At 43.4% G+C, this 576,716-nt stretch overlaps 3 protein-coding genes and 1 long non-coding RNA gene across 5 annotated transcripts; 2 read left to right on the top strand and 2 right to left on the bottom strand.

The window, feature by feature from the left end:
• Window positions 1-101,510: 101,510 nt before the first annotated feature.
• LOC308412042 (RNA binding protein fox-1 homolog 3-like) lies at window positions 101,511-427,741 on the top strand. 2 transcript variants are annotated; one of them, XM_080906116.1, is made up of 17 exons: window positions 101,511-101,648; window positions 102,227-102,318; window positions 170,668-170,730; window positions 230,438-230,498; window positions 233,977-234,070; window positions 301,071-301,180; window positions 387,118-387,360; window positions 398,310-398,453; window positions 404,585-404,638; window positions 408,613-408,705; window positions 409,412-409,472; window positions 409,552-409,605; window positions 414,434-414,566; window positions 415,721-415,760; window positions 418,033-418,091; window positions 421,414-421,492; window positions 423,625-427,741. In XM_080906116.1, the coding sequence occupies exons 4-17, from the start codon at window positions 230,496-230,498 to the stop codon at window positions 423,667-423,669; spliced, it is 1,212 nt and encodes a 403-aa protein (XP_080762242.1). In that variant the 5' UTR covers window positions 101,511-101,648; window positions 102,227-102,318; window positions 170,668-170,730; window positions 230,438-230,495; the 3' UTR covers window positions 423,670-427,741. The 2 variants fall into 2 exon arrangements, with proteins under 2 accessions (XP_080762242.1, XP_080762243.1); XM_080906117.1 differs by lacking the exons at window positions 101,511-101,648; window positions 102,227-102,318; window positions 170,668-170,730; ... (1 more) ...; window positions 233,977-234,070; window positions 301,071-301,180 and adding an exon at window positions 338,674-339,149 and having other exon boundaries at window positions 387,118-387,411.
• On the bottom strand, window positions 200,544-202,383 carry LOC308411330 (stromal cell-derived factor 2-like protein 1; the record flags this gene model as incomplete). Its single annotated transcript, XM_080905218.1, has 2 exons — window positions 200,544-201,282; window positions 202,257-202,383. 2 exons carry the CDS (start codon window positions 202,381-202,383, stop codon window positions 200,873-200,875), a joined length of 537 nt encoding a protein of 178 aa, XP_080761344.1. The 3' UTR covers window positions 200,544-200,872.
• Window positions 427,742-458,926: 31,185 nt separating the features above from the next.
• grin2ca (glutamate receptor, ionotropic, N-methyl D-aspartate 2Ca) lies at window positions 458,927-536,232 on the top strand. The gene is made up of 13 exons (XM_080905514.1): window positions 458,927-459,349; window positions 480,877-481,318; window positions 500,872-501,473; window positions 505,788-505,902; window positions 512,618-512,829; window positions 522,395-522,563; window positions 524,150-524,303; window positions 524,960-525,085; window positions 527,202-527,431; window positions 530,780-530,940; window positions 531,058-531,245; window positions 533,002-533,234; window positions 534,047-536,232. Exons 2-13 carry the CDS (start codon window positions 480,893-480,895, stop codon window positions 535,667-535,669), a joined length of 4,239 nt encoding a protein of 1,412 aa, XP_080761640.1. The 5' UTR covers window positions 458,927-459,349; window positions 480,877-480,892; the 3' UTR covers window positions 535,670-536,232.
• A 3,488-nt stretch (window positions 536,233-539,720) lies between these two features.
• Window positions 539,721-540,659, bottom strand: LOC308411985. Its single transcript, XR_013974510.1, has 2 exons — window positions 540,118-540,659; window positions 539,721-539,872 (listed from the first exon to the last, which is right to left on the bottom strand). It is a non-coding gene; the product is annotated as an uncharacterized lncRNA (long non-coding RNA).
• Window positions 540,660-576,716: the final 36,057 nt, after the last annotated feature.

The following is a 576,716-nucleotide window of genomic DNA, read 5'->3' as shown; positions in this document are numbered from 1 at the left end:
TCTTCCAGTACAATTCTTAGCATATTTTGGTTCCTGCAACTGGTCCGTCTGGTTATTGTCTCCCCAGAAACACTTCCCTTGTGCTTTTGGAAATCAGTTGTTTCCTATTTTCCTAGTTTTTCTTATTTCCGCTGTCTTTTGTGTGCTTTTTCAGTGTTTTTCTTATTGCTGGTGTTTTCTTAAGTTGCAAACCATTTGGCCTCTCAGGGCCACCGTACATTTACGCCCCTGAGCTGATAGAGGTTTTATCCCAGATGAAGTCATGTAGTTTCATTGTTCTGCCAATAGCGATATCTGTTGGCTGTTGCATGGAGCTCTCCTCGCTTCGCTTTTTATTTCGAAGCATGTGTGTGTTTTTTATCTCCATTGTCTCTGCAGAACAGAGACCATTTTCCAAGGTGTGATCAAACAGTTCCACAGCTCTGCCCATAACGTTTAAAATCATTGCTTGGTGTAAACCAAAAATCAACCTTTTCACTGTCGTGTACGCCGACACACGGTGCCACGAAGCCTCGGGATTTTACAGTAGATTCCACATGTCGACAGTGTGACCCTCGGGGACAAATTCACAGCATAAAAATCCTGTGAAAGATGAGAATGCTCCTGTTCACAACAGGTGCAAAAGGACACGATGTGTGGTCTTCAGGTGAAAGTGGTCAGCCCCTGTGGATCGTAACTGGACACTCGACTCTGTTCAGCACAGAAAGTGGTGTTCGCTCTCTGCTGAAGTTCGAGGTGCATGGGGAAAACACACGTGCGAGGAGTTGGAAGTGGGAGCGGTAATAACAGAGCGAACACCTATGGAGTTAAATATGACAAATATGCATATGTTGTTTTCTCTGCAAAGTTTGCACAGTCTAGCACAATCAATCTGGCACAAGTTTCCCTTTTTGGAAGTAACAGTCGGCCTGGTGTTGTGTAAACTAATTGATTCATTTGATTCCTTTGTTCAAGCACTCGTAATGACGGGAAATATTGAATGCTGCATTTAGATGCTCCCTTGCTGTGGTCATTTGCAGCTTTTTCTCAAGGTTAATTGTTTCGTGACAAGAGATTGTAAATGCATAATTTCAATTTTCTTTTACAAGGCAAAGGATCAGGGGTTTTTTTTTCTCCTCTAGTCCACACTGTCACGGGTCAGTGATTTTCTGTGGGGCTTTAGGCTTTGCAGTTAGCACCCTGTAGCCATTGAAAGATGAGCACAGTGCAGTGGGTGATCAGAAAGTCTGAAATTGGCCCAGAGAGAGCACTGCTGTCAGAAAAAGACCACAACACAGAAGAGAAAAAATGGAAAATGCCATCCCCTGCTGAGTGAATGAATACATGAGTTTCCCTGTGAACTTTTGGTCATACTGCACAGCACAGCAAAAAGCTCTCTTAACAGTCTACAGGTTTTCAAAGGGTATAATAAAGCAGAAAGGGTTATTTATTTCAAAATGCATGGGTTCGGGTAGGTAGGTGGTGTGTGTGTATGTGTGTATATACATGTATGTGTGTGTATATATGTGTATATATATATGTGTGTGTGTGTGTGTGTGTGTGTGTGTATATATGTATATATGTATATGTGTGTGTATATATGTATATGTGTATATATGTGTGTATATATGTATATGTGTATATATGTGTGTGTATATATGTGTATATATATATGTATGTGTGTGTGTGTGTGTGTGTGTGTGTGTATAAAGCATAAGGACCCAAAAGTTAACATTTTAACGCAGTCCATTGTTAAATTTGCCGCGCGGGGATATTTCTGTCACCCATTCTATGTTGATTTGAAAGGATGGGGCTGGTATCTCCCTCCTTGTCTTTAATCAACCCACAATGTAATCTTGCACCAGCTCTGGCCGAGCATTTGTTCCTGTTACTGCTTCACGACTGCTCTGCGGCTACTGAATGAAGCAATTTAAGACATGAAACAGCATTAGTGCAAATGCAGTAAAGGAGTAGAAAAGACGATGTAAAGTCAGAGAGAAGACAAAAGCAACAAAAAGGAGACTCTGACTCGAGATCTGAAGAAGAGCCATCAGTACGTGTGGGCCGTGTTAAATAATTTACTCCTCCCCGATCGGCCCTATTTAATTAGCCCTTGTTCTTCGGATTTAATCAGGCCCTCTTGGTTGGGGTGTTAGGCTACGAACTGTGAGGGGCAAAGAAGCATCATACGATCCCCTGCTGTGAGATCACAGCGGGGCCTCAGGTAGAGGACACAGGGACGCGTCCTACAGTTGATGCTAACAACACTAAGAGGGCACGGCAGCAGACCACGGTGACTCAGAGCGGGCTGCTGCGTGGCACTTCTTAAGCTTTAAATTACGTTTCCCTAAACATGCCGTACACTTATCTTTGCATGCAACTGTTAGACGTGTTTGTTGGTCAGAAAGTCGCAGAGTGTCGGACCCACAACCGCTCCTCCACCCCCTCTCTTAGGATTAACGCCTGCATCTTTAGAACTTGAATCTTTCTGGAAATGGGAGCAGAGAAGGGCTGCGTCTAAGTATTGTGTAGCCCAAGGCTAGTTCATAGGAGCTGCAAGCTGCTGGAGGATCCAATTTCAGGCCATTTCGCCTCCTAAAAAAATTGTCTGAAGTGGAAAATCACACCTGATGGCCCTCTAGCGTGGCTTTCAAGCCACTAGATGGTAGTATGGAAGTCTTTGTACAAATCAATTTTCTGAGGGGAAAAAAATGTTATGATTAAAAAAAAAGATTTGACAAAAGTTCAGATGGCCATCTGTGTCCTTTAGTAAAAGACCATGTTCTCTTTTTTTCCCACATAGTGGAGCAGTTTTTTCTCACACTGTAGGATAGGCATGAATCTGCCAGTGGAGGACATTGAATTCATTTTAAGCTGCACTCCCACAACGTGCAGCCAGAGCTGAGGTGCACACTTTGATTTGTGACATGCAGAGAAGGGGGGGAAAAGAGAGGACGATGAGGAAGAGGAAGAGGAAGCGAGGGGAACAGAAGCGCAGTGTCCCGCTGAGGTAATTTGCCTTGGGTCTTATAGAGCTTACTCGCACTGCTGGCAGAGTCATATGCAGACTGATACGGGGGGAAAAGAGAAGATGTGGGAACAGCATGAGAAGCCAGCAGAATCACAAGTGTTGTGGCTTTACCTTGTAGCTTCAGAGGAAATAAGAAAGAGCGAGACTGAGAGAAGGCTGGGAGTGGAGAAGGGTTTAACTAATACTCAAACAAAGGTAGCTGAGCGTGTGTGCACAGCCATATGCACACACACACACAGAGTCATCATCCAATGCATTGGGGGAAAGCTAAGGCCAATTTTCATGGGAGTGTAGCAGTTTTGAGCACACATAAGAGCCTGTGACACCCTTGGCGGTGCCAAGAGCCGACACATCAGCCAGCGTTGACAGCATGGCTGGCACATGCCTGAGGGGCTGGGAAACTTCCCTTCTATAATTGCATCCCATGTCAACCTGTGACATGTCAGGCTCAACCAGCAGGGAACTAACTAATCACCGGCCAGACCTCCATCTCGTATACCCTCTCATATCCCCGCTTTCACCCCGAACAACATAGTCCCACACCAGCTATCTGCTTCCCACTTCTGTTTTTGCACGTGTTAGGGAAGCACCCCTGAGCAGGCTATTACATCTTTATCTCAGCACCTGATGCCATCAGCATGACTCAACAGTGAAAGCAGCTCTGTCTCATTAGTCTTCTTCTTCTTAAAAAAAAAAAAAAGGTAGCAATTCCCATTTATTCCATCTGTTATTCTCACTGGCGCTCTGCAGCCAACACATTCCACTCATTCTGGGTAATGACATTAAATTTGTTAAAATTGGTGCTATGTTGAAAATGAGAATATCCTCTCTGCTCTCGCGGGGTGACTACCTGACGATTCTTAGGCTTCTTCCCACGTCCTGTGTGAAGTATGGCGACGCCGCGGCGGGTTACCACATGCATTTTAAGCGTGCAGCTTTGTGATTTAAGATGAGGAGAGGTTTTGTAGCGAGCTAACGTGTGTGATGGCAAGTCTGTTAAAGTCTGCAGATCGGGAAGTCCTCTTGATCTTTGATACGAGATATCTGTGTGGGTGCCTCTGTGACCACATCTTTGATCTTTGGTGTTTGTGTGTGTGTGTGTGTGTGTAAGTGAGAAAGGGAGCGACATGGTGCCAGAGCCTCCTGCCTCCTACAGATTGAGGTGAGAGCAGGCAGGTGGGGCTCTGTCGTGTCTGTGTGCCACAGTAACTGGATGTGATGGGTGGCCTCTGGGGATCTCTGCCTTAGAAGTGCTAAACGAGCGAAGCAGAGCAATCACACTGTTCCTGTGCGTGTTTGTGCGTCTGTGTGTGCGCGTTAGCGTGTGTGCCGCAAGCCCACACACTCCTATATATGATAGTCAGTTTGCTTTCCTGTTGCCACTGGCTCTGTGTCTGTGTAGGTGTGCGTGTCTGTCATAAAGGACACTGCATTTATCCTTAGACTAAATATAAGCGCCACGAGATGGATGATAGGATAAAACAGCCTGTAATGTGTTAAATGTTGCCAGGAAACAGGGCTTTTTAAATGACGACGACACAAACACGACTGCCCGGTTGGGTCAGAGGAGTGATGCTGAGGGCTCCAGACAGTCCACATGCGGTGGGGCTCCAGTAGCACGACTCCAGTTACAAAGGTGGCGACAAGACACTGGTTCCAGTCTACATGTTGTGACCCCACCCTGCTCCAGCCACATCCCCCCGTGTCTCAATGTGATTGTTAGCCTGAAGCATCCGAAAGGGCAAGCTACTCGCCTCCCCTTCATTAGCCAAATGGAATTGACTTAATTCAATTACGGCTCCTCCCGTGAGGAGCCCACGTTTGTGCACATTTCTGCCTTTTGCACATCAGCTGTAAATCTGTGCGAGTCCCCACGCATGTTTGCATACATTACACCTGCAACCTGCACGCCTACGAGAACAAAACAAACGAGCGCACGTCACAGGTCGTGTTCTTGCCGCGGGCAAGCTGAGGCCCCGGCGGTGGCACCGTCGAGGCCTTCGGTCCCACCGCTCCACCCGCGGCCTCGTGCGCCGCCCGAGCCGAGGTGAATGCCAAGGAGCCACTACATCAACCCAACCTCCCCCACCCCACCCCAGGGGAACACCAGCCAATGAATTACAGATTAGATCATTGTTACAGGATCATAACAGTGATCTAATTGCCAATTTCTCTTTTTAATTGAATTTGGTGGAGTGAAGAGGACGGAGATGGGATTCATGGGACTCTGTGTGGAGCCGATTGGAGTCGGTCTGCTGTTGACCGGGCACGACGGTTAATGAGGAGAAGAAAAAAAAAAATTCCGGCGCTTGACATTAAGCTGCAGAGCTGGGCGTCCACTGCAGAAACGTCAGGCTTAATATCCTTACCAGTGCCTCTTGTTCAGACAGAACAGCATTTTTGAAATCTTTCAGGGTGTTGGCTCGCTAAAATTACCCAAATTACATCGACAGCATCATGTGTCACAGTTAAATCACTGTAACTAGTTTGCAGCTTTTTTTGGAATTTTTTGTTTTCTGTTTTTCTGCATTTTTTTTCTGGACTTTAACAATGTTTTTTTCTTTTCATTTTCCAAGTTCGGCTCCCAGTACAAACGACTTCGGTCTGAACCTCACGGATGCAGCTCTCTGACCTAGGCTGAGCTAATTGCAGTTTGTCTGCGTCTGTCTCCATGCCACGAGCTTCCCACATCTACTGCTCCTTTCCCACCCCACCACCTCCAAAACAGTCGGACCATAAATGAGCTCCATAGTGCTGTCTGATTACAGCTTGGTTAAATTAGATGAGATAAGTTAGCCCACATCTCCTCCACAGCCATGCTTGAGAGCTGACAAGCCCAATACATCTGTCGCGGCTATGGTAATTGAGATGGGGAGGGAGGGTGACGGTGGTTGGATATGGAGGAGTGATTTGTGTGTGTACATGAATACGTGTGTGCGTGTGTAGAACTGCGTGAATGGGAGGGGGGAGCCTCCCTCTGTCTCTTGTTCCTCAGTACCTGTCATTGATGAGGAGCCAAGGAGAAGCTTCAGCTTGAAGCTGTCATCGGCCCTCTGAATTTGTCTGCCTCACTCTATCAACCCTCCCTCCTCCTTCCTCTCTCCCTCCCTCTCTCTGATGTGGATGCAGAGTGTGTGAGTCGTGAGCCAGCCAGCGAGCTTGTGTGTTGTGTGCCGCAGGAACCATACAACCGCCTCTCGAGGTGTTTAAATCGGAGACGTCGGCAGAGCGACTGGGGTGCAGGCAGCTCGCCGCCCTGACACCACTGAGACCCATGCACCCTCTCCCGGACTGACAGGCCAATCGCAAGCTGCCTCTCGCCCTCCCTTCATCCAAAGCGTTCTCTCTCTCTTTCTCTGACTCGCTCACTCGCACTCCCTCCTCCTCGTCTTCTTCCTCTCTCTCTCTCATTCCTCTGTGCTCAATCCGTGCATCCCCTCCTCCTCCTCCTCCACCACCACCACCTCACACCTTTTGGTCAGAAGAGGAAGAGGAAGCCCAGCCCAGGGAGAGATGCTGAAAGGATGAAACTCTGACACGCCGACAGACCACAGGGAAACAAGAGCACAACTGTGAGTACAGCAGTCCTTTCACTTCTCACTCAGGCTTAACGCTGTCACACACACTTTGTCTCTCACGCACAAATGCACACACACACACACGTGTTTGGCACATTTACTTCGTACCCACACTGAGACTTTACTCCACACACTGATCCAACAGCATACTCGCCATCCATGCACAGCTCAAGTGTCTTTGTCTTTTTCAGGCAGGCAGGCAGGCGAAAAAAGAAAAAAGTGCAGATTGTGTTTTCCTTTTTTTCCTTTCGTAAGGCATGCAGTGTGTTTCTTGATGTCGGCTGTTTAGATTAGGCTTTGTCCTGTCTTTGCACAGCTCAAACAAAAACAATCCAACAAAAGTGTCATTCATACTTTGAGATTTTGCATACTTTTCCCAAAAAGTCAACCCTGCATTTTTATGTCTTTTTGTTCAGCTCAGATGTGAGGGGGGGAAAAAAGCAAAACTAAAAGGACCCCAGTAATGAGCAAGGTCAGCTAAATCATGTTTCACACACACAGATTCTTTTGTCTGTGCACTTCTGCTGTTTTTATTGGCAATAAAAGCGTGCGGGATCGCCACATGAGGGAAGTATCCCTGTTCCCGTCTCCCATCTTAAATATATAAGCTGCTATAAGCCAATAGATGCCCGAGGGGTGAAAAAAGGGGCGTACTTTCTTCTCAGCGGCGTAAGAATCCCGAGCAGTCCCCGCTGCTCATTGTTTAGCGCTCAGCCAGGGGAGGTCTGCGTGCCGGGCTGATCTGCGCCGTTTGCGCCACACTATTTTTTGATTATGTTCCTGGTTCATCTCTGGCCGAGCCGATTTCCTATTTCCTTCTCCCATTTCGAGAGCGGGGAGTATAATATGATAGCAGCTCACATGTGGGGAAGTGCAGACAGTGGATCTGTACAGAGGACACAGATTGCATTTCCCCTGGAGAATGCTCTCGCTGTATTAAAGGCACTAGAGGGCTGCTCGGCACTTGTCATCAGCTTTGCTAGTAATGCCGGCGAGAGGAGAAAGTAGACGTGGTGTTTATAGCCACTCTCTCATTTAAAGAGCTCCCATTGGCCCTAATGCCACAGCTGCATCACACTGGCCCATTGCAATCCGGGTTATATTACATTTGTGAAGCCCAGGATATTGTGCGGTGCCTCGCTTGCTTCGAATGTGGGAAATGAAAAGATCTATATGTTAAACATCCCACAATATATTAGATTTGTTGCTGGACTGTAAACTCCTGGAGTGAGAATGAAAGCATTTGCATTTTTATGATGTGGTTTAACGTGGATCACATGCACCACAGCACCCATTTATGCTTAAAATTGAATTTATATTACCCCACGTTTTAGTTGTTTGGACTTCACTCTGCTGCTGTTTTATAATTCTCGGGCTTTTCTGGTTTAGCTGCTATAGGTGCTGTTTTTTCTGCATTTTCCAAGTCACTGAGTCTGAAGGTGGGATTGATTCCGATTGTTAGAAGCGTGCAGCGAGACATCGGCAGCTCTCGAGACCCGACGAGCCTCTGGTCGCTGATGTGTCAGCAAAAGTGAACGATCAGCCTGAGACTGACGTCCGCCTCCGTCTGGCCTTGGCGAATTTACTGAACCCGTGTGGCTTAACGCACAAAGACACACAAATCAAGATAAACAAGACAGGCCTCTCCTCCTCCGGTTTTGCCTCAGATTAATTCCTGATTTCATGGCCTAAAAATAAAACCGACAACCTATAACCATCATCAAAGCTATGACATTTGCAGCAAAGAAAGACTACAAAAGCTACATCACAAAAAAGTAATTTAAACTCTGTGAATTAATGGAACTTTCATTTTGGATTTGCCAGTGGCTTTCATAGGAAATTTATGCAATTTAAATGCAGAACGCCTGTCTGCTTCTGAGTTGGTCACTGACCAATTTAAATGTATCTTTTCCTATATTGTATGTTTCATTGTGGAGAAATATATCGAAGGGAAGTTAATAGCCTTTTATGCTAGGAAACATATTTAATTACATATATCTTTCACTGCTAAGAATTTACCCCAGAGGTTCTGTTAATGTAAGTCTGTGATCTCCGCAGTTAATAAACCGCTCGTGAAGGCGAGATAAATTGCCGTCAACCCATATTCATCACTATCTGCTTGTGTATCTGCACTTATTGATTTGATAGTTGGTAACCAGTCCTGATCATCCATACAGATCCGTACAAAGCGAGGGCCGATAGGGTTTCCACTCTCCCTGAAGGCTCAATTACACAGCACGCACGAGGAAATGTGGGGGGAAGGAGATCAGCTTCTGACAAGGTCAAATTATATATGTCAGCTTGAAATCATTTTGTGTAGGTGTTCAGCCATGTCTGAATGTATAAAGAAAGAGACATTTGGTAAGTCAATAAATGTCATATGCTGGAGCTCATTAAATATTTTAATCACACATTTTGCTGATTAAATTATATCGACTGAATCGAGGGTTTGAGCTCCTGTTATTTCATTTGTTTGCATGTTTGTGTGTTTTGGTTGTTTCAAATCTCTCCCAGACTTTGGGATGTTGGGAACTAGTGATTGCACGTCTTGAATAATGAGCAACAGAACGACTAATTTGCACACTTGTTACTATTTAAACAGTTCTGATTACAATTGCAAGCCCATCGTATGTTTTCCAGTCTCGACACGCATGCGGCGCTGCTCGTGAGAGTTGACGCTGTAATTGGTGCGTTGTGCGGCTGTTGGCTTTCGCTGGCATTCTTAGACAATGGAGTACAGTGCCTATTCAGAACCTCCTGAATACCACAATTCAGCGATGAAGGACATGTGTGGCAAATATTGAAGAGATTTTTTTTTTTTTGTATCTCTTCATGAAAAGCCAAAAAAGCAGAATTGATTTGAGGAGTGAGCCTGGCAAGGATAGCTTGGTTTTAAAAACCTTTGTGAGAAAGATTGTAATGGCAGGGCAAAGTGCCGCTGAAGTCACAAGGTTTTTAAAGAAACACGAGCATACGTGCAATAAAACGTTTAACAGTTTCTAAGCTATGAAAGTGGCTTGGGCATCAAAATGCATTTTCCAATCCTGTATACAGTTGTTTTATCTGGATTTTACAGTATCTGCCTCCAGCCGAGATCAATAAAGTCTGTTAAAGGAGGCATTACATTCTGGCTTTTCTTGACCTCAGTAAAGTGTTTAAACTTTGTTACACAATGGTGACAATATGGTGTTGGGCTGTAAATTCTTCCTGTTCAAATAGCCCAGAATAGCTATAAGGAATTAAAAATGCATCCCAAACAACAGCTCAGGTCTCAGGAGGTTAAAGCAAGCATATTGTGAATGCTACTCCAATAGAAACAATGAGCTTGGTATCACTGCTCTTGCTCCTGCAGCAAACCTTCCTGCTGTTGCTTGGTTGTGCTTACTGTAGGCAGTGAAGGAGCTGGTGATGACAGAGAAATGCTTGAGCCAGTCCTCACAGAAGTTCAGACCGAGGCAGCTAAACTGGCGGCATATTAGAAAACCTTATTTGTAAGGGGTTCTTGGCGACAGGAGGACCTCTGGAAATGGGTTTCAAACCTCTGGGAGTTAGTCACATTAATAAATAATAGAAAAAGCATGGAGTAACATCATTTCCTCTGGCCAATCGTGTTATTTATCCATCTAAATTGAGAGTTGCCCAGGTTTGGGGATATCCGGTTTTTATGTAATGACATATAAACCCTGCTTTCCGGTCCAAACTACTCTGTGTTTGAGGTTGTTGTGTTTTTAACATGTTTTGTATCTTGTTCTATTTAATCTGAACAAGCCCCCAAAATCAGTCAGTGATCACTGTCAGTCTCCCTCTGTTTTTATTACCACTGTTAATTTTAAAGCTCAGTTTTCAAAACCTTATGATGTAACTCCAGCCCATGCAACTATATATTAATGACTAACCTCATATTGTGGATGGATTATCTCCGTTGTTCTCCTGACTGAAGTTTGGTCCGTTTACAGCATCCTGCCATGTGATTGCATTTGTCCCTAACCATCAGGAACCCTCACGTTAACTTTTATCGAGTGGAAAAAAGTTAGCGTTCATCCTCCAGCTTCTCTGTGTTTATGTTATGCTAACATAGCTGTTAGCTAGCCACCACGTAGCACATCATTATATACCAGCTAGCCCAACTTCAGTAACCCTACAAACATCACTGCTGTTTAATTTCCTGTCTTCATTTATGTTGGAAGTGGTAGCAGAGCTGTACGTTTGAATTTTTCAGAAATCTCTCAGTCAGAACATGCTATATCATGTTTAGGTGGAAACTAGCGAGCTAACTCCCTGCTAACTTCAGACTCCGTTAAACTTCATAAATTCTGTTTTCGTGGATGCCTGGATGTTAAACTTCACTGTTACACCTGGTAGAGCAGAACGCTGATCATTTTATTACAGATGAAGGAATTTAGACAGTTTGTAACTCTCAGTGATGCCGCAGTGTTCGTTTGACTTTAGGACCTGAAGGAGACGGAGTTTGGACCTGGAAACGGCTAATGACGTCAGGCTTGCAGACTAGACTGGCTTCAAAGCTGTCCACAAATCCTGCTCTGGTAACTCAAGAAGAAAAAAAATGTTACCTTTCTGAGTTACTTGCATGAACTTATCACATCCTAGAGCAAGCGTGCCTCTAGCTGTAAGTCTTGCTCGTGACAGGATGCAAACATGAATGGCTCCCTCCTGAGCTCAGCTGTAACCTTAGCTAGCTGCTTTCAGCTGGCAGAAGTTCCTACATGAAACCATCCACAGAAAGGATTGAGTAACCAATTTTTTTTGAATAACCAGGTCATAATTTGTAGAAAGATTCATCATTGCTGATTATTTAAGTAGTTTTGGTCGTGTAGTTCGCTTTAGTTCTATTATATTTAAGATAAATGGACTATACTTTTATAGCACTTTCTTACAGTAAGCCTCATTCACCCAGTCACGCAACCCAATGATGTTTTGACATTCAGTCTAGGTAGAGCCAGGAACCATCAACCAATAAAACGGTTTGCGTGCATCACTAAACCTAACCCTGGTTCAGAGATAAAAAAAAATATGTAAATTTGTTTTAGGGGTGATTTTTTCTTTTTTAAAAGTCTTCTTTGACCTAGTAGAGGCTAGTAATTATGCCAAGTTTCAAAAAACATGTACATTTAAATACGAAACAGGTGGATGTTTGCCGCCTTACTTAGGTAAAAGAGATTCTAATTAATTTTCTGTGAATGCACAAATTAGTTGGTGAACCTAAAGACTATCAGAGGTCTCTTGATTATCCAAACTTGGTTCTTCCAGAGAGACTTATTGCTGTTGAGTTTTGGGTTTTTGTTAAATGTGATTTTTGAATGCTGCGAGCACAACACCTGAAATTCGATTCCCCTTCACCGTTTCTGGTTTGAGGCAGCAATTTCAAAGACGGATATCTCAAAACCCGAGCGAGTAAAACCAAAAGTATTTTTATGTGTAGATATCACTGGGGGCAAGAGAGGAAAAAAATGTGTTTTTGTAAATTACCTTATTAAAGTCCCGCAGCTAAATTGTGCTGCAAACAGTGTTTATTTAGTCCATTTCATTAGAAAGTTTATAGCAGCTCTGCATGGGCTTTTGCCATTCGGTCACCATTTAATCAGTCTGCACCCCCAGCATTAACCTTCAGTACCTCTCTCTGTCATTCTCTGCAGGGTCACGCAAAGTATCATCAAATATTTATGATATTAATAATTGCCTTTAGGAAGGGAAAAAGAACATAAATAAATCTGCTCTGCAAAGCATACAATTAAGAAGTCCATTCCATGTAATAAATGGGCGAAGGGGAGCTAAAAGGGCAAAAAAAGGGCGAGACGTTACAGAATCGTCGAAGACGGAGACGGCGTGAAACACGGGCGGCGAACGGCTCTGGCTGCGCAGTGGAAGGGGTTTTTCTTCTTCTGTAAATTCGTGCATTATCTGGTGTGCAATTGTTCTTCTGAGAGCTAATGCGAGCCTGAGAGAAATCGTTGTTGTGGATGGCTTGAGCATCCGCGGTCCCCGGGGGGCCTCCTACATCGACAGACTCCAAATAGACAAACATGCAGACACCCACACACATGCGCACACATATGTACACAGAGCTGCTTAGCGTGGAAGCCGATTGAGGCAGGGCCCAACATTAATTATCTGTTTTTCAGCCGAGGTCTGGTGACAGTGATTAGAGTGAGGGTTTTTTTGGAGAGCGGTGCACATGCAGTCTAATGAGTAAAACTGGCTTCTCTATAGAGCTCTCCAGGCACACTTGATCTGCACTGTGCTTCGGCGAGTGTATATGTGTGTGCGTGCATGTGTGGGTGTGACTGTTGCGCCTCCAGGCATGCTACTGGGAGAGAGACGCTCTGAATCTGAGGTTTAGACGCTGATGTAATAGTTGAGACACTCCCAAAGCAAAAAGGTCTTTTACATAATCGTTGTTTAATTGTGTCTTATTGTGACGATTAACGCTCGGTTTACTGGTCAAGGCCCTTTTGGCTTTGGTGCTCGCTAAAGCTGCTGCTGCTTGGAAATAATGCGATTCTGCGAGCAAACCACACGACAGCGTGGACCGGTCTGTATCCCATGGAGTGTGTTTGGAAAAAAGAAGCGAGCTGCTTGCCTTGTGAGAGAATTATAAATGGCTGTGTCCAAACTTTGGCAGCACTGAGCCAAAAATACTCACAGCACAGTAGTGTGGAACAGCAGTGAATCTCGTGTTGATCTCAAAAACAAAGGGCTGATTTTCAACAGGCTTGGCAAAGAAATGACTCGAATGAGGTTAGAGATTTAAAATTCGGTCTAATGCTCGCAAGGTTCAGGGTAGTTTGACCTAAATATGCTCCGATACGCTGCAGGGATTCATATGTAAAACATTGTTTTATCTGAACACGGCAGGGTTCAAACCGAATCAAACGCGCGGACATTTTCTGCAGCTCAAGCAGCCGATCCTTTCACCGAAAGCACTGGTCCAGCACATCAGCTCTACGGTATCGTCGACTAAATCACATTTGTGAAAATGCCAATGCCGGTGTGCACCTGAGTGATAGATTTCTGCCTGCATCGGCTTGCCTTTAGGCGAAAGCCTACACGTCATTTTCCACACCATTTTGTCCCAAAGTCGATTACTGTGCCTCTGCAGCTATGGCCGCCTCTGAATCGAACCACACATTTAGCTCGCTAGCTGCCAATAAAAGCCACAGAAGCCCGGCTTCCATCAGCGTAATGATATTTCAGCCTCAGTATTAGTTCAGCACTGTTCTCCACAGCAGTTTCTGCTCAATTAAAGATGGTCCATATTTAAATATGTAGAAAATCAGAACGCCGGGCTGGCCCGTGTGCATTCAGATATGCTGGCAAACGGTTAAATGATGAAGTTTGAAATGGACTTTTTAAGCAGCCAAACGGTCCACACCTTTTGAGTTTAAATAAGGGGAGCAGTTCATTTGTAGCTGTGAAATTTTCCTTTAACATTATTGATGTAGATTAACTTTTGAAAAGGTAAGTAAGTGAAATGTGAAATAATTCATCAAGAGGCAGCCATGTAAGAAATGTGATTTTTCCCCGGCAGAAAGACCTCGTAGACCATTACCCCAAACAGAGGAAGTAGATTAAGGGTGGGGCCCCCTCTCGCTCGCTCGCTCGCTCTCGCTCTGTCTGCGGGCCTAAAAGTATGAATAGCACATTTCCAACCAAACTGCCAGGCAGAGCGGAGGAAATAAATTTCAGCTAGTGTCAGCCCTGTGCACTCACGGTTTGGAACTTCCGTTGTCTTCCCTTCCCCGACCGCTTCAGTTTTATTTTGCGGGAGCTGTCATTTCCCATAAATCCCTAGGAGGAGGCGTCCGTCAGAGCTGCCAGCTCCCCTGTGTGGAGCACCTGTAACAGGGGAGCGAAGTGACAGTTGTGCTGGGACGGTCCCATCAAATGTGCACGCGCATGCACGCAGGACCGGCTGCTCCAAGACCTTTGTATGTTTATAAAGACGGCGGCGGCGGCGGCGGCGGCAGTGGCCGTATTAAAAGTTACTGTATCATGAATGAGCGAGCACATTTTGGGCTTATACCGTAATTCTAATTTTAATACCTCTGAGAGCTTCCACCTGCTTTCATAAAATATAAATGAGCCCCATTTAAATAACACCGTGCTGGTAAATAAACAGAATAGATACGGTTTCTCCCTTTGCTGCGTCAGTCTCCGTATTTCATATTTCCAACCGCGCCTGTCAGTCTGACACTTAAACAAATGGCCACATTGGAAAAAATTACAGCGCACACAAGTCCGCGGTATCTGTCAATTGTCATTTGCCCCAGACTAATTGTTATTATATTTATAAATGTGACATAGAAACGCTCGTGAGGTGGAAAAAGAGAAGTCTTTCTCCCCATTTTTTTTTTTTAATCTGATTCAGCTGTCAGCACACATGCTCCATCATCTGCGCTCCAGGAAATTAGAAAGGAGAAACGTTTGACAGCACAATTTCACAAAACACCGCCACGCCATCATTTCATTTTCTCCAAACCATTTTTTCATTTATTTATTTCATTATTGTCTTTTGAAAAACAAACAGAGCGATAACACTGGTTCCTTTGCAGGTAATTTATCCTTGTTGCTGTGTTACGCTTTACTTTTACCTTCCAAAGATTGAACCCCAGCTGATTTACTAGTGGGATTTCTCCAAATCAAAAGAGAAGGGGTCGTATTGTAGGGGTTGACTAGCATGGATTAAGTCTAGTTCGGTTTCACGGCTGATGGCTTGGGGCCATTTTGACGAACGGGAGCTCGATCTAGATGGCGGCCGGCCGCTCCGGGTCTGCCTTTGGCCTCCCGGCCTGAGCTGCTCCGGTGAGTGTTGACCAAGACGGCAAAAAGTCATCAGTTGCAGTTCAGCCACGGGAGTTATACATCACCAATGTCAGCGGCTAGCGGCTGCTTATCTCTCAGGTATCGATTGGAACCGGTGCTGCGGCCAATCAATGGGGGCATTTCATTCTCCTTGAACATTTACTTTTTGATGCTCGATACTGATTGGTCGGGCTCATTCCGGTACTGTGGGGCTTTATCTGCTCTGTGTTATGAAAAGGAGTGGGAAGAGAGTGATGAACACTTTGGTGTTGGCAGCCTGCTGAGCTTCTCACGGATGTGCGTGGCATATGTGCGAGAATCCTGTTGTGTTCCCCCTTCACTGCCAAGAACCCACAGATCTCGCTTAGAGATTTGATTCAAATTTGCACTCTAATTTTGGTACACATAATTCCATCACAGAGATACGAAGACCAAAAGGCTTTTCTACTCAAGAAGTTTCCCTGGATTACATCCAGCGTCCCAGCAGCTGAAGTACACGTGTAATCTGTGAGAAACCTGTAAGAGGTTGTTACTGAGAGAAGCTTTGCTTTGCACGGCTGACAGTTCCTGAAGCCAGTTTTGCACGTTATATTTTCGATATATTGACATTTTCACTTTCAAAGAAACTGGGCACAACGTGAGCTGTGTACAAACCTTTTTGTACCCGATGGTTGTTCGAGTGAAGGCATTGATCAGCCAAGATGAGCCACGATCCAACACAGTTGGGCACCACTAGTGTGCTAATCAGATTTAATAGACAGAACTTTTATTCCCTAACTGAAAATGCGCCTCTACCCTTAAGCCTCTTATGCTCACTTGAGGAAACAGCAGCCCGTAGGACAGAGAGGCAATAATGAAGCCACAGTTCCCGTAACTGAAAGGAAAACACGAGCCAGTCGGAGCTGGTGTCTGACCAAACATACACATGTACACTTAGGTCCATAATGTGCTGGACGATTTTGTCTCTGTCCGAAACCACGGTGGATTTTAAATCAGACAATCAAAGTGAAGACTTTCAGCTTTAATTCAGGACCTTTACAGAAATGTTGTGTCTGTTGTTTAGGAATTATTCTTGTGCACCGTCTCCAGGCTCAAAATTAACAGACTAACGTGATTTCAAATATATGGGTTGTTTTTAATACTTTGATGAAAGTCCTTCATAGTGTCTGACTGACCGATTGCAGTTTCCTTGCTTGAGTTGCTCTGACATCACCTTCGGTTGCTGCTTGTTTGTGGGTCTTTCTGCATTCATTTTTTTATTAATAACTGTAAAGCATGCTGTATTGGTTTGAAATCCAGTGACTGACTTGGTCATTGTAAAATATTCCATTTATTTGCTTTGAAACTCTTGATTTGCTTTTGCCTTTTGCAGGGCGAAAAACGTCCTGGCTGAAAGGGTTCTGCCCGCTGTCACATGATCAGTAAAAACTAGTGACCTGGTTCCACTGGCAGCCGTACATGTCCATACGTGTCCATGCCATAACACTACCTCCACCATGTTGGACAGATAATGTGGCATGCTTCAGATTGTGAGCCGTTTCCCTCCTCCGTGATTTTTACCTACCTTCATTATTCTGATTCAAGATCATCTTTATTTCATCTGTCAAATTTCTTTGCTATGATTGTGCGCTGTGACTCTTTTTGATGTTTCTGGTGTAAACAACAGCAGGGAGTTGTAAACCTCTGCATCTCCATTCATGAAGGCATCTCTTGATTGCAGATCTTTGCAATGATGATCTCCTTTTTCAAGGGTTGCTTGACAACATCTGTTGTGATTTTTTTTTTCCTCTTAACCGTGGAAATATTTACTGGGCAGCATGGTCACATGGTTGTTAGCATTCTTGCCGCACACCAAGAATGACTTGGGTTTGAATCGATCATTTGTCCTTTCTGTGTGTGTCCGGGTTCACTCCAGGTTTCACTCGTTCTGTGAAACAAGTGCAACACAAACCAGAAATCTTTTAACGTGAAAGTGCCTTAGTACTGAAACCAACATGTTTCAAAAGGAACAACTTTTACTTTACATTTACATCCACAGTTAATTAACCTATCATGCATGTCTGTTAGGCTTGTTAGGGAGGAAATGTACCTGGAGAGAACCCATGAAGGGTTCATACAGCCAGCCAGTGGATTCAACTCAACAACCTTCATGCTGACGGCTAACTCACAGTCGAATATCATTATTTGAGTACGTCTTTCTAGTCCAGAAGACATTTTGCAAGTTCAGCCTCAAACCTGCTTCAGTTCTTGTCTTATTCTCAGCATTGAAAGCAAAACGAGAGGTACTTGTACCATACACACAAACATTCAGGTGGTCCTCCTCTTGGGTCTGTGATCTGAGTTTTTCTTGTCCCAGTTTTTTCCAGATTAGAGATTAGATGAGTTGCATACAGCAGTATAAAGATGCAGTGGTTTAATAGAGGACCGTGGCTTTTTAGAATATATGAATTGTGTGCATATATAGAGAGAGCAGCTTATAACACAGACATTTGCCTTTTTTCTCTTTCCCACTTTCTGCCTGCTGCTGCTTTAAGTACCCCGCGGGAGTGGTTTCTATAGCAGACAAACTATTTATTGTTCCCATCTCCTCATCGTTCCCCATTATTGTGATTGCCATACATAAAACACTGCGAATTTAAGGTACGCTGCTACTGCTCTTCCACTCTTAGTAAATTAAAAATGAATCAGTGGGAGTTCTGAAGACAGAACTGTCTTCCTGTACCTGATAGAGTAACCAATAAAACTGGGGATGATGATAAGGGAAATTGTACAATCTGAAAAGAAATCTAGAGTTCCTCAAATGTGGATCTACAAATAAAAAATTGTTCTTGGAAGAAAAAGTGCCAGATGATGACCCATTTTTCAGGTTTTGTATTCATAAAGTGCTCTGTGTCAAAGTGTATAGATGGCTCATAGTGAATTCATCAAGCAATTGTACCAAAAAAAAAAAACGAAGCGCATTTCTTTGATTCACTTTCGGATGGAAAATGAACGAAGACAGTTATGCCACTCTATTTGTGCTTCTTCTGGATCCAGAGAGGTCACGGTTTGCCTGATATCTTTCTTATAGGTCTCCTTAACCTTTGCGGAAGTCTTATTGACTCTTACTAACCTTGCAGGGAACTGCTGGAGGACAGGAGATGATGAGCGTGCTCAGTATATGGAAAAAGGCCCATGTGGAGGTTTTTCCGCCCCCGCCCCGCCCTTGCCAAGCGACACCACTACCAACGCTTTGCATGACCTTTGCCTTCTGATTTCTGTTACCATGGTGAATCCTACATTGTTGTGAATTCAGCCACAGCGGACATATGTACAGTATGATACTCCAGCACACCAAGCTTTAATGCAATTCCATTAGTTACTGCATAGTTAGGAGGACCAGTTCTAATAGAGGTTAAAGGAGAAAGCGAGATCGTAAATGCAAACCGATCTCTGCAGTTGCCGACGTTTGTGCATTTCGTTTTCATTGCTCTGAATTTCCTGCGACATGCAATGCACATTCATCGGCTGTCGATGCAACTTTTCCAGCTGCCGGGGACGTGACTGCCCTGAAATGCAATTTACGAAACCACTCCTACTGGATTTCAGTAAATATGAAGTTGTCAGTGTCATTTGGAGTTTCTTATGGTTGTAAAGTCACGGTTAGCATGTTAGCATTAAAATGAAGAGGAAAAAACCTAGTGACTGCAACAAACAGCACGTGATTTTCAGATTAGGTGACGTTCACTTCTCTTAACCACCCGAGGTCTAAGTCAGCGGCCACCGGGCCACAGGTCCGTGAGTCGTTTGATGCCGGGCCGTGAGTTGAGGCTCGGGTGTGAAATTTATGGTTTTCAGGGTTTTTATCAGTTTTTAGCGTTATTTTTTTTAAATCGTTTTTATCATTTTTAACTCTGTTTCCTCGGGTCTTTTCCCGTGTGTCATGAATAAATCTTCTTTTTTTGGTCAGTCTGTGAAATATTGTTGGACAAACTGGTCGTGTCGCAAAAAAGGTCGGGGACCGCTGGTCTAAGTCATCGTCGGCGATGACCCCAGCTCTAATCTTAACCTTCATCCTATGTAATCAGAAGACTCGGCGTTCTGGAGACAAAGAAAATAATCAGTGTAAAGTTGAAACTTCCTACAGTTTGTGGTTAATAATTAATGGCTCTGTTATTTTCAGCCTTTTTTCTAAATAAACTTTTGTATGACATTTGTATTTTCAGCATTTTTTAGCAGTTCAGTTTAATTTTAACACAAAATGCCAAAAGGTACTCTGAATATTTTTTAATCACACACACACAAAAATATGTTTCACAACAGTAGCTGTGTTAAGGGTCATTTTCTGCCACAGTCCACTATGGCTGAAGCAGAATCAGGCTGCTACCAGGTAATGCTTCAAACAGAGCCTGTTGTATTACTGTTGCACAGTTATTTTCCTCCTTTTCAGTGCTGATTCCAGAGAATGGCTTCTTGCTATTGGAAGTGTTTGGGGGGAGGGAGGAGGCCGGGGAGGGGTCAAAACAAGACTGAGCTGTCGAAACACTGAGAGCCATCCTTCACGTCTGACTGTAGTGGTTAAAGGGCAGCCAGGCTCTAAAAGAAACCATTAGCATTTAGATTTGAGACTCTCCGTGCGCAGAGTAGCAGGGAGTGGCTGCGCTACACCTTAGACTTTTTATGCTTTGAGTGGGCCCAAGTGGCAGCTCCGGAGCCCTGATCAATCTCTCAATATGCCTAAATTGCTTTGGATGACCTCCTCGCGAAGGGACGGGATTGGCCATACTGATGCTTATCCAATCAATAGCAGATGCTATCATGGCTCATCAACAATGAAGTGTTTTTAATGGAGGTCAGGGCATGGAAGATCTAATTCATTTTAATTTGTAAATTGTGGCATGACAAAATTCTAATCAGGCCGCTTTGCTATCAGATATGCAGACTTCTGAGTGTCCCGCTCCGTCTCGCGCTCTCATTCCTTCTTCTCAGCCTCATTTGCATTCATGTCTGTCTGTTTGTGCCCACACAGGAGCGGAACGCATGAATGTATACATGACATATATTAAATATCAGTCAGCATTGAGTATCGCTCAGTTTCTAATGTTGAGCATTTCCCTTTTAAGGTGTCCGCATTTATCTGAGACAACTTTTTACTGAGGAACACTCTTGTGCGCGCGTTTTTCCTCATTAGGTGAAGATTGAAAAGATGACAAATATGACACGTGCAATTTATTATCTTAATTAATTCACTGTCTTCTGTCATAGACGGGCCAGCTCTGCCATCTAAAAGCCATTTTTCCGCGGTGTCGGTGGTGTTGTTGTAGGAAGCCCGCGCTGTGTCGTTTTCCCAGATTAGTGTAAGAGGTGAGCTTTTTCCATCTCCCTTTCCATTTCAGCTAAATTTGTCTCAGCCACAGTAATATGCACCACGGGATCTTTCCCCCGTGAGTGGAAATGCAATTGGAATGGGATGCGGCCGTCCGTTGTGATTGTGTGCAGATGAACCTGTCTGCCCTTGCGCCCGGTGCATGAGTGAGGCCATGCGATGCCCATTGCCTGCGTTGGCTTTCAGTGCAGAAGAGAAGAGGGCAGGTCCGGGGGGCACACTCTCCACACAAGGTAGCGCACTTGCTGAGCTGTGACAAATGCAATCAGTGCAGAAGATCGCCACGCTATTTCAAATGGATTAGGCTTCCTCTCAAGATAGATGGAGGAAAATTGGCGAAAACCTCCTGTCATTGTTGGCATAAACAAGAAATGGGTTGCTGTCATTACAGAAATATTCAAGTCAAGGATAGAGCTTGTAAAAAAAGAGGAAAAAATGTTTCGTGCACTATCAAATGGCCTTGACGAAGCCGAAATGTGGGGAATGCATTTAGGGAGGGATTGGGCTGAAAACGTTCTGTTCAAGGTCTGTTGCCTCCCCCCACCGCCGCGACCGTTGGTTGTAACACAGAAATCTATGAGGGAATTATGGAGAATAATCATTGATGAGAGCCAAGGGCATTATGCTGTACTGAAAAGAGAAGCTTCAGAAGTAAGCAGCACCAACCCCCCGTCCTCACTCTCGAGTGTCCCCATTGATTTATCAGGACTCTATTTTTAGTTGCACATGGAACAGTAATGGATTCATGGGAATTAACAATGATTCATGTGAAGCTAATATCAGAGATTTCAGAGGCTCGATTAATGCTGGAGGAATTCAGCCCGTCAACTCCCCAATTATTCATAATATTTCTCACACTGCATAAACACAGATGCTTCTACCTTATCAAAAAGGCTTGTTAAAAGGAGCTGGTGGTGTGTTGGCTTCCTTTCAAACTACACACTATAAGAACATCTAATGGGCTTCAATTATTAGCATCAATGTTTTTCCCTTCATGGTCCGGCTGAAAGTGGAATGCTGTTTTCGGATTGCTGTTACCAAAACATAAATTCCAACACCGAGCGTGTTTGTTACCCTTTTAATCCTGACGGTGTCTAGACATGCCGACTGCGGGGGGTTCCTACCCCATTAAAACGGATTTGGATATAATTTAGTTCAACAGTGAAGTGCAGTTTTTTGGTATCTTATGCAAAGAGGTTATTTACCAGTAATGTAACATGCATGCTCTGCACCTCTTTTGGTTCCAGCCCCTTAAGATGTATTTCTAATTTTTTCTCTTAGATATGGGGCCAAAGTGCAGGACTTTGACACTGGGAAATGGAATTAGGTTTAGGCAACAAAGCTATCTGTTTAAAGTAATTAAAAGACCGGGGTTTCATTTAATTAATTCGATGCTGCGTGGTGCTTAAATTTCTCCGTGAGCCGCAAGCGTTAGTTCATTAGAAGCGCAAAATCTGTCAAGAAAACAAGTTTAAATGTTTCAGTAGGCATTCTGTAACTTCATGGTGTCGTGTCTGGTGTAGCAGCTAAGCACTGAGACAACGAATGGTGCGTGAAGTCCACCGTACAAATGAAGCACTACGGGGGTGATTGTTTAGGCAACTAAACATACAGAAGTGTGCAACGGTTTTAGGCAGGTGAGAAAATGCTGTAAACAAAGAATGCTTTCAGAAATGGGAGTGTTCATCTTTTATTTTCATCAATCAACAAAATGCAGCGAATGAACAAAAGAGAAATGTTTGCTGTGACCACCCTTTGCCTTCTTCTAGGTACACTTGCACACAGTTTTTGAAGGAACTCGGCTGGTAGTTTGTTCCAGACATCTTGGAGAACTAACCACAGATCTTCTGTGGATGTCATGTAAACCTGACACACTCGATGATGTTGAGATCAGGGCTCTGTGGGGGCCGTACCATCACTTCCAGCACTTCTTATTCTTCTTTATGGTGCAGATAGTTCTTAATGACTTTGGCTGTACGGTCGGGGTCGTTGTCCTGCTGCAGAAAACATTTGGTGCCAATAAACAACCTTTTATATTTTTGAAAGCTTTCTTTGTTTACAGCATTTTTCCATACCTGCCTAAAACCTTTGCACAGTGCTGTATATAAACTGTATTTGAATGGATAATGAACAGATAATTTTAGGGATCTTGTCCGTTTCTGCTTGTAACATTAAATAAAAAAGTATTTTCTTCAAGAAACGGTACATCAGCGTAATCAAAGCGTCTGTTGTAGGTTTCGTCATTGTTTTTTATTTGTATTTCTTTCTAGAAATAAAATAATCCACACTTGACTATCGAGCATGTTTATGTGAAACTGTCTTGGATGCAATCAGTGGAAGAAGTCATTTCGGTGCCGTTACCCCAGTGAGTGCGTCAAGAGTCATCAGCAGACTTCAGATTGATATAAAGAGAGCAGGAGAGTGTTGATGCACCGTCTCGTTGGTTTGATAGTCTGTGTGTGTTCAGATGTGTAATGTAAAATTAGTTTGAATGTGTGTGTTCAGGCTTGGCTTGGCATTCTGCTTTGGGGTCGCTTGTAGCGTTTGCTCGGTGCAGCGGGCATGACCACAGCGACAATGGCGTTGACTTCTGCCTTTATTAAAACGGCACATGTGTCGTGTCACTCGTCCTCAGTCTTGTGCTTTATTCCACCTCGGCCGGTACCGTCCTCGTCGCAGAACATTAACCTTACCTCGGGACTCGGTATAGAATTTTGTTGTTGTTGACGGAACCAATGAAGCACAGAAAGCTGCATTAACTTAGTGCCGAGTTTATAAAAGGAATTACAAAAAGGGTTTTACGAGTTTAGCCCTCCAAGCAAGACTTTTTTCACCGACCACAGCATCTGGCAGGGAAGATTCCTGAGCAGCCAGTCAATGGAGATAAAGCTACAGTTGTTTCCTGTCACTAACATATGGACCTTACTGTTGTGTTACATACTCTTGCTTTTGTGTGAACATCACATTATATCACAGGAAACAGACGGCAGCTGAAATTAAGAATTTCAGTAAGATTGCCTCGGGCAGTTTGTACGTCTTCATTGTTTTTCTGTCTTCATATTGACTAAGTCCAAATATACCCCGAGGCTGAAAAGCAAAATAGCCCCGATTTTTAAGCCACATTAATTTTATTTTAACTTTAGAATTAGGTAAACTGCAACATTACTGTTCATATTGTATTTCCTATCTTGCTTCGTATCAAAACCACACTGATAACGCATGTCTTTAGAACTGAAAATAAAAGGGGAAAAAGTTTTACACAGCCTGTAGAAGTCAATGACAAAGCTTGTATGTACTGCATGAAAGCAGAAGGTGGGTAGAAGGAGAGACAGCGTACTAGATTCAGCTTCAAGGATGTGAGATGTTAGCGAGTTCGCGTCTAGGTCACGTAACATCTAACTACTTTGAGTATACCTCGAACTCAAAAGAGGTGCTTTCATCTGTTTCGGTGACTTTATCCGAACTTTTATGAGCACTAGAGCTGATTTATTTCTTCTGAGTTTATTTATGTAACCTGATGCGCACTGTTATCTACTGTTAGCAGAAAAAATAAAGTTTGTCAACCCTTTGGAATCACCGCGAGTAATCACTCACAGTGCAGCCTGAAAAAGCAGATCTCGTGAATTTAGCACAGAATTTTTACACATTTCATCTACACAGCTGTTATAGTTGATCTGTATTTTTTTTAGATGTCTTAAATGAATGAACAGCCCTCTGTAGGTCCTACCACAGGCTCTCAGTTGGGTTCAGATCAGGACTCTTGGCTCGACCACTACTGAACCAGAACTTTGTCTCTTATTCGTTTCCTTCTGTGTTTTGGATCATTGTCTTGCTAAATTCCCCAGCTCCTCCTATGCTTCAAGTCATGGATTACTGCGTGGCTTTCTTCATGCAGTTTTTAATTCATTGTTCTCTCAACGCATTTAATGCCTGAGACATCAAAGCAGCACGATGATGATCCCTCCAACCCACGTCTGGGAAGAGGTTTTAGTGTTGGTGTGCAGTGTCTTTTTTCCCCTTCCAAACAAGCCTGTGCATGTTTGTATCTGGTTGTTATGGAACAACTAGGTGGTCTTTTTGCAAACACGAGACTTGTGATGGTTTTCTTCATGATTTTCTTCCTTTAACTTCATTTTTATTGAGTCTTTGTCTCGTGGTGTAAACCTCACCATAGATTATTTTTCCCAGTTTTAGATTTCTGTAGGTGTGTTGTTATTACCCTTTCAGGACTGTATGTTGCAATCTTTGCAGAACACCCACTCCTAGGTAGAGTATCAACAGTTCTGAATTTTCCCTCTTTGTAGATAAAGCCAGGTCCTCCCACAGTCCAAAGACATGCACTTTTGGTCAACTGGTGATTTAAAAACTGGGTGTAGGTGTGAGTGATTGTGATTGTCTGTCTATCTGCGTTGGTCCTCTTTAAGACTGTGTATCCTGCCTATTAACCTACTGGAGCTGGGGTAGATTCTCGCACACATGTGACTCTGAGTAGATAGACGGATGTAGATAGTTTGTCTGATTGTGAGCTGATGGTCTTCAGAAAACTGTTGAAGCTTTTTTTTTTTTTTTTGTTGGAAAACCTTTCATGAGAAATCCACACTTTATCAGGAAGAGGATACTCTACAACCCAAAGCTGGAATCTCATGTCCTCAAGTGAAACAACTGACTCCAAGTAACTTTTTTCCAGCCTGCACTTGTTCAATAAATTCATGAACACAGTGCAAATGTTCATGTTTAATTGGTTTAGTCTGATTGTATTCATCTAAAATTTTGACTTTGGAAGCAATCAGTGTAAAAATAATAATAATAATAATAATAATAATCCTGGTAATTTCACAAACTATTTCTCATAGAGGATGACTGAGCTTTATTTTACCAGTTAACTGGAGATCTCCAAAAGCACATTATGTAATGCACTTGTCAAAATATAGCATTTTCACATTTCAGACCAGAAACACAGCCACTACTCCTTCAAACCTATTTTGTAAATTAAAAATGACTGCTTCGGGTACGCCCTGTTGAAGGCACGGAATTATAAAGGTAAGCCACTTCAAAATTAACCAGTGTGACACGGCCATGACTCGCTGTTTCGCATAGAGGAAAATATTGCTTTGAACAAAATATATATTTTAACTCGTCTAAAAATGAATGGGAAATATGAAAAAGCTGAGAAAATGTTTTCCTCGGCAATTGTCTGCATTAATTGAATGACAGTTTTATGATGAAGACTTTGTGTTCAAAAGTCTGAAGTTCCTCAGACTCGTTGTATGTGCAGCATATTTTCAAAGGATGAATAATATTTTTTAACTTTATCTAAAGCTCGCACTACTGTGCCTCTCAAATTATCTCCGAGCTGCCACTCTCTTCAAAGTAACTGACAAATACGTCACGCGAGCCTTTCATACCCCAAATGTTCTTTTTTTTTCTCCATTAATTCGAGATCTTTGCAATTGGACTCAAAGGCTGTCAGTGAACGAACCATGAACTGAACTTAAATATTTTAAAAGCTGAGTGTATGTCATACGATCCAATTTATTTGTATTCCTTTGATGTTACAATGTCATAAAAATGGGAATTTAGGTTAGAACGGTATTAGAGGAATCTTTACCAGGATGCAGAGGCTGGCATCACAGACTCGGGGCCTTCTCACCACGAGGCCACGCTTCCAACCATCCTGCGTTTAATCAAACTTGTTATGCAGCCTAAAACTTTATCCCCAGAGAAAATTTATGAGACAACGTAACAAACCAAGGCTGCTGTTGTTGCAGCCGTTTCTGTCTGTGAGTCTCTTTCTCATTGTGAGTGTCAGAGTTCATTTTTCACATGTTGTCAGCGAGGCAGCTATTTGCCACTTTCATTGTGCTCGATAAACAAGTACACAGGCATGTCAAAAAAGGATCAACAATGCCTCTCTCTCTCTCGGAATAAAAACGGGGGAACAGCGGGAGATCTGCAGTTATACACATTAATGCGAGTGGTTGTGGTTGCTTCACATATTTCAGCTGAGGACTAATCGATGAGAAGCATACACTGCCTTTTTCGTGTATTATTTTACAGCTGTGATGCACAAATATGCTTGTTTTGCACCCGAATATCTCATCTTACATTTTTTCAGGTATTTGGTATAGGGGGGATTCCTTTTCCTTTTCTTGTAGCGACGTATTGAATCCCCACAAAAAACACCGTGAGTATAAAAATGTGAAAATCAGCATGAAGTTCCACAAAATCTGTTGATATTCCTTTTGATGTTCTCGTTGTTGTATAGACAAGGATGACTCCACGCTGATGAAATAAGTTAAAAGCTATTGCCCCTGAAAGGATTTGGTAAGGTTTCTTTAATACTTTAACAGGGCAAATTGGACCAGATTAAAACACCTTTTCATGATTTTGTGCTGTCTGTCTTTCATGCTTTCATATATGCTGACAGCATTCTGCAGCTTTTCCTTGACGTTTTCATCTTTCTGCACACATTCCTGGTTGCAGAATGATAAAATATTATTACTTCTGTAGGTATCATCAAATGATTACTATTAACAGACAGTGATGAGTGCTGAGGGATTTTTATACAGACATTCCTGTGTTGAATGTAGCAATAACACACTATGAAAACACCTTACTGCACCTAGACTCTATTATTGTAACCACCACAATTAAAAATACAGAAAAGTGTTAGCCGTCTGATAAAATTGTGTTGTTGTATTGGGACTGTCCTGTTAAGACACTGACCCACACCTATGCAAGTATATTCAAATATAATAATAAAATAAAGCACATGGGAGATGGTAAACTTTCAATATCTACAAGTGAATTAAAAATATGAATGTACAAACCAGTCTATTAGCAAAACAGCTGGTTAACTTAATACATTCAGTCAATCAACTCTCAAAAAACGAATATCAGAGACATTAGTGTCTGATATTAATCTTTTAAACTTACGTTTTTTTATGGCCTGAGTTCCGCCCTCCTTCATCAAGGCTTTCCTTGCTAATGTGCTAAAGGAGTTATTAAAAAGTGCTCACACAAGCCTCTAACTCCTTGTTGGCCACCAGTAAGAGAAAACTGATAAGATGATAATTCGCACAGGGCTCGTTGCCTTATTAATGTCACTTCTGTTTCCTTGCAATGCACAGATCATAACTGATCTTATAGCAGTGAAAGCAGAGCCAGGGGCAGCTTGTGTAGCACATTAGTCTCCCATCAGTTTCTCATAAAAGACCAGAGATTTATACAAAACATGAATACACAGCGACCAACCTCTTAGCTTGACAACCTCCAGACCATAGACACCCGCATCAAAGTGGCAGCATACAGATCCTGATGGAATCGAACTCCAGCAGGGTCAAGCTTGTTTACAGAAATGAGTCTGGCCTCAAGGTGGCAGCAATTCAAAAGGTCGGTCAAACAGGCGATAATGACAGAGCAATGTGTGAGATGAAAGAAGATGGAGATCATTTTCACTTCTGCAGGTTTCAATTGACATCCATTTTTAGATTGAACTGGGCAAGCACTGCTTGCCTTGCTTACCCAAATGCATCAGCACTGGCTCTTAAGGCAGTTATTTTGAGTTGACAGTATGGCACCAAATAAATGCTAAATGACTGGGGTAAAATTGCTACAACTGCAGCTTTTATCAGCTCTACTTCTTGTTCTTTTTTAGTGTATTTGCCCTAAAATAAAGTTCTACTTTCCCCCTAATACTTTTACTAAACACGTGCGACACACGTGGCTTCATTGGCATCTCAATCCAATCAATTAGAAAGAAAAAGCCATCCTAATTCTGGGCATGAATTAAAAAACACAGCAAAAACATAATTTCCTCTATCTCTCCTGCAAAACACAGTAGCTATGTCTTCCAGCAAACAGCTGAAACTCTTGTGAGCCTCAGCGTGTTAAGGTTAAGGTCAGTTTGGTAATTTTTAAAAAATGAAGAAGTTTGGTGGGAGAGAAACAGCCTAACACAGAGTTAGTGAAACAAATGAAAAAAAGCCCTTCACATAACTTACAAGGATGTTGGTTTGCTGAATTTAAAGAATGGATTTTATTTGGCTTTGGCTTCTAAGGTTAGTGAATTATTTATGTGAAAAAACTGCAGAGACTAAAAAACTGGAAATAATTCTTTCACCTTGATATTTTCTTTTTGCAAATCCCCTAAAGTACAAAATGTGCCGGTAAAAGTCAAATCTGTTGATAGACAACATAAAATGTATGTAGCAATTTCACAGGCACACGTATAACTTTCATTACAGCAAACCAAAGCAATGGAAAAGTTTCAACACTTGAGAGAACATTGCAATTTTCTTCTGGCTATGCAGTGCAGTATTAAGAGAGGAATGGAGGCCACTCTCTCATCACCTGGTCACCCAGACCAGCAGACAGCATTGGCCGTCTGTCCACTCGTCTGATTTCCATCCCCTTGGCACACTGGGTAATAGAGATCAGTAATTGGGTGCTATAAATCCTGGCCGAGGACAAGGTGGGTCAGAACAGGCTGATTACTTAGGCATTACAGTCAATCTAAGCAAGTCCTTGAATTGAAAGATTTGGTGAGGTGGATTCTCATTATCGGGCTCGGTGCATGTATGCATTTGTGGGAAAGAGTAAGGGCCAAGGTCCCCTTCCCATCTGCTTTTGTGGGATGACATTATGCAATGCTCCAGTGCCCTCAACCGTGCAGACTCGTAAACATCACAACAAATTTATTTTCCTCATCCTCCACAGTTTTATAAGAATGTTTTCAGAATCATCAAAGAGTGGTCGCGGGGCCCGCCTGGAGTTTTAAGACCACTCTGAACGGCTCCTCGGTGCATTAAGGACCTCTGTCCTGGTGACGCATCTGCAGCAGGTTCAATGTTAAACGCTGGGGAGGTCTTCAGTTTCACTCTGCAACAAGCACACAAGCTGGACTTTGTCTCTCTCCATCAACCATCGTCAGGCCTCAGCTCGCGGTATTTATCTTTCAGCGTCGCCGGGAACAACAAGCTCTCGAGGTGATTAGCCCTGTCATTTAACATGAAGCAGATTGATGGCTATTTGGTGAAATGCACCTTTCTCTTATTTTTCATCTCAGAGCCTATGAGCTTAATCCATTTTAAGCTTCTCAGTATGAAAAAGAGTCTATGGAAGGTGAATTAGAGTGTAAAGCTGATAGTCTTTCTCAGCATTCTTTCCAGCTGAAGGTGTGACTTACTGGATTATGGGAACAGTAGTTTCTGCTCCAACCCCCTTAAGTTCTCTGATGCGGCTTTTATATTGCAGCCTATTTTGATACATTTATTTATTTTATTTTTTTGTATCGAGAGCGCATCGAGTCCTTCTGACTGTGAATTTCTTCATCATGAGTTTCCCTGCTCCTTTGTGCCATCAGTCCTTCCAAAAAGTCTTTGATTCACAGCCTTCAAAGTCATCTGTCTGGAAAAAAAAAAAAAAAAAAATGAAATCAGCAGCAGCCCAAAATGTAAAACCATGTCATGAATAGCAATGTGGTAGCGATCCAAAAATATGGACTAAATGAGCAAATGTGATAAATTATCTTCTCATACATTTAGAGGGGGGAAAAATAAGCTGGGAGAAAAAGATATATGACAAATTTATGCTGTAGCATCAGTGCAAACCCCTGCAGTGTGAAGTGTTCCCACTCAGAGAAACACTCGTGCTAGCATCATCCCTCGACTCCTATAACAGCATGCTACTTCACTTAGCAGCCTCCATTTGGGATGCAGCACAAACACTGTTTTAGCGCTTTTATCTTAATGCACTGCAACACTCTGCACCACTAAAGGCATGATTATTGTACAGAGAGAAGAGCGGCGTGCATTTAAGCAAGTCTTATTTAGACAGGAACTTAGAACCAACCTAACCACTCAAGGGCAGATGGCTTTACGATTCTCATTGCTCATTCAGTTCATTTAGTTAAATAGACTCTTTGCATATATTTTAAAATAACACTAATTCTTTGCATTGTTATCCCAGTTTAAACCATAATGTCCTACTGAGTGTGTTTACTGTTTTGGAGAGCAATTTATTAGCAAGATAGCAGACTGTTGTCACTTTAACCATCTGCTGGATGGTTTGGCTGTAAAACACTCCTCAAGGGGGAGAAAATCATTTGAGGCTTTATAAGGATCCCATTGAGGTTGGATTGCTTATTTCCATTTTTTTCCTGTTTGATGAGACCAGAGTGGCATATGGCTTCTGTCAGCATTGCTTTGAGGCCATGTGCAGAGGTGGGCTTCAGCAACACTAAGCTGCCACACCCAACGCCAAGGATAAAACGTCTGTCACCCTCCAGCCTGAGCACAGTCGGATCCAACGTGGCACTGAGGCTTGTTCTCACACTTTTAAGAGGCCACCGATTTAATAGAGGCACAGTGTCAGTGCTGACCTCATCCGCTGATGTCTTCACAGCTAATGCCCTAACATGTGACATTGACACTCTGCAAGACAAACAGTAAAGGAGGAAGATGGATCGGCGGAGAGACTCATACATCTCTCGCCGGATGGAGGAGGGTGATGGACAATAGATGGGGGAGAAGCGTTGTCAACGGGAAATGACAAAATCAGGCATGATGTACTTAATTTTGTGACGGGTCTTGCAGTCATATGATGTTACATCACATTATGTCATGTCACATGCTATCATGTCATGTTACATCATTTCACGGTGATCTGGGCAGGCGCCTTTTGTGTTGCAAGTATTTTAGGAGCTGATTATTGTAAATAAAACGGGGATCCACTAGACAAAAATGTACCTGACTTACAGGATAACTGAGCACGCTTTATAATCATATACTATCCTGGGTGTGTAGGCAAGGGCCAAAACTTTATGGCACAGGAAACTTTGTGGGTTTTGTAGTTTTTAAGAAGGGATATGTTAGATACAGACAGAAAAAGGAGGACTGCATTTGCCAAAATAAAGTCTCAAAATCATCAGCTATCATCACATATATTCTTTATTCACCTCTTTGTTTTTAAATCTTAACTGTATTATTTGTAAACACTCGCTTGGTGCAGGAACATTAGGCCTTGAAATGAATATCTCTCATCCGGTCTGAGGATATCTTGGCTATATGCTCCTAGAATGGGAATTGAGCAAGACCAATGTAGATAACACAGCAAGAGGGATCGATATCAAAGATATCTGAATTTTGACACCGATATCATTATAGTATGAAAGCTATCAGTTTTCATAGCAGCACTTAATTAGCAGTGCAGTCTTGCTTCTGTGAGTTTTTAAATATTGATGGAAAATTTCAATCATACAGTATACAACTTCTCTCTGTTGTTTCAACTAGATTTTAATTTATCTAAAATAAATTAGATAAAGCAAACTTAATATTTTCTCAATATACTGCACAACTAATTACCTAAGAAGAAGTGAGTACTAACTTTGAGTACAAGGATGTATAATTTAGTAGGGACATGTCCTTATTAAGCTAAATATACTGTGGCAACTGCATTGTCCCTGGCAATAATTTTGATAATACAATTAAAATACTGTGGTGACTCACTCCTAATAGAGATCAAAGAGACAGCTCCTTACTTTTTTATTATTTGGGCATTTTGCCTTTGTTAAACAGTGATAATTAAGAGAGACAGGAAATATGGGGAGCGAGGGCAAGCGAGCGACATGTAGCAAAGGTCCAGCTGCCTGAGAACTGAACCACAGACTGAGTGCTGGCGGTGTTTTTGCCCATGTGACATGCAGTCAAACCACACAGCTATCGTGTTATGCCTGTACAGCACATTACACAGAGGATCACAATGAACACATGTAACATGGATGATTATCAGCGGAGGCTTGTCTGCCCTAATGCGTCGTCCTCCTTGTTGTGTGTTTGCATTGAGACCAGTTGATAATCGGATTCTTTTTTTTTAAGGGGTACAGGTTTAAGGCACTTTGCTTTGGGTTCTCTTCTTGGACCAGGGAACTTTGTCTGTTACATTGAGTCTGTAATACATTTGTAAAAAGCCCAGCTGTCACTAGCAATCAGCAGCCAAAAGCCAAAATGTGAAAGATATTTCTTGATGGCTTTGCAGAAATATTGTTTGCTAGTGATGCCACAACAGATGATTTCACATGTATTTCCTAAAAAATAAAAAGTAAATAGAAACTAATGTCAAGTGTAGCTTTAATGTTTGAAACTTACCACAGTTAATCAAGGGGGGGGGGGGGGGGGGGGGGGGAACAGAGTTGCAACCAAAGAGAAAGAGAAAGGAGAGAATATTTTAATGCGAAAGTTTGCCCTTCAAAGAAAATCACCAGCTGCCCTTGAGACTGGCTGTGCAGCTCCTTTTGATTACTGTTTATTAGCAGCCTGTAATGCCAGCCAACTTCTGCTATGTTCTGTTTTTCTATGTGTAACAACTGCAGAATGGATATAAAAGACTGCTATAACCACCACAGCCTCACCTGGTAGTTTGTGGACTCGCATTCGGACACCTAGACTTTAATTTTGCGGTTTGGTCATATTTAGGGTGGAATAGTAGGTTGTGATTTGGATTTGGTTGTTTGCAAGCTACAACCTGGAAAAGGTATTTTAGAAATTATGATTAAAAATTATCCCATCAAAGGAGATCAAAAATAAGTTGATCCTCAGAGAACCGACAAAAAGCTGTTTTAATATTAAAATGTTTTTACTGTAAGTTTCTCTTTTATAACAAATGACTCGGAGGTAGATTTTTGTATAACTCAACAGTTTATTAAATATTATCGAGGCTTAAACTATCCGTGTGGCTGCAGGGACATACAAGTGGGTGCTAACTAGGGGTGCAACAATACTCGTATCGATATTGAACCGTTTGATACAGTGCTTTCGGTTCGGTACGCATATGTATCGAACAATACAAAATTTGTAATTTATTTTATCAACTTTCCTTCTGACGATGCTGTCTGTGTTGAGCGCTCAGTGAATCTGCGTTCGACTACTCCGCCTAGGCTGCACTGTCGAGCGCAGATCCACTGAGCGCTCAACACAGACAGCATAGTCAGGAGGAAGAGCGCAGGGCAAGCTAGCGAGACAGAAGTTAAGCTCTCCTTACAACATGGACCTCCCCCACCCTCATTCAGATCTGGCGTTTGGAATTATTTTGGTTTTCATGTGAAGGTAAGCGAGTCATGGACTAAAGTAAAACAGTATGTTGGATGTGCCACGCAATGCTCAATTACATGGGTGGGAACTAGTGTGTTAGCGCAGTTAGCTCGTTAACGTGTTGGCTGTCTAGCCCCACCCACGGGGCAATCAGGGGTAGCTGTTGAAGGAGATTTGCCGTGTTGCGGCGTTAACGTCATTTCAACGAGATTAACGCTGACAGCACTAGTGGGAACACAACGAATATGACTGCACATTTACGCCGACATCATCCTAGTGCAAAGACAAGTGGAAGCAGACAAAAACAACAAGCATCCATGCTACAAACTTTACCCGAGTCATTTAGACAGCCGTTAGCACAGGATTCTCCTTATGGGGACCTGATATGTTTAATATTGTGGCGAGCTCAGACAAGGAGGAGACGGAGGTATCGTTTGGTCTTGCTTCCCGTGAGCTAGCCAGGGAGCACAGCCGTTTATTGACATCTGCAGAAGAACACTGCCGCTAGCTAACTGCTCAGCGCAGCAACCGCACAGCAGCAACAACAACAACACCACACAGGGCGCCCTCTGACCCCGGAAGGACACACCGTCACCCGTCACTATGGCAACATAAACAAAGCATAACTGTACAAACAGAACCCCGAACAGCCCGGGCTACCAAAATCTATCTCTTCCCTGCCCGTCGGGCTATTGTAGGAAGGAAAAATATATGTCAATGCTTTTGCATTCTTTCAGAAATGTAGCTGGGTAATTATGTCATTGGCATCGGTGAGCCACTGTCAATATGTGACATATTGAAATCGCGTTTGAATTTGCGCTTGTTTTTTGCTTACACTTTGCAATCGCACGAACTGTGTAGAGAGCGACAGCACTGATTGGTGAGTGATGATAATTTGCGCACCAATTCCTCTGACATCGTCTTATTAATCGTTAGCTTACTATGCAAACATGACAAGTGAAATCTCCCGCAGCAAGCTTAAACATATGAGAGGTTGATCGCGCAGAGAATCGCTGAGCTTATGTGTGTGTGTGTGTGTGTGTGTGTGTGTGTGTGTGTGTGTGTGTGTGTGTGTGTGTGTGTGTGTGTGTGTAAAAGCAGCAGGATATATTTTAGTTCTGCTGAGACAAATAAGACAGGTCAGGGTGAAGAAGTGACAGCCAAAGAAAAGCTTACCACAAAACGGAAAAGTTATGACAAATCAGACTATAAGGCAAAAAGAAAGTGCAGCTTTATGGTTTCATGGACAAAATAATTTCTGTGGCTGCGATATGGCGAGCTAAATAACCAGGGCTGCACATAAGTGGTCCGCAGGTGCGCATTCGCTGTCAAAAAAAAAAAAAAAAAACGCGCACAAGATATGAAGTTGCAACGCGCGTTTGCGTACATAAGGTTTTCTGGAGGAGAACAGACATTTGTTTAAAACTCTTAAAGATGTCGAAGAAGCTCCTTTAAGCAATTACTGTGATGTTCCTCCACCTCCAAAGAAATGTCAGAAGGAGTCCGAACCACAAAAGAAGCACGTATTCTCGGAAAAGTGGTTGCAGGAGGTGAGCTGGCTTCAAACAAATGATGAACGCACAGAGATGTGGTGCGGAATGTGCCGTGAAAATCCCACTCTAGTGGACAAAAACAGTGCTTTTTATATGGACGCAAACGCGCGTTGCAACTTCTTATCTGGTGCGCGTCTTTTATTTTGACAGCGAATGCGCACATGCGGACCACTTATGTGCACCCGTGTAAACTTCCGGTGAGTGACACTGTAGAATTCTATATGTATTACTTGCACTAGTTATCAGGTATCTGTACAATACGAACACACAATCAGTTGATGCTGCTAGCTAGCCAAACTTGCTAGTGTTAGCGGCTAATTCAGTTCAATTCAACTTTATTTATATAGCACAATTACAATTTCAAGGCGCTTTATTGTCAGGTAAGACACTATAATGATACAGAGCAAACCCATTGTTGGTTTGCCATTGTTGGGGTGTATAAACACAAAGAGGTAAACCAGGTGAGTGAAGAAGCACTGCAGATGCACTGCAGCCATCAGTGATTACCATTCGGGTTTTAAATACCACAAGTAAGCCACAAACTAACTGTTCTACTGGGGTAATAGGATGTATTTAAGTTAAAATGGGGGCCTGACTGAATTTAACTGAATTAATAACTTGAATCAAAATCTCAACAGTCAACTTGTGGCTGATGCCCACTCCCCCTGGACTCCTCTTCCTGTTAGGAGGAGGTTGTTTTGTGCTCTTCCACATCACCAAGCGCTTGCTTATAGGGGGCTGACAGATTGATGGGTTTCTATTATAATATTGTGATGGCTCAGTGAATTGTTTTATATAAATAGAATTGAACTGAATTGTGACAGAACAGTATCACAGATTTTTCTCTCCCTCTTTTTTCTACATGCTCTGCTGTAAATACGAAGAAAAAAACCTCTCAAAACATATTTATAAATGAACACATTGAGCAGAAATGTGTTCAAATAGAGAGCAGCCCAGCACATAGAACACAATACCAGGCCTAGCAAAGGCACTTTGCTCGGTCTTGACTGTAATATCATGCTTCAGTAAAGCTGGTGAGGCCAGAGCGACTAGCAATGTAAAGAGGGGGGCATCTTTTTGAATCAGGGTGGCTTACAGTGAAATAAAGTGCCTTCAGAAAGGTGCTAGGGGATGAATTTCCCAGTCTGGTTTTTATTGCCATTTTCCCTTAAACTGAGATAAAACTTAAATTGGCAAATTAATTGAAGTGCGGGAAAGTGAACTGAAAGCAAAATCAAATTTCGAAGGAAAGTAGAACAGATTTGAAAATGTGGAACTAAAGTAACCTTGACACGTTCCTTCTCCTTGCTACGCTGCTCTGTGTTTTATTATGTTTGTGTTGTATTATACACTCTGTTCATACATAGCTGAACTCTGCTTAATGGACTAACCTGCCAAACTCACAGCAGCACAAACACAAAGGGACCTGCTGCTTTTAAAATGATTGAGCCTTGACTTGTCAGCGACAATCTACTTTCGCCCTTGAATGCTAATTAGGCGATGTTTATGCAAAGTCCCGTACGCGCTCCCAGATGATCTTCGGCTGGATTTCCAAACTCTTAAAACAAATCTTAACATGTTGTCAGCATAACAATGTCAATAAAATGACACTTCACTTGCTGTGTCAGTGAGGTATTTTTCATTCCCCCGACAGGAAAGGCTTCAATAAGATCCCCCTGCAGCATTCTACATTATCTAAATCTGTGACACAAATTCTACAATCAGTCTGACAGCTGCCCTAAAACAAATTAAAATGTATGAACTGAAAATGCAAATGCAATCCAACTCATTTCAAAAAGTTTTCTGTTGTTTAAATGTTTGCTGGAATTATTGTTCGTGCTGTGTAGGGCAAACCCAGAGGCATATTTTATTAATATTTAAAGCTCCTTTTTTATTGGCGACTTTTGGGCATAAAAGTTTCATAAAAGTTTGTGCCATAAAAAATGTCTTTATAGAGTTTGGGTGACTTACTTTTGTCGTTTCCCTGTTTTTGGGATCTGCTGATATTGGTAAAGGTGATTACGGACTAAAATGAAAGATTTAGTGTTCAGAGTGGTGCAAACGTATCCAGTTGGGACAATGTTGGGATCAATAAGATGCATTTCGCAGGCTGAATTTTTTCCCCCTGGGTCGGTCAATAAGTCACGATTTATAAAAACAGCAAGTCTTTTTTAATTGGTGGAAAAATCTTCACTGATGCAAATAGAGAAAAACTGACATACAGTGGAAGTAGACCTGAGTCATTCTGCTTGATTTTATTTTTAACCTACAACTAAAAAACATCTGAAATTGCATCTGTCCCTCACAATCAGATTGCGTGCAGATGTCGACACACCCAGACCGTCGTCTTTATAAAGGTGTTTAAAGCGCGCTGTCCAAATCTGAATATCCACTTGTCAGTGTCTAATCAGCCCAATTTGGAAATGGGATGGGGAGGAAGGGCCAAGAAGGAAAACCTAAGAAAATGAAGCATTTGGAGTGGGTGGGGGGCGGTGGGGTGGGAGTCACTGCCTCCCACCACTGCTTGGCCCTGACACCTTGTGAAGAGTGCTCATTCATCACGCGGCGCAGGGCTTGAGCCTCCGTAAATCACTGTGGATAAAGGACGCGCCATAAAGAATGGAATTGTGAAGGTAAGGGTTTTAAATCCCCCTAGATGATCCGAGATAAACACGGAGAGACTTTTGACAGTCCCTCGTTACCGCCACAAGCGAGAGGAGCTGTCACCGCTCCCTCTTTGCCTTTCATCTCTTGGTAACAGTCTGGCTGCTAATATCCTCAATTATCTCTGCAATATGTTGCTGGGAAAAAGGGAAAGTTCCGAGGAGGCATTCGCACAATTTAAAAGTTTTAATTTGACAGCTTGTGGTGTAATGATGAGTTGTGATGAGGGTAGAGGGGCTCTGCAGCCCACACTAAGTATGTGACAAGTGATCGGGCTGGACTGCGAATGGTTTGTGGATGTCGAGACTTTCTGCGTCGCATGTCAGGAAGCCAAATAGATGTTTCACAGGTTACTGTGTGGGGAAAAAAGCCCCCAAACTCCTCTTGTAAACAGCAGTGGCATTTCATCCAGTGGCTTATTTTTGGTGGCAAGGGAAGCATTTATCTGAAAAGAGAAAAAAAAATATTTACAGCAAGTCTAATCTAAATTTGTCATTCTCTGAGTGAGGCCTGTAGCGCTATCTCGTGTTAATATCTGTAACGCCTCCTTGACATTCTCCTTCTCTTGGACATAAATGCCAAAGTGTAGCGTGGCTTTGTGCCTGGCTTTCTTCTCTGAACCTACTACCACTCCTGAATCAATCATAGTGTGCAGAGACAGCACAGAAAGCATTTGCATAGGGGATCCGCCGAGTGTCTGATAAGGATGGCTAAGTCACAGTGCACGATGGAGACACAAAGGGCACGGGGCTGCTGCTTGAAGGTTGACACTCGGAAAATATCCTCTCTCCAAGGTACCCGGGCAGGTAATTGTCTTTTTTCCCCTTCTTTTTTTCCCTAACTGATATATACATAGCTTCAATTTAGAGGATAGACCAATCGATCATTCAGAGTGTCTCGAGTAATAAGTGAAAGTGATAAATCACGGCGTTACACTCAGGTTTATGAAATATTATCCATCCTGCAGGCGTGGACGCGTTATCTAGTCGTCAGAGTTCCTGGGCTGAGGTGCCGGTGTCAGAGCTCGGAGGCAGCGCCGCGCTGCAGCTAATAGGAAGATCCGCCTACGGTTGAAGTGCCCGATCCATCGAGGGCTTTGCACTGCAGTGCAATTAGTACACAAAATATTAACATAAGGATCAGGCGTGGCGATTCCACCAGGGCGCAACTTAAAAGTTCAAGGTAGTTCACGTCCGCGTGGTTCTGTCAATCTTCCTTCGCTGGAGTAATTGCCTCAGGTTTGCTCGGCTTGCATCGGTATAAGATGGAGTCAACAGCCTCTGTAGCATAATGACAGAGTACACACTTTCTTGCTCGCATTAACAGCTTTTTCTTGATAGATAAAAGTCCCAAATAATGCCTCCTGTGATGGAGTGAAACCAGGATAACAAATTGGCCCTTTGTGATAACAACCCCCCTGTGAGCTTCCTGGGCGTGAGAGATAGACAGACAGCTTTGAGGAGACTCGGGTCTGCAACAGCTCTGCGCCAGGGGAAAAGCTCCATGCCCTACAGAAGGATGGATAGTGTAGATTTGTAATGGTTCCCCTGTTTTTGACAAAGTAACCCAACCTGCAACCTTCATCCTCATTGGCTGAGCGAAAGGGCACCGGCAGAGAAGTCAGCCCGAGATAAGTAAAGTCTGTCGCTCTGGCTGGAACGTTATAAATCGCAGGTGCTTCAATCATGAGCGCGAGACAAGCGAGCTATCTCCCGTGACAACCTCCTTTTGACTCGACATGCAAAAAAACAAACTGATACAAGCCGGAGGAGGATGGGTTGGAAAGAACGAGGGCTGGGAGGTGACGTCTTCCTCCCCAACTTTTATTTAACGTTGCATGAAGCAAGATTTCATCTTAAATTAAAACCCAGAGCACACTTCCAAAAACGAAAAGAAATTCTAGGGCTGCAGGACAAAAGAGTTGGCAGCATCCATTAATTAAAACCCCATGGATTCTCCCTATTTGTTCAAATTTAGAATGAGGTGTAATTCTGCTCGTTGTGCACAAAGTGCATCATGATTTAAGACCTTACCCTCGAGTAGCAGTTTCTTAAAGTTGACTTTAAATAAGGTTCCACTCAAGTTTCAGATGAGAAACTGCAGCCATGTGAAGTTTAAAGATTTTGGACATAATACAATATTCATATGTTTATATTGGACATTTGACTGAATTCCACTTCTATCACAACCCCATGAAAGACTAAAACATCATTTCACCCAACTGACACAATTATGCTGTGCAGTGCAATACAATCCTATTCTATGATATGCAGATGCACGAATGTTTGGATCGGCTGTGCTTTCAGACATGAATCTGGTACTCCCGCTTCTAAACGACAAAGGCAAACAAAACTGAATCCTGCCACTTTTAATTTCAATGTTAGAACTCAACAGCAGCGTTAGGCTTGAAGAAGTCCTCTGATTATTCTGGGTGCTTTCCAGGTGTACAGACTTCTGGCATTTCTTGATTTAACAGTTTCTGTGGAAACTGCCAGTTCTCATTCCCGTGGCATCAAGCACCAGAACTTTTTTTTTAATGCGCAAGGTGTCCTTCGGCACTGGTGCTGAGGGTTTATAGCATAAGTAAGACGGGTCACGAAAAAGGTGACGTCTCGAGCACACCTGCTCTTCATCGCACCATCTGATGAAGAGCAGGTATGCTCGAGACATCGCCGTTTTCATGGTGCGATAAACGGGTAAAACTGGAGCGTGCAAGCTGTTGGTTACATTTGCAGTTTGCTTTTTTCTGCCCAGCACCTGCCTCCTTTTTGATGTGGATGTGCATGCTTCTTTTTTACATTTCTTTATGTATGATAGTTCTTTCACTCCTGACTTGTCACATGTAGACGTTAGCACTACATCTACCAACTCTTTGGTGTCTTCAGGTTGACAAAAGAGGTCTGCCATATAATGTTGCAATGGTCCGTATGTGTCACGGTTTGCGGGGCAAGCCGTGTGGAGTTGAAATAGGACCCAAAATGCGGCAGCTCTGGTGCAGATGAGTGTTTATTTGACAACCGAAAATACAAACAGCAACGGTGTGGGTACCATGAAACAGGAAAACCTAAACTGGGTAGAACTAATAACACAAACCAGAAACGAGGATGCAGGGAGGTCCGGGGAAATACATACGGGAAGACGCAGGGAGACCGAGGGGAAACAACACAGACGAACCAGCAACTACCATGACAGAAGACACAACTTAAATACACTCAGAGAACACAGGGAGATTACACACAGGTGGGGAACACAGGTGACACTGATAAACATAACGAGACAGGGCAGGAGTGAACACAACATGACGCATACTGACGAGAGACTGTCAAAGTAAAACAGGAAGTACACAGAGGTTCAGACAGGAGGAGAGAGAGCACGGGGAGAACACAGACATAACAGGCTGGGGGAAACATGGACTAAACACAAAGAGAGACGAGAGCTCATAAATACACAGAGGGGCACAAAGGGGGTAAGAGTCACAAAGGGAAAACACTTAGGGAACACCACAACAGGACACCTCAGAAAACATGGCCTAAATAAGGAGTGAAAATACAAGGAACCAAGAATACTGGGCCAACATGGCCCAGGACCATGACAGTATGTGCCTGTGCTAAAGGTACATGTTGGAAGAGGACAACTATAAAGTCTCTCATTTGTTGTTGGAACCAAATCCTCACTAATACGTTTTCGTTTGAAATCACATCTTTTTCTCTCCTCTTTGGCCTTCCGTCCACACTGAGATGGCGTTTTGAAAACGCTCTCCAAAGCGGATACATTTGAAAACGCAGTTTTCATGTCGCAGTGTGGCCAGCGAACCCGGAGCCTTTTCGAAAACGATGTTGTTTGCTCTCAGGTTTGACAGCCCTATTAAAGATTAATATCAGTCTGTACATGCTCCAGATAGCTTTTGTTCAAATTCTTTAACTCTCACTCGCCTTTGAAACTTTGTACTTTTGTGTTACTCGCAGCAACAACTCCACCTCATTGTTAGTCCATTTAAAAACCCGTTTCAAAGAGCCAGAAAGGAAATAAACGGCAGAAAGAAATGAGGCAGGTTGAATCGTCTTGCGTTTCACACATGCATAGTACTGGAACGTAAGCGTTTTCGGCTGTTTCAATGTGGATGCACAACTCTGTGAAAACGACTGAAAACGATAGTGTGGACGCGGAGCGTTTACAGACGTATACACCGTTATCATATTTATCCGGGCTAGTGTGGACGTAGCCTCAGTAGCAGATCTCCCAAAAACACCAGATTAGTTGGCTCGATGGTGACTGTTGGTTTAATCCTCTAACCCCCTTTACATAGCCACTCTCAGCCCTCACAGCCCTCACATTGAATCTTGTGTTTGCTTCTCGCTCCTCTCTCGGTACACGATTTGGCTTGCAGGGCCTCATTCAGCTGTTAAAAATATACAGTAGCGATGCATCTTACGGGTCAAGTTTTAGGCGTGTCATGCATTTCTGCAGATCTTATATGTAGTCTATAGTCAGTACCGCTAATGGACAAGTGCTAAAAATGGGAAAAGTCTTCTTCTGTTACATGTGATTACACAAAAGAGATTACACAACCTCGCCTGGTTTTCTTTTTCTTTTTCATGTGGGTGCTTCCATGGACAAGCACAGTACTTTGTTGATCAAAGTCACAGTGAAATAGCAGAGATATTTGACAGAGGAGTTGGGCTGAGGAGATAGATGCTTCCTTTTAACCCACACTCCTACCAAGTCTGTTCTCTCTCTGGAAAAGCCTTTGACTTTCTGTTCTTGTTTTGACCGCATACACAACACAAATCCCTCTCTAAACCTAAAGCAAGGCATTAGCTCTTTGGCAACGACTCAGAGAAGGGTATTAATCACATGACCACAGTTCAGTGAACTCTGCCTTGAAATATGAGACTCATTTCTCCTTTCTCCTGGATAATCAACTTAGAGGGGGGGGTTAAAAAAAATCTGATATTTCACCTTGAAATGCTTCATAAGTTGCTTGTGGGATTTTAAACTTGTCACGCTCATGCCTGATTATACCAGACCCAAAGAAAACAAATGAAATAAAAGCGGGGATTCTGCAGCACAGCTTCTCTTAACACATGCACGCCACGCATGCCAACAAGTAAATGAATAAATCTACATGAAAGCCCGTATTAATTAAAATGTAGTTTTCCTTCTTTTAGAGTTAACAGATGGGTAATTTTGGCTTAAACGCTGTATTCTGGCCAGTTTTGCCATTTTAAGAATCTTTTTTCAAGAATTTTAATCAATCAGCGCCCTCTGGGTTAATTTTATGGGATACATACGGACACAGTGATGTGTTCTTCTGTTTTTGTGTTTTTGGAGAGGCGGGGGGTGAGTGTAGTACATTATTTCTGCCCCAAAGACTTTAATGTGCTTTCCAACTGTAGTATTGGTATCTTACCCTGAATATTCATCAGGGCTTCAGTGTTTATTTCAGTGTTTCTATTTATTTGGTCTTACTTACTTATTACAAAAGGACGTCTTTGTTGCTAAGTGCATAAACACAGCTTCCCGTCCCTCTAAGTTCCTCTCAGTGTTCTTTCTACCTGTCACACCAGAGGAAATATTACTGACTTCTGTCGGAGAAGAATGTCCAGTAAACTCTGGCTGTAAGCACTGGTCCGCCTCCACCTCAAGTGGCCACGTTTGGGGTTTCAAAATTTGAACCACGAGTTCAGTAGCAAAAAAATAATTTTGTCATGGTCACTCTTGGCTTCAAAAAGAAATCTGCCCGGTCACCTGGTGAAATGTTCACCTAATTTCGCCCGTTGTGACAAATTCAGGCAATTCTTTACTAAAGCACCCGCTGAACCTGCATTGAGGTTATGCATCAACAGGGGTGCAGCTGTTTTGATCGACAGGGGGACTCGTCTATTAGCAATTTGGTGCATTTGAACTGAAGTTTGCGTGCTGGTGCTTTGTGAATAAGTAGTACACTTTTAAATAAAATGACTTGCTATGCAGTTCAGCGTGGCACCAAAGTGATCTTCTGTAATCAAAGGTGCACGTTGGAGAGTCATCTGCACAGGGCAGTGTTGTATCTTACATTGTTAAAGAATGCAAACTGCCAAAATGTAACTGGTTCTTCTTTTGGCCACTCTGCAAACATCCATGAAATTCAGAATAGTAGTTTTCTGTAATGTTGCAGAGTTGCACAGAGACCTCGCTCAGGAGGAGGCATATTGTAGGTGACTGTCCTGATTTGCACTCTGGTAATTTATTTATCAGAGTCAGTGCACCTTGGACCTAGCTCTATGTCAAGATATATTTAACTAAGTCTTATTTTTATTGTCAAAATAGAGTAATACTAATTCTGCATTTCTAGATAGTGTAGGCATGGTACACATTTATTTATCGGAGCCAAATCAAAGGGATGCTTCTTAAATGTCTGAGGTTACCACAGCCTGCAGCATCACATTTATTGCCAAATGACCAACATGGCCTCCGCTTTATTCAAAAGTTTGGGATACCCCAATCACTTGGAGGCACTTTGGGAGGAAAAAAATGACTATGCATGAAGGCAGTTAGATGTTAGAGGTCAAAGTGGTTCCCTGATGGTTCTGTGTCCTCGTGCTGAGCAAAGCCTGTCACCTCCACTGTTGTTCTCCCCTCAAACAACACTCTGCATTCAATCCTTTAAGGGGAAGCTGTGCCCTTCCTACCAACATGTTTAATTCATTCCCAGACACCCGGGGGACACTCGTAACAACAACAGAAAAAGACAAAAAGAGAGAGAGGGAGAGACAAGGAAGGGAAGGATGAGAAAAGAAATTAGAAGGAACGAAATGTTTGTTTTGTATCTGCTATTGGCAGATGTGTAATGAATGAACGAACGAATGGCCTAACAGAAGACCGAGGAGACTTGAGACATTTGAGAGAGAACATCAGTCACGGGAAGCTGTGAGGACAAATAAATCCTATTTTCTTGTGTTTTGATTGACTTCGGGAGCGAATGGGGGGCAGTGAAGATGCTGCTGGACACCTTGGCGTGCTCCCTCTTAATCAGAGGTTGATTAAGCGCACTTTCAGAGGCATGGATTAGAGGGCTCCCCTCGGACTCCGCTAAATTGGTCGGAAGGGAAGGAAGGCAGAGTGTTGAGCACTACAGAGGGAACTTTTGATGTGTCAGTCAGAGAGTCTGGCATGGTTTGCTTTTATTGACCTTCCCATCCTTGATTTGTGACAGATCCCCTGGTGCTGGGGTAGGTGGGGAAGGTTAGAGGAGATTCAGCTTTTGAAGAATTTCCAAATTCTGCTGATCCAGTAGAGCTGCCACAAGCTTCCCTGCAATTCATAACAATGAAGGGCATGATGCTGCGAGGCATTTGCAGCCTAGACGGTTTTTTTTTTTGAAGATTATATTTCAGTCATCTTTTGCTTTATTTGACAACAACAGGAGAAGACTTGTGGCAAGGGTCCTGGGGGAGATTCTGCACTTATGATGTTGCACCTATACAGTGTCTTTCAGACAAGTGATCTTCCAGGAGGTCCCGACCCAGTCACTCTGTATTATCTGCTACTTTCAATCTCCTGACTTTCATGTAAATCTAAACAAAGATTTTACTCATATCATCTTGTGTCCATCGGTGATGGGTTGGAAAAAGTATTTCAGTTACACAAATACGGTATTTTCATATCTTTGTGGGGACACGATGCTCTCCCTAGCTGCTTAAAAATAAATGCCTAACCATAACTTAATTGTAACCCTGACACTTAAACCACATTTTGAGTCTGAAAAATGCCTTCAAACTCGTGAGGACCGGGATTTTGTCCCCATAAGGGCCCCATTGGTCCACACAAGCACAGCAAACTTCCGATTTTTGGTCCCCACAAAGATACGTAAACAGTCACACGCACTCGTATGGCTAGTGTTTGTCATTTATGGATTTATGGTTAATAATAGTCGGATGCTTTTTCCGCTGTCAGACTGGTTTGTAACCCCTTCACAGAAGGAATGGCGCTGTTCGTGTTGCAGCGGTGGCACTGCTATTAATGTAATGAGTCAGGCTGTTAATGTGATCCAGCTTCAGACACAAAGGGGATCTCTCAACCTGAGCTCTTTCTGCAGACAGGAGACCTCTGCGCCCTACATAACAACGATGGGACATGTCATCGCTGATTTATTTTGCCCTTGAACCTCCTAGTGATAGGACCTTGTGGGATAGCCTTTAAAACAAGCGCTCAGAGTTGAAATGAATGCTCCGTTCCAAACTATTGAAAGACGTGCGCTACAGCCGAAGGCTTTTAGAGGGAGTGCTGTAATCTAAAATGTGCTATTTCTCACACATAGCGCAGCTCTGGGATGGGCTGATCAGATAGCCTGAGATGAATCTGACTTGACCTGTGAAGCAGCAGTCACTGGCTTCTGCATTGCCGGCCATGAGAGGAATTTGCAATGGATTCCAGAAAGATTGAAATCAATTCAAATTCAGCTGACGTACTGCGCCGCGATAAGGCATTGCTGCACCTACATGCAGACGCGCAAATTTCATAATGAATAGATAAGGATTAATGCAATTTCAAACTGTCACCTGCTGTCAGACGGGATGTCATGAATGGCTTATCATTGTGCCATGATTTTATTTACATCCAAGAACATAAACAGCCCGGTTTATTCATGTCCTATCTGTAACCATCCACGGAGGTGGATCCTCTGACGTGTTTTAAACAGCCCCATTATCTCAGTGCAATTTCTCATGTAATTAATGTCTGCTTACAATGCAGCTAATATCCACTATGTAACCTGTGGAGACACACAATAATTATGTGACCGTTTGAGTGACAGAGATCAGGAGAGCAAATAGAGGAGCCCCGTCTGCAGCCCCGTCAGGAGGGGCAGATTGTTGGCCCAGGTTAATAGGCATCCTCCAGGGAGGGATTTGCTGGAGTTAAAGAAAGTAAGGCAGGAGGCATTTGAATTCAGTATAATAATGTGAAATACTTTAAAAACCATCTTTTCTAATCTCATTGTCACGGGCCATTTACAAGTTCTTGGTCCAAGGCTTTATGAAGTTCCCTACGTAGGCATTAAAAACTCTGAGATCCTGTGAAAGAACATTTTATTTGAGCTGGATACTCTGTACTACCGTCCAGAATTAGCCTGCCATCTGTTTCCTGCTTTACCCACAGCCAAACACTGAGCTACAAAACTTTCTCAAACTAACTGATCGACGAACAAAGGAGAGGACAAAAGGACTCTAACTGAAGATATTGTTGGACCAAAGTCGAGCCAGGTGTCTGGATTCTGAAAGTCAGCGCGGGCAGAACAGTCTTAGTTTATAAGGGGAATGCCTCTCGTAGTGGAGTGGACCTGTGATCGATTGGGATGTGAAGTGGCTTAGCCGTACCTTGGTGTGTCAATAGCTTCACCCTCTCCCTCAACCTTGTGATAAAACAGAAGTTCGTGGCGCCCAATCTCGGTGTGTTTACACCTGTAAACCTGCCCGTGCGAACGTATTTTCTTCTTAACAACTTTACTTTGTTGGTTTGTCGTCAGTTCCTCCGAAGAATCAAAAATTTTCCTTTAAGAGCATCAAGCCAGGTCGCAGAGGCTGAAAAGAGACGCATTAGAATGCGTTCCACAGCTCCATAGATTGAGACGAGGATTTAATTGGCTTCATATCAGGGTTAGATAGCGCCGTGGTTGACATTTGATTAGAAAAAATAAAAGAACAAGGTGACTTGATATTGCGGCGATAAGCAAAAATCCCAACTCGATCACATCGATACTTTACTCGAGTGCATGTAGGTTGCTCACCTTGTAACCAATGACAGTGGTCGCAGTGGCTCGCCTGCAGATAGACATCAGAGGTTTGCTACCGAGCGTGCTTTGTCATACATTTATTGCTGTGTGTGCACTGTCTGTTTCCCCTCAACATAGTGTTGACTTAGAGGTCAAAGCCGCGCAAAGGCATAAATTTCTGGAGCTTTTATGCCGGCCAATTCGCAACATTGTTGCCCTTCGAAACAAAGGTCACGTCTAAGCAGCACTTTATGACTTTATATCTGTTTTACAGGCAAATTTATCACTGTGCGCTTTCAGAATCTGAATCGCCTTCGTACCTTTAATTATTAAGACTTTGTTTCGGTGGAAAGGAATCGGCCCAGGCAAATCAAACAGATTTTTTTGTGCACATCTACAGATTGTTTTCAGTTCTGCTGCTATTTTTAGATCTCTCCCTGGAAGTCCTGTTCTCCTTTTGCAATTTCACCACGGACCTCAAAGTTGAAGAAAACTTCCACTTCTGTGTAAAAGCGATTCGACCACCACTGATTGGAACTGGGTCTCCAGTTGCCAGCCAGCAGTTTTCATCAGGTTTAAGTCAAAGTGTCCAGAAAAGGTTATGCATCTGTCAGGGTAATGCTGTCAGTGTAGTGCTGCTACTGTAGCATCCAATAAGAGGTTTCTTTTATTATTTTTGTTTTTTCAAACCTGCCCATTTTGCCACACGTAAATTCTTGTGAATTCGTCCAATTCCCCCAAAGGAAACTCAAATAGAAGCAATGCTGTTCCAGCGAGAACAGGACTACAAATAGCAGCCATGTTTTGATCTGGACATGTGTGAGAAAAAGGCCTGGATAGGTAAATTGGATAAGTTTTGGTTATAGAGCTGGGCAACTTTAACCATCAAATCAACCGTGTTTTGCTTTATAATTCTGAAAAGAAGGTTAACTGAAGGTTTATAAGGTTTAAGCACCACAAATCAAATCCTATTTAGTTCTATTCATGGGAAGGCGAACGACTCACCGTAAAACAGCTGATTTGTTTTTGTGCTTTGTTTTTTCCGCTGGAAGCCAGAGGAGAAATATGTGATTTTAAATGAAGTTTTAAATGTTCCCCATGTTAAAACCAGTAGATGATTCATTCGGTATCATTGGCCCTTAACTCTGTAATAGCCTTCCAAATAAGATTATAAAATTTGACTCAGTCGATCTTTTTAGACTTTTAGCTTTTAAGGAGTTCATTCCTATCAAACCTATTTATTACTTTTAGTGGCTTTTCTGCTTTAGCATCGTGTGTTTTATCATAATTTTTCTGTTGCACTCGCGTCTGCGTTTCCTCATTTTTCCCCCAATATGAACTGTTATATACTTTTATTATTAAGTGTGCCTATGCGAAGGCACACTTATTACTATTGCTCGGATTTATTATTATTATTATTATTATTATTATTATTCTTTTTCCGCCTGAAATTTTGGACCTTAACTCGCCCCACAGTTTTGAGACAAGGTTCACATATGATATATCATTGTGTGCGGCTGGAGCTGGAATGAGTTGCTATGACTTTTGGTGTTTATTACTTCTATAGTTTTTTAAATATGAATATTTTAATGCAAGTTTTTTCCCATTGAAATGAATGGAGAACAAGAAAACTTCATTTGTGGTGTGCTGGCTCACTCTAGTGGTATGTCGGGAGTAATGCGAGGCGGCCGCTGTGTCCCTGTGGACGCTTTTATTTTGTATAACTACCGGAAGTAGTTCCTGTGTACTGACGCTAGCTGGGTAGCTAGCGCCGCGTCGCTTAAAAAGCAGCCGGGCTTGTCTTAAACTTAAGAGGCTGACACTCGCTAAACCACCCGATCGCTCGCCAAGCGACTGTTTCACACTGGACTTATTTTTCGTTTATATGGGCCGATGATGCTGGTCGATGAGGAAAAACTAACTGAGTTGTTTGGTGGTGGCTAACGCGGAGCTAGCTAGCCACCGGTATGTGTCTCTTTCCCCTCATATGTGGGGAAAGAAACATGTGAGGCGGCCGCCGATCGACCGGTTTTCAGGTGAGAATGTAGGTGTGTAAACGTCAAATATCTGCTCGTTTTGTCAAAACATCCCATATTAGCAACAGATTTCTCACGATGTTGCTGCTAGCCGGCTAGCTAGTTTGGCCGGCCGGCTAGCTAGCTCGGCTAGCTAGCGCCGCTTCGCTCAAAAGCACCCAGGCTTGGCTTTCAGTGAGGCGTCTCTAACTCCTTTCACCCCCGATCGCTCCGCAAACAGTCTTTGTCTTAGCTGGACTTATTTTTCGTTTATATGGGCCGATGATGCTGGTCGATGTGGAAAAAATAACTGAGTTGTTCATATACCGGTGGCTAGCTAGCTCCGCGTTAGCCACCGGTATATGTCTCTTCCCCTCGTATGCGGGAAAGAAACACCGATCGACCGGTGGTGGCTAACGCGGAGCTCAATCGTGGATAAGGGAAACCCAATGCAGGAGAAGCAGGCGGCTGGTGAACTGAATTTCAGGTAAGACGTTATTAACTGCACTCTATTTGGGTCAGATATAAACCGAGTTTAGGTGTAGTTTATTTTCGTTGTGCTGACAGTTACAATAACTGTACTGCGTGCTAGCTAGCACGACGGAGTTTCTATACAGCTGTGCGCGCTAAGTTACTGATTTTGAACTTTATGACAGCCTCCCCTATTTTCAGGCGAGAATGTAGGGGTGTAAACTTCAAATATCTGCTCGTTTTATCAAGAAGTCCCATATTTTATCAAGAAGTCCCATATCTCTCACGATGTTACTGCTAGCGCCGCATGGCAGCTAGCTGGCTAGGGCGGCTTGGCTGACACCTAGGCCGGGCTGACTGATACCCAGGCCGGCTCACGCTCTCGTTTCACCGCCGCATGGCGGCTAGCTGGCTAGGGCGGCTTGGCTGCCACCCAGGCTGGGCTGGCTGACACCCAGGCCCGCTCACGCTGTCGTGTCACCCCTAGTCTTTCGTGATGACTCTTGGTTGGCTGCTGGACTTATTTTTCATTTATATGGGCTGGTGATTCAGTATGAGTGTCCGGTGAACTGAATGTCAGGTAAGACGTTATGTATATGTAAGGTAGTGACTGGAATAAGTCACAAGGTGTCGCTGTTGAGCTGCATATATGTTGTAAATTTTAGCAATTTTGACCATTTGTCCTCTGCAGGACACCGTAGTTCAGTGTTTACTGTGATGTGCAAAGGTAAGCACTGTCAGTGGCGAACTGCATTGGTTTTGTTTAAAAATAAGTGTTCCACTGTGTAAAATAGCGGTTTGTCATTTAAGCTGAGCATATATTTTGTTTATTGAGAGGTTCATATATTGTCTGATGAGAGTATGAGACAAAGATATACTTTTCTTTCTTACTCTCATATAAAATATTTAGCTTTTATTAAATAGTTATCTGAATCTTACAACCAAAGTTTGTATAATAATACACAAGATTGGCTGTAGACCATTGTTAATCATTCAGAACACTCTGTAAAAATAACAAAAAACAAAGTGAATGAAAAGTGCATAAATATTTATTTTACGTGTTTGATGTGTGTGGCAGGGCGTGGTCTGCAGTGCCGCTGCAGGGGAGGTGGACCCACCTCAGCGGCATCTGCAATCACGCCTCTCAGGTGTAAAGTCTGTGCTCTCTCTGCTTTTTTTTTTTTTTTTTTTTGGTGTATGTGTCGGGCTATGAGATGAAAAGCTACAGCCGGCTGTGTAGGTACAGCAACTATGTGTGAAAAGTGGTCCATAACGTAATGCTTCAAAGTGTGTTCATGCAAACATTGTTGGGTCTGCTTATGAACCTCTGCGCACAGCGTCTACAAATTGGGGCTGTACGAAGTCACCTCATCTTTACACAAAACTGTAAGCTGTCATCTGTGAGGCGCAAGCGGTGTTTGGTTTTACCATAGTTCATGGTGGAGAATGGCTGCTCTGCTGAGTTTTGCTCTCTGTAGCTGTTTGAATGGCAAACTATACTGATTAGCGGCGGCATAGGCACACTTAAAATTTCTTCAGAAATTTTCGCTTTCTAGTTATTATTGCTATTAGATCAAATTGGGTAATATGCAACTGCCTGTTGTAATTTGGACCAGCAGATGACCACGCTTCTTACATTATCCAATTTAAAAATGAAAAAGCTTATTTCTGGGAAAACTGGTTTAAAAAAAAACGTGGCTTCCAAATCCAGCTTTGCATGTTTTGATTCACAGAACACTTAATTTATATTCCCCATTCAGCTGTTTATAATGGCGACCACCTTTTGCAGCTACTGTACGTGTTGTTGATTACAGGTTAAGCCCTTTGTGCGAGACCTCATTGACATTACGTCTCTTTGTCTGAGCTTGTTATCTTTGTGCCCCACAGTTTGCTTAGCTCATTCCAAAACGCCGCTGTATGTGTCTTTAGTTGCGAGCGTATTAGTCTCCATGGAAACTCATTTTCCCAATACTTCATTGGTGCCAAATGACCCTGTACTGTTACTTAGCTTCTTGCTGCTTTGTGTGGAAGTGTTTTCTTTTGGAGATTAAACGTTCGAAGGCAAATTGAGGTCCTGCTGGTTTTATCGCAGGGGTATTGAATAAGCATACGTGAAAAATACCAAAGCGCCGTACTGTACCACATCATTTGAAAACAGATTGATGTATTTCTCTGCTTCTGAAAGGGCAGAGGGATAACAACCTGTGTAACGGCCAGTCTTGGTCCTGCACGATTTTAGGCAGAAACAGGTTGGGGAAGTCTGACTGCTGTTTAATCCTATTTTCCAAAACGTTTGACAGAAATATATTTATATAAATTAGTAATAAAAGATGAAAAGACTTTTTCTTTACTTGGATATCCACATCGGGCTTCCTGTGCGAACAGTATTTGTTTCGGGATTCCCTCTTGAATATTTACACTCTTTCTCTTTGCAAAATGTCCTCAGATAATTGCTAGAAGGAAGCACCCAGGAAGGTCAGCCAAGAACCTCGCTGTAGGTGCCAAAGTGAAATCTACAGGACTACAATTACTTGGACAGACTGAGGCAGCAGAGCAAAGTGAATGACAGGTAGGAAATAATTCATACGAATCACCTGCTGTATTATGAATAACCACCTGCTGAGAGGACGTAGCACGGTCAGTTATCCTCAAAATTGGTTCTGAACAGCCCTTTTTGTCATTTGTTAGTAATTGCCTTATTCTCTTGATAATATAATGAAATTAACCTCCAAGAACATTCCCTCCTTATGGCATTTACGAGACAAGGTTGAAGTTGACATAGCAGCAGTCGCACAATTATATTTAGATTATTCAGCTGTTATTTGGCTTCGTCTTTTGATGTCGACACATTAGAGGAGCTCTTTTCACTGCCACTCATAGCTCGTAATCTTCACCAAAACATACAGTGTTGAATCCTGCACGAAGGGCATTCTTCAAGAAATTCAGGATCACTCACATCTCTCTTCTGTTTGGGGTACATCTGACCTTGTAGTGAATAGACATAAAAGGCTGTCAGTCAAACCGTCATGCCGTCTTTGTTTCCTTGTGTTTGTCATTCTCCAGAGGAGTCAAGCAGCTACTGACTAATCTAGTGATTCTGTGCTTCTGGCAAAATGCTTCTACGTCCTTCTCTCTGCCGAACTCGGCGACTGCCTTGGGGAAAGGTGGAAAGAAGGTGAAGGAAAAAAAAAAAGTTTGGGAACAGTGTTTGAATGGTTATAGAGTGTAATCAAGGCCAGCAGCTAGTTAATGTTCAGTTTTCTGAAGCACTTAACATTCTGACCTTAAAGAGACTTTGTCAAAGTTTAGGAACAAAGAATCTGTGCTGGTAAAGAAAAAAGGAATTTCAGCTATCACGCACTTCATTCTTCAAAGGGTAGAAAACCTGAGGACAAAAGCCTCGGGCCTCTGATTGGGCCCCACCACTGCTAACTGTTGAGATGAAACCAAGCGGGCTCCTGTGTGTTAGGCAACTGGAAAATATCACGCTGTACGTCCTACAAATGTTCTACAAAATATTTCACAGCATCTTTTGTTTTTTCTGTATTTCCCGCTAGCAGATATTTGAGCTGCATGCCAGTTTACAACTTTTAACATTTTTGAAGTCACATCGTGCCATCAAATGAATTTCAGTTAGGAACCAAAAGCATGTCAAGTCGCTCGCCGCGTTCTCTCCCACTGAGAAGCTTCGACACCAAAGTTCATTTTTACTAATCACGTGCACACATCAGCACAAAGATCAGGAATTCATTTTAACTTTAGCCTCATCCTGTGTTTGCAGTCTTAGCATCACTACACATGTGACATAGTACCACTTTAGTTATTCTAGATCTTTAAACGTTTTAAATAATGTGAGATTTAAATCTAAATGCAGCTGCCACCTCACCAAAAATATCCAAGGCAAGCCGACTGATTGAAGACATTCACGATGTTAAGTGAAGCGTAGTGTCGGTTAAGTCTAGAGAGCCCACGATCCCGGAGCACCAGCTGATCATAGTGTCGATATCATTAGTATCTGCCTTTAAAGCTGCTTCAGCTTTCCTGTTGTTTGTCACCTGCAAGCCACTTTGCAACCCGGCTCCTCTTGCATTATCACATGTGTTGACACTGATGAGCCAAACTGGCAAACAGGAATACCTGACTGAACTATATTTGCTGTGATTATAGGCAAAAGTATTGGTGCACCTGTAGGTTACACTTACAGGAGCTTCATTCTAAATCATAGGCATTCATATGGGGTTGGTTCGCTTTTTGCAGCTGTAGGATTTTGGAGCGCGCCCGTGGAAATCTTTGTTCATTCATCCAGATGAGCATTTGTAAGGTTAGACAAGGAGGCTTGGCTCGCAATCTCTGTTCTAGTTTATTTCAGTGGCGTTCGAGGTTGAGGTCAGTGCTCTCTTTGGACCAGTCAAGTTCCTCCATAACACACTTATAACCTAGCTTTAATGGACCTTGTTTTGCGCATTGGGGTGCATCATGCTGGAACTGAAAAGGGCCTTATGCAAACTGTTCCCGCACAGCTGGAAGCATAGTTGTCTAAAATGTCACGGTAAACTGAAGCATCAAGGTTTCCTTTCACTAGAATTAAAGGGTCCAGGTCAACCCTTGAAAAACAACCCAGTGGTCACCAAACGCGGATTAGAGAAAGATGATAGGGAAAGATGATTCCTCGCGCCACAGAACATGCCTCCTCTGCTCCACAGCCCACTGATGGCATGCTTTACACCACTCCATGTGATGTTTGGCATTGTGCTTAGCGATGCAAGGCTTGCATGTAACTGCTCACCCGTGGAAAGTCATACCACGAAGCTCCCGTGCTCCTAGTTTTTGTGCTGATGTTGATGCCAGAGGAGGTTTGGAGCTCTGAAGTTGTTCAATTAGCAGTTGGCAACCGTGTTATCTAACGTTTACATGGTCTACCGCTTCATTGCTGAGTTGCTGTGGTTCCTAAATGCTTTGCAGCAATTCCTCTTACAGCTGGTTGTGGAAAATCTAAGAGGGTAAAGATTTCACTAACTGACTAACTGGGATCCAAGTAAAGTGCCAAACTTGAACTCATTCTTTTAAAAATGTCCATAAAGGCAGGTGATGATTAAATATACCTGTGGCAATGGGAGTGGAAACACCTGGAATCAAAGATTAGGAGGTGTGGCCCAACGCTTACATTTATACTGTATCTATGTAATAAATAAAAGTGTCACTGTATTACTGTATGTTAACAGTTAAAACTTGCCGGTTTGTGTTTCAGTCCATTGACATCTCCTGTGTGTTGCTTCAGATGTGTCTGCATGCTGTTGACCACAGTGGTTAGGGGAATTTCAGACGTTTGTCCATCTAAACACCAGCTGGTCTGAGTTTGACTGACTCAGACCCTCAGCAGAACATCAAACATTGGAGTATCTCACTACTTGGCTCCGTTTCACATGAACAGATCAAGGCTACCACAATGTTTTCATTCCAGTGGAAATGTCACATCATTTCAAAGAGAACTTCTGTTTTATTTATAGCTATCACCCTTTTAGTTTTGACTGCCTAATATGGACCTGGAAAAGCTCTAACCAAGCTAGCAAAGAGCAAAAGGGCCTTGCCTGCAAGAGGTATAGCGCACGAGTAGTTGTTTTGCAGGAGAAAATGTGGAATTTTGACATGAAAATACGTATAAGTGTGAATACATGAGGCAATATTACATTTTTTTTCTGTATCTGGGCAATTTCTGTGCAAACCATTGTATTTGGAGCTGTGCTGAGAGCCGTATAAAGCACAAACCTGTGCACAGAAACCACTGCTTTGTGACAAATATTGTTGGTTTTTTGGTGCATTGATGGCTTGCAGATTGAAGTAATGATCAGGTGAGTGAGAAATTGGTCAGGATAAAGTTGTTCACTCCAAATTTGGAGATAAAAAAAAGATTTTATCTGCACTTCTTCTGTTGCAGAACAAATTTGATATCTTTTGCCCTTCCTCTCCTGTTGTGATAAGAGCTGTTCTCTACATTCATAATGGATTTGTTACTTTAGGAGATGTTATGAGGGCTCTTTAAAAAAAGAAACAAGGATATTTCACATCCCAGCAAAGCCTGGAAGCCTTAAGTAGATATCTGGATTGTATACTGTAATATTGCACGGCTCCCTGAAATTAGATTCTTGTTCAAATGAGGAGGATAATGTCATTAGGTTTTGTGCTTTACTAGCTAAGAAAAAGCTAAATAGTGTAGAGTGTAGGAATGAGCAAGGTCAGTTAGCAAAAGTTAAAAAAATGATCATTTCATCTGTTGAGTTCTCTCCAGGCATTCCAGCTTTCTCCTGCAGTCCAACGACATGCAGGCAGTTGAATTGGGTTAACTGGTGTTCCTAAATTGTCCAAAGGTGTGAATGTGAATGGTTGTCTGTGTCTCTGTGCTCGCCCTGCCACAGGCCGGCGATCTGTTTGGGGCGTCAGACGCCGCTCACCCTATAGTAGCCCTCCCGCAACCTTGAATTGGACGAGAATTGATTGATTATAGATTATAAAACTGATGTCCAATTCCTTCCCTGACTTTTCCACATTTATCTGAAATATTTTTAGCATGCTGTCCTGAGAATATTGTTGAAGGAAAGATAGTAACAGGAAGAAAATCTGGTGTTTATAACTTATGATTATTTAAACTGGAGAAATCAAGTGTTCTAGTGTCTCTGCTTTGCACTTGGACTGAGCGTAGACTACTGAAACAGAAGAGACTTTAGCTCCTTTTATGAAAGAAATCTTATATGGAAGCAAACTGCCTAATTGATGGCTACTATACTGGCATCTCATTTAACCATAATGCTATTCAAAAGGAAGCATCCATCTAGCCATGAGGAGCGCCTCTTGCTCATGACTCTGTGTCAGGAATATTGAAAATATTGATGGTGTCTGGGTCTGGGTGCAATTCCCCCCTCCAGGGGCAAGGGTACCTAGACCCGGTTTGTAGAGTACGCTTGGGGAGTGTGATCGTGTGTGCAGCGTCTCTTTATGTCTGTCTCCACGTTGGTTGAGTGTGGAGTGAGTGCATATGAGAGCATGAGGGTGGGAATGGATGTTTGTGTCTGTGTGTGCCTGTATGTCTGTGTCTATATGTCAGGTTGGGTATCAGACGCCACCTCTCTGGGGACACCTCAGGCCCTCCAAGGTTTGGAGGCCTATCTCCACCCACCACCACTTCCCCTGCCGGTGGCGGACTCCCTCAGGTGTCGGTGTGTTGGTGGTTCTTTGTGTCTGGGGGTGGGCGTCCGGGTACACACCGGCTCACTCCTTGGCGGCCGCTTGTCGGGGCCTGGGGCTCGCTCGGGCCCCTTTGGAGGTGGGGTGCCCCCGGCCTCTCGGCCTGGGGCTCGGTCACTCAGGCACAGCTGGGGGCCGGCGGAGCTCACGGGCGCGTCACTGCAACTCCCCCTGACTTCTGCTCCGCGGCTGCTGGGCGAGCCCTCATCTGGGACTCTCCTCAGCTCTTACTGGAACAGTGGCGCGGCTGCCCCTCTGTTGGTCTTCCATGGTCTCTTGTGTTCTGGGGGCCTCTGGATGTCTGGAGTTTTGATCTCCTCCATACCCGCTTCACACCCTGGAGGACGGGGCTGTGGCCCCCCCACACTCCCTAGCAGATCATTACATGGAGAAACCTTTGGAATGCAAGCATGCTGATCCACACAGGTATGCACACATGGGTATTCACAGACGCGGACTAAAGCTTTCTTGGCTGCTGCCTCAAAGCACACTGTGCGCTGTCTATCTTGCGTGCTGCACAATATCGTTTATTATTTAGTAAATATTGATATCTATGGCTAGCTAGTTTATTGTGATGGTGCTTTGTTTTCTCTATTATTATGTTGCTCTTTGTTGTTTGCTGTCTCCTGTTTGTTTTTTTTGTTTGTTTTTTTTTCTCCATACAGGTGACCCAGGAGTTCTTTTTTTTTTTCTCTCTCTCTCTTCCCCCCCCCTTCTCACCGTCTCTTCTCCCCTTTGGTTTTCTTTCTTTCTCTCCCCCTCTTTCTCTCATTCATTCCCCCTGTCCTATTTATTAAAAAAAAAAAAAAAAAAAAAAGACAAAGGATGAACTGAAGCTCTGCCATCACGTAATGTCGCATACTGCTGTTTCTGATGTCATTTAAAAAAAAAAAAAAAAAAAAAAGAAAATATTGATGGTGGCCCCCCCCTCGGCTGAGCTGTAAGTTGGCTGCATGCATCCTTCGGTTGCCAAGTGTAGTCTGGTTAAAACTAAAAGGTTCCTATGCGAAACACAGCACAACAACAAGGTTTGTGGATTTCATTTGAAGGATCTGATCACGATTTCTGGAAACAGATATCGTTGCTGAGTTTTTCAAATGGCACACAGCACGAGCCATTTCGCTGCTATAGATTGATGGAAAGGCAGACATCTCTCGAGCCAATATATCCAAAAGTAGAGATGCGAAAACAATCGAGATGACTAAATAGCATTACAGGCCGGAGGAGACAGTTTAGTTGTTGTAAGGGGGAGCGCTCCCTTATATGGGATGTCTAGGTTTGCCTTATTTAGCCAGCACAACTATTACTTGTGAATAGTTTCAGGTGTTTAAACTACCTCACACAAACTTGAAAATGGCATTGAAGAAAAAAAGAGTCATTTAAAAGGACTCTTTGATACCAAATAATACCCTCGCATTTTTACTCTGTGCACTCTGTAGAGCTGCGGTTTGAATTTTCTCTCAGTTGTGTTTAAGCTCCTTGCTTGCACGTTAACCTTTCCATTCATCTGAGCTAGCGTTGCTCACGCTGACACCCTTTTATGTTCGTCCAACAACTCTCTCATGATGGAGGAAATGACCTAGCGCTGTTCAAAACAGAAAAATTACTAGTTCATTAACTGTTTGGCAGCAGGAGCACTTTGTAAACTCGATAACGCTCTCAAAACTAGCAGCTGTGATACCTCGTCTAATTATGTTTGACCTCATCCGCTGTTATTCTCAGCCTATTACAGAACCGGGACTGGACTGCAGGAATGACTAGCACCTTCCTCCAGGGCTCTGCTTGTTGTTTGTAGTAGTATGGCTGGTGCCACACCCCATATATCTCTGTTCCTAATTACACATGGCTGGGATGAGAAATTAACATGGGGCACATCATAAAAAGATTAATAACAGAGCTAATACAATTACATTAGAGTGATTAAAAAAGGTTAAATATGTGATCTATTACATTGATCTTAAATACATTCAGACTTAATTTAATTTAACAGTTCTATAATGCTGTAGTTAAAATATGTCCTATTAGTGTTTGGAGCCTGCATGTGTAACGATTAATTACTGAATAATTGTTCCTACATTTCAACACTGGCGGGCTCTGAAGGGTGATTTATTTTCTTCAGTGGCTGTACAGAGATAGGGCTTAATTACAGTGGATAGCCTTATCTCCCCTCTCTAATCCGCTCTTTGGAGTCTCTCGCGTTCACGCCATCTAGTCGTCGATACCATCAGACTGTTGGCAGAGCCAGACAGAGAAAGTGATCCCCAATTTCTCTGTCACATTAAAGCTTATTCATGAAGTCTCCACTGTGAACCTTAAGAACTCCAAAGCGGGAGGAAAGAAGAGTCGCTGAGTACTGAAAACCTCACCCCCGGTCTGAGGTCATCACCAGCTGGCACATTACCCACTTGTGCTGTTTGTGTCAGCTGGATTGACTGAAAAATGTGTGGTCAAATCTGATCAGATAATGGGCTGAGTTTCATGCCAGGAGCAATTTGTTGCAGATATTCTTGCACTAATGCATCCAATTTGACTGTTTACCACCTCACTGTGAGCAGAAAACTGTGAGTCTGTGCTGTTTAGTGCGACGTCGACCAAGTGCAGGCAGATAAATGTCTGTTTTGAATTTTTGCTGATCGCTGGTTTCGCTTGATAATTCACAATTAACTGTATTAGATCTCTATTAGAGGGACTAGCTGTTTAATTATTGTAGCTTGATGGAAGATTTCCAGCACACTAATAGTTGCATATATTAAATTAACTTGGAATGAGTGGAAATTTGGCAGTTCAGGCAGACTGCGTTTCAAAATGCCAGAAAGTATTGCGATCAGCTGAGGTGTCTGAGCTGCAGTGATGTAAGACTCGTGATAGACCACTGCAATAAAACAAAAAAATAAAATTGGAGTCAGTGAAATTATATAAAGGGTATATCATTCCTATAAATCCTGCACTAGCACTGAGCAGTTATACGGGGCATAAATCACAGATGCTAAATTACCCGGTAGCATCGGGGATAGATGCAATCTCTCGCTCTCAACATGCTTTGTTTTGCTATCTGCATACATTTGAACATACATAATATATTTATGATCCTTGACTGCACAGTTATTTCTTTTAAGAAATATTAGATTATGTCATTATTATAGGGCTAAAGTTGACTATCGGTTAACTTTTTGATCTTTTTTCTTCAGTTTGTTTCCTGTTTTGTTCTTAAAATATAGAGAAAATGTGAAATCGGCCACACAGTTGAAGGGAGCGTCTTCAAAGTAGAGATCAGTTTTCACTGATGTTGCAATAGTTGTAGCTTTATCAGCTTCGGTATCTTGCTGGGAAACCTCGGGTCACACGCGTTACTTAGCCCTCGGTGATTGTATTCCTCCTCGCCCACCAGCACAAATGGCCAAACCAAACTCCAACGACTGTACAGGAATGATTTCAGGAATATGCGTTGAGTGTTGAGCCGGCATCTGAACTCAATCCCAGTCCCACAGAGCATCTGCAGAATGTGCCAGACTATCCATGTCATCCTGCAGATGCCAAGCTGATTTTCCTTCTTCTTTCTGTGGAAGTTCAGGAGAAGCTCTGTATGCTCATTTCTCATGAGGATGGCAGGAGAGGCTGGATGGTCGTCTTCGCCATCAGTGCTCGAGTGTGCTGATGTTTGTCAGAGTGGCAGATATCAGAGCTCATGGATAGTCTATCATCCCACTCTTCAGAGTCACCTCTGTATCCGTTGTTTCCACTGACCGCAGAGGAAAAATGTCAAACCGAATGCACCTCCGATTCCACCGTTCCAGGCACAGCGACAGCTCTACCTGAAACTGACACAACTTCCAGTGCAAATAGACAAGCGAGCTGACTAATTAGAGCAGAGATCCAACACAAATGTTTAATGAAGAGATAATATATTAACACACCAAATCCTGGAGTAATAGGACTACTTTGTCATTTATCTTTTTGTCTTGAAAATGAAACTTTTCCCCGTGCATGTTAAAAGTGTAGACTCACTAATGGGAGTTTTTAATGGAAGTTTTAATAAGTTAAGTTTTCTTTTTACTAGCTGCGGTGTGATTTTCACGCTTTCATGATAAGTACTCTTCCACTGGTTTTCATTTAGGCGTAAAAGATTAATCAATTTTAAGGCACATTAAGCTCATTTGCTGCTTTTTTTACATTCCATATATTTTCTAAAGATAATTCTGTCGTTAAGCCACCTAGATAACTTTGCTGTTTTTGATTTGATGGTTGTAGATTTGAAAGAAATCCCGTACTTCTGTCACACTCATTAATTCTTACCGCGCATATTTTGGAATAATATTTCCTGTGATAAATGAGGAAATTAAATTCTTATTTTTCTAATAATGGAATTTATAATAATGTCCATTAATGTGGGTCCAGCCGATCTTCTATGACTATGAGCAAACAGCGCAAGCATAATACTGTCAGAGAATGATGAATCCACATGAATTCATATTTCGATATTCCAGCCTAGTACGACTAAGTCTTTGTGGTAGCTCCAGGTTTCTCCTTCTGCTGGATTCTTATTCTTCTATCACGGAGAGATGTCCTGACATTTTTATTTTAGAATTTGCTGTAATAACTCAAAATTCATTGCTCCATCAGTGATTTCAAGGCATCCTGGCCCGCAAGCAGCAAAACTGGCCCAAACCACAATACTACCACCATCATGTTTCACAGATGGGATAAGCTTCTTATCCAGGAACGCAGCGCTTTCCTCTCCCCAAACATAATGCTTCTCTTATAAACCAAAAGTTTTATTTTGGTCTAATCCGTCCACAGAACAAACAGCCTTCAAGCAGCCTTCTGGTTTGTCCGCGTGATCTTCAGCAGACTGCAGATGAGCAGCAGCGCTCTTTTTTTAAGAGCAGCTGCTTTTCCCTCGCAGCCATTGTTATCCCGTTGCTCGGCGTTACCCTGATGGCGGACCCGCGAACATGAACAGCCAGTGTGAGAGAAGCGTTTAGCTGCTTAGGAGTTACCCCGGGTTCCTCTGTGACCTTGCAGACTATTACACACCTTGCTCTTGGGTTTATCTTTATTGGTAGACAACTGCTGGAAGAGCTAACGGCACTCCTGAATTTCTTTCATTTGTACACAGTCGGTCTGACTGTGGATTGATGGCATCCTAACGCTTCACAGATGGATTGATAACCTTTTCCTGCCTGATGAGCATCAACAACTCGTTTTCTGAATTCTTTAGAAAGTCCATTTGTTTATGCCATGATTCCACAAATGTGTGTTTTAAAGATAAGACTTCTTTTGAATAACATGAACACCTGCTTGTCATCCTAATTATTAAAAAAATACATTTATTTTTTTAAAGCATCTCACAGCTAATTGCTGCAGTAATGGTGTTGGTCATTAACTTTGATTCTAATCCTTTCCTCGTCTTATTGTAATTCTAGGCCTAATGTTTGATTAAATCTTACCAAACAGTAATGCGAACACCCTCGTTCCTAAAATGCAATCAGTATTCAAAGGAGGGAGCTGATTTGTGCTAACTGAATACTATATGTCAGCACCTGATGTTATGGTGATGGTAATAGCACTGTCAAGTTTGACAATGTGGATAAAGCAATACCGTCATTCCCCATATTCACTTTTGAAAATCTCATTTTGCTTTCATCTCTTCACTAACACAGAGCTGTCAACATATAATTCAATGAGTGTCACCACTGCGCTTGAACGTTTTCTTTATCTCTCTTGCCAAAGCTGCTCGTACCATCCGGCATGACTTTACTTTCTGTTGTGTTTAAAACGTGTTGTGGCCACTTTAGTTGTGATTGTAGTTAATTAGAATGTGATAGGCAATCTCATCTTTTGTAGAGCTTTTGTTAAAGGTCTCGGATTGTGGGGGACATTTGATCTGAATGTGGTGTTTTGATGTTTACAGCAATACCTCCCCGTAACGGCCGCCTTCATTCAAGCTTGTGGATGGAATGGGCTGTCAGAATAGAGGAAATTGAAACCAGTCGGTATCTTGGGCATTGTGAGAACACTGTTCAAAACACAAACACCACCTAAACCGTCCTTGAAAGGATGTATACCGCACCGCACATACCTAACACTGATTTGAACGCACCTGAAGAAGAAGCGGCCATTTAAAGGGTTTCAACCACAGTTGAGATGAGCTTGGCTCAAACTGATCCCAGCAGCAAACTGCCAACAAATCCCCCAAAAGGCCAAACCAGGCGATAAATTTAATCTTGTTGGCTAATAATTTCTCTGTTGTCTAATAAAGCCTACAGCACCACTGTAGTCCAAAATCTATTACTGTAAATCTTCTGGCTGCTGTATTTTCACAAAACATTCACTGTAGTTTGAATTGATTACTTTGAATGTACATATTTGCCATAATCCGTTGCTCCCAAGCAGTAACTTAGGTGGAAGAATAAAACCAACACATTACCTCACATGACCACTGAGTCAGTGCCCAAAGATTCCTCCCACAGTCCAAAGACAGTTAGTGGGGATAGGTTAATTGGAAAAATGCCCACGGAGTGAATGTGAGTGCGAATGGTTGTCTGTGTCAGCCCTACAACAGACTGGCAACTTGTCCAGGGTGTACACTGCCTCTCCTCAAGATTCAAAGCGTTATTGTCATGTGTGCAAAGAAAAAGCATTTCTCTGTACAATGAAATTCTTTCTCTGCTGTCCACACACAGATGCCGGTTAATATGTACACATAGCATTGATCAATAAGTGGAGACAAAAAATAATAAAATGAAGTGTTAAATAGGTTTATGTGCAAAAGAGCTACGAGCTTAATATGCTGGTTTAATATGTGAGATGACCTGATCTGCAAAAATTATTAACACTGTAAGACAGCTGGGATAGGCTCTAGCGCCCCCCACGACCCTGAAAAAGAATAAGCAGAAGCGGATGGATGCATGGATGGATGGATGCATGGATGGATGGATGGATGCATGGATGGACGCATGCATGCATGGATGTTTGGATGGATGGATGGATGGATGGATGCAGGATGGATGGATGCAGGATGGATGGATGGATGGATGGACGCATGGATGTTTGGATGGATGGATGCATGCATGGATGGATGGATGCAGGATGGATGGATGGATGGATGCTGGATGGATGGATGCATGCATGGATGGATGGATGTTTGGATGGATGGATGGATGCATGGATGCATGGATGGACGCATGCATGCATGGATGTTTGGATGGATGGATGCATGGATGGATGGATGGATGGATGGATGGATGCAGGATGGATGGATGGATGGATGCATGGATGGATGGATGGATGGATCCATGCATGGATGGATGGATGGATGTTTGGATGGACGCATGCATGCATGGATGTTTGGATGGATGGATGGATGGATGTTGGATGGATGGATGCAGGATGGATGGATGGATGGATGTTGGATGGATGGATGCAGGATGGATGGATGGATGGATGGATGCAGGATGGATGGATGCATGGATGGATGGATGGATGGATGGATGTTTGGATGGATGCATGCATGCATGGATGCATGCATGCATGGATGGATGGATCGACGGACAGCATCCGGGTACAAAGAAATCAGTTTTGGTCTTCATAGCTACGGTTGCACATGGGTCCACAGATCCACTCTGGTGTGTACACATGCAAAGTTTTACAAGATCAAATGTGTCATTGAACAAAGTTTTATGTTCCCAACTATTTTTTTTAACTACGTTAGCAATTGCATGCTATTAAAGCGAGAAGCGGAGGCGTCAAATGTGCTATATAGTCATATCAGAAAATCAGTTATGTCAGTAAAGAGCATTCATGAAGAAAAGGCGTCATTTTCTACTATTTATTCTTTCAGAGCTGGGATTTATTACACAACAGGAATGCAGACTTAATGGGCGACATGTGAGCGGCACAGATACTGCAAGCCTGGAGCCAACGCGGCCAGTGTGAACTTTGACCTGGGATTGTTTGTCACCTGCTGTTTTCAAAGTAGAGCGTTAGCTTTGAAACTATGGAGAGACGGACAAAGACTCTCTCGCCTTTTCATGGGATTTGCTGACTGCATAGAAACAGCACCAATCCGTCCAAAAGCAGACATCAGTTAATAAAATCCTTTTCCAGATAGGCATTTTTTAATCTTCAGACAGGATTTGAGTCATCTGTTTAATCTGTTTCTCTGTAAAATGCCAATTTTTTTGTCTTCTTCCCTTCTTTGCCAGAGATCTAAAGATTCTACCGGATCATTTACATACAAAAGGATGATCCCTCTTTCTCAGACCTACAAGTGATGGGAATTATCCGGTGTAGTGCTGCTTGTGTTGTTGACTTGTTTTACGATAAGACGTGTGAACAACACTTCAGTTGTTTCCAAGCAGGCCGACACCGCAGTCATTTTCATCAGCACTCTTGTTCAGGTAATGTTCCTTCAGGCTCGCTGATTTCAGGACTTATCTTGTTAAGAGCCCCCTGCTTCGCCACAGATCTGCTCGGCTGTCAGAGCCGGGGCCCACACATTTCGGGACTATTATTGGTGATTGTAGGATGACACTAATTAAAGTCATTGATGTTTAAAATCAAGCTCCGCACGTCTCGCTTGTTTTGTCACAAAAAGCTCCGATAGCTTCTCAACGTGGCCCCGTCATGTAAGCTATCATGCTATTTGTTTTCAAGCCATGTGGAGAAACTTGCACGTGTGTGTCACCTCGTTTAAAAAAAAGCACACACCTCAAGATGGGAGAGAGCTCTGCTTGAGGTGTTTACATTTCGTTTTTAGCACTGGGCTCAGGCTCACTGAGTCTAAATTTAATCTAATATTTATAATAATGGAGCAAAACCAAAAACTCAGACTATTTATACCGCGTCTTCCTTCTCCCCCAACTGACTCCAGTGACATAATTTGTGCTAGATTCATTATTTGAAATGCTAAGTGGTATACAAAGTCAGATTCCTAACAAATTCAGTCTGTGAAAACTGAGTTGAATGTGCAACTCTCTCAAGTGTTTATGGTAAATAATATTGGTGTTATAATACCTCATATTTTCCATCTCTTTGAATATCTGGCAAGAGGGCCTCTATAAAGTCTGTATAAGTCTATAAATAATGTTCACAGCATATGAATCCAGTAAGAGTGAATTAAGGCAGTTAAGTAAGGTTGTTTTCAAATGTTGCTTAATCCTTGGACGTTTCCAAACCCAAATATTTGCTGTATTTACTTTTTATTACAGTAAATCAGTGCTTTCTAAATGGTAATGCAGTACTTATATTAAGTACTTGTATTAATTAGTATTAATTACTCAGAGAAAGTGTGTGTTACACTACTCGCTACATTATATATTACACTATAAATGCACAGTTAACAATATAAATTTAGGCTACAATTTCATGCACCAACACAAACATGAAGAGGTAGAAATGGATGCTGGAAGCTTATCACTGGCTTTGTTAGCTGTTCAGTGTCTGGCTGCTGGGCTGAGGTCAGCATACAGTCAACACTAACATCCCTCTGGTTTCTTGGCTAGCTTAGTGTTAGCATGCTATCTGCGCAGGTGTTTGCAAAGTTGTGTTAGCAGTACAATGCATTTGTTTCTATCCTGGAGGCAGTTTGCACTTTTCCTTTGTCCTCTTGTCCTTGTTTAATAAAAATAAAAGTAGTGTCTGCATCTCTGCTGTGGACCGCTCCATCACGTTCCCTTTTCCAACACATGAACTGAAATCAGCTGATTGTAGCAGGGCGCCTGGACTCCACCCAGCGTCCAGACAACTTAGAACTTTGGTTCTGTAACAATAAATTGTTACATCGTTACATGACTTATGTGATGTTATTAGTAACATGTTATTGTAACAATATGCGCAGTTACATCTAGCACTGATTGTGTCAAAATTGCCAACCTTCTTTCTATCCACTGATTTAAATAGCTGGTAACTGGAGCTTTTTTTTTTCTTTTTCTGTTTTTGTGGTAACTTGAGCTCCCAGCGCTTCATCTTTACCATCAGTTTTAGTCTTGAAAATATCCACTGATGGACACTGGACAAACCAATAAAAAGGAGAAGGTGGTTGTCGGCTCCCTAACCTGTCAGCCTTGCAGATTTAATCAGCGACTTGTTTTTGAGAAATTTGACAGGTTTGCCAAAGTAGCTTCTGTGCTTTGTATTTTTGGTTTGGAAACCTGAAGCACACGGAGGACAGGCAGTGACTTGCCCTTACATCTAATCAAGTGCAGAAAGGTACATAATGGTCTTGCTGAAGGAGAGCGTGTCAATTATTCATCAGCTGGCTCTGGCCTGTGAATTTAATCTTTGTTTTACAGTATTTTCAGTTATTTCATGTGTTCTGTAAACTGTGCTGGCATTCAGGAAAAAGGTGCGGCTGCCTCTGCAGAAAATGAAAGTAATACATTTATTAAACAAAAGCTCAAATCAAATATCAAACATTGGCAGACTTTGAGAACCTCTTTTATTTGATAATGATCCAGTATCCAGTGCGGAGACAACAGCAGCTTTTTAAAAAAATGTATTTATTATATTTTCATACCCTTTAAAAAAAAATTCATATATGTTTGACATCTAGTTTTGGGTTACCCATGTAGATATAGCTTGGACATATACACCATTCAGTGACAATATTAAAACCACCTGTATAATATTAGGTAGATCTCCAAAACAGACTGTTGGATGTTGTACACAACATCTGGAGGTATCCTGGGGTGTCTGGCACCAGGACTGCAGATCCTCTGGGCCCTGAGGGTTTCTGTGAACCAGCTTTGTACTGGTGCATCCCACAAGCGTGCGGATTAGCAACTGGGGGTGTTTGGAGGCTACGTACACCTACTGGTTATGTTCCTCGAGCCATTATTGAGCTCTTGCGGTTTTGCTAGATTTGTCCCGCTGGGGGGGGGGGGGGCTGTTGCTGCGGACGAGCACTATTGCTATGGGTGGGGTATGAGGGATGTTCAAAGCAGCATCGGCATGAATACCAAGACCCGAGTTTTCCCACAAGAGTCTTACATTGTAATGATTAATGTTATTCACTTCCCTTGTCAGTGGTTTTAGAGTTGTGGCTGAAGGATGCATGTAGACTTGAAAACTCCCAGGGAACAGGGAAAAAGTGTGACACTGCAGTGGAAGGAGCGCTAGTAATCCAGCCTTATTTGTTTAAGTCTGACTGCCCTGATAGCGAATACATGCACACCCTCAAAGTGTAATGCATAAACATTTCACAGCAAAACAAATAAATTAAATCTGCTCAGAAGGAAAACATATGTGCTAACTACAGTCTCTGCTGAATTGTCTTTTTTGTGGCTTTTCAGTAACTAGGTCACTGCAGTGCATGTAAACTTGTCTGATTTCCAATGCAACCGGTTTTGTGAATGTAATTTGCTCGCTTCCTCGTGCAACCGCACAGGAGCAGCACAAGGCTGATAACTAGTAACCAACTAATTTATTCTGTTATTGGTAGAAATTAACACAAGATAAGACATTTTATTGAATACATTAATCAATACGATTTTCAATTAGCTCCTCAGAATCACTCAAATTACCTTGCTGAAATGACTTGAGGGTCCAATTCCACTCAAGGACCCTCATTTGAATAACCCTGCCTCGGGGTGTAATGAATTGACAGCCTTTTGATTTGAAACGTATGCTTCAGTAGCTGCGTATCAGCCCTCGCCTCCTTGTTGCTGAAATGGTTTTTACGGATGCTCCAAGCATGTTCCACCTTTATTCACGGCCATAGCATCTGGCTGCCAGCCACATCCAGCTGACCCACCCCCTGCTTAAGATGCACTGGAGCCTCTGTGGGTTAGGAGGGCCAGCTCTATCAATCTGCTCCCTTCCGGCCCCCACGTTCCCCAGTGTGGTTAATCACTGCCACTAATTAGCGCTAATTACTCATTGCTGCCCGGGAGAGCCCCCCTCGCTGGCTCACGCTGATCTGAAGGTCCTCCGTGGCACCCTGCTGCTTGCCATTCCTTGGGTACAGGACAAGGCGCAGGTACGTGGGAGGTGCTGAGGGGAAGGGGGAGGTTATTGAAAAGCTCATCTCCTCTAATTCAGCTTTTTTTTATTTTCGGGGAATCAAACACATCCCTGGGTTTTAGCCTTCAGCAGCTACAGGTAGAAGGGTACCTCCCTGTGGGCCTGCAGCTGAGCAGACTGGTTTGTGCTGGTCTGCTTTGGTCTGGCTGTTGGCCTTGTCTTCATGCACAGGGCTGGCCAGGCTTAATGAGCCAGCACCTTTTTGCTCCCACCGCCATTAATTGTCTGCGGCCATGGTTCTGCGGGCTACATTGTGTTTGGTTCTTTTCTCTCAGTAATTTTGCTTTAATAGATTCAATTTGCTTTCATTTGCTTTGTATTGATTTATTTGTCCAGCTTTGTCTTGTCAACCATAGAAACCTATAATTTCTCACAAAAGTTTGGGGCAAAAAGGCAGAGAAAAAAAGCTCATTTAATTTGCTAATATCGAGCGAATTATTTAAAAAAAGAGAAATGACAAATGATGTTGATATGGCGTGGACGTGAAGCGAGGCTTGACTAAGGCTGAACTCATTTCTCGGAGGCGAGAAAAGTGCATAAAAATATTGCAAATTCCAGACGTGGCACAAAGAGTGAAGCTTATTAACAGACCTGGAGGTTGTTAAGTCTGACAATCATGTAGCTAAATGGTATCATTGGATCTGTCAGCTTTTTAGCGGTCAAAAAAAAGAAAAGAAAAAACTCAGTAATGGCTGGTGATGAAAGGTGAGTGTGTCATGTCAGCCGTAAATAATTCTACAAAGACAGCTGATGGAAATGATTACATTGATATTTGGAAGGGCCTTTCAGACAAAGGGGTTGAGGATGTGTCCAAAATAGATTCCTTTAGCCTCTGCCAGAGTGCAGCACCGTGTGTCACCAGGAATCAGCGTGAGGCGAAAGGCTTTACCTCTTGCTGACCTTCAAATGTGAAGCAGCAGTAACTGTGACAGGTGAAACAGCTGCAGTCATAACACACAAACTGTTACACGAGTGAATGTGTGTACCCCTGAACATTTGGAAAGGATGCTTTTTAAAAAAAAAAACTTTATAAAGAAATACCTCATAGAATTAAAGCAACAGACAGACAAACTACTTTCTTAAATGGGCACTTAACACCAGAATCAGATTTACAGATGTTTGTCTTGTGGAGCTCTAAAGCCATCTAGAGTATTTTGGTGTCAGTCGCACAATTTCAGAGCAATCGGCTGTCAAGGTGTCTGCCTTGGAGATGTCTGCCCTCAGCTGATGTCATGAAACTAAATAGCACTTGCTAAAGGGACAAAGAACACATCTGAACCCTCAGCAGCAGCAGCATCCTTGTCCTGGGCGATCTCATGTAGGAACTATTTTCTACCAAACGTACTCCACCAACCAGCATTCTGCACAAGTGTATCCATCCACCAGTGATGACAGGCCCATCCATCCTAATTGCAAGATTTTGCTGTCATCCCTCTTTAGTTGAGCTGAGATGTTAGCTAGCTGCTAACTTCCTTTGGTTGCTAAATGTAAATCTGTAGATGTTAAAAAAAAAAACAGCTCCAAACATCATTCATGAACTTTTCTTTTCAGTCACTGGGTCACGATTCCTGGGAAGAGAAACTGCTGCCATTTTTGCCCTACAAGGCAAATATTAGTTTCAGTATCTCTAAGACAAGGCAGACATCTCGCTAATCTAAAATTAAAATAGTAGCTCCAAAAGTGGGCGAATCACATCACAAATATTTAAATGAATAAATGATACTACAGGCCAGAGTGGGAAAAAAAACTATCAATTTTTTTTAACTTTAAAATTAACAGAACTGAAATTATATCAGTATACGTAATTCCTTCAGTATCAGGTATGTATTTTTAATGGCTCAGTCACATTAGAGTAAAAACAGAATGTCAACCTCTTTAGGAAAAATCAGCTCTTGCCAGCGATTGCACAGAAGTTTTTGTAGCAGTTTGTGACAAACACTAATGATCAGTGTACAAAACCCTCAACCTGTGGATGTTTGTTGTAATTGCACAGGTTGGCTGATGGGAGGCAACCTGTCTCCAAACAACAACGGGCCAACTTGGTGTGTCTTCGTTCACTCTGAGCCGCTTTGAAGGTTTGCAAATAATTGTCATCTAATTTAGAAATGCAGACAGAACAAAGAGGATTGCAGTGTGAGCAAAGTGTCTCTTTGCAATTGCGTACTCGACTCAAATGGTTGCCAACTGGTTGCATTCAGGTCATATCCCTTATATAAAAACTTGTGCAGCCAGAACCTCACCAATCAGATCGATGAGGTTCAGTAGTTCATGTGAATTTGTTTTTAATGTGAAGCAACAGATGGCAACGGATTTTCCATTTTCGCTATTTTATTACCACAAATAGATTGCATGTAATTGCCAGTTGACCCCCTTCAATCACACACTGACAGCAGACTGACTCCATCTTATTGCCGTCTTGACGCACCTGGTCCCGTCTTTGAAGCAACGTTTTCCAAGGCAACAAATTCCGTCGCAATTGCAAGCGGTCGCAATAATTTTCGACTGCTTTCCCTAGTGTGACTTTAGCATAATGTCCCTGGAACATTTCACCGATTTGAATAAGCTTAATAAAAGTCACTTAAAGCATTGAGTCGGGTCAAAACACAAGGAGGGAAGGAGGAGATTGGCAGAAGCTGAAATCTTTTTCGCTCGTGTTCACTCAGCTGCTGAACTGAGCTGACCAGATTTCTCTTGTTGAAGCATTTCTTATCTTTGTGATGTTTGCCGCCAAGGCCAAATCAAAGCTATGCAGGAAGGTTAGACCATGAATAGAAAACACTGTTTATGTCTCCGTCATTACTTTCAGGTGAATAACAGTACTTTTGAAAGGAATCTCAGCCTCTCAAAGAAAAGTGTCAGTATCTGAAACTTCTTCAGGCAGGATTGTAAACTTCACGCTGTTGCACAGACTTTACACAAATGAAACGGTCACACTCTTTTCAAACGTCAATACCCAGATGGAGTTTTATTTTTCTGATGACAGAAATGTGAAATTAAACGATGGTTAATGGGTGTTTTTCAGACGATCTCCTTCAAGCATGTTAACAGCAAAATATGTCATAAAGATGTATATTTTTTATTAATAGGAACAGGATACATTTCAAGACAAAAATGATTTAAACTAACAGCCTGAGTCGTTCAGACATGTGTGATTTATATGTTAATGTTTTTATTGGTTTATTGTGACATGCCAACACAGCTGATGTTAACAGCAATGGTGGGCACAAGGTGGGTATTTACAACACAAGCTGAGACACTGCAGGTCGTTGCTTATGATCTATGACTATTACAGGTTTATTAAGGTGCCTGCTTATTTCTGCAAGGAGAAATCCACAGATGTAACAAGTTATATGCATTTTAAATCAAATCAGCCATGGAAAGGCTTCCTTAACTGTCGTGATTAGTAGGAATACCATCGAAGTGTCAATATTCAATCAAGTGATGCTAAAAAGTAACCAAATTGTTGCCAAAGTGTCATGTTTTTGTCATATCTTATAAGAAAAAGACATGAAATTTATATACAATACCTCTTAGTTTGTCTTCTGTCATTTAATTGTTTGTCTGTAACTTGATTAAACTGGTGCAGAATGAGTGGCTGTGTGGTCTTCATCAGAATTGAAGGTTATAAAACTTATGAAAATACATTTAAAAGTGCCAAATTTGTGTCCTCCATACATTCTGGAGGACAAAACTATCCCGTTGGCCAGATTAGTCTTTGCTGAATCTGGACCACGGGCTTTATGTTTGACACCCCTGAATTATATGATAATTGTTAAAATGAACACATATGCCCAGATGAGACTTAAAATCAGAACATCACCGTTACAGGGCAGTATTATACTCTTTCTTATGGTGAATCTTCTGGCAGAAAAAGAAGCCTTGACTGACCATATAAATGGGGAAAATGCATCAAATATACAGTTGTGTTATTAGATTACAATGCATTATTAAAGTGAACTTCTTGGACTCTACTAATGTAATTTAGCATCTTTCACAGTTCAGAATGGGCAATAATGCTGCATAATAGTGCTTTAGACCCCATTTCCTGAGCCCCCCCACCACTAAAGTCCCCTTTTTAATAATTAGCTGCTCATTTTTCGACTTTCACAAATTGAATCGGGTGCTTGTGTGCATCGCCTGCTGCCTAACAAACCTTAAGTCTGCAACAAATAATTTCTTATTCTTGATCAGGACTGACATCCTCTCCATCCACTAAGTGTTTGAACTCTAATTCAGTCTAATGTCTCATACAAGAGTGGACATCGCAAACATCCACAGTGACAAACAATACAGCCGGAAACTTTGGCCAACAGCCATTTGCTCTGATTATTAATGACACGGGACAATAATATTAGTGATGTAATAATTCTTGCAGCGTGCAGCTGTCACCCTCTTTCCTTTTTGGAACAGCTTTGTCTTTTAGCATTAGCCTAGCAGCCCAACGTCATGCAGGGCTCTAATAATGAAAGGGTCCTCTGCATATAACAAATTACAGGTTACACGTTATATATGACATGTTTCTGTCATAGATGCAGTTTACATGTATCACAGAACATGACAGTACAATGTAATTTCTGTATCTTTGTAACTATTTTTATTTTATTTTTTATGATCGTGTGTACGTTTTTTACAAATTACATGACGTAATCCAATTAAATAAAAGTGGCCTAATCACAATGGACAAACTACTGGGTCACCTGCAGGAGCTGCTTGACCGAAATCCACACCACGAGGCTCCCAGCACAGTTTTTGTGCTGATGTTAATGCCAGAGGAGTCTGCAGTTCTTGGTGGGGCGTTGGCAATTTTTACACACTATGTGCTTCAAAACTCAGCAACTTTGTGAAGTCAGACAATTCATGGCTGAGTGTCTATGATTCCTACATGCTTCCACTTTCCAATTCCACTTACAGCTGATTATGGAATTTCTACGAAGGATGAAATTTTAAAAGCTCATTTGTTTTGTGTATTTTTTCTTCCTTTATATTGTACTTTTTGTGTCATACTTTCCAATTTCCTTAAATAAAGAAGTTTAGTCTTTTCCACCCTTTGTGATTTGCTTGAGTTAAGTTATTGTTTAAATTAGCATAAATAGTGAGAAATTTCCCAGGAGGTGTGAAGTACCTACTTTGTAATGTATCTCTTCTTTTCTTGAGTATTTATTTTTCCGAAAACTTTTTACATTTACTCCTTACCTTTTAACAGAATTATCTATATTTTCTATTGCTTACATTTTCAAAGCAAGCTCGGTACTTCAGGTTTAGGACATTTGAGGGGAGTTATTTCAAACCGATTTGAGCCTAAACAGTAACACATGTAATGCACTTTCTATAGGTGTACCAATCACCAGGGGTCACTGGATAAAAAGAGATATAATACCATATCAGTGGTTAAAATGCGCCTTTTCTTTTGGTCAACGGTGGAACGAGTGCAGGTGTCCATACATCGTGATTCCGGTACTTCATCATTTAGCTCGTCCTACAGAAGAGCAGCGAGCATAAAGGGACGTTTTTTTAAGTGAAAGGTAATTTTGAATGCAACGTTTCTAACAGCTCAACAAACATCAACGCAGACTGTGTGTGTGCAGTTTGTCATAGACTGTGCCTGCTAGCTAAAGGTCCAGCAGTGCAAGCTAACTTCACTCAGAGACGAAGAAGAGAGGTTAAATTTAAAGGTAAAGACTGCCTTGTGGTGTTTTAAAGTAAAATTTTAAAGAACATGTGGGTTCCTCTTTGTGAAATCATATATTGGATCTGTATTTGTTGTCAAGTTGTGTATTTTCGTCATGTGAAATGTTCTGGAAAACAAGCTAAGTATGCTAACTTTGTTTTGCTTAAAGGTTGCATGACATTGCAGTTTAGTGCAGGATAAACAGGTTAGCTCTCCATACTCTGACGGATTTAAATTAAAATTAGAACCTTCATACCGTCCAGTATAAAGACAGTATAGCACAGTATGTTCTGCTTTTATAATAATTTCCTCTTCCGTAAACCTAAATACTAAAAACCTAAAATGTATAAATAATAGTCATTTGCATGCATTTAACATACATCGGTAATTAGCATTCCTGTAGGTTCTTCAGCTTTAAGAAATTATTTCTAATTATTTTAATTAGAAGAGAATCAGGCTCGTTTCACAAGCAGATTCCCTCCAAAATAAGGAACAAGTGGTTTCATGAATTTTATCAATGGGTTTCCTACAGAGATGATTTCCTTTGTTAGGAAATAAACATCAAGATTTTGGGCTAATGGGCTAATTAATCAAAGTTGTCATGGTTACAATCAAAACAAAAATTGTGGTTTTGAGTTTCAGGGAATGATCACTTTCACAGACAACAGAAAATCGTGTTGGAAACAGGACAGGAACATCTGTCTCCTGTGTTGAAATTCTGCATTTCGGTGACCCATCCATCCGTTTCTCTGCGGACCGGGTTTTGTCTTGTTTTTCTTTGGAGAACAGTCTCCTCGGAGCCTGTGCAAAGATGGAAAACAATGAACCATGTGAGCACGAGCAGCTGTGATTCAGTCGGCAGCAGAAAGAGATTACAACAATGTGTAGCGCTGCATTTTTGTTCAGGTCTGTGCAGTTTTCTCCACCGCGACGTAGTTCATCTGCGTTGTTTCCACGTGACGCTGCTGATAATCGTGCTACCTTCTATAAAATTGAATTTTTACTTTTTGATTACATATACTCCAATTTTAATTAACTATACTTTCAATGCACTGAGATTCAGATCCTCATCCTGCAAGAGGAGGGCAGCCTTTCCACAACGAGCTGTTACTCTGCAGCCGTGTTCACAACAGCACTTGTTCATGCAGAAGTTGTTGCTTTTTCTTCTTCATGAATTCCTTACGGTGGTTCTTCAAGCTGAGACAAAGCATTTTTTTTCCTTCTGAATGAATCTTGCTCAGCGGCAGATACGAAGCCTCTTTACAGTTTGAAAAGACATTTATTTCTTGTCAGTATGCCTCCCTTGGAAGTGAATTCATCTTTCCAATAAGATAAATCCCCTCTGCACAAACTTTGTTCATTAAACCTCTGAGATTCATTCAGGTTTATTTTTAGTGAGAGGCATTCATCGTTATAGCTGTGTTGATTTTCCACACAGTCTAGAGGGTTTATTCTGTTGCTGCTGGTGCACCAGTAATATGTTTCCTTGGAGCAAACACAAGTGAGATGAGGTTAGAGGTGATCTCCTCAATAGTGGCATTAAAAGAGCTTAAAATTCAGGGACAGGGACATGAATGTCATCGCTGCACACCTGGCATGCTTTTGTCAGTCACCTTTCAAAGGAATTTTTGGTATTCATTGATTCAGCTGTTCTCCTGGTCTGTGACAACATCAGGCCTGTTGAGGTCAAACATCTTATTTTTTAAAGTGCTTTCAAAAGACAAAAAAACCATTTTAAAATTGAATTTCATTAGTTTTGCAAAATTACAGCACAAATTGACAGTTTTACCAAAAAGAGTTAGGAGGAAAAAACAGAAAGCAGCAGACCGCCTGCGCCAACTTTTCAGCTGCAAAGGATCTTCTTTCCTCATTTGGAATAGCTATTGATAAACAAAAGCTCACCCTTATAAAACCTGCCAAATCTGCGCTTTGTTTAGGGAAGTCTTTGGGAGGATTTGTCTGTAGGATAGGCTAATTTGTTTGCTTTGTGTTACATGTCCTCTTCACTCTAAACCCAAAATACTTTCTCATAATTAAGAAACAGCAGGTGTCCAATTAAGATACTCTATTCGTAAATAATTTTTTGTCACTACACTGGTAAATTATCTGCATGCAAATGTGTGCAGATTAGAAAAAGCTACCCCATCCAAGAATTGGCTCAAAGGAGGAAAAAAGGACACAACCCTTCACGTTACACCTGCCTTTCCACTGTTTGCATTTGTAAATTGGAAATAATATTGCTGCATAAATGCCACAAATGTCACAGACACGGCACACTTCAAAGCGCAATCTGTTGCATTTCACCAACTCTTAATTGACCTTTTGTTCTCTGCCCCCTTTTTCGTCTCCCTCTTATTTCTCAATTCACAAGAAATAAAGCTATAATCCTGAGGCAAAAAGTCCTGTAAAGCCAAACCTAAAGGCCATTCTTATTCATTAGACAAGCTTGCAGTGTTGTTGGCTGTCACTGCCACCGAGGGGCTTGTCCATGGCCGCGGCCGACATCTGTTGGCATAATGTAGCGTCCAGGGCTCTGATAGGCAACGGGAGCTGATTTATAAGGTTCTCTGTTTAAGTGGGTGTCTTAAGGTAATTATAAACCGGTGGGGGGGTTGCTACTAATTGCACCTTCCCTGATCTGTAATGAAGGCCAACCAGCATGAATGAGTCCATCCTGTGCGACTCAGGCAGTGCAAGAGCGAGGGCAGCTGAGCTTGACCAGTTAGTGTTGGTTTAGCTCTGGGCTGGAGCTCCTCACCTGCTGTTATGCCTCGTCTTCAGCCAATTTCTCTTGAGTAATTAACTGTGATGCCACATATGGTGCAATGGTGGAAAATCTGATCGCTGGCGGATGCAGAGGAGTCGAAGAGAAAAACCCAATGCGAGGAACCCCGCGGTGACCAAAGCTCCAAACACTGAGTGTGAGCATAAATGGGACGACTGGAAAATTCTTTTGACATGCACAATTAAAAACAAATGTTGTTTCCACATGACATAAATGAGCGTAATTAATCACTCAACAAATGAATTATTAGGAAGATTAGAAAATTAGGTAGATTAAGTACACCAATGAGGCTTGAATTATTAACAGTATTTGTAACAGTTGATTAAGATATTGCATAGAAGGAGGACTTTGTGGGCAACGTATAACAAAGTAATTAGTTTGAGTTTAACATGTGCTATGTATATAAGGTCATATAGCCAACATGACATGAGGAAATCTTATATCATTACTTCTCACTTTAATAAACTTCCATAAACTCTACAAATAAGCATCATAACTTATAGCAGGTTCAAACTTGGTGCTTCCAGGCTATTAGTCCATCGCTCCCTGGAAGTGCTGACCGGTTTCACTTGTGCCTTCTCTGCAGGTGTTACCAAAAAAAAAAAAAAAGCTACCTATGTGCCAGCACACGGTAGTACAAAAACACACCTCAATTCACACTCCTCTCACCTCAAAACCTTCGGTGGAGCGGATCAAGGAATATGAGAAAAGCTGCCAGACATTCACCTGGGCTCCAAACTCCCCAGATCCCAATCTGACCAACAACAACAGGACATGCTCAACAAAACCAGTCGACAGAGGCCCAGCTTAGCAACTCACGGGACCTAAAGACTGTGCTGCCAAACACAAGAATTAAGTGTTTGTTTTAGGCTACTAAAACATTTGATTTTTTTACACAAAGCTTAGGTGAAGAACTTTTCCTTTTCGACCCTTTCATCAGTCACGGTGGCAAAATGTAGTTCTGGAGTGGTTGGAGACTGGGGCATGACCAAAAATATGTTCATGCAGTCTGTTTGTGAGAGTGCTTCCATTAATTGTGATAATTTGGTGAAAACAACAAATCTGTTGGTGTCTGCATGAATAGAAATTCTCGCAGTTATTTGCAAACCTTCGCCAGTCTGTCTGAGAGCAATTGCCATCAGTCCCAATCAGACGGTGATTATTTGGAGACAGGTTGCCTGACCTGTGCAATCGCTTTGACTAAAACTGGTTACGAATCCTGACTTTTTACAGATGTTTGTGCTCAAGTTTAGGTCTGTTTGTCTATACAGACTTTTTCTTAATGCAGTTGTCATGCAGAGTAAACTCTGAGATCAAAATGAGGACAGAGTTTGGTCTTATACCTCTCTTGTGTCTGGTGCTATTGGAAGATGGTCCATTAATGCATTAAAAAGCATGTTGACAGAAACTGTCACTAAGTTGTGCAATATGTAAATGTGATTACAATCTAGCCCTGATCTTAACCACAGCGTTTTAAACTGTGAAACCCGGAGACACGAGGTTTTAATTAAGAGTAAAAATCATGCTCTGGCTGTGATGAGCATGTGCTTCACTTAAAAATGTCCGTAGAGTCAAGTAAAATCATTCCAGACCATGTGCTTAAGTTTGGTTCATAAAAGATGCCAACTTCCTTATTTTTAAATCTCAAATAGACTTGAGCTGACAGCACCTGCCTCTGGAGTTCCATCGATATGTCGCCTGCACAAAATAGGGTTTAGTTAGGAACAGCCGTGGACCCTAAGAGAGCAGAACATCCATTATTCTTGGGTAAGTGACAACCTAATTATCAATGCTGCTTACAAAAAAAACATCATTTTATTGCACTGTTGGTGAATTTCTTATGAAAGTGGCCACAGTCTCTTTGAGAGGTGCCAGAAATTCTTTTATTCCAGGAAAATCTCCAACACTGATATAATAAATGGTAAATGGCCTGTATTTATATAGCGCTTTACTAGTCCCTAAGGACCCCAAAGCGCTTTACATATCCAGTCATCCACCCATTCACACACACATTCACACACTGGTGATGGCAAGCTACATTGTAGCCACAGCCACCCTGGGGCGCACTGACAGAGGCGAGGCTGCCGGACACTGGCGCCACCGGGCCCTCTGACCACCACCAGTAGGCAACGGGTGAAGTGTCTTGCCCAAGGACACAACGACCGAGACTGTCCAAGCCGGGGCTCGAACCAGTAACCTTCCGATTACAAGGCGACCTCCCAACTCTTGAGCCACGATCGCCCCCCTATATATTATCCATAATGAGTTAAATTAAATATATACGTGAATGCGAGAGAGCAATTATTTCTTTGAAGTTCCCTCAGATTGAATTACGGCCTGCATGGCTCTGAATACAAAATGACATTTTAAACACGAGGCAGCTACATTTTATATCCTGCAATGTAAAAAGGTTTCAAGCAAAAAAAAAGCAAAAAGAACTCCGATGCCTTTAATTAATTTTTTTCCAAAGAATATGTGACCTTGGAGAATTATTTTCGTAATAAACGGTTTGTCAAATTATCAAAGAAGCTTAATAGTTCGAGATCAGCGCTGTATGGAACAGTGAGTCATGATGGGGCGCTAAAGCAGGGAGGTGAGGCTGTGTTTAAGCACTGAGTTACAGAGGAAGAGTTTCCGTCAAGTGAGTGACACAAAAGCAAGATTAGGGGATCAAGTGCTGAAAGATGAGAGAGGAATTTAGTGGTATTGACAGCACATTCAAGGGTTTCTGAGAGGAAGAGAAGACAAGAGACAGGGCGATAATTTTAGAGATTTGAAGGGTCAAGATTAAGCTGCCTGATAATAAGCAGAGTGAAATGAACCAATTTTGAAAATATATGCTGATGTAGTGTCGACTGGTGACTGGGGAGTGGGGGGGTTGTCAGTGCTTCCACAAATGACTTGGTATCAGACAACAGGCTTTTGGAAATATTGGATTGTACAGTCAGACTGTTTCACCGCCTGCCACACTATATTAATGCACAGCTCATATTGGAGCCCGCATTAGGTCTCCCGCGCGCCGCTGTTTCTTCGCGGTAAACGTGAAGGGCCAATAAAGAATCGAGATTTCTCGTGGATGTAATTAGCCAATCGTTTCTAATAGTGTCCATAGCAATGCATTTTCATGGCCGTGTCATTTCAACCTGGCCAATATGCCTTGAAGTGTAATTTCTGCCTGAGCATTTAGACACAGAGCTATCGATTGCATTCGGCGAATGATCTGCTCAGAAACCCATCATCTACTTTAATAATGTCACTCAGCACCACATTCTCCCTGCTTGGTTTCCATTAATAGTCAGCCTACGTGACATTGTCAACATTCACTGCTCAAACAACGGGGTTTTTGAAGCATGGTCGGTTCACAATTGGGTCATTTAATCAATTTATACAATTGAACCTATTTAACATATTGATATGCAGTTACCCTGTAATGTGTGTGGCCTTTTATCCCCTCGAGTGAAACAAACTCCAAGGGAGCTGTTCAGATCTTCTGCCGTTATTTATCATGTGACATTTAGCTGGGCCCTGATGACGGCAGCTCTCCACTTTAATTAAAGGTTCAACCTCTTCACTGGATGACAAATTGACTGGTTTGTGCCTTGGAAAAGTGGAGGAACATGTCTAGTCCACCCTGCTCCTCGCTAACGGTGGGCTAACATCAGGGAGAGAGGTGGAGCTGGCATTTTAGTCGAGTCTTAACTGAGGCGAGGTCAGACAGCGAGCTGCATTATCTACCGCACAGCTCTCGGACTAAATGGAGAATAGACTTAGAGATTTATAAAAAAAAAACCCCTGAGACAAGTGGAGAAATTTGTTTTCTCCCTCTTTCTGTGTTTTTAAACTTCACATTATTTCCTCTTTTTGCTGTTCTTTCTTGTGACCTTCTGTTCGTGCAGATGCAAGATCTGCAACTCGGTCGGTAGCGGCAAATGGCTAATGGTCCATCCCCCGGTTATTTTACGGCAGGCTGGAGAATATGTCCACTTTGCATGGTTCCCTTCTTCCATTTTTCAAACTTCGCCTGAGTTGGGGGTGACACAGCTTGAAACAGGTTTCAGGAGAAGCAGCAACACAAATGGAAGAGCAGGCCCAGATGATACAATCACTTTGTTCAGCATGAACACTTCTGCAAACATGTTGTGTGTGGGGGGGAGTTGGGGGTTCTTCGGGGCAGGCGCCAAGGCTTCTGTGTAAGATGAGATGGTGTAAACAGGCAGATTGGCTCTCTTCTCCGCGTTAGCTCCTTGAGATTTCATGCTGGCTGGATTTATAGAGAATCACAGTGCATTGGAATGCGCCTTAGGCTCCACTGGGGCCAGTATCAGAGAGAGTGCAGAGCTGTGAACTTCAGATGATAAACTAAATATAAATCCATAAAAAATATATATATATATATATATATATATATATATATATATATATATATATATATATTTTACGATCTTAAAAATAGAGGCCCATCGTTTTGTTGTGCCTTTCAGATGGGAGTTAATGATACCCATTCTGCCTTCATCTTCATTGTATCTATTCTTTTACTACAATACCAATTTTATTAGTCTTTTAGCATTAACGTATGAAAGTCGTGTTTGATTGTTGTATAACACTTTATCTCATCTCTCCCTCTTTTTTCTTTTAACGCACTAGTTTTCTACTTAATTGTGAAACCACAATCCACCACCATCCACATGGCGGTTGCTGTAGGAATGAAATTAGTATTAATACTACAGGTCATGCGGATGCCCCAATTAACAAGAAACCAGTGGAACGGCATCACTTTTTCAGTTAAGTCTGCACACCAGCTAAAATATGCGAAAAACCTTTGAAACCTTGCATCTCAAAAGCGAGGAGAATGACTCATGTTCATTCCGGGCATTGCCACCCCATCTATATGTATTAAAAAAGAAACGCTGGGTAATGTAGAGGGTAGTAATGCATGAAGTCTCTGGTGGTGGACTTGTAATACGATAAGAAATAAGACACTAGTTGCACATGTAAGAAACACGAACCACTGAATCTGTTAAAAGTGCGACAGGTGACTGAAAAATGTGACTGATACAATGGTAATTATACATTTTCCAACACTGTAATTTTATGTGGTTCTGCATAGCTATAACCTGAAACATTAGCATATTTTCTCACAAGTCCTAATAGATAAAGGGAGCACAATTAAACAAATGACACATTTATCATGTCCTTTATTTATGGAAATGTGCCCACATGCAGAAGGGAGGAAAGTGAGCATCAGGTGTTCAGTCAGTGGAGTGAAAATCAAGTGTGGGTGGTCTGCTTTATTTAAGTTTAACAACACGTATCTGTCAGAATGTGATCTCCGTAGCCCTTGTTTGTGGAACTGTATCAAAGCATGAAATAATGAGACTTCTCATAAAGTCAGGAAAAGAGCTGTTGATGCTCGTAGGCTAACACTATTACAGAACTATGTTTAGCGTTTAGATTTCACCAATCCACAGTCGAACAGGTTTCATGCAAATAGACAACTAGTCATCCAAGAGCAGTTACAGGAACCTTTGTTAGTTATGTAATATTTATGAATGAATTTCGTTATTAATTAAGTGACCACGGTAACATCCGGTTGTTAAATGATGACATATGAACCCTTCTTCCCTTGCAGCCCAGCCCATGCAGCAGTATATTAATGACTAACCTCATATCCGGTTGTTAAGTGATGACGTGACGAATCCTACTTCTGTTTCCAAAACCCCGCAGTCAGGACATGCTATATTGTATTTAGATAGAAGCTAGCGAGCTAACTTCCTGCTAACTTCTAACTCCGTTAAATGTCATAAATTCCGTTTTCATGGATGCCTGGATGTTAAACTCAATTGTTACACCTGGTAGAGCAGAACGCTGATCATTTTATTAAAGATGAAAGACTTTAGACAGTTTTTCAACTCTCAGTAATGCCACAGTGATCGTTTGATATATGGACCTGCAGCGGAGTTTAGGCCCAGACACGGCTAGTGACGTCAGACTGAACAACCGGATTGTGGATGGATTATCTCAGTTGTTCTCCTGACTGAACTTTGGTCCGTTTACAGCATCCTGCCATGCGATTGGATTTGTCCCTAACCATCGGGAACCCTCACGTTAGCTTTTATCGACTGGAAAAATAGCATTCATCCTCCAGCTTCACTGTTTATGTTATGCTAACATAGCTGTTAGCTAGCCACCACGTAGCACATCATTATATACCAGCTAGTCCAACTTCAGTAACCCTGCAAACATCACTGCTGTTTAGTTTTCTGTCTTCATTTATGTTGGAAGTGATAACAGAGCTGTACGTTTTAATTTTTCAGAAATCTCTCAGTCAGAACATGCTATATCATGAAACTAGCGAGCTAACTTCCTGCTAACTTCAAACTCTGTTAAACTTCATAAACACTGTTTTCATGGATGCCTGGATGTTAAACTTAATCATTTTACCTGGTAGAGCAGCAATACTCATAATTTTATTAAAGATGAAAGAATTTAGACAGTTTGTAGCTCTCAGTAATGTCGCAGTGTTCGTTTGACTTTAGGACCTGAAGCCGAGTTTGAACCCGGAAACAATGACGTCATACTTAAAGACCAGATTTTGGTCTCATTTTTTTAAAAAGTGGGTTTACTTCCTCTACTTTTTAAGACTTTTGTTGTGAGTACACTGCTCTTTTAAAAAATTATAGTTGTTAAAAAGTTCTTTAATATTCTATATTTGGTATGTAAAGTTAAATAATTCAGGCCTTTATTGTTCTGTTGGTAATTATAGCTTATGGCTCATGACAATGAAGAATTCTCAAAAGCAGTGCAATCAGTCCTATTTTAAAATCTGCAACTTTACAGCAAAAATAATAGTCTTTACAGGTTCTACAGTCTTTTATTTTTATTTTGTAACTCACTTGTTTAAACTGTATAAAGGCATAAAGTTTTATTCGGGCAGTGTCTACTTCCAGGCAGCGATTGCTGGTACTTGTTTGCTAGGCCTCAGCTCTGTGGTTTCATGTCACTGAATTAGACCAGTCCAAGACGTTTGTGCTCCAGGTTTAGGAAGTGAACTTCTACTATTTTATTTCTCTATTACTTACCTTTTATTAGCACGTACCCTTATATTTGCTTTGCATTCAGTCTACAAGTTGCATCTTGCTAACAAAGTTTGCTAGTGTTAGCAAACCTTGAAATATGGTAATGGCTTGAGCAAAAAATAGAGACCATAAAAGCCTAGAGTCCCCTTCCAAAATTGGTGGCCACAAACCAAGAGGTGACATTACACTGGCTACAGTCTGAATTTCTATTCAGTTTATGCACTCATCTCCCCCAGAAACAAAGCATAAGTCCCAATAAAAAAATGAAACCCCAAACGATTCTTAACAGTAAAAGGGTAGCGGAGCACCCAGCTGGTTTCTGCAGTGTCACACATCTGTTTTTGCTAAATATTGCTTATTCACCAATATTTTTAAGGTGTTTTTTGCAGCAGTTTTGCGTAATAAGATGTGCATTCATAAACAAACACGTTTCAGACTCAAACTGGGTGTTGGCTTTCTCCTTAATGGTTGCTGAAGAAGAGTATTTGATCTCAGTGACAAACATCAGGGTAGAAGGCCATTAAATACACTGGAGAAGCAGGTTTTCCCTCAGCACAGCAGAGTGGACAAGGAATGATCGAGGGGCCGTGGCTCCCTAATGACGGTCCCCTGCAGAAGGGACAGTTGTCTCAGCTATAAGCCCTACTTCCTTGACAGCCCCTGGGATCCCTTTGTCCTGTTGTAAACTATACTGAAGGAAGGACATTTAATTGCCTGGCACACACTAATGAGTTTGCAAACTAATTAAAGGGGGTATATTACGCCCTGTGGAGGCCCACATCACTAAGAAAGCCAGGGACATCTTTAATGAGGAGCCTTGATAACCCTTCAAAGGAGGGATGTGTAGTGTCTGTAATGATGCCCAGGGTAAAGCCGACTTCAGCCAGGGAAAAGTGTGTGTGTGTGTGTGTGTGTGTGCGTCCCTCACCTCGGGTGTGTGGAGACTTGCAAGCAGATGCCAAGTGTTTTCAGTCCATCGCCCACAGCTACCTACCTACATGTCCTAATCAAAGAGTTTCACTCTCCTTCCAATAGGTTCAAAGAGACCAGCTCCACCTCTTCTCTCAGTGGGTGGTACACAGAAATTTCTAGGTTGTTTCATTTTCCTGTATTGTATTATTCACCTCGGCATAATCAGGTTTGTTAAGGAATCAGAAGAAGCATTTTAGGAGCATTTTTAAGCGATTTAAATGACCTATATACACAGGAGAATGCAAACGCGCGCGCTCGATGCATAGGCAAGATCTTGGCTCGGTAAGAAAGGCAGAGGCACGAGATGGACAGATGGACTGAATATGCCTTCAGAATCAATGACGGTCGTGATTAGTCCCCATTTTGGAATTCATTAAATTACCCAGGGCGCTTTATGTTTTCAAACAAATTAAGCTCTTTGACTGTTGCTGAGGTTGAGTCGTTGCTCTCCGTCATGTCTGCTCGAGCTCCTGCTGTGGCTCGATGCAGCTGGCAGCCCTTTTCACTGCAAAGTCAGTCCCCCCTCCAGTAAACAAGTGCATTTTTTGTGTGGTCACAATATTTTCCTCCCAGACAGTGACGGCTGTTATTTTGCCCGTGGCTCCTGTCAAAACTAACATGGCTTAATTGACTGCGAGCGAATGAGCTCCTGGATTGATCCTGTCAGGCTCCTCAGGAAGTGATGCTGCTCCATCTGTGAGGCGCAACTCCAGCGACAGCAGCAATCTGTTGCTTGGGAATGAGCCAAGGCTAAAAAAAAAAAGAAAAAGTCAAAATTACAGAAAGTACCTCAGGCGCTGTGTATATTCTGATCAGCTGTCAGTGATGACACACTCTGATGCACATGCACGCGGAAATAAGGCGGCAGAGAAGCTCGACAGAGAGACAGATATCCACATATACACAATGTAATTTTTGCATCATGGTTAGCAATGTCACATTCATGGGGGCCTGTGTCTCTCCCTGAAGGTATGGCACGAAATCAGAATGGTCTTGTCTGGCTTGTTAGACATTTGATGTCAGGCGAGGTTGTCCTCGGGGTATATCCAAAACGCGGGCTGTCATCTCTGCCTGCATCGCTGTCATTTGCCCTAAAATTGTGGCATATACTGTCATCTTGGGTTTTTACCTGTAACTCAACTCGGCTAGGCCCAGTCGCGACCCTGAAGCCTTTCACCTCTCCGTCCCTACCTTTCATCTGTCGCTTTTTCTCCTTTTGGTTGGAGATGCTGCATTTCCTCAGCTGAAGTGTGCAATGCAGCAGCTCCTTCTGGCTCGATTAAATATTTAGACGGCTGTCTATGTAGATGGCGGTTCGGAGACATGGAGGAATAATCTGGGAGACAGCTGCTATAGCACATCTGGGTGTCACTGATAGCAGAGGAAGGTGTGCGGCTGGTGTTGCTATGGAGGAGGTAGTCTTAAGAGACACACTTGTCAATCAGCTGGGCGGCACAGGCGCTGAGGCTTTGTAGCGTCCCTCTATGGTGGGCCAGCTCACACAGACTGACACCTGCCAGACTGAGACTGCCATTCATGTCTGAGCCGAATGTGCTTTTTGTTGAGGACAACCACACGATAATGCTGCCACCAGCCACACCGTATACTTTAATAATATATCTGCCTCCACTCTAATCAAGTTAACGTCGCGTTACGAGGACGAGTTCAAAATTAAAGCACCAACTTCTTCCCTTTCGGTGATGCTCCGACTACAGGTAGGAGACATTTTGGGTTTTTAAATAGCGCTGATCCTTGTTTAGGTTTGCTGCTAACAGGGGATAGCTGTAGGTGCAGTGTGTCAGAACATTTGAGGAAGATTGAGTGTGAAAATCCACCCACTCCTTTCCCTCCCCACCCCCCCCTGCACTCTTCATCCGCCAGCAGCCTCAAGTTGGAGGCTGCACAGCGGTGCTACGAGGCCGGCTGGCCTGAAAATCACTTTGTGTTCCTCTCCCAGGCACATGCGATATGGATGCGTCTCCGCTCGGCTCAGGCCCTCCCGACACAGTGATTAATGGAACAGGCTTCTCTCCCCATCTCATTCTGTTACTGTCAGAGTTAAGTGGGCCGAAGACAATAATAAACAGTCAGTCTTCTGTGAACCCCCTAACACGATCATTCCTCCCCTCCCGATTCCCCCTTTCCAATGAGGAAAAAGAGGAAGAGAGATGGAGTGAGAGATAGAGGAAGTGTGCGCTCGTGTGTGTGTGCTGCACAAGACAGACAAACGCAGAGTTAAAGACACACAAATAGAGTTCAGTAATGGAAGCGAAAGCCTATATGTCAGTGAATCAGATTGTTCCTCACAAGCAAGTGAAGTTTACAAACTGCTGCCGTCTGATTTCAACCGTAAAAGATAGCAACAGTACGGATGCAGAATTTAACTACAAATGATGTGGATGTAATGTGTACTTACTTTTTTTTAACACATGCATTGTAATTCCCTCTTATCCATCCACGTCATACGAAAATCGATTAGGAGAACCATACATCTCCAATGTAATTACATATAATTTAATTAGATGATAATGCTTTTTATATGCAGATTGATTTAAAGCATCTGCGCCGCCTTACCTCCATTACCTCACAACAGCAACGCCGTGACAGTGAATAAGGACTTGATCTTTGCTGTGATCGTTTAACAACTCAAGCAAGTGTCGTATAGATTTTAATATTGTATGGAATTAAGGTCAAGGTCAAGGTCAGATTTATTTATATAGCACATTTCCAACAGCCGATGCTGCACAAAGTGCTTAACAATAACAATAAAATTAAAAACTACAGTGTAATACAATAATAACAATAGAAACAATAAAATAGAAGAATTGAAACAATACTAACTAATTCAGATAAATCCAAAATGCTTGGGTCATAATGTGTTAAAAGCCAGAGCGTAAAAGTGTGTCTTTAGTAAAGATTTAAATTGCTCAAGAGTTTGAGCAGATCTAATATTAAAGGGGAGACTATTCCAAAGTCTGGGACCTGCCACAGAGAAGGTAAGGTAAGGTAAGGTAACTTTATTTATACCTAAAGGCAAGGTAAATTTGCTTTACAGAAGGATCTATCACCACGAGATTTGAGGTTAAATGAAAGCAAATGAGTCCCAGAGGAGAAAAACTCAGCAGGGTGATCCGCTCAGTATCAATACTGCTTTTCAGGGAGTCGAGGGAACTTGACTCAATGTGAGAAGCATCAGGGGCGGAGAAATCATGAAGAAAAAGGCAACTGAAACACAAGTATGGTTATTAAAAATCTAAAACTTATATTGAACAATTTGTTCATTTAATACTCAATGAACCAGTGTAATCTATATGCTGTATATGTCACTTAATTCAATTCAGGATGACCCTGGATTCCCAACCTGCAGGTCTGCACTCCATATATATTCTAAATTATTATTGAGGATAGGGTTACTTCATCCCGGCTCCTTCTTTTCATGCTTATCTGACTTAATTAATATTATGTACTTTGTAGGGTGACTCTGATTTTTGAATAGTAATTAAATTCTATATTAAAAAATAGCTTATGAGAACTTGTCTTGACAGATGGATTCTCCATTGCCTTTACTTGTGTATGGTCATATATAGGCACTTTAACCTCCATCACACCGTGGCAGGTAAATCATTAGAATCAGAATACTTTATTAGTCTAATTATGTGGTTAAGTTGCTCTAAGACGATAACAACAATGCGTTCTTCGAATGTTTTGTTTCAGTCTGTTGTCATTCTGTACGTTTGCTGCTTTTAAATATAATCATTTCACAGTTTTTCACCTACGTGGTCCTAATGGACTAAAGGATTATGACCTAATTTACAATTTAGCATAAAACTGTAAAGCAGTTAGCACATTTTTTTAATAACACAAGGTTATGTTCATTTATTCATGCATTCTTTAATATTCACTGCATAGTTTCATGTGTTTGTGCCTTTGTTGTCAGTGTAAACCATTGATTTACAGTATAGGAAGAAGCTGGTTAAGAAACACAGTGCTGTGAAACAGTGTTGGGCCCCTTTCTGATGTCCTATTGTTTTGCACATTTGTCACTCTTACATGTTTCAGATCATCAAACAAATTTTTAATATTAGACAAAGATAATCTGAGTAAACACAAAATACAGTTTTTAAATGACGACTTCTTTGATTAAGTGAGAAAAATTATCCAAACCTACCTGGTCCTGTGTGAAAAAGTAATTACCCCTCTTGTTAAATCATGAATTAACTGTGATTAACCACATTTTTTGCAAAGCTGTTCAGTTTCATTAAACACGCCCGTGTTTGATTACTGTCAGACCTGTTGAATCAAGAAATCACTTAAATAGAACCTGTGTGACAAAGTGAAGCAGGCTACAATTCTCAAAAAGCTACACGTCATGCCGCGATCTAAAGAAACACCTGAGAAATAAAGTCACCGACAGGTATCAGTCTGGAAAGGGTTACAAAGCCACTCCTAAGGCTGTGGGACTCAAATGAACCACACTGAGATACATCATACAAATGGAGAAAACTTGGAACAGTGGTGAACCTTCCCAGGTACCAAAATTACTACAAGAATTACTACAAGAAGAAAGAGACAGATCAAATATGGCATCCATTTGAGAGTTCAAGGAGAAAACCACTGATGACCAAAAAGAAAGCCTCGTCTCTTGTTTCCCAAAAAATCATCTTGATGCTCCCCAAGACTTCTGGGACTCTGCAGACCGAAGAGACAAAAGATGAAGGAGGTGTCCAAATTCATAGGCTGCATCCTCCTGAGGCCGCATTTGTAGGTCGGTCACGTCACAGCGATGCGACGAAGGCTGTCCAAATTCGTAGACTCCTCCAAATGCAGCCAAAAAATGCGTCCCCCTTTTTCCCCAGATTTGAAGGATGGGTCGGGTGTATCCTTCGTGGCCCACCATATCCCAGAATTCATAGCGCCAATTCCAGGAATTCCAAGCCAATTCTAGTTTCCAACAATGGCGGCAGCTACTTAGTTTTAATGTTACTCTTATTACTCTTTCTAGGTCATAAAAAGGCGAGAATGTAGCTGTGTAAACTTCAAATATCTGCTCGGTTTATCAAGACATCACATATTTGCAAAAGTGCGCCGACGTTTTCGGAGACGTCTGTTACCCACCAGCTCGATAGCTGACCGGGGCGAGAACAGTGAACTCCCGGCTCATCGATTTCAAACCCCCCTTGGTCTTTCGCTACTCAGGTTAAACATGATATATAAGTCAAGAATTAAGGCCAGTATCCTGCTATACTTTAGATAGCAAAGAGCAGACGGCTGAGTTTATTACACTCCACCGAGACAGCTGGTGACGCAAAACTGAAGGCTAGACCGTCCAATTTCACTTCTGCTCACTTATGGTCTACCCTACCCTTCGGAGGACCCGGCCCATGTAGACTGCGAAGGCCGGGTCCCCAGGAGGATGCAGCCTATGAATTTGGACACCTCGGAAGTTTTTGGAAGGTTTGTGTCCCGTTACATCAGGCGTAAAAAAGTACCACAGCATATCAGAAACTGAACATCATGCCAACAGTAAAATGTGTTGGTGGTCGTGTGATGGTTTGGGGCTATTTTGCTGCCTCAGGACCTGGAAGACTCGCTGTGGTCAATGGAACCATGAATTCTGCTGTCTACCAAAACATCCTGAAGGAGAATGTCCAGCCATCTGTTTGTGACCTCAAGCTGAAGCACACCTGGGTTCTGCACCAGGACAATAATCCAAAACACACCAGCGAGTCCACCTCTGAATGGCTTAAGAAAAACAAAATGAGGACTTTGGATCGGCCTAGGCTCCAAAGGCGATTGAAACGCTGTGACATGACCTTAAAAAAGCGGTGCACGCTTGAAAACTCCTCCAACTTGGCAGAATAACAGCAATCCTACAAAGATTAGTGGGCTAAAATTCCTCCACAGCACTGTGAAAGACTAGACTTGCTAGTTATCACAAATGATTGCAGTGTTGCTGCTAAGGTGGCCCAACCAGTTATTAGGTTTAGGGGGCAATCACTTTTTTCTTTTACTCCTGAATTTCAAACACCTTCATTTAGAAACTGCATTTTGTGTTGACTTGTATTATCTTTGTCTAATATTTAAATGTGCTTGATGGGAAAACACTTTTTCACACCACAGGATGTTCTCCTGGGCTTTCAGTATGAACTCTGGAATGATGACAGATTAGGAAGAATTGGAGTACATGAGCTGGCTCCAGCCAAAAGAGAGAGAGAGAGTGCAGGGACTGTGGATCTCAGACCTGCTGCTTTAGTCACTAGTGAGCTTGTCTTTTCCTGCAACTCCAGCCTCTTCCTCCATCCCCAGGCCTGTCACTTCACTCTGCCATGTCCTCTTCAGACGAGCACTCGCTCCTTCTTTCTCTGTCTCTGCAAGTCTCCACCTCACAAACAGCACAGGGCTCATCCAGCAGCAGCACCGCTCAGTCCTTCGAGAGTTTCCGTACACAAGTAGGAATAAAGGATTCGAGTCTGAGTTCCAGCCACTGACCTTGGTTTCAGGGCCTCAAAAGCCTCCGCTGAGGCTGTGAGACCCTTCACCACGACTGCCATCACATTTTTCCCCCCCCTCCTCTTCCTCTCCGTTTTCTTCCCTCTCTTATTACTGGGGATGACCTGCCTCACAGCCCTGCGCTCAGTGACCGAGAAATCCTGTGGCCCTCACCGTCCCCGTCCTCCTTGCTGCTGGTAGATTGTCTTTGTGTCTATCGGAGTGGCCTCGGAGAAATGAAGTGCCATGATCTCATCACGGCAAACCCATTGTTTTCACTCTCATGCACACTGTGTAATAGCCATGGAGATAAGGGGATGATTCAGACCTTTCACGGAAGGAAATGTGAAAAGCCTGCCTGTGAAAAAGTGAAATTACTGTTTTGATGGCTTTTGATGGCGGGGGGCATAATTGCTGGATGGAAGGAAGGATGGAGGGTGAAATACACATAGGAGATTAGTATTTCTAATACTGGAGACGATTGGTAGGAGGCCTGCAGAAGGTTATGCACGCAGTGGGTAGTTCTAATGAAGCTGCCATGTACGTGGAATAGCAGATTGACTAAAATAGCTCATTGTTCTTCTTTCCACAGCAACCTTTGCCCCTCTGGATTGAAACTACATTCTTGATGGCAGCACAGATTATGATATTGTTCGATGCTCATCGCCATAGTAACGGTGATTAATTTCACATTGTTTGCGCATAACATAGTTGCCTGTGCCTTCAGGAATGGGAAACGAGCTTAAGTATTTTTGGCAACTGGCATAAGGCTCATCAGCACATGCTCACAACGGGATTACAGCCTGTCGTAATGACAGGGGCAAAGCGTAAATAGTATAAATACTCCATGGGATTATAATTAGCCTTACTCTGCGTATTTAGACACACTCAAGTGGAACTAAAACCTTATTGACTTCTGGAGACAATTTCATATTAATTGGATGCCTCTTCTTCCTCACTGCCTACTTCTTTGTTTTTTTTCCCCCCAAGCTGCAGACAAACACCGTGCTGGTGTAGTGGATTAGCATCAACCGCAGCACCAACTCGAATGTAAGAAACACCACCTTCATTGCTGGCGTTGGGGCAGACAACGGTGGTGACAGCGGAGGAGGGGGATGAGAATCAAAGGGGAGTCTGAGCAGCTTTGAAGCAGTCTATGAGGAGCAACTCAAAAGGCGCAAAGGGGGAATCGATGTTGGAGCGATAAGATAAGGCACATGCTGATGGGGAAATATCCTCCGGGTTTAGGCACAGTAGCACAGAAGCAAGGCGGACAGGGTTTCCTGGTGACGCCGCAGCACGGGCACGATGGGAATTGATGTGAATCTCGTCGGACGCCGCCACCTTTCTCGAACGCACAGTCCATTTCATCTTCCAGCTCAGTATTCAGCATATGTCTTCCTCCCTCTTTGTCTCCCGCTCTCCCTCCCTCGTTTTATCTGCGCGCCGGCCACAAATTTATCCCTTATTTTCTATCCAGGAGTGGAGGGGAAAGTTGTAAAGCTAATTAAGGAGTGTGGATGCGGCAGCTCGACAGATGTGCATTGAGATGGGTGCTATTGAGTAGCGGGGATAATGGTGGGCAGCGGGGTTGTGTTGGAGGGAGCTCCTACCTGGGCGTGCATGTTAATCAGTGTGCCTGTCTGTTGAGAGCCGGGGAATTAAGGGGGAAGGGAAGCGTGTCGCCAGCCTCCAGTGAAGAGACAAGGCAGGCAAGCTGATTAAGAGCACAAATTTGCCAGTTTGGTCAGACAGGGAGATATGTGTACGGAGGAGGAAAAGGGCAAGAAAAGTGTGTATTGATTAACAGTGCCGGTGGTGGTGGAATTCAGGGGGAAAAAAAGTGGGAAGAAATCTACCTACCATTGTCAAACTAAATATTTCTCAACTCTTGAAGGCATCAAAAGACTTCAAAGGTGTAAAACATCACAAAATGACCACAGCATATATGCAGGGAGGCTGCGACGGTCGTTTGGAAATGTTAATAACTTCAAAATTTCTCCTCCCAGTGCTGAGATTTTTGCTTATGAAAACTCTTTGACAGCACTATGAACTAAAACAGGGACCCTGATGAATTACATGACATTCAGTCTCCTTCCCATCCACGTGCACTTTCAGCTGCTCAACGACAGAGGACAGAGCTCCAGCGTGAGAATGCAGGATTCCAGTCATGAAACGAGACACGACAAAGACTTTTTATTCTATTTTATTTTACATCAAAAGGCAGGAATTTCTTTCCCGTCTCTGACAGAAAACCACCGATATGTCATTCATATAAATCATTGCATATTTTTACACAAAAAAACGTCCTGCCTGGGATTTTAATTAGCCAGTGCCAATCATCATCTCGGTCTACCTTCTACTGCATCTGAGATCTCCTGCAGTATGTTGTGCAATCACGTCAAATATTCATAGGCAGGGTTCGTAATCGTGGTAATATATCTGGGTAAAGAAAAAGGGCACTGTTGCAGTCACAGTGATGCTGAGAGACATCAACATTTACATGCATATTTGATGTCAAAAAACAAGTAGTTCTGCATGTCATTTATGAAGCAACAACGGCAAACGCTCGCTGCTTTCAGCTACTTATCTTTTTCATGTTGTTCAGGTAAACCAGGACATTTTAAAGTTGGGTTAGAGAGAGAAAATTGAGAGCGAGTCCTCCACCGAGGCCAATCCAGTGCCCTATCTCACAGTTTTAGAGGGAAGTCACCCAGATCTCCACCAAATCTTAATGGCTTCTTCCCTTCCCCGCGCTCTAACGCTCCACCCGGTTTCAGCTTGGTAGATTTTGCTCACACAGAGGTGGACAGATAGCCAAACAAAGGCACTTGTCTCATGCAGTACCATCACCTTGGCAGGTAAATACAGAAGGAAATATTAGGTCAGGCCATAGCTTTAAAAACCTGTCACAGAGAATAACCGTACAGTTAGTTGATCACAAGTTAGCAGTGCTTTAAAGAAGTAGAATCCATTAATCCAGCCATAAATTTCCTTCCACCTATCCAGAGTCCCAGCTGTCATAGATTGAGGGGGTGGGGACACCCTGAACAGACCGTCAGTGGAGCACGGGCTAACGCACACACGTTCATGCTTACATTAAACCTACAGCCAATTTAGAGACACCTGTTAACCCCATGCATGTCTTCAGACACAGAGAGATGATGCAAACTGCAGTTGGAGCCCAGCACCTTCCTGCCGTGAGGAGATGGTGCTAACCACTGCACCAGTGTGCCACCTAACCCGCCCGCTTTTCAAAATCAAAGCGTGAGCAGTCCACCTTAACAATGTTTCACAGTTAAAGCTTCAGGGGGATAAACACATCATATAAAGGCTGCACAAGTTTGCAGTTGTTATTTAATTACTTTGCACATAAAGTCATTATTTTTATTAAGTATTGATGTTCTATCTGTGCCTTTTACTGTGATGGGAACACTGCACTTTCTGAATAAGTCTGAAGCAAAACTGAAGGCTGCTTGGGGGGGCGGGGGGAGAAAATGGTGTAATGATTTGGTTTAGTGACAGCTTGTGAACAGCTCAAAAGTTTTCCACACTTGAGCGAATAATAATTCACTCCTATAGATGGATTCAAAGCTTTATGCTTTCTTGCCCAGATATATGCACGTTTTTAATTAGAATTATCTCCCTTTTCACCAGCACAGCCTGATCTAATTTCTGCGTAATTGTTGTTATTTACACAGTAAAGCTTTACGGGTATTTATCGACATTTCCTTTCCCAGAGCTCAGTGCCTGCCGTTGATAATGAGTGGGGAAATTATTTTCAACACTCAGACATTATCTGTGTGTTCAAGTAGTCTTCCTTTTAATATGCTAATGCGGCTGATATAATCAGCTGGTAATTGTAAAACACTTCAAGTACAACACATTTTGTGGCACTCTCTCCTGAATGAAGAAATCACAGGCACAGTGAGCGGCGCAGAGCTGTGGTTGGATGTGCAGGGAGCACCCGCGATCCTACATGGCCCAAATCCAAATCACACAAATACTCCTATAGAAATGCGTAGGCCGGCATTAGCGCCGCGTCGCCGTGTTGGCGATACAATCGCCACCTCCGACTTTACTTTCTCATCTGGCTTTCTTTATTCTTAAAAATCCACCTTTGATTACCATTGATCCTCCCATAGAGCTGGCTCATACCTTCTATTTATGTCACAACATCTTAAATGAATCTTTTTTTTTATTGTGTCTTAACGGGAATGATGAAAGAAGTGTTCTCCCCATGTCCTCCGGGGATGTTAGTGCTTTTCTGCTGGAGAGGATGGGATCCTGACTTTGTTTTTCTCCTTCAGCTGTTATTTCCCTGAAGAGAAGAAGGGGAGCTATGAGTGATCGACTCTGCCTTTATTCTCCAAGTTTTCAGGGGATTTGAAGTTATTGAAAGTCTGGGGATGGGTGACAGCTCTGAGATGTCTGTGTGATGCCTATCAGGCATGCGCCGGCCACTCCGTGTGTTCGCCTGCACCCATGCGTCACCCAGCCTGTGAGGAAGAGGGCACGGGGTCCATGTTCTCCAATACATGGTATTCTTGTGGCCAATCATTTCTGCTCACACATGACATCTCTCCCAGATTGATTTCATTCAACTGTAGAGGGCGGCAAGATCAAACAAATGTTGTTTGAAATAGCAGCGACAGTGCCGTGAGGGGGGTGGGGTCAGAGGTGGGAGGGTGCTTGCTCGAAAGATGAAATGATGGATGGAAATGGAGAGAGAGGGAATCAGTCACCCAGTCAGCACCATGCCATGTGGTGATGTGGAGTAGCAGGAGAAGGTGCTACTCCATAAACCAACAATCCTTTCATAAACTGCTCCTTTTCACAGCGAGGTGGGTGGCGGGCGGGGCGGGAGGGACGGTCCTATTCCTTCACGATGCCTTTGAGTACCCATGCAAGGAATAATGGATGCGTAATATGGAACGACAGCTTGCAGAGTACTATCATTAATGTTGTAATTCACTTTTAGTGTTTCTACTATTGCGCTGCAACAGGAGGCACAGATGTCACCTGAATCTGCTCCTTCTAGCAGCCAGAGCGCGCCCGCTTTTCACCAGCTGTCTTGGAATGCACCCTGCCAGCCCCCCCCTGTGTGGCCAAATGTGTGCACGGGAGTGTGTGCTACGCGTGGCCCTCGCTTTGCCTTTTGAATACAAGTCAGGGTTTTTCTGCACAGACTTGTTTTTGTTACGTCGGTGCATTTAGCATTTTTGGTCCTGAAATCGTTATAAGAGTTTACAGTTTGAGTTTGAGGATAATTAATCATTTTTGTATGTTCTCTCGGGTATGGAGGGGTTTGCTCTTTTCTCATTTCTTTCTCTAATTGAGGTTATAAGATGCATGCAATGAGTTTTCACTGAACCAGAACGTTTCGCGATCCAGCCTGCTCTCGTTCCCAGGGTGTAAAATAGTGCTGTTTTGTCAAAGCCGCTGGCATCTCGCAGACAGGCACAAGGTGTCCTTTGGCGCCGGTGCCGTGACGCACCGGGTTTATGGCAATAGTTAGATGCTCCTCACTTCCCCTGTAAAGCGGCCCTTAGCTTCACATTTAAAGACACTATAAGCGTCATTTTTTTCAGCGTGCAGGATTAATATTGTGAACCAAAAAAAGTAGTTTTTAGCGCCTTAGCAGAGCCAAGCAGTGAATGAAGACGAGGGAAAAATGTGAATGACAAGGAGACTAATGACAGAGAGCTGCTAAACTGGACACAAGCTGTTATCACTTATTATTTAATTGCTCCCAGGATAACTCGTATCTCTGTGACAGAACGGAGGTATTTGATGGTGTCGGGATGCACAGTCCCACCAGTGAACTGTATTTCCTCAAGGTGGGCTGGGTCGTTTATAATATAAGCTACTGTCTTTGTGGTTTGTTTGTGCTTGTTTTTCCATCTTTGTGGTGATTTTGTTCATCTTAAATGACAGGAAATATTTTCACACAGCTCGAACAATATTAGGAGTGTACAACTATTAGTAATAAGAATAATATGGCAAGTTTATATGAATACCTTTGTATTTTTTTGTTTTGTGTTCAGGCCTTGATTATTGTGGATGTTTAATATGGGTGGGTGTCACGGTCCTGGGTCTGGTTTGATTATTTAATGTTCTGTCATTTAGTGGTTTCTCGTGGTTTAGTCTGTATTTTTAGCTCATGTAGTTATCCTTCGGTATTTTGGGTGATTTCTAGTCTTTGGGTGTTGTTAATATGCCTCCCCTGTGTGCTGCGTTACGTCTAGTCATCCTGGTTTCTACGTTCATGTGTTTCCTGTTTTATTTTGACAGTCCCGTGTTAGAGTGTTGTGTTTTGCTTCCTCCCTGTCTCATGCATCAGATTAGGTTCAGCTGTGTTTCCCTTTTGTTACGTTTTCCCTCATTACCCTCCGTTTTCATTGTGTGTGTTTTCCTTTGCTCCTCGTGGGGTTGTCTGCGTGTCCTCTGCCCCCACCACTCCACATGTTTCCAGGTTTCAGGTGATATGTAATGCTTAGTTTACCCGGGTTTAGGTTTTTGTTTCTCTCAGTCTAAATTTGCTTTTGTTTATAGCTTTGTGCAGGCTCACTTTTCGTCCTTCAGCTCACTCTGCCGCCGTCTTCTGACACTGTCTCCCTCAGCAGACGTGACAGTGGGCTTTTCAGTTTTTTTGGATGGCACTACAGCAGTGTTAGGATTTAGCTATCAATGCCATCGCCTCCAGCCCGGCTTCCTTTTCATCACGGTCATTAAACTGTTAAAAACTGCGTTCCTGCAAGCGTGCATTTCAAAAAGCTGATATTTAGTGGTGGGCGGATCAATCCAAATATCGATTGTATCGATACCAAGTCTGCATCGGTATCGGATCGATACTAGCCTGGAGAGATCGCTTCTTTACTTCAAGTGCCGCTCTTGTTTGCAATGCTGTGGTTTCGGTGACAACGAAACAGCCAGGGCGCCGGACTCGCCGCTCCTGTGTCGGCGCTCCTGTGTCGGCGCAGAGCAGGCACACTTTGCTCCCCCCTCCCCTTGTGTTTAGATGTTGCGCCGTCACATGACTCAGAGGCTTTGAAGGTTGTTAAGTTGTTTACATATTATTTATATTTTCACCAGTTGTTTTTGTTGTTGAGAATTTTAATTGTAATTTTTGTATTATAGTTTCTCAACAGTACTTGTTTGTTTTAATTTCTTTACTGGTTTGCGTGCACTTTTTATTTCAGATTTTTCTAATAAAAATTGATATCATTCATTTTCTATTTAATTATAAACTTTGTCCTAATTATGTCCTGGGTTTTAACTATTTAATAATAAAAAGGAAACATCACAAAAATCACTCAAGGTCATGAAAATTAATTGAGTTTTAGCAATTCAATGGCACATCCACCTTATTTATTGACGGGTATCGGTATCGGCATCGGTATCGGCGATATTGGCCCATATTTACTCGGATCGATACCAAAATATGCAGTATCGCACACCACTACTGATATTGTCTCATAATTCAGGATGGGCCACATGGACAGTCAACGTAAAGTTATATTTAGCAGTAATGAACTGCTTGTGGAGCACTATGAGCGCTAAAATAACAGAATCATTACAATGAAACGGCTGATTATTATGCATCGAGTTTATATTATACACAGCACAGTGCTGTTGTTGTAGCAGGACACAGTGTAAAGCTACAGTGAGAGCGGTGTCTTTGTGCAGAAGTCTGTCAATCTGCAAACTGTCTCGTTTATGCCTTTTTTCATGCACCTTCACTAATCTCTCTGTGTGCTTCTGTGCACTGGTGTTTTTCCCTTCCTAACCTACCTTACGTACTTCATAAGCACAGACATATATTTTTTTGTTGTTGTTGTCGTTTCAAAAATCCCATTTATTTATTTACAAAAGGCTAAATAAATAAGCAATAATATGGATTTCATAGATATCCAGGTTCTAATTGAAAAAGGTGTGATTAGCATATTGTTTGTGTCTCATGCTTTACAGCAGGCCTGTTTGTGTTGTACAGGGACCTTTATGGAAATGAGCTCTGTGGGGTTAAAAAAAACGGAAAGAAAAGAAATCAACAGAAATGTAACCTATTTCTTTAAAAGGGGCACAAATTTACTGTGAAGATCATCCTGGCAAAACCACAGAGGAAAATGTCAGGAAGGGAGAAAAAAAAAGGGTTGGAAGAGAAAATAGCTGACTGACTCTGTAAGTGAAGCTAAGCTCAAAATGAAAAATGTTCATTATATGCCCGTCAAGGTGAAAGGAAGCCATCTCCTCACCGCTGCAGTTAAAATGTCGACCTCTCCTTCCGCGAGGGCGAAAAGAGGAGAAATGTAAAAACTGCTGCTCTTTGTGCGATCGTGCGTGCGCGCGCACGCGTGTGAGTGACTGATCCGAGCTTAATTTCAGACAAGGGCAGCGATGTTAATGCCGCTGCTCAGTAAAATGACCCTTCCATCCATTTCTTCATACATTTTACAGCACTCAGTCGTCACATTTTCCCCTTGTCAGCAGTGTTTGTGTATCGTTGTTGTTTTGCGCGTGACCTCTGCGACTAGCGCAGCGCCCTCTCGGACCTCCGCTTGTCTCTCCGTATGTACCTGCTCATGTTAAGGCTGTTAAATTGCGCTCAGGATGCATTTTATTCAGCTGCGAGGCAGAACGTTATGGCCGACCTCTTCAGGTCACGGATGCCGTCCCCTGTGCCTCATTACTGACAATTTATATCATCTAACGTTCCTTAAAACGCTCGCCGTGTTGGCTTAGCGCTGCGGCCGTCACATGCTACAAATTCTGCAAAAACAGAGCGGCGAGTGGGAGCTGAGCAGCTGACCACGTTTTTGACAAACATTTCAGAAACAACCTCCGTGGCCTGACTACAAATGAGCCGAAGCCTCGCGGTTGTATTTGTTGGGTTGTGCTGCTCGAGCCAAGGCCCATTACAACCTTCCACCTCACTGTCTTATTTCCTGCAGCAGCGTTGGATCTTTTTAAGGATGCGAACAGCTGCATTAAAGTTCAGCCGGTCCGTGCAGATGCCGAGTGCAGATACTTTATCCCATCCTTAGCAACCTCTCGTTCTTCTTCTTTTTACAGCCGATCATTTGGTGAGGAAAGTTTGTGGGGAAATGTGGAAATATTCTGTTTCTCGAGTGTGTGTGCATCTGAATCCTCAGAGCTCAGAGAAATGTTGCAAAATTATCACGAGCACGCCTCGCTTTGTCATTCCCTCTTTTGTTTGTTGTCCGTGGGATAGAGGAAGGTAAACAACATATCAATCCCACATTATTTACCATTAATTTTCTAAATAAAAACCTGCGACTTTAAACAGTTCTAAGAGGAAAGAGTCAGCTACATGTTTCATATTTTCATGTTAAGTGGGTACATTGGTCTTGGGGCTGAGAGCCAAAGGCAGAATAGGAAAGCTGTGATGATTTATTTATTAATTTCTTTTAGTTTATTTATTCGAACTGGTAGCAAAGCAATTAACTCCACCCAGAGCAATTAAGCTTTTCTGACCTTTCTCTGGTTAGTTATGGGTCCATATAAAGTAAAAGGACAATAACTGAGCAGCATCTGCACACGCATTATTTCTACACAAGCTTCAGTTACATTTATGGGCTCAAATATAAAGGATGTTACCAATGATCACCAGATCTAACTGTGCCTGTTTATTTTGTTGCAGAAAGCGACTGGTATAACAAGTGGACTTCTGTTGTGCAACAACAAGTGATTTCTCCTCTTACCGACACCTCCGAGCTCCACCCTCTTTGACAGGTAGGATGATTTCTTGAACACAAATGCAACATTTTCACATGTGTAGCAAACAAAAGATGCAAAGCTATATTTAGGCATAAAATGGATTATATGCCGCTGTCATCATCTGGAAATTAATCAGAAAATATACAATAAAGGAAAAAGAATGAGCGTTTGTGCCTTAAAGTTACATTTGCTCATGGGGAACCAAATCTGGAAAGTAAAGGTCGTCATTTGTTAAAATTAATAAATCATAGAAATGTTCTTCGGAACGCCACCTTTATAATTTCTCATTACGTACCACATGTTTTCATTAAAAACACTCTCGCAGGTCTCCAAGTGCTATATTGACTTAAGTCACAAGCCAGTGGACAGCGAAGAACCATTTTTCTTCTTTTGCCATTTCGCGTAATGAGCCACCGTTTCCATGTTCTGTTAAAAAAACAAAACAACCTTTCTCTCGCCGGCTTGTGCAATACTCAGACGCTTAAAAGACATCCGAACAAACTCATTGGAATGATAATGTAGTTTGTGTCTGCACTTATGGTGAATATGTCGAAGCATGTCTGCGTTGCATCAAAGGCGTTGTCGTAATTTTCTTTTCAAGGGGAACTTGAAAGAGGAGTCGGGAAGAAAGTGGCGTCGGTTTCTTGTTTTCTCCTACAAGGCAGCTGGTTCAAAAGTAACCTCCTGCTTTCTGAGGGGAGAGTGGGATGATTCAGCAGGAACCCAACAGCCCATCTGACTGATTCACATTTAAACATAAACAGAAATATGGCTGCTCCAGGGAGCTCCGCAGAGGAATGGAAAGTAGCCCCAAATTTCACAGCGGCAAATCAAACGTCTTTTTATTTAACTCTTCCTTTCTGTTTTCCCTTCCTCTGCGGCTCCCCGTAGCATTGTGCACACATAACGGCACCTACTGATTGGACTTATTTGAAGCACGTACCTTGACAAAAAATGGAGAAGAGGAGATTTTCCCGTGTCACAAAGAGATTGAATGTGGTTCTCCAGAAGAGGAGGGCCTGAGAGGATTATATGGCTCAGTGGGCGCTGTATTGTGCGGGGAGTGGATACAGCAGGTACCCACCGAATCCCAGCCAAGAGACAGACACAGTGTTGCTAGGGATAATGTTGCCTCCCAGCAATTAAACTCTGGAGGTTTTGGAGTGGTTTAGGAGGAAGCTTGTTAAATTATCCCATCGCTTCTTTCCCCTCTCTCTCTCTCAGCCGCTCTGCCTCCCTGTTAAACACATTTCTTCCCCTTTTTGCTGTTTCGCTGGATGAAATCCTGAGAACTATAGGGGGAGTCATTTAGCCTTCAGTACTTTACGCTTAATTGAATTCGTTCCCTTTGGTTCTTTGTGTCTTTTTCAACCACAAATCGAACGCACGCAAATTTAGACTCAAAGTAAAAACGCGCACGCATCGTCACTCGGGGGTGGAGCATCTTTAAAAACGCTTTTGAACACGTTTGAGCCGCGTTTGATGCCTTTATGTTATTAATAGAGTCGGAGGAGGTTCGCGTTTTGACGTCGCGTTCTGTTTAACGGTTTTCTGTTTAATTGTTTCGTGTGACAGCACAGGAAAAAGTTTGAGAACAAAATGATTATGTTGGTTTCTCATTACTGCAGAATGCATGAGGTCATCAGTACAATATGCCTCCACTTTGCTTCATTAAACTGGTTCATTTAGCCTTTGGTTAAGTACATGTAAAACTTTGTGCTTGTTAGTCCACAGTATTATTTTTGTGTGTATACATCATTAGACGACAGCCTAAACTTTAAGCCCATAGCCGTGGTTTTAAATAACAATTTAACGCAGATACTGATGGTTTTATGTCTTTGACTGGACATCTGCGCATTTGTTGTACTTGAGTGCAGCTACATATGAAGGTATCTACACCTCAAAGGAAGCCATCTTTCTGCTAAAACGACTGTTTTAATACAGTTTCTTTTAAAAGAAAAATAACGTAACACCGCCATTCCTATCTCTATCTCTGCCACGCACACACCGCTCTTGTCACTTTTATTGTAAGCAAAGTTACACCGGTTCCCCGACATCATGCCGCACTCACTTTTTCTTTACTTTGCCTTTGAGTTCAACCTCCATAAAACTCCTGCCTTGGTTCTGGTTTTATGTGAAAGGCGGTGCTCACTAACTTTGACCACTGTCCCCGTCCTCGGGCAAACAAACAGCCCATTTCAAAGGTGAAAGTCCGTGGCGTTCTTCTTGAAAAAAACCCTTCTCTCATTTATTTCCAAATGTGACACTGTGCTTCCTAATACCCTTGGGACTTTTGTGTCCGTAGTTCCGGGTCGGTTCCCAACAGCACAGCAGTGCTGCGTTAACCTCTTTTCCATACCCCGACACACACACACACACACACACACACACACACACGCCGGCGTCAAAGTAACCGTGGGTAGTAGAGCCCCAAAGCTTCGTCGTCCAGGACAAATTGGTAGCAAGCGGCTCATTTACTCGGAGCCGTCATGAATGGACTGTGCCATGACTGTGTAAACAAGTGCAAAGACTCCCAAGGGCATTCCTGCATAAATAATGACTCCAAGAGATGTTTGCCATTTGTACCACTCACCGGTTGCAGACATGGGTCAGCTAGTCTCCTCTGCGGGGAGTCTTCAGTAAACAACAGCCGCTGTGTCCATTAACGACTGTGTGGAAAGTTTACCTGGTCATAGGTGCAAAGGCTGATCTCCCGGGTGGAAGGATGCGGGGAATGTGTTTGGCTTCTTCCTCTTTCGCTCTGGTAGCGTTTGGAGCCTCACAGGCTTCCTGCTTTGGTCTTTAGTATATGTTTACAAGTGTTCTTCGTTAATGTTAATATTTAGTTGGTTTGCAATCACATTGATTTCACAGAATAGGAAGAGACAAGTCTGTGGAACTAAAGTTTGACTCAAAAGTAGTTACGTTGTCCTGCGGGCATTTGAGGGCTTGTGTTTTGTCATTCTGCCGGAGTAGAGGTTTTGGTGGCAGGTGAGGAGTCACAACACCTCACATCTCCTGTCACTTTTACTGAGCGCTGGCTCGTCTACAGTCAAACAACACATGAAGCTGAGCACAAGCGCCATTTATGTTTTCAGTTTTGATCGTCTCTGAAAACTTGCTGAATTGTGGGAGCTTCGTGTTCATTTCCAACAAGTAGTTTTCAAGGTTTCTGGAAAGAGATTGAAAGAGCGTTTGGTACAATTGGTGCTCCTGATTTTCAGAAGTATTATCTTCAGGATCTAGACCGAAGGAGTCAACACTCTGAGTTTGATTAAACCGGTCGAAACATTGTCTGCGCACCTGAGGTTGACATTAGAGGACGAGGTATTGTGGCTGTTAGCAGTGCTTTCATTATCGTCTTATTTTTGATTAAGCCTTTCAGGTGCAGCCTTGGTGTGATTGTAAATTCCTGTTGCTATGACTAAACAGCTAAATGAACCAGTTCATATTCACTTTGGAGAAATTGGAAAAATTAGAGCAAAAGGCATTTCTTCCGTTTCCAAGGACGCTCTTTAATATGTAAGTCAAATATAATAAGTCAACAATAATAAGTGAAAAATGTAACAGTGTTCAGTTATTGTCCCCTGTTGCCGTACTGAGACTGCTCATTACTGTACACGTTATTAAACCAAATAATTAGAAGGATTAAAATGCTGTGATCCTTGTTTAGAGTAAGATAAGGAGGGAAGAACATGCTGTTACCCAAATCAAACCGGTTTATCCTCCACCTCTCGAATGCAGCTCGCCTGGGTTAGGTGTCAATTGCTGGAAGTACATCATGCTAAGCTCTACTCTGAAATGAATGCAGCAGTATTAGGTGACACCGTGCTGCCATTTAGAATGTCACATTTATAATTCTAACCTTTACACACATTAAGCATTTACCATTTGCTTGTAAAACATCTTATAAAGAACACTGGTCAATTTATTCCAGTCATTCCTCAACTACTGTTGTTGTAACTGAGAATCCCTCTTTCTCTCTCTCTCTCAATATATATGTATGTAGTATATACACAAAGCAAAAAACCGATGTTGCTGTTTATTAGGTGAATGATGTGCTGAATTTGCATTTTTAAAACCCAATTTTGAAGCTCTATACTTCTCTGAGACGTCAGAAATTAATCAAGCATAACATTCATCTACTTAAATTAAATTTTTCAGTGCAGGATGTAAGGAAATAACTGTAATTTTGCATCTTAATTAAAAAATATATATATATATGTTGTACTATGTTTTCTGCTTTTTTGTAATATTGTAAATTTGAAATGCATACTGGTGGATCAGCCATTATGGATATTAAAAAATGCTTTGGGTAATTACCAATATTGTTCATTTATTGCAGTTTTTGCATAAACGACATAAACAGCCTCTCTAACCTTGATGAATGCTTTACAGCCATTAATAACTGAATGTTTTTACATTTTCTCCCTGTTAATCCTGGCAAAGCTGAGGTTCCTGTGTTTGGTCTTGAGAGCATCAGTCATTACATCACCTCCCTCACCAACAGCAAGAACCTTATTTTTGTTATTTTTGACCAAAAATTAAGTTTTGCATCTGGCGTCTCAAAGTGCATTAAATCTTGTTTCCTGCAGCTAAGAAACATTTAAAAAAAAATCAGGTTTTTATTTTATACGGAACTCTTAGTACTTTAATTTTCTTCTGTCTCTTTTATTGTAGCTCTTTTTTCCCATTATTTTTCCCACTGTTTGCTAAACTACCTCATTTAGCAAACAATGTGAAATTATTGATCAGTTTAAATATTTAAGTAAACCAAGTTGTTGCTCAGATTATGAACAGCTCTGGATTTAATGTGTGCAAAGGTGTTTAAGTTGAAATTCTTAATTTTGAAGTATTGTGTGGTGCATTCAGTGACTGAATAACTGAGAATGTTTTCACCCCTCAGCCGTGTTGCTGCCGGGCAGGCGACATAGACACGTTTGACAAGTTTGTAAATGCAAGAACTCAAGAACGAAACAACTTAGGAGCTTGAAATTGATGCCACAGGTGTAGCTACTACTTGGATGAGTTGAAATCTCAGGGACCTTGACTTCAAGGTCAGAGGTCGCTGGTCAAGTTCGCTGAAAATCTTGTGAATGCTATGAGAACAATGCGACGATCTACTAGGAGGCTAAGTGGTACCACTGACTGCCACCAGTATTTTACATGTAGCTAACATAACAAAGGTCTACCCTGACTGAGACCACTGTAGCGTGGTCACATCCAGCCAGTGTTCACCTTCAGGGTGGCTGATAAAAATGCATTGTGCTGAATTTTTTTACCATGTGGTGCAAGAAGTAGTGACAAAATGAGACACAGAGGTGGTGACACACAGAGTGACTACAGTGCATTGCTATAATTTACAATGATAAAGTGTTTATGGGAATTACAACAGGAAGGCTGAAATAGCAGTTATACAGACAGCTGACAGTGTTACAGTAACTTCTAGATCATTTATCCACCCCTATACTTTGATATTTGTTACAGTATGAAACAATTGTTGTAGATTACAGGAAGTACACTTTAAAAAATGAAGGAATAAAAAATATCAAATCTAGCTGCCAACATCTTTGCTGTGGTTACACTTTCCAGTTATATGTCAAAACCTTTTTAATCATTTTATAGCATAATGTCAGCGTACTGTGGACAGGTAACTCACTTTTAAAGTTGCACACAATATTGTTTAACATGCATATTTTTAAACATCTTTATATCTGTAGGCGAGTAACAAGAGTTCTGTTTGCAGTCTGTTTTTAGTCCAAGTATTGTGGGGTTGGTTGCGTGCAGGTAGACAGATGTGAGGTCTTTTTCGGGATATTTGCTTTCTACACCGGAAGCCCCAAAATATTTGGCATCATTGCCAGAGGCTAAGCCAGCAGACAGTAGCCAATGGCTTGCTAGATCTTCTTGCGTTGTACTGAAGTGGAATATTTGTTCCGATAGTGGCACTGGATAAAAAGTGCAGGATACATACTTCTGAGCCACGTATCTGCTAATTGCTGACGTATCTGGCAGTGGACAGTGCTTGGTGTCCTTTAAACGCTGTTACTCACAGGATGTTAATGCAGCTGCAGAAACTCTGCAGTCTGCTGTGTTTTTAGTCAGCCACCCAGTCTGCAAGCAGCACTCCCAGTTGTGTTGCATAATTGTGTGGCATATAGGTTTCCGCTCCAAGCGTGGGTTTGACGGAGAATGGAAAGCAAGAGGATGTGTTGGTGGGAGAGAGGGGACGACATAAAGAGAAAGACAAAGCAACACCCACTCCTCATTAGCTTAAACATTGCGTGTGTCCGTTATCCTGTAAGATAACATTTGAAGAAGGAGGAAAAGAAAACGGAAGCCCACATCTACTGCGCAGCAACATGGGATAGAGATATAAAACAAATCTCCACACTTAGGCTCTGCCATCTGTTCATCTTGGAGAATACCATGCTTTGCAACACTTTTTTCTTCCTCCCGCCTTTGAGAAGCCATCAAGCTCTCTGAGAAAACAGCTTGACAAAGTGACATGCCTGCATGCCAGCCCTGTGGCTGCATGTTTTCTTTTTCCGCGCCTCCTTCAGACTTTTACTTTTTTCAGATAGTTTTCATATCTAAATCCAGGTTTTGATAGCATATGCAAAACACAATGTGACATAATACAATTTGAGCTCCATGTGAGAAATGGGATTATCTCGGTCATGATTGTCAGCTCTGTGTTACAGTAATCACTTTCTTCCAGGAGGAAAGACGTGACTCACTCACAACTTGACCTGCTGTCATTATCTATTCACTCTGACACTATTTATGCATTTGGCTCGATATTTTGTTTTCCTTCAGGTGAAGTAGAAATGAATTTGGAAATAAAATAAATAAATGGTGAAAAAAATGAGTAATCCCCCTGCAAATTGGAACAAGGAGTAAATCCCACCGGCAGTAAATCCTCCACTGTTTCTATCGCTCTAATTCTCTCTCAAAACGTTGTTTGGATGCTTCAGAGGAAGTGGTCGATCGTCACAGCGGAGGCATGTCACAGGCTTCTTCTCTGCACTCTCCACAGCGAGACTCCTCAAACGCCTCGGTGGTCTAATTGATACAGAATGTTTCCCAGGTCTCTAGAGGAAGGTCATATCATATAAGTGCAACACTGCAGAGACCCCTGCCATATAGCAAAGGCACAACGAGTGACATTATAGATCTTAAAGGGAATATATATCTATATCTATATATATATCTATATCTATATATATCAGAATCAGAATCAGAATACTTTATTGATCCCTGGGGGAAATTATTTTTTGTTACAGTGCTCCATTTTAAACCAACATTAAGACAAGACAGACAATACGCTAACTAAGAATAGTACAATATATACATATATATACATACATACATACATAAGTCACTTATAAATAAATATTTGGAAAAGAAACATGTGTAGTTGTAGCAGCAAACAGTGTGTTAAGTGGATGCGTTGTACAGGGAGATGGCCACAGGCAGGAATGATTTCCTGTGTCGTTCAGTGGTGCTTTTCGGTAATCTCAGTCTCTCACTGAACGAGCTCCTGTGACTGACCAACATGTCATGGAGTGGGTGGGAGGTGTTATCCAACATTGTCTTTATCTTGGACAGCATCCGCCTCTCCGACACCACCTTGAGGGAGTCCAGCTCCATCCCCACAACATTGCTGGCCTTACGGATTAGTTTATTAAGAGTGTTGGCATCTGCGACCCTCAGCCTGATATATATATATATATATATATATATATATATATATATATATATATATATAGATAGATATAGATATATATATATATATAGATAGATATAGATATATCTATATATATAGATAGATATAGATATATATATATATATAGATAGATATAGATATATCTATATATATAGATAGATATATATATATATATATATATATATATATATATATATATATATATATATATATATATATATATAGATATAGAGATAGATAGATAGATAAACTTGTTATGCTAGACTAGGTCTGACCAGACCAGAAATTAAGCCTGACCAGTTACATAACAAAATCAAAATATAAATTACACGTATATCTTATGGTTAAAAAAAAAATGTTAAGCACGTAATAGTTTCTTACTCATCTTAGACATGCTGCTATCAGATATATTGAAAATACTAGGCTATGAAAATCTGACACATGACCCTTATTTCATTTTACACAGCTGTCACGGTCATTTATTAGTCGCATTTTCAACAGCGCTGCAGCTTAAAAGGCTCCATCATCATGTATGATCCATGATGATCATTTTGGAGACATTAATGGTGTAAATAGTGATGATTGCAAATTGATAAACAGCTTGATAAATGGCTAGAGTCACACCAAGGACCATGTGCACTTGCAAAAGGTGATCTTGTTGTTTTGAAGAGTAGGTCTGTGACCACCCGCAGCATCTCTAAAAAGACTTTGCTGCATGAAGACGGCAATAAAACAACAATAAGCCAGAGACTTATTGAGTCAGTCTGCTGTCATTTTGCAGTTAGTGAGGTAATTAACTCTGATAAATCAGCAAAGTTCACAAAAATCTATTGCTGTCTGTTGCGAACGTGTTGCTGCCTACATGCACATAAATTCACATTAACTGCTTGCACTCAGTGTGCATTTAGAGTCTCAGATCTGAAACAGAAATCCCTCCACTAACAGTGTCAGAGCTCCTGCAAGGATGGAGATTCACATATGCACTCAGCAAGCTGGCTTTTATATAAGAATAGAACCAGAGTAGAGTCCCTATCGCGAAGAGACGAATCCAGACGAGTTGCGCTCAGCGGCAGCCTGATTCCGGCTGATTTTCACAATCTGTTTGCATTTAATTTAATTTGGATGACCAGTCTGTCTGAGAGCGACTGCAGTCAGTCCGAGTCGGACCGCAACTGTATGGCGAGACGTTGCCTCTCAACAGGTGCCCTGCGAAGTCGGTCTCCGACACCAAACTCTTTGTTTCCGAGTTGCGAGGAGGTCGCCTGCCTGCATTCACTCTAGTTTGAGTGAGCTGAGAGTAAATACTCATTAATTATTTACTTGTTTTGGTTCTCAGTGTTCGGGAGGATATGTAGACAAATGTGACAGAGCTTAGAACTCAACCTCAGGATGGCTGCTGTGTGGCCCAAACGTCTGAGGTGTAGAAAGGTGATTTAGCCAAGGTTCTGTGTCAGGAACAAATACAGGTATTGTTCTTGTAAGAGCTCGAAACCTTCATGCTGGGGAGACTCACCTGTGGATCCTGCTGCTAAAGGCGAGAGGCTGCATGTCATTAATAATCTCAGACAAAAGAAAACACAAACAACTAAAAGCAAAAACGTGCTGTTTGTCTAAACTGGGTTACATTGTTTTTGAGTCTAACCAACAACCTCCGTGTGTGTGTGTGTGTGTCATGATAACTGGCAGCAGGATAGGCATAAACCACAGGGAGATTGTTGGGGGGGGGCTATAATTTATTTCATTATTTCAATGAATTATGTATGTCTTGTTCTTGGTATAATGGTCTAATTGTGCCTATTGAAGTTGCGCTTCATCTTGAATTTAAATAATTCATCATTATGATTATTATGATTGATGATCATTAGCCTGTTTTGGTGCCCCCTTCGGCACTTGGTGAGCTGCAGTAGCACTGCTTTAGACTTTGACCTATAATTACTACCAAATTACACACTTTTTGTTTTTTTTTAGGAAACTTTTTTTTGTAAATTTAGGAAGAGAAAACTGAACTTGAGGGGTTAAAACGGTCTTGATGTATTCATTTCTGGAGTGGAAGAGGAATATTTGAATCACATTTCTTCCTGATTGCCATGGATTAAGTGGAGCAAGTGTCTCTCTGTGTTTTGGGCATTGGTATCTGGGCGAGATAGCCGAGCCTGTGCCAATAGGTGACACATGGCCGGCTATGCATCATTTTATGAGTGTTTGGCTAGAGCCTCATCCTCTCTCCACGGCCCCTCAGCCTGCTTCTACAACCCGTAAAGAGGACATCCATCAGGGCGATGTAATTTGCCATGCAGTCAAGCTTCTCTGCTAATACAATTTGTTAACCAGTTGTGGTGTGTGTGTGTGTATATGTGTGTGTGCGTGCAGTATATGAACTTTCTTCTTATTTTTATATCCTTTTTCACAAACACTGATTATCACAATTACCTTAATAGCTTTTTAGCTTTTTGTTTTATTAAAAAAAAAAAAGACTTTTAAAAAACTAGAATGACACTTTTGAACTCGTTGAACATGGTTTCGATGGAGGGAGCTCTGAGCACCAAACTCAGAGGCGTAGTGGTAATTTGGAGGCTTTACTGGTGTTCCTTGGCTGAGAGTGACATGGCAATCTGTGATGGCCGGCACTATGTACTTCACACTCCAAACTATTTGTTGCTCGGTGACATTGAGGTGACCCAGAAAATTCTATGTCATTAAATGCTTGGAGGAATTTTTTGCTGCTGACCACACTTTGTTACCAGCTCAACAACACGCTGCTTGTTTCTCTCTCTGGAGTGTTGAGTGTCATCTCGCCGCACGTCCCGCAGTAATGAAATTCTGCAATTACCGGGATCTCTAGGAATTGGAGAATTTCCTGTTCCTTTTGTTTTCTTCCCGCTTCCCCCAGTGTTGCATCACAGTCGCAGCTTTACACCGAATGCTACCAAATGGGTTTCCTAGATACCCTCGCACAATGCAGTTTAATTCTGGTTACACAACACTAGATGTCACTCCAATGTTCTGAGATTAGTTTGATGTGACTGCATTTGCCCACAACCTAGTTGGACATCCCTTTTCGCCTTTTAGTGCATTTCCACACATCAGCTCGCACGCTTTCATATCAAATTGTATCACATAGGCCTACAGTTAACCACGGATCAAAAGCTCGCGTCACCCGAGTCGAAGATGCCGTCTCAGATAAGCAGATTTAAAGTGTGTGTTGTTTTAGCAGAAAGCCGAAGAGGGGTTAGTGCTTCGGTGTGATCCTGGGTCTCAAGGGGAGGCTCCCGCTTGTCAGAATGTGCTGTTGCAGGATCTTCCTGATGAAGTCATTAAGAAGTCATTAAGAAACCATTAAGAATCATTAAGTCGGCGAGGTGGCACTCCAATGCGCACACAGCGAAGCGCCAGGCATCAGGAAAACTTGTTAATCACGCAGTTTATTTGTTTCCCCAGTGTGAGACTGTAAATACTATGACAGTGTGTTGAAGTGTGCATCCTAATGAAAGTCTGTATTAGCTCCTCTGCCAGTGTGCGAATGCCGTCTCCAGAGGGGCCACTCTCATCATCACACGATGGTTGCCTCCTTGCCAGCTAAGTCTCTAAAGCAATAAACAAGAGCACGCGTTTCTGATTCTGTTCACTCATTTTTCCCTTAATCGCCCAGGTGGCTGATTTATAAAATGGCAGCGATATCACGGTGTGCTCTGCGTTGTTTTTGTCCTTCCCGGTGCAGTCTAAAATGCGCGTGCGGCTCTGTTTGCTTCCGAGCGTCTGCACTCGCCATGCGTATAGGCATGCCCTCGGTGTTTTTCCAGCTGATTGTCTGTGACCAATAGAGCCTCGGCAGAGTGACAGGTCAGGAGGAGGAGGGTGCCGCTTGAATATGCACCCAAGTGCTCTTATCTTAATCATTGGGCCTGAGCGAGATGTTGCTTCCCCCCATAATTATCTTCATACAGTAAATCTCTCATTAGGAGGTCGTGCTAAGCCAAACCCTCAGAGACCCGAGGCTATCTCGAGGATGAGGAGAGGGAGATGACAGCTCAGGTGTCGCCTGATGTATATGAAAGAATTACTTTGTGGATTAAATTGCACATCCTCTCTTTTTGGAATTTTGGGCTTTATTTGTATTTATTTCATTAAAGCTGTAGGCGGAATGGGAAATAGCCCTACTTTGAAATTCTTATAAAGATAGATATGCATATATAGAAAAAAAGAGACCATATTTCCACACATTAAACTTTTATAATGTGGCGCACAATGGCTCCTTGCCCCTTTTCCCCCCATACTCAATCACCAAAAAGGGAGTGGCAATTACATATTTACGATCACCAAAACTATTGCTTGGATTGTTTTAGAGTTTCTTTCTCAGGGTCTAGTTAATAAAGTCAGATGCACACGCACACAAATGCTTTTTGGTTCTGCCTTCGGTGAAAGCAGCACAGCAAGGAGCTCTAATGCGATAAATATCAGTCATCCCTTCCGTGTTCCAGGGCTTCTGTCCAGCTCCGGGGCCCCTAAATCCTTAAACACCGCCCACCCTCTGTCTGCTGTAACCAAACAACCAAAGTAAACAACAAAAATGCAGGTGTGTTCAACAAAGCGTCTCATGTGATCACAGCCTCATAAATCCCCGCGTGAACTTTTACTGCTGTTCGAAGCCATCGGAGGATATTGACATAAATGCTCTCAACATAACAGAAAGGCTACACATGACAGATGGCTTTCTGCTGGAATAGAATTATCTTACGCACGTGCCTTTGTCCGCACATTTGGCGCCATACCTCTCCCCGCTGCTTTTCAACCCGAAACACCGCCCTCCCGCCGACCGCGTGACCTGGGTCAAGCAACTTCTCTCAGGGATTAATCCTCGTTGTGTGTAAACACATTAACTGGCAATTAATATGGAGATTCTGCTCCAGATGTGCCTGTAAAAGTGGAGTTTAGACTTGGCAAGCGGCTTTTCCGATCCATATGGGTTAGCTGCCGAAGCAATATTCCACCTGCTCCCGCCGCCATTATTTCTCACACAGGCAAACAAATGCCCCAAATGAGAGCGGCAGCATTTGGTTTAGCCGCGCTGACAGGGGAGGGGGAGAGCGGCTCGTTCTCGCGGCATTCATATACACCTGGTTAGTATGTGTTTAGACGCCACGGAGAATCTGTTTCTGCTCTTCCGTTATGTTAATTTCAATCCTCCCACACTCGGAACATGATGATGTGAGGGTTTCATCAACAGCTGCAACTGTCTGTTAAGTGATACAACATTCCTGCAGAATCAGTACTTTTCTGTCGACTAGTCAAAGTCGACAAACTTTCCGCCGTCGGATTGCACCGATAACGTGGAAGAAAAAATGATGTAAAAGGTGGAAACAGTCAAAGTCTGTAGTGATGGCTCAGTCCCGTCTGTGGCATTTCACCTCACCTGCTAACTCGGGCGCGCAGGATTCCTCAAACAAATTGAACCGAATTGTGCTAAATTACTTTTCTTATCGATCCAGCTTATTTTCGGGCCATGTAATTTAATCCCGCTATTACTAAGCCTATATATCATCTTTGTTTATAAAGAAAGGCCGATCAATAAAAAATAATACCGACTCTCTTTGAAAATGAATCGATGTGAAACACGACGCTGCAGTATTATCATTCAAAACCAGTGTGGCGACCCGATCTGCTTCAGATGTACTGTCACAGCTTCAGTGGCAAAGGTCTTATCTGACTGGCAGCATGGAGGCATTAAAATAAAACAAACAGCAGAAATAGCAGGTGAAACAGATCAAACTCGTGCTGCGTGTCAACCAGGAACTTAATTTTCAGCCCTCGCGCTGGATGACTGCCACATTCGCCTGTTGCTTTACAGTCCTCTGGTTTTGCCAGTCAGGTCACAGCTGAGATATCATGCAAGTCCTGCTGAGACGATCGGTCGCTTCAACCGGCTGCAGAAAGAGCGATTGCGTACAAGCTCTGTTAACTCCCGTTCTCGTCAGCATTTCCTCAGAAACGCACATTAATTCAGAATTCAGAGCAGCAGCAAAACAAGTGGCTAGTTTTCATGTGTCACACATCCTCATGTTTTTTTCCTCTGGCACAAAAGCTGCAGCACTCTCATCATCCACAAGATAGACTCCATGATAGAAATATAAATGTGTGCATATTTTAAAGGCATCCTCGGTAGACGGTGCACACCTTTAATGTATTTGTGTTGAACAATATCAGAATTTCTTAGGCTCGGTTGCATCAGCTCCTTTTCTCTCCACCTCCCAGTGTGATGAAAGAAAAAAACAGATGTACAACAAAACACTGAACGTCTCTTTGACTTGTTACCTGTTGTTCCCGGTTACTGTTATAAAACTCAGTAAAGGTCAGACAACCTTTAATACAAACTGCATGTTGGGTATTTTAGCAGTAGCCTGTAGTAAAAACTAGGGGTGAACTTTAGGGCCAATAACAGAGCCTATGTTCATAGAAATATCATCAGTAATTGATGCTAAAATATTTTTTAATCACTTCATGTTTGTTGTCTTTTTTTGACCTTTTAATACTAAAAACGAACCTTGAACATAAAAAAATATTTGTAAGGTTTGATAACAAAGCAAAAAAAAAATATTGGTCACTGATATACAAAGGCTGAATTTGCAAATATTGTTATCACGATTCTGCATTAAAGAATCAGTACAGAGATGTTCGGTAAAGTCTATAAAACATTTAAAATTGTTCAAACTTTAAACTTTTAGCTCTTTTCTTCCACCACTGTTGTGCACATTACAAAATGTGACTTTCTCCATTTTAAAAAGAGCCATTACAATTACTCATATTATCCAATAACCACACTGAGATTCCACAGATACCTCAGCGTCAAAGTGACAGAAAGATGTCATAAACAATGCATATCTTGATAGACAGGAGTGAGATTTGATGAAAAATGTGACCTTAGCTCTGAGAACACTGCCACCAGCGAGAAGAGTGATCAACTTTGGTGCATTATTTCACGTTTTGGCCTCAAATGCACTTTTACAGGCAATGGCGAAGCTTTGGCTTAAATTAGACATCATCAGGAAGAAACAGAAACAAGATAGCAGGCTGCTAGCTGTTTCTCGTGTAACAGCTCCAAACCTCCCACTCCCCGCCACATGGGGTCTGTCCTCCAGCTCTGCCCGGATGGACTAGCGGTCCCCTGATGGTCGCATCCTTTCTCCTGAGGTCTGCCGTGTGCTGACGGGTAAAGGGGAGAGATGCACTAGCAGACGCTGGCCACAGTTGCTCTGCCTGGCACGAGCGTCGTGTTGGCTCTGACCAGACCCGAGTCTTCCAAGAGCTCTGTCTTTTCCGGCCGGCCTGGGCGCCCGCATGGGGCCTGGCATGCTGAGCGTGAGCTTGGCATCCCGGACAAACAACAGGAGGTGGAGGCATCCTCGCTCTTTCTCTCTCCTGATGATCCGCTCCAAGGACGATTTCCCTTCTCCCGGAACTAGCTGCGGTTGTGCACAAAGCAGCAGCAGCATTTACAGACAATCAAAAGGAATAGAATAGAACAAAAAGCGACTGAGAGGATGGGTTTGATTTGATTGAATAGCATTGTAAAGAATCGCGTCCAGGCTATTTAAACTTTGTGCTTGGATTCATGCTGACACGAATGCGTAAATGCAGATATTGTGTGTCTGAACAGCGCTTGAAAGACAAAAAATATGACTTGGATTTTTCTCCACATGAGCTAATGACGGCTTATACACTGACGGGTTTGCTTCAGCAGTTCTAAGAAGGACTGTGCTTCACTCTATACCTGTGGTGACATCAGGCCTTAAATTTTTGTTTCTAGAAGTTGACTTTTGCCCCACACCCTCCCTTTTTTATGTGGCGACGATGACATCATTTCTCCTGTGCTTTGCAAAACTGGAAAAATAAGCATCAGTGATCCCAAAAGAATGTAACAAGAATGTAACAAAGAATGTAACAAAGTTACTGATTTATGGATTAATTAGAGCAGTGTTTACCAACCTTTTGAAGCCATGGTGCATATTCACATTAGAATAACATTATTATTATTATTATTATTATTATTATTATTATTATTAGAAAAATCAGACCACCAAACGAATCCCAGGCATAGCGGAATTGGATCGGTTTGTCCCCAGTATACCTTCTTTGCTTTCTTCTGACCACTACTCATGCTAGGGCCTTCATCTGGGTCAGAGTTTTCTCCAGGACCAGGTCAGACTGACTACTTTTTCTCTTCAAGTATTTATTTTTTGCTGTACGCGCTGCGTCGTCTCGCTTCCAGCATGACTATTATGTCATTTCTTCTTCGTCTTCTTCTATTTTAGTGGCAGTTGGCAATCCATTTAATTAGAGCTGGTAGTTGTACTGCCCTCTAGTGGAAGATAATGTAATTGTTCTGCCCGTTACTCACGCCGGTCGCTTAGATCAGCGGTCCCCAACCTTTTTTGCACCACGGACCAATATTTTCACGGCCTGGCCTTTAAGATGTTGCTGATAAATACAACAAAATAAAACCAGTACCGGTACCAAAAAAAAATAAGATTTATTCGTAACAGATGGGAAAAGACCCAGGGAAACTGAGTTAACGATAAAAACGATTAAAAAGATAAAAAAACAATAAAACCTCTGAAAACCATAAATTTCAGAGCCTCAACTCTTGCAGCCCGGAACCAAACGGCTCACGTACCGGTATCGGGCCGTGGCCCGGGGGTTGGGGACCGCTGACTAAGAGTGCTAATCAGGCGAAACCAGATAATCTTCCACGGCACACATGAGTTAGAGAGCTGAACTCTGGATGTCATTTTAAATCATTTTAAACTCTTGATTCCCTTTTCTTAACTGAGCACTTTCTGCCATATTTCAGGCCTGCTTCTACAACAAAATGACTGGGATTGCATCTGAAGTTAGTGTGGGTGGTTTCAGCTGTCTGTGCAGCTACCCTCGCAAAAACCAAAACTTTCTCTAATGGTCGTCAAACCACATCTTTATTGATGTTTACAGAGGTGTCAAAACTCATCATTCAAAGAGGAGGGGAGGTTGTCGAACGCCGTCTTTATGGGGGAAACAGTTACTTACCATATCTACTTTATACTCTCTCTCTCATTTAGCATTTCTTCCATTTGTTTTCCTCAAACACAGTTTAACAGTCATACACGTTTCAAACAGAACCCCTCACAATCCTTTCCATTGGAAAAATCTAACAAATGTTAGCAGGAGCAAAGCAAACATTGCTCCTAAAAAACTCAAAGTGCGGCAGCACGAGTACTTATGTCAGTGTAACTTGGTTTCATCCATATCCATTAAACTCACCAACGCTCCTGGGGGAATGTGTTCATTAAAACCCACTAAATACATGAATATTGAATGAACAACAACAAGAGATCATTTTTCAAACTGGAAATCCCACCTCACGGCTGTAGGTCTCTGCCAACCATTCAAGTTGCAGTTTGCATCCATCTTTCTATTTTGGCCGTTAATGGGAGCTGTTAGAGGATGTCGTTTGCTGTACACATTTCGAAGGCCTGTGAGGGAAACGTTTGATTTGTGACGAATGGGTTTATACATAAAATTGATTGGACTCGACTCAGTTAAGCTTTTCTTCTGTTGTTCTGCTTTATGTATTATTTAGCAGAGAAAATGACAAAAAGGATAAAATATGGTTTCACATTTAGGCACTAAAGCTGAGATTTATGCCAACTTTGGCTTTCAACACCATTTTTTTAAAGAAAATCGCCTTTCTCTACAACGTAATGTTCTCCAACTATAACGACAGCATGGTTAATATGTTATTGTAGTTTTTTTGGAAAGGTTAAGGCATGACTTCTTTCTAGCTTAGACAATATTTTGATTATTCATAGCCGATGCATAAAGTGCTAAATACCATATTCATTTAATGCTGTGTTAAAAACTAGAATCATTGACAGTGTTTGACACGCTAAAGACATCCACTAACCAAGCAACCAGACTAAAGATCTGCTTAACCAGTAATAGCCATGACAATAATAATAAAAACTGCATTGATAAGGCCATCAGAAAATGAGCCAATAATGCCAGAAGACTGACTGAACAGCCAGAAGTTTATTACAGAGTTCGGGGAAAATTTGAATAAAATTTCAATTAAAAAAGAGAAAACATTTTAACATAATCCCGCACTTCCCCCCATGTTTTAAACATTATCACAGTGCATATTCAATTTTGCGATTAGTAGTCCACCTTTCGAGTGTAAAGTGTTGTACAAATAGCAGGGGCAGACACTGAAGCATTAATTTTGTCCAATTTACATGCACTTTGTAATGTAGTACTTTAGCAGAATGTATTGGCATATGGGATAAATATAAATAAAACATGTTTTGACATTTATACATGAAAATGATTATTTAGCAGTTCCACAAGCGCGCTGGCTTTGCTCGCATCGCTCTGTATGTGTTTAGTTTCCTCTCTTGACTTTGTGAGTTCTACACAAAGCCGTCCAGAAACTTCCAGGTTCGCCGTCGTGCACCGTTCAGCAAACTTTCTACACAAAAGATACTAAATGCTCTCCGGACAAGCACAGAAATCGGTCTTCAGCTGTATAATTTCTTGCAGCCTGAAGGTATATAAGCTACCGACATCATTTCTAAACAGTTTCTACCGACTTTCTGAATGTGTTTTTTCTTCTGTGTTTCACAATGTGAAAGTTAGAAGATGTAAGAGGTCAAAAGGGTCCAGTGGTGTGAAAAGAAATCCTCCAGCGTCTTTTGTGTTATTCACAAAATATATTAAAAAATCATATTTTTTTCGATTTGAATTACCTCTCAATCACTCTTCTTCACATTACCATATTGATCTCTGGCTAATGAGCTGAAAACTACTTTCTTCACTTCTCGCACAACAGCTGACTGACCAACGGGAAATTTGAATCCTAACAATGTCCTTCAGGCGCCACGTGACCGGAGGCAGCATCTCATTTCCATACGGAGCTCTGCGGATGGCTACTTCCTGACCGCCACAGCGTGATGAAAATAAAGGAAACTGTATTTTAAAGCAGCGCCCTTCCCGCAACCCCCATAATTCATGCTGTTTATGATGTAAATATTTCAGGGAGGTGAGATGACCCCACAGCGTGGCAAAGGCCATTAATAATCATAAAAAATATGAACCGCCCTCTCCGTGATTAATTGCATGCGTTTTGCATAATGCTTTGTTTGCGGTGAGCTTTAAGCAATTTACTATCAGCCGACCAAACTGTCAAAGTAACCAAGGCTACTTCAAAGTGATTTTTGCCTGTGTATCACTGGATACTCTACAGTTATCGCCATAAAGAAGCAGGAAGTAAGTCTGCTAGAAAACCCAGCACAGTGATTGGGGACATAAGCCTTGCTGTAAATACTGGGCACGACGAGTAATAAATAAATAAATAAACTTTTAAGAATGATATGAATGCTTTACTGTAAATGTATAAGACTATACAAGACAACAAGTGTAGCACACAAAAGTAAAATTAGATTGAGCCAAAACACAAACACAAATATCCTGTCTCAGATTTCCGTGTTACACATTTTACTCCTCATTAGAAATATTCATAATGATCGACTTGAGTGATATTAGGCTAAATGTCGGCCAAGTAAACCTGGTGTCTTGGCAACTTCCGCACATCCTGCTGGCTCAGTTGAGAACAGTTTGTCAACTGGATCATACATATTAATTTTTGGGGAGCATTTGATTATGCAGAACAGGCTGATCACTTCATCCTCTGCTATACTGTAATTTTAACATAAAACTATGCTTTAGAACAGGGGTGGCCAACCCGCGGCTCTCGAGCCGCATGCGGCTCTTTGCCTGGTTTCATGCGGCTCTTACGTTCATATCAAAGTTTATGTTTGTGTTTTGATTTTTTTTATGTTGTTGTTTTAAAATGTGCGCGTTCGCTTCGCTTGAGTTCAATACGGTATTTTCATCAAATGCGCATGTGTGTGAGATGAAAATACCGCAAAGTTTCCCAGTAGGAGCAAGTTCGCCCTTAAAATGGCAGGAAAAAAATGCACAGCAAAAAGAAAATATGAAGATGAACACAGGACGTTTTTAACAGAGTGGGAGAGTTTATATTTTTTTGTTGAACGCAATGGTAAGCCATTCTGCCTTATATGTCAGACGTCATTAGCGCATTTCAAAGCTTCAAATCTTCAGCGCCACTTCAGCTCACTCCATGCTAACATCGACCAGGAATTTCCAAAAGGGACTGAACTTCGCAAGCACGAGTTGGCCACTTTGAAAAGTCAGGCAGAAAAGCAGATACAGTTTTTCCAAAAATTTACGAAGCGGTCAGACCATAACGCTCGCATCCTATCAGCTGGCTTGGAACATTGCACGGGCTAAAAAGCCATACAATGAAGGGGAGTTCGTTAAAAAATGCCTCAGTGAGTTGGAGATGATCGATCTTTGTGAAGAGGACCAATTGAAACCTGCTTTAAGGGAAGGGACCATTGAGTTCTGGAAAAGTGTGCCAATGGAAAAATACCCCAATGTCAAACGGGCTGCGCTTAAGATACTGTCAATGTTTGGGTCAACATACGTCTGCGAGTCTGTGTTTTCTACCCTAAAACATGTGAAATCAAAGCATCGATCTGTTCTGACTGACACACATGTGAAAGAATTGCTTCGAGTGACAACAACGGAATACAAGCCAGATTTAAAGAGGATTGTTCAAGGCAAGGAATGCCAGAAGTCCCACTAAACAACATGCATTATAAAAGTAAATGCTATTGTAGATTATTATATTTTTGTTTGTGGACTTGGTTGAACTGAGAGTTTGTGTGTGTGAGACAGTGCACACAATGTTCATTGTTGAAAATGACTGGCCTGTGGTTTTAGTACTGTAGGAGTCCATTTCTGTCATTATCATGTTGGTGTGTGACATTTACAATAAATCTGGCTGAGCAGAGGTGTGTGTGTGTGTGTGTGTGTGTGTGTGTGTGTGTGTGTGTGTGTGTGTGTGTGTGTGTGTGTGTGTGTGTGTGTGTGTGTGTGTGTGTGTGTGTGTGAGAGAGAGAGAGAGAGAGAGAGGGAGGAAAGGATGGGTGATGTTCATGTGTGCCCATGCGTATGATGTGGCTCTTTGCGGTAACACAGTAAAAAAAAAAGTGGCTCTTGGTCTCTGACTGGTTGGCCACCCCTGCTTTAGAAAGAGGATAATAAAACAAGTTTACTGATTTATGACTCAAAAGTTTGTTCAGTTTGTCAAACATCATTATTTTTTCAGTAAAAAAAGTCAATAACAACTCATGTTGTATTGACTGAACAAATGCATGTGTTGTTTCATCCCTGTTCCCCTGAAACTATAATTGTAAATTAAATTGGAAAAAAAACAACAACACTCCTGTATCCGGTTTTTAAATAATGACATATAAACCCTGCTTCTAGGTCCAAACTACTCTGTGTTTATTAAGGTTGTTGTGTTTTTAACATGTTTTGTATCTTGTTCTATTTAATCTGAACAAGCCCCTAAAAACAGTCAGTGATCACTGTCAGCCCCTCTCGGTTTTTATCACCACTGTTCATTTTATTTTATTTTATTTTATTTTATTTTTTTTATTTATTTATTTATTTATTTTTTTTTTTTTTGGCCTGTCCCGTTTGGCTCTTTTGCCATCAGAATTGTTGTCTAAAGGCAAAGAAAGATGCCCAACGGATTTACTTTACCAAACTGACCATCCCAGCCTTGCCGTAATGGTCCATTTGATTCACCTTTTATTGTTTATTTTATTTTCACTTACTGAATACGGGACAGACTTGACTGGGGGAAAGAAGGGGAGAAAGAAAGAGGGAAAGAGAAACAGCTGAGAAGAGGGACGGGGGAGAAGGGCAAAAGACAAAAACCAACAGAACGGGCAGAGAAAAAAAATGCATATATCGATCACCTGGATCACCTGCTGAGAAAGAAAAAAGAAAGCAAGCAGAAGAGAACAAGAGTAATAGAATAAACAACATCACAATGATATATGGGAATATGACAGTAAATACTAAATGTTAAACATTATTGTGCAGCACATAAGATCAACAGAACACAGTGTGCTTTGAGGTAGGAGCCAAAAAGGGTGTAGTTTGTGGGTGTGATCACCCGTGTGTACACCTGTGAGCATGGACGCGCTTGTTTTTTGTTTTTTTAAAAGGTTCCTTCATGTAATAATCTGCTAGAGGGTGTGGGGGGGCCACAGCCCCGTCCTCCAGGGCGTGAAGCAGGTGTGGAGGAGATCAAAACTCCAGACATCCAGAGGCCCCCAGAACACAAGAGACCAAGGAAGACCAACAGAGGGGCAGCTGCGCCACTGTCCCAGAAAGAGCTGAGGAGAGTCCCAGATGAGGGCTCACTCAGCAGCCGCGGAGCAGAAGCCAGGGGGAGTTGCAGTGACGCGCCCGTGAGCTCCGCCGGCAGCCAGCTGCGCCTGAGTGACCGAGCCCCAGGCCGAGAGGCCGGGGGCACCCCACCTCCGAAGTGGCCCGAGCGAGCCCCAGGCTCCAGGCCCCGATAAGCGGCCGCCAAGGAGTGAGCCGGTGTGTACCTGGACGCCCACCCCCAGACACAAAGAACCACCAACGCACCGATGTCTGAGGGGGTCCGCCACTGGCAGGGGAAGTGGTGGTAGGGGGAGATAGGCCTCCAAACCTTGGAGGGCCTGAGATGTCCCCAGAGAGGTGGCGCCTGACACCCAACCTGACATATAGACACAGACACACAGACACAAACATCCATTCCCACCCTCATGCTCTCATATGCACTTACTCCACACTCAACCAACGTGGAGACAGACATAAAGAGACGTTGTACACACGATCACACTCCCCAAGCGTACTCTACAAACCGGGTCTAGGTGCCCTCGCCCCTGGAGGGGGGAACTGCACCCAGACCCAGGTGGTGTTTCCCTTTTCCCTGCGGTGGGGGGAGGCAGACCGCCCCGACTCCGCAGCAGCAGGAAGGCTCCACACTCCAGACCGCAGTCGGACGGCCAACTCCTCCTCCTAGCCCCCCTGCTCCAGCAGGTCGCAGAGAACGGGGGTGAGAGAAGACTCCAAACCTCCCTCCACCCGCTCATTGTAGTGTTGATGCATGTGTGTTCTAAGGTGCATTTAAAACCCAGGAGGGCATGGAGCTACCTGCCAGAGAGCAGCAGGTAAGCGCATGGTCCCTCCTGCTAGCCCTCAATGTCTACGTGTATTTAAAATTGAGAGGTGGGCAACGATGCCAGGGGTGGGGTGTACACCCTGATGGTACTTTGGACTCCGTGTATCGTGCCCACCCCCAAGATCCTATATGTATGTGTAATGAGAGTGTGAGTAATGTGAATGTCTAAGTTGTGGGATAAAATTGAGGCAGAGGCAGCCAGAAGGGGACAGAGGGGGGGGTAGCCTCCTCTGCACCCTGGTGACATACCCCTACTCCAAGGCCCTGCATGTGTGGGTGGTTGTGGTGGAGCGGGAAGAGGGAGGCAGCTGGAGATGGGGAGGGAAGGAAGGGAGGGGCAAGTGACCCCTCCCTGGGGCCAGCTCCCCCGCTGACCCCAGTAGGCACCCCCATACTCCGCGACCCGCCAGGGAAAGGGGGCCCAGGCCCATCCAGACCGGGCCCAGTGCAGCAGCGCCGCCCGGCCCCACAGAGCCCGGGACAGTCCACCCAACCCCACCGCAGAGAAAACTGCACCCACCCCACCATCCACTCATCTTCCAGACTACATAAGACAATAAACACCCAGGCTGAGATCTTCCTCCACCTCTCCTGTATCTCCCCCTCCTGCAGAGAGAGCCCCTGAGGAGAGGAAAGCTCCTGCAAGATGTGACAATCTCCCCCACCAGTTGAAGAGCCCCCCAGGTGGCTCGACGCACCGGCGGCACCCTGCTCCAGGGCTGGGCCCCCATGCACCCACCCGCCCACAACCCCGGCAACACACCAACCAGGACCCAAGCCCCCGAGGCCCAGTCCGGGTCCCAGCCCAGAGACGGAGCGCCCCCAGAACCTCACGCCCATCCCGGACCCACCCAGGGCCAGCCAGGCTACCAGGTCAGTAACCCACGTCCGTCAGCACAGACCCTCCCCTAGCCCCGCTGCACGCAGCCGCGAGGAAACAGTCACCGGAGAGCCAACAGAGCCCCTAACCGGACATGACCGCTACCCCGGGTTGAGCCCCCCAAGGAAGATGCCTCCGGGGAACCCCCCGACGCCCTAAGCCTGTCCCTACCCCCACACCAATCACAACAGTGAAGGCGGGACCAAACTATGACCCCCCACCCCCACTAGGTGATGGAGCTGATCAAAGGAGCCCAGAGCAATTGATCTGATGTGGTGGCAGAGGCTGTATCAAGACTAATGTAATCTAATAGATAATTTCTATATTGGTTAGAATTAAGATTATTTTTATTTTTCCAGTTCATGAGGACAGTTTTCTTGGCTATGCATAGGGCAGTGAAAACCATATGGGCGATATTCTTTTCTGAAGTGACATTATCTAAGCTGCCCAACAAACACACTAAGGGGGAAGTTGGAATGTTACATTTCAGACACTTCGATAAGTCTTCACATATCTCGCGCCAAAACTTCTGAACTGGTGGACAGAACCAAAGAGCGTGGATATAATTGTCCGGTGAATTGGTTTGGCAGTGTGAGCAGTTGTTGGTAGACGTAAAGCCCATCTTGAACATCCGATGACCTGTATAGTGTACTCTATGTAATATTTTGTATTGAATTAATTGAAGACTGGGATTTCTAATTAGATGAAAGGTTTTTAAGCAAATCTGAGACCAGAAGTTTAGGTCTAAGTTAACTGATAAATCCGCTTCCCATTTTGCAATAGGAAGTGATATTGATTCATCTGTTTTAGAAAGCATTCTGTATATTTTGGATAGTAATTTGGGGGGTTTAAGAGTAAGAAATTGAACCACACTTGGTGGTGTTTGTAGTTCAACTTGACCCGGTTTAAATTTCTTTTTTACTATGGATTTAATTTGTTGATATTCTAAAAATCTTTTCTTGTTGATCCCATATTGTGTAACTAGTCCGTCAAATGAAATAAATTCTGTTCCTTCTAGTATATGTTCTAAATATTTGATTCCTTTATCACTCCAATCTGAAAAGTTTATCATATTATTGTTTTGTAATATGTCAGGGTTGTTCCAGATAGGTGTACGTTTGCATGGGATTAATGAAGACGCCGTCAATTTTAGAAACTCCCACCACTGTTCATTTTAAAGCTCAGTTTTTAAAACCTTACGATGTAACTACAGCCCATGCAGCAGTATATTAATGACTAACCTCGTATTGTGGATGGATTATCTCAGTTGTTCTCCTGACTATAGTTTGGTCTGTTTACAGCATCCTGCCATGTGACTGCCTCACGTTAACTTTTATCGAGTGGAAAAAAGTTAGCATTCATCCTCCAGCTTCTCTGTTTATGTTATGCTAACATAGCTGCTAGCTAGCCACCACGTAGCACATCATTATATACCAGCTAGTCCAACTTCAGTAACCCTACAAACGTCACTGCTGTTTAGTTTTCTGTCTTCATTTATGTTGGAAGTGATAGCAGAGCTGTACGTTTGAATTTTTCAGAAATCTCTGTCAGAACATGCTACATCCTGTTTAGGTGGAAACTAGCAAGCTAACTTCCTGCTAACTTCTAACTCTGTTAAACTTCATAAATTCTGTTTTCATGGATGCCTGAATGTGAAACTTAAGTGTTACACCTGGTAAAGCGGCAACGCTGATCATTTTAATAAAGAAAGAAAGGATTTTGGAGGGTTTGTAACTCTCAGTGATGCCGCAGCGATTGTTTGACATTGGGACCTGAAGCGGAGTTTGGACCCGGAAACGGCTAATGACGTCATACTTAAAGACCGGATTTGCTCTTCAAGGAACTTCTCTTTAGTGTAGTGTCCCAGCGCCCTGTGTGTGTGTGCATTTATGTTTAAATACAGTCTTGAAAGTAGAATTCAATCAACTGAAACATTTTCAAAAGTACAATGTGTGCTTGTAAGCCGATAATGTCTTTTAAAAATAAAGAAGCAGTTCAACATATTTCTTAAATTAAAGCCATAACGTTATGACTGCAAAGCGTAAAATAGCCTAAATATGTAAAATTACAGCAAACAATAAATGGCCACACACAACAAATGTTCAGATTACTACAGAAAACATAATTTAAAAAACAGCAGTAAAGCTAGAAAAGATCATTTATTTGCCGAACAACTAATTCACCTTCATCATAGCGATGTCTGAAGATGTTTGTGCTTCCTCTCAGTGTCATCAGTTTACCAGGCAGCCAGGAAGTCATGATAAATATATTAATCTAACATAAAGTGCCTCTTAATTAATGATTAACTACAATGTAAATGAAAAACGTCAATAGGAAACATTAATAGCATTTCATTAAAGAAATTCCATTCACTTGTTGCCTACGTTGCATTACAGTGCTCAGATACTCTCACCGGATTATGCTGTATTTTTATAGCAGCCACTGCAGCTGTAAAATCCAGGTCGGTGGCACGCAGTTACTTTTGGTGGTAAATCTGCTGGATTGTTTTATGGCACAAAGACAGATTACTTCCCAGCCCAAAGCAAGAACCAGGTATTGTTCTCTCAGTGTGCACAGAGGGTGAACATCGAGTACAGTCGCTGTTTGTTTTTGTCCTTGTGGCGAACAATCCTTCCAAGTTATCGTGGAGGAGACTGAACGGAGAGAAGCATTCTTCAGTTTTAGATGGGCTGCGTGCTTGATATAGCATGTGTGACCAATTAAAACACACAGCTGTTCCTTCTCCCATCTGTTTGAACAGCTCTGTATTATTGACTGTGTTTGGATGTGATGTGTCATTCTCACATTGAATTACCGGGCCTCTCGTTTGTTGTCATCAGCTGAGCTGCTGTCTGATTTATCCTCATCCGCTTCCCGTCCTCATGTTCTTTGTGCTTTGGAATTTTAACTCGGACGATCAGACAATAGAACGAGTCTTTAGAGAGACCGGTGTTAAAAGAAGAGGGTGAAAAGTAGTGAATAGCGTAGCCTTCTGCTAACAAAGCAGGCTCATTCAGTTTAATATTCTGAAGTGTTTGCTATGACCTGTAGCCTGTGCTGGCTAATGAACACTAATCTTAGAAAGACTAATTGGCGTTATTGTTCCTCACAAACACAGATCCACACAGACCACTCGAGCGTGCGGGCCAGAAAGAGAAACGCTGACAGACGCATGTTTTTTAAAAAGCCGCAGTAACCAAGGTGGTGATATTTGTGTCCCTTGATGTATGGACTGTCGCTCAGGTAAGGAAATACATTTTTAGACATGAAGAAAAAGAAGGAAGCAGATATTGAACAGTGCAAGGACTGTGTATATATTTCAGCCCTTTTTAATAACTGTGGCATGTCAAACATTTGTAGCTTTTTTCTTTCTTCTTTGGCTGTTTTGTCAGTTGAACCTGGTACTGAAGGCTGCCCGTTAGTGTTTTATGGAAAACAGAAGTTTTATTACGCTCAGGCTCAGCCTACACATTTTCAGTATTTTTGTCTTTATTTATTGTTATTTAAATTTTATTTTGTTATTTAATTTTTTTTTAAAAAAGATGATTTTTCAAAATCAAAAACAAACACATGCAGACATTTTACTGTGTTGTTGGAAAAAATCTGAAATTATGTGGAAAAAATCCCATTAATTTATTCAAATTATCTGTGCTGGCGCAGCCCGTAAATAAAACTGTTGTTTCTGTTGCGGCAGGTGTGTAAAATCAAGCACCTAAAGGTTCTGCCTTTACAAACATTTGTGAAAGAAGGGGTCGTTTTTAGAGCTCACTGAATTGGATGAATTTGATGCTGTAATTCAGTGTTCCCCAACCCCTGTGCCGCAGCACATAGGTGTGCCGCAGCACATAGGTGTGCCGTGAGAAATGATCAGGTGTGCCAAGGAAGATTATCTGGTTCCACCTGATTGGTACTCTTAAGCGACCGGCGTGAGTACAGTTACATTCTTTTCCACTAGAGGGCAGTACAACTACCAGCTCTAATTAAATGGGTTGCCAACTGCCACTAAAAAAGAAGACGACGAATAAGAAACAACATAATAGTCATTCTGCGAGTGAGACGACGCAGCGCATAATAACAATAGATAAATATTTGTAAAGAAAAAGTAGTCAGTCTGACCTGGTCCTGGAGAAAACTGATGAAGGCCCTAGAATGAGTAGTGGCCAGAAGAAAGCAACAAAAGGTATACTGGTGACAAACCAAGGCAATTCTGCTATACCTGGTGCGCAGGGAAACATGATCAATATGCTTTTTGTGATATTTTTGTTTGGTGGTGTGCCGTGTGATTTTTCTAATGTGAAACATGTGCCGTGGCTCCAAAAGGTTGGGAAACACTGCTGTAGTGGGACGTCACCAGTACAACAAGTAAGAAACTGAGCTACGACGTGACAGACCTCTTAAAGTTACTGAGCAGGATTGCTCTCGGTAACTGGCATTAACATCAGCACAGCAACTGTGCGCCAGGAGCTTTGTAGAATAAAAACCAAATCATTGTTTTTAAGCGTCTCCAGCACGGTGAGCTCATCCTTTCTGTTTTTTAATATTAGTATAAAATGTCTGTTTTTTCCACTTGAGCGGGAAGGGCTTCTTATTTGATTTAATGTTTTTAATTTATGGACTAAAACCTCATTTCAGCCATAATTGATGGCTGAATCAATAGAGTAGATAATCACTATTTGCAGCACTACCAATGAATCACATTTCCCAGCAATATATTGATGGGCTGAGCCTCAGGACGACTGAGTCACCAGCATCTTGGATTAGACGGAGACAGACAAAACTGGCCAAACAAAGGGGCTCCTCTAGTGGAACATTGCAAGCGCTGGAAGTCAATAGTTTTATTTGATGTAGATTCCTGAGAGGCTGAACTAACTCAAAGCCTCAGCGAAGGTTGGCTGCGGATATAAACCACTGCTCCCCACTCTCTTCGGGCAAAGACAATACATCTGGAAGCCGTGTGAATCAGGTGTTGGCAATTTAGATCCAAACAGCGAGACACCATGTTTGATTTGAGTGGATCTGGATCGGATTGCTCCCTTCCGATTGAGCCGCAACCAGCTGACATTTTGACAGTATTTAATAAAAGCCACACTTGATTAGTGAGGCCTTGCCGCAATCTTTTTATTTATTCTCAGCGGCAGAAAAGCATTAATTCACAGTAATTAATGAACAAGTGGTGGAGGGCCTGGGAACAGCTGCCTCCTCTGGGAGGCTGGAGGAAGGGACTCTTTCCTTTGCCCTGATTAGATGCACTCCATTTCCAAGCTCCCCACGACACTCACTGTCTAATGATAGCTGCTGCTGTTTGGTATACCTGGCTTTCATACCGGACAGACTCGGTGCTGTCATACTCACTAACTTAATACTTATTTTGTTTTGAATCTGCACACCTCAAAATTACTGGATAATCAAACAGGAAGTAGGACTACAGGGGTAAAAGTAAAACTTCCAGCAACTGCTTAACTTTAAAAATGAGATGAAAACCAATTTGCAAATGTTGTTTTTATGCGGCAGACACAGCAGACGCGTTACGAGTCCATTTGGAGTCGTTCAAGTTGCCATCCATCCTATAATGCGTCCATTTTGACTTTGAGGGTTTTTTCCTAGTTCAGAGTCATTTTGTTGTCTTCTAACCCTTCCCAGCTCATATCCTCTGTCTTTGGCTGTCACTCGATTTTAGTCAGAAGGATAAGCTGATCTCTTTTATCCACACTTGGTCTTTCTCTCTTTTATCACCGCGTTTTGATTTTTTTTTTCCCCTGACATCCTTCTTCCTTCCAGCTGGCTGGCCATAGAGCTATGCTGTATGAAAACTGTTTAGACTTGAAAGGCACGACCGAGGTGGTGGTGGTGATGGTGGGGGTGAAGCGGTTTTAGCAGCCCACAGGTCAGACTTCTTTTCTTATATTGTTTGTCACAGTGAAAGGCAGGAATAAGTACTTGGCATTCCATCAGCTGCTAATTGTCAGCTTCTGCTTCATATAGATAGCAGCTAAAGACCTGGACCTAAATTTAAACTTGCTTATGTGCCAAAAAGTAAGTTTTTCCTCCCACAAGGTGGCTCTGAGTGAACTAAGTGAAGAAAGAAGAAGTCATTATGCTTTCGGCTGCTTCCTGGCTGAGACAGGTGCTATTTCACAGCTGACATGGACCGGAGTTTGACTGTGCAGTGCTCCCCTCTAAAGCTTAATTCTCTCCACTTATCAGTTATTATCAGGCTTGATGTAATCAAATCAGTATGTTTGGTCTATGTTTGGTCTATAGGATATCGTGATTTGCATAACTGGACACAAAGATAACTTTATGTTTGATCCTCAAAAAAATAATTAAGCAAATTCCTGTTAGAATGGAAGTATGGCATGTTCACCTTTTACCTGAAATAATACGAGTTTGTATGAACATCACAGAGGTAGATGTGGAGTCTTGATTTGAGCTCAGCAGCTGTTATTAACATGTTACATTGTTTCCTTTTTCTTTTTGTCTCATCTAACTTGACACATTGTTTCAGTAAGGCACATCAATACACTGTATAGGTGCACAGGGCGTTGACACGCATAGCTGCTATTCAGGAATTGCCAGGAACAGCTCATCTCTAACTTGTAACTCTAAATAGATCAAAAAGTCATGCCCACACTGACACCAATGGCCAATTTGGACTCACCAGTTAATCTTTGCACGGTAAGGGACAGAGAAACCAGAGTGTACCAGAGGGGTTGCAAAGGAAGGGATCTCGCAGGACCCCAGAACCCTTTTCCAGTTCCCCACTATGGTGTCTGTGCAATTAAATTATATGACAGAGCTTTTATTAAAGATAAAACAGTATACTAATAAAGATTTGCCACAGGAGGATTCAGATGCCACTGATGTCAAGACATAAAAGGTCCCAATCATTGACCGGCACCTCGAGACTCTCTGTGCAGTAAAAGATTAGTAAGTGTCAGAGACACTGATGAAACAAGGAGCATCCATGAATACCTCACAAAGATGGTCCCCAGGAACAAGTGCCAAGGTTGATCGAGATTGAATTGAAGCAGTGCAAACGTTGAAAGACCAAGCCCCTCCATGGGATCTGTGATCCGCAGACAAAGGAAGTGTCTGAAACCCAACATGTGGATCAAATCGACTCCGTGGTGTCCTTTAGGCCAGCACAAAGGCTCAGATCACGGTAGCACATTAACAGGCTCTAATCACCAGATCCACAGAGGCGGAAGGATGAGATGCCCCCGAGATAGTCCTGAACATGCTAGCAAAGATGTAAGATGCAACTCGGGACCACAGTCACTGCGAGGCATAAACAAGTGTCTGGGATAATGTACAGGACATTTGTAGATTATGTGTGACACTTGCTTAATGGGTCACACTCCAACCATGAGACCAACCTGTTGAGCAGCTGCTGACCAACCAAGCAGACACAGTGGCTGTTGATAAGGATCAGAGCTGACATTTACAGAAGATAGAGAAGCTCCAGGGGCTGAAGGAAGATGAGGAGGGTCCAAAGCATTTCCTGCGGTAATGGGAACATTAGGACTGCAAGTGTGTGGAAGTCCCACTTGTGGGGGTTTCAGTAAAGCACTAAATGTGGATTCATTTGCTCCTGAAAAATGCTCCTAACAAATCTCCATTTTCTCCTGTTCTCAACCTTTGCTTAAGTCTCCTGCTAGAAAATTACCATGGTGTTTTGATAATGAGGCTGTATAATTGTGAGCGCGTTTTAATGGGAACCAATGGCCTCGGATATGAGGTAGAAAAGTCAGAAGTCTCTGAAGGACAAACTGACATGTTGATTTTTGGTATTTTTGTAGATTTTTTTTAAAATGGTAAAAACAGATTTCATTATTTAAATTACCTTCTGCAAGGAAGTTTATTTTCCCCAAACAGTTTCAATAGTTAAAAGGATTTAGTTTTATAATAAGATGTAAAAAAAGGAGACAAATTCTCAAAGTGGAGCCGAAATGTGCAGATGTTTTATTTTAATGTGAGTAATGACTAAAAACAATCGGTCAAAATTGTTTTCAGTTCTTTCAGATAGAAATGTATCGTGCGAAAAAGCACGATATAAAATAATTTACGAAAGCTTAGACTGACAACAGCGAGTTTATGCGTTGCAGCGGCAAAATCTGACCTAACTGGTGATTTAACAGTTGCATCATTAAAACACGCCTCATAATAAGAGTAATCGAGGAGCGGCTGGTCCTGTCTCCACCTGAGAAACACTCTCAACACTTTTTGGCTCACATTACACATGAGCCCACGTAGGAATGCTACGTGCAAGTTTTAGATATTGCATTTAATGATATACCGTGGATTAGATTGTATGCATGATCAAGTTCTGATGGTGTCATGCAGGAAACGGACAGCATATTTTATTCAACCTTCTGTTCTAATTTGTTCGAATGTATGAATAATGAGGAGTGCAGAGCGGCTGTCTATTGAACCTTGTATTTATGGGCCCAATGCATTAGAAAGTGCAATTCCTGAATGATAGAGAAACCCATTAAAGTAGTAATAAAATTGCAAATGTCTCCCTTCTCTGTTTTCCTGCCTTTCAATACAGGCAGCGGAAGACGTCTCTCACCGACTGTGTGCGAGCCTCTGAGGCGAACGCATACATAGCAATATGATACAGAACACATTTCCCAATCCAATTCCTACCTGCTGCGTTGGTGAAACACTTGGTGAGATCCATCTTTTTCGATTACGCCAAGAGAGGACTGGCATTCCTTTAAGCCTGAAGGGAGAGGGAGTTTTTAAGGACAGGTCTCATCTCCAGATCTCAAGCTGCATTAAAATGTATTGGCGCTATTGGATATTAAAGGAGAATCTGCCAGATTAATCGGCGAGAGGCTCACTGAGGAATTGCCGTTCAGAGACTTACTTACGGGAAAGACTGCTACGTATTTAAAAACATGAGCAACACAGCAAAGCGTGTTTAACCTGGAGCTTTAACTTGTAGGAGCATTATTTAAAATTCAGGTTGATTCGAATTTTGGTCTGATTCACCCTTTATCTATTGCTTATTGGCAGATAACTCCTTTTCGTTGCCTTTCAGTGTGAATGTGTCTGAATCGCGGTTAGAATTTGGCTACACTAATTAACCAGTTTAGTTAGCAGAGTAAAAGCGCCACACATGATTCGTCCATTTACAGGTTTTGTTGTTCCTCGTGCACATAACCTGTTGGTTGGAGCTTTTTGTCTGTTAATATGTAGCAAGTACGCTTCAAGAAATAACTTTAATGAGGACAACTTGATCAGGAAGTGGCCACGCTGCCAAAGACACATCAGCAGTCAGACCAAGCTTCCATCCAACCATGTGTTTTTCACCACTTTCCTCATTGTGCTGGTGCCAAGTTAGCAAAGCTAGACCAGACATCCTCTCCACCCGAGTTATCCAGGTCTTCTGGTGGGATTCTAATCCCTGTAGAGTTTAATGTCTTTGCCCTGGGGTGTCTTCTTAATTAAATGTGCTCAGAATGCCTCCGTGGGGAGATGTCCAGGAGACATTCTAATCAGATGCACAAGCCACCTCAATTTGCTCTCTTCAGTGCAAAGGATCATTTGTTCTGCTGAGCTCTTCCTGGAACTCTCAGCTCCCAACCCTGTCTAAGGTGGAGATGAACTTGTGCAGTTAAAATAAAAAGAAAACTTCTGCACAGACTGTAGGAAACGCCGCTCACCTTTGTACTGGAGGATTCCACTAGGGGGCACATTAGTGAACTGACATCTTAACTTCCAGACTTACTCGATGTAAACGATAAACACAGTCTTATTTTGATTAGGGCTGCCACAAACGATTATTTTGATAGTCAACTAGTCACCGATTATTTTTGCAATTAGTCGACAAATCAGATCATGCATCCATTGGACGTATTGCATCAGCATGGGTCTGCTTTTGTATAACAATCATTAGCTTGCAGTATGAAGTGTTTAAGGTCTGTGCTAACTAAAAATAAAGAGCAGATGATAGTTTATTAAATTTTAATGATATCTGCAGGTTGTTTCGGTGGAGTTTAATAAACTCCTTGCTATCTAAAATATAACAGACACTGGAGTAAATTCTACAGTCTCACACTTCTATTTAATCAGTTGCCTGCTTGACGTTTATTCAACTGTGTGAAAACTATAACTTTAATCTCAGCCAAACGGATTTACTCAGGAACAAATAAAACACTGAAAAAAGCCAAACAATAACATTATTAAGTTATCAAAGTGACTTAAATATCATGTTTAACCTGAGTAGCGAAAGACTGCGGGGGGTTTGAAAGCGATGTGCTGGGAGTTCGCTGTTCTCGCCGGCTCGAGTGAGCCTTGAACGGCTCGCTATCGAGCTGGTGGGTAACAGACGTCTCCGAAAACGTCGGAGCACTTTTACAAATATGCGGTGTCTTGATAAACCGAGCAGATATTTGAAGTTTACACAGCTACATGCTCGCCTGAGAATATCTTAAAAGTTTATTTTGTGACCCAGAAAGAGTAATAAGAGTAATATTAAAACGAAGTAGCTGCCTCCATTGTTGGAAACTGGAATTGGCTGGTGCGCGCTATGAATTCTGGGATATATTGGTCCACGAAGGATACACCCGACCCATCCTTCAAATCTGCCACAGTAGCGTATGCTGCTCGCTGTGCCTCCCATGGAGCAGATCGTGTTCATCATAAGTGATGTCTTTCAATGCAAGCGGATCAGGAAGATCCCTCATCCCTAAAAGATCCCATGGACTATAAGTGTCATCAGTTACTAATAAGAACTATAATTTCTCAGAAACATCTTTTTTCTGTAGACTTGTATGTAGATTCATTCATAAAGAGTCTAACTGACCAATCGGAGCACTTAGCACACACACACACTAATACTGCACCACTGTAGGTGCTGTGCAGCAGTTATTCTGTCACACACTCACACAGCGGTGCCTCGCCTGCAGCAGTGCTGTTGCTTTTAGGCAGTACTTGATTGATTTATTCATTTTGATATATTTTGTTGATCCTTTGTGAGATGTGCCTCTTTGCTGCTTTCGCTGACAGGTGAGCGCTTACGATTGGTCATGTGCTGCGAAACTGCCTCCTATTTAATGCAAACATACACATAGCTGGATTGGGAAACCCTGTGTTGACTTATCAAGTGTGACTGCTTAGTTGGAATGCTGATGTTGGGGCAAGCGAAGGCAGATAAGTGAACAATATCCTGGGTATGATAGGCCTGCTTCATGGGACAGGTCATGTTGTGGCATTTCTGTCACTGCTCAAGCGCCTTGTAAATTTGTGACATGCCTATATTGACCCTACACTGCCCCCCCCCCCCCCCTCCCCCTCCGTGCGTGTGCATCCTGTGGACACATTCGGAGGACGTGGACAGCGCTTCAAGCAGATGCAGGATCTGCAAGACAATCATTAGGGCCACACAAATGTCACAGTTATAAGCAAGTACTGTGGCATATCTCCAGCCTAGAATGAGCTCACCATCTGAAGCCACCCTGCAGAAGAATCTAATTTTCTCCCTCATGGGTCAGCAGTCTCATTTTGTTAGTCATTACCCAAAGCTCATGTTGTAGGTAAAAGGTGCTATGCACAATGCCATTATTAACGATAGGAATAATGGCTACAAGAGTAAAAGTTGTAATGATTTGTTCTCTTTTTTAGTAAGTTAGACGGAAACTGGAGACAAAGAGGAATGCTGAAAATGCCGACCGAGTCACCTGAAGCTGCGAGTCGCCCACTATCAGTAATGTCCACCTGCAGCTCCGAGGAAGCAGAGCTGTGCAGTTATAGGTTGTGGGAGAGCAGTGCGCCCCCAGCCAGGCCCTCCCTTGCAGCGCACTGTAATCAGTTCAGTCTGTGATCATGGTGTTTGGTGTGTGATCACTCAAAAGCCCTATTGTGAATGGGGATTGGAAACACCAGGACACTTATGACTAATGGACAGAGAGGGGTCCCTGTTCCCTAACCTGCCTTCTCCATCATACATAGTGACTGCCCTGCAGGCAAATGCAGGGGAGGGCGGGTGAGCTGCTCCAGCAGGGGGAAAGGTATGGTAGGGCTGCGAGCGTTTGATGCTCGCCCCACCTTACTAGTGATTCACAGCTGGTCATTTGTTTGCTTTATGTTGTGTGTTGTGAGCGCTGCAGCAGCCTTTTTGATCACCTCAAACATGCACACTGGTGTGTGAAACCACGCTGGCAAGAAGCCAGTCGCATCCTCGGTTCCTAATCAGGGGAGCCGAGCAGCATCCTTCCTCCTCTGAGTCCTTTCTCCCCTGACCGACCGGAGGAAGGGAATTACATTTCCCCTGGGTGGCCTAGCGCTGGGAAACAAGCCCCCACTGGCCTCGTGTTGGGGGGAAGATGAAGATAGCCTGTGGGGTAGATTGAAAAAGTGAGAAAATCTTCCCCAAATCAGAGAGGTGACCTAGCCCAGATTGTTTGGCAGATTAAAAGTCTGAGTTTGTGATACTTTTCATTTGTCAGACTATGGTGATTGATTTGTGCTCTAAAGCCTTTTTAAATGCAGTGGCATCACGGCAGTCACGAGGGACTGTTGTTTCTCCTCGTGACATTAAGAGCACTGAGGTGAATATACAGAGAGGCTCGTAGTTATTGCTACACACCGTTTTTCTTCATTGCATACTAACAAGCAATGATTAAATGATTAGTCAAGTAAGAGCTCTGACAGCCGCTCGCCCTCCATCAAGCAAAACGGCTAAACATCTATAGTTTCTGGTTTCTCAGATGTAATAATTTGCTGATTTTTGTCAATGCAGTTTAAGTAGATTTGCGATTTTAGACAAGAGAACAGACACAAAAATGGAGGCTTCACCATTCAGACGGCCAGATTTTACTTTTATGACATTTTATACCCAAAAAGCTGCTTGTGTGTTCCCTGAAGCTGGCAGCGTCCCTGCACTATTTCTCAAAAGGGAACAGTTGTTTTCATGTAAGACACACCAACACTCAGAAATATTACAAAGTACCTGATTTTAATGAAATCCCAGCATCGGAGGTCGATGTTCAGCGGCAGTCACACGTGCCGATTACCTTATGCAAATTTGAAAAATTAAAAATTCATATGAAAAGTCGAATCAGTCGCGTTGGCCGAGCTGGAAACGATGCGCTGGATAGCGAGCCGGTAAACTGGGAAGGTAAAAGTCTGGGTGAGTGACCTGCGTGGGTTTGAATAGTGTGTCAAAATCTTCTAAAGGAAAGAACTTTGTCTGAATATTTTTGTTTGTAGAATAGAGGGCTGTTCCATGTTTTCAGCGTGCTTTATTACTGCAAACCAGCTCAAACCTTCTCTCACGGGTGCAATTTAAGCTGCCAGTTGAGGAGCTGTGAGGCATCTAATGTACTTGACCTCTTGCTCACTTTTCTGGCTAGCACCCTTCTGTTATCGTCTGCGAGCGGAGCGGTGCACACTGTTGTATGAAATCTTTGTTTTGTTCATTTCCCACAATGATTGGCTTTTTGTTCATTGGGACAAGTTTCACATCAAAGTTCTTTGTTCAGCCGTTTTACATGTAGCCACAGACACTAAACTAGCCAAACGTGCTACGTCTTCAATCAGCAGAAGAATTTCAAGCGTGCTAACCTACCTGCAAAACATTTTTACTTATGACCAGAAAGGCTTTTAATGCGATGACTTTGAAATTAACCCTTTAAGCCCTACCATAGAACCAAGTCCGCCAGAGCTTATATTATGTTTTTACATGCTGTGGAGCCATTTTTGGGAGCATTTCAAGTTGATATACATCAATACAACCATTATAGCCCAAATTTTAATAATATGTCTGCATTAAGTGCATAGTAACTACATAAATTGCAAAAAAGTGCAATAAACTACAAAAAAATGTAAAATCGTTTTTGTTTTTTTAACATATATTTCTAGTTAGAGAAATTTAAGAGGCTTATCCCTCAAAACTGTAAATACAAAAAAGTTGCACAAAATAGTTTCCCACCACAGGAAATTTATTTTGAGTGTCTTCATAGTTTTATTTTTGAAATGCACCAATTTTTATATACTGCAGGAAAAACGAAAATAAATATTATACTGCAAATTTGCAAAAAAACAACAACATATGCATCAAAATAAACTATTTCCAACAGTGCAATATGAGTCCTAAGCATCCCAGAAACGACACAGGAAGTCTTAAAGTCAAAGATAACTTTTAAAAATACCAGTATAGGCTCATAAGGCCCTGATAGTAAAAAACTACATTTCCGCAAAATGACGTCACTTCCGGTTTCGGGCAGGACATGGCAGACATGTGATAGTTCACGCTGATGGTCGTAGGAAGTGTTACAAACAGCTGATCGGATCGGCAAAGCGTCTTTCTGGAATATTATGTTTTTGTTTTCTGCAAGCTTTGCAGTTTTTGCAAAGCTATATGTGGAAGGAAACTGTGACCTAGGACAAGCTGATGGCATCAGATGTAAGTACAATAAATCCAGTTTCATATGCAAAAAAAATTATTGCGCTAGCTTACATGGTTGCAGTGCTACCGGGATTTAAAAATAGTTACGCAAAACAGAGCGTGCCCGCTCTGACCGGCTTCATAATGAGTGATTCCATCTCCCGTTAGCACATTTCTAAATAACTTATTGTTATGTTACATTAGGATACATCGGAGTAATCCAAACTTATTGCACAGTAGAGTCCATGTAGGCACTGTGTAGGTACTGCACGATTAAATCACAGTATTTTTCCTGAGATTTCAAGTGCAGATTTGACCCGAAACCCTCTTTACTGCAAACGCAGTGCTGGGTCTCCATGTGTTATACGTCGCTGTATTAGAAAATGAGATAAAATATAAGAAACAGCAACTTTTCAAATGCCTGTATTATAAAGAAGTAGTTTTAAGCATCACCTTGTGTTTGGCAGGAACATTGACATGGCCTCTGAATGGTATTATCTACATCGTGTTATTCCACTAAATCCTTTGTGAAAGCTACATAAAGAATGTCTGTCTTTTAAATAGGCACTGGATGCCTGACTCTGTGACCTCGAGAAGGTCACTGTCAGTCTCAGTAGTAAAACTTTATGGGATGAAAGAATCCCCAACTGCGTGGAGACCTTGGTCTGTAATTGCTTGATACCCTTCTGCTTAATACGAGAGGAATAGAAAGACCGAGGCTCCGACAGTAAGAGTGTCTCATCTGCGATATTCAGCGATGAGATTGAGCGACATGGAGTTGAATGCTCCAGTCGGACGCGCCGATCGGACTCATCCGCCATTGTTTTTTCGGGTTTTTTGTATCACCGCAGAAGGGATGAGAGTACGAGCCGCTTTTGTTGTCTGTGCGCTCATCACTGGCCTGTTCTTTATGATCCCAGCGTCCCCCGTCTATTCTGCACAGACCCGGCGATTGTCTGCGGAAACAAAACCCCGCTCCCAAGCGATCACTTTCATTGAACCACGGACAGTGTATGAAAATATGTACTCCTGTGTTCAGGCACGGGAAAGGGCAGGCGTCAACAATACCTTTGCCTTTTTGAATTCGCAGCACACGTGAAAAGACGACGCGGCGGAAAAAATCCAGCTCAGTTGCCAAGGACTTCACAGCGATTTTTTAATTTTTTTTTTCTTTCTTTTATTGTTGCTTTTGTGTCCTCATCATAAAGAATAACAATGGCTTATTGTCTCTGCCTCGCAGGCAGGGACTATCAGAGGAAGAGTAATAGAACGTACAGGTTGGGGCATATGCTGGCGCCGACATGGCTCTAAACTTCCTCTCCATCATTCTCTCCATTTACCCACCGCTGAGGCACATCTGGGTCCAGGTGGCATCCGTACATGTTGTCAGCATGTTGTGGTAACTGCCTTAATGGCTTGAGTCATTCTAACTGACAAGATGGGAAAACAGACATGGCAGAGTTTCACTCAGCCTCTTTATCTTGTGTTTACCCACCACTGTTCCAGCGATAACAAAGAACCCCGTACCGCCACGGCCTGCGAAAGGCCCGACCACGTCAGCAAGCTCACGGTTTTCAAGGTCCCCGTAAAACATAGCGGAAAGAGCAGCTTTGTCCTTTGCAGGATTAAAAATACACGTGAGCGAGAAAGTTGAACTGGCAACAAAATATCTGAGAAAAACTCACTTTAAGAACTATTGCAGGTCAAAAATACAGCTGCCCTCGTCCACAAGTCGTGATTCTAGATAAGAAATTCAGTCTCTCCTACCAAAAACTCCAAGCATCACAGAGCAGTGAAGTAAGTACTTATAATAACCTTTGTGTCTTGTCCCTCAGTAGTTTACACTTGGAGTATTTCTGCTTGGATGTACATGGAACAGAGTAGCTTTATTCACCCATACAAACCTTGAACCACCATGTTCAAAGACTTCTTCATAACAGATAGAAATGAAAGGGTCAGATGGATCAATGCCGTGGCCGGCGCTGCAGTAAGAAATGGCCAATCATCAAGCTGTGTTTGCTTTGTTCCCGTTTCTAAAACAAACCAATCAGCAGGAAGTGACACGCCATTCAATCAGGATTAGTTGTGTTGACACAGAACCGGTGGCCGAGGCTCCCAAACTTTTTCTGGTGTTTTGTGTGTGCAGTAAACGTATAAACACACACAGTCGCAGTGTATGTACATCGCTGTACATCGTTAGTTATCCTTGAGGAACAGTATTTGTTGAGCACTGCGCTGACATTTAAACAAAAATGACAAGAAGACCGAACCAGCAACTCAAACGCCCAAAAGCTTCAGTCCGCATCTTTAACAGGGACATCTCCAGAAAAAGGCTTTGGCTGCATTTAAAATATTTTAAGCCCCTATTAATTATGGCTTTGACTTTGAGCAGTTTTATAATTACACAATCTGCTGGAGTTCCTTTAATGTTTCAGTAAATTAACCCTGTAAAGCCTGCAGTATGAAGCCATTATCACAAAATTCAAAAAATATTTTATAAATATGTTATTTATTCAACTTTATGACAAATAAAAAAAACTAAACAACAATTTAAAAATACTTTAAATTATTCTAATGCTCATAGTTTGTTTATATTTAATTAAATGTATCTTTATTTATCAAAAACATGTGAGAGAGGGGCTGTGGGGGGTTAGGGGTAAGAAAAATCACACTGATGAGGTCTTAAAAATGCATGTATCAAATATAATACACTGTTAATAAGTTCACATGCATTAGTCCTGTGAAGGGAAGGATCCTGTATATCGAGCGTGTTTTTATTACTTTTAAAAACACCGGCGTGTCAGCCACTGTGTTGGGTATTTAACTACTACAATAATTAAAATAATCTATTGATACACTAATAACTACATGACTTTTCTTCTCCCTTTGTTTGATGTTAAATTACTCAGATGATGATAAAGAATCGCAGCGTTGGACGTTGGCCCCACAGTGGATATCTTTTGGAAAATGTCGACCCGCCCCTCAAATAGAATTCCAAAGTATTGGAGAATTTTGTTGTCCCAAATCCCGAATCCTTTCCTTTCGCGCATCTTCGAACACGAAAAGATTAAAAAAGGATGAAATCTAATGAGCTGAACTCTCAAGACGAACCAAAGAATTTTTAATCGACATCACAGTGAGCTTGTTGTTTGCACAGGTACGTGCACGGGCTCGTGCACGTCGGATGCACTGACCCTTGCCGCCGTTGAGCTGTGAGTGTTGCATAACAGCTTTCACGTACACCCTTAAACCCGTTTATTTATTTATTTAACAATAAGAAGTTAGAGGTTAGTCCTTGTTTGTATGGCATGTGGATTCGTGATGACCCAGAGGGGCCGGGGATATTATCTGGATAGGGGAGGAACTGTGAACCTCCATAAGTCATAGCGAGACATGCACTTATGTTTAATTAACGCAGAGTTCAAGAACCGCTGGCTTCATCTGTTACCGAGACGGGCAGACGGAAGCTCCTTTAATTGGGGATGAGGGAAAAAAAAGGGAAAGAAAATACAATTGAGCTGAATAGATAGGTCATGTATTAAGGTCAACATTTTTCATAGAAACCTCCAATCCTCTCTCCCTTACAGCATGATTAACTTTGTCACAGCTTCATTTTCCATTTCTGCCCGATGAGATAATGAGTTTAGAGTTGAAGCATTAATTCATGTATTCTTAATTTCCACTCCGCACCAAAAACAAGCTATTTTCACAACTTGTTAATGCCAGAAATTACTCAGCGGACAATGATATGGACACCGATGTGACCGGAGGATGGATGAGGTGACTCAGGTAATCAAAGAGCTATTGTGAGTTTATTTGGTTTTCGCAGCGTATTTCTCATGTTATCACAGAGTGTGATCAACATAAATACAGATTAACTGTTTATTTGACCCCAGCAAATGCGTTTTCTCACCTAGACTGCTCTCACTAATCTATTATTGTTAATTTAATCAGTGGAAGCCATGACAAAAATATTCATTGATGCCTTTTTTTTCCCCACATGGGAAATTTGATGTTTGAAGACAGCTGTGTTCACCTTAATACCAGCCGGGCCTAGGGATAGGGTTAGGCCAGGGGTAGGCAACTCCAGCCCTCGAGTGCCGGTGTCCTGCAGGTTTTAGATGTGTCCTTGATCCAACACAGCCGACTCAAATTGCTAAATTACCTCCTCAACATGTCTTGAAGTTCTCCAGAGTAATGAACTCATCATTTGATTCAGGTGTGTTGACCCAGGGTGAGATCTAAAACCTGCAGGACAGCAGCCCTCAACGTCTGGAGTTGCCCACCCCTGGGTTAGGGCGTTCTTTGTTTTAGCCACATGCTAAATAAGGACGTTTTCCGAAACTAGAAGATAAATGATTTAATTAATAAAGCCTCACGTGTTTTGGCATTGCAGTTTTTCGTGTTTCAAGGTGGGTGTTTCAGACATGTTGACATGCTACAGAAAGGTTAACCAGAGCTAAACCCTAACCCTAGACCAGGGGTAGGCAACTCCAGGCCTCAAGGGCCGCTGTCCTGCAGGTTTTAGATCTCACCCTCGGTCAACACACCTGAATCAAATGATTAGTTCATCATCACGTTGAGGAGCTGGTTTAGCAATTTGAATCAGCTGTGTTGGATCAAGGACATGTATAAAAACTGCAGGACATCGGCCCTTGAGGCCTGGAGTTGCCTATCCCTGCCCTAGATGGGTCTCCACTGACCCGGGGAATTTTAAGAGGTTAAACTGTCCAATCTATTGTCGCAAACTGTAAAGCTATAACCATTTCAGTGGTCGGCTTGTGCAGACATATAAAATTAAAACCTCAAATGCAAAAGAGAGGCCGGCTCTCTTTGTAAAGAATTAGTAAAAGTAAAAAATAAAAATGGAAACCGAAGAATTGGAGATTAAGGAAAATTGCGAGTCTCCTGCATAGCCCTTGTTTTAACTTGTCATCTCTGATTTACTCTTGCAGATGGAATATTAAGTATGTTCCTTTAAACACAAGAGGGGGAAAAAAACAGTAGAGAAAGGGAATTAATCCGCTTGGCTTTATTTTGATAATGTTTTAGAGCTACGCCTGCCCAAATCCATCGGCAGAGCTGTTCTACTTTCTCTTCCACAGACGAGCCAATTCTTAATCCCAATTCATCTAATTGTACCTCAGAGTGCTAATAAATATTGTTATGAATTATTCAGGCTCTGAGTGGGCTGATGACACAGAAATGGGTGCAGTGAGCAGAATTCAAAGCACTTCAGATTGGAAATGGGAAAGTGCACTAAATTCTCTCCGAATTTGAATTAATGAAAGTTACATGGAAAATGAATAGTGTAGGGACCTTCTCCTCATGATTATTGTACTAATGGGTGTGTTAGTGCAACTGTCCAAGGCGAAATACTGCCACTTCAAAGAATGCAAGCTGATAAGGTTAGTGGCATTAAACCATCGCGTTGTCAGTGATGATAAACACCGCTGCATTAATACGCCTGTTACACATGAAAGTTTGTGCACTCGACAACTAACGATTATCGTCCGAACCCATCATTTCGCTTCTGCGCCTGTGCCACTGACAAACGGTTCAATAATGTGTTGGCGACGCACCTGGCGGTCCTCTTTATGTCGTTTAAGCGCTGCGTCTAATGCATTCATCTCTTAATTTGCCGCCCAGATACTGTATGTTTCCAAATGTCATCCGTGTTCTGCACAGCTGGAGGTTTTACAACTCGCTTCATGGCTGCGGGTCCACAGGGAGCAAGCGGGGATTAGGCTCTGTGGCAGCATTGCGCTGAGCCTGTCTCGTCGCGGTACTGTTCCACTACTGAGCTCCACTAATGGCCACGGCTCAGGCCGGGCCTCATTAAGGCAAACTGACACCAGGAAACGGGGGCTCGCGGTAGGCGTGATTAGATTAAAAGTTCAGACAAGCCTTTGGTCTGTGTAATTTGCGGGGCTATGGTGATACACAAACAAAATGCAAGAGCACTTTAGAAACAGCCCCCTTAATTAGCTCACCGAGACTTGGGTAAGCAATATCAACACCGTAGCCTTGGGCTGTGGAAGTAGCTGCTGCTGCTGGAATAACGGCGGCGCAGGAGTTTGGGTTGGGAGGCGGACTTAAGGGGAAATGAGGGACAGAAGAATTATTCACCATACAGCCGTGTTACTGTGTTATTTTTTCGGTAGCAGAAGCAGGCTGGAGGTCATCGGAAGCAGCAGCTCGGGTCCAAGTCGCTGATTTGAGGCTGGAATTAAAATGTTCCACAGCTGTTTGGCTGGTCTCTGTACCTTGACTAATGAGTTGTGGAACAGGCTCATATCTCGCCAGTCGGTGACATCCTCACTCCAGTCAACTGTTTCAAAGTATTTCTCTGACTAAAATACCACCTGCCCTACTCAGCTGTTGCTAGAAACAGCTGCCTTATCAACATGTGGACTGCAGCGCACCGTATGCAGGCTTAGCTTTTCATTAGACCGCCATCCGCAGTCGCGAGGCTTTTCGTACCTGACACGGCAGGCGCAAGGTCTTTGGTGTTTCCTTCTCACACGTCACGTTTTTGAAGCTAAAAGAAAAAGAGGACAATTTATTTGCAAAAAAATAATTTAGTCCAAAAGGGCCATGAAATGCCGCTGCACCTCCTGGAGCTGATATGCCTCTACATAAATTTTCAGGGACTTTGATAAGCTTAAATAACCTGAATTTGTTAATGATTCCAAAAGCACAACTTTTAATAAGTAGTGTTGCTGCCTTAAGTCATCCCTGCTTATGTGTTTGGAAAGGTGGAAAGGTTTAATTGATAAGTAGTGACAAAACAGTGCTATATTATATTTGAACTCTAACGAGGTTTGTTGAATTTTAATGCTTTGAATGTCATGCCCCCAACAAACGCAGGAAAAAACAGACACTCCAAGGTGAGCAGTTGTGAAACAAACTTGACAGATTTTTTTTTGCTGCCCGTTGGTGTAGATGCCTTAATGCTCCAGCTAGCAATATTGAGCACCGAGATATATTCCTGTGTTTAAGCAGTGCAAAGTCTGCATTGAGAGGTAGGAGGGGGATTGTGGAGTAAACGTCTTGATGCACGCTCAGTAGCCCAGGTAGGGAAATCCCAGAAGTTGATTCAGTTCATCTGGACACTAGAAACACTTCATCGCTCCTCCGAGTCTGAAGTCGGTAAATGGTAAATGGACCAGATCTTATATGGAGCTTTTGTACTTTACTTGAACACTCTGTGCACTCTTTACAACATGTTTATACAAAATGTCTCATTCACAAGCTTTTTTATACCTCCAAGTGTCAGGAGCGACTTGACGTTCAGCATTTCGCCTGAGCATCGGATCCAATTACCAACTTTCCAATTAGCAGATGACCCGCTCTCACTCCTCCTCATCTTTCTCGGGTCGTGGAGTAAATCAGCCACTTCATCATCCAGGAAGCTGTAGTTTGGGTCCTATACTGGAGGTTTTTTTGTTTTTCTCATGATCTGCTTGTTTGGCTTCATTGATCTCCTTGTCTAAGGAGCTTGGAAAGAAAAGCATCGGGACTTCTTTAAGTTTCCTTGAAGACGTTTCACCTCTCATGCGAGGAGTTTCTTCAGTTCTAAGAGCCCACTCAAGTCCTGGGCCATTTGACTTCAGTAAATCACATGATAGGATAGGGTGGGACTAGGCTTCACAGTGGGTTCACCCGAAACATCGGCTGATTGTGACCCAGACCCGTTTTCAGACCTTGGCTCATGTGATTAGGTAGAGGATCGATAGGGGTCCATGGCCCTATTGGCCTTAAATCTGGGACCCTTCACCAATTGCTCTTAGAACTGACGAAGCTTCTCGCGTGAAACATCTTCAAGGAAACTTAAAGAAGACTCTTTCCTGTCTCCTTAGACTCCGACGACCTAAATGACTGAGAACCTTCACAGACATTGATCTCTTTGCTTTTTTACTTTTTACTTGCTCGGGGTTTGAAACTACTGAGCAGCCGGAGCCATTCCATGTGGAGTTTCCATATTCTCTCTCTGGCTGTGTGGTTTCCTCCCACAGTCCAAAGACACACATGGGGTTAGGTTAACTGCTGATTTTAAACTGGCCGTAGGTGTGAATGTGAGCGTAAGTGGTCGTCTCGCTGTTTTAGCCCCGGCCTGTTCAGGGTGTATTTTACCTCTTGACCCATGACAACTGGGATAGGCTGCGGCGCCCCATGACCCTGAAGTGGATAAGTGAAAGAGAATGGGTGGGTGGTGCATGGTACTGAAAACAGATCCATGAAACCAGATGGGTATCTTCTAATTTTTCAGTTGTTGAAGGTGTAAAATATTTTATTATTAGAAAAGGCACCAAGGGTGGGGCCAAAGAAATTTCCTCTTTCGCTCAAGCGTTTTATAAACAAACACGCGTTTAACATAGATTTGGTTGCAAACTGATCATCTTTACTTAATTATTATGACCAATCACTAAGCATTTAAGGTGAGATGCCTTAAAAGATAAAAAATCAGATGACGTGACCTCACACAGACACAAAATGAACTCTGGAGTTTGTCAGTGACATGTTACGCCTGCAATCTGTGAACCGAAGCACAGGTTTTTAGTCTTTTAATCAAAAGGACTAAAAGGCAGCGATGGTGTGGATTTTGTCTGCTGAGGAAGAACTGAATAAAAATCAAAGCAAATGAAACAAACGGGGGGAAAAGACCCAACCTTGACTGTCAGTGGCAGACTGTCAAAGTCAAACGCCCATCCAATTAATTGTGTCTTGTGCCAGCACTGATAGGACTCCTGTCTGAGGGACCGAGGTGGTGCTGAGCATTTTCTGCTTCTAGATGTTTTGATGTCAGTTTGCTGGATCTGCAGCATCTGTACTTATTAAATGCTTTTGATAAAGTATAGTAATATGTTTCTTCTGTTGGGAGCACCATCAGTAAACATTATTATAGAAGGTGCATGATAACTAATCTGATTGATGGATTGTGCGTGAGTAATGCTGACATGCAAGTGATGGATAGTGTTAATATCATCTTTAGAAACATTTTTTTCCCGCTAAAATAGACAGCTACACTTATTTTCCGTCCACCAGTTAACTCCCATTTATCATCGCATTTGTCAAAATATGTGCCATAGATATATTTTTACCCCTTTCCTCACTCTCTTCGGTCGATAAAGTTTCCCGTGTGGTTATTTGCAGCCGATAGGTAATCAGATTAAAGTGACTTTCCAAACCTTTAATATTCAGGCTTTGAAATTGTCATTTCAGGCCAGCTGTCAGAGAGAGAGGGGAAGAGAAGGGAGGGGAGGTGGTTCAAGCAGATCTGCCAGGTTGTGTGTGTGTGTGTGTGTGTGTGTGTGTGTGTGTGTGTGTGTGTGTGTGTGTGTGTGTGTTGTCATGGCTGCACCTCTGCAATATGTCAGGAGATGGAGAAAGTTGGTGCATTCCTAATAGGGGACGTGCTGTGTCTGTGTTCTGCTTTCAGGGATCCTCACTTAGTTTTATAACCGATTATGATACATGATGTGGGAACTTTCTCATGGTAAATATCGGCCCAGTCTTTATGTTAAAAACAAAATATTTTCAAACTGTTTTTTAAAAAAAAAAATCTGGAATATGCTGATTTTACTTTTCCCTGTGCCTCAGCTATAACCTCACGGCACATCAGCTGTCCTCATCAACCATCAAAGGCAGGAAGCTCCCTTTTTTGGAATCAGTACATCATTTCTAAAGTCAGAAATCCCATCTGATCCCAAAAAATTCATAAACCAGGACTTTGCAGTGAAAGCTCTTGAAAAAAAGATTCCATAAAAAATTTAGTTGTTAGGGATAATAAGGTCCCATATTTTTTTTAACGAGTTTCAGCTCATTTTGCCGTGCAGAACGAGCCGTGACTGTCTTTTCCGTGCGGGCATCTCCCTGTTTTTAGTTCTCTGAGCAGTTTCTGTGGCTGTAACCTTAAATGCATCTGAGTCTGCTTCCCGTGCCCTTTCTGCACGAGTTCATACAGTGACAGAGCCTACTGGGCTGCTATGGTATGTGCTGCGCCGCACCATAGCAGCTTACCTCCACTAATAACATCTACACTGTATTGCTTTTCTTTTTTCTTCTTCTTCTATTTTTTGATCTGAACAACAACCTTAGTGGTAAAATCAGCATTTTAGTATATCTGAGTAGCATTTTAAAGAACAGTTATATTAAACAGGTCACTGTATAGTTCATGGGTCATCTTATAGTCACTCTTTTTCTGACAACCGAAATGCAAAAACATGAAAATTGCTTTATTGGGAATTTAGCTGTATTAAAATAAGCAATACATAACCAGAGGGAGCAGGAAAGTCTGAAAGGCTAACAGTAAGCTAGCTGAGTTTAGCTTGAACCGAAAGGTAACATCACTCGGTGTGAAACAAACACCTCTTGTTAATCTGTTATTGGGGTTATTATGCTAACTGACGTGTTACATTTTAAAGTGACAAAGTCAAATTTATTTATATATCACATTTAAAGCAACAACTGTTTTCCGTGGTGCTGTATATTTAAGATCATCAAAAGAGATACAAACATAGGAAGAAATGATCAAATTTAAGAAAAAGAAGCATAAAACGATTTGAGTAATAAGAAGACAAATAAAAGTGGTACAAACTCATTCTGATTTAAAAGCCAAGGAATAAAAGTGAGTAATCAGACGGGTTTTGAAAGTGTCTAATGTTGGGCAGGTCCTGATGTGAAGGGCCAGTTTGCTCCACAGTTTAGGAGCAGTCACACTCGCGTCCTGGAGTCAGTCCGGTCTGCTCTTCAACAGCTCGGATGTTTAGTAGTGATTGGGAGTCATAAACCAAAAGAGTAGAGACGTTTTTGATCAAAACAGATGTAGGGCTGGGCCATATCATACCGTTCACAGTAATACCGGTGTAATGTTGGGCAACGATAAGAAAATGAAATATCGCGATAGAATATGGGTAAAACGCGCAAAACGTGCCTTTGTTTTCATACGCAAATGGTGGAAAAAGCATGGCGACGGAGAATGAGCAGGGCAAAAGTGGATCGTTGAATGAAACGATGAACCACAACTGGTTTGTAAAAATGCTGCAACGTCAGTGGTGTGGAACTGGTTTAGCTTTCGTCCGTCAGATACACAACAAAGCACTATTTTTGGTAGTGCATGCTAGCGGGCCGTCGTTATTACCGTGTTGTTTGGAAAATACGGCGCACTTAAAATCAATCCTTTGATTTTTCTGAACATCGACAGAGCCCCTTATAATCCCGTGTGCCTTATGTATGAACTCTGGTTGTGTTTACTGACCTTGAAACGATTTTATGTACACGGCGCTCGAAAATCTGTCAAATGTTTCAGTACGACTTTGCTAAGCTACGAAGCCGCACCGCTTGATGGATTGTCGGAGCATTACGGCTATCGTAGGCGGAGCCTCGCGGAGTGATACTGTGCTTCAACATAATATTACCGTATTGTGTGTGTATAAGCTCTTTTTAAGTTTTGTGGATATTATACATGGTTATGCTGAGGATGTGTCGGCCAGTTTCCACTGGAAATGCCTTTTGGTTAAACTGCCAGCGAGGAATTTGCATTTGCACTGTTAATTTTTATATAATTTTAATGCACATAAAAAACAGCTGCTTGTTTAAGTGAAAATACATTGATGTGGGTTTTTTTTTTTGCACTAATAAAGTTGTGGAGTTGTAAAGTATTTTGTCTAGTGTCAATTATATTGTTATCGCAAATTTTCAAATGTATATCGTGATAAATATGTTTGGTCATATCGCCCTGCAGATGTAAACAAAGCTAAACAAAAACAGGTAACAGCTGACGGCATGCCGCACACACAGGCGCCATCTTGGATTCCTCTGGATTTCTCTTTATTCTGGAAAGTGAAACCAGTTTTCGTTCCTCAGTGGAAATGACGTCCTGATGGTATTAAAAGCGTGGCCGTAGCCATTTTTTTTCTTGTCTTTTTTTAAGATAGTAAAGCTGTCATGTCTCAGTGTTTGACACCCCAGATGGACTCTGATTGGGTTTAAGGTGTTAGGTTGATGCACCATAAATGGAAGGGTAACTGGTTGGTTCAGACACAAGGAGACCATTAGATTACTGAGTAAGTAACTTTTTCCACTGTGCTATATTAATTTTGAATGAAGGAATTCTGTATTTTGTTATTTTCTCAACACGGCTGAACTCAAGTAGTCTTAAGGAATAGTTTAGAAAAGAGGGAAAGTGCACAAAATAACCTTTTCAAAATTTCTGGTTTTGATTGAAACTTTAAATCTAGTCTCTACAGAGTCTCTTTTTATTGGTTGTTGGAGCACAAACCTTACACAGGTGCTTCTAAACTCTGGTTACAGCTGCGATTTGAAGCAGGAAAACGCCAGTCATGCAAGTCTGCTTCTTCAAACCAGGATTTGCGGTCCGCCATCATAGCATCGTGCAAAAAAATAGTTAGATCTTTTTATTTAGCAGCATGCTACACTCTCATTATTATACATATTTTTAGTTAGACTAAGAGAAAATATTGCTGGCTTGCAACGCTGGCAGGTCATAAAGTTGCGTGGCACTCTAGAGAAATGGAAGTAGCAAGTGACCTTTCCATCTACACTATAGGGGACCTTTAATGCAGCCAGGGATACTGGAGCTTGATGGATTTATTCCAACGTGCATTTTGTTTTTCTCCAGACTGCAAAATAAGAACATTCGGCCATAACCGATAATTACTAATGTCCAAAACAGCAATATTTAAAATGCTTCATCTTCACTATTATGTGCCAAGACTTCGTGACTCCTTACAATGACAATGATTTGGTTAATGTTAATCTATATAAAATATGTCAATAGCACAAATTATCCAAATAGCAGCTGAAGAATTTACTCATTCGGCAACTGCATTAGACTGTGATGTAAGTTCTTTCATTTTTACATAGAAAAATTAATTTCATGTACTATTAGTATTATTTTTTTGGTATCAAGTGTTGGTATTGCATTCATTTTAAAGTAGAGAGATGCTTTCACACTTGGTATAACTTGAGGGTTTGTGGGATTTCAAAAAACCCCAGTAAGGCAGAAAATGACAGACAAGTCAGGCCATTCTCTATTCCTTTTAGAGTCCCGTCTTCTGACTTGTGCCACCCACAGTGCTAAATCAAGGGGCCAAGTTGGGCTCGCTCTGCTCTGTGTGAGCATGTGCATGCGGTGGTGGGGGAAGCTGTGAAGCGCATCAGTCCCATGCCTGTCAACGGGCCTACACCGCAAGCCCGGTCCAAAGGCCGTGCCTGCCACGGGTGCCTCCACACTGTGCTGCTCCCAGATCATCCACGCTGCCCACCAAACAAAACCCAGAGAGCGAGCAAACAAATCTCAAAGTGATATTATACAACACATAAACAAAGTGTATTTGTACAGGGGCATTCTGTTTACAGTCGACGCATACTGTATATATATATATCCTAGAACGTGTGCGAGCACACACACCACCACCACACACTCGTCTCAGGAAGTACAGAGTAGGAGGACAGGCCCCCGGTATCTCATCTCTTTCCCTCTTCCTGTCACTGTGCGGTGGCGGGGTGGATTAAGGCCTTGTGTTTGGCACAAAGGCCTCCTACGTGCCCGGAGGCCGTCTCCTACAGGCCAGTTTTACCCAGCAGGTTCCCTCCCACCAGGATGTTAGTCTGACTCATTAACTCTTACTGAAGCTTCTCCACAGTGTAAATCGTTGACAGAGATAAACTCGGCTAACAGATGCCACCGAGGTCACCGTCACTTTTTTGTCAGAATTTTGCACGACTCCTGCTCTACTGTATGTCACTGAAATTGCACTTCCTGTGCTAGACAGTATCCTTCCTTTTACTCTGGTAAGCCCCATTTCTCATCTTCACTTCAGCAATCGAAAGGATTCCTCTTCACCCTGCAAAATGATTCACCCTGCTCGCTCAAACACCATCAGTACATGCCCAAATCCTCCACTTTTATTAAATGCATTTTACTACAGTGCTAAAGAAATAAAACAGCTTCATTATACAGTCTTCTCTTTTTCCACATTTGCATTCTAAGACTTGTTTTTTTAGTACTTGGGATTTTAGCTTCTGTCAGTTTTTCCATCTACTAATGGAATTATTTCTTAGCCAGCGTCTGACCTCTTCACTATCATCCACACCTCTGCTTTATTCCAGTAATAGAAATAGGTCTGGTTCCTCTCATAAGCCTTTATCAGTAAATACATTCTTTTCTGACTGGTGGAAAACACACTTTTGATATTTTTCTCACAATGTATGATCTTTAAAACCACTAAGACCTTTTCCATCAAATAACAGCCTGTTATTCAGATTGCTGCCCCTGTGACCACAACCCAGAAAAGAGCTTGAAGATGGAAGGATGAATAACAACCAGTGCCATACATCAAAAACCGAATGTGAACATGAAGGCAAAACAAAATGGCAATTATCGGGATGATTAATTCCAACTTCTACCTTCTTTTCACGTACGAGAAATGTTGTTGACGAGTCAAACTGCAGTCTGCTGTCTTACCCCAGGAGACATCAATTTCAGTGAGGTGACCTTCAAAGAAAAGCTGGTGACATGCCAGGTTTAGCATAGTTAGAGGACAGTGGGTGTCTGTGTGGGTGTCAGGGTCCAGCGTTGGTTCAAGGATAAGAAATGAGCATCAGTTAAAACTGTTGGTTATGAAAAATATGTTGTCTTAAGTGAAAATCTTTAGAGATGAGTCTGGCAGACGTGACGTGACCGGCCCACTGCGACTCTTTGACCGAAAACCTTCCTTGACACATGTAACCGAGCACGAAACATCTCCAGATTCCCAACTGCACCAGTGTTTGGACACGTGTTGGAGACGAGGCACCTCTTGGATGTCATAATGAGTCTGGACGGAATCAATAAACATCAGTGGCATGATTGATGACGACCCAGAGCTCTGTGCACTCTCAATTGTGATCCACTTATAGCGAGACGCACATTAGCATGTCTTCTTTAACGACGGAACAAAAACAAGGCACGGTACTCAGGGGAGTGTTGTCTAATTTTTTTTTTCCACTGCACGTGATCGAGCGCGGTGTCGTCCTAGTAGCCCATTCCAGTCACCATCAACTAACGGCTGTACTCTGGGGCCTCTAGGCCTGACTTAATCAGACCAGATATACATAAATAGCAGGTCAGCCATATGGTTTCACCGTGATGTTTTAAACAACAGCGTGTGACGTCTTCAGCCCTCCTGGAGGGGTTTGAAATAAGGGATCATACCTATAGGGACGCTCTGCTGTACGGCACGTCGATTCGTGCGGCACACGTGGTGCAACAGGCTCGGGCAATGCAGCACTCACCATATGCTCGGGCCTCTAGGTCAGTGCGGAGCTGAATTTGCAACATGTAATTTAGTAATACCAACACTGTGGTCGTCATGCAGGTTTGTGGGGGAGAGAAATAAATGTATTGGCGCAGAGTGCTGTGGAGTTGGAGGGAGGAAAATCTATAAATGTTTGCCCATATATTGTGTCAGAAGTATTGTAATTGTAGCCCATTAAATCAGCAGGGTGTACGATGGGCTAGCTTTGATGAAACGGCGCTCCGCTGCTGCCTTCACCATCCACAGCAGGGTCAGCAGGCTGGGGACCACCGAGATGATTTAAGGCTCGAGTCACTGGTTAATAGTTAATGAGAGTGAGTTGTTCAGAGACTCTGGATGGTTTCCAAGTTCCGGCCAGCTCAGGCACAGCAGCTTCATAGGCACTCAAGGCTGGAATTGAGAGGTAACGGAGAGGTCTAATCGTTTTGTTAAATAAGGGCTGCCGACTCTTTAACCTCAGCAGATACCTGTGCACACAGTAAGGCAGAAAATAAACACGGCGCGTACACCCGCTTGCTCCGGTGATTGCGTCCCCGCCTCATCTCCTGCCCTGTCCCGGAGCCAGATTTACAGCTGTTCCCGTCACCTCTGCAACTTGTTTTCCCTGAATTTTTTTGTCCCGTTGTTCATCATTTTTCCATTTTTCAGGCCCGCACGCATCGAGCCATATTTCAAGACACCTTGTCATTTAGCAGTTTCCCTGGGAAAAATAAAGAGGCTGTTTTTTAAGAAGGCGGCGGATAAAACCAGAGGCTTTTGCACACAGATGCTTAGGGTTCATCTGTCGTACCCCTCCATCCATAACTACAGCTGGGGGGAGGGATAAATCAGAAGAGAATCAAGGGCACATTAGTCTGCAGAGAGGAAAAAAACACATGCACCTACAGTAGGAAACCATTATTACCACAGGTGTTTTGTTAATGCATAAAGTGGCTATTATCTGAGCGTAGCTGCCACACTTCTCCCTTTGGTTCCCAGGTGTTTATTGGTTTATTAGGATCCATGCTGGCTTCACTGTACCAATTGAATGCAATGGAATTGAAATAGAGCAAGATATTAGTGTTGTCTGCAGTAGCAGAGAGAACTGTGTCACGTAGCCAGTTAATGTTGTTTCATTATGAGAGAGGATTTAAGCGACCGTGTGCCCTGCAGAGGCGACAGTGAATTATAACTGGACAAATTCCAGCTCACCAGTCAGGGGCGATCAGGAGCACGTTTGAGGCGGTGCCTTCCTTTCTTTACGTTCTTGTATGCACTTGTGCATACGGCATCATACGAGCAGCTTTGTGTGTCTGCACCTCGCTGGCTGTGAGAAAAGACAGAGATTGGACGAGAGCTGTAGAGAGACTCTCCAGGGTTTAGAGAGAATGCTCATTAAGGCCTCCTATAGCACAGTCAGCTCATTCCTCACAGTCCCAGCGGCCGGCTCTACTACGCTCTGCTTCCTCACCACATCCTCTCCCCTCTCTTTATCTGCTCTCCTCTATTTCTGTCTCCTTCTCTTACTGTCTTCTTCTCTTTCTGTCTCCTTCCCCATCTGCGTCTCGCTCGCTTCCTTTCGCTCAGTCCTCCACCTGCACTCGGGAAGCTCAAATAGCAGATGTTTAGGCTTTTCGTCGACAGTTTGCATAATTGTCGAGTTCTTCAGCAAATTAAAAATTTGCCAAATGCAATCTGAATCTAGACTTGAAACACAGACTGTTGTCTTTACCTGCTATTTGCATTGTTTTTCTTAATTAGGCTATAGATAGTATTTTGTGGCCAGTTCCAGGTGTTGACAACAAATAGCAGCTGGATGTAAAGATACTTTATTGGGGTTTTCTTTTTTCTCTACAAAACTTTATCAGTTTATGCACACATGTTGGTCTTGAGTGTCTTTTTGATTGGTGAAGGCGGAGGTGTTGAGCAGGTGTAGCTGTCGCTGGTGAACCCAGCTCGCTTCTCACAGGAACAAGTTTAAATTTATCTCGCCCGTTTTGAATCTTCACTCTTCAGCTAGTTGTGCAATTAGGGATAAAACGCTCTTCTTTGTTTCTGCCTCATTTCCTGGTTTGAAGTTAATGAGGTTACTGCATTATTGCAGAGATATCTCATGCAGCAGCTTTAAAGGACAACACTGGTTACTTTGTCTTTTTTTAGTTCATAAACAAATCCCCCGAAGACACCGAAACCAACAATTAGTTTGCTGTGCTATCTGATAAAAATTACATCTTCATGCAATGCAGAGCTTTTGTCCAAAAACACACAAAATGCCAAACTTTGCACTTTAGATCTACAGCATTGTGCAAAAGTCTTGAGTCACTCTTCTATGAGTTATGCTTTGCTTTGAAGATGGGAAATAGATGCAGCAGTTTATTGAAACCTTCAAACGTGCCTTTAAAATGCAGTAAACAAGAGAAATAAAGAGTTTACAAATTCTAAGAAGACTGAATGTCAATATTAGTTGAGGTCGCCTTTATTCTTAGGCAGCGTTATGGTGCATAGTCTGCAGGAATAGTTCTCCAGATATCTTAAAAGACATGCAAAGGCCTTCTTTGGTTGTTGGCTGTCTTGTGGATCCCCCACTGCTTCAATAACAATAAGATCTGGGCTCTGGGAGGCCAATCCTTGACTGACGGTGGTCATTGTGTGTTTTACAATCCAGGTATGTTTTTCCTGCATTTGCATTGTGTTTGGAATCATCGTCCCCAACGCATTGTCAAATAAATGTTATGGTGGATAGAAATCTGACTATGATTTTCTATGTTTAGTTTTAATGAGATCTCCAACATCACTGGTTGAAATGGACCTAAACCACGACAGAGCCTCCACCGTGTTTCACAGATGGCTGTAGACTCACTGTTGGACCTCTCTCGTGACCGCCTCTGTACAAACTGATGATAATTTGAACCAAAAATGTCAAACTTGGATTCATCAGACCTGTTTCCAGTTCCTGTTGCCTTTCCATCCAGTTCTTGTGTAATTTGGCAGACCTCAGCCTTTTCTCCCCGTTTCTCTTCCTTAACAATGGTTTCTTGACAGCCAACCCTCCACTGAGGCCATTTCTAATGAAGCTTTGGCGAACAGTAGATGGAACTGAAGGGTCAGATGCATTTCTCAGGTCCTGTGTCAGGTCTTTTCTGAATTTTTTTTTCTGTTTCTTGAGTATATGAGTTTTTTAAGCGTTACCACTTCTTCACTTGTCCAATTTCTTCAATTCTTATAAGGACACACTGCACACCAAGCCAAAATGTACCATGTTTTTGGCTAATAGTGCTTTGGGAATCACTTTGTTGGAGCAACAATATTATTTTATGCCTATAAAACTGTGTTGTCTTTGGTAATTTTCATAGTTTTAACCAAAGCAATGGAAACATTGTGTCTTCTTGCAAAGATACATTTTAAAATGTGATTTTTTTTTTCTGTGTTCACTCAACACTGGTTCATCCTTTGAGTTAGTTGTCTATTTAATGCTTAAATGATTCATTTGTTAGTGTTAAGTGGTTCAACAAACAAGCACACACACACAAAAAAATTTCTGCTAAAATGGTCAAGCGCACTGACTGTACTGAAAAAGTGAAGAATTAGCCAATGTCCATGGCAAAAACTTGGGAAAAACCTCCAGAAATCCTGGAGAATCTTTGCTCAAGACCACTTTAAAATATAATAAAATGAGGGGTGACTCAATACTTTGGCATAATATTGTATTACTCCATATTTTAGAAGCTACAGATCAAACGGTACCCCCAGATGCCCGCCTACATCAGTTGAAACTTTACCTGTGGTGCCTCTGCAAGCAGCTATGCAACCCACCGCAGACCCTGCTTTTCCTGCTGTTTGTTATTTAGTGAATAACACGTCTCTTGTCATCCATGCCTACTTTGTTAACTGCAGAGTTCTTTAATTTGGTGTTTAAGCTTCGGGCTTTTTACATGTTGCCTGGAAGGCCAGGGAGGTCCCAGAACAGACCAGTTTCACCAAAAACAAATGAAATCAGTTTGAAATCATTTCCTTTTGTGGACCTGAATTAAACACATTTTTGTTTTTGTTAAGAAAAAGTAGTGCAGGTTGTTCTCTAACCAATCTGTGACAGATGTTGTTGGTTAATGCTACCTCTCGCATTTTCTTCTTTTTACATCCCAAAAGCAACCCGGTAGATGGGCTGTGCGTAGGTGGGCCAGGTGTATTTGCGTGCTCAAGTCTACAGATGAGTGCCGGTGACATGATTTGTCATGCAGACAGCCAGCCCGCTGTCTGCTTGATTACCGCTGGCCAGCCAAACGCTTGACCCTCAAGCGATCGAGGCCCCGGCGGTGGCAGTGGTGGGAGCATTATCCACCTCCACCCCTGCCTGTGTATAATGGCCGCGTCGTGTGATCGATGGCCTGTGTACCTGTGGAGCCCGGCAGCTACAAAGCCAGACACACACACAGTGACGCACACAACTATACAACGAAAGGGCTTTTATGAAGGCCTGGGAACACACAGCGCTCCTCAGGAAACACCTTAGGTCACACCCTGACACACGAATCCATTATACAGGCTTGACGAGATGTATGGTGTATTGTCCAAATACACTGTAGTCACAGTGCTGAATTGCTTGAATGTTTGCCTGTGCAGGCATTCTTCCTCATTAAACACGACGTACAGATTACAGATGAGTATAAGATTCTCCGAGTCACTGCCTGGTGCACATTTCTTAGCTTATATATCGAGCTGCAAACACACAGTTACTCAAACACCTTGTTTAAACAATTTGTGCATTTTTTAAAATACTGAATTGTTTAAGCGAGACTTTCATGTAAAAGTTAAGTAACTTTTCTTATCAACAGAGGCTTTTATGTCAACGTTTTTTTCTGTCTCTATTGTACAAAAGCAGCAACAATGAATGAGTGAAAGCTAGTCAGGCAGGTTGACACATCTAAATACCTTTAGTTCAGCTCTGCACAACTTGCTTTTAACCAGACTATTATCTGTATTCGTATTCACATGAAAAGGATTTGAGTGATGTTGCTTTATCTTGGCCAGACATCCATGACGGGAGTCCTAGATCCGTATATCCAGTCGGTTGACAGATTACAGGAAAATCATTTACCGTATTTTTCGGACCATAAGGCGCATTAAGCAAAACAAAACAGTTAGATAAGTCAAACTTTACTCAACTCAATCTTCTTGCTTCCTCCACTTCTGTACCATTGATTCATTAATGCTGTATTCTATCACAGCTGCTCTATTCCCATGTTGTTGCAGTATATTAATAACTAGTATTGTGGATGCATTATCTCAGTTGTTCTCCTGACTGAAGTTTGGTCCGTTTACAGCATCCTGCCATGCGATTGCATTTGTCCCTAACCATCAGGAACCCTCACGTTAACTTTTATCGAGTGGAAGAAAGTTAGCGTTCATCCTGCAGCTTCACTGTTTATGTTATGCTAACATAGCTGTGTCGCTAGCAAACACGTAGCACATCGTTATATACCACCTAGTCCAACTTCAGTAACCCTACAAACGTCACTGCTGTTTATTTTTCTGTCTTCATTTATGCTGGAAGTGGTAGCAGAGCTGTACGTTTGAATGTTTCAGAAATCTCTCAGTCAGAACATGCTATATCCTGTTTAGGTGGAAGCTAGCGAGCTAACTTCCTGCTGACGTCTAACGTTAAATGTAATAAATTCTGTTTTCATGGATGCCTGGATGTTAGACTTAATTGTTACACCTGGTAAAGCAGCAACACTGATCATTTTATTACAGAATTCAGACAGTTTGTAACTCTCAGTGATGCTGCAGTGTTTGTTTTGGGACATGAAGAAGACGGAGTTTTGGACACAGATTACTCCGCGAGGCTCCAACAATCCATCGAGCGGTGCGGCTTCATAGCTTACCAAAGTCATACTAAAACAATTTTTTTAAAGATTTTTGAGCGTCGTGTACCACATAAAATCAGTTAGAGGTCAGTAAGCACAACCAGAAGTCATACATAAGGCGCACTGTCGATTTTTGAGAATATTTAAGGATTTTAAGTGAGCCTTAAAGTGTGGAAAATACAGTAGCATTTGTTCATAAAGTCTCTAGAAGTCTACTGAAGAGAAGGAATGCTATATATTTTCTTTTTTTGATATATACTGGCTGTGAACACTGTCAAACACATGGTTTAGTTGTTCAGTTAGTCAGAGATCAGTTGACTAAAAGGGAGCATAGCTAATTGTTTCCACTGTCAGTAGCCGTCCTGCTATATGGATGGCAGTACTGTTATCCTGCAAGTATCTGCTCCCACCCGGAAAGAAATATTTCATCACAGGATAAAGACGAATATTCCCGATCACTGTGATTGATTTGCAGTGACCTTTGCCAGCGAAATTCCCTCCACAGCATGATGGAGCCACAGTATGCCCTTTCTGTTAGGGTCAGGCGTTAAGGTTATTCCTTCGAGTCGCTCGTCTCCCCCTTGCTCGCTTGCTTTCCCCGTTCCGTTCTGCTCCCGTCCATCTCCTGCATAAACAAAATCCCTCCCGCTTGATCTTTTCAAAACTCTCAGTTTGTCCTTTGGAGAGCCAAGGTTACCGTGTCCATCGCTCCCTCCCGCTGCAGCAGAGATCTGTCAACAAACTTCTGAACACTTTCTCACTTGGAAAACTTAAAGAGGAGCGGGGCTGTCCCAGGAGGTAATCAAGCTCCTTCTCCTGCAACTGGTATCTTTAAACAGAATAGATAAAGGAGAAGCGGGTCATGCAGGAGAGCTCAGGTACTCTGCTGGAAAAGTTCAGTGTATTGATGTGCTGCAAAGGGCTAGTGCTTCACAGAGAGAGGAGCCCGTCAGACCGCAGGCTTGATACCTGCACCGCTAGCCCAAAGGGAGCTAGGTTAGTGCCCAGAGAAATTGACTTACTGAAAAAAGATTACTCCCTCTTTCTGTCGTTTTTTTCTATCCTTCTTACCCACACAAACCTTCTTTCACTCCTCTCAACTTTTGTGGAAAAGAAGAAAAAAAAACACTCGGATAAATTACTGTTCTTCACTGGAGACTAATGATCTACTGGTGTCTTTGCATCCTGGCCCTGAAAGTGGTGAAGAGCTTTGATGATGGAGGATTGCGGCTGACAGATAAAAGCTGGACCCCCTCCAAACCTCCTCCCCCCCCCCCCCCCCCCCCCCCCACCACCACTACCACCACCACCACCTCCTTCAGATGCTCCCCATCTCTCCCAGCTACTTAGTTATGAGCTCCAGCGTTATTTCTATAGTAACCCATTGTTATTTTATTTCATCTTTGCCCCGAAAGTTCAAGCTGGAGGCAGAGGAAGAAATCGTGGTTGCCTCTCGCTCTCTATCTCTGCCTTTGTCTCCATTCAGGTCTTTTTCTGTCTGGATGCATTCATCGTGTAAAGGAATTTGACGACGTGTCGGTCTCTTAATGCGTTTATAAAGGACAGGTTTCCTTTAGCTAGTCCTCCTTTTCAGGTAAATGGATAAACATTTGCATTTTTCTAACACGTTTCTTCTATCAAGTGACAGAATTACACAAAGAAAGGTCGCCGTTTTGAACATAACACACCTTTTAAATCTTCAAAGCTCACACTGATCTCTATAGTCTCTGCACTGCCTTCTTTACCTTCCTCTCCTCCTGACTTTGTCTTTAACGAAGCTGTTGCTGCTTTTAAGAAAACGAGCTTTGTGCAAATTCACCTGCATTATTTAGTAAATTTCAGCAGCGAGCCATTAAAAGGTTGAGAGAACTTGAACTCTGAGAAAACGTGACTGTTTTTGAGCCCTTTCCCTTTCCGTCCCCACTCCTCACTTTTTCACCCGAGCGCAATTTGATTGGACTTGATTTGATTTGAGCCCTGCCACTTTCAGTTTGAATAAGGTAACCAAGAGTTATTTGCTAGGAGAGACAAGGGCCTCACCGGATGGAAGGTTTGATGAGTTTTCACACTGCTTAAAAATTCCAGCTTTGCTTTATTCAAATGTAACACATGACTACAAAGACCCAGTGTTTGATGAGGTGTATGAGATGTAAATGTCGGATGGAGCCTCTCCACTTATCTGCCCCACCGAGGAAGGTGCCCAGCATCGTAATCATCTGATCTGAATGGATTCAAAGTGTGCTCCTTGATGTGAATGAGTGCTGCTCCATTGCTTTGACGGGGGGAGCGGTACAGTAACATCCCCTGGGGGCTCCGTGGATCAGATGGAGCAGGCTGGGAGATGTGTGCGGCAGCCTCTCAGGGATCTGTGAAGACTGCAGTTATTTTTCCAGGAATCCATTTTTGTTGGGGGAAAGCCGCTTTAAATCTCAGATTCCGCTACATTGGAGTTAAATTTGTATCTGACTATATCAGTGTCTCCTAAAAAATCCACTTCACTTCCTTTTCTGTTTTTTTTCCTCCGACCTGTGTTTGTCGTTCAGTCATTTGAAATTACTCCGCTCTTGTATGTATAGTCAGCCACGCTGGATGAGCTTGCAAGCATAAGATGGAAATGCATGCAAATTTTAGACCTCTTACTGCAGTGACCAAACCAGAGGCAATATTGGACGCCAAAATATGTCAGTCATAAAGGCGTAAACATTATGAGCTTGGAGGAGTTGCAATGCAGCAAGCATTTGATTGGTTTTCACTCATTCGCCTTTGTATTTTTTTAGTTTTTGTCAATGGTTAGCTGTAAACTAATTGTTTGGGTTAAGCCGGTGAAATCTGCATGAGTAGATTTTGTAATTTTTCATATTGCATGTTGCAATATGACACTTACCTAGTGTCCTTTATGATGAGCATCCATGTGTGATGAGTTGGGAGTCAGAGATGCTTCTCGCTGTTGCCATAAAGGATGCTCAAGGACACCTTGTGCATATACTTAAGACGTCAGCAGCTTAGAGAAAAATCGCCATTTTTGACATCCTAGTAGTGACGAGGGGCTGCCCGTAACCATCGCAGGTTCTGCGAGGAAACTGCATCGGCTCCTTTATTTCAGTACATATGAAATCACCCGCTGTCACTCTACAGTAGCAGGCGGGAACGATATCAGCAGGAATTTATGCAAATCTTGATTAGCTCAATGAAAAATGATAAAATATCAGAGATATGAACTATTAAACAGCAGATGTTTAACAACACAGCAGATGTTTTATATCACCAGCAGCGAGAGGATACATAGGCTTTTCACTGGTGCTGCCGCTGTAGCTAATAAGCGAGCTCGTGGATAAGTGCGTGTCTACCTCTGCGCGTGGCCAAGCCTCCGGATGGCCGTGCCTCTGTCTGGGGGCAAGCTAAGCTTAAACACTTTGTGCTTGTGCTGCTGAGAGTCTGTGTGTGCACAGGCCTGTATTTGTCACTGTGTATTTGCGTGTGAGCTCTAGACCAAGCTGCTCACAGCCTGCCTGTCTCTTGTCCCCCCCTAGAGGGTCATTCAGCCCCTCTCTCAGCCTCTAATCCCGTCTGTCCGGGGGAGATAGAGGGGAGCAGACGGCCACATCACACCCGGGGCGCCGCAAACACAATCACCAGCCTTTCACAGACACTTAACGGGGCTTTGCGCTTGTTCAACAAGGCAAAACGCGGCAGGAGGGATCAATTTAATACAAGGCCTGACTCAAATGGAAAGAGGGTAAATAAATAGGCAATGACAGCGAGGACTGTTGCACAATTTGTGTAGTGGCTTTCCACTTTCTCTCAGTCTCTCCTTTGTTGCTCTTCGCTGTAGCACCTATATGATTCCACTTCCTCCCTCTGTGACATATGGGGCTGAGCTGAGGAAGAGCAGCCCTGGTCCCTCTCTCATCAGGCTGTGTTATTTTAATAAATCACTTCTGCCATTGCTTGGTACATTAATTCCCCAGGCCCAGAGGGCTGTGTTACCACTAGCAGCGATCTGCATGAGGCGCTAAATGATGTGGGGGATCCCCCAGTGAGAGAACAGAGGCTCTCTGAATCTTCCCTCCATCTCAGCATTGTCGGTTTGGCTCTCACCCTGGGCTCGCCCAGTTCTCAGCACAAATCGTATTCAGAAAGGAAGCCGAGGCCTCATCGGGCACGCATAGCCGAGAGGGAAGTCACCTGACGCCTCAGACACTAGCCGTCGTGTAGCATTGTTGCGCTTCGTTACTTCAGGGCATTGCGGTGCGATGCGTCTGCGCTCGCATCCATGTAGCGCTCCTTTCCACAATGTCAGCTTCAGGCATTAGTAAAAGTTGCAAGGACAGTCCTCACAGCAGCATTCAGGTTTAACACGATTAAATGCGTGCCTTCATGTTAACAGAAAAGGCAAACCCAAGACTGCATAAGCTCACGTCTCTTTCCTGCGTCTCGAGTTGGTCAGTTCAGACATGGTTGCTGCTAACAAGATCATGAAGAGGCAAAGGCTGGTGTAAGACATCCAGTCTGAGAGTCTCACTCTGTCATGGGCGAAAGAATTAAAATTGTGTGCGTATGTATTAAACCAACGCTCTTTCTGCACACACGAAATTAGAACGGGGGTGCAGAGTTTTTCCTCAATAACATCTATTAGAAATGAATATTGCTCCAAGCAGCAATGAGCACACAGCAGTAACTTTATTATCCGTCTCAGGATCGGTCGGCGCGGTGCACGATCGAGAGGGCTTTGATCGAGTTCGGGTAGCACAGAACGCGAGTGCTACGGCTCATTCTGTCGGCGTCGGGCGTATGTCTGAATAGAGCCAGAAAAAAAAGCAATACCAAAGTGACCACGTCTGGAAAAATAGATTAAAAAATACAGATGAATCCAATGTTTTGTAGCCCATGTCAGAGAAATGCTCGAGTCTCACAGCAGTTTAATCTACACCTTCTCTTACAGTCCTCTTCAGTTTGCAGATACGCTCTCTTCAAATGAAATTCCATCACATTTTCTTGCAGCGAGATGATCATAGCTCTCAGAATGAGCCCCGTGTCTGCAGGTGGTGGCATACATAAACACTACGTAGACGTAGCTGTTTTACATGACTGCTTGATTGAATTCAGCACGGTGCGACTGTAGGCGCAGGTGGTACGAGTAGGAGACACCAAAGTGGTAACACTCGCACTGGTAGTGTTGGTGGGAGCGAATGTATTTCCCCACCGGGGGTACCAGACGCCGCCGTTTCCCTTCCAACACCTCAGCGCTCTGTTGGCCGGCTCTCCGCTTCTTTCTTTCTCTATACATTATAACTCCTTAGACAGAGGTGAGGTTGCTATTGGTATGCACAGACAACACCGGCAGATTCACCACCCAGAATACCACTGGGAGATTATACCCTTCCTGCTCCACGCAGCAGGGATTCGGCTACCGTAAATAGAGCGCTTGGGAGTGTGCTGTGTGCCCAGAATGACAGAGCACTGCAGTGGCTGAATACTCCAGCCAGACGGCGAGCACAAACTCAAGGACTGCCGCAAATACAGTAATCTCTCATGCTTTTGGTTGTGGTTTTTACCTTTTTCTACAGGGACTCAGAAATCGTCGCGCTGGAGATCCATCTGGCTGATTGTCAGCGTGCACTGGGCAGCCGTTGGGGCATGCAGGACACGAGCTACAGACAAAAGAAAGCAGGAGGCCAGAGTGGAAAAAAAATTAAAAAGCTGCTCACAGGAACCGTGCATCAGTCAAGACAAGAATTCGGGCCTACTTATAGTTTTCAAAGGAGAAAATTGGGCCATTTATTTGCTTTTTGCTCAAAGATTAAATGAGTTTATTAATAAATAATTCATTGTATGCTTGTATCAAATCTTCCGAGGCACGAGGCGTAAGTCGTAGCAGTGCGTTAGCATGCCGATCGTATCATGAATAAAAAGCAGGAGTTCGTCTAAAGGCTTATGCAGAATCAGAGACAAAACCTGAATGACAGTGAGAGAGGTAATTTGAACGAGTGTAATGACTTGCTGTTGCCATGGTGTGCAATGACACACAGTGGAAACACAGACGCAGCACAGTGAAATTCAAGAGGAGAAGCGCTTCGGCACGTTTTAGCAACAAGCTACCGATTACGTTACGAAGGGATAATTAACGCGAGCGTGCACCAAACTTTTTGTTTTTTAAGGAGACGTTAATACAAGTTTAATTAAAACATTTCATGGTCATTTTTTAGTTTTCATCGTCAAGTATTAGCAGCTTCTCTTTTTCTCCTCCACATCCCAATTTCCATTTGTCTTACGTTTGACCCATTAAAACTGCATCTGTGCATTTGACTTAATATGGGCACGGAGGGCTGTCTTAATTAATAAGCAGGCATCCACCAAACTAATCTGCCTGTGTTGTGAAGTCTGTCCTTTCCATTAAGTGGGACTCACATTATCTCCTAATCAAATTAGTCACTTAATTGTGGCCCTCCCTTGATGGATCCCATGAAAAAAGGAGTGCCGTGTTTGCTGCAGGGGGATGTGTGAAGATGGAACACGGCTGTTTCATTACGATATGAATTTTTTAATAACCAAAGCGTTCACTGTCATCTTCTTGCTTTGAACCTTGGCAAAGGGTGAAGTTGAATTTGACATTTTATCCACTCACACAGTTGAGTGTCTGGCTGCTTTGTTGGGGCTAAGTACCATAGCCCAGGGCCACTACCCAATTGCCCAACAGGGGATTGACCCCTGTCATCCACTGATCACTAGTCTGCTTTCTTAATCACTCCCCCGCATTGTCTACTGCAATACTTGATCTCAGTCGATGCATTAACTCCTTCATCCCTCTTAGAGCTGCTATTCCCCAAGTCGTGATTAAGGAGTGAAATCTGATGTTACCAAAGATTTCACTCCATCCGTCCATCCTTGGACAGATTGGCTCCTGAGGGGAGGGTCTCTAATTTTAAGGAGCCAAGTCCGCCCCCGCGGCGTTACAGCGCGGGCGCGGTGGCCGGGGGAAACCCCGGGTCCTGATGAATGGAGGTATGTGTGGTCGTTTGTCCCGCTGATTGAGTTTTATCCCCTGCCCTTTCACAGCAGCCAGACAATAAAGAGAGCCACATCCAAGCGTGACAGGTTAACCTAACAGTAATAGAATACTCTTAATAATCTAGCCTCAGCCAAAGTCCACGGCAGAGACGTCCAAATAGCCAAGCTTCCTTTGTGGCGGGAGTGGAGGTGTGAGGGGGGACCGGCTCTCACTGTTGTTGTGTGATGGAAGCAAGGACAAAGAGGGCAGCTTGATGGCTTAATGTGCGGTTTGATCGCTTCGTTGGGTGAAATTGAAGTTAGCGAGGGCGACCGAACACAAGGGAAGGGGTGTATTTTCAAAATGGAAATTAGTCGTATACGAGCGTGACATCGACGCGCTGTATCGCTTAAATATTTTATGGGAATCCTTGAGCCTTTGCATTGGTACAGATGCCGCGACACGGTGGTGGCGTCTGCACAGAAAAGCACAATCAAAGTGAGCAAACTGTCAAAGGAGATTTGGATGATGTTGTCATGACGTTGACATGAACGTGTCTGTTTTCTGGCAGATAATCTTCACAAAGAGAATCCTCCGGGCTACATGCATCCGCGCAGGCAGAGCCTCTGACTGTGTTTGTTTCTGTTGCACCTCCGCTCGCAGTTTGTCATGTCTGACTCGGGCTTTAATTAGGCCTGCGAATTGAAGCGGCGGCAGCAGCAGGGCTGGGAGCCCTCTGTCCACAGCTCAGCCGTCCTCCACGGTGTCTCCTTGGAGGACCTCTCTGCTCTGTGTGGTTAAGATAATAGAGGCTCGCTCGGAAGATGTTAATTGAGGGGAGATAAAGTGCAGTAGTGGCTGCGGGGATGCACGGAGCGGGGGTGGAGGGGAAGGAGGGAGAGCTACCTGATTAGAGGCTGAGGTGTTTGACTTACAGCTCTTCTTTTGATGATGATATATGTAGCACCAGATTTTTCAAGGAGAAAGACAGAAACGCACGAGGAGGAGCCTAAGAGATAGTTATTAAAGTTTTCCCTGGGGCGTTTCTGTTCTTCGCTGTGCCGTTACTAAGTTACGCTCTCGGGTTTGTGGAGTGAAGAGTCAGGTTTCGAGGAGCTTTTTGGGGGCTCAGAAGGATCTGGCAGCCGTGCAGACGGGCAGGGAGAGAGGCAACTCTACCTGGGCCTCGGAGGTTGAAGCAGAGATGGAGGTGATCTGACCGAAACAGCTGAAGTGACAGAAGCTACATTAATAGTGGCATATGTCTGGAGCAGAGAGAAACTAAAAGGGAGAGAAAACAGACTCTCCACCAGCCCGGGAGAGGATGAAGGGAACGAGAAAGAGGAGGGGAGGACGAAAAAAGCAGAAAACAGTGCCAGCAGCCTCTATAATTGCCTCAATGCCGCTGGGATTGCTTTCATTCAATTGAAGCATTCTCTTTCTCTGTACATTGGAGGTGGAGATGGAGGAGGAGATGGAGGGGAGGAGGGGTCGGGCCGGGTGGCGTGGGCGGGCGGGAGATCCGACGGTGCCCTCCCTCTTCCAGCAACATACAGTGATGAGGGCGATAGCTCCCCTGTAGCGGCCGAATCTCTGGCATCAGTGTGAGCAACAGAGAGAGCGAGCGAGCGAGTGAGATTTAGTGTTTGTGAGAGAGAGAGCAGAGTACTGTGGAAGAGTGAGGCAGCGATAAGGAGGTAGGTGGACCACAGATCAGACCTGTCAGATGTGATTGTGCGGCCAAGTGCAACCCCGCATGTGAGCGTGTGTGTGTTTTTATATTTCCCAAAGACAACCAGCTTCCCCGCCCCCTTTCATCACAACACACACAAACACAGCATCGCTGCCCAAACACACGCACATTGCTCGAGGAATCCTTTTATTTCTTTATTTGGGCTCCTGTTGGTGCGTGCCTTAGATGCTCAGCTCCCTCCTCCTCTCTCTTCTTCTCCTCCTCCTCCTTGTCCTGTTCTTCTCTCCTCCTCCTCCTCCTCCTCTCCCCTCTCGCTTTGCCGCTCTCTCACAGCCTCGGTTTTCTTTTTTTTTCTCCTCTTCAATCTTGTGCAGGTTGTATCTGACGGAGGGACCGGTGCCGCGCTCCCATCCCCGCGCTCCTTCAGCAACAACACTGTGAGTATTCTCATGCTAATTTGGCTTCTCCAGCCTCCCCAACATCGGTTTTGTCTATTTCGCTTTCTTTTTATTCTTTGCCTCTTTTATGTTTTCATCCGTCGCGCCAAACACAGCGGCGGCAGCAGCAGGAGAAGCAGCGCAGGAAGGGAGAGAAAGAGGAATGAGAGAGGACATGCACAGAAATACAGAGAGAGGAGAAGAGAGGGGAAGGCAGAGAGGGAGGGGGGGGGAAAGAGTCGAGGAGGGAAAGGGATTTCTGCCGCCGCCGCTGCGAGCAAGCCGCTCTGCTTTCGGAGGTGTTTCTCCTGGAGGATGGTGGAATTGCCGAAGGGATGTAGGGGGCGGGTCTTGGTTTTGTGAGTAGATAGTTGTGCGAGAATGATAGGGGATGTTGTTGACAAGCATAGAGTGGCTCATCAGACAGCCGGGCAGCTGGAACCAAGGTTTTCTCTGTTGACTAAACTTCTGATTCATCCGTCACTTTCCATATTTACACGCGCACACAGATAGATGCGCTTCTCTTTCTTCCTTCTTTTTTTTAACCGACGTTGCTCTTGTTGTGGAGCGAGGACTTTTACGCCGCCGTCATTTTTCTGGTGACGCCGTGCAGATGGGGGATGAATTGTAGATGGATGTTGCTCCTGGTCCAAGATGTGCTAAGCATATGTGTGTGCCATTCATAGCCTCAAAAGCACTTAGCGTAGTTTTAATGACTACAGTAGCAGATGCACGAGTAGGATTTTTTTTTTTTAATTCAGTGTTTGTGCCCACGTACCATTAGTTGTGACAGGGTTTTGGTTTTTTAAAGAGGAAAACGCGTTACTACAGAGCTGTGCATGCCTAGAGTGCAGTGATTGTGCCTACTGTACACAATAAAGGATAGTCAGTGTGTGTGTGGGTGCAGGGAGGGGGGGTCAGGAAGTCAGCGTCCATCCGTACATGCTGCTCTTTGATCAGAGGGCCACGTTTAGTCTGCCCACGACATGTGTCTGAGCCATATGAAGAGTGGGTGGGTGTGTGTGTGTGTGTGTGATGGAGCCAAGACGGGCCCTGTGCCCTCACTGCAACACCATAGCTAATGGGCACATGGGTCAGCAGGGTTGGACGCTCCTCTGCTTGTGCAGATATGTCACCAATACTAAAAAGTCTCCGAGGCCTTCACCGCAAGTCACGAAAACACCAATCTTTGCGAGGCAAAAAAAATGCCCATATTGGGCCAACAAAACGCTCACAACACACTTTGGCAGATTCATTTGGCAGAGTGAAAGGGATTGATCTGAGCGTGGCAATTAGGCAAATTTCAGAACTAAGCATCTGGCGAGGCGAGAACGCTTTGCCTGGCAGAGGATTACCATTTTAGTTCCATTTTCAGACAATGCAGCCCAGAATGTGTTATTTCACAGCACTCCAGCAGCACAGCGGCTCGGGCGAAACCCAGCGAGCACATGAAGGATCTCTGTGCAACATTTCTGCTGTGTATGTTGATTCCCACAACCTGCAAAGTCAAAGCGGCGCGCTGATTAATCGCGATTAGGTTTAATATGCGTGTTCGAAAGCGGTGGCGGCCCGGCCTCCCTTTCCTCTGCCTTTATGAAAATGAATCGTCGGAGTAAAATGCCTGAAATGATAGCAGCCTGCCGATGAGCTTGCTTTCTAAAGTAGGCTGATATAAATGAGAACCATTCCCCCAATTACGGAAGATTAGGTTACCCTCCACCAATCTGAATCCTTAAATCCCTTCTGTTTTTACAGCTCTGTCTGGCGAATGTAATTCAGCCTCGAGACCTGGGCAGAATAGCAATAAAAGAAGGTAGAAACTTTAGCAGTGAAACCCAGGCAGTAAAAATATCCATTGGGAGAGAGCTAAAGCACATGATAATTGACACTGCGCTGTGTTGCAGTTGGCTGTAATTAACTGTGTAACAGAGGTTGTCAGTCGGAAAGAGAGAAAGCCCCGACTATCTTAGTGCATTTAACACACTTGAAAGTGCAACGTTTATCGTGTCTTTCACCGAGGGTGCGTTTCAGGTTAGCGGGGGCCTCTCGCCTGTATTTATCCAGATCTTTTACTACAGGCCCAGTCAGACATTACGCGCCGCTTCCTTTATCCTTTGTTCGACAGTTTCAGTGCATGAAAAATCAAAAGGAGCCATTGTTTCTGGGGCGAGCGCAAAAAAGCTTATCATCTATTTTTAGTGCGCTTTTCCTCATTGTTGCCTGGGCCACGATTCGTGCTTACGTCTAGCAGGAGTGTGCCATAAACTATGTTGTGCTTCGCAGCCAGGCGCTGGCTGTGGTGACAACTCTCACCCACACGCTAGTGATCTATGAGCCATATAGCACCGACCCCCTGCCGCCTCGCCAGCCGCTTTCGAACGCGCGCGACCGCAGCAGTGTCGTTCTGCCTGTGTGATAGCACCCATATGCGCACAGAGCACCTGTATTAACGTAATGCGCTAAGCCTTTATTTCTCATCACTTATCACAAGCCGCTACACGCTGTACCGAAAAGGAGGGGAAAAAGCTCATAAAGATAAAAATCACATTTCACTAGAGGGTGCTTGTGTGACAGTGATATATGCTGTGAGCATCCTGCCACCTCATTGAGATGGGAGTGAGTTCTGGGTGGGTAAATCAATTTGTGCAAAGGCTGTTGGCGCTAGTATTGGTTTCGTGATATGATCTTTGTTGTCCATTTTTAGAGGTCAGCGAGAGCGCCACGACAAGGGCGAAAGAACCTGACCGCGTTCTCTTGTTTCTGGGCTGGTAAATGATCTACACCAAGAGGATTGTGGGTAATCAAAAAAGTATACACATGTTTTTCCAGGTTTAGGCGCTATGGATTCTCTATTAAGAATGCACGCTCATCCATTATCACGCGTGTCTTGATAGAGTATCCACAGCCAGAGGCGAGCTCTGTCTGCGCATTAATCGGCGTAATTACTCAGCGAGGGTGACGGCGATTATGGAGGTGCGTCTGAGTGCAGATACCAGTGGGAAACTGGGGAGGGGTGGACCTGGTGGTAGACCAGTCAATAGGTGAGCGCGACTCTCATCTCTGGGATCTCTGGTCAGGAAGAAACGACAGGAAGCCATTCCCTGGTGTCCGCCTCGTGGCGTATCACGTAGTGTGTTATACAGTAAAAGACTTTATCCTATACCGCCGAGAACTACTTTGAGCTTTCGCCGTCAGTTCAGAACATCCCTCGTTCTCCCTCTTGAAATCATTTTTAACTCTACTCCAAAGTCGAGTACCCAGCGGACCAAAACAAATCAAAATGCATGTTTGAAAAAGAAAAAAATAAGAGCCAGAAGTAAAAAAAAAATGCTAAAAACTATGATTCATACTGACTCAATCTAGTAATATCTAGAGTATGTGTGAGAGTAAAAAAAGCTCTTTGAGCTTTGGCTGGGAACAGCATTTCCACTTTAAGAGTTTTAATCCTTTTGTTAGTAAGATACTGATCTCGTGACTAAATGGAGAGCTCAGTTAATGCTTCAGTCACACGAGAGTAAAAATAGGACGGCAACCTTCTTGTGACCAGGGGAAAAAATGGTTGCACAATGATTGCACGTGATGGTTTAGCAACAGCCTCAACCTTGGCAACGGTTATTGATCGACTCCAAACAACTCGCAGCAGTCACTCTGATTGGTGAAGGTTTCCAAACCATTAGCATCTAATTTATAAATGCCGACAGACTGCCGACATGTTGCAGTCGATCTGCGACACGTGCAACAGGGGACTCGACTCAACTGGTTATGTTCCTATATGAAAGCATGCAGAAACTACCATTTGTCACAATTTGTGAAGGAAATCCGCTTTCCTATCTCTAAAATTACATGTGCAGATTTGCATTTTTCGCTAACTTATAATTTATTTGTCATATTATCATTGATTGCATGCAATTGCCAACTTGAGTCCGGCTTATTGATCTTTTATTGATTTCTTAATGAACCAAAGTCGCACTGAAAACATCGACCGACGAGTGCTCGCAGACCTGCTCGCAACTAGTTCAGTGGCAGTGAAATGTCTGGTTCATTGCCGTCACAGTACCTTTGGTCATCCTGCAGTCTGTTGTTTTCCTGGTGGGACTTTAGCATTTGGTGGGACGCTCGACAAAATTACAATCACAACGTTTCAATGTGCAGGACACAACCATGGGTTCCTGCACATCTTTAAAGAGAAATGCATGTCAATGATCACATTTAAGGTCATTAAATTTTTATTTTCACCCTTGAAGTCTTCTATTTTGAGATGATCACATTCTATATTTGCAGCTATCTTATATTGATGCCTTTTTTAAAATTATGTGCTCAAAAGCTTCATCTCACATTCACTGAAGGTATCACACAAACCATGAAAGGAAGAAAAATAAGCTTTCAAATACAAGTTTGGAGATATTTGGCTCCGAGATGAAAAATACCAAGAATATCCTGAAAGTCGAAGGAGCAATTTTGAGGCAAAAAAAAAAAAGTTTGAAACTTGGGACAATGAGTTCCTGAACAATCAAGTCCCGTATGAAACCAGAAGAGCACACTATGCTTGTATTAAAAAAAGATAAGGTGCCAATGGATTCTTTCATGCCTGCTGCTAGTACACCGTCATCTCCTGCTGGTACGCTGACTGGTAAAATTGGACGTATTGATGAGTTCTGTTAAACTGAATCTTTCAGTAATTCTTTTCAGCGACTGCTAAACTGCTCCGTGGGTTGTTGTTTTTTTTGTTTTTTTGCACACAATCTGTATTTTTAAGATGTTTTCTGACTCTGAACTTTTAGATACATTCAAAAAGATAAAGCATTTGTTGATTTGGTAATGTTGCTGTGTGGAAATGCTTTTCACTTCTCTTTGTTTAGGCTTTTAAAAGGTTTTAAATTTGACTTTAAAAAAGAAAGTGTGCGGCAATCTCATTCCACCAATAATACTGAAGCTTATTAGACCGTCTGTGGTTTGAATATTGAATTATAACTGAGCCTCAAGAGCAAGGATGTTACCACTTTGGTCACCAGCTGTCATATGATAGGGGGAAACCGAAGCAAGTGAGTGCATGGAGTGATATTATTCCCTGTTCAAGTGTACACAAGTAAGAAAAAATAGAATAACTAGGTGCGAAGGTTTCAAGTTACGTCATCTAATTCACCGTACACGGAAGACGTCACCGTACCGGCCGCACTCTTTGAGTGACTTGTGATCTCTGGGAACTGCAGTGCAAAATCACCACAGCAACTACTGCTTAGCAACAAAGATGTTGCCATCATAAAAAGACGGGGAAAAAAACAAAACAAAGAAAAACAACAACAACAAAAAAAGAGGAGCTCTTGGAGTTGTGACTTGATTTAGTGTGTTAGAATCTAATTCGTTTTATAGCACCGACCGGTGCGACGGTGGCCGTACAGATGTTCGGCACGAGAGATGCTCGTAAAGAAAAGGAGACGGCTGGTAAAATCAAAGCCGTCGAGTCAGGGAAATAAAAGCGGAGGAGGGGGAAGCGAACGCGCTCCAGCTCTGAGGGCTCTGTATTGTCTGTACAAGGGCAACACAGTTACTCTTTGCGGTACATTTCAGGAATGTCTTATAACATTGTCAGCGTGCCGGCTAATAGGAAAAGCATTGTTGGCCATAATAAGTGAATGAGTTTAATAGGTGAATGTCTTCCACTTCCCTTCTTATCTCGGTGACTTTCACTTTCTCGTACCGCCCGCAGCAAGTAATCATGGGAAATATATGACTCAGAGACGCCGTTTTTAATTAGGGACAGTTTTTAGCATTATGGAAAGAAAAAAGGCTTTTGACTTTTGGATGTCTTGAAAGAATTTTCCCGTGCGCGCACACACATGCATGTGGAGCCATTTTCTTTGAGTTTGGCTTTCTCATTAATCACAGCAGAACCATGGCTGATACTAGCATACGGGAGAGGGAACCAGGCTGGAACGACAGAGTCGAATATTTGAACATCTCAGTGCTGATGTGTGCAAAGCAGAGCGTGTGTCTGCAGGGGAGGCTTTGAAATTTCATCCACTCCATCCCTTTTAACTCGGCGGAGGGGATGTGTGTGTCTCGCTCCAGTTGGCCAATGGCACGTTAGGAAGCTCCTGAAAATCCCCGCCGCCCGCATCCCCCCCGTCCGCCAACCATTCACACACACACACACACATGCACACTCCTCTCTATCTCCCTCCCCTCCCCTCGCCTTCCACTCCACAGACCTGCACTGTGTCAGATAGTTTAATGTGAAATTGCTTTTCTTTCAAATTTCCCCCTGGAAACGCAGGTCGTCGCAAAATGTTACATCTCATAATGGTGTGTTATTGTTGTTCTTTCATACGAGTTCTTGGCTTCCGAGCGTAGGATTTTCAGCACGGAGCTGAGGTCACACTCGGCTATTTTTCCCTCTGCTTCTGTAGCCTCTCCTCTCCTTCCTCCCATCTCAGATTCTGCAGCGAACTCTTCCTCTGCTGCGCCCATGGTAACCCCGCTGAAAAATTTATCACCACCTCACTCTATGATTACGCTATGCATTAGCAGGGCTTAAATTTAATTTGTCGGCGGGCCCTCGCGGCAGTGCTACGGGCCTGGCCTATCAGAGACACTTTGTAAAGGGCCTGGAAGAGCCTCCCGGGGTGATCCTATCAGTCAGACACACTGTCAGCAGACACACTCAGTTAGTCAGCATTGAGTCAGAAATGTGGCCCAGCCAAGCCACACGCCACCGTTGGCTGCTCCGCTGGGCCGCTGCTGTGGGCATCAAGCTCCCCCGCCTGCCAATCAAAGCTCCAGCAAGGATGCTGACCTTTGTTCCCCTGCTCAAATGAATGCTCTTCAACAGGTGATCCGGCCGACTCCCTTGCCTCGGCGCGCTCAAGTTTAAATATAGCAGACTTTTCTTATGCGCCTTTCGCATTAGCCTGTTACAGGACCGCTGTGTGTTTGTGTCAGTAACCCTGTAGGATGGAGGCACATTGCTTCTATATTTTTAGACTTTATTCAGTACGTGTGTCAAACCTCCGACAATCGCCTCAATAATAATCACCTGTCCTAAAGTGGCTATTACTGTCTCCCACTCCTGTGATTTACATTAATACCTAGTGGTTAATGTCATGTTACTTTATTGGGAGTATGTGGAACATTAAATTCAAGGTGCTGCCTCTGCAGCTATACGCTGTGCGATTACGCTCCCTTATTTTTACTCTTACATTTTCATCCTCACAGATGACTATCAAAATAGCTTGATCTGAGGCCACCACAGACTGCTTTTATCGCCGCTCGCAGAACGAGAAGGTCAATTTTCAAGGCAGTTACTAAGAGAACCAAGAGGGCCTCGTTCTTCCCGCGGCTCTAATTGGGATCCATTTTCATTTTCATATGGTTTTAAATGTCAAGAACAGAGCACACGCAAAGTGTTTTGAAATTGCTCAGGAAGGCCTTGGTCCCTGGGTCACACAGGTTGAAAGCATATTGGTTTATTATGAAAAGAAGACGTGGTGTAAAAAGGCACTCTGCAGCTGAGTTTTACCACTGAAAAAGGAAAAAAAAAAAGATGATGTTCTGCTTCTGACCTCATCCTTGGTCTGCTGGGAACATAATGTCAAAAGTTGCCAGCCCCTTCTTCATTTGACAGAAACAAATCCTCTGAAAGGACTCCCCCTCCCAGCGTGGAGGCTGTACACTCTCTTCACGCCTGGGTTTCCTCTCACAGTCAGAGGATATACAAGGCAGGTTGACTGGAGACTCCTAGTTCCTGAATTTTATGAATGGAAATGTGCAATTTTCAATCTGTTTTCTACCTCTACTGCCACGAAGCGAGAATGCTAAAGATTCTTGATGTGACAACATATAAAAATAACTAAATTTGTTCTGTCTGATATCACTGGTGTTTCTCACTTTTGTGACACAGGCATTTAAAGAAAGCTCACGCTCATCTCTCTTAAATCCACCCCCTCCCCCAGAAAGTATTGTGGAGTGCATGCATTACATAAAGCCAAATACACTTTCATATCACCAGGAATTATACCATTAGCAACAGGGAACATTAATGGATGCTCTAGCACCATTTAGTCAGCATCCTGAAGACTAAGAATAGCTATCCTGTCACATGTAGGGTACCAGTTGAAGCTCGCATGGTGTCATTATGCTATAGTGAACTAAACTGTTGAGTTAACATTTACTTCATAAGATAAACCCCTGTGAAGTTCTTAATAATACCACCAGTTCTCTCGCTGTGTGCCTGAGATGACCACGTTACACTCTCAGTGATATCAGACGGAGCACGAGTAGAAAGCATGTTTGAAACAGAGGATTTAGAGCAGTAGAAGCCTTCGGCGCACAGGGACTACTTGCTAACATCCTGAACTCCTGTCTAAAATCTTGGTGATGGCTAACATTAGCATCCATTGTTACAGTGTGTGTATATATATATATATATATATATATATATATATATATATATACACACACACACACAAGTATAGCCGCCACGTGCTTGTATGCACGTCTGTCAGGGCGGGTGGTGTCCTGGGGGATCTCCTCCCAGATCTGGACCAGGGCATCGCTGAGCTCCTGGACAGGCTGAGGTGCAACCTGGTGGTATCGGATGAACTAAAACATCATGTCCCAGAGGGGCTCTGCTAGATTTAGGTCAGGAGAGCGTGAGGGCCAGCCAGCAGTATCAGTCCTAAAATAATGCAAGCATCCAAAATTAAACTAGGATGTTTGGAAATGACGTTTTCATAGGGGAGCTAATTATGTGTGTGTGTGTGTGTGTGTGTGTGTGTGTGTGTGTGTGTGTGTGTGTGTGTGTGTGTGTGTGTTTGAGACTCAAAGTGTGGTTTTAGTGACAGGGTTACACTTGGGTTGTGGTTAGGTTTAGGATGAGGGTTAGGCATTCGTTTTTGATGGTTAGGGTTAAGGGGCTAGAGAAAGCATTGTGTCAATTAGATGTCCCTTCAAGATATGAATACCCGACGTGTGTGTGTGTGTGTGTGTGTGTGTGTGTGTGTGTGTGTGTGTGTGTGTGTGTGTGTGTGTGTGTGTGTGTGTGTGTGTGCGCGCAACTTAAAAAACTAAAATAAGAAAAAGTAAAATATGTCCACTTAAATAAATGTGTGTATGTGTTGTAAAAATCAATCAAAGGAAATATGATCACTATAGCCAAGATCAAAAGAAGACAGAGAAACAAAGTATCAGTTGCACAATAAACACAAACTATGGAATCACTGTGTGAAAGCACAGGAGAAGCAAACCCACTGACTGTTGCATTTCCAGAGAAAATTATTTTAACGCAGTGCTAAATCTTACTTTTGTGCATTATACTCTGAAGGAGCCCTTAGCCTAGAAAACTGTTCTGCACCTGAAGCATGCAGGCTGCATGCGATCTTGAATTGCTGTTAGGTCAATAATTAAATTCCCCGGAGGCCTGATTTTGTATCTGGGGTTCAAATGCAATTTTTCTCCCCCTAACAGTGTATAATCCCTCGTCCGGGCAGGCCTGTATTTCTACCTTAAACATCCCTTTCATTCCTTCATTTAATAAATGACACCCAGAGGACGAAACGGGGACAAGTCCCCGCTGACACCTGTGAAATATAGACTGATAATGCTCCTGCCACTCGCTTAATGCCGCTCCCTTCCACCTCCTTTTGTCTGACAGGCCAGCCAGATGCATGTATCATAATGAGCGGATCTCGCCGCCGTCAATTAGGTGCATCTTAAGCATGTGACTGAAGAGATGAGGGATCTCTGCTGGCCTTTGGGAATGAGCGTCATTTCTCCTCCGAGCGCACGTAGCATCACAAGCAGAGCGTCTATTGCTTTGTCTTTTAGCGGCGCGGCGAATATGCGGTGATGGTCCCAGGGGCGGTGTGACGGAGAGGAGCGCGGTGTACCGGCGTCCGCGTGCAACCCCTCCCCCTCGTCCTTTTTTTTTTTTTTTTTTTTTTACAGAGAAAGAACTCACTCATTGTTTGATTTAATTACTTGCTTTAGACTTCAGCAATTATAGCTGAGCAGCACATATGTTAATTATATCTGACCTCACATTTTTGCTGCTCTGTTAATTGTTCGCTTAGATGACATTCTGAGATGACTGTCATTGCTGCTGCATATCGGGCAATTTAAAGGGAAAAAAGACCTTGGATGGCTTTGTGACAGATTTTGGTCAGTGGGAAAGTTTACACTGCAACACTCATTCCAAGTGGAGGTGGAGGGGGGCGTCATGACTTGTCTGTACATCCATCAAACAGAGATTACGTGCACCTCCTCCCTGTATCTACGAGCCTAAAGATGCCGGGCCAGCGATTTTTTTTTCCCCTTCCTTTTTTTAATGCAGAACTCACTTCCTGTTGTTTACGAGATGATGCATTTTGTTTTTCTCTTGCCATTATTACCCAGGAAACATCTAAACCCACTAATGTCCCAGTTCAGAGCTCATTTTGTCTCTTCTAATGCACATTCCCTTCCGGATGTCCTAGGCTGCAGAAATCCATTAAAAATAGCTCGCAAAGACAAACTGCAACCTGAACTAATACATCATGTTAAACGACACATGTACTGCAATTTTTGCGAGCACGGTTTTGCCACACGGCTTATTATCACATCTAATGAGGACGGTTTTCACTTTTGCCGTTGCTGCACGCTGTGGTTTAATTCCCCTGCCAGTGAGGAGGCAGAACAGAAGTTAAGGTAGCGTGGAAGGCAGATACACGTAGCCAGCTCTTCAGACTCATTTTGTCTGGCAATATCGCTGCGGCGGTGTGACCGCGGCCTTACGAAGCAGTGGCAGGAGAAATGAAAAATGCACGTGCTGTTCGCCATGATTGTATTTGTTAATGTAGCCGTATTGTCTCTGCAAGCCGTTTCTAATGGACTGTGCTTTTGTTTGTCACCTTAAGTGAGCGGCGATGCCTCTTGCTTCACTTCACCACACTGGAGTTGGTTTAGGGAAAACAGGTGTTTTATTTAGGGAGGAAATGACACGTTACACTTGCTGTATTTCAGTCACATCTAGTCCAAGGTAGGTTGGCGAATGATAGGTTTAAAAAAATGCACTTAAACTTGAATGTGGTGTTCACGCAGAGTCTGTCAAAACCTATCCAAAGCTTCCTGGCATTACACGTTGACTCTGGATGCTAAAGAAAATGTTATGAGAGACACAAATTATGATAGACAATTTTAAAGAAAACCTGCCATTTGTGTTTTCTCAATGCCTCCCCGCCATGAAACGCGCTCAAATTGCTTTACTTGCTTTAATATACAGCTACGATTTAACCGTGTGCTCGCCGAGCAGCTCTGCTACGCGGGAACGTCAGAACCGGCGGCCTGGCTCGTATAAAACGCACTAAGGCCGTGTAAATATTGTCGTATATTGTATATACTCCAGCAGGCTCATGTTATAATTATAATTGTCATTCCAATTCACGCGTTTGACAGTCAACTGATGCACGGTAAATAGCATCACGTGTTGGTGAGTTCCAGCGCGCGTCTGCTCGTCCTCTTTGTTGATTCTGTTTGCATTCGGCAGATGCTGTTTTCCTTTCCACACTCATATCTCCTGAGATATTAAATCATTTAGAGTTTTTCTTGACTGATGCACATGTAACGTGGGCACAGATGATTTGTCCTCTTTGTGTTGGAAAAGTCACACAAGTGCTGGTTTCCCAGCTTCTTTTATAGCTGACTTTCCTTTATAGCTCGCTCGCACTCAACCTAATATGACTCACCACTGCGAGCAGCGTTTGTAGTTTTGATTTACTCCAAAGACCTTTTTTTTTTTTCTAATAGATGGGTTTTTTAAAAAATTTCTTGCTAATGTCGTGTCGGTGTGTACGCAGGCTCGCCTGTTTTGGTCGAGATTCTGAGTTGATGGCAGCGCACATTCATTAAGCACAGTGGCTCAGGCTTCTTCCCACCAGGATTCACAGACAGCTGTCAGTTCAAGGAAGATCTCCTGCACTGATTGTGCATCAACATTCGCTCCGACTTCCCTCTCACAGCTCCTTACTTCAACATTTACATACCCATCAACTAGGTGACTGTCAGGGCACATTATGCATGTCTCAGAATATGCAGGTTAATGTGTTTATGCCATTATAGCTTATTAAAGCTTTGTTAAAGTATGATTTTTTTTAAAAATGGTACGCTTAATATTATATGAGAGTTTATGGTGGTAATGATAGAAACATTGCCCCTACATACATGCTGCAAACGCAGCACCTTCATCATCCCACTGGGGTCATTTCTGTGTCTATTGTTGTCTCTCGTTTTAGCGCCGGCTCTCTCTCTTAAGTTTCTCTGCTCTACAAACACCTGAAAGAAACACGAGGGCATTTAGTTTTCTTTTACCGGCTATAATTGCTTAGTTTGCCTGCTGTTTGGCGTTGGATAGGTGGTATGCGCTGGGTTTATCAGTTTGTTTGCTGAAAACAGTTGCCTGCTTCAGCATCCATAGCCGATGTTATCAGCCCATTGAATGGCTGTTATCGCTTGTTATCACTCCCATACATATCACCAATAGGCGCCCTTCTCTTCTTAGCAGCCGGCTCAGTAGACTGTTATCATCTATTGTGATCGGTGATAAACAGAGGAACCCAGATTAAGAGCAGAGGCATCTAGAGGTCATGTGAGGAAGTGCATGTAAAGTCTCTAGTGGGAAATATGGATATCAATCAGAACAGTGATCTTTTACTAACCCTAACCAAGTAGTATTGTATTAGTTGTGAGATAAATGCCTGTTTTAGAGCTGAGGATGAATGGCTCCAGGTCTCTGCAACATAATTAGCCCATGGTAATGGGTAAATATTCCTTTCAAAATAAGACACACAACTACAACACGGGAAAAGACCCAGGGAAACAAACCATAAATTTCACACCCGAGCCTCAACTCTCGCAGCCCGGTACTGGTCCATGGCCGGGGGGTTTGAGACCGCTGGTCTGGAGGAGGACTCATTGGAAGAGTCGTGAAGTTTATCACTGGAAACAACAGAACTTTGATTCATAAACAGTGTTAAGCAGATGTGGATAACACATTAAACATTGTCTTTTATTGGTTTTTCAGCGGTTTTACACTCAGATGTGACAGTAATTTGGTGCCTTTCTAGAATTCATGTAATGGTAAGCAAAAATGACTTTATGGATTTTGCTTGATTTATCAGAAATGGAAAGAATAATTTGTGACAGTAAGTCTTGCAGGCCTGTTTTTGCTTTCTGTGTGAGTGTCTGTAATATTGATTAGCAGATGTTTGGGGAAAAATAAGATACAAGAAATTTTAACCATATGTTCCTTTTATTGTGTTTATTATATTTTATCTTGCTCTTCCTGTTCACTGCCGCAGTAAGGAGTTGTTGTTTTTTTATTCATTGGTATTCAGACAGGCTGGCCCAGGGTGGCAATCTGTTAAAGAACGTGGAGGGGGGTGTCACCTCTCAGTTAAGGCAGCGCTGGCATCCTCGAGGCCTGGTGTGCTTGGACAGTCGGCCTCAGAGTTAGCAAGTGTGACTGTGGAGGAATGGATGCTAAATAACAGAGCCCGCAGCGCTGCCCTCCCGCCTGGCTGGCTAGCAGGCGTGACGCGACAGGGCTGAGGCCAGAGTCAGCTACAATCCATTACTTTTACCTGAGGAAGAGGAGAGGCAGAGCGAGAGCGAGAGAGATTGAGTTAAGGGCCGGAGCACCTTTCAGCACTCTCTTCTGCATGCTAATTCCACTAGCGCTTCAAAGGGGATCAAAATCTGCTGGCTGGGAAACGTGGCCTCTCAACTGACTAAAGGAAGGCGAAATCCCCTTTTCTGCTCGATGCCTCTCTAGCAGCCAGTTTGCACACATATGCATAATAACATACAGCTGCACGGTGGCTAAACGAAGTATTTTAAAGTACAAGCTTCGTATCCTTGAGCGTTACGTCAGCTGGCTCATAAATTTCAAAAGGTATTGAGCTTGCTTATATAACTATATACACCTCTATATGTCTCCTATGGTTGAAGGGCAGCTCTTTCACAGGCTGAAGGGCGTTTCTAACCAGCTGAAATTGACAGAAGTCAACATTTTAGTTTTAAATTAAAAATTCAGGTTTTTTTTCCCCCTTCCAAATTCATCACTCGCTCAGGGATGTCACACACATCCATCCCAACACAAATCACTGGCATCTCCTAAAATTTCCCATGCACACCGGTCGGTGAACGCGATGAGCATTTGTGCAAAGAGCGTGAAGCAGAGGGTGATTTTTTTTTTTTTTTGAGGCGCTGCTTAAAGCTATCACTATCGGAGTGGAAAGTACACATGACAACTGGTTTGCAGGTTCCAAATGAGAAACCACCACAAACAGCGTGGGTGTGGGCGGCAGGAGAGAGAGAGGAGAGGAGAGGGGAAGGCAGGGGAGGGGGTAAAAATGCAGCGTGGATTGGCACCCGGTGACAGTGATAAATTTCACCAATCGTCCAGTGTGAAGATCTGTCTAATCTTTGCGGTGGCTCACAGCGGGGTAGGACCCCATCACTCTCCCATTATTTGACAACAAAACATCCGCGGAGAGCGGCGAGCCAGGTTCAGTTAGCTACAATACACTCCCTGCATACACAAATCCCCGGCAATGGGGATTATAAAGTGGCTCTGTAGCCGGCCGTTAAAGGGGCAGGCCATTAAAATGCAGCCACAACCACCTATCCACGCTCTCACCGTGGAGTGGCTGAGAGAGAACAAAACAAAGCCGTCTGTCAATAGCCTTTAATTTTGAATAGAGAGCAAATAAAATTCAATGCCTATAATGGCCTTCATTTTCCTGCAGACTCTTGAAATTGATTCGATGGCTTAATTTGGCAGCGGCAGGTGGGATGCCATTGGCAAACGTATACGGCTGCATGCGGTTCACCCCAGATGACTCAATAAACAGCGTTTGCAGCAGTTTAGCAACAAAACATTTTTCCGAGGCCGTGCATCGCGGTCCATATGCATGTATCACAGCCATGTGGTGTTCTGTTGGCAGTTACAAGATCCGCGTTTACACCCAAAATGTTATTTTGATTTCACTGACACAGAGATAATGTTTCATAACACACAGTCAGTCACGAATTAGCCCATCTGTCTGTTTGAGCTTCCCGGTGCTGATGGAGTCTCTCTGTGTTTGTGTTTGTGCGTGTGTGTGTTTGACCACAGTGGCTCAGCCTTCTCCCCACCAGGATTCACTGACGGCTGTCAGCTCATTGAGTGACTCCTCCACAGATTGTATTTGAGCCAAAATCCTGATCCCTCGTCTCGCTGCTCCTCTCGTGCTTTGCTTTCTCACTCCTCCCCGGCTTGTCGACATGCATATGCTGACACACTCGCACGTGTATATACAAGCGCTCGCACACGCTCGGGATGATATGTTCTCTTACAGCTTGCGGTATCAACAGGAGATTCTGGCGACAGTGTGAAACTGAATCTGAAAGTGCGTCTCGTGTGTGCGTGTCACCCGAATGAAACAATATGGCCTCTAAATGTAATTTTAAGCCTTGCATCCACACAGGCGTGCGAGCTATATCGGGCCGTGGCTGGCGTAGCGCGCACGCAGACACGCCACCGTTGTTGCCAGTGCAATGCTAGTGTTACGGGGTGGTATCGGAGATTTTGTCACGCTGAACAGTAGTAGCATCCCTATTGTGGGAAAGTTCCCAACTTCTTTATTGCAATATGCTTGATATTTTGAGATATGCCGCCAGCATTTAAAATAGCTTCAAGGCTCTGGGACGGCAGGTTATTTGAAGAAACCTGGGGAGCACGCTGCAGTCCTTGTGTGGATTTAGACGGTCGCGGTTGCTTGCGTCTCTTCATGTAATCCCAGACGGACTCGCCGATGTTGAGATCAGGGCTCTGTGGGGGCCATACCATCTGTTGCAGGACTCTTTCTTCTTCTTGTGGCTGAAGATGGTTCCTTAACACTGGCTGTGTTTGTTGGCTCGTTGTCGTGCTGCGGGATGGATTTTGGAAGAGATTAGGCACCTCGGTGATGCTACCGTGTGATGATGATAAACCAAACATCTAAAGTGTGCCACACTGTGCCGTGCATCACAGTGCAATTAAATTTAGAAACTATTTCATGTCGATCACCTCTTTCTGACGTATATAAGCACACATTTTACTACTACGTTGCCTCAGTGGGGATCAGATCACTTAATACACCCATGATTTTACAGGTTGTCACAGCTGAAGCAAGTATGAAGCAGGATTTAGCACCAAAGCAAAAAGTTCAGTGAGGACCGACGTTTTTCTAGACAAGGCTGGATATTTCTGACCCTTCACGAAGGGAAGATGTGACAAAAGCTCTCCTGCGATCTGAAGGCTTGAGCTTGCATTGTGCGCTATATGCTCTCAAATGATATTTTCTTTAATAAAACGTTTCTAAAAGCAAGAGCAACAATTTAGCTTTAGCTTTGTGTCCTCCAGTTGTGTCAAAATAATGTCCTCTTCAGTGCTTTTCACCTTTACTCTGCAGCCCCGTAGCCGCAGTCTTGTGAACAAAGCTGCGCGTTCATCCCTCCGTCTCATCAGACTCCTTCTCTCCATCCTCTGCTTTCTCCTCATCAAAGAACAGGTGGAAAGCCTCTGCGCCCGAAGACTCGCATTGCTGAGCAATTTTGATCATGGCATAAATTTTAAATCTGAATCCAACAGGAAAAAACGAGTTCAGTTCTGAATAAAGAATCAAAGCGTTTTGGATGTTTTTCATAGCCTCCTCCTTGTCAAACACTTCTTTTATTGTCTTTTCTCGCACGTTCTCTCTCTCCCTCCTTCTACCTAAACCTCACCCGTCACCCCCACGCAGCGTTTCGTAAACAAGTACAATAAAACGACGCACCAGATTGAGAACGGCTATGATTTACATGTCTGATTACAGTGTAATTTCGCACTTATTTGCATGGGCCTTCTCAACGTCTTTGCCGAGCTGGATCGCTCTGCAGCCCGGGCCATTTAAATGAGAACGAGCAAGATGGAGTGAGAGAAGGGGGGAGGGCAGAAGAGAGACAGAGAGGCAGACAAAGTTCAAGTTAAAGTTCAAGGTCATTTATCTCCATGGCCGTTTATCACACGCGAGTCTCAAAGGACTTTAAAGAGACAGGAACAGAAAAAGAAAAGAGCCAGGAACAAAAGAAAAAAATCCAATTACATCCAACTAATCAGCAACCAGTCACAAAACAAAATGAAACAGTGTGTTGAAAGGACGTGGCTGTGTACCAAACCTTCTAATCAGCCCGAGAAAAAGACAGACCGGTGCTTTTTTTTCTTTTCTTTTTTTTAAAACTCAAAAAAGTGCTTCAATAAAAAAGCTTTGTGCTTCTCTTCAGGGGCAGTTTACTCCATTAATACACAGTAAATGATTCTTCGCCCACCTTCAGCTGTGAGTTTACACCTAGAGTCGTTGTTTACTAGGTGGAGATTTATGCTTTTCTATATTTAAACACTCGCATAAAAATAATCACTTATTACCTGAAGATTAGTTGTTGCTAAATATTAACACCCACTAACGACACAGAACATCCAGCTGAAGCAACATCTGCAACGGAGTCTCAGCGAAGTATGTAATATCTGCATCGATCCGCTGTGCAAATTAAGGTTAATTAAAACAGGAGCATTTTTTTATAGCTTTCATTTTTCTTTTTTGTTTGGAAATAACAAATAACAAGTTTGTTTCCAGCGTTACTACCTTATTATTATTCTTTCTTCCTCCAAACTGGATTTTTTTAAATAAACCAACAAACAATGTTTAATCACTGGGTGAGGTTACCAGAATAGTAACCTGAGCCTGGCAGTGTCAGCTGTGAACGTCACAATTTCAAAATCAGTGTTTTCTCCAAATCCAGGAACCTCTGTAATGGCCCTTTGTAGAGACTGTAAAGTGAGGGTGTGTGGGTCTGTCTGAGGATGGACTGGGAGTGCAGAACATCTTATTACGAACAGCTTTTTGTCTTAACTCAAGCAGGTCAAAACTTGGAGCTCAGCAGCAATCCTAGCAGATCAGTTTTAAACGGGTCTCACTCTCATACAACGTCTAATTGGCTAGTTCACGTAGGGCCGGCTGTTTAAGCCCCCTCACGGTTGTTGCTTAGCTGCAAGCCGCTTTGCAACCCCACCTACTCCTTGCATTACGGTTCTGACTTAATCAGTTTCACATGCGTTGTCACTGACGCCTGCTCTGCTCTGCACCGCTCTCTGTGTGCATACAGAGACTGCATTAGGCGAGGAGGTCCCTGAACAGAGCCTTGCTGCCAAATGCAAAATATTGCAGACAGAAATATCCTTTGACAGCAGTCGTTTTTATTCTAGTTTATTTCCAATCCCTCAAAATATGGTGGATTCAGCATCATGCTAATTAAACTATCATTTAGTAAGCATATATGAATGTATGCAAAATATTTCAAAGAACTAGCAAACAATGATAAATTAGCTGTACCCTGGATATGATAAACCACCACCTTTGAGACCTTTTATCTCCAGATGAAGATCCACTGTCTGTTAATAACTGATCTTTGGTACTGGAAGCTCTCTGGTTTCTAATTTTGGTGCATTTGTAGGAGCGTTTAGGCTTTGTGTGCAGGCTTTCATCATTTGCTTTATATTTCTTTTTCTGCTTTTAAAGTAGGACTGTAGAGAGTGACCAGCGTGGAGCAAGAAGAGTTGATCTGTTTATCAGCTAGTTAAATCAGCGGATGATGGTTAATGTGTTCCCAGATTGTGTAAACTGAAACTAGCTGGAGGTTAAAAAGATTTTGGGAAGGACCGGTCAGACAGTCTTCAAAAAGTAAGCAGAACAGTGCGTGTAACCTGCGATTATTAGGATGCACGTATGGACTGGGTTTTGTGTGCGCGGTTCTGATGTTCAAGGCTGGATTTGTGTTGCCGCCATTAACAGTTAAATGTGTGTCACAGGTTCCGACTGTAAAAATGCTCTAAAGCAGTCCAGCTCTGCTCTATAAAGTGCAGTATTTTATGTTTCTCTACAGATGCCATTTATAGTTTTGTCTGAGAATTTCATCAGTGCTTTTTATGAGAGGTTGGCTGTATTTGACACTGCTTTTATGAGGCCAGTTACGTTTTATGTGGAGCCTTCAGTGGAAATGTTGATGCGGTATGATTGCTGGATTATGAAGTTTATAGGGAACAGTGGATGTGTCCAAAACACACAGCTTCCGTTTAGCTAAAAGAGAATGAAGTTTTTCTGGGGTTGTAATTTAAGCTTTCTCTTTCATGCATATCTTATCTAATTGCATTAGGATTAAACTCCCAGTGTGCTGAATAGACGGATATGTTGGTTTTACTTGCATTATTGTGTGATTTTTAGGACTCTTGTATTGTTGGTCCTTTTCTGGGGGGTCTTCTGCAAAGTTTTTATTTCACCAATTACCCCTACTCTTTCATTTACTGCAATAAGCCATTAATTTCCACTTGTTGTCATTAGTTAAACCACTTAAAAAAAAGAATTATGGCAAATTCCATGCAAATAGTGATTAATTATAGCTGGATTTAGTCTATTTGTCCTCATGGAAGCCGTACAGGGCGGCTTGCTGGGTGATTCATTTCTCCAGGTCCCAGAGATGCGCAGCACCTCTGCCTTTTCATCACCCTGTTTAGTTCTCATTGTTTCCTTGACTTTCAGGCGTCGTGTTAATGCACACTGCGACCACTGCAGACTCTGGAATATATCATTGTCTGATTACGTTCTATAAATGGATATGTGGCTATTTGCCTAGAGGAAGTGTCACATTGGTATTATGTGTGAAAAGCTACGTTTTCAGTGCAGGTACAGCTGCAGCAGGTTGTCAGAATGTCCGTTTGCTCTGCAGCAGCTTTCTGTTCCGACGGGGAAAAACTGCTGAGGGAATTATTGGCCGTCAAGGGGAAGCTCTATTAGAATATCTGTGATGGATCCCAGAGCGAGAGTTGACGTTGAGTCATTTTTTTTAGGTACCTTATGCATAAGTACTGCAATTCAGACTACTACTTAAGCCCTTTGCAGAGGTGCTTAAGTCTTCTCTCACGCACAGCTTCCTCCCTGCTCGTTTCTGACATTGAACTGAAGTGCAAAGCACTGCTGCTCCCAGCAAGATGCTCAAAATGGTCATTTGCATTACGTAAAGGTTCCAGTGAAGTCCAATACAGTCGTCCTGACACCTTACCTCGAGGAGCTTTAGGTTATTCAGTTGGTTTTAGTTACATTTATTCAGTAAATCTCACGGACGTCTGTGAGGACAGAGTGCACCATGGCAATGACAACAATCTAATCATCTGACAAAACCGGGTATTTAAAATGCATAAAATCACAAATAATACAGAATCTAAAGACCGCAGACAGGCTATCTCTAACTTCAAGTTGTAGTATTGATATTTTTTATATAAATAAAATGATTAAAAATGATTTTATTTATATAGGCAACTTTTAAAACAAAGCTAAATTAAACCTTAATACAAAAAAATGGCAATTAAATATAAACTTCATGAAAACCCCTATTAATGTATATTTACATTTAAATGCAGAAAACGAGCACTCTCAGGAATAAATAAGTAAATGAGCATTTACAAATAGTGTGGCTTGGCTGATCTCCCCCAGCAAATTATTCATATTTATATCAAACAATATACATAGAAATAAAGCTTGCTCACTCCTGCTTTTCAGTGTAAATCTGGGAATTTTTATGAGGCTCATGTGGGAATAACACTGATTGATGTAGTCTGTGGCCAGAGTCCCAGAAATAGCCTTCTGTTTCTGTTTGTTGGGACTAACTGTGTTGGAAAATTTGGGCAGGTACCTTGATGCAGAAATAACCTTTTAGAAGTTGAATATTAATAATGATAAAATGTGCATAGATTTATTTTCCAGACAGCAACAAGCTTTCGACAAGGATATTTCTCTCTTTTTAATCTTCCTCCCCTGAGTTACCTTTTTGGCTTTTTGACATGCACACCGGGGGCAGGACAGTGATCAGCAGGAGGGTCCTGGGTTTGAATCTGGTGGTCAGCCTGGACCTTTCAGTGAGTTTGCATGTTTCCCTGCTCCTGCATGGGTTTTTCCCAGGTACTCCAGCTTCCTCCCATAATCCTAAAGCTTGCATTAGTGATTCTAAATTGTCTTTGTATGTGAATAGTTGTCTCTCTGAATAGAAATAGTGGTCCTGTGATTGACTTGCAGCCGGTCCAGAGCAAAGAAAAAGGATGCATGGATGAATATCTAAGTCATTATAAGATAGTGTGCCACAGTAATCGAATTACTTGTAATGTTACTTGTAAACGGTTGTGTGAAAGATAAAGTTTTCTCAGTCCTGTGAAAAACGAAGCAGACCATACGATTCAGTATCTTTTGGAATCAGCTTTAGTAGCAATAACTTGAAGTCATCATCTCATATTGATCTCTTGTTTTGCTGCTGTGCTCAGGATCAGGATCCTGTTGCATGACCCGGTTTGCACCAAGCTTCAGCTGCTGGACAGAAGCTCTTATTTGACTTTAGAATACTTTGGTATACAGACGAGTTCAGCCCGAATCATCAGCCCTCCACCACCGTGCAACGCAGTCGGCATGAGGTGTTGTTTTTGGTTTCATGTCCAAGCGTGGTGCTGCGCGTTGTGGACAAATGTCTCTGCTTCGCTCTCTTTTTTTGCTCTCTCTACAAAGGGCATTGTTCTAGAAGTCCTGCAGCTTGTTTGTATGTAACTTTGCAAGCTGTGCTGCCGTGTTATTTTTAGAGAGAAGAGGCTTTCTCCTGGCAAGCCGTACTTGTTCAGTCTTTTTCTAATCGTACTGAACTCCATGAACTTCAACGTTTAACATACTTAGTGAGGCCTGTAGAGTTGGAGAAGCAGCCTATGTTAACCATTACTTTAGGGTCAGTTTGCTGGGACGTCCACTCCTGAGAAGATTGAGGCATTTTGTTGACACATACCTGAATGCTCCAGAGCTGCTCACACTTGCTGACGATTAATCAATGAATCAAGTACTACTGTACTGACACTCTTGGCGTCTATGGAAGCAGTAATGGTGTTTTGCACAGGACTGCATAAAGAGTTGTCATAAGACTATAGATGCAGTCTAACTACTGTTCTAATAATTGTATGTGCAACTTGCACGCTTTAAAAAACTCCAGTTTTGAATCTGTGTGTAGAGAGTCACACATTGAAAAGTAGCAAATTGATTAGATTGATCAATAGCAAAGCTTAGGAGATAATTAAAGGATGGAGGACATGATATTAATAATATTGCATTTTCCACTCGATGAGAAATAAATAAATAAAAATAGCTAACTAATGAGCTGCCACATGCAGATGCACTGGTCTGTTTCATCAGGCCAACTGCTCAAACATTTTTTAATTGGGAAAAAAAATATTTGATATTAAAAGAAAGAACACTTTGCTGTGGTAACGTACCGTATCACAGAAAAGACTGAGGTATGCATTGCTGTGACGAACGATACCGAATACTCATTCAGTATTAATGGAGTGCATTTGAAATGCAGAAATGCAACAATGCATAACACAGACGCATTAAGAATAAATGCTGGATACACTCGTATAGTCGAAAAATGCGCTCTGATTTTAATCATTTCCTTTGGGCCCTCCGTAACGGACATCTTTGCCGTGCTCATCACTGTTTAGTGCTTGAGCGAGGCGCAGCATCAGAGTCCTGCACTCGATATGAAGATGGAGCGTTTTGTAATTTTAGTTATCAGTGACCAGAGGGAGTTGAACAAACCCCCTTCGACACTTTTAAAGATCTTGTTGTGCTTGCTGAATCACCAGCAGATCTAACCTGCTGTACTGCTGCTCCAACGCCTCTCCACCACTTACTGTACTGTACCTCGGTCCAGTCTGCACCTAAACCTCCACACTTCCACCCCCTCCTCGCTCTGTACTGTACTCTTCAGCGCTCGTTCTTTGTCTTCCTCTCTCCACGTGCCTTCCTCCCTCCTCCTCACCGCGGTGGGGCTCTGCCAGGGGCTTGTGATCGGATTTAGCGCCACGTTCTCACTCTGTCTCCTAGAGATGAGTGACAGATGGTGGCCATTAGTGTATATTCCATGCATCTGTTGCAAGGCGCTAATTTATCTCATTAGGAGAATGTGTGGAGAGGGAGGAGGAGTGTGTAGGAGCAGGATGGAGCATTTTATTATGAGTGTAAAACACAAGGAACCATGCACTGAGCTAGATTGTGCAGACAGAAGAAGGGGGCGGGGCATCAGAGGCACGAGGTGGTGATGCGGAGTCGTTTGTGCGTGTGTAGGTGTGAGTGTTTTTGTGCTTTTTATGGGTTAATCTGTGGGGCGAATCAGGCAAACATGCCCACATATGTGCACCGCACCTCTGCACACGTCTGCACAACAAGAAAGGCGCGAGGTTCATATGCTCGGGCCTAATTAATGCTCCTCGGTGCTAATATGCTCGTCGTCGGCCTCGGCGTGTGTTTGCTGGGGGATGGGTCGACACAGTCTTGGGTGCAGACGTTTAGTACGCTGACACATGCTGCTACTCTGCAGTGTGGCACAGGCTTTACTCCATTTTTTGGCCATTAATTCATACTAATAAATGCTAACCGACAGGAGCAGCTGTAATACTGACGCCACACCAGTTTAACCAAGAAAACACACTTTATCAACTGCAACTGGCTTTGCTGTGCATATGAGTTAATGTCGGATAACTCGGCCTGAAGATGAAGCACAGACTCATTTCAACAAACCATCATACCTGTTGTGTTACCTGCTGAATCTGAGGAAACACTTGGGCTGGATGCATATCACTGTCTTTGAAGTTTGCACGCTGCACGCTGCTTGCCCTGAAACCAAAAAGCGAGAGCTAAAAGATCCTAAAACGCTCCATAAAGTCCATGAGAAGTGCAGCGTCAGGTGATAAATTGCTGAGGATTCATCGCTAAAAGCAGCCCCTTAAATATTCTACACAGTCATTTGATTTATTTTTACTATACGAACATTGATTAGTGTATCTTTTTTTCCTTTTTAAAGTGTTCCCTAATGAGTTTCTTGCTAATGTTGATACATTTGTGATGCGCTTTTCCAGAGAAACCCTGCGAATTACTCACTGCAGTGCTGTGTCATATTTTCTCTCTAGATGTTTTTCTCGGCGTTGGTGGATACTCACCGACTATCAAGTCAAATGCAACATTTCCCGTTCATCACAGCGTGAGCTGCCTTAAAGCCTCCATCTGGTCATAGGTGTTTTTTCATTAGGAGTGTTATGGTTCGTTCGATTTAGGGAAGAGAAGAAAGCAAGCCCAGGCCAAAGTAGGTGTCAAAAAATAGTGATCTTTATTACACACTTTGCGCAGTCAGTGTGGGAAAGACAATTTGCAATACAATCCTTCGTCAACTGGACCATCCCGTCTCCTTATATTGCCATTATGACATCATAGTTGGATCTTTACTGGAAATGATCACAAATGATAACAATTCCCCGCCTATCAAAGAGTTTTCCCTTATATAGACATCAACTGCTACTCTTAAGAGAAAAACAAGTGTGTATTACATTGTGCATTTTGTGAAAGTGTATCTATCAGAGAAACTGTCCTCAGACGACCCTCCTATTATTACTAAGTGTGTAGGTGAACGTGCGTGTGTTACATAAGTGCGTGCATGTGGTTACAGGCCGGCGTACGTGCAGAACTAAACGCAGACGGGCCTGGGCCCAACAGGACTGGTGGGTCTGAACGGTGTGACTGCACTAAAGTGCAACAACTTAAGCAGATAACAAGAATGATACAGAACCTCAATAAACAGTCAGTGTGCATTAATATTTGCTCAGAGTAACACAGATGTAATTAAAAGATTATTCTGTCAACAGATTCAACAATGGTAAATGATTAATCAATGATAACTGATTATGAGAATACAAAATAAAATATCTCCTGATCACAGGAGGCAAACTGTTTACATACGATGTGATTGAACCGGAGCAGCTGCGTGTCATGGCAAAAGCGATCAGTCGTGCATTGGACTTCCTCGGTGGCTATTTTATCTCTGTGGCCCGTGTTTGATCAGCTGCCTGAAGACGGAAATCTATCATCTGTTCCCTGCAGTAGTTGCACGCCTGCTCATACTTGAAACAAAGGCGGGTAGTTGGAATAAGAATTTCCAGTCTTGCAAAGTGGATAAGCAACAGGAAAAAGAGAGCAGTCGTGGTTAACCGTCGCCCACGTCAGCCGAGAGTCCGCTTTAACCCGCTGAGCGGTCAGTAAATTCCAAAAATTCAAATCCCTGCGTGACTCCGACTTGAAATGAAAGAGATCACAGCTCGGAGATTCTTTTGAACTCCTGCATTAAAAATTAATACCATTCATTAAAGCTCAGAATAATTACATTGTTTTTTTTATTAGAGAAAGCTGAGGGGTTTGATAACAGTTGTGCTCTGAATTAAAGAAATAAAAGCACTAACAATACCACCAGTGTGATTTAGAGCCTTTCAGTCATTGTGCCCATGGTGTCATTTGTTTGCAGTAATTACACCTACAGTCGGTAGCCTAATTACTTCAACAATAACCCCCCGATAATTAGAAAAGTAAAAATATCCCCCGCCACAGCTGGACTAAGCAAAAGTGGCACATCATCCCTTCCTCTTGTTAACAAAAGTGCATTAGAGAGGCCTGTGCTCTGTTCACAAACTCCTCTAATGCCTCTGAAAGATTGTTTCAGCCCATATTCATGAATAAAGAGAGACTTTAAGGAGATTTGGCATCAGGGCTCTTATTGACCCGTCTTCTGTGTACGGTTTTGCAGGGCTATCTGGGAGCCCAGGGGAAGGATTTAGCCTGCCCAGGAAAAATCTAATATTTCGCCACATTAAAGTCAAATAAAAGCCACCTAGCAGCCCATGTGTGTATGTGGCGGTGAGATGATACAGTGGTGACCTACAGCCATTCACCGGAGCCCGAGTTAAACACTCTGGTTCGGCCTCCTGCTATCTGCTCCGGGTGCCACAAGAGGTGACGCATTCTCATAAGCAGGCAGGAGGCCGCAGTGGGTGTTGATATGCTGTCGATTTATGTGTGCGCGTGCGCGAGCTTCACAAATGCTGCTAAGCGTACTGCCTGCGTGGAGGTGAGGCTTGGCGAGCTGTTCCTGTAGTTACGTGTTATATTTAGTATACAGCCTCCGAGTGTGGGGCGAGAAGACGCCGTGGCATTTTCCTCACGTTGATTGTTTTCATGCACAGAGTAAAGACGGCGCTCGTCGTTCTATGTGTGTTTTTCTATTTTTCTAAATGGTTTGTGAGTCAGATTACATGCGTTTTGGTTTTTTTTTTTTAAGAAATTTTTTCCGTCTTTCTTGAAAGTCACATTTGTTGGATGTTTATTGAAAAATGGATGGAAGCTGAATTCAAATCCAAAACAAAGCCAGTTGTTGGTTTTAAGAGTAAAACTGAGCTTCTTTTCAACTTCTGTCCACTGAAGAGCGAGTCGACCTCTGCGTTCACTCCAAACTGTACAAAAAAGGCATTTTTTAAAATTTCATTTGCAAAATATTGCAGTTAAACCATCAAAGTGTGTTACATCAACTAATTAAACCTTGCAAATAAATTAAAGTCGGACAGAATATTTAAAGTTTTAAGTTAAATACACTTAATATTCATCACTGCTCGTCCCAGAATGTGGAATTTGAAACATCAGATGTATTTAAGGAATACTTTTTATTGGCTGTCCATGTCGTAGACGCTGCCCAGTGACAGAAACACGACCTTAATTAACATTTAACTGAACAGGAACATTTGCTGGAAGCCATTAATCTCTACAGCAGCGTGTGTGTGTGGGTAGCTAACTCTGAATACACACCACATCTCTCACATATCTATGACAATGAAATCCTAAATATACCTGAAATAATGACCAAAAACACTGCACGATGCTGGTAAACCAGATGAACCAGGAGTTATAAAGTACCGTAACCCTCCTGTTATGTTGCGGGTCAGATTGACCCAGAACAGAAGAGATGTCACATGTCATCTGCATCACTACAGAAAACGACAAAAAATCTAAATTATAAAAGAAAATTGTAAAACAATCAATGCCAGTGTTTCTGGAAACCAACCTAACAGGAGGGTTAAACCAACAATCTAAAGATTTGAACCCTTTACACCCATCGGAGCGCGCACGCTATGATTTGGGTAACTCTATTTAAATCCTGGTAGAATTGTAATCACATAAGATTGCACAATATATTTTTTTTGCATATGAAACCAGAAGAGTTGTACTTGCATAACATGCATTCAACTTGTGCCAGGTCGCAGTTTCCTTCCACGAAAAAATTATAATCCCGAAACACGCTTTGCCGACCTGATCAGCTGTTGAGAGCTGTTCCCTACAGGGCCTTTCAAAGGCTTACAGGTGTTTTTGCAAAGTCATGTTTGACTTTATGTCTGTGTCTGTATAGTTTTTGAGATGCTAAGAACTTAAATTGTACTGTTAGAAATAGTTCATTTAGGTGCACAGGTGTTTTTTTTGCAAATTGTGCACAATAATATTAAATGTTTCTGCAGTTTATAAATATTAATGTATCTCAAAAATGAAACCATGAAGACCTTCAAAATAAATGTCCTGTGTTTCAATTTTTAAGTTTAATGCACTTTTTTTTTGCAATTTCTGTAGTTACTATGGACTTAATGCATATTATTAAAATTTGGGATAACACAGTTGTATTTATGTATAGTAGTGGTAGAATAGTTATGTTATAACTATGTTGTTTATAGTTTATGTCTTGCATATTTCCACAACCATATCCATAATGACATACTGTGTATGCTACCGTTGTATATGGTGTATTATCTTACTTTTATTTGTATTTATTTGTATTTTCCTTCTGCTATCTGTACCTTAGCTGAGGTAACGCAAAAAGTTCCCCACCGTGGATCAATAAAGTCTTATCTTATCTTACCTTAGCAACTTGAAATGCTCCCAAAAATGCCACAACAGCAGGTAAAAATATAAAGTTAGCTCTGGCACACTTGGTTGGGCTTTAAAGGTTTTTTTTTTAAAAAGTTGAAAAGATGTGAAATGAAAAGATCAGAAGAAATTTACACAAATACAAGTGTAGAAAATAAATGTGATAAGAGCAGTACCAAATTAAACGACAAAAAAACCCACTCTGCCAACGTGTTACTCAGCTCCCCGAGTAAACAGATATATGTTTATGTCTCTGTGACATTTGGTTAAAACTTGGCTTTTATTCTGAAGCACACAATGACACATCTCTAAGCATGCTGTCTATGTAAACAACCCTTGCTTATGTAAAATTACAGGATGTATTTTACAGTAAAGTACTGCTCTTTCAGAATACAGTTACACTCAGTAGGGCACCAGTTTTTGTGTTTTAAATTTGGCTTTTTCGATGCGTTTCTGAATGTGCTTCAGTGTCTGAAAACACTTTTTAAGGTTTAGATCGTAATAGGCGGGCATGACTGCACTCCTGTTACGATAAATGCCATCCAGCCTGAATAGAGCAGCATTCCTGTAACCGTGCCGGTGTGAGGAATCGCTAAAAGCTGAGATCTCTTCCCTCTAGAGGTACAAGTAAATAAAGCCAGGGTGAAGGGGTAACAACATGCATGAAGTCCTGTGTTAAAAATGTACACACATCATTGGATCACACTGAAATGTTTGACTGACACCTGGAATACAATAAAAAAGTCGAACATTGTGTACATAATCTCAGCAGGAAACGTAACTTTGTGATTTAGCGCCGTCAGCCCCGAGTGCGTTGCTTCATTTCTCTTCTTGTTGCTTGGTCGTGCGTCATGACTGACACTGTCAAGAGATTTCATCATTTTTCCGTGTTTTAGTTCATTTGGGGAAATAGGTGAAAAGTTGCGACAAAGCAAAGGAAATAATGCAACACACGCCGGCTTCGTTAAATAAAACGTAACACCTTCCGGGATAAAGATGAACTGTAGATTTTGTTGCAGGTTTTGGGGAGATTTATTGCAGAATAGCAGGATCTTTATCTCAGCTTATGCCGCCGTGGCTGCGTTTTGTTCCTATCGCTGTGTACTTGTCTCTGTCTGCCATCACATGCCTCTGCGAAGCCGATGTATTGTATGTTCCCTGCTGCCTGCAGCCATGCCGGATGAAAGCGGCGTCGGTGGTGGATGAGACTCAGATGCAGGCAGCCCGCGGTGAATCTGTGAGCAGCGACTTGTCTTTATGGGGGCCAGGTCACCGGGAGGTCTCCTTTCATGAAGGTGACAGATGTACAGGAAGATGCAGTAGTGAATGAGTACTGTAGCGCGTGTGCGTGTGACGGTCTACTTTTTGGATTTTTTGCATTGATCAAATTAGACCTTCCCATAGATGAGAATGTTCATTTAAATGTCAACACTCATATTAGCGGGCCTGCTGTGAAATATGGGGGATTCGCTGGAATCATTTAGATGTCAGCCTTCGTTTCATATCTTCAGTTTGGTGACGAATGGCACCGGTTTGTGTCTGCAGCACAGATTTAAGGGGAAGGCCTCATCGTGTCAAGTCAATATTCAAATCAGGGAGATGCTGAAATTTTTTGGAGGAGATGAAGAGTTCTTCAGATGTGAGTGTGTGAGGACCTTTAAACTGAAATATTGAATATCGTTCTCTTTATTATTTCTCTGTTGTTCGTTATCTTTTTGCAGACGCTGACAGAATGACTAGTAGTTATCAGAGCAACCTTTGTGGCTGGCGTTGAAACGGCGAGAGACGTTTGTAAAGGCGTCTTTATTCAAATGAATGCAAAGCAGGCTGCTGCCCGACCCAGGATAACATTTTTACCCAGTTATTTCTGGCGTAAATGAAGAATTTGGATGAATATTCTTTTTTTTTTTTTTTTTTTGAAATAAAGAAAGGCTTTATTACATACAGTACATGTCATTATGTATTTCTGGACAAAATTAATCAAATGATAGTTTTCTTCAGGGCTATAGCCATCCTCATGCATCTCCCCTGGCTCAATGTTATCCCTCATCACATTCTCCAAGGAAGAAGCTGAAAGAACATATTGAGGCTACACTACGTACACACAAATAATGCCTGCCAACCCCCTTCATGTCACAAAACACCCCGAGTGCTTCACATAGAAAAGATTTCTCAGTCAAGTCATACATCAGGTCCAGGCAGAAGCATGTCCATGCTCATGTCTCCTAATGATGATGATGATGATGTCAGAGTTCATCGTGGCGCAGCGGTTCCTGGCTGGGCTGGATGAAGACACCCTCCATAGTACGCCACCAGTTGTGCTGATTGGGGGAGCTCATGCCGTGCACCTCCCGCTGTCCACGTATGGGGTGGCCATACTGTTCGCCCGTCACACTCAGGAAGACGTCTGTGCCCAAGTGTTTGAAGCGCACAGCCTCGTCGCGCTCCCAGTGAATGCCTTCACACTGAACCGTCCACACGTCCAGGTCGTCACCCTCGCCATTCTCTCCGAAAGCACTCACCTCCTGGTTATTAGACAGAGGAGAGCTGAAGTGGTGTGTGTGGAGGTTTCGTCCAGTCTTCATGTGTGTGATGCGAATGGCCTGGCCACATTTGATGGGAGCACCACGCAGACATGGATTGTTGGGTTTGGAATTTGGATGAATATTCAGTAATTAATGACAGGAACACGAGCGAGTAAAAAAAGCAGACGGATTTTTTTTACTACAAGTTTACAAATCGATCGTCGCACTTGTTTATCTTTTTTAAACCTGCTTACTTTTTGTCCAAACCACCAACTTTTACTGAGCCCTGAAGCAAATCCACAGCACATTATAGCTGCATCCCACCGAGAGTCAGACTAACACCCTGAATAATTCACTCAGCCCTATCAACCTGTTTGGGGGGAAAAAAACTGAAGGAAAAAATAAACCCTTCCTGCTTCTGTTCCTTTTCTTCTTCTTCTTCTTCTTCTTCTTTTTTGTTTCATTATAAATCACACCGCTTCTCCTTTCCCTCCCCTGTCCTGGGCTCTGGTTTGATGTGCACAGAGATGCTGTGTGAAGCTAACAAAGCTAAAGCAGCTAGGATATACCCCTCTGAGAGACAGCCAGCCAGACAGGCACCTGTGTGCTTGTCAGCCTCCCTTTGTGTCAGCCACCTAATTGGGAACAATTAGCCCAAAGGTTGTTTTACATGGCAGAACATGATAGACTTCAGTTAGTCCATTGTTCTTGTGTTGTGAATGGCACTATCTCAATGAAGCTCTGATTGGAATTGTTTTTCCCGACGAGGTGCAGCAGCGTGTCAGCCTGTCAAAAAGACACTTCCTGAAAGCTCCCAGAAAATAAGCACGCGAGTCGGGGAGGTCATTGTCATCAAACAAGCAGGCATGCAGTTTTACCGCATGTATCTGATGATCGGGCCGGGGTTGGGTACCGCGGGGGCGGCGGCAACAATAAGCCTCTCATTTCTATCAGCGTTTGTACCGAGAAAATAAGAGGCTGTCATCCAAGAACGCTACAACCGCGCGTGTGTACGATATGATCAGTTATGGCGATAATAAGTCATGATGGAGTCTCATAATGACTCCGCTGGCTTAGTTGCCACACGCGCACACATCATCATCACCTTTCTCTTCCATGCTCATTTGCGAGCACGCCGAGGCCAACTCGGCCCGCTGGTTGCCAAATGGAGCTAACCCGAAGCCAGCCAACGCTGAGTCTCCTGTCTCCCGCTGCTCTGGAGGGGAAGCCATCTTCCGAGGCCAAGGCTACGTCTCCTCGACAGATCCCGCTCCTCTGTCACTCTGCAGGCACAAGTGTGTTTGTGTCACAGTGTGTTTGTCTTGCTCTGTGTCTGCATTGGCTCGACTGGGCGGTTATTAAAAGTCTAAACCCGTAAGTGTGGTTCGTGCTTGATGTGATTTTTAAAAATGCATTTTTACCATACTGCGCACTGCTGCTCATTTAGACAGAGGAAGACAAAATATTTTGTGTGAAAGCACAAAAATATACATTTCTTGCAGGCTTGTTTGGATGCGATTCGTGCTCCAGCAGGTCGTAGTAAGCTTACGCTGAGATAAACTGATCTAAGAGAGTCTGAGGATGTGCTAAAGAAACTTTGTGTCTTAAAAAGTTTGCTGCCTTAAAGTGAGAAGAAGAACTCGAGGTACGGATACCGTTCGCTCTTTAAATTTGTTATGTGTTTGCGTGCTTTCACATCTACAGACACAACGCGTTCGTCTCTCCGGACCCCGGATGAACTTGCCGGTGTTTTCATTTTTCACATTCACTCGTCTTTTAGCTTTGTTTTGGTCTCTATTTTTTCTTGTTTGATTCTACTTTGGTCACCAGACACTAATGCTCGGTTTTGGTGCAGTTCAGGTAGTGAGGGTCGTGCAGGACTCGTGTAGAAGGGGTTAAAACGCTCAGCAGAGCTCCAGACTCGGTAATAATTCTCTGCGGGTTTGCCCTTGCTGGTACGCGCCAGCAGTTTTTTGATTCATTGTTCACATAAAATAATTGACCACCGGAGCTTAAGTATTAGTTCCATTATTACTGAGTAAGGATTTTTCACGTCCTGAGATGGTCCGGCTTCTTTTTGGGAATAAAATAAAAATCTGGAGGAAGTATCGAGCGCTGTTCTTTCTTAGACTTTTCTCTCGGCGTTACGGGCAGGCGTCGGTCGTCGATGTGCAGCTTTGCGCCTACGTCTTCTTGTTCTTTTTGGCTTTTGTTTGGCTCAGCAAAATATTTTGTCATGCGTGTGTCTCCACTCCGCTTTGGGACACCTGCCACAGTCTTCCCACATCCCTTTGTGCTCTGCTGCTGGAGAGCTGAGTGGGTTTATGTGAGGGGCAGTATGGTCCTGGAGGGTGGGGGGGTGGTGCTGGTGGTTTGTGTTGGCAGGCTTGCAGGCCTGATCCCTGGCTTCAGTCTTTCTTTAGAGCTGAGGCCTTGGCTGTCATCACCGGAAGTAGCAGCAGGAGGATAGTAATGTGCTGTAATACCCAACGGCGTGTTGGTGTTATAATTGTGATATAAATACACAAAATATATATGCGTGTACTTGCCAGACGAGCTCTTTATGCACTTTGTTTGTATCCTTCCAGCCTTGTTATGGATATGATTTGTGTTTGTACACTGTTGTGCATATGCATGCCTGTGCATGTTTTTCCTCTTTGTGTGTGTGTGTGTGCATGCCAGCAGGTGCAGCTTGCAGCACAGTGTGTTTATATATTCCTGCTCACAGTATGTGCCCGGCACTGCGGCACTGCGCCCAGCTTTACCTGAGGCCAAGGAATGTCCTCTCTTCCTCCTCCTCCTCCTCCCAGCACCCCTCACACTCCTCGCCCACGCCCTCAGCGGGGCAGCGGGCACCTCCGCACAGCCCAGGCCAAGCAGACCTGCTGGGCGTGTGGGTCGAATGAACCCATCTACACTCACCTGGACCGGGACAAGGTCAGGAAGTTGGGAAAGAATACATAATGGTAAAATGCGAGGAAGAGCAGAGGAGGAGCGGAGCCAGCGAGCCTTCACTTCCTTTTTTACAAAGATCTCTGAAGGAAGTCCAGCATACAGTTAAGCCATGCAGAGAAATATCTGCACTTTTCCAATAATTCAACGATTAAGAGGTTACGGTGAAAACAAAACGAAAGCAAAATATGTAACTCAGCCAAGGTCGGTAAAAGTAGACGAGCGTGTTCCGGTTCCTTCGCCCAAAAACACGGCGAGTCTTCTCTGCGCTTGGGCTGCTGTGGGAATGAGTGAACCAGGGGTTATTCTGGGGATTTTCATGCTGTGCTGCACACCAAATAGGCAGAACTGCAGTCAGTCAGAGCAGGCAGAGAAATTCAGAACTAACACCAGGATCACTCAGTGTCTATAGCAAAAAAGCCCAATCTCTCCTTCGCCGCCCTGTGTTCTCACACAGCAGACGCTGTAGCTTTGTCTCGTCGATCCCACACTCCCAGAATTCAAACTAATAGAAGCCCGGCCCACGAGCGTCTGACTCTGTCAGGATGCGCTACAAGAGATTTGCTTCACTTCAGCGCCTTTGAAGCAGGTTTTCCCTCATCGCCGTTGTCTGTTTGACTTTTAAAGACGACGCTCCCGAGGAAAACGGGCACGGCGCATTCCGGGCTTTACCGGCAGACAGAATTGAGGAGGATTGCAGGTAACGCGGTAGACACCTGGTCTCGACCGTTCGGCTAATGCTCGTCGAGTTTACATTTACAGCTGAAACGGGCTTGAACTACTTTCCGCGCTGCGTAATTCCCTGGATTTTTCCGAGGCCTCGATTCCTTTCACAAGCTCATTCTCTTACCGTCGCTGCTCCCCCTCCCCTGTCCCCTCTTCCTTACCCTCATTTTTATCACCGTCGTTAAACTGGACCTCCTCGCCCCCCGACAGCGGTTTTTATAGTCCTTGAAGTTATTAAACATGTATAATTACTTTTAGTCAGTTCTGCCGTGGGGAGATGAAGAGAGTGTGCAGAGGGAGAGGATGGAGATGGTGTGGGGGGGGCTAGTAGAGACAAATAGAGTTGGATTTTGTGTGCTCGTATATCCTCGTTCTCCATGGAGAGAGGAGAGGGAGCACTCTGTGGATGTGTGTGTTTGCCCTCCTGCTACATCCTACTCATATTTCTTTTATTGGCTGTGCGGCGTTGGTGTTGGAGGGCCCGGGGCAGCCACGGGGACAGCAGGTGTGGCCTCGGTGTGCTACTGTATTAGAGCGCATAAAGGCCGGGCTGCCCAGGAGTGAAGAGCACGCAGCGAGCCATCTGAACAGCTGCAGAACGGTCGCTGGGGCCTCCATTGTTTAGAGCACTGTTCATCTCCTTTTCATTATTCGCAGGCGGGCAGTGTTTGCGAGCAGTCTAATTTAATCTTTTCATTTTTGTGTGTGTTATCAAGCCCTTCGAGCAGGAGACAGGAGTGTTAAGGTCAAGCTCCAGTAGGGGGCACTCACCCGTCGTGTGGGCTGACAATTGATTTAGGTCATCCGGTGAAGGACGTACAGTAGGGAGCGGTGTGGGTTTGTGTGACATTTCGGACACGGCTTCTCACCGAGCCCACCTCCTCCGACTGCGTACGAGCTAAATATAAACCAGGGGACAGTTTTCTGCTGGGACTTAACTCCTTTTTAACCGGCTGAATCTGTCTCCTCGGCAGGGTTCACAGAGGTGACGTGACAGCTCTCATCCGCCGAGGATGTTGGGGCTGATGGGTAAAGGCGCGCGGAGAGCGGTTTGGATTTATTTGGGAGAAGGGGGTGCTTTATGCCGGCTGCAGCTTTGGTAAGGGGTCGGCTGAGGACAGAGGGGTTGCAGGGGTGGCATTCCTGTCTGCACAGGGACATCTGGTGGACGAAAGTGGGATTTCAGTGCAGTGTTGATACAAATGCATGAACAGAGCTGGATTTTGTTGTTGTTGCAGCTGCTGCTCTTTTACATGTTTGAAGAGATATTTAGAGTCTGAGCAGGAATGTTAAAGTCATTCAGGAAATTGTCTGCATTCCTCAGCGACGCAATGTTTTTAGATTACATAATCGAGAACCGTCCAACCTGACGTTTTAAAGCTTGCCTCCAGGATGATGTTCTGATTTGTTTTGATTCGATTCAGTTTTTCTCTTTGATCCTGTGCAGTTATTCATCACTGTGCTGCTCTGATTCACTGTCCTCCCCATCGCCGAGCTGCCCTGTTGTTAGCCTTGACCAGTAGATGGCAGCAGAACTCTGGCTTTGCTTTCTGGAAAACAACAAACCCCATGAACTCCTTTTGTGTGTGATGGAATGAAACATGCATTTATCAAACGCCTTCACGTCCATGCCTGATTTTTTTTTTCTTCTTCTTCTTTTCGTTAATTCAACATAATATAGACTTCGTGCGATTGCATACTGCAAAGGAAATATCGCTCCTTAATGAGATTGCCTCATATCCTCTTTTATTTATCTCCCATGCATATTAATGGGGAGCACAAACAGGAGATTTTCAGCAGGAAATTACTCACACAGTTAACCTACACAGATTTGTGTCATAATACAACTTTTTTTTAATAATAATCTGAATTATTCAATTATAGAGCTGCATTGATTATACACAAAAAATATGACTTCCATATTGGTGCAAACATGGATATTCTTTAAAGGATTTGCATTGAAGTATCAAGTGCATCAAGGCTCCAGTTAATTATTTTCACATCTGTAAATCTCCCAATTATCCATTTGTAGTGCCTGTCACAGTCTCAACTAGTTTGAAGTTTTATTTTTAGTCTTTAAAAAAAACGTGCAGTATTTTTACTTTCAAAAAAAAAAGACAAATCAATTATTAAAATTGGCACTAATTAATTGTTTACCATTTAACTTTGAGTGTTTCAGCTCTAAAATACATCATTAAAACATTAAGATTGTTTTTTTTGTTTTTGTTTTTTAACCCAGAATAACCGCCCGAGTTTGAAATGTGTTGCTTCGCTCTGAAAACAACACAGCGGGAGAAGAGGAGAAAATTCATTCATCTGTAATTATCAGTGGTGCTCTGATGTCAGGTACACAGCACACGCAGGCTGCCAGGCCTCCACCAGCAGCAGAGTGAGAATAAACTGGGAAAGCCTGCCTGCGAATGTATCAGCAGCTCTCTGCCAGCTGCCTGTCTGGAATAAACAAACACAGGCTTATTTGTTGCAGGCGGAAATAGGCAGAATCAAACTCTATGGCGCTTATTAAAAAGCTCTCCTAATCTTTTGCAGAGCACACATTGCTCTGAGATAAAGACCACCAAATTAATTACCGGTTAATTATCACTTCTCACACTGCTCGTTCCAAAGAGGACAATGGAGGGTTTTCTTTTTTCCACCCTCCCCCCCTTTTTTCCCCGGCCCGCTCCTCCCCCGTACATAGGTTTCCCTCTCTTCCGTGGCCTGATAAAGTGTTTATTTATTCCTACAGTATATTTGGCACAAGCAACCTTTTCCCAGCTACCTCTGGAGCATCTGTACTCGAGCATGCTGGGAGAGCAAGAGGAAATATGATTTGAATGCAAATCAGCGACGTAAACACAGACAAGCAGCAACATGTTGTGTTGATTATGGAATAATATTCAAATACAGAATATTCAAGAGGAAAAAAAACAACCTCAACAGGGGTGAAAAATCACTTCAGTGAAACTGTCAATGAGTAAAAAAGAGGAGGAACATTTACAGTAAATAGGAAAATGACTGCACTTATGTGTTTGTCCTTTCACAAGGCAGCCTGATTGAAGTGTAATGTTTGGATTATTGAAATGTTTGATCCCACTTCGTTTTTAGAAACGTCTGCTGTGAGTCTTCACGCTGGCAGCTTTTAGAAGCCGCGGCGCCACCTTTGACATGCCTTTAGGCTACGCACTTTACACTCGGAGGGTGACAGGATACTGTTTAGAGGATACGTCGGATAATAATCTGCATCTTCACTGTTGTTATTGTCAGAAAATCCAGTGGAGGAAATCCAAGCAAATTTAACCTACTGGGTTCTCTATGTGTTTATGATTTATAACATATGTTCTCCTGAACTGTGGAGCTCGGTTATGGTTCAAAAAACGCGAGCTGCACTGTTGCGCTGGGGGGGACGTTCCTTTTAGAGCACACACACACACATGTTTGGTGTTCATCTCTTATGGGGACATCTAATTGACACAATAACCATAACCCACTTGTAACCACATCTCAAAACAGCCTTCAAACCAGGATTTTGGTCCCCACAAACATATGAATACACACACTCACACGAACATAGTCTTTCTTTCAGAAGTACTCATTAGCAGCAAACGTGCAGATAAGAAATGCACCAGCTAGTAACAGTTGTTAAAAAAAACTTTGATGTCCAGCTGTTTAATGAGAATGTTTCTTTATTAAAGAAACTGTGTAACTATTAAACTATATATTATAAATCTTTCCTTTTGTGTGTGTATTTGTGGTACAGTGCTAGCATACGAGGAAGGAACAATCTAGCTGACAGGAGCGACACGTGGACAGGCTTACTGGGTTGAAAATCTATGTTTTATTTTACTATAATCTAATTTTATCACAAACACTCGTGAGCTTTGAGCAGCAGCCTTCAGTCCAGCTTTCTTCGGATGCTTGTTTTTAAGTTGACCCTCATCTGGAGTCACCTTGTGTTGAGGCGCCACATCTGCTTGTAAAAATCATAGTTGTGGATCCTTTTTGAGTTTCAATTACTGAAATACCGGCACGAAATATAGATATCATTAATAAAACATGCAGGCGGGTTTAACAGGTTTTCCTGGCACACTCAGCACTTATCGAATAATTGGGTATAAAATGAACAGAAGCTGCAGTAGAAGTGAAGAAACTCAGAGGGAATAGGCAGCATGGGAGCAAACAATACGGCATAGAGGTTATTAAAAAAATTAACTGATTGAATTATGATAATATACAAAACATAAGGCACTAAAAATAATCCTGCTTTTTGTCTTGTAATGTACAGTACTGCTGTATGGTAAGTAACTCCCACCCTGGAGTTAAAATACAAGTTTTTACCACGTTGAACAGTTAGAAGGCTCCCTTTTACAGGTTGCTATGGTGACGAGTTCTTCCCCCCCATCCAAAAGTGATGACACCAACACAAATTTTACATGCAGCTACTTGCACAACACCGAGAGCATTGCTTAATGTTGCTGCAGAAATAATAACGTTCGCTTCGAAGCGTGGACAAATGTCACCGAAACAAACCTCCGCAGCTTCGCGAGTTTATCCATTAAAGCCAAACTAAGATAATTGCATAAGTGATGCCAAGTCTCAGGGAGCAATGTACACATTTGATTTATAGATATTTAGCTGAGCTCCCACCCCCACCTCCCAAAAATTAGATAATGCATCATAAGAGGATTGTGCTTTGATTAAATTTTGAGTTTTAGAGGATTTTTGTTGTTCAGTGCTTTTCCTATCACTCCATTATTTAGAAGAACTCGCAGGATCTTTGGTGCAGAATGTTTCCAGTTGAATGGGAAGAAAGCAGCGGAACACATGCAGCCTTTAGATCAGATATAAGGAAGAAATTAACGTATCTTTGTTACTGCAAGCAGCCAAGGGGTCAGAAATCACAGCAAACGTGATTTTGTGTAAATGAGCTAATTGACTTAATCTCTGAGTTCTCCGAACGTTCAGCGGGAATCTGTTTCTCCTACAAGCACTACAACATTTTGTGTTTTAAACACAAAATGATGAGCCTTTAGTTTCAGGAGTAATCTCCATCTATACTTGCATAGCTGTAAACGGGTACCAGCTGCAGTATTTCGCATCTGTGAGGACAAAGCAGAGAGTTGGATGTTTTACAGGAAAAGCGGCATAAAGAAAAACACGATATTTCACTGCTTCGACTGACTTTAAGTCATGACAGCAGCTAAGCCATGAAAACATACAGCAACACATTAGAGGCCCAGCAGCAACGTTACAGATCTCCAGTAGAGGGCACGGCAATAGAAAAGGAGAACCCACACCAAAGGTATGTGAACCTGGCTGTAAGGCTTTTTCTGTTTTGTTTTTGGTGACTCAGTGGTAACCGTGCAGACTAGGTAAACCTTTGTTGTCTTTGTTTTAGTCGCGGTATAATGAACACACAGAAAAAGTGACGTGTCGTAAAATGAAGTCTTTTTAAATCCAGTAACACAGCTACAAACTGATGTAATCGTCCAATAGTTATTGTTGTTTGCATAGCTTAGACTTCCTATGAATTAAAGGTTTTATTTGTATCGTTCAGCTCAGCAATAAGAAGTGATAAAAGCCTTCTTCCCTTGATGATATTTAACTTGTCTTCATACCAGCCATCCGTTTTCCTCCACTTATTCAATTCAGGGTCGCGGTTGGGCCAGAGCCTATCACAGCTATCGCAGGGCAGACTTGTCTTCATACATTAGATCTATTATTCAAAGATCACAGTGGAATCTAAAGATCTTCTACTCCTGTTTCATGACCTAGATCTCATTGATAAGATAAAAGCTTATAAAAGCTGTTTAATATTTCCAGAAAAAAGAAAAAGAACTACAGCCTTAGCAGGTTTGCACTATAGTCGTGTAGCAAAGATCCCGGATGGAACAACAATAAGACGCTAACACATTACTGAGTGTGCACATGTTGGTTAAGTAAGCCCCCTTTGCGCGCTCGTGTACAATTTTTACCTGTTTTTCTTGTTTTTTTTCACCTCGTCATTAAAGACAAGCTGAAGCCAGCAGTCATATTTCTGCTACATCCGGCTGTGTGGTACTGTTTGTCCCACTGGAGGTTTCCACTGTCAAAGACCTGCCTTTGCTTCAAAAGGTGGTGGCGAGCACTAAAAGGAGCTTCTAAGTGTGCGTTTGCAGAGCCGTATGAATAAGAAGATGCTGCAAACCCGTTCAACAAACCTTTTCTTCAGAAGCTGTAAAAGGGTAAATGTCGCACCCAAAGCTTTAGTGCCGGCTGCCCTCCGTATAAAGAGTCGGTAAACAGAAGTAGCAGAGCGTTGTGGGGTTGCTCGGTGCAGAGCAGGTACATGGACACGATGATAAGGCCGGGGACGCAGGAGGAGACCCAGCACAAATGAAAGGCTAAGTAAGGCAGGCAGGCGATCTTGTCATCACATTAGCCCGGCCTCATTGTAATTGTGAGGCTGCTGCTGTCAGCCCCGGTGCAGCACAGAGCTCCGAGTCAGAGCTAGAGCCAGCACCCCGGATAAAGTGCTCCGCCGACTGGAGATAATTGAAAATCCAAAAAGACTCGGGCTAATTTGATTACACCAGGCAATCGCTGAATTGTTCCCATTATTAAAGGGATTTGATTATGACATGAAGTCAAGTAATTATTGGTGCCGAAACTGCAGGAGCTGTCCCTTCTGATGAGGGCCACTGCTAGAGGGAAACAATGGTCCCTGTGTGTGTGCGGGATTTGTGCCGAGCGTCAACATGAAGGTATTTTATGTTCAAAAGAAATGAAGAAAAGGAAAATCACCAAATGTCACTTGTAATAGAACTTTAATGTCCCCTCATTTTACCAAAGTGATGCTTGAAATTTGACAAGAAATGAGTCTGTTGATCCACTTATTGTTGGAATGATGTGAATTATTCACACTTTTGGCTTCAAAGGACCGTAGCAAAGAAACAATGAGGCTAGTATGAACTCCAGTGCTAAGACATCCCCTGATATCATGCCTTTAAACGATACTTTGTATGTTTACGCGTCAAATGAAGTCCTCCTTCGTGCCGGAACGCATCGTTTTGCGAAGCCGAGTGACTGACGCCAGCCACAGGAGTGAGAAGCGATGTAAAAACTGGAATAAAGTGCCAATTAGACCAATAATCGACTGCGAGATAAAAATGATGTTTGTTAAAAAACCAAAACTGCTGCACAGACAGATAAAACAATAAAGCTGCAGCCCAATGTATATTACATTTGTGGAGGCAGCAGTATGGCTCTGCAAGCTGTTTTTTAATGGATTTTTGAGAACAATGGGCACAGAAGCAAACCTGCAGTCGAACAGACTGTCGTGCAGTTTCTGAAATACATCGTCAGGTTTCGACTTTTCTCAGGTTTTAATGGCAGCGAGAGGAAAAAAAAAAATTCAAATTGCAGCAGTTTTTGCCTTTCACTTTTGATTCATCACTTCCTGAGGACGAAGCGGCCCTACCGACAGCAGAGTATAATTTGGGCAAATAGAGTGAAACTACATCATCTCACTTAGGGGACGAGGGGAAGCTCTTCTGTTTCTGCCCCCCTTAAGTGATTTAGGCTGATGGGGATGGGTGTGTTTGCGTGGCGTTTCTCTCTTTCCTTCTCAGCTCTGTGGCGACTCTTCCGCGTTCGCTTGTGGAAGACATTTCCACACGGGGACAGGTGAATAAGGGAAAGTTCAATAGTTCGACACGCTCATCATTCTCGCTGTCTTGTCGCCCCTTCCTGCCCGCTGATTTAAATATCAGCTGAATTCAGTGAACGCTCCCATTAAGGCCAGAGACAAGTCGTGTGTAATGTATGCCCCCTCATGCAGCTCCCTCATATTTGCCACACACACACACACGCCTCTTCTCTGCCTTTGGGCGCTATATTCATATGAGGGATTAAGAATCCTTTGTCACTGGACCCCATTGACATTTGAGTGAGCATTAGTGAAATTAAAACTGCATCTGGACAATATCCAGCCACGCTTTGGTCCCGATTGTGACGATTGGCCGGGGGAGGCGGTGTAGCCACGCGGCGCGACCAGAAGGGAGCAGTCTTGTGCCTGCTTGTGTGTGTATGTGTGTGCGTGTGTGTGTTTTCAGTGTTGCTGTACAGTACATACACTCATGCACACTGGGTATGCAGAGATGGGAGTGTGGAAGTGTGAAAGGGTGATTTTGTCCCTTTTGTATCTCTGCGAGCGGCGCCCTTAGTTCTGCATGGATGGAGGTATGAAGAGTCACAGTGGGAGAAAAAGGCACAGCTCTCTTTAAGGCAGGCTTTACCCACTCGAGTGTCCCCATTTGAGACACAGTGCCCAGCTTATACCCCCCAAAGCACCTTTGGCTAGGCCAGATTCTGTTCCTCCCCCCCCTTAGAAAAAAGTGCTCTCCTCACCCTGTCAGCCCCTGCATGAGGAGTGTGGGCAACCAGACTAGCAGAGATGACTCAGCCTCAGCCTCCCGTCCCACCCCCCCCACCTCCCTCTATCTCGCTCATTTAACCAAATTTAAAAGTGACTGCGTTTGTAATTCACCTCTGTGCATGAATAAAGCTGCGTTCTTATCCAAAATGAGCTTTATATACTGTAGATGTGTGATGGTTGTTTGTGCGCCCCCGTCCTTAGTGGCAGCAATAGAACGAGTGGTTTGAGGTTTATTTATTTATGCCTTTCAGGCTCTCTTTTCCTCTTCATTTTGGGGCTAAGAAATGGCAAGCAAGTGCCGCTGAGGCTGTAGAGATTAAGTTAGCATTGATTGCTTTATTGGTGTGGTTGGATTGTTTCGTATCTGGGAACATTTGATGTAAGCACAGACATTTGTCTTGTCTTGTGCTGTCTCTGTTTCGTCGAAAGATCATTCATTTCTCTCAGTGCGTGGGATTTATTGGTAATATAGAAATGGGGGGAGAAAATGCTTTTATGTTATGTATTCTGCATTTTTTATATGATGAATAAAGATATAGGTCCAGTCTTTGGCCCCTACTGTTATCACTCTCATTTGATCGCTTCTAAGTTATGTTCCAATTTTAATCAGCACCCTATTACATCCAATAATGCACATGTAGCTAATCGGCGATTGTAATTACTACGTAGTCCGGCCTGAGAACTATAGATCTGACTTGCTTATTTGGAGCTCTGCTGCCATGGACTTTAGGATGTACATTGGCATTGATCACAAAAGTCAATCACGAAGCACATTATAGTAACTCTTTTATGAGGGCTCTGCAAAGTTACGCAATCCCTCCTCCTCTGTTTGATGCCCGTTTCTTTATTTATCGTGCTGAGCTGGTGTTATCCCCTCTAGACTGCGTTGTGGATTTGTTTGAGTGCATCGGTACCACTCTCCGTTGGCACCAACCATCAATAGTCCACCCATTAAAATGTGGAATTGCTTAACGTAACACAGTAATATGCATTTCTCTGTATGGAGATGGGTATTTGCAAATAGACCTCAGATCAATGGTCTTTTACTGCCTTCTGAAACCATTGTCTGCAAAACAATTGGAAATCTTTGGGAGAGTACGGTGGGGGCAGCGTTAGAGGAGCTGGAAGAGACGAAGCATCCCAGCACAGCAGCGAATTAATTACCCTTGTGAAGAATGAAGGTCTGTGAGATTTGCTTTTTGGGCCATTATCAAGTGACACTGCGAACGATTGTTTGTCCCTCTCTGGGTAATGTAGCCCAAACAATGGCTGCCCTACGCCATCATATGGATCATTAGCAGCTCACTGCGGGACCCCATCCTATGAAGTTGCCCTTCCGGGGGGCTGAGTGTTTGCTGGGTGCTCTCCTTCCCTCTATCTACCAAGGGACAGACAGCTGACAGCCCACAGGAGAAGACGGTCACTGGCTGCTGCTCATTAGGAATGGATGCGCTCGAGCTGGTTCGTCAGAGCGAATCCCGACAGGCGAACGCGCCGTTATTACTGAAAGCGTTAGGCTGCCGAGGGACGCCAAAGCTCGTGGAGACGCTAGAGAGACGAGACGGTGCCCTTAAGTCCAAATAGTAAATGCCAACAGTGCGTTTCTGTGGATGGACTTTGCTGTTGGGTTTGTGCTCCGGACTCTAAAATAACGAATGGCCCATAACAAAAGAGTCTTTTCTCTTAAACAAATGCGATTAGAAACAATCAATCTGTGGCGTTTGCTCAATTTTTAACTCTTTGCTCCAACGCCAAGAGAGGCCCCAACGTACATCGTTCAAAAGCTGTCGAAATGTTCCGATGTTTGGTCATAGTCAACCGGCCCATCAGCCTAGAGCAAGGGTGTCCAACTCCAGGCCTCAAGGGCCGGTGTCCTGCAGGTTTTAGATCTCACCCTGGGTCAACACACCTGAATTAAATGATTAGTTCATTATCAGACCTCTGGAGAACCTCAGGACATGTTGAGGAAGGAATTTAGCCATTTAAATCAGCTGTGTTGGATCAAGGAAAGCTCTAAAACCTGCAGGACACCGGCCCTTGAGGCCTGGAGTTGGACACCCCGTGGTCTAGAGGCATGTTTAACCTAAAGAAAAGATAAGGCATCTCTGTAAGGTGTTGAGCCATGAGTTAGCTGACAAGGACGGCTTTACTAAACCTCAACATTTAAAATTTCCAAGGTCTTAGATAATAATAATAATAATAATAATAATGGATTGCATTTATATAGCGCTTTTCGAGACCCTCAAACCGCTTTACAATTCCACTATTCATTCACTCTCACATTCACTCACTGGTGGAGGCAGCTACAGTTGTAGCCACAGCTGCCCTGACTGACAGAAGCGAGGCTGCCATATCGCGCCATCGGCCCCTCTGGCCAACACCAGTAGGTGAAGTGTCTTGCCCAAGGACACAACGACCGAGACTGTCCAAGCCGGGGCTCGAACCAGCAACCTTCCGATTACAAGACGAACTGCCAACTCTTGATCCACGATCTCTGCCAGAGGAATCAAGCGCCATTCTTCTGAAAGATATTTTCGTATTTGGTGTTTGTATCTTGGTGACGGAGAGCACTGACCAACTAGACCAGAATTGCCTGTACTTGTTAAGTTAAATTCATGGGCTATCAAGGGTGGATAGTCATCCGGGAAAAGATCACGACCATCAGGATAGAAACATTTCATCTTCAGGATAAATATGACTCAAAAGGTCTTTAATTTGTTACCTTTTTATAGCTAACAAGGGCTAATCTTACGTTACATGAGAGTGGACACCGTTCTGTTTTTTGTTTTGTTTTTCTAACACCACTCAACCAGTTGAAGGAAGGTTTAACAACTGGATGTCTGGAGGTTATCTATTAAATATGGAAAAAAAGGACAAATTTAAATTAAATGACCTTTTACAGCACCTTGTTATAGAAGAAATAAAGGAATTAATGGCGTAAGTCGTGAATTCAAAAGGCCTAATGTAATCGCCGTCATCATAATGTGTAGTTAAAGTGAACAATATGTCAAAATAAATGATTGAACTTTGGGGCTTGTCTGACTTTTTAATCTTCTTAGTTTGTTGTTTGTAATAAAACTCTGTTTTAGCGTCGACCTTAAGACGAAATAGATCTGGACGTCGTGTTTTTACCTACGTTCTTGCGACAAACAAGCAAAGATAACGAATGTCACGTTTTAAGGCTTTTCGACCTACGAGCTTAAATCAGCACTAAAACAAACAAAGAAAATAAATAAATAAAAGAGTAAAACGCTTTACCTTGAACCCGTGGTCCAATTTGTTTGTCCAAACAGACATATAATTTAATTCCAGTTCATGTTTTGAATGTAGTGTGCATTGCAAGAGAAACACATTTCCCCAGCGAAATGGGAAAAGCACAAACAAAATTGGCAAGGTGCTGATGGATTTTATGTACAGAGGATGCATAATGCCCCGTGTCAAAAAAGCAAAGTGAAATTTCCTGTTAAATATGCAAAATCCCGGCTGTCTATTGAATGATAATGGCTCGGCACCTTGTCGCTGGGTTGCTGACTCCGTTGGCTGCGCTTCAAAGGCCTGTTGACTAACTTTGAAAAGACCTTGTGTTTCCTGACTCTGGGCTTTCTAAGATTGGACAAATGCAGCAGAAAGAGGGCTGTACGAGTGCCAGTCACGGCTTCCCCGAGACGCCCGAGGGATGTCAGCCTTTGAAGTGATAAAGACCCACTGTTTCTCAAGACAGCTGTCTCAATGTGGCCGAGCTCTGTGATGCGCTCATGTTTTTTAAAAATGACCATGTTGCTTTTGTGCACCATGCATTTCTTTGAGGGGCTGGTGGGATGGGGGGAAGGGGTCACATGCGGCACGAGTTAAACTCTTTACAATTTCTTTGAAGTCTGGGGTTCTAGCACACTTGTGATGTGCACTTTATGACCATAAGTATGTGGATCCACTGTAAGCAAAGGCTTTCCTCTGTTTGGACCAAAGGCTTGGGTTCCAGCGGGGGGACCTACTTGTGATGCAGTATAAAAATATTAGAAAATGTTGTGCTTTTAACTTTGGCATCAGTTAAAGGACAACCCTTTGCAGTAAACAAAGCCAGATTTAAAAAAGGTTTTCCATTCGCCAAAAGATGGACTGACCTCTTTGAAGGCCCCAAGGTGGAATTCTGCTTCCCGAGGCCCCCATAGGCCAATTTTCCAGCTTTGTCTAAACCTTAGCGCCTCTAAAATCTCCATCAGTCACACTTGAGTAAAAATAGGACCTCAGCCTTCTTGTGACTTGGAAAAATTAGATTGGATTGAATTTTTTTTGCTAGTCGCGATGACCAACTGGTTCCAAACAATCACGATCCCGCTCCGACGGACTCTCGGACACGCTGGAGAACGTTTGCAAATAATTGCTGTGTAACTTATAAATGCAGGCAGATTACCAACAGCCTGAGTCAGAGTGCAACTCATCTGACATTGCAATATGTGACTCTGCACAACTGGTGCAACTGTGAAGACAATATGAACTAAAACAGTAAAGTTTCCTCTATATGACATAAATGCAGACACTAACCTGGAGAATTAAGTTTGTACTATATTTAACAACAGCATCCTGCTCACAGGTGGCTGTTGGTGCACTGCAGCAGTCATGGCCTTTAAATGCTATATCCAAAATGGCTGCCCTACTGCTCTCAGTTGCTTGTTTTTGCCTGGGAAATCTTTGCAAATGTAATGAGAGCTGCAAATATCATCAATATATGATCATCTATTTAAAATATTAATTTAGATCCACTGTGCTTTGGTGCAAAAACACCACTTTTCTGCACAAACAAAAGTCTAAACTTTCTTTCTTTTTCATGTTTTAATCTAAAAAATATCCAGGAAGTGCTTCAATTCACATTTTTTGTGTTTTTCTTTAAGTATTAATCCAGGTTAAGTTACATTTATAGCAAATTAACAGCTCACATGCAGTGAATGTGATGCTTTTGGTGCCACTGGGATTTTGAGGCACACTTTGTTCTGTGACTAATCCAGCCTTGCACCCAAACACCTTCGGGGTGAACTGGATAGCCATCTGTGAGCCCGGCCTTATCAGTGTTAGACCTCGCTAATACTCTTTAGACTGAATGGGACAAAAATCCCCCCAGCCAGGTTCCAAAATCTGATGCAACGCCTGTCACAGGAAGAAGGAGGCTGCCGCGGCCATCTTCAGCGACACGCGATGTAATGTTTATGCGTCCTGACTCTACTGGTCATCTAGCTCGGCGTCATTCGTCATCCTCATCAACTGGCCTCACCACGGCATCCTGTTATCACCAAATCCAGTGTGCACAGTGCATTATGTGATTATGTGGCTACCGGTTGTTATGTCAGATGCGTAAAGGCTTAATAAATGTAGCGCAGAGCTCAACTTTGTGAAAAATGGGCCGCTCGCTGTAATCAATGCGGGAGCAACACGAATCCGACTGGCCATTATTTTGTCGGCCTAATCATTTGAAGAACCAGAGACAAACTACCACCTGTGGTCTGAGCATTGATCATGTGTAGGTATTTTATTAAATCTAATAATACACTTTCTTTTGGCTAAATCATCCTGCACATTTCAATACCAAATGACTTCTGTTCATTCTATTAAAGTGGAACTACTCTCAATTATGTTTCATACTCCTGTTGTCTGATCCTAATGAAGATGAAACACTTTCATTTTTCCAGTTAATTAGTTCATATTTAACAAAGGTGCTGTGCCATCAGACTCCAAGGAAGTGCTTTTTCTTTTTTTCTTCGCTCCCTCCGCCCTCTGTTTCTTCGTCGCCTCCTATGGCATTGAAAATAATCCCTTTGCTTTTATCCTTCTATAGAAATTGTGCCTGTGCGCTTTTCTCTTTTTTTTTAAATGTTGACACTGTTTTAATTGAATTCCTCAAAAGAATCCACCTGATCCTCGCTCTTTTTTTTTTTGAATGAGCTTATGCATTGTGAATGTACTTATTCTCCAGGTCCTGTTGGCAGGCAGTGCCAAGGACAGCTAATTGAAGGTGAATTGATAATGCCCCAGCTGTCTGTGTGTTGCAGCCTCATAGCCGGTCTGCTGTGCACGTCTTTGATAAGTAATTCATCTGTTTGGCCTGGCAGCACTGCCTTGTTGCTTTCATGTCACTCTCTCTGTATGTATGTGTGTGTGTGTGTGTGTGTGTGTGTGTGTGTGTGTGTGCACGCATGTGCATATGTGAAGCCTTGGATGCTCTCTCCTCGAGGCTATGTGTCTGTAGTCATGGTCAGCAGGGGGTGAAACCTCTGCTGTGTCTGCGCTAGCACTCCGGGTCTGGGTGGCATTACAGTACTCCATCTTTTTTCTCCCAAGCTTCCTTATAATTGGATCTACTCTCCCCCCCCAAAAAAAAATCGGTGCAAGTCAGCCGCCACCTTTCCTAACCTCCACAAAAACTTCATCTTCAGAAAACAATCCAGGAGTGATGACAGCTGATGTGACAGTGGAAGGTAAAGCTCACTAGGGTGCCACCTTCCTGCTCCCAAACCGCCTCCTGTTGCTTTAAAGATGACTTCTTTCCCCTCGTGCGACCCCCTCCCCCTTCCCTTTCCCTCCATGCCTTCCACACTTCACCTCGACCCACCCCACCTCTCCTTTTGCGGTGCGATTCATTAACATGTTGAGGTGGACATAGCGGGCCACGGAGCAGCAACTGAATCAATGCCCTTGTCTACCAATCTGCCCTTTATCATGTTAATATGATTTCCATTGATGGAACGCTTTTTCAAAATGGCATCCCTCTATGGTTTTACATATTGACTTTTTAATTCATGGCCCTCAGTGCTGCATCACTCTTGTTGTGCCGCTGCTGCAAGAATGCTCCAAGATCAGAGACGGATGTTGCTTGAGTGTGGAATTGACTTCAGGGCAGTGTTTTTTATTTTCTTTCACTTTTTTTTTTCCATCTTACTTCGTGCCTCCTCGCGTGCGTGTGTGCGTGCATGCTCGCGTGCATGCTTGTGCGTGCGTGTGTGTCTGCAGGTCCACTCCTTCCCTTCTTAACTGCTGTCTCCCTGTGGTGTGTGTATTCTCTTGTTAGGACCAAGAAGAAGAAGAAAATCCCGCTAGTTTCATGTCGCTGGGGCAATAAGTAAGATGCCTCTTTGCTAATGTTCTCACCAAAATACAATCTGGCCTCAATAGCAATAATGTTTACGGCTCCTCCCAATAGCCAGTGGAGAATCGCCTGAACCTGTAACATAGCTATAACAGGAAATGAGAATTTAATGCCCCGTAGAGCGACGTTGTAGAAGCAATATAACATATATATTCTGAAGGCTGAGTGATGTCTTTCTTATCGTAGCTCATGCTTTTCCATGTCTGTTTCTTTGGAGATGATTGTTATCATCGTTCTTATTATTATTTCCATGTTTAATTAAAAATTGATCCCAAAATTTTACTTTTCATTGCATTCAGCTTTTTTTCTGTAGTGCAGCATCTGTATACAAAATGTAAACAACACTTCAGTGCTTCCAACTGCATACTTCCTAATTTTGTTCTTTTTTTGCTTGTATTATTGACTCGGTATTTAACCGGTTCATCTGCAGGATTTCTGCCCGACTAATGCTTAACCTAAACCAGTTAGTGTGTCTCATGTATCCGAGGTCCAAAATGGTTTTCGTCCATGACAGTCGATCGTTTTACGCCGTATCGAATGTTTTACAAGAAAAACAACCGTACTGTAAATCAGGAGCTTCACAGTCTGCTCACAGAAAAGTGTTAGTGATGTTTTAATCTTCCATTAGGACAGTGCTTCTCAATTATTTCCTGCTACGCCCCCCTTAGGAAGAAGAAAACATTTGGCGCCCCCTCAAATAGCATCATTTGTCTATAAAATTGTTATTATAAGTACATCTCTGCATAACATTGTATCCTTATTAACATTAAAGAAAACAAAAAATGAAGAAAAAAGAAAGAGACGTAGATCAACTTCAAACAAAGAATAACTTTATTAATGTTGTTATTTTCGTCTGTAACAGAAAATATCTAAAGTGCATGTAGTAGTACTGCAACTCTCTAAACTACTACGACTACATTTAATAGAATAGAATAGAATAATCCTTTAATTGTAATAAACTATAAACATTTTCTTGACAGACTTGAACCATTCTGAAAAATAAAATTAAACAAAATCAGTAAATACATTTAAAATTTTCTTCATCTCCCACCATAGTCGCAGTGAAGCCAAGTGCTACACTTGGTCATATGTCCTCATCTTAGCTTTCAGGAGACGTTAGAGTTTCTCGTTATCTCCGTCTCTCTCTGACTTTCTTTTCATCAATGTTTGAGGGTCTTGAGGGTTCCTGTATCTCCTGCACTGTGCTGAGTGTGCGCGCACGCTCGGTGCAATAAACTCCGCCACCTGCTGTAGTGGATGTGCATTCACACTTTATTCTAGGACGGCAAAAAAAAGCACGTTCAAGCATGTTAGGATTAAGTTCAACTGTGAGCATTCACAGCCCAACTGTACGCTAAACATGTCCAAGCAAAGGAAGAACGATGCTGCTGGTGTGAACTGACGACCTGTCGTGAATGTAGCCCATCTCTTACTTTTTAACATGTGGATAAAATGAGGAGGTCAGTGGATGATGGAGCTACTGTAGTTGGAACGGTGAAACAAACTAACCGGCTTTGGCCGATAGTTAGCGCTTCCTTCCTGATGATGATCATTCAGGTATCAGTGGGTGATGTTTTACAGTTTTATTTAATCACCTAATCTGACACAGGGACCGTCGCAGCAGACAATGCTGTGCAACTCAGCTTTGAGTGGAATGATTCTGGAAAAAAGTAGTTTTACACTGACCGGTCAGATGCAGCTTGGCAGTATTACACATATGGAACAGATATATATCAATCTTATAAAGTTTGTATCAGTCTTGTGTGAAACTTGTATGAAAAGCATACAAGAGTGAAAACAGATAAAAGATCCTTTGAAAAATTATATAAATGAAACTTGTATGTTTTGGATACTTCCTATAACAATATATGAAAGTAATGAGAAAGTGGCCACTTTCATGAGTAAATCATATAAGCCTTCTATGATTCACTATGTGAAGTTGACCACATCTGATGCAAGTTTTTTAAGTTTTTTCTATTTCTTTTCCATATGGGTAGTTATGTAAGCAACAGCTCTTAAAAAATAGAGATATGAAACAAACAAATATAAGGTTTTGCTGTTTTCCACCTGCTCAAATGTGATGCAATCCTGAAAATAAAGCGACCGGTACAGAATAACAGGAGAATGAGATCACAACAAGACGTGATGTGCAATCTGGAAGAGAAAATCAGTCTGGAAGGTATGCACCTCCCACGGGACCTTCCCAGTGGGTAATTATCCCTCGATAGTCCCCAGAACTGTTTTGTCTCAAGAAGCTAATGATAAGGCAGGTGGCTGGATGTGTGGCTCCTGTACTCGACATGCAGAGTGAATGCATGAATATCCCGAACCTGCTTGTGTAAGGGGGGGGGAGGGAGCAGGGGCGTGTTAGTTCAGATAAATGTGTCAAGTGCCAGAGAAGGTAGAAAAAAATGCAACTGCGTTTTAATTGCACTGCAGTCAAACATTCGTCCAGTGCTTTTAAGAGAGAGATCCAATTCATCAGACGCGCAGCTACTGTGCGCCGCCACCAAATGTGAGCTACAGTTGTCTCTTAGCATATATGAACAATTAAATGAAAGTGAAATTACTGCCAATGCAGCAACATTTGATGCGCGGCGATTCGGCATCCAATCACACGCAGGCGTCGGCTCATAAAACGTTTCAATTACAGCTGCGGCAGAAAGCAGCCAATCGTGCCGCCTTTGCTTTGGCTGTTGACACTGAACTTCAGCCATGTACGTCTGGGGTTCCTCGGTGGAGAGCCTTGCAGATCTATGTTGAGCTCAGTGATTAAGCAATGGCTCTTCTCTCCATTTCAAACGACAAGCTGCCAGGGACTTTGGTTTTAAATTGTGCAATTAGTGATCTGGCATGCTTTGCTTGGCTTCAGTCAGACTCAAATCCCAGTCCAGGGCCTCACTGAAGCACAGTCGACAACACATACTCCAGGAGCATTTGTCAGACAAATTCATCTGAGCCTCCACTTCCACTTTGCTCTCCGAGCACACTAACCTCCCTCAAATGTCAGCCAGAGTATTTACCGTCTCGCTGTTGGGTAAACAATTGCGATCCAGGTTAGGTAGCACCAGATTTACAGTGATTCCTCTCAATCAGAGCAGATAATCATTCACTGTTTGTTAGGTTTTTTTTATACAGATGGAGCGAATTATGTTGAGTGTGCACAAGCCTCTGCCAAAACTCCAACTACTCGCTTTCACTATATTAAAAATGATCTGTTTCCCCGCAGTCATAAATTATAAATATATTTACATTTACAATATCCAGCTAGCTGCTATAATAAATCTACATAATCTCGTTGCAGCAAATATATAAATTAGAATGCTTATTTTAGGTTGCAAAACTACAAACAACCACCTCTCGATCGTTACGTTGGCTCAAAAACGAAAAGGGGCTTATATAACACAATGATTAGTGTGCTATATAAATAACCCAGGCTTGGATAATATTGAGAACAGCTTAGATAATAGCCTTAATATTTGATTTTCTCTTTGAAGTCGGGGCTGGGTGCATTAAAAGTTTAAGAAGAATATGGTAAAACTTGTCATCACCACCAAGATTCATTTGAGCATGTATTTTTAATAGACTCTTGTAGGAGGAATTTCCACAGCTCCGAGAACTGCTTTCATTTCGGCAGCAGTTTGTTTCATGTCTAAAGCCGAGCATCAGGAGTCTAGCATCTGACCAGCTGGGATTTAATGTGCCTTGCTGATAGATGAAAACTTGCAAAGTTGCAGAAAAAATATTCTGAATTACAAGTACCTTTCGCCCTCCCCCCCCCCCTTCGCTCACATCCAAAAGTACAGCTGGATGCTAAATATTTTTCTGCTCGGCGGAAACAACAGTCGTCTGCAGAAATGGCATCATGTGCCGTTTATCACTGCTATATTTGCTGTGGTAATTAACTTTTTAATGCTGGGAATTTTGATATCTATTACAAATTAGCGCTATTTTTTCTACTTCTCATCGGGGACACAACAAACATGAGATGTTCTGGGCGCATTAGAATGCAAATTTCCCTCTGCAGCTTTCGTTTTGTTTCTGTGACAACTGTTGGATCGCCGTGGCAAGAGGAGAACGCCAGAGAGTATGCTCTGCCATTCATCACCGACGATCCGAGCTCCAGCGGTGAAAAGAAATAAAACTGCAGAAATCGCGGCCTATAGTATATGTCCCCGTTTTTAGTTGAGGCTTTCAAATCTATGAGGGTGATTTCACTGATGATCACTTCTCTCCCTCAGGATGAGGAGCTGTAAATGTTAACAACACAGAGTTTTTAGATTCTGGCACAGGCTGAAATCCCATCTAACTGCCAATATGTGTTTCTGCGGTTTAATACGCTTTAACCCAGTCGCGTCTGGCTGTGACGGACATTTAGTGCATTTAGCACTAAAGTACTTTTTTGAGCTTCTTACTACCTTAAACTTCTGTTTAACTACATTTTAGAGGGAACGATTGTATATTTTACTACGCTACATCAATTTGAGAGAGCGATTGTTTCTTGTTATCTCAGAAAAAACAGAGATTATACAAAACATTTCACTTTAGGAAATGAAATTTGTTCTGGGTAAAACATACATTAATGCATCAGTGCTGCTGCACTGTTACATAGTGGGGGGCTGTTTTTTAAGCACTCAAATATATATAAATACAATCCATTTACCATATGGCAAATGCATTCCACAAATTGGATTGTTTTCTGGAGGTTTTTTTTGCATATAATTAGTACTTTCTCTCGCGATTATACTGCATTTTCAAATATATTGGCAAGTTGTTTTTTTCATGTGTGAATTTTGTCATTTTTGTTTTGCCAACTCGGGACTTTTCCATCTTAAAAATTCGACTTGTTAAATTATTAACCTATCAGTGCAATTGCTGAATAGTACAACAAGCCGGTGCCTCCTTCCCTCTTGTTGTGTTGACCTAGAGCGTAGAGTTGTACCCCGACGCTGACATTGATTCTCATAATGTATAAATAGTAAATGTAGCGCTGCGGACCGAAGTTTCAGAGTAAATAATCTATCCTGAACCAAATATTAGGTAAGCTAGCCGCATGCTGCAAGCTCTTCTCCAGGGGCATGTTTGGCCTCACAAAAGCACGTCTCATCTAATTGCCGTGTTTTGTTGGAGAATCCGTCTCAAATTAATACCGACTTGTTGAAGTTGAGATGTGTGAGCACCCTTTACGAGAGCTGACTTGGAGCAGGAGTTTGCTGGTCATGACAACAGGTCTGATTCCTGCCATAGTCACAGTGAGTAGTCAGCTGCTATCCAGAAGTGAAAATCTTGGTAATTTAGAAACGTCTGCATGCTTCTGCCATGCGGTCCCACCACGGTAGTTTGCCCATCTCCCTAAGCAAACACAGCAATTACAGGCGCTGTCAGTCACTGTCAGATGTGGCATCAGTGATCAATCCAGCTCATTGGGCTCAGGACATTAGACATGGATATACAGTACATGCAAGGGAGTTAAACCCTCCCCACAGCTCCCTGGCCTGCTGTTCATACATGCATCTGTTCACTAAAACTGACACTTTGCCTTTTTAACCGCTAACAAAACAGCATTGTCCCTGCGCTTTAGGCCATCCTCGTGCGGTGGTGGTTGTGGTGTGTTCCAATTCCAATTCCTTTAAATAATGATGGGATATCATCTGTTAAAAACACTGGAGTGAAACATCAGGTGTTGGCATCGCTGCTTCAGAATGAAACACTAAGGTTTATTTCCTACAATGGCCATATCACGGCCACACACACACACACACACACACACACACACACACACACACAGGCAACACAAAACAGGCAGAAATTGGGGCGGAAGAGGCAATGATACCATTTCCAGATGGTGAATTCAGTAGACCAGAATGCAATGAAGCAACAATACTTTTTTAACTATGTCCCATTTGTGACACGGTTGTCTTTCTTCACGTTTTAACTACGCTCACAGTGAGCACCCCAAATCTGCTTGAAGTAATGACTGAGGCATGTCGGCACATTACGCGCATGACTGGAAACTGGAGATAATGAAAACGGGAACTCCTGACACAAAATTCCCATTTTTTAATATTCAAAGGCAGTCGGTGCATATGATGCGCCAACCGTGTTCACCTCACAAAGGTCTAACTTTATTTAAATTCTGTTTGTATTTTCCTTCAGCTGCCACTCGCGCCCTGGGCGCACTAGACAAATCTATATATGGTGGGATCAGTGGGAAAACAATAACTGAAATAGCAGTGGAAGGGAGTAGTGGGTAGACCAGAGGCATAAATGACAAGACAAAAATAACTCCTGGAACACTGTGAGCCCCGCAGACAGATGGATATAGGAGTATCTGAAGCAGGAGTTTTTCCTGTAAGTGCACAGTTATCACAGTGTCAAACCACGGAGGAAAAGCGCTGTAATAGCCCCATTCTTAACTTTATTTCATTGTAGCTTCTGTGCATGCACATTATTCTCATCTGCCCCTGTCGCCCTCGCACAGTACAACAGATAGAGATCTATAAGTACGATTGCCAGTCTGGAGGGAACCAGAGGCGAAAGGGGCTTTGTTAGGCTAGCGGTCCCCGCCTGCACGGCTGCGCTCCTGCATGGGTAAAGAAACAGCTTTACACACTGACCTCAGAGCCGTTGTTTAATCACCAGGGCATTTTAATGGCTTGTCAGAGTAATGAAATATGGTTGGAGGCTACCTGGTGCAAACATTACGATAAATCCCTCTCACACAAGCCTATGCAGGGCTTAATGGTTATAAATCATCACTTTGGGGAGAGAAAAATGACAGCTATTAAAATAATGAATGGGATGATTAATTTTTCACATTAAAGATTAAAAGCTATGAGAGGTATCATCAGATATTTGAGCCGCTGTAAACGTTTGAAAGTGAGAGCTTATTTTCCGCACTTTATGAAGCCCTCCGTTTCTTCACTGTCATCCAAGTTTCTACCCCGTTTTTTAAAAATATATATTTATTTTTATTTTATTTTTTCTCTTTTCTCTGTTTGCTGGCTTGGTGCGCCGCCAGCGCCGGCATTCCTTACACCTAATTTGTGCTCTTGTAAAAGTGCTCTGAGGAAAAGCCTTGAAGAACACTTATTGCTTGAGGCAGTACAGGACCCTCTCAGCCTCTCTGCAGGGGCTCCTCGTGGCTCGCGCTGACATTATTTCATACCTCTAAAGCTGTCATACCTATAGCCTTTCACAAGAAGAATAAGAAGAGCTAGCCAAAAGTACTTTGCTTTGTTTTGTCATTTATTATTTATTTTTTTTGTGCATTCTTGTCTCTTTCCAAATGCACATCTGTTTTGTTGCTGGTGAGATTAGTCAACTTTCTGCTTTATGTTGAACAAAGGCTGGATGGAATCACACATGCTAGCTGAGCTGGAATAAATCCCCATGTATAAACAATCTAACACAAGCTGTCTCTATGTCTCCATCAGATCGCTCCCAGGAGAAGATTTGTTATTGGACATACACAGGAGTGACAAATTATAGGAAAAAACATGAACCATGACCCCGACAGTGCAGGGATCGGATGGCTCTGTTATTCTTTGTCGGGCATGTTGCTTTGGGTCTACTTCTCCCTCAGAAGGGTCACTTCAAGTCAATACAAAGTTGCTCTGAGTGATCTCCTTTTTAACCAGTGATGAAATGAATGGCCTCTTCAAGGATGACAATACTCCCATCCATAGGGCGCAAGAGGTCACTGAAGGGTTTGATGAGTGCGATAGATTTATGTGAATCGTTCCTTTTGGCTTTCATACTCGCCGAGTCCAACACAGTTGAATGGGTTACCAATCACAGATTGTGGACTGACATTTAAAGCTTAGTTTCAGTGCCAACCACGCTCAGCTTTATGAACTTTGGTGCAAAGTAAAATCATTACTGCTGGTGTGATGCGCTTTATTTATCAACGTGGTCGCAATGCAAAAAATGTAACATTTCCTCTTATGACTGTGGGACCTGCCCACAGCCTGTGGGGTTGAAAATAAAGCTAATGCGGAAACACTGAAAGCTGTAGTTCCTCAGGTGACCACTTGAGGCTGGTTCCAAAAGTTTTCAGTCTGGTAGAAGAATGGTTTCAGCCTTTGTAGATTATTTCATAGAGGTCAAGTGAAACTTCGAGTTTATTTGAGTTTGAAGTCGGGTCACTTTGATAGGTGCATAGCAACACAGGAGGCTGTAGCCACTAGCTTTACAGTCAGCCTCACCTCTGCTAGTCTGAGTCACCAAAGTGGATGCTGCTGGTTCCCTTCCGCAGCAATTATCTTACAAATGATGTGGCTGCCTTTTCAGTAATTGTACTAACAGCCTGTCTGTCTGGCAGAGCTACAATTAGCTGGTAACTGTCATCAAGGTATAGTTCATTCTAGTCAGTTTGACCAAATATCAACAGTCTGGCTTCGGTACTGAGGTTCTTTTATGCCATTATGTTTGTGTGGTGCACTTATCATACATACAGACTATACACCAGAGGTCTCCAACCTTTTTTGTGCCACGGACCGGTTTATGCCCGACAATATTTTCACGGACCGGCCTTTAAGGTGTCGCGGATAAATACGACAAAATAAAACTAGTACCGGTACCGAAAAAAAGAAAATTTATTCATAAAACATGTGAAAAGACCAAGGAAAACCGAGTAAACGATAAAAACGATAACAAAATAACGCTGAAAACCGATAAAAACCCTGAAAACTATACATTTCACACCTGAGCCTCAACTCTCGTGGCCCGGTACCAAACGACTCACGGACCGGTACCGGTCCGAGTCCCGGGGGTTGGGGACCGCTGATTTAGAAGAATACTCCATTAAGTCAAATTGTGGCATTTAGTTAGAACAAGCAAGGCAAGCAGTACTTGCCTAAAAATACACATTAAAATGTGTATTTTAGAAATAAAGCTATTTGTCTACTTCAAGCTCCTCGCCTGTCAGTTAATATGTAAATCCAGCTTTTACATTGCTGCCAGCCTGTGGCCGCAGTCGGATGTTGTTGCTGAAAGCTGTGCTTATTTCATTTTCATGAAAGCAGCTCTGTCAGGTTTGAGGGCGTGTCCGTGACTGAAGCTGAGTAAACTCGAGGCTAGTAGTTTTTTCCTTCAGTGGTTTTGGATAAACTTCTGACCTTTGAGACGAGACCAGAGTGTGAAGCAAGCTGCTGCTGGTCAGCTTTCACTGCTCTGAGATTAGCTATGATTTGTGCTTGGTATGCTAAGACATTAGCATTAGCCAATTAGCTAACGCTAGTTAGCATTTGTAAGTAAACAGGCTTCAGAGATTTAGCGTCGTAACCTTGGAGTTTCCCCTTGTTAACCGCTTTGGCTAACATGTATGATGTAGAGAAGATTGAGTTTGAGATTTTTTTTAATAACTCCGTTTATAAGGAAAGCTGTGACGATGATGGAGAGGCAGCAGCTCTGACCATGTCCGGGCTAATAAATCAGGCAAGTTAAGCAGGTGCAATCTCAGCAGCACTTTCAGATTAGCATCTACTAGGATACCTGAGTGTAATAGGTTTAACCAGCTGCTTTGCTAACACTCCACATTCATTTTTCATTTATATTTTGAATCCACTGTGGATATTAATAGTTAACCATGTCACACACTGATCCAGCCTTTTAATTTAGCTGATTTTTTAAAATTATTATTTTACTGTACTGTTTGAAGAGACCTGTGATTTGGAACAACTGTGTGTTTCCTAGATATGTGGCTCTCACAGGACAGCCACTACAAACACATGATTTATAGAATATGATGCTGGGCATTAAACAGACTATAAAGTATTTAAGATTAGCTCAATGTGCAGCAGTAATATTAATCAATTTAATACTGATGCGGAACATTTTCCTGAAGAACAATCATTTTTATTTTGATATTTTATGCACAGTTTCCCAATAATATTGTTTTATGAGTGGTGAGGTGTTTTCATGGTGTTTTATTGCTTCTTTTCCTGAAGAAATTGTTTAGAAATTTCTCCAGCACTTTACATTTTCAGCTTATACTTGGTAATATAGTAGATTTGACTTTATTTAACTATAATAGTAATAACATTTTACAATTCTTCAGCCAGGAAGGATTGCAGGAAGGTGAAGATGTCCATGTAGAGTGAAGACAGACAGCACAAATGGTATGTTTTAATCTCATCCACTTTATCTTGTTAAATAGGTAAATACTTTTTGTAAAAGGTTACGCCTCTGTACTGGCATGAGCAGTGCATTAAGCAATGATGAAGACGACACATCACATTTGAAAGAACGTGCTCGTCCCAGTAAAACACCTGAAACATGGGGAGTCGACGCAGAGGTGCACTGAAGCTGTTCGGGCAGCGAGTGGTGCCCCAGCACCTTAAAAGACACTGGATGTCGGCTTTCCCCTTTAATTTGTCACCATACATAGTCCTAATTCAGCATTCACTTCCAGGGGACTCGGTGCATTGTTCAAACATACATCACCCAAATTGCGAGGCAAAGATTAGAGGGGAAAAGCATAATTAGAACATTAATAACCATACATGTTGGGTAACATAAGTAATTGAGTTTTTATGATAAATAGGAACGTAAACAAAAGGCAGGAGAATGAGAGGTTCATTTAGATACTCCAAGCTGGGTCTCAGCAGAGACATGAATGCAGGCTTCTTCCACTGTTGCCCAATTATTTCTGTGTTTCCAGGCAATGATAGCATTGCTTGTCCATCTGCAGCCTTCAAAGGGATATTCAAATAGTCTCATTGAAGCAACGGCGCCATTTGTTGGCAGGGAATAAATTGTTGGCTGGAAATTTTTTCATCCTCCCGGAGCGAAACCAGGTATTTGTGCAGTTAAAGTTATTTACAAAGTGGTGCGAAATTTTAAACGACTCCCAGCGATTCCGCGCGTGCCTGTTTTTCCCCCTTTGATTCCTGCCATGTCAGTGTGTGTGTGTGTGTGTTTGTGTGTGTTTGTTTTTGGTTGCTTTTTCATATGCTGTCACCAGAGATGTGTGCGATGGCCACCCACACCTCCTTCATGTTCTTCCAGCTCTTTCTTACCGTCCGCTAATGATCCAGGGACACCGAGTAGGGCCGCTGAAACAAAATGGCCACCTTAGCTGCCCACTTATATCTCAACCCTCCCCTCTCGAATCAATTCTGACATTTCATTCTGCCCTTATAGAAGGTAATGGTGCATTCAGAGGTTGTTACCGATAATGTTGAAACGGTATTGCTTGGTTTCATTGGATAGATGTACTGTAACCTCTGCTGTGGGATGGCTCCAGCCTCTCTCCACCTTGTGTCTCGTCCCTTTTTTTGGGGGGTTGGGGGGTTTCTCCGAGACTGAGATGTTGGTATTTACCGGCTCAAATATCTCTTTTGGCACAAGTGGGAGCAGCGTTTTTCATTTTTTTCCTGTTAACAAATAACCAACCAGTGTTTGTATTTTCCTCCCACTCTTGTGTTCACACAACATGAAGTGAAAACACCCTTTTAAGTCAGCTAGTCAATATGCTGTTTCTAATATATTATTTACTGCCTATGGGCTGTATATCTGAATGCGCTAAACAACTGTTTCGGTTTTGCAGCCATAATCATGTAGAGAGAAATCACAGAGCCAGATGTCTGGCCCTCGTTTTACAGCGTTTATGTTTTCCTCCGAGTTTATGTAAAATTCATCCTTCCCTGTTTTATTTATTCCCCCGTTTTCACTGACTCAACAATTAGTCAATTCCCAATCAACAAGAGAAAAGAAATTGCTTTTAATTACTTTTGATAAATGACAAATTGTGTTGGCATGGCTCCCTGCAAATGCTTAATCAGGTGCTGGGCGGGGTAGGGAGGCGGGAACCAGGAGAAGGGATTTCTGCTGGGATGAAATCAATGCGGTTTCTCTGCGGTTCACCGGCTGGGCTTCTGGGCAACAGCCAACCAGAGGCCTGCGAAGATACACAAGTCAGCAGAAAAACCTCCTGCTGCATGAGAACAGTCACCCACTGAGGCACAAACATGCAGGAACATTCAGATATATATGCTTTGTGTATTGGCTCTGCATCTCACACACACGGGATGTAACGTCTGACAGCATCGAGCGCCGGTGATTAATACCAGCTCTGCAAACGATGCACCAAACGTACTCGGTGTAATTGCGACATTGTTTTTTTGATCGCTAAATTCAGAGTGCTACTTTCTGCCGTCATCACAACTTATTGCGTGTGACAGGAGACGTCTTTAGAAACCTCGACTTAAATGGATTTCACTATAACTACTTCCTGGTGAGCAACAGCTGGAAGTCTTGTTGTTGCAGTGAGGTTGTCAAGTTTGGTGCCACTGTACCTGTGAAGAGACTAAACAAAAACTTGCACTTCCTCACTGTATCTGGCACCTCATGCTAGCTGGAGATGCTACGCAGCAGGACGAAATGTCAAGAAACTGCTCCAGCGGCTCACGCCCCTACAACTACACATCATTGTCTTTACGTGGAAGTTGTGCGAACGTGTCAAACAAATAAAATGCTCCTTATTTATTAGTTATTTTAAGGTGTTACTAGGATTTGGTGCTTATTTAAGCCTTCACAGAGACAAACTAATCACTTCTCCTCATCTAACTAGACGTCCCTTTAACTATCCATTAAAGGGACAGTTCAGTTGCAGTAGCATATATGCGTCTAGCCTGTTTTGGAGACTGTAGAAAGGTTATAATAGAGCCTGATGGCACTGGCCTGATTTTGCACCAAAAACGAACATGAAACTGAGCTGCTTGGTAAAAATTCGTGAACCTTGTTTTGAGGCGTTTCATGCAGGAACTATTTACCGATTGCATTCAGCAACTAAATGAAGGCTTCAGCTAGTTTGCACTGCTGCTAAACCAAGGTGTGCACCATCTACATCCTGACATTCTGTTGGAAGTGCAAGCCTGGACTCAATGCTAAATGCACGCCCCCTTCTGCACAGTAATATGGCTGGGGGGTGTAGTTGGGTAGAAAGAAAATAGTTCCTGCGTGAAACTGCTCCCAACAGGGTTTGTAGATTTTGAAAAAAAGTAACGCTGCTGAGGTTTTCAAAGGATTTTTTTTTCTTTGAGCATCACACAGTGAGAACCATCCAGCTCTACAGGCCTGAAGAAAAAAAGTATTTCCCTGTGAATTTTTCCATTATGTTATCTAAAAAGGTGAAAGTCTCTAAATATTACCAGCCAAATGTCTTTGTGAAGTAAGTGTACACTGTACATCAGGTGTAGTCGACATATGGGTGAAGTTAATATCGCTGAGGTGTTTGTAGCACACTGACTGCGTTCACCTGTCTTCTTCCACATGTCATGTTAGGACTAACCTGAAACATGCCTTCATGTTTAGGATATATTTTTGGATTTTGGATGAAAATCTGCTGTTACAAACATGATTTCTTTCACTGTGTTTTTCAGATTTTCTGCACGCGTCACACCGATGTTGTTATTGTGAAATGTTTGATCACCGTGAAGCAAAAGTGTGATATTGTGACAGCTTTAGTATGAAGTAGTAAAAGTAGACGGCTGAATTCTGTTCCCTGTTTCATTAGCGCATAATTAAATGAATCACCTCCTCTCGCTGCTGCACTCTGTTTTCTAATAGGAGCTTTCCTCTCTTCTCCATTTTCAGGATTCATCAGCACCTGTGCCAACAGCAGCGAGTCGAGTGACCCAGCTCCAGGCCGACCGGCTTCACCTGTACATGGAGACCCCCAGCTGGGCAGGTCAGACTCTTAACTAACCCCCTTCGGACCCCCCCTCCTGTTGGTCTGTTGTGTTCTGGTTGACTTTTTTTTTTTTTTTTAATCTTATCTTATAGCCAAGTGGCGTTTACACTGAGGTAATTTATCCACAGCTTTTCCTGAGCAGAGGTTTAAGTTGTGAACATCATCACTGTGAACATGCTGCACATTCTTTGTCTAGTTTTGGATTTTTTCCTCCTGTTTTTGGCTTCACAGGCTAAAAGATCGAAACCAGATTTTTAAAAAATTGTCTTCAAAAATTATCCATAGGAAAAAAAGAACACTTTCAGTGCTTTATTTTCATTGTGACATTTTTTTTAAAGCATCTTATTCTGATGTTGATTAAAAACACACTTTACTAAAGTGAAGGGACAGATAAAATTCCAATGTTTTCAGCTACTAGAGAAGAGGGACTGGGATTACCTCTCCAGTGATACAGCTGCTCACATCGCCCCGGTGATGTATGCATGTACTCCGGGGGCTGTTAGAGGTCTGTGACGTAGGTCATGGATGTGGTTTCATGTGTATCAGAGCACACGCACTGTGCAGCTGGGGATGTTCAGGGAAGCAGCACACTTCAAATTCAACCAGGGAGTGCAATAAAATGATTCTCAGGGTGGTACAGCATTAAAGTCCAGCTTGGGTGGGGGTCACAAGTCCCTGTTTAATGCCACTCTGTCTGCTATGCCAATCCTGACCAGTCAGTTTGAATTAGGGCATTTATTAATATTGTAGGTATTTGTTTTTTATTTATAAACCATCTCAGCCCATCCACCCGACGCCCCTCTCGCTCACAGCTGCGATCACCACGTTTTAGTTCACTGCGCTGTCGCTAACTTTGTAACTTTAGAGATTTAGCTCCTACTTGCAAGACCTAGCAAAACAAATCTGCACAGTGTCCTCCTGCTTGACAACAACGTCTTGCTCACCTTGCACGGGAACAGCTCTCTCCGTCTCTCTGCTGTGTCCGTCGGGTAAATGAACAGCATGTCGGAGTGGTGCACAGCGGGAGAGAAAAAAGTAAGAGCTTCTCTTTCATCTGACTTTCTCTCTGAGCGATCATATTATATACAAATATAATAGGCTGTATATAAAAGATAGATAAAGCCACTGTCATATCACTGAGCCTTTGTTGCTGCCTTTCGGAGACAGAAGTCAGCGTCACATTCCAATAAAACCTCTCCCAAAGGCACCGACGCGGCAAAGGCTGTCGAGAGGTCCAGTTCAGTGGCATCAGGTGCTGAAGGTGAGGCAAAGCAAACTGTGATTGGGTGCAGTGTGTTAGCAGCCTATTTCCTAACTTTAATTAAAAGGAATTACCTTTGTGACAGCTGTTAAGAGAGAAAACCTGTTTTGGTACCCGACTCCAGCTTTTTTGGCTTTTTAACACCTCGTATTTGGAGGCGAGCGCTACAGGCATCCTTTGCATCTCCATCACATTACAAGCGCTGGAATTCGTGTTCACGAACACAAATTATGAGTTATGATTTTGTGGCTTTACAGCGCAGCAACAACTCGTCTGCGTGCAGACAAAAAAGAAAAGGAGAGCGAGACCTTTGCCACTTATTGTGGTTTTTATTTCAGCGGTCGTCACCTTTCTTCACTCCAGGGGCGAAACACTCCAGAGTTTGAGGAAACAGCTTCACGCCCTTTCGGTGTGAAAGCTCTCTCACTGCGATAAAGGCTGTATGTATGCGCGTCCTACTCTACCCTATCCGGCCATATTGTGCTGATGTGCGCTGGTTAAGTAGCGGAAGACTAGAAAAAGACTCTTATCCATATGCCTGAGAGCCCAGGAGTCGGTGTGATCTCTCCCCAGATGAAGCTCTCAGCTTCCTCGCCCGTCCTCTGCGGAGCCATATAGCAGGTGGCAGCGAGGATCAATGGGCCCCAGCCATTACCTCCTCTCCACTTCATATCTCCAGCCTCATCTCGGCGGGGGGCCCGCGGGGCATGCGGCGCGTCTCGCTGCAGCACACCGGGAGAAATAGGGACGTTTTCCATTAGTCTAATTGCTCGGTTATAGTTCTATATTATTGCCGTGATCACCACTGTGGCTTGGTAATGACGGACCTCCCGTGACCCCACGTATAGCTGGTGGGTGTTATGTCTCCCCCATCACCGTCCATCGAAACTCGGCTTGCAGCGGGCGTGGGCGGAGAGAACAAACTTAACGTGGAGATGAAAACAGGAGGATAAACAGCCCCAAAAACGAGCAGAGCTCTTCAAATGTTTTGATGCAAGTTTAATCAAATAGCCTCAGCTATTTACATTCTCAACAGGTGCTGCGTTTGGCTGATTTATGGAATAAACACTGGAGTTGTAGTGCTTGTTCATTTGCCTCCGCTAAAAACTGGCAATATGGGGCTAATTTGCAATAATTTGCTGCTGCTGTGGCCACTGGTTAAGAATGTTTATATAATCATGATATAATAAGAAAAATGAAAATGAGTTTTTCATGCAGTTCAGGCCCTGTCAAACACAGCTCACGGACCCACTAAATGATAATTACATTCCTCAAGCATAGTATTACATTATACCCTCTTACATGGACTTTGTTCACGGTAAATGGGGGAGTATTATTTTCATTTTAAGGCGATCCGACCCGGTATTATTCCCACATCTGAGCTCCCTGGGTACAGTGGAAGGTTTCCCCCCATCAGCGATTACACGAGAAGTCTTCCATCAGCGAGCAGATGAGGTGAGGATTATAATGAATTCATTTACCCTCAAAGACGCTGCCTTTCTTCTTTGTGTTTGTAATATCCCATTTGCATACCTCGTATGATCGGAAAGCTTTAGTTTAAGCGGCGTTGGGCTAATCGGGCCTGAATATTTCACAGCTGACCCGTAGCTCTCCCTACAGGTCAGCGCATAAAAGCTGCTTCCTGTTTTGGGTTTCCTCTCATACAGTCAGGATTGCTGCTTATTATCTGGCCTCCCACTCCTTAGAAGAAGAAAATCCTTGGCCGCCGTGATTCCTCGTTTTTAAAAAAAAATTCTTGTGTGGTTTTTTTACAGGTTTTTTTAAGTGAACACGCTGCAGGGGAGCGTGTTCACTTAAAAGGCCCGCTGATGTAGCAGAGCTTATTAAACAAATAGGCCAGAGAACAAGGCCACAATCACTTTGAATCATGAAGGAGGTTGCCCATCTTAAAGCAACACTGTATCAAATATGAAACGCTCCGCTAACAAGGTGTGTAATCTATTTTAATCAGATCATATTTTATGAAACAAGGAGAAGGTTGAACTTAAGTAAGAGAGAAAGATGGAGATTCCGAGAGGGGGAGCTGGGGATTGTATTTTGAAATCGAATGTGACGGCCAGGGACCACGACTTGATTTTACATGCATGGCTTTATAATGAAGCCACGGCAAATGGTCAGTTATGGTTAACTTTAGGGGGAAGCTGGAGCCTTGCTGTAATGGGAGGCTAATTCAGGGCCCATAACGCCTTGACAGGCTGTGGGAGCCGAGCTGGAATATGGAGAAGGATGTAAGTTGCAGGCTCCAGGGCTGAAGTTAAGGTCTGTATTTGTCTGCAAATTGCCACGTTGCCTGAGAATATAATGGGGTCAAGAGTGGCGTGGCATATTTTGTGCGCGCAGACATACTGTCATAGAAATAAACACAAAGCAGCGGCGCACAGCCTCCTGCCGAGAGACTGGCCAACTCACTCGAATCAAGTGCACAGGAGCGACTTGGTGTTGTCATTGCAATTCGGGCCATGATCATTTTTTTATGCCTTTACACTGACTGAGTTCACAGGCGAGTGTTTTCAATCATGTTTTTTTTCTTCTCTGCGCCATAAATTGTTTCAGATCCTGTGACACGACTAGACTTGGTTATGAATACATGAATATATATACACTCACAAGACCTTAGGTAGTGCCACTAGTCAGACGAGATAATGGATGCAGAGACGTTATATACTGCTCCGGGAGCCACCACTTGTTAGATAAGATCTCCTTGGATTTTAATGATTAGAAGGAGGAAAAGAATGAGGCTTCCTTTTGGAGAAGTAGAAATCCTCTGCTTTTACGGTGAGTAATCACAGTGCTCTTCGGTCATCACCACACCAAATGTCTGCCTGCATTACAGAAAAATATGTGCTCCTCTTTATCCAAAAATAAATAAATAAATAAAATGCTGCTATGGGAACTACTGCAGATATTAATAGATGTCTAATAATAGTTAGCGAGGTATTATTCACCGCTCTGGAAAGCACCACTTGTTGGAAGAGAAACTCCTCTGATATTAATCACCGTGAAGCACAAAGAGAAGGCATTTAACACCCCAGCGTTACAAAATGAAGATGCTGTTGTTTGCGTCGTGTTATAAATTTGTTGGATCCTGAGCGCGCTCGCAGGGCCTCTTTGCCGCCAGCATCGGGGCGATGCGAGCAGGGAGAGAGGGGGGGAGGAGGAGGAGGAGGAGCAGAGGAAGGAAGAGGAGGGATGCCTGCATCTTTAAAAGGTAGATGGAGTGAGGGAGCGGGGCGGATGGGTGGCTGGCAGGATTGTGCTGACGGCAGGGCTTTGGTTCAGAGCATGCCCATTAGAGGGAGCCATAAATCCTGGGCTCTCTGGGCCGGGCTGTGTCAGCAGTCCACTGAATGAATTGATTTTAAACGCCACTGAAAAAAAGAGAAAGTGCAAGGGGGGAGAGTGAGAGAGAGAGAGAGAGAGAGAGAGAGTGACTATTTAATTCACCCTCCGCCAGAAGCCCACACCCCGTTCCACCCCGCTTCTCAATTCAGGACTGCTGCTGAAAAGGGGGAGGAGAGAAGTCTAGAAACACTGAAACTGTCACCAGCAACAAGCCCAGGGCTACGCGGCCCCCACATGTTTGATTTAAACAGGAGGGAAACACACAAACCAAATACATAATCTCAAATTCCATACAGCATTTGTTCTCCCACCCCTCTAATTTTTCCCTCTCAGCCCTCTCCTTTTATATCTCCACAAGAGAAATGAGACATATCGTAAAAAAGAGAGGGAGAGAGAGAGAAAGGCACCGCTGCATTTGAAATTCAAATGTGTTGGATTTTGAAATTGATGTATGTGTTTATTCATTTACGAGCAGCATCCATGTGTGCATGCATTTATATATTATCAGCAGCAATGAAACGCCGCATAGAAGACCCGTAGCCCGTCTCTCTCCCCCGCGTGCCCCCTCGCCTTTGTTTCTTCCCCGAGCTGAAGCCGCCGTTATGTTCAGCTTTGCAGGAAATGTGTTTGCGAAGAGATGCGCGGTAAATTGTACACGAGGACCAGTTTCACTCGGCCTTTGTTTCGTTTTATCTAAACGTGTAGCGGCTTTCATTTTGTCTTGCTCTGTGCCCACGCCGTGACACCGCCCCCTCCACCCTGTTTCCCGTGTACTTACCTGTTAGAGTGTCATCAGACACTGGTGGGAGTGCACTGCTGCCCTTGTAGAGAGCAGTGTTACAAGACCCTCTAAGGATCTAATCTGTATGAAACCTGCAATGTAAGTGGAATATAAGGCGAGGGTAGGGCGGGTGAAATCGATATCATATTTATCATATTCATAAATATGCAAAAATTGATCACGCCACATTCACCTGAAGCGGAGCACCCGTGTCTGTGGAAATAAAGGAGCCGTTTCTCACTCCTTTCATATATTGTGCATGGGTCTTGTTGTGTATTAGGCCTTTTTATCTTTAATATTGACACAGAACTTAAAGCTGGAATAACTGATTTTTTTCTACTTTCTTCATTAGGGGGCAGAAAAACTCCACAGCAAACTGACTGACACGTGGCTCCAATGTATTATCAGTTGACTAACAAGGAGACTGAACAAAACGAGGGGCTGAAAGAGGTTAAAAGTCGGGGGGGTTGTGACAGCTGTGGGGCCGTCATGCTGGAGGACCTACTTCCTTTCATACTGATTGATTTTAATTGCTAATAACTGATCACTGGAGCTTTAAATGAACAGGATGCAGAAACCGAATTTCCTAAAAATTCAAATCTCTTCATAACATTCTGATATAATGGAGGGAGAAGGAGGGGCGTCTGGTGTGTGTGTGTATGTGTGTCTTTGGGGTGGGGGGGGCATCCTCTCTGGCTCATTACGCTGTTTAAAGAGCCGGCGCCTCCGAATCACCTGCCCGGCTCCACGCTTCAAACAAGCTCAGCCACCAGGGATCATACATCAACTTCTCCATCAGTCCCCCGGCTTCACTTTTTCACTATCCGGCTGCGAACACATGAGCCCCACATGCAACCCACACGGCGAATGTGGGAAAACAGATAGGATCGCTCGTTGAATACTGATCTCACGCCTGCTGCAAAAAGCACAATAAATTAGTTACAAAGCAGCTGTTACGCTGTTACGTGCGTTATCCTGAATTTAATCGAATACCTTTGGTGGACTCGCAGCATCCCGGGCCCTGTTTGTGGCCCCGGCATTGCTAACACACGGCTCCTCTGCATGTAAAAAGTACACTTTCTCATGCCTAATTACCCACGGGCTAAGGCATGAAGAGGATTCGCTGCGTATTACTATAAAGATTGTGAGGATATTTCACTTTGAAAAATGGTGAAGCGCACAGGACTAAGGGCTTGATTACAAGGAGTGGGGCACACAGCCTCTACATCTTCCTTCCCTCATTTCAATTATGGCTGACTGGAGGCACGGTGCTGCCACCGTCCTCAAATAAAACTAAAATATGATAAAGCTGAAATATCAGGCCCAGGACTGCGCCCAGCCTCGAGCCATGTGAGGCGCCGATCCTCGGCACGTAATTACAACATTTGCCAATATTTTTTTGACGGGAGGTTCAACATGGATATGAATGAAAGGGGGGAGGAAAGGCATGAGGAGCGTTCATGACACGTGATAAAAAGCACATTTCATTCTGCCCTCCCTATGGATAACAGGAGACATGCCTGCACAGAGCTGTCTCTGTGTGAGAGGGTATAGATGGCTGTATTACTTTTAAGTTGCTAGATCATTACTCATGTGAAGATGCATGAACGAAGTGCTGCAAACATGAGTGCTGAAAAGAGCTTGTCATGTCTAGTCATACGTATATATGGATGCTTAAAAGAAAAAGTGTTCCTGTTTTTGAGATAGCACCCTGCTATTTCACAACAATCCAGCTGCTGTAAGCAAATATTTTTTCAATGGGAGGACAAAAAAAGTGCTACAAAGCATATTCTCTATTCAATTCATGTTTGCCCTTTTAAGCGCTGGCCTTTGCAGCCCCCTGCAGACGGAGGCGGTGTGCGATGCGGCCGCTTTCTCAACGTGACGCACCGACAAAGGTGGATCTCCTCTTCCACGGTGGCCTTAACACCCCAGGCAGCCAGGGTGCATCCTATGTCAGCATTAATCACAGTCTGGCATGCCTGCCATGTCGCCGGTGCCACGCGGGGTCAGTGCTCCGCAAAGCTGGGCATTCGTAGGAAATCCCGGCCAGCGTGGCACGGAGTCTCCCGCTACACCGGATGCACGAGGAAGCGAATTGAGGATTTGCGCGGAACGTGATCTATTTAGGCCCGGTTTGGTGAAGCCACAGCTCAGAACGTAGTGCGGCGATTAAAGCGAGCAAATACGGGACCTGACACGTCTGTGTAACCTCTTTATAAATCCTCTCTTATGACTGCGCAGCGCTTCAAATGAACAACACCAGCGTGGCCCAAAAACAGGTGTAATGTAGGTTCTTTGTTTCTTTTTTTTCAGTATTGATTCAAATTTCAGGAAAAACGAAACCCTTGAAGTCGGCTGCCTAACATTTATGATTTCACTCAGAACTGAAACATTTTCGCTGAAGTGTATATAATAACATTTTCCAAGTATTCATTCTTCTTAGATTGAAGTACACGATATATCATTTTGTAGATCTGATCTTGGTCATTAAATGTGGGGGGGAAAAAAGTGCGAAGCATTTCCTCTTCTACACTGAACTCGCTCACTGGAGCTCTTCACATAAAGTCTTCAGCTTCTTTGATGTGTGTGTTTGAACGTGTTTACATATCTTTGTGGGGTCCAAAAATTGAAAGTTTACCATGCTTGTGGGGACCAACTGGCCTGTGGGGACAAAATCCCGGTCCCCACAAGTTAAAGGCATTTTATGGACTCAAAATGTGGTTTCTGTGTTATAGGGTTATAAATAGGTTATGTTAGGTTTAGGGTATTAGATGTCCCCACAAAGATATGAAAACACGATTCTGTGTGTGTGTCTGTGTGTATGTGTTTTGTTCTGTTGTTATTTTTTTTCCCCCTCTCAGTGTTGAAGTGGCTCCAGCACCTGCTTTTCAAAGTGAAGGAGGAAATGTTTTGCAGTGGGAAGAGCTTCTGCAGCAAAATCAAGAACGATTCCGCCCCCTTCACTCGTCACAGTGTGGGGGATTCAATCAAAAGTCTGCCCTGTGACCTGTTCTCAGAGAAACAAACAGCCAGCAGAGTCTCCAAAGACCAAAGCCATCAGAGGAGGGCGGCTGGTGTGTGAGCTAAATCGTGGCACTTTTCTGAAAGCTTCCATCATAGAAAAATTGTGAGTTGTCGCAGTGGAGAGTGACTAGCATGGCGCTACATTGATACATTGATGCAGTGAATGCCTTGGACAGTGCAGTAAAAGTGCTGAGGTTGAAATTAAGCTGTTATCTCTGGCATGTATCACTAGGGAGGCAAGAAGCAGAGGTGCAAAGGCAGTAGCCTGTTTGCTTTACTGTTATTGCCTCTTTCCTCATGTTCTGCCATTTTAAATGAAACGCAAAGTTTGTTTATCTTTTATTTTAACAAATCCGCTTTGCCGTTTTACCGAAAATCCATTCTCTGTTCTTTTTTTTTATACAGTGCACAAAAAGAGGGAGGTCACAGGATTTTCTTTTGGCCTATAGGAGTATATGTAGCAGATTTTAAGCTATCATTTCTGCCTTATCTTGAAATTAATGAAAGTAAACATAAAAGAGAACACGGACGTCTTCACAGCCGAGATGGATAGATGCCACCACAGGTCAGAGGGATTTTGGGTAAACTTTCCCTTCAGCAGACCTATACTGAGGTATAACCACCTTAAATGTAAGCAGCTGATATTACTAAAAACAGACGGCTGTGCCTGAGAAAATTGGTGCATGTATCATTTATTTATGTGTTTCCAATTATTTGCGACTCTGGAAAACACAAAAAATTGTATTTAAAACAATAAAAAAAAGTCCTAGTTTTGGTGCGACATGCATTTCAACCATACATTGTTTCTTACTGAATATGAGTCTGGTGCATAATCAGCAGCTCATTAGTGTTTTGTCCCCATTTTCATCTTAACCTTCTATTAACAAAAGCATACATAAGCTGTCCTGGTATGATGAGGATTTAATTGAGTGTACAGTAAACAGCGGCTTCCTGGAGCAAGAAATAAAACTCATTTGCATTAAAGTCATTAAATGAAAATAAAGTCAGTCATTAAATAAAGTCAGCTTAAACAATGTTGTCCTAACACAGAATTTTGTATATTTTGGTGAAATGATGAGCCTGAACTGTGTGCCACTGAGCTTAGATTCGGGGAAATCTGCTTACCACAAAAAGTTTCTTTATGAAGCAGAAAAGCTTTGAGATGCTGTTACAGACATGTAAGCTGAGAGCTCCCACACTTATAAATTCAGTATCACGTGTGTTTGCATTGCACTAAACATCCACTTTTGATCAAGTGAATATTTATAGGTAATTTATTGAATTAGGTCTCTTTAATGTTTTACAATGTGGGCTGAAGCTTTTGTATATTCCACCTATACTATTCACATAGCGTAGTCTGCATGGCGACGATTTCACTAGTACACGTTTGAAATTCCTCACCACAGTTTACTCTGTTGGCAGATATACATCTTGGTTTTTTTTTTGTTCTTATCTTTGTTTCGGCTTTATTTTTTAACACCTATTTCTCTGCGCCAGCTCTCGCTGAACATGAATACATAGGAAGTATTTTATTTGTACTTTTATCTGCAGTGTTGATTAGATAGTGAGTAGGACGAGGTTTGTTCAAAACAGCAACTCTGAGCAGCAGAGTGGTGAGAATCCCACACTGCTGGAATTAATGCTGTGGAAATTTACCATTTTTATTATACCACTGTAAATTTCCCCGGAGAGCTGTCAGAGTACAGGTATTTCCCCACCTACATCAGTGCTTTTATTTCTTGACAGTGACAGACCATAATTTGTTTGTAAATGTAATATTTTTCCAGTATCTTAATTTATTGTACTTTAACTATTAAACAGTTATGCAAACAGGGAGGCGAGAGTTGCATTCCTAGTCACAGAGCTTGATTAATCAATTACCGTTTAGAGTTAAGAAAAAAGCCCAACACTTTGCAAACAGCACTGGGGAGCGCTGCGGTTTTAACTTTTAGAACCACAAACCCTTTTAGAGGCACGGGCCATAATGGTGAGGTAAACAAATGCATCACAATTATTTTGACAAAGATGCATTAATGTTCAAAATGCTGCACATAGCACTTTATAAAAAATCTGCTTCAATGCATATCATCCTAAAGTAGACAGTGAGTAATATGCTTGAGGCACAACGATTGGTTGATGTGACATTGCAAGATAATGACAAAAATCAACAGACTGGTCTTTAATGACGGAACAGAGATGCCATCCTTCAAATTCCGGACCTCGGCATCTTCTCTACACGCGAAGTTACGCTTTGTTTTTTCCCGGATCCCAAAATAAGTTTCCTCGTGAAAAGTTGTAATATGACACTTGTACGTCACGTTTGTCTCCCTGGGGCGCGGCGAGTGAGGGGAACGTAGGTGCAGGTGCCGGTTCTGTCATGCCGCACCGACACCCCCGTGAGTAGATTACTCACGGGGGTGCATGATAAACAGAGGGCCGAGGTGTCACAGGAACACCTCGGCGACTGGCACAAGGGTAATTACTCTTCCTGCGTGGGTGCAACTCAAAATTTTTGAACCTTTTCTTTCTCCAATCATACTTGATGGATTGAGTGGGAGAAGGCGATCATCTGGTTCTTAGCAGGCTCACTGAGCGTGGTAGGCCTCTGTTGATTAATGATATCTGCTGCAAGTCACCAAAAGCGGAAATTAAGTATTTCTGTTTAAATGTAACATTTGTCTCCTTTGCTGGTGTTGAGAAAGGCATTTGTCAAAATCCCCGGGCTTTGGCGATAGGTGGATTTCCTCAGGGAGCATGCTGGGAATTACTCCCTACTTTCACATTAATGGCATTCAGTGTTCCTATTTTATACCTTGAATCTACTTTTCACCCTTTAACCTCTGCGGTGGATTTTGAATATGTAATCGTTCACTTTTAAAAGCGGTCGGCCGGGCGGCAGTTTAGGATTAAGCATGTCGTAGATTTTTGCAGAAAGATGAGGAATGACCTTGGCCGTGTGATTCCCGATGGCATCTCTGTCTGTGGTGGGCACACGGGAGGGGTTCTGGTGGTTTCACTGGTTGAGTTGGGTTACCGTTTGTGCTGATGGCGAGCCCCTGCCACGCTGGAACGGAACAGACTCCGGCTCCCGAGGAGACTAATGGTTACAGGGCCTGGCCATCGTCCAGTGCTGCCCCAGCCACTGCCTCTCCCGTCGCTGGGATATCATTACCTCCAATGTGTTACATCAGACTCGCTTGGTCAGGCTCTGAAACAGTCAATACTCCACAATTTAGAAAATCAGCCAAGTTTGCAGAAACAAAGAGGCAATATCGGAAATAAAGACGGATATATAATCTGACGCCAGGCATTTTTTCATGCTGGCTGAATTATTTGTTGTCCGGAAGGTGGGGATGAGGAAGGGGTAGAGGGGGAGGAAGGAGGGAGGGAGCCAGGGATCTGTCAGAGGTTAGAGGAGGTGGTCAAACGGCCTGAATAAACGTGCAAATCACAGTGCCCAACCACTGACCCTCCCCGTCTCATACAAGCAGCCTCTACTTTTTCCATCAATGGAAATCTAATTGCTTGAAAAGCGATCAATGGAAACTAAATTGGTTTTGTGTGGAAGCGAGCATGGAATAAGCTCTGAGCCGTTTTAATGTGTGTTGGTTTTGCATCTTAAATCACGGTAATATTTGGAGCGGGCCCCTGTTCTCTGGAGGGGGTAAACTTTGGTAATGTCGAGACACCGGGGAGGAGGCACTCAATCAAGCTCCTAATAAAAATCACGGGCCTTAATTGTTTTTCCAAACTCATAAATCGTCCAGCTTAATGGGTTAATATTAAGACTTGTAAGAGGACGGCATGCTGCATGTTTTTGAGTGGCCGGGAGCTCTTCATTGTGGAGCTGCGACCACTGATAACCCTCTAGTGATCTGATATGACTAATCCCCTCTAATCCTTAATACACTCCTTAACATGCTCCTAACTGACAGCAGTCGATATGGGTGCACTTCTCTGTCTTATCGCTGATCTCTTTGTCTTTGTGCACGCTCTGCAGTGAAATTTGCTCTCCCACTCATCCTTTTGAGCGAGGATCACTGGCACATCTGCATCGGTGTCACACGTTTTAGCTCCGAGTGCTTCTCGATAAGCTGAGGGTTGATCAGAGTTTTGAAATTGCACAGGGTTACTGAAGGGCTCGCAGAAAGTCAAGCGCGTGGCGCTTGTGCGATGGAAAGCTGAGCCCGTTTCTTCCGCAGTATCCGAAACTGCTTCCCCCCCCCCTCTCCAACTTGTCTTTCCCGGCGGACAGCTAGATGGACTGCACGGGAGGCTGGGATGTGGCTGGTGCCCACCGATCGTGTAGCCTTACCCAGGAAAGAACGGTCCCAGCAGAGTAATTTATTGACAGCATTGAGATGTGTTTCTGCCCAGGTGCTTCTCTCAGCCATCCCTCAGGTGCTTATCTATCAGTTATCAGTGCAGACAGAGCACAGACCCAGGTTGTATTTCTGTCTGCTATTGTAATTACATTGTAATTGATCTGAGGGTGTGCTGGGCAGTGCCCGTGCAGTAACTTTGCAAGGGCTTTCCTTTCTTTTGTTATCTGGGAAAGTGCTACGGTATCATTGCGAGCAAACCTTGTAATTGTTTTTACAACCCGCTGTTGCTGGACCGAAACCATCCCGTAAAAGCAAGACGTAAAAGATAAAAAAGTGGTTACGAAGCAGAGAAAATTACACCGAGAAGACATTCAAACAGCTGATCATGAAATCAAATGTATATATTTTCGCTCTGGCCTGTGGCGCTGCTTATCCATCTAGATCCTTTCGGTGTACGTTTCCCATTTTTTGGAAATGCTGGCTTTAAAATTTCGCCTTCTCTTGACTATAATGGAGCCAAATGGACCTCATGCTGTGTTGCTCAAAAAGACCCCCTCCCCCCCCCCAAAATGGAGAGAAACTCTGCAACAGTTTCTTTTTGCAGAAATCATGACCTGGTTACTCAAAAATATCCCGGAGCCTCGCTGTGAGCACAGACTATTTTCTTTCTGTTGAACTACACTGTTCTAACATATGTTTGTGCAAAAGGACACGTGCATCTACCTGCGAGGTGTGGCTCATAATCACAGCAGGAGGTGAACATTTATCTGGGTCACGATTTCTGGAAAGAGACATTGCAGCTCAGCTGTACACATGCTCGGGTTACTCACAAAACAGTGTGGAAAGACAAGAAGGACTACGAGCCAAAAGAAAGTATGCGAGCTTGATTTTCGGACTGTCCCTTTAAGCAGGTTTGAACTTTATTGAAAGTCATAACATGAGCATAGAAAACATGCTGATTAGTTGCTATATGCACAGAAATGCTTACATGTCAATATCAGCTTTATTGGAATTAATGTTGATCCTGAAAATCCGACAGCTTGTCTTTTCATTTTCTGTGCCGTCACCCTCGCAACAACAACACCAAACGGCACGCCACGCGTATCATTCCGATCACGCATATTAACCAGCCCTCGCCACCCATCAATCTTTTCGCCACCATTTTGTAACTGATGCTGAAATGATGTTATAAATGAGGGTTGAAAATATCCCTGCACTGGCCTGCATCAGCAGTCTGAGGGCCTATCGGATGTTCTCCGCACACATCTGTGAGCTGTACTCACCTCTGGGAAATTAGCAATCAACCTTTTACCAGCCAACACCTGTATAAGGAGCACAACATCACCACCCAACCCTTGTAATGTCAGGTCGCACACCCTCGCACGCCTGTTGTGTCGAAGATGTTTTGTTACCCCGATCGTAATTTCGCATCGCTAATCACTGCTGTGGCATGCAATTTGCATGTCGACTCCTTCCGAGTAATAACGGCAGCCTTAAAGCGGCGCTGAAACCATCTGAAACCAGCGTTCGTCCTGAAGCTCCTGTGCAGTCTAATGTAAGTATGCACGCTCTCCCTCATGATCCCTCATTTATCATTTTGACACTGGCTACTTTTTTGAAGTGGAGAAAAATGTTGCAGTCAGCTCTTCCTTTGGTCTCGGAAAATATGTGCGAATGAGCGCGCGTATGTGTCGCGTGTGCGTATTTTCAACTGCTTGTGGAAGATAGAGGAGAGGCGTGTGTGCGTGCGCGTGCGCGCATTGTGTTTGTGTACATGCATCAGTATGATTAAGGAGCGTGGAAACATGGCACTGGCTACTTACTGCTGATAAACCAGAGTGTGCATTTGTTGTTGTGTTGCATCGCCATTTCCTGGTCGCTTGTTATTCTTATTCAGATGCTCCATCTATCCTGCTTTATGTAAGACAAATTGTTTCCTATTTTTAGGAAGCTTGTTGACCTGATACAGGCAAAAAAAAGGAAGGCTTTTCAAAACGTAACATTTTTTCTATCATTTAGCACCATTTTAGTTCGCTTTAAGTTAACTTTATGCAACTGTTGGACGTCACGTAGGCACCTCTCCGCTCAGCTTTGACCCAGAAATGCTGTTTAGCAGAACTCCTGACATTTACCTGAGCGTGGACTAATATCCGTGTTAAATTGCATCAATAGATATCCGAACAGGTATCTGTATTGATTGTCATGGAATCGATTGGTGACATTATGATCCTTCTCACAATGTGCTGGTGGAGAGCCTCTGATAAACAGTCTGATCCATCTAGCTGCACAGAGGGATAATGTTACTTGGCTTTTCTGTTGTGTGCGTGCGCGTGTGTGTTGGAGTGTGTCGTGGCAGGTTACAAATGAGTTTGTTTGTGTTCTGGCCGCAGAAACCTTTTATGCCCCGGGCTGTGTGTGTTGTGTGGGTGGGTCTTGGAGAATGCGATAGAGACTAAGGATCTGTAAGTGTGTGTGTGTGTGTGTGTGTGTGTGTGTGTGTGTGTGTGTGTGCCCAAATAGCTTTATATGTGTGGGTTGGTTATGAGTTTGAGATGCTTTTTTGGTATTTTGCCTGTTGTTACCACCTTAAGCCATATAGTTTGCTGTCCACTCGGTTTCGATCTCCGTGCTCGCGCCGAGGTCAAGAAGGTGACCTATTGGTAAAAGTGCCTTGCGTGCCAATAAATGCCTAGCAGTATTAATCACATAGGAGCCCTCACTCTGTGAAGAGGTCAATGCTTTAAAGGGCACCCAGAGAGCTGCCTAAGACTGAAATACAGCCAGGGCATCTTTCCGGTTGAATGTACCAAAAGTTTTATTAGTTCCCCCAATGAGGTCAGTCTGCCCTGCATAAATGAAATCTGTCAATATCCCATTATAGGCTTTTGGAACTTGATTGTGAGGCATCTGTCAGATGCATATTTCATTCTAAATTTAGTTAGCTGGCTGTAAGTAATGCATACATTACCACCAGCTTATTTCCCAGTGTACACGGCTGCAGAACATCTGTTTTTCTATTAAGTGAGAGATGAAATATTAATCTTAAAGCAAATCTGGTGCGAGTCAATCACTGACAGAGCGCAGTGACAGCTGCTGTGAAAGTAACACCAGCATGTCAGGTGTCTGCCTCGATACATCTGATCACGACACCAACACTCACTGTACCTCAGAGCCAAAACACGGACGGGTTCGGCGGATCAAATGGACTGTTTTATTAACTGGGTCGATCTAAGCTTGTAATTGCAGAGCGGTTACATTTAGAGCTCCGTGCTGTTGATGTGGTCAAAAGGAGCACGTGCGTGCACCGTCTGTGCTGCGGCGTAGACATTAGCTGCGAGCGCAGGCGGGGAAATGCAGGGCCCTGACAGCAGCAACAGCATAAGTCTGCCTGGAGTCTGCAGCATTTGTTCGGGGATGAACAGGAACCAAAATCAACATACATTACATGGCTGAGTAATGGAAATGAGAGAAACACTGATGGCCGTGATTTTCAGCAGAATTAGTCATCTGCACTGGCTCTAAGTCATTCCCATGCACGACTGCCTTAACAGATGTGTACGATCAATACATCAATATAATGTATGCTCCACGTTTTCGTTCACGTTTTGCCTTTCTGCCTGTTGAAATTGCCGGATGGCTGGAAATCAGACGTTGGGACAGCAAGACTTCCAACGAGCCGCGTCGACGACACGTGAAATCAAAACTCTACAAAAAAGTCTGCAGACCTCTTGAATATTTTATGTGATAGATTTTTACATTAATCACTAAATACACCGTCCACCCATTCAATGTATCAATCCACTCTGAGAATTTATTGAACAAACAGGGATCCATACTATGTAATTATTGCCCTCTAAATAGCCCCAGTGAATACTTGAAAAGCTAACTGTATGTCAATATTGCTCAAAGGTGAATTCTATCGACGTGCAGCATTTGAAGAATTTAGTATTTGTCTTGGTTACCAGGTGACGGGCACAGAGCTCAGCTAGAGGCGCCTGTATGGCACGTTTCTCACCGCTAAGTGCAAAACTGTTTATTTTAAGATAACAACACACACACATATATATATACACACACACACACACACACACACACACACACACACACACACACACACACACACACACACACACACACACACACACATATATATATATATTACATTATGACATTAATAAGTAAAGAAAACAATCATTTGTAGAGCTGCTTGTGTTAGACAAGTGAAAATAGCAACATTTGTACAATCTTTAAAGCTTTGCAACAGCACGATGTAACGCAGGAAAGTTTATTGGATAACAACATTACATTTTAATAGTTGTTGCCTAATGTTGCTTCTGCTGCAGGACTGTTAGGTTTACATTTTGACAACATATTGAGTTGGCACAACAGACTCATAGACTCATAGGTCAAAAGCTCTAAACAAGGCCTTAATATTAAGACTAAGGACATGTTGTCATTTTAACCAGCACAGGAGGCGTGGGAGGGCAAAAACACCATCTCTGTATGCTAATTTGTCTGTCGATCTGTCAGTTGTCCGTCCTGTCCAAGCCACACATATTTCACCTTCAATAAAAAGCAAATATATATCAACACTCTTTAGGTTTTGTGGACATGTGATGAACTGAATATTTAGATGACTAGAAACACAGGAGTTCCTGCTGGAGCTCCACTTTGGCAGTGCTCACCTTTATCTTACACCCGAGCCAGGGTGAAAATGTACAAAAGTATGTTACTCGCATGGGTCAATAATGCTGCCCTGGGGAGGTGAAGGACAATAAATTCTTCATTGTCAAAGTAAAAGTAAGTGCTAATTAGCTAACGTTTGCTAGCTACCTAACATTGATCCACGGGTCACTGCAGTCAGCGCTCCAGGGCAGTAGTGTCAAAGCAATGATATTTTTGTTAGGTTAACACATCTTGGAAGATAAATCTAATAAAAACTTTCCCTTAAAGGCAGTTTGAGTATCCCACCACTGACAGCTCGGGTAAGGGTTAGAGTGTAGTAACTGCTTAATGAACTATCCTGCATTTTGACTGGTAAACCTAGAACAATTGTCCATCCCAGTCTTATTCCCATGATGCTGCTGTTGTGTTGAAAGTCACGAGCGTCTCACAGCTGTCCTTTGGTATTAGTCCTGTGATGCATTGGCCTATGGCAGTACTGAGACGGCTCTCTCTCGCTCCCAACTTGTCACATATGGAGAAAGACTCTATGGTGTCACATTTAAAATCAGTGGGTAAGCATGATGTGCAGGGTAAATGTTGTAAAGGGACATATTTTATCCAAACCACAGTCTTTTGGTAAGCCTAACAAAATAGGGCTTCGTGCCTAAATCTAACTAGGGAGTGAAAACAAAGTGCAGAGCTCTTAAACAGGACACAAACCACAGTCTACTGGCTGAGATTTACTCCAACGCCATCCTTCTAACTTCCAACAGCGGACTTCCGTTAATGTCATCGACCGGTGTTGCGGTGGCCGGTCCACCAAAAGTCTCCGCCACGGCACCAGTTTCTGATGTAATGGCAGTATTTGCTGTTATAGGATGGCATTTACCTTCCAGTCCTCTGGGGAGTGGCCAACTATGTGTAAGACAATAAAGAATAATAATAACAATGCTACTAAAAATCCCAAATGCACAACATCATTAAGCATATATGCAGCAGTGCAGTTTATTAATGCAGAATGTGTCGCCATTATAGCCCACATGCTGCATCGGTGTCTTCCATTGTTCAGAGGCGCGCGCTGGTGCTGAACTGTACGTCCCTGCAGATTTCCCCGCAGGCCCCATTGTGTGCCGACACAAGCAGAACTGTCCTCCGTCTTGAGCTAAAGATGCTTGGACATTAGCATACACAGGTTGTCAGTGGTAAATGAATGACAAGACTTTCATCTCCCGATGTGTCAGCCTCGCTTAGCGGTGACACGGTTCAATGTGCCCCGTAAAGTGCCACTGTGGAAGCCGGTGGAACCAGCACGCGATAGAAACCCAGCCTTGCAAAGATTACTTAATAAATAGAATAATTTTGCCATCAATATTATCCCAGCTCTGTGACAATGTCAAAAGAGAGCAAGAAAACAACCAATCTATATTTGTTATGAAAGTTTGCCATTGTCTGTGTTCTCGCATGCAGCCGTTTAAGCCGTAATGGAAAATGGAGGTGTGTTTTGTATGGGGAGGAAGAGTTTTATAAGTGATTTTTGTTTTGATTTTTTATTACTCAGCTTCTGTGTTTTGCAGTCCTTTCGCTGTAGCCGGACAGCACGAGGCTTTTCATGAAGATGCACATATTTCTTACAGGTGATACTGGCTCAAGACAGATATGGTTGATGAACTCAATTACTGTACATAAATTTAACTGCGATAGTTAAAGCGATGTCAATTAGTTTTTGTTGGGAATATTTAATGCTCATTAAAAATTAAATCTATGAAGGCTCACTTTGCAGAGAGAAAATTTAAAGCATGAATATTTTATGAGCCCTGACTTGTCTGTCTTGATGACTGTGACTAGTTCTGCCAGCAGCTGCTCGGGATTTTGCAACGCCGCCACGTGATGCAGCCCCCCAAACTTCTGACGTCCTGTCCTTAAAATGGATGACATCTTGATTCCCCGGTAATGAAATCATCACTGGGATATTGCGGACGGTTTTAATTCTGATTAAAAGTCATTTTTTAAAGAGATGACCTCAAACATCTCACTTCTCTCATCTCCGCTCTAATTCTTCATTTCCCATTGCTCGGAGCCGAAGTCCTGAGTTGGCAAAAATCTGCTCGTGAATAGGAAACGTTTATCAAATTTCTCCATTAATCTGATGCGGAGGCCTTGATTAAAATGCTACCCCACACAGGCAACGCAGATGCTCAAAGTGCAGACTTATAGGAATGCACAGATTGATACAGATGTGTCGCGCTTCTGTGCTTTGTTTGGTTGCAGAGGGTGGCTGCTGAGAGAATCGATAAAGGGAATGCTCTGTGATCGGGGGGGGGGGGTCGGCTTTTGTCCTTAGTGTTTATCCTGACTCAGCACAAAGTCAAAAAGGCAGCATGTGACCAAAGGGAAGACTGATGTGCCGAATACCCCCCCTCCCTCTCTTCCCTCCACCCTATCTGACCGTCAGGGATTCCACAGAGTGAGCAGAGATTGATTCTCTCCCCACTCAGAGATATAGGGCTTGTTTTTCACACAGGGCGATATGAGACTTTCAGAGAGGGGTCTGGCTGTAGGGGCGGTGGGGTGGGGGGAGTCTTGTGCAGAGATGGTGGGATTGGTATTGGTAGAGATGACAGGGCGGTGATGTGGGGATAGGCAGGGTTGATTGGAGCTGAGAGAGAAGTGAAAAACTGAGACAGAGATGGAAAAGCCGAGGCCCGCTCTCCGGGACTGAAGGGATTGGACCGCTGCCTCATTCCAGCCATCCTGCGCCCAGAGACTCCACTCAGGCCAGGCCGGTGTTGCTTCTGGACAAGTTGTCCTCAAGCGTATAGATCTGCTGTCTTCTAATGCTGATTGATATTAATCAAATTGTCTTTGACTGACACAGCAGCCAAGAGCCGCGATTTCTTAACCCAAAAGGCAATTTTCTAAAATGGGCTGGGGTTGAAGTCTGCAGGCGTTCTTGCCGACTGCTCCTGCCAGGGCCACTGACCCCTGGATAGCACATGTAATGGATGAGTACATATGCCTTGTGCTGTCTCCCTCTCTCTGAGCGGAGGAGACATGAACTAATTAATTACGGGGGATGTTGGCCAGGCTGGACGCTGACACGATCGTTGTGGCTGTGTGGTTATTGACTACTCCGCAGAGGAAAGTTGCTCATTTAGCACTGTGTTGCGAGCCTGGGAGGTCACTGATCATTGTGGAAGGAGCATATGCTCTGTGTTTGTCTGTCTCTCGGCTTGTGTTTGCCTCGGTCACGTGCGACGTGCACGCGCGAGCATGTGTGTTTTCCTTCTTGCAAGTGTGTCAGCTATTAAACGCATGATGTAACCAGTAAGCATATTTGCACCTGTCACTTTTTCTTTTAGACTAGCCAAAGTGTTGAAGAGAAGCCCGTTGTAAAGTGCAGCTTTTATTTCTCTGAGATCAAGAGTGGTTGTGGACATTCCAAGAACATGGCAAGTGGAGTAGATTAGAGGGTTATGCCCTTGAACATCTCTGGTTCTCAGTATTATTCTGAAAATATAGATTACAGACTCGGGGTCAGGGAGAGCACCACGGGAGACTATAGAAAACCGCTGCAATCATCTCAGCCGGGCTCCAGCTCTGGTTCACATATGCTTTAGAAATTCTAATTTGCACAAGATGGATGTGGAAAACTACTCGGATGCATCTTAAAAACAGATGGATTATGATGACCATGCTTTTACAAAGCACGTTGCCTAAATGGTGAGAGCCTTGCTGCGTCAGAGCTGGTGGTGTTTCAGCTTTAACTGGCGCTCCTTAGGGACCCATCTTCAGGGGAGGAGATGCTTTTCTAATTGCTTTGGCTTTTGCCTTTTGGTCCTAAGGCATGCGCACCGAGGGCATGTGAGCGGCTGAGGTGGGAAGATCTTTGGGGAGATAACTTTGGCTTGTGTGGCAAATATTGTCAATGTGTGAGAGAGAGCTGGAGAGCGATTGTGCTGCTGTTTTATTTATAAGGGTTAACACAAGGCTGAAATTCTATATAATATATAGTATATGTGTAAAAAGCCTCATTTACTATTTTTCTGACAAGTGGGATTGAGTATGGATCCCCAGTTATGAATTACCCAATTTTTAAGAGATGTTAGTTTGTTATGACTTGTTGACTTTAAGGATCAATAATTGATCCCTTAGAGAGAACTTTGGACCTTTCATCCACAACATCCCTTTAGCAAAGCAGATGTAAGCAGACATATAGCATTGCAGTCGGCTAGACTGGGGCTAATGGTTAAGTGTGGCTATGCAAAATCACACAGTGAAAATATGGCGCAAACATATTTTAATTCAATAGAAAAAGTTTGCCCAACATAGCTGGAATAGAAAATAACTGCTGGAGACTTTCAACATATTTTTGGTTTCTTTTCATCGTAAAATAGAAAATGACCCACAACCGAGATTTGAAGAAGAGCTTTATGCCCGACATAGATGTGGTTAAAGGACGGTCTGTAATTCGTCAACATAATCGGCTGCCGTTTGTCATTTAAAATATTTGTAGCCGTTTTTTCTGTAGTGACACATCCTACTGACTCCGAACAGACGTGGGAAACCTCAAGGAGGAAGCAGCTAAAGTACGCAGCTCAATTAAAAATGGCTGTTAATAAATTACACCTTTAGTATCTTTTCTCTCTGCTGTCATAAATCTAATAAAGCAAAGGTCTTGTGGGTCTCCTCATAATAGATGAAGACAAAACTCCCCCCGGGACCAATTAGACCACCAGGAAATTACTATCTACTGGATTGTGTACCATTAGAAACATCATATCGAAGAGCTTTTGAACAAACACTTGTGAGGAAAACATGATTTAGGAGATTCACGCGAGGCTCTGAGAATTTATGTCGTCTTTCTTCTGGGGGCTCCGGTTGCAGCGATTACGAGTTGACCCGGCTGTATCTGAATCTAACGGCTGATAATCCCCGGCTGATGGAGGTGACAGTGATGTCGCGCAGACAGGCTGACGGGAGTAGATTGGCAGGTGTATTTTGCCGTGGTTATTGAGAGGTGAGCTGAATCGGCGGGTGGCGGGACGAGCCTCTGCCTGGCTAGAGGGACACGGCGAGTCGTACATTTTTAATGGTTTTCAGGGGCTGCTTACGCAGCTCCTTGTTACTGCCCATCCAACCTGTCATGGCGCTGGGCCCACCAGCCTGAGAAACAGGCCTTCCTTCAGACACCTCAATAATTTAGTGCATGTGTTTACAGAACGTTGACAAAGTCAAGTGCACTGGCACTGTATACATCCGGGGATGAATAATACATGTGGCCGGTTCAAGAATGTGCCTAGTGGTATGGAAGTTCAGATCTACCTCACATAAGCAGAGTAAATGTCCTGACATTTCAAATATCCACTGTGCTGAAATGTGCTGAACGCACAGAACTGCTCTGTGAAGAGGGAGAGTTGGTGGTGATGGGGGTGCAGCTGGTGATGGTGGGAGGGATGAGGATTGTACTCCAGAAATAAAGAGTTTCTCTCTCAGAACAATAGCCTGAAACAAACCCTGCATGGCCGCGGGCTCTTTGACGGGATGTTCCTTGTTTGATGCCTCCACGCTTATATCTGTAGTTTGAGATGCTTAGGGGAATTACAGACAGTGAGAACATGTGGGAGTTATGTTAATTACATGTTTTGGGTTTTTTTTTTTCCTTATTTAAGACTGGGCATTCACTCCATGATACCAGGAGGATAAAAAAGAAGAGATAAGGAACTCTGGAAGTGGAAGGCAGGCATATACACAGCTTTTTTTGATCTCCCTCTTTCCCATCAACTGAAGTGCTGGAATCTCATCAGGAGTGAAACGATGACTAATCAATGTTTTACAGTCCCTCTGGTGCGCCAGCCCGGGACACCTAAAGGCCTCTCATTTCACTTGTATGTATGCATGAGTTTGTGCGCCGTTAAAAACGCCACAAACAAATCACACTTACTTTTGTATGTAGTTGTCGCAGGAGCAGGGATCGATAAACAAACTCCCGCTTCTTTTTTTTCTTTTTTTGAATCCTTATCGTTCTAAAAACGACAACCGGCACGGACGAATTACAGCTTCGCCACTCGCTGCAGCATTTTACAGTGGACGGAGATATAAAACACCTCCTCAGTCACTCCCAATCAGCCTGATTTTTATGCACGCCGCGACATGTGTGCAGTGCAGTGGATCACATTTCAAACCGAGTTATTTGCAAGGAAGACATTATGCAATATTATGTTGGACCTGTGTACACTACATAGGCAAACACAAACAGACATTGCTTGCTTTTTGTTTTCCCCAGGCAACATCGGTGTCTCTGAAATGAAGCAGACAGCAAACATTTCCTGTTTGTTACATTGTAGGTATTATGCTGTCTCTACTGGAACAGGCGCCCGAACCACCAGCAGAGGCACAAAACACACACTTCAAGCCTAATGAATTTTTTCGCACAACACAGAGTTTGAGTTTTGTAATTGGTGAGGAAAAGGTACTCCGAAGTGACACGTTCTTCTTGTCGATATCTCCGTCGTCGGGTAAGCGAGACGCCGTCAGATTGCTGCTTCGTCGTTACCCGAGTCTGATTTGCATTTGCGTCTCACCTCACGTGGAGGTGGCAGGAAGCACAGGGCGAGTGCCGTTTGCTTATTTTTCTGTTTTGCTCACCGGGCTCGCGCCCCAGGCCCAGACCCTCAAATGCCTCAGTAGCCCCAAATTGCGTATGAACTGGTTTATGGGAATTTGATGAATTTAAATTTTTCTAATGGCCTCGAGAAGAGTTGTAGCACCTCAAAAACTGGAGGCATACTACTTTCTTACACTCCTTTGTTTACATTGTAACACTGAAAACAGCACTAACACATGCTGAGTGTAAACTAGTCTTGCTTGGTATTAATTGATGAAAGAACAACAATGAGAGAAAAGTCATGATTTGTTTTTCCAGCTTATTGGCTGAAAGGACGGTCATGGAACAAATAAAGTAAAAATACTAATGGTTTGGATTTTTTAATGCATTTTATTTGTTGTGTATTGACAGGTTTACACTCTTATTTTTGGGTTACGTACCAGGCAACATAAATAAGACAGCTTCAAAAGCGTCCGCTTGGTTTGAAGTTCAGACATTCCCAAAGTCAGGAGTGCTGCGGGCCGATCTTAAATCTTCACTCTAATCAAAGTACAGTAGTGATGTGTGTGCTCGAATTTAAAAAGAAAAAACACAACAAAGGCTGTAAATTGCTTATTTTACACTGTTCTGTGCAAATTATCGAGACCAGTGTGTGACCCACTGCCACTGGGACACAAAGTTCAATGCAAGAGCCATAACTTTAGGTCAGAGTAACCAACTCAGATTACCAGTGTTAATTCACGTTTTCTAATAATAAATACATTTATTAAAATATGTAACTGCACTCTGCTTGTGCGTAATTTTCAAATGAATCCATGATGTTGCTGTGGCCCACCTGCCGTACCTTTGCACCGGCACACACCTTACCGATAGCTGTCCTAGCTTATCACAGCATCGGAAGGTTGCCGGTTCGAGCCCCGGCTCCGACAGTCTCGGCCGTTGTGTCCTTGGGCAAGACAATTCACCCGTTGCCTACTGGTGGTGGTCAGAGGGCCCGGTGGTGCAAGTCCGGCAGCCTCGCCTCTGTCAGTGCGCCCCAGGGTGGCTGTGGCTACAATGTAGCTGCCATCGCCAGTGTGTGAATGGGTGGATGACTGGATGTAGTGTAAAGCGCTTTGGGGTCCTTAGGGACTAAGTAAAGCCCTATCCAAATACAGGCCATTTACCATTTCTTCACATGACCACTAGAGGTCTTATGTCACAATCTAGGTTGATCTCTTTGGTTACAGATGATAGCAGCTGCCATCTGAGCCTGGAGGGTATGTCAGCCATATGTAAGGGACTGATAGCAACAAGCTTGTAAATGCTGTAATACGGGTATCGAGCAAAGGTTTGCAAAAACCCCAAAACTTCTTGCGACCAAAAGGTTTACTGTAGAGCCTGAATATATTTTGGGGCTTCAGCAGCATATTAGGAAGAACGAATCAAGAACGGCTGTAGGGCGATACAGTCGTTGGAGTGTCTGCACAGGCAGTGATATGCATCTGCACACGTGCATGTAGACGCTGCATTCACCTGGTGGGGGTACGTGTTGACGGGAGCGGAGTCTTGATTGAGAGGCTGTCCCTGTCTCCCCATACAGATTTATGATTGAGAGGATTTGTGTCCGGTTGGGGTACAGGCAGCTCAAACTTATCTTGCTGATAGACAGCCTTGTAGATTTCCTCAGAGTGGATTTATGTTCCGTGGGGGCCAGCGTTGTTGGGGTAGCGCTGCCATATTCCCATTTTACTCTTTATTTGAACTTTACATTTGCTCACAGCTGTGTCGTCCTGCTCCGAGTGGCTCTCAACCTCCAGCCATTTACTGGGAATGTAATTATTTATGCTCCGGCGTAGAGAGAAAGATTTTATAAGGAGTCTCACATTTTATCTAATTTTCCGCTCGTCTCTGAAGATAGGCGATAATGGTGTTGAATTTCCTGAGATGCCATATATGGAATTATTTTTTTTACTACATTATTTTAAAGTCAGCATGATTTATGGGGCCCAGACTCGAGACGTGATGATCGTAATTAATCGGAACCGTTGAGAGGAAAAGGCCAACCGCTGATCTAGACGTGGCATATGGCTGTGGGATCTTACTCTCCCTGCACCAAATCTCACTCCTTCCACCTGAATCAGCGCGTTTGGCTTTGCCATGCAAGGGCGCCCCGCCACGCGTCGCTCTTTAACGCCGCGAACGTCCCTTCGGGCGCGAGCTGTGAAACGCCGCGGGGTAAATGTGAAAATAAAAAGCTCGTCGCGTTGCTCCTGGTTGTTGTTTGACAAGAACCAGGCAGGGCTGCATTTGTAGCCCGCGCGCCCCAGATGGAGATGTAAGGCAGCGGCTCTTGTGTTGACCTTGTCATAGCGAGCACATTTGCAGAAATAAAACTCATCTGAGCCTCAGACTGGCAGACAAAGGAGACACAAGTAGCTGGAGAGCTGGAAAGACAGAGAGAAAATTCTGAGTAATATTGATCTTAGTTAATTAGATTCCTATCTAGTCTCTGGGGACTGGTGTTCCGGCAACACATTTTAGAGTGAAGAAAGTGGCTGAGAGATATACCAGTATATGAACTCAGTTAATTTAATTTCAAAGCCCCGAGTACAAAATGTGATTTGATTATTGGGAATATTTTTCATGTCTAATTACAATTTCTCTTTTCTCCCCTGGAGTTTATCTAAACTTTTTTTTTCTCGATGAATCCTAATGAATCTCAGTCCTTGTTTAGAACTAATGACCAAGTGTTTATCTCCCCACCCCTCTACCACCACCACCACCACCACCCCCCAACTGCAATGTAGTGCAGAAAAATTAGATTTGAAATTGAGAACTGATATTGTTAGTTTCTCCGCTCATTGAAACTAAATGAATTTGCGCAGTGAATCGCTAATTAGAAGGTATTTTATTTCAGTGTTCCTCAAGTTGAAGCCTTTGCAATAAAAGATATTATACTGGTAAGTCCAATTATTATTATTTTTGTCATTGGTTTAGTAGTACGTGAGCTGGTTCCATTCATAAAAAATTAAATAAGAAAAATAAAAAGCTGTTATGTACATTTTCACATATTTTACCATCAGTTTTTTCCCTATAGTGACGTACATTGCTGTGGTTTAACCACGTCCTCGTCCTGCTCTGGGATTTCCTCTGTTTACATATGCGAGCAGGACTGGCGGGGCGGGTTGAGGTCACGTTGACACATCCCGGGGTTGCACACTAGGTCACCAGCTTTCATAGCTGATCTGTTTGTCATAATGGCTTTTAAAAGGTCACACGTGTTGATTAAAATGACTGATCGTTAAAAGCATCCACCGGTAACCCACGCGCGCACACACACGTCTGTGGGTCATGTCCAACGGTGTACGGTGCCATTTATTATGGATGAATGCAGAGAGGGCCACGGATACATGAATTAGTGAAGTAGGTCAGGCAAATATATAAAAAGCGACACACTCTTGAAATATTGTCACATCGTCTCGTGTCACTCGGTACAGAAAGCACGCGTGTGAGATTTTTACATACTGCGGTCAAAAGCGGAGATACTGTACGAGCAGATGAAGAGAGACGTGTAGCCTTAGCAACCAACTGAAAAGGATTATCCGTGTATTCTCCTCACACTTGTCATCATTTATCTCTTACACATTATTTTTGCGCCGCTCTGGCTCTCTCCTGGCAGACTCTGGCTTTGCTGCAAGGCAATTGCTCTCGTGCGTCGCTGGGGAATTTATTGCGCTGCTCTGCTAGAGATCCAAATGTATTACTATGAGGATGCTGTGAGCGGCTGGCGGTATGGGGGACGTACCTGCATCTCGCTGAAACCCACCGCCGCGCCGCAGCCCCCTTCCCGAGCAGCTCGCCGCCCCCAGGCATCTCGTTGTATGGGGGATATAATTGTTGCTGTAAATTCTGCCGCTCCCCAACGCCCCTGTCTTAACCGCCCATTACGCATGGTTCACTACGGCCCTTGTTGATTGCAACTGTCAAGAAGGGCAGATTTATGCACTCTGGCTTGGAGATGGAGGGATGAAAAGGAGTGAGAGAAGGGTGATTAGGGAGAGGCAGGTTTATTGGGTGAGCCCACGCTTGACCCCTCCTCCAGCCCGGTTCGCTCCTCGCTGATGTGGGTGGAGATGAGTGAGACTGATCGGCCAAAGCAGACCAGAATAGCAGGACTTGGTCCAAACCCACAAGATGGAGGGAGAAGTGAGTCCTTTAAAGTGGGCTGGTGATGAGATCTGTGCCTGATCCTTTGAGCATCGCTGTGAATGTGTGTTTTTTCTGCTTCTGCACACACACACACACTCTTTTCTCAGCCCTCAGCCTCTCAGACACCCTGTCCTTTTTCAGAAAACACCACTTGTGTAACAAAGGCTGCTAATCTGTTGAGTACAGCAGTGAGCCCAGTGTGGAGGGGTGGCGGTGGCGGCGGGGGGAGAGCACTTCCTCAGCCCATCACAGAACCGTTGTGGTCACACTCTAATCCACTGAGCCGTCACAGCACTAAAATAAACCATTATTCTCTCATAGGGCTGCTGCTCTGCTCTGTTCTCCTCTGTTCTGAGGACGTGCATTGGTCTAGATCGACAAAAAATATATATTTATACATATTTACGAGGGATTGTTGCTTACGTAACTTTGCATTTCCAAAATACCAAACGGCAGCTGTACAAAAAATTCTTTAAATATGTCAGAAAGATGTTATTTGTGGCTGATGATTATTAGTTTAGCTGACTCGTTTAACCAAATGAAAATGATGACATACAGGTAGGCGACAAATGAAAGAAGGAGCTAACCTCTGCACTGCAGAAGGATAGACCCTCATTCTTCTACTGATTCTCTCAGTTGGTCTTTTGATTATGGCGGCAGAGAGTGTTATCTAACATAGATGCCCAACTGACTTGGCATCTGGTGACTACGAAGACCGTAGCCCAAACCATCAAGATGATATCTTGAAAGAAGCCACTCCCACCAGGATAGAAATTTTTCATCATAATATGAAGGTGATCCCTCAGAACAACTTTGTATTGATTTCTGGTGACCTTTTCCTCTAAGGGGCCAGGTTGACCCAAACCAAGATGGCAGCATCTCCACACCGTAGGGGTCAACGGTTCAGGGCTTTCCATTAATTTGTCATGCCTTAGTAAGTCTCATTATATCACATGCTGCCATTTTAACACAGCGTCCATGTTTTTGCGTTGCGTGTCCTGTAGCTTCAACTCGTGTTTTCTACATGCTGACATGTTATTTGTCATGTTATTATTCCAAGTCTGTTTACGTTGCTCGTATTGATCAATACACTATCATATATGACACAGAAAACAATTAAATCCTCACAGCTGAGAATTAAGTCAATTAATCTCACTATTACAGCCCTCATGGGTAGTTATCTGTTACTATCCACTGTTATTTGTCTTTATTTAATTTGCTATAATGTGTTAATTTTGTTGTCTATCATTTGTTTATTCCATATGCTCTCTGTTACGGTCTCTTCTTTGTCATTTTATGTGTACTCATGTGTATTTATTTCTTTTTATATTCTGCCAATTAGTCACAGTAATACTGATTATTAATCTTAAGTTCAGCTCTCTTCTAATCACTTCAGTCTTGTGAGTGTCTCGTATATGAGTTTTGTGCAACAAAAATGCTAAAAGCACTACAAAAAATATATATGTATTTGATGCTGTGGGTCTTTTCTAGGATAGCAGTAAGTGAGACATTAACCAAAAAAAGCAGGAGGCGGCGAGGCTGGGGTCAAGTTGGGTTGCAAAGCGGCTTGTAGCTGCACAGCAATTGCCGAATCAGCTTAAACGTGGTTCCCTATAAGAGACTTGCCAATTTGAGGGTAGTGCGTAGAAGTGAATCAGCCGGGCCAACTGGTGATGCGGGCTGGCATTGAGAAAAGCTGATCTGCTGGGATTGTAGCTCAGCTTGACTTTGTAGAGCCACGCTTGAATAGTTTAGTTTGAGGGAAGGAGTGTGGTTTGGGTTAAAATATGCCCCTTCACAACATTAACCCCGCACAGTGAAAAATTACATTTACCCAGCGGCTTTAAATGTGACTCCGAGGGCTCCTTTACAAGCGTTTACACGTTACAGTGTTACAAGCTGGGAGTGAAGCTTGTCTCACAACTGCCATACGCCGGCGTGTCAGAGCACAAATGTCAAGGAACATAAACGGCTGCATTCGACGCCCTGGGAATGAGATCAGGCCGGACATACGTCTTATAAGTTTTTACTATTTTGTTTCCATATGGGGTTCTTTCCATTTCGTCCCACTAGTGTCTTTAAAACTGATCCATCTACACTCTGGAGCAGGAGATGGTGTTTGTTAGATAGTGATAGATGGTGCTTGTTGCCTAGTTGGCAGCATGAGCGTAACGCAGCTAAACGTGCACAAGTCTCTAAGTGGTCCCTAAGTTGTCCTGCGGGATGATGGGATGCCATAGTAGCAGCAGTAATGGAATTACAGGAAAGACCCTGCCCTGGCTGCACTGCACGAAAGGCACAAATGGAGAGCGAGATGGAGTGAGGGGGGAAAGGCTGAACCAGAGTCGGAGCTGAGAGACCAATCTACACTATGGCACTTATGGAATTCACCTTCTTTAGACCGAGCAATCAATGGAGCTCGTTAATAATTCACACAGTCTTAGGAGGGAACCATAACCGCCATAAATGGTGATTTTGTTTGATCATTACAGTCCTTTCATTCGAATAAACAGATAACATTATTCATCAACGAGAAGAATAAATATTCATTGCACATTGCGCACATTTTGTATGCAGAATAGCAACCGGAAAAAACATATATCCAGGCTGTATTGATGCGATATCCCCAGAATGATGAAATAATTTACAGAACTGATTAAGATGAAGGCTAATCTTTACGAGGCACATACGGCTGAATTTGAATGCACCGGAGTGCCGCTCTGCCACGAGATAGACGGATGAAAAGATGGCGGCGCTTCCGTGATCGAAGTGTCATGGAGACATCACGGGAAGCCTGGATTTCTGTAGCGGTCTCTCTGCTCCCTCTCATACGTCCTACGATAAGTCAGCTTCATTTCATTAGCTGCCACGAGCATCAGGTCTGAAGCACTGTGAATTTTTACTGACTACTTTTTGAGAATCATCGAAAGTGGAAGTTACCGCCGCGCTCCATATCTATCTGTTGTGCCTAAAATAAGCACGGGGGACATTAGATTGCGGCGATGCCGGTTTGCTTATGAGTAGGACGAAACAGATGGGCTATTACAGATACAGACACTGAAGCAAATTGAGGTCATCAAGCAGGTCTTGTGAATCGTGCGTTCAAAACATCAGACGCCAGTGTAGCGCGGGAAGGAAGGAGTTTTGTTTAAAGAGGTGTCTTCTGCGCAAATCGGTGCATATGGCAGAGGACGAGCCTCTGGGCACAGACAGCCGTCAATGGGCAGGGATAATTTGATTAATGCATTTGCTTTCCCCCCCCCCCTTCCCCTTCATAAGCGGATTTCTTCCTCTCTGGCTTTATACTTGTCTCTCAGACGAAGCAAGCGTGCTGTAATTTGTCGCGTTTTGCATTCGCGCAGGCTCGTCTGTGCGACCGCAGGGCCCCGTGGCTTCGGGAAAACCGGAAGCTCCTCCAGCGACGTCCCTCCTCTTTGAGGCTGCGATCCTCATCATGCGAAGGTGTTCGGGATGGAAGCGGGAGGGAGGGGGAGTGTGCATAATGTAACGCATGCGAGTAGCGGTGTCTAAAATGTAAATGATGAGCTGTCGTTAGAGTCCGCCGGCGCGGCGCTTCTCGCCTTTCGGCTGCTTCTCGCCTTAGTCACAGGACCTGATCTTAGCTTTGTTTTGCTTTTTCCTCACAAGTGTGCTGGTGCATGTACAGAATATGTGGGAGCAGCCACCGAATGAAAGCTAGTCACCGCTCGGGAGCGATTTAAGGGCCTTTTATAGAGATGGATCCGTCCGGTTTACTGGGCTGAAGCTGGCTACCAAGAATTGTGACAGACATGTGCCTGCTAGACCTCATACATAAACCACTGGGGTGTTTGTATTCGTTTGTGTGTATGTGTTGTGGGAGATAGCGATAGCTGTTGTATCTCTACTCACGTGCCTTCCCTTCAATTGCCCAATCAGTCAGTGGAACCCTTCAGACAGTCTCCTCTTAATAAGGAAGCTTCCAGCCCAATTCCCACAGATAGCCTAAGTAAATCAAACCGGTGAGGAGGAGAGGAGAGCCTCTTCAATCAGGCTCTAGAGAATGGAGCCTGGGCAACTCTGGCACTCTAGACAATAAGCAAGAGAGTGGGAGGGGGAGGAGATACAGTGATATTCCTGTATGGTGATGACTATGCTCAGAGTGAGGTGTACCATTCGTCTGAAGCCAGCACCCTCAGGTACTCTATACTCTGCAACTCACCGTAAAACATTCCCCACTGTAATTCGTGTTATGCCCCAAGAGCCTGAGCTGAGCTCACCAGCGACTATACCGTCCTCATCCGCGTCCTCCACCTACCCCGCTCCAAGCCTGATAATGCTGTCCTCACGGCGGGCTGAGCGAGCCATAATGCCACGTTTTGTATTCAACCCCGATAGCAGCCGTTTCAGCACAGCCACAAACAGGAGGCCCCAGCTTGCACGCTGGTCGGGGTTCAGGTTGGACCATTCCGAGAGGTCCCAAGCCAGCAATTTGGGGCGAGAGCGCTCCAGGCCACATGCGCCTTGTCCGTCCATCACTGCTAGAGGGGACTAGGGGAGGAAAAGAGGGGAGGTGGGGTGCGACAGGCTGAAGTTAAAACAAGAGGCCCTGGCATCTGCGTCACGCCAGGCCAGCAGATGTGGTGATCCTGGTCTATTTGAGTTAAAGTGATGATTAAGGGATCATGGCCCTTAAATAGACAATCCTGTTTACCCAGTTTAGGGCTGCAATCAATCCGCCACTCGCCAGATTAATTGAGACGCTTCTGATTGATTTTCTTTCTTTTTTTTTCCTCCTTTCACGTCCCTCCTCCTCCTCCTCTGCTCCTGCCCAGCCTTCCTATCAATGACTTCTCAAACTGCAAGGCCATAATTCATGAGAGGGCTGCAGGGGTGGACTGAGGACTTGGCTTAGTGCATAGGTAAGTTCATGTAAAAATGTATGACATCACTGCCAGCTCGCAGTGCAGGGATGTTGACTTTGCCTGACTGACAGGTATGACAGACGGCCCACCTTTGCCCCGAGTCTCCGTTTCACGAAACACCGCAGAGCTGGGTAATTTTTAATTTCCTTATACAAATTTCTTATGAACTCATCTTCATTACTTACATGTACGTTGGTATAGAAAATGCCATAAAATATGTCCGGGCGACAAAATCTCTGTATTGTCCCACCTGTAATGATCCTCATTAGTGGCCATGCTGCTGCAGGCTGACAGAGGAGGCATCAGTTAATTAGGCCAAAAGGATGAACTTTACTCACACATCCCTGGGACCAGATGATAAGCACATCAAGATGTGAGAATCCCCCCTCTTCTGGAAAAGATCAGCCCGAACATTGAGAGGAGGAAAAGCACTTAAAGCTTGTTTCCTTCCTCTGTACTCAAAGCGATTGCGTACCCTTCCCTTTTTTTTAATGGAAGGAAAAACGCTTGGGTGGACACACGTGGTTGTATGTTTCCACGTATGTTTATGCACCTTTAATTAGCTGGGAATATGCTGTCTGTTCTTTTGTTTATTTCTTTATCGTGATCAGAGAATAATGGGATGGAAGGTGATCACGACTGAACTCGTCTCCTGCAGATCTCCTTCATGTGAGACATTGTCTGTCAGCCATCACTACCATCTGTCAGCACAGAGAGTTTTTAAAGACTCTTCTCTGCACTTTGCCTTCAGGGCAAACACATTTCTCATGTACCCACCCCCCCCCTCCACCTCTAAACCCAATCTTCCAATAAGCAAAAGAAAAACAAAAGCTGGAAAACAAGGCAATGAGGGTATCAGTTTTGGCAGCGCCTTCTGAGCACTCACTCTCACGGAGGCAGATTTGTCAGGCTTTGTGAGGCTGCTCCTTGACAGCTTAAGCACAGAAGCTACCTCGCTGTGAATTTTCTGAAATGTTGTGTGGATAGTAGCCATAGATCATCTCTGAATGCCTCTTCTCTGGTCAGTGTGATGAAGCAACGTGGATGATTGCATGAGCGTGTTATGTTAATAAGGCTGGTAATGCAGTTTGCGTGTTGGTGATGCTTTATTGAATGTGACAGCTAACATCAACAGGGACAAGATGGCATGTAGTTAGCCATATGCATGGTGTTGAAAACAAAAGGCGGCTCAATAGGTCGTAAACAAGCGCAGGTTTGGATTTCAGTGTGCACGTTAATATAAAAAACATTTTTGTTTAGTTGGGTTTTTTTGTGGTCACTGGTTGCAAGTGATCCAGCTCGAAGGCTCAAAGTATTAACATGCACGCAGCACGAGGGTGCATGCTACATACGTAAAAAAAAAAGCATTTTAAATATAGATTTCTCAGATGAGACCTGCAGGTGCGCGAGCAAGGTGCTTTGTGGAAGCGTGGCACTTCCTCCTTCTGTCTTGTGCTCTAATTTGATTACAGACTGATTAAACCCTCCCTAATGCAGTCAGAGCTACGGCATGCTAATGTAATAAAATCACTTACAGCTAAAACAGGTTAGCTTAATTGGCAGGAGGCACGATGCTGGGATTTGCATTCAATTATTTATTTGCTTAGCAGACGCCCTTATGCAGGGCAACTCTCAATTCCATTATACACATTAGCCATTTGCGCAGCCAATTTAACTCGAGCACCTCGTTCAAGGATAGAACAACTGCCGAATCGCCGCCTCCGCCACTACTGCCCCATCCGAGCATTTCTTGGGGAACAGGAAGCGGTAGTTGAATTGGACGCCATCGGTGACACGCTGTTGGTGCCCTTGCAGTAGCCACTGAGAGTGGGAGGGGGGGGTTTGCCTTCCAGCAAACCAGAACGTCCACTTAGCGCGCGGAGTTAAACATAAACAGCACACACCAACATTAGCGCGCCGTCCCGGTCAGTCCACTGAAAGTCAAAGCATAATTGAGCTGCTCCATTAGCACCGGGATCAACCAGATGGTGCCCCCATTCTTTTATTCACCAATTTATGTGGGCATGTCATTCTTCCAAGTGTAAAAAAAGCCCCCAAAAACACTGACGCGAATGAGTGTTTGGATGTGCACGTGTGTGTGGCAGGGGTGGAGGTGCACACACATAACTGTGGGAGCCTCCAGACTCCCACCTGTTAACTAATCTTTCAGCATCGTCTATCAGCACGATCATCTCTCCCTCCCGCAGTCTAATTGGTAACCTAGTTATAAGACTACCCAACCTCTGATGGGCGATGCACACTCACAGGATGAATTTTACATTCCCGATACCTTTACAAGTTGACTGGTGCTCCTCGCATTTGTGCAAAATATTCAGTTTTTGTCTCGGTAAAGTAATTAGTAGAGTTTCAGAGGCCTGGACCTAAAAGATTTCTGTGTCGCTCTATTGAGAGTGTTTAGAAAACACACATGCATAATCGCTTCCTGGCTTTTTAACATATGATCAAACCACCACTGACGTATCCCACTTAGTAGCCGTGTTGATAAGGATCCATTTCTGATTAAGCAGCGCTTGCCAAGGTTTATATTTGGCTTTGCGCATTCAATTTGCTTTACATTTAATACAGTGTCTTTCACCCAGTAACAGAACTGGCCGCCTGCCACAGAGGCTTTTGATTGGAATTGAATGCGCAGTCATTTTCTCTAATATAAATCAATACTCTCCAAACCTGCCACAACACATTTTTTGATGCTCACTATTGCTCCGGTGGAGTTTGGAGCACTAGTGAAGCGGTCAGATAGTTGACACGTTTTGTGCAGCGAGATTAGTCTGTTTGTGAAACGGTGGAAAACAAATCACTTAAGAGCCACTCAGACTTAATCATATTACCTTGCTAAGTAAGAAGTTTTCAGATCCTTTCTTCCCCCCAAACTTCTGAAATATCTCCCCGAGCCGAAGACGCGGCTGTTGGCGAACTGCCGTTCGACGCCATCGCTCTCCTCCCTTGATGCTCGGCGTTTGAAATGCGATTTGGTTTAAATGGCCGTATCACTTTGAGAAAGAAGTGTGTTACAAAGTGGAAACAGTTGACCAAATTATCAGACACTGGATCCCTGGCTGCAGCGCGTGTGCCTCCCTCCATCTTTTCCCTCTGCTTTTTTTCTTTGTTTTTTTCGCTGCAACAACAGTATTGTTTGCATTAAGGGCCTGGCTGGAGTAAATGGAGCTGTTTTCAATTAGTTTTCAAAGTGCTTATCCCATTAAAGGTAATGACTTATTGATTTAACGACAGTGGCGCTTTTGGTGTGAAACGTGGTGCTATTATGAGTCTCTCCTCCGTTGCTTGAAAGGGCCCGGCGATACTGAGCGCCGGGTGAACGCCTTTGGTCTCGGCCTTCCCATGACCATCGCGCTTGTTGTTTTTGTGCCGGTCCCCGGGTCATTATTGAGTGGCATAAGTAACTGTGTGCTTGCGGGGCGGAGCAGGTGATTTTTCTCCTCCTGGCCTTTCGCCAGTAGTGTCAGCTGGGATCCAGGAGCCATCACAGAGGTGGGAGAGCCTGATGTCATTGTCAATGTTCCTGTGTGTCCCGCAAACCGCAGTGCAGAGGAAGCGATGGAGGGCCCCGTGCAAGCTAATGTGCCCGCTGCCTCCCCGTGGGTTCCACTTTGCCATGCAGCCATATGGCCGTGCTCCTCCCCTCAGTAATCCCTCACCGGTGTCAGCATCCAACCCAGGAGGGCCGCACTTTTGTGTTTTCTCCTTCTCACTCTCCCGCTCTGTCTGTCTGTTTTTTCTTTTTTTTTGTTCCTCGCATTTTTTCCCTTCCTTGGCATTCTGTGCGTGTCCCCGTCGAACTCCTTTTGTTTTCGTCCCAGTCTTTCTGCACACTAAAGCTCGAAACATTGTTTTTTAACCTTGACAGAACTTTGAGCGGCCGAGCAGCTCATCGGTACAGTAATACGCACCCCACCGTGATAATTGGCTTTCACTTATAACTCATCTTGTAGTTGCTGCTACTTGCTAATGTGTCTTTAAAACAGTGTCTTTATTGCCTTTATGAATCCTGTCCAAATTCTTTACCATCTTTCCACACTCGTATAAACTCAGTCATCCACATTCTGCTATCTTATCGCTAATTGAGCTCAACAGAAGACATCACCGCTGTAAGGACTGCTGTTCCACTGATTTCCTTTCTGCTAGAGTATGGATATGTACTAGACCAGGAGGAAGGGGCTCAGTTGCTGACAGTCGCTGTTTCAAGTAATGAGACAAGTGATAAGTCAGCCAGCGACCTTGTCTTATTCCCTTTTGCTTTCTCTCTCCCATTTCAATATGAGATTTATACTGCGTGCACACCTTACTTCACTGGGTAGTGCACGCTTACGTCTCCCTCTTCCACTCTAGCCAAACGGGCTTTAATTACCAAAATAAAAATAATAATACTTACAGTAATAACAGCTGCGCCGAAGTGCTAACAATTAATAAATTAGTCAAGCAAGAGAACACTAATTTAAAAAAATGAATAGAAATTGGATCAAATTTGTTCATTTAGGTAAACTAAAACAGATACACACATACAAAAAAAGACGACTGGAATTAAATAGCAGGGAGAAGGAAAAAACCTCCCAGATGGGTTTATTTATTACCTAAATATACATACTTGGTAAGTTATGCTGTAAACTTACCCAAACTTTTTTCAGTTTGCTGTGCACGATTTGAATGAAGACGACACTTTGAGCTAATGAGAACTGTCGCTGACCCCAAGCTGTTAAACGGGTAGGTGAAGATTAGCCGCCTCTCCGTTCTCCAAGCGTGCATCTGATGTGAAGCTTCACAACAAGGCCTGAAAACTGCAGCAAATAAAAAAAGATTGATAAATTAACTCGTTAAGCGTCAGAAACAGAGTTCCCGACGAATCACGAATGACACAAAGACATGGCACGAAGCAAAACTCTTAAACGAGCACAGGAAATGGGCAGAGTTTGTAACGGGGTGCTGACTAAACGGAGGTGATGCAAATGAGGGCACGCCAGATCAGCGGGAATCAAAGAGAAGATTTAAGTAAACTGACAGGGACATATGAAGACGCAGCGAAACACGAGAAAGGGTCAAAGGTGAGCACTAACAAAGGTAAGGTAAGAAAAGAGGGGACCCCTACCTGGTACAGTAATAAATAATCATGTTTGTATCTACATACTGCTACATTCCCCCATTAAATTTAGCAAATTTAGACTTCCGGACAAAGACAAATGTAATTAATGACAGATAAAAAGGTATTACATCAAACTGGGTTTTACTCAGCATCTCTCATCTCTCTCTGTGAAAACACGCCACAGTAATGACCTCTTATCACCAAAGATGAGGACAAAATCAATAACAGGATGAACCCGCGCAGCGCCACGTTAGTAATAATGAGGACACCTAAATGTCCTCATCATCCACACCAAAGAAAAGCACTTTTGCTTCTTCTTTCTTTGTCTGATCGTCATTTTGAACGGCCTCTCGTGGCTTCGCGCGTTTGCAGAACTCACCTTGCAGCTCGTCGAGCCCGTGCACAGATATCGAGCGGCTCGAGTCACTGCTCACTTGATTTGCGTTTCCTCGAGGAATGAAAATGAAATTATTGTTGTGCCTTGATTGACGCGGCCTATAGTATGCACGTTTCTGGCTTCTTTGAAGCTTAATAATGCTCACAAGAGATTTTTTTTTCATTTATCTCTCTTTTTAAAAAAAAAACTTTTATTACTTTGTTTTATTGTTTTCACTTTTCAATTTTATATTTATGCTTATTGAATTTGAAAAGATATTTTATTGTATTTTAGTTTACCCGTTGCCACATTTCTTCCTTTTACTTGAAGGGAAACTATGATTTTCCTTATTTTCTTCCTGTTAATGCTGTTAAAGTTACAGTCACATTTCAAATGTCCAACGTTTCAAAATTGAGGTCACTGTATAAAGAAGCAATGCTCTAAATGCTCTTGGATCTGGATGATGTCAGTGACCAAGGATTTCCCTTTTATGGTCATTTCCGGCAAAAGAGGACACACCCACCGGCTTTTTTAACTCTTCACCCCCTGAAAAGCTTACGTCAGGCTTGACAGCATGTCAAGGGGCAGGGATAGCTCAGTAGGTAGAGTGGTTGCCCCATGATCGGAAGGTCGGCGGTTCGAATCCACTTAACGGCTACCCTGAGGTACCCCTGAGCAAGGTACCGTCCCTACACACTGCTCCCCGGGCGCCTGCTTAGTGGGCTGCCCACTGCTTCACTGAGTGAATGGGTCAAATGCAGAGAAAAACAAGTAATTTCCCCATGGGGATCAATAAAGTATCCATTATTATTATTATTATTATCATTATTATTATTATGTGCTTCAGTGTAGACATCTCTGCAGCTACCCTTGGAAAATCCCAGAAACTATTCTAGTGGTCATCAAACCTCATCCATATTCATATGTAATGGAGGGAGGTCGTCAGATGTCGTCTTTATGTGGGGAAGAGTTCAATGTTCTGTATGTAAAGAGGAGCAAATCAAAAGAAAGCCTTCCTACGGATCAGGGAAGGGAGGTGCGACATCCTGTTTCATGAAGATGAACTGAGGCCAAGGCACAGTAAAGGAAATGAGGCTTATGTTGAACTGCAATTCATGCAAAGCAACTCTAGTACAGTCCAAGAATTAAGAGTATGAAATCAGCATGACTGTCATCTTTTAGCATGAAAATAGATAACATTACTCTTTTTATGATGTGTAGTTGCAGATGATGCAAGCAACTGTAGCTTGCTGCTCGATCACAGAAGCTCCTTTACCTGCAGTAGAAAAAGGAAAAAAGGAAAGGGGCTGAAGAGATTTTGACCGCAGCCGTGGCGCTAGGCTCGTCTGGGTCTGTGCGAATATAGTGTTTTCCTCGGCAGAGTGTGCATACACAGCAGACCAAAGCTGTTTTTGTGGAAGGAGACATCTCATTTGTTCCAGCGCTTCACATTCTCTGTTGAGAACCTGGTCAGAGCAGCAGTCAGGAGTCAGCCAGGCCAGAGGCCAACAGAGGAGTGAGAAAGCTCACACATGTACATGAAAGTTGAGGCCTCTGCTTGGCGCACTGTATTCACATCGCTCCAAGCTGTGAGAGGTTGATGCTACTGCACACCACCTAGTACTATAAACAACTGTGCAGAGGCAGTGTGCACTATAGTAGAAGATCATAAGGTCATCTGAAAGTGGAGTCACCGGGTTATGATCTTCCTCCGGATAGTTCCTGCAAACACACCAGATCTAAGTTTGAATGTGAGAATTTTTTAATGCAAATTATGACAGATTGAACCAAAGTTCACTGAAAGTGGCTCATTCAACTGAATTTATAATTTTAAATATTGTTGAAGACGCTCTGAAGGTTTACCTCGGGCAAAAGTGTTTGATAATAAAGAGAGGCTATTCTAATCATCTGAGGAAATGCATGCATTCAGCATAATAATGATGATATTTTAATATTTTCAGAGTAAACGGTAAAAAATCTGATGGTTTTAGACAAAGATGGGACCCTCGTGCCATCCATGTGCAGTTTTTTCTTTTTAAACTGAGACTGCCGATGTTAATAAATCTTTAAAAAAGGGAAAGATTGTGGCTCTGCACCAGAACCGACACATTCATCCATAACGTTTGCCTCAACTTTTCAGCCTCTTAATTACCTGATATTTGTGGCAGGCAAACACTGAAAATCTGCACATTCATTTACAAGCCTGAAATAAAATTGAAGAGTATAGTGAAATTGTGCTTGTACTGTCTAATCAGCTTGCTCAGCTTTTATGCAGTGTGACCTCTTGACATTTGGGCTTAGAGATTTTATCTGCAGTCATATAAAGGCTTGCCGGGAAAGAGAAATGCACCTGCAGCTCGGGTTGATTTGGAGTGGATTAGCCACGAGGCCTAAATCCTCTGCTTTTGTCCTTGTTGAAACTACCATGGAGGTGGATGGAAAGAAAGCTACTGAAATTGGCAACTACATAAATGGACCTTTGCGAGCAGGTTGTTTACCCTTTTTCTTAAGCAATCATTTATCTTTAAAAATAAAATTTTGTGATACATTTGACATATCATACAAAGTTTTTGGCAGCAGAGAAAAATAAAATTGCCGTACTGTGAGGACGTTATTCCACTGTAGAACAAAAGAGCGGGTGCAACTGAGTCCATCACCTAAATAATACACTACTCACGACCTCTACCTTTGCTTCTATTAGCAGGCAATCTTTGAAAAGCGGCGTTGCCTTCAGGAGTCTGAATTAGTCTTACCTTTGCTGAATTTAAGAAGGTGGTCAAATGCAAATGTGAGACTGTGGGATGTGTGAAGGTGTGCTCTGTTGTCTGTCTGGTGTGGTGCGATGATGGATAGTGCTGCCAGCAGACTGGGGCTTCACTAATACTGGAGCCTCTGGGAGGGCTGCATTAATGGATGTGTGCGCGTCCACCCGCGTGTTCGAGTCAGATCTGTGCGTTTCCACAAACATATTGCAGTAATATTGTAATTTGTGCAAAGCCTCATTTGGATAAAGCGTCAGTCTAATATCAAATCCACCCAAAAAAAGCACGTTTTAGAACAATTTAAATTGGAAGTTGGCCTCGCTTTAGAGCGGCGGTATGTTGGAGGGCTTTCGACAGTAAGGAAATTAAAACAGTTAAGTGGATGTTCTACACCCTCCACATGTTTCCTGTGTTTTTTCATAAAGGAGACCTTAAAATGGGTAGTATTAATAAAATCATTTTGTTTTGGTTTCGATAACACGATCACCATGTGCAGAGTAGAGATTGTGTGATGTTTTAAACATTTGTGCCGTATCTCAGAAGTCATTAACTGTCAGCCTCCTGGGACAGTGGTGCAGAGCTCGGGGTTTCTGGCGAAGTCTGAGGGTATCAGGGCCAAGACTTCCCCTTTCTTGTTCTGCATATAGAGTTCATGTAGCACTATGATTAGAAATGTTAAGAGTCCCTATAGCAGTGTTTCCCAACCACTGAGGCCCGGGACATGATCACGTGTGCCGTGGAAGATTATCTGGTTCCACCTGATTGGTACTGTAAGCGACTGGCGCGAGTAACAAGCAAAGCAGTTACATTCTCTTCCACTAGAAGGCAGCACAACTACCTGCTCTAATTAAATGGGTTGCCAACTGCCAGTAAAACAGAAGAAGAAGAAGAAGAAATTACATAATAGTCACGTTGCGAGTGAGTCGATGCAGTGCGTAATGGCAATAGATACATTTTGAAAAGAAAAAGTAGTCAGTCTGACCTGGTCCTGGAGAAAACTGCGACCCAGATGAAGGCCCGAGCATGAGTAGTGGTCAGAAGAAAGCAAAACGGTATACTGGGGACAAACAGAGGCCATTCTGCTAATTATTAATATGCTTTTTGGGACATTTTTGTTTGTTGGTGTGCCGTGTGATTTTTCTAATGTGAAATATGTGCCGTGGCTCCAAAGGTTTGGGAAGCACTGGTCTATAGACAGGGGTGCACATGAGTGGTCCGCAGGTGCACATGCGCCGTCAAAATAAAAGATAAGAAGTTGCGACGCGCGTTTGCGTACATAAGATTTTCTGGAGGAGGACAGACATTTGTTTAGAACTCTTAAAGATGTCGAAGAAGCTCCTTTAAGCAATTACTTTGGTATTTCTCCACCTCCAAAGAAATGTCAGGAGTCCGAACCACAAAAGGAGCGCATATTTTCTGAAAAGTGGTTGCAAGAGGTGAGCTAGCATTTGTTTGAAGCCAGCTCATTTGGTGTGCGTCTTTTATTTCGACAGCACATGTGCACCTCCGGACCACTTATGTGCACCCCTGTCTATAGAAAGTCTCAACTTAAGATGTAACCTTCCGGAAAGTAGGACGGTTCTGTCCCTGCAACTTGGAAAAACCAGTTGCATTTACATTTTTTTGCTGTCAAAGTCTGATTTTAAGTGTTAAGGCAATCAGCTTTGGCGTGCAACACCCTTAACCTTTGGGGGTCTTGATCGTCGGGCGATTGCGTCTGTTTGACCTGCTCCCCTCAGGCAGGAGGCTCCGGTCCATTCGCACCAGAACCTCTCGCCATAAGAACAGTTTCTTCCCCTCTGCTGTTGGACACATGAACAATAACCATATGACTGTTCCCGCCACTAACACATGACCCTACGCTGTGTTCACTGCATCATTCTATGTTTGGCACTGATCACCACCTGCACTCATGCACATATCTTTCCACGTAGCACTTTTAATTCTTATCCCTACTTTTATTTTTTTCCAAGTCTATTTAAGTGCTATTTATGACACTATGTTTGCACTGAAGCACCGCAGCAATTTCCTAATGTTGTAAACCTGCTCAACATTTGGCAATAAACCCCATTCTGATTCTGATTACAGGGAACCAGTCTGTAAACAATCACAGACTGACTCGGGCTGACTGCAGTCACTCTGAGACTGACTGATGAAGATTTGTAAATAGTTTTCATGTAAAACTAACACAGACACATTAGCAACAGATTGGAAATAATGTGAGTCAGTATTTGGTAATTAGCCGACCTGTCTGCAATAGTGGAGTTGACTCAACTGGTTCTATTCCCATATAAAAGAAAAGCTGCCGATGTAGCCGATGTGAATATCTGTAACAGATGTGTGATTTGTGTTGATTTATCAGACTTGCTGTATTTAAAGTTGACCCATTCAGTCACAAACTGATAGCAGACTGACACTTGAATCACTATTTGGCACATCAGAGTTGTTATTTGTGACCCCATTTCTAAAGTAACTATTTCAAAAGGCAACAAAATTGCACAGTCACAAGAATGCTATTTGTTTCCAGCCACTGTTTTGCGTACTGTTACTATATCATTAAATAATGTAACTGTGATAAGTTAATGTAAGAAACAGAGCTGTGTGAAGCCAAGAAAAGCCTGAGCAGTTTTGTGAAAGCATCGTTTCTTCAATGCAAATGTCCAGAGTGCAAAAGCTTACAAGAGTGCTCTGTAGATGCTTGAAGAGGACAGTGTCGCCATAATAGATAAGAGTGCATCCTCGCTGGACTAAAAAATTTAAAACTTGCTCTAGATCAATATTTATTGTGCACCACAGCATGTTTTGGTCTTTTGTTGATGCTAGCACAAATGTCACAGGGCATTTGAAATCAAAAGAATAAACTGCATGGGGACAATGAGTATCTACAGCAAATTTAATAGGGATATGGCCAGCACTGCTGAAGGACCACTCTATATATGTTATTGTTTTCAGGCCTAGAATTATGGATGAAAGCAGCAGCAGCACTGACAGCCCTTTTACATTTTTTCCAGTGATGCTTTCTTATACGGTCGTACTCATAAAACTTTAATTTTACTCACTGAAAATTGCTTAACAGTGTAAGTATGCAGCGTCCCGGCTTGAGATGGCCGATCTGGGCAGCTGCTGCATTAAAACGTGTTGCGTTATGGCTTTGCAGAGTGTAAACAGCAGTATATATCCGTGTCTGCGCGAGTGTGTGTTCGCCTGTGTGTTTGTGTGATTGAAAGCCTCGGCAGCACACCTGCTCGGCTTGGACAGGCAGTGTCTCTGGACCTCATATCCCATTCAGGCGAGCTCCTGTGTGGAACAGGAGCATATGGTCTAAAAAAAAAAAAAAAGAGTTCTTCCTTCCTTTGTGCCACTGTTTTACAGAAGGCCCATATAGCCTCGGCGCTCCCAGGAAAGCTGTTCCTTATTCTTCTTACCCACAGCACTTTGCCCCTGCCTGTCTCAGCCGCTTCATCCGTGATGGCTTTGGCGCCGTTCATCATCTGACATATGAATATAGAGACGCCCTGGGAGGCAGAGTGAGCTGGATGAACCATCTTCACTCAGCTAAAATAACCGTATGACTTGAATTCATAATTATATCAAACACTGCCGTCTTTTAGTGTTTCTTCTTTGTTTTTGTGGGGGTATTTTCGAAATCAGGCTGTATTAGAAAACATAACGATCCCATTCACAAAAAAGGCCTTTCTCACTATAATCGTTCAGCACGTTCAAGACGCGGGATTTTGTTTTATTTGCATAGATATTTCAGGATTGTTGCGCTCCGATGTGCTGTTCGCTATTGATGTGTTTTCTCATCGATGCAGAGATTTGGGTTGAGGGAGCGCCTCCACTCTGGAGGAACACCTGTTTCAGCCTGCCTCCAGATGGTTAGCAAATCTAAAGGCATTTTATATGATGTCACACTAATCTGAATATAGCGTGGCGTGCACATCAAAACCTATGCCTTAGGTCGAGATGGCGGCATCCATATGCCGTCATACATGAAGCATGTTTACAATAATGTTATTTTATTGCAATATTTGGCCTCTGGTGCTAATGTTAAAAGGAAAACATTTTTCATAATGTCCTTAAATACTTTACACAGTGCTTTTGCATTACATAAAAGAAGTCGTCACGTAAACCTGTATTGTTTACAGCCATTATTTCCTGTTATCTGCTGTAATATTTCAGACCTTTACAGAGGGTCGTGCTGTCCTCCAGCACTTGTAACTAGAAAAGCTGAATTCATTCTTCTAACTGCAGCATCCTCTAAGTTTATTAAAATCCCATTTTTTCTTCCAAGTACCTGCTTGTTTGTCTGGATTTGGGTGTGTTTTTTAACTATGGATCACATATGCAGGCTATGGATGGGCTAAGGGTGCAGGATGGCAACACTTTAATTGCAGAAAAAGGAAGATGTACTGCAGCAGCATCAATAAATCTAATCACTCAGAGGCAGATGCTGCCAGTGGTTGCCCTTTTCTTAAAAGTTGTTTGCTTTCTCGGTGAGTTCAGCACTACGAGTATTTCTTACGGTTTTTTAAATGTTTACCTGCAGACCTCAGTATCGCTAATAGTCGCTGCACAACTTTGTCCGTAAAACGGTTCTCTCCTTCAGGGTCATCTTCTCATGCATCCGGTGCCGCTCCTATTTTGAGATCACTCTATGGAAGTTCCCTACTCATTGATTTCACTTGCTTGTTTGCCATTTTAACACCTAAAATCTGGCAGAGAAAGCGGGCATCAGCTTCTCTGTCACACAGAAGTCACCACCCACGCCGTGGCTATATTTGTCTCACTCAGGTGAAAGGTCAGCGTAGTAACGCTAGAGGGAGGCGTCAGTTCCAGCGCACAGAAAGGGAACGGTCTAAAAATGGCAGCTGGAAGCAGCGCAGATGAGCATGGGAAGATGATCTTGAAGGGAAGATGGTATCGATTAGAAGACAGTGCTTGAGAAGCCACATGCTACCGACACCTTCGGTGGGTCTGACCTGTAGAAACAGCTAACAGCAGCACAATCTGCACCAGTGCTGGATGGGTTTTCTTTATTCAAATAAAAGTTACCCTGGTACATCGCTGTTATATATTATTGTTAGAATTCTCCTGGGTGCCCTTTGGCAGCCCGTCCACAAATATCGTGCACTTGTGCTGGAAATACTGAGTGTTGTAAAACATTTTCTGCCATGTGATCATTACTGTATTCAAAACGCTGGAAAGAGGCAGCCTTCCACAAACACGTACAGAAGGCTGACAGAGTTAATTGTCCTGAATTTTCTTTCTTTTCGACTTCAAACTGTCATCGTCTGAAACATGACATCCAACCAGTCAATGGGGTAACTTTATAAGAAGCACATAAACTCGCATCCTTACATATATGCACGGGCTTTGATCACTGCACCGCCTTCATCAGCAGCATCCTCTGTGTGATATGATCCTAAGAAGCCGAATGGCCTGGCTTCATAGGTTCACATGTATATTTAACACTCTCCCTGGTGCATTAGAGAGAGCACTAAAGCTGAGATACCATGTTCCTGTCAGTTCACAAATGTCGCATGTGTTAGCAGTTAAAGATTTTTGTGTGTTAGCATGGGAATAGCTACATGGGTATATTCACGTGGGTGTATGAGAGCATGTTTATCAATGTTTAACTATGTATAATATATTTTTTGATCAGTTTTCTTCTTCCTCTGCGTGTTTAGTTGAGTTTGCATGAATATATGTCTCTTGTGTGTGTGTGTGTGTGTGTGTGTGTGTGTGTGTGTGTGTGTGTGTGTGTGTGTGTGTGTGTGTGTGTGTGTGTGTGTGTGTGTGTGTGTGTGTGGCCCAAACCCCTGTGATCCATCCTCCTCTGCACTGGGGTTAAAGCCGCACATTCAGGGCACAGGGGCTGCAGAAGGGAAAGCGCGGGTGGGCGGCTCATTAGATAGCACTCCCCGCGGAGTGTGAAGGAGAAAAACACCCATTAGCAAAACAAACGACGTGCCCATCGCTCACACAAACACGCAGATTGTTTACCAAGAGCCAGGCGGACAAGCCCGATGGCAACCCATGTCTGCTGGGGGCTTCCTGCCGATGTACTTCCGGGGTCACGCATGAGGGCTTAAGGAAGTCTGCGGTGTGTTTACTGTCGCTGAAAAAGAGGAGGATATTCTTGTGGAAGTGTAATTTCTCAGGTTAAAAAAAAAGGGGGGAGAGAGGAGCAATACTCAGCGAGGTCTTAAATTTATGTAATATTGCTGAAAAATGTAAATTATGCAGCAAAACATTAATTATTCATTACCGTACGGCTCCATACAACAACGGAAGCATTTTTAGCTTACTGCACTCTAACAGCAGGATAGCGTTGTTTACCAGCGTCGCTGAAACTTTGAACGATTATTTAGAAAATAAGATCAAATAAAATCTCAGTTTTTCTGTGGTCAAGGTTTGGTTTTGGTTTAGGAAACTCGAGCTAATCATTCAGAGTGGAAAAAAGTTGGTGGTCACAGGAAACTGAGGACAGCGCTGCCGTTTGTAGGCTTCGATGTTCTTTAGCTGTCTGAAAAACACAACAAGAAAACCTGTGTTTACCTCAGGTTACTGCTAATATATCGCGAACACCTTTGTAATCATTGCATTTTATATGCTGTTTATTTTTCTAGATTTTCTGCTTTTATATAGGAGTGTGCTCGGAGTACAACCTGTTGGCTCCAAGTTGAGTCGGGTCCACAACTGCAAAGAGACGCATTTTAAACAAGTTCATCAGAGCAACCACTTGTGAGGTTGGGGAAAAGTCCACATGAACAGAATCAACCTTTGGAGACTTACTTACCTGGATGATTGAGCAAGCATCAAGACGTTATTTGCAAACCTTTGTCAATCTGTCTAAAAATGATTGCAGTCCCTCCAGTTCAGACCATGATTATTTGGAACCTGTGAAATCACCTTGCAGTCTAAAGTGGTCATGTGTAACACCCTCAACAAGTTGGTCGCCGCATAAAGTTACAGGGTGTCCGTCCAGTTCCTACACCTACGTGACTGAGCCATAACTCTGAAGGAAGTCAGAAACCAAATATTACAACCAGAACTTGTGGTTTGATGTCCACACATCAGCAACTGTTGCGTCCATACTAATACTAATATATGCATAAAAAGGAACTGGCCAAACTGGAAACATTATACATTTTATAAGCCACTGAAAGGACTGCGCATGCAGCAAGGTGTGTCCAGGGTCTGCTCAGCAAACACAATACGTGGACGCTGTCTGTCTCCTTTGCTAGACCACAATCATATTTCTCTTTTAAATATATTTATAATTACTAATAATTTGCCAGTTGCATCAACATCGGTGTGTTTGATGTGTCGTCTGAAATGTGCATGTGTGTCAAAGCTCTGCCGTCATTGTTACTGAGAGCGTTTGGTAACACGAAGACCAAATGATACATTTTTCACGAATCACTGTTAAATATAGGATTAGGTGCCTAAAAACTAATCTACGAGAGCATGTGTCTAATGTGAGCTTGGTCTTACCAGCAAAAGCCAAACAACTTGACATCACAGGAATAAGAAGCTGGATTTTGTAGTCCTCATTTGAGAAGCTGGAATCCACATTCTTGCTTTGTGGTTTTTCATTTCAGCTGCTTTTGTTAGTGAGTTGTGTAAATTGAAAAAGAAAGCAATGCCAATGCTGTTTGCTTATGTCATTCTCTCCAACAATATCATCCCTTTGTGTGCAGCAGAAAGGAATAGCATCTTAGGTAATTAGTTAGGGTAACCTTTGACCTCAAGAGTTGTCCCCCAGCACTACAATCCCCCATTAATGTCGGCATCTCCTCGTGAATCTCTGCCAAACAAAAGACCAAACAGCAGTTGATCCCTGGGAAGCAGCACAGTGCTAATTTGCTATTATGCCTGATCTTCCACTCATTTGTTTGGCTGACTGACTACACAGTGTGTGTTATGGTCTGCTGGCTCTGTCTGCAGAGTCCTCCCGCCGTTACGTGAATGATGGAAATAATTTTCATCAGATAAAAATCAGGCCAAGCATCATGCCTCATATTTTTTCCCTCCTGCCTTTTTGTGAGAGCCGTGTTTTTTGTAGTCTGGCCAGGTTTTACAATAAGCTTCATTTCACTCCGTTTCTGTTGAAGGAACCTGCTTCAGGTCTTAAGTGAAATCACTCGACCTGATCTCCACCTTCACTGTTGTCTCCAACACGAGCCTCGCACATGACTGGTTTGCGAGAGATGGTAGGAGGTTTCTGTGACCCTCTCTTGTGTACGTGTCTCCCTGCAGCCTGATAATTAGCTGCCGACTGTCAGATAATTATCCAGGCTGCATCTAATTTTGGTCACAACCTCGGACGATAATGGTCAAATGAAATCAATGGCGTACAGCAACGCGTGGGATTGGCTAAGCAGCATGTGCTCAATTGGCTCATTCCAAATGGTCTGTCCCCATTAATGAGGCGGCCGCATTGTGTTAATGACTACAGCCGCATCTTCTGGGCGGTCACATGCTTATAACTCATTAATGAAAACGTGAACTATAAATGAATGTTGCTGCGAGTTGCTTTTAGTGGATATCTCCCCGTTTCGGCGAGGTACCAGCACTGCCTGGGTATTATGATACACTTCAAACTGTGCCACCTACTGATAGTAGCTGAGGTGTTGAGCGAGACAAAATGGATAATAATGAGAAACGCTGGGTAGATTCTTTAGACTTGCATCATTTTTTTCCCCAACCAAACAAGCTTATGTACAGGTGTTCTGGAAATATTGCACAATAGCTTCCAGAGTTGAGCATTTTGTCAAGAAAATGATCTTCACCAAGACATTTGGGGTACTTGGGAGTGCCATTAAGTTGAGTAGCAAACATAATAGGCAGGTGTGACTGAGGAAATGCCCCCACCTTTAAACCCCCACCGATGCCTCCCAATGCCAGCCGGGGATTTGGGTTAAGGCGGAGATATAAAGACGCTGAGTAGAAACGGAGGATTGGAGGTGTATATCTTCATGATGCACCTCTGTGTGATGACAGCCATACTGTATGTGACAGTAAATCCTTGGTACTTATGCATCATTTCCTATTTCCTGCTCACCGACGGCTGAGGGGAAGCATCGGCAGTAATACAACAGTTTCTGCCGGGGCATCAGTCTCTCTCTGAGAGCTAAAACACTGGTACTGTAGAATTCAATGGTTAATGTGCAGTCTGCAAAGCTACTAAAAGCTTCCAGCGAGGAGATTTTGGACGCACTTAAGAATAATTACAGTTTATTGCAAGTTAAATCTTATTTTTTTAAAGTTTTGACAGCTCATTCCTTCGGTCAACCACGCATCCCCGGCCATAACGCCGATGCTGAAACCATCGAGCACTCGCAAAGTAGGAAATACAGTAGAGCTGTGTTGGTGTCTGAGCATATTTTGAATTGTGTAACTTTATTAGCAGCGTCCTAGTGAAATGCAGCAACAACATTTAAAGTAACATCCTCCTCTCTGCCTCTTAATGCTCTCTGGTTGCTATGGTAATGTGTAAATATTCCTTTCAAAATAAGACACACAACTACAACACGGGAAAAGACCCAGGGAAACAGAGTTGACGTTAAAAACCCTGAAAACCATACATTTGGTACCAAACGACTCACGGACTGGTACCGGTCCGTGGCCCGGGGGTTGAGGCTGCTTATTTATGGCACTGCAGTACCAAAAACCAGACAGTTCAGCTTCATGAGGAGTTCTCGCAGGATAAATAAAAACTAAAATGAGTGAAAAAGAGAGAAAAATTGTGTGTTTTCTGATTTATTTTTGATAAAACAATAAAAATGTGTTAATTTTTTTCCTTTTTCTCGTCTTTTTCCCTGCTGTATACTTTTCCGCGTTAGTACTGAGCCGCGTACGAGCAGCAGCAACAAATTTTTAGCTGCCGCCACCTGACAGCAGTCAACTTCGACCGTGGCAGCCAGCTGCTTCTGATATACATGTATGTTTAATTTAACCACGCTGCTAACATCTGTTGTAGTTATAATTTGGAAATGGGTGCCATCAAAGAAGTATGTCCTGTCATAAATCCTTAACTGACCTGTCAGCATGCATTATGAATGATCAGATAAAATAAACTTTGTTCTTTTTGCCTGTTCGTTCCTTTCGCTTGTGTTCATTTAGGGCGGGCGTCCTCTCGATGAACTGCAGCCAACATTATTAAAGCTGGTTTAATAGGAAGTTTTACTTGCCTCCTGTTTTCGCCCGCTGTACATATTGCAGCGATGTAGGTGTTTTCATGCACGTGCATGCACTTCCTGGGAACCCACTTGTGGCCTCACCTTCGTAACTTGGCTGAGCTGAAGTTTCTTGTTTCGCAGCACTTTGCATTAGCTGGGAGAGCACAAAATTAAGAAATAATGAAGTAAAGAACAACAATGAGACCCGAGTTTTAATAAATCGGAAGCCTCCTGTGAGATGCAGGATCTACCGATGTTTGCATCACGTTGTGTGTATTGTGGCAGCTGGCTCAGGGTGAGACAGCTTAATGAGAGATTAGACGGCGTGTTTGGCTAAACTGGACGCCGCTGGCGTCTCATCCAGATTCCCGTCGGTCCGAAGGGGCTTGTTTGGCGGACGCGTTCCTTTTTCGAGTTATTCAGCGACTTTACCGTTTCCTCCCGCGCGCGGGTGGGTATATGCGACTGCGCGGTGTATACACGTATGTCTCTCTGTGCACTTTGTTCCTCTGTAGCTTTTTCCAGGGAACTTTGTGTGACATTAGTATTCCAGCGGCATCGCAGGGGTCATGCGATCTCCTCCCAGCAGTGCTTCCACGCTCCCCCCTTTTCCCTTTCTCTCCCCTTCCCTCCCCCCTTTCTCCATTTTGTAGGCTGCAGCACTGCTTTAACTAGAAGCACGGGGAACAAATAAAAATAGATGGGCAAAGTTGTGAGATGTGAGCCCTGGGGGACGGACTGTACGGATATACATTTTCTGTGCGCATTTGGAGCGGCCCTTCTCGTCAAAGAATATTATCCCCCCCCCACCAACCCCACCTCCTTCAACCGCCCCCCACATCCCCACCCCAACTCACTCCTCCCATCTTTGGATCACGGCAGTAATTCAATTGGGGATAGACGAGCAGGATTTCCTTGATGCTTTTTCCCCCCTTTCCCTATAAACGGGTTGTCTGCCTGTCAGCATTGATAATGCTAGCTGATGCACACTGCGGCTAACTCTTCCCAACCTGCCCTGCCATTCCCCATACCGCTTTGGTATTGGGGAGCTTCTCCATGATTTACTTTATGCTTGTCTGCCCATCTGGCTTTTTTTTCTCATTTGCTGTCCCTCCCGAGGACAAGCCCGCCTGGCTCTCATTCTCTCTCGTTGATCTGTTTTTCTGTTTGACAATCTAAGCATTGTCCATCTGATACGTCTCCGGCTATCTTTCCATCTGTGGAGATGGGAATGAAATGTGATCTGACAGGAGGCTGGATTTACTGTATGCTACCTTACAGTCACCCCTGATCTCAGCTCTCTGTTTGAGTATCTAAGCTGATCTGTTTTTACGGCACATCTGATCAGCGATGCCGGTCAGAAATAAGCCGATCCGCAGCAGCAGGTAGCCCGTAGCTGTTCACATCATCAGTCGGCTAACAAGGCCCCATATAAGTAACTAATGTACAAGCTGACAGGTGTGATCGACCAAAAACCTCAAAACAGAGTGTGGTCGCTTTCCTCTGAGAGCTTCATCTTTGAGATTTTATTCTGACAGTTTCTTGACAGTGTTGACTTCAGGAATCTATCTGCTGCTCAGACATGCTGTTATCATTTTGCGAAATGTTCGGCATCACGTTAATGTGTGTCAGGAGAAAGTGACAAGGTGTAGCAAAGATCATAGCTGCTCTCAAATAAGCTTCCCTTTGATTTTTCTTGCACTGCACACCCGTTCTCGGACCTCACCCATCTTCAAAAATCGTATATGTTCGTGTGGCGTTACAAATCTGCTGAATGTTCTCAGTTTACACCCTTTCCTCGACACTCGTGCTTTGGCTGTAGGGATGTCGCCGTTCTGAAACCGGGACTGCATCATCGCTGTATTGCAGCTCCATCATTCCATACAGCGATAACCACGTGCAGCTGCTAATGTCTCATCCTTGTTCGGCTTCGTACTCAAACCTCGACATCTGCAGACCGAGAGTGTCTTTTTTCAAAGATGACTTAAAAACTGTCCTTTCCTTCTTACGGTGGATGTCTGCAAGATCACAGAGACAGACTCGTGATAACAAAGAGCAAATCAAGCAGAATTTCAAAGACAAGCGCAGTCCAGGCTGACCGCGTCTCACCAACCAGCTTCTCGCTTTATTGCTCACGTCGGAGAAAGCTTTCACAGCGCCGTCTCCACAGTTGCTCACATCTGTATTGTGAGGCGGCGCGTTGCCGTGTGTGTGTGGGATTTGTTTTCAGTGTTTGCATGTTTGATATTTGACAGAAGAAAACCTGTAAAGTTTATTCTACATGATCCAAAACTCTGGCGGTCTAACCCTGACATTAAGGATTTATAATTCTTTTTAAAGACGACAACAAAAGAAAAAAAAATGCTGGAAAGAAAAACCAAAGTACATTTGTACCGATGATAACGCGACGCTCCCGCAATGCGTCTCTTTACTTAATATGACATTCTTCTTCTAACAATGCATTAACGGGTCTTTAATGCACTAAAGGTTAGGCACATTTAGATGCTTTTTCCATTGACAATGTTGAAATAAATGCCCTAAATCAAGCCTAATGTGCCAGTCAGCGAGTAGCCTTTCATGAGGCGGCGGTTGACTAATAATATCAAAGAAAATCTAAATCTAGCCGTAATTGTCAAAGATGTTGATGTTCTGTGTGAGTCACACAGCGGAGCAATGAAGAACTAGATGGAGTGAGCGAGAGTAATAGGCTGCATCAGAGTGGTGAGGAAGCTAATGCCTCTTGAGACTGTTTGTAAGAGAGCGAGGCCTTTGGATGGCGAGCTGACTTCAGTATGTGCATTACTCAGCCACATAAATCTGGGAGCCCCCGCCTCGGCTGCCTGCTTTGGTTTGGCTTTAATTACCTGAGCTATCCTGCACTCACCACCAGCACTTCCCTAATGGGGCTGCCTCACTCGGGCATCACTCACGCTCAGTCCGGCCAGCTGGCAGGATGGCCTGGGGGGGGGAGCCTGGCCCTCTTATTATAACTCCAAGTCTGTGCCCTAACGCACCTGTAGTCTCAGTGTGTGCGCGCGCTCGCATGTGTGGCTGTGCAACTTCCTGGGCTGTCACATAAACAAACTTTTGCAGCAGGCAAACAGAACACTAAGATTTCTCATGAAAGCGTTCCTAAAATATTAACCGCTATTTGCAATCATGCTGACCGAGATTGTCCAGTAATTTGGCCTTCTGTTACGGTATTAAGTGCCGGGTTGCTCGTGTGTCCTTGGGGCATTAGCTGTCAGTCAGTGACATGTCACAGCAGCTTCGCCACTTGTCAAGAATGTGTGCTTTCATTCTTCTTGTGTACAGCTGCCTAACAATGTGCCAAGAGCTTTCAGCGCTGACTTAAAATGCATCAGGCCGTTTTTGTTCCCCAGCGTGAAAAGACACGGAAGGCTCGGTAGGAGCTCCTCGCGTCCCGGCCGCCGTCGAATGACTCGCAGTGACCTTGGAGATTATTGCTATACTAGACAGAAAAAATGCTATATGTTTGTCAAGAGCTGTCTGTCATCAATGAGCTTTTGTGTTGGCTATCGATCGGCTCCTGGCCAGGACACCGGGGTTGATGGATGCACAACAAACAGACTCTGCATTGCCAGCAAGCCGCCCAGCGAGCACGATGGGATGTCAAGTCTGGGAGGCTGCCGCTCGCCCCTCGCGCCTGCGCTCCCTCACTCGCATGTGAATGTACCCAAGTGTCGGCCCCGCCCTCAGCCCGATAAAGAAATGAGCTGCGTCCCTAAATGGCGATTCATTAGTAAACAAGAAGTGGATTACTGTAGTTTAGCCCTGTGTCGATGACGGGCCCTGATTGCTTTGTAAAATGTAGCGAGCTGTGAGCGTGAGCTGCGCCGCTGTATCTGCAGCACGCACATATAAAGATAACTACACAATTCCCCTATCAGTTGACCTGGTTTCCCTTCAGTTAGTGAGCTCCAGCCTCCAGGGTGCAATTGAGAGCGCCTTGGTCTGATACTGGATACAACACAAATGCCAAGTGCAATACAACAATCATCATCCCATGTGAATTTGGAGATTTTTCAGGAAGTGAGCTACCACTGCTACATTATTCAGCCTCTGTCTCTCACACAAGAGAGAATGGCATTAAAGTTAATTTCAGCATGGCTCCAGCTGGTGCTGTTGCATCCACAAAGAAGCCGCATTGTTATGTATCTTTATTGCAAGAGGCGAAAGCATCAAAAGGCGTCCTGTTGGAAAATCTGCAAATCACCGTCGTGAAGCGTTTGTTTTCTCTCGACTGGGTTTAACCCTGCCTCCCTGCAAAGCACGGATACGTCATGAGGTCAGACTTATCGATCCGCTTTGATATTTTATAGACCCCAGTCAGCTTCCACCAGTATAGGCTGCAGTATTTCCCCCAGCGACGCGATCCAGCTGTGGCCACCAGAGACCTTCAATAAACAGACGCCTTCAGCCGCCGTCCAAGGACGCCAACAATCGCAACGCGTGCACGAAACGAGACGTCGCTACCAAAATGCAGCAATTGACCTCCACAGTTAAACATCCTACAAAATAGAAAACGTCGCAAAATCCGAGCTGTAAATTGGTTTTAACGCCTGTAACCATCTTTCTTTGTAGTTTTACTGTCCCATTATCCTGAACATCTGGGCCAAGAGTGTGTGCTACTAAAGGCGGTGTAATTCAACAGCGCTGGCAAGAAAAAAAAGAAGCCATACTGTGCTTTTCACAGGTGCTGGACCGGATCCAAATTGATAATTTTTCAGACTCAATAACACTTAGAAGGATACAGGAAAACAACAGCACCGGACATGCAGGGGAGGTCTGGCAGATTACAGGAGATTTGTCAGCCCCTGGGAGTTCTCACTCAGCTGATGTTGACAAAGTAGAGCTGATGTAGGTTGGTGAAAGGGGGGAAAAAAAAGCTGCAGAAGAAGAAGAAATCCTTTTGAAACAGAAACCGTTCATGCACACAGGCTTGTGTGTGATACATGTTGAAGTTTCTTTGTCTTTTCCGTTTCAACAGCCTCTCCCCACTTCAGCACCGAGGGTAGAGTGTGAGTGAATAATTCATCAAATCCGAAAATCTATGAAATAAAATCATTTGTTGCCCTATAGTGTGCTTGACAGAGAGATTGTTTATAAGGGTGGTAAAGCAGGACCTGAGCATTGGTAACGATCAATAGCCTGATGGAATCCCGAGGCCCTCGCTTGTTGCCAACGCACATCCAGACTGAGACATCAAAACAGCTTTGGGTTTCTCTCCTCTCGCTTGTGTCTCCAGAACATTTCAAGCCAGCTGGGCAGTTCAGATATTTTTCCATTGGTTGTTTTGTAGTTGCATTATTTAGCTCTGCATTTAGACGACCCCCCCCCCCCCCCCCCATCACACACGCACTCCACATCTCGAGGTTGTCATTAGCGGCTGTATGTTACAATGATGCTGAGAACAATTAAGATAAAAACGCTGTGACAAATCATAATGGTGATAATGATAATGATAAGATGAAATGGAAATGACTCTGGCAAATAGGGTTTCTGTTTTTAGGATGATTCCACAACAGCAACGACACACTCGTCTTACACCAATAACAATGATAATTATTATGATGATAAGTCCAAAATTACCCCTCCCCACATCATCAGCCTTTGCCTTCGTCTTCCCTGCGTTTCGTTAGAAAGAGGAGAGGTCATAACACCACTTCCAATTATTTTCCCAACTATCCCGAAACCCCCACGACTCAGCCGGCCCACGCAGCTCGGACCAAAGGATGGTGCCCATTGCCAGTGACCTATTAATCTCTCCACTGTAAGTGAACAGGCCTTTGCACTAATGAGGAATGATTAAAGACAGCAATGAGCCATTTTTGGAACAGCTTCAAAAAAAAGGGATGCAAAGAAGAAAAAGAGATCATTTGCCACGATCAACAAGGAAAGGACCTTTCCAAAACACTGGCATGAAGATGCAAGCACATCTTTTTAATTTTAATCTCTTACGGTAGCATCGGAGAGCGTTCATCTCTTTTATAGAATATTCGCCTCTTTGGAGGATCCGAATAGAAAAAGCTTTCAGCAGAAAGTCTTTAATGCTAAAATATATCAGGGTTAATTTCTAATCTGTATCCACTAGTTTCTGAGGATTTGCCTATAAACCCAATCTGAATCCTGGTAGCTGGTGGCCTGCTTGATGTTGAGGTTAAAACGCAGTTTAGGCTCGCGATTCCTTTGTTCTTCTGCAGGCTTAGACTCCTACAAACTTGTCTGTGTTCATAAAAATTACATATTTAGAAGTTTTTTTTAATGGCTTAGATGTAACTCTGCACCTTTGCATCCTTAAGTATGCATGGATCTATGAATAATTAGTTGCTGCTTTTATCTCCACCTACCCCTCTGCCTCACATCTGCAGCTCCAACATACCTGCTCACTTTGATTCGGCTCAAACGCTGCAAAAGTACTCAGCGCTACACAATGGCGAGTTGTAATACTGAAGTAATTTTACAATACGCGGACTGATTAACCCCAAAAACAGTTTTGTCAGTGAACAGTGAGTAAGTTACCTTAAGGTGGAATTGAAGGTAACTTAATAAAGGCTTACATTTTGAATCAGCTGAATATATTATGCTAATGTTAATGTTACGTCATGTGGTATGTCTGAATCCATGTTTTTGAGTGTTGTTGAGGCCAGATACTGGGTTGCATATAATTGTTAATTTAAAGATTATTTTTCATTCTCGAAGTATCTTAATTTTTATCAGGTTTTTTTTTTTTACATTTTTTAATATTTCATATGAAGGAAAAGACAGATTACCTGATTAAAATCGTGTCTCAGATTTAACTCGTCACTCTTTGTGGATGTCCCAGTTCTCAAGCTGGGAGCCGCAGCTATAAAATATTACACGCCGTAGTGTTCGGCTTTCCCATCATTAGATGGCAAGCCGTGGAAAAAAATCCCAACCAAAGCACATTAGGTCTGCTGAGTTCTCCGCATACTTCCTGCCATGTAATGTACATAATGCAATCAAAGAGCAGCCATGTTTTTTGAGGTCAAAGATGACTGCCGCTGTGTGTTTTCTGCATTGCGCTTTGATCTTTACGAGCTCCCTCCCACCTCCTTTTTTTTATTTCGTTTCAGCTGAGAAACGTACATTATTTTCACTTTAAATTCAACAACCGACCCATTGAAAGCAGGTCTGTGTTATGAGAAAGGAAGGACCACTAAGAATCGCCCATGGGCAGTAATGCAGCAGTTTTTTTACTGTATGTAAGTGTGTATACATTCTGTAGATAGAAATTGGGCCTAATCAGCCCTGCGGCTCTCCAACAGAGGAAAAAAAAGAAGAGGAATCCACTTAGCAAGGTGGCTAATTTGCATAGCTTTGAAGAAAACGGGGTCTGTGTTTAGTCAGCTTAGATGGCAAAGGAACGTCAGAGTCTGACACTCAGCGGGAGACAAAGCAGCTGACTGGTTTCTCTGACGTTCAGGCTGGCTGGATGACTAGCTGGCTGCATTGGTATTGCTTTGATGTACAAGGCACCTCATCAAACTGTGTTTATGAAGGTGCAGATACTTTGGTGGTTGAACCTGCTGAAGCAGTAGCTGTCAGATTTTGTGAATTTAAAAAGTGCTTCCTAAAAATTCAATTTGCTTCTTACTGCATATCTGTCAGGATGGAAAAATATCTGAAATAGCTTTTAGACCATTAAATATAAGGTGGTAAAAACATAATCTAGGTCAACAGGGCAACGATTCAGCTTTTTTTAAGCCTTATTATCATTTATGTGTTTCATTTTGGTGTTAATTACTCGTATTAGAAAATTACAGATTGGTTTTATTTTCTTTATTTAAAATGTGCTAAAACTAGCCTGTCACAGGGGAAAAACATCTGTTCCACCTGACAGTTTGTTCCCTTTAAAGTTGGTATTTCCTGCTGTCTGTGAGCTAATTGAATGCTTCAGCTGATACATCTACACACAGCATTTATTAGCTGTCTGTCCTCGCCTCCAGCTGTCACAGCCTCGTTCTGCTCAAGGTCTCTTTCTGTTAAAACGGGGTTCTTCCTTCCCACTGTCGCCAAATGTTTGCTCATGGAGGACTGTCTGATTGTTGGTGGGTTTCTCTGCATTATTGTAGTGTCTTTACCTTATAGTACAAAGAGCCCTGACGTGACTGTTGTGACTTGGCGACGTATAAAATAGCTGAACTTAATTAAATTCAGTCCATCACAGCCACTCACGTGATTTCATACCAGTTAGAAAGTTACACTAGCAGTAAACTACAAAAGACTTGAAGGACATCCCAGAAGAAGACTCCAACTCTGATTGGTTATGCACAATAATATTGCAATATTATTATATTGATTATATTATATTGCTTTCTTGCTTGGAAGCTTGTGGGCAGATTTGGATCACAGTTTAAAAGTAATATTAAGGAACTGTTTAAAGTAAATTAAATAAATGCCAAGACCAGCTCTGGTTTCACAGTAGATAACAGGGCTGCACCAGGAATACCAAGTGGAAATTCCAGTCACTGAACTGGTCCTCAACAAACAAAGCTGCAACTTCCAGGGTGAAAAACTGAAGAATAAAGCCAAATAAAAGTCCCAAAGACTGCAGTTCCTGCAGTGGCGCGCTGAGGCTGAAGTCCTTATCAACTCCTATGTTAAAACAACCCAACAGCAATAAAACCATGTTTGCACCCTGGTACAACAAACAGTTTTGCCAGAGTGGCTGTTTGGCCAGCTGGTCGTCTTTCTAGCTTAACAGTTAATGTAAACACACCAAATAGTTTTCCTGTCAAACCCAAGAAAAAAAGCAAAAAGTGTTTAGTCTTAAAAACTCTGGATTTTGTTATTGGTTTGGAAGCAGCTCAGTTTCAAAGTGTCTTATAAAGAAGTTGTATATCATATGCAACAATGAATATGAAATCGGTCATCAGACCGATACCCCGTGAACAACACTGACATGGCCACTTTGATATCTCATAAAAGACCAATATATCAGCCAATCATAACACATCTGACACCCCCTGTCTTTCTCTCTCTCCTGACCTCCTGCCTTCAGTCTCTGCATCTCTTACAGCACAGCAGGCTTTGATTTAAGACCTCTGCAGCAGTTTATGGTGTATATATCCTAAATGGACATTTTAATAGGCTTTTACTTTTTTTCATTGTATTGTGCAATGTAAGCAGTAATCATAAATTATTATAATCATAATTTGTTGCTGCCGGCTGAAAGCCTTGCACAGTATCTCTGAAATGTCAAGTTTTCACAAAGAAAACAGCTCCGTTCAGAGGCTGACCAGCACGGCACGTGCGAGGATTTGAGAGGATTTTAATAAGTGGTGGTTTTTAGTTAATCTCGGCCCGTATGGAATCGAACGTACCTTAAAGTAAGAACGTCAAATTAAAACAATGTTCTGTAAGGCTGAATGTGATTATTCTGCTAGAGTTTCTGAAGAATACCACTTGTGTCCAAATGATTTGAAGGAAATTTGTATACAGTGATCCACAAACACATAATGCAGCCCTAAAGACAGAGAAAGGGGGCGGGCTTTAATATTTTACCAACTGTAAACATCACAAAGCTGTTTCGAGGCCAGGCTACAGAGTCTGTGTGACGCTATCAAACATTCAGCTCCTCACATTGTAATGAAGGAGTGGGAAACTGGACGTTGAGGAGTTAATATCCTCCAAAAAACCAAAAACGAGCACATCTGCATTTTTAGCTCGCTCCCATTTTTCTTCTGCCTGTGTATTTTTTATTTATATTCCCCGTCTTTGCTCTGGAAACTGCCATCAGGCTCAGAGGCAATTTACGGTACCTCTGAACACGTCCTTAACGGTACCATCATGCGTTCATCAGTGCCACCGTGAACACAATTTTATTACTCAATTTGATGCCACACAAGGTTCATTCCCCGCATTTTTTATGCATTGTGGGCTGAGCTCAAGCAGAAAATAATCTGGACAGAGAGGGCTGTGTATTACGGCTCAAACGGGATAAAGCACTGACAAATTCCGGACCGGAGGACTAGTGAGCGGGGAGGACAGGGAGAAAGAGAGATTAAGAGCTACACCATTGTTTACCTCCTCCTCTAAGGTGCAGGATACTCTGTCGTTTATAAATGTTGGTAGCTGTTATTGGTTACCTTGCAGGCTTTAGGGGAAAGAGGAAAGGAAAATGAAAAAAAAACTTAGGGAAAGACCCAGGAGGGGGTTCGATACAACTTTAATAATGCGTAGCAGGAGCTAAATGAGCCATTCTGCGGTACTTTAAGACGTCTTCCCTCCACCCACCCCCACCCACCCTCCGCCTCCCCCCCCTCACGGTCTCAGGGCCTGAATTATTAAAAGTGTTGTTTTCCCTTATTGCATTGCAGCAATGTGCCTCTTTGCTAGAAATGAGCTGCACGTTGTGGAGTTTGAATGCTTAAAGCGACCCACCTCCAACGGCAAAGCCAGGAGAGGAGCACGGAAGGCCCCCAACACACACACACACACACACACACACACACACACACACACACACACACACACACACACACACACACACCTGAATGACCACAACGTTATGCTCAGATGGCTCTCTTACGCTTCTCTTATATAATGCACGTTGTGAACTAACTAGTTTGTTTTGCTAAACTGTGCAGGGCTGCAACTAATGATTATCTCCATTATTGCCTAATGGACATTACACTATAAAGTGTTGGAGAATGGTGAAAATGCCCATCACAATTTTCTAAAGCCCAAGGTGATATCATTACAGTTAATTGCCTTTTTCCCAAACAACAGTCCCAAACCTACACATATTCTTTACACCATAAAGGATGAAGAAGCAAGTCCTCCCAATTAAGAAAGATGGAACTAAGGGATGTCTTTTATGAATGTTTTAGTGCTGTCTAATAATCCCTTTAAATATTTCAGATCCAGCACTCTGCATTTTCATATTAGTCAGTTTTTGTTTTCAAATAAATGTACCCATAAATGCTTATAGCTTTGTTTTTAGAAGGACTCGGATTAATTATAATGAGTCACAGTTACTGTAGCCACGCTGGCCAAACTTTCCTCTCATCTCTTTAATTCATTCGGCCTGTAATTGAGCGTTTAACTTGATTTTGTTGAGACAAATACGTTCGCGGCTGAACCTCGTTTGTGCTGCAGAATATTCTGGAACAAACGGGCTGCGATGGACTAGAAATGTATTTTTTGAATTTTCTTTAGGGCTCAAGTGCAGACTTGGTAAGATGGAGAAATTTTCAGAGCTGTCAATACATCTTCTCTGATGCACTGATGGTGCATTTTCATGATTGCACATATGGGAGAAATATAATAAATATTTGAACTGAATCCACTTTTATCCAAGTGAACATTTGTGTTTTCTTCTTTAGAAAAGTTTGAAAATGATCAAGTTTAAGGTTGAATCTTGACATTTAGAATAATTTATAAGCAGATTCAATCCTGAAATACTGATAGCCGCGTAAGCCTTGAAATCTATGTGGAGCAAACTCTCCATATATTGAGCCAGACTCAACAAGGCATCACTTAATAAAACAATACTTTCTCCTTCCCTTTTTCTGCTCTTGCAGGTATTGTACATGCCCGGTGATTTGGGTATTAAATTTGATGCCTGCAGTTAAATCTCTTGCTGTGAAATGCAAGAAATAAAAACTCCGAGTTGTAGATAATGCAAAGTACAGTAAAGCACGTTGCATGCTCCTACCCCCTCCCTCGGAGCCACACGCATACACTTGCATACCCCCGCCAACACATACTTTAATCACACAATTAATAATTAATCAGAGGTTGGGCTCAATGCTGTCAAGCCTGCAGATGAGAGAACACCCAACTGCTGAGACAAGCCCTTAAAAAAGGGGATTAATAACCAAAAAAAGGAAAAAATGAACAGCTAGACAACACGTCGCTAGTTAGGCTCAGTTTTTCTTAAAGTTGAAGGAAAATACAGACGGTCCACTGGCGCGAATAGGCAGCTTTGAATGCATTTTTTGTAAAGAAATAAATAACAAAAGCTCGCTGGCTATAGAGTTCTGCAGAGTTTGTGAGGGGGAAAATTAAGTTGTCGCTTTTATGTGACATTTTCTACATGCAAATATGCAAAATTTGATTATGTGCTCTGTCTCCTGCGTATAAACACCATCAATAAAACTATAACAAACCGGTTCTAGAAGAATAGGTCAGGGATGAGTATGTATTATTTGCGCACCGCATTACAGCCGGTGCACTGATTGATTTCAATGCATTGCATCACTCTGGAATTGATCATACACCCGTGATCATTGTGTTCAATTTATTTATTCCCACTGATGCAAGTATTTTCCAACACTTAAAAGTCATCGGCGTCGGTGCCCTCTTTTTTTATCTCTGTCAGTCTCGCAGTGCTCTGTTTCCAGTGTTGCAGCAGAGAGCAGAGTGTTTACCCAGCTGTAATTACAACATGCACAATGACCTCATTCTGCTGTGTCAGTAGCGGTAATGTATAGCCCTTGATGTTAAACTGCAAAGAAAAATGGTGTGCACTTATTTTCAATATGCTGACTACATTCCCAGCATTTTTTTTTAGACATGGCCGTGAAGGCAGATCAGAATTTGATATAAGCACTGGTGCTCCTATTTATCTGACAAGGTCTCTCTGCCTTAATATGCATTCAATAATGTGAAATGATATTAGCTGTAGGAGCTCATTGACTGTGCACTCAGGGTCTCTCGGTGTCTCTCCGTCTCTGTCTGTAGCACGCTCTTTATCTGTTTCTCTTCCTCGTGCACACATACAGAGAAGAAATGGGGGGAAAAAAAGAGAGGAGGCTTGAACCGCGGATAGCAACAGCAGCAGAGCAATCACACCGAAGCAATGCCCCCCACGCCTGGCCCATTAATAACAGTAATACGCACACCGCGCCCAAGCCAGCACTGCCGAAAGCACCACTGACACTTTAATGGGCATTTTTTACTTTTGTTTTTAAATAATGCATGTGCTGCTTGTCAGCACTGCTTCACTCCACCCCTGGTGTGCCTTTGCAGCGTTCCATTGTGCAGAAATTACAATGGAGACCTGTGTTTTCTGTGCCGCCTGCTCCGTAAGCTGCATTCATCACGTTCATAGGGACATCAGAGTGCGGTACATCACACTCTCGGGGCCGTGTGTGTGGGCACGCATGCCACGCATGTGTGCGTTTTTGTTTGTGAAGGCACCTCATTGGCACCGAGCTAATTAAGAGCGTCTTTGAGAGGGCGAACTGTGATGCTCGGTGGCACCGAACATGACTTATAAAGAAGGATGATGCTCTCTGTGATACAGTAAACCTGACAGTCCGCTAGCGGTTTGGTGTGTCTGCCGAGCATGCCACTGTTGTTATGCAACTACGAAAACCTCATATAGACCCCGAAGTATTCGGGATCCTCTGGGCTCACTTGCAGTTAACTTATTCAACAGTAAGAGATTCATCAATAAGAGAAGGTTTAATTTTCATTCGTCCGGGGACCGGTGCGGAGCGGCAATCGGTGATACATACCATAGCGTTTATGGCATAAGTTAATTTGCTTTGGCCATCCTTGGATGGGCAATAAAACGAACACAAATCAGCAAAACACAACAAACTCAAAATTATACACATACATCATGGCACAACACACAAAGTTCAATACGAAAATATATATTTTTAAAAACGGCTGAGACGATACACAACAGCACGAGGGGCGATTCACAGAGAAAGAAGATGATGGTATTCAGCTCCTGCTCGTTCGTGACTGCATGAAAAAGTGTGGTAAAAAGTTTCGCTTTGAGTTTAAAGCTAATCGCACATTAAACGTCTCCGTGTCCAAGTGTGGGTTGACACTGTTCAGTGGAAAAGGAATGACATGAGTTTAGCCATCCAATAGATTAATTAACATTTAAACCTGCAGTTTATTGCTGTTTATTAGTATTTATGCATTTTGTAATATCACCCAATCATATACTCAGGTGGGAGAGAAACAGCTATAACATGCTAACAATGATTCAGACGAGAGCATCAGTGGATATCAGTGAGTACATACTAATGATATTCTATATATACAATATTTATACTGTACTCCCAGGACAGGTAGGCATATCTAGCATGTATCTTTCTATATTGTCAGCAATGGATGCACTGCCATTCTATTATGCAATAATGCTCATTGAAATCCAGTTTCTGTATTCTCAGCCAGAGCGGCGCTTTGGTGGACTGTGTGTGTTGTGTTTATGTCCTGTTTGCTTTTTTTTTTGTGCACCTGCTGTAAACTGAGAATATTGAGGGTTTGTATTGTAATCATACATAAGCCCCCCACTTCTAAATTGGATCCGGAGCTGACCAAAGATGTATTTGCACATGGTAAAACTTAATAGGAACAAGTAGGCACGGGGACCAACAAATTAACCGTTGTTTAACTTTGAGTCTCGAACGGTGCAGATTTGAATATCGGGTGCTGCAGAAGCTGCTCGTTTATTTCGGATCACAGACAGTAAAGGTGACGGACGTCCTCGGCGAGAGCTGCAGAGGTTGCGTCGGAAGACTTGCGAGACAGGACGTGACTTCGGGACTAGCACCCTCGAAAATCAATTTTTCAGCAGTCCCCTGGTTTTTGAATTAAACACCAAAAACATGCAAATTTTATGCCAGCGTTGCACTTAGTAAGTTAGAGTATGGCTGTGTCACTTTCTGCGAGTAATTTGCGCCGGCCTGAACACAGATTACCAAGGCCCATTATTAACCCGTTTGGGTAGCATCTGGGTAAAACGCACATTTCTCATCAAACTGAAAGCTTCGGTGTTTTATTTGTGCGTGTTATTCTCGAGATCCCAAAAAACAGAACTGTAAATTTATCATACATTGAAACTTTGCCAAAATGATGTGCCTTGGTGAAGTGCATTTATCACAGATCACTTATTGTGACATTTTAATAGTAGTCCCTGAAGTGCTACATCTCACGGGAGAACTGAGTCAAGACTATAATCGCAAAGGTTTAGGAGCAATAACTGTTTTATTTTGGGTTCATACTTTTGAGCTGATTCCATAACAGACACGGGGTAGTTAAGTGGTTATAGAGGATATCCTTTAAATGTGATGGTGGTCAGTTCACGGTTATTTTCTGGCGTATTAAATGTTCCCCACTGTTTTCCTGTTGATACTAAACCTCATTTGGTTATTTATATTATGCTGGTAGATCAACTTGACCCAATTGTGTAACTTTATTGATCGTAGCCAAGCCACCTATCTGTATTCCTTACTGCACGTAAGGTCAATAAACCTCAAAATCAATATTTATAACAATCAATGTTGCATTCTCTATGATGCCTCTTCCTGTGCAATGATTTCCTGCGATTGAATTGCTTTATTTGTGTTTTTTGGAGGCGCCCCTCTGCTGCTTCTTGTCCGTTTCGGTGACGCCTGCTCGTGTTTCTGTGTGTCCCTGCAGGAAACACGTTGTGTAAGTCAGGAAGCATTGCTGTCTTCGGGAACGTGGTGTACAGCGGACTGCTGAACGATCACCTCTGGCATTTGGGAGTGCCCCTCTTTACAAGACTGGTAAGAGCAGCAGGCCCCTCTGTGCACACTTACCTTCACTTTTGTTGGAAGAATTTCACGCGCTTGTGTGGAATCTAACAGGTGTGGAATTCCCCGAAGCTTGTAATGTTGTTTTTGATGCCCGCTCTGTTGACATGTGTTAGTTAAGGTTAAGACCTGGATGTGAATCCTCTGCTGTGGATGTAGGAGACGAGGAAAACCCACCACACACACACACACACACACACACACACACACACACATGCATGCATTTCATATTAGACTTTTTAAAAGGCATAACTAAGATGTTTTCTCTGGCCTTAAAGTGCAGGTGAGCCCACCTATGGATTCAGTTCTTCCCCAGCTGGCTGGCTGGGTGTGTAGCTAGTAGTGCTGAAAAAAGGCTGGCTAAATAATTCATGAAATTTAGTTTTACGGCAAGAATTTTATAAAAATTACAAGGTTTTAATTAAGAACCGGAGCGGCTGAAGCTTGCATTAAGAATTCATGATAAATGTCTATCCCTAATTGTCAAAGGGAAAGCGAATGTTTGTTTTACACTTAATCTCGCTGATGGTGGAATGTGAGCTTAGGAGATTCTTGTGAACGGCATAAACACGAAGGATCACAGAGTGATATTCCAAAAGATGAAATCCAACGAAGCCCTTTCCCTTCTTGTTAATTACCCTCTTTCTAAGCAGGTCGCAAGTTTTCATCAATGTTTATTATTGATTAAATCTGTCGTTGTTGCTGTCATTTATGAGTCAGGAATTAGCGTTGATTGGTGCACAAGGGTTGCATATAATTGGGTTACATTAAATAGATAATTCAGCTGATCTCATAAATGTCTAATGTGAAGCCTTGTTTGATTATCAATTAATGTCAAACGGAGATGCAAGAGGCTGTTAGGAATCCTGTTGGGTTTGCTTGTGTTGCATGTGGCAAAGCTACTCTCATTGCAGCTGTAAGAAGAGCCAGGAGTTTTTACAGTGAAATGTATATTTAATATTGTACGCGCTGGCGAATTCAAAGTAACGCTGGAGCACGCGTGCACAGCGAACGCTGGTAAACAAGTCTTTAAAAGATGTAACAAAAAGAAGGACATCAAACGCCACAGGTAACAGAGCTTTGGCTTCTAATTAAACAGAAATTGTTTTTTGAGGAAAATGTGCCTGTTGTTCTTAGCTATAAAGAGTAGAAGGAGGAAAATGATTAAAATATTTCATGGCTCAAAAGTCACTTCATGGTGCCTTTTTCAAAGCCGAGAGTTTAATGGAGTAGGATGCTTAATTACTAGCATATTTACATTTTCTCCGACAAATCCTCCCACGAAGAGAAAGCTGATGGAAAATAACCACTGTGTGACTCCGAGAAGAGTTTACCCCATGACATCGTGAATATATGGTAAAATACATAAAAGATGGAGACAGCCACCATAGCGTCCAGGTTGGTTTGGTGTATTTCGAGGCTCGAGGGCAAGCCGCTCAATGACGAGCACCCATGCAGACTATCCAAGTGTTTCAGTTTTTGTTGGTATTTGCAAGACAGATGTGATTTAAAGGAATTACTGTGTTGCATTATGTAAATGTTAACCCAACATACAGCTGCTTCTAAACCAGCCTCCATATTAATATCTACGATGTTTACTGTGGACTGCCTGAACAAGCTGAAGCACATGCTTCAATAATCCACAATACATTTAGTCATGCAGAATCACGTGAAAAGAAACAATAACAGGTGCAAGTATGTAACACGAATGAGGTGATGTGCACAAATGTTTAAAGTAAACATTTAATAATATATTATAATATAATATGTACGTATAACAGACATAATGTGGCATCCGTGCAGCTTATTGATGTCACAATGCAAACAGGCCTGGAGGATTAACACAAACAGACCACACACGGTGCGCTCGCAGTGTGAAGACACCTAATCCCCGCTGTCGTTAGGTTAACATCCTCCGTGTCGCTCCTTTGCACGGCGAGCAGCGGCCGAGCTCTGAGCCCGCAGGAGCACTCGTTGAAGTAAAAGGTTCGACTCCCGGCTGCGCCACCAAGGCGCGGCCTTGTGTAGCGCTCAGTGTGCCCGCTGCCGACACACTAGGTCCGCCCAGCAGTGGTATCAGCATGACACGCGGCAAGCCTTCACATCCCCAACACACAGCTCCTAATTACTGCACAGCCCTGCCAGTTTGTACCCCTAGGCCAGTACTGACTGCTCAATGCCAAGATGTAAACACTGCATTATTAACACGACATACAGTCTGTGCACACGGCTAGGTTTAATGTACTCGACGTATGTCTACATGGAGGCATTACTTTAGTGGGATTCTTTATGCGAAAGCATACAATGAATTTATTGTCTTCCAGACAGCGAGTTCCAAAATCACCAGATGGGCGATTTGCTGCGTATAGGGTAATGTATGCTTACAAATGATGTTTAATGATATCTTCCAGGGATAGGAAGCAAAACATTACCATTTTCAAGGCTAAATATGCAGGCTGTGTCAGAAAGCTGGAGATACAGAATTAAGTAACACACTGTCTTTTTTTTCTTGTTATTTTATGCATATTTATTGGCTGCCAGAGCGTCTTGATGGCATTACACAATATCTCGTTTTTTTCTTTATGGCAAATCACAGTCCAAACATAAGCTTTGCCTACTTATCACCAATTCTAATATATTTTCATATGAAAAATCTCTCATGTGAGTATTATTAGCAGAGTGCTCTGCCCCTGCAAGTGCCGCAACTTCCTGTCAGTGTGAGAATAATAAGGGAATGGAAATGTAATATGAAACTTCTTCAGCACACAGAGATAAAGAGGAGAAAGGGCTTCGTTTAGCCGCTTGTTTCTGCCTGCACGGCCTTCCCCGGCGCCCTTTCCTCACGTGACGTGTGCTGTATAGAAATGTCAATACCTACCTGTGGAGCTGATGGAGACCCATAAATCGATAAAACGAGCATAGCTGCAGATCCTTGGCCGCCAAGTTGTAAAACTGGTCACTCCATAAAGTGAAGTGTGTGATTAGAGAAAACCAGCCTGGCAGCATCAGAGTGGAGCCGCCGTCTTCCTTCGGGGCTCGCACCGGCTCGGTCCGAGCGTTCGGGCGAGCCGGCCGCGACTATAGCCCAGAACCCCGCGGGGAGCTCGCAGGGATGAGAGCGAGAACTCTCATTGTCTCCTCTGGTGTCTTTCTAACGACGAGATCTGAGTGTGGCTCGACAGAAGATGCTCTGTAAGTAGCGGCGCTACGGACGAGAGGTGAGATCGGCATAAAATATTAAGACGGCAGATCTCGAGCCGGCGACGGTCGGAGACAGACGGACATTTTAGGCAGAACACTCTGTGTGTGAGGCCTTCACTTCCTCTTCAGTTTGAAAGCTCCATCTTTATAATGGATGGCGGAGTCTCTGGGGAGTGTCTAGACTATGGTGGGAAATCTAAATGGTTGGGAAAGCCACTCCAATGCTCTGTAAGTAGGTGGAGTATGGGAGAAATGCAACTCAGAGAGGTGACAGGAAGAAGGGAAAAGCATCCCAAACAACACCGTGTTTACCTGCATTGCACTTCCCTTGGTAACGGGCGTAGATTCCTAGACAGGAGATGCAGACTTTACGTAATGCTTAAATGCCCTCTGATTCTTTTCTCCCCAACCCTAAGTGGCCTTAGCTCCGGACCGCGATGCTCTCTGTCTGCACCTACACCCACCCCCACCCGCTCTCCAGCCTGTCCTGCTCTTTTTTTTTTCTTTTTTGCCTCCGAACTCGTTCTTTTCCTGCTTCTCTCCCCCCTCAGTTATTTATGAGCACGACTTGAAATAGACTTCAGTATTTGATAAAAGCGTGATCCTTAATCTGAGTTGCCTGAGAAGTGCATTTCATTTTTATTTCCCATCAGAGATTGATGGAGGACTGGGGCGGTTATCCACTCTGTGATTGCTAATGTAAATCCATTGACTTCTGGTGGACATATATAAAGATATGGAAGCCTTGCATGTGCATCCCGTGATGCCAGTGGGGAGATTGCGTGCGTGCAAAGCAACGGAGATGCTGGTTTGTGCGATGTGATGGAGGGGGGTGGTGTAAGAATTATATGGCGCGTGTCTTGATTTATGAAAAGCTTCTTAAAACATCACAATATTTGCAAAGTTACTAATTGCGGTTCTTTGCCTGTGTGCCATTTCATATTTCACCGCTCACTTGTGCTTTTTCTGAAGGAGGAGGAAAAAAATAAAACGGGTGATAAATTTAAGATGACAGTTACACCATATGAATGAGGCCCCTTGTGTATCAATTCGCTCAAAGCCAGCTGCAAATCTAACTCGGGCTCCTTATGTGGCAATTACTGATGGGTAACATAACCTGCATATATCTGTTCTGTTCATTAGGCCAATGTGCTCTATAACTGGCAAATGTTCTTTAGGATCCTACAGCAAATTAGCTCATCCCCCAGGACGTCTTTTATTGGATGATCTGGCTCCAGAGGATGCCGCAAAACCACTTGAGCTCTCCGCAGCCTGCCCCGGTTGCCACAGGGTTAATATTTAAAAGCGCGAGCTCCCAGTCGTGTATTGATGATATGTTTTGAAAATTGCTGAGGCAGGCTCATTGTTACAGTGCTGTCTAGAAGATAGCCAATCCTCCCTCCTCTCCTCCCTCTCTCTCCCTCGTTCCCCTCCCCCTTTATAGCCGCCAGATGGAAAACACACTAAAGCATGTAATGTAATATAGCTTGGCACACACAGAGGTATTTCACACCAACTTCATCTGGCCTCTGATCTGCCACAACGCCACCTGAAAAAACAGTGCTTTTAAAAAAAAAAAATTTTTTTTCACCGAAACAAAAACGTCACCAAATCGCAAGTTCGGAGGAAAAGAGGGAAAATAAAAGGCAGAGGAGCTATCGGCAGCTAAAAGTAGAAAACAAGTGGAAAATAGGCTGCGCCTCCCAATTGCCTGTGGCATATTTTAAGGTTTTCTCTGAGAGTCTTTTTTTCCTTCAGCATCGCCTCCTTCTTCTTCTCTTCAATGAACTAAAACTGCCACAACTTCAATGCAACTCATCGCAGTCGCAGACGGTGAAAAGAAGAAAGGGGAGCGATCTGTTAGTCCTCCACTATCACCAGCATCATCCCCAACACAGCACCCCCCTCCCCGCAGAGATCCCCACCACGACTCTCAGCTTCCTGCTCTCCCCCCACCCCCTCCCTCACAACTCTCCCCCCTCCACCCCCCGCCTCCTCCCCGGGACGCTGAATTTTACAGTACCGTCTGCAGGATCCCGGTTTGTTCGGCGCACTCCTCTATGCAGAGCAACACGGCTCCGGTGGAGGAACGCTGGAGGCAGCTGTCAAGCGCAGGCTGCTGCTCCTGCTGCTCTAGTTGAGCCTCGGTGCCGTACCGACTGATTTCACATTCACCAATAAGAGACGGCACAGGGGGGAGAGAGAGAGAGACGGAGAGAGAGAGTCTTGAAGTGAGTGGTGTGGAGAGGCAAGTGGAGTGGAAGAGTGTCGAAAGAAAAAAGAGGTTACAACACCTCCCCAGCTCTCTTTCCTTTCTCCCGTCTGCTTTCCCCCCCTCTTTCTTGTGTTGGCTCAAAAGAGGAAGAAGAAGAGGAGAGAGAAAGGGCTCTTTTAAAAATTAACTGAAGAACAAGCTGCTTGTCAAGAGAAAGAAACGAAAAGAGAAGAAGTGCTGGGGGACCTCAAGTCAAGCCCCATTGAACAGTTGAGAGGGAGGGCTGCCTCAGTGGAACAGGGACCAGTAAAGCTCTCTGTCCAAACGTTCGGACTCCTCTTGACACCCACGCTGGCTGGACTGGTCCCAGCGCTTAGCCCCGCTCTCCTCCACCCGGCTGCCCACACCTGCCCCGATTCCACCATGATGATGTACTTTTGGGTGAGTACCGCACCACTAAAGTGTGGGTATCTCCTCCTGCTCACACCGCTCCGGTATGCACAGAGTTGGCGTGTAGAACGTGTGTGGCGCATGTGTCAGAGCGTGTTGCAGCCCTTACATTATATACAGTGTGAGTTTGAGCGTGTGTGCGTGTGTGTGTGGTGCAGCGCCTCCCACATGCATGAACAGAGCTGATGGTTTTTCCACTCTCGTGTGTTTTATTGATGTTGGGTTGCTGCAGCCAGAAGCTACAGAGGCCTGTGTTTACCCGTCACATTTGTTCAGCCTTTAAACGAAATCGGATGTTTGGGTGCGATTGTTATCCACGCCAATACCTTCACGAGTTCGTCAACTCCCCCCCCCCCTGATTGTCAAACTACCCAGCATGCAGCTGAAACGGTGTCCCTCCGTCTGAGAACGACGCTCGGGGTCTTTCGGGGACACGTTGTGATTTCCTCGCCTGCGCTGTGTTTCCAACGCTTTTTGTGTGATATTGTTGTTTTCCTCGCCTATATATCTAAGTCAGGCAGAATTTCATAAATTAAATGGCATTAAGCGCAGAATGAGGATAATTACAGATTGTTAACCAGAGCTGCTGATTAATTCTCTTTGAGATCATGTGTGATTAGTCAGATTGGTTTTGTCTCCTCGGTGGTTTGTATTCTCACCACAACAATACCCGCCCAATGCTCACTCTGCTTTTGCATTTGTGCTTCTTCTTCTTCTGCTTTTTAATCTAAATTTCTCACTGATGCACACTGCAGATCACTTTAATCCCGCCAAGTTTTGCTAACTTGTATTTTGTACCTTCACAGAAATACAAAGTAAATGAATATTTTCAGCCTTGCCACTGTAAACAGTCTGAGCTGTGATGCAGTTGGAGATATGTCTCCTGCAGACTGTGTGTGTGTCTGTGTGTGTGTGTAGCTATTGATCGCTAGTTCAGATTTCTGGGGAGAGTGCATCTTTTAAAGCTACTTTACAAGGATGACTCCATTATGAATGACTTTCTACTCGAACCACTTTTTTAAAATATGGAAGTGAAGCAAAACATGAATAAGCAAAGTATGCTATGCACGTTATGAATGAAACAGCCCTGGCTATTGATTCAGAGCTCACGTTTCTGGAGAAAGAGGATGTTTGGGAGCCAAAGTTGCTCCAAGTGGTGACGCGAGCTCACATTCGAGCCTCACGCGAAGCTCTCCTTTTGTCTCCGAGCAGAATGGAAGTGACAGGACGGCGTATGCTTTCCAAATTATGCCATAACTAAAAGAACGTAACGCAGCGTGCGGTGCTCGTGTGCTTTCCGAGGCCTCGCTGCTACACAGGCCTCTTTGATACTCTGAGCTTTCGCCTTGAGATGTTTTCTGGGTGTTGATGCTTATTGAAAGAGGCTCATCACTGTCTGCAGCAGCTCACCGATCTCCACCTCCCGTTTCATCACGTATTCCCCCTCCGGCCGGTCAGAGTGATGACCACACGCAGATGTAGGCTGAACAGACCGAAGCGGTAGTGCTGGCAGTTTACAGCCCTGCAGGCTCATCACTGTAACATGAGGCTCCGTGTACTGCAGTGGGCTTACTCTCATCGTGTTAAGAAAAAAGAGCTTATAGTAAAGGAGCTATTGCATCTGTGAGCGCATCCATTATGCTAAATTAAAGTTATATATCTTACTACTTTCGCTTTCTGCTCACTTGAGAAGCAACATTATTTTGCTGAAAGCGTGGAGTCAATACATGACTCATGACTCGTTTCATCATTTTGCCTCTAAAACGTCAAAATCTTTGAAGACTCTGCATTTCTGAATGATCACAGAAGTCAAATGTCTTTGTGATGATTTTTCACCCAGAGCCTAAAAAGAGGTCAATATTTCCACAACGAGAAAATCATACAAGGAACAAAGTGATGAGAATGACTGATTTTTAATTAACCACAAGTAAAAATAACCAAATGATAATAAATTATTAGCTAATTTCTAGAAGTTTTTAACGTTTGCAGCTTTCAAGTATGAGATTGTCTTCCTCCTACTTCTTTATCATAGGACATGGACTATTTCCGGCTTTTTGACTCTTCTTTGGACAAAATAAACAATATGACGAAGCAAACTTGGGCTGATTTAAAAATTAGATGAATTTTTTAAAACGTGTTTAGCTCACCAAATAATTATTGCATATTATTGTTTATGCAGGAGCCTCTAAAACATTTTGCAGACAGATATTTTACACAGGAGAAAATTTCCACTCGTAGCTCTCACGCAGATGTAGCTGATGTGGGCTTAACCTCGTCTGACGATGCAGACTGACTTAAATATTTCCACTGTGCAGGAGCGGGAGCGACTTCCTTGTTGTGACACGAGCCACCATCATATAAAGGTTTCCACTGGCCTTTAAGGATACCATACGATTTTAGGATTTAAGGGAAATTATTTGGAGGACCAAGCCTTTATTGGGAGTCACTGCTGAGTGTTTTAAAAGTTTAAAAAAATATAAAGAGTCCGGCTTCCCACAGCACTCCAGGAAGTGGAATTAAAGAATTATGGATTTCTTCTCACCTTGTCTGAATTTTGCGTTTCCTCAAGAAAAAAAAAGGTAAAATTTGAAACACTCAAAACATTTTCTGGGGTACACAAAAATGAAACTGCCAGGGTGTAATAACACTTATGAGAAAAGCAACATCCCATCCAGGGAATGATTTACTATACCATACCTGGAGTGTATTTCATGTGTGTGTGCGCGGGAGTAAGCGAAGTTGTGTTAGTCGGCCAGCATTTAGCTGCGAGAGGAGGGTGCGACTGGCTCCCGTTTGAACTGCAGGTGGCGAGCATTACCTGCGGTCCCTCCGGAGGCCTGTCAGCCGTGCATCAGTCTGGGGAACCTGCAAACTCCCCTCATTAGAATATTTATTCACCAAGCAGATGTTCTTATCCAGGGCAATTACCTTTGGCTTACATTTCCCTGTTGCCCACTGATATAGATGAATGTGTATACAAAGACGTCCCAGGTTATGCATGGGACCCTTGGGTGCCACCCACCATTCCCCGCATATGCGCGACGGGCAAGCCGGCGACCGTCTGGCCTGCCACGGTGTTCAACCTAAAACCCAAAATCAGCTCCACTGTGGTAATTGGAGCAAGTGGAGGCGACATCTCCTGCAATGGCCATGCAGTGATGGAAAGATGGCCTGTATATCATTCTCTCCACCCGGCTGTTCCTTTGCATTAGAGACAGAGAGAAAAAGGGAAGAGGCATGGAGTGGAGAAACCATGCATGCTTCTGTCCTCCCCTCAGTGTGATGAATAATTTAGCAGTGCAGGGCCCTTGCTGTCGAGTAGAGATGGTGGTAATGGGGAGACTGGATATATATGGCATGCCAAGGAGCGATGGTTTACGTTAGACTTCCCCAACCAACGCACTCGAGTGCGCCGCAGACTGCTCACACGGCGTGTTTGGCCTGTATTAATGTTTTGTTTTTATTTATCGGGGAGAAAACCGAACCAAACAACAGCGGACGTCGATGCGCGGCGGCTAGCGGCGGGGCTGGTTTGAGGCTCTGGAGCTGTGGCCATTAGCAGGAGTGCATTCCCTTTAGGCAGATGTTCAATCTCGGGCTGCATTCAACCAAAGAACAACTTGGTTGACTGAATTGTGCCTTCTCTTCAACCGATCGAGGGGAAATAAAACTGCAGGTTATCGCTAGATTAGCTAAATTGGTCTCGGTGTACTCGACCTGCAGCCTTATTAGCCTAGATGAATTATAAATAAACACAAAAGGCCTGTATTTATAGCACGCTGAATCACGCTAGGCTCGTCGCTGTTGTCCTTAAGCGATAACAGCAAAATCAGACATTTGCTTTTACTTTTACACGATCCGTTTGCTCCTGAGCTTCATGATTTCATTTTTCTGTTTTAATGCAAGAGGAAGTTTTACATCTAGCTCGGTTTACCTGGATGTGCTGCAGATGCTAAGGCGTCCTGTAAACAACCATCACACCAAATAATAATATTAAGATATATTTAAACCCAAAGCAGGAAGTCTTAAACACAAATTTTGGAGGAAAAGTCCAGCACAGACAAATTGTTCTACCCTTTCTAGCAGTGACTAGTCAACGAGATGATTGAATGTTGCTGCCCTTGCTAGTCTGCAATGAACAATGGCTGCAAACTGCTGGTTCTAAGACGCTACGGTGTTCGGGTGCTGGAGTGCTTTAATGGGTCGCTGAGGCGTGTGGGCACTAGCCTGCAGAGAAAAAAGGCCGCTACTGGTAGCTACGCTAAAGTTAGCCATACTGATCTGTGACTGATTTGGCATCATGCTGTGCACTGTTATACGCCACGTAACGTCGGAGCAACAGTTGAAATCCAGTTTGATTAATGAATGTGATTAATGGTTTCAGAAGGCTTACAGTTTAACCTGGCCTGTGGGTTTGAAGTTAATGCAGTTTTTTAGGTGTGTTTTTACTTTAAATGGACTACTTGGACTTTTCTCTCCCACTAACTGACTAGTAAAGCAGGATTTAGATGAAACGCGAAGCTGCCGGTTGAGCTGTGAAATGCAAAGAGCTGCAAAGTTTACGCACGGTCATCTATTTTAGCCAAACGCAGTGTCGGTTAGTTTTGAGTTTGGATCACGCAGTCTGCCTTCAGCTGGGCAATTTTTTCTTTTTAGAGGAAGTCTATTCCTCATGCTGCCAAAAATAATGGATTAATTCTCCTAATGAAAATAACACCAGCAATTGTCCAGCCAATCAGAATTGCAAGATCAGGTGACCATCCAATCAACCAGCCGACCTGAAGACCACAGCCTCACTTTAATTAGGACGTGCATGTGGTGGAAGTGATATGAAGGTAGATTTCCTTAAAAGATGAAAGCAGCGTGGAGTTTCAGGCCCAACTCTGTGCACATATAAGAAGTCCCGTATGCATTTCATGTGCATGCATATGGCCTGGTTGCAAATGCTCAGAGAGACGTCTGCAGCCTGACCAGCAGGAAATGTTGAAATTCGTGATGGACAGCATAAAGAGGCAGAGCTGATCAGCCATTCTGGGCGGGAGAGCAGCGAGTCCAGGCCGCTGGTTTCATATTGCAAGATGAAGTGCTCGCGATCGTTTGTTAATGTATTAATTGATCTGTGTCCTTAGACGGGAAAATCAGAAGTAGTGTCACGTAGGCTCTTTAGTACTCCCCGAGACACCTTCATTAGCAGCTGCTGGCCGACTCTCCACCCCCATTACAGGACCGTGTTGCCACACACTTTACCTGACTGCTGTAATAACTTTAGACATTTCTATCTCCCCGGCAAGACCTCCGACAGCCCGAACAGTTTGAGGGCTTAACATCAAATGTGAGGCGCTTCTTTGAAAGGCTTATACTGCAGGTGATTCACCGCGGGGGGCCGTGTGCCGTTGTTTTGTCTGCTGGTTGTTGCTCTCTTTTCCTTACGAGTTTGAGTAACGGCTGTTGCAATCAGTCATTAACTTCCAGCTCGACGTTTTATAATCTGGACGGCACACATGCCTTTGTAGCAGGGCTGATGTAACGACGCTGCTACAAAGCTGAGCTAAGGAAGCAATGGGAAGTACATCCAGGAACTGTGTTATCTCTTTAACCGCTAATACCAATGAGGTTCTAGCAACTTCACCGACGAGCAAATTGTATAGTTCTTTTCCAGTGTAATGCCAGCTGCATAGAAAATCAATTCAGTCAGAAAAATGAGGCCAGTAGGCTTTTATTTTCCTCCTTTTTCGGGATAGCGGGGCTCCACCCTTTGTGCTCTGTGGGATCATTAGTAATCAGTAGCTTTAACATTAATTCTGTCAGCTTTTGGTCTCTTCCCCTTGGGGCTAATGTGTCTAGAGCCCAGCTAATTGTGATTAGGCTCTGACAGCAGGTTTTACTTGCAGGATTTTCACACCACAGTCCTCTTTGATATGAGCTGCACAGCTGATAAAGAGATTAGATACAGGAAGAGAGAGTGTATGGAGAGGAGGGAGGAGGTAGGTGTTCTTAAACTACAGAAAGACACCTACACGGGGGAAATCACTGGTGAGTTTAGCAGAGGAAAATAGATCCGGACGCAGTAAAAGCCTCGCGCTCGCTTATTGCACCTGCTATCATTAGCGCTTTTGTACACATGGTCAGCCTCCCAGGGAAAAGTCATTATCCAGCTGTGCTGTTATTTTTCTGCTGTTTTCTCCTAGTGGAGTGTGACTTCAGGGCTATAGCCAGCGCACCCTTTAATGCCTCCAACACAATAAAGGACTCTAGCCTTAATGATGTGTGATTGGATGGCCATGCCTCAGGTTGTCCGGGGGCTTGTGAGCTGTTACTGCGAGCGGCCATTTTGCCTCGCCGCCGCCGAGGCTCGGTGTCAATTCAAGCCCAGCCATTCCAGAGGAGGCAAAAATAAAAATCTGATTTAATGATTAACTGCGGCTGCGTTGTTTAAAGGGCCCTGGCTCTCTATCTCTCTCTCCCTTTCTTCAGGCGAGCGAGAGAGTGAGGGAGCGCAGGCTGAAAAGCAAAACAACGAGGAGAGGAAGGAGCCAGCGAAGTAGTAGGATGGATTGTTGCCAGTGCACGCCAAGTTGCCAGAACACGAGGCGATATCGTCTGTTTTTCGCTCTTGACTGAGTGAACAATCCTGCACGAGTGAATCAGGAGACGTGCGATTGTGCAGGATGATGTTCAAAGCACTCATTTTACATCTTAATGACTCGGAGGATTAAATATTAAGGTTACGGCTTCTCCGGCAAATGAAACTGGAGCAAAAGTTGAACGATTTTTTTTTTCCCTTCCAAATTTTAAACAACACCTGAGCTTTAGCAGCAGGACGACGAGTGAGTTTGCGCATCGTAGCGTTTAGAAGAGGCTGCCTTTTCTCTCTTCCTTCATTTGAACAGAAAGACCTCCAAAGCAGAGTCATATGCTGCTAATTCTATTTTTCAGCCTTGTTATTAATTTATTCAACTTTTCGCGGTTGCCCCGTTGCACCTCCAGTAACTCCACAAGTCTCTCACGGCAGTCCTTCATCCTGCTCGGCTGCATTGCAGCAGAAGGCGTGCACGCTGCTAACACGCCTGTGCTGTAGATATTGCCCTGAAGTGTCAGCTCTCACATACAGAAAAGATTGGAGGAGAGGCCCCTGTGAGAATGGCAGCAACATATCCGCTGGCAACCTGCCACGCATGACAAGAAACCCACTCCTGCCCCTCTCTCACAGCAACAAATGTAATTTGTGTGTTTCCCCCAATTTTAGACTCGAGTACTCGAAAATTCTTTTTGAGTTTTAGTAAAATTAAATAGAAAACCTGTTGGAAGGTTTATTTGATTTTTTAGCAGCTTTATCACTTTAGTTGTTTTTAAAGTTATAATGAAGGGAAATATCTGAAAAGATTTAAAACGGGTATTATCGTTAAAGGTAAATGACTCACTGTCGTGTGGATGTACTGACCAAGTGTACTGCGTAAGTAAATGATATTTTAAGTGTTATTAGTAGTTTTCATAGATACATTGTTTTTAATAGTTATCTTTAGATTCCATCCATTTGTCCAGGTCGTGGGGGGAGCAGCTCCTCCTCCTTCAGACCTTCTGCTGGGACACTGAGGTGCTCCACAGTCATGTGTGTTTTATTTGTTTTATGCTCTTAAATCTTTTGGGATGTAGGCCTAATTTTTTTTCTGTTTCTCCCCCAAAAACAAACAAAAAACAGACTTGCTGTGTGTCATCTTTCACCTGTGCATCAGTTCAGGGTCAGCAGGTGTATCTGTTGCTTTCCTCAAAGATATAAATGTCAGTTTGGAGGGTTTTCATAACCCAAAGGTTCTTCTACTGTACAGTAAAATACACACATATATATTTGATTAGCTACTATATTTGTAAGACGATCAAGCTTTGGAAGTGCATTCAGGGAAAATTGCTGAACTGCCGTTTCTTTGTCTGTATATAAAAAGACATTTCTTAAAATTAGCTCGTGTCTGCACCCGTCAATATGTCTGTGCCAAATATTTACATTTTTACTAGAACATGTCGATGTTCTAAACAGATCCCACCGCAGCCTGGACCGACCGCATTCACTGGAGCACGGTGGCATTTATAAAACACATGGCAGTAAAACCAAGTGAACAAACCTTATGTGTGGAAGAAGCAGCTGAATGCAAACCAGTAGCTGTAGATCGTACAAATATATGAATATGACGCATCATCTGGCTGCTTCTGGTCTCAGAATTGGCCTCTCGGGATGACGGTCTGACAGTTCATGTATGGTAAAAGCAATAAGCCTGTTTTACCATATATGGTAGAAATCTGTCTAATTTCTTGTTATTTTTGTATATTTGATGAACAAAGTGGTTTTTTTTTTCTTTTTTGGGGAGTTCGGTGTCAGAACTGCATAATTATAATACACACACGAACACCATGGTCAGCTTTGTGCAGTATTTTGTGTTGTTAATGTTTTGGGGGTTTTTTTGTATTAGTACAAGATCCAACTTTGTAAAAAACCACTATACTCCCATCTAATGCAAACTATTCAGAAGCATCCAAGTAGCTTTTGTGCTAATTGTGAATATTGCAGTTAATAAAACTGCAAATCCAAATTCTGCACAGTCGCATGGTTCAGTGAGAGAGTAGTGGATGCATTGTTGGGCAACAGTCTGCAACACTGGTGTTTTTAATGCATATGTTTTTCTATGTGGGTGCAAAGACTGTGCTCAAAGCTTGTTATATACTCTTCTCAATCAATCGCAGCCAGTGTAACCCCCTCTGTCACGTAAAAGGGGGTTAAGAAACAGTGTGGCACACAGGCTGTAAAATTAATGGTAGGAGAGTGACATTAGTGTTATAGGTTATTGACCGATTTCATGGAATTTATGACCCTAATCGAGTGGCAGTGTCAAAGGGAATGAAGCAAATAAGAGTGGCGCTGACAGCAGAGCTGCGCTGTGGCCACTGGACACCACAATTTGAGCCTTCCCAGTAAATTGTGGCCGGGACTTTATAGGTCTCAGCGGAGGCTGCTTTCACTCCGCCTGCCTGGGTCCCGAGGCCATGCCCCTGGCCTACCTCCATCCTCCAGGTCAGACACAGGCAGTCTCAGCAGATGATGAGAAATGCTACTTCATCTCACCTCGTGTCAGGCTTGGCCTCTCACGGTGTCAGCCGCTGTCTGCGCGTGCACGCGTGTGTGTTTATGTGCACCCACTCGCGTGTTTGCTGTCAGAGTGATTTTCGACTGTGTTTGTCTGCGGTGGGGGAGGTGTTCGTTCTCATGTAGTTTTCATGATCATTATATAACCTGCGGTATATTTGCAGCTACTGGTGTCTATTTCCATCCCTGTGAGAGCTGGTCAAAGCTCCTGTTTAAGCACCGACTAGAAACAGAAATATTCAGCGACGCGCAAACGGCCAGCCCCATAAAGATGATTGAACTCTCGCTGATAAATAATTCTTATTGAAAACACGGTATAATGTGACAGCGTTGTCATTTTATCAGGAAAAAAATGAATACAGGTGAGAGGATAACAGGACTGTGGCCAAAGATCCCAAACACCACTTTTTGTTTGGTTTGTTTTTTACTGCCCTGAGCTGCTTTGTGCACAGTCTGTGCCGTGATACCACAGAAGAAGAGGCGTCATACGTACGCTTTCATAAAGATAATGTATAGACGTTTCTTTGATGTCAGTCGAGGGTCTGCTGAAAAAGTAACCCAACTTTTTTGGGACTGCTTGTTGAGTGACTGCAAAGCTACCGTCACAGTTTACTTGTGACCCTCCAATGCAGTTAAATTGATAAGGAGCTCTTTATACTTTAGTATCTGCTGTTGCCGTCCTGCAGGGGGATTCTCCAGCGTATAAAAGGGAATTTTGGATGTTTTGGGGAAAGATCCAAAAAGACTAGTAGCCATGCAAAACAGAATTTCTAAATAGTTCTGATAACACTTGACATGCATGGCTCAGACATGTCATAACTGTGCAATAAGCTAACCGAATGCCGACTTCCAAATGCGCTCTTAAATCATTTGTGCAGCTGCACAGCGCGAGCGCTAAACAGAGGGAATGAATTAAAACTTAACTTAACGCTTCCATTCATCTAAAAATAGAAGCTGACATTATCTCGTTGTTAACAACTTGGCTCGGACCTCCCAGCGAGCGGCGACTCGGTGCTGCTTGCTTACCTGGGGTCCTTGGGGCTGCGTGAGGACGGTCAGCTGCGGCGGCGCCGTTCTGCCCCAGCGCTCTGCGGCTTTGTGCGCTGGCTTTTGTGCGGCTCTCTAACCTGCTTTAAAAGCCCTTTAGTGTGCTTCTGACATGCTGCGCTATCACATCGCGGCCTCGGCAGAATGTATGGAGCCATTCAGACACTGTGCAGAGTGAAATGAGTTTTATCCAGCGGTTGACGATTGAATGTAATGGCGCTCTCTCTGGGGAGCAGAGTTTTCCATCCACTGATGTTCGCACTGATACGACGCAGCTCTGCACTGCTGAGGAACAGCTTGGTCTCAGCTCTTTTAAATTATGCATTTTCATGACTAGAATATGGGAGGCGAGCGTACCACTCCTGGACGTTTGCATTAAACAAAACCGATGCAGTCTCTCGCGCGTTACGTAATCTCTACGCACGCGGCTGCGTTGCTGTCGTTGCATCTTTTTTTTTTTTTCCTTTTTGACTTTTTTGATTTAGATGCAAAAATCCGAACGAAAGCTGTTTTTCTCCGGTTGAAAAAAGAGAAAACATTAAACGGAAAACGACTCCGGATGGGAATAAATAGCACTGATGGTTTTTGAGCTGATGAATGACATGTAATAAAACTTCATATCTATACGAATGTCATCGTTTGGGACTTGAGGGCATCCGTGACAGCTTAATTCTAAGAAACAACCGACAACAAACAGAAAATAAATTTCTCCGCCGCGCTGATTGATGATGTGCCGACAGCCCCCCCCACTCCCCCGCTGTTTTTCATATAGTGATGAACATATAAACAAGGACAACCCTTTCCTCTCCTCATCATCAGCACCGCTCTGGTATTTGACAGAGAGTGAAGTGGTGTGATTTTTAATTAAAAAGAAAATTCAATAACCTTATCAAGACTTGCCATTTTAGTTTGAGGAGTATTGATCAGCCATTCAGTTATGCAGATCTGCCGCTTTCATCTTCTGGGCAATTCTGCACGGTGGCCTCTGGTTACTGAAAAGATCTCGTTTCAGAAAATCTATTTCATATATTATTTAGGTTATGTTTAGTTCAGCTTACAATACAATATTCAAATATGTTGTCGTGTGCGGCGTCTTAACATCACGGGCTGGAGGTTAAAGCGGCGCGACGTGGAGCTGTGAAGCACGTTAGCATACAAGTGTGAGCAGGTGAGCGCCATCGGCCGGGATTCAGGACGAGATGGACAAACTCCCGCCGGTCAGAGGAGGGAAACTGTGCCACTGATGATCTGTCGCAGCAGGAGGCTAATTGCCCGCACACCTCCGTGTATCTCCCTGTTTCTTTGCCTTTTTTTCCTCTTTTTTTTAATTTCAATATGTCTGCTAATGGAATTAAAAACATGTTGCCAGGGGTCTTTTGCAATTTGGAAAATAAGTCCATTAAGTTCATTAATTTAATAATGGGCAATAATAATGAATAAAAAGTATTGCTCAATTAGAGGGGAGCGTACGGTTGGCTGTTTCACATTCATTCGAAATCACCTCAGTGTGCAATAGCTTAATGAGATTATAATGGAATTGATATCGCATAGGTAGTGAATTAAACCGTTACCAGAGAACCCATTAGGAATGAAAGTCTAATCCTGAAACACTTGTCACAGCTAAAATAGGCTTCTACTTTTGTTATTAGCCGTCAATCGAAGTGGCGGGCTCTGAAGGTGAATCTCCTGTGACGCTGGCCACAGTGACGATGATGAAACCCAGCGATTGTCCTCGATGCGGGTTAATGGCGGCGAGTGTCAGGCGCTCCCTCGGCATTTGTTTGGTACTGTATCACTGCTGTATTGGTGGCGTTACACCACCGCTCGGGTTTCATGGCGAGCGTTTCCAGACCAGCAAAGCTGCTGAGGGCTTCAGTTAAAATTACACAGACAGCACATTCATAGTAATCTAAAAAGGTCAGGATAAATTACACTGCTTATTTCAGTGAAAAAGGCGGGTAATGCGATCCGCCGTGAGTAGTTTTTCATGCTGGCCCCAGTACATTCTCTCTGGGCTTATGGCACAGATTTGACTCTTTGACTTTTACACGCTTGACACTCGATGTCAATTTACCGTCTCGTTTTAAGACCGGGAGGGACCGGCCGAGATGAACTTTTCCCTTTCGTCGGGATATTACAATAATTTGAGGTGTTTTATATCCATAATGGCTTTTTTACAGGAACACTTAAAATAATGTGTCGTTGGAGGATGTTGTTAAAATCAGAAATAGATTGGTTCATAATTTAACTTTTCATTTAATGCGGGTGCAGCGATACACCTTATAAATCCACATTATCAGCAGTTTGTGCAGCTTCAGCTTCAGCAAGCATGTCAAAATGTCTTATTAGTGTCACTCTTAATGTACTATATATAATGTATAACGTCCTATATATAACGGATTCAATCAAAAATGAGATCCCTGCAGTTTGAGAGATGTGGAATCGTGATATTAATCAGGGAAAAAAGAAACAATTTGCAGTACTTTTTAAAGGCATGCCCTTGGCTGAAAAATGAGCACATTCCTTAGCCCGAGCCATCCTCCTCCTGGAAGATATAGTACAATAAAGATGATTCACATTGCTATATCTGTGTTTTTAAAGTGGAAAAACTTTAGATTTTCCACATAAGATGCTTTCATGAATTTACAATGAGCTGTAAAGTGAATGCAGCATTTTTTGTTGTAGAAAAACAAGCAGCGAAGTAAATGACACGCTGTCCAAAGCATACAGGTGTGTTCCGACTTCCTCGGAGTTCGGTTGCGTAAGCCGGTGAAATCTCCTGACACGCGGCACTGTGCTTTACAACCTGAGTTTATTTCCTCATCCTGAGTCACTGTGGCAAAAAAAAAAGCAGTCGAATGATGATTTTTGGAGGCGGCGAGGAGCAGGGATAGCAGCACTTTAAAAAAAATGAATTAATCCGCAGGATCGTCTGCGATATGAAAATAGGCCTGTTTGTGACTGAGAGGAAATGAAAGTTTTTAGAGGGAAAATGAGACAAAGAAAGGAGGAAAGTACCACACATACAAACTTGAGCAAAGTAAGAACTCTTCATAGCTGTACGTGTGCGCTCATGAGCGAACATGTGTGCGTTCTTAATTAATATTTAAGCCACCTTCAGCATACCCTGGAAAGGAAGTAAAGGGGATTGTGTTCTCATGGATCCTTTAATCCTCTGAATTAGCAGTTTAATAACAAGAAGCCATTTGTAGATTAGTAAGATCAAGCTTCCGAGACGTGCTTGTGTACAATCTACTTAAATGCTTTGATTTTTGATGTAGGAAAACTCCCCTCCAACACGCCGCATATACAGTGAGCGCGCGAGCGTGCGCTCGTAGCCGTCGGGCTTCTGCTCATATTATTTTATCGTTATTTCATTATGTTTTAGATTGCTGCTGAAAGGATTGAAGCAACGGGGGATTTGATCAATAGCAGCTTTTGATTGATCAATATCATAAATCAGGCAAAAATGCAAAGACTTTATTGATGTCATCCTCTATCATGTGACAGTTTTCATCAGGGTATAGGAACGCTGCTGTGTTCATCCAGTTTCGTGATTTCAAAGATTCAGTTTTTCCTCATAGTTTTCATTGTTGCTTAGCAACTGTGTTACCCAGCATGCACCCGGGCATCTTTATTCTTGCTCGGCATCATTTTGCCTTCGTTCTGGTTACATAGTTGCCATCTTTGCAGCAGAATTAGCATCAGCGTAATTCTGTAATTCTTCTCGATCCAGGTGCGTGGGTGTGCCAGGAAGAGACTTTTAATACTTCAGCATTTTACAAGTTTCTAAATTAAAAAAAACACTTGAATGAATTTTCCTTTTTTGTGTTTTTGCTCCTGTTCTCTGTTATTTGTACACTGCGGAAGCCTTATGTTGAATGTAGTGCTACACCTCTGCGAAGCACTCGATGTCTGATGGGTGCTATATAAGTAAATTGCCTTGTGTATCCTTTAATAAGGTAGCGACTTAAAAAGACCTGAAATCAGATGGTTTGCTAATGTTTAGTGTTTAATCGGCCAGTCGTGACGGCAGTGTCCCCAATTCAACTTCCACCACATCGCTCTCTCGCTCTTTCATAGTGTATGTATGAAAAAATATATAATATTAACTGATCGTAATAGTTACTTTAATAATTATACATTGCATTATGTATTTTATAATTGCCAAATAAGGGATAATGGGACCATCCTGACAATATTACAGGTGTTAAGGACGACTTAATGGTATCTTATTATTCTGTGACCCCGCCTTCAGACACTGCTGTTTGGTCTGAGCTGCTGGTGTCTCAGAGATAAACACGGCGTCCTTTTCCTGGTGCTGTGATGCTGCTGGGACCAGTTCCTAATCATTACGCGTGGACGCTTGGATGGGACCTTTTGCTGTTGCGTTTTAACATAAAGGGTAACTTTAAGCATAGCTTTTTTTATGTGCACATGACTGTCTTTTTCAAAAGCTAACCACTGTTACTGGTGCTTGAATCTAACCAATAAACTAGTGAAGGTTAACACCCACCTAATTACACAGGTGTTACTGTGTAAAGTTTCAGTGTTATAATAGTCATCCAGTGATGTTTACGACTGGATTACACAGTAATTATTAACTGTTTACAATGTTTTAAGTTGAATTTTACAGTAAGCATTCACATCCATAGATTAATTACAACACTTTTATTAAGGAATAAAATATTACTATTTTTTCATCATTTCCATGTTTAATAATTATTAAGTTGAGCATTTATTAGCAGTGGATATTTGAAAGTCTTGCAGGATGAGTTATGTTGAGCCAAAGTAAAGTTTTCAGTCTAAATGTAAAGTGAACGTATTTGGAGTTTGGTCTGATGATTGATTTGATTTAATTACTGCGTCATGCATAAATTGTATGTTCAGGCCAAACAAAGACTTTAACTGAACAAACACACACATCCACACATGTGCAATAACACTAAGTGCAATAATCTTTTCTGGCATCGTTGTATTTTTACTCAGTTGTATATAGCATTCGTATTCTATTTTTATCTTATTGTATTCTACTGTATATAGTATATTATTTTATTCTATTCTGTACAGCTGTGTACTGTATTTATTCTTATTGTATTCTAATTTTTGCCTCATAACTTTTGCACTGTCCACTTCCTGCTGTGACAAAACAAATTTCCCACGTGTGGGACTAATAAAGGTTATCTTATCTTATCTTATCTTATCTTAAACAGGCTTCCAAAGCACCGGAGCGGGAGTAGCAACATACTTACAAATAACAGTAAACAAACAGTCCATCCACAAAGGTAGATTCATTTGAGCTTTACAATGATACATTTCTAACTTGGCATTCAACGTCGAGGTCAGGGTTGGTTTGTGATTATCAAAGAGCGAGTGCTGTCCACCGCCGGCATGACTGACGTTAGCCTGCTGACCGCAGGGGCAATAAAACAGTCTGGAAAACCTGCAATCAATTTTATGACTTTTCAATATTTTTAAAAGTAAATGAACTTGTTGTTTAAAAGCTTCCCAGCGCTTTGCATACAGCCGAATAAGCGAGTACATTACATAACCACTAAATAAAGCTTTTTAGATTCCTGTGTATCAGATGGGTTTAATCATTATTTGTATTCCTTCCTGGTTAAACTATAAAAAGCCTGACTAACTTGAACCTAACGTTGCAGTGTTCAGATATACAGTATCTGGTTTGTACGTGTGAGCCTGCCTCGGCAAGTGTGTAAAAGTACACTGGTGTGTTTTGCATGAGCACACACACACACACCTAGATCCCATCTCCTCTATCGGTGCTCGGCGTCATCATTTGCCAGTGATGACAGCCGCCTCTGTTTAACCCGCCGCAGATCAGTGAGTCAGAGCTACCGTGTTTCTAATCATCCCCACCCAGAAAATCTCCGTCTTTGTTGGCGTTCGCTGATAGCGTCGGTGTTATCCCCGACTCTCCCACCCGGCCAATATCAGAGATTGATTGCTTTTGTCTTGTTATCGGGGTCGTTTAGGTGAGATTGACACATGCTTGCAGGATAAGAAGGCTCCGAGGGGCTCTCAGACTGGGGGGGGGGGTCCTCAGTACGATACGGTGGCACGCCGTTAAACATGCATGCTGACCTGCATGAAATGTTGATGATGAATAACCGGCTGCATCATGGGGACTGTAAATAGGTCAAAGTGGCTTCGGCGCGCCTCACTTTGTTTTTGAAGATATGCATTCAATCAGACGCTCACTGCATCTGCTCGTCTGTCTGAAGCTGCAAGCACATCCTCAGCCTTTCAGTCCACCAAGCCGAAGCAGAGCATGAGAAATAAAGACCTCAGTCGGGCAAATGTTTGTTGCGCACTGAATTTCCTCGGCCACTCTGCTGCTTGGCGGTTGCCGGGCGGGGTGGCTTCATGCTCTGCACACTAGCCACACATCCTAAATAATTCACACTCTACTTGAGAATTCTCCAACGGACTCACTGCCGCCATTAGACACTCTCTGGCTGCCAGTTTTTCTTCTTCTTTTTCTTTTTTTTTCGGGGTGCTTGTTTTTCACATTCTGACTTCAGCATTACAACCAGAGAAGAAGACGGCGTGGAGGGGTGTTGAGGAGGGGAAGAAATGAAAAACGAGTAATATCTCAGGTCGATGAGAGTTCATGGACAATCCAATATATAAAAGCGAGTTTACATGCATAACACTTCAACATTAAGATTTTTCACAGAGTTCAGCATATTTTCAACAACTCTCCCTCTACTAGTTTTTTTTTTTAATCTGAGACGCCTCTTTGACAATGTCTCCCTCATGCAAAATGCATGAGCGCTTGTGGATCGATACAGGCCCTTTAATCTCTCTACATAGACAGCTCCCGCACTCAGGCGTTGAACCCACACCCATGGCTGCCACCGCTGCAACCCAGATCAGAGGCCAGGAAGAGGGAGAGCAATCTGCTCAAGCCACGAGGGGTTTCAGCCTCTGAGGTGGGCAGGATGACTGTGGACTGTCTCCAGCATCTTCCAATCTCTTACTCTGTAACAAACTAATCTCCTGAACTGACATTTGCACTTGAGGCCCAGAATTACCATCAGCAGTGTGCACTCAAGGGACAAGTTCCACGTAGTTTTGTTTTTGTCAGCAATTCCCATTAAAAGAGCAAAAGACCACCACAAACCGATGCGACTAACAAGTATCCAAAGCTCATTCCTTTGTACCCCAGAACTCCTTCGTTGTCCTAAAACCATTAAAAATACATCAGTGAGCAACAGTGCTGCGTGTGGGTGGCGTGTTCCTTCATTAACACCAACACACACCATGTACGTTATTTATACAAACCCCTCTTGATGCCCCAAATATACCAAACGTAGATCAAACCGCCACAGAAAATAGTCCCTGCCTGAAAAAGCAATTCACATGTGCTTGAAAGATGTCTTTTAAAAATGTCTTAACACCCGAGGAAGGAGACTGTGTGTGGATAAGATGTGACACCGCCTTGACTCTACAGCTGAAATCTGCAGAGTCAACGGTGGCGTCTGGCCCTAAAGAGCCAATCAGCAGCCGAACCGGGAAGCATAATGTAGACACGAGAGCACAGCCAAGGTTTACAACAGTTTCAACTGCGTGGTGGCAGGTTTATCAACTCATTATGTTAATTAAGATGTAGTTATGTATATTTCATGAGGTGAATTAGCCTCACCTTTGTTCTGTGCTGTAGTGGAAGGAGTCAGAGATGATAAAAGCGCAGCCACGCTGGGCCGAAATGAAACTGTAATGTGAACTTTTGCACATGGAAACGCCATTTCCAGCCCTTTGTTTTTTTAGTTTGTGTGCTTTCTGTCACAAGCGTTTGCTCCTCATTCATTTAGATAAGGGCTCGGTCTTGTTAGCCCAAAATAAGTGCCTGCAGGCCAAGTTGGCTGCAGAGTGGCAAGACTTGCTTGTAGAAGGACTTTGCTTAATGTATTAGGAATATTGCTTTTTGGCCTTTTTAGTGGAATTAGTTAATTGCAGGAAAATAAAAATGCTTACAATCTTATTCTCCCAGCTTTAAATGACAAACTATCCTTTGAAGCTAATTGTATGATGATATTCAGATTAAATCACTCTGAGTGGTCAGTGAGACTAGAGAAGTGCTATGTAAACGCCGCTTCCTTCCATTTCATTAAGACTGTTGGATTGGTATTTCTGATGGATTCAAATCTAACCAACATGTTAAACATTTGGTGGCGGGTCCAGAGGAAACTCTCATTTCTAACAGTCGGCGCTAATCAACGAGGGGACAGTTTCTTCTTTAGCATTACCACGTTTTCCTTTATTTTGTTCAGCTTTGTTTTTTATGCCGTAATGTTATTTATGATTGTCCGTTTTGGGCGCCTGGCGTTTTTATTTTGCCGTTTAAGCATATGAATGAGCAAACAGATGGACGCAGAGGCGGAGAAAGTGCAATATTTCCTGGATGTACAACATAGTACATATCGGTGTAAAATGGGATTTATAAGCACCTCGAATCTATACTTATGGATTGTGCTTGAGTAAATTGTTGTTCACCACTGAAACGGCATCACTCGAGAATACGAGCGAGTGTTGAGAGATGTAAAATTAGGGTGTAAAACAGGTATTTCTGCAACCGCTTCCAGGTTAATTCATTCTTCCTGTGTGGTTGTTTTTTCTTTATTAGATTTTTAAATGCTACAGCTTATTTGCCTTTGAGTTGAGATTCTCCTCGCATGTTGGGCGGTCACAGACAGAGAAAGCCCCCCCCCTTTCCTCAAATCTTACGTACAAAAGAAGATTGCCTCAGCTTCCTTTTATCAACACTTTTGTTTACTTGGGATGTGCCAAATGCGGGATTTAGTGTCACATTTGTCTGAGTGTCTGGCACTTTCACTGAGCTCGTACTTCAGCTGCTCTTATTATCAGCCATTTTGAAGCTGTTACTCATTTTGCCAGTCATTTAGTTATTTCTGAGGCATTGTCGTTTTCATGTCGAGGTACAGTCTGACTGCTCGGAGCTTTGATCATATTTTGTACAAACAGATTTAGGAAACAAAGCAGAAGCGCTGAAGGTTTCTTTGGAGCCTTTGCTGTTTGTAAATATTAAATGAGGGAAGAAACATTATTGCATTTAACTAAAGCAGACCTTAAAGGGAAACGAGGCCAAAGAAAGAAGAAAAAAGCAAACCCCGTCATTGCCGTTTTGGAGCTTTTTGAAATCGCGCTCCTGTAAACTGTTGGCAAACTCTTTTGATTAAGTGAAAAGTGATCAGCCTGGGTGGCGTTTTAAGCTCTCGTAACTTGGACGAGGAAAAGAATTTGAAAGAGAAACTTAAATAATGAACATTAAAGACAAAAATCTTTGAAAAGAACGAGCCCCTGAGCTGAAACTGAGAGCTATCAGTATATCCGGGCCCACCTCCGGATAATGTGTGGCAGTTTAGAAATGATCCGGTATGGCTGATGCATCAGCTCAGCCTCCCCATTGTCTTCCACCCTCAAAGACTCCCTTCTTCCCTCCTCCACTCCCCATAATGCAATGCAGCTTTTGTTCACTCATTCTTTTAACCGTTTCTTTGGCTGCGAGTTGTCACGGCGGGACAAATTAAGGAAGCGGTAATAGGGTTATGTCAAGTAGACGGAGGTGCCGGCTCTGTGCGGATGCCTCCCTCCCTCTGTCTCCATGAAAGGTTACTGCACTCGCTGGGTTTTGTCTCCCCCGCTGTAATGAGAAAGGCAACAGACAAGCCTCTATCAGTCCTGCAACACCTACTGACAGATAGCATTTGGAGAGTGGAGAAAAAGAAGCATTAGGGAAAGAGCGAACAAGCGTCACAGGAAGTAATACAGCAACACGAGCGTGAACGATGGCAAAGGACACGCTTGACCGGGAAAAACAATCCCTCTCTCCGAGGGTGCTGCACTTCAACATTTACCTATATGATACCTTCATGTTTGTGTATGTATGTGTGTAATTTTCTTTCCTCCAGAGATGCGCCTTGCAGAGTTTGACACTTTAACATTTCCCATCGAACCATCAATATTATGGCCTCAACAGGGGCGGCATTAAAGCCAGACATCTTTTGAAATATTGAGCAGCGATCGCAGCATTTTGGTTCGGTATCATAGCGCATTCATGACTCCCACTCTGAGATATTACACTCACATTTCTTCCACCTCCTTTGGGCAAACCCTTTCTCTTCCAGCCGCCATCGTTCCAGGGCAGATGTCCGTGGAAAATCTGTATCAGCGTGCGAGTCCCCGTAGCTACGTTTTGATGGCGGTGGAATGGGAAGGGGGCGGGGGGGGGGGAATGCTGCCCGCGATGTGGTCAGAGGGCAGGGTTGGATCACGGGTAGCGACAGCAGATGCTCCGGGCGCCTCGTTCTACACAGAAGGGTTTTATAACCGCGCAGGTACCTACACGCCGAATACATCCACAGCCGGAGACGCTCCCACGGAGATACAAGCGCTGAGGGAAACACATTGGGACTGGGGCAGAGTAACACACCCACGCAAACTTTATATTTAGAGCGTCTATTTAAGTAGCACTTCTAAAAACACAGGCTCTTACCAAACGCTGGTAGGGGAAAAAAAAGACTACATAAAACATTCAACAGTCTGACATTTGGTTCAAATGGTGTTTGAGATGGCAATTCAAAGGAGGGCACTGATTTAACCCCTTTGTTTAAAGCGTCCACCTGGAAAAAAAATTTATAAATCCCCAAATTTAGCCAAATCTCTGAGCTCGATAGATAAGAGCGCGTCTCCTTATCTGGTCCAGTGGTAAAGCAGATATTCACGATTAACTTTAGCCCACTGGAAAGTATAATAGGCTAGTAAGAAATAAAAACACACTTATTAATTTCTATAAACATCTGAAGATGGAACAATTTCAGTTTGGAGAACCACTTGGTGCACGCGAAAGCCAGCCTGCACAACAATCAGCTCTAGAAACTGTAAAGTGGAGCTCTACCAAATTTGATGCAACACAATTGAACAAACAAATCCACTTTAGTGATTGTAGTAGTACTCGGTGGCCCCTTCAGTGATTGTGCTCTGCCTTGCAACACTAAAAAAAGAAAGCCTGTGGTTGCACTTTTGAAGCCGATAGGACCTGGAGCCAGAACAGGAGCCTTCAGGGAGAAACCACTGTGATGTCCATAGCCTCCAGGCACCTTTAGACTTGGACATTGACAGTATTGGGTGAAAAGAAATCATTAAGCTTACAGGAGACTAAAAGTCTAGAAATGGAGCTGTGGAGAAAGCCTCAATGGACCCTTAAATTAGCCACTAAATTTAAGACGTTCATACACAAATGCTTCCCAGAAGGGTTGAAACCTGCTTCCTTTGTTTGGTTCTTGATTAACTTGTTGATTAATTTTCATGTAACTGATCAATCTTTTAAAAACCGTCATATTCCTCGTTTGTCTCGAGCATCGGTCCAAAACACAAAAATATTAAAGCTCGAGAAGTCTTAATGAATCGATATGTCAGTTGTCACTTCAAACGCATTTATCCTCATTAGTTACATTAAAAATTTAAACATGTATGAGGAAAGGCAAGTGGCGTTATCCTTTCGAAATAAACAGCGGAGTGATTTATTGCTCAGATTGGGAAAAACACGAACGCCATCAGCTTGAGTTCGATGATCAAAGCCATCTCCGCCGCGATCGCGTTCGATGGTTTTTAAATGGTCTGAGGTTAGGGACAGGTGCGTCGATAAATGAGGTAGCTGCACCAATAATGTTTTAAAATCCAACACATTTCGGGCATTTTAGATGTTTCCAGTTACACACACGCACGTTCACACATTTCCTGACACCTTCTGGCCCGGCTGTGGTTTCTTACGCTCCATTCTAATATGATATGTGTGCGCAGGAGGCCGCTTTGGCCCAGTGCGTCTGACAGTATTGATGTACCATTTCTCACCTGCCGCTGCTAAATATGAGAGCATGGTAGTTGCAGTGTGAACCCCTGACCCCTCTGGGAGACACACCGGCATTCACAGTTGTGCGAAATAGGTCTCTGGTTCCCCGAATGCCTGTTTAGAGTAATGGTCAAAGGTATGCCTGCAGGAAGGGAACATTACTGGGCATGACCAATCTGCTCCCAAATGGAATACACTTTATGTCACTTCACCAATCTATGTAATTGACTTTGCGTTGGGGCTGAAGCCATTATGGTTAAGGGTGCTTCTTTTTCCTTTTTTCTTTTTAACAGAATGTCAGTGGAATCTGAAATGCACTCGGATGGCAGATTCTGAGAAAGATTGCTCTGGACGGATTTGAATTTTGGAACATTTTGGCCACGAATGTGTTCGACGGGGACCGTGCACTGTCTCATGTTTTCACACACAGTCCTCAGACTGCAAAGCGCTGCTGCCAGGGAGTATTCACTCGGTCTGTGGGACTGCGGTTAGGCCGCGGACAACAGGTGAATGCAATTAACAAGGCGGCGGAAGAGAGGAGCAGCAGTGCTCTGAACCCCGAGGACTGGATTTGAGAGCGTTCCTCTGACTAACTTAGCAGTGGCGTGATTACAGTATCGTGGTGCTGTGTAGCCTCGCATGTCTGCGTTACAAAAATGAAGTGAATTATCCAAAATGAAGTTTTATGGCAGAGCTCACTTCAACAAACACACACGATGGTGTGGATAGTTTAAGTAGCCCCAGTGAAATTATATATTGGTATATTCAATAACACTGCAATATGAAATTGTACCTGGCATGTTATAGAAATCTTGAAATAACAAAATATATAAAAACAAATGCACGTTTAAGAACATTAGTACTATTTTGCCGATCCTGTAAAACTGACGTGCGCTGAGCCCATAAGTATCAAAAGGTTCGTCTCGATAATTAAATACTTCACAAGCAGACATATTTCATATTTATAAATCCTGTGAATCAAGCATGTGTCTGTGTTTTGGGTAGTGCTCTTTTATGTGCACACATTTTTAACAGATGTATTCAAATGAAAACACCTTGCTCTGTTAAATCCCAGCTAATATAGGATTCAAAGAGCTCTCTGAATCTTATATTAGCTGGTCTAACAAAGGGAAGCGTACCTCTGTGTCATCTTGTGGTTTACCATATATATCGTTTAACACCAGCTGTTCTGGGGTTTATAAATAAGGACAAAGGGACACGTCATTAGAAAGGTTATTAAAATGATCACAGCTAATAACCCTTCAATGGTCACGTGCTCTGTGAGCCACCAGGTCCTCATCTAGCTCCAAGTGTTTGCCTACAGTTTAATTAATCGTTACAGGCTCGTCCTCGTCGACAGCTAAGCTAACCTGAAGTTAATAAAACATTGTGATGCTTTCATGTTTCTGTTATATACCGGTAAGTCCTCCAGTTAAATTTGGCATCGATTTCAAAGTTCTGTTAATCACATGTAACATATCTGCTTGGCTCAGTTTATGAAGTGGAGCTGCTGGGATCATATTCTGGCTGCAGTGGCGGCCACACTATTTTTTGTTTGTGATCATCACGTATATACAGCATGTAGGGACTTAGGGCTGTGCGATATGATCAAAATCTCATATCATAAGACATTTATCGTCCCGACAACGATATGTATCAGAAAAATGTTACATTTTCTGTAAATTCTGTGAATCTCGGGCAGCTCTGTGAAGTGTTTTCAGCTGGGCGTCGTGTACCTGGACTCGAGTGTTACATAAGTTAGAATTTTCTTTGTGAGTATTTATTACAGGGCGTGTTCTAAGGTTTATTTTTTAGCACCCGACGGCTCTTTTTAGCTTCTCGTCCGTAAACACTCTGCATACTATTTCACGTAATTATGTTTATTTTGAAAAATCTCAACAGGATCTTCAGCTTTATTTTGAAAGGTTTATGTGGAAAATAAACAAGCGGACGGCGGAGCCACGCGATGGTTTTACCGTCGTTGTTGCTAACGACAACACTTAAAAACAGTCGGTTGTCCGCCCGTAGTGTGGTTATATTACATTTAAGAGAGAGAGAGAACTTTGAAAACGCTGAAAAAATATTTCCGTAAACAAACGATAGCGTGATATCGTCACCCGATATATATCGTTATATCCAACAGCCCTATAGAGACCTATGCATATGTATGCATGTTTGTTTATTATTAATGTGTGGAGTTTGTCCCAGATGTGAAGCACAGTAACCGTGTGTCTGAAAAAGTGCTATTTGAATAAAATTATAATGACTCTTTCCCCTGGAAATCTAGAAACTGAAGCCCTAATAGTTTCTAACAGTGTGATATATTTGATATATACACGTCATGTAGGCAGGTGGAAAGCTTCTCAGCTTTTCTCCAGAGCATTTTTATTCCTGGTGAAGGATGTTTTGGGACGTAACTGAGGGTTCAAGGATGGAGGATGATAGATTTTGTTCAGATTGTAAAGCCCAAGAAACAGTCTTGTAATTTTAAACAGTGTACATATACAAACATTCCCCTCTGTTTCTGTTGCGTTCGTTTCCTTTCTCATTTAACTCGTTTCTAGCCGCTTAAAGACAAAGTGTCTGAATTCGTATATCTGCTGGTTGAGACATTAGTTTCTCCATGTACTTCCATGTAGTCACAAGCTTACATGCTCCGTGTTATATCATCCCCAAGAGCAACTCTTGCCGCCTCTGAATTTTTCATCATTGATCTGATGTGATTTCCATGCTTGGCCATCCCTCTGCCCTGTCAGCTCTCTCTCTATCGCAGCCTCGCTCGGCCTAGAGGGCTAACAGGGCGTGAGCCATCGCCCCCGTTTATTGTCTCCCACCATGGCTCGACCAAACCTTTCCCCATCTTCCACCCATACCACCTAGCAGTATCACGCACACGCGCTCCTTGATGTCTTTTAGCTGCAAGCGCACCAGACTTTTAGGTGAGAGGGTGGTAAAACGGTCAATGTATTGATGCTGACTGTCCGCTGCCATAAAGCTCAATCAACCCTCTCCTTCCCTGCCTTGTCAAAGCAGCCGGAGCAGCAGCGGCTCGGTGTGTATGTGTGTTATTGGTGTAGACAGCGTGGCGTGGACGGTTGATATATGACAGTGGAGGAGGCAGAGTCGGTACCCCTCGGCTTTTGCTCTGCCTTCCCCAGTAGAAGCTTTCAAAATGCTCTAATATCTGGCCAGAGCTCAGTGAGCAATGGCCAGAGCCAACCTGCTGATCTTAGCACTGGGTGCATTAGTTTGCCATAAAGAAGCAGTGATTGTAAGACGCGGCAGGCGAAAACATATGAGGATGAATGACACCATATAAAAGCCAAGCTCTGTTTCAAAATCCATTAGAGAGGCAAGTGCCTCAGCTCCAAATGCAGCAAAAGCCAGGGCCCCACATCCTACCCCAGCATCCGATTGAAGCGCAGGTCGTAGCTCGTTCCTCCAGTCCCTCCCTTAACTGTCCGTTTAATCAAATTTTTAATCAATGTGTTAGTACCTGACAGCTCTGAGGGAAGAAATGGCATACTTCACTCGGTGCAGAATATCGGCATCCAAAGATAGGTGGGAGACGAATGCAGCTCATTTGGTGCTAAGAGTGAGCTTTTTTGGGTCTGTGTGTACAGGCTTCACTTTCTTCTCGATTTAATGTGTGCAGACATGTGTAATTGTGTGCGTGTTTTTCTTTGCTTCCGTGAAAGTTCCAGCCTCCCCGTGGCACTGCCTCCTAATTACTCAGATCTGCGCTCAAAGTGAAGAAATAATGAACGAGAGCTTTAATTATGCCTCCAGACAAAGGATCCCTGATGCCTCCGCAACACCGCTGGCACACTGAGATGGGTGAGGGCAGGTTAAACAGAAACCCTTTCCTCTCGGTGCAGAAGGCTGGTCAGCCTTGAATGCAGACCGAGGCTGCAACTTGACGTGATGCTGTAAAGTGCAGATATGGGAGCGGAGGAATAAAAAAAAAAAAAAAAAAAAAAAAGACGAGCTACATACGTTTGTTATCTCTAACAGATATGACACAACCTTTAATTAGTGGGGATCCCTGAAGCTCTGGGCCTGAGATATAATCAGCGGACCTTTAGCAAGAGCACAACCCTCCCCTCTCTGGGTACCCTCGAGGCAGGCTGATCGAGGCGTCCTCATGCCCCCTCTTCTACAGCGGGGTTGGCTGGCACTCTGGAGATGCCAGATAATGAGGAAGCCTGTCAGAGGGGCACTTCAGCGGTGCCCCTCCAAAGGCCTCACTGCTTCTTAACAAAATCCACCAGCACCAAAAACTGCTGCTTTGTTTTCCTCAGAGTGCGCCTTCCAGAGGTCTTGGCTGCGTGTCCGGCAGGGTGGAGCGCCCCCCCGGAGAATGTGACACATCCCTGTATTTATTTTCATACGCATTTAGAATGACTGGATCGCTGAATAATATTACATAATGCTCACGCTGACATGTTTGTGTTTTGTTCAGACTCTGGTGGTCGTCCTGATGGGGGAGCTGTGTCCATAGTGAAGTGCAGGGTGCAGTAGCAAAGTACATCTATTCAGCTGCTCTGCAGTCTAGAGATACTTGGCAAATGGTGCATTTGAGAGCAGACACACACCCACAGCTTTATATGCATAACCAACATTTCAGCTAAAAATATATAAAATATTCAGTTACTAAGAAATGAGAAAAAAAGATGAATTGTTCGGAACGGTGCCTTTTTAATTGAACTGATTTCTTTTTTTTTGGTTGTGATGTTTCAGTGAATATTACCTGCAAAATATAAAATTGTTTTCTTTGCATATTAGGATTGCATTAGGAAAATATTTTATATGTGGCGATGCACGGCTATATATATATATATATATATATATATATATATATATATATATATAAAGGCTGTAAAACATTTGGCCCAAAAATCTGCAAAGTGTGACAATTTCAGACAAGTCATTAATTAACATTCACCGGTATTCCTGTGATAGCGGTGCCAGCGTTGCTACACTGCAGGCTCTTTAAAGCCAAGTTGTTTGGATCATAAAGAAGTAAAATGCTGTTGTTGTTTAGCTCTGTGCACATGCAGCGACAGTCGACCGAGTTAATGTAGGAAAACAGAAATTTGAAAAATCGACACGTCGAAATTCCACATATTTTTCCTAAAACATCTCAGCCTGTTCATCGTGTTTTTTTGTTCTTTTTTTAAATGAATGCATCATTAAATTTGAATGTTTTCAGTACTACTTGTACTTTTACACAGTAAAAAGTATTAGGTAAAACTCCTTACCTAATACTATCGGCCTGCTTTCTATCATTACACATTCTATCTGTCGGTGTATCTATCACGCTCGAGTGATGATAGCTTTAGTAATTAAGATCCCGGATTCATTCATGAATGAACGATTGAACGAGTTTACTTTTTCTTCATGATCTAATCATGATTAAGTGATGGTTTCAGCCAAACCCTGAATTGGAAGAGTCATTACACACCAACGATTTATACGTTACAGTGACTCGACAAATATACAATTACTTCCTGCTTTATAAAATATGTTTGAATATAAATTAAAAATGCAAAGTCCAGTGTAAAGTTGCAGATATCTTTGAATACCTTAATGCAGTATTTTATACTTATTGATACTGGTCAGCGAAGTATGTGTCTTCCCCCACTGTCAGAGTGATGGAGTTAAGGGAAATAAACAGTCATCTCTTATGATGATTAGTGTGAGTGTGCTCTATTGATCAGCGGTCATACGATAAACAGCGGCGAACTGGAGTGCGCCGCCAATCGTTTGGGCCCCATTAGTCGCCGCTTGTATTGCCTTTGATTATTGCTGAGTGTGCTCCCAGTGCACGTGATGGCTTTTTACTGCAAGAACTGCTGCTTTCAACCTTTCTTGGAGGAGCACATTAACGTAGCGCCGGCACAAAAGACAAACACGGGCTCATATACAAAGACAGAGGAGATGCTTTTGAAGGAGATTGAACACACATTTTAAAGCTCGCATTGCCCGAAACGAGCCCAGAGCGGAGACTCGACAGAAATGTGCACACACCTGCAAAATCCCGCGCGCCTGCTGACTTAATGACAATCAAACACAAGTCCGGACTCAGAGGGTAAATCGTGGTCTTTAACAGGACGGTAACAGAGGCGGGCAAAGACGTGACAGAGGCGACGGTGACAGTGATGATGATGGTGATTGTGGTAATAATCATTACGCTGATTATTACAGGCCTGCCACAGCAATGTGGTGATTGCACTTGAAGGAAGAAATGGAGGAAGACAAAGGGTGATCAACTATGAGCCGTTCGCTGCAGTTGTTGATCTTTCTTTAATTGGCAGAGCAGCAGTGTGTGGAGTTAACTGAGGATATCTCTGCTGTTTGAGGGCTTTGATTTCACATGACATAAAGAAAAGGCACCGTTGAGAACATTCCAGAAACTCCCTTTGAAGGGAGTGATCTGGCAGTGCTCATTTGAATTATTAACTGGGTGAGACAGACAGATACAGAAAAAAGAAAGACAAAAAAAAAAGGAGCCAAAAAGCAAGAGATGGAAAACGCATAGAGGAGGGACGGAGAGATGGATCCCCATCTGTAGCAGGCGATGCCAAACTGTTAATCCTAAAGCACGCCCAGATATCAGCGAGGACTGGTCTTTGCATCAAACAGTCAGGCCAATTATACAGACAAAGCGTGTATATTGGTAATGAAGATGACTACCAATAAAGGTGAGTGCTTATTTCATTTAATGATTTTTCTATTATTTCGTTTTTCTCTTTGAAGTTAGCGAAATACACGACCGAATATGTAATTACAGGTCAACTATCCCCCTGTGGCTGCTTGGAATTATTTAATCTGCAGAGGGAGTGTCCCAGAGAGAGTTAATTCTCCTCTGCCGCCGTGTTGTGTCTCCCACAGCAGGACCCAATTATTACTGTCATTACGGCCACAACGCCAAACCTAGAAGGTGACACATCAGGTAATGTACGTGCAGAAAAATGGGAATAGCAGAACTTTGTAGATCTACATATGCATTGTGTAGATCAGAGCATTAAGCAAGCAGAGCTGCTTCTTAGCATGAAATGGGCATGAACAAAAATACATGCTGATTATAACGATACAACTCAATAACTGGGTGAAACTTTAGTAGAAAGAGGCACACATGTTATAGCTAGGTCTGCTCCAGACTCACTAATTTGTCTGTTGAGAAAAAAATCTAAAATTTGTTCCTTTATTTATTTATTGGACAAAATAAAGGAACATTTACTCAGATAATGGTAAGCAGTCTTATTGTTTTAAAAATAATAATATAAAAATAGCCGTCTATTGTTGCGTAGGGTTTGTGAAATTGCTGTGGAGGGTTCTGGGTTGATAATGCGTTGTTGTATGTTGGTATTATATTCACAGTTCTTTTGGTCATGTTGGGTTTTCTCTACCTTCGTGTTGGTCGAGTGAAGCAGTGACACCACGGGTGCAGCGGGTAGCTGTTTCAATGACCACCCCCCATGTTGACCCTGAAAAAAATCTAGACAATTCTTATACATATATCTACTGATTGAATCGCCTTCTATGATTTCCATTTTCAAGTCTTCGTCCGTACAATGACGTGTTTTAGCGTTCGCTCGGACAGTTTGCATTAACTTTTTAAAAGTTCTTTGAAAGTTCAAAACGCTGCTGTTACTTTGCTCTAGCCTGTCTCGTTAACTGGTAACCTTTACTGTTCGGACCGACTCTGCCGCGATGAAGACGAGGCAGGAAGAGAAAGTGCCACAATGCTACATGAACTGGACCTTTATTTCCTTTCTTATAGGGCACCCAACACGCTACACAACAATCAGATAACTGTTACACTGAAACTCAGGCATCTCTAAACACTTTGCAGCTGATTACAATCACTTAATCACCTCTATTAGCATGCACTTCACAATGCTGCAGCAAAGTGCTGGTAATGTTACATCTTACACCCTCAGTCACTCACTTTCTGCTACACCGGACCTGCGCTACACACAAATGATCCACAAGGCCACCTTCTTTGAAAGCAAAGCTTTGGCCGGTACTTCTAAATGAAGAGAATCACTGCACCTCAGATTCAGCTTCTCATTAGTCAACCACGAGCACAGAACGTTCTGTCTTGTGGATAAACGAATGCTCGACTCATAGAATTAGAGTCGGATCAATTGATGCTTCGAATCATTGATTTTCAGCATTGACAGCCTTAAGCCTGATCCGTGCTCGTCACCTTTTTCCAATACAGTTCCGGGCCTTCACATGAAGGCAGCATCCCTCATGTTATCCATGTCTAAGGAACTCCTATTGTCTTCTGTTGAAAATCCAAAGCTATGAGCATAACAGTCGATTTCAACAAGAACCCAAAAGACAAAAATCAAGTAAAGAGTTTAATAGTTTAATGTCAGTCTGGATCATACTACATCCATGCCTTAAATTTCTCCAGAGGTTCATGAATATTTGGAATAAGGTTAAGCTGAATTAGCAAAGTTAAGTTATTCGTGATTGATCCTTGTAGGGAAATTGCATTAAACCCATTCTCGGTATTGGGATTAAGAACCAGCATCAGTTCTAGGCATGTGCACTGGTCAAAGCCCCTTTGGAGAATCTAACCTTGCATGTTATTAATGGCAGGAATAACTTACATTCACAGAGAGAACATTATTAGACAAATTTCTAAATATATCAAATGTTTTGGATGACGTTCTCGAGAGTAAACACATCTGGCCAAACCCAGTCGATGACCCGAGTTCTGCCTTTCTCTGCTGAAACATCAAGGGTCTGAATCCAGGGCTGCGTTGGATAACATTCAAGCTGGATTTCTTGCTTTTCCCCCCTCTGACTTCGATCTCTATACCCAACTGGTGCCCGTGATGTAATGAATACATCTTGTGCATTCTCTTTGTCTGCTTCTTTTAAAGCAGTATCAAAGAGAATTAATCAGAAAAATACATTAAAAGGAAGCTCGAAGTTGTTTTTCTTGTACAGTTTAGCGTGCTCTACAGTACATGCTTGGCTGAATGCATGTTTACAGCTGAGTAGATGAAGAGGGATGTCACGACTGGGCCTAATCACAGCCTGTTTTTGTGTAAATGCACTTTCCCCTGGCTTTACGGATAGATCTGCTATACGTGCCGTGCGGTTTATGTCCTTGAGCGCGCGCGCACGCACAGGCGGAGGAGAGGGAGGTGCTGCCCGACCACCGAGGGGGGTGTGTGTTTATGTGTGCTTTTGCGGGATGGGGGGGCCGCAATTAAAAGGCAGCATGCAGTGTCCCACGAGGTGCTAATGCCCAGGATCAGCTGTTCTAATGTCATTCACATCCCCTCTGCTATTCAGCCAGCCCGTTTGATGTATGAATCCACCAGGGACTTCATCAGTACCCCCCCCTTTCATTCTACCAGCACCTCTTTCATACCCCCACCCTAACCTACCCAACCCCCTGTCGGCTCTTCAACCCCTCCTCCTCCTCCCGAGCTTGCACAGAACCTCCCCTTCTGTGTCTGAATGCTTATGTTGGCTTTTATCGCACACAAAGTAAACAGAGTCGCGCCAGGGATAGTGAGCGAGAGAAAAGGGGAGAGAGAGAGATCGGCAGAGACCGAGAGAGAGAGAGAGAGAGAGAGAGAGCGAGCGTGAGAGAGAGAGTGCAATAGTGATAAACGTGGAACATGCACATTGTCTGCGCACCGCTCGCCTCCCTGCTACATCTTCAATAGCGACACAAAAGCCAGCAAAAGGGAAATTTAAAAGGCAAGAGGAGGCAGAGGAAGGGAACTGATCCGAGGAGGGAGAGAGAGAGAGAGAGTGAGTAAGTGAGTGGGAGCGAGCGAGCCAGAGAAAGAGAGAGAGAGAAGAAGGAGAGAGTAGAGCAAAAGGATCTCCCTGCTAAATGCGCAAAGCGTCCCGTCACCCCACGCTGAGCTCCATGGCCAACTCCGGCTGCCTCCTGCTCTCCGGCTCCGGGATGCTACCTCACTCGCTCCAGTGTCCCCCTGCCTTCCTCTACCTGCCCGAGGTAAGACTGAACGATGCTCGCTTTGTCGACCCTCGCTCTTTCTCCTCTCCCTCGCTCTGCATCCCTTTTCGTCTCTCCGTGCGCTCCTCGGCAGCACGTGACGGCATCGCGCTCGCTTTGTGCTGTTACTCAGAGTACTTTCACCCGCCTAACCCTTGACCCTCAGCCTGCCTTTGAGGAGTAGAAAGAGGGGGGCAGGAGGCGGAGGTGGAGCGGGGATCACCTCCTTTAATTCTACCCTCTGAACCGTCTTCCTCTTCTCTCTCCAGTGCCTCCCTTTTTTTGAGTGAAATTAAAGCAGTGAATTAGCGATCGCTGTGACGTGGGAGCACGCAGCGTTTGTGTACAACAGTCGCTTCATGACTCATTGTGCTTGGAAATGTTTTCTCGGTCAGTCTGTTGTGCTCTGTCACTTCTGTGCTGCAAAGATGAGGCAATTTTACAGTTAGTTGTGTTTTTAAATGGGAAAATTCCTTTTAAAAAATTGCTTCTTTATCTCAGATTTTTTTATGCAAGTAGATGCCAACTTTTTCTGTAGCTGACTGCAAAAAACACTCCTCGTTTATCTACATGTGGTAGTTGTGCATGTGTTACCCAGTCTGATCCCTGCCTGTGTTTGCTAAAATCACATGAATCTTCAAGACACGAATTTAAATTTTAACCCTGAATTTAGGAAGTTAAAGCTTCGAGGGCTTTGAGGAGTAACGAACAAAGCAGTGATGACACGAGATCGCTCCTATTTGAATTATTATTACAATGTGTGCAGTTTATTTTTGTTATGAGCTTCAAAAAGAAAAAGTCCACATTTCTTGGTCATCTCCTTTTTTGGACTATCCTTGCCGTATAATCCTTTGATTTCATGTGGTTACGGGCAACAGAAAATCTCTATTTGTTTAAAACACACATTAAGGTTTAAACTAAAACTGCTCTCACCGTGAGATTTGTTTAAATTTAACAAAGCAAGCGCCTCGTTCTTCACCCCTTAATTTTTCTCATAGTGGCAACACTTTGAATAATTATATCTCTCAGCAAATTAACATTGATTTTTTCCTTTTTGTGCGTGTGCGCGAGTGTGTTTGCCATCCTCCTTTGGAAATTGATTCTGTCACTGATCCCCTTGTTTTGTGAAACCTGAAGACTGCAATCTTCTGAAGGGAGGTGAAAAAATCAACAACAAGGTGACTCTTAAGAGCCCGTGCGCCTGTCTATCTGCTGAATAATTCACATGTTTTAATTCAGCGAGTTGGGGGCGGGAGCGCTGTTAGTGGTGGGGTGATGGGTGCGTGGGGGGGGGGGGTTGGTGTCGAGCGTCCAATTCTGTTTTTACTACCGGCACCATGTGTTGCTGTAAACAGAGTGTGTTACTGCAGTGATTGAGGGGAAATAACGGCGCCGGAAAATCCTGCTTTCAATCTCCCGTTTTGAGCCGTATTCCTCCCACTTTCTCCCCAACGCCATCACGGTAATGGCCCTCACCACCTCCCACCCATCTGTCCAGAGTGGGCACACCCCACCAGCCGGGCTGTGATTGGGAGGGAGGGAGGGGGGGGGGAGTAGTGGGGGGTGCAGGGCATGTGGACAGCCAGGTGTCATCAGCACACGCAAACTGTGGAGGAAGCCAAAGCCGCCTCCAAAAACTCGAATAATGGTTGAATGTTCGTTATCGCTTATTGCAAATTTGAGGGGACAAAAACGCTTTGAAGACCACAACCTTAAATGTCTTGATTCGACACGTGGATCCTTCTGAGCGCCTTTCCACAAGCGAGCACGATGTAACGCGAGCGAGTTTAGGTGCATCTACCTTCCACTACATCCTGTTACCTCCAAATCCTCGGGACGAGCCTCTGGAGCGCGTGTGTGCGCGCGTGTGTTTTGGTCCACAGTGGATTCCTTTAAAGTCCAAGTCAGAGCTGAAATTGAAACTTCCTGTGTGCTATTTTCATGAAACATCCCCCCTTTTGTTTCAAATCCCTTTAATGTATCAGCAGCTTTTGTTCCTTTTTTCTTTTCTGTTTATTTCTTTTTTTCCTCCTTCTTTGCGGTAAATCCTCGCCCTGCAGCGCTGTGAGAGGAAGCAACCCTCTGAGTCACACTGTGGCCAGCGTCTCTCCCCCACATCACCCATCCTTCGTAGCATGCCGCCTGTGTTCCCCCGCCTTTCCCCTCTCCTCCTCCTCCTCCCCCCGCCGCCGACACTCTCCCGCTTCCTCCCGTTCGCCACAGTGCAGAGCTGCAGCATCGGCTCGTGTAAGATGACAGCCAGCGAACAGAAGGGGAATAGATTGAGGTGATAGCCTCTGCCTCACAGTTTGTTTGCATTTCAAATAAGACACTGTATTAAGTTGGGCTCCGAACAGCTTTGCTTATTATGTGTGAACATGGTGCTGCATGATATCACAGGAAGACAGGAGTTTATTACATAAAAGATTAGCAAAGCATACCTTGCCTTTATTTGTGTGCAGCAGTGTTTGGGTGTGTGTTCTCAGGCAGCTTGCTTTGATGCTCTTTGTAGTCGGCTGCGGTGCATATAAATCCCGGCTAAATGTTTGTTTTCATTAACACAAGGAGAGACTCCCTGCGGTGTGGTGGGAGAACTGTGGGCTTCTGATTACACACGCGCGCGCACAAAAAGTGGCAGTATCACACCACCGCTGAAGGGCCTTTCCTCCTCCGCGACACGGGGAGAGTTTCTCCGCCACACGGGGTGCCGGCTTCATCCTTCCGCAGGATGATGTCACTTTTCCTCTACCCTCAATTTGTATTGTAGGGGCTCGTTTCATGAGTTATGGCGCTGGATATTGAAGGAGTTATGAATTACAGTGTGGTGAGACTTTTATGGGATGCAGTGCTCACCGCTGTAGGCCCGTATTAAAGTATAAATATATTTATGGTACAAGCTGAAGCTAACGGGGGTAGCTCAGGTTTGCTGGTGGTAGTTAGTAGCTGTCTTCAGAGTCATAAAAACATGGCATCTCATGGATTTTCTATTTACCAGGCGCTGGGTGGGCATATGGCGACGCTCGTAAATGTAGCTCTATTATCTAAGACGGTGCTGTTGGGCGGGAAGCTCGGCGTCACTTATGTCTAAAGAGGAAAAAAGCAGCCGTTCTTATTGTCTTGATGTCACATCTCTCTCCAGTCTTTGCCTCAGACTTATCTCGAGATCTCCCGTGTTCTAAAAATGTCTTCCTTTGATTTGTAATTGGATTTTCTATCGTGGCATTCCACTCTGCCGGTGTCTATTGTTATTGTTGTATCTATTGATTTCTTTTTTGTGGCTTCTTCAGGCCGGGTGTTTTGAATTTCCCCCTTAACTGTACACGGCTTTGGTATCGCTCTAAACGGTTAGGTCACCTCGAAGAGGCGATCCTTTCATGTCGGTGGATCCTGTGAGGAATTGCCCGGGCTCTCTGGTTTCAGCGGCCTCCTCCTCCTCTCCTCTTCCTACTCACGCTGATCTCTTTTTACGCCTGCACTGGTACCGACTCTCTCCTTGCTCTCTCACACACACACTCACACACTGATAAATCTGGTTAAAGGCGAGGAATGCAGAGAGGAGAGTAGTGGGAATACTCGTGACACACTTCCCCCCTCAGTTCGGGCCTTGATCCTGCCTCCCAAAGCGCCACTATTCAGGGGGACTTTAGATATCGAAGGATTCAGGTTGGTGGTCTCTCGGGGACGGGCTAATGCGCACCGTGCAGAGACGGCTCCTTCCTGGGGGATAATTATTGTAGGCCAAGCTGTACTATTGACAGCTGTAAATGGAGATGCTGTCTGTAACTGGGGAGGACTAATAGGTTTTTGTCTCTACGTGGGCTCTCGTTAGGCCCGTGTGGGCACATTGGAGACGAGTCTGAGAAGTGAGTCAAGGCCAATGGGACTCGGCGGGCCTGCCACCTCCCCCACGACATCTTGGGGGGAAAAGGGGTTAAAACACAACAGCCGTGGCTCTTAATGGCAACGAATCATATTATTTGTCCTTAATATTCCTTATTATTAATCTAGCTTTTTGTTTGTGTTTTCCCCTTTGCTCCCATAACCCCACTGAAAATGGCCCCCGGACTAATTTGTTGAAAGATGTCCACCTTCAGAATCGCTGTGACCCAACTCCTCTCGTGTAAAAGCCTAGAAAGATGGACGAACGCGTCGTCGGTTTTAATCTTTTAGGAAAACCGTTAACAAGAAGAAAAGCACAAAAAACACCTGCAAGCCAAACCCAGATGTTGTGATTAGGGATCTGCTTTCACCGGCTATCTGATTCTCATTTGTTGTGTTTCTATAGATAAACTGTGTATTTGAAATATTCCATTATATCACAAGGCGACGCCAGCTTTGTTGTTTTTCAGTCAGTTTTAGCTGAGCACAATTCACTCAGATTCAATCAGGCACAAATCAAAAAAACTTTAAACCCAATTTCATGGGCTCTAGAATATACCTCTCAATATGTTCAGTGTTTTGGTGTGAAATCATTCAGAGTCTTTCTCTCGCCGCTGTTCAGCTGTTTTGTCCCTTAAACAGCTGATTCATAGCAGCATAACAAAGGCGGAGGGACTGATTGAAATGTTTTCTCACTTTTCTCTGCCCCGGAGGAGAATTGTAAATCACAGCTCAGTCGTTTATTTTGAAATTACATTTGGTGTGTGAGCGAGTGCTGCCTTGTTCTTCACAGAGACTTCACAGTCAGGCTGTGTGTGTGTGTGTGTGTGTGTGTGTGTGTGTGTGTGTGTGTGTGTGTGTGTGTGTGTGTGTGTGCTTTTCTTAAGGCTACCCACCGTCTTACTCCACTAGACCTTTGTAAATGGAACAAAATTAAATTTGTTCCCTGTATAGAAGAATGGCACAAACAGTGCAATAGGTTTACTCACCAACAAAGACTTCTCCACTGGGAGTCTGACTGTATTTTTAATGCGAACGTACATATTTGAGCTGACATATCTCTATTTATTTGCCTCCCCGTGAGGAACTGTTGTCATCTGTAGGTGGATGGTGCAGGGCTCTGCGTGCGCGGGGCCGTGCAGCGCATCGATAAATGTGTATTTACATTTTGCCAATAATGCTAAATATCTCCCAGTCATTAATGGTGAGCGTTAGCTTGGAGTGCTCTGGACCTGTAGTGTCAGTAAATTAGCATTCACGGCGCCGCTCATGCTAATATACTCAACTTCTGGAAAACAAAGCTGCAGTCGCAAATGTCCTCACCTCGCAATAATTAGCCGTCGCTTTTTTTCTTTCCTTTTTTTTTTAGACGGAGGCAAATATCTAATGAAGCTTTTAATTAACATCTGTGCTAAACATTTACTGGTGTGCATTGCACAGAAATGAGGAAATATGACACCACAGGTGGTGTTTTCTGTGCTACCTGCTAATGCAACGTGAAAAACTCACCGCCCTTTGGATGTTGTCTAAACTCTGAGATTTTCTCTTGATTCTTGTTACCGTAGAAAGACACAGAGGTTAGAATAAAGGCTGCCGGTTGCTCTGCTGCTCTACTGCAGTATTTCCCACCCAGGCCACTTAATACAGCGCAGGAATCTCAGCCTCTCGGTTCTCCCGAGTGCTCCTTCAGGCCAAAGCGAGCCTGAGCAGGTGGAGGAGACGCCGAGAGGGAGAAAGACAAGACGCACAACACGACGCCTCCCTGTCTTTACACTGCAGGAGCTCTAACTACATCACTCTCTCTCTCACACACACACACACACACACCAGCTCATACAGTCAGAGCAGCATGAAGACAGGGGGATAACCTCGCAGTAGAAACTGTTTGCAGCCTCTTTTTTTATCCCTGAGAATAAAACCTGACCTGAGGTTTTTCTGTTTCTACAAATGGCACGCTAAAATGCTTAAGCAGCCAGACCAGCTTGAGTCCAATTATTTCTTTACTGCAGTATCTTAGCCAGCTGTGATTATTATGTTTATAATGTGGTGTCACTCTCACACTGTCCTTCAAGCATTCTCCTCGCGGCGGGATCCTCTCAAATGAGACGTATTACCCTGTGTGCTGAGTTAACAGAGTGGCCGTACGAGTGAGAGCGGAAAGAAAAAAAAAAGCCATCACAAGCCATTAAAAGCACTGCACCTTTTTATCACCAGCAGCTTAATGGTAGTGGTGAACAGCAAAGCATTATTACAGTTCTCCTTATGCTCCTGCAAGCGTGTTTTCGCCACTGCCAGAAGGCACGCCGACAAATAGATCTCCAGACAAACGCTCAAATTTTGTTTTTCAAAAGGTCATTATCCGTCTTCGTCGGAGCAGCGAGCACGATGCACGGGAGCCAAGTTTGGGGAAATGATTCCTCACGTCGGGAAGAAGTTTCTCTCCCCTCGCCGCCTCCTCCCGGTCTCAGCGTTTCATTTTTAAAGGATGCACTCGTGCTGCTGTTTTTGACTACTAAGAGGCACCCTGGGTCACCCGCTAAAGAAGATCAATATTTGAACTATGCTGTTGTGGGTCAGCATGTACGCGTGTATAAAATTAAATGGGCCTTGAAATTGATTTCAAGTTCTCCTTGAAAAAGTCTACAGGTATTCTGAAACGAAACCAAGATGCCGCAGAGGGGAGCTGACCTCCGCTCAGGCAGGCTGGTAATTGTTTTTGTTTCCCCAAATTAAATGAGCCCTTTTATTATCATTATTATTATTATTATTTCTGGGATGCAGAGCTGGACATCTGAAATTGCCAGTTATGGCACGCTGGTTTTTAGAGACCTGAAGTCATATAAAGTAATGGCCGGGGTTCCTCCACCGGCTACTCCTTTTTACCACTGCGATACGAACGACTGTGGGATGGACTTTAAAATAAAAAATGGGACCTTTTGCTTTAGTTAATCTCAGCTCTGCACTGCGTGAGCAGTAGGAGAGAAGAAAACGTTGTTTTGCCTCTTTCCTCGCAGGCAGCCAAACAGGTATCTCGCTGATTACTCTGTTTCTGCTTTGGGTAATCGGTAAGAAAGGAGAGAAGCTCATGTAATTTACCTCAAATCAGAGCCGCCCTCCCTCCTCCTCCTCTTCCTCCTCCTCGCTTTTCCTCTCCTTAGATGGAGAGTCTAAATATCACTGCTTTTTCTCGCAGCACTTTGTTAGTGGAGCACGCCTCTGTGTTTTTCTAAAATCATCTATCAAGGTGAGATCTGTGGGAAAGAGCAGCGCCTCGGGCTTCCTCTCCATGTGCTTATGAGGTTTTATTAGGTCCCACAGGACCACTGCTTTGGTGTGTGTTAAAAACAAATGGAACTTACAAATTACAGATTACAGCCTTCACGGGCGCGCGCGCGTCCACCTTGCAGCGTGTGTTTGCGAGCGGGCGGTGTTTTTGTGCAGAGACTGAGGCGAGCGCGGCCACTTTAATGAAGGAATGTTCTCGTGTGTGTTTGTGGCACAAGCAGCGCAAAAGCGTCTATGTCGGCCGCTGCTGCCGGGCGGGTGCTGCATTAGCGGTGATGGCGAGGGTCGGTGTCAGGTTGACTGTGTTTTGGCCTGATGGGTCAGTTCAAGTAAATTACACTGAGCAAAATGTCGTTTTTTTCCATCTCTCTTACTTTTAGTGATATTTTGCCGTTTCTGTAAACGCAACAGCAGAAATCCTGGGTTTTCCAAGGAGACGTGTCACAGTGTTAATGTGTTTGAAGCTCGTGCACTGGACATTATATACGTTAGAGGCGGGTGAAGCTCTGTTTTGCTGGATTTGGTAGAATTAAAGCGCGCGTAAATGGCGGCATCGGTGCGTACCTGCATCGTTTTACATAAAGCAGCCACGATACCTATGGAGGTAAAACTTAGAAGGGGGTCAACAGTGTTTGTGTAATTACTTTCACCGCCTGAAGGGATCGTTTTACGCTGCAGATTTAACACATCGCAGAACAATAGCTGACAAATTTAATGTTTGTCTCCGATATCCGTCCCCGCCGGCTAGAAATGGAAACCACCTGGGCTTCAGTGTTAAAGACTCGAGGCTGACGTGCACGTGTGGGCCTATCGCAGCTACATCAGGATCAGTGCGTGTGTTGTCTGTATAACATTTTGTTGCTTAGTTGGATGTAATGCAGATACTTTAGAAGCGGTGCTACGAGGCTCTGGAAATAACAGCAGTTTCCTTCTTTTGTTTGTAAGAAAGCAAATATAAATCAGTACCATTCAGACACGATGAGTCTGGTTAACTTTTAATTACTAGCTGATAAGTTTGCACATATGGTCACATTTGGTAGTTTGGACTTACAGACAACCTTCATTCAGGCATGAAGCAATTAGCTGATCAGCTGTTATTTTGATTTGGCTTTTTTTGTTCCAAGTTTGAACTCCAAATAATACTTTATGACGTCATTGAAACGCACGTGTCACAAAAAGGCATTTTCTGATATGTTTTCCACATTTCTTCTTCTTATTTCCCCGTCCCATCGTTTTGAAGCCTGCTCGTCATCGCAGCCGACCAGTATATTGATTTTTAGTTTTTCCACACTCTAATATTTGTTACCAGCTTTGGCACCAGAAATCTAGACTCAGTGGATCGGTGGGCTCCATTAAAGACCTTTGCTTTGTATGCCAACTGTGCACTTCGACCTCTCCGTCTAATTCCTCTGGCCAGTAATTCACATTCGCCGCAGACCATATTAAGCAAAAATATTTTCAAACTACATAAAAGAAAATTTTTCAAACCTGGGATTTTTATTAAAACAGCTTCTTTTTTTTAAATGTCTCTGTCCAACTTTTGAGAAATTTCTTTGCAAGTCAATAAAAGGAAGGTGAATATTATCTTTTTCCTGCTGCTGCATAGGGAACAATTACTAATGGAACCAATTTATACAAAAGACATGAAAGAAAAATGTGGACAGCAGACTCATTGTATTAACCAGATTCTTTTGGCAAAGACTGATTGCTTATAACATTTATAATCTTTCTTTTTTCAGTATTTTGAGCAGCTCAAGTAAAAGTAGATCCTGTATTATTGCGTTACAGGAGAAGTCATCAGCATCGCTAGACCCCTTTTAGCGGGGCACGTCCCCCAGTATCGATCGCCTGTGCTGCTGTGTAAAGGACGAGGGGTTTTTTTGGTCTAGGAATGACAAAGCAGCACGGCTAACCTCAGGTCCGTGCACGGCAGCGAGCGTGTTGACACCTGTGAAACACGCATCCAGACTAACTTAATGATGAAATGAAAACGATGTTAAACCCAAGTAGAGCAGGGCGATATGGCCAAAAATATTTATCACGATATATATTTGAAAATTTGCGATAACGATATAACCGACGATATAATTGATGCGAGACAAAATACAACTCCACAACATTACTAGCGCAAAAAGACAACCTTCCATTTATTTTCACTTAAACAAGAAGCTGGTTTTTATGTACATTAAAGCTTTATAAAAATGTAACAGTGCAAATGCAAATTCCTTGCTGAAAGTTTAACCAAAAGGCATTTCCAGTAGAAATGGGCTGACATATCCTGAGCATAACCATGTATAATATCCACTGAAGTTAAAAAGAGGTGCTTTGCAACATTAAACTGCAGTGTGCAGTACGCATTTTTCGGACCATAAGGTGCACGGGATTATAAGGCACATTAAGCGAAACAAAGCAGTCAGATAAATCAAACTTTATTAAACTCATTCTTCTTGCTTCCTCCACTTCTGTACCATTGATTCATTAATGTTGAATTCTCTGGCAGCTGCTCTATTCCCATGTTGTTGAAGTCTATTAATGACTAACCTCATATTGTGGATGGATTATCTCAGTTGTTCTCCTGACTGAAGTTTGGTCCGTTTACAACATCCTGCCATGCGATTGCATTTGTCTCTAACCATGAAGAACCTTCACGTTAACTTTTATAAGTGGAAAAGTGTTAGTGTTCGTCCTCCAGCTTCACTGTTTATGTTATGCTAACATAGCTGTGTCGCTAGCGATCACGTAGCACATCATTATATACCAGCTAGCCCAACTTCAGTAACCCTACAAACGTCACTGCTGTTTAGTTTCCTGTCTTCATTTATGTTGGAAGTGATAGCAGAGGTGTACGTTTGATTTTTTTCAGAAATCTCTCAGTCAGAACATGCTATATCATGCTTAGGTAACTAGCGAAACTAGCGAGCTAACTTCCGCTAGCTTCCTGCTAACGTCTAACTCCGTTAAATGTAATAACTTTTGTTTTCATGGATGCCTGGAAGTTAAACTTCATAGTTACACCTGGTAAAGCAGCAATGCTGATCGTTTTATTAAAGATGAAAGAATTTAGACAGTTTTTAACTCTAAGTGATGCTGCAGTGTTGTTTGACCTGAAGCATACGGAGTTTAGGACCCAGATTACTCCCAGATTTAAGAGCATCTTAGTCCAACAAATATGACAATAACAACGGCCGCTTGCATGTTCTGCAAAAAAATGTGCTTTGTTGTGTATCTGACGGACAAACACCAAACCAGTTCCACATCACGGAAGTTGCACCATTTTTACAAACCAATTCTGGTTCATCTGTTTCACTCAACAATCGGCCATGTGCGTATGAAAACAAAGGCACTGCGCATGCGCGTTTTACTCCCATTCTATCGCGATATTTCATTTTCCTATCGTTGCCTAACATTATACCGGTATTACCGTGAACGGTATAATATGGCCCAGCCCTAAACCCAAGACACTTTTACTTGCTATATTTTATACTTTGCATATAAATAGCTGCCTCGAATTATTTCATTTTCTTATTTCTTCACTCAGTTTAGTCCAGTTTCCTCTGATTTGAAGCCTGAAACACAAATCTGGAAATAAAAAATACATCTTTATTAAAACCTGTAGGATTGTTACTGTTACAGCAGCAGGACAACAGCAGTAACAGCAAGCTAAGCAAAGGAAGTCCATATAGCAGGTTTTAATCCACCAAGGGGGGCAAAAAAGTGCAATTTCAGTTGTGCCCCGGTGGTTTTATGTCTAGGAACGCCCGTGGCAGCCAAATCGAACAGGAGAAATCTGCATGGGTAGATACTACTAAAGATTAGTAAAAAAAAAAATCCAATTTGGATGAAGCGACCCTTTAAACACAGAGGCGAGGCTTAACGGGGATGAGGATTTTCTATTGCCCACCCCTCCTATTCAGCCCCTTCCTGCTAATTTAATGACTCAGAATTGTAACTCCCAACATTGTTATCATTCAGCAATAGCGAGTAATGAATAGCAATTAACGTTTTCAAAGGAGGGAGTAAAGCTTGAGAGACGTCGCTTTTCACCCAGAAATGTTGAAACACTGCAGCCGGGGAGATACTGTCATGTAGAGAAAGGGCCTAATTTATCTGTCCAGCTGTTTTTGGTAAATAACTTTTTTTTGTTGTTTTGGCGTCTTCCTGTCACGCCGACTGCTATCAGCGCGAATACAAGTAATCGTTCTAATATCCAACACGTTCCGTCTTCCTCAATGAACTGTAATAAACTGTAATAAATTACTCTGCACATTTTGTCCAATGATTGCTCTTTCTGGTGCCCGGTGCAAAAGTGCTAATTAACTGGCTATGAATGAAATTCTAGGGCGGCGTGGTATCAACGGCAGGGAGACAAATGCGATTTGGTTCTGTCGCGAGCGAGTGGAAAATTGCTGTGTAAATTGGAGGTTGTTGCTGCCGAGCGTTTTTCTGTGTGCTTACATTTCATGGGTGAGAATCCAATCTCACAGGGCAGCATGTGCGGACTGCCCTCTCTGATACACTCCACCGTCCTCCACCTACTCTATGATAGCGCTCTAAAAGCTCCCCCAAATCTCTTCACACGCACTCGCATACACTCCCACTGACACAGGGAAACACAAACACATATTTCAAAAGGTAAGAGCCATTGTCGAGCAGAGGAGCCGCGCCAGCTGAGGTAAAGATGTAAGCAGCCTATGCCTGGCAATTTGACTCATCTTCCAATTGGCCAGATTCCCCCGACACTTGATTTCACGCAACGTAAACAGAGCAAATTCTAATTGTCACACTTGTCCTCTCCTCTGCTCTCTTTCTGCATGTTTCCTGCTCGCTTTTACAGATGCAGCGGTCACTTGAGTCAGGAAAAAAAAAAAGAAATCCCACAGTCTCTTCATCCAGACTGGCTTATTGTCCATTTTCGCCTCTTTGCACTTTTTCATCTGCAGCTGCAGTGTCCATTTTTATCTATGGGTTTGGGCAGTTTTGGAGAGAATTACGGTGACAGAGCCATGGAAATGATAGGCTGGCAGTGAGATATCTCTGCCTCATAAATTCTACATTGCTCGAGATAATTTACGAGGGAGGTTTGTGTGCGTAAGACAGACAGCGCTCCGTGGTATCCATCCACTCCACGGCCTCCATTCACTTCAGCCCCTGCGAGCGCGGTCGATTTATCGAAACAGAATTTATTTTCACGTTTGTTCCCAAAGCATCGCTTTGAATGATTTTGCTCTGAATGTGCCCGCTGTTAAGGTTCAAAGTATTATTTGTTCTGTCAGGATTATTACAGACAAAAGAGCAAACTAATAGATCTCGCGCGGGGTGTCTACTACTTTACGACTCAGAGGCCTTCGCTTTGAGGTATTCTGCCATCAGCAAAGGTCATCAGCTCCCCTGATTGTGCGGTGTGTGCGTGGGGCCGGACCTGAAGGCAAGACAGCTCTGACGCTGGTAATCATTATTCATGCGTACTTCTGTTGGAGCGAGGTTAGCCCCCTGTATGCACTGAAACGGAGAAACTTTTTGCACGCGAAGAAAGATCTTCAGCATCTTTGGATCACGTTTCCTCTGAAAAACTTTCAACTGCAATTAAAGTGCGTGAGCCAGAAGATCTGGATTTTCTTTGTTTTCACTCTTCACCTTCTGCTCCTTTCTGCTTTTATTCCTTTTGTCTTCTTGACGACGTCTGAATTCACCCTCCTGTGTTACAGGCTGATCTGATGAGCAGAATATGGCTGCACCCTGGGGCAATGGAAGTTTACAACTCAGTTAGTACTGAGCTCTGTGTCTCTATCCAGTTAGGTTTTAGGCCTTTATTTTGGTTGCAGTCAGTGCCTCTAGACTTTCCTCCTCATGAGGCCTTTTTCAATAACACCTTCCTGCTGTCTTCCACCATTTAAAAAATGGATGTCTTTGCACAGCCAAACCCCCCTTAAGGGACCGCGCGCAGAGTCCAGTGGGTGTAGCGCAGTACAGTTTATACCCCAGCGGCAGTTAAGAATCACTCTCTTGATCTTAGCGTAAGAGTGTTGCTCAAGGGCCGGTGGAAGCTGCACGTCAGCCGTGTGTTTGCGTTTGAAGAATACTCTATAGGTTTTCCAATCAGCGTCAGCGTTCCCAACACGACTCTGATGTCAGCACACCTGCTTATTGCTATGGCATACCTGCGTCGTTTTAACTAGACAGGATGCACAATGGAAGCAGACAAGGCTCTTTCACAGGGGAGTTAATCTAATCTACTCGCACTCAACTTGGACATTCGCTGTCACTGACACGCCGGCGTCGTCTCCAATAAAACAGGTGAAGGCAGAGCGCATTGACTGCGGCTCTGCAGGTAACTGGGGCTGGCACTCTGCTGGGCTTTCATGTTAACCCTCCCTGGGTTGCATCCAATCATTATACATGAGTGTTCATTCTCAATTTGGGCTCCTCTTGCAATCAGTTATTCTCGCTGTCTCCTTGTTTCAGAGAACCACTCGCGATGCCACTGACAGGAAGAGCTCCCCAAAACGCGTCTCGACTCGTGGCTGCACTGTAGTTTTGTCAGGTAGCTTGAGGTTTAAAAACCCACCACGAGGCAGATGTTAACATACCTCCTGTTTCTTCTTTTCCTCTCTGGCTGTGCCTGTGTAGGTGTGAATGCATTTTGTGCACACAGGTGACGAGTCAGTGATTCAAGTGCTCAGCAGCAGGTTATTTCCTCTGAACTGGGGCCCTTATTTAATGGTAATTGTAGCAATTAGCATGTGAATGAGGTAAGAATTGGATAATAGAACTAAGATAAATATTGATGTTAATTCACATCGGAGGAGCAGCGTGTGCAGGGGAGGTGTGCACAAGTTCCTGTAAATTCATCCGAGCTCTCATTTGCATGCACTAACGCCGGCGCAATTACGACCTCAAAAAACATCGACGCCGCCGATGTTAAAAATAAATCAATTACTCTTCGATGCCAGCTATGTCACATCAGGAGAAAATGGATCTGGGCTCGGAGAGGTGTTTTCAACCATATTTGCTTTGGTATCTGAACCAGTAACCAGCTGCTGGGAAGGTTAAATGACATCCATCACCTGTCAGACAGCTGACCCGGATGAGGCTTTTCATTTTGACTTTGTAATAACAGCAGCTTCGCTCGCAAAATGAGATGGATGACCTTGCTTGGTCCGTTTCGTAGGCTCCCCAAAGTTCTCTCATTGCAGGTAGAGAACAGGTGATGAGACTGTGTCACCTTCTCCAGCAAGATAGCGGCGGCTCTCTTTCGAACGGGGGTAAGGAGGGAAGACGGCAGCGGGCACGTCGGCCTGTTTTCGAGGACAGGTGGCAGAAAAAAGGGGTCTTGGTGGGCCGCCGCGGCACTGCACTTGTTGGGGTGGAAGTAAAAAATGCATTTCCGGAAGGTGGGCGCCATCTGGACTTGTGCCCGTGTCTGCAAATCGGCAGTGTGCAGCAGGCGAAGGGCCGTCCCTATCCCCTCCACACATCGTACGAAACATTAGGAACTTACGCCCCCTCGAAAATACACACCGACATTCACATCAACCCCCCCCTCAGTCCTCTTTACACCCCCCTTCTTCACCCTGTCTGCTGTTTTTGAAAGAAAAATGCGAGAGGAGAAAAAAGCAAGGGAAAGAGTGCAGTGCCAGGGGCGGGCGGTGGAGAAAACCTCATTTCTTCCGGCGTGCTGCAGCGAGTGGGTTATTGAGGTGGCTGTAATTTGATAAGGAGAGGAAACTCAATGGACTGTGAGCAAGTCAGCAGTTTGAGGCCAGTCACATTTCTGATGTGATGTGGAGGTGGCGGCGGTGATAGTGGAAGGAGGGATGGAGGGGGAGCAGTGGAGAGGAAGTGAGGGAGATGGCGAGAGGCAGGTGGGGAAAGGAGAGCAGGGTTCCCTCTCTTCCATGAGAACGGAGAGGGGAGGAGGAGCAATACTTATCCTCCTCGGGTCCAACTGTCTCTCGGCCGGAGTCGGAGGCGCGTTCCCAGGCAGATGGCCCGTATACATCGGTCTGATCATCCTAATCTGGAGATCTCCCCGCAGAGCCCCACCAAACCCTTCCCCCTTCTATTTCAAATGCTTACGCCTTCATCCCCACCTTCCTCTCCGTGCTCTGAATTTCCACTCTCTTTGCAAAGTCACTTTTTGTTGTTGTGGCTGTTTCTCTCTCGCTAGATAAGAGACACAAGTGTGATCAGCGGAACCTTTGAAGTTCCCATAAATAATCGGGCGGCGTGGCCCACTCCGGAGCCCTCAGCTTCCAGTTCAGATCAAAGATTAGCCTCACGTCGGCCCCAGCCCTGAAATAAAGTACTTTATTGGATTCCAAAAGCTGGGCGAGCAGGCCCCATTCTCTCTCTCACCGCGGGTTCCTCGTCAGACACAAGGCCCGAAGACTTTCACACGCAGCCTATCGAGCTGTTTGTACTCCCAGGATCCACAAGAAAGAGAAAACAAGAAAGCCTGAACAATGCTGACTTTTTAATCAACACCACGTTCAGAGGCAATCAGCAACCAAGGCCTGATGTCTGAGAAATCTCTTTGTGGAAAAAAAAAAAATGGGACAGGGGGATTTTTGAAGTTACTGTTAAACAGGCTGTAAAATGCTTCCTCAGACCTGCAGGGCATTTGGATCTGCGAGCCCATGCAAGCAGTCAGAGCCGTTCACACATGAGCAGGCTCTCTCATCTGGCTGAGGGCGAAGTCAATCTGGGGCCCGGTGTTTGAGAATGGCAGCCCACCATTCAAAAGGTCGGCGCTGGGCTTCTCTGGCTCGTGGTCACACAATCTATCTGGGTACGTTGCCGGACTGCACTCCGGGTTAGAAAACTGGTCCGAGCCGATTCTCCGACGCCTGGCTGAAAACGAACGCCACCAGCATTTGGATGTCTGAAGAACTAAAGGCGAGTCTGGTCTGTTGTTAGCTGGTTAAAGACAGGGCTCACTGAGCCTTTTGTGAGGGATGAAAAACGATGTCCCTTTGCATGCTAGACTGCTCTCGCTAAGAAACGGCCGATGAGGGTGGAGGTGGGGGGGGATGCAACCGCTTCAAACCCTCAGAAGAGCAGAATTATCTTCTTTCATGCACCTCCCACTCGCCACCATTCAATAAGTGTCCTGCACCACTCAACAGCGAGAGTTATTGTCGAGACTTTACAGGTCTGCAGGAGCATCAACAACACTGTGTAAAACATTAACAGGCCCGTTTAATATCCCCATCCTCCATTGCTGCAGCTCTCCTAACATTGCACATTTTTGACAATAGGTAATACTCAAATCTCTCTTCTGGAGCCTAAATCCCCATAAAAACACATCTCATCATGGCAGCTGTATTCTCTGGGGATTTGATGTTCATGTCATGAAAAGCCATACTGTGCAAGCACAGTGAAGCGCCCACGCACAGATTAGGCTGGTCATACCAGCTCTCTCTCTCAATTTTTACATTTCTTTCTTTATTTTTTTTCCTCCTTTTGAATTATACTTGGTAAACAGCGGCAGATCGTACCGAGGGGAGGGATTTTATGAGCGAGGAAAAAAAAAAATGCAATAGCAATAAAAAAAAACACCATCATCACTGCAAGATGAAAATTGTTTCAACCCTTTTAAAGGTGTACAGTGTAGAGCTGACTGAGCCAAAGATGAGATGAAAAATAATTCTGTCAGCAGACACTTTCTCCCTACATCACCCCATTGCACTCCTAATTGATAAATGACGTCCGTTCATTTCGTCAAGGTCAGCGTACAATTAAAACTTCCGCGATTTATCAGCCAATGAGCAGAAACCAAAATCGGCAGGGATTGCAGGCAACAAACCTCCAGGCCCGATGACTTGAGCGTGCACCCGCACGCTGGAGTCTGACCCGAGAGGCTCACTGGGAATATCTGGCTTCTGGCCGCTCCCCAGCGTGTGGACCGGAGGTGACGAGCGATCAGAAATACATCCCCATCTGCCATCTTTGACAGCCGGTCAGAATTTCACTATATGTTAATGTTTGTCACAGCGAGAAGATGAGAGAGGGGAAATTGGCTTTTAAAATAAGTGACCGGTATGTTTTTTCTTTCTGAATTTCAAAAATTGAAAAGCTCTGGAAGGGACAGACCTGGTAATAGCTGGGATTTTCATCCACGTGGCGACAGCAGGGAACAGGTTTTAAAATCAAACTTCTGTGTTCAAATCTTATATTTGGGAAGATGTCACCACAGCTTACGGGCTTCTCTGAAATGTGTATGTTTAGAAAACTGCTGCTCGCTGGTAAATCCATCATAATAATAAAAAAACGGGTACGTCAAGAACTGCAGATTAGTAGATTGTCTTAATGCCATGCATGGCGTTTTTTAATGGAGGATTTTAGTAGTGGTTTGAGACTTAAGAGGGACGTGTTTGATAAATGCTGCAAAAGATGATCTAATAGAACTTGGATAATGTCTTACGCTATTAGATTTTTTTTGTCTTTATTAAAAAAAGAAAATGAAGAAAAAAAAATCTGAAAACTTAATACTGTTTCCATCACGAAGAGTCCTGTCGATGAGTTTGTGCCTAAATGTTCCTAAACGTTAGTCACGTATTCTCCTTTTCCTTTTCCCCCCACACAAGCCAGATAACTACCACATCTTAAGCTCGAAATTTAAAGAGGCGTATGTGCTTCGCGATACGCCGTGAGATAAAGCGGTACCATATCCACTGTGACATTAAATTAAAGATACTGGCAGCTGTGAAATGGAAACGCATGCCAGGCCAGACCAGGACAGTCAGGCTGCAGCCTCTTGCGCCTGCGCTTCTCGGTGGATTTCCATTTTCAGAATCTGCATTACCTTTGCATATGAATTAAAAAGGTCATTACAAAGTCTCCTTTTTGATGTCTGAGTGATAAATAATATATATAAGCTTTTCGCAAGATATGCTCTTTCAAGTCCTATCTGTGGATCTTTTCTTAATATATGCGCTACATTACTGTGCGCGCACATCCTTTGGTGCACATCCCCCTCCACGCATACTCGAGATGTATGTTAATGACTTTAATGGGCTGTTCTGTTTCCATTTAATCAGAATCTAAGTTCTGGGATACAGCTGCGTGCGCGGCGGTGTCAAGGCGTCGTGTTCGGGCCCAGCTGAAAGCTGCCGCCGCCTGCCTCAAACCTGCGCTCCCAGCATCCCAGAGCCCGCCTCAGATGCCTGCTTGATTGCACTACGCGAGGCTGCGTGCGAGTGTGTAGTGGGGGAGGTGTCAGGTGAAGTTTAATGTTTGTAAGAGAGAAATCTCAGTGTGAGAGAATGAAATATGAGAACTGTGCTTGATGTGTGGCGACTACAGTCTTACAGTATTCACCTCAAATGGTTTTGTGTGGTTCAGTGAGCACTTGACAACGGGGCTTGCACAGAGCCTCCCCCCCCCCCATCCATGTACGATACTGTTTTTATAGGCTGAAAACGACCTAAAGAGATAACTGCTTTTTCCTTATCAACCCTAATGAGTTTCCTCACATTTCAGTGTTTACTTCTGCTCTTCCCTCCTTTCCTCCCCGTGCTTCCTCGGCGTTGCCTCCCCGGTCCAGAGCAGCCCATCTACTGAACCTGATACTGAGATTTGTGCGGCTAATTCCCTGCACTCACACAGCTGAGTGTGGTGTCATAATTGGCACGCCATTGATTTATGTCTCCTCTTACCGCACCCTGAATGGCTGATGAGTCGAGCTTCCTGTCATAATAGGCCTCGTCCAGGCCTCTTGCCGCTCGGCTGCTCACCGCACTCCTTCCTGTCCTGCGTTATTTGTTGTGGCTGAAACGCAGCTGAAACTATGTTAATTTCCTTTTTACACGGGGACAACATGGGGAAAGCGCTCATATTCTACCTTGTAGCTAATAACATTCTGTACATTGAACTATTAATGGGCTCTGAAACCACACATATCCACCACGTCCGAGCCGTGTTGCTCAGTAATTACACTGCAGTTGTCTAGTAATGCGAAGCAACACTATACTAGAGGTTAATGGCTTCAGCACATTGCTTTGTTCATTTATAAATGAGACATAATTTTTATCAGGCTGACCCATGTTAGGACCAGAGAGGGATATTGAAGCAGCCAGCAGGGGACTGTGGCGCCTGCCGGGAGCTGGGCTATCCCCGGGGGCATTTGTAATCTCGTTGTCCCACAGTGGGGAATGGAAAGAGGAGGTGGAGATGAGGGCTGCAGCCCTGAGGAGTCCCAGGCCCCACTGGGAACGCTTGCTCCATCTTCCCACCTAACTACACACCGCCAGAATTCTAAAAGTAAGCAGTAAAAGATGCTCCAGTCATCACAATCGCGCCGTCGCCAGCTCTGCCCGCATTGATTTGTTGCTTAGATCGGGCGAGGAAGGAGTCTTTGAATGAAATTAAACTGTCCGCAACACATGTTGGCAACATGCTGTCGCAGTCTGACTTTTTCCAGCAAACTAAACAACCCACGATATTATGAAATATGTATCGAAAGCTGTAAGCTATGGGGATTGTAAGAATAGAACATATTCAGTCGTGATGTTGCTCCTTTTTCTTCATGCTTACATTTCATTAAAGTTTCAGCCGGCTGGCCTTGGGAAATCAGATACTATCACAAAGGCTGTGGATGCACCGAGATCAGACCGAGGAAGACGGTGAAGTGCGAGCGATGGAGCTGAGTCAAGGGTCGGCCAGGTTAGGAGCGGTGAGCTGGAGAGCGGGCGAAGCCGAGATCAGTGGAGAGCTTTAGCCGCGGGCGCGGTCCTGCCTCTTCAAACTCGCCGCGTTCGCGAAGCTGCCGATTGGACAGGCCGGGCTCGGCCAGATGAGCTGTCAGGCAGAAGTCGGGGCATCCATGGGAGGCTGTGTGAGAGCAGCAGCACGTGGCTGGGAAGGAGGAAAAAAAAGTATGGCGAAGAAGGAGTGGTGGGGAAGCAGGCAGAAAAACCCCAGACCTTGTGTTTCTAAAGCCCAGCTCATACATTGCTAATGCCTAGAGTAATATGGGTCTCATTCATAATGGATAAAACCTTGGCCCCTGCTTGCAAAGTATATCATGCACACTGTAAAGAGGTTAAAGATTGGGTTGTGTTTGCTGGGAATGTGGTGACCACTTTGGGTCCAGACATTAGCCTACACTATTGTGGCTGCAGGGAGGGGCAACTGCATTACAGGCCTGTGGGGGGGGGGGGTCTGGTATAAAGACAGTGGGAGGTAAAGCTGCTGACAATGCTTTAACCCACCAACAGCGTTTAGAGAATTCAGTTTGAGCCTGGCGCGGTCTTTGCCTAGCCTCGGTTTTCATTCTCATGTTGCTTGATGCTTGACGTAACCTTAGCGTTGAGGCTGTGAGAGGGTTCCACGAGGCCGCCGTGCCGGTATCGCACGGTTCGCATTGAGACAGAGAGGCTGCACGCCTGTCAGAAGCACATACTGCGAATCAGTCAGTGATGCTAGCAGTCCCAGAGGTGGCTCTTCATCTTCGGCTTAATCGACAGTTGAGAACACACGCAATTAAAAATATAGTAGATGCATTTTAGGAGAAGTTGAACCGTGGCCTCGTTGAAGCTCTCGGCATGTCACGAACACTTTTTTTTGTGCAGCGATAGCTGGGCCAAACACGGTGCAGTGCAGAGGAGGTGAACTGCTTTTGGGGATAGAGCATTGGCGAAACGCAGCTTCTTCCCCCTTTTTACTGTCCCTCTTTTTCGCTTTTACCTCGGTGACTGTGCACATAAATCAGCACTCCTGTTTGGCCCCATTACCGAGCACTTCCTCCACCACCATCCAGCCTCCTTCTCCTCTGCTCCGCTGCCTAAACAATGCATGAACCTCTCAAAGGGCAAAATGCTGTACCACTTAGCAAATGAATATTTTATAGTGTGTAAAACTATGTACAGCCTGGCTTTTGACTCGCCACTTTTTTGCCTCTCCGCCCCCTCGCTCGCCGCTGGAGGATGCACCGTTGCCGATTGGCCATAAGATCATTCCGAGCCATTCGCCGTATAACATCTGGCACTTCTTTAAGCAGCGCTCCAATTGGTCCTTTTGATAAGGCAGAGTGCTTTTGCGCATCGAATGTGTTGTAATTTCATTTCGTGTAATCGAATCAAGCCCTTGAAGCCTCTTGTCAGATTACATACAGTACAGTGGAGTCCAAGCGGTGGGGGCAGGAGTGTAAAGAGTCCAATAAAAGCTGAGAGAACTTATGAGAATAATGTATCACAGAAATGTGGTTGTGGCTTCATTTATGCCCACAAGCCCGCCTGCCTACGTTCTGCGGTCCCATAATTCTGAAGCAATCATCCAGAAGCCTCCTTAATGCTCTGCGTCTCAGTCAGGGATCACGGAGCATTCTTCTTAGGTCAACGGTCTTTGGGTTAATGATCTGATTAAGGCGCCACGGCTTTCAGTATCACACTGAGGGACTGAGACACAACACAATCTCTCATCCTTTCCCACCTGCTTTGTTGTGCTCTTCTACAGTCTCCACCATCTTCTGCTCGTGTCACGTGGTTGTGTGTGCGTGCGTGAAATGTGCTGAAAAACTTTCTACAACTTACACACATGCCTAACCTCTTTGGCCTCCATTTCCGCTCTCTCCCTCTCTCCATCCCATCTCTCAATCCCCCCTCTTTCCGTTTTTTTCTACCCATCTCTTTCTTTCAATTTCTCTCTCTCTCTCTCTCTGCTGATCGATATTTGGGGCTGAATTGGCTGAAAGGGGAAAAGAGGCCTGTAAAATTGAGGAGACAGGCTGTTGGAGGGCAGCCAGCCTATCTCCCTGGCTTGTTTATGCTTCAGGAATGATTCCCAATACCAGATAACCTGCAGTAACGTCAGCATGTGTCTGTCTTGAGGGATGGCCATAGATCCGCCAATTTCTAATTATCGGCCAGCCGACCACTTATCCGAGGAGTATTTATTGTTATTAAAAATGTTAATTGCGTTCTGGATTAGGCTGCTTTTCATGTGCGTGTTATGTAATACAAATGAAGAAGTTTTTATAGCAGGTAGTGCACTTCAAGTAATATCGAGGAAGCTGTTGGGGTCAGCTGCTGGAATGTTCTGCCGAGGCTTTGCGCTCGTGAGTGTGCGTGCACAAAGGGGCCCCTTGGGGAGTTTGTCTTTCTCTATTTGTGTTTGTCAGGGGATTTTTTTGTGGCAAACACACACTTCATCACTTTGACATTGATTAAAAATACATGGCCCTGTTCTCGGGGACAGTCAGTGCACAAATCAGCACAGTGTTCAGTTCAGCACTTGGCGTCCAAAGCTCTCTGGCCCCTGCTCCTCCGGTCTTAGCATCCAGGCCTTTGCTCGTTTAATTGCAGTGCTGCTCTGGGCAGCGTAACGGCGGCTCATAGGACTGCAGGCGCACATCCATCCGTCAACGTGCTCTGCCACAGTCCACCGCTCGCGTGCACGCACACACACTCGGCGCAATCAAGTTTAAGGCAGCGCTCGGCGTGATCGTCAGAGAAACCCGCCTCCAGTGATCATCTCGTCCTTTGCGTTCTCCCATCGAGCAGCCTCACCTTAAGCTGACACAGACACCCGTGCGTTCTGTTTAAAATTAACTCCTGCCTCCTTTTTTGTTCTGCGCCTGTTGTTTTGGTGCTTTGTTGCTCCGCTTCTCTCTGTTCCTACCTCCTCTTTGTCCCCACCTCGCCTCTCTTCGCTCAGTCCCCGAGTGCCTCTCTTGTTTCCTTTGGCTCATCTGTTAAGTGGGAGATAAACCTCAGTTAGCTTGCGTGGAAGTCTCTTCAGTGGGGACGGCGTTATCTGAGATGAAGCAGAAGTCTGAGAGGCACACGCGTCGGTGTGTGTTGGTACTTAGACTCTCGGGTGTGCGGTTTGTTCGCCGTTGCGGTTATGGCGCCCGCTTCCTCCCTCGGTTAATGCAGCCCTTCCCAACTCGATCCACTCGTTCTGGTGTGGTCATCCTTACCTAATGGGCTTAGGTCGAGGCCCCGTTTTCAAGCTTTGCCAGCAGAACAGTTGCTCCGTCAGTTACTGCAGGGGCCTTTTTTTTTCCTGGGATAGCTGGGTGGTGCTGGTGGTAACCCAGGCAGGGCAATTAGAGGGTATACGGAGGGGTATCACATCCACTTCTCCCCCTGCTCCTCATCTCAGCGCTGCGGTGGTAGTGCTGCCGATCGATGGCTGGACCTGGAGTGGGGGAGTGGGATTGCTGATTAGGGAGGGATCGGTTAGAGAGCCCAAAGGAGCCACAGCTGCTTCTCCCACAGTCGCTCTCGCTGCACTATCTCCACCCCGGATGCTCCTGCTCCTATTTGAAAGCAGAATGTGTGCGTTCCTGAGTGAGTGAGAGTGTGTGCGCGCACTACCTTTACCCTGACATCAGTGTGACATGGCACTTAATGGACTCTGCCATGTGAAACAAGCACCCTCGGTTAATTACCTTGCCAAGGCCCTGGCCTTTCTGGAGCAGTTCATTCCCACTCGGGCAGGGACCGCTCCCGAACGCGCGCACGTGTGAGCGCACGAGCTCTCCATTGTTGCTCTAATCCTTTGAAGTTGAATCGGATTCGGCCTCTTCCCTCTAAAAACAAGCGTTTTTTACAGGGAAGAGCTTTTGTTGTGGCTTTTTGCACAAACGTAGCGAGCTGAGGCTAGAGGCGAAGTGCTAACAAAGAGCCAAAGATCCAGTAAAGCTGGAGGCTATTCTGGGAGTAAAGGGCCGCGCTGGTACACTTCCTGAATGAGCTCGCCTCGCTGCTTCATTCATATGTCGATTAACATTGAGTCGGTTCTGTAATATCTCAAGTTTAAAAGGAAGTGACAAGCACAGATGTCCGTTTACTCAGCATATCTGAGCGTTTTCGGCGAGTGGATGTGTTTTTGTTTAAAGTTTGGTATTTTCACAAATTTTTTTTACTCTTCTTCTACTCTTCAGTTGACCCTGCTGACAATGCAAGAAAATGTTTGTGATTCTGGGCAACTTTCTCAGGTTGACTGCCCAAGCGCTCTGCTCCAAAACAGGTGGTGTGCAATAAAATATTTAATGGCCTTCTCAGAGTCTATACATAGCGTATTATATACCGCGCTGTCCGCTCCATATGTCACACAAGTAAACTGATTCAACAGTTTCATGTAGCTGCACACCTCCTGCCCGCCCACTCTATTTATGACATTAAATGGATTCACGAAAGTCAACAGTGGCCAACTTAAACATTTTTGATGTGCTCAGGCAGCTTGTCGACATAAACAACAAAGGCTTTGAAGGCTCGCTGGCTGGGTTGACTACTTTTATTACTAATTACCTTTCATATGCAAAAAATATCCTCAAGCTTTTTGTTGAAGACTACAGCGCAGTAAAAGGAATAAACCGCAGCTGAAATTAACTTCTGCCTTTCCTCCCCCTTCATCCTTTTCAGCCATTTCCACCCAATACAAATATATAATTTTATTTGTTTTTACCGTTAAAGGGAAAATTAGTAATGAGGAACAGCGAGGTCTGTCTGCTGTGCACTGCTCAGTCCAGACGCTGATTACTCTGCAGATCCTGCAGAATTAATTTCTGATTACATAAAAGAAGTAAAGAAAAAACGTCTTTGATGATGTATTATGGTTTTTGGACTGCAGCTTTCACTCGTCCAGTTCGTCGTTGTAGGTTATTGTTGGAATTATGTCATTATCAGTTTTATTTTGGAGGTCTGATCCGTTTCTACTCTTTCTATTCTCATATTTAATTTCTCAGTTGTGTTAACCTTTGGGTCTTTACACGACCCCACCTACACTAATACTTTTTTAGGGGAATAAAGGATTTATTTGAGAAATCTAAAATTCATCTTTGTTTAAATGTATTTTTCTCTGACTGCCAGGTAAAAATAAATACATTTATTATTTCCTAATGGTTTAGTGGGCAGGATACAGATGAATTATACCTCATAAGGTTCATCCCATATGCCTAATTTAGTTCATTGTAAAGGGTTTTGATGTTTTAGTCAGTTGAGTCGATTTTCCATTATCTAATAACCTCCCTCACGCTTTGTGCCACACATTGTGCTCCCAGCTTAAAGCGTGCTGCTCGCTTTCCATTGGGCGAACATTATTTACATCACATTTTTTAGGCAAGTTTAACAATTTTCCAAAATAAGAATCTACTCGGTCATAAAAGTGCAGGTAGTAAAAGTTTCATTTTGTGCTGCAGTGCATAAATTTCTTGCTCGTTCTGCACGCCTCCATCTGCATGCACACTTTTGAACAATGGAGGCTGAGTTTCAGCGCGTGTGGCCTTCAGGCTCGGTGGGCAACAAAAATGAATTCAGTCAATGTTGACAAACTGTAACTTACCGTCAGACCTTGCAGTCCTGCTTTTTGTCACGGGAGCGTTTCGCGTTGTGCCTCAGATTTACGGCTCTCTGTCCTTTGCTTCGGATGTTTTAGTGGGGCTACCCTGTGTTTATCTCTGAATTACAGGTTGGGGCTCTAAATACTGTTTATATGTTGTTGTCATCTGCTTGCTGAGATTTCTGAGAAGTGGCAATTTTCAGCCGAAATCAAAAAGGAGTATCGATTGCACGGACGGAGAGTTCAACTCCCAAAATGAAGTATGGATGTGATTTGAAGGCTTGGAACTGAACTAAGGCACTTTGATCAGGAAATCTGAGGAGGCAACAATTGTGACATGGTTGTCTTCACTGTAGATGAAAGGAGACTAGAGGTATTTTTTTCCCCCTTTCTGTCTGTCTCCATTGTGCATTTTACAGTAAACAGCCTCTGACAGAGCCTCCATCTCCCTTTGAGATACAAGTTATCCAGCATTCAGTCAAACTTGAATTCTGAGAAGAAAAAAAAATCTTTTAATTAGTTCATTGTTCTTGCTTGGTTGAGATTAAATTTCATTGACAAAGACAGCAGCTTTCATGTTCAGAAGTTTCACACGATCCTTTTTGAATATTACTCTGAAACTTCACAATGGAGACCACCGCGTGCCAGCCCAAAGTTAGCAGACCTCTCCATCTCCCGAGGTGTTCAATTCGTCATGGCTGATTATTCAGCATGAGCTGCCAAAGTAGAGTGAGACCTGGCTTTACCGCTGTCATTACCATAGTGGGGATATACACTACAGCGCCTCTCTTTCAAACTCGCAGGCTGGTGGCAGGCAGGCAGGCAGCAGAGACTTTGGCTGCCGGGCACGGCTGTACGGGGCGTCGACCGCCTTCATTAATGATGCAGCAGCAGACACTGCCTCTTCTCTTGCCAAGACAGACAGACAGAGAGAGAGAGAAGGGCCCCTGAACTGAACAGCCCCATGGGTTAACCTCTAACAACCTCCCTCCCACCCGCCTGCCCGCCCGCCTGCCTGACTCAGACTCAGTCCAACTCCCCCGTCCACCTCATCCTGTTCGTTTGCAACCACAGCCAGGTTGAAACTGAGCCGCTCCCAGAGCAGCAAAGGGGCAGGCAGGTGAGGGTGAAAGGAAAGGAGGCAGAGTGACAGATAGCGGTTAAGGATGCTGACCGGAGCCTTAACCGCACTTTGCCAGCCAGAGAGATAAGCGACATCCTGCTGGATTGGCGCTTGAGAGGGAAGCTGGCTTCTTGCATCTCTTTTCTCTCCCATTGAAAAGCTCCACCGATTTCTGCAGGTTCACCGCGTGCACGTGATTTTTTTTTTTTTTTTTAACTAATGCAGTCGGTCCACTAGGTTGTGCAGACAAAAATGTATAAGACGTTAATCCAGAAGGAAAAAAGGTGCCAGATTTGATTAAAGAGAACAAGAAAAAGTTCCTTGCACTTTGAGCCATCATTGCCCTCTGGCCTACTTTTATCAAAGCAGCTAAATGTACCAATTTGTAGCTCTGCGCTTTTAGATAACAGCATGCTGTTATTCTGAGGATGTCACATTTTTTATATCTTATGCAACCATATGAAACACAGCCCCCCAACCTTGAATACCTGTAAGGCTCTCTGGCTGCTAGCGGCTATCTGAACTGGCAGCGTTCACGTTCTTTGTAAAACAGATAAAGCAGGAATGATCTGCAGTCCCAGCTGAACTTTTGAGTGTATTAAATTTCTTTAATATTGCACTCTTAAAGGAGTGCGGTTTGTGAAAGGTGCAAACAGAGGCATGTTTAAAGTGTGGCCGCCCACATCGCTGTAATTATTTGTCTGTAAACGATAACCCACTTCAGGGCAGTTTTGTCACGCTCAGCACAAACTCAACAGTGATTTGCAAGACGCGGTGACATGACTGAAAGGTGTACTGTCCTTAGGAGGTGTTGTATCGCCATGCAAAGCAACCCCCCCTTCACCTCCTCCGCACCCACTCCGAGCAAAGTGGCATTTCCATTTTCAGATTGCCTCCCAAACCCCTTTGTGAAAAGAATCGAATTACGCTGAAAAGCACCAATTGATTCTTTCTGAGCACAATAGTTTTCATCATTTAAGCCAATCTCAGCAGGTTTCCCTTCTCTTCAAGTACCTATTGAATCCGGTCCAAGAAGTCATTGTGACCATTTTATTGTTTCAAAATGGGTAAACGGGTGAATGGCTTCTGGGATCAGGAGACACGGCTCCAAGGAACCGTGTCAGGAGAGACCAATGTGAGAGGGGGTGGGGGGGTCAAGAGTTCAGCCAGTACATCTTTGAGGTCTAGGGTGTGCATTTCACTGCTTTAACACACCAGTGGTCCTGGAACAGAGTCTACCTGGGACCCAAGGGCTCTTTTTGATGGCAGCGCTGAGCCCTGGATTCCAGCTCATTATAACTGCTAATTTGTCACTAGGACAGTGCAGAAGGTTCAAGCTCAAAGCAAGGAGGCTTTTTCATGCACGGTACATTTTTGATGGAACAGACAGAAAGAAAGAAAGGAAGAGGGGGGAGGTTATCCTGGAGGTGTTTGATAAATGAGCACCCACCATCCAGCTCTTTGCAGCCACCCACATCCAGGCCACCCTATCCCCACCCACCCCCGAGCTTCTGATTACCCTTTGGGGGCACTGTAATGCAGCCTTCATGGCCATAATCTCAGTGCATACACAGCACGGCGAAGCGGGGCAGGGAACGCCACGCTAACCTCGCCACCTGCGCGGTGATGAAAGGCAGAGCAGGTGAGGAGTTCTCATCTCCGCTCGGGCTTTAATCAACTTTCCTGCAGACATGCAGTAATGTAAAAAAAGAAGATGACAGGCCAGTCCCGTCTCTGACACTATAACAAGCCCCGCTTCTCCCCTCCACCCCTTCAGCTGCCTTATTACGGACTATGCGAGAGCAAAACGGGGGAACATCGCTTTTCCAACCCCACTCGGCACCAGCTGACACGGGCTGCCAAGTTTACAGGAGCCGGGGGGAGGGGCCCAGCGGAAAGCCTGCGGACCAGGCTCGGGCTTTGTGTGCCTGCGCGCTTTGACTAGCTACCTGCGCTGACGGACAAAGAGAACAGAGGCACTCTGGGTAGTCAACAAAGGGTTTGAGTTGGATGCGTCTGCAGGAGCTGCAGCAAGTGATGTTCAGCCAGCGATACGTGGAAGAGCTCCATGTGCACTGTCACACCTGCACCCGTGCTGCATATCAGTGAGACACTCATCTCATCTGGAGGGAAGCCAGACCTATGAGCTGGAAGCTTAGCTGATTTTTTTTCTGCTTCACTTTGTTCCCTCCCTTCATCAGCAGAGCACTTAAAGAATCAGAATCCCTTTAAACCAGATACGAGCGGAGGACTGAGGAGGCTTTTTGTTGCATTAAAATGTGTGAAACGTGGATCATTGCAAATGTCAGTGACTGTCATGGTCACGTCCGCCACCTGCTTATGAGCACAGACCTGAATTTTATCCTTTTTCTAAGGGCAACTTCCCCTCGCTGCGACGAGGAAATGAGACTATTAAGCAAAAGAAAAAGAAGCGAGTTTTCCGTGTGCATGCGTGAAGAAAGCTCACGAGCGGCCTCGTCGTTGTGTGTTTGTGTGGGCTGTTTTATTAAAGGCACCTCTTGATTGCGTTTTAAAACAGAGCTTGCTTGACCTCCACTGTGCGACCGAGCGCTGTCGAAATATTTACCATCCAAACAAATTGTCGCTTTGCCCGGCGTCCCCCGATCAGTCATCTGGCCCGCGTGACCCTCGATTACTTCCACCCCCTGCGTCCCTGTCAGGCCAACACGATCGGGCCCTGGTGGCTGCTTTTGTCCTTTTCCCTCTGCAATGTAGTATTTCATGCTTTCTCGCCCGATCTGCTCGATCAGCAGTATTTCCTCCGTCCCTCCGCACCTCCCCCTCGTCCGCCCTGTCCATTTCCTCCCTCCATTGGTTTGACGTACGCGGCAAAGGAGCAGAGAAGTTGCCTTTCACTGGAAGTTTGGATCGCGATGCGCTTATCGACTTCCTTTCGCCTCACATCTTCTAAGCTCGTAAGAGCAAATAAAGAGAAATGACCAGGAAACGACGTCATACTCGATTCTGCCGTCCTTATCTAATGAAATCAATTCCAGATGAGGACACGGTGCATATCGTGGAGCAGATGGAACATCGCAGCTCTGTCAGGAAGTAATTAAAAAACATTGTTTTTAGGCCCAAAGTGTGGAATTAAAGTTTCGCCGAAACAGTCGAGAGCAGAACTTAATATGTAACATCAGGTTCCCGAATGGGATCAAATATAATCCTTCTGCTCTTTCCCTCCATCGTTGGATAAACAGAGACGATCTCTGCGCCCTTTTTATTTATATCCTTAAGACCGTACCCAAACCTTGACTGTATATTTTTCTTTTGAAGATCCCTACCATGGATTAAGGTGCTCCTAATTGACTCAATTATCCCGTCCAGCCAAAGTTTGAAAAGTAAAGTGTGGGTTGCGAGGATTTTTCTGGCATTAAGTCGTCATTGAGGGGGCACGCGGGCCCGGTGTATTTACTGCCAGAGCCTGCGTTTATCCAACCTGATGCCTCTAATGCGGGTATCAATCTCCACAATGCGTTCTCTCTCCAATATGGGTCGTGTCATCTCTGGTTAGTGTAGTCTCCTGATGAAATTGTCCAAAACTCCACCAATCAATCAGGCTTGCCGGCGGATTGATTTTCTTTCATCTTTCTCGTCTTCTCTTTCTCTTTCTGCCCCTCTCGATTCCGAGGCCTCTGATGTTTCTCGATGTAAGACGAATGTCGCACAGAGGGTAAAAGAATGGCTCGCTTTGACCCGCACCTGCCAGACCTCTCTGGAATTTTATTTATTTATTTTTCCTGTTTTCTTCGGTTTCGAATCCTCTCCTCGGATGTACAGGGGGACAAAAAAGCTCTAGATTAGCTCCCAGTGCAGCCTTTTAAAAATCTCTCTCCAAACAGAAAGTAAATCCTTTCATTTTCTTCTTCTTTTTTTCCCCGGGCTAAAATCTGCATTGTAGGAGCAGAATGGTGAAAAGGGTACCAGACAGGCAGGTCTGCCCCCGGTTTCCCTCTTTGGCTGGGGACGGCACAGCTCGGCAGATCGACACCCCCGCCCTCCATTTATATGGGCCTCACGACTTTCCCCATAATGAAATATTCACAGGTCACTGGTTCCCTGAGAAATGATGGGGGTCAGTCAATTGCTTTTCAGCGAGTAATTTTCTCCCCCTTCAGACGGCCCTGCTTGTCGTGTTGACAGTCATTAGCGCAGGAGGAAGGCTGGATCGAAGCGCAAGTGTGACACTTGTCAGACAGTAGCAGTCTTTAGCTCCTCTGCCTCTCTTTTATTTCCCGCAACCTTTTCTTCTTCTATTTCATCTAGCTTTTATGCTCCTTTTTTGTGCACCCTGCTGCTTTCCAGCTTGAAGTCAGCTGGATAAATCATGCCACTGCAGTTTTTTTCTTTCCATACATCTTCAGACTCCATTTTTCCTCTTTTCTTATTTTTTTTCCCCCATCGATCTACCCGGAGAATTTCCTCCATGCTACTATGGAAAAAAATAAGCTGGCTGTTGTCTTCTAAATGTCCCTTTTTGTGTAATAATTCACTCTGAAACGAAGCCATCAAAAGCCAATCAAAAGAGACACTTCAGATTTGGTGATTGGTGATTAGACCTCTGGAAATCCAAGGGAAAGTTTAGCCAAGGCTCTTTTTTCTTTATGACTTAGCCTGACCTTTAAAGATATTAACATTTGACATGATGAATGGTGCACAGAGGAGACAGAGACTTTTCCTATTAACCAGCTGCGGTGGAGGAGGAGGATCGCGCTCTTTCCTCGGCCCTCCCCCCTCTTCTCCCTGTCCTCAAAGGTGGAAAGAGAGAAAGGGAGTCACGTCAAGCGGTGACACGGTGTTTAAAACGATACAGGAGTGGTTTGAGTGCTCTTTGCTGGTAAAGGCACCACAGATGGCGAGGCTGACCCCGAGGAAAACTCCAATTAGCTAACAGTAATGGCCGGGCCCGGTGCCTTGTATCTGCAGGCGGCCACAGCGCTGACCCTTAGGCCTCGCGTTCCCTCCTTCTGCTGAGATGTGATGGAGAGCTGCAGAGCAACCGTGGCAATCTGTTTCCATTGTGTCAGCTGCCACATAGTAGCACTGTATTCAGAGCCTCAGCACACACACACACACGTCTGTGTTCTCAGGTTGCAGCAATACATCCAGCTGATTCTGGTTTTTAAATAACCACTGGATGTCACGAGACGGGCCAGCCTGATATGATGAGGGGATGTTGTATCAATTACATAAATAAGGAGCTGGATCATTAACTGTAAAGAAGGAGGGGGGCTGGCCCAATTTGGGGGTTGTTGTGGTTGTTAGCTAGAATGATGAAGGCAAGTGAAATTTGGTGAAAGTTGGGACAAGTAGTTCTGCGTTTATCCACATGCAGTGTAAAGATCTGCCTTTATCAGAGGCAACATGACTCCAAATTCTAATTTGCTGTACGTACTCTCCATGTAGGTTGTCTTGGCGTGAGTTTGCCACCTCAAAGCTAATCCTTGAGCACTATTTTCTCTCTGCCTAACTACATTCGCCAGTCACTTACGTTCACCTCACGAGCACAAATCTCTCGTCGCGGGTAGATTTGTGCTTCCGTCCTTTGTGTAACCCGATCGTGATTTCTGGAAATCGAAACGTCGCTGCCAGGTTTCCCGTAGTTTTCTTTAATTCGAATGCAACAGCCAATATCACCAAGACACGTGTGGGACTAATAAAGGTTATTTTATCTTATCGTGTGCTGAAACACTCCAGATGCATAAACAGCTCTACAGGCTGGAGGACAAACGTGTAAGTTTGATTTCAGCGCAAACCGTCGCCTTAAAGAGGCTTGTGTGGCCTCGGCGAGGGTAACGGCGCTCCTTAAAAACCCTTTGCGATATAAGTGGATACTTGACAAGCTTCTGCAGTATAGAAAAAGCATCACAGCATAAGTGGTTCTGTCTGGTAATTTGGCCTAGAATTTCTTTTCTTTTTCTCCATTTGCATTAAACTTTTACGTGTTTTCTAAAACTTGGAATTAGCAGGATCGATCACTGTGCCGTGAGCAGTTTCTCCTTCTCACTGGGCTCTGTGCCTTCTTTTCATCAGCATTATAGGCAAAAACAAGCAGTTATTATACGCCGCATCTCACGCAGAGCCATTTATTACCTTGTCCATCATCGTGTCTGTAGCAGTCAGGCTGTCGTGAATGGATCACAACAGTTGAGTGTTTGGACACTTTCTCTTTACCGTCCTTCTGTCGCACGTCACGTTCTTTCATTACGGCGCAGTTAGCTCTTTCATGCGGATGCAGAGCCGCACACAAGCGACGCATTATCTTCCTTTTGAAAGCGTTTCGCTTTCTGATTTCTGGCATTTTTCAAAGTCTCAAATCCTTGATTGGGTGGCTGAATAAAGAAGAATGCAGCTGCCTCTTTTTCCATAATTTAAATCAATGTTTGTAAGCCACTGGTTTTAGGAGCAAATTCCTCACACTTTGTCCTCAACTGTAGTAATTTCCCTCTGAATAAAAACATGACAACTTTATTTATTTAATTCTTTGGCTGCTTGTTTATTCATTCATTACTTTCTTTTCTCTCCCCCTATTCGACCCATGTTTGCTGAGTGTGCAACCTCTTTTCTAGGCATCGCCCTGCGGTGCTCTCACACACTCGCACATGTTAACTCTCGCTGCAGTCTCGGTTTTCCGCTGATGGCTTAGCAAGCAGCTCGGTTAGGGGATAAGTGCTTTGCTGAAGGGCACGTGGGTTGGAGATGGTAACTTGGAGGAAAGTTAATTTACCTGCCAACACTTGGCGCTCACAGCCAGTGTGAGGAATTATATTCAGCAGAGGAATTTTCACTCTAAATTTCAGGTTCCTGCTCCCACTGATAAAAAAAAAAAAAAAGTATCTCTAAGAGATTTGAAGGCATACACTTAATGAAAGGTGTTTGAATGAGATGCCATATAAGAACACAGCAACTTAAAGGTTTGTTTTCTTCACTTTTTCTGGCTTCATTTCACTAAACTGCACTTTTTAGTGCTAAATGTTGCATCGGTTTGGGACGATAATCAGCGGCGGATTAATACACATCTTCCTAGGAAAGTGTGTGTGAACAGGAGACAGAGTGAATTATGGTAAATGGTCTGTATTTGTATAGCGCTTTACATCCAGTCATCCACCCATCCACACACTGGTGATGGCAGCTACATTATAGCCACAGCCACCCTGGGGCGCACTGACAGAGGCGATGTAATGCAGTTACAGTCATTGCATTGCATTTAAAAATATCAGCATGCTTATGTTTAAGAGTAGCTGCAGCGCTCTTTATTGCAGCCTCCTTCGTGTTCTGCATTTTTCTTTTAAATGATGGGAGAAGCTGGAAATATCACTCTGCAGTTTGGCCTCTGTGTCAGTTCAGAGGCAAAAAAAAAATAGCTGCTGGGATTCCTGTTATTACAAACTTTCTACTTAAAAAAGAGTGGTGAATAATTAGGAAAGCTAGATTTCTCTCTCGCTCCGCTGAGGGGGCAGATGTTTATAAAGAGAAGATATTGCAGCGCAGCAAAGCCAAACGTTCAGGCTCGATCAGAGAGCACAGCCGTTCAAAGATGGTTTGATCTTGTTTAGATTTTGATAAACACGACCAGAATGTGAGCACTCTTTCATATTACAGTATGTCTAAGTGTATGTGTGTGTGTGTGTGTGGAGATTATTTTACATGTAAACACAGGACCTGCTGTGCATCACTATTACTGCTTGTGTCAACATGTAAACATTGCACGGCATCAATCTTGCACTCAGCACAAGTGGACAGAGCTATTATGTTAAAAGCCCATTTGCCCAACATATTCCTACCAAAAATGGCCTCTCGCAGTGGGAGGAGTCTCAACCAGCGAGTACTGAGAAGCTCATTGATTGATTGATGGTCCCTGGTGATTTATTAATTCATCTCAGTTCCAAATGAGCTGTGAGTGCTTTCCTGCCCCGAGGAAAACAACCACAAAACCGCACAAGCCCCGTAATGAGAATTCGCCAACTTATTTTGAGCCGCACGGCGCCGCGTACGTTCCCCCTTCGAATCTGATCTTTTCTCCTTTTTTTTTTTAAGAGAGAGAGGGAGAGGCGCAGTTTGAAATTGAAAATGAAAATTGTTGCACGGTGTTGTGCTGGGAGATTTAGAGAAAGATTCAGTCAGGCAAAGCACCTTACCCGATCACTGTACAAAGTCAATCTCCTCCTCCCGAGGTTTCAGGAAGAGTTTCAGAGCGTCCTTAGGTAGTTAAAAGTGCATCGACTGTGGATGGGCTGGTGGGATGTGTAGATTAATGCAGTGGAAAGCCATCCCTCAAAGTGCTTAGAATAATTAGAGTCAGGCTTCCAACAGAATGGGCATGTCACTGGAGGAAATTGTATTTTTATTTACTGTGTCGGGTCTCCCTTGGCCTCCCTCTCGCTCTGTCTCTGCCTCTCTTCATTTGTACGGCAGTGGCGGCGGCGGCGCTCCGTATTCAGTAGCCGGGCGTTTCTCAAAGTGTCTTAAAGGTGCTGTCAGAGCGTCGTGATGCATCTCCTGGATTTGTACGTCTGCGCATTCCCACACGTGGGCGCGCACCATTTGTATTCCACGCCTGCATTTGCATTCAGGAGTGGATCCGAGTTCTGTCGGTATATATATATATATATATATATATATGTATGTGTGTATGTATATATGTATGTATGTGTGTATGTATATATGTATGTATGTATGTATATATGTATGTATGTATGTATGTATGTATGTATGTATATATATATATATGTATGTGTGTATGTATATATGTATGTATGTATGTATGTATGTATGTATATATATATATATATATATATGTGTATATGTATATATGTATGTGTATATGTATATATGTATGTGTATATGTATATATACATATGTATATATATACATACATATGTATATATATACATACATATACATACATATGTATATATATACATACATATATACATACATATACATACATGTATGTATATATGTATGTGTGTATATATATGTATATATATGTATATATGTATGTATATATATGTATGTGTGTGTGTGTGTGTGTGTGTGTGTGTGTGTGTAGTCTTATAAATGCTTATAAACGTGATACTGACGTACAACAGACATCGTCCTCTGTGGCGTTCTGTTAGTAAGAAAGGAAGCTGTGGTACATGGATTATGAACTCAAAGAAGACTATTTCCCAGTCCACGTTTCTTTTTATTCTCTAACTGTACCACAGTAGCTTTACACGACTCACAGTTCAAATTAATCCTCTTTTATCTTATACCCGGCCTTCAGTTCATTCACCAACAGAGCAAACCAGCTGTTGTAGCTCGTCTCCCTTTATGGACAAAAAAATACACGCAGCAGTTTGTATTAATAATAAGCTGACGTTATCATATTTGAAACTATGTTCAATATTAATTAATTCATACATGACAGAAAACAAGGGGAAAAAACACCAGTTTCATTGTAATTACACTTCATGTTGTGGTCTGTTCATATGTAACAAAACATAAAATCGCACCTTTTAAAAACAGCCGACTAACTCTTAATTAGGTTCAAGTTAAAGCGTGTTCGGCCTCGCTCATAGCTAATTCACCAACAGTTTGAAACGTAGCACATTAAAGTTGTAACTGTAACGCCTCCAGAGTGAGTTTTACTGCTTATGACCGATTTACAAAACAGTTATTACAGGTAGAGATTCATGCAGATTAATACCTCAGTAAGTACTTTATTATAATGACTAAAAACAAAGCTCGTATCTGCATATTAACGTACATGCATTCTAATTTATTTTGATCACTTTATAATCTATGTAAAAATAATAAAAATCTAATTTTGATGGAAGCTGTGCAGCGTGGCGGCCACAGGTCGCACGCTCCCTTTAACAAACTGCTCACTTTGGAATGATGGCGAGAACAATACAAAACATAAGCTACTACATAAAAACATATCATCAGATTATGACGCATTATGCGCCGTTAAAGCTTTAATTACCTGATGGTAAAGTACTTAAATGAGCTCCACCTGAAACATCTGCAGAATTAACCCGCTGAGACGCAGCCGACCGAGCTGCCCTAGTACGATCCTCCTGAAGTCACGTGCTCCTCAAGGTGATGCTGTGATCTGCAGCACTCGTACCGGCTTTAAAACCCAAAGCAATGGACGGCAAGTAAACAAATCTACTGTAAAATCTGCATCCTCTTTGTCACCAGCTATTTAAATTCTAAATGCAAACTCGCCACCTACGATAATGCCCTTTCTTCCTGAGAAAAAGGATAACTTTCATTTGGAGATGGTGCACTGTATTACCAAAACATGTTAAAACAGCCCATTTTAGCTTCAGGGTTAAACGATGGTTACACATTAAGGCGTCAGTAACAAAGTGTCCACTTTTCTTTTGTGTGCTTTTTAATACAGCGCATTCTTAGATAATGTTCTTATATTGATTTTTTTTTTTTATATACATTGTAGTATTGCTGCTGCATGTCTGCTTCCTCCGGCACTGCTAGTGTGTGTGTGTGTGTGTGTGTGTGTGTGTGTGTGTGTGTGTGTGTTGGCTTGCACACTAAAGCGTTAAGGCATTCCCCATCTCAGTGCAGTGGACGCTGGCGGACAGCGAGGCGGGCCATTGATAAATTGATCAGAGTGAAATTGTGGAGTAGTGAGACATGCTCTGAATCCCTCCCCCATCGCCACACATCCCACGCGCACACAGACACCTCGGCTCTGGCATCAATTATTGTGGATTGCGTGGTTGACAGAGTGTAAACCAGGTGCCAGCCCTCAATCCAATTAAAGAGATTTAATTGGAGAAAATAAATGGAGTGTGTCCACAAAGTGCTCGCTTACCCACATTTAGTAGATTTTTTTATTTTTTTTGTACCTTTTTCAAAAGCAAGGTTTTTGTTTATGAAAGACCGGCCGAATCTAATAAAGCCTCAAGGCTGTTGCTTTTCCCAGACTGCCTTGCTCCACAGGTCAGTAATGCAAACAATCCAATTTCTCCAGTGTGAGAGCTGTACTGGCATGTAGAAATGGGATTATTATCTAAAATGGGCCCAGCAGGTGTTTCTGTGACACAGTGTAATTTAGGGAAGGTGAGTGTTTCCACATGGCCCGTGCTTGAATTCCCAAAGATGCCTTTAAAAAATATCTAACAAATAAGTTGGGAAATCTGCTGCTCTGTCCTGTTAGCAGTTTTGCCAGAGAGCACGCTGTTTCCCGAACTCATTTCCCGGGCATCCCGCGCCTACGAGACGGCAGCCATCACAGTTTGAAGAGTTCGTCGAGCTAAAGAGAGGCGTCTGAATCGGTCAGGTGGAGCTCACGGCGGTCCCAACTTTTCCGCACCGAGCTCTTTCCTATCCAAATTTGTCCCCGGGGATGAGAGAGAGTGTAGCTCGTTCCCGTCGCCAGCCCCCTCCCCGCCACCTCGACTCCTCACAAGGGACAGACATGCATAATTCAGGATTGTTATCTGTCTGCTGCTAACCCCTTTCTTCCCCCATATGCACACACGCACACAGATCTGCAATGAAACAGTCTGACTGCACATCAATGATTCACCAGACAGCACCCCCTACCACGCAACCCCCCTCTCCGTTGAGGGAATCATATGGAGCCGACAGGGACTCCACAGGCATGCAACTTCCTATAATTGGAATAAAAAAAAAAGAGGCGAGCGAGGGAAATGCTGCATCAGGGATCTGCGAGAGTGGCATAGGTGTTCAAACAGCCATTCAGCAGTGTCAACCGGCAGATGGGCGACTGGCTGCATGCGCTGGCCCACTCGTTAGCCACCAGCAGAGGAATCAGGAGAGACGTCGAGGCGACGAGGGTTTTAAAGAGGGGGAATGACTTCAGAGTTTGGATTCATCTCTCTGAAGACAACAGATTTTAACTCTGCGAAATGCAGCGGCGGCGGGACTGGAGACGCCTGCCTCCCAGCTTCCCGCTGCGAGCATCGCTGTTTCCCCGAGTTACCCCCGCCTCTTTATCCTCCGACTCCTCTCTCTCACCACACTCACCTTTTCTCTTTCTTAAACATCACAGGAGCAAATCAGCAGACAAGTGATTGTACAAGTTTTCTCAAGCTTTCAAGAATTACCACCATTTCATCATGGATAATCATAGTTAATAACCCTTCTCATTAAGGAGACGAGAATCACGGGTCATTAATATTGTTAATATCTTCTCCCTTTTCCTTCTCTTCTATCCCCCTCTCTCTCTCTGCACGCCAGAGGGAGTGGAAACAAAAGGATGACTAAAAAAGAGCTTAGCGCGACAGTGATTAACCGATCGGGGTAGATGGACTGTGATGAATCAAAGTTATCTCTCAAATCTTAATAACTGGAATTAGCCCCTGATTAGATGAGCTTTGGCTACAGCGGGGAGTAGTCGGCTTTTTCACTTCAAAGAATCCCGCCCATGTAAACCTGTCCCTCCTTCCAGTGCAGAGCAAAGACAAAAAAAAAGGAGAGCGAAGGATTCAACGAGGCAAATAGGCCAGCGGAAGCTGGAACGATATGCAAATACGACGGGAATCGCAGCAGAGCAAAGGGAATAAAGAGATAACACGAGAGACGCCGTTACACCTGTTCTCCTCCCAGAATTCAGCTGTTTATCTCCCCCTTTTCCTAACATGCTTGGGGTCCACGGGGAGGTGTCAGCGTCTCCGTGACAGGGTCATAATGACAGTGGCGCTCTCCTTCATTTGCATATGTTTGCCATTGTCACAGCGGTCAAGGAATGTCATGTCGAGATTCCTGCATGCTTAAGTAATGGCATTTTGTCCTCACGAGGAACTCTGGCCCCGGTATCATAACCCCTGCCTGCGAGAATGGAAAAAAATTTAAAAAGGTAGTGAATTAACATGACAATCAAACCAATGTTGGCGTTTCTATCCCCACTAGAATCTGGAAAAACGCTCATCTGCAGTCTGAAGAGCAACCCCTGGCGTGACGATTGATTTGCGGGTTTGTATGACCAGAATGACAGAACATCCCGCCGTTCAGTTATCTGTTTTCATTCGGTTCAGGTCTTTACCTTCGGTGATCAATTGCAATCTCCAAGCAGCTGTTCAGTAATGGAATATGTACGTCGATTTCACTTTGTTCTGACAACTTTAAAAGAACAAAAAAAGAAAAAGTTCTTTGGCGCGTTTCTGACGAGGTCAAACGGGCACACTGTCTGCTCCCCGTTAATAAACGAGTCTAAACACAAAACTTTGACGAATCCCACAAGTTAATCCAAATTTTGACACCCAGTGCGGAGTAATTAGTCCCAGATGTAAATATCTGTTATGCAACAAAAGCGGCAACGGCACTGAAACAGACAATTATCTCCTCTTACGGCGTTGGCAAAACGCTCCGAGTCTAACCATGTGTAACTGATGGCTTTTTCACAGGGCCTCCGGGCTTATTTGGTCCTTCCTCTCTCTTTTTTTATTTATCTGCATTTTTACCACGCAGCGCCCGAGCCCAGACAGGTTCATTACATGTCACAGGAGTTCAAAGTGATCCTCTGTCTACTCTGTTTATTAAGTGGCGCTCCGGCGTCTCTGAGGTATAGTAACGCTCGCAGTCGCACCGCTAAGAGCAGTCCCATCTCGGTGCGGGGCTCTGCGTGCGGCGCCACCGCTGCAATGTAATGAAGAAATCAGCAAGGGATTGGGGAAAATGAACTCTCCTTCTAATACCTTCATCCGAGGCCGTGGAGCAAATAAGTGCTCCCAATAACAAGGAAAAATCATGTTAGAGCGGATGAAACATATGTGACACGTGAAAACGATTAAGGCTCTCGGAAAAGCGCGGCAGGAGCGCGCGCAAAATCTAAATTGACTCGGACACGGGGCGAGGAAGCCGAGTGTTTATTTTCGCGAATTGATTTTTGCACAAATGAGATGGAAAAATGGGAAGATGGGAGTTTGCAGGGGAGGAAATGTGAGACAAAACAATAACCCACTCCCCAGCCCATTTGAAATCATAAACCTACTGTAGTTGTGAGGAGGACCAGGGTTTGGCTGTGCTGGGGGTGTGATGTGAATCTGCATTCAATTGGGCTGCTTCTGCAATCTCCCCGCTCGCTCTCTCCCTCACTCTCTCTCCCGCTCGCTGTAATTGGTTGACTTGGGGGAGGGGAATAGCCATTGCACCAAATACGTACCTCATCATGAGAAGCTCTGCTGAAGGTGTTTTGTTGTTGTTTACCTCGTCTTAGCTTCTCCTTTCCAGCACACCTTGGATTCAGTGTGTGGCATGTGGTTGTAATTAACACATGCCGCAGCCTCTGGTGAGTGTTAACAGAGAAACTTGGAGTAAGATCATGTGGCTCATCTAATTAAAATGGACCCAGCTAGACAGCCTTTATTTATGCGCCTTCGAGACAAAATGAATGCCAGTTGCCTGTGGAAATCGTCTCAGGCCGTCTTTTCGCCTGCCTGCCTGACTGTCTGCGAGCGGGGCTACAATTAACCGAGCATCAGCGGCAGAGCGGGGGGACGACAAGAGGCTTTCATGCAGCTGGCTGAAAACCACTCAGTGTTTCGTTTGTGTTGCATCAACCGATCGGCCTCCGGCGAGCTGCGTTTCGCTTCTCACGACAAACCGCGCTCGGGTTCGTGCCGTGACGGCCGCGTGGGATTTGTCACAAGTTTGCCACTGTCACCGTGAGCCAGTCATTAAAAGCAAATGAGCATCTTTCTAGAGAGGAATGCTCGGCGCATGAGCTTTTAGATGGCACAGGAACCATTTTCAGGCACCGAAAAGCTTTAAAAAAATGTTATGTCATCTGTAATCTGACAAAGAAAAGTTGCTTGTGTATGTTTTCCGTGAAGGAATGAGGCGGCAGAGCTGTGTGTTAAGTATTCACGCTGTTTGGGTTATGCAAAAGCGCTGCCGAGCTCTTCATAAATCTACTTGAATTGCTTAATGTATAGAGTGGGGAGGAACATTTCTTGCTTCTTTAGACTATTAGCGTAGTACAGTAGGAAGCGAGTAAAGTAGAAAGGCATCTGCTGAAAAATGATCCAGGCTGTGTGTGACGGAGCTGAAGCCATAAAGCTGCCCACTCCATCACGGCTCCTATCGCTGAGATTGATCAGCCCGCTCCCATTTGAGTGATTTCCCTCCGGATTCAATGCAACGCAATTAGTCGCCCGCCGTATTTTGCCTCCGCGCTGCTCTTTGACCCTCCATCGCACGTATGAGTCAGAGCAGCACTCTGCCGTTATGAGTTCCTCCTAACAGCTCCTGTATTTGCACAGCCCGTCTCCTCTCGGCCTCTCAACACCGTCCCTGCGAGTGCCGCTAAAGAGGATCACGGGTAGCTGGCGAGCGGCCAAGCCCTTGTACCTGCTGAGATGGAATATAGCCTTGACCGTCCACACCGGGGTTAACAGCGAAAGCCTCTCGTCTCTAGCTTTCTGAGCACCGCGCAACGGGATTTTGTGCCAGACTGACAGCCTCGGCGGTGGGCATCGCCACCAGGCCTCCCTCTGACCCCTTTGGCTCCTTATGCTGACTGTAAAAACAAAACTCCGCTCCAGAAGTGATCTCCTTAAGTAAGGGTTTCCAATCCAATTTTACACGAGGAGAGTGCTTAAGATAAGACATAGTGTTTTTTATTGTGCTCTTCAGTAATAGGAGTAGAAAGGGTGAAAGGAGAGATGGGGGAAAGAGGAATGGAAAGGATGGGAGATCGATAAAGGCCGCTCTCTCCGGTTGCCTTTATTCTTCATCGCCGTGCCCGTGGAGATGAGGTTTAGGCGGCTCATGGCTGGAGGCCATGTGGGGAGGGCATTAAAGTGTCGCAAAGGGACCTGGTCTTTTCTCATAAACAGGCCTGCAGGTAGAGAAACACTCACCGGGATCCCGGTCTAACAAGCGCTCATTCGGAGCCATAACGAACAGGAGGGAGAGGGATGTGCTGCGTACCTGCCCGGTTTGTCACGGATGACTTTTCATTAGGCGCCGTGGACGTTTGCCGGGGTCCGCTCGGCCCCAGCCGAAAGGGCGTGCGGTCGCGCTGGGACGAGCACAACTCCCCTGATTTGCGTGGGCCTTTCTTCTTCTCCCAGTTCATTTCCAGTCGAATAACTCGTTTGTCACTTACATCAGAGGAAGGCGAAGATCATACGAGAGCCAGCGCTACTTTGTGTTTCACTAATGAGCCCTGTTCTCTCCGCCTCCTTGCTTTTGCCTTGCTGCCCTTTGAAATGGCAGCGACGTGGTGCTACAGCACTTTAGTAGTTTTCTTTCGCCGATCCCGAGCTCCGGGCTGATGCGCTGTTTGTGTGTCACTTGGCTCCGTCTCAGTCCTTCGCACTTGTTTAAAGCTCAAATGGCAGCAGACCTGACACATATACACTGGCCTGTGTGATCTGTGAATGCAACGATTCAGATTGCGTCCCCAGCTCAGAGGAACACTTTAAGGCAGATGATAGTTTAACAAGTTTAGCGGAACGTGTCGCGGCTAACGCAGCACTAAAGCGCGAGAAAGGGGAAAAAATGTCCCTAAACTTAGGAACTGTCAAGTAAATAGCCAAGGAAATAACAAACAAGAAACTAAAACCAGAAGCTCCTCTCGCAGAAAGAGTATACTGAACTCATGTCATGTTGTTAAGGAAGAGTTTTATTTCAGGAGCAGGAGGATCCGCAGCAAATAAGCTGTAGAAATACAGTCAGCACCTGCTGATTAATGCCATAGTCCACACAAAGTGATTTGCCTACATTCAGAATATCACTTTAAGAAACACCGACTTTCCAAATCTTAGGCACTCTGTCATGTTTGTTCCAGCGTAGTTACCTAAACGGTTTAAGCTGAACGTAATTTGTTTCCAGGCTTCCAGGACGCTGCTGCATGTACCACTCTGCTGGATTGGCATCTAATTGTTATTAATGGCAGACAAGAACAACAATATTTTTTATCGTCATTTTTCTTGCTTTATCGATCAACTAATAGTAAATTAAGAGAACCCACCTGTTCACGTGGGGGACCCGAAGGAACGTAGCATCGGTGGGGGTGGGGGGGTGGGGGGGGGGGAGTTTGAGTAACGCAGTCAGACCTGTAAGGATTTGCGTTTGCGTGCATCGCCACCATGTTTGACAGATGATGCGGTTTGCTTGGGATAATGAGCGCTTCCTCTCCTTCCTCGTGCTCTTCTTGTTCCCTCGCTCATGCACACATTCAGCTGGAACTATGTTCCTAAACGTTCCCAGTGGACTCCGACCTGAGCTCATCTACATGCATGAAAGCGTCTCTCGACTCTGTCGAGGACACGCCTACTTCCTGGAGAGTCTTCTTGACTTGAGGTTTTTTGGGATTTCGTTCATTTTGCTGACCGCGCTCGTTCATAAGCACCAAACTGTGGCCTCTCTTAAGGTTTCTGCAATCATTGCAATTACTCCGAGTAAAACGCGCACGTCGTACGCAAAAACAAACAAAATGTGATCCGGTGCAAACACCCGATTGGCTGCGATTCAGTGAGTGTGGCGCTGCATTGTAGTGTGGCACAACCTTTTTGCCGCATGCCTCTGCATATTGCTGCAGCCTCTCCTGTGCCAATGCAGGCATCTCATTGAAAACTAATGAGGACTCAGTGTTTTATTCTAACAGCCTAAAGGTGCCACCATATACTGGATTAAAGCACAATGAGGTTTCCTACAAAAGAAAAAACAGGAGCAAAGATTTGTCCTTAAGCCGTGGATCTAATCTTTACACGACGACGCTTTCCCGATCGTGACAGCGGACACTTAAATTGCATTTGGTAAATTCTTAAAAACACAGATCGGGATACAAGTCCCGACAGTAGCTAAAATAAAAGACGGAGCCCAAGCTTTGATCCCTTTAATGACACGGACGGCGTTTGATGTACAAACACAGCACCTCCTTGTTTCCGAGCTTCCTGTCTCTGCCGGACTGTTGACGTGTCGACAGCTTGCACGGGCTGGTTAAAAGGAGGACAGAGGATCTGGTAGTACATTCAGCTGTCATACCAGGAGGTGCATCCTCTTTTTTTCTTTTTTTTAGGTAACCAACCCCATTCTCCTTTAAAATGGGTGCTTAGAAGTTGAAAATTGCCAACATCAAGAGCTTCCTTGAATTAGGATGCCCTGCAATGCAAGTGTGTTATATAATGCCATGACTGGAGGGAGAGGAAAAGTAGAGCACAGGGGTAGAGATTAAAAAACTTTCTGCATAAAAAGAGAGGAGGGAGGAAGAGATGAGCATAAAAGGGAAAGGGGGGAGGGGTGGGGGATCGAGGGAGAGACAGAGATAGAAATATAGCGTAATGAAAAAGAGAAGGGCGGATTAGGTCAGGCAGGAGTGAGGGTTCACTCTTACAGTGGGAGCAGCCTTTGGGCCTGGCAGGCTGCAGGAGGCTGGTCAATCCTTCGGCTCTCTCAAGGCTCCTCTCTTTTTTCATTTAGATAATGGAGCATTTCCTTAATTGGCAGAGCGCAGTTTAGGCCGGGGTTTGTTTGCCAACACGTCAGAGCAGAATTATTTCCACTACATTTACAGCATAGTGTTGCTCGGCTCTCTCATTAAAACCGCAGGCTCCTCCTGCCCAGATAGGGTTTGTTTTTTTTGGGTTTTTTTTGGAAATCTACAGAAGGAGGCCGAGTAGCAAGGAGGAAGAAAACACATTTATCTACCATCACACCATCCCTAGTCAGCTTGTCAAGAAAGAGACCGAAACTTCTCGATCTGTTTACCGTTATTGTTTTTCTCCAATCATAAAGACTTACTTCTGGTGCTTTTTTGCCTCCTTTCTTATCGAGAGACTTATGCGTCGAGCTTGCATGATCTGTATCTTTAAATTTGATTGAAGGTATTTGCAGGGGGTGTTATTGGATTTCGGCGTTATTGTCTCACCTTTTCCCTCTGTGTTTTTTAATGTTGGGATGGATATCCGCTCCAGCAGCACTGATCTCACCGTTCTGCTCATTAGTCTGGATTCGCAGACCTCGGTGCTTCGTAACAATAAGACACGCACTTCTGTAGTCCAGCCATTACCGAGTTTAACAATGTGCACCAGCCAGAAAAGTCCATTATTTCTGCAGCTCATCATCTCAAGCATCCATACGAGACAAAGGGTCTGTGAAACTGCTTCATTGCAAAGAGCCATCTATCACTTAAGTCAGGAGCAGAGACTACAAAATACACGTGGAACACAGCGCAAACCGAGCAGGAAGCATATGGATGGATCAGAGTTATACAAAGGGCGCGTGCTGCTAGTGACAGGGCTCTGCAACTTTATATATATATGAGTATATCTCCATCGGACTCAGCCGGCTCACCCTTACCTTTGTAAGACTTCACAAACACAGACGTAATCGATTCTCGGTCCAGTTCCTCAGAAATTCTCTTATTAGTTTGTGGTCAGTCGAGAAAACGTAGGCCTACATTTCAGTGTTGCTGCAATTGTTTTATGATCATAGAGTACAACTGTGCAACTGTCTAAAAACTCAAAGTGATAACCTTTATTTGTGGATTTCAGTGCACGAGATTATTCGGTGCAATTTCCTTTTTTTTTTGTCTTTTAAAGATGAAGCATCGACATCCAGGTCTCGACTGTCTTAAAGCACGAGCGTGTTCATTGGGTGTTGAGTAGATGTAGAACATCCATAACATAAGGTTGTTTCTGGGTCTGAAAAATGCCAGAAACCTGCGTTCTTCCCATTTTATTGATATGCAGCAATAAATCAAGTCTGTTTTGAGGTTGGCCAACTGGGTGATTCACAAGTAGCTACTGTACCAGAGCGCAGAGTTCGTGGTTTCTCAGTCAGATCCACTCATAGCTTGTGATGTCCAGTTTCAAAAAACCAAGACCAACAGAAGAAATGCTCAGAAAACAGTAGGCAACACCTTAGATTACGTTCAGTGACTAAGACTGTAAGTACCCTGTATCAAAAACTGAATTTCAAGGTATTTTATTTAAAATTACATATTTGTGTCGCCATCCTTAAAGGCAGGTGCACCAGAGGGTAACAAGTCAGATTTCTACAGGAGAGAAAGAAAGTCCTGTCAGCAGTTTGTTAGTAAATTTAGGTGTCGCCTGAGGGGAAGGAGGCACAGTTATACTGTTAGTGATTTTAAGTACTGTGTAATGTGTCTGCAATTTTGCAGAAAAACAAACAATACTATAACAGTACTATCTTACATGTAAAGTATACTGTACTCTTCAGACGCTGTTTTTCAAAGTTATGTTCGAACAGTGACTGTAAAAGAAAAGAAACTTCCACCTGGCTCATAATTATGAGGTCACATACTGTAGGCCTGCAAGTATTTATAGTATTTATTTTTGTATTGTAAGCTGGTAAAGGAGAACGGTCACATTTATATTAGTCAAATAAAGCTTTGGTCGTGCACATTATCATGAAGAAAATTAAATAAAGATATAAAAATCTGCCCTAAAGAGTAAAGCCAACGTACGTAAAATTACATAAAATTACTTACAACATATTTATTTCTTCTTTTACTGTAAAATTCTGACTCGGTGTCTGATTTTAGCATCAATATCTTTCAGTATTGGTATAGGTAATAATTTTATTGCATTTTCAAATAAAATACTTTGAAATTCTATTTAATTACAGGGAATCACACCCTTAGTCCTGGGCTGTGATACAAGTATTACCAAACAGTAAAACAGTCGGCGCCACGGGTAACTACATCCATCTTTTATCTACAGTTTATGAAAAACACTACTGACAGAGACATGTCTGTACTGACTAAAAGTACAAAAAGGTGCAAACAAATGCTTGTTCACATTGTTTTTCTCTGCTCACGGTTTTTCGTAATTTAAAGAAGATTTCTGCAGATTTATTCCGTTTATTTAGCCAGAGGCCGTGCAAGCCTCGAAAATAAAACTGCCTGAATCTGAAATTTCAAGGCGGCAGAAACAGAATTAGAGAAAAGTAATCTTTCTAAAACTCTTTAAAAAAGTCCACACGATAACCGGAGACAGGAGAGCTCATAAAGCAAAAAGTATGAAAGTGGAGCTTGGAGAGGGAGCAGCTGCTGGTTTAACAGACCTGTCATTGAAATCAAAGGCCCTAATCAAAATTTTATCAATTAATTGATCTTTCCTCCTGTGCTTTGCCACAAGTGCAATTGAGATTCCCCATGACTCTTGCCCCTCCAACAGCAAGCCATGCTCTACAACATAAACTGTGTTCATTAGAGAAGATCAAGGATTTCTCTAATATGAGCTGAGATGTGATATGATGGCTGTTTCCCCCCGACTTAGTTGGTGTGCAGGACATCTCTCCCTGGTTGCCTTCCATATCACACCAGGGATCTTTGCGCTTCTTTCATGCTGGTTTTACAAGTCAAACAACCTACTTTAAGTTTAACCGTAGTTCTAACACCCGCCTCCTGCTGTGCGTTTTCCACAGGGTAACCAAGAGGCCACCAACCCCCCAGAAGCGATGGCCCAGCCGTACACCCCAGCCCAGTACCCGCCTCCCCCACAGAATGGCATTCCCGCAGAGTTTGCGGCACCTCACCCGCTCCCGACGCAGGACTACACCGGGCAGAGCCGGGTGCCCGAGCACGCCATGACCCTCTACACGCCCACACAGACGCACAGCGAGCCGGCCGGCACTGACAACAGCACGCCCGCCACCACGACCGCACCGGTCAGTGTCCTTCACCACCTGCAAACACTGTTCTCAACACGCTGTCAGCAAGTAAAATATCTTCATATTATCTTTTTTATCCGTATTATTATAACGTTACAAATGTCCGACTGTTCTTCCCGTGACTGGTTTCTTCCGTCTGCTTACCAGTGTGAGCTTAGCCAAATGCTGTGATTTCTCTCGACTCATTTCCTCTCCCTTGTTTCACTGAGAAGTGAGCCTGTTGTTTAATATTCAGTCAATATTTACATGATCTGTCCTTGCCTATAACTCTCCAGTTCTGCCCTCTTTGTATATTGACAGAAAAGTCTGTGTGCATGCAGGAAACTTTTTCAGCAGATCCCAAATCACAGCATGTAAAGTCTTCAAACTTTTCGGCTCCAGTATAAAAACATTTTGGAAGTAAATGTGGCCTTGACAAGCACGATTCAAATAACTGGAACCAAATAACATGTAACGTACGGAAAACTGAGGAAAAACTGGTGCAGTTTGGAGCATAAACTCTCATTCAGAAGCACGACCCCTTAAATCGCTGCAAATTAAACCCCATGTTTGACAGAAGAATAGTACAGCGGCAGTAAATCAGAAGTCAAACCTAAGAAATGGTCAAAACAAGATTGTAAAAATTGTTCAAAGCTTAAAAAACATCAGTCCAAACATCTCACAAATAATTAGGTCACTGGCAAGAAGTCAGCAGCATGACTGGATACATAAAAAGTATCCTAGAGAGGCTCAGTCTTTAGAAGGGAAGAAGGGGAAGATGATAATGTATCTCAGGAAAATGCTGCAAAGAATTTGGCAATTTCGTTCTGTTATGTACCATAGATGATGAAAAGATTAAGAGCATCAAGAGAGATCTCTGTACGCAAGGGACGAGGCTGAAAACAATTTCATTTTCAATATTGTAATCTGCAATCTGCATTATAAACACATCTGATTCTGAGGTGCAAATCACTGCATGGGCTCAGGGGCACTCTGTGAATACAGCGCGGTGCTGCGGCCATAAATCCAAAAGTCTACCATGCAGGGGAAACACGGTGGTACTGTAACAGCAGCAGAAGTACATATTAACATCATATATCACACACACATGTTATGTGCATTTCTGGATTTGTTGATAAAAAGATCTCCCTTCCTCAACCGATCAAATAACTTCTACACTGGCTTCTTCTCTTTATTATAACGTGTGCTAAAGTGGTTCTTAGTGCAGGATTTGCATTGCCTTCATTACTGTCAGTGATTGTGATTGAATATTTCCTAAAGTTAGGAGTATAAAGTGTACAAAGGAAGCTGCTATTGTGCAAACAAATGGGTTTTATTCTGCTGAAGCACACGTAACACTGAGTGGGTGTGTTAACAGTAAATTTGTGGTTTGTACTAAGAAAATGATTTCATCTGTTGTATGAGCAGCTGATGAGCTCAGAAATGAAGCTAACTCACGACCCTAAAAGCTGCAGTTCTCCAAATGACCACTTGAGGCTGGCTCATGAAATATATGCATAATAAAAGATGGAGCTAAGCTTACCAATAGGGATGGGTATCATTTAGGTTTTATCTGATACCAGTACCAAATCAGTACTTTTGAAACGGTGCCGGTGCTTGAAGAATGGAGAACACAAAATCGGTCCAAAAACCTCTCATGTTCAGCTGTTTTCCACTTTTTCTTTGGTCATTTTAGCCTTTTTGGCCAGGGTGAAGGGAGTATCTGCCATCAAACAAGAGGACAGCCGCATGTAGCTATGATGGTGTTTGCTAGTTCACCTTACATGCATTAATGTAATAACGTGGTTAGCCTACTCAACGTAAATTACACTCGAACAACATGAAGCTACTCACGCAGAGAAGAACGGCTGCTGCATCATCATCCTCATCATTTCTGCTACACTGGCAGGGCTGGGGGCCAGGACTCTCCTCTTCGTGTTTTTGGGGGATGTTGCTCCGGGTCCGATAACAGGCACCACACCCGCAGTAGATGCGCTCGGTGTGAGGTCTCGCAGCAAGCTATCAAATACGGCGCATTTCTCGGCTTTTAAAAAAAACGCTATGCGTCGCCAGATTCGAGGTGTTACCTCCTTTGACAGTATCACAGTATCAGCTTAAAGCACTTGTTGCTGCTGAGTTTGCATCTTTTGCTGTGAAGTACAGCCAGACTTTGACCACTTCGCCTTGGGCATTTTTAATCTGTAGCTCTGCTCTAAAAGAACGTACGTACCTGGACCCGCCTACTATCCTTGGAAACGTAAAATGATTGGCTAGAATTCAAAGTGTATGACATCTCAGGAAAAAAAAGCACCGAAATGTGCGCTGCTTTTCGGTCTGGTTACTACCGTTTATGTCAGAACCGGTGCCATCGGTACCCATCCCTACTTACCATAATTAGAAAACAAAACTAATTTGACCAAAATGAGTTCCTGAATCTATAAAATCTGCAGGAGAGTGTTCACAGAGGTCACGAGAGAAAGCAGCTTCCAGTAGATGTTAGTAGGTCTACATACGCTTCAGTGTTAAAATACCCAACTTTAGACTGTTATTGCTTGCTTTTTAGGTCTGTCTAAGACGTCTGCAGTCCAGTTTTAGTGTGAGGACTTATAGTATTAGTCTGTTATTTGGACTTATCAGCAACTGCGTGTTTGGTTGACTAATACTGTTTTGGAAAGCAGGCTGGTGACTAAACTCGCTTGCTTTCTCATATAACTACATGAATTTGTCCAGTTATCATAATATCCTGTTCAAAAAAAAGTATGTATAGCAAAAAAGGCCAGCCCAGAATGAACCACATGTGAGATTATCACTGCTACACCCATGTTTTGTATACTGTCTATGAGCTGAATGCACCAGAATCCTGTAATTACCCGTTCTGGCCACAGAGGTCACTGTTTCTACTGTTCAGAAAAAGCTGCATATTCTTACTTTAACATGCAAATCTGGCCTATTTTTGTTATTGTAACATATTTGCATTTTTCAAAAGCCTTAATTAACTTTTTCTCTCTCTTATGTTTACATAAGTAGTAAGTGAAATTTTTGGCCCCAACCCTTGTTGCCCATTTTTTTTAGGTCATTTTTCTTCCCCCCCTCTTTTTTCAGACACTAATTTGAATGTTTCCTGCATCACAGACACAAAAACAGCCCGTGTTATTAAAAGGTGAGGGTTAACAGTGAGAGTCGCACGGCTGCACATTCATGTGCAGCAGCAGCAGCAGGCTTTGATGTTCAGGCCAAGCTCGGCGCCTGACGATGCGCTGCTAAAATGAAAGCGCATATCTGAAGAACCATTAGGGGGCTCCCAGAAAAACATGTCAACCTGAGCTGTTTTATTTATTTGCGTGAAGGAGATTTGACATGCTTTCGACATGAATGATTCAGGCTCTCTGAAAGGAGGACACGCCCTTCTCCCTCCGTTAAAGGAGCAAAAGAAAGAGATGCACTTTTCTCCAGCAGCCAAAACCAACAGCTGCTTAGTGAAATCAGCTAATTATCTGTAACTACACCCGGGCGTTTGAGATTTCTCTTTCGAACATAAGACACCGTCGTCTGTGCCAGGACATGATAATGCTCCTGTTTTCACTCCATCATGAGAGTGCATGCCTCTAAAGCGTTGGCACTCGAAGGAGAAAACAAACCTCTGGCAACGGATTGTGAGAGAAATTCTAAATTATATAGCATACACTTCGTTCTTGTGCGCTTACATAAAATGCCTTGACCTGAGATTTACCTTCACAAGGGGTAGATGCAGATAAAAGGGAGAACGCTTAGCTTCGAACTTAAGAGGCGCGTCTAGAAAGACGGATAGTGCCGGCAGAGATGAAAAAAGCGGGACCTGCGTACCTCTTTTTCTCCTTTAGTATGAAAACACCTGCTGCTAGAGGTCAGCGTGAGGCCACAGCCCTGCTGAGAGGCATCGGGGTCGCTCATGAAGAGCACCTTTAATAACTCGATTTTTCCCAGCCTCACAATTACGGTGCAGCCATGAATATTTGGGGGCAGAAAAGTGCTTATACAGCATAAGCAGGGCAATAGCACTGCACGTCGTATCATCATCGGCCTGTAATGTGGCAATGTTTGATTTGAAGATTTGTGCGACGCACTCGGACCGCTCTGTGGTTATGCGCTGCACTTACAGTAATGGCTGGGACACGAGAATTTAAAGTGAGGAGAGACTTGGCAGGAGGTTTAGTCTCCTCCTCCTCCTCCTTCCCACCACTCCCCTCCGCTCTCTATCGCTCGCCATCTCCACTCTCTCTCCATTTCGCATTTGATTTCATTTCATCTGTTCACCCGCTGTGAAGAGAGCCCAGTGATGGTGGCCATGGAGAGATGAGAGCTCGCCTCATCTTCCTTCATGTTCTCCCCTTCTCGCGCGATCTTCATTCTCTCCATCCACGCTCTCCTCACTTCCACCCGTCTTTTCTCCGAGAGGACGGAGGGACGAGATTAGTGGGGTGTAAACAGAGAGTCTAATCCCCGGGGCTGGTGGGGTAGTGTCGCCCACCGCTGCGTTCCCCAGCTTTAATGACAGACCCAGCCTGTTTGCTGTGGGTGTCACAGACGGGCCCGGGCGCCTTTGATTAGGGCACCCTGCAGAAACACAGATTGAGGGAGCAGATCAGCTACTCGCTGCGAATCTCCCCCCTAAGTTCCTCCTCCCTTGACTCGACTCTGCTGCGCTCAGCTCCTCTACCCCACGACGATGCTTTACTCTGCACATCTTCTCGACTTAAAGACTTAAAAAGAGTCAAGAGAGAGAAAATTCAGTGAAACATATGGATTCTGTGCGAATTCCCTGCAGAGAACGGAGAGTGTGTATGTTTTAATGAGGCAGGGGGACTGTCTCCACTTCTTTCTCTCTGCTTCTGTGTCTCCAGTCCACCGTCTATACTGGGAAGGTGGCGTTGTCCAGAGTCAGACCTCTGGGACCTCGCTCTGTGCCGTGTTCAAACAAGCTGACTTGAAAGCAGTCGACTTGAGGAAGAGAGGCAGCCCCCAACTTTCTCCAAATCCTTAGAGATGAGGGTAGCAGAGGGCTGCCAAGGAGCTCTGCTTGAGCAAAAAAAAAAAAACTGAGCTCGTTATCTGGCTCAGTTCAAATAGTCTGAGGTTTGGTTGAATTTCATGAGTAATCATTCTCTTTTCAGATAACAAATTAAGGCAGTGGCGTTAGGGCAGCACTCAATTCCAGATTTTTCACAGCCCGTGTCAGCGGCACGAAGACTTTCCAAAGGGTATTCTGGGGGACTGTGATAACATAGACGCGCACACAAACACACAGGGGCATGCAGAAAACATGGGCGAGCACATGCAAACACTTATACAGCCGTGCACGCACACACGCTCATCTCTCACAAGCTGTGTTTAAGGGATCGAGACACCACCAGGGTGTAGCTTTCAGAGACACTGCTGATGGCAGCATGTAGGCCGCCATTAAAAGGGGATGACTGTGTTATCTGTAAGTGGGAGGAGTCGCTTACTTCCCCCTGGTGTAAATTCCCTTTTCAAAGATATCCTCAGTGTTCCCTAAAATAAATACTCTCCTGGATCGTTTAAAGGATGAGGATGCTGTTATTCTATTATCGTCAGCAAACGGGTGAATCCCACGAAAAGGCCAAAACTGACAGCACGATAGCCCGTCTCTCAAAGCTTGCTGCCCGAACCCTCTCAAGACGCAACTCACAGAAACGCCGCTCACAAATATAGAGGCTCGGTAATGTCCCGAAACATCTGGGCGCCGTAGTTTTTAGCAATTGTGAGATAAACAACGCATTTGTCGGGGACTATTTTCAGCTGTGCATTAATGCGGAGTCGGGTCTCTAGTGAGTCTTTAGAGCAGCAAGAGTTCCCAGCTACAGTACATAGTGTGTCCTTTATAATGAAGATGCACGTCAGCCGGTCCGACGCAGAGGTTCACTGGTGTGTTTTTAAAAGTTTTCAGAACAATAAGATGTGTCGAGTCACAGAGTTGTGCACAAAACCAACACGACGCACGTCACGAACGTGAAGGAGACCTTGTGACGCTGTCGAAGTGTCGGTCTAATTAATCGAGACCACATGCAGAAATAACCTTTAAGAGAACGTAGATGTCCTTTTCAAAATCTAAATAGATTGAAATATGAGCATGTGTTGCCACCACAATCATCGCCCAGACGGTGTCCAGAAAATGGGCTTCCTCTCAGCTAATTAGAGGCACTGAACTGGACCTCTCGACTGCGTCTGTGCTGTTGTTGCCTTTTGGAGCATTTTAATGGAATTATCTGACAAATAATTTGGCCCGTTGTGTGGTTAATGCACCAGATGGTCCAAGAAGTCTGTGCTCCAATTTTGGTGACTATAGTGTTTTAGTACCCTTTTTTAGCTTGTTACTTAACACGCTAAAAGCAGATATCTCTGTCTGTGCGATGCACCTGTACAGTTAATGAATGCAGCTTGTCACATTAGCTCGCTAGCCTTCGCTGATAACTTGGCACTTCACCCGCGGGTCTAAATGTGGCTTCTGGCTCAAGAAAAGCGAGATGGAAGCGGCCAAAACACTAATGTCCGGGCTTTAAAATGCAGAATCCATAACGTAGTGGGTGACATCACACCGGCAGCATCTGTCTTGTGTGTGTGGTTTTCATACCGGCTGCCACGAGGGCATTACACATGCGTCATCGATATTTTCCTTGGCCTCAAGTGCAGTGATACAGTTTGGATTAGCTGTCAAACCCGATGCAAGTGAGCCCAACCCTAAATGTAAAATTTATCCCCACTGATGCTTCTTACCAACCAAAACATACCTCAGAGCTGAAGTGGGCTTCTCAGCTTTTGATTCTGCAGAGTTAGTTGAGAGAGGAGACTTTCACGTTTCTGAGCTTTATTAGCGCCGAAACGGCCTATCGCAAAAGACAATCTATTGGTCTCGGTGTTGCCGGCGTGCTGAAAATGACTCCTCCATCTCGGACTTGTTTATATGAATCGAAGGGAGATGGTGGTGGGGGCTGATCCTCCACTCCACACTTAACTCCCTGCTCTCTCAGGTGATGGAAAGGTTATATTTGCAGCTTCTTTAGAAAAAGAAAACAAACGGCGAAGGACTGGAAAAGGAAAATAATGAATTAAACCTCTGGCATTATAATTCTTGAGAGCGAAGACTCAGAAACCCCCCACCCCAGCTCCTATTTAATCGGATGTAATCTACCTGCTTGGCAGCATTCCAATCAGATAGTTTCAATTATGCTCTTGTAATGCCACTCTGCGAGGAGGGGGAAAGTGCTGAGCAGAGCACTTTGCAGGCGATTTGCAAATAACAGCAAGGGAGTCTTTTAGAGAAATGACTGAACAGGAAGCCGGAGAGTTGCCGGAGTTGACAGCTCTCTCACTCTTAGGTTTGCTGGCTTTGGCGGTGACGGCATGTTTTGCATCCCGCTGCCTCCTGCCCGTGACAGCAGCTGTCGGGACAGTAAAGCGCCGCTGAAGGTGGCCTCCTATGGTAATACGGAAGTAATTATTTTCCACTGCTGCACCAGCGTCTCACAACCAGGCAGGTCGGAGCCTCGGGAGCAACGTGCAGAGGCAGCCGTCGCGGATCGCGGTGACACTCGGAGTTACTGAGCTAGCAGGACACGGTCCGAGGCGCTCGGGAGTCGGCGTTCAGTATTTGTGTTCTCCATATGTGTACTTGCCCCCGGTGTCGGGGTGTGCCGCTGGCCTGTCAGAGCGTCGAGCCAAAGTTAATCTGGATGTCTGCAAACACGCGACTGCGCCTGCCGTGATAAAAAGCCGGGCGGAGGAGCTGGAGGACAGCGGTGCTCTGTAGTCTGGCAACATACGCTAAAGGTCGATAGTGTCATGTGTGACCGATGAAACAGATTGACCCGCGGGGCTGTGGTACCTTGTCACCCTCCACGGTCCCGGCATCTGTCTGCAATGTGTCACCCCCGGGGCCCAACATGGCTACTCAGGCTATTAACCTCCAGCGCGCGAGGACACGGCAGAGTTAAGACCCGTCCACCCGTCTCTCTCTGTCACAAATCCACTCCTTAGTAGCCGGCCGGCCGACCGAGTGCATTTCCCGCCTCTCGCGTCCTCTATCACTTGTTAACCTCTGGTCAGAGCAGGCGGGACTTAGGAAGCCGCCGCCACGAGTGCGCCCTACCTGTACGGCTGCAGGGGAAGACAAAGCGGGACCTTGAATCAAACAACTGTCACTGCTAACAATGTATGTCACCGTCTCGGAATGGGCCATAAAAACCAAATAAATGACGGCCATTACAGTGGAGATTGTGATTATGATAATGAGAATAATAAAGGCGATCATCATTACGATCATGATGATAATGATAATACTGTGATGATGAATTATAATGAATAAATCCCTACCCCATTTCCTAAATGGTGGGAAATGTATCACTACGAGAGGCCTGCAGCCATCTGACAGCCTCGGAGCGGCGTGAGGGTTATCGGCGTGTGCGTGCGTGTCATTCGAACCGCTTGTACTCTGGCTACGGCCTACTCTCTTTTCACGCCTGTATCAGTACAAGATTGCATCCGTGTATGTGACTTCCCAGTCAGAGCATAGTGTGTGTGTGTCATGCTCAGAGAGCACTTCCCAGGAGACCTGGCAGTTTACATATCACATTCAAACAGCTTTTGTTCTCGATATCTGCCACTTCCACTCTCGTTGCTCGTTCTCCCCTCTCCTCTCTCGCCGTTTCTTTATTTAGTATCTTACCAGAGGCTCTGGCTCTAAATCAGCCTTCGTTTTATTGTTTGTTTTTTTTTAATATGCTTGCTTTTGAGAAATGGACACTGTCTCTAACACACAAAAAAACCACAGCATTTATCTTTTCTTGATGAGTGACCTCTTGTGGTCATGAGAGCAATTACTTTTCCTCTCTGAGAGACAAATAGGAATTGTGCAGTGCTGCTTCACACTAAAACTTTATTTGAAATTGTAGTGAATGGCTTGTAGTTCACTTCTTGTCGCTCACTAACAGTCGGCACTTTCCAGAGTTGAAGTATAGAAATGCCAACACCTACGACGCTGTGTGTGTTTGTGTGTGACCCTTTATTACCAGCGTGTTTCATATGACGCCAGTGCATGCAGACCCCCCCATGTGTACCTCACCTGTTTACCATGCAGATCACTGTCACCAGAAGAACGAGATCATTCGTGTTTATTTTGCTTAATATATACTTTATTTATTGTTTGTGCTTTCTGGTGCAAATGAATAAACACAACTTTGTTCATGTGCCCAGTTAGTGTGAGGTGATAGAGTTTAGTGTAGGTTTCCTGGTGCAGTGATATCGTACCACTGTCACAACCCCAGGACGTCACTGCACCTCTGCTGTTTGCTGAACAGCTGGCACTTCTATTTTTTATGCTAAGCTAACCTGGATTCTGTTTAATGGCCAGCAGGAAGCGACTCACCTTTCGACAAAAAGATGTCAGACTTTACAGAATCGATGAGAAAATGCTGATTTGACTTGTGATTTATTCTCTGCATAATTAACCCCTAATTGTATTTTTGTCATTTCATAGCCTGATGGTCATTTTGTAAATGATGGCTCCATTTAGAGTAAAACAGAACATAAAGCAGAGTAGGCTTTAAAAGCAGGACTGGGCTATTTATTTTCCCAAGAGGCCGCATGAGAAATTGGGACTCTCGTGGAGGGCCACACCAATAAGCTGAACTCAGTTCTGCTCACTATTAATTTTCCCTCTTTGCAAACTCATCGGTGCGACGCTCCACAAGAGTCCCAGTTCCTCATGTGGCCTCTCGGGAAAATACAGTTCCCAACCCTGCCTTCAAGCACGACTTTAAACACATCGGTTGGTTTGTGTTTCAGCTACAGAAACATCAAGATGTTACCTTTAAAATCAGGCCTTACAGTTCTTCTATGATGGGTTGTTTTTTATTTAATATGCAAAGTCATTGAATATTCCACAGAAAGAGGATCCATCCTTAGGTTGCACGCATCCCAGTGGATGTCAACATTTCTAAATCTCAAACCAAATGTTTTAAAACAGGAATCCACTCAAAAATGGCATATGTAAAAAACAAACCAACAACAGCTAACATCCATTTTTTATATGCAGTCTATGCTTCTGGCTCCAGCTCGATACTTGCTGCTCATATACTGATGCTGTTTGTTACCATCTAAAACGAATATTTTGATAGTTTTAGACAAATGTTTAGTGGCTTAAACTTTAACCACAGAGCGAGCAGGTCAGAAACCACTCATTTGATCAATTTGCATAAAACACATTTTCAGAAAACACTTACCGGCAACCTATTGACCAAATACAAAGACGGACCGATGTCAGAGCAGTGCATACGAAGGGAGGATAAGCTGAGCAGTTAACCAATGAGGTTTCGTCCATAGAAAATAAAACTGCCTCAAATACGAGGTCCATCTAAACAGACAAGCCACCAGCACCCTCGGTGAAATTCATCACGGGTGTCACAGAAAGAAACAAGTGGAATTTGTCACTGACATCAGACACGTCATTTATATAGAAATGTCAGCGCAGCATTCGCATAATGATGGAAACAACAACGCTGAGGGCTTTGGGCCTCGCACTCTGATGGCTGTGTGCAAACGTCACCAATAATGTGTCTTTAGTCTAGACATGTCAGGGCTCTGTGGGATCTATATCCACGCCTTTTTGTCAGCGCCTTCAATCTTCCCTGTTGCTCAAGAGCTAAGTGCAAGAGATTAATAAGTGGATTTGTAATGCACAACCTCAGGTTTGACACTATAAGTCATAGGCTGTTTATCGCTTTGGCTTTCTCGCCCGATTGAAAAATAGCAGACGCCGAGGAAGTCAGTCAGCCAGGCCTTCCACCCCGCCCCGTACCCTGCCACCCTCCTGTTTCAACCCCCTCTTCTCCTATACTTCATGACCAGGAGGTACAGTATACTGTAGCAGCTAATGAGCAGCTTGTGTCTTTCCTCTGTTTGTTTCCCTCTGGCAGACAGATGATGTGACGCAAACAGAGGGCTCTCAGCAGCTCCAGCTCCAGCACTCAGACTCTTCAGAGAAGCAGCAGCCCAAAAGGTTACATGTCTCCAACATTCCCTTCCGCTTCCGGGACCCTGACCTAAGGCAAATGTTTGGGGTGAGTACCTCGGAGAAAAATTTCAAAATATCACACCTTGGCTCTGCCGTTGCCTCGTTTCCATCCAGAACTTTGAATCCCAGGAGCTTTTTCCAAGGAACTAAAATGTTTTTGCTTCCCCCCCCCAAGTTACATAAATGACTTTCTCGCTGCTTTTATCTTATTGTGGGGGTTATATTACTTAAACCATATCTTCATTGTTACTGGGATGTGATCAGATTAATTCTTGTTGCTTCTGGATTTCTTTTTAATTCAGTGGGAAGTGTAACTATAAAGCACAAAGGCATGAACATCATTGGTCTGTTGGGCATCTTTGTAAACATGTTGCATGTTTATGCTGCACCAACATGATGGAGCCACATTAGAAGTCTCTGTCTCTCTCCTCTGCTCCGTGTTTGGGTCCAAGCTGCAGATCTGCATTTCTTTCGGATGGCAGAGCCGAGCTGCAGTACACACACACACACACAGCAGAGCAGCCACATTAAATAGATTAAAGCCCTTCAGTTACATGCACGTGTAATACAGCAATGCTTCACTTTTCTGCACGTTTGCTTTGAAACAATCAGAAGATGCCGTTTTATTTTCCTGATGCCACGCTCCGTCTTGCTCGACCACAGATGACGGGATGAGTCTTAACGTTACATGAAATATCTGTGGTTTAACTTATTTTATTACATTGTAATTAAATCTCAAGGTGTTTCATATTGTAAGTTAAAAGTCCGACAATATTAGAGAGACAGAGAACACCAACGATCTGATAACCCGCTCAGAGCAAGTATGTGGCGACAGTGGGGAGGAAGAAGTTCTTTTTAAACAGGAAGAGACCTCTGGCAGAGCCGAGCTCTGGGCAGCTATAGCTGTGACTGGTTGGGGGTTGTTTTGGGGTTTTTTTTCATGCTTTTGCCAAAACTGGGGGATACTACATATAATAACTAGCAGGACACTTGCACCAATCAGAATGCTCGGTGTCCACTTGTGCAAGTTGGGACATCTTTAAAAATAGTTTCCCTGCAAGAAAAACTAATCAAAAATCTGGCACTTGAAGAAGGTTCCTGTTGTATTAGTGTATGTACTGTTTATTGCAATGTGAAGAACGATCCTACAACAAAGCCTGAAACACACAGGCTCACTCGGGTAACCAAACCGACAGCAAAGTTTCTGCAGAATATATGAAAAACATTGTATTTGGATGTAAAGTTAAAGGTCAGCACTCGAGAATCTGACATGCTAGCAGTTGTTGTTCTTGAGCGGTCCCACCTCACTCTAATTAAAGAGCGCATCCTCTAAAGTCAGAGCAAATTATTATATCTTTATTAAAGTGAGTATGAAGCTTCTGGGAAAACAATCTAAACCACACAACAGGACGCGTATTTAATGAGCAAAGCCAGCGCTTAAACTGTCATCTAGTTAATGCATTGATTACTACATTGTCAGAAGGGGGAGAAGGAGGAGTGTCTTCTGAGTTTTTAAAAGCAAACAGCTGAACTCATCGCTGCACTGCAGGTTGGGCACTGGGGAGAAGTTAGAGGAGCCCGGTGCGGTAATGATTTTACTCTTCATCTTTGTCTGCTCTCCCAGAGAGCTGCGGCTCGCTTTGTCGGGCTTTTTTTAGGCTACCGTGTCCCCTGAACAACTGACGTGAGGGTAATTTTAATCGTAAAATATGAGGACAAATACAAAGAAAATGGGGGGGAAACAGATTTAACTTTAATTTCTGTTTCTGTTTTGTTCTCGTATATCAGAGCGTATACAATGGGTAGTCTCCACAGGTCATTAAACAGTCTTATTTTCTAGAAGTTACACACAGAACGGTCAGCTGCTGACAAATGCAATGAGATTACATATCAACATACGAGAGGTCCACCACAGAAATTCTCTCTCTCTGTCTCTTTGCAATTAATGAGCCAATATATACAGTTCAACAGCTCACCCTCGTGTCTCACAAAAGCCTCGATACCAATTGAACCAAACATCCCCTATTCAATAACGATAATGGATCTGAATGGAGACGATTGCCAAAAATGTACTTTAAATGTTATGCGCTAATTGGATCATTAGAATCCAGAGGCGTTAATTCTCGTCGTTATGAAGACAACATCCAGCTGATGATATTAATTACTCGCGAGCCGTGGCTGTGGCTTTATAAATTGCAGACAACATGGCTGCGTGCTTGCTCTCTCTTTCTCTCTCTGATTGTTGGCTTTATTGTTCCCAGCTCTGGTGCAGGTCGTGTGGAATCCAAATCACCTCAGTAATTAGCTTGGAAGCTTTGTGTGCCTGACTGGCTCGTGCAGATATATGATACAGAATTGATCACAGCCCACCCACATTGCCCGTTCCCTCCTCTTACCTGCACCTTCCTTTCATTCTTGGTGGTTGGCACACTAGAGAATTGTGGGATCAATTGTCTTGGGTCGAGCTTGGCGAGGCGATAGCTGGTCTGCTCCACCCTCTGACATGGCCTCCACAATGGGCCTTTGTGCGATCAGCACGTGCAAAGCCTCATCCCTCTAGCTCTAATGGCTTCTCTAGCGCCACCGGCTCAATACGCCATTACTGTTACGCATGAGTGAAGGCCACAGACATGCAGGCGGGAAGACAGAGGAGAGAGAGAGTGGAAGTGCGGCACGGCTCACTAGAGAAGGCGTCTACAGCAGAGCAAAGCCCCCACCAGGAGCCTCCATCTGCTCCCACACGGCACGGGGAAACTGTCTCCGCTGAGCGCCACGAAGGTTTCGACAACGGTAGGCGGCGTTCAAACGAGAAGGGAGGGCCTGAAATCCACCCTGACATCACAGGGTTAAGGGTGTGGAGAAACCTGTGAGCTTTTAACGAGGCGCTGAATGAAGGCCTCATTAGGGCAACCGCAGCGGACGTTAATCAGTAATTAGAAACTGTGATCTCTGAGAGTGAGTAAGTGTGGGGGAAATGAAAACACTCCAAGCGCGAGTGAGCTCTGCGCGGCGCCCATGCTGCGCTGCTTGAGGGTGCCCTCGTTTGTGTGACTGGGTTCTTCAGCAGTGCTTCTTGCAGCGAGCGTAAGGGCTCTCGCAGCGCTCCCCAGAGCAATCAGGACCTCTGCACTCCCCCACCCACCACCACCACTCCAACTGTCACTGCGCCTGAGCGTGCTCTGTTTGAATACACAGGGCGCCGTAGCGTAATTATAGGTTTCTGAAGAGCTTAAAGATATTCAGGCTAATCAAAGGTGGAGGCACAAGGGCCTCAATCTTGTTTGTTGCTTCCACACTTGGAAGCTTGAGGTCTAGTAAATATAGTCGATTATCACTTCCAAGTGCAGAAAGACAAAAACACTAGTGTTCTTAAAATACAGACGCTGTCTAGCCAGAGCTGTTTCCGAGTAGCCTCTTCTTTTGTGGTTTACAAAGAAAATAAATGGAAAAGCACCCAAGAGTCAAGTTACAGCCCTGTTATTGAACATACAAGCACGACCTGTGTTCTTAATGGTGCAGTCACGCTACCACAAAACCTTGGTGCAGTGTCATCCCCTTTGAAATGGTCAGCGGCACAGAACATCTCTGACAGTCGTCGAAGTCGGTTGTCGTCATCAAATTCATGCATCGAGACGCTGATAAAAATGCAATAAGACGGTGTCAGTCTGTTATCAGTTTGCAATTGAAGCTGGCCATTCAAGTTGGGAATTGACCCCAATTAACTGCTAACCTGAATGGGGTCAGGTTGGCAATTATGTGCAATCAGTTTGTGATAATACGATGAATAAATTGCCGAAAACAGACGTTCACACTAAACAGAAAACACAGTAACGACTTGCATTCAGTTCAGCCAGAACCTTGGAACAGAAACTCAGTGACGCAGCTGTCGGCAATCAGTCCAAGTCGTGGCGCTCTTGTTTGGAGGCAGGATGCCTTGCACCGGTCAACCTGTGGCCATCACCAATGTGAACAAAAGTGATTGCCCAGAAGTTGGGGGTGCTGCACGATCAGCCTCGGAAAAAGGAGCTGTTTGCTGCAACTACTTGGTACATTTCCCATCCTGTTTTTATTCTGCTCTGATCCGTAAATATTTAGGGTGCACGACCTGAAACGTGGTAGCGTTGATGAAAACAAACAGCTTGGTTACGTAGCATAAGCTCCGTGATAGCACTGAACTTACTCAGAGCAGGCTTCCACGCGGGTGCTTTGTTTACATAACACAGACAGGACAACAACACGACATTTGTTAATCGTGTCTATGCACGACTCTCCAATCTAGCTCAATTCAACAAAACCGAAGTAGACTCCCTCTTGTGGCTCTATTGAGTAATTGCACTTTAATTAGGAAGCAGAACACAAAACCAGCAAAATAAAAAAATAACTGCAGATGTATTTAATCAGTCACTAATATTTTTGCCCAATCACCATACCCCATTATGTACTGAGGGCAGATTATAATGTACAAAAAAAATGCGAAACCAAATAAAAACATTCAAATGTCTCAAAAGCACGGGAATGATTTGCTCCAGTTAAGCCGTAATTGAAACATAACGAGTTTGATAAATTAGATAAAACATGCAAACCCCCAGTATCATCATTCGATGCTTCTCTTAATGCTTTTTTATTTTCATACAGATATTGGATGGTTTTTCTAATCTATGGATGGATGCATGTAGCTGCAGCCTCCTAGATGACATCAGTCTCTCCCTTGTCCTCCCATTGAAGCTATTGTTTATTGGGGCTGCTGATGCAGCTGTTTCTCCCCGTGTGTGTGTGTGTGTGTGTGTGTGTGTGTGTGTGTGTGTGTGTGTGAGTGAGAGAGAGAGATTGAGAGCAAGTAGGTGGGTGGGAATAGAAGTGCATGAGATCACTGGTGAGCAGCGAGCAGTCCCCAGCGCCATGTGGAAATCCACAAAGATGACTTCCTCTGAAACTAATTAATCGACGCCACAAGCCCATTACGCTCGGTTAAAACAATTAGCATCTGCACGTTGCGTGGGGGAAGCATTGTCTTCTCAGGCGAGAAAGGGGCATCACGCTGGGATATAAATGCCTGCGTGCGTGATCGAGCCAACGCTCCCCATTCGAATCAGTGGAGCCGAGCGCCATATGAAGCAGATGTGCGTCTAGGATCTATAGAACTAGTTTCAACACGAGCAGACGCATAGGGGAGAGGACACGCCCTGTGGTGGATTTAAATGACAAAGCCTGTTTTTGGCTTGGCGACTTGGTGCGTTGAGCTTGCTGCGTTCTTTGAAATGAGGGGAAACATACGTTTTCCCGCTAACCCATAAACGCTCATCTCCTGGAGTCCACTCCACTCACTCCAGCCAGATAATAGCCGGCTCCTCCTAACCCCTATTAGTGGCTCAGTCAAACGATCCATCCATTCCCATTGAGTGTCGACCACATGGAAAGGCCCATTTCTTCCCTGTTGTGCTGAAATGAAGGCGACGCGGACCGCTTGACAGGGTAATTACTTTTAATGAAATAATACAGCCATTGTAGACAGCAATTAAAAGTCGCTCTCACTCCACTCATTAAAGGAACTTACAGTTTACTTTCATTCCTCTGTTTTCTAATGATCCGAAGGCAGGCCTGTTAAAATCGAAAGGCTGCAGCGTGTTAACCCCCGGGGACCGGCCCTTAGGTCCTGTTGACTGCGAGAGCACACAAACAAAGAGAGGATGAGAGAATAAAGAATAGAAGAGAAGGAGGCTCTATAAACAGAGAGAAAGGTAGAAATAATCAACTAAACTCTTCACAAGACTCGAAGGAGCAAGTTTCCCCGAGGTGATCGCGGAGGTGTCGGGGTCCGCGTCTCAAGACGACATCAAAACACCGTCCGACGCCGCTCTTCTCTTTGTGTCGAAACAGGCGAGCAAACTTACATCATAAACACTGCCACGTAATCACAGATCAAGTACTTTTACGAATACTGTGATTTCATTTCGTAAAGTACCGAGAGACGCGCAGCGGCAGCTACGAGTTCTCTTTTCAAACCACGCCAGCGAGCTTCAAGAAGTGTTTGCTGAGCTAACAAATGCAAATTGACCACCATTTCCATATTGCCTTAATGGTTTTTCTTTCTCCGGTCGTCGTCCTCATGAATTTAGTCAGCGAGGCTTTCTAACTCCATCTCTTCTCTGCTCTTCTCTTTTTCTTTTCTCTCTGCAGCAATTTGGAAAGATTTTAGATGTGGAGATTATCTTTAATGAGCGAGGATCCAAGGTAAGTGAACTAGAACGCCAGCTGCTTCATTACCATGTACTTCTTCTGTTTCCTAATGATGGCATTAGTGTAGTGTGTACATTGGCTGAGAGTAGTGGTCTCTAAGCCTGGTCCTGGAGAGCTGCATCCACTGCCTTCCTGTCTCTCTCTCCCTATTGTTTTTGTTGTTTGTTGCAGCTCTCCCCCAAGTTGTGAATCATTAGCCCTGTCAATCAATTCATTATTGAGCTGTTTCACATTTCACTTAATCCAGCAACAGGCTGCAGGTCCTCCAGCATATGGAATTGAAACTGCTTGTTTAGAGACGGGGGTCCTCTTTGAAGCCTGGGCATTGATTGAAAAGGTCCTACATTATTCAGGTTTATCATTTTGTTTCAGACCGGATGAAAAACAAAGTTCTTTGTGATATTTACCAAATAAATGTAGTTTAGTTAAAATGAATTTGAAGGCTAATACCACGTTTATGAAAATACACGCCTGGAGAAGAACCTGCAGATCGAAACGCTGCCTCCAAGAGAATTGAATTATTAAAGTGAAGCTTAAGATTGTGTAGACGTTCCCCTTCTTTCTTACATCTATTACTTTTAACACACTTGTCCAACTTTGGGCAAAAAGAGCTTCATCTATTGGCCACAAGTTATTTTAAAGAAACTGGTTGGGGTGAGGACTGGCGGTGTTTGTCGGCTCTTTGACTTCTGTGGCACTCGGGTCGCAGCTTGCTGGTTTGTGCCGAGGTTGAACGTCTTTAAAAGAAGGATACAAACTTTATTAGAAAAGAAAAAAAACACCTCTGCAATACATCGGGCCATTATCTTTTTTCTAATTTTAATGTATTCAGACATTCTCATTGAGATTAAAATCTGTTTTTCAAGGGAGAACAAAAACATTAACAGGAACACAATGAGCAGGCAGAAACAAAAGAACACAATAAACAAGGAATTAATAAAAACAGCAGCAAAAAACATCAGATAATAAAGCTTTAGGAACTCTAAGGGGAACGTCGGTCTCCGGTTTGAGGTTAGTTTGCAGTACCTGAAACCTTTTTTACCCAGAGTAGTGCATGAGAATGTTTAATTAGATTTAAGTGTGATAAATAATAAAACTGATGAAGGGTTTAATTGCCGGAGTGCTGATGGGCCCGCAGAACAATACTGAATATCTCGATTGTCTAAGACAGGCTGTGGACGTTTGTGTTTACGAGTTGGTTCGATGTTGAATAGAAATCTTTAATTGAGTGTTTTCATAGTGTGTGACTGCCTGTGCTTTATATATGTGTAAAAAGTGCTTAACATGCACAGTAGGCTAATAGGCTACATTAACTTAACTGTTGTAAGTTATATTAAAAATACTAAAATTTGAAGCTTTTGCCCCTGATGACTTACAATGATAGAAACACTCGTCATTAGAAATGTGTAGATTCAAGTTTACTGACAGATGGCTGGATAATAGAGATTACTCTGTGTGTTTTAGGAAACTAGTAGAAAAATTTAAAAATTATACATTTTGTTTGTTTGTGTTTCTTAAACACAACTTAATACTATAATTTTTTCTTTCTCCGGTCGTCGTCCTCATGAATTTAGTCAGCGAGGCTTTCTAACTCCATCTCTTCTCTGCTCTTCTCTTTTTCTTTTCTCTCTGCAGCAATTTGGAAAGATTTTAGATGTGGAGATTATCCTACATTTGTATAGTTACACATTAACAACCTATGGATTTAATTTAACATCAATTAATTTAACAGTTAGTACCATTTAAAGTCTAGGACAGGTAGAGTCATATACACCAAGGTGGAGAATGCCACACAGTTGGTAGGCATTTTAAAGGAGGCTGCAGTAATTGCAAAACATCATTAGAAGACTGAATCAGTAACTCTGCAGGAACAGGATTGGGGCATATATCACAGTATCATCAGCAAAGAAGTTTATAGTGAGAGGAAATAAAGTGCAAAACAACTAAAAAAGGCCACAAACCAAAACCCTTATTTAAGATGTTTTTGAAAGGAAACATGACTTAAAGGGAAGTAAATACTACTGCTGGGGACTATTTTCAGCTGCAGACCTGGTGCTCAGGTGACAATCTCCAGTAGCAGAGCAGTGTATGTGTAAGCAGTGGGTCTTTGCGGTGACTCTGTGATGTGTTTTTAATAATTCATGGACGGCAAAGGGATATACAAGGAAGCACGATACTTTAGTTTTGTCTTTTTGTACAATTTGCCGACAAAGAAAAACGCAGAATGCAGACAGCAGTGTTCTTAAAGGTCACCCGTGCAGAAAATAAGAAATACTGCTTATAATTCAAGCTGCGCCTCCTTAAACAACATTGTGAACTTGCACACCTTGGATCATTTCTACATTTGTCTCAAAGATAATTTGTACTCGTAAACACGCCAACCAGCCGCCAGAAAAATGGCCACAGCGTTGATGCGTTACTGCAGTATCAGTCTCCCAACCAGGACAGGTGAAGCCTGCGGAGGTGTGAGCAGCCGAGAGCTACTCATCCAGCTGTTCATTTAATAGAGTGTACTAAGCTCCACAGCTTTCCATTCATAAAGGCGACAGGCTCCCTGGCTGGGTGTTGAGGCATGAATGCTATTGATTCCCATTCATACCTGGGAGTACTTTGGGCTCGTATACAGGCGTGCAGGGAGCCCCGGAACCAGGCGACGCTGCTGCACTCAGCCCCTTCTGCCAGACAAGATTGAGCACCGGATAAACCGGTCTCCTCCGCCCGTAACAAGCATTTATTGTTTGTGCCCTACAAAGCCATTACCCATGATGCCTCTCTCCCTCTTGCACTCTGTGTGCTATATAATGAACCTACCAGGCCATTAATAAACAATCTATTTCCTATGAAGCTTTGGCAATTTGCATTCAATATGTTTGTCTCCTTTGAAAAATGGTGGCTCCACTCTGTGCTCTTGTAAGCTAATTATTTGTGCATGATAAAAAAAAGATAGAGGGGGTAACCACAGTCGGGTGAATGTCCAAAGGATTAATTTTGCCCTCAATTCCTTTTTTGAATTTATTTCTTTATCTCTCTTTCCCCAAGGACAGGTCGCGTGTTATTTATGCTAGAAATAGCAGCCCGGAGATCCTGCGTATGCATACAAGATCACTCCGCTCGCCATCTCTCACATGTATTACATCCTCAAGCAATTATCAGGCAGCGCCGGCCATGCTCTCTCTCCCTCAGCCTATACCTCTATAAGTATATATAGAAACCACAGGAATGGGACTTGTTTGGCCAGAATATCTTAAAGCTTGCGCTATAGAGAGTCCAGTATCCCAGTCCACATAACTCAAGGAAGTGACAAACCCCCCAGGGGAGGCAGGCAGAGAGAGTTTGGAGAGGTTGGGTATATTTTGGTCGGGGTTTAAAGTCAATATCGGAGCTCTTCTCTATCACAGACGAGCATATTTGCAATGACACCATTCACTTTTCTTTTCTTTGTTGCATCAATGAGCCGGTGTAATTTCGCCTCCATAAAATGGCCCACCTATTAGTGCAGTGAATAAGAAACAGCCAGAGATCAAGTTAACGTGTCTGTTCAGAGAATTCATCCTCACTCCTTGTGCCGTTGCCCACGCCTTCAAAGGGAGACGGCGGCTGTGCCGCTGAAGTTGTGTAGATAATTATACGACTATTATGGCAGCCGCTGCTTCCTGACATTCACCCATGGCACCGGTGCTGTGCTGTTTAATTGGGTAAAGCAGGCAGGTTTGTTGGTGTTGTTGTGTGAGGTCACGTCACCGTTATCCTCTTCTCCTCGGATCTCTCTGTTTGCTGTTTCCTGACGCCTCACTAACTGCCTCTAATTAATCTGGCTGCTTACAACTCGACTCTGCTGCTCACCTACTCCTGTCTTCTCACCTCTCTCTCCCTTTTCTCCTCCCTTCCCTTTTCTTCCTCCTCTGTGTGTGTGTCCATCTTTTCCTTCTCCTTTGTCTCTCTACCAATGGCTAATGTGGTGCTCTCAGGGCTTTGGGTTTGTAACTTTTGAAACAAGCACAGATGCTGATCGTGCACGGGAGAAACTAAACGGTACAATCGTAGAGGGACGCAAAATAGAGGTGCTTTCATTTTTCCCTTTATTCTCATCTTCTCTTCTGCCTGCCTGCTGCCTTCTCAACTTACCCATAAACCTCTGCATAAGCATGCAGCTGCTCTGTCTGTGCGTGTGGTGCCTGAATGTATGCATGCATGACGGTGCGTTTAAATCCTTCTCGGCAGAATGCGGGATCCATACACGTCAACACCAGTTGTCCATCATTACCTGACAACGCAGAGTGAATGCATGCCATCAGTCGTGCATTCCCCTATCGCCACCGTTTAGTGTTGCCTGCTCTAATTCTGTTTTTGTTTACGACGAGCCGAGCCCGCACTCGGCCGTTCTCATCAGGTCAATAGAAGAAAATCAAAGCACTGTCTGTGTTTTGCTTTTGGAATCCATTTGTTTATCCAACCAATTCTGAGGATGCTTTTTTTTATTATTATTATTATTATTATTCATACCTGTGGGTAATTGGTGCATGCTTTCCCTCTCTTTCCAGTAATATAATCATCTGTAAGAAAATTGAAATGATGAATAAATTCATGAAAGGGCGAACCAAAACTCAATCACACTAAAGTGCTACAAACAAATTTACATAATCATTTATTTTATGAATCTGTCTTTATTCATCTTGGTTTGCTGCTCGCTTGTAGCTCGCCGTGGATACGCGGATGGTAAATGTAAAGGTCAGTAATCACAGGCTTTGTGTTTGCTGCTTGGAACAGGTGAACAACGCGACAGCACGAGTGATGACAAACAAAAAAGTGGCCAACCCGTACACGAACGGTGAGTGGCAAACTAAACGATAAGAGTTCGCTCGTAGTCGTCGCTGTGAGTCAAGTTTTTCTTTCGGTCCTCTCGCCAGGCTGGAAGCTGAATCCGGTGGTCGGAGCTGTCTACGGTCCTGAACTGTATGCCGGTAAGAGCCGTTTTCTGTGTTTTTCTCTCCACCTCCCGCTGTACGCATCGCACCGTACCCGAGGCCGCTATCAGCCACCGCCTGTCCCAGTCTGACCCCTGAATTTCTACAATCAGGTTCATCCTGAACCTACTGAACATGAAATTCCCCTCGAATCAAAGTGAATCGGAGAGCGGCTCAGATAAGCAGTGGATGATCCAAGCCTCTCTGAGTGGCTGAGGGAGCCTGAGCCATTGTTTGCGCGGTGTGCAACTGTAACGCTGGAAAAAAAATGATTTCGAGAGCAAGCGCCCCTGCAACTGTTATCAGATTGTGGAGGCTGCTGCTGTGGATGGATTTGCCAAGTGCGCCAGATTGACTTTTACAGAGCTAACCGAATAAAGGAGATTGAGTGAGCGATATTGTTGGCACCTACCCTGTCGAAGGCCGCTATTCCTTCTGGTCTCGGTAATGGAGGAATGAGATGAGCTCAGTGGGGTTTTCCCTATCTCTCTCTGCCTCGACATGCCAGCTTTATTGCTGTATGTTATATGAACCCTTTGCATTTTAATGAGGGGGAAATGGTACTATTTCATTTGGAAGAAGTGCTGAGCACATCGCGCCACTTTAACGGCTTTCCTTTCTGCTCATTAGACTAAAATCTGTTCATTCCCCGGACAGCTTTACGGCGAACCTCTAAATAACTGTCCATGACAGAAAGCAGTCATCTATCATTTTTATTTCATCCCCAACCCCTCGCCCCCTCCGAGCCTCCTCCCTCGCCTCCCACTCCCCACCTCCCCCCACCAACATTCCTTTAGTTTCGACATCTCCTGCCGATAATTATTCACACACACAAACGTACGCTCGTCCCTCTCCTTCTTGCACGCTCAGGCACAAAAAACGTGGCGCCTTTTCTCTAAATTGAAAATCGGGACGTTAAGTAAGTCTCAGCTTACGTAAACAATAATTTCACTTGACCTATATCCACGCGCAACGCTAACACCTGCCCTGCTTCTCAGACCAAAGCACTCCAGCACACAGAAATAGATAACCTATGTAGAGCACAGACTCAAATACATGTCCCCTCTTCCATGCACACACTCTCTACTTCGCTCTCTCTCTCTCACACACACACACTTCCCAAATCATCTCATAAATCAGAGGGAGTGTGGTCCACCACTCCAGGCAGGGGAAGCAGGAGGGGTTGGGTGATTTATTGGCTGCTAATTTTTCAAGTCGTCTTGACATGGCGCTGGAGTTTGCCAAGCCTAAACGACAACATATGCTTGCCAGCTGGGAAGATGGGAAACATAAATAAGAGATACATTTTTGAAACAAAACCTCCCTAATGAGCAGCAAAAGGCTGTTTTAACTCGCTAAAAAACAAACTCTGACCAGCTTGTTGACTGTTGCATTCTTCTTCTACTCTTCCTTTAAAAAAAAAAAGAAAAAAATGATGACCACATTCAGGACATTTTCCAAAACCATCACAGCTACAGTTAATATACTTTTGGTGGGAGTAAAATGGGATATAAAGGCGATTAATCACTGTTTATCAGTCCTCATTTCTGTGCAGGAGATCAGTGAAATTGGTAGCCATAAATCCTGGCTCGGTGACAGCGCACTTCGTCTCCATTCGTCCTGGCGCTACAGGTTTATTGTCCTCAAAACCCATTCAGGAGAATGACGGATGAGAGCCTCATACCGGCTCCCCGCTCTTAACCTCTTCCAGGGTAGATTGGCTCCTCCTCTGCGTGGAGGAGGGGGTAGGAGGGTTCTCGGTAGGGTACTGGCAGCCAGCTCCAAACGTGGGTCCGTGTTCTCCGTTGCCACCTAATACCCAAACCTCCCATGGAGCCCTGCTGAAGGGGTGGCAGAGGACAGCGGTGTGGTCCAGAGAAAAAGAGGCATGGCAGTGGGGTTCCCAGTCAGATGGAGGGATTGGCAATAGCACATGGCTGTGGCACAAATCATAGTGTGAGGTAGCTGGTAGGCATCCAGTACCAGTGCTCATTTTTATCCTGTGTTAGCGAGCGCTAAACTTTTGTAGAACAAGCCCCAGAATCTGTGCTCCGCTATCCAAATATAGTATGACAAGAGTCTGGCTCCATCCATACAGATGCAGCAAGTAGGCGTGTAGCTAAAAACGGCACAAATGTCGGGACTCTGTTTTACGTTATTTGTTGTTAATGTGACATCATTCGTCAGGGTGAGCGGCACATCCCGTGCATATTGCATTCTCAGCTCATCTTATTGCAATTGGCAAACTTGCGCTGGATGTTTTCAGCACCATGGACAGCTGTCACTTAGAAATCCCTTCGTATGGCTCGGCTCTCCTCAGCAGCTAATTCCCAGGAAGACAGGAGATGAGTAGCTTTTCATTCACCAGTTCATATTTTTCTGCGACTAAGGTGGAGGTTTCTTTTTTTTTTCTTCTTTTTTGAGGACTCGTGAAAAGCTACCAGCTGTGTAAATGACAGAAAAGAAAGGCTAATTGCCATCTTAACATATGTAGAGAGATCCTCTCATTGTTGGAGTGTACTTTAGGGGGATAATTAAGCTCCAGACTCTTGATTAGATTAAGCTGTTTTTTTGGTCCCCAGTGCGTGGATTAAGTGCTCATTGCCCGATGTATTTGAGCAGGAAGTATTAGAGAGATCAACCTTGTGGAAAATCAGATCTTTCTTTATGGGAGCCGGTTATGACCCCATCATTGGCACAGAGCGGGATTACCTCGGGTCCAACTGGCTCTGCAGGTATTGAGCTTCTCTCAAGTTGACACATATGACATACGAGGTGCAGCGTGACCCCGCCGCCCTTCAGCGCATAACTCATATTTTCTCCAGCCCCCCTCCCGGAAAGGGTGTTTGACTTTGGTGGCTAGACCAGGTTTGCGCTCTCATACGCTGTTGCTGTTGTTGCTTTTCATGGGCTTACCAAGGTGTGACAGCGCCTTTGATTTATGGGTTATTATTGAAGCAGTGTAGCCTATCGCCAACTCATTATGAGTTTACATTCACATACATCACCGCATGCATATTGCATACAAATTTAAAAAAAAAGAGAAGGAAGCAATTGGGCTTTGTGGGAGCCCAGAAACAGCGGCGATTTGTTAAGAAGAGGGCAACGCACCTCGAAAACTATCAAGGATTGTTTTTGCCCTTTAGCGGCCGTGCTCAGATGTCCACTGCTCCAAAAAAAAGGAGGGACTAATTTAAATGTCAAGGTCAGCGTTATAAATCACCCGGGAGGCAAAGGGGGCACCGTCCCAGTCCAGGCCGTCCACGGGTGTGTTGGCAGCAAAGAAAGCGCCCCGCACATTGGTGGGCGTCACCTGGCCAAATGAGACGCAAAGTTTGAATATGTGTGCGGACCCACTAATGGAGCGTGATGTTAATGGCAGAAGACATTAAACCGGGCTCTCTGTGTTTTTAAAAGCACCACTAATCTGTCTCCCTGTCAGCTTTATTGAAGCAGCGAGGCTAGGGTGAGCATCGTCCATTAGGGTGCTCACTGGTCTCGACCAAATGCAGGGCTGGCGCTGCACACGGCAGAGTACCATCAGGCTGTCACTCCCCAGGCACAAACCCATACAGCACCGCTTACCTACGAGCTGCCATGGATCTTCATTGTAGTCTAGTTTGTCGGAGATTGCGAGGGACTGGCGGGTCGTCTGAAACAGGCCGGATGCGTGTTATTAACCCGCATTATTTACCCCAGCCGAGGCACCGCGTCACCCCACCAAACCAAATCAGACTCGAGCTCCACATCAGAGTGATCTGTGATTGGGGAAAGTGAAGCGGTCCGTGATGAATTCATCCAAAGCGTGTCGCGGAAATGAATAAGGCGAAGAGTAAGGTGAGGAGAGGGTGACGAAGGGGCGTTTCTGGGGATAAAGAATAACGGGGCTGACTGTGCTGTGATGGACCAGACGTTGGGGGAGGGAGAGAGGGCGAAGACCAGAGGGAAGGGAGCAGTGAGGGAATTACAATTGCTGGAAAAGTAGAGGCCAGCTTAATCATGTCTAGAGATCAGTGTGTTTGTATGCACCTCCACAGCCTGTAATCAGACAGCCAGTGGACCGATTGAAGGTTAAGTGGAGAGCTGACGATCACATCGGCTGTCCTCTAATCTGCGACCGTGGCTATTTTGTCGCACCGTCACACCAACCCTTACTCATCACCCCGAAGCCTTTCACCCCAACTGACCCTTTTCACGTTCAGTGGTAGCCATCAGCAGAGGACAGAGCATGTGGCTGTGCGATTGGCTAAAGATGGTCCCAGATGGGTTTGGAGATGGGGGTCATGCTGAGGTTTGGGACTTGGCTGTCCTGCCCATCTGCTCCATTTCCCCTCGGGGAAGTTCAGAACGTCTAGTCAAGTTGTTCAACAACCTTTACCGCCTGTTCGTCTCCGCCCGACACCGAGAAACGCCCTCTACCTCTACCTCTACCCCGTCCACCCTCCCGCTGCTCTTTGTTGCTAGCCCATTGTGTCTAAACTATGCAAAAGCCGTGGTGCGAAACTAGTGGTATTGCATCCATTACCTGCCCAGCTTCAAGGCTGCCCCTCACCAGGCATCGGGAAAGGATGCGTACAGCAAATGTGGATCCTTGCTGAGTACGGCACAAAGCAGCGAGCTGGGAAAGGGGAGAGTGCTCGATGAGGCGCACCTAGAAAAGATTAAATCTATTGTTTCCTTGTCTTCCCTATAATGCATTCTGTCATAGGGAAAGCAGTGCCACACGTCTCTCTCTAATGTATTCTGTCATAAGGTAAGCAATGCCAAGTCGAGGATGTTCTCTGAAAGTCATTTTCTCTTCTTCTCGTGTGTTTTTGTTCTATAGTAACAGGATTTCCCTACCCTGCCACAGGCGCTACGGTGGCCTATAGGGGTGCCCACTTGCGGGGACGGGGACGGGCTGTGTACAACACATTCCGCACAGCTCCACCTCCACCACCAATCCCAGCTTACGGAGCGTGAGTACTGACCCTCCGAGGCCCGGTTCGGGTCGCATGATATTTTTGTCTGGTACGATAAGTTTTGTCTTTTCATAGCTGAGAGTTTTAGCTTTTATACACTCTTTCAGACATCAAGACAAAATGCGTGTTGTGGACTGTTCCTCCTGATGCAAAGTAGCACACGACATCATCAGTGTCAGGCCGTAACTGGGCTGATACTGTGTAGTCTGAACACAACGAACACTTTTTATATAGATAGCTGTCGTTTGATTAGATTTCACGCTGCAGTATGAATGAAACTGTACCCAAGACTGCTCCGACTGAATTTATGCCCAAACTTTGCTTTTCTACTCATAATTTAAAAGAAATCTTTCTGTTGCGTCTCAAGACCGTGCCCTCCTGCAGGAAACCCGCTTGTCTAACATAGCCAGGCAGCATTGCTGCTGTAATTTTACATATTTTTTTATCTGCGGATATACATAACCGAACCCTGCCCGTCCTTACATTTGTACAGCGTGTGTTGACAAAGGAGTAACTGACAAAGTCAAGGTGAGAGCTGCGATAGTGTATTACCAGTCAGATCTCACTGGACTGTGACCGGGGCCCGTGCTGATCTCCTGGCTTTATGCAAGCCTACCTCGCACTCGTCTCTTATCAGCGCTGGTCTGTGTGGCCGTGGGAGAGGTCTGACGGAGGCTGGCCGCTGCCCCGCCATAGCTGTCTATCTGTGATTAGATCTGGATCTGTCTTAGTGCGGTGGGACTCGCAGCTGAGACTGGAAATCCCACATCCCCATTCGCCTCCTTCCCACTCGGGGACCCCTTTGCTGCTGATGGCAGCCGGTTGATTTATATAGCCTAGTCAGGTGACGCAGCTCCTTCACTGCCTTCTTTTGTCCTCCCTCTCCACCGCCAGCCCTCCTGATAGCAACTGCAGCAACTGGAAAGACAAACAATTTTACCAGAGCAGAAAATTGGACAGGGATGTGAAACCGTTACACCTTTCAGTTTGTGTCATTCATTATTTGTGGTACAGCGAGCTAAAGCTGCTAAGAGCTGACCCCACAGACCTGCAAATGGTCAAAATAGGAAAATTGGCAAAGGCTGAGAGTCGGTGGGGTCGGATGCAGTCCAAGTCAACTAACTGTGCTTTCCTGTTTCGCACGTTCACAGGGTGGTGTACCAAGATGGCTTCTACGGTGCAGAGATCTATGTAAGTACAGTTGACTTTTCTTCTAGATGAAACAGAAGTAAAACAGACAAGAAGCCCAGCCCTGGAGACAAAAACGTGATCTCCTCAGCCCCCAGCCTCGCTGCCAAGCCGGCGTCGATTAGGCCTCCGTCTACTGTGCCAAGAAACTCAACAACAAAATTTAAAACCCCCTCAGCTCCTCCCTCCTCTCCCTCTTTTCTTCCTATGATCTCAGACTTTGGCAAAGAGGCAGACCCTGACTCAGTGTCCCATGTCAAGTTTGGTCATTTATTCCTTTAGATTTGTCTGGAGGTTTTTAAGTCCCCCCCCCCTGCCGCCCCGCCAGCTTTCTTTCTTCTTGTTACCTCTCTGGTGTTTTTGCATTCACTCCGAGGGTTTGGCTGGGATATCCCCTGCTTGCCCCAGGGGGTCTGCGCAGACCTGAGTGGAGCCGGTTCCTCCCAGCCATCAGCAAGTGGGAGATAAGAGAAGCCGCAGATAAAGGGATTAACTGTCCCTCTGGAGCTGTCCGTGCAGGCAGGGTCACATCGGGGGCTGGCCCTGCTGCACCTCGCCCTTGACAGAGAAGAGCGTGGACTCTGTGGAGATAATGCTGAAATTACCACGCTGCCCCACTTTGACACGAGTCCAAACGTTTGCGAGGAATGTAATTTGTCCCTTTTGGGTTTTTTTTTTTTCCACCGCAGTGAGATGACTGTCTGTGCAGCAGCAGCAATGACAGTTCCTTCTCACTTTCACCCTGACAAAGACCGGTGTCTGGGAATGAAATGCTAAACCCAAGTGATCCATGACTTACACACCGGCCCGCACGATAGGGCCGTATTTCACCGGCTTTTGTTGTAGGGACACCCACCACTCTGGAAGAGACCCGGGCTGTGCTCTGAGCGATGTTGTTTGTCTCTCACGCTCATTTAGCCACCTCCAGCTAAGTCCTACACAGCTATGTCCCCTGACCGAGGCCTGGCCAGGTCGGTCCATCACTCAAAGCGTCAGGCCGGCCCCTGGTGCTTTACTGCCATTAGTTTTGGCAATGGCCACTGCATTGCTTCAGACTGGCTGAGAGTATGTGAAGGTCTCGAGTGACCAAGAGGGAGCCGTCCCACAGCCCTCAGTGTCCTATACAATCATTCAGTGGACACTGGCGTGCTGTCAAAAGCAGCCAGCTGTTCTGTCAAGGCTTCTGCTAATACATTAGCAGAAGGGGGGGGAACGAATGCATGCACATATAAATGCACATACGTGGCATGCGCTAATGCATATGCATGCATAGACACACACGGCACACCCACATATTCCCCATGACAAAATAAAAAATGTGCTGCGCGGCCGCGTGCAGGATTTGACAATGTGGGAGAGTGATTTATTGTTCCGTGTTTGTTCAGGCTGTTGCTGTAATCAACACATTCCCAAGGCATGACCGTCCCACAGGAAGTCATCCGCTTCAATTGCTGTGACTTCCTGTCCCCTTGGTAAACATCAAGGAGCGGAATTCGATCGCCGTGGCCCCGATTTCGCTTGCACCCGCGACCTCGGCCGACTCACCGTTACTTCGCGATGTCGCTCTGCATCGGACACCCCCCTCCCCTTGAGTTTAAAAATAAATGAAAACATGCATTATTAAAAGCCACCTATCCACCGTATGGACACAGATGGGCACACACTCCACTGGCACTAATAGAAAAACAGTGGGAGAACAGCTTCATTTTTCAAGGAGAGTAATAGCAGCACTCCACAATGAGGTCTTTAATTCCTTCCCCATTCTGGCAAATGAATACAGCGGTCCTGACTCCCCAATGGTCCGACCGTCTTCTGCCTTCTTACTTCTTTTGTGAGCCGGGGGGGTCATGTATAAGGGGAAAAAAGGGGGAGATCTTCAATTACGGAGCAGCGGCGCGCCCTCAATCTAAAAATGGGCCGAATGTGGGGATTTGGCTCACGTTGCCTCCGTTGCTGCGCTTCGGATGAGCCTCCGGTGCGACAATGACTTGCTCCCCCTAAACGCGCTGCCTCTCAGAACATCATTCATTCTCTTGTTGCCACCACCTGCCTAACACACCATATATCAAACAGCACCCTCTGGTGTCTCACGGGGAGGCTGCAGTCGGGGAGTGTGAGCAGATGAGCAAACTACTGCGTGGTGACATTTAACCATTAAGGCAATTTGAGGCTGTGTGTGCGCAAGTGGTTGTTTTCTTGCGTCTTTGAGAGCTAACCTTTGTCTGCACAGGTAATCACTGATTAAATATGGTGGTATTTTTTTGTTCTTTTACAGGGTGGCTATGCAGCATACAGATTTGCCCAACCCACCACCACCGCTGCTTACAGTGACAGGTGAGGGTCTCAGATTGTATGAGACTGATTCTCTTGTATGTAATTTGAGGGGTTTTAAAGACAAAAATCTCCGTAAAGTTATTAATTAATAGACCCTGTGCACGAGAAAATGCTAACTTCCTGGTTTGAGACCGGATGTAGGGTTGTACGTTTCCGGTAGCTTTACTTTGCGGTCAAGATATCCTCCAAAATCATGTCCAGAAAACGGAAAGATGGCGTTAAGTTACAAAGAGCAGAAGGTGGGAACACTCACCACTGTTGTGTCATAAAAAATCTAATGATCAATTTTGACGTTTAAAGAGTTTAGATCGATCAGTTGTTTGGAGAACTGCAGCAGAAGACACATCGTCCGATGATTTAAACAGGTGAAGAATAGTCAAACCAGATGTTTCCCCCGTTATGTTGATATCAGCTCATCAAGTACACACCTACACAGCATGTTAACAAACCGTGAAAAAAAGCCACACCAGCAATCATTCATTTTTTGTAAGGGTTTCTATACATTAATATTTACAAAGGGTATGTTGTGACTTACCTTCAAAATTACAGCGGTTCACCTTTCACCTCGCTGTTTCGCAGATTTTTTAGTGCAAGTTTGCACGTTTTTTTTTTTACGTCACATCCTGTGTCCTGATCGCTGCAGACGATCTCCTCCGTGACATCTCTCCTGTACAGTACAGAATCGCTGCATCGATCGCTGGCAGTGTGACTCTGAAGTGCAGTACTGTATGTCCACGAAACGTTTTGCACCGTCAAAAAATAAAATTGGCTACTTGATTTCACCTATTTTAGAACATAACACCCACGAAATATAACATTTGAATCCATTTTTTCTTTTGCTCTGAGGTGCAGGGAAAAAATATCGACAACTCTATGAACAGCATTTACAGATATATTGGGTAAATGCCCAAGACATCTATAGAAATGTAAATCGCCGCTTAACTTGTTTTGGACCGTAAACCAGGCGCGAATAGGACACCGGAAATAGCATATGCTAACGTGCACATAGTCTATTGGCTGTAACTGGGAATATTGAGGCTGTTTTGAGTGTTTCCCATAATTCCATAAGACAAGGCTGACTTCAGCCATCGTTAGCGTTCACTTCTCAAGTGCTTAAAGAAACAGAAATGCATTGCAGAGCAGGCACAGGCTACTTTTTTTCTCCACGAGCAGCTGTTGAGAAAATGCTGAATTGAAAGTAAAAACATGGACATGTTTCCGATGTGTCCGACTCGGCTCCCGAGAACTTTTGATTTAAAGCAACAAGTTGATCCCACAGGCTGTGAAACAGGGGAAATTACTGGGAGAAGGAAAAAGGAGTGCGCCTCTAAATATGTCCTCATAAATCTCATAAATGCAGCCATCGCTGTGTCGGAGTAGCAAAGGGTGGGCTTCAGCTTTAAATAATTAGTGTTTTCCCACCAAAAATGATCATATCTACAGGAGACGTGATAGTAGGAGAGCGCGTTCCTCTCGAGTTATCTTATCTATTAGGCAAACCGCTATATTCTTTTTAGCACACACGCGCACGGAGAAAAAAAGACTAACCTTGTTGGACTCGATGAGAAAAGCAGTGATATATGTCGTGACTCTCCGCTTGTGAGGGGAGAGTGGGTATATCACTGCGGTATTTATTAATGGCCTCGGGTCTGCGGAGGGGAGGTGGGGAGACGGAGAGAGGCAGAGATGGACCAGCGGGAACTCTATCACTTCTGAGTGATGTCACTCTGGTTCAGGTGTGCTCTGTTTGAGGAGGCGTCGCTGATTCATTTCGGCCCCGAAAGCCGTTGTCAGCCGGGATGTGGGCCGGTTTGGGAATCTAATCTGGGAAGGATTGAGCATGTCACTTGTGATAACGTACACCCTGCCTGAGAGCCTGAAGATCATATCGATAATGTAAGATTTATCAGGCCTCGCCGCGGTTCGAATTATGAGCAGCCGCGCTCTGCGAGAGCAGAAATTGGACGGCGGCTTTTTTTCCCTCTCCGAGTGATTTAATTCGTGTTTCTCTTGCCTTTACTTTTCTCTGAGATTTAATATAATTCGCCCCAAGTTGTTTGTTTTGCTTTGTCTGTTTGTTTCCTTTTGAATAAGCGGTCATGCCCACTGGATCAATAAGGGTTTGCTGGTGTTGTCTCAGCCGCACCTTATCAGACTTTACCGTGGAGCCGTCAGCCAATCATAAAAAAAGAGGTCGCCGGGATTGAGGAAGGCGTGTGAAACCCTGCAAAATATGAAACATTTATTATCCGAAAAGCCCACACCGCTCACAGGCTGCATTACCAAAGCCCTTTAAGTAACTAAAGAGAGTTGGTACAGGCGAGGCTGATGAATCAAAGAGGCCTTCACAGGAGCCAGGCACATCGTAGAGACCCTGCTAGCTTCCAGTCGGCTCTGTGACATTGCGCGGGGTGGTTTGACCTGCTGTTCGTCAGCGGCGCCACTCTGGTGAGAGTCATTTTGGAGATGTATTAGCCTTAGAGGGCCTGTGGGGTTCAGTGCTCACTGAAGATAAGAGGACCACGGAGACTTCCCCTGACCATCTCACGGCACGGGCCTCCTCCCCAAGGAGCCGAGACAGCCTTTCCGATTTCACGTCCTGCTCGCTGACCTTGGGTGCCGACGGACTTGAATGGGCCGCGCCATATTTAGATCTTATATAACTCAACGCATCTCGTACGAACGTCGTACGTCTTGTTGTCTCCTTTAGGAGAATTTCCTCCTCTCTCCACTCCTTTTTTTTTTTTTAAATTCCTGGTTGATTTGATGCCCTCAGTCCTTGGCTGGGTGTGCCTTATCTGCTCCTTGCAGACCCTCATTTGCAAGCAAGAGCTAAAAAAAGAAAGTAAATAGAGGAATATGTGAAGTCGAATAAATAAATAAATAAAGCGCACACATCTTGTCCTGTCTCAGAAGGAAATTGGAAGGATTAGTTCCAAACCAGCAACAATGAAAAGACAGGGGCGTGAGCCCAGTGTGCAGCCTCGGTAAACAAGAGCAGGGTGAGAGAGCGAGCCCTCCAGCGCCAACTCTGCTCTGCATCCTTCTTTTTCTGCCTCCCTCCGCTCATTACCTATTCTATCCAGCTAATCAAGATGACAATGAAAAGACAAGTATAATTCACCAACCTTTGAACTCCCCTTTTTGAACCACCTTGTATAAAGCAGGAAGCCCAGGAGGCCGGGGAGGGAAATAATTGATTGCGTTAGAGACTTGAAAGGGTTTACTTGAGGGGTTGAGCATTAAACAAGCATGCATAAATGTTCTTCTCTCCTCGTCAATGATAGATCAATGACCGCGTTCTCTGTCCCCTGTTGTGCAGCTATGGCAGAGTCTATGCAACAGCAGACCCTTATCACCACACGATTGGCCCTGCAGCCACATACAGTGTGGGGACCATGGTAAGTCTATGAGAGCACCGCCTGTTCCTGTCTGCACCCTCCATGACACAGGCTACAGCACACACACACACTCCAAAATAAAGACCAGAGACTTCACTCATCACTGGTTTTTATTTACGGGTTGTTCATTAATCGATTCGGGTTTTTGTCATGCTATCTGGCACACCCTAGTGGGCAGTACTGAGTAGTACTGTGAAGCCCTGGCATGTGGAAATTGGCTCAGATATTAAGTGCAATAAACTTCTGCAATGCCATGCAAGCTCACCTCCTGCACTATTGATCTGACACAAGTTCCTCCTGAAGTGAGAATGAGTGATCACTGCAGTCTTTTCTCCCTCTCCCAACACGAGCTTTACATGTTACATAACAGATACATTTCCAAGCTTTGTTTTCATCCTACATCGCTCAACTTGCTCCCGAGTGCGACAGATCATCTTCTTTTTGTCCCCCCCCCCCCCCCCCCCATTCAGTCAAACCGAACCCGAAAAGATGAGGTCGAACTGTTAATGTCTGTTTTTAGCTAGCTTTTGCAGCTACTGTAACATCAAAGATGAAAAGTGACGATAAACAAACGAGGATTTTTTCCGAAACTGAGAGTTCCTCTTTGGTTTTGTTTTACGACGGCGAGGAGGATGATGAGGAGGAGGGAGTTGGGCCGGGCTCGCAGACCAAACCTAGAGATTAAGGCCCATCAAACGCATGCAGCAGTGTGCCGTGGGACATAAAAGAGAGAGCGAGACTGAGGGAGGGAGTTGTCTCACCCTCCTCTCCTGCCCACAAGCTTGATCGGTGGCGTGTTCTCAGCTTGAGAAATGACTCAAATTCATCATTACAGCATGCATGCGATTTTTCAACAACTTTAAAAAAGAAGCGTACAGTTCCCCGGTGCAGCTGCTAGCTAAAAGCTTTCATTAATTAAGACATTTCTTTTTCCTCTTCATTTACTTAATTAAAAAAATGTGCTTGAATGTTTTTTATTCTTTCTTCTCTTCCCTCCAAATTTCCTTCCTTTCCTCTGACACTTTAATCGTCCTCTCAGCGAATGTAGAAGTCAGGATCTGGACCCTAAAAAATATCTAATGTGGTGTGTGTTGGGAGCTCAGGGAGCTAACGCAGGCTTGTTGTGTGTGTGTGTGTGTGCTCGTGGGTTCACGGGGCGCTGAACAAATGCCGAGGCTACTGGGATGCAGGCTGTGCTGAGGCCAACATCTAATAAACTCCTAAGCTAAAGAGAAAAGACCAGTTTGGTTCCTAATTCTTTAATCATATTTGATTAATGGTTCTCCAGCAGCGAGGAGTCATTTTTGCATTTAAAAGCTATACAATAATTAGTTCCTCTGAGGTTGAGGTTGGAAATTCTCTTTACTCGTTTCCAGCTTACAGAAGCATCTCGTACGGATGAAAGTTTTGTACAAGCAAGAGGGCTTCGCGAAATTAGGCAAAATTAGCCTTTGAAGACATTCGGTAGCCTTTGGAGTTTGCCTGAATTCCTAATTGCAGCAGAGCCACCGAAAGATGAGAAGGACTGCGTGTGTGTGCGTGCATGTGCAGGTGTGCATGCATAGGCCCACTTGCATGCTCTATGTGTGTCTGCCCTAGATATCTTGAGCATGGTGCTAAATCTAAGGGCTAATATCCTGTGGTGGCTTGGCCCTCCAGAAAGGTGCAGGCACCTCTGCCAGACTTGAAAAGGAGCCGTGATTAAACCTCTCAGAACTTATTCTGCTTTAGTCCGATCTCTGATATTGTTACGGCCGTAAAAGGACAAAAATCTCTGTTTTTCAATTTATTTCTAAGCGTAATGAAATCAAAATGTATTCGCCGTTCAAGAAAGTGCTCTATCTACATGCATATAAACAATTTCCTCCGTATGAATTGCACCAGTTAAGCTCCGAATCCAACAATCCACTTTACCTCCCGTTCCTAACACACACTCGGATTGTATGCAATCGGGGAATTTATTCAACAAAACCCGTTATTGGCTTCAGTGTCTCAAACTCTCAATCTGTGTCGAGATTATACGTATATGAAAACTCAATAAGTTAAAAGGAAGGAAATTTGTGGAGAAAGAGAAACCGACTCTAGCTGTCACCTGAATACTGATTGGTACTTTTTCATCTTTGATGTTGCAGGCTAGCCTATACAGAGGAGGGTACAGTCGCTTCACTCCCTACTAAAAGAAAGAAAAAAGCGAGAAAAGACAGAGACATTACCCACAACAAACAAACGAAAAAAAAATCCTCTCTTTAAAAAAATAAAATACAAACACAAAACGAGCGAACACCCAGTCCTTGGCGGAGAGTTAAATCTAACTAAAAGCTTCCAGGTCCACATGCTGAGCCCCTCCCCTGACACTCGCAAGCAGATATTTCTACAACAACCTTTTTGATGTCATCATTGGTCTGCTCTTGTTTCGTATTCATTTTGTGCTTTTGGTTTTCTTTTGGAAAGTTTTATGCACATGTGCATTATCTTGACTGCTGTATATGGGTGCTGTGTCACCATAACCAATGTGAGCCTACTGCAGCACGCATGGTGCATGCTCAGAGGTGTGTATATGCAGCTGCTGTCATCTGACTAAGAATATACTGGGGCATTTCTATCCTATATACATATATATGTGTGTGTGTGTGTGCACACAACAAAGAGAAATCAGGTTGATGGTGAACACTGATCCATCCCATTTAATTCCTTTCCCAGCTTTTATCATCGAATCTTTGACTCATCCAGCACGCAGAAGTGCAGAACGCTTAATGCTGACGAGCATGCCTTGGTAATTCTTAGTTCAAAGACAGCACTGCTCTGATTGCTTTCTTTTTTTTCCTCAAACATTGGAGTGTCCTACTGTTGTGCACTTGCAGTGGAGCCTTACAAGCTGTATTATGTGGTATGACAGCATGCAGAGTAAAGGGTCATGAAGGTCAGATTTCTGTCTTGAACTCACAATGCTCATATGCCAGCCCGGTCTCTTGCAAAGCACTGTGCATTTATATGCAACTGTTCTGCATTAGCTGCTGTGTTTTGGGGGAAATGTGACACCGGCTGTGTTGATGTGCAGCGATTCATATAAGTACAGCTGAATGTAAATATGGGGGATGAGCATTTGCATTTCCCACCGGCGGCCTGTGTTCGCATCTTATCTCATGCTCACTGGTATTTTTAGAAATTTGATAGGACCATGAAACATGTGCTTTAAGCCGCCTTAAATTACTTTAAGGGATAGTTGTCTTTTATTAGATCCTGTTCCAGTGATTTTTTTTCTCCCAGGCGATTTAAAATTAGTTCTTCTGCTTTACACCGCCTCTCCAGGAGACATTATACAAAAGTTCTGAATTGGCTGAAAAGTTCTTCTGACGACACGTAAACAGAACTTTATCTGCAAAGTTGTTGGAGCTCAGCTCATGAATGTACTTAGTTTTCGTCTTTGTAGCGTCACATCAACACATTTCTGAGGCGCACAGTTTGTGTCGCTGTAGCCATCGAAGCAGACCAAACCCTACCCTGCACTGGTTTTAACACAAGTCATTAAAAAAAACGACAAACCAGCAAAAAGAAGTGAAACTGTGCGATCCTCAGAATTCCAAAGTTTGGGAACACCTGCTCGAAAGGATAAAGGGACCAGGCACTGGAATATGGGAATCTAGAATTTGCATTAAAATCCATCCGATTTATAAAAAACAAAACATTTAAAAGCTGAAAAGCAACACGCTGTGACCAGGTTTGTCCACCAGAGGGCACTCTGCAACACGTTTGTGCGAGCCGCACAGAAAGTTAAATGAATTGAAATATTTGGCCTCAGTCTTAAAGAAAAAATTATAGTGTCAGTAAAGCTCATCTTGGGTAAATTAATTACACTTGAAACATGAGTGCAGGGAATCCATAACGATATCGTACGTGCGCTGGAAACACGATGTAGAGATTCATTTTTAAATATGAACCAAAAACCTGCAGTGGACTTTCTTACATGTCTGATGTGCAGGATTAGTCAAATAATTGATTAGTCTACTGACAGACAAAGTAATGCTCCCAGCTGCTGCGTCTTATTGTAAACTGAGCATCTTTTGTTTTGGCTTTTTTGGTTGAGCAAACTAGACAATTTGAAGCCATCGCTTTCGGCTCTGGGAAGTCACGATAAGCCCTGCGAACAATTTCTTCTTCACACTTCACTGACTAAATGGGTAAATCGGTTAATCAAAAATTTGCATAACATTGTGCAGCGGTTCCTGTGTGTCTGCAGTGTACGTTTCCCCAAAACGCCATTGTTAAACGCAGAATAGTCGCATGTGAAGTGAGTTTGCAGAAGACACGGTTGCATATTCTCACTAATACAACACGGGGGGTGATCTGTACACAAGGTTTACGCTAACCCCACACATCCGTCACACGGGAATGACACAACACTGAGGTGGGTTAACCCTGGCAGAGGGCTGTTCTTCTACAAGTCACCGCTCTCTTTTTTAAGCATTGCACAAAATGTTTTACCTCAGGATGAGCTAACTGAAACTCACAAACTAGGATACAGTGCTACTCACTTCTCAGCCGGCAGGACAGTTTCCTTTCTAACACAACCAGCAGGTTTCGGAAGAGCTAATTTTTCCGTTTTTTCTTTAAGCAGAGACCCCATGATGATAAAATAAAGACTGTACTGTTGTTCTTTACTAAAACTACTGTATTATATATATATTAAGACATATACTGTATACACACACAAGTCCAGGAAGATATTATATATGAAAGCACCCAGGAGTTAGAAGACACAATGTAAATGTGTGTAGAGTGCAGACTTACTCGCCTCTTCGTCGACATGCGGTCATTGCATTGGCTTCTATTACAACTTTGTGCTGCGTGAGGTGGATTTAAAAGAAACTCTGTGTAGCCGCTGTTAGCTGTCGAGATTTAAGCGCAGCTACGGAAATGCAACTGAAAGCTTTTGCCAATAATATTTAATTTCTATGTACTCACACTCAAAGTGTTGTGGTCTTAAAAAAAAATCTGTTTGTTGCACTTTATTTGTTTTCCTTTTTTTCTTTCTGAGATGTAATATATTTATAAAAAAAGTATCATATACAGCTAGATATGTTTAGTCGAGATGTTAAAATGATATAGAGTAATGTTGTATATCAAAAAAGAAAAAAACACCCATTATCTCATAAGTAAAAGAAAAGTCTTTACGTAGGTAAACAAACATTATTCTTCCTTTTGTATGCTAGTACGTACGCTCCGCACCGTTTGGGGTTTTTTATAGAACAAACTTTGAATATTATTTTTACCATTTTAAAAAACGGGTGAACTGATTGTACATTTGTAGGAGTTTCTCACATAAACTCTGCAGCAGAGTACACGTGTGGGCGTTCAGTTAGTGACCACTATTAGACTGGAATGAAATCGATTTGTTTCTTTTTTAGAGCTGAATGTGTGTGCCTATGTGATATATATATATATATACATATGCATTAGATTGTGTGAGGGAGGAGAGAGATGGGGGAGTTAAGGCAGTTTGCAGTAAGCTAACAGCTTTGCATGACTTCACTCTTACGGTCCCTGTAATAACATGACGACACAGACGCTCTGACCTCATAAAAGATTCAGTGGCAATGAAAAAATGACGATCTGATCACGCTCCAGCATTTATTTTACCTCATGAAGGATGTTTGGACGTCCAGTTTCCTGAGCGGAGCGGGTGCACGTGCTAATGCTTTGACAGACAGTGATCGTACATGAAAACTGGTTGAAAGTGAAGCTTGATCACTGTTATCAATGTCAAAAGGTAGAAATTACCTCAAATTTGTCCAAACCATAGATTATTAGCCAATCACAGCTCTACCACAAACTACGCTGTCATAAACAACAGAAGAATTTATCAACTGTGGGGAGGAAGAACTACTTTTATGCTACAAAACTACTATAAATGATCAGAGTTTACAAACAAACGACAGATTCTGTTGTTTTAATGCAGGGGTCTCAACCTGGAATGAGCTGTGGGCCACTGCTGATACTGGATCTCATTGGAGGACCAAGTAGTACAAAAAGAAACAAGAACACACCCAAAACTATTTACAATAATGCAGCGTTTTGTTTGTTTGCTTTTAATTTCAGATACTTTATAACAAGACAAAACTGCAAACATGAACACAGTTTTCCCTCATTCCTAAATAACTGAAGCCGTTCGTTGAACTACCAAATAAACACCTTGGTCCTCTCTGGCCACACACGTGGCAGCACTTCTGCTATCACTTCATTTTTAAAAATTCAGATATAAGTGTCCACATTAGTTTGTGACTCTCTGCCAATGTTGCCTTCATATTAAATCTTTTTTTAACATTGCACTCAACAACAAACAAATCCTCCCAACAAAAAAGTAACTTCAAGGATCAAATTACATTATATTTCTTCATGTTAACATACGGCCTTGATAAGTATCGTGGGCTCCAAGTGGCCCTCGGGCCACGAGTTTGAGACCCGTGATTTAAATTAAAACGAATTAATGATCACATTCTATGTAAAACTGGATACGGATTCATCTAAAATCAAGATTTACGCTGTAAGTTGAACTTTGTTTCAGTGATTTTCGTCACGTACACATTTGATGATTTGTAAAAATTTAATACATGTAGGGTTTGCCTACATTAGCATGAGCACGTGCAGTCCAAATAAGGGAACATGGAGATTTATTTGGGGATGCACATCCACTTTTCCCCTCCGTCATGTTATTCCGGGGACAACTTTGAGTACTGTCATCTGGAATTGCTCCTATCAGTCTGCACGGGTTTGTCAACAGTTTACAGAAAAAGTTAAAATAAGCATTGTTTAACCGTTTCAGTGTCAGCTTATCAAGGCTTAAATGTTGATATAACATTAATAACTGGCAGTCAGTATTGTAGAGGTCTGAGCCGTTTTTATTATGCTTATGTAAGTCAAAGGTAACTTAAATGTGAATTTATTATACAAACACTTTAATATTTTTGGGTTTGTTTGCTTTAGTTGTATTCCACAACCAGCTTAATATGCAACTAGACCTCTAATTGATCCAAATATGTGTTGGTACTTATTAATAGTAGTATATATGTTTACATATCAGCTGAAAATACTCTTCATCCATCGTTTATATTTATAGGTATTCACTAAGCCCTGATAAGCTGGCAGGTGAATTTATTAATCCACCTAAAATATTTGTACAAAAGAAAACCAAGCAAAAAAGTTACTGTACTTGTATATACATACACACACACACCCATACACTATATCACAATTCTCTGAGTAACTGTTTTATATGTATTCCTATATGAAGTGGGGTCATCTGTGTATTTTCAATTCAGCTGAACTTGTTCTTGAATTCTATGTTCTCTTTATAATGAAAATATATTGTCTGAAAGGTGTAAAGTAATTCTTTTGGGTTCATTTCATAGCTAAAAGTATGCTATTATGAGCCTTTTCTTTATTCATGAATTCTTTTGTTGTCAATATGTGACATATATATAAGTAACCTCTGATTGTTTTCTGAGTGTCAGAATAAAGCAGTTATATGATCATCATGTCTGCCTTCACACATGGATGTTGTTGTTGCTGTTGTCAATCTAAGACTTTCTCACCACAGTCTAAATTTCCTACCAACCAAAGTCAGTTAACAAAAATAGTCAGTACAGATCTTTTCTTCTTCTTCGCTTCATTGAGATTTAAGCGTCGAATAAGCCCAACGTGTAGCTCTTTCAGTTTTTCTTTAAGTTGCTCCTTTGTGGCACAAAATCAAACAGCGGGGAGACTATTAATAATTTAAGTTGAGGTAACTGCTCGTCCACTGTCGTGTATTCCTGTCATAAGTTGTGTTGGTTGACAGACTGATCTGATCACGCTTAAATGATCCAAACAGGAAATGGGTAACTTAGAGCACAAGGTTAATAATAAATTGTGGAAAATAAATGAATACATTGAAGCTGTAGTGTCACACTGGAACTATAATAACTAATAAACTCAAAAATTAAAGGCCATGAACACCACAAACTGAAAGGTTGGCGCTAGACTGAATCAGCTGTTGTGATTGGTTGTTTTGGTCAGGTGACTCAGCGGTCCCCAATCCCTGGGGCATGGACCAGTAACGATCCGTGAGTCGTTTGGTACCGGGGTGTGAAGTTTATGGTTTTTAGAGTTTTTAGTGTCAACTCGTCGTTTCCCGTGTTGTAGTTGTGTGTCTTATTTTGAAAGGAATATTTAGGCGTTACCATAACGATCAGATCATTAAGGGGCAGACAGGAGGATGCTACGCTCAATGTTGTTGGTGCATTTTAGGAGGACGCTGCTAATAAAGTTACATAATTACACAGTGAAGTCACGTTTATTATTATATTGTTGTATTTATCCGCCACACCTTAAAGGATGGGGACCGCTGAGGTAACTGATGAAAAAGGTTGCGTGGGAGCCAATCAGGTCGGTTGCGGACTTGTTGCATCAACTTGTTTGCCTATGACGGGCAGCCAAAATTAGCTTCAGAAGCTACACCACACAGCTGGTTTCAGCAGGTCTCCTCTAACCTCAGACGAAAGATTATTTTCAGGAGTCTTTGGTGTTTTTGAGGACCTTCACTACCATAAATGCTGTTAGGGAGAAACTGTGAGGGGAAAACGCGACGGATGGACGCTGTCGGTTAGCTACCTGATGACGCTGTGGAGGCGGTTGCGTGCAGCTGAAGGTGTTGAGGACTTGGATAAGAGCCTCACTTCTGTTAGAGATGAGCAGCACAAATAAGCTTCAAACCCCTCTGAGCTGTGATTACACACCTCGGATTTGGAAGGGCGGGTTTCAGAGCTCAAAGATTATTTTCTGTAGTGGTGACAGTGTTTAAGGATCTTCACCTACTCTGCCTTTGTCTTAATGACGATCCAGCGACTGTTTAGCCCGTGTAACGTTCCAGCAACATCCAAACTAGCGTCCGCTCTCCTTCACTGCACGGTGGCAGCACAAACAGATTAAAACTTGAGGAAATAAACCCCAAACTGTCCGCAGGGCTCAAAGCTAACATGCACACTGTTAAGCAGACTTCACAAACTATGAGTGAGAGCAGCACAGGCTCTCACGCCTGAACCATCCCCTCCCCTGAATCCTTCACATCCGTGGGTGATTAATATATTTGTGTCTGCAGTCCTTCCAGTTCCAGGCTGCCTGACAGCGAGGCCTATATGTAGCTGCAGCGCTATTGTGCTCCCTCCCTGCTGAGCCATAAGACCGCATGTGGATATTTTTGTATGGTGGGTCCCCAGCGAGCGCTCAGTAAATCCGAGGTATAGAATAGATAGAGGAGAGGAAAAGCTTGGGCCAGTTCCTCTCTGGGAAGAGCCAGATTGGGGCGGGGGTGCAGGGTGGAGGCTGATTGAGCACGCCACTTGTTTGACTGTTTGTCTCTGCTGGTTAGGAGGTGGTGGGGGGACTGGGCGGGGTGATGCACTACAAAGCCATTCTGAAATTAAAGCCTCATCTTCTTTCATTTATTTATTTTTTCATCAGAAGCTCAACAGAGCTGCCGAAGATCACTGTGAATTAGGAAGCGTCTGTCACGACGAGGGTCCCGGGACACTCGCCTCGCCCACACCCCTCCACCCCTCTCTCCCCAGCTGCCATCCGGCCCCATTATACGCTGAGACTTTTCACTTTGTGCTGCCAAACTGCCGATCTTCACTCGCACGATTACAGCTCGCTCTGATCTGTATCCTGGGGAGAGCAGTAGCTTTGGTTTTGGCATGCGTGAGACCTCTACTCCCGCTTCTTTTATGCCGCATTACAAGAGCGCGATGAAACGCGAATGACGCCGAGCTCCCAAACTTTTTCGCAGTTGAGTTGTAGACGCTGTGGCTCCTGTTGCCGGTTTCCACGCCGTGTCTTAACCTCAACTTCTGAACTTTTTTTAGTGTACATTGCACAGATGGGGCGGAGGGGGCTTTAAAGCGAGCGCGGGTTGTTTACTCCATACGTTGTTCCATATGTTTACCAGTGTTGGTTTCTCTCAGAGAACTATGCTGTCGGCGACACGATCCTCGCCCCCAAAAAACTTACTCAGAGAGGCACAAAGTTGCACCGAGCTGCTGCACACTGACTCTTCACAGCACCTCTCATTATGCATGTCTATCAGAAACATAACTTTCTGCATATTCACCAGTCTTCCCGCTTCTCTCCCCTGTTTCTAGTAAATACAAAATGAAGAGCTGTACTCAGTATTGATGGACATCACAGATGAAAACAACGAAGAGAGGAGAACTAGCTTTAAGAAAATAACAAAAGAAGAAGAAGACAAGGAGGAGTCCCTCTACTGAGGCTGGCGAGGAAAGACGGGAGGCGTACAAAGTGGCGCCGCGGCAGTGGTGTCAAACCAGCCACAAACTTGACAGACGGAGTGAGCCAGTTTCCACCAGGGACCACCTTTTTGCCGGGTAGAAAAAGACAGAGAGAGAATGAAAAGTGTCCCGTTATTATAAAACATTTTATTTTTCTATACTTTTGTGATTTACAATGGTAAAAAAAAAGTGTGTATAAAGCAGTATATATGTACAAATCTGTTTTTATGTTTTTTGGTAAGGGAGATGAACAGTTGGCCCTTGATGCTGATTCTGTGGTATGCAGGAAGGAGGAGGGAGGAGCCCCGCCCCCCCCCCCCTCTCTCTGTGGCACACTGCTCTGTCGCCGAGGTCGTGTTTGAAAAAAAAAAGTTACAAAACAAAACAGAAAAGGTGGCAGGGAGAGCTCGGCATCCAGGCAGAAGCACTTTCTATGCTGTACTTCCTGTGGGTGGAGTCAAAGGTCAACCTCCTGGTCTCACTGCTCCGCCTTCTTCCTTCCAACCTCCCCAAAACTCCTTCCTTCCTTCTCGGGCCGGTGATGACGCTCTTTCCTCCTTGTTGCGGTGTCACTGGCCTGCAGCGCCTAGCGTTAGCAGCGTCCCCCGTGGATACTGTTGTGATGTCACTTCCTCCCGGCAGCACCATTGGGCATCCCCGCCCTCCCCAATGGGCAGCATCACTGGTTTACAGCGTTGGGGAGTGGGGGGGGTGAGCCACGGCGGGACGGTGAGACGGTGTAAAGCCGAGCCTCCCCGTCTGCCCCTCTCCACGCCCCAGCAGAGGTCACTGACTGAGGACTAGTTAGAGAACACGGCGCAGAAGTCGCCGACTTTACTCACCTGCCAGACTCCGAGCCCAAGCCTTTGCGTCACTCCGCACCGACGGACAAACTGTCAGACCAACGCGACGATAAGGTGCGTACGACTACCAAGGATGCACGTTTCCACCTGACGAGAATAACTCATCGACGTCCATGTAACAAATTGAATTATAATCGAATAATCCCATCGTACTACATCAGCAGGTGCATAACCAAAACACAAGCCTGAGGCATATAGACTTATGTCGCTAGATAAAACATATAGAAATACAGTAGTGCCCATCCAACGGTAATCAAGGAACTAGGGCTGAAATATGTCAACTTTTCTTTGTCCGTGTATTCTGAGAATATTTATTTGTGTGTTTTTTGTATTTTTTTGCAGCACTGAAAGTTTTAAACAGGAAAAAAAAAGTTTTAATTTGGTGGAAGCGAAACCTTAATTCTTTATATCAGGAAAAATCACTGTAAACGTGTTAAATCAAGAATGTTGGTTCAGTTTTTGAATGTACTTTAATGTCTAGGGTGTCCAATAAGTATGTATTCTTTTTCTGTATATAAATATATATACATATCTATTATATGGGCTGTGGTGATGTCAGGGAATAGAGGGGGTGGGCAGGAAAGCCTCTGGCCCCCAACATAGATATCAGACCCCTCCCACTAAATATGTCCCTGATATTTACTGTAACATGTGATCATGTGTTATATGATTGAAAGTGTGACGGTGATAGTGTGAACTGATCTCCCCCGACATCGCCCCCCGAATCCCACGTTTACCACACAAGCAAATGTATACTGTGCACAAACACACACAGGTTAACAACACAGGCAGGATCACACACACAATCCCCAAACTGCTTTTTTCCCCTCTTTTTTTTGTGCCCCACTCTGAGCAAAAACACCACATCCCACTTTCAGACACTTCACAAAAAGAACCACATCTGTGCGCTAACTCCGGCCCCGCGCCGGAGCTCCAGCACTTGCTAATTAGCGCAAAGTTTAGTGGGATAAAAAGTTTATGAATATTGATTTTTCTTTTCTTACTTGAACCAAAGCATGATTTGAACACACAGTCTCAGTGCTCTTTGATCAGGAGACAGCGGGACTCGGTGATGACGGCGGAGCCCGGATGTGTATTGACGTGACCCAGATTTCATTCGCTCATCGCCGCCGAGGTAGAGCTCGCTCTCCCGCTAACGTAACGAGCCTCGCTGACGAAGCCCGGCTCGCGGCTTCCTGCGGCAGCTGCCTCGGTTTATGAGCCGCTGTTCTGGCGCTGACCCTGGTGGGCGGGCGGTTTTATTGCGTATTGGAAACAACCTGCTGGCCCTGAGGAGAAACTTTATCAGAGGCGAGCGGGTTCGGGTGAAGCACAACTTTGTTTGAGAGTTCAGGGTACACTACTTGGTAGTGGTTTTGTGTGAGTGGTTACAAGAGGGTAAGACTAGGTTAAGCTCCTGACTTCCTGTACAAAACTACAGTGTGTACTGTTATTATCCTGTACAGTAAATCTCACCTCACACTTCTTGATTAACTTCATCTTATTTCAGGTTAAAAAAAGTACTTGTTCTAAATCAGGGCTCCTACCCACGCGACCTCTGTTCATCCGTAGACAGCTTCTCATATATTACAGAGTATCTATATCATGCCAACTAACTGTCGTGAAGTCTAATTGGGGTAAAGTCGGTCATTCGTTCTCCCATGCAGCGATCACACGCAGGCTTAGCGTCTTCATACCTGTAGGTTTGTCACGCGGTTCCTCTGGCCTACTTACGGGTTACAGCCCCGCGGTAGGGCAGAAGCAACGCAGGAGCAGGCTGGAGTTTTACTTCGATGGCAACTTTGTGGAAAGCAGAGCTTCTCTGAAAGGAAAACGGGGGGAAACCTAAATGGTCACTACATGATCAGCAGCGATAAAGAGCCACAGTTTGTCGTTTGTTTTTTAACGAACTTTAGTTTTGGTCAGATGTTCGGATTTTGTCCACTGAAATATCTATGCATTCTGCAACAAGAACACTTGATGTCATGTGTGATAGGCACATTCTGGGTAGACAGCACTTTTCTCTACTTCTTCTAGTCAACTCCTAGCTGATAAAACCTAAACGGATAACACTGGTATTATTATGCATTTTAATTTTGTCAGCAAATCTCAACACAAGACAAAAAAAAAAAAAAATTTGTTTCTGATTTTTCTTGTTTTTCTGACTTCCACTTTGACCGTGTCTCTTGGTTTATAGTGAAGACTATTATGTGTGATTCGCATATTTAAAAAACTCGTATCGATCGCATCCTGGCTCGTTACGCCGCTCCTGGAAAAGCCGTTTTGGCGCCTTTAGTCTTAAAATCCTTCTTTTTCTTCTGATTGGCTCCCAGAGCTTCAGGCGAGGGGAGATTCTCGAGACGACCGTGTAAGGAGATCCAACGCTTCAAGCTTTCAGCTCACAGGGATTACAATAACACACGTTCGCCTAATTAAACGAAGGCTTCAGCAATCTCTCACATATATGATATAAACCTGAAATAAGTCCCCTTTAAAACCGAGGAAGCAGCTGGCCGCTATACTTTTTGTAAGCATTGCTCAAACTGAAGTGCATTACTTAGGGACTGTTTCCAGCAGCTGATTAATCCACATTTGGTGCTCTGGTGAGTATTTGTGGCAGCAGAGGTGTGTGTGTGGGTTCAGGTCAGAGTAAACTATAGTGTGTGTTTCCGTGGTAATCAAGGACAACAGTGTGGCTCCCTGCTGGGATTTTAACGGTTTCTGGCCAACAATGAAGCTCTGCAGATACATCTGACACACACACACACGATACTACACTGCACCTCTGCTCGTTTTATTGCATTTGATGTCAGAGGTCAATATAAAGCATTTCTACGGGGCGACGATGCAGACGCATGTAATATATTAGGCTGCCACGGTTTTAGTTCTTAACTGCTAACTTGAATTTTTACAGTACAGTGGTTCACAGTCAGTATAACCGTTTCTCTAGTTTTTCCTCTGAACAATATTAGTCACAGTAGTCGTCGTAGTTTTAGTAAGAGTAGTTCGGGATTTCGTGCAATTCTCTTTAGAGTCCGCTGGATTTTTGAGGCCGGCGCTCACACCAGTGTTTAGGCAGCAGGACATTCTGATGAGGATTTATATGGGCCAGTATTCTTTTATAGATATGTAAGTACACAGTATTTTAGAGCGATATATCAAATAACTAACGATGTGGTCACCGTTCAGTATTCCAGCAATGTATTTCAGAAACACTTTAGCAACTTAGAATAGAGACACGCCTCGACTCCATGATGCTGCTCTGCTACATGTGCTGCAAACGGCGTCGGCGCCCCTCCGCTGGGAAAACCGAGCAATGACTCCATTTAGAAATTAACCCGACCCGCTTTTTTTTCTACCTTGTACTAAAAAAACAAAACAAAACCAAAAAAAAAGTTTTACAAAGAATGAAAACAGAGTTTTTACGTCACACTGGACAACTTACATGACTATGATGAGCAAATATCACTAAACCATCGCTAAATCTAATGACGTGTTCAGACCAATTTTGATACACACAGTCTATGCAAAAGGTGCAAATTCAAACCGATTTGCACCGGGTGAGGCGAGAATAGAGGCAAATAAACAGCCGCGGGGTTTCAGCGAGAAATTCACTTCAAGCTGTGCTGTTAAAGCCGATCAGCTGCTTCCCCTGACTCAGCATCCGAGAGATACGAGGGGGGAGGAAGAGTTTGGAGAAAGTTTCAGAGGAAATCTGGAACCGGGCGTCCCATCGGTCGCTGGGGTGAATATTTAGGGGTTGCAAAACGATCCAAAACCAGCAACCGCATTCATGAGAGTCACACAAAGTGAAACTCTGTTTCATGTTTGGTCTGAACACCACGTTAGAGCCGCAGCTTCAAGGTGATTTTCACCTGCATTCCTGCCCATTAAAACAACGACACTACACGTGTGCACACAACGTGGGTACATCGCTTCCTCTTTAGTGTTCGAGCGTGTAAACAGCTTTACAGATGACTTTTGGCCAACTTTTGAATTATCTTGAAAAGAAAAAACAGACGGAGTGAGAGAGAAAATGTTGTCCTTTATAACTTTTTGCTGGTACGTGTAAAGAATAGAGCTCATCCTGCTTACGGGTAGAATTCTGTCCTAGTAGCTTTCATTGCATGAAGTTATCTTGTCACATTTTCTGACTGAGAACAGCTCCTGTGAACAAAGCTTCCTTTAAACGTGCTCACCAAGCCTCACGGGAGCTGCGCTCGAACAGTTAAAAAAACAACAAAAAAAGTCTTTTGATCCGTGTCAATATGAAAAGTATCTACTACATTTTAAATGATGTAATCTGAGTAGTTAGATGTTTGTAATGTCTCTTTCTCCAGTGGTCAAGTCTGGATTATAGGATACATGAAAATTTTTAGGGACTTTTTGTTTCATGTTTTTGTTTTTTTGGGGTCGTTTTAACTGTGGCTGTTTGTCTCTGTCCGCCGGTGCAAAGTCTGAACTTCCAAGTTTACATCTGCATCCATTTGTTGTGTCCAAAACTCCAGCCTGCGCCTTAACAGTGGGATGGAGCGGGGGTGGGTGTGTGTGTGGGGGTGGGGTTGAAGTGACCCTCCCTTCCTTCCTTCCTTCCTTCCTTCAGATGCCTTTAGTATAACGAACTGGTCCTGATCTTCCTGAGCACAACTGCTTGAGCTGTGACACTAGCAGGATGTCCCCTCTGAGAGTCTGCCCTGTCCCCGCCTCCAGCACACCCGCCCCAGTACTACCATCCCAATCCCCCCCTGCCCTGCCCCCAGCCTTCTAGTATGTGAGTTGACCGGTCCCCTTTTGTATTCCTGGTGTTCTGTACATAATGACCTTCCCTTCCCTCTCCCGTCCTACCCGCCCCCGGCTGTCCTTTCAGGGGGAAAAAAAAAAAAAAAAACATCCTGACTCCCCTGAAATCTTGTATTTTGTTCTAATAATGACGAAATTTATTTATAAGGATTTTTTAAAATCTAACTCTTTCTCCTTTTGTAAATGTTCCAGTTAAATAAAGTTTAAAAAAATGTTAAAAAATTAAATGGATATATTGAAAGGTTAAAAAAAAAAAATGTCTCTAGAAGTCCCCGCCCCCTCCTCTGGCTCTGTACTCTGAACTTTGTGTTTTTGTTTTTTCTCTTTCTGTATGCTTCTCTTTACGTGCTTCAGATGAAGAGTTCTATTTATTATGACATTAACGTTATTATAATTATGACTAATTATTAATATTATCATCATCCTCATCATCCTCATTATTATCATTAATAAACTTGTCTACTTCAGCCTCCGCGTCTCCGCTGTTTTGTGGTGAGTGATGAGTTGCTGGATGCTCGGGACGCGCCGGGGCTCGCGGTAACGCTACAAGTCCCACGACGCCGCGTGACACGAGCCAGGTGGAATGGGGGCGGGGCCACGCTTCCAGACCCATTTGTCTTGTGCCGGAGCCCCTCTGGGGCCGCATGATGGAGAGCACCTGTCTGTCGCCGAGGCTGCCATTTACCCAACCGGAGAAAGACAAACTCAAAGACCGAAGCCCGCGAGTGGAGAAATATAGAAGCGCCTTCAGGGGGAAGCGGGAGAGACAAAAAACACGAATGTAAATACTTCAGAAGATCAGTGCCTCTCCATCACTGTTGACTTTGTTTAATCCTTTGAGCCTCTACAAACAATGGGAGATGGGATTTTTTCTTTTTTTTGTCACAACAAAATCTAGAAAATGTTATTTGTGTCACTGCTGTGCCACATCAGGATGCGCACACGCTCCCCTTCAGTAGGCGAATACGGTTCGTGTGCTTTTGTTTTAACGTCGCCGTTTTTATTAGCTGTTTAAGACATGCCCCAGTTTCTGTTTTCTGCTTATTAATAATACATAATAACACGAAACTGACATTTAATGGAGGCGACGAAGGCACGTGAGAGCGGGCACGCAGGGGACAAAAAGACACTGAAAAATAAACTATTTTTAGTTCATGTTGACATTTTTCGCTTTAGTATTCAAACAGCTGAGAGAGGACTCGTATCAGTTTTCTATGTATTCTTCCAAACCAAGTGTATAACCTGATATTTAACTAAAGCTGTTTTCACACAAGAACCCTGGAAAATGTCTCCGGATGCTTCTCCATAGCGAGAACATAGAGTTCGCTCTTTGTGACGGTGCAGCCTGGACACGCTGTGCAAGACAAAGACAAAGAGTTCTCTGGTTTTTATTAGTTTTCAGTTGTTGGTTTGAGTTTGGGTTCAGAGTGAGTTTGCTTTTTTCATTTTTTGCTTTGATTTTTTTTTAATTGTTCAGTTTTTGCTTAGTTTTGGTCTTTTTTTTTATCATTTTAATATGTGGAAGTATCTCCAAGTAGACTTGTAGTCAAGACCGCCTAATCCGAGACCAAGACCAGAGGGTATCGAGACCAAGACCGAGTCGAGACGAGACCAAGACCGAGACAAAAAAAAGTCTTTAAACTGCAGCCAGATGCTATTCTATATACATATGCAGGACACCTTAAACTAGTTTTTTAATTAAGCAGCAAGGCAGAACAAAGTCGGGCCTGTATCAAGACACAGGGACTAAACCCCAATTCAACCAGACCCAGAACTGATCCAGAATTAAAACAGGACTACAACAGTAACCAAGACAGAACCAGAATCAGAACTAGATGATAGTAGCACTAAAAACCATCATAGACCTGCACTACACTTATTTTTTAATTCTACCAAAGTCCACTATTTAGATTGAGAAAAGTTTATATAATTATTTAGCCTTGTTGTGCAAACAAGCCTGCAGAACTTAATAAATATAGAATTTGAAAAATAACAAATGGTATCTAAAAAGAAACACTAGGTACGAGATACATGTTCTGATGAGTTTTGGCAAACAACCATTTGACTAACATGTGAGTCTCACCTGCTCTTCTGTCGTCTCTCTCCCTCTTTGTGCTGACAATCAAGCCAAACACCAACATCATCAAATATACAGTGGAAACCAGATGTTTAAATACTCTTCAGATAAAAACACAAACACTTTTTTAATTGTAACATCAAATCAGACTAAATGTTTATTTTTTTTTAAGATTTATAAATATAAAAAACGTATTTCTTAACTTTAAGAGTAAAGAGAGAAACTATCTGTATTTCTTAATTGCAAATGGCACCAAATTGTATTCAAAATTGAGCCACACTTATGGAGCTCCACAATTCTTTGGGGCGACCGTGGCTCAGGGGGTTGGGAAGCGCATCTGTAACCGGAAGGTCGCCGGTTCGATCCCTGGGCTCTCTGTCCTGGTCGTTGTGTCCTTGGGCAAGACACTTCACCTACTGGTGTTGGCCAGAGGGGCCGATGGCGCGATATGGCAGCCTCGCTTCTGTCAGTCTGCCCCAGAGCAGCTGTGGCTACACCTGTAGCTGCCTCCACCAGTGTATGAATGTGAGAGTGACTGAATAGTGGCATTGTAAAGCGCTTTGGGTGCCTTGAAACGCGCTATATAAATCCAATCCATTATTATTTTCCTGGTGTTTTGGTTGACATCTCTTGATTTTCCCATGTCACAGAAACAGGCTGTGTTTTGCCTTATATGCATCCACAGCTGTGCCACCAATTTACTCACATGGACTCTACGAACCTATCAGAAGCTTCTTCAGCTCAGAATGGAATCGTCTGGAGTTTTCTTATTAATTAACAATAAACTTAGTGTACATGTACTCCTAAATTTGATGAAAGGGATTAAAATAGACAGCTCCCTCTTTTTATTCTGACATTTAACTAATTCAAAAGATATTTCAACATTTATTTATCTAAAACAAAAGTTTACTCTAAATTGATGTTTAACAGTAAAAAAAAGTTTTTATGTTTTCTCCATAAAGTGTAAATATCTGGTTTCAACTGTGAATATCCTGCTGTGTATTGAAATTCCTCCTGTTTTGCATAGATATACTGAACAACATCCAAAGCATAATATATAAAATAACATCTACCTGAGTTTTTTCTTTGAAAGAAGCTCCTTATGTCCATTGTTGTGTTCATCAGTAAACAACTGAAAATATGAAATGTAAGCTGAGACTCTCTAAAAAATCAGCATTGCTGTTCGGCTTTTTATTTATCCATTTGTTGATTCACTCGAAGAGCAAGTAACGCAACCAAGTGATCAGTTTGATATCAATCTTTTGTGATAAACCTTCATATTTACATTATTAGTTCAGTACGAATGATTTGCTTTGGTACCTGGTCAAACTTAAGCTCTCCTCTGTCTGCAGCAAACTCGCAGGCAGCAGCTGTGCTCAGTCGCCTAGTGCCTGAGCTCGGATCATACCAAAATTAGGGGGAATTTACGACGGTGCGCTCTGTGCTTCGTGTGTTGTTTTTGTTTTATACAGTTGTCAGTCAGGCCTCTAACTAACAAATTACACTCCAAAAGACCCCATGCTTCTGAAAAAATGACCGGGGCTCAAGCCCAGTAAGCCACCCCCCCGCTCCGCTGATGGTTGACTCCAAATCTCCCGAACACTATGTCGATTTGAGAACGCAAGACCGAAACAGCGAGACCAAGACAAAAGTCCGTCGAGACCGGTCTCGAGACATCCAACTCTATCTCCGAGGCTTGCTAAAGGAAGACACCCCAGTTTTCATTAAGTAAAAGCTAACAACATTAAGATTTTTTCAAAATGTTCACCATGAGAGTCCAACAGAGGAGATTATGGATGCTGTTGTGTCAGTATGGAACAACATCTCTGGCTGCCCCTTGTGGAGCAGGGAAATTATTTTACTGCTATTGTTAAATAATTGTCATCATTACCATTGCATTAATAATACAATCTGGAGTTTATATTGCATTCAGGGGTTGAACAGTGTGTCTTTCAGAAAGGCTAAAAGTAACAGGACAGGAAACAGGCTTGGAGAGTTTTGCAGAAGTGGAAGTTATTTTGAGCAGCAGGCTAAGACGAGGCTTTAACAATGTAACAGATAGCTTTAAGAAGGCCTTAAGCAGTTATGACTATTTTATACACAATGCATATCTGTGCTTATTTGAGTTGATGTTCAGGTTCATTAATGGTCTTAAGCTTCATCTAGTGAGAGTGTCTAGATGATCCATGCTGAGGGAAAACTAGAACATAGAAGGAATTGCAGTACATGCTTACAAAACACTTATATATCAGGTCATTTCATATTAAGGTTTTAGTAGAAGTTCTTGGTTAAAACATTTATTTAGTAGAAGACATACACATAGTCTCAGTGAGCTTCTGGTCTAGTGAAAGGTCAGAAGTGCAACAGGTGAATTGAGAAAGAGCATTTGAGGACGAGACACAGACAGTAGGTGAAGAGGTGACACAAAGAGCATGTGAGGTCAACACATACACACACATTAGTTAGATTTATTTAGAGGAGAGATTAGTCATGTCTGGTTGTAACTGCAAAAGTGTCTCAGTAAAAGAGGAACCGTCCTTGTTGTCTCGGCAAGAAAGAGGAACAATTTACTTTAAGACAAGAACGGAAAGTACCAGCCATGAAAATAGAAGATGATCTTCTGGGTTAAAAGCCATTGTGGTGTTGATCTGATCTATGTATAAAATGTATCTGTGACGCATGAAGGGGCGTCAGTAAATCAAACCCTGATGCTATAAAATATCTGTTCATGCTTTGATTAAGTCGAGGACTACTGGCTGTCTGCGTACAGAGTGTCTTCCCACACGTGTGTTCATTAAAATCATTGTTTGACCAAGACCTTCTGGACCATGGGTGGTTTGTACTCTCCCTCCTCAATTTTGAACCTTAACACCCTCATCACCACACAGTAAAGGTTACGTGACAGCAATTCACAGCATCATGTCAAGAAACTGTCAAACATCAGGTAAATAACTACAGTGTTTGAGAGAAAAACCCCAATAATCAGATGATCTCCTATTGGCAGCACTCGGCGACAGTGGGAAGGAGGAACTCACTTTTAACAGAACCGGGATCAAGGAGAGGGCGCTATCATCCGAGACCGAGTAGAAGAGGAAAAATCGAGCACAAAGAGGCTTCAACAACGAACATTACACAGCTGCGTTCATTTACGTTTAACTTTTTAAATGTGTCTCTGAAGTAAAGATTCGGCTACAGGAGCTTGATTCAGAAATACGTGCTGCTGATGTCACCACTCGACTTATCCTGTTAATGGATAAAAATTAAACTGCTTTCTTAATGCAAAGAGGTTAGATTACATTTACTTTGATTACTCCATCATTTTTCAGGGTTGTACATTTAATTACGTGTAAAGTAGCCAACTTTATTTTTTACAGTTATTACAGATGTTTTAAGGCTGTAAAACCCCTCACTACACACTTTATACACTCAGACAGGCGTGAACATTCTCACACTTTTCTCTCTTGTTTACACTCAAAGTTCAAACCTTGGTAGAAAAATAAGTCCAGTATTATAGAAAGAAACCAAAGATCAAACCCTGTTTTCAGGTCCAGAACATGTGAACCGAGCAGCTGCCAGAGAATTCAACATTAATGAATCACTGGTACGGAAGTAGAGGAAGCAAGAAGAAGGAGCTGAGTAAAGTTTGACTTATCTGACTGTTTTGTTTCGCTTAATGCGCCTTATAATCGGAAAAATACGGTAACTTCTACCTTCCATTAGCATGTCAGGAAGTCCAACTTTTTGTGCGATGGTTAGCATCTTCCTCTGCCTTCTGGGAGCTACCGCAGCTGCTTTTGACGGTGCAAACGTTTCGTCGACAGTGTTGTTTGTTGGGGAGAAAACTTACAAACATACAGTGCAGCACTTCAGAGTCACGCTGCTAGCGATCGAAGATTTATGTAAATTTGATAAGCTGAACTCATTCTGTACTGTACAGGAGACACGGCGCGAGATTTTGACAATGGTCTGCAGCCAATCAGGACGCAGGAGAAAATGCGCTGTATTAAAAAAAACAAAGCACGCAAAATTGTACACAAAAATAAATCTGTGACACAGCGAGGCTGCGAAAGGTGAACTGCTTTATAGCGAGTGTATATTAATTTACATTCATTCACATTTCTCTCAGTGTTAATTACATTTATATATATTTATTTTACAGGTGCTTGACTTGCAGATGCCTTAAATCATTACTGTTGTTGGACGTTGGGCCTCACCTGGTCACATTATGTCTGTTTCTGACTGCTGTGGTGACATCATGGCAAAAATGTATTTGTGCGCACATGTTGAGAAGAACTCTGACATTGTGTTCGCATTCACGTCCCGAGGCCCTAAGTAGCAGGTGATGGGTAAACTTCAGGCTTAACACTGTGTTTTCTGGGTTGTGAAGGTGGTTCCTCACCACAGTAACATGCTGCAGACCTGACCTGCAGGTTATGTTCAAGGTAAAAGATCAATATGTGCCAAACCACCGCCTACTAACCAATCAATTCTCTAGAAAATAGATCCCTGAAACCTGACGAACATCATTAAAGAAACAAAACAAACTTTATTTCCTGCTTTTTATTCCTGGTGTCTGCAAACAAAGCATTACTGTTATTGTTCTGTGAGCTGTAATACAGTGACATTATGCTAAAAATAGCCCCCGGAGCATTTTACTTGTTGACATTATGTAAAATGTTTCTGACTTGAATTATCTTTCGATATTAGATTGAGATGCAGCTGAAAGAGTAGGGCATAAACAGTCTAAGAAGCAAATCTAAACAATGCATTAATCTAATGGAACAAGCAGCTGTAATTATACCCAAATCTTCCCATTACTCACTACTGACAGTGATGACTCTATCAACCTAAACTGTTTGTTTCGGAGAGTTTTTAATGGTCTTTAAGAGCTTAAAAGCACACAAACTTTTTTTTATACTGGGATGTAAACGTTGCACAGTGCTCGTGCTTTCAGTTTGTGATCTCATGGTTAGACGGGTCGACCATCCAGTTGATAACCGCCTCCGCGTGATCGCACTTGAGCCTTCAGCTGTGCTGCAGCTCATCTATAGAACCTATAACCACTTTATCTTTGTCAGCTAGACTCTGAGAAACTGATTTTACAGCCACATCACCTCTGACCATCTTGTTTCATGCTTTACATTCATATTATTCCTGGATTTTAAATCTCTTAATATTGTTCTCGTTCATTTTCTGCTGTAGTGTTTTCACATGTATTATTATTAGAAAACATGTCCTGGATATGTTGTAGCACAGGCCTCCCCTGCACCTTTAACGATGACTTTTGTCACCTCAGTATGTCTGATTAAAGATGTGGGCTGATTAGAATAGTTTCCAGATGTTTCCCAGGGTAGCTTGAGACGCAGTCGTTTTGTTCTGTTAAGCCTGAAACATGGCAGAAATCACTGAGTTGAGAAAAGAGATTCGAGTTACTCTTAGTAGGCAAAGATCCCTCGAACCTCAGCGTGCTCACTTTCCCCCGATGAGGATCCTTAACAACAAAGCTGATTTTTAACTTTATTCCCTGATTTTTGTTTCCTGATGTCTGCAAACAAATCTGAAGTACTTCTATTGCTCTATAAGTATTCATAGATTTAATGCCAAACTTGGACACTGAGGTGTTTCAGTGCTGCAAGAGTAAATCAGCCTATTTCTGATTTAAATTTAGCAACATGTAGCTGAAAGAACGAGGAATGAATCGTCTTACAGGCCAAATTTTTACCAAATCAAATACGCAAAATACTTTATATAATAAATAAAGGATCCAGGGGATGGGCTGAGACGGCGGCAGATCATCTCATCCTTTTGTTTGTGTTTCAGAAATCAGCATTGTGGAAGAGTCGAAATGAAATGTGTCGTTTTTGCCTTCAGCTGAGCACTTGTGCTATTTTTTAGTGTTTGGGTTCATTTTAATGCCTTCTGTACAATAATAAATATATGCTATAACTTTCTACTTCACAGATACTCAAACAATAGCTGCAATGTCAACCCTCTCCCACCTGGTGGCACCCTCTGTCTGCCTTGGTTGTTGCACAGTTCATTCAGCGGCATCACTTTTCAGCCACGCCAGCAGCCGTGTGGGTTAACCCAAGTGTGTCATCGTCCCTCACGGCCTCGTTCTGTCACACCTGCTCCTCTCGCACACCTGATCCCGTGAAATATCACCTCCCCATTTTATTCATACATGTAACGGTTGATTAAGGTCAAATGGAGATCTAAAATATGATAAAAGCATCTGTTGGGCTCCGATAGAATCTGTCACCCCAACCGCAGCAATTGACCATAATCACACAATTATGAAGCGATGAGACACTTTGGCTTTATGGGGAGGGTGCTTTGCTAAAACGGCCGACGTAAAACCCCATCTGTACAAATGGGCCTTGGATTTGAGCCAAAGCGGGGGCTAAAAGACCCAATATATCAAGTCACGGCACATCTAGCAGAGGGGAGCCGAGGGCCGCTGACAAAACGACGAGCCCGCTGGTGTCAAAGAAAAACACGGCTCAAATATTTGTAGCCACTATCAATTTTGTAGATACAGGATTCCCTCGTGTAATTTTGTTAGCAAATACAATTAACAAAGATGATTCATGAGCCAAATGACGGCCGAGTCCAAACCGGCTTGTAATACAGTTCGCTCTTCAGCCGCTCGAGTATTTATATCACAGCGATTAATCTCGGATGACACGAGGCCCGCGCGCTTTCTTTGACTGCTGCTGTTTGAATGAATGCTCTGTTCATCAGTGTCCACACACATACCGCAGACATATAATGTTACAGCTGCACGTATACTGCAGGGGTGAATTTCCAGGTAGAAAAAATGGATGTTCGAGTAGAGTTTATAGCTGTGTTAGTATGAGCTAACAGCCTCGCTGCACCTTGGCATTGATTTTCCAAGTCTCTTGGCCTCTCCTGGAGGGGCGCACGACGTTCCTCCAGCAGGTATTTGGTGTTTTGATAGGAGAGCGCTATGATGGAAAATTTCCCACCGGTGTTAAAACGGGTTGAGACTGTAAAGGTCACAACATCACTTCGCTCTTATGAAGATCATCGTTTTGTTTCACCGCGGGATAAAGGCGACAGATCGGAAATACTTTGTATTGATTCGCTTTGACCCTCCTCTCCGCAGGGACGAGCCGGACCGGGCTGGGCCCAGAGGTCAGGAACACGGAGCGGTAGGTGAAAGGTCACCGTTCAGGGACAGACTCTAGGATCTCCTCTCCTCTTTGAGACATTTCTTGTATGCGGTCCTTTTCAAAAGAAACTTAATGACATAAAAAACTGTTTTTGTGTCCACTTCGTGAACAGCACACAGCAACAGTCCTCATATTTTTGTGCTATTCTATCACCGTGTGGACATAAAAACCACCGATTCTGCTAATAAACTGAAAACATCGTGTTACTTCTTCCTTCTTTTGTAATAGATATATTGTCTCTGCATCACGGTTATTATAGTAACTAACACTAAGTAATCTCTGCCATCACAATAAGACCTCAGCAGTGCCACACTGATGCTGTGATTCATGTAATTACAGCATCAGTGCCAACCATCCATTTCTTTTAGTATTTTGTGGCTGATTTTAGGAAATAATTTGAGATAAAGGAGGATTTGAAGTCCTTGGGCATCAACCTGAATCCCCGAGGAGCTTCAGGACAATCAGCCTGGAGACGGGACAGAAACTTGTCTCCAAGTTTGAAGAGACACGAGCAGTTGGAGGGACTGAAGGTCACTGTCACTCCATTATCTGCCTCCTCAGCCAATCGCAACACGGCGATCTCCAGAAACTGATGGAGGCCGAACTAAGATGCTCAATAAAGGAAAGTTTTTTATAATATTCAAATTTTTCGTGATGCAAAAGTGATAGATGTCATGTGTCATTGTATATAAATGACACATGAAGTAAAATACAACCCTCAGATTTCAGCCTTCTCTTCTTTTAACGACCTATAAATCCCCGTGAAGCGATCCTCCGTTGTTTCCCGTCCAGTTTCGCTGCCATCGCAGTCCTCAGCAGACTTTATCCCATCACACAAAATAACAAGAATCAACAGGGGGGAGTATGAACCCACAATATGGCTCTAATAAATCAGCTAACGCAGCATTCATCACCAGTCTGTGTGCGCCGCGTGGACGTTTGAGAGCGACAGAGGCTCGTCCTCCTCAGCCTCTCTGATGGAAGCAGAGCAGCAGGTTTCTTGTTTGGAGTTTTCGACAGTGCATCCATCAGCCCAGCACTGCGCCATCTGCTGCTAACGCTGCATGCTCGGCCCAGCTAAGTGCCATCTGCAGCCAACTTCGCTTACATCGCTCGGAGAACTTTTACTTTGGACTCGCGAGCGCTGAGTGGAGCAGGGGCGGGGCTTCGTTAAATCCGGTGATCTCATTTGTCCGTTTGAGAAGGCGGCAGCAGGTGAAAGGCAGAAACTTGGTAACGCGTAAGTTCTCCTTCTGTGCCATCGATCATGCTGAACACTTGGATTTTTGTTTCATATGATCCCATAAGACTTCATTAATGTCACAACCCTTCATCTACACACATTGTCCAACTCTTAGTCGTCCAACCTGAGCTGTAGTTATGCCGTCTGTCCAGATGAGGGAGACAAACCTTTAAAATGTACACACAGATCAGCCAGGAACAATCATGCACCGGAGACAACCGTCCCGCTGAGCCGGTCCTGCAGCGAGTCACTGTTTTCAGCTTAAAACTCAAATCAAAGCCGGCATCAGACCCTGTGAACAATGTGAGGCTGTTTAGAAATGATCGCACACGCAAGACTGAGAAATGTTTTATCTGAGAGACAAACGACTGGATGTGTTGTCTCATCAGTTTTGCATTGACCACGCTTTCAGAGACTGAGGGATCAGAAGCTGACACGTGCACACTGTGAAGATGGTTGCTTCTTAATAAAGGCAGTAAAAATAATGTAATTAGGTACAGTGGTATATATTTGATAAAACGTGCTTTAATTAAAGGAGTCAGTCTTTCACAAGTAAAAATAAGACTTTTAAGATCTGCTGGAAGATGTTCACGCTCGTCTGCAGGTTGTTCCCACTCCCAGCGTGCAGCACAAAGAAAGGCCGGCCTTGGTGACATCCCCTCCACTCTAATATGATTGTGGTTTAATACCCATTACAGCGGTGGAGAGGTGCTGTCATTAGCAATTCAGCAGGGCTGTAACTCACCTCCCCTTCTTATAATGATTGGGATCCTGAAAAAGAGGCGGCTATAAATGGAAACAAAAGTGCTGGGCTCAACAGAAAAGGAGCACCAGCCACAATTTGTGGGATGAGGCGAGCGCACGCTTGATGACCCATGGCCTTGTGGGTAATGCAAGGTCAGTCCGAGGAATTGGGTGATCTGAGAGCCAGGGGTTGGAAGAACCGCTTTGTTGGCACGAGGCGACAAATCAACAACAGCAGAGAGGGATGGAAAAATCTGAGAAGGAGAAAAGAGGGAAGAAAGCAAAGAGTGGCTGATACAGCGGGTGGTTTAATTCAAAACTCCAAATCCCAAAAAGATTCAGTTCACATCATCTAAAAGTAGGAAACTAGCAGCGATGTTGGTGACAGGTGAAGTAACCAACAAGAAGTGGGCGGGGTCCTGAATTAAAGGAACTTTGGGGTGAATGGGGAAGAAGAGTCGCTCGCAGTCATGAGGAGGAACATAGATGTACTGTGTCTGCAGTCAAAGACACCATCAGTGATTCTGCCTCCATCACCTTACCACACTACTTCACACAATCCAAGCAGTGTTGCCGTCTCTGGCTCGCAACTCGTGCTATTTTGGACTTGGCCTAGTTTATCTCCGGGGAGATTGTTTGGTTTCTACGCGTCTCTCTGGGTCGGTTGGCGCCATGCTAGCATTAGCCAGCTTCACCCAGCAGACGATGCTCACGGGCTGAGGAAGTGTGGCATCTCTAAGTCATCCGAGTGACGTCCTCTGTCTCAGCTGACTGCAGGTTTCTCAACCTTATAAACATGACATTTACATAATGGGCCAACATGGGCCATGAAGTCAGTTCCATGATCACCAATATGCTAATTGAGCACCGATCAATGGCCATGAGTGCCTATGACAGGACGGACCCTTGACTCCCCGCTCAGACCAGCGTTCCTCCTGGAAGTGTACGCCTCACCAGTGAAAGAGCGGCCACAGACCTGTGGGTGTAAATAGACCGCAGAGTCCCGGCCTGACGAGGTACTGTAGCTCGTCTGTGGTGCGCCATCTGTTTAGTCGAAGGTTGTTTGGTTTAAATGATGTTCTGCAACTTGAAAACCACAGAGATGTGATGTTTTGAGAAAACGTGTCTCTCTTCTCTCCTGGATCTTCCAGAGGATCCTTTAGGTTAAGCTTGCCATCAAACCACATGTACTCGGGGCCTCCCTGATATGATGTTCTCCCCTAATGCACACACAGACGTGTCACTGGCCCATCAGACACCCGTTTGTCTCATCATACGACCAACAAACTCCAGAAGATCTTCAGAAAGCCTCATCACAGAGAAAGCACGCAGCATTACAGAAGTTAGGATAAGGCAGAGGTCTATCTCTCTAACTAGCGGGCATAATTATCTTCTTCTTCATTAGAAAACTAAAAAGAGAAGTGTGTTCCCTTTAATTTGCCCCCTGCTGTGATCTTTTTTATTTTATCCTTTTCCACAATTAACCCAATCTGTTACGGCCAAAAGAATTAGAAACTCCGAGGATGAGCAGCACTTCTGGACTGCAAATTTTACAAGAAGAGCTTAGAAGTGAAGTCTGTCAGAGAGAAAGACGTGTTACTATCAGAAGAGGGGTGGAGGGAGATTTAATATTATTTCTGATTATAAGACTATGTGGAAACCATTAAAAGATCTCGTTCTGGTCGTTCTGCATCTTGTAAACTCCAACCCGTCTGTTTATATCTGATAAGTTATGGCTGTAGGAGTTTGCATGTTCTCTGCGTGTTTGCGTGGGTTCTGTTCTGTACTCCGCTTCCTCCCACAGTCCAAAGACATGCAGTTAGTGGGGAAAGGTTCATTAGTGACTCTAAATGACCCGTGAATGTGAGTGCAGATGGTTGTCTGTCTCTGTGTGTTAGCAATGCAACAGACTGGCGACCTGTCCAGGGTGCACCCTGCCTCTCGCCCTAAGACAGCTGGGATAGGCTCCACCCCCCAGCGACCCTAACAAGGAAAAGCGGAAGAGAATGGATGCTTGGAAGTTATGACTGTATCTAATATCCAATATCTGAGGTCTTAATTACCCCAAACTTCAATCGTAATATGTCAGAATGTGTCCCGGCAGGGTGGATACAACACACTAATCATTCATCAAAAAATAATTCCCATTATTTTTCATACTTTTCTCTAAAAGACAGTGTTCGGGTGACTAATGAGGACTTAAATTTAACACGATGACGATGAATTTACCAAAATAATAGTTTACGGGTGAAAAAACAGCGTCGAGCTTCAAACGAGCACAAACCCAAAGCGAAAAACATATTTCGAAACATTTTCTTTCCGTAAATGCATGAAGTAGAAGCATAAAGAGAACAACTGCAAAGGAAATAAAACAAGTTTGGGACGTTTTCTGGAACGAAGCTGGAAAGAAAACTGAAGAAATAACATTTAAACCTTTGTGGGAGACAAAAGCTTTTCGTTTCTGCCTCTTGGTAAGACAATTAGAGCCCATCTGTGACACTGTAACTGTGCTTATTCATATTATTTATAACGCCGCTGGTTCCTAATTGGAGTCAAAGCACTGACATCAGTTGAAAATCTGTCTGCTTGATTATCTAACGCAACGAAAACAAAGCTCCGCGAGCAAAGAGCCTGGATGATCGCTCCTTCGGACCATTTTTTCACTGGAAACAAAATCGAACCGATGATGAATCACTGTCTTCTCTCTCTCTGCGTTTGCCTGGTGCCAAGGCGCTCAGGATTTAGAACCACTACTGGTGTCCATCTGCACACCGGATTTAAAATGTGGCTACGCTGTGACCCGTCTGTTGTCCGAGGCCTCTGGAGACGGAGGGAGAAGAGGACACGGTGCCAGGAAACGCTCGCTCACTCTGACAGGCGAACGTGTACGCTCGTGCGGCTTTTCTCGAGACCAAAGCTCTTTATCGGGAGGTGCGAATCATTCACGCAGCTCGTGAAGAAGAGCGTTCTCCCCGTGTGCTGACGGGAATAAAAACTAATTCTGATCAATGAAATGAAGCGTTTAACGCCATCTTAGCTGAACTGAGGGTGTTTGTCTTTGTGTTATGATCTCATTTCAGATTACATTTTGGGGGATCAAAAAGTGTATTTGCAGACGTGCAGATTAGTGTTATCAGCAGGAACAGTGTGACCTGTGAAAAATGAGGATGTACATGAGAGAATCTGTGTTGTGCACAATTCTGCCTGTTGGTTTAAGGCAGCTTACCGGGCGTCTGTTGCAGCCAAATCCATTTTTATTCACCCTGTGGATTATACGATTGCTTGGCAAGGCCGCCCTCGTGCAACTAAAGCCAGCGGGGACTCGTGCAGGTGGACGTCCTGAATATAGAGCACGGAAAGTAGAGGGGAACTGGCGACGCCTTGCAAATAAAAGCAATTTGTCACCAATGCTTTGCTTTGTTTTTGTCGAAAGGGCAAAGCTTTGGGTGCAAAATCCAGACAGACGGGATTTGAGTGGTGTGAGCTGCCTGTGGAGGGCGCTGGCACACCGGCGATGAGAGCAGCTGACTGGAGAGGTGCTGAGGACACACTTCTCAGTCTCTGCATGTGTGTGTGAAGTCTCGGGGTGGTGCTAACAATTGACGCTCGCCTGCAGAGAAAGTCCTCAAACAGACCCGAGAGCCTGTCACAGCACACGGAGAATAAAGGACGTCGGTAGTCTGTGCACAGCCTGAACGTGAAACATTAAAGGCTTCTTAGATTTCATGTGCTTTTGTGACATTACACTGCAGAGTAATGCACCTTACAGATCTCCAAAGCTCTCACCGCTTTAAATAAAAGTCAAAGAATAAATGCAAGTCTAGCTTTTATATGCGTTACATACGTCACTACTGAAGGTTCACAAAATATTATTTCATTCAGGATCGTTTTCAACGAGGTGGGCCAACCGGCGCCCTCTTCTATATGTTTTTAATGGATTAACTAAAGGGGGAGGGGGCGGGGCCTAAAATTACTAGTGTCAGGGAGGTGAAGAAGTGAGCACAGCAAAGGCAGGTTTCACATAAATACACTTTGTTTAACAGGCGATTCATGCAAAGCTTCTCTAGCTGAGTCAAGAGCTGCAAAGGAGCAGATGGGTCCACTTTAGAGGTAAGATAGCAAAACCAGGCTAGCTGAGGTCGGCTAACCAAACAGAACACTGGAGGTTAAACATGTTCAGGGGAGGTATGGACATCCATTTGAAAAGATGTGAAGTTAATGTACCCACCTGTCTGCCCAGAAATGCAAACACCTGCGTTACACTGCTGTGTGTCTGCTATCAGGACACACGGTGAGCTTAGAAGAGAAAAGCTTTGCTCACACTTTAAGCTGCTTCAGCTCTGTACAGTCAGTGCCAAGCCAAGTTCAGCTGCAGGTAACAGATATGTGAGCGCGTGAACTCGTTTATCAGACACGCTCCATAAACGTGCAGCAGGAAGTCATTTTCTGCATCCATGTTTGTTTCCTGTTCTTTGGTGGCGAGTGGCCTGAGCAGTGATGTTGACCTGTTTACAGTCACTGCATCATCCATCAGGTGACCGGTCTCAGCTTGGCACGAGCTTCTGGGGAGAACAGACGCTTAACGGCTTGACAGGTTGCGTCCGGGCTCTCTGGGCCCGAGTGAAGCGCCGCTGGCTGCTGGACGGAAACGCCAAACAGCCTCGAGACACCCAGCGGACTTTGGGAGCAGCTCGTCATGCCGGCTGAGGCTGCAGGAGTCAGGCCACTGGCTGGTGTAAAGAGCACAGGCTCAAAAGTAAATGAGTCTGGGACATCACTGTTAACAGCGCCGTTACAGAAACGTTTTCATTCAGGAGTCTCATAAACAAGTCGAGCTGGTGTCGGTCACAGGTGGGATAAATGTGCGCCCCCTCGTGAGATCCACAGCAGCCGAGTGTGGCCTTTTACCTTCTACCTTACTCTTTGTCCTCACCTCAGACTCATCTGAAAATATCTCCGAGCGCTGCCAGGAAGAAAAGCAGAGGCTCTTTCTAAATGCCACGGTGACGCCCGAGATGACGTTTGGTTTGCCGTTTGTGAGGAAATATTATTTTGGGTCAGTTGTGATTCGCTGCCATATTGTCCGGTGAAGCAGGAAGGCCAGGCCACAGAGAAAGAGCATATGTCTGCCTTTCCCTCTGCTGCTGCCCCGACATGTGTTACTTCCTCCTCGCTCAGCCCACCTGCTCGGCCAAAGCCTTACAGTTTACACGAATGCCAGCCTACAGCAACAGAGTGTGTCAGCCTGAACAGATCAGGCTCATCAAAGAGTTCGCTGAAGTCATTTGAACTGATGCTCTGAAATCAGATCCATTTCTTATGCTTCCAAATCAGAAAATCCGTTGGTTGGTATAAAAGACTGACATAGCATCTGTGCCTGAAGAGCGAAGCCAAAGTGGAAGCACCTTAACCTGCAGGCTTCTGAATAGCCAGCAGATGCACGGCGCTCAGCTCTACTCGTCTGTGACCTCGGTAAACACTTTCGATTCGGTAAATCATCGTCATTATTAGAGTCAGAAATCACTGTTTGGCCAATGGCAATTCAGAAAATAGCTCAGTTAGAGGTTTAAAAAGGAGACTTCACCAGCCAGTGGGTGGAATATCTGGAAGTTTTATGTATACAAAGCACCAAATCACAGCAACAAGGTGCTTTATACTATAAGGTACAACCTTACGCTAATACAGAGACACCCCAACAGTCAGGTGAGCCTCTATGAACAAGCACGGAAAAGGAAAGAACCGACGGTTCAGGAAGATGACAAGTGGAAGTGTGAGGCAAAAAAACCTGGAGCGTGGATGATGAGCCACACGCACAGTCAGAGTGTACAAACCTTTAACACGTGCTTTAACAGCGCGTCATCGTCCTACATAAAAAACAATGTAGTCATGTAGTTTAAAATAAATAAATAAATCAGGAGCAGTCAAACAAGAAACTTAACACGTGTTTCCTATTCCTGAAAATACTGGAGGCCACCAGGGCTTCCCTCTTAGCAGATGCATGAACAGCATAAATATAAAAATCACAAAACTTGACCTCAAACTAAAAGTCAAGGTCAAACTTGAGATCACCTGTGGTATGAAGGTCAAAATCATCCTGAGCAATTATTTGCTCAAAACAACAAACAGAAAAGTTCTGACTGTAGATTAAAGAAAGTCTCAGGTTTGTTTTCTGCTTCTTTTGATGGAGAAAAGAGAAACTAAAAATAAACAATAAAAGGTGTACCCGCGTCGGCCAGGTAACACTTCCTGCTCAGCAACAACCCAACACCTCGTTGTAGCTTTACAGTCCCATCTGTTCGCCTTATTGATCAAATATCAATGGAGGAAAGCCTGTGAGCTCTTGATTACAAACTGGGGATTCGTGGATATTTATTATCGTCCGGTGATCGATCGGGGTCGCGGGCTCAGCCTCCAGCATCGTACGCAGAGAAACAAACACGGCCTCGCCGGCACATCTCTCAGTGCCGCCCTGACAGGCTCATAAAATCCGACTGATGTCCTTCTGCCCGAGAAAAAGGATTCATTTTTCCAAGGTTTCATCCACAAGGGAAGAAATTAAGATTAATGGCTTGTGCGTGCCACAGCAGTTTGCAATTGCCTTTGTGATGGAGATTGTTTGCAGCTCGGCAATGTAATATATGCAAATGTGACCTGGAAGTGCGTAAACGTGTGTCATCAAAATGATTCTGAGCTCATTCACAGTCAGCTCGGGGCTGAGAAAGTGGAGTGCAGGTTGAGACACTGAAATATTTAAACACAGGGCAAAGTGCAGCGCAGTTCACAGGTAAGAGTGTTTCTGAGCAGCAATTTCACGTGCAAATCAGCAGGTGCATTTCCCCTCTCTGAACTCTAGGGGGGGCTGGTGTCCTGATCAAATCAGTAACGTGGAGCTAAAACAGCTTCAGGCGGCGTGTTTGTGGTGCGTTCGAGACGAGTATGAGTCACCTGCAGACAGCCTGCGCCGGTCTGTTAAAGTCAAGTTTGTCTCGGTGCCGTTTCATGTCCAGAACACCAGCGTGACCTTTCAAAGATTTCTACTTTGCAGTTCCTGCAGACTCGACACAACAACACTGAGCCTCTGAGGTCAGAGGAGTGAAACATGTTTGCTGGGAGATGGCCAAGGTCAACCAAGGTCAAAGCTGCAGCTGTATTTTCACATCAGCTGTGGAATCAGGTCAAACGTGCAAAAATCATTTCATAACAGGAATGATCAATTTCAACATGCTGGCAGACTGCCCACGGGGAGCACCGGGACCTTTCCCAGTGTGGGGGGTCATTTTAGCGTTTTAGTGTGACCATTACAGCAAGCATCAGGAGGGGAACGCAACTCTCCGAACACGTGCATCAAGCGCTCCTCCCTCCCTCGCCAACAGACTACGCTCTCGCCACAGCGTCCACAGCCTGCAGATGCTCCCCTCGAAGAGACACAGATTCTCACATGCAGCCATCCCCTCAGTTTGCGTCTCTCTCAGCACAGTATCGACCTGCTGCTCTGCAAGCAGGGAGTGAAAACAGATGATAAATCTCAGCGTGTGCGCGGGTTCTCTCCGGACAGCCCCGTCTGAACACATGCATGTGAGGTTAGCTGGTGATTCTTAGCTGCCTGTGATAGGTTGACCCTGCATTTCACCTTGTGACAGCTGAGACAGGCTCCAACCTCACTGCGACCCTGCGAAAGAGGACGGATGGATGGAAAATATATCTAACTTTACAAGAGACAAGATTTGTTTGTTGTATATGTGTCTTTCTGGCTGCTGTTGCAACCAAATTTCACCTTGTGGGACAATTAAAGGATTATTCTATTCTATTCTAAGAGACAAGATATAAAAATATAAATTATTTCCAAACAACAGCATTGTGAAAAATGCATCGTTCAAAGAAAGATAGGAGGCACGACTTCCAGCTCAAAGACGGACAAAAGTAACCTCAAAGTCATATAAATTTGCAAAACGTGTTAATTTAAATAATAAATAAATTACAAACATATTTCCAAAGGATATTTTTTTATCTTGTTGTTAAACGGACATGAAAAAATGAGGCATATTTAAAGTATACTGAGCGAAACATCACTGTATACCCGGAGAAGCTACTTGTTTCCCACGCATCAAACAGGTACGTTAACAGCAAGTATGTTTGGGATTTATTTTAGCACTCTATTTATTTATTTAATTTTCTTAAAGTTTGTTTTCTGCTTCTCCCGTCTCAGCCCAACAGCTGGCTTGGCCCAGATCTCGTCCTGCGGTTATTCTGCTCCAGTTATGAACCTGAAGGTTACGCTGAAGCATGAAGTGTGCGAAGAACCGGTTCGCTGAGCTGAACAAGGTCCCACTCAGACCAATAACTTGTAAGTGGATTCTCATACACACCCAGTGGTTCGGACATGCCCCACTTCAGGAGGCAGAAAAGAATTTGACTTAAAGATTCACGTCAGCATCAAAGTTACAGGTTAACATCAGGTTCATGCACCAGTGGGACTCACCCCACAGTTTGAGAACCACTGCTACAAAGCATGCTTTACATCCAGAAATGTAGCTAACCTGACATTATTCTGGGATTCGGAGGGTCCAGTTTAACGGTGTGAAAAGTGTGTCTCCATAAAGGAAAAGTTTTCTGTGAGGAAAACCCACACAAAGCCCTGGCAGCAGCAGATTACTGCCTCTGTAATGCCGGGGTGTCCACACACTTTGGCTTTGTTATACATACTGAGCAGGACAAATGTGTTAGTGCTCCCTGGTGGATAAAGCGCATTACAACAACACTGCGTATAAATTACCTCGAACAAATGGAAATTTCTGTACAGTACTACACTACTGTGTGTGTGTGTGTGTGTGTGTGTGTGTGTGTGTGTGTGTGTGTGTGTGTGTGTGTGTGTGTGTGTGTGTGTGTGTGTGTGTTCATAGCCCATCTTAGATGGAGTAAAATGAGCCAGGCTCTGATGTGTACTTGAACATTGTACAACATTTATGTTAGAGTATATAAAGACTGTAAATGTGCACACACTGCCATCAATGTGTTCTCTGCGTGCACTGATTAAAAGCTTATAGTTTAAGGGACGAGCACATTCCTGATGGGAAGGAAACGGTGGGCACTGACTCCGCCTGTCCCAGAGAATATTTCAAGGGCAAACCTGTTGATGCGATCTGCGGCAGGAGGCAAGACGGGGAGCGAGCGAGCGGGTGGGAAGGCAAAAAATAAAAATGAATGAGTTGACAAACGAATGGGTCCCAGGGAAGCGTGAGGAGAGATGATGCATTAATCTGTGGTGGTTGAAAAAGGGGGGATGTTGTAGAGTTGTAGGGCAGCCAGTACTCAAAGAGCAGAGGGAGGGAAATAAACGGGAGGGGTGGAGGGAAGGGAAGAGAGAGACGGGAGGGAGAGCGAGAGGATAAATCCTTACTACATAATGATTAGAGCTCACAAGCCCTTCCTGTGACATGGAGTGTAGGAGTCAGGATTACAGCCGGCCAGAGAAGCCAGAGTGAAAGCTCTGCTGATGGGCGAAGGAGGGGCACAGGTAGGAACAGCCCAAAAAACAACAAGGCATACAGGACAACAAGTGCAGCCAACTGAAGGCTAGAGCAAGCAAGGTGCGCTTGGAGAAAGGTCACGAGGAAGATCCAAGAATTTCCAAACTCCAGCAGTTTGCATCTGCACCATCTGTCGCCGGCCGCCGACGGCCTCGTCCCGGGCAGCTGGATCATTTCTCAGAGCCTTATTTTGATGGAGTGGCAGTAAAAGTACCGCTCGCACCAGAGGAGGACGAAGGAGGGAGTCTGGGAAATGAAGAGAAGGGTCACCCTGCAGGACCTGCGATAGATGGGGACACACGATGCGGACAGGTGTCAGAGACGGAGTAGATCTGCGTCTTCACGAACCGGGCAGTGACGATCAAGGACGCGGGTGACGAGCTGAAGGTTGAGGATTTCTTTTGGCGCAAGTTTCTGGCAGCTTTGTTAGTTTTTTCTTTTTCCCAGAGACTCACTTTCCAGCCAAGAGAGGAATTATCTTTCCCCCAGAGTTGCGCGGCTGGTGAAGACTTTAAAAAGGCTACTGCTTCACACAGGTATGCACACTCGAGGGTTTCTCCTAAATTCCTCCTCAGTTTCTCCTCCTGGGACACATTACCTGAAAACAGTCTTCAGAGGTGTCCCTGTCAACAAGTTGGAAAACTAAACCAAAAGCGCATCCGTGGACGGCTGAGATTATATCAACTTGCTTTGCTTCTCCTTTTCCTCCTCTGGCACCTGTTCACCTTGATCTCCCTCCGTCACTCCATCTATCCTCCTCCTGCTCCTCTTCTTCCCCCCCCCCCCTCCCTTTTACCAGCGAGTGATAATGTGACCTTCTGCCAAAGTGCTGGAAACCATGCCACCGTCGCAGCGGGCTCCTCTGTTGCTGCTACTGAAATAGACTCAAACAAGTGCAGGGAGAGGAAGAGCGAAAGGGGGAGGGAGATACGAAGGAGGGAGGAGGAGGAGAAGACGAGGGCCAAAGGGGAGAGAAAGGAGAGGAGGAGAAGGAGGGAAAAAAAAGAAAACGGGGAACCGGACGGCTGAAGCTGCACACACGGCATGAGTGGTGACGAGCCAGGGCTGGATGTGGATTGCCAACACAGGTAAGATCACCTTCGTCGATCGCATTATTTAAGCACCGGCGTGCGCCGATCAGCTTGCAGTTACTCCTGGTTAAGTATGGAAATGCTTTCTGCTTCTTTGGAGTAGTTTTGTTTGTAGTTTTGTTGAGCAGAGTTTCCTCCTGCTGCTTTCTGCTTTGGGTCAATAGCAGAATTATCAGAACGCAGAGGGGATCAGATCAGAGGGGGTACTCGACAGCATCCTTGTCAGAGGGATCAGACGACACGCTGCGCGGGGCTTTTTCCGCCTCTTGTAGGTGGCAGTAACTGTTGCTTTAACTCACCGAGCTGCTGGGAGGGGGGGGATTAAGCAGAGTGGATCGATGCGTCATTGTAAACAGTTAGAGCAGCTGAGAGGGCCTTTTGATACATGCCCGCCGGACTTGAGATACCACTGCTGCAGGGGAAATTGAACTGCCACTGAAGAGTGACTTCACAGGATGTGAGAAAATGTGTGCTTGCTCCAATTACCGAAGGATTCGTTCTAGCGTTTTGGCTCCAGGAGGACGCGGCGCCTTCGAATCAAATCTTGTGGCTCGAAATTAGAGATTTATTCAGAAGTTAGCCAAGAAAATTTGTCCCACTCAGACCAATAAATACAAGGAAAACAATGCTGCTGATAAAACAAACATGGAACAAACTATATTTTATCTGACATGTGCCCCAGGATCACTAACACCATCCGCTCCACAATTTAATAGTGTCAAGACGCATGTCTGCAGCAGGAACTCAACACACAGGCAGGAATCCATCCGGAACAAACGGCCACATTATCCATCCCTGAGTGAATAACTGACGGACGTCTCTTTATCTCAGAGTAACAGATTCTTCTGTCACAGGCCTTAAACACGACTCAAGTCGTTTTATTTTCATGCGTGGACAGAAAGTGAATATGAAAAAGGGGCTTTAACGATGAAGAGGTCAGAGGAAGGGAGGCAGTTTAAATGAGAGGCGACGGTGAGGGGGGGAATCCGCGGGGACGTTCTGCCGAGCTGGACACGACTTCTTTGAGAGCCGAGGCTGCTGCTGTCCGGACACCACAGCCACGAAGGATGGACACAGACTGACTTTAACCTGTTTTTAAGGCTCACACAGGTTATTAAACGCCTACAGAAACCTGTGGAACAGTGTTTCCTGTACAGCGGCCAGACTCAGACTACAGCATGTTTGTCTGTGTCAGAAAATGTGTTTGTGTGACCGAGACACTTTCACTGCATGCGTGATGTGATCGGCAATTACAAAAGGAACACTACGCTGAATTAGATAAGAAAACAGAGGACGAGGTCACACAAACTCATCGGCAAAGGTTTTAATGAGCTTATAGATCACGGGAACAAAAGCCTGTTTTTTCCATAGACTTCTACACAATCCAAGCCTGAGGAGACGCCCTCTGCTGGCTGCCACAAGGAATGCACATTTAAGCCACTTCCCCACTGGCTTCACTTTTCAAACCTGGAAATGATGCCTGTCGTTTAAATGCACACACAGCCACACACGTCCAGACCAGAAAATATACTCATTTAAGAATTCTGGCTTCTAAAATTAACCAGTTTAATAGGGATTAGATAAGAAGTGGGCATAATTTCCACTTTGGCACGCAGTTACTTTGGTTTGAGATCCATTAGGAAGAAAATGAGTCTGCTTTATGTCCCTTTTCATAGTTTGCAGATGTCCTCTTATTTATCAGGCTCTAAATTTGGGTCTTATGTGTCCTCGTGGGCTTTTATGCAATTAAAGAGTTTTCATTTACACCGCCTATAGAAGTAAACGCTCCAAGAATTCATTTATTTTGAATCAAACCTAAGATTCATGCGATGTTGAAGTGAGGATGAAACTTCTTCGGTTAATCGTGGTTATTTGTTGTAAAATCGCAGGTCCACAGGTGGAGGTAAAAGTCTGTTTTTCCTGCAGTGAGAGCAGAGTGGGAGCGGGGGGTGGTGAGAGTGTGTGACAGTGCAGCAGCAGTTAGGCAGGTGAAAAATGGCTGTTCATTATGTTATACCAACCATATCCCAGTTTCAGTAATTGGGTGCGTGTATGTGAGTTCAGTACAGACAGCCTGTACGTACATGCGCACCAGAAACCAGCTGGAGGATCCTCAGCCCATCGCACAACATGATGCAATCTCACTACATCACACACACACACCTGCCCTTCAACACACGTGAGGACCTTGCCTAACTCAATAAATGGTTACGAGTGTTTTTACTATGATCGTCCCTCTCCCGGCTGCACCAAAAACACGCTCAGCAGCAAATATGTCTGACTTATTAAACACTATCAGTTACAGGTTGTCAGGGAGGATCAGCCTTCATGTTAGCAGACACTGAACGAACCTTACAGCAGCACCGAGCAGCTGTAACGACTTCAAACATTACAGGGAAGGTTCTTATATGGATCTGTGGTCATGTAAGGCACACAGTCAGACAAGAGGGTGACAGCTGGTAATATCATTTTTCATTGTGAATCATGCAAAGCTTTTCTAAAGAGTCTAAGACTGAAATGCAAAGTTCATTTCTACTGTTGTGAAGTGTTTGCAGACAAATTGGCGTCTTCCAAGCAAGCTACTGACCCCCACAGCAACATAGCAGCAACCAAAGAAAGATGCTGGAGTCAGAAACCAGTTGTGGAATCCACATGTTTTCCAGGGGTTATCATGGTGATGACCCCTGCAGAAAGCAGCTGTTGACCCCATGAGGCCTGTGTGAATGAGGCTTTAGCAGCCGAGTAAGGAGAGGCCTGGCCAGCTGCACTTAAGTATGTGAAGCAGTTGATTATCAGCTGATAAAACATCAACCAGTGAGTGAAGAAATCTCTTCCCCTGTGCTGATGCTGTGCCTGGACCAGCCTGAGTATGGTAATTAAAATGGATGCAGCATTGTTGCTCTTTTTATAATTGAAACTAAAGCAACGAACGCCGTCATCCTTCGCAGCGCTGGATCTCAGTGAGCGCAGAGACTGACAGCGAGAAAAGCAACAGCAGCTACACAAACACCAGTTTAACAACCATTCCTGTAGCCTTGAGTTACTGAGCTCTTCAACTGCAGAGCTAAATTATATCGTCACGCAAGCCTCGCATGCTTGCAGCCTGCAGCCTGCGGGCAGACTGACAAACAACCTCCGGGTTGGTATCACACAGACACGGGCTGATTTGTCAGCTGTCCGGATCTCCCATCTCACGCTCGGAGCCGATCTGCTTAATCAAATGTTAAAGACACAAAACCTCACCCATCTTTACGTCTCTGCAAAGCGAGAGGCGAGAGAGGGGAGGAAGACGGGAAGAGGAGAATGATGATTGAGAGAGCAGACCCCAAAAAAAAAGAAAAAGAAGAAGACATAAAACAGAAACGCCAGTCGGCTCGCCCGCACAGGGAACGGGTTGAAATGGAAACTGCTCTGATTGACGGCCGGTTACAAGCATCCCAGACAGTAAAACATTTACTGCAGAGGAGGGAAGGAGGTTACAGGATATCAGATCAATCTATCCAAGGTCATCAGAGACGAGGGTAGATTTAACTCGGGCATCATCCCTAAACCCTTCTCTCGACAATCTCTAAAACCCGTACGGGTCACCGTTAAACGTTCAAACGCAGATCTGTGCTGCGACGCCGGGCGAGAAGAAGTTCTCAGGGCGCTCTCATACTGCACAGCCTGCGTGGTGAAACCTCAAACTCCGGGCAGAATGAGGCTTGCAGGCTATGCTGCTCTCCTCTCGAGTTTATGGCTGCACTCACGGGCACAACAGAGACTCGGGGCCCATTTATATTCATGGCGCAGCGCCGCTTGCACCTCGTCTAACGTCCTGTCCCTGTTGAGAAGGAAAACTGACACGCCGTGGGGTTGGGAGGGCGGTGGAGGGGGGCTTTCTTTGCCTCTCCTTTCCTTGTCATTCTTCTGCCTCTTGTGGATCCTGACACCAACCTGAGTGTTTGTGCATGTGTGACGCGTGTGGGTGCATGTGCGCTGTGTAGTACGGGAAATTGATTAAGCTAATCGCTTTCTATTCACAGCTGCGTGTGTCCCGCTTAATTTTTCACAATTATCCCTGAGCGGGTGACGCGGTGGGAGGGCGTCTCGATGAGGGATGATGACAGCGATAACCTTAGAAGGAGGGCCTGGAAAGTGAGGGAGGCCGGTGAGACGACATCCAAACAGAAAGCTGCGTTTAAAGAAATCGGGCTGAAGCGTTTCCACTGCCGTCTAACAAAAAGTGACACGCAGCGTCCTGGTGGTTCGGCAGCTTGTGATGACGACGTGGTTGGGGCTTTGCCACGTGTCTCCTCCTCCTCTGTCCTTCTTGTCACTCTCAGCGTCACCTAACAAAGTCAAACTGCTCGACAGAGCAAAAAAGGCACAACTCGTGACTTCCTGAGAGATAAAGAATTGTTTTTTACTTTTCTGGAGGCTGTTTATTATTGCAAAAATCAATACGCCATCTCCGGAGAAAACCATAAAAGCCAGAGTTGTTTATGACATGCTCCGATTGCTTTCCATGGAGTGGTTTTACATGTTTGAGCTGCGATTAGAGGCACTGAGGCTGTACCTCTCACTACCTTTTCACAGATTCTGACAAATCGAAAGCTCGTGCAGTCATCCAGACAGCAAAAGAAAACCATCTCTTTGTCGGCTTCCTTTGACATTAAATTTCTCCCACGTATCCTTTCAATAACCAATTAATAACACTTAGTGTCCTGCAGAGTGTTTTTGCAAAGCTCCAGCTCATTCTGTTTTTTTGTGGATACTTGGTAAACATGACAGATGTTTTTCTTTGGAGTCCGAACCCGAGCAGAAAGTCAACACTGATGTGCTGAACGCAGTTCAGACTGGGTGATGATGCAGATGTGCGTCTGCTGGATGTGTTGAACTTTCACAGCATGCAACACGTGGAGACATCGAGGGCCAAACAAGTGTTTTTGTTATGTCCTGGTAGCTGATCCGAACCAGCAGGTCGAGTACATCCTCTGCTGGGCAGGGTTCGGTTTATGTCTGTGAGCTGTTACAACTGCCCAAAAAAATGCAAATGTTCTATTATTATTCTAATATTTCTACTATCTATGCAGTGTTTTTGCTTTAGTGACCTTCAAGTCATCTCGAACCAAAACAAACACGGTGAAGACAGATGACACTTTCCTAATTTAACGTGACCCTGTGATGCAGCTGGATTCTTACAAGCATGCTATCCGGTCGTTAAGTGATGACGCGACGAATCCTACTTCCGGGTCTAAAGTAGTCTGCGTTTAATATGGCTTTTGTGTATTTTCTTCTATTTGATCTCAAAAAGCTCCTAAAACAGTCAGTGATCACTGTTGACCTCCCTCGGCTTTTATTACCGCTAATCATTTATTTAAGCTCAGTTTTTAAAACCTTAGGATGTAACTACAGCCCAGCCCATGCAACAGTATATGAATGACTAACCTCGTATTGTGGATGGATTATCTCAGTTGTTCTCCTGGCTGAAGTTTGGTCCTTTTACAGCATCCTGCCATGCGATTACATTTGTTTCTGACCACCGAGAACACTCACGGTAACTTTTATCGAGTGGAAAAAAAGTTAGCTTGTTTATATTATGCTAACATAGCTGTGTCGCTAGCGGTCACGTAGCACATCATTATATACCAGCTAGCCAAACTTCAGTAACCCTACAAACGTCACTGCTGTTTAGTTTTCTGTCTTCATTTATGTTGGAAGTGATAACAGAGCTGTACGTTTTAATTTGTTTCCAAAACCCCGCAGTCAGGACATGCTATATTGTATTTAGATAGAAGCTAGCGAGCTAACTTCCTGCTAACTTCTAACTCTGTTAAATGTCATAAATTCCGTTTTCATGGATGCCTGGATGTTAAACTCAATTGTTACACCTGGTAGAGCAGAACGCTGATCATTTTATTAAAGATGAAAGACTTTAGACAGTTTTTCAACTCTCAGTAATGCCACAGTGATCGTTTGATATATGGACCTACAGCGGAGTTTAGGTCCAGACACGGCTAGTGACGTCAGACTGAACAATCGGATAAGTAATGCTATTCCTGCACCAGCAGCACAGACATGGTGCAAAGGCTGACTCTTACCAAATGGCGAACAAGCCTCGTCTGCATCCTCATTTATGGTTTACATGTAAATACAACAATGACATGAAGTCCTCGAACCATGTTTAAGTTGTATTAGCTCACCCAAATGACTGAAAATCTGTTTTCTTGAAGTAAAACCCACGTATGCATTTAATGACTGAGCTCTGAATCCAGGGAGAAAAACCTAAACCAGTTTGCTGTCCAAGAATCAGCATCTGTGTGAAAGCCTTTGACAGATCCTGAAGATTATCCCCGAAACCAGCACAATGTTTCTATACGGCGATGTTGCTGAAGAGTTTTTCAAATATAATATTTCAATTCTATCTTTAGTACAAAGTAAATTGGTTTAAAATTGGTATTTCAAAGCCTCCGCACACAAAAATCAATACGGTCTTGCCAGCTTTATGCCTCTGTGGGTGTGTGATTTGGAAGAACTGACTGATGTTGCGTTTATCTTGCACATTCCTGCTTTACACACAAAATAGGAAAGGAGAGAAAGACTGCACAGGCCACACACACACACAGATTAAAAACAAAGTGATATGCTCATATGTGGATTAGAGCGTGTGTGTGTGTCAGAGGTCAGCTGTATTTGTGTGCAGCCACTATATCAACTGGGAGAGTAGGTTGGTGACAGCTGGACCGGTGGCAGGGGTGGAGGGGGGGTGGTCTGGTTCTGCATGGGCAACCCCAGTTTCAGCTTAACCAGGGTCTTACACTGATCCCTGCTTTACATACGGCTGCACATGAGGTCGAGTGCGGGGTCCGCCAAAGCCTGACAGAGGACGCTTCCGCCACCCTCCGTGTTACCTGCCGCCGCGGGTTTACAGCCAGGTCAGCCCGCAGGGTCAGAGTAGGAGTATGGATATCAGCGTGTGATGTCGCGCCCTGTAAGCCTTCGCCAAACATCCGCCCATGTGTTAAAGGCAAAATGGATTACATTTGCATTGCCATTGTAATCTTCAGCCTCGCAGAGATTATTACCCTCAAAACGCGTCACAATCTGTTCGATTTCACTACGCGCTGTGCTGACGAAGACAACGCCGGGTGATGAAGTGTCCCCTGACGATAAATGTGCCAAAGCAAAGAGGAGAGATATATATCAAACATCTGTCCAGTGACGAGCAAACACGTGGCCTCTGTCCTTGGGGATTTTTCCCCCACTTTGGAGTAAATGATGATCTTTTCTCGACTATGTTGATCCATTTATTGCACGACCAAACTACGGAGTCTTTTCTTTTTATAGGTTTAATGCAAAAGGCTCAAGCTGGGCGATGACCTGATCAAGGTTATACGACACTTGCTGCAGAGGGAGCGCTGCTTTATCGCTACGTGAGGTTTCAAAGATGGAACTGTAATAAAAGCCGGCTACATAGCTTTCCATCTGCTGTGGCATTTAAAACCTGCTGATCGTGGCCCCTCTGATGCTACAGAGTCAGAAAATCCAACTGTTCAGTTCTGCTCCATCTCCCTCCTGAATATTTAAATCCTTTAATGCAAAGAGATACCAGCAGCCGCCTGACTACTCCCCTCTCCCACCCCAGAACCTTTGTTCAGAGACGACAGTAAAAATCTCACCAGATTTATGAGGACTTTACCTAGACAGGTTTTCACCCTGTGGCAGATCAATCACTCGTAGTGCAGAGTTCCAGTAGAGGCGTGCGCGTCTTAAATATGTCTGCAGTGCCGGCGGCAGAGGCGAAGTCAAAGGGTCCGCGACAGAAACTAATATCACCGAGTGAGTCTGTTTGATGCGTCTCTGTCTCCGGAGGTCACGTGAAACAGATTCATTGTTATTGGTTTGGACTTCAAAGCCTCCACTGGGGTTTCACTTTGGGTGCATTTCAGCAGGAAACCCTGGTGGACGTCGACTTGGTCTTTTTCACGCGGCCGGCTGCCGTTTATCACACGGCCACGATACACGACCCCATCCCATAAAGACCAGAGCCGTAAATCAACAGGCAGATTTAGGGGGGACCCTGCCCCTCTGCTGACGAGTCTGTCGCTGCAGAAAATGAAAATCCTGGCCTTCATGGAAACGGAGCCATATTTTGTACAAATGAGCACAAAAACATGATATGGATTATGCATTTTGTTAACTTTATAAGTTTATATAACATAAGAGCCACATAGTTTTTTTGTTTTGTTTTATTTATTGCAGTGCTACAAGTCCTTACGCAAGCAATTTGGCAACACCTCTGGGCAGTTACTTGGAGGGGAAAACACCTGTAACATGGATTTTAAACCCCAGAAGCAAATAGATGAATGATAACTGAGATGCTCTCTTAATTTTGGTGCGTCTGTGTTGTATTTTCATCACCTATTTGCTCATGAATGCAGAGATGCAGCCTCTAACAGCTGATATCCTATTTTGTAAATACGCTATGATGAATGTTAAACACTGTATATGTTTCACAAATGATTGCATGCTCTGCTAAACAGGGTCATTTGTGGGTTAATTGGTGCATTAAATTAATTTTTGAATCATATGATTACGAGCATCGAGTAAGCAGGTGGTGCAGTTTCTGCCCAGCATGCACCACAAAGCTCCTCCCACCAACAACAGCAATAATAAAAGACAAACTTTAAAGAAAAAAAAGAGTTAAAATGTTGATTTTAAGCCCTTTCGTTTTTGGAGTTGCACATCACTGCAGGTTCTGAGTCCTCCACGAGAACACTGAACAAATTCTGTTCTGATTCTTGTTATCAATATACTGATCAAAACAAAATACAGATAAGATCCTCATCTATGTATTTACTAAAATAATAAATACAGAAATATTCACAGCCTTATGACTGTGATCCACAAACGTCACAGCATCATCACTGGCTAACTGCAGATTGGCTTGTTGGGGGTCAATCGGCAGCACAGCAGCTATCTGCGTTATTACACTCGACATAAACAAGTCCAGCATGATCCAACAGAAAAACTCCACTTTATCAAATTATGTTTGCATAAAGCAGTCACAGCAGGTGAAGATGGCTGTTTTCAGGCCATTTTGTCAGATGTCTAACACTTCGTCACTGCTGATGTGGCATTTGCAGTCAGAGTCCCTGCAGTGACGAGCACCTGCCTCAGGAGATATGGTAATTCAAACATCCACAGTTCCTTTGTTAACCGGTTTTGTCTTTAATTTATTCTCAGTCGCCTCCATTGCTTTATCTACACATTTCTTTTCACTGTTCCATAAAGGTGGCCAGTTACGCACATGCTTCAGTGAAGCTTCAGTGAAACTGAGAGGCCGTGAATCTTAATCTTTGTGGCACAAGTCAAAGTTCTGATTAATATCAAACAATCCACTGATTTTAGCATTAATCTGTCGTTTCCCATCGTTTAATCTTAAACAACATCAGAGGCACAGGTGTCGAACTTAATGAGAGCTTCACGATTGATCTTCTAAACAAACGAGCCTAAAGAGAACCAAATTAAATAAGCACGATTAGAAAGGATGAAAAAAGACAAGAGATTTAACAAACACACTCGAGGAGACTGAAAAACCAAACAAGGGCCAAAAAGATGTTTCCTGCACGCTAGGATGAACACAAATTGTGCAGCTTGAGGGCAGCGAGCAGTTACAGCCCGTTTTTGCACAATAATTAATTTGATATTTCCAAGGTTAGTTGCATAAATGTACTTGTTGTTTATGCTATTTAAATTCAGCTTCGGCTTTAGTGTCATAACGTGTGCAATTTTACATCATGTTTATTTGAAGATAAAGGTTCACAGAAAGGTCTCACTGAATAAACATATATTATTATTATTAGTCCTAGACCTTTAGGTCACAACAAGCCTAAAGATCGGTCGCTCAGCAACAGGGAGGTGCAAGTTCAGGTGGTCGCCCATGGACACAGCACCACAGACGGAGTCGTGAGCTCCGGCTCAGGCCTGTGGTGGAGGTGAGGCCAGTCTGACCAGCACGCCGACCTCAGGCTTGCTGGTCAGACCGGCCGACAGTCTGGGAGGATTCCCACTCCTGCTCGTGCACCGCCGGCCACGCCCCACCACAGAGTCCAATAAGATCAGACTTGGTAACCTTGTTAAAGTGGCTGGTAAGACTTCAGGGAGGTCTCAGGTCCAGCTTGCGGACTTTTATAACAGGCAGGTGCTGAGGAAGGCGACCTCTGTCATCCTCTCTTAAACGACTTTCAGCTGCTTCCTTCAGGTTGTCGGTATAAAGTGCAGTTTATACCTGCTGCTATCATCGTGCTTAATAACACTAAACCATGTTCTCTTTCTTTTGGTGTTGTTTGATGTGTGGACATACTGCAACTTAATTTCCCACTGGGGACAATAAAGTGACCACTGAGTGCATTCACATATAAGGCACAACAGTGCTGCTATATGATCAGTCACAAACATGGTTCAGTCTACTGGCAGCAAATATGTGGTTTGCAGTTTAAGCTGCTTCGAGTGGCCTGCAAAACTCAAACATGCTGTTAAACAATTGGTGACCTACTCGATTTTATAATAAATAAACTTTATAAAGTTTATTTATTATAAAATCTCACCCATTATTAGAACGGACTATAAATATAATTGTGGACACTGTGAACAAGCGAACCACTGCCAAGCTCTACTTCAAGGTCAATTTTGAAAAAGGACCACGTACAATAAACATTCAACCCATTGTACCAGAGTTATTGTACCTCGGCAGGTCAGATGCAGAAGATCATCAATTACATTTATCTGAATCTCATCATTATTTGAATACATGAGTAAAAAAGTGTAGAACAGCTGAATACAGCATAGTCTAATATTTGTTATCTGGTAAACTGCAGCTGAGGAACTGGTGTTGCTTTGTTAATTAACTCAAGCGCCAGACGATGTGGAGCCGTGCCAGACTCGGTCCCACGGAAACAAAGAGCAGTTATTGTCTTAATGTATTTGAATACAACTCTAACAGAGCTAACAGTGTATTTGCTGCCATGCTGTGGTTTTTCAGTGGCCTATAATTAATGATATAAGCTGTTTAACTGGAGCAGCTTAGAGCAGCCAACAGTCAGAGAGAAACTACAAACTGAGGACAGGATTTGGCACAGACTCTGTCTGTCTTAGCTTTTCTGTATTCTGTGTAAAAGTACACAGATCAGAAAGGGATAGGAAACCTTAATAGTCTGATTCAAAGGTTCGGTCAGGACCTGCACAGCGGTCTTAGTGGTAGGCTGTCCTGGGTCACAGATATATCCAGAGATCTGGCTCCAGATATTTAGTTTATTTGAGATCAGTCAGAAGATATCGAGGATTGATCACATTTAGCAAAGCTCGCGCTGTAGAACGTCTGACTGCAGTACAGCCTGTATAGGAAATGTTTACAAAAACACTTTTCATTTGGGCTCCAACCAAAAAACGCGGACACGCGCCAACTATGTCATACCGTGGATATTTTTAGATGCCGATGTTTTTCCTTTTTTTGCCTCTCACCTCACCCCGCACTTATGAGGATGATGATTCTACAGATTAGTTAAATGGGTGCAGATTTAAAGAGATTAGCGTGGCTGTATTTTTTAATCAGAGATTAGTTCAACATATTCATACAGGTGTAATCATCTGGTGGTAAATGAATCCTGACTCTTTGTAACAGAGAAGGTCAAACTGTGGCTTGTGTTTGCTGGGTGGTTGCATTTATTAAATTCTATTAAAGAAACCTCTTTCAAGCCTGGAAAGCACTGATCCTGTCTGCAGGATACCCACAGCGAGCAGTGACGTAGACCAAACTGAGAAAAACAGAAAGCTCAAAAGCTGCGACACACTTCCAACATTTCTGAAGTTTTTTGAAGATTTTGTTTTCGTAGTTCTGGAGAGAAAAATGTTCCTACAGTCCCCAACAAGATTAGCAAGCTAAGGTACATCCAATAAACTGGGAACGCTCTATTCCTGTACAGTAATACTTAAATTTAAACAGTTAAAGCCGAAGATGAAATAAAGATGTGAATTTCCTGACCGGTTAGCGAGCAGTTGCTGGGTGATGGTGCTGCACTAAAAACCTCCCTGTGAGTTGTCGTAGTTTCCATGAAAGATTCCAATTTGTCTGCAAACGCTCGCCAACTAACGGGGTAGTCAAACTTTCCAAAGGTTAAAAAATGAGAAAAAAAAACCTTCAAAGTAAAAGTTATTTATTTACCTCTAAAATTATAATTATAATTATATATATATATATATATATATATATATATATATATATATATATATATATATATATGCGCTATCTGGTTACCTATAAAAAGTCTTGATTTGGAGTACCTACATCTCTTAGTTTCACTAAAAAGTCCCATTAATTAGCTCATTATTTTTGATTTGGTGGATTGGCGTTCACTGATCACACCCAGGATATACCACTGATTTGATTTCATCTATAAAGTGATACTGTGATAACGTGATTCAGTAAGAAGTTCTGCCTCTGCCGTGTCAAACTGAGCTCAGAGATTTATTTTATTTATTTTTACTAAAAAGCTAATTATGTTCCTACAAACCTAGTGGACGTCTTTCTTTCTTTGCTAAAGATGGTGTATTTCACTATTTTGGGAAGAACTGGTCACAAGAGGAACAATAGAGCTAATTTAAGTAGTGTTTGCCTACCCGGTGCAACGATAGGGAAGCCCTAACGTTCATACGAGTCCCATAAAAGTCATAGATCTGCTTGATCATGGAGTTCTGACAGCGCTGGATCAAGAGGAAGCTGCTGGACTGTTATCAGCAGGTGAAACACAGACGCAGCAGGCTGCGGATCCATGGATGAGTGTATTGATTAAGTAGCAGGAGACGGGACAGGTGCACATTGTTAAACAGCTGCAGCAGGGGTGTCGTGCCCAGAATATAAAGGGAGTCATTAAACACTGCACCACACTTCTCACCCAGATGTATTTACTGCTGCAGCTTCACGTTAATGAGCTGGATCAGGAATCACTTGGAGGACCTTTGCAGCATCTCATCGATAAATGGCAGGTTGTTTTCTTTCATGTGGTTTCATCACTCATATGGTCTATATCAGAGAAAACAGAGAGTGGACAACTTTGGAAGAATGGATGCAGTTTGCAGGATGCAAAGATGAGATTTCAATGCGCACTGTGGGGCAGGACGGCTGTTGCAAAAGTAATTAAAGGGCACTGATTGCGCTAATCCTCATTTTCTGTCATGTGTACTGATACAGTGGTGGATGCTCATATTAAACAAGGCCAAATTTCCAAATAATGAGGTCAGTGTATGCATAAATAATCCCAAAGGGTCAGGCTTCAGGCTGCTCTAAACACTCGGTTTCAGACAGCTTCTTTTTTACTTGTGTCTTTGCATGTTGCCACAGATGGGGGATCTCCTCATGTGGTCATTCTTTGGCTGTGAGATGCCCCACCCACCAGCTGTTCAAGCTCTTTGTTTGCAAGGAGCAGCCAATCAGAAGAAAGCTGGGTCAAAAGGAGAGGAAGGGAGATGCCAGAGGTGCTTGTTGAAGCTGCCACCCCCCTCATAAGAAAATTAAGGATTACTTAGAGTCCAACAATAAAAATCTGGACCTGGAAATGAACAAAACAGGTTCCCTCCAATATGACAAAATGATATTTTTTAAAAATGTGAAAATAAACTGCTGCTTTTGGTTGAGACAGTGCTGAAAAAGGTGAAGGAAACATACACTGCATTAGAAGGGGAAATAAACCGCACTGTACAAGACTTCAATATGCATGAACCAGATGTACTCACATTCTCATCACTGAGTCTGTGTATGTGTCGCCGTGTGCAGAAAATCCAATTTGCCTTATCAGCAATATTCAATTTCTGGGAGCAGATAACATGTGTATGAGCTGAACATGCAGATGTGGATGTTTGCATTATTTACCTGTTCAACTTAACAAAATGTCCAAGTGTCAGCAGTGTGGAAGCACAACAGACTAAAAATAAATAACGTCGTTGTACGATAGAGCCCCAGCAGCTATTTTTAATCAGTCTGCATTTCTCAGCTCGTTCAGTAAAGACACTGCTTCCTCCGTATGTCACCCACTAGAGGGGGATAAGCACATCTTAAATGTTTGTTAGTCAAACTCTAACTAACTGAGGACAGAGAATACGAACACTGTCGATTGGTGGGACGATACTGCCGATCGGCACCGTTTAACTTTGAAAGTTCGGTCTCTCGTCCGCTTTTTAAAATCTAATCTCTCATCAGATGTTAGATAATTCTCAGCGGTGGCCTGTTTACACAGTTCAGCCGTCAAAAGAAGAGGAAACAGGAAAGTGGCTGGTATGTGCTGCTCTGAAGCAACTTATTTAAGTCACGTTGCTTTTCCATAATCCCTTTGACAAGAACGGACTTTGGCGACAGCTTTCCAAAAGAGGCAGTAAGAAATAAATAGGACAGAGGAGTGTGTGTGCTTGCATTAATCCTGTAATGGGGACTAACCTCCCAAACCATCATCTCTACGTGTAACCTTAAATATCTGAATTCTTGCATTCTTGCTGAAGAAAGTTTGCAATTAACAGGGAAATGTTCGTGTTCTTCATGTGGGTATGGAATAACCGTTAATGTGCCGTCTGTACCATATGTACAGCATGCAGCGCTCCATGTTGTTATACTCTATATAGGTTAAACATACTGTGGTCTACTTTATTTATTTAATCTCACAGTACAAAGACAACATGTAAAACACTGAAAAGGAAAAGGTTTCCCTTTTTTTAACGCAAATTTAAAGTTGGGACAAGTTATCTCACATATTTATGCAACTTGCAAGCAACGCATTAGAAACTGAGGAGCCCATCACTGTAGTTTAGAAAGCAACATGTTTCCCATTACAGCTGCAGGATTTCAGCTCTTCTTTTTTCTGAATCATAACACTGCAGATGTCTTTAGTGGGCCAATCATCATCTACCACCCAAATTTATTTACTACAGAGCTATCCACAAAGTACGAGGCCACCTCCACATGTTCAGGCATGGAAACCTGATGCCATGAAGCTCCCAGCACACAGTTTGTATGCTGATGTTAATGCCTGAAGGCGTTTTAGAACTCTTTGCCAGCCGAGCGTTGGCCATTTAAATGCACTAACACACCTCAGCACTCTGTGTCACTGACCTGACTTGTTGCAGTAGTGCTATCATATCACAGTACCATGCTGAAACTCAGTGAGTTCTTCTCAATGACCTGTTCATTCAGACATTTTTTAATTATGAAAGATCTTTCAAATCAATATTACATAAGCTAATAATAAATGAACTCCATGCTGACAAAAGAACCAGCTCGTTTTCTGCTGAAATATTTAAATGTTATTAGATAACAATGGAGTACTTTCATAAGAAGCTTACATGCAGACGTAATCAAGTATAACTGGGCAGTGACTGGTTGCACTCTGTGGGGCACCAAGTACAGTATGACTCATTCTGAATCCAGTTTGCAGCAGCATCATGACGCAAAAGGCAACCTGTCTCCGGCTCATGGCTCAAACTACAGTATGTACCTTGTGACTGCTTCGGAGCCGAAATTGTCTCTGTTTTGTAATAAATCTAAAACCTCTACGACCAATGGATGTCCACGGTGACTTTTGATCCTCAACATCTGAGTGGAGCCTGTATACACAGGAGCGGTTTGAGAGGATTTAGCCAAAGGACAGATGAAAATCCTCTTTCCTTTATGTATCAGTGCAGTTTAAGGATTCGGCTGGCTTTAGAGGTTCGGGGGCCGGCACCCAGCAAACGTACGGTCACAAGCTGTAATGTATCTGCATCATGAATCTTTGAAGGCTGTTTCCTCCAGATCTGAATGGTAAATAGAAACTGAGATACGATAGCCTCCATGGATCTCAAAATACAATATAAAATATATTCCAACTTTGTTTTACTGATTTCAACGATAACGTTAGCAACAAAGTTAGCAACAGCAAAGTCAATCTTGATTTCAGAACAGTTGTATGTCCATTGTACCCCCCATCCTGAATTCTCCCCCTACCAGGTCCACACTAGACAAGACAGCACAGAGAGCCAGTCTCTGCCCACACACACAAAAAAAACATCTCAAGACTTATACACATAACAAGCATAACCCAAACAAACAACAACAAAAAAGGGACCAAACAAAACAAAAGGATAAACAAATAAATAAAGTAAAAATGAGATTAAAAAAAAAATCCAAACTTTATAATGTAGCTTCACTCAGTTCACTTCAGACTCAGGAAGTAAAGTGATGGTGTCCACTAGTAAGAGAAATGATTTCCAGATTTTGTTAAATTTCCTATTTCTTTATTCTTTTAGAGAGAATCGAAGTTTTTCCAACTTTAAGTTAAAGAAGTACATCTCTCACCCAATAATCATGAGTTGGGGGGTGGGGAAGCTTCCACTTCAACAGAATAAGCCTCCGAGCTAGTAAAGTGGTAAAGGCTAGGGCCTGTTTGAGGGGGCCAGATCAAGTCGGGAGGAATGCCAAAAATTGCGGAGAGCGGGTTAGGAGGGACAGTCTGGCCATGTGCTTGGCTAAGTGTGTTGAATATATTCCTCCAAAATGCACTCAGTTTCGAACAAGACCAAAACATGTGGAAATGGTTGGCAGGTGATAGTCTGCATCTGCTACAGGCATCACTAATGGTTGGATAGATTTTAGATAATTTTGCGTTTGTATAATGTACTTTATAGACCACCTTGCACTGAATCAAAGCATGACGGGCACAAATTGAGGACGAGTGAATCAGTTTCAAAGCAGAATCCCACTGCTGTTCTGGCAGGGTTGTCTGTAGCTCTTCCATCTCAGCTTAGTATGAGAAATGGATTTGGGGACCGACGTATCTAGTATTTTATACAAGGCTGATATCAGTCTGTTTTGATGAGGGTTCGTCTGCAGGATGATATCCAGATTTGTTTCTGGAGGCCGATTGGGAAAGTGAGGGAACTACGTTTTTACAAAATCTCTAGTCTGAAGATAACGAAAAAAATTGATATTAGGCAGGTCATATTTAGACGATAGGTCAGCAAAAGATAGAAAGGTGTCCTGACTGTACAAGTCCTTAACAGTCCTAAGACCTTTATCTTTCCAACTGCCAAAGGCCGCATCAATGTTTGAAGGTGCAAAATTACAATCTTTTTAATAAAGGTGTTAGCAAAGGTCCAAGTAGCCCGAAGTATTTTCTGAACTGTCGCCAATTATTCGATTATCCCCAACAAGGGTTGGAGAGAAAGGGAGTGGTGAGCTGAGTATTGATGATAATACTAGATGCAGTTTCCATTTGTACCCAGGCTGGTACAGGGGGGTCGTTGCGAACCCAATGCAAAAGTTTGTGTATGTTAGCTGCCCAATAGTAGTGTCTAAAATTGGGCAGACCAAGACCACCGTCAGCTTTAGAGGACTGAAGAATAGACTTGCGAATTCTAGCTTGTTTCCCTCCCCATATGAAATGTGACAGAGTCTTTTCTAACTTGTCGAAGAATGCTTTAGTAAGAAGAACTGGGACATGTTGAAAAAGATACAAGAATTTGGGGAGGACATTCATCTTTATCAGGTTAACTCTCCCTGCCACTGACAATGGTAGTGAAGTCCAATGGTCACAACCTTTCCCAACATTGTCTAGTAGGGACAGAAAATTCTCCCTCATCATTTTAGGTATAGAAGAGGAAATAAAACCCCCCAGATATCTAAATCCAGTTTCTGTCCACTTAAAGGGCACTATTGAGTGGGGAAGAGCTCTGGCCAGGGAGTTGAGGGGTTGCAACTCGGTTTTTTGATAATTGAGCTTATATCCTGACAGTGTACCATATTGGTCCAGTATGTTAAAAAGCACCGGAAATGAGTTTAGAGGGTCAGAAATGTACAGGAGCAAGTCGTCTGCATAAAGGGAGAGTTTGTGGGTTACACCGAACCTCGTAATGCCTTTAAATCTATCCTCTGAACGCAGCCATATTGCAAGAGGCTCGATAGCAATGGCGAATAGGAAGGGTGAGAGAGAGCACCCTTGCCTAGTGCCCCTCTCAAGTGGAAAAGGGGAAGACAAGTTGTTGTTAGTACGAATACAGGTGAATGGCGAAGAATATAGTAGCTTAACCCAGAGAATAAAGTCAACCCTAAGTCAAACCTATCCATCACCTCATAGAGGAAGCGCCGCTCGACGCGGTCGAAGGCTTTCTCCGTGTCAAGAGATACCACAACCTCTGGAATTGAGTTGCATGATGTGTGGATAATATTCAAGAGGCGTCTTGAATTGTCATATGAGTGCCTGCCGGCCATGAACCCATCTGATCAGTGGCGATAATTTGTGGCACAACACGTTGTAGCCTAAGTGCGAGAATTTTAGATAGTATTTTAAAATCAATATTTAAAAGAGAAATTGGTCCGTAACTACTGCACAACAGAGGATCCTTGTCTTTTTTCAAGAGTAAACAAATAGTAGCTTCGGACAAAGTCTTGGGTAATTGACATTTTGAAAAGGCTTCATTATATACATATCTTTCAACAACGGTGCCATAAGATCAGAAATGGCTTTATAGTATTCTGCAGAGTAACCGTTGGGCCCGGCGATTTACCTGTGTTTAAGGATTTAATGGCTTCTTGTACCTCTACTACAGTAATTGGTAGGGCTGCTCAATTAATCGAATTTTAATCACGATTACGATCTGGGCTTTCAACGATCATTAAAAATGACTGAGCCGATTATTAGCCCCTCCCTCATTTATCCGCGACACCTTAAAGGCCGGTCCGTGAAAATATTGTCGGGCATAAACCGGTCCGTGGCGCAAAAAAGGTTGGAGACCGCTGATTAAGAGGACCCGAGGGAAGCTCGGAAAGCTAAGCAGAAGTTATTTGGAGAGTGACTGCCGTTGGTTGAAAAGAGAGTTTAAAAAAAAAACTTCAGTGGTGTTGCACACTATTTTATATTATTTTTTAAAAGTCATTGTTAACCCTTTAAAGCCGGTCAGAGCAGCACGCTCCGTTTTGCGTAACTATTTTTAAATCCCTGTAGAACCTGAACCGCGTAAGCTAGCGCAATAATTTGTTTTGCATATGAAACCGGAGGAGTTGTACTTACATCTGATGCCATCAGCTTGTCCTCGGTCACGGTTTCGTTCCACATATAGCTTTGCAAAAATTGCATAAAAAGCGCTTGCAGGAACAAAAACATAATATTCCAGAAACAGGCTTTGCCGTTCCTATCAGCTGTTCGTAACACTTCCCACAGTGAAATGATGCACATGCTGTTTTCTTTGCAAATTTGCATCATAGGATTGTTTTTTGTTTTTCCTGCAGTATATAAAAATTGCTGTATCTCCAAAATAAAACTATGAAGACACTCAAAATAAATTTCCTGTGGTGGGAAACTATTTTTTGCAACTTTATTGTATTTAAAGTTTTGAGGGATAAGCCTCTTAAATTTCTCCAAGTAGAAATATATGTAAACAAAACAAAAGCGATTTTCAATTTTTTTTGTAGTTTATTGCACTTTTTTGCAATTTATGTAATTACTATGGACTTAATGCATACATATTATTAAAATATGGGCTATAACAGTTGTATTGATGTATAGCAACTTGAAATGCTCCTACAAATGGCACTACAGCATGTAAAAAAAATAATATAAGCTCTGGTGGACTTGGTTCTATGGTAGGTCTTAAAGGGTTAAATAAATATCGTCAAATAATCGTGATCTCAATTTCAGTGAAAATAATCGTGATTATCATTTTTGCCATAATCGAGCAGCCCTAGTAATCGGTCCCCCTAACCCCTTCGTCAGATCTATTCTTGGAAAATGTATATTTTGGAGAGTTTCTTCTGATAGAGGTGGAGAGCTTGACGTGTACAGATTGGAATAGAAACGAACAAATACTTCATCAATTCCCTCTGGGTCCGATATTATGTCACCAGCGGCAGACTTGACCTTTGGAATTCGTTTGGAGGTTGCTTCGGCACGGGCTTGATAGGCCAGAAGTTTCCCTGCCTTATCACCGGATTCAAAAAAGCGTTGCTTTGTCTTAATTAATTGAACCATAGCTGTTGCGGTGGTGGTTATACAATATAAAATATAAATAAATATATTAAAATCATGTCACAAAGTTACTGATGACTCCATTTTTGCTTTAATGACATTTTTACCACCTGAGCGTTCAGCCTTCATTCATGCGCCTCAGCTGTTTTACGGTTTCATTAAATATACAGGAGGTCTTCACGTATTTCTTCCATGAATGTTAATCTCACGACATTAAGCCTAAACGTCTCTACTGCTGTCAGCTGAAACACGGCTGATGTCACTGAACAGGATGTAGAATCGAGTTGCACATGCAGGACACGTCACGAACAGCTTCCCATGCATGCATGCGTGATGTATTTTCTCGGAGTCTGTGCATGCAACATGACAAAAAAACCCAATTCCTTCATAAGTATTCTAGAGATGAACCGGCCCGGCCGTCATGCACTGCATGCTTGTTCTGCAGTGTTTTCCAGAGGAGCTCACAGCTCGGTCTGACACAGGATGTAGAACGGAGAGAAAAACGCAGCACAGAGCTGCACCGTGCTCCGTGCACTAGCCAAATCTCTTGATAAGTTTATACACTACAATCAAGCCGCAGGCCATGACGCCTGGTTGGGATTACCAAGGGATTACAATATATTCACCCCACTGGGATTCCATCACATGGTGGATCAGATCTCTGTGACAGGGGCCCAGTGTGCAGCACTCCCCGAGGGCCACAAACACTGCTGTGAAAGATTTGACAACGAGCCTAACTCTGTCTGACAGCTCAACACAAACCGCTGTCTGCTTACAATGTGAATGTTAAACTAACATTACAGGGTTTGACATCGCAGAGTCCCAACTATGGCATTTCTCCTGCATTACCTTCCAGAGGGCAGAAAGCACAACAATTGGAAGTAATTAAGATAGTACGGCTGAGAGTTAGTGCTTGCATTGCAGTCCATTAGAGAGGCAGTGTTGCACAAGGAGCAAGGATTTTATCACCAGAGGATTAAAGGCATTTGTGAATAAAGTTTTTTTCCTTTTGATATGTTGAAACGTATGCTAATGAACATTATTCTGACACTGTGGATGCCACATGATCGTCAAAACTATGCATGCAGATCTGCAGCAGATTAAGCCTGAATGCCTTGGGCTGCTAAAAAAGAAATTAAGTAATAGCATCAAAAGTAATGTCACGAGAGAAAAATTATAAATCCTCTTGTTCTCCATTTGTTGCATTAAACGCTGGACACCATCTGCTGGGTTGTACCGCAGAATCCAACAGCAGCAGGGTGGCAGCTGCCATCCTAAGACGCAACAGCCTGGCCACAGCCTCGTGCTGCACGCTGACAAACACTAAAAATACTGCTCTGGGCTCCGTTAATGGGCTCTTACACGTCTGATTACAGCGACCGGGCTGGCACGCTGAGCCGAGATGAAGCCAGAAGGTCATTTATATTTATCAAAACGTAAAAACAAACACAAAAAGATCTTCCTGTCTAACATGTCGATCTCTTCTATCCCCCCCACCAGGCAGTAGGTGACTGAGATGGGCGTTCGTCTAGGCTGCTGGAGCGACTCCCCGTGGTGGCCGCCGCTGCTGCTGCTGCTATTCTGCGCCATCCCTGGCTGTTCCGGCCGGCCGTTCGGGATCCCCACGCCCTCTGTGAATGTGGCGGTGGTGTTCAGCGGCACGGCCTACCAGACGGAGATCAAGGGGCGTTTGAGTCGGGAAAACTTCATGGATCTTCCCTTGGAGGTGAACCCTATCACTGTACTGGTCAACAACACTAACCCTCGGGCGCTGCTAACCCGCATCTGCGACACTCTCTCAACCAACCGTGTCCATGGCGTGGTGTTCGAGGACAACGTGGGCTCAGAGGCCGTGGCGCAGATCTTGGACTTCATTTCCACTCAGACGGCCGTGCCAATCGTGGGCATCAGTGGAGGCTCTGCTGTCGTCCTGCCACACAAGGTCAGCTCGTCATCAATTACTACACCTCACACACACAAAAGCCTTTGTTTTTATTCCACCGCCGCTGATCTTTCAGTTTTTCTTTTTATCCAGAATACACCAACACCAAAGTACCAACCAGTGTTGGTCAAGTTACTTGAAAAAAGTAATCAGTAACTAATTACTGATTACTTCCCCAAAAAAGTAATCCCGTTACTTTACTGATTACTTATTTTCAAAAGTAAATAATTACTTAGTTACTTTTTAAAAACACGATTTACAACCTGAAGAGGTGATAAAGCGATAGATCTTTCAGCCCAATTCTACTTTTTCTACATAATCCATCATACAAAATGTAATCAAATGGAAAAGTCTCTTTTTAAAACTTGTTTTATTAGTTTTAATCTTTTAACTTTATGCATCAAGCAAAAATGTAATTATCTGCAACATTCTCTGACTTGAATAAATTAGTTTAACATTTAAACCTATTTTCTGCACATTCCAGCACATAAAATAATTTTTTTTGTGTTTACACTCAGTCTTTCAAATAGATGCAAGTAAAACACAGCAGAAAATAAATAAAGTCAAAGACTCAGCGGTCCTGTTGCTCTATTTTCACCTGTAAAGCAGGAGTGGGGTAGGCGGAGGTTTACCCTGGTGCAGGTGTGCCGCGGTCAGTTGAAGAATCCGCGAGTTTCTCTGTGAGTTTCCCATTACGTCGTAGCTACTCGGTGCTTGTTGGAAGTTTAGGGGTTTTTTTCGCTGTAAAAAGAAGTTTTCTTCCCACGCACAGCGGACACTAATGTTTTTATCACTTTTTATGGAATCAAACTCAAAGTAAGGTCAGTACTTCCACGCTTTAGACGCTGCACGCTCATACTCTCTCTGCACTCGATATGTGATCCATTGTTGATCTGCACACAGCTGTTGCCACGAACCTCGCACTCGCTTCCGTCACTGTCGTGAGACATTCTCGCAAAAAATCACGGTTTTAGTAACGCAGTAACGCAGCGTTCCTACGGGAAAGTAAAGGTAATCTAATTACCATTTTTGCAACAGTAATCCTTTCTTTACTCGTTACTTGAAAAAAGTAATCAGATTACACCATCTCTGGTACCAACTATAATAATATTTCATTAAACAAAGGAGATAGGTGCTCTATGAAATCAATTGTTGGGGTCAATCTCATTCCTGGACAAAGTTTCTGTTTTTCCTTTTGGTCTGTCAGGTATTAAGAACTCCTTACTCTTATTGAAGTTAGATAACAGCTTCATTCAGTATTTAGACATTTACTTAATCACTTGAGTCTGCAGCGTGACTCGTGGTAATTATAGTCCTCGTAGCAAAAAGAGAAATCATTTCAATCACAATTCTGCTTAAGGTGCTGATTCATTTTCTTGAGAGCAGTTAAATAATGACAAAGAAGCCATTAGGAAAAAAACAGGAATCCGAGTGCTAATTACATCAGCTTAATGAACACTGAAGGACGTATAATACGTCACTTTAAAGCGAGCAAAAAAGAAGAAGAGAAAAAGAAAATCGATGGATATTAGTAATGACCAAATTGCACATTTGCATTATTGTTTCACACAATTCATGAGAAGAAAATGTTACTATTTCAAAGTCAGATACAAAGAATATACCTTTTATTCAAATCCTCAGTTTTTAATACACATATAGGACCTTTACTGCCTGATCTACGGCCTTCAAAGCATTCTACTGTTGCTCCAGCTGGAAGCAACTTTGGGTTCAGTGTCTTGTTCAAGTTTCAAAGCATCAACCATGTATCATAATTCCACTCCACTATCTGAGCCACAGTCTAACGGATATGCTTCACACATAATTTTTGCATAACAAAACCCATCATGTCAAATGATGAAGTTGTGCTATTTGAAAACGAGTGAATAACAACACCAAAAATATCCAGACTTTCATTTGCCCCACAGATTTGCCAGCTGATTTATTGTTGGAGCACTCATGCTGCATAAATAATCAGTACAAACGATTGACATCTGCTCTGACTGGCAAAACAATGCAATACATCTGCCCATTTCCCAGTAAGATGCCCATGATAACGCTGGTATCACCACCACGCCGTCTCAGATGCTCATTACATTGCACGAATCTGTGCAAGTGAAGGAGAAAAGGGTTGGTGCATTTCTTCACTGTACTGTGGTGTCAGTGTGTTTTTATCTTGTAGTTAATATTAGCTCCCTGATTAACTTTCCAGATGTGAGCCATCCTTCCTCAATGCAAGACGCTGAATTTTGGTACCCAAGTGTATCATGAGGTACTGGCTCCAAGTCAAATGGGTGAAGGAAACAGTTTATATAAGACTAACAACATCTGGCACCAGCATGCTGATAATCTATTGCAAGAGGAAGTGATATGATTTATTGTTATGTCAACATTAGGGCTGCCACAAACGATTATTTTGATAGTCGACTAGTCACCGATTATTTTTGCGATTAGTCGACTAATCAGATCATCATCCATTGGACGTACAGCGTACAGCTTATTGCACCAGCAGCATCTGGTCTTATATAACTATCATTAGCTTACAGCTTGAAGTGTTTGTGCTAACTAAAAATAAAGACAAGATGGTAGTTTATTAATTTTTAATGAAGTTTGCAGATTGTTTCGGTGAAGTTTAATAAACTCCTTGCTATCTAAAATATAACAGGACACCGGAGTATATTCTCCAGCGTCTCACACTTCTGATAATCAGCTGTCTGCTTGACAGTTTTAGCTGTGCAAAAACTATAACTTTAATCTCAGCCAAACCGATTTACTCAGGAACAAATAAAATACTAAAGAAAGATAACTTAAAAATGTTAGTTTGGCTAAGTGACTTATATATATATGTTTAACCTGACTAGCGAAAGACGGCGGTGGGTTTGAAAACGATTTGCCGGGAGTCCGGTGTTCTCACGGCTCTAGTTAGCCTAGCCCCCGCCTAGCTAACGAGCTAGTGGGTAACAGACGTCTCCGAAAACGTCGGAGCGCTTTTGAAAATATGCGGTGTCTTGATAAACTGAGCCGATATTTGAGGTTTACACAGCTACATTCTCGCCTGAAAATATGTTAAATGTTTATTTTGTGACCCAGAAAGAATAATAAAAGTAAAGTTAAAACTAACTAGCTGCCGCCATTGTCGACAACTGCGCTGGGCTGCGCTATGAATTCTGGGACACAGCTTCTTCTTCTTCGGGGTTTAACGGCAGCTGGCATCCTTGTACATGCAGTGCTGCCATCTTCTGTTTCAGTCCGTTATTACACTCTTAAATCCTACTACTCATTCCTGCGTCCTTTGTGATCTTACAAAGCTTCAAACGATGCGTCGACTATTAAATTAGTCGTCGACGATTTTAATAGTCGACATAATCGTGACTAGTCGACTAATCGTGGCAGCCCTAGTCAACATTTAGTGCAACTTCTAATTTTATTAATAAGAAAAACTAGAGTTCCAACTCTTTTGAACATTTTTGTGCAGATGTTGTATGTCGAGGTTGTGTTACATGATGTTAGTGCCACATGCTGCTACACTGAGGTGAGGTCAAGTACAGGAGACAAGTTTGTGGCTCAAACGAGCATTTAAACCACATCTGAGTTGAAGCTGGTTTAGCTGCAACGATCGATCTAAACAAGCACAAATACCAGCAACAGAGACTATAATCTTTTCTCTGGTGACATTTCTACAAGAAACACTTTGGCGGAGCTGGGATAGCATCACACGTCGACAGCCGCAGTCTGAAGCCCTGAAAAATGATTCTTTCACTTGATGACTCGACTTGGTGGTGGTGCACATTATGCTTGGTTTCTTGAATGATGCATGCTGCACAGCTATTTATGTTTTTCCTCACACGTAACAACTTGGCTGGGCCATTGAGGCAAACACAGCCACACTGCAACTTTTGTTTTTGCTAGCTAGTCCCAGACCTGCCGGCTCATGTTTGCACAGCATCAGGTTGACCGTGTCGCTGTTGTGGCCGTCCTCAACGCCATTTAGCTGCTTCCCAGATGTTCTCTCAACCCACAGTTAGATGGACTTTTAATACACTTTTTTATAATATATTAAACAAATGTTATATATTTGTGCCCGTACCACATAAAATACAATCAAAGTCTATGAGAAAAGGATTTAAAATGTCATTAAAGATTTATTTTAAACCACTATTTAAGTTCTAATTAAGTATTACCACACCAACGAGTTTGGTCAGCAGCTTTCGGGGAGTCGAAATTAGATCAGAAGCATTTATTATTTTTCAAAGCTAAAAAGATGTTTTGTTTGTTATTACTAGGATTAATGCAAGCATACAAATGCTCTGCACCCCTATCAGCCTGCCTCACATTCACCTTTAGACTTTTCAAGACCTGTTTACTCCTTCAGATGAAATCTAAAACCAAACACACTGATGTGAGTGTAAAATCTAAGTTAAGGTACAATCAAAGTCTTTTAAAAGTGTTAAAATGTGTTTAATAATGTGAAAAGTATCATTGCTGCCCTAAAGCTATTTTAAGTATTAGCAATTTCTCAGTAAACTCAAATCTTCCCATTTCATTAGTCTGAAGAGTAAGCAGCTTTTAGGCCTTTTTCTTCATCGCCATCTTCAAGGTTTCCATCAGCAAACTGCAGGCCTCCCACGCCTAAACTGACCCCCTACCAGGTCTCAGCACAGGGGATTTTGAGATGAGTTTTTAGCCATGAGCTAAAATAATAAGCTAAAGGTACTTTTACAGTTAAAAAGAATTGGTCTCTTTATTTACAAATGATGGTGATCCTTTGCAACGATCAGATCAGTGGAAAAATGCTAATACGAAAGATGCACAAGAGGTTTTAACCATCACAGCATCTAACAGCACGAGCCTGAGGCAGTAATCTCACGGCACTGAATTCATCTTTTCACCTACAGCATCAGTGAACTCTTTCAGTGCTTTGGATAAGAATATGGTTCTTCATTCAAAGCCCCAGATTGGCCTTTTCCATTTGACTCTTGAGGCTTTCCATGAGCAAGGAGACACTAACAAGACTCCAGTAATTTGCATCATTCACACGGGCCTGTAGACAGCTCCCCTGTCAACAACATCCATTTCAGAAAACATGCGGCGTGATCTCGCCCTCCGCATGGCGTCGAGGGTAATAAAAGAGATGTCATGCAGCAGTTAATGCCTCCTGCTGCTCATTTACACTTTAACCATTCAAACCTGAGGACAGAAACAGCGAATCAATCACAGTAAATTACAGAATAAACACATGTAATAAGAAATAAGCTCTTTGACAAAGGCTAGTGTGAAAATGAATGATTGCTTTTCATCAGCAATTAGTTGGGACCATTAATTTATGACATTTAGTGAAGCCATTATACTTGCCTTTCAGAGCAGTGAGTGCATGCATTATTAATATGGATGGTCCCAGCTGGAAACCAACCGTAATCTACCCACTGAGGCACCGGGTCTCTGAGTGACATGCACACATGCCTGCCCTGCATGATTTGCTATTTGCATGCAAATAGTTTCCCGCAGCCTTGGGTCCACTTGTACTTAATCCATACCACAAATACCAAAGATTTTGGTTATTACTAAACATTTCAAAAGCATAAAAAACATGGAGCATGCTTAGACTTTCTCAAACTTCACCTGCTTCCAAGTAGAAGAACACGCGACCTTCAAACTGACCCCAATAACGGTTATGAAACAAAAAATGTTGCTGCTTCAACGCATTCAAATTTCAGGTCAGCCAGTTTGTTTGTGTGAACATTTTAAGAAGCTAATAACTTGTAGAAAATTAAACCAAACCCACAAATGAAAAATGTGCTTATTGTAGAAACGAGTAATCACAAAATCCTTCTTTACTCTATATACACGTCTGTCCACTCGTATCCATCTTTGCACTGCTTCCAGGCAGATATCTGGGCAGCGTGTTGAATCTCTATCAAATAAAATCCGTAACTTTTGCAGTCGTCACTGAGACAAAAGAAAAACTACATCCATGTAATCAGTTAATTTGATTTTATAAAATTGATACATTTTTTCCCAAAATAAGGTTAAAATTAATTTCAGTCAAAAGTTGTAATTCTACTCTGCATACACACATTACAGCTGACCGCTATCTCAGCTCATCCCAGCAGAGAACTGAGCAAGTTCACGTTATAGATTCACCGAAGAAAAATCTTTATAACCATATAATGACAGAATAATGAATAGATACGCCCATAAAGCAAACAGGTGAAAAGGGGGGACTGGACCTACTGGGTAGAGGTTCCAGGGAAGACCCACAACACGCTGGAGAGGTTATATCTCTCAGCTGGGCTGGGAATGCCTTGGTGTTCCCACAGATGAGCTGGAGGAGGTGCCTGGGGAGAGGGAGGTCTGGGTTTTTCAGCCTGAACCTGTGACCTGGGCTGTGATAAGTGGCAAACAGATTGATACTCAATTGTGCATCAATTTATAAATGACTGGCTCATGTGTTGATAATCTCTCTGGTGGCAAGGACAAGGAAAACGTAACAGACAACAGATAAATGTAGTCATAAAAAGAATAATGTGAATGTGGCATTTTATCCCGCTCTAAAGTGAACCTCTCAGTCCGCACTGCCACGTCTCTTTAAATTAAAACTAATGCATGCCTCAGAGGTTAGAGATGTGGGGTAGCTGTAGCTCAGTTGACAGGAAACATTAAATCTGTCCCTGCTGACCATTTCTCAAAATATCCTCAGGCAAGGCAGTGCACCCTAAATCGTCTAAATATTCTCAAGGGATAAAAGTTAACGGCTCTGAACATTAAAATCCTCCAAAAGAAGTCGAAGTAAATGATTAATAAAATAATAACATGCAAAAATGTGGAGAACTTTATAATCTAGGGGAAAAGAGTCAGACAACATTATAAATAAAGGTTTTACAGATAAAAGCAAAGCTGGAAGTTCAAAAAAAAACAACAAAAACTTTTAGAGCGACTGATATAAAATATGTCATAAAGATTATAAATTACCTGAAGGAAGAAGAAGATGATCTGTAATTGTCTGTCAGACTGTTATAGACCAAATAAAACACCAAAAAGCACTGTTTTTAGACAGCAAAAGTGCCATAATTTATGCTTTATTCAGTAGCATTTTAATATTTGATCGCTGAAAAGGTAAAAATGTGCAAACAGTAATGAACGAGCTGCACAGAGATGATTTTGGTCTAACCTTCTTTGAGTTTCCCCTTAATCAGGAATGCCATTCACCAATTGATTTATGGGGTGCTGTCAAGGGTAGTCAACAAGGCAATGGAGCTCATTCATTTTTCATACATATCACTGAAAGCACAGAGTTTGAGCCCTATGAAAGCGACAGCATGAAATTAGGTGATAAACCGATTGCTATCCTCAGGACATTTCTGTTTGTCGATTGGCAACATCAGAGCTGACGTGCCATTATACGCCTCATTTTCTATTCCTATCACAAACAGCCATTAAAAAACTAATGCTGGGCCGAAGACTCAATTAAGAATATTGCTTTTTCGTGTAATTATAGTATTGGAACTCATTCAGCTAGCAGTCATGTCAGGATCAGATGACCAAGGGAAGCTTTAGATCAATCAGTTCCCAGGAGCCTCCTCAGTGTCTAAACACTGGATAAAATCAATATCAATAATCACGGCTGACACAAATCACCGACAGGTTTGGGAAGCCCGAAGAACGCGCACCTGGTAAAGCTGGTCAAACAAGGAACAAATGCATCAACTTTCAAGAGGTACAAGAACCATCAGACTCCAAAGAAAGAAAACAGAGGACAAGATTAGCAGGTCTACTTGCTTTTATTTAATTTGATACACTAGAGACTTGAAATAAACTATTCCAACATCAAAGTGCCACAATTACACAAACTCACAACCGCTTGAGTCAGCTGTAGACAAACACCTGTTGTGTTTCGGAAGAGTTACTGTGTTTGGCAGTGGAGGCGGCGGAGTTTCCAAACTCGAGGGGTAGACTTGAACTGATACGGATTCTTTCTGTGTTTGTGGCGTTACTCTCTGTGCTGGTTGAGGTGCATGCTTCATGCCTGCTGCCGTCTGCTGCAGCTACAACGCTGAATGTGGATCACAACCTTTTATTCGTTCAACCAGTGACAACAAAAGTCGCTTATCATTGTTAGAAAAGATCCTTAAACTGCCACAGACACAGAGTCATCATATCCAGAAAAACAACATAGTCTAGCCAAATGACTCTAGTTGGAAATGAATAATAGTTCTTGGTGCAGTTTTTATTTTAGTGACGTTGTCATAAAACGGTAAGAGAAGTATTTTGGGGGGTTTAATCTGTAAGTGAGGGCAGGAAGGATTGATCCACCATCTTCAGTAACGTGGATTCTGTATAGTCTGCTGTGATGAAGAGAGCTGAACGTAAAGCTGAACGTGAAGCTGAATGTGAAGCTGGTCGTTCTACATTTGTGGATAGTGACTAGGGATGACTAGGGATGGGTATCGTTTAGGTTTTATCCGAGACCGGTGCCAAACCGGTACTTTTGAAACGGTGCCGGTGCTTAAACGGTGCTCAAACCGGTGCTTAAAGAATGGAGAACACAAAATCGGTCCAAAAACCTCTCATGTTCAGCTGTTTTTTGTAAAAAGATAACAATGTTAGCCTTTTCTGCAGCTATGGGGCATATATGTTATCACTCTTGGCTGGAAGCAGTGCTTAAACAATGGAAAAAACACAAACTTTGTCCAAAAACCTCTCATGTTCAGCTGTTTCCCTCTTTTTCTTTGGTCATTTTAGCCTTTTTGGCCAGGGTGAAGGGAGTATCTGCCATCAAACAAGAAGACAGCCGCATGAAGCTATGATGGTGTTTGCTAGTTCACCTTACATGCATTAATGTAATAACGTGGTTAGCCTACTCAACGTAAATTACACACGAACAACATTAAGCTACTCACGCAGAGAAGAACGGCTGCTGCTGCCATCATCATCCTCATCATTTCTGCTACACTGGCAGGGCTAGGGGCCAGGACTCTCCTCTTCGGGTTTTTGGGGGATGTTGCTAACTCCGGGTCCGATAACAGGCACCACACCCGCAGTAGATGTGCTCGGTGTGAGGTCTCGCAGCAAGCTATCAAATACGGCGCATTTCTCGGCTTTAAAAAAAAAAAAAAACACTATGTGTCGCCAGGTGTTTCATCGGATTCTTGGTGTTACCTCCTTTGACAGCATCACAGTATCAGCTTAAAGCACTTGTTGCAGGCTGCTGAGTTTGCATCTTTTGCTGTGAAGTACAGCCAGACTTTGACCGCTTCGCCTTGGACATTTTTAATCTGTAGCTCTGCTCTAAAAGAACGTACGTACCTGGCCCCGCCTACTTTTCCTCGGAAACGTAAAATGATTGGCTAGAATCTAAAGTGTATCACAGCTCAGGAAAAAAAAGCACCGAAATAAAGCACCGAAATGTGTGCTGCTTTTCGGTCTGGTTACTACCGTTTATGTCAGAACTGGTGCCATCATGGCACCGGATACCGGTACCCATCCCTAATAGTGACTAAAAAACAAGATGGCAGATACAAGTGTTAGAAGTCAGGTTCTTAATTTCGTCATCTACTCGAAGAGAGAGGCTGAGGAGCTGGGTAATTTGAGAGAGGCTGAGGGTGGAGCCACTACATCACTATCAAAAGAGCATCTGAAAGCATTCGGGCATCTGACCAAGATGCCCCCCGGACACCTCCTATGTGAGGAGACTTGATGTTTTTGATGGATGAACAGATGATGGATGTATGGATGGATTTAATTCAGTTTTATTTTTAATAATAATAGAGAGAAAACCCAAACATTCAAACGTCCCCCTTTGAACAAGCACTTGGCAACAGTGTGGCTACACATTCTCAACGTGTCTGATGTAATTTCGCTGAACAGGGGAGCATAAATTCAACTTTTCTCTCATTATCCATTTAGTTCAATATCCTGACCTAAAATCCAAAGTACTCTTTGAAGCATCCATTCTGTAGTGTGACAGATCACATCCTCCGAGCAAGACCGTCTGCACAAAGTGTACAAAATGTATGACAGAAAGGACCAAAAAACCCTGATTGTCTTTGCAAGAACAAGAGCCTGAGGCTTTTCTCAAAACTAGAGCACTTCTTTTTTTTCAGACTCTGCCGTGTCTACTTTTGGAACTCACTTGTGCCCACTTCTCAAGTCCTGCATGTCAAAACTCACAGAAATAAGAGGATAACCTGTCTAGACTGAAGCAGACAGACTCCTGAACGGTCACAGAAAGCAGCCAGCGGTAAAAAGGACAAGTGTTAGCAGAGTCAGTACATGTGTATATGCAGCGTCACGTTCAGCTATCGGCTCCAGTGAGATTCATTAGGTCGGGTCCAGAGAGGCCCGTGTGTATTTTTTTTTTAAAAGTATTTATCAGCTCAAATCCCTGATATTTATTAGTTTATTGATGATTTTCCAATTTTCTGTTCACGTGCAACTATGGCTCATCTCAACCAGCTCATGACAACTAAGATTAAATTGATGACACTGCAAGCCTACCTAATTATAATTTATAACATCAATCTGTCACATTAATCACTTTGGAAGTCTTTTTATCTAAAATATATAAACGCTCTGAACATGTGAACATGAGGACGTATGCTGCTAGGGCTGCTCAATTAATCGAATTTTAATTACGATTACGATCTGGGCTTTCAACGATCATTAAAAATGACTGAGACGATTATTAGCCCCTCCCTCGTGCTTTACTCTCGCGCTGCTCCGTGTGGCAAATCGAGCGCACCTCTCTGCATTTTGAACACGTGTCACAACAATTAAGAGCAACGGTCTCCAACCTTTTTTGCGCCACGGACCGGTTTATGCCCGACATTATTTTCACGGACCGGCCTTTAAGGTGTCGCGGATAAATACAACAAAATAAAACTAGTACCGGTACCGAAAAAAAGAAAATTTATTCATAACACACGTGAAAAGACCCAGGAAAACAGATTAAACGATAAAAACGATAACAGAATAACCCTGAAAACCATACATTTCAGGAAGCCGGTTTAGTGCAAACTCTGAGTAAGTATACCCTGAGTTAACGAAAACTCTGGGTTTTCGGTTTCACAAAGCGAGTTTAGATTAATTCTGAGTGAGTTACTATGACGACACACTCCGTGAAGCTAACCTGCCCCCTAGCAGGTTTACTTCAACTAACCCTGACCTTCTCCGCCTCTTTGTCGGAAACCTGACTGTAGGAAGTGTCAGACATGGCATGCTCCTTCCTTGAAGAGCCAGTAGATGTTGAAGCCCAAATTCTCCGCAGAGCTCTCCGCCGGGAGAGAGTGATTAGAGCGCGTTCGGACATTTTATCATTTTCTGATGATTTCCTGTGTGAACGTTACCGTTTTTCAGCACAATCTATAATTTATTTGGATAACATCCTCAGGCCTAATATTGCTCATGTGACACATCGCCGACATTCTCTCAGTTCTGTACATATTATTTGTATCGCACTTCGGTTTTTTGCAAACGGGAGCTTTCTGTATAATATTGGTGACGCTGAGCACGTTTCCAAGGCTACCGTCTGTCGGGCAGTCAGGAATGTTACAGTTGCACTGAAACGTCTCCTGTACTGGTTTGTGGTGTTCCCCGGTCATAGACCCACAAGATTTATCAAAGAGGGATTCCACAAAATTGCAGGTATCAGGATGAACGAAACTTAATTCATGATGTGGTGATACTTGAACTACTACTTAAATTTTACATTTATTCTCACGGTTCCCAGGCGTGATTGGCTGTAGAGATGGCACTCACATTCCAATCATTGCTCCTTCAGTAAATGAAGGAGACTATGTGAACAGGAAGTCTTTCCACAGCATTAATGTACAGGTACATAGTTCCCTGTAGCATTTCAAACTAACAAATTATTTCATTATAGTAATGGATGCTAATTTGTGTTCTCTGCACTGTGAAGATCATATGTGATGCTACCAACATTATCACAAATGTGGAAGCCAACTGCTCAGCCTCTGTGAGTGGTGGTGGTGGAGGACCCCCACCTGTTTTTCAGGCCTCCGCTTTTTTTCTGTTGGCTATAACGGGTCACATTTGAGCATACAGAGTAAGCAAATATGTACTTGTAATGTGCTCAGATAATTTCAATAAGTGCTTACAGAGGGGAAATTAATGTAGCCTCTAACTGCAATTGATTTACATGGGACAAACAGACCAAGCACTATGGCTCATAATACAATTCCACCTTACCTGTTTGGACTATATTTTTATATTTCATTTTTACTTGCTGCCAGGAACGTTTGGGGCCTGTTGGGTTGCACCTGCGCTCACATCACATCACAAAATAAAATGTATAAATTAAAAAATAAAATAAAATATAATAAAATAACGTGTTAAATGGGTGGAAATCCCTAGATCAATGTTTAAATTAACACTCACGCATTGACTCTGTCGGCTATGTTTTGCCATGCATGCTCCCTTTCTTTTGCAGATGAGGCTGTGTTACTTTTTTTCCGTGGAATTTGCATGTTATCAGCATATGCTGCCATCAGAATTTCGGCCTCAAGCGCTGTAAAATACATTGACCGCGCCTTCTTTCCCTCCGTCTCCATGGTGACTCGCTTAATCTGTGCTCCACTAATCAGGGCTTTATGTATCCTCGTCCGCGCGCTTAACTTGGGGTTAAAGCAACTCCGCGTTGATTGAACTGATTGTTATCAGCCTTTCTGAAACGGAATATTCCGAGTTGGACAGTTCGGGGTTACTCAACCCTGAGTATCGTTTTTCACTCTGAGTTTTCTAAACCGGCTTCCTGAAATAGGGCCCTGAGCCTCAACTCTCGCGGCCCGGTACCAAACGACTCACCGACCGGTACCGGTCTGAGGCCCGAGGGTTGGGGACCGCTGATTAAGAGGACCCGAGGGAAGCTCGGAAAGCTGAGCAGAAGTTATTTGGAGAGGAGAGTGACTGCTGTTGGTTGAAAAGAGAGGTAAAAAAAACTTCAGTGGTGTGGAAACATTATGGGTTCAGTCAGACGTGGATCAAGTAGACACAGTGTGTAAACTTTGCAACAGTGTCGTAGCTGCACCACAGAGCAACACTGCAAAGTTCACTAAACATAGATGTTTACATTTTTCATTGATTTCTTATATTGCAAACATTTGCACTGTTATCAGTATTTGCACACTATTTTATATTATTTTTTGACAATCTTTAAAGTCATTATTCAACACATTGTTATTGTTAAATAAATATCGTCAAATAATGGAAATCTCAATTTCAGTGAAAATAATCGTGATTATCATTTTTGCCATAATCGAGCAGCCCTATATGCTGCATCACTAAATCATGAAACGGTAAAACTGTGTGACAGCTCGACTTCTCTCTAACTCTAACCCTCATTTACCATTCGCACCGACCGATCCTCTCCACGTCAAGAATAACTGATATTTAATGAAGTCCTGTGTCTGGTTTGTTTATGCGACTGACTCGCTTACTGATGGAGGGATTTAATAAAAGTTAAACAGACTGAAGCAACAAACAACTTCATCCCCGGTTAACATTTTGTCAAACCAAGATTAGGCAACATTTACCGATGAGTCTCATTAACAACCGCTCACAGCGAGCTCTGTGCACCACGAGAACTGAGCGTGTAAACTGTAAGTCTGCCTCTGTCGATATTTATAGACCCGTGTTGGTGCTGAAACGTGGAAGTAGTGGGACGTTTCACAAAGGACGGGCTTTGAGGCGTCTTCATTCTTGGTAACACAGAATTAATGGTTTCGGTGACTTAGTGCAGAATTAGCTTCTGTGCTCGGATGTGCGTTATTTCAGTGTCGCTGCACGCCACCTATACAGTCCTGTTTTGTGATAAATGCCACAGGGAGCCGTGTGTCTGTCCCTGGTCAACGTGCAGGATCTACGTGACGTCAGCAGCACAGGAAGACGGTGCCAGGGCGCTTCCTGCTGCGCGGCGGAGGCAGACATATGTCGCAGCAAAGCGCCGTGGCCAGAAGTCACTCTTCATAGAGGGACAGAGGGAGAGGAAGGGGAGATGGCTGCAGTTGAGTCATGTGATCAGGGGAGCCATACACCGCTTTGTGTTCCGTATCTTTAGTGCCAAATTTCACTCACTGCCACAACACATTTATCTCAGTACATCCTTTCATCGTGGTCCTATCCCAGCATGCTCCTCTGTCACACCAACCCTCTGTACCTCCTTCTTCACTACATCGACGGATCTTCTTTGAGGTCTTCCTCTGGCAGCTCCATGTCCAAACCCTCTCAGCCTCTCTGACTCACATCTGTCCCTCTGATGGACTCATTTCTGGTCTCCTGTCTTGTTCTCAGCGCCACCGTCTCTGAACCGTCCATCACAGCACGTCTCTCTCCATCATCTTGCAAACATTCTCTTGCTGCTATCTTTCTATCACAAATCACCCGTCAGTGTGTCCTTGATCCCTGACTCAAATATCTTATTTTCTTTAGATTGTTGGATACAGTCCAAGCCTATCAATAGATATCACCCACCTGAGTCATTCAAATAACCTTCAGCTATGAGCTAGGATATTTCTGAGCCCGTAAAGGTCAGTTATTGTGTATTTTTAACTATTAAATTTAATATATATCCTTCAATACATATTTTAATAAATAAAATAAATTAAACAGCCATTTAAAAAGACAGCTAAAGGTCTGTTACAATGTTGGACGTCATCCAACCCATCATCCTCGGAGGTTTTGCTCTTGTGATGGATTTGAGTTTGCCCTTTCTGTGCTGTGTAGCAACATGAAACACATAAAACACAATGGTGTCCGGACTTTGATTAATCATCGTCATTGCAATCTCAATAATTCTGAAGTGGAGAAAAGGTTGAAACATAATTGTCCTGAAAACAAAACCTGTGCAAACAACAAGCAAAAAGTTAAAATAACCAAGATTTTTGGACCTGATTTGCAACAGGAGCGCCTCATTTCGCCAAACATAGAAACTAGGGCTGCACAATTGATAAAATTTGAGTCTCAATCTTAAATTTCTGGCTTCCCACAGTTAACTAAATATAATTAAGCAACAATAAAACTGCTCTGCCAAATAGAAATCAAAGCAAACCCCAATCAAACGCTTGCTAAATGACCACACGGCTCTGTGTGCCAATAACAGCTGTTCCTGCACCGCACAGCCTGAAGTCTCCAGAATGAAGAAAGAACAAACTGTGAGACAACAGATCTACAACAAAATTAAACGGTCTGGTCCGTTGTTAGAGATAATCTTGATATGGGGAAAGTTAACTAACACAAATCATACACAAAGATGTGGGTCTGAACTGCAAAGCAACACAACCTGAAAACCACACCACAGACTGCAGTTTATCGCCCAACATTAACAACATCGTCAATAAAAACAAGCGTGTACAAAACATCAGTGCATCCATCGATACACAAAGATGCACTGAAATTATCAAGGAGACACACAGGCACAACTTTTAGTGTTGGAGATAATCACAATAGATCATCTAAACTCTGTAAGGTTTTCAAACCTTTACAAAGAAAATGTCAGGCTGCAAAGAACGTCTCCACGTGGACATTTAAGAGCATCATCAGGACTTGTTCTGAAAACTCTTAGAGGGTTTTTGTCTGTCTGCACTTATGCACGATTTCTAAAACTATGTTTGTAAACAGATATCAGTTTAGCATATTTTAAACTTCTGAATGTAATCTCAGCCTTCAGATGCTAAGCTTTTCACTCAATGGCTGTAATCTTCTTTGGGACTGTGGACCATTACTGTGACACTGTGGAAGTACAGCTTACTGCGCAAACAGAGTCACGGACAGCAGTTTGTATGTATAGTATTCAAGCTACTCATTAGAGACATCTGCAAGTCAGAAAAAGCAATTTAGAGACTGCTTGTGATCTATTTCAAAGAACAAAACAAAGCAGACACAATATTTCTGTCCTTTTGGGCTCGTGCAAACCTTTCTGCCTTTACGCCAAATTTAATTTGACCCATTTCAAGATTTAAATCTGCATTTTATGCCTAAAAAGGTGGAGAATTCATTTAACATTATATGGAAATGACTGGTGACGACTGGTTCCCTTCCATACCACATGCACTGGACAGTACTCTGCATGCTGTGCACACTGACAAGGCGGTCGTGACTTCAGGCTTTAAACTGCAGCTGAGCCTGTGGTAACGCCCCAGGCTCACTCTGGCTGCACTACCAGTCTGCTCTCTGCTAATTGAGGCGTTGAGACTGTAGTTTGCAGGCAGCTTTAATCTGACACACCCGTGGGCTAGCAACCATCTACAAAGCATACAGAAACACAAGCCCGTACACACAGACGCACACCTGCACAGACACTCGATGGCTCCTCGGCACCTGTCAGGGTCACACTTGTAGGGGTGAGGCAATAACGCTGACAGATTTGCTGTGCAGTGAGGGGAGGTAAATTAGTAGATTTATATGATTCAAGGAGAGATTCTTCAGCTCCCCCGTGACCAACCTGCATAAAGACCCTGCACCCAGTATAGATGTGTATAGACAACCAGCATCCAGAACAGTCTAATCCATCTTAGTCCACAGCAGGATGTTACACACCGAGTTTCCAAAAAGGTCCAGAGACCCAATGTAACTTATGCAAATATTAATCTGTAACACATTTAAACAAAACCATATTAGCATTCATTGCAGCTGCATGTTTGTCCACCCATGCATGAACGACTTTTATCACGCTTCTTCCCTGTTCAGGGACGAGTGTGAGGAAACAAGGGCAGTGGCAAGCGAAGCAAGTCAACAGAAAAGGAAAATATTTTCATAGCTGCGGGCAGAGTAGAGTCACAGGCACAAAGTCAGTGGATTTAACCATGACGTCTGAAACCGTAAGACCCTCATACATCACAAAACCGCTACACTTCTCTCAAGGACGACGAGGAAACAGAATGAATAAGCTCAGAGGCCCGTCTGAGGATACACGACGCCTCCTTTTTTTGAGCTCTGAGGGCGCGCTGCTCAGGATGAAGTGGTTTTTCCCCAGAGTGATAGAGGGTCAAGTGGGGGCCACCTACCTATCAGCCTGAGGGTGGCAAAAAAGGCTTTTATTAGAGCAAGAACACAACCGAGTCCAAAGTTACGCTTTTCACAATTTTGGAACGATGCATTAAAGACAAACAACTAAGATTAATCGTGTTGATAAAAATTATCCATCATCATTAAACCTCCAGAAGAAAACAAAATGTATTCACAACAAAACTTTGTGCACTCAGTCACGCTAATGTCACGCCGCTCCAAATGATTCACGGTCTGATGGCGGCGTTTGTTTTGCTGAGCAGTGCGGTACAGTACAAATGATACAGAATGATTGGGATCTGCTGACGAATCGATCAATAATCCTTCATCTCAATCGCTCTCACGTTAACTGTGATACCCTGCTATCATTTCTGAGAAGTGATGCTATCATCATTTACAACAGCCTCATAGTTTGCTACTGTCTCATAAGACAAGTCTTGTGAAATAAGTCTTAAAATATCACTTAGTGATTAATTATGTCTATGTTTTAATAAGTTGTCTATTTTAAGTAACAGTGTCCACCTGACCTATAGAGGATGCTTCATTCAATGCAATAAACCAATCATTAAACACAAATGTTACTTTTGTTTCAGTAGAAAGTGTCTCTACTGCCACTTTAAGAAAGTATTCCTTTGTGCCAGAAAGACTTTAACACATCTTACTAGGGCTGCTCGATTATGGCAAAAATGATAATCACGATTATTTTCACTGAAATTGAGATCACGATTATTTGACGATATTTATTTAACCCTTTAAGACCTACTATAGAACCAAGTCCACCAGAGCTTATATTATTTTTTTTACATGCTGTAGTGCCATTTGTAGGAGCATTTCAAGTTGCTATACATCAATACAACTGTTATAGCCCATATTTTAATAATATGTATGCATTAAGTCCATAGTAATTACATAAATTGCAAAAAAGTGCAATAAACTACAAAAAAAATTGAAAATCGCTTTTGTTTTGTTTACATATATTTCTACTTGGAGAAATTTAAGAGGCTTATCCCTCAAAACTTTAAATACAATAAAGTTGCAAAAAATAGTTTACAACAACAGGAAATTTATTTTGAGTGTCTTCATAGTTTTATTTTGGAGATACAGCAATTTTTATATACTGCAGGAAAAACAAAAAACAATCCTATGATGCAAATTTGCAAAGAAAACAGCATGTGCATCATTTCACTGTGGGAAGTGTTACGAACAGCTGATAGGATCGGCAAAGCGTGTTTCTGGAATATTATGTTTTTGTTCCTGCAAGCGCTTTTTATGCAATTTTTGCAAAGCTATATGTGGAACGAAAGCGTGACCGAGGACAAGCTGATGGCATCAGATGTAAGTACAACTCCTCCGGTTTCATATGCAAAACAAATTATTGCGCTAGCTTACATGGTCCAGGTTCTACAGGGATTTAAAAATAGTTACACAAAACGGAGCGTGCTGCTCTGACCGGCTTTAAAGGGTTAACAATGACTTTAAAAAAATAATATAAAATAGTGTGCAACACCACTGAAGTTTTTTTTTTAAACTCTCTTTTCAACCAACGGCAGTCACTCTCCAAATAACTTCTGCTTAGCTTTCCGAGCTTCCCTCGGGTCCTCTTAATCAGCGGTCTCCAACCTTTTTTGCACCACGGACCGGTTTATGCCCGACAATATTTTCACGGACCGGCCTTTAAGGTGTCGCGGATAAACGAGGGAGGGGCTAATAATCGGCTCAGTCATTTTTAATGATCGTTGAAAGCCCAGATCGTAATCGTGATTAAAATTCGATTAATTGAGCAGCCCTACATCTTACCAAGGATAATTTACAGCCACTTTGTCTTTAATTCTGTGCTGATTCATTGCCGTTAAATGTTTCAGACAGCGGGTTTAAATGGTAGCTCATCACTAAATCAACTAAATCACAGTAAAGAAAAAGAAAAACGGCTTTTCGGTTGAATCTCAGTCAAAACCCAATCACAGCTGCCGCAGCTAACAAAGCTTCGCTTCACCAGAAAAGTTGCATTAAAATAAAGAGGTGGGGCTGTGTCTCATACCACGAGATCATACAAACTATTTTCTCACCACTCCACCGCTTTTTCCTGATAATACACTTAACAGAAAACCCATCCTTATTCCTCCCCTCAAGGTCAGTGCATTTTCAGAGGAGACAGGTGAAACGGCGCAGGTTCTGGCCATCCCTCTGCGTTTGCAAGTATGGATGGCATCCACTGTTTGTACGGCAAAAATAAGACACGTGGGTTTAAGTGATGAATGAGTCTGCAGCTCCTGGTGGAGCAAAATAAAACAGAACCACTTAGCTCTTGTCAAAGCTGCACTGCAGACTGGTTGGGCGACTCTCTTCCAGGTGTCCGAGGATGAATTATGTGTGTGTGCAGGCTTAGTGGTATGAGGGGGGTCCTCAAGATGTTGCAGCACATTTTCCAAACTGAATTGAGATAATCATTTGCTTTTTAATCAGCAACAAATTGTGTAGTGTGTGCCAACAAAGCATGAAGGTGTTTCCCAACGTCACACCATATTGTCCTCTCCCTCCAGGGTGAGGGCTCCAACTTCCTCCAGCTGGGCTCCTCCATCGAGCAGCAGATCAACGGTATGTTCAAGGTGATGGAGGAATACAACTGGGACAGCTTTGTGGTCATAACCAGCCTCTACCCGGGTTACGAAGCCTACGTGGATTACATCAAGTCCTTTACTGACACCAGCTACTTCATATGGGATCTGCAGGATGTTCTGACCTTCGACATGTCCACTGACATCACGAACGACATACGAGCGCGGAGGCTGCTGCAGCAGATAGACGCCCAGGTGCTGCTGGTCTACTGCTCCCACGAAGAGGCCCAGTACCTGTTTGCCATGGCAGGAGAGGTCGGATTAGTGGGACCAGACTACATCTGGATTATCCCGAGCCTGGCTGTGGGAAACCCAGACATCCCTCCACCCGACAGCTTCCCGGTGGGGCTCATCAGCATCATTACGGACCGGTGGAGGATGAGCCTGAGGAAAAGGGTGCGCGACGGGGTGGCTATCGTCGTGAAAGGTGTCCAGAGTTTTCGAAAACAAAGAGGCTTCGTTCCCGAGGGCCACAGCGACTGTCACAACCCTGTCAAGGCGGTAGCTACCAATGACACCCTGTTCAGGTAAGCTACGATGTTGTGGGCAGCGCCTTTACTTTACTACCAACTGTTTCTGTCTGGTCTGCTGTTACATATCCTTAATGTAAAAGAATTAAATTCTTTATAATATGATAAGTAAACTGCTAATGAAGCAGTGCCACCGGCCTCAAACTGTGTGACACAGTTTAAGCTTATAAGAAAAAAATTAATTAATTAAAAGAGGTCACATGGACACTGTCAGGTAAAGTTGCCATAACAAAAGTTCACACCTCTAATTTATCTGTAGATAAATTCAAATTCATATACTTACCTTCAGGAGAAGAATTTATTTTATTTTATTAAGCTCCATCTACAGGTACAGGTATAAAAAGATTACTCCTCAGACTGCTTAAAATCACTTCAACGACATTTAAGACTAAACTTGCACTCGAAGTGAACATAAACTCCCCACAGAAAGGAAACAGGAAGTAAAATCAATTTATTTAGCTTAAATTTACACATTTTAATATATTTTTAAGACTTTTGAAACACTAATAAATTAGCCATTATATCTCATCTGTTATAAAATATACAGGTTTATTCAAACTGTGAAAAAGTTCAATTCATTCATCACTTGCGTGATAACAAGGTTAAATGTGATTTGGTGCTGACATGCAGGTATACTCTGTCAATTCTCACAATAATGTGACTAAAAACTTTTAACAACTAAACTCAGTTTAATAAGCCTCCTAATGAGGAGCATCACAGGAAAGCCTGGGAAAAAGAGCAGGAAGTATTAGATTTTACTGGCTAGCAGTTTGCAGGTGTGTGTTACCACAACTACACAATCCTCCTAGGACCTCAAAGTAATTTCACCCCAAAGTCAGACTGTGCAACGCTCAGAGAAACAAAAAAAACAAGAGCTAGATTTCAGTTAGCATGTTAAATGTGACATCATGACAGCACGACTAGAAAAAGAGAGAAAAAAACATGGCAGCTTACTTGCTCAGGTCTGCATCTGAACAAAACACCGCACCTTTAGAACAAAGTCCAAAGTGCAAATGTTTGGTCATAAAACATAGACCAAGTCTGGAGAAAACCAAACAGCACAAACACATCATATAGTACCAACTGTCAGCATGGTGGTGGAGACCTGATGTTTTGGGCTCATTTTGGAGCTACAGGACGTGGGGGCCTGTGCAGTCATCAAGCCATAAAGTCCTCTGGATACTAAAATATTCTAGAATCAATCGTGAGACCATCTGTCTCCAACAGAATGGCTGAAAAAGGAAAGATTGAAGAAAGTCCCAGTCAGAGTCCCCACCTGCATCTGACTGAAGTGCTGAGACAGCTGTGAATAAATGAATGGCTGCAAAGGCCTCAATGAACTGAAACTATGTTGCAGATTAAAGTGGACGTTACAACGTCACAACGTTACAATGTTACAACGTCCAGTTATTGCTGCTCAATAGAATAGAATAGAATTCAAAAGTACATTAAAAACCACTAAATAGCAGATTCTAGAGAGACGCAGAGCCTCGCATTGTTCACGTGGTGGTTCTACAAGCTACTGAACGCAGGGGTGGACTGCAGAGAGACCTATGAAACGTCTCTTTTATGACTGTATCTCACATTTAGAAACTAAAGGTGCACACAGAGGTGCCAGAGTCGAGCTTGCCCGTGCTTCCCCTCTCTACCAAGTTTCATAAAACTCAGAGTGGTTATTGTTTAAACTTGCTGGCAGATAAACGCTGAACACGAGTTTCTCCACTGGGAAAAACTGGTTACCGGGCCAGTCCTCGTAAATGCTGCGAGTGCCGCAGTTTGACGTTAATGGAGCTGATTGTGAGCATGAGATATGAACTCTGTACTTTATAATGTCTAGCTTGTCGTGTTTAATTGGACACTAGACTCTAAGGACAGCGCTTTAAATTTAAATTGAACCCCAGAGTTTTGGAAACGCACTCAAAAATGTACCAGCTGTTACAGCAGCTGCACAAGAGGAGCTCAAACTGCGAGACGTCTTCAGGACAAACAAATTAACACTTTAACACACCGACATTTATCGTCTTTTATACCATTTTATCATTTTTATGTTGCAGATAGAAAAAAACCTGCTTGCTCACTCTTCCTATGTCTATATTTTTTACTTATTTCTGTATTTATTTTGGGTGGAGTTGAGCTCTGCCACTGATTCGAAGCAGTGACGATATTTCACAGAGAAGTCAATATTTGGAGTTATTATAATAAATTAGGTTAAATTGCTCCCTGGTGGTCAGAGATCACACAGTGAGTATTCTTTCATTTTTGACATATCAAAGATAAGAACGGTAATGGCTCCGTCTTACATCTGTGGGACATGGCAAGATTGAGGTCAACAACCACTTATTTATTCATGACTGCCCATCTGTTTGATGCTGTGGAGCACATTTTATGGCGACTGTCACTCTCCCAAACTGTGTCCTCTGCCCCGCTGCCATCTATCTCCTCGTCTCTCCAGCACTGAGCGCTCTGCTGTATCTCCTGGAGGCCGCAGGGTAATTTAGTTGGCGGGCAGGGTGTTGGTAACGACGGGTAAGGGGCGTGGTTTCGCATCACCAAAAGAGTAATCTGACACCATCTGTGCCGTTGAGCACACAGGAAATCCTATTTTATTGGGAAAATGTTTTAATCAGCAAAAGGGTAGCGCTAGGAAAAAAACTGCCCCAGCAACAGCTTTTGGCTCATGTAAGCCAAGGTCATTCAGGGAGAGACTGAGGGCGTTTTGCGTGTAAATGTTTATATGTGCAGGTTTAGATGGTCACCATGGGGCACCGAACGGGACACAAGCGTCACCAGACACTCGCCTTGCATTATGAAACATCACTCTCTCCCTCTCATGTCAGAAGTCGTTTATCTTACAGAGTCTTCAGAGCCTTGGGGGGGACAAATTTTCCTTTTGTAAACCCAAACCGTCCATAAAAGAGCGGAAAATTGAGAACAGGCTTTGATAATGTACAAACCCGTCCGTTTAAACTCGCTAAACCCAGCAGGCATGATTTGAATAGCGGCAGTAACGTGAAAGTCGGCGAGAGAGAACAAAGCACTTCTGTCACCTCGTGTTTCCAGCCAGATCAAACACGAACGACGGCCTCTCCTCCCAGATTCCTCCACACATCGCTGGAGTTGGAAACAGGCTTTTGATAATGAGTCGGCTCACCTGTTAATGAGATTATTGCACGATACCAGATTAAAGAGGCTTTTCGCATAGACCTGTTCTCCTCTCAGCGGGCCTTCGTCACCTCTGCTGGAGTGTGAGAAAGCAGCACCACAGGTCTAATGTGACAGAGGATGTGGAAGCCGAAGGAGCAGGGAACCATTGTCGCTGGCGTTCTCAGATTACCCATTCAAAGGGTTTAATAATCCCAAAAAGTACATGTAAGCTCCTCCTACACCTGAGAGTTAGGACTAAAATAACTGGTTTATTAATCACTGAGTCAATCAACAGTAAAATTATTGGCAATTATCTTGGCAAGCAACAGATGTCAAACATTACTTTATCCCTGCCTCTCAGGTCAGATGATTTGTTAAATCAAAGAATTCAAACTCTTTCATTCTTGTAGCATGTTTACATTTAACCACCCTTCTACACCTGACGGGGTAAAAAAAAAAAAAAAGTATCAGGGTGAAAATTAACACCACCCAGTTGACTTTTTTGCCAAGTATTATAGTTTTCAGCAACTGTCACATGTACCTCCTGAACAATGTCAGCCCATTCCTCTTTAACAAATCTCTCAGGATCCTGCAAATTCTCATTTGAGTTTTATCCATTAGCATGTACCTTGGTCTTCAGCCAGTTAATAACATTCACTTTGGTCTTGCAGAGTAAGTTCTTCACCAAGAGCGACACTTAGTCTGGGTCGCTGTAGCGTTGGAAGACATCTCAAAAACTGTGGATCCACTGGGAACTGTTCGACTGCTGCACAGTTGTGGTTATAAGGTGGCAGTTAGTTGGCACCACATGTGAATTCATTTTTTTAGCATCTTTATTTATAACGCACTTTACATCCAACAACGTTGGCCAAAGTGCTACAAATATAAAACAAAGAGAAAATTGCATATAGAATATCTTAAAAATAAAAATAATGTAATTAATAAGCAACATTAAAAGTCATCAACAAGTCCTGCTGTGCTGAAAGCCAAGGTAAATATGTTTTAAGATGTGATTTAAAAACACGGCTTCTGTAGCAATTTTATTTGTATGTCTTGTTATATTGTTACACACATACATGTTTAAATGCTGTAAAAAAATGTTACAACTGCACAAACATATTACAAGTTCAACTCACTGATCATCTTGTTCTGGGATTTCTGTTTCAGGCACATGTTGAATGTAACATGGGAACACAATGACTTCTCCTTCAACACTCATGGTTACCTGGTGAATCCAGCCATGATAATCATCACTCTGGACAGAGAGCGACAGTGGGACAAGGTAAGATGACGGCAGCTGCTCGACTTCACACCAAATGGCTTTTTAAATGTGTGTCTGATTATTTCTGAGTGGATAAACTAACAGTTGAGCTCACACAATGAGGAGTGTTTACAGGACACTGATGTCTTTCTCTGCATGCTAACAGCAGAGTGATTTCATACATCGCCGGTCTCTTTGTATAGACTAGTTAGCGGAATCAAAGCTCCACTGATACCAATGAAATAATGAAGGATCGCCTCCTAATCACACGCAGCACATTCACACCCCTCCCCCACTGATCCCACCCTACACTTCTTCGAAGGATATTAAAGTAAAACCCACACACTCGGGAAACTTTGCTTCAGCAAGCTGCCTCATTGAGATCGAAACATTCATTGAACCAGAGGGTGAATCTGATGTAACACTAGACTGGAGGGAGTTCACTTCCTCATCAGGTTCAACAGAAAGTGCTTAATTTCACATTATGCACAAAATGAAGAGACACCAGCAGTTCAAAGCTAATTATGTGATTTTAATGTTTTAAGATGTTACTTCCTGTAACTTCCAATATGTTATTGGGACTGTGAGAAAATGGGAAGCTGTAATGGCAACGTAAACAAACAATTTGTGGATATGGAAGGAGACTGAAGCAGTTTTGTGCATCATTCAACACTACACCAAACACTATTGACTTTTGACTGTTGTCTAAATGACTTTTGTGTACATGAGACAATCAAATGTTAACAGTCAATCAATTCCAATTAATCAACTGTAAAAAAAACAATCAGAAAATAATTTAAAATCATTACGGTTGAATAAAATTCTGTGATGACTCTAGTAGAAGTAAAGCTTCTAGAGTGTAGAGACCTAAAACTGTTTTAGTCTGGATCAGTATAGTCGAAAGAAAAATTTAATAATTGGTGGGATAGCTTCATATTTCCATCAAACAAACCCAGCACAGAACAGCGCACACGACACTGATTAAGTGAGGCAACACATGGAAGGAGCTGCCGGGTTGTAAGTGGGTTACAAAGTGGCTTGCAAGCACAAACCAACTGTAGGAAAGTTAGAGCAGCCTAAACAGGACAGCCTGTGAGATCAGCCGACTGGACGCTGATCTGGTCTGCTATTGAGATCAGCTGATGTACCTCCAGCGCAACTAACTGTGGATTGTGCACATTCAAAATATATATGAATATTTAAGAAAAAGCAGCAATTTGCACATTTAAAAACTAGATCTGGAGATTATCTGGTATATTATCTTTAATCACCATTTATCTTTGGAAACAGTTTTTTTTCTTAAATAAACGATCACTAAAAGATTGTTATTTTTGTGTCTCTATCCATCTTATTTTCTTTATATGCCATTTCTTTCTGAACAGACAAGTCTTTCCTTGGTATCTTGTCCTGGTGCATTATTCATTATGGCTCAGTCACACTAGAAAATAGGACAGCGACCGCCTTGAAACTAGGGGGGGGGGTTGCTCCGTGTTTTCACTGAATTTGTTTGCAATCGAAAAACAATTTCAAGAAGCTGCAGTTTCTGTGAAATCGGTCATGCACAGGTTGAACGCACAAGCATGCAACACCCTCAATCTCTAGGAAACAACTTCTGACTGTAGGCAGTTGCACAGGTTTCCGCCAACTAGGCAACTTGTCTCCAAACAATTGCGATCCAACTCCTGACTCCAATTTTTAAGGTGAAGGTTTGCAAATAATGCTGTCAAATTTATACACTCATTCAAATTGCCAACACAATGCAATCAGTCGGGCTCAGTCTATGCTGATGAACACAACTCATCTTTGCCAAAGACGACTCAACTGGTTGCCAACTGGTTGTATTCTGATTATACTCCTGTATAAAACCAAGGTTGCTGACACTTATATAAGGTTGCAGTTAAATTGCCGTCCTGCAGCAACAGGATCACGATTTGTGGAGGAATTTCTGTTTTGGCGAGTTTGTGGCGATACTCTGAATGCAAGCAGCTAATAAATTTATGTTTAATGTCCATTTCTGTCTGTGTAGAAGGCAACGGAGTTGTGATGTTTTTAGATTTTATCACAGTTGATCTCCATCTCACAAACAGATTGCAAGTAACTGTCGACGTGACCCAATTCAATCACAAACTGACAGCAGACTCATAGCAAACCGACTCCATTTTATTGCCTATTTATTCCCGTCTTGATGGACCAAAGTCACTTTGAAGTTAGCAGCTAGACCTGGTGCCCCTTCTGCATAGCAACGAGAAAATGAGATCACAAGTTCACAGCACACAGCTGCAATAATTTTAGTCACATCGCGGTGTCCGACTACTTTTTCCAAATCGTTCCATGCTCTTTTCTCTTCTTTTTTTTAAAGTAACGACCAACAGAAAACTTCCTGGAAGTGTAACTCTGTCTCCTCTAATATGTAAACACAATGCTAACAATAGAAGACTGAATCTAAATTGAATTCACTGATGTTAACAGGAACTGGATAGGTCATGTGACAAGCAGCTCAGCTGAGTTTAGCATAAGACGTTAGTCGTATTGACTCAGAAACACTTTCACATAAAATATGAAATGTGGGCGACAGACTTACATGTGTCCTCCCAATCACCCCCCGACTCCAGCACTGCTCATTCCTAGCGTGCTGACCTTTACATAAACCTTTCTGGGGAGGAAAAATACATTTCTCCCGTTCCCTGGAAGAACAACACTGCACTCATTTCACAAAATTTTGTCTAAGAAGTGTGAGGCAATCCATTTCGTGTGCTCCACTTTCTGTTGCCTCTATTCTCTGAAAGCTGAAAATCAATTCCACCTTTTGATTTCCTTTTTACCAGCCTTTGTATTGTACACATGCAGAGGCAGCCGGCCTGTTACATTCATACATCATCTCTGTACAAGCAGCCTCACAGTTTTTAGGCTGCTGCCTGGCATTACACGCCTCATATTTTTTTAACTTATTAAAAAAACCCTACATCACTACAACGCTCTTATCGGCCAGGCCTAATATGGAACTTGCCAAGAGTCATTGTTCAGCTGTTTCCACAGATGTACAACTCAAAGTCATTTGGAAAGAGCAAGAGAGAGAGTGAGAGAGAGAGCATGACAAAAGAAAGTGGAGACGGAAAGAAAAGGGCCCTGAGAATGACGAGAAGTGTTCCTGTCATTGCCGTTATCTGCAATTTTTTAGCTGCATGCAACACTTACAAACCCTGAAAGTAGAACCTCACCACTGAAAAGGATTTAACTGGAAAGATGGATCCAGTTGCACTTTCCCGACAGATTTTCTGTGATATAAACAACCAGTTCTCTTTCCAGACAATTAATAATAGAATTAAAACTCTCATGACAGTGTTTGCTATAAATTAAGTTTCCCATTCCTTATTCTTGCTTAGGTGCTGCGTGAAACACAAACGTCTTTTTACCGATGTCTCAGATGAATGAACAATGAAGATTTCACAGTCTAAGCAGCCACAGGCAAAAGAGTTTCTTTTTTTGTTTCACTCATCTCAGTACGTTCTCTTGTAAATTGAAATTCTGAGTGACTAAATGCCCAAGAGTGGGATGATACTATAACAGTGGCCTGATCGATATGACTGGCAGGAAAGAAGAATAACCGTGAGGTCCAGGGAGACCTGAGATATTTGCACTTTTCTGTCGACGTTCAGTTTTTTTCCATTTCACTGTGACAGGCTTTACTGACTGGCATGATGAGATAGGATTGCCCCCCTTCCTGCATAAACAGCAGAGATTATGTGGGAGGAAAAACATTGTGTTCAGACTGGCGCTTTTTTTTTAGCTCTCCAGGAAGTTGATGACATTTACAGAAGCACAGTCAAGTGAACTAGAAAGAATTTTGTTTAAATATCAATAAGCTCACATTTGTCCCAAATACCTCACTGCCAGAAGTAAAACTCAAGTGGAATCGTTTCATCTACACGAAACAAAAAGGCGCCGACTATTTTAAAAATGTGTCTAGGTGATTGATGTAGATGGAGACAACTGAGATACATTGCTACTTTGACCTACACTCAAGTATTAGGTTTACTGTTTTAAACTGGCAGAAATACAAAATAATTGCGACCACGTAATTTTACAGTCTCGCTGCCTTTGAAACGGGTGCTTTAAAGACGGTGATCGGGTCTGCGACTGTTCGCAGTCAGCTGCCGTCTTCGAAGCAATAACACGGAGTCAATCTGCGGTTAGTTGGATTATTAAATGATATTAAGTTGGCAGTTACATAAAGTGGCAAAGAGTCCAGAAATTCAATAACTCCTCCACAAATAGTGACATAACTCCTGAAGGACTGCGATTTAACTGAGAAATGCTTTTATGTAAGAACCACAAAAAGTTGAGTCGAGTTTCATGTCGCAAGGAGACGCAACGCAGATGGATTGTGTTCATGGTGCAGACTGGATCAGACTGACTGTGAAGTATCTGCAAATTGAGCAACAATTTGCAAACATGTGCCAACGTCTCTGAATGTGACTGCAGGTTCGAGTCAGATCGCTATCAGAGGCCAAATGTGATTTGTCCTGTTTTGTGCCATTGGTCTAGGGCAGGGGGTGTCCAACTCCTGGCCCCGAGGGCCGGTGTCCTGCAGGTTTTAGACGTTTCCTTGATCCATCACAGCTGACTTAAATGGCTAAATTATCTCCTCAACATCTCTTGAAGTTCTCCAGAGCCAGGTAATGAACTAATCATGTGATTCAGGTGTGTTGACCCAGGGTGAGATCTAAAACCTGCAGGACACTGGCCCTTGAGGCCTGGAGTTGGACACCCCTGGTCTAGAGTAACTGAGTCATAAGGGGGCAGGAAAATCATTCATCGCGACAAAGAAACATCCCTCAAAGCCGCTGCTTTGTTTAAACAGATCAAAACTTGTCTTGTTGGTCATTTTCTTTCACTTGGTCCTTTGTATTTGAGTTGTGATCATCCAGACCAGGGTCTGTGAGGGCTGGATGATGACTCTGGTCTGTCTGGTTAGCCGACCACATCCACACAAGTCAGTGTTTTGCAACAGGAGATGGATTTGCACGCCTAGCACTGGGCGTTGCTGAGTTTCACTAACCTTAGCTCACTTGCCTGCTAACAACGTCATTAGCCATTAACCTGAAGCCACATCAGTTTTCATTTTGACCTCCTTGTAGCATTTGTGCTGGAGTCTGTGTTGTGCTGGGAGGCAGTCATTCGTTTAATTAGTGAGTAATGGACTCCATTTCTACCTCCCGGTAATTTATTGTTGCTCACTTTGGATTTTCACCGAAGCAAGAATGTTGGGAAAGGTCTCACTTTCCAAGTCAATCTGCTCAAACACTGGGAAAAGTTGCATGTAGCACTTTCAGAACAAATCTTAATGACCATGTTCAGTTTTGTGTATGACTTTGTCTCTGCTTCTGAACATCATTTGTTGCCAAATCTACCAGGACCTGCATGTGTTTGCAATGCTGGAGTTTGCCAGATGACTCCGCACTGGTGCCGAGTTTGTTACCAGATTTGTCTGCGCTGCCATCTTCTCTGTGAATCTGCAGCAATCCCTGTTCAAATGAGCGAGAGGGCAGATTAATGTCGTTGTTGTTTTCTGTTTGACGCTAGGATAGAATATTCTTCAAAGGTTTTAGCCAAAACTGTTGCAAACGAGACAGGGAGCCACACTACAATTTAGCAGACGTAGAACGTGCTCTGGATTGAAAGCTGGTGTTTCTGGACTTGACTAATTCTTCATGTTTTCATATTGCCAGAGTGAAACGGAAATATTTCACCGCTGCTGATCCTCTACACTGGCCACGGTGTGTACTCTGGTCCAATGACAGCTGGGAGGGAGAGAGGGAAAAATGGATGGATGGATGTTTAAAATGTTTTAAAGTAGCACCTGTTTACATTTGGGTTTCTGGTCCAACTCTCAGAAAGGTCATGCTTCTCTGGGAGTAAACTAACTGCAGCTGCTTGTACCTGTGAAACTGTGAAAGTCTGTTTGCCATTCATTTACTACACTGTGGCACGAAAAACAGCATTTAAAAATCAATCTGACGTGTCAGTGTTTGTGGTACACTGGGACCAACCGGTCCAACGCAACATTCACTCCTTATTTGTGAGGCTGATTAAAGGAGGGTGAGTCAGAAGGGCCAATCAGTGGAGCTGAACAGGTCACGGCTTCTTTAAATAAGTGAGACTGAAATGTTTAATTTCTGATCTTTATTATGTATTCAGCTTGCTCGTGAATGCTCATTTCCCCACAACATCCAATTAAAATTAGCTCCCTGGTAATAAAGCGGGGGTGGAATTGCTTTCATTGCATTAGATGTATAATTGTGCTCTCTACATCCCCAGTGACAAAAAAATCAATTTCCTCTAAACTGTCCAGGAACTAAAACTCTGCTCTCTGCGCCGGGACCAGACGCTCAAATCGCAACATGTCAAAACAGCACATACAGTTAGAGGATTGAGGACAAGTGTATTAAGAGTGGAGACTGAGATAGACGGGGTTACGCACTTCTGTCCTCACAAATGCATGAGGGGCTTATTTTCTCAATATTATACAATTATTTTTATGTAGTTTTGTGGCTCGGCTAAACAGATTTCCAGGATCCTCTGGAGTTTATTTATGTGGCTGTTCCCCCAAATCCATGTTTATTTCTGTGCCTCGCTGCTGTAACAAATCAGAACCACAGAAGCCATCTGGAGTTTGGTGCAGGGATTTTTCACTGCTTCGCATTAATCCACTCCCCTCCTCTCTCTGTACCTTCAGGTGGGCACCTATGAAATGGGGATCCTGCAGATGAGATACCCCGTCTGGCCGCGGTTTGGCAGCTACTTAGAGCCCGTGTCAGATTACAGGCACCTCACAGTGGCCACACTGGAGGAGCGGCCCTTTGTCATTGTGGAGGCAGTGGACCCCGTGACTGGTACCTGTGTTAGCAACACCGTGCCCTGCCGACGACAGTCCAATAAGACCGAGACGTAAGTGAAGTGGCTCCAAAGATTCCTATTAAATCTTTCATTTTTCCTGCTGACGAGACAGATGTTGCATTTTCAGTGCTATCCTAATTAACGCTCACAGGGTGGAGTTAAAAGCTGAAAATCAGATGAATAGCATCACATATCATAAGTTGATTAATTACACATTTCACATTCAGTTGTTTTGCAAGCCAATTACTCCAAACACTACAGGGTGTAACCACTGGGACAGGAGGCTAATGTAGCAGATGGGGAATGGAGTTTGTAATAAGAATATCGCTGACCAACAGAGTACGAGTTCGGACAACAGCTTGCAGAGCGCATTAAGCTAACAGCCAAGTTTAACCTTGGCCTTATGGCAAAGTTACATGTGAAATACATTTTAATTAGCTGAAGTCAATTTGTACTTTAGTCGTCACCCCGTCGACTGGGGTCTGTGCAGAGAACAATATCATACTTTACAGATTTTTTTATTTATCTTCCCGATTTTATTTTTTATACAATCTGCGTCCTTCTAATGATGCCACAGACAGCACTGTGCAAAAGATTTATGCAGGTGAGGAAAAAATGCTGTAAACAAAGTGTTAATCATTTATTTTCATCAATCAACAAAATGCAGCGAATGAACAAAAGAGAAATGTTTGCTGTGACCACCCTTTGCCTTCTTCTAGGTACACTTGCACACAGTTTTTGAAGGAACTCGGCTGGTAGCTTGTTCCAGACATCTTGGAGAACTAACCACAGATCTTCTGTGGATGTCATGTAATCCTGACACACTCGATGATGTTGAGATCAGGGCTCTGTGGGGGCCGTACCATCACTTTCAGTACTACTTGTTCTTCTTTATGCTGTAGATAGTTCTTAATGACTTTGGCTGTACGGTCGGGGTCGTTGTCCTGCTGCAGAAAACATTTGGGGCCAATAAACGATCATTTACACTTCTGAAAACTTTCTTTGTCTACAGCATATTTTCACACCAGCCTAAAAACTTTGCACAGTGCTGTATATTAAATGTTTTCTGTTTCTTTATGGGCAATTCCACCTACAATTTTGGGCAACTTTGATTCTTACAGTAAATTATTCTACTCCATGTATGTTAAATATGTTGGCAGGATGAAGGTGAAAACGTCTAAAATAAAGTCCAAGACAAGGTTTATATTTTCATTCCCTTGTACAGATTTGAGCTCGTTAACTTTGATCTTGTGTAGAAGTCATCGGTGACTCCACATGTTTATTACTAGAAAGAGATAAATGGACCGGTTCTTACATGAGGGTTTCAACTCAAAGCGCTAACATGCTTTTTAAACATGCTGTTGGTTTGTTATCAATTTGCTAGGCAGCTGCTGTTGTGTCTTTATCTTCAGGTGCCATTTGGTCTCCCTGAATATACGGCAAGAGCTGGTCAGGTCATTTCAACATGTGTTGATCATCTCAGCCACACACACGTCTTATGTGAACCCACTTTACCGCACAGTCCCACATGCACACTCACATGTTAACGTGCCCATTTTAATTGATTCTGTGACTAACTTGAGAGTGCCATTAGGTGTGAGATTAAGAGACTCTTCCTCTGCCATTAGCGCATGCATGACTTCTTATCACTCAATGGTGAGATGCTCATTAGGCTGCTTGGCCAGAGTGCAATATCCCGGAGATCACTCTGTGACCCAATCAGGGAAATGTACGCGCTGCATGGAGGGGTATCAATTAGATGGGACGATTAGGCCATGTCATCAATCCCGAACACCTAGAGACTGATATTGGTGTTCATTAGTGGGGGGGGAGAAGCACAGGCTATTATCCATTACTGACAATGGCGTTAACGACATGAAGGGGATGGAAGATGAAGATCACGTCCCTTCAGTGTTATGAAGCGCTGGAGTGCTTAATCGCTCATGTTGACCAAATCATCCTGCCAGTACAGAAAGAGCGTAATTCCTCTTGTCAAACAATGAAACGTTTTCACAGAGCCGAACAAAAATCCAAGGAAAAAGAAGACGGAGGCAAAGAGGGGTCCAACGAAGCATCCGGCACCAATGAAGGGTGACTAGATGGACTGTGATGGATCCTTGAGTACAGACACACTGAGGACTTCATCTATAGGTTTTATTTATCATTCATTTAGTCTGAATTGTCAGAGACTGGTGAGAGTGGCCACCTGAGTGATGTCTTCAGATTGCCTGTTCTGCCAATTCAAAAGTAATCCCTTTGCAACACTAACAAAAGACAGAGCAAAGCAGCATGCGCTTATATTCATGGAGTATTTGGAAAGGGAATGGCAACAATGTAGCCATCATTGTGACGTGTGATGTGTCTTTGATCCATCACAGCTGATTTAAATGGCTAAATGACCTCTTCAACGTGTCTTGAAGTTCTCCAGAGGCCTGGTAATGAACTAATCATTTGATTTAGGTGAGATCTAAAACCTGCAGGACACTGGCCCTTGAGGCCTGGAGTTCATCATCCCTGACCTAAACTATCAGATGTCCACTTCAGCTACAAAACTATGCAGGAATATATTTATACGTGGAAAGGATTTATTTGGAATAAATAAGTCTAGAGTTAGACTGATCTGAGATTTTACCGCCTAGCCTAGAAGAATAAATCCATAATGCAATTAAACATCGAGGCTGCAGAGCAGAGCGAGGACTACAGTCAGCACCTGCAGTCTGAGATTGTGGAGGATTGTGGAGGAGAGCTGCTTCTCCACAGATATCCTCAGCTGATTGCATTGTTCGGTCCTCTCTGACACACATGTATTTACGTGTGTATAATCTCTAACCCCTCAAACAGAAAATCTACATCTGTGTAAAATACTGACCAACTGGAGTTAACTTATTTTCATACACTTCTCTGTATGAGAAAACACTTTTAGAACTTGCAGGTTACACACATTTTAATATGCATTCCCGATAGTGGTCGGCCAATTTCCCCCTCAGCCTCTTGAAAGCACCATCTTTCTTTATCTGAATCTCGACAACAGTTCCAAATTCCCCTTCAGCACTAAACATGATTACAACTCAGACCCATGTCAGTGCTTTCTAAATGAGAAGCCACTGGTCATGCAGATTCTCCGTTTCAATCCCTCAACCCCTGGGCCATGCACGCAGCTTGCCAAGCAGACCATCTGTGTGATTCACTCACGCGTCCTCAGAGAGGCCTGACAAACAGACACCGGCGTTTGTCAGGACTTGGCAAAAGCAGCTCGCAGCAGTTACCACGAGCTCTTCCTTTTGAGTCGCGCACGTTCTCCTGTCGGATCAGAAAAATCTCGCTTCCTCGCTGTCTTTGAACAGCAGGGAGCTGGTTCTACCTCAAAGCACTCTGGCAAAGACTAATTCAGAGTTAATGCCCTGGTGAAGGGTAGTATTGACCTGAGAAGATAATGTCATCACACATTAGCTGCATTCGATGGGAGTTAGATGATAAGATGATTTCATTAAAGCTGAGACTGAGTGCAGCAGCAGATGCGCTCCCGGAGCCTGAGAGCCAAACGATCTATACGCAGTACTAGAAAGTTGCACTAAGTAAATTTACACATTGATGGTCTCAGAGGATAGTGTAGTCTCAGCACTCCCTCATATATACAGTGTGTTTACCAGCTCACTGCTCAGTCACAGTAGGAGTCCTTGTCATGAACAGAGCTGCCCCATGAGGTTGTTAAGATAAGATAAGATAAGATAACCTTTATTATTATTTATTAGAGATGTCTTACTGAAAGGTAAAAACCCCCAAAGACCACCAGGAAACCTGACCTGCTTCCTTAATCCTCCACCTTCATTAAAAAAGCTCCAAAAACTCCAAATTTAGGATATTAAATGACAATCACGTTTGTTTTTCTACAACTTAATGAACTCTAAAAAGCGGAAGGCTCGTTTCATCGCTGCATCTCAATACGTGATTTTCTGTTTGTTTCCTTTTGTGGCCCACGAGTCCATAAAGCACCTTTATCTATTCAGTGATATAAAACAGATTAGAGCTCGCTCACTCCACAGGGAACCCCAACCATAATCGAATTTTTGGGGAGGGTAATGCAGGTGTATTCATAAAGTGAAAGGCTATTTCAAAGTACTGTCCAATAAGCCTAAAAGACATTTCAGTAAAGGCAAAATAACTTGAGGTACAGACGTAAAGGAATTAAAAATAAGAGTGAAGAAGAAACTTGTCAGATGAGAGGTAAAAGGTCCAGTCGCTTTCTTTCCAAGCTCCTTAAAAGTACAAGCGTTTTTTCAAAGTTTGCTTTGCTGCTTCTGCACCTTCAGCAGGTGATAAACTGTATCAAACTATACTCTGTTATTTATTTATGTGTCGACTGCTGTGATGCAATTTCCCAACTTCTGGGATATATCAATTATGTCTTATTGTTGTCTTCAGATTACTATCATCATTATTATGGCGATCGTGGCTCAAGAGTTGGGCGTTCGCCTTGTAATCGGAAGGTTGCTGGTTCGAGCCCCGGCTCGGACAGTCTCCGTCGTTGTGGCCTTGGGCAAGACACTTCACCCGTTGCCTACTGGTGGTGGTCAGAGGGCCCGGTGGCACCAGTGTCCGGCAGCCTCGCCTCTGTCAGTGCGCTCCAGGGTGGCTGTGGCTACAATGTAGCTGCCATCACCTGTGTGTGAATGTGTGGATGACTGGATATGTAAAGCGCTTTGGGGTCCTTAGGGACTAGTAAAGAGCTATATAAATACAGGCCATTTACCATTTATTCTCTTTATTAAAGGTTCATAAGGTGGCTATTAACCAATCAGTGCTTCAAAAACAGATTTTTTGGGCGGGACACTGGAAAATAAAGATGTTAGAAGAGGATCGATGTGCACTTAGTGAGGCTTCCTGACTCAGCTGCAGCTGTCCGACTTCCATGTTGGAAGTGTTACAGTTCCAGCGGAATGGTCAGCAAATCCATGTGTACCAATGACAGGCAGCCTGGTTCATGAATGGGTGTATCAGGCTGTTTAAAGATCACCTACACCTAAAACCGCTGTGTTTCATCATCCCCCAAAATCAATTTCAGCTGGAAAACTGCTGCCGTGTTTCTCCTCTCTCTATCTTTACTATTAGTTTCCACCAATCCCCACTGATCCCCCTACAGAAATGTAAAAAATTACATTAAAAATGCAGAAAACAACAATAATCTGCACTTAAAATCTTCCACTATTAATCTGGAAATTTAAACAACAACTATACAATAATTGTGCACCGGTGTTTTCCATAGATGCGGATTCTGTTAATTCTGCTGCCAGGTGGAGTCAAAGACAGTGACACTGTCACAGGATGTGCTCACCAGAATGCCAATGAGACAGGAAGTGCCGGGCTAACTGGTTAAACTTTTAAAAATATAAGTGAGGGGACAGTCCATTAGTAAACCGATTAAACCTCCACATATACTGTATGTAAAAGTCTGTGTGTGGGGAAAAACCGAGCATGGACATGTTTCTGTCTGTTCTTTCCTCTCCATTATCTCACTTTACAAATCCTCAGATATTTTGTCCTGTTTCCTCAAAAAAGCAGATTCAGCATCACCAAAAGCTCTGCAAACTAATCTAATTTAGCCCAATATTTAAGAAAAAAATCACCTGGGGCAAATTTACAGCTCCTTTAAGAGGTGAAGACTTGAAGAGGTTCTCAATGAGAGTGATGAGTTTAATTTTCCCAAGAAGGGGATACGGATGGAAATGAACGTGCACACGGGGAAAAAAATGGCACATACTGTCACCATCCATAGAGCACCATCAAAACAATATTCCAAGAATGTCCACAAGGAATAAATTACCTCTGTCTCTCTCTCTCACACAGACACACACACACACACGCAATGATTCCCAAAGACCCATTTTAATGCGACTGGCAGCTGATTTAAGGCCCAGCCCTGAACCCTGGCAGCTGGTGAGACGAGGGATGTTGGGAGCGCTGTGTTTACTCGGGGTGTACTGTGGCAGCCTCGTTTCCCTCTAAAGTGTTTGTTTGTTTCTGTTTGTCGTGGCTCTGCTCCTCCTCGCAGCCTCGCCTTTTCGTCTCATTGACTCCCCGTCCTGATGTGTGGGTGCAGAGTCCATTAGACTGAAGGTCTGGGGGAGGTTAGGGGTGATGTGTCATTAGTGCTCTCTGCATTGCACCCATGGCTCACTACTTTGCAGCCACATTATCTCACACTGCCCACCTCATGCACCATACGGGATTGCTCACTGAAGGAAATAATCATTTGATGGTAGAACGCCACATTCTCCAACACCAAATAACACAAAATGGATCAAGTTTGTCGGAAATTATCTCCCATACGGCCAGTTTCACTCAGAACAATTAGAAACAGATCCTACCCACACAACTGTGACTCAATTGTTGGCAACTTTTTCACAAATGCCTCTTTTTCAGAAGCACTATCAAACACGCACAATAATAAAGGATCCAGGAAAATCCTGTTAGCGAGCACAGCGGCATCAGCAAACCCTTCAACATTCATTCGTCTTAGTTTGACTTCATCTTTTTCTTCTAATATCCTCGCACCACTAGTTTAGCAAGCACTTGGTTTTTGAGTTTTTACATCAATAAGGGCACAACAAAGGCAGGCAGATTTACACCCACAAAACAGAAAAATGTGGACGAAACAGGTCGTCAGGAGAGATCCGGATTGGGAATTTAGACGACTGGATTACAAAACTGTTGAGTGGAAAACGACTTCACCAGTTGGGGTCATTTTATGTAGCTTATTTAGCAGCAGTTAGTCTAGGTAAATAATAAAATTAGCAACACAAGTTACGTGTTATTTTCTTCTGAATAAGTGGGAGAAAATGGATGGATGGATGCAAACAGTGCTGGCATGATCAGGCCTCCAAGCGTCCAGTGAAACTGAAGATAACAGGTCATGTGGATGGGTAATAACCAGTTTGCAGTTTTGTCACTAACAGAGATGGGTGTAAACTGATGACTTACTTCAAGAAATAAGTAATGTAAGGAATTACTATTGCAAAAACAGCGATTACATTATTGTTACTTCCCCGTAAGCACGCTGCGTTACGGCGCTATAAACCGTCGTGGTTTTGTTTGTGAGAGTGTCTCATGACAATGACGTAAGCGCTGCACATGTCTGTGGCAGCGGCAGACGTGTGCAGATCAACATGGATAACATGGAGTGCAGGGGAGAGTACGACCAGGCAGCGTTTAAAGCGTGGACGTATTTATATTTATTTAAAATATATTTAAAAGTGACGAAAACATTAGCGTGCGCTGTTCACTCTGCGTTGGAAGAAACGTCTTTCTACAGCAAAAAATTAAACTTCAAATCTGAGCACCGAGCGCGCTGCCACGGGAATGTGACATTCACAGGGACACCCCCGGATCCTCCCACTGACATGACCGCTGTGGGCAAACCTCCACCCGCCCCACTCCTGCTGAACAGGTGACAACAGATTTAAGAGCGACAGGACTCAGAGCTGCTGAATCTTTGATTTTATTTATTTTTTGCTGTGTTTTACTTGCATCTATTTGAAAGAGTGTAAACACAAAACATTATTTTATTTTATATACTGGAATATGTAGGAAATAGGTTTAAATGTTAAACACATTTCTTCCAGTCACAGACTGTTGCATTTAATTTAATTTTTGCTTGATGCAATGTGCATAAAGATAAAAGATTAAAACCAATCATTTAAAAAGAGGCTTTCCATTTGATTCAGTTTTATGTGATGGATTATGCATAAAATAGCATTGGGCTGAAAGGTTTATTGCTTTATTACGTTTTCAGGTTGTGCATCATGTTTTTGAAAAGTAACTAAGTAACTAATTACTTTTGGAAATAAGTAATCAGTAAACAGGTATACTTTTTTGGAGAAGTAATCAGTAACTAATTATTTTTTTCAAGTAACTTGACCAACACTGGTCACCGACACCACCACTGCACTGTATCCTGATCCTTTACGTGTCATTTCACCATTTTCAGTGTAGATTCAGAACGTTTGATTTGATTTGTGTCTTAAACAGGAACATAATCTGCTTTAAAGTCGAGATTCTTGATAATTAATCTTCAAACGCAGCTTAAACTTCTGAATACAAATCACTAAAAATGTACAAATTTAAATAAGCGCCACACATTATGTTTTAACTGTCAGGATCAGACTGCACAATGTTTCTGTGTCTGAGTAACTTTCTCTGAGGCTGGACTTGGACAGGACAAAACCTACCTGTGAGTGATAGACAGTGACCGCTACGGAGAAAATCAAAAGTCATTAAATTAATAGCTTTATGTAAATAAAATCGCTCAGAAATAAGCCTTCATATTTACATTCTGATCCAAGTTCGCAGCACAGGGAGGGAGAGAGGAATGCAGACTCCCTGACACATTTTTCTCCAAATCACAGCAAAGTGTTTTACAAGACGGGACTTTGTGTTCCCGTCCTTCTCCCTGGCTCACATCGCTGCTGTCATCTTCTTAGTGTGAAACTGAAGGGCATTTTCATCGCCACGTTCCTCATAATCCTGCTGATAAGCAGAAGGAGAATTGATTTCAAACCTTACGTCAGCCCATTTTACTTAGTATGCAAAGCCTGAAACTGTCCACTGGGCTTCTGCTGCCTGCTCTGTCTGAAGATCAGCAGAATATTTAAGAAGGCATGCTGTGTCTGTTTTGTGGCCCAGACAGCTGGGTTTGTGCTCGCTACTACACCGGTATATTTCATTAAAACTGTAGCAGAGACAATCAGCCCGGGTCAGAGGACAAACTGTTGTATGCATGAGTCTGAAGAAGATATGGCTGCAAGGAACAATATAGCATTTTTAATGCAGCATTAAAAGCTTTGCAGCGGTAGTTGAATAATAAAAGATGAAACGATTGGCGAGAAACGTGGCCGCCTGCCAGCCTTAATGCTACGTTTTATATGCTGTTCTAACACAGAAAGAGGCAGTCGTTACGCTGTTAGAGCAGCACTGTGTGACAAACGCATTAAAGTTTATCTTCATTACCGAAGTGACTGAGCCTAAGAGTGGCAGGGATTTTCACAAGGCATTTAAACAGAAACTAATACACAGTTCATTCCAACCAGTTTGTTTTACTGGTGAACTTGAAAGACTGACTGATGGAACCACAGGCAACGGCCCTCCTCACCATAAACCTTACCAACGTATCGCCATATCCTTAGCATCCCATCCCACAAAAACGCCATCATTCATCCCAGATAATCCTCCAATGAGTGTCTGCTATTGTTTGTGTGTCATTAACTATGTCTGTATGTATTGTTTTGTTCCACCCAGCTGTTCATCCATCTGTTGGGACCAAGACATCATGTGCACGCCTGTAGAGTGGCTCACAATTTCCCTCCAACATCCACCGCAGCTTTGACGATGAAGCGATGGCTGTTCATTACCTCTTCATCCCACTCCAGTCAATCATTCCTCATTTCTCAAATCATTTGTAAAAAATGACCTGACTATGTGTTGGGTCTACAAAACAGGAAGAAGAAGAAAACTTCCAGTTTTAGATAGTTTGTTTCTGCAGTTTCTCAAAGAAAACATGTTAAAAAAAAAAATTCTGTATCCCAGCGTTCCGATCTCTTTTTCCTTTCTCGTTCCCTTTCAGTATCGTAGGCCACACTGAGCCATACACAAAGCTGTGCTGTAAAGGTTTCTGCATAGACATCCTGAAGAAACTGTCCCGCACCATAAAGTTCTCCTACGACCTCTACCTGGTCACCAACGGCAAGCACGGCAAGCTGGTTCGAGGAATCTGGAACGGGATGATCGGAGAGGTATGAGCAAAAGCAGCTAGTTTAGTTTTGTTTCAAGATACAAAATCTTTTTTTCCCCCTCTTTTATAAAAAAACAAGAAACAAAATCTACATCATAAAAATCCAGGTCTGAATGTTTCAGAAACTGAAACTTGATCTACTGGGATTTTTAAACAAAACCATCTTTAGGGTTTACAGAGAGTAAACTATCCCACAGGACTGGAGTTATACGAGATGAGGCCTGACTGCTTGATAGGAAGGTAACAGGAACTCAAATAACTACTCATTACAACCACGGTGTGTAGAAAAGCCTTCCTAAAGGCCATGCTGCCCACCTGCCGGGCAGGGTGACAACAATATCCATAAAAAACACTGAAATTATCCAACCAGGTTGTTCCGCACAACCAATTCAGGGTCACAGTAAGCCAAGGTGAGAGGCAGGGTACACCCTGGACAGGCCACCAGTCTATCGCAAGGACATGCACAGAGACAGACAACCACTCAAATTTGCATTCGCATCTACGTCTAGCAATTAACCAACATGCATGTCCTCAGACTGTGGATGTAGCCTGAGTACCCGGTAACGCAGGCATAAAGAGAGCTTGATAAAAGTCACCCAGAAAACACGTCTGAAACTGAAAGCACAGTGAAACTAGAAGTCGGATTGTTCGTTTTGATGCTGAGTGTCAGGCAACAATAAATAAGAATAAAAACCCTCAAGAAGACAAAAGTCTGGTCTCTGATTGAAAATGTGTATGACAAGGTCGACTGGGTCAACACAAAAAGGAGGCGCAAGTGTCCTTGTGAATGATGTACTTTCAGATTCCTCTGACCGGCCCTTCTCCTGAGTTGTTGCAGGATACAACATTAGTAGGACCCCCCCCCCCCCACACACACACACACACCCTTTTTTATCAAAAACAGGAAGGCTATTGTGCTCAATGAGGCATCGACCTCCGCAGGAGAGCTAATGGCTTGCATGAGTGTCTGGACTGTAAATCTACCGGCTCTCCATCAGCATGATAAACAGTGGTGTTATATAGAAACAAAAAAAGGAGGGTTGCAGAGTCACAGTGGAATTTGAACTGCACTGCTGTGGTTCAAACATCAGAAAAATAGCATCAGCGTTTTTCAGCCAGACCATCCAGAGCCTGCAGTCTTCAGTCACTTGTTCCATTTCCAGCTTCTAACATTTGGTAAGTGTGACTTTATGTAATAGGTATTATACTATATGCTCCAATACATTACGATGGATTAGAGACGGATTAGATGGCAAATCATGTGTTACAATGCACTGGAGGAAAAAAAAGGCAGGATAACACTGGCAGTTGCTTTTGAGCTGCGTCCATCTGGCTGCTAGCTGAGCTCTGGAAGAAGCAGGAAGTATATCACCCTCAGGGGCAGAGGCCCAGTGTGTCGACTTCACTGATAAATGAGATTTATCTCAAACATCAGCAGAGGATGTCCTGTATTATGTAGCTACAAAGACTTTGATTTATGATCACATCATACAAACATCTGCTATCTGTTTGTACCTACATCCAACCCCAACCACCCAAAAAAAATCCAATAAAAAACATAAAATCGAGACTCTTCTTCTGCCACAGGTGTTCTACAAACGGGCCGACATGGCCATCGGTTCGCTGACCATAAATGAAGAGCGCTCAGAGATTATTGACTTCTCGGTGCCGTTTGTGGAGACAGGGATCAGCGTGATGGTGGCTCGGAGTAATGGGACGGTCTCTCCTTCTGCTTTTTTAGGTGAGGAATGTTTCCTAGAAGCATTTTAACTAACATCAAAGCATCACTGTGCAAAAGGCCGGAAAACACGCGAAAATAAAGAAACTCATATCTCGACCTTTTTAGGCTGACATGCAATATGTGAGGCATCACAACCGCTTTCATTTAAAGTCACTTTATCGTTATATAAAAATGCAAAAATAAAACATTACAAGGTTTTGGTTTCTCAGTCAGGAGCTGCTGCAGTTTCACAGGAAACCTTTTGAAACTTTTCTACCTATTTTATTGATGTTTGCAATAATTACCTTTGTACTGGGTAAAATGATTTCACTCGGCTGGGGATATTTCAAGTCTCTTTGAAGTGGGGCCGTGCGAGGTTTGGATCCACGGTCAGTGGACCTGTGGCAGATGGCAGCACCACCAACCGACACACTGTAGTAATGTTATTAGTCACAGCTTCACTGAAGAAAAGCGTAAAGTAACAGAACTTCAAATGATATCAATAAAGTATACCATCTATGTGTTTTGCAAATATTGACACATTACGAATTATCAGTTTATTGTAGTGTGACCTCGTGGTCTACAGACGTAAAGTACCTGAACATCTATAAAACACTCATATTTGCATATATCTGCAAACATGTGCACTCGATTGGCTGTGCTCTCTGTCCCCGCAGAACCCTACAGTCCAGCCGTGTGGGTGATGATGTTCGTCATGTGTCTCACAGTTGTGGCCATCACAGTCTTTGTCTTTGAATACTGCAGTCCAGTTGGGTATAACCGCAGCCTGGTCAGTGCCAAAGGTGAGTCTCCTAACCCGGTCCAGTCCATCAGCGCCTCAGCCCTCGAACAATTAACCAAACAGAAACTTCATGCAAGTATTACAAGGACACAGATACCTGCTAATTGGGGCTAAAGATCTATTGAAACAGTGCAATTTTCCTCCAATTTCCTCCAAGACTTTGACCCGACACTCGTTGCGAGGCAGCTTGTTTTACGCTGCGTGTTGTGTACCTCAAGTCGAGTGTTTTGACCGATGCACAAAACATTATATTGATAGAGATACGTTGTAATGGCCGCTATGATCTTCGTGGGTCTTCGTTAGATGGTGCCTTGCAGGGAAAAGCCTGTTCTAACGTTTGAGTCTAAGGTTTATTTTGAGCACCTGACGGTTCTTTTTACTTCTCATCAATGAACTCTCTCCACACTCTTTTACGTGATTATTGTGTACGTAGCAGAGGAGGTTTGATGTGTCTGAGGTGGATTGGTTTGCTGCATAATTTGCATACTTTTCATAACCGAACCACGTCCCTGCCACAGTGGTAGCCCCTCGTTCAGGAATGAGCTACTCAATCTGTTTTGGCCGGTCCTTCTGTGGTGGCTACTGCAAACCGTCATCTAAAGCAATGAAAAGATATTGCAGTAATTGATGTGTTTTGCCATTAAATATAATTAAAAGGTTTTGTAAACTCATGAGATGAATAATGATTTAATCCGGCTAAAAGCCTCAGACTCTTAGTTGTCAAGGACTCATTCCTTCTTTAAGGTGAATGTTTGCAAGAGGATAGAAAAAAAATCATCTTTTGTTTAAATTCAATGATATATTGGTAGCAACATTTACCAAATACTGTGTTGGGTACCGTAATGAGCTTTTCTCTAATGGAAAATTAACCTGCATTTAGGGCTCAGTGAGGGTCATTTTGGACTTTGGTTATTTGTATCCATGAAAATCTTCTTAAAATCTTTGCACCCACAAAACCATTTTACATTTTTATTTTTTCTGAATTCGCAAACATTCTCGGAAAGTTTAAAGTGGAATTTAATCCATGCAGAAAATATTGATCAAGATATACATTTTCCATTTTAAACTAGCAAACAAACTTTTTTCCAGTATGCAGCAGCAAAATACCATTTTAATGTAATTTTAAAAACTGATTTAAAACATGGCAGACCTGACTTGTTAAAGGTTTCATATCCAATCCTGTTTACAGTGGCCACGTTGGATCGATGCCTGGTAGATTGAGACGCTGCAGTTTAATTTCAGAGCCATGTGGGTCTATGAAGTATTCTATAATGGATGAAGGACATATGGGTTAAACCCATTTAATCTTTATTACAGCAGTCTTTATTTTTATATATTCTATAAAGTACGACATATATGACGTCACAAAGGTAACAATATAAACAATAAAACAATAACAATAAATAATAAAACACCAATCATGTTCTTTTTGACATGTAACTTGAGATTTACCCAACTGGTGTCTTTGTGACCATCAGCACATTCAGTTACATATTATTGCTGCATAAGTCAGTTTGATTTAGACTGAAATACTACACCAATAACTCAAGACCAGTCAGTAATATTTGGGTAATAAAGAGTTAAATGAAAGCTGACATAGGCAAACTTGGACAACGTTCTTTTGTATATACTTATCTAATCAAATACCAGTTGCAGCCGGTGTGTTCTCAAATTGCAAAGAGTCACATCACAGATGGCGCAAACTGACTGACATAATCCACACACACATCTTCACCAGTCCATCTCAGAGTGACTGCAGTCGATCTAAATTGTACAGTAACTGTTTGGAGACTGGTTGCCTCCCACCAGCCAACCTGTGCAATCACCAAACTACTAGGCAACTACCAATTTTCAAGGATGTTGCCTTCCTATTTCTAGTTTACTGTGATTGAGCCATTAGGGGAAAAACTCAATTATCATCAGAAGTGAAAGTCTGAACAATAAGTATAACTATGTTTGTTCATCCCTAAAGTTTTCTCTATCACTAATATGTTACCAAAAAACACGTCAAGATATTAATTAACAAATAAATATTTTAAACGTGTTAGATTTCACAGATACTTGGGTCATCGTCTTGGCCGGTACTAAATGCCCCCTCTTTACTTCATCCTTTCTAGATCCCGGAGGTCCCACCTTTACCATCGGGAAGTCTGTGTGGCTGCTGTGGGGAATTGTCTTCAATAACTCTGTCCCTGTTGAGAATCCAAAGGGCACCACTAGCAAGATCATGGTCCTGGTCTGGGCTTTCTTTGCCGTCATCTTCCTGGCTTCCTACACAGCCAACCTGGCAGCCTTCATGATCCAGGAGCAGTACATCGACACAGTGTCCGGACTGAGTGACAAAAAGGTACAGACCTCTGTCATTGACCGTCCTGAGCGTGTTGCTGTGTTTAATGTACAGCTTAGGAAAGTGCTCTATTTTAGGAGTGCAAACAACATGTGGCAGAGCTATGAAGTGTAAACATCCAGAAATGCCAATGTCATAGCTGTGACTTTCCACTTTCCCTGCAAAACACTAAAGGGTTCACACAGTAAGTGGGGAAATTGAATTACACAGCCAGACTCTTTGGAAGGTGATGTCAACGGAAAGCCTGTGAAACATAATACACAAGTGGATTTTCTGGGTAGACGGCGATTATATTTTTCTGGTATTATCTTATGCATATTTGTCTGGCCCGGGGATGTGTTTTATAGGAATATTGACGAGGAAATCCATGTTAAACCATCAGCACAAAAAATGATTTGCAGACTTTTTGCTTGCAGGCAACTGAAGGGATTAAAGAGGCATTTGAGGAAAAGACCAAGCAGTCCGCCGCTCATTACGAGTCTAGCAAAGTCGTTTACAATTCCAGTTTCATCATACATTAACTCTGCCATGCAGCGAAGGAAACAGAATCAGTCTGACAGTGAGCCCATAGATTATTAAAGGGAATTCTGCATGGCACCATGGTGGGAAGTGAGCGCTCAACTGCTGTTGGTCCAGCTGTGCCGAACCCCTTAGGTTAAGTAAATGTAAATGAGGTACAAGAAGACACCACAGAACGTGACCTTGTATCAGAGGAGAGTGATAGAGACAAGCTCAGCTACTTTCAAGGCACTGCAGTGTTAAGGGAGATGATTACCTCGTTTGTCCAGAAAAGGCACTTCACTTACACAACAACTTTTTGCAAGTCGGAAGTTGGTAACACGTCGCTACCCCGAACTTCTTTTGGCACTAACCTTTAAAGTAGGGGTGTAATAATTCTCCATAACCACAGTTCATGCCATGCTTTTTCTTCAGAGTTGATGGTGAAAAATATTCATTATTCTGATGGCTTTCTGCAAAATCTTCATCCAGGTGGATTCAGGGAGGTTGGTCAGATACTCCTGATAAACATCAGGAATACTGTGTCGTTTATTTGTTCACTTTTGACTTTTGGATAATGTGCCAGATGTTCAGAAGTTCATGTCTGATGGCTTGAATTGTAAAGATCAACAGGTATCAGATCAGCACCTACTGACCAATCAGTTCTTGAGACAATAGCGTCACCCTGGAAGATCCCTGGGACCTCTGTGTGGACACCAGGAGGGTCTAAAGATTCTTATTTGCAGCTTTAGTCCTTTACATTTCTTCTGTTGGCTGCAAATAATTTCACAACAATTTTATTGTTTATGCTCCTTAATATAAAACCCTAAAGCAGGACGTCCATTTGTACCTGCGGACCTTATCAAATTTCCACGCTGTCTAAGCCAGGCATGTCCAACACATTTTACACCGTGAACTACATACGGCCCACTCCCCTGAAGCTCCCGTTTGTCAGTGTAAAGGAGTTCAACTACACTTGCAATTTCAACAGAACGTCTCAGTTTTTCTCCAAGGTAAATAAATGTTGCTTCAGTAAATGAAAGAAATCTATCAGCGTGACTCTTTGGGCTTAAACTGTAAGAAATAAATGTGTAAAATTACAGAAAAACATCGGTTAGCTCACAGCCTAGCACTGTTTTTTTTTTTTTTTTTTTACTGTAGATCCAAACGTTTTTATAGCAGATGGGAAATTTTCAGTCATTTAAATGTTTTTCTATTACTTAATTACTTCAGTGTACCAAGAATGACCATGTGGGAAGTCTTTATTAGTGAAAAAACCTCTAGTGGGCCAAAATGCTTTTCTGTTGCTGGGCAGATTCTGGCCCCTGGGTCGTATGTTTGACATCCTTGGGTGGATTTTGTTGATCATTCTGCAGATGAAAAAAATGAAAACTAAAAATCTTCCGCACATCTAAAATTTAATAAAATAAAATAATTAATTGGTGCCTTAATGACAGAGCGTTAATACTAGCATTAATAGTTCAGCCCTTTTCATCTTGGCTTCAGATAGGCGATACTACACTACTGCACACTGACTTTCAGTCACTCATACAGGCGGTTTTTCTGTAGCAGCTGTGTTGGTTTCAGTCTGTATAGTCAGTGTAGCCTCTTATTTTTAAGATAATATAGTTTCATGTTCCTTTGGGAAGTCTTATTTGTGGTCAGATGATGCCAATGACATCTATTTCATGAGAACATGATTGAAAGCCCTGGGTTGATTTATTGAGTTGATAACCACCTTTGTGTGACTGCTTACCCTGATTGCCAGTGTTGGAGTAAGTGAGGTGAAATGATATCCTGGGTATGTTGTACTTGCTTCGTACTACAGGGCCCCGACTGACCATTAATAACGCTGATCCTGGGCTGATGTCAGCAGCCTGTGCTGCAGCTGATGTGATTTCCTCCAGAAGTGTTAGCTTCTGCCATGCAGACTGCAGCAAATGTCATTTCTCTGTTTTCTCATATTATCTGTCACATTATCAGATTTTCACTGTAATATAATTAGACAGTCATAGTAGAATTTGAAAAAACAAATCACAATGATTATATTATTATGAATCCTAGAGAAAATTTAAAAACAGATAACGGGACTGGTTAAATTAATAACTTTGTTTTTTGAGCAACGAGGTGACGAAATGCATAACTGTACAAACAAATATAATTTGTTTACATATCAATCTCTGTGCATTTTATCACAATATTGATATTTCATTTCTAAATATGAAGACGGGATACGTTACGGGCGGAGACTGCACTGGTGTTCCTCATAATGCCAACACTGTAACCTGTACTCTGCCACTTCGGTTGCTCTGACGACTTGTGTTTAATGTCAGTCTGTTCACGAGCACTCTGTCTTTCTGACATGCAGAAATTTTATACAAAGTAACCGCATGTTCAGCTTGTAATCAGACACAATCAGCTCCAACAGAACAGCCTACAAGAGCCACATCTAGAAGCTAAACACCACAATACGGGAGCCACCAACCAGCATTGTGGGGCTTAGTTGTATTGTTTAGTTGTATTCAATTTAGAAAGACTTCCTTCAATGAAAAAACAAAACAAAACAAACAAACAAAAAAAACCTTCGGCATGCTGTGAATTATTTTGTCTGAAAACAGACAATATTGGATCCAAAGATCAAGTTTTTTTTAATGGAAATTGTAATCATCACATTTCAGTTTTTCCTTGAGCCTTCTTGTTCTTATTTCTCTTTCACATGAGGAGAAGTGCTTCCTCATAAAACATCAGAGTGATTGAATAATCTATGTCTATATGCCATCGTCTCTCCTGAGACACTTATTCGATCAACGGCATTATTTTTGTCATTAAAAATTGTTATTCTACTTCCAGTTTCAAAAGCCGCAGGAGCAGTATCCTCCATTCCGCTTTGGTACCGTCCCAAATGGCAGCACAGAGCGCAACATAAGGAGTAACTATCCCGAGATGCATGCCCACATGGTCAAATACAACCAGAAGGGAGTGGAGGATGCCCTTAACAGCCTCAAAACAGGGTAAGTGTCTGCCAGGAATCGTAAAAAGTCTCCTCACAGCAGACGTGTGACTGAAAGAAGAGCCAGACAATTACACGATGTCCATTTGAGTAAAAATCCTTTTCTTTACCCTGCTAGGAAACTGGATGCTTTTATCTATGACGCTGCTGTGTTGAATTACATGGCTGGCAAAGATGAAGGCTGTAAGCTGGTGACAATTGGCAGTGGCAAAGTGTTTGCTACCACTGGTTATGGCATTGCACTCCAGAAGGATTCACGCTGGAAACGACCCATCGACCTGGCCCTGCTCCAGTTCCTGGCTGATGGTAAATTCTTCATTTAATAGATTGCTTTAATATTTGTATTTGCAGTATTCCCATAAAGCTGAATAAGAAAAAATTCTAATGATTGAAAGCAAAACCTATACTGTTGTAATAAAAGGGCCACACAATATTATTACAGTAAAATGTATCTGAATGAGAGAATGAAAGATCATAAAAGCAATAAAGAAACTTTCATGAGATAAGATCAAATGTGATTCATTAGGTCCTTAGGCAAATTATTGCAAAGCCTCGGGCAAAATCCCCATAACCTTTGGCAGAATATGCAGTAGGTAAACATTTGGATAATAAAGCACACTGTCAGACTTATCACTGCTCAGATCAGCAGCAAAGGCACACGATTTAGGCAGGAAGATTTTTATTCTAGAGGGAAGAAGAGGAAGACAACAGCTGTCGTAAACATAAAGATCTCACAGTTTTTGTGGAGGCAGTTTAGGAAGCAAACAAATGACTGAGCCAACACTGTTGGTGTTGCCAAAAAATGTTTTCAGATGATCCGGATGATGGTTTATGTTTCTTTTGATTTGTAGCTTTATTTTTACTGATATCGCTGCTAACATGTTTGCTAGAGCCAGCGATGTGAAAGCTTTCTTTGCAATAATAGCCATAAGGCTGGGCGATGGTCTCCATCAGTGGATCATCGTATCGTCCCCCTGAGAAATCACAAATAACCAATGGCATCGGTGCAGGACATACAGGGGCTGGGGGTTAAAGTTCACTTGTTAAGGTAGCACTTTCCACCCTCTGTAATGCATACTGTACTGATCGAACAAAACAAGCAGAGCACTACAGCTCCCGGTGACAGAGAAATACACACACCAGAGAGCACTTCCCCTATCCAACATTACGAGAGACGCTGCAGCTGCAGCAGTTGGAGAGAGTCATTTATACAGCACAAAAAAAAAGCATGATTTAGACACTGTAATTAGTGAGAATAAGTTGAAAGTTATCATTTGATCAGTTGCCTGGATCTTTTTTGTAATTAATTAATTACTTAATTATTTAAGGTCGTTCTGAGTCCTCCAGTGTTTGGGAAAAATCTCACCTGGTTCTCCTCTAGTGTCCGCCATGACCTCTGCATACATACGTAGTATGTAGTAGAGGCTGTTAAGCTCTAATTTAAAAATGAAACCATCCTTGCGTTTTCTCTCATTTTGAGATGCACCAGTGCAGCCATTCCACACATGCACATTTATTCCAAAGGAAGCAGAAATACGTGCAAGGACTTGTGTGTGCATGCATGCGTGCACCAAGACAAGTCCAAGTCGCAGTTGTCAGTAACATGTGGAGAAATCGCATAACATAGCAAGACGGATATGTTGTCTGCATCTGCACAAACCTAAATGACTATAATAAAGGTGATCCTGAAACTGAAAAGAAATGCTACCTTGGTCTTGTTTTCTGCTTAGTTCAATATGAACTTTGCATGAATTAAATTCACAGAGGTGCATTTCCTTCTTGCAGCCAGGTAAATGTTACCCATGCTCCCACCTGGTCTGTGGGGCTGCAGTTTGAGACCCCTTGTTTTAGACAAACAACCGCTGTCTGCCCCGGATTTTTCAATTTGCAAAAACAACAACTTTACTCCGTTTTATCTGGGGTACTGATTATCTGAAAGAATTTCATTATCCCATGTGAATGATGTTCAAAGGAGATTGGAGGGTGTTCTATTACTCCTAAAAATACTGCTAGTGTTATGCAAATAGAGCTTAAGCCTGTATTCTGTGCTCCTCGCTCACAGGTGACACACAAAAGCTGCAGACCGTCTGGCTCACTGGCATCTGCCGTAATGAAAAGAAAGAAGTCATGAGCAGTAAGCTGGACATTGACAATATGGCGGGGGTCTTCTACATGCTGCTTGTTGCCATGGGCCTGAGCCTGCTGGTCTTTGCTTGGGAACATCTCCTCTACTGGAAACTACGACATTCAGTCCACAAATCAGAGCGCTTGGACTTCCTCCTAGCTATCAGCAGAGTAAGTACCCAAGTGGTTTATGTTACTTTCATCAGCCACGTAGCTTTAAGTGCATTCATGTGCTGTCAGTAAAATCTAAAAAACTATCTATAATAATAATAATAATAATAATAATAATAAGTTCCCAACAAGGAAAATTCACCCAAACAGATTCAGTGCTCATGTTTACGCAAACTAACGGCACAAAAATTCACAATTGTAAAAAAATGCTGTATCCTTTGTGAGGTCTCCTTCAAAGTAGAGCATTAAAAGACATCGGAAATCCAGTAGGTGAGTAACACAACCACAATAGTTCAAGGGTAGCAAAAGAAAGACTGTAAAATACAGTGAGCTTAAAGCAACGAAGGGACTTCAGGGATACTGGAATAAAGTGGCAGTCGTGCTGCTGGTGAAACTGAATCTAAATTGCCCCATTTAAAAAAAATAAACTTCATCTGTGTGTCTAGTGTAGTCAAAAATGAGATTAAGTATTCCAAAGAGATATGCAATGTGGATGTAAAATATAGCTGATGGGATAAAAGTGGAAAAACTAATATGGTAAGTGCACGATCAGCAAATCGCTCATTTATATTCCTGAGATGAATCTGTCCAAACAACACTTCAATCACAGCAACACGCACATAAACCATCAAAACAATAACGACTCTCCTTCTGCAGTTACAGCTTTCTGTCATTTTTTTCCACTTTACTAGGTCAGCATGTCAATAAAATCTCTCTTTTTTTTTTATCCCACTCAGTTGATGAAATTGCCGGTCATTCTGGTATCTAATGAAGTTTACACATATTAATATTAACTTTCCACCTCTCCGCAGGGCATCTACAGCTGCTTCAATGGGGTAGAGTCCGCTGACCACAACGGGAGCATACAGAGTCCAGACGTCACTTCTAACTATACACAAGCCAATATGCTAAAGATGCTTAAAACAGCCAAGGACATGGTGTCCTCTGCAAGAGTGGAGAACTCTTTGGATAATGCCACCAAAACAATAGAGAACTGGAGCAGGCGGGGGGCCGACAATGTGCGAGCTGCCCTGCCACCCAGAGTTACCACCACAGACATGACTCACGGACGCCTGCCCTACATCTCAAGCATCACAGACAACCATTCTCCGTACCCTCAGAGGGCCATTACACCCACCTTTCCCATTCATTATGGGGATTCTTCATCCCAAACCCTCCTGGATAAGCCCCGGGTGGTAACTCGACCAACCCCACTCCGGTACACGCTGCCCGCCCGCAGCAGTCAGCACATCTTAGAGAGGACTCTGCCCATCTCCAGTCTCAGCAGCCCTCACATCGCCATAAGGGATCCTTCTCCTGCCGGACCGTCAAACCCCCATCCCAGCAGCAGGCTGTATGTGGAGAACCAAGCCCGTCACCCCATCTCTCCTTTTGCCACTTACAGGGACTTCCAGATGCCAGATATCTACATGGAACACAGAGCACCCCTGAGGAGGAAGTTCAGCTACCCCCCTGACTGTGTGAGTCGCAGGAGGAGGTCCCATAGCTATGTGTTTGATGCTGCAGACCCGAGAGTAAGAGGTGATTACGATGGACCTCAAACCTGCCTCGCCGAGCTGAGAGCAAATCACCTCCTAAGTAACCACGCCTCCAATGCAGCTGCCATGCCTTGCACCGCAGGACACTACCCTAGTGGCAGCACCAGCTGCAACTCCTGCATGAAGTCCTACCTGGAACCCGACATGGACGACATACCACTCCTCGGAAAGGACAAGCTGAACCGCCGCGCCTCATTCCTCAAAGCCACATGGGGCAATGACAGGATCCATCAGGTAGATGAAACAAAGCCTTCGACATCCACATCTCCCCCGACCAGAGGAGACATGCCTGACCTGTTTCCACGGGTGGTAGTGGCTAACCCCAAACCCCACAAGCTATATGGCAGTCTGGGGCACAACCTGTCCTGCTACCCTTTGGCTGCTGAGCCAGCCTACTTGGACCCAGCCCACATGGGCTCCTACCCCTACAAGCAAAAGCTCAAGTACTCCGAGTCCACCCGGCTGCCCTCTTACAGGGAAGCCATTCTGCAGAACGCAGCCGCCCTGCGCCGTTCTTCCTCCACAGTGGTGCACAGACACTATTCCACCTACCTGAACTCGTACACAGACTTACCCGTGTACGTGGGGCCACTGGCTCAGGGACCGTCCCAGTTCTACAACAGTTCCAAGGACATGTGCCACTTGTTTCCCTGTACAAGCCACTGCCCAGACAATGCAGCAATGCTGCCTCGTATGAGTGACAGGCAGATGGTTTACCACAACAATATGTTTGGGGCCTACGATGGCACAGGAAACAGGGAAGACCCAGGCTCTGGGCCTAGAGACCGGAGGCAGGTGTTGGTTGCGCGAAGAGTCAACAGTCCCTATGTGCCAAAGCCCTGGGGTAGGGTTTCAAGCCTGGAGTCTGAGGTCTGAACCACCATCCTTAACAGTCCTCCATTAGGCTCTGTGACTGAGCCCCAAGGAATGCCTGGAGGTTCTCCCCTCAGCCTCTGGTTAAAGCAAAAATAAAACTCTACACCAACAGTGTATTTGAGAGCATTGACTCTCAATTATCAGTGCAATAATATCTTGGGCAGTGATATGTAAAAGGAGAAGACACTCAAAAACAAGTTACTGCTGGGACTTTATAAGCCAAACTGAAATACAAATTTTAAAAAAGGCAATGTTGAAAAGTATTTAATACATAAGAATTTAACCCGTTGATTGTTATTTAAACGATTTTTAAATGCTGTGTTGCTATGTGAACGAATACTGGGAGACAATATACTGTAGCCTCTCGATCTGATTACAACTTGTGATTTTCTGCTCTCATTTCCTACAAATTCACTTCAGTTTCCCACCATTTCGATTGAGTGATAAATTATCGATATAATTTTGTGATCAAACCACTGACATGTCTTCCGTAAATTTCTTAGTCCATGACCTTGGGCGCACCGTTGTTCTGAGACTTTCTGCTCCACTGGTCGTTAATGTAATTTGACTGAGATTTTAAAAAGGGAAAACCATATAAAGTATCATGTATTTCCATTGTCACACTACCCTTTAATAAAGAACAAGGCCATCAAGGGTCTTTTGGGATCATCCTCTGTCCTCTTCATCTGTGTCCTCTCATATTCAAAGGACATATAAAGAAAGTGGTTCTCTCATTTAAACTTGAGTTGCATTATGCACACAGTCCATCAAATCATACAGAAAGAATAAATACAGTATAGTGGAACCATTTTTCAGTGAAGTAGCCTAGGGTCTGCTATTCCACAGATCACTTATAATCTACAGACATTTAAACAAGACTTGGTCAAATCAAACAAGCGGTTTTTCCTAAATGACCCTGAAGATCAGTACATATGGTAACTAATACAGAAAGACAAGCAAATTATTTCACCTGGGAAAAGAAAAGAGAGGGATGTTTATCCATTTACAACAACAAAATCTGTATTTTTATGTTGTCACTGAAAAGTCTGAATTCCCAAAGGAGCAACAGAGGGTTCAAAGAGTTGCAGAGCTTAAGAAATATCTTTCTGTAAGCCGAATCTCATATTTTCTAATGTTCAGTCAATGTTTTAGTAGATAAAACAACTGATTCACATTCACATATCAGTCAACATTGTTGTTATTATTGTTCAAATGATAAAATCCCTACAAAAAATATTGCTGTACAAGAGGTACAGCCCTGACAACTGCCCAAAGCAGAGTTAACTTCACTTCCATACCTGTCCTGACTTGATCTTAGATGTGTTTAAATATTAACTGCAGGCTCAAAAACCATGGCGTTTTGGTTTCAGCTACAGTAACATGTAAAAAGATGTAAAATGAGAAAGTTGCAAACAACAGAATATCCCTTCACACAGCTCACAGCATCCGTCTGGGTAACAAACCATAAGATCAACACTCATTCACACAACAGTCGTGTGCAAACAGCTCAGTCAGGGTGCTGCTGTTGTATCTGGCTGCCAATCTCTAAACACAGAGAGCTGCCCCTGCAGCCGCAGAGAAAGGCCGCACTCGAAATAAAATGAAAAGCAAAGGCAGTATAAAAATCAGAAGCACTGTAAGTAAGAGGGAAATGAGGCGTTTGAGCTGAGATGGTAAATATTACCACATTTTTAAAAAACGAGAGTAGGAATTTGTCTGCGGAGATGTCAATCCAAATAATCCATTGGTTGATTAGGACAGATCTATGTCTATGCTAACATTTAATGGGTTAATTCACCAATATTTAATCATAAGCTGCACATCTCCACAAACTGTCATGAAATTTGGCCTGGTAGCTTTTCCTGCGAACTGACACAACAAAAAATAACCCGACTGATGGCTCAAATAACCTGTGTTCACACTCCATGTTGTTCACAAAGCACCAACTGCATGTGCCAAGCAAAAAACAAAGGGAAATGACTGCAGCTCAGCCAGCAGAATAAAGTTTACAAAGAGTTAAAACAAACACCGCACACAGCAGTATGAACGCTCAAAGCTTCAGCCAACAGATACCAGAACAATCAGCCAGGAGCAGATCTGCAGAGAGCAACGAAAACAGCCAGCAGCGTCAACAGGCGCACTTCAGAACAGCAATTAAACAGAGTCCCGGCAGAAACTCACCTGTTAGCAGAGGCAGTAAACATTTATCGTGCCGAAGGTTCCCATACTCAAAGCAGCAATGAATATTTCTGATATTTACATGCCTAAAGCCAAATTACAGCATGTAACCATCACCGGCTTATCCAGAAGCAAAATAACACAGAAGACAGGCAAACTGTGTCCCATGTTCAATGCTACACATTCTCCATGTGATTCTGCTAAAGAAGTCAGAATGTGTCTTTATTTAACCTCCTAGGACCTGGCGTCCACATGTGGACATCACATTTTGGGTTATTTAGACCAAAATACTCAATTTTGCTCTACAAGGGCCTGATATCCACTTACGAGGACATTATGCTGCTACTGTTCTATCGAAATTTTAATCAAAGATCCTCATAAGTGGTTCTCATTTTTCTCAGAAACAAAAATTAGGCAAAATTTTTTTTAGTAATTCTTTGTTTTTACATTCATCAGGTCCCAATCAGCCCAAATATCAAAGAGAAATTAAAAATACAAGTCGTGGAAGAGTTCGGGTCTTAGGAGGTTAAGATTTGATCTGTGTGTTTGTGTCTATGAGGCATTTGTTTTCATTAAATAACAACTCTGAGAAGTATGGAACTAAGACACAAATGGACATTTACAGTAAACATGATAGCCGGCCTGACCTGGCTGATGTTCATCTGGGTGTCAGCTGTCAGTCTTCTCTTCCACCCTGCACAGACAGGAAGTAAAAGAATTGCAAATAAAGAAAATAAAAATGATGAGAAAAGAAATTAAAAAAATGCCGGGTTGAAAATAAATACATGAGATCTGGTCCATAACACTTCTCCGTCCTCAAGCTCAGAACTTACTATGCATTAGCAGCAGGCATCATGTATAAGAAACAGTAATCCAATAAAAATACTGTAAACAGGTAAAACGGCAGTATTAGAACAAAAGCAAAAAGGTAAAATGAAACAAACAAACAAAACAAAAACAGGAAGCTGGCATCTTGTTTATCTTAACATGTTCTGAACTTCATTAATATTATTTGACTTCATATGTGACTTGAAAGCGGAGAAATTAGAAGCTCTTTAAACTAAGAACAGGCAGTAAAGACTCTCACACTGAGCTGAAATTAAAGTAGTGCAAATACATTATTACTGTATGTATTTATGGACCAGTCTTTCCTTATTTCAGTGACAGATACAACCCCAGCAAATTTCTATTGGATGAACTTCTTTCTTTATTATTTATAGGGTGAGCATATTTTGACTTCCAAAAAAGAGGACACTTGGCCCAATCATGAAGAACTTTAATAATACTGTTTGTTTATAAAAACATTTTTAACATATTTAAACGATGCCTTCTCCGTGTGGTTAATGAATGGCGAAATTCAAATGTCATATAGGCTTTTACAAGTCAACAAGCACAAAACGTTGGCCACCCTATTATTTATTTATTTATTGGAAGAAATCATTTAGCCTGACTGTTAGCTAGCAAGCTCGGCTCTTAGAGCTAATCAATTACGCTAGCCGAGATCACCTGTGCCCGACAGAGTTACACTGACCGCTGGAGGACTACTGTCACGTGAAAATTACAAACAACACAACGTTTAACAGCAGAAATAATCTCATATTTAAAGGATTTATAAGAGTTTAACACAGACGAACGTACCGAAGCAAACAGGAGGAGAAACCGCGGTCCAAGTCTGGAGACACCAGCAGAGGGCGCTGCTCCTACTGATAGAAAACAGTGAAAACTACGTTAAAAATCCAAAATTATTTAATATATTATTAGTAAAAAATAAATAAATAAAATATATATTTTTTTTCTTTTTTTTTTTTAAATGACATCAGAAACAGCAGTATGCGACATTACGTGATGGCAGAGCTTCAGTTCATCCTTTGTCATTTTTTTTTTTTTTTTTTTTTTTTTAATAAATAGGACAGGGGGAATGAATGAGAGAAAGAGGGGGAGAGAAAGAAAGAAAACCAAAGGGGAGAAGAGACGGTGAGAAGGGGGGGGAAGAGAGAGAGAAAAAAAAAAGAACTCCTGGGTCACCTGTATGGAGAAAAAAAAACAAACAAACAAAAAAAACAAACAGAGGAGACAGCAAACAACAAAGAGCAACATAATAATAGAGAAAACAAAGCACCATCACAATAAACTAGCTAGCCATAGATATCAATATTTACTAAATAATAAACGATATTGTGCAGCACGCAAGATAGACAGCGCACAGTGTGCTTTGAGGCAGCAGCCAAGAAAGCTTTAGTCCGCGTCTGTGAATACCCATGTGTGCATACCTGTGTGGATCAGCATGCTTGCATTCCAAAGGTTTCTCCATGTAATGATCTGCTAGGGAGTGTGGGGGGGCCACAGCCCCGTCCTCCAGGGTGTGAAGCGGGTATGGAGGAGATCAAAACTCCAGACATCCAGAGGCCCCCAGAACACAAGAGACCATGGAAGACCAACAGAGGGGCAGCCGCGCCACTGTTCCAGTAAGAGCTGAGGAGAGTCCCAGATGAGGGCTCGCCCAGCAGCCGCGGAGCAGAAGTCAGGGGGAGTTGCAGTGACGCGCCCGTGAGCTCCGCCGGCCCCCAGCTGCGCCTGAGTGACCGAGCCCCAGGCCGAGAGGCCGGGGGCACCCCACCTCCAAAGGGGGCCCGAGCGAGCCCCAGGCCCCAGGCCCCGACAAGCGGCCGCCAAGGAGTGAGCCGGTGTGTACCCGGACGCCCACCCCCAGACACAAAGAACCACCAACACACCGACACCTGAGGGAGTCCGCCACCGGCAGGGGAAGTGGTGGTGGGTGGAGATAGGCCTCCAAACCTTGGAGGGCCTGAGGTGTCCCCAGAGATAAATATATTAAATAAAATATTTAATAGTTAATAGAATCGGGCTTGAATATATGGCAGTGAATAAACCCATTTAGGGGTCATCTACCTCCATCTCACCCTATCCTATACTCTGTCACGCCCATCATGTCCACTCTCCCTCCTCTGCGCATGTCCAAACCACACCTGTGTATCCCGAGCTGCCTCTCTGCTCCACTTATTTCTCACTCAACACCTCCAGCTCAGCCTCCTGGCTTTTTTCAGTTTAAACCATGCACCATCACAGGTCTCACTACCATCTAATAAACCTTCCCTTTCACTCTCGCTGCTTTGCTTCTGTCACAAATCACCCTGACTCTCATCTCCACCCACTCCACCCCGTCTGCATGCTCTTCTTCACCTCCCTTGTGCGCTGGCGTGTTTGTGGATGGTTGACCACAGGTATTTAAACTCATCCACCTTCACCACTTGCCCTCCTTGCATGTTCACCTTTCCACCTGTCTTCCTCTCATTCACACACGTATTCTGTCTCATTTCGACTGACTTTCATTCCTCTTCTCTCCAGTGCATACCTCCACCTATCCAGGCTCCCCTCCACCTGCTCCCTACTCTTGCTACAGAACACAGTGTTGTCTGTGAACAGCATAGTCAATTTAGACTCCTGCCTGAGTAAAAAGTATTAATTTATAAGTGGAATCAAGTAGCTAAATTAACCTTTGCTCTATAAGTCTGAACAATAAAGTATTTTATAATTTTCTTCTTGTTTTGCTTTTATTCATTTTGTAGTAACAAGCATACAAGAGATACAGAGAACACAAAAAATTGTTTTACTGCTTTCTCCTATGTCTTGTAACAATTTTATTTGACTATAAGGTTTAAGCATATTCTTGATATTTTTTCTTCTTTCTCCTTTTATGTCACAACTTGTTGAAAACAGATCTATAAAAGCAGAGCACCCAATAAAATGAGATTGTTACTGAGGTATATTATACAGCTGGTATAATATAAAAGCATAAAATTATTTTAATGAATAATGAGTCCAGTCATCTGTTCATAGAAAGCCAGTTAGACACAAATATATTCATCCATGGGAATATTACCAATGGAGTGAAGTGAACACAAAGGGAAAGGGGGGGTCGGACCTCTTATATTGAAAAAAGAAATTGTTCTAAATGTAGTTTCTGATTTGTCAGACACACATATGTGAATTATTGGTTTAAAAAGTGTTAGTCAAAATCAAACACTGAGTAATGCAAATCTGAGTTTTACTACATGTGACACAGAGCAAAATGCACAAATAAATGTTTCTGGAATGTCTCTATTTCCTTTTGATGGAGGAACTGGACATCAGCTGTGTATTAAATTTCATTTTTCTGCTTATGCTTCGCTTTGAAAAAGCATTAGTTTGAAAAATCACCTTATTTCGCACCAGCTGACAGCATCACATATATCCTGTATCAGCTTATTTCAGCTTTAATTGAAGCGATGTTTACACTGAGTGTTCACAGCCAAGAGTCCTATGTTTTTCAGGATGTATCATCCATCAAATGGACATATCAGAGATATACTGTGCATCAGTTACTGCAAATCTTTCCAACTTTTCACAAGAATTTGAAATAAAGTTGGATGGGCCAGGGCACTGTCTGTCTGCGGGGAGAGCTGCCGCACTGTGTGGGGCATTAAAACAAAATTTTCCAAATCTGCAGGAAAATACTCCAAAAAAGAAGTTTGATTTGCTGGCAAACACACTTTAAAAGCCTTCAGACAAACTTTATTTTCACCCTGACATTATTTCAGTGTTTACACCAATTGCTGTGCGGGGCTGAAAGCCACACTCAGTTCTTAATCCTATCCAAACACAAGCTTTATCACAAAGCCAAACATAAAAGCCTAACACTACACTATGTCCCACTGAGTGTCTTTCTGATACTGTTTGAAATATTACAGCTCACAGTGCTTGATTTAACATATGTGCCACGTCAGCACATTGTAAAGGAGTCCGCTGGCCCTAATCGCTCTGATTTACTCAAACGTAGAAAGAAAGAGTCAAAGCCATGAGTGCAGTCTGTGGCCCATATTGATGCAAAATTCATATCTCTGCGTCTCATGCCTCGGGCTCTCGTGTGTTTTCACCTTGGCTCCAAGACAAACAGCGATATAATGGTGCAGCGATGAGGCGTTTATGTATTCTGCACCGCTCTCTGAGACCTGCGGAATTGATGTGAGGGCTGGCTGATTGCAGTGCAGTTGATAAATGATTCTACACATGCACGTAAAATATGACCAGCAATTCGCTTTGTCCAGAATATCCACTCACGTGCGCTGTAGCAGTCCTGACCCGCGAGCCACTGAAGATGGTGAAAACTATTTTAAAACAGCAACGCTGTTTTCAGAGTTACCACACTGGAAGATAACACTATCATCATCACTGATTACTCACATTAGCAGTCAAGTGTGAAACATTTACACAAGTGACAAGAATACATTATATTAATAAATACAATCATATAGTTAACATGACAAAAACAGTTTCACTGCAAGCTTGTCAAATGAAAAAGACTTGAAATGAGTTATGCTAAAAAAAACAAACACTAAACAACAAAAACCTGTGTTTGAACTAAATATCTGTGCTGAAACAAAGACTCAGGTGTTCAGGCCACAAAATAATCATCCACATACATTATTCATGGACTTTGACATAATTCAGCACAGTGTGTGCCGTGTTCCACTTCAACTGTCCAATGTGTGACCCTTATCAGTATGGCCCTCTGCTGCCCATACTCCACAGTCCAGAGAATGTATGTTAGATTCATTTATGTTGGATTAACGAGTAATTCTAAATTGACAGTAGGGGTGGGGGAAAAAAATCGATACTGTGTAGTATCTGATATTTTGTTTGCTAATAATGTATCGATACAGGGACAGCAGAAATCGATATTTTGTTACAAAAAAGGACTTCAGAGCATGTTGATCCTTTTTCTGAGCAAGAATCCTGACATTCCTTCACTGTCCAAATGTGTTTAACTTTTTTTATGGCAGCAATAAACATGACAGTTTACTTATTTTAATTTAAGACATGTTTTATTTTAATTAAGTTTAAAACTTTTTTATTTAATGTAAAATTATATTTTGTTTTAATTTACTTTCAAATTCTTCAGTTGCTGAAGGGGCTGCATAGTTTTCATAAATTGCATAGTTCAGAATAGCTGTAATTGTACCAGATGGTTGCATTCAGTTAAGTTGGACTAGACTGTAATAAAAACCGTTCAGTTTGTCAACAATAAAACTGAAATGAGAGAAAGACTGAGTGTGAGACTTTGATATTAGATAAAATGAATATTGATAAAGTTTACCTTTATGTACAGAATCTGAATATCGCAAAATATTTTTAAATTTTGCAATAATATCGTATCATGAGTTAAATATTGTGATAATATCGTAAATTTGCAGTAGCCCTGCAAAAGACTGGCATCACACCTGTGGTCTACCCTGCCATTCATTCTGCGACAGCGGCAATGGGCTCGAGTCCTTCGTTTACAAAGGTGGTACACATCACACATGGATTTCAGGACCAAAGGTGTCATGATCTGAGTGTCTGGTGTTTTTCGGTATGGGTCCTGTGGTTTCCTGTGTTCGCCCAGCAGAGGGGCTTTTAAGGCCAGCTCAGTCCTCCAGTCTTTGACAGTCTATCAGCTACCTCACAGTGGTAACTACGCCTCTCGTGTCTCTTGCCTCGTACTTACCCTTGTCTCTTTGTGTCCCCAGTTCTCTCGCCTCTGATTAGGCTCACCTGCAGTGCAATCTCCTGGCCACTATTGATAAAATTCACCAAGCCTGCTTACAAACTCATTCCTGGAGAAGGCAACCACTCACCTGCCGGCCCTCCTTCCCAACATCACTCCTGGATTTCCTTTCAAACACCCCGCCATTCAGGCAGACGCTCACTCCGCCACCCTCCCTGAAGCCTCTCGCACATTTTCCAGAGGATGAATCCCTGTCCCAAAGGTGAGATCAGACCTCTCATCGAGTGAAACCGCTAAATGTCAACTGCTTCTCCACAGAATCCAATAAAGTCGCCGTTCTCTGATAATCTTCCAGCAGCTTCTAAATCAGGTGCATTTCAGCTCAAAGACAGCAAGCCGATTAAGCGCACTGATTAATTCACAGCCTTTAATTGTGCATAATTAGAGAAGAATTAAAGAGAATTAATTTGTGTGCTCTGGGCCTGTTTATCCTCTGAAAATCTTTGAGCAGAAAATTCTGTTTATTCGTGGTTCCTAGAGTTCCCTGCAGAGTGCACCAGGCTTTCTGAATTTTCAGTGAGTAATCAGTCTGCAGAGCCACAGAAATCATTCACAGTAATGAAAACTAGTGTTCACAGTACAGAAATAAAAGAAATGGGATTTTAAGGAGGTAACAGTTAGATCAATTACACGTAGAAACGACAATCTTTGAGAGCAATCGATCTGTGGCTCTGGAGCAGAAGAGAACTGTGGCAGAACTTCACCTGACAGACAGGCAGCCTCGTGTTGTGTGATTAGGACGTGCAGTATAGTAATAAGCTGCAGGATCCCCTGATTTCTATTCCTCATTTTCAGCAGATATCCCCATAATGTTTCCTGCGTATCCAAAGAAAAGCTTTGATTATATTTTAAAGTGGTTTCTGGGTTAAACGCTCTGCATAGCTGCGTCTCAGCATGCCGTGCTCACTAATGGGAGCTGTTCGCTGATATCACTGACTGATGAGTGCTTTTCACTGTGGCTCGGTATCATATAGAAACATGACTTCTGATTGGACAAAGACAGATTAATGCCATAAGCACTTAATAAGTGTGAGAATCGAGTCTCGGCTGAATAAACTCATTCGGTGGAACTTTAATGTAAATCTCTACAGGCACGTATTTGAACTGGCCAGCATTCATTCAGCTGAGCCGGTAATTACTGAGTAATTCTGTGATCTGTGCTTTAATTGGTGACAAATTCATTGCCTCTCACTCCCATTTAAAATGTATGAACTCATAGAAGGTGGGTGTACAAGGATGAGCCATGCAAGACCATTTATTTCCCAATTTTTATCACATAAATACTGGACAAGATTACATCTAGTGTCAGGGGATTGTTTATGAATACGATTTCACTCTTGATTCCCTCTGCATATTGGAAATATTGAAATTAGACAGTCACAGGTACATCTGAGCTGCTGATGTGCATCCACAGTGAGAGAAAAGTTGACTAAAGGCCTCAGGCACTGTGCTGATGTCCTATCACAGAGCAATTAATTTCACACTGTGACTCCATTTGGTTATTTGCATGAAGGATGAACCAAATAAAGGTGCAAAATTATAATTTTTTTCATTTAAACCATTGAACAAATAACAAAATGCATGTAATGCAGACTCCGACGGCATGACAGGCAAAGACATCTATGTATTGAAATAATAAATGTATCTTAGGTTTGCATGCTAACCAGCTAGCTCTGTCCTCTTTTATAGATATAATGAGTCACTGAAGCGTCCCGTCTGCCTGCAATCCAACAGAGGGAAAGGATCGCTCTGAGAATAGTCTACACTCTTGATCAAAGTCTTTCCAGAAGCAAGTCCACTTGGCTGCTATATCAGCAACACCTCAAAGCAGTTAAGGCCAAACCTCATTAACCCAAACAGTCTAGCCTAGCAGATAGGCTTCGCTGTAATTTTAATGGTCGCCAGACAGAAAAATTAGAGGATTAAAAACAACAACAATAAAGTTTTAGAGCTTTTAGAAAAATGACCTATTATAAGGCTTAAAACGAAGAAAAATATGTTTCCTTTGTGGCCCAGAGGCCAATCACAATCTCTGCTCATCCCACCACAGCACTGAATAAGTGCCAGGCCAGCCGACCTCGTGGACACTTTAAACCAGAAACAAGCGGATATGTTGAAGCTGTGCTGGACCTCGGCTTCACCCATGTTAGTGAAACATCGCACTCATTGGGAAGCTGTTGGTGGCAGAGCCGGGACGATCTAGCATTCTGTTTTAGGCTCTTTGAGTTCTACGTCCCGTCATGTCTCTTATGATGACAGAAAGAATGAAAAGCAGAAGCTAACGATCACTCGAGAACAGGATTAACACGAGTCTCTAGCGTGGACTTTCTGTTGCTCCGTTTCCTTGTAGGTCAGTTACGTTCGCCCTTCATCTCGTGAAGCACGGTGTCTTTTGGCAGTGGAGCGTGTGACTGAGCTGAAGCTCTCAATGAGACGGGTTTCAACCCAAACCACAATAGTTTCTGAATTCTAACCAAAAATCAAAATAGTTTAGTTGGTTAAATGTAAAAGTATGAAAAAGCAGTGAAAATCAAATAAAGCAGCAACTGAAAAAAAATGCAGATTCAATCACAACAGACAAAGGGCCAAACAAGGTCTTGGCTGATAATCCTGAGACTAATGCTGCCAGTACCGATCCGGTCAGGCACAGCGGCCGTCAGGAGGCACGACGGAGGAGCAGACAGCAGGAGGAGCAACCTGAGGTGCTATCCCTCAGCTTGAATTAGCACAAAGAACAAACAAGGATTTGTCACAATGAAAGAGAGGAGGAAGTAACGAAGGCCATAATGGTTGAAACTTATTGAGAGATCAGATCAGATCTGATGGTGCGCAATGACCAAATGAGTTCTGCTGGGACACAAACGGCACTTTAACAAGCTCACGAGACACCAGAGCCGAGAAGACGGCAAAGAAAAAGTCACTTTTTAGTTTCTAGTTTTGCATCCGTAAAGGAAAAGAGTCCACAACAAGGTAGAGAATGTCGGTCACACTGTTTCGGTTCTGCTTTGCTTGTTTCTACTGCATCTACTTTACCCTTCACGGTTTTCCTCCCAGACCCTTCTGATCAACCCACAGACAATGTGTTAGTGATGTGTTTAATCAAACCACCTGGATGTGTAAGAGCTGGAAGATGGCCAGGCTTCTCACACACACACACACACACACACACACACACACACACACACACACACACACACACACACACACACACACACACACACACACACGACCCATCCAGGCCCTTCTCATTAGCTTAGCCGTGATGTGTGGACCCGAGCTGACCAGCTGAGCCAGTTTCTGCAGAGACCTCAGGCCTGCTGTTTGTTTGATGAATCCTTGAACTCCCCTTCCACTGCAGGCATGACAGCTCTGTGGATGGAAACACAAAGCCACAAAGCATGGGGGGGTGGACAAAATAACAGAAACGGTACATAAAAAAAAGATATCTGAGCTTTTATCTAACCACATCACACCTCCCAAGGTATCAATGCGGGGAAGTCAGATGTGTCACCTTTAAAAGATGCCTGGTAATCATCACCTTTTAATATGAAAGTATTCAAAGAGAAATGATGCAACTGAGCTCCAAGGTGCAAACAGTCGGTGCTGCACTGCAGGTGTATCAGTCAAACACAGGATGACTTAACTGTGGAAACAAACTCCCTCGTGCATGGGTCATGAAAGACTAATACTAATAAAGCTTAGGTAAGAAATATGAATTTGTAAAAATCCAAAAATGTTAATAAAGATTAGAATGAGAGCAAACGCTGCAAAAAGTCTGCAAAGCTCAGGAAAGTGAAGTCCCTGCGGGAGTGTCTGAAACCTGCTTTCTCTGTAACAGGATCTCATAGATAACGGCCCCCAGCTGCCCGGCTGTCAGTAAACACCTTACTGATTAGTTCATGAGTTCAAATTTAATTTAATAGAACATGATGATTGTGTTTTAAATTGAGGTCTTTATTACAATAAAAAGGATAAGATGATGGGTGTTTTAAGGTGAGCATGCTCCACACTGTTCCTACACTCCGTCATCACAAGATCGTGACAGTGAAAACATTCACAGCTTCACAACAGTCTTAAGATATGTTCTGATCTCAATAAATATGTTTATACTGCACGCTGAAATCACGCAAACCATATTAACCCTCTGAGGTCTAATTCACCATCGAAATGACCCAAACCCTGACCCTAACATTAACTCTGACAATCTGTGATTTTGACAAACAGAGAACAAAGGAAATAATAATTCCAGCATGAGAAAATTTCCTTTTTTGGTTTTTAAAGGCAGTTTTGGTCACGTCTCCAAGATACAGGCTCGGGGTCGGGTTCGGTTTTTCCCCTATGATGACTTGGTGGTTAATTTCACATTACCATATTTATCACTTTTCTTAATTACCTTACTGATGGATTACGTGACACGTGACTGACAGACTTTGACAGCCATCAGGAAGGAGCTGTGATAATGGAGTGGAGTCACTTCATCAGGATACACTCCATAAACATTATTAACTGTGTGCTTCCCAGGGGACGAAGCCAGGGTGAGCTGCTGACATGAGGTCAGAGTGTGCAGTAAATCAGGCTAATGGACGCACAAAATATGCAACGGTGCAGAAAGGTATGGATCAAAGGAATGGCGTTCGCTCACTGATCAGTATTTCAGAGCTTTTTATTCAACATTAGGATCATCACAGGGCAAAAATACAACTGTTTTTGTCTCTTATAGTACACAAAGTGCTCTCTATGTTCATATGCATTCTTATTATTAAACCTGCAGGCGTCAGAAATCTAAATAAAAACTGCCAGAATCTGTAAATAGAGCCGTCGTCTGCAGCTCTCCCCTCAGAGAAAACATGAGCATATGCACCAACACAGCTCTTTTATTGGTTTCACATGGGATTCAAACCCCACCCTGCAGGTGAAAAAGCCCTCAAACGGCCAAAGTCTCCTGTCATCAGGTTCATTTTCGTAAGTCTTAAAGAACAGAGCCCAAAGGAGGCGTGGGAGACTAGTTAGCTCTGTCTGTAACGGTTCACAGAAATCAAATGCATGGCAGCAAACTTCATAGTCCAAAATCTTAACCTTAACTGGCACGTTTGGAGTCATGTACAGGTTTCCACTCATCTCAGCGAACAGCATTAACAAGCTCCAGGCAAAGGGCAAAGTTTAAAGAACAATCAAAAAGGTCAAACGGGAGGAGAGTCGATAGAGACATGTGGAGAGTAAGAAAACAGCTGAACTGGAATCAAAAGAAATCAGGAGGCATACAGTGTAGGAACTGCAAGGGAAAAAAACAAAGCAATCCAGCAAAAGCACAAAGAGAAGCGGGGGAGTGTAAATGCTGGGGTGAGGGGTTGTCTTATTGCTAGTGGTGTTGCAGAAAACCAGAGGGAACAAACAGGGGAAGTAAAGGAATGAATGAGAAGCTGGGATTGCAAAATGAAACAGGAGGTGGAAGAACAGAAACCCAAAATACATACAAGTATATTTACAATTGACTGAAATGTCACTATGAATGTGTTTTTGTTGTTCTATCTGACTGAAAGTAGTCGTATGATGCTCCACCTGCAATCTGTAAACGAACATTAACAATGGAGTGCACTTTTACCTTAACATGAGTGAAACATGACGAATTATTCAAGCATTTGTCAAAACAAAACAGTTTTGAATGATGTCCTCATGTCATTTACTAATGTGGTCATGCCACAATCAACTAACTCTGTTTCTGTCTGCAGAGGATGGATCCGTAAGCCCGTCAGGGACGCGCTATTACCAGCCTCTGGTTGTTTGGCCTGCGGGCGTCAGTCTGCCTGGGTCTTTTATTTGTGGCAGATGCCTTGGCATCTGTACCCAGGCCAGGAGCACTGGAGCAGATTGGTGGCCGTGATGGTGCCTGTTTTTCATCATTCGTTAGCCAAGGCCTGCAGATAAGCCATCGTCCCACAGGGGCCTTCCTCTGAAGCGTACTCTCAGGAAAAGATGGTGGGCCACATGTGAGGGTCTGTGGTGCCAAGACAGCAGGCGAATGAGATGATGGACACAGAAACATTGTCACTCTCAGACAGTGCTGGTATGCATGCTGAGATTAGATTATGTAATCTGTTCGATGGGGCTCTTATCTCGTGTGGAATAGTTTTTCTTCATCAACATCCAGTTATAAATGAAGCGTATGACCGTGTTCCATAAGGAAGCTGCGCCCCTGTTTTATCTCTGCTCAGTTCTCTTTGTCACTCTGGTTTTCTGGTGCCGTCAGAATCACCTCAATAATAGTTTCCTCATCACTGTTTTTGTCCAACGATCTATCTGCCTGCTTTCTGCGAGCCAAGCACTCCCTGACTTTGTCTTTTATTTCATTGTAATTCTGACGCTTTGCCTTTCAGGCCTGCACTCTTTCAGGCTGTGCGAGGATCTCATCTGAAGCCTGCATCCGTCTCCTTCACCACCATCACCACACCACGGTGACTCTGAGATGACTGTCACTGTCGCCTACCTCCACCTGCTGCTCTGCTCTGTGATTTCATGCTCAGGCATAAAAATCTACTCCAACGTTCTCCTTATTACTACTCAGTGGTTTTGGAGGCACTGAATTGTGCGATACTCAGAACAGCAGATCAAAAGAGTCCTTGTGTGTTTGCATGTATGCTCAATCAAAATGTTATGTATGTAATGTAACAAAAAAATTATTTCCCCCAGGGATCAATAAAGCATTCTGATGCTGATTTTATTTTATGAATATAGTAGTGAATATATAACAAGCTTGAGCTGAGCTGTGTTTAACTGCCGACTAAGCTAATGAGACTTCCTGATAGCGTAGCACAACATCCTCTTGATAGAATAGATCTTTATTGTAACTGTTACAAGAACAATGAAACACAGTTTCTCTCTGTTAGCAGCGTGTAGACTTTTACATTAAAATTCCTTCAGAATAAGAGGGAAAAAAGAGAAACCAAAAAAATAGCCTTAAAGTTAAAGAGGTGCCTACACTGAGAGTGTATGTAATAACATAAGTATCTACACATATGTGCAAGTTACAGTTATATGTGCTGTATAAAGGAGCAGGTGCAATATGAGGAGCTAGTGAGCGGTGGTAGCGCACAATGAATAGGAGGTAGGGCTACAGGTAGGCTGGTTGCTATTATGATAAATACGGTTTATAAATACAGTGAAAATGTCCATAAATGTTAACAGCACAGTGAAGGGTGGAGGTGGGGGTGGAGGCATGTTTGACAGCCTGTGGGTAGAAACTTTTATTGAGGCTGTTTGTCTTTGACCTGATCGACCTGCAGCGTTTACCAGAGAGAAAAGTGAGTGTCCAGGGTGCGAGGGTGATGATGATACTTCTGCCAGTATATGTCTCTGAGGGGGGTCTGCCGCCCTCACCACCCGCTGCACTTTTCTCTTGTCCTCCACAGTACAGCAGTCAAACCACATATGATCCAAAGAAACAAGATGGCAGCGACCAAACTGTCAAAATTCAGGTTTCAGAGGGAGACGGAGGTAATAATGCTGCTCTCTGGAGCTGTAGCACCAGAATGTAAATTTCAAGGGGTAAACATTTTTCTTTTGGCAATACTACTAATGTTTGTTGGGAGTGTCATGAAGACACTCAAAAATAAATTTCCTCTGGTTGGAAACTATTTTGTGCAATTTTCTTGCATTTAGTTCAACATTTACAGTTTTGAGAGACAGTGTTGGTCAAGTTACTTGAAAAAAGTAATCAGTAACTAATTACTGATTACTTCCCCAAAAAGTAATCCCGTTACTTTACTGATTACTTATTTTCAAAAGTAATTAATTACTTAGTTACTTAGTTACTTTTTAAAAACACGATTTACAACCTGAAGAGGTGATAAAGTGATAGATCTTTCAGCCCAATTCTACTTTTTCTGCATAATCCATCATACAAAATGTAATCAAATGGAAAAGTCTCTTTTTTTTAACTTGTTTTATTAGTTTTAATCTTTTAACTTTATGCATCAAGCAAACATTTAATTATATGCAACATTCTCTGACTGGAAGAAATTAGTTTAACATTTAAACCTATTTTCTGCACATTCCAGCACATAAAATAAAATATTTTGTGTGTTTACACTCAGTCTTTCAAATAGATGTAACGCGTTACTGCTAACACGTTACTTGTAACACGTTACTGCCCATCTCTGTTGAGAGATATCTCTGAAATCCCTGTGACTAGAAAAATGTGTAAAAAAAAACCCCCAAAACAAAACAAAAATGATGTTCAGTTTCTTTGCAGTTTGTTGCACTTTATGTAGTTACTATGAACTGAATGCATTCATATTATTAAAATTTGGGATATAATGGTTGTATTAATGTATAGCAACTAGAAATGCTCTAAAAATGTCACTACAGCAGGTAAAAATGTAAAGATAAGATCTAGAGGACTTGGTTCTACAAATGGGAAAAAAAGGAAGTGAAATGGCTCTCCTCTGGATTCAACCATCTTTTATATACAGTCTATAGCAGCCAACCATACTGAAAGCTTTGCTGACCTTACACTTCGTTTTCTTACTGTGTGACCGCTACTGTTAAAACCTGAAAATCTCCCAAAGCCATAAGTCAACACAAGTTATTAGGACACGTTATTTGGACGGTCGACGTATTAAGGTATAAAATATTCATGCATTTCATTTCCTCACCGCTTACTGGATGTGGAGACCCTCCACTGCACCTCCAGGTCGGAAGAAGCCGCCCCATCATCCTGTGCAGCTGCTGCCGCGCAGCCATGAAAACAGGTAGGGAGAAAAATGAAACTGATTTATTTTTAGAAAAGCTTTAATATTCAGTTTACTGATGTTCCGCATTACTGTGAATCACATCTCACATTCTTTTTACCCAAGCTTTTAATGCTTGTGCTTGTTTGTTATGCATTTTTATCTTTAATGTGTCGTCTCTGCTCTTTGAATAATAGCTTGCACCTCGAGGACAAACTGGTACTAGCTGACCTTTAAGCCCTGGTATGTGACACGTGTACCCTTGAAAATGTGATCGCACTCAGCCCCGCGTGCCTTTCCTCTGTGGTCTACCATTGATCATTCACTTTCTCCAGCCACATTTTGCCATCTGGCTCAGGCTTTCAGACCAGTCACCTGCTGTTTACAAGTGCATCTTTGCACTGTGAAGGTGGCGATGATGCCATCAGCTCGATGATTCAAACAGAATCTGCTAAAGATGCTGTTTAATAATCAATTTCTTTGTGATCTGTTTAAAAAATACCACATGTATCTGCCAATGAGGCAGCTTTGCTACCTTGTGACACTGATGAGCTTTTATTCTCCTTTAAAGTGGCATGCCATTAATTATGCCACAGTCTGATCAATTAACAGTGAAGATGCAGCGAATTGAGACCGGTTACAAACATGATTGATTTTAATGTCCTTGGCTAGTTTTCCTCCCTCCTCCTTTTTAGTCATATTCACTAACATCATGGCATCTATTTGCTCTGCAGCATCAAGTTTATACAGTCAGTAGTCGGTTTGAGAGGGACTCCACAGCGAAAGGAGCCAGTGGAGATGGTTTGAGCGACAGACCAAGACGTATGTCAGGCACGTCGAACTGGGATGAGGCTTCAGCACAGACTCAGGCCACGTCCACACTTATACGTTTTCGTTTGAAACGCATCTTTTTCTCTCCGCTTTGGCTCAAGGAAAACGCAGCTTTTTGAAAATGCTCTCCAAAGCGGATATATTTGAAAACGCCATTTTCAGTGTGGACAGCGAACCCGGAGCCTTTTCGAAAATGATGACACATTTTAGTCATGTGACCAGACTAGCTTTTCTTCAAATTCTTTAATTCTCACTCGCTTTTGTAACTTTGTACTTTTGTGTTACTCGCAGCAACAACTCCACCTCATTGTTAGTCCATTTAAAAAACTCGGTGCTTTTCCTCGACATTTGCCGCGACGTTTCAAAGAGCCGGAAAGGAAATAAACGGCAGAAAGAAATGAGGCAGGTCGAATCGTCTTGCGTTTCACGCATGCGCTGGACTGGCACGTAAGCGTTTTCGGCCGTTTCAATGTCAACGCACAACTCTGTGAAAACGACTGAAAACGATAGTGTGGACGCGGAGCGTTTTCAGTCGAAAACGCCGTTTTCAAATTTATCCGGGCTAGTGTGGACGTAGTCTGAGGGCTCGAAGCTAGAAGAGGTGGCCGGGATGACCCTAGGCTTGTCTTTTCTGCTCAGACTGCTGCCTGTGATACGTATGGATGGATGCATGGAGTCAGTGGTGTATGAAAACTATATTTTTCTTTTTGTTGCATCTGAACAGCCTCCAGACACATGAAGGTGTATAACTGTGTACACACACGTCATCTTACTGCCCTCCTGAGTCTTGTGCTCGTCCATAAAGTGACTCCATAAATGGATTCTCAGGCCTTCCACTCTTTGAATAAATCGCCTCACACTTCATAAACTTTCCCAGAGTGAGGCCAGGGTAGGTGTTGGAGAGCTGAGGATGGACAGAAATGAGGAGACCGAGTTCAACAGATGAGAAAGAAGAGTGTCCGAACAGACATTTATGTGGTGGTTAATATTGTAGTTATACTACAACATAAAAGAGACATTTAAAAATCATTTGGAAATGATTACAGGGTTTTGATTGAATTAGAAGGTCCTGCCAACTGGTCCAGAAACCAGCAGCTCATCTTCTTACTGGTTTTAGCAGATGGCATCACAGCACCTCGGTTCTGGCTTCCCTCCGCTGCTTTCCTGTAGGTTTTAAAATTGATTTTTCAGAGTCACTTTTAAAGCACGCTTGGGTCTTGTGCCAAGGAGCACGTCATATTAATTTGGAGACCATTCAAAGTATTTCATAGACGAAAGTCTAAAGGTGCTGCTGGAACAACTTCCTTTGAGCCACTTCCTAAAACATGTTTTTACAGACTGTCCTCTTTTATATTTATATTCTGATCATCATCTTTGTCATCACTTGCTGTTATTTGTTTATCAGTACTTATTGTTTATTGTTTTGTATTTCACACAGTTTTCAAATTTTAGGTCTGTCTGAACTTTGTTTGTATCTAAACCACAACCAGTGCATCCAACACATCGATGTGGTAACCATAAAGTTACTTCCACCATGAAGTTTTTCCACAGCGTGTCTTTTATCCTGTCTTCTTCTCTCGCCCATGGCAGATGGCTCCGCCCCTCCCTGAGCCTGGTTCTGCTGGAGGTTTCTTCCTGTTAAAAGGGAGTTTTTCCTTCCCACGGTCACTCATAGGGGGTCATATGATTGTTGGGTTTTTCTCTGTATGTATTATTGAAGGGTCTACCTCACAATATAAAGCTCCTTGAGGCGACTGTTGTTGTGATTTGGCGCTGTATAAATAAAATTGAATTGAATTGAATAAGTACCTGTTTTTCGTGGGGTACACTTTTGACACCTCGCCCATATAGGCTTTCTTTTTTAGCTAAAAGTGACTTTAAATGAAAACAGCTCACTTTGGAGCCTCAAGGAATCGCAGCTTTTGGAATTTTCCTTCATTCCTTTTCTGCTTGTGTGTTTTCTCTGAGCCAATAATGAGACTTTGACTTCATTAAATTTCTTCCTTTCAGCCTCAGTTCACTGTGCACATGTGACGCATTCACATGAAAATTGTTTTCCTGACTTCGGTTGGACGCTTGTTGGTTTTTGAATTTATTTGTGTCGCTAAAGTTGAATAATAGATTGCTCAATCACGAATTAAAGTAAGCACAGAAGTCATGGAATTACACCCTCCGCTAAACTGCCAACGCTAATTGGATGAAAAGTCAGTGGGCTGTGAAAAGGACTTTGTTTGTACTGAGGTTTCCGTATGTGAGCCGAGTGTTAATATGGTCTGCAGAGAATAAATTATTAGTTAAATATAGTCGCTAAAATGACTGATAACTTGATGGCACTGGATTCTTTGGAATCTCAGTTGGATTTTCGTAGTACTGTGTGAGGTTAACGAAGGATCTTCAAACAAACAGCAGCAAGAAAAGCCTGACTGTCGAGTGCCGGACACAATGCCGAATACACCGCCCGCCTGCATAAGCTCTAAATCGTGGGCGGGGTTGGTGATCAGTAGAGAGGATATTGGCTTTTTTTGAACATATCAGCTGATCAATATCACCTGTCACATGCTTCCTCTCATCATGTGCTGATGTCTTTGGTAATGACTAGTTCAAGGGCAATGGGAGTGCTTTAATGGGGTCCTCCCTACCTCCTCCATTTGATTTCCCGTGTCTATGAGAGAGACATGAAAGAAGGACGGGGCGGATCATTAAAGAGAGCTATTTCCTTTTTGGTAATAAGACAGAGCCAAGGTCAAGTTAAAAAAAAAAGAAAATCCTGTTTCCATTTCACTCGTTTGCCTTTTCTTCATTTTCAGGAACATTGTTGAGACTGTTTGTATGCACACTGAGAAGTCTGTAAGTAATCAAGGTAAAATCAATACAAGCTTAATGTCCCTCGAAGAAAGTCTAATATCAACATGCTCGTCCGCTTCCTCACAGCCTCCGCCTCAGTTTTTAAAGGATCGCTCTGCAGAAAGTGAATCTACCAATCGCTGAACATGCATGAATGATATGACACGTTTCTTCTATCTGCAAAAGACTGACAAGGGCAGTGATGACATGAAAGGTGAGGCTAAACAAACAGTCCTGGTTTGGTGCTCATATCAGACAGGATGGTGAAAGATAACCGCTTTGCCTCTTTGTCAAAGACAGATCTGCTCTTCAAACTTTAAACTTTCTGCAGTGATGCTGGTCCCAGACAACTGTGGCTCCCTCTTTCACCAGTCATCCTAAATCCCCTTCTTGTCACACATTAGTTTCCTTTCTGTCCATTCCTCTCAGCTTGGCTTTGTCCCTTTAATCAATCCAAGTTTCCCAAAGTTACCCAAATGCCCAAGTGTCCTTACAGGCAGCCTAAATTACCTTGTCAGTCCAGTGCCCCTTGTGGAAAGCTTAGGTTTCCTTTCTATCATTCTAAAAAGTCCTGCTCCAAATCCCCCGACCTCCCAAAGATCTGTTCTAATCAATCAAATATCCCACTGATCAACCTAAATCGCCCCCAAAGCCCCATAATCAGTGCTAATCATTGTTGGTCTGAATGCTCAAGCTCATTTCAAATCAGTCTAAGTAACCGTGTGACCAGCCTGGCTGCCACTAAAATCAATGCAGATGCACATGAGGTAAGCACTGTTAATGGATCCAGATGTGTTTGCAGTTTAGCCAGCTGCCGCTTTGATCAATAGAAAAAAACCCTTGTGATGAGCCCAGCCACCACTCTTCATGCATTCATCGTGTTAGTCCTAAAAGTTCGAAGTCTAAGATTTAAGTGGGTAAATAATCTAAAAGAATCATTTTCTACTTAGTCCACACACTCATGTGGTCAAACAAAGTGCTCATGTGCTTAAACCTGCAATCTGTAGTCAGTCCAGTTTGTTTAAATGCAGACTCCAGGGGGCCTATCCCAGGACAAGAGGACAGGTCGGCGGTTTGTAGCAGGGCCAATGCAGAGAGACAGGCAAGCCATCACACTCTGTGGGCAATATAGAATCACCAATGGTTAACCAAAACAAATAAGTGCATGTCTTTGGACTGTGGGAGGAAACAGTAGTAGTAAAATCCACAAGCAATCTATAAGTCCATTTAAATCCCCTCCTGATAAAGTCAAGACCGTATTTCCCTCTCGCTCTTACAGAATCACCACTCACACACTACAGTCAAACTGACAGATCCCAGATGTGTCTGCATGTATCTGTGTGACTTTGTGGCAGTGTGACTGTTTGTGTTTGCTGAAAAAGCTCATTCAAGCTCAGCAAATCTTCCCTTGATAAACAAAGCGGAACATGAACCAACAACAGTCATTTCAGCAGATATCCATCAGCCGCTTTGTGTCAACATCATAAAGTACCCGCAACATCTCAAAACCATCTCCAAGGCCAGAAAATGTAGTTAAAGTACTTATGTCATAAAGCATATTCTCAGCTTCCTCTGCCTCCAGACAAAGTCATCCATCAGCAGGGCTTGATCCATGAATTGTTTTCTACTTCCGAGTTAATGAGGCCGCAGTCTGGCAACAAGGAATCGACTCATCCTGATGCTCGCCGATGGATTTCACCATCACACACATTACAGATGGTTGACTCCTGATCATTTTTGTTATTGATTTTTTTCTTTTTTACAAGGCCAAATGCGGTGCAGCCAAGACACAGGAAAAATGACCGCATAAATCCGTTGTGATTCATGCAGGACGAAGTATTTGGTCTGCTTCAAACAGCCAGCGAGGTTCCTTCAGACAGTTTCAGGCAAAGCTGCTTCAAAAAGTAGATTCAGACTAAAAACGACACGGCAGGTTTATAATTGATATTTCTGATTACTTTACTTTACTACTACATTACTACATTACTTTAATATTTCCCTTCACCACAAAAGCAACATCATTTCCTAATTTTCCCTGGAAATCAGCAAAATTTGCAACCATAGGCTAAAAGACATAGGTACAGTCATGTCACCCAATCGTTTGTGGCCATCTTGGATTTTTAAAGCTCGACATGAAAAGTGAGGGGGGAGTATCCAATACAGCCACACCTTAAATCAGGGGTCCCCAATCCCAGTCCACGAGGGCCGGTGTCCCTGCAGGTTTTAGATCTCACCCTGGGTCAACACACCTGCATCACATGATTAGCTCATTTCCAGGCCTCTGGAGAACTTCAAGACATGTTGAGAAGGTCATTTATCCATTTAAATCAGCTGTGATGGATCAAGGACACGTCTAAAACCTGCAGGGACACCGGCCCTCGTGGACTGGGATTGGGGACCCCTGCCTTAAATCATACCCTTCTTTATCATTTATTTCATTCTAAATGGGACCAAAATGTTTTCTTCCTGTTAAAAGGGAGTTTTTCCTTTCCACTGTCGCCAAAGCACTTGCTCATATGGGCTCATCCAACATGTTCTTACCCCCAAAGTGTAACATATGTGCTATGTGACAAATTGTCAGTATGTTACGCTTTTGGCCACCCAACACTTTCCTATTTTATGCGTTCGGAAACAGAAGGAAACATGAGAACCGTTTGGACTGAATCTACACACGTACATTTATTTTACGTTCTCATTATGAATCGCTTTGGAAAGCACAAATCTAACACAATTAAGGTTGTGGTTAAGGTTAGGATTAAGGTTAGGGCTCGAATACACGGCTGGAATGCGTGTTACCGCCGGGAGCGTCATTCTATTGGATTCCATCCACAATCGGGCGTATCATAGGGACGTGGAAGGTTACCTTTTGCATTTCCATGGGACACCTCGGGACGTGACAAATCGTTGGTGTGTTACGTGTCGGGAATGAGAATGCTCTGGGTCATCTGATTGTTGTGGTTTTATTTATAATATTGCATTTGTTGCATAAAATAAAACAGTATAAAAGAACAAGCACGGCTTTTTTGTGTCGTTTATCTCTGGACTATTGTGTGATCTTGTTTCTAAGAAGAAAACAGTTTCCCCTGCTTACATTTGCATAAAACATTTAAATGGTTTCTCCTTTATGCTTGCTGTAAAATTCACCCCAAACGGCCAACCTTCTTCTCCAAGGGCAAACATTAATCTTCTTCCTCACACAGAAAAGAAAAGCATACATTTATGCTGTACATCACATGCTTCACATTACTGTGTGCAACAAAAGAAACAATAAAATACAAAAAAGCAACAACAGCAAAAAGAAAAAACACATAAAAAGACGCCCACACATCAAACCAGAGATGAATAGTTTGCACGAGAGAGGTAAGGAGTTGTAGGTTTATGGCCACTCTTCTCTGAAGTGGAAATTTCCCCAGAGGAAATCAGCGAGAAAGTAGAAACCATTTATGTGTTCAGTCCTCCCTATTGCAAAGAAATTATCCCGTACAAACCCCCACATCTCTGAGAGCTCAGGTACCCTGACCTTCACCACACACTACCTGTAAAGCCTTTCAATTTGCAGCCCATTTTGTGCTGGATATAAAAGTGGAGCGAGCTCAAGCATCGGAGAATGATATGAGCCACGATGTTCTGGGGAAAAACAAACTGTCACAGGCAAAAGAGAGCCCACACCCTCAAAACCCAATCCCACCCTGCACTTCACTGGTAAGAGGGCATCCATGAGTGTAAAGCATAAAACAGTAAATAAATCTAGCTCCTTTTATTTAAAGTGAAACACAGAGCAAATTGTTTCCTCATTTACTTGTAGAAAGTTTGCACACAGCCAGGCTCTTACTGCGACTCCACAGATTACCTGCTGATCTGTTATGCTTTACAATAATAATCTGAGAAAACAACACATTATTTCCAAACATAGAGATTTTTTCACTTTGTGTTGTTTGGCTGTGGAGCCTCCGAGGCGTAAATTGTTCTCTGGATGTTGTTTAATTAGAGCGTCGCATTTAATCGGCGTCGAAACTGGAAACAAATTAAAACATTTTAAATAAATTTGTGTTTGTAAACAGAGTTTGTAGATATGTCCGTGCAGGAGCTTGCAAAGTTTGTTTTAGTGGTACAAAGTAGCTATTTGGAGGAAAACTTTTACATTATTTATATTAAAATGTTATATTACATCGCTGGTTTGCCTCTTGCAGTACAGTGCAATTGCCTCCCCATGCCACCACACCATCATAGGCTGTATATAAAAGATGGCAGTAAGAACTCTGAAATGTTCTGTTAGTGGGATTTTTATTTTAATTTTTTAAGCCAGACGTGGAGGATGTCCCCCTAAATTATCAGCTAATGCTAGTTAGCCCGTCAGAGAATGATATTAGAAGTTACAGACAAAAACGAGAAGACAGACTTGTTTCATTCGTCCAGATCACCGAACAGCTAACCAGATTTTTTTGACAGATAATTGTGAGAAACTTCTCCAAATATCACCAACAGCTGACAGCCAGCTGCACCCACCTGCCCGTCAAATCCACCTTTTAAAATGTGTTGGTTTCAGCAGGAAAACAGAGCTTTTATTTTGTAAGCAAACAGTTTCCATTTCTGGTTTGAGTTCCTCTGCTCATTGGTTATTTGGTGATGGTGTTTACAGGCAAGCTGACATCTTCCATACAAACCAATCAGCTGCTGTCATGATAATGAAAGGAAGGTTTTTGGTGCAGCATCCAGTTAAACTGATTTCACTCACCAACCAGCTGGTGGCCTTACTGGCTGATATCTTTAACTGCAAGTGGTTCACAAGCCAACCTTTAAAGCTGGTTGGAGCGGGCACGCTCTGTTTTGCAACTATTTTTAAATCCTGGTAGGTCTGCAACCACATAAACTAGCGCAATAATTTTTTTTGCATATGAAACCGGAGGAGTTGTACTTACATCTTATGCCATCAGCTTGTCCTCGGTCACAGTTTCCTTCCATGTACAGCTTTGCAAAAACTGCATAAAAAGCACTTGCAGCAACAAAAACATAATATTCCAGAAACACGCTTTGCCGATCCCATCAGCTGTTTGTAACACTTCCTACTTTGGAATAGACGTCAGCGCGAACTTTTGCATGTCCGCCATTACCTGCCCGAAACCGGAAGTGACGTCATTTTAGCGGAAATGTAGTTTTTTTTTTTACCATCAGGGCCTCATGAGCCTATACTGGTGTTTTTAAAAGTTATCTTTGACTCTATGCATTTCTGAATAGTTTCTGGGATGCTTAGGACTCATATTGCACTGCTGGAAATAGTTTATTTTGATGCATATGCTGTTGGGTTTTTTTTGCAAATTTGCATTATAATATTTATTTTCATTTTTCCTGCAGTATGTAAAAATTGGTGTATTTCAAAAATAAAACTATGAAGACACTCAAAATAAATTTCCTGTGGTGGGAAACTATTTTGTGCAACTTTTTTGTATTTACAGTTTTGAGGGATAAGCCTCTTAACTCATTCACTGCCAGCCATTGGCAGTGAATGAGTTAAACCCATTGACTCATTCACTGCAATTGACGGGTATAGACGTCAATGGCAGTGAATGAGTTAAATTTCTCTAGCTAGAAATATATGTTAAAAAAACAAAAACGACTTTTTTGTAATTTATTGCACTTTTTTGCAATTTATGTAATTACTATGCACTTAATGCATACATATTATTATAATTTAGGCTGTAATGGTTGTATTGATGTATAGCAACTTGGCACTACAGCATGTAAAAATACAATATAAGCTCTGGCGGACTTGGTTCTATGGTAGGTCTTAAAGGGTTAAGGTACCCATTAAATGCAGCCATGTAGCATCTGTTCTTCCTGGGGTCAGTGATCTTTACACTTTCACATATACACATAGGAACTATACACACATGCACATAACACAACAGCTCCTTACAACACAAATTCTGCCCTAGATCAGGGTAAACAAAAATCGTTATTATCCTGACGTGCACGTGTTCTGTTAAATATACTTCCCCATCAGTCGGATGGAACTTCTGCACAAGTACCGCAGCACTTAGTGTTGTGTCGACAACTTAAAGTTCAGTAATGGGTTCGGTTAACACTGAGTCCCAGCGATGATCCGATAGAGGAAGACACTGCAGCCAGTGTTTCTGTTTACCTCTCAGAGTGGTCAGCAGACAGATAAGGGAAGCAGACAGCTCAATGAGCAAAGCAATAAGCACTCAAACAGCAATTTCCCTCAGCAGAATGAGGAGGGAGAGACTGAAAGAGCGAGGGTCTTTTTATCAGCAAACAGAGGAGCTGGGTGTTTAATCTCCATCTTGTGGGGCTGACACTTAAATAGATCTCTGGTGTCGGTGTGTGCATTTGTTTGTTTGTGTGTGTGTGCGTCCTCTGACAAAAGCAGCCGAGTGTGTCCTGACACTTTGCCCTCTGCTGCACCTTCGGTCCCACAGGTCTTTCTTTCTACACAAATTCCTTCCCTCCTCGCTCACCCTCTTGACTCTTTCCCCACTAACTCGGATTTTATTCATTATTTATTTTTTGCAGAGGAAGTAGAAACATTTGAAAGTCACTGCAGACGAGGTCAGAGGTTTTCTTTATATCGCGTCACAGCTCCGCAGAGCACAAAACTCTGAGGATTTTTACTTTTTAGAGAACGCAAAGATAATTCTCCTGAGTCCTGCTCGCTCCCTGCAACCCAGGAGTTATCTGCAGTTACCAAGCAGGCTAACAAGGAGGGGTCACATTAAAATAGCAATAGAATGACTAATTTTAACAGTTTCTGCATGGGTACTCTGAGGAAAGGCATATACTCAGCTTTCTAACAGTATATTAGAGGATCTGAGTTAAGAGCAAATGTACCGTGCAGCTTTGATCTACTCAAGAGATGATTTGCAAACTCAAACATCCATATCTGAGTGTTCTTGGTATAAATTAGTTGTTTTCTTACTCAGTGCCGATAGTTTTCCTTCATTTATTTTTCAGGGACAATGAACATTAATCAACAGTAAACTGCAAATGTTCTAATTCCCCCCCGCTTGGCCAGATGTTGAAACATTAAAACAACAATAAAGCTGGGGCGTTTTTATTAGTACACAAGAAAGCAAACCAAAGCAGGAGTGCAAGCATGAACGAGTACAACGTGTGCAACTGATGCAGGACATTATCAAGCAGACAATTAGCGCCGCAGACAACAACGAACGCCGTTACATCACCAACAATCCAGAAGGCACAGACACCAACAAACAGAGGCAACAAACAATAGCAGGAAGGTGAGCAAGCAGAGCGAAGGTTTGACGGTGTGAACGCTTCCTTTTAAATGCAAACGAACACCAATCTGCCACAACAGTCAAATAACCGGATTAAGATCATGTAGGCCGTCCTCATGTTCAAAAACACATCATATGAACACACAGTCACACGGTGTTGTTGCCACGGTTACAGCCTCTGTGCTGTGTTGCGTTAATGAAGAGGCGAGCCCACCGTTGCTCACTTTGCCAGCTGATCAGACTTTATTCTCACAAGAACTGTTTTAAACTTCACATTATTTTAGTGCAGCATCTTGTAATTGTGTTGAATCTTTGAACGCGTTAAAATAGAATAAAAACAACAACAGAGAAAAAAGAGACAAACAAACAAAGCGAAAGGAAAACAAAGCAATAATAATTATAAATTACTTACATGTTCAAACAGGAGACTGAGCTTATTTAATCCCTTTTATTTAGTAACTAATAGTCTACACCAGGGGTGGGCAATCTCAGTCCACGAGGGCCGGTGTCCCTGCAGGGTTTAGATGTGTCCTTGAACCAACACAGCTGATTTAAATGGCTAAATTAGCTCCTCAACATGTCTTGAAGTTCTCCAGAGGCCTGTAATGAACTAATCATGTGATTCAGGTGTGTTGACCCAAGGTGAGATCTAAAACCTGCAGGACACCGGCCCTCGTGGACTGAGATTGCCCACCCCTGGTCTACACCCTTGTCTTCTTGTTTATGGCCTGCCCATCAGAAATTCTTCAGTACATTTACATGTTACATGTATTATTTTTATTTATTTATTTTCAGGTTTCAAATAATGAGGTCACTGTCTGTACAGGTAATCTCTGCATCACTCTCATACAGTTTTTTCTACTATTGGCTCTTCAGTACGTTGCAGAGAGGGGATATCCCTAATATGGTCATCCTAAGTACTCAGCTCTGGCTGTGAAGCCCCACCCACCTCCCGTTCAAGCCTTCTGTGAGCGGCAGCCAATCTGATGCAAGTATGTTTAATGGGAGGCCTTAAATGGCTCGTTTCACACACAGTGAGATAAATAAAGATCATTTAGAGCTATGAATCACGAAGGCGACCCAGCCGGGGGTGATCAGGCCCCGACTTGTGCACCAGTAGCTACCCACAGATCAGCCCTCTTGATCCACAGCCACCGTGTGGCTTTCTCTGCCGCTTCACTCACAGCCTGGATGGCCCTCTTCTTGGCTGCCCAGCCGGCCGAGGACTTTGCAGAGTGATCATCCTGCAAAGCCCCTACAGCCCACTTCTATGGGCTCATAGAAAGTCTTTCAGCCCCTTCCCCTGCACTCCTGTTTCTATTCTAAGAATAGAAACAGAATAAAGTAAAAGGGTTTGCCATTAACATTAAACAACAGCTATTTATCAAGATATTCAAATAACAGGTAGATTAATCCTTTTCTTAAATAATACAAAGTACAACAAAATTCATGAGGTCATCCTGAGATTTAATGCCTTATTTAAATTCCAACACATTCCATAATTGCTTTTTTTCTTTCTTTTTTTTTTTTTTACTTCATCAGTTTCTAAACTGAGTGTAATGAAACAGCGTAAAAGTGGCGCTTCAGCCTGGTAAACAGGGAGCTGGAGGGATGTGAGGCACTGGAGTGTCACACAGGTACGGACAGATGGCCCTCTGTGTGCTGATGAATGTTTCAGCACATTAAATCTGGTCATTTACTCTAATGACTTGACTTCTTGTTCCTCGGCGCTCCCTCTTTGACTCTTTGATGAAGCCGCGGATTCTTCTGTTCGCTTGCAGATGCTTTGTTTGCTTCATTCATCAGTGTCCAAGATCCAGGAAACTTTTTCTGACTGGCCGCCAGCATCGCGCCATCTGTCTCCACCTGTCCAATAACTGGAGGTGCGGCATGAGAAATGGACTTCAGGCGCCTAAGCTCATCTGCAAGAGAACCAGATGAAGGCGCAAGGTGCAGGCTAATAGCTGCAAATTATAATAGAGCAACAGCTACAAATATGTGTTGAATTATGCAGCGATGCACTGGGCTAATCTGTCATTAATATGCCATCCTGACCTTTGCTGGTGTTTGTGACTTTCACTGTGAATAAATGATAAATGATACCAGAAAAAGAAAGACTGTTTCGTGATAAGTATTTCTTTGAACAGCTGTTGTAAGCCACAGAAGTTTGTGCCCCGCTGAGCATCTGCCTTTGCAAATTGATTACCCAGGGGAAGCCCAGACCTGCCCTCCCTCCTCCACAAACTAACCACAGCTGCTGCTTTGATTAAAAGCTGGATGGAAGTGCCTGAATGCAACTTCCCGCTCATAAAAGTCAGACTGCAAAGTGGGATCGGTATTATCTGAAGAGGACGGAGACAAGGTGCCTCTGTGGTAGAAGAATGCTGAAGCTTCCTGTTTGGGTTTTGGAGCAGAGGGTCATGTGATCAGGTATCAGCTAATGTTAGCGACATCCACAGACTGTTGTGCAGAAACACAAACACCTACACAGACTCATAGATATGTTTTTAACAATTAACTACAGAGCGGATGACTGAGCTGTCATATAGAAACACTAAAAAGTGTTTCAAATGGCCATAAACGCGGTCTGGAGGTCGAGTACGGACACTTTGGAGACCACTTGAAGACATTTGGCAAGTTAAATATAAAAGTTGTGAAAATATTCACCCTGTATGGTTTTTAAGTTTTTGTACCAGGTTATAAAAATGTTTATTTCTGCCGTAAACTTCACTCACTTTGGAAGTTTAAAGTGGCCATTAGACGTGCAGTTAGTGTCCTGTCACCTCGCCACACATCCATCTACACAGATGGAAGAGCAGATGAAAGACCGCCGCACAAAACAGTGCAGACATCCTCTCTACATCAGGACATATAGCTGGTTATCAGTTCTCCAACTTAACCAGCGTTTCCCGTGGTTAACTTAGCAAACTGGGTTCACATTAGAGGGACGGCCCAGCAGCCTCTGACCAATCAGATTTATGGATATCTGTGAGGCGTACAGGAAGCGCTGGTTTTCTGCACCTTAGATAAGATAAAAATGTTCCATGAGAAAAATATGAAGAGGTTGAAAAAAAGAATACAGTCTTAGCTGCAGAAAATTAAAGACTAGACTAGAAAATATGGTGAAGCAAATCTTCCCTTTGGCTTCACTGTACGGTGTCTCGTGTTTGTCCTCTGGTACAGTGTCCGGCACCCGTCTAATGATTCCTGCCGTGACTTGTTACCTCATCAATTCACTGCCCATGAAGCAGATCTTTTTCTGCTGAAAAGCAATCACTGGAGAAGATGAAGCTTGTTGGTCAATGAAGACGGAAAGTTCCACAGGAAATTGGCCTCTTGTTCATCCAGCCGTCACCAAATTACATCTTCATGGACCAATGAGGAGGAGGTCTGCTTCCAATATCTAATTACCCCAGTCGTGTTTAACAGGAAGGAGAACTGACCTTTGACTCTTTTTATAACATTTCAGGTCATCGATCTTATCGACTCCACGGCGTCAGTCACCCTCCTGAGCAGCGCTGGGGTCATCTGGTTAACTTGAGGGTAAAAATAGCAAAAGAGGCGCTCCTAAAGGAGAAAACGCCTCTTACATGCAACCAACTTCCCCAATATTCAGCCAACCAAATTTAAACCAAAGAGCCTTAGTCTAATCAGGGGTTAGAAAATCCTCCCAAGCAAATCAAACGACTAATATGTAATTCTAATCTACACTGACCTTGTGTTGATTAAAATAAGAAAATAATTTCAGTCTAGTTGTGATTTTGTGCAGAGGGAAAAACTCTGATTAAGTGCACAGACTTAATAAGTTACATCTATTTCAAAGACTACATGCCACGAGTGTAATCACGATGATGAATACATATTCATATGTCTTTATTATGCGTTGTGTGTGCATCACAGTGCAGAGTCGTCACAGTGCTACGCAGGGACAGGGACTGAAATGTAACACAATCAATCGAATAACTGTGTTTGCATGCATGCAGTCAGAACGGTGAGGTCTGAGGTTAAGGAGATTTAAAAGGACAGTAATGATTACTTCATAAGGTCAGAGACAAGAGACGATCATCTGCAAGACCGAATATACGAGGTTCACCTCAAGCGCTTGATTTGGAGCAGGACATGATGCACCTGAGTGCGTGTACACTGCAGATTTGGGATCATTAATGATGACTTTGTCTGCAAAAAAACAACATTTAAAAATAGGGTTAACACGACTAACAGAAAACGCTCGTGTAGATTTCAACGAGGTGGAATTAAAACCTAGAAATAAAGTGGATCTACATCTAATGAATACAGAAATGTGGGATACTTCAAAATAAAAGCATGAATAACAGTCATAAATAGAACCAAAGTGAAGGTTGTGGAGGAGTCGTGCACGATCTGCAGGATCAGCTTTATTCTGGGAACAGGGACGGCTGAGAGAGCTGATCTCACTGTCAGGGTCACACTCATGAAGTAACCAACATGTTCCTTTGATATGAAACTGTGTTTGGTCTCTGCCTGCTCGGTTTGACATGTGAAGTTTATGTTAAAATCTTTTCCCCACACCAACCATCACTCCCACCTTTGAAGCGTCATTCTCTTTGCATGTGCTTTTCTCTGTTTGCATTTTTACTTGTTGCATTTTAAACATTTGAAGCTTTTTCCCATATATGCTTGTGCTTTTCCCTTGTACAGTATGTGTTTTGTCCTTAGGGACCACATTATATCGCTGACTCTGGGAAGCCTTTTGCTTATCTGCTGGTGAAAGCTGTGTTTTGTGCTTGTGTACCACTCCGCTGTATTCTGTGCCGCTCTGATTCATCTATTTTCTGTTGCTTATCTGGAGCCTGCGCTCGCGGCAGAAGGGTAAGTAAGGTAGTCCCTCTTCGGGGAATCCCGAACAGTTACCGAGCCGAATGAGATGTATAATCTCTCCAGCATATTGTAGGTCTGCCTCAAAGTTTCTGTCCAGTTAAGCGCGTGCAGAAAACCTCCAAAGGTGCCCCAAACAACCTTGACCGGCTCCTCTTATTGCAAAGACTCGTGGGCTTGTCTCCAAACTCCTATCTGTAAGTGTGATACTCTGATTAGTGGCACATTTTGTGACTAACAGCAGAAAGTAGTTTACGATGTACCGCATTACAACAATACTGAGCAGATAATGGCTGAAGTCACCTCAAGTGCATTTAAAGAAAGTTTGCTGTACAATCTTTCACCTGTGAACATGTGTCTGATAGAAAATGAGTGCACCTGCTCTCACTACCAAGACTTTTGCTGAAACCAAAACTGTAGTTCCTCTAATGACCACATGGGGGTGACTTCAGAGGTGGATCAATCCTGGCAGACTCGCATGTTAAGGCAGAAATCAACATGTTCGCAGCCTGTTTTTGTGTAGCTCACATAATTTTTTAAGGTTTCGAGATGTAAGCTGATGATTTCTGCACGTGAGCGGTAATCTGAGTAGTGTCACCGTGCTGCTGCTTGAAGTCTAGTGTTTTATTTGCATGCATCATGTGACCTCCTGTGCAGACTTCTTTTCTTTTCACCTGGCCGGCTCGTGTGTTTCAGAGGCGGAGCTTCCTCCAGCGTTCCTGCTCCTACTGGAAACAATCGCTTACCTGCTACTTAAAGTTCCCCCGCCGTGCACTGGTGGTGCTTCTTGTTGTTTTCCTTGTGTTTGTGTATTTGCTCGTGGATCCTGTTCTTCTCGTGTGCAGATGCCTCCCTCATGTCTGAAACCTGCGGAGAAAAATGAAAACAAAACTCTGCATTTTTGCATTTTTGCCTGCTAATTCAGTCAGAACTGCAGTAAATGTGTTAAACTTTTATTCTGGTGGTTGCAGTTGAGTCCAGATGTGGTTCAAGTCATTAGGGTTTGCTAATAATTAGCAGGTATTCATGCAGCACACCAAGCTGGCCCTCCACTGTCTCTGTGGTGGAAGCAGCTAAAGCTTAATAAAAATGAAAATAATGCAGATCCACTAATAACTAATGTGATGTCAGAGTGGCTACGTCTGTCTCTTATAGTAACAGATTTTGGGCAGATCTGTTCAATCTGTGCATCAGAAAGTTGAACAATGTTATTTTATTGCAATTAAGAACTAATAATGTGAAAGATTTCATGCACTTACATGAAAGTAGCACAAAGGGATCGTTTGTGCAGCAAGTCATAAATCAAGTGACGTTATTCTTCTCCACACGCAGACGGCCTGCTGTGACTAAAAATGATGCCAGCGTGTCATAAATTATGACATCCAGTGAGACGAGAGCGCTGGGTTTTGATGGCTGCGTAGGAGGGCGGCTACATTTCACTCCTTACAAAACACAGACAGATAAATAACATCATATTGATCCAGTGTAATTCCTGGAATGTCAAAGACGCTGAGCAAAGGAGATGGAAGTATGGGAGGATGAGGAGAGGAGGAGAGGAAGGAGGGAGACGGGAGGCAAGCAAGCAGAAGTAAAGAGTAATTTTGGATGAGTGGAAAAAATAAACTAATGGCCAATAAAAATGAGACGCCCGCTCCTCTGCTCTCCCGGAAACACTTTTTTGTGCTGCTTTATGTGATGCAATAAAAAGGACAGCTGAGAGCAGCGAGCAGGAATGGCCGTTTTATCAGCTGGAAATGAGTCTGTCTCTCTCAGCCCCAAAGACTCATATTAGTTTTATTCTTGTCACGGTGAACTTCCCTGAAGCTTCCTGCCACATTTTCCCGTGTGCTCGTTTAGCCGGTTTGCTCAGATTTACACACTCATTCTGCTTCCTCAGAGCTCCAGGACTCTCTTGCACAACCTGCAAGGTTATTTCATGTAGTGCGTGGAGACGAACAGTCAGAGAGGCGCTAATAGACGCTGATAGAGTCACTCCTTGTGCATGCAAACTGGAATTTACATATATAATAAAATGAATGGAAGGCTGTAATGAGCCATGCACAGTGTTGGGAAGGTTACTTTTAAAATGTATTCCATTACAGAATACAGAATACATGCCCCAAAATGTATTCTGTAACGTATTCCGTTACGTTACTCAATGACAGTAACGTATTCTGAATACTTTGGATTACTTAATATATTATCGTGCTTTTTACAACAACGTGAATGTACTATTGCTGTGTGATTTATTATTATTACTGAAGGTCCGCGACTCCGAACTGTAGTAAAGGGACCTCTGACTAATACGACGGGGTCCCTGTCGGCTCGTAGCTGAAAACTAGCTTTACTTTGTTGTGTGGGTCAACTTTCTTGCGAGAGACAGAGAGAGGCGTTGAAAGGCTCCAACGGAACTTATTGTTTTCGGAGGAAAACACGAACACGGTGTACAGTCGAGTCTTAATAGCTTACTTACAACTGGGCTCGTCAGGCACTCTTCTTGGCTGCAGTGGTTATTATTATATTTACATGCTTCCAGCTCCCGTTTTTCCTCGATGACAACTCGTACCTTTCCACTCCCCTTTTTCTCCCTCCTCGCGCTCACAGACACATAACGTGTATGGCAGTCCATTCTCCCTGCAGCACGGACTACACTGCCCATGATGCTACATTCTTGTAGCATTCTGCCTGTTAGCTTAGCACAACAACAACGAAAATGCGCTCTCTCACCCAGGAAACACACAGTCGCAGAGAGCGTCGCCCTGTAACCATGGCAACCGTAACGCTGCCGCCTGGAACAACAGAGCGTAGCTGTCAAACAAAACCCAAACAGTCCTGACCCGCGACAAAATGAAACAGGAAAGTACCGCAGTGTAATCCATTTATTTCAACAAACTGTATTCTGAATACCACCTTTTTAAACGGTAACTGTAACGGAATACAGTTACTCATATTTTGTATTTTAAATACGTAACGGCGGTACATGTATTCCGTTACTCCCCAACACTGGCCATGCATTCACATGCAAAAATAAAATAAGATTATCTACAACTTCCAGTAAAAGCAAAATTCATTCATTAAAATTAAGACCGACCTTCAGGAAGCAGGACATGCCAACATCTACATCAGGAAGCTTCATGTGCTGCTATAGCTAAAAGAAAACAGTATCCCCAGTCTCAGTTAGGACACATCTGTGGCTGTTTTAGCTCAACATAGATTTGGAAGTATGAGTTCAGAATCAGGCACTCATCACAGACCGGTCAGCAACCGGCACAAGGCAAAAATGTGTAAAACAAGGCAACTAAAAATGAAATAAATGTAAACTAAACTGGGTCACAAACATAACACAAGGAACTAAGAGACACAGGGTTGACACAGGGGCCAGAAACAGAAAGGAAACAGACTGGGTAGACAAGGAGGAAACTCAGGGAGGCGAACATGGGAACAACTAAGGGACATGGAGGGAACAAAGACATGACTAGGGAACATATAAGTAAACTCAAACCTAAATCATTTTAATAAAGCAAAGAATCATGAATCCCAAACGTAAACTCAAAAAGCTGGGTCACAGACCCACAACCACGACACACACAGTGTCACAGAAGACACTAATTTGTCTGCAGACACACATGAACGAGGCCTTCAGAGTAAAAGCACACCTTACAGCTGCAACCAACACATTTCAGAAGGCACAGCTTTTACTTTGAAGGGGAAAGGTCTCTGTTTCCGCACATTTCCCAGCTACGGCAAAATCACAGCTGTTTTTGGTGCAGCTCTGTGTACTTGTGACCAGTTTCACCAAGCGACACCAAGCATCCTCGCAGCCGGTGTAGGAATACACTTGGTTTTGTTTTACAACCAATAGTTGCCAGATGTTTGCAAACCCGTCTGTGGACCTGTGTGATCGTGACCTCTCAGTCCCACTTTAAGGCGCTTACAGCCTTCGCTGCTTCGTCTTCTTATCTAAAATTGAATTCAAATGTAAACATGAAAACATATCTCAAACTCTCAAACGCTTGTTTGTGTCAAAGCTCAGCACTGAAGCTTGGATGCTGCTTCCGCAAATGATTCCATGATGGAGGACCTGGAGGAAGAATTATTATTTACCTGCAGGTCCGACTGCATATGCATGAACGAAGGATTTGTGCAAGCGGAAACCCTGACGCTGGGATCATCGCAGATGCTCTTCAGCCTCATTTCCAATCCAAGAGGCAATGATGAAAAAACACTAACAGTGATAACTGCTTCTACTACAACATTAGAAAATCCATAAGCCTACTAATGTGGATCACACAGGCTGCATTTACATTTATTCAAGGTTGCTCTCTCCATAATCAGAGCTGTAAACACTCGTAGTGCTAAACAGCGTTCAGCTGGCATGAGCACAGTGAGTGGACAGACTCACAATCTACTGCAAGGGCACAGGGTTAACAAACAGATCCTTCATTACAGCCAAAACAATCTTCTTCTCCTACACAATTATCGCCAAAGCTCCCAGCGGAGGCTCGACAGCGCTGTGCTGCCGTCTGTCTGCTCCCCGCTCCGTCCAGGATGACGAACACTCGTGCACAGTAGTTTCTTCCCTGTGTTTCTGCTGCTGTGTAGCCTCAAAACACCAGGCAGACGCGCTTCCAGAGCCAGCAGCTAACAAACCGAGCTGCTCCCGAGGGCCCGGGGATGCAAACCGTCTCCAAACACGAGGACAGAAACAATAGATTCAGTTTGTCAGAACTTCTCAAAGCACTGGATACCACTTCATCACAGAAAACTTTTCTGTATCAGTCCTATTCTTACATATATATACTGTTTTTAACACACGTTTATGTAGTAATTTATAAACAATAATCTTTATCGTCACTTTAGGTATCTACAGATTTTTTTGTCTTTTCTCATAGATAAATATTTTTTTATGAAAAGAGCAAAACATACAAACAGCTAGACTCCACTGAGAAGAAAAATAATGGAGCAAATCTGCAGATGAAGGGAAGAGATGGTGACAGGACCTTCCTGAAGTCTAGAAGCAGGTTGCAGACTTTGCTTGTAATCACACCGTGAAGGAACAATGATGGAGGGGCTGAAAGGCAGTGTGGCAGAGCACGAAGCATTTACAGAGCAGGAGCTAAGGGCTCATTGGACTGGAGAAGGTGAAGAAAAGGAATGGAGATCATCCTTACTGAAGTTAAGTAGCTTTATTATAACACAAACCTGGAAAGCCCACATTTGGTTAAGGACACTTCTGCTGCTTGGTGTTCAGACTGGGAGGTGAGGGTGAAGGAAGCTGCTGGCTTCCTCGTATCCATCTTCGCTTTTAGCCACACCAATATTGTTTAAACAAAGGAGCAATTTGCACATTATCCTCATGACAACCGAACAGCTCTCGATTCATCGTCGTGTTCAATTTGCACGACTACTTTGAGCCAAGTGGAGACGCCTCTCGACAGCCCGGTCCTCTGGGCAGAGTTTCCTGCATGTGTGATGCTCACATGCCTGCGAGAGAACGGATGAGGAACACAAACAAGACGAGCATTAATGTGCTCATCCATAACGTGCTGGGCAAATATCCCATAATTACTGCACAGACCGGGGTCCAGTCATACATTAGCATTGATCATTACAGCATGAAGCTACCTGGTTGAAGCAGCTGATGATACCAATCCCAGCCTTAATGAATCCCACTTAGCACCAGTGGATGTTTGTCCCACAGTGATCGCTCTCCCAGTAAATTAGAGGCTCACATCTGTCACATTCCTGCAGATCAGCAGTTTAACCACCGGGAGCTGTCACGGTTCGATGAGAGGCACCGTGTGTTTCACAGGTTTTCCTTCACTCGGTTTAAACTGAAAGGAAATAATTTGTTTGTCTTTTGTTCTTTTTCCAAATGACTTTGGTCAGTTAGCGGAGCGATGAGCCATTCCAAGCAGCCCTAATGACCGTCCTCCTCCGGCTATTAGCAGAACAATACAGTGGATTTAGAGCTTGTGGTGGGCGAGCAGATGTGGAATAAAATTTCAGGCGTTATTATTATTATTATTATTGTTATATGTTTGTAACAACCTGTGCTTTTGGCTCCAAAGGAGAATCACTTCCCAAAGAGTCCGGTGTTTAGAGGCTGCTACAACGACCGCTATGGCTCATTTACTTCATGATAACTGCTTAGAGCAGAATTTGTTTTTATCCATTCACGTTGAATGTCACGTGTGTGCTAACACAGCTGCTAACTGTTTGCTAGGCTTCACCTCTGTGCTGTCGTTGCCTTTTATTACAATTATTATTTTTAAAAATGGTGACAGCTAAAGCAGTAAAATCAAGGCTTCAAATCAAACAGGATTTCACCAATTATTTTTTCTTATACAGTCTGTGGTGCCTCTGATACTTCACCTGCACTGTGTGGATTATTTAAAGTGTAGACTTGAAAAGTTGACTGCCCCCTAGTGTCTAAATGTGCATTACAACAAAGAAAAGAGAGAGTAAATGGCTGTTACAGAGACATCTGTGGTTCACGGTAACACTTTGAATCATTCATATTATTTAGTAGCTTTACTAAAAACAACAACATTTCTCCGTGTGGAGCAAAATTTAAATATCACGCGATCAGTTATTATCTTCACTCCGTGTCACAAATTAAAAAGGACGAGGATCCAAACTCTGAAAGTGTTAACCCAGGTTAAAAACTACAGTGCAAACATGTGAACGAGCCAAAAATCCAAAAACAAGTAAAAGGCTTAATTACCACGACAGCTACAAACAACTGGCATGCAACAAAAACCAACGATAAAACCAGTGATTTCAAAATAAAACTGAAAATTTATTTTATTTTGAAATCATTTGAGTCTCTTTGTGCAACTTTAAAACTTCGGTAAAGCAGACACTATGATATAAAAACTCAGTTCATCCATCAGGTGTCCTTTATTATTTACTATTGTTGCGCTAACATGTTTGAATCAGAATCAGAATACTTTATTGATCCCTAAGGGAAATTATTTTGGTTACAGTGCTCCAGTATAAACAGTAACAAAGACAGACAATACACTAAGTAAGAAATAGACACAATATGTACATTACTTATATACATATAAGTCACTTATTGATAAATAGCTGAATAAGAGGAGAGCGTGTGCAAAAAGGGTGTAGCTATTGCAGTATACAGTGTGCTAAGTGGATGAGGCAGGAATGATGTCCTGTGACGTTCAGTGGTGCTTTTTGGTAATCTCAGTCTCTCACTGAACGTGCTCCTGTGTCGTGGAGTGGGTGGGAGGCATTATCCAACATTGTCTTTATTTTGGACAACATCCGCTTCTCCGACACCACCTTAAGGGAGTCCAGCTCCATCCCCACAACATTACTGGCCTTACAGATCAGTTTATGGAGTCTGTTGGCATCAGCGACCCTCAGCCTGCTCCCCCAGCATGCAACGCATTGGCCACAACAGACCCGAAGAAAATCCTGAACATTGTCCAAGGAGTCTAACAGTTTTTGCTGCTGGCCTCACTTTGCAGCCTGCGATCAAATCCTGATTCAGTGAATACATCTGTATAGTGACAGTCCGGTCTTTGTATCTTGTTCTATTAATGACTAACCTCGTATTGTGGATGGATTATCTCAGTTGTTCTGACTGAAGTTTGGTCCGTTTACAGCATCCTGCCATGCGATTGCATTTGTCTCTAACCATCAGGAACCTTCATGTTAACTTTTATCGAGTGGAAAAAAGTTAGTGTTCATCCTCCAGCTTCACTGTTTATATTATGCTAACATAGCTGTTA

The sequence above is a fragment of the Rhamphochromis sp. 'chilingali' genome, assembly GCF_963969265.1.
Source record: "Rhamphochromis sp. 'chilingali' genome assembly, chromosome: 15".
Lineage (NCBI taxonomy): Eukaryota > Metazoa > Chordata > Actinopteri > Cichliformes > Cichlidae > Rhamphochromis > Rhamphochromis sp. 'chilingali'.
The sequence above is the reverse complement of the archived record's forward strand: the minus strand, read 5'-3'. Positions and strand labels throughout refer to the sequence as shown.

Coding starts and splice junctions, on each gene's coding strand:
- grin2ca (XM_080905514.1), top strand. CDS start 480,893: ATGGGCGTTCGTCTAGGCTGCTGGAGCGACTCCCCGTGGTGGCCGCCG. Junction 527,432..530,779: donor CCGGACTGAGTGACAAAAAG/GTACAGACCTCT, acceptor TTCTACTTCCAG/TTTCAAAAGCCGCAGGAGCA. Junction 531,246..533,001: donor GCTCCAGTTCCTGGCTGATG/GTAAATTCTTCA, acceptor CCTCGCTCACAG/GTGACACACAAAAGCTGCAG.
- LOC308412042 (XM_080906116.1), top strand. Junction 398,454..404,584: donor ACCTAAGGCAAATGTTTGGG/GTGAGTACCTCG, acceptor TTCTCTCTGCAG/CAATTTGGAAAGATTTTAGA. Junction 421,493..423,624: donor CATACAGTGTGGGGACCATG/GTAAGTCTATGA, acceptor TTGATGTTGCAG/GCTAGCCTATACAGAGGAGG.